The 551,877-nt window shown below is 37.9% G+C and overlaps 14 protein-coding genes across 25 annotated transcripts in view; 7 read left to right on the top strand and 7 right to left on the bottom strand.

Moving 5' to 3' along the window:
• Positions 1 to 54,723, top strand: part of samd12 (sterile alpha motif domain containing 12) — a 150,686-nt gene extending 95,963 nt beyond the window's left edge. For both annotated transcript variants that reach the window (XM_051671620.1, XM_051671619.1), the window contains exon 5: positions 50,822 to 54,723. In XM_051671620.1, the coding sequence (XP_051527580.1) occupies positions 50,822 to 50,844 (23 nt within the window). In that variant the 3' untranslated portion in view covers positions 50,845 to 54,723. The remainder of the gene's footprint in view (positions 1 to 50,821) is intronic.
• Positions 54,724 to 94,674: 39,951 nt separating this feature from the next.
• Positions 94,675 to 223,292, top strand: LOC127425512 (exostosin-1b). The gene is made up of 11 exons (XM_051671589.1): positions 94,675 to 96,541; positions 185,392 to 185,485; positions 192,838 to 192,945; positions 193,415 to 193,534; positions 196,541 to 196,673; positions 199,519 to 199,637; positions 212,586 to 212,681; positions 214,991 to 215,080; positions 216,548 to 216,708; positions 217,398 to 217,569; positions 218,702 to 223,292. Exons 1-11 carry the CDS (start codon positions 95,598 to 95,600, stop codon positions 218,885 to 218,887), a joined length of 2,223 nt encoding a protein of 740 aa, XP_051527549.1. The 5' UTR covers positions 94,675 to 95,597; the 3' UTR covers positions 218,888 to 223,292.
• Positions 215,301 to 253,805, bottom strand: med30 (mediator complex subunit 30). 2 transcript variants are annotated; one of them, XM_051671621.1, is made up of 5 exons: positions 253,650 to 253,805; positions 252,789 to 253,003; positions 252,546 to 252,704; positions 244,706 to 244,813; positions 215,301 to 215,977 (listed from the first exon to the last, which is right to left on the bottom strand). In XM_051671621.1, the coding sequence occupies exons 2-5, from the start codon at positions 252,939 to 252,941 to the stop codon at positions 215,864 to 215,866; spliced, it is 534 nt and encodes a 177-aa protein (XP_051527581.1). In that variant the 5' UTR covers positions 252,942 to 253,003; positions 253,650 to 253,805; the 3' UTR covers positions 215,301 to 215,863. The 2 variants fall into 2 exon arrangements, with proteins under 2 accessions (XP_051527581.1, XP_051527582.1); XM_051671622.1 differs by lacking the exon at positions 215,301 to 215,977 and adding an exon at positions 223,445 to 224,289.
• Positions 253,806 to 256,888: 3,083 nt separating this feature from the next.
• Positions 256,889 to 293,002, bottom strand: LOC127425518 (regulation of nuclear pre-mRNA domain-containing protein 1A-like). Of its 4 annotated transcripts, XM_051671604.1 has the most exons (14): positions 292,699 to 293,002; positions 280,689 to 280,818; positions 280,031 to 280,137; positions 279,722 to 279,816; positions 270,998 to 271,124; positions 270,637 to 270,812; positions 267,614 to 267,764; positions 262,160 to 262,309; positions 260,375 to 260,521; positions 259,964 to 260,117; positions 259,461 to 259,704; positions 258,979 to 259,084; positions 257,687 to 257,821; positions 256,889 to 257,552 (listed from the first exon to the last, which is right to left on the bottom strand). In XM_051671604.1, the coding sequence occupies exons 1-14, from the start codon at positions 292,847 to 292,849 to the stop codon at positions 257,413 to 257,415; spliced, it is 2,013 nt and encodes a 670-aa protein (XP_051527564.1). In that variant the 5' UTR covers positions 292,850 to 293,002; the 3' UTR covers positions 256,889 to 257,412. The 4 variants fall into 4 exon arrangements, with proteins under 4 accessions (XP_051527564.1, XP_051527560.1, XP_051527561.1 ...); XM_051671600.1 differs by lacking the exons at positions 267,614 to 267,764; positions 270,637 to 270,812; positions 270,998 to 271,124; ... (2 more) ...; positions 280,689 to 280,818; positions 292,699 to 293,002 and adding an exon at positions 264,143 to 264,391 and having other exon boundaries at positions 262,160 to 262,308; XM_051671601.1 differs by lacking the exons at positions 256,889 to 257,552; positions 257,687 to 257,821; positions 258,979 to 259,084; ... (2 more) ...; positions 260,375 to 260,521; positions 262,160 to 262,309 and adding an exon at positions 288,303 to 288,349 and having other exon boundaries at positions 266,479 to 267,764; positions 280,689 to 280,813.
• A 21,554-nt stretch (positions 293,003 to 314,556) lies between these two features.
• Positions 314,557 to 340,205, bottom strand: grinaa (glutamate receptor, ionotropic, N-methyl D-aspartate-associated protein 1a (glutamate binding)). The gene is made up of 7 exons (XM_051671303.1): positions 340,060 to 340,205; positions 324,911 to 325,263; positions 320,741 to 320,859; positions 320,108 to 320,308; positions 319,823 to 319,951; positions 319,481 to 319,624; positions 314,557 to 316,605 (listed from the first exon to the last, which is right to left on the bottom strand). Exons 2-7 carry the CDS (start codon positions 325,251 to 325,253, stop codon positions 316,456 to 316,458), a joined length of 1,086 nt encoding a protein of 361 aa, XP_051527263.1. The 5' UTR covers positions 325,254 to 325,263; positions 340,060 to 340,205; the 3' UTR covers positions 314,557 to 316,455.
• Positions 340,206 to 366,231: 26,026 nt separating this feature from the next.
• Positions 366,232 to 373,353, bottom strand: LOC127425388 (vacuolar protein sorting-associated protein 28 homolog). 2 transcript variants are annotated; one of them, XM_051671319.1, is made up of 10 exons: positions 373,303 to 373,353; positions 372,746 to 372,794; positions 372,572 to 372,600; positions 372,453 to 372,490; positions 372,142 to 372,231; positions 371,947 to 372,052; positions 370,994 to 371,095; positions 370,501 to 370,554; positions 370,307 to 370,398; positions 366,232 to 367,164 (listed from the first exon to the last, which is right to left on the bottom strand). In XM_051671319.1, the coding sequence occupies exons 2-10, from the start codon at positions 372,783 to 372,785 to the stop codon at positions 367,044 to 367,046; spliced, it is 672 nt and encodes a 223-aa protein (XP_051527279.1). In that variant the 5' UTR covers positions 372,786 to 372,794; positions 373,303 to 373,353; the 3' UTR covers positions 366,232 to 367,043. The 2 variants fall into 2 exon arrangements, with proteins under 2 accessions (XP_051527279.1, XP_051527278.1); XM_051671318.1 differs by lacking the exon at positions 373,303 to 373,353 and adding an exon at positions 373,161 to 373,228.
• A 2,413-nt stretch (positions 373,354 to 375,766) lies between these two features.
• Positions 375,767 to 378,579, top strand: LOC127425256 (aurora kinase A and ninein-interacting protein). Its single transcript, XM_051671004.1, has 4 exons — positions 375,767 to 375,785; positions 375,969 to 376,076; positions 376,245 to 376,401; positions 376,668 to 378,579. Exons 2-4 carry the CDS (start codon positions 375,972 to 375,974, stop codon positions 377,720 to 377,722), a joined length of 1,317 nt encoding a protein of 438 aa, XP_051526964.1. The 5' UTR covers positions 375,767 to 375,785; positions 375,969 to 375,971; the 3' UTR covers positions 377,723 to 378,579.
• Positions 378,580 to 381,884: 3,305 nt separating this feature from the next.
• Positions 381,885 to 434,267, bottom strand: LOC127425422 (adenylyl cyclase-associated protein 2-like). 2 transcript variants are annotated; one of them, XM_051671435.1, is made up of 13 exons: positions 434,102 to 434,267; positions 426,761 to 426,891; positions 424,130 to 424,230; positions 420,150 to 420,227; positions 408,519 to 408,662; positions 399,979 to 400,064; positions 399,253 to 399,358; positions 392,128 to 392,299; positions 391,838 to 392,010; positions 388,114 to 388,237; positions 387,921 to 388,003; positions 387,033 to 387,176; positions 381,885 to 386,642 (listed from the first exon to the last, which is right to left on the bottom strand). In XM_051671435.1, the coding sequence occupies exons 2-13, from the start codon at positions 426,879 to 426,881 to the stop codon at positions 386,559 to 386,561; spliced, it is 1,416 nt and encodes a 471-aa protein (XP_051527395.1). In that variant the 5' UTR covers positions 426,882 to 426,891; positions 434,102 to 434,267; the 3' UTR covers positions 381,885 to 386,558. The 2 variants fall into 2 exon arrangements, with proteins under 2 accessions (XP_051527395.1, XP_051527396.1); XM_051671436.1 differs by lacking the exon at positions 434,102 to 434,267 and adding an exon at positions 421,729 to 421,988 and having other exon boundaries at positions 426,761 to 426,798.
• A 2,603-nt stretch (positions 434,268 to 436,870) lies between these two features.
• Positions 436,871 to 450,889, bottom strand: LOC127425443 (RNA-binding protein 24-like). Its single transcript, XM_051671465.1, has 4 exons — positions 450,360 to 450,889; positions 449,363 to 449,486; positions 448,802 to 448,856; positions 436,871 to 439,526 (listed from the first exon to the last, which is right to left on the bottom strand). The coding sequence occupies exons 1-4, from the start codon at positions 450,525 to 450,527 to the stop codon at positions 439,181 to 439,183; spliced, it is 693 nt and encodes a 230-aa protein (XP_051527425.1). The 5' UTR covers positions 450,528 to 450,889; the 3' UTR covers positions 436,871 to 439,180.
• A 4,297-nt stretch (positions 450,890 to 455,186) lies between these two features.
• On the bottom strand, positions 455,187 to 462,003 carry LOC127425439 (stathmin domain-containing protein 1-like). The gene is made up of 5 exons (XM_051671459.1): positions 461,845 to 462,003; positions 458,630 to 458,777; positions 458,316 to 458,449; positions 457,792 to 457,923; positions 455,187 to 457,633 (listed from the first exon to the last, which is right to left on the bottom strand). The coding sequence occupies exons 1-5, from the start codon at positions 461,905 to 461,907 to the stop codon at positions 457,379 to 457,381; spliced, it is 732 nt and encodes a 243-aa protein (XP_051527419.1). The 5' UTR covers positions 461,908 to 462,003; the 3' UTR covers positions 455,187 to 457,378.
• Positions 462,004 to 464,856: 2,853 nt separating this feature from the next.
• LOC127425425 (phosphatidylserine synthase 1-like) lies at positions 464,857 to 490,833 on the top strand. Of its 3 annotated transcripts, none has more exons than XR_007894618.1 (13): positions 464,857 to 465,121; positions 465,656 to 465,747; positions 465,974 to 466,018; positions 466,112 to 466,236; positions 468,360 to 468,518; positions 478,574 to 478,725; positions 479,070 to 479,211; positions 479,465 to 479,577; positions 480,088 to 480,153; positions 481,209 to 481,305; positions 481,544 to 481,643; positions 481,931 to 481,999; positions 482,332 to 482,394. XR_007894618.1 is itself a non-coding variant. In XM_051671439.1 (13 exons), the coding sequence occupies exons 1-13, from the start codon at positions 464,943 to 464,945 to the stop codon at positions 485,007 to 485,009; spliced, it is 1,389 nt and encodes a 462-aa protein (XP_051527399.1). In that variant the 5' UTR covers positions 464,857 to 464,942; the 3' UTR covers positions 485,010 to 490,833. The 3 variants fall into 3 exon arrangements, 2 of the variants coding, with proteins under 2 accessions (XP_051527399.1, XP_051527400.1); XM_051671439.1 differs by lacking the exon at positions 481,209 to 481,305 and adding an exon at positions 484,930 to 490,833 and having other exon boundaries at positions 482,332 to 482,398; XM_051671440.1 differs by lacking the exon at positions 482,332 to 482,394 and having other exon boundaries at positions 481,931 to 482,044.
• A 2,526-nt stretch (positions 490,834 to 493,359) lies between these two features.
• On the top strand, positions 493,360 to 525,713 carry LOC127425393 (nuclear pore complex protein Nup153-like). Of its 2 annotated transcripts, none has more exons than XM_051671371.1 (22): positions 493,360 to 493,475; positions 508,377 to 508,590; positions 509,290 to 509,574; positions 510,163 to 510,296; positions 510,534 to 510,662; positions 510,835 to 510,951; positions 511,130 to 511,174; positions 511,273 to 511,326; positions 511,989 to 512,129; positions 512,438 to 512,484; positions 512,628 to 512,718; positions 512,830 to 512,976; positions 513,218 to 513,316; positions 513,406 to 513,487; positions 513,573 to 513,671; positions 514,939 to 515,526; positions 515,980 to 516,183; positions 516,305 to 517,204; positions 518,218 to 518,562; positions 519,138 to 519,398; positions 521,035 to 521,212; positions 523,588 to 525,713. In XM_051671371.1, exons 1-22 carry the CDS (start codon positions 493,398 to 493,400, stop codon positions 523,676 to 523,678), a joined length of 4,329 nt encoding a protein of 1,442 aa, XP_051527331.1. In that variant the 5' UTR covers positions 493,360 to 493,397; the 3' UTR covers positions 523,679 to 525,713. The 2 variants fall into 2 exon arrangements, with proteins under 2 accessions (XP_051527331.1, XP_051527330.1); XM_051671370.1 differs by having other exon boundaries at positions 512,598 to 512,718.
• A 56-nt stretch (positions 525,714 to 525,769) lies between these two features.
• LOC127425404 (krev interaction trapped protein 1-like) lies at positions 525,770 to 536,666 on the top strand. Of its 2 annotated transcripts, XM_051671401.1 has the most exons (17): positions 525,770 to 525,815; positions 526,323 to 526,472; positions 526,556 to 526,712; positions 526,837 to 526,929; positions 527,519 to 527,648; positions 527,839 to 528,082; positions 528,721 to 528,836; positions 529,068 to 529,211; positions 530,500 to 530,656; positions 531,146 to 531,253; positions 531,386 to 531,542; positions 533,212 to 533,363; positions 534,262 to 534,428; positions 534,556 to 534,643; positions 534,861 to 535,067; positions 536,049 to 536,165; positions 536,263 to 536,666. In XM_051671401.1, the coding sequence occupies exons 2-17, from the start codon at positions 526,371 to 526,373 to the stop codon at positions 536,350 to 536,352; spliced, it is 2,229 nt and encodes a 742-aa protein (XP_051527361.1). In that variant the 5' UTR covers positions 525,770 to 525,815; positions 526,323 to 526,370; the 3' UTR covers positions 536,353 to 536,666. The 2 variants fall into 2 exon arrangements, with proteins under 2 accessions (XP_051527361.1, XP_051527362.1); XM_051671402.1 differs by lacking the exons at positions 525,770 to 525,815; positions 526,323 to 526,472; positions 526,556 to 526,712; positions 527,519 to 527,648.
• Positions 536,667 to 537,945: 1,279 nt separating this feature from the next.
• On the top strand, positions 537,946 to 540,287 carry LOC127425454 (protein FAM167A-like). The gene is made up of 2 exons (XM_051671481.1): positions 537,946 to 539,752; positions 540,046 to 540,287. The coding sequence occupies exons 1-2, from the start codon at positions 539,537 to 539,539 to the stop codon at positions 540,175 to 540,177; spliced, it is 348 nt and encodes a 115-aa protein (XP_051527441.1). The 5' UTR covers positions 537,946 to 539,536; the 3' UTR covers positions 540,178 to 540,287.
• The last annotated feature ends 11,590 nt before the right edge of the window (positions 540,288 to 551,877 follow it).

Genomic DNA, 551,877 nt, shown 5'->3' with positions numbered 1-551,877 from the left:
GCATGCAGTGCCCTTACTTTGGAATTCATCTATTATTTCACCCATCCCTAAAGTGCCTAAACCCCTCAATCCGATTGATTTCAGACCTATAGTTTCAACATCCCTTGTGATGAAAAGTCTGGAGATAATAGTCAAACAACACATATTGAAGTCTGTTTTGCCCTTTTTAGATAAGACACAATTTGCATACCAGGCAAATAGGGGGTTGATGATGCAGTTTTAACATTGTTAAATTTAATATATACACACTTAGAGAAGCATAAGACACATGTCAAGATACTATTTGTGGATTTTTCTTCTGCATTTAACTCTTTGAGAAAATGTTCACTAATATTGGTACTCAGCAAAGTTGTGTTTTGTCCCCTCTTTTATTTTTGTTATATACTAATAATTGCACTAGTCACTTTCTGGATAGATGTTTTATTAAATTTGCTGGCGATATAGCAATAGTGAGCTTATTGCAAAATGATGATCACCACAAACCTATTTTAGATCAGTTTGTTGAATGGTGTGAAAATTCCTGTTTGGTTTTAAATGCAGATAAGACAAAGGAAATGTCTATTGATTTTAGGAAAACATCCAACAATCCAGGTAGAACTATTATTAAGGGAAAAAAATATAGAACTAGTGGAAGAGTATAAATACCTCGGAATTGTGATAGACAACAAGTTAAGGTGGAGTACCAATGTTGATTGTATACTTTTAATATAGACAATAAACTTTTAATTTTATTTTAAGTCTTTTGTAGAGAGTGTTTTAACATTTAGCATTATTTGTTGGTTCGGAAATGCAAATGTAATGCATAAAAAGATATTAAGAAGGATCACTACTACTGCCCATAAACTATGTCTTGGAAACATCTACAAAGATAGAGCAATGAACAAAGCAGTTAAAATATTAGGGGATCCTAAGCACCCCCTCTGGGAAAAATGTGTACCACTTCCTTCAGGCAGAAGGTATTTGACTCCAATAGCTAAAACAAATAGAATGAAGCAATCCTTTTTTCTTTTTTTTTCTTTCTTTCTTTCTTTCTTTCTTTTTTTTATGTTGTTTTATGCTGCTATTTTTTATTCTTTGTATTATTGTAACCATGTCGTGTGGTGTGAGTACTGAGACCTGTCAAGGGTATACTGCAAAGCCAGTTTCCATAAAGGGATCAAATAAAGCTCTCTCTCTCTCTCTTACTGCATAGAGTCTCCTGAACTGAGATCAGTCAGTTTAAATGAAATAAAATGATGCATAGCCTATAGCAAAGCCAAAACGTAATGTCCACACATGTGGATGTGGGGTCTCAGGAGGCTAGAGATCAGAGGGTACAGCTGCCACAGATATGGTGCTGTGAAATTAAACAGTATAAGAAGGTTAGGTCGATTTTACTGATTAATATATTGCGCACTACAGTGTGTCTAGCAGATGCTTATGTCTGCCATAAAAAAAATGCCATATTGTTTAAAAACATTGCTTAAGTGTTGGTCACAACAGAAATAATGGTGTGTTGTTTACGGTTTGGTGTCAGGGCCCTTGGTATCTCTGTGCATATTGGATGCACAGAAACTGTCTCTGTACTCTGAGCTTAATTTAATCCTCTCTGTTCATACATTCTGTGCTGTGTCAAAGATTTGGACGTTTTTATGATTTATGTCTCTAGTTACTGCTGTCTCTGTTACACTTCCTGTGCATGTGTGCCTGTGTAAATGTGTGCTTCATGTTGGTTTTAATGGCATGTATCTGCTTAATCTAAACTAAACCTGGCAACAGATAGTGGAAACACTGGAACACCACATAGGAACCACATTTATTGGGTTTTGGATTGATTAAGCAAGTTTTGTTTTATGTGACTGGCCTGGTTTGGAATTAAAACCATCATATTGTACTTCAAAGCCCAATCTCCCCTGCTAGTGCTAAATCTGTACTGCAGGTGCTCCTTTTGGTGGATGGGATACGTATGTGAGGGGAGCCCTGCCATTATTCTGAGTGTTGTTATCCAATTAATTTTTGGTTTGATTTGCCTATGTAGAGCCTCCTTTACACTACAAAGTATGCGGCGTATATACCATGAATACTGTAGGTGCGTATGTGCATTTTCATTTTTCTAATTTAAAGTAATAGTAAACCTTAATGTCATAATTTTCACCCTATTGTCATTCCAAACCTGTATAACTTCTATTCTTATGCAGAACTCAAAAGTATATGTTTTTCTTGAATATCACAGTCTGTCTTTTTAAAGAAAGTGCCCAAAAGTATCCTAAAATCTTTTAGGAAAAGCTGAGAAATAAATCCAAAATTTAAGTCATTTTTCAGCAAAGATCTTGACGTCTGTTTATTAGTGCAATGAGAGAAGCTAATTTACAGTGGTTTGCATGTTCACGTAACAGCTTGCATCATTAAATGCTAAAAATAATGCACATTCTCATGTAAACATGCGTGATTCATGCATATTGCCACAGATTTTCAGTATGCCACAAATGTAGATGCTTATGGCTGCTCTCAGGAGTTATAAGTGTTAATCTCATATTGCTGCCCAATGACCACTTTATTCTGCCTTTACTCTGCCTCATTTTTTAATAGTCTGCCTTATTATAATATATAATAATATACTCACCTGTGACGCATTTGTTTTTAGCCCAATTTTACGCTTAATTATGGTTGCTGGTCATACTTTTTTTTTCTTTTGCATTTTATTTAATGATTTGGTCTGGACAGTTGGCAATGGCGGTATTTGAATGTGGTGAGGGAGTCACCCGCCCAACCCCTGCTGCCAGTTTTTAATTAAGCCTTGTGATTAAGTAGAGTTGCACCAGGCATTTCGGCACCCCGACAAATCAAATCAAACCACCCCCGCCGCGCCTAGCTGCCCTACCCATTTCCTCTCAGTACAGGTCAAAGATGTAGCCTCTGGCCATTATCAAGAAAGCAACGCTACCAAATCAATTACATAGAACAGTGATAAAAGCCCAGCCTGGTTCATTTACAGCCTACGTTCACATAATTACATAGTGCGAGTGAATGCAGGCTAGTGCGAGTGTGTCACACACTTCAATTTGGAGTGCTCCTCACTTTCTGGTTTATTATGAGAGTCCCTTTTATAGTAATTTGTCACACTCAGGGTATTGATTCATAACAAAGCTGTCTGAATTTAAAGCAAATGTACATGTGGTTCACTCTTGAGTCTGCAGACTTCTGAGAATTTTGCCCTACAGCTTTAGGCCCATTCAACCAAAGATCCACTCTAGCTTTCCGTCACTCTAAAGAGACACTATCGGGTGTTAATGCAGCTGTGAGTATTGGCGATTGCAAAACTCCGTAGGCAATGCAGTTGCATTTTTTGTTGTCTATTCTGAGATGAGAAATTGCTCTTATCCTATTTAAAGGGATATTTCACCCAAAAATTAAAACTCTCATCATTTACTCACCCTCATGCCATCCTAGATATGTATGACTTTCTTTCTTCTGCAGAACACAAACAAAGATTTTTAGAAGAATATTTCAGTTCTGTAGATCCATACAATGCAAGTGTCATGATCCACTGTTGTGTTGCCTTGTGTTTATCCTCTGTCTTCTTTTTCCCTGGATTATATTTTAATTCTTATTAAATATTAGCTGCATCAAGATCCTGCTCTCGTGACTTCATTCAGACGTTACAGAACAACTGACCAAATGGATCTAGCGGCGTATTTCATTCAACTGAGCCAGGCTGGTTTACCCATAAGGGAATACTCCCATCATTTCAGCACCGTTGCCAGCTACACAGGTTTTGCTGATTCCCACCTGAAATCTATTTACCGGATCGGACTCACAGCTCACCGTTGGAGGGAATTGCAGGAGACAGGAGACTACACTTGGGAGGAATATGTGAAGCTAACATTAGAAACTCTCGCTTCAGAGGATCCTCCTCTCCCTACGCTGATCCCGGCTTCCAAGCCTTCCATGCCTGAATCTGCTCCACGCCATGTCACAGCCACGTTTGAGTCCGCTCCGCGGCATGTCACAGCCACGCCTGAGTCCGCTCCATGGCATGTCACAGCCACGCCTGAGTCCGCTCCATGGCATGTCACAGCCATGCCTGAGTCCGCTCCACGGCACGTCTCATCCATCCCAGAGCCAGCATTGCCAGCCTCGTCCATCGCAGAGCCAGCGTACACATCCGCCCGGAAGCGGAGGAGGAGAAGAAGGGCTTCTGCTCCCAAGTATTTGCCCGTACTCACGACCACGGAGGTCATTTCCCAGTCATCCAGGACTCTTAGTCTCGAGCCTCCCATGGCTCTGCCTTCTATGGCTTCGCCCCTCGAGCCTACCATGGTTCTGCCTTCCACGGCTTCACCCATCGAGCCTCCTACGGCTCCGCCTTCCACGGCTTCTCTCTTCAAGCCTCCCTCGGCTCCGCCTTCCATGGCTTCTCCCTTCGAGCCTCCCTCAGCTCCGCCTTCCACGGCTTCGCCCCTCGAGCCTCCCATGGCTCCGCATGCCACGGCTTAACCCCTCGAGCCTCCTACGGCTCTGCCTTCCATGGCTCTGCCCTCAGAGTCTTCCACGGCTCCAATCTCTAGTCTGTGGCCGCCTCCCAGGCCTCCGGACCCTGTTTCAGCCCTGTTGCCACCAACCAGGCCTCCTGATCCAGTCCCTACCCTGAGGTGGTCTCCTGGGTCCCCTGGCCATCCGCCTGATCTGCTCTGGTCTTCTGGGTCTCCTGGCCGTCCGCCTGATCTGCTCTGGTCTCCTGGGTCCCCTGGCCATCCACCTGATCTGCTCTGGTCTTCTGGGTCTTTTGGCAGTCTGCCTGATCTACTCTGGTCTCCTGGGTCTTCTGGACATCCACCTGATCTGCTCTGGTCTCCTTGGTCTCATGGCCGTCCGTCTGATCTGCTCTGGTCTCCTGGCCGTCTGCCTGATCTGCTCTGGTCTCCTTGGTCTCATGGCCATCTGCCTGATCTTCTCTGGTCCCCTGGGTCCCCTGTCCATCCGCCTGATCTGCTCTGGTCTCCTTGGTCTCTTGGCCATCTGCTCAATATTCTTTAGTCTCCTGGCCTTCCGCCTGATCTGCTCTGGCCTCTTTGGTCTCCAGCTCCATCTTTGCCCTGCTTCCCTTACCAGCATTCCTTGGGCATCAGGAGCCGCCCATTAGAGGTGGGGTTCTGTCATGATTCACTGTTGTGTTGCCTTGTGTTTATCCTCTGTCTTCTGTTTTCCCTGGACTACATTTTCCAAAATGCACTGCCCTCATCTCTGTCAGCTTTTCCCAAATGTTCTCACCTGTGTTCCATTCCCTCATTAGTCCTTGTATATATAATGCCCTGATTTCTGTTCAGTCTTTGTCAGTTGTTGTGTGTTTTGCTCCTGTTTGATGTAACGTTTGTTTTAGTTCCCAGTTTCCTAGTCTTGCTGTGTTCCAGTGTTTACCCTGTTTTGTACTTTGGATAATTCTTATTAAATATTAGCTGCATCTAGATCCTGCTCTCGTGACTTCATTCAGACGTTACAGCAAGTGAGTTGTGACCAGACCTTTAACACTCCAAAAATCACATAAAGGCAGTATAAAAGTAATCCATAAAACTTCAGTGGTTAAATCCATGTATTTAGAAGCAATATGATATGTGTGGATGAGGAACATATCAAAAGTGAAAGTGGAGATTTATATTACAAAAGGACTTAAATATTGATCTTTTTTTCACCCACACTTATCAAATGACTTCTGAAGACATGGATTATACTACTGGAGTCTAATGGATTACTTTCATTTGGTCTTTATGTGATTTTTGGAACTTCAAAGGTCTGGTCACCTTTCACTTGCATTATATGAGCCAACAGAGCTAAGATATTTTTCTAAATATCTTCGTTTGTGTTCTGCTGAAGACATACAATTCTGGGATGGCATGAGGGCGAGTAAATGATGAGAGAATTTTCATTTTTGGGTGAACTATCCCTTTAAGTTTGATGGCTCTTGTGAATTTAAATGCATCTTAGCTGTGCTCAAATCTTTCAAGTCTCTTAAAGCTCAACAAAGGTCAGTCACATACTACTTGACCACATTAAAAGCCAGGTGTAAATGCAACCAAGGCACATTGTGATCTGATTGTTTTTTGACCAGTGTTCGGGAAACATGTTTGAAAGCAATCATTATTTTTGCAATTCTGCTTGGTGGCACAGAAATTACACACTTTAAGCGAAGTGTTTCACATTGGGTGCCATTGAATCTCTATCCGGTCACACTGGAAACACATTGGAATGCAAGGTGTTAATGCAAGCCAGCCTTTGAATATATAAATACTATGCAGATTCGAAACCCTGTCAGCTGTAAAAGATACCACAGGGCCACATCACAAACAAAGACTGATTTAGAACAGCTCATTCCCTTCATCCCTTTCTCTTTTCTTTTCTTTTCTTCCCCTTTCTATCCTTTCATCTCTCTGTCCATCTTCCACATCCCCTGTCTTTCTCTAGTACTGCTTCAGTTATAAGGGTTCTCAAAATTAAGTGTGGCCTGTCACTGTAATAAGATACTTGTTCTCTCTCTTTCACTTTTCATTCTTCCTCTCTATTTATTTTTGAGTTTATGTCTGCCAAGAAAGCACAAAACACCTCATGCCGCATTGCGTTTAGTGTGTGTGCTGCATAAAAATCACAGTAAACACATGGATTTAATTACTATCATGTTGCTTTGAACAATTTGAAGAGTATTGGAATTGCAAATTAATACTGTTAATATTGTTCACACTTCGAGCGAATGCTTAGTAGAAGAAAAGTAAGAGTGATTTGCATGTACATAATTACGTTAATTACGTAATTACGTCATAAAAACGTTAAACCAGCCTAAATTGGTTTGCTGGTCTTAGCTGGTCTCCAGCTCTTAGGCTGGGAGACTGAAGACTAGCTTGGCCAGGCTGGGATACCAGCTAGACCAGCTTAAACCAACTTGGACAGGCTTGGACAACAGCTGAAAACCAGCTTGGCCAGGCTGAGAAACCATCTAGACCAGCTTAAACCAGCTTGGTCAGGCTGGGAGACCAGCTTAAACCAGCTTGGCCAGGCTGGGAGACCAGCTTAAACCAGCTTGGCCAGGCTGAAAGATCAGTTTAAACCAGCTTGGCCAGGCTGGAAGATCAGCTTAATCCAGCTTGGTCAGGCTAAGAGACCAGCTTAAATCAGCTAAGACCAGAAAACCATCCTAGGCTTGCTTAAACTGTTTTTTTCATCAGGGATTTTGAACAGCCAGTCATTTTATTGAAAGGGACCCCTGCTAAAAAAGTTAGGACAAGTTACAGAGATTCTTACTATCAGAATTTTACCGTCCCCATGTCTAAACAGCATGTGTTTCTGTGCCGACAGACAGCCCCCCTGTTGGTGGGAAAAAGTCAGATATATCTGCAGCCCACTTTATCTTAATTAGTCGAATGCATTTTTACATAGCCTGCCCCATTTTTCTACATTTAAGCATGAGAATTCAAAGTGGACAATAAAAGATCTGTCTCCAGACTGGAGCAGACTCAGAGCAGCTTACCTCCTAAACGCTAAACACAAGGTCATTTGTCTTCTTCAGTGTGTTATCACGAACAGAGCCGGGACCAGACGTTCTTTGTCTTCATCTACTGCTGTGTTGCTTTGCCACTTGCGTTGTCTTCTTTTCAGGAATTTAAGTAGCAGGCCATTTGAGAGCACTTTTATATAGGACTGGCTAATATATTAAATACTCATGATATATTTGTGAGGATTTTGCTGGCAAAATAAAATTAAGAAACATTGTGAATATATCTCCACACTAGCGATTCGCAAGAATGAGAGTATTAAGGGAACGATGTTATAATAATTTAAATTTAGAGTTAACATTAAAGGAATAGTTCACCCAAAAATTATCTTATTATTTACTCACTCATGCTATCCCAGATGTGTATGACTTTCTTTCTTCTGCTGAACACAAACGAAGATTTTTAGAAGAATATTTCAGCTCTGTAGGTCTACAGTATACAATGCAAGTGAGTGGTTACCAAAATTTTGAAGCTCCAATAAGCGCATAAAGGGAGCATAAAAGTAATCCATAAAACGGATAATTTCAGTGGTTTAATCCATGTCTTCTGAACTGATCCAATCAGCTGAGAACAGACCAAAATATAACTCCTCTTTCAATATAAATCTTGACATTAGCAGTCTCTTCCAAGTGCTTGATGCATGCGCAGAGCGCTAGATGGTACTAGGAAGGTTAATCAGGAAGTTAAACCACTGGAGTCGTATGGATTACTTTTATGCTGCCTTTATGTGCTTATTGGAGCTTCAGAATTTTGATCGCTCTTCACTTGCATTGTATGAACCTACAGAGCTGAAGATATTCTTCTAAAAATCTTCGTTTGTGTTCAGCAGAAAAAAGAAAGTCATACTGTACACATCTGGGATAGCATGAGGTTCAGTAAATGATGACAGAATTTTCATTTTTGGGTGAACTATCCCTTTAATAAGTTTGATTAATTTCTGTCAATCAGTTCAAACTGGCCATTTCAATAAATCAATTCAAACTCTGATTTACCAGTTAAATGGCATCATAATTTAAAAAAGTTTAGAGTTCTCTGTGTGGCATTTTTCATATTAAACATTTTTATATATTAAATTGTAAAAAAAAAAAAAAAAAAAATATATATATATATATATATATATATATATATATATATATATATATATATATATATATATATATATAGATAGATATATATTTATGTTGGTAAATATTGCGGTGTGTTACTTTTTGTATTTCAGTCAGAGCTGGAAATGGTGGTGGGGGGGTACGCAGGGGAACAGATTTCCCAGACTGAATTTCATGGGAGTATGGCGTTCCTGTTCAAGCTGTACATAGGTGTTATTTAATGCACAAATAAATGCTGAGCCGTTTATATTGGTATTCTTCTTTGAGAATGTTTGTTCTGCAGTCTTGACACACACGCGTGCAACGCTGGGGGCGTGGTTTGCAAATGTCCGTTCATTAAAATGAAGGGAATTATCCGGATTTTGCTATTTATTTTTTTAAGAACAAAAAGAAAATAATATTTGTTCAAAATGTTCAGTTTTGACCAAGAATTTTCATTTCTCAAGTGTAATGTGGTTCTAGATTACAGAGATATAATCTAGATAATCTGAAATAAGTGTTTTAGATTTTTATTTATAATACACTTTTTATCCATGATGGCAAAACTCCATTTTCAGCTGCCATTACTCCAGTGTACTAAGAAAATAATGGCACATAATCCTTAAGAATTAATTTAATGTTAATTTAGTACTAAAATAAGGTTTGTTTTGTTAGAATGGTTAAAATGGATGTGCTACTTAATGAAGTGTGGAATCGCAATATAGTGTATTTTTCCAGCTGAGGTATTGCATTTTTTAATTTTTATTTTATTTTATTTTACAGTAAAATTACTTTACACTTTCAAGTCAAATTTCAGTTTTAAAAATAACAAAAGATAAACATATTTCTCCTCAGATTCATCTGTTGTTCTTTTGAGAGATGAAGGCTATTCCATGCACTTCTGTTTTGAAAGAATAAAACAAACTTGATCTAACCAGGACAGAGAGACGTGGACAACCCAGATGCACAACAAGAACACAAGTACATCAGAGTCTCTAATTTGAGAAAAAGACTCCTCACAAGTCCTAAACTAGCAGCTTTAATTAACAGTATATGCTGAACAGTTGCATTGCTGCAAGTAGAGGATTCTTGGATGAACAGAAAGTTTGAAGAATACATAATTTATTTTAAAAGAAATAGTTAATTGTAACATTATAAATGCCGTTACTGTAATTTTTCAATTATTATCTATCAATTTAATGCATCACCTAATTAGTGCATATAAACAATGCACCAATACATGATATTTAATCTAAAATATTGTATTCATTTTGTAAAAAAAAACAACAACAAAAAAAACAATGGAGAGAACATGCTTGGATTATTTTTTTTACTAATAACTTGACAAAAATGACTTGTTTGCTTGAAATGATTATTCCCTTTTAAGCCATATCAGAGTAAATAACATTGAGAAATAGATCATAAATAGTTAAAAAGTTAAATAAAAATTGTTTTAGCTATATCGGCTAGCTTTTTGTCTTGCAGCTCTGATTGAACACTGAACTGAGGGAAAGAGATGGGCTGTGGGAATTAATTCAAAACCACATAGAGAGGTTTAGTGTTGTGTCCAGCCGTGTCTCTCTCTCTCTCTCTCTCTCTCTCTCTCTCTTTGCATTCACAGACCTTTAAGGAACAGTGTCTGTCTCCACAAACCATTCCCCCACTCTCTCACTGAAGGGCAAATTCATTAAACAGTTGTGCCACTTATTTCATTGCTAAAATCTGAATCTTATTTACTAACCACTGCAGTTAACATTGCGCTATTATGGTAAACAAAATGTAATTTTAAAGGGATGTTCGTGTACATTTCAGATTAATCATGGCAATTGATGGAGAAGAGCGTTTTAACAAGGTACATTTCCATAATATCCAACTTTCTGCATTTTAAAGAGCTGATTGGGGTGCATGGATCACAGTAGTCAGCGCTCAAAATAGACCTGCAAGATCAGGAAATGCGCTGTGCATATTGTGAAAAAATAAATAAATTACAGATTATTTGGGTGTGTCTGCACCATTTCTTGATTGGCATAATTCCTTTAGTAAACCAGATGGCAATATAATGCAAACAGTGCGTGCAAATAAACGCTACTATTAGCATCACCAGTTCTGGATGTTGACTTGATTCCAGCAGTTTCTAAAGCCTCCCCTCTCACACACATAGTGCTGAACTCTTTGCCTCTTAATCCCATTGCCTAAATTGGGCCTGTGTTTAATGGTTTACTCTCCTCCAGAGTGCTTGTTGAGGAGAGTTAATGGGCAGCATGGCTCTTTTGGCTCAAACTAGAGAGAGAAGAAGGGAGAGACAGGAAAGGGAGAGAGAAAGAAAGACATAAAGGGAGACAGGGAGATGGAGAAAAAAAAGAGAGGATACAGGATTAAGGTAGTTACAGTACAGCCACTCCACCCAGAGGAAGATTATCCTGCCTGCCTCAAACCTGGCCCACAACGCTCACCTCTTATCTATAAATGTTGTTGTTCTAGAAATTAGAATTTGGATTAAAGTATGGAAATGTGTGGATTTGAGACTGTGGGAAAAGCATGTCATATAACCAGGTCTTAAATATTAGGAAATATTTAATATTTTGTGTGTGTGACCCTACGAACTTGCCTGACAAGCACTCTTTCCTGTTTTTTTTTTTTTTTGTTTTGTTTTTTACAATTTAACTGCTTGAAATAAAGTTTTACAGCATAATGACATAGAAGAACCTTTTTAAACCACACATTTAACTTTTTATTCTCTAGTTCTTTTGTAGTGGTTCAAGAATTCAGAAACCAAGACACATTTATGGAACCTATAACCAGTACACTTAACTTACAGATAAGGAACTTAAGGATCTAATAAGGAATCTTCAAAGGATCATATAGCTAAGTCAAGAACCTTATACAGTGAAAATGGTTCATAAAAATGGGAAGAACCTTTATTTTTAAGAATGTGGGTTCAAATATTACATTTACATTTAGTCATTTAGCAGATGCTTTTATCTAAAGCATCTTACAAATGAGGAAAGTTCAACAACATCTACAGTGTTGTACTGCCAAGCTCTCAAGGTGGCTGGAGTGGTATAGGTACAGTATAAGATGATATAATTATAATTTTTATAATTATATTTATTTATCACACATTATACATTTGCACATATACAGTGAAATTCTTTTTTTTTCACATATCCCAGCTAAGCTGGGGTCAGAGTGCAGGGTCAGCCATGATATAGCACCCCTGGAGCAGATAGGGTCAAGGGCCTTGCTCAAGGGCCCAACAGTGGCAACTTGAACCCCTGACCTTCTGATCAGTAACCCAGAGCCTTAGCTGCTGAGCCACCACTGCCCCGTTTTTGCATATCCCAGCCAAGCTGAGGTCAGAGCGCAGGGTCAGCCATGATACGGCGCCCCTGAAGCAGATGGGGTCAAGGGCGGTGGCATCTTGGTGGTGTTGGGGCTTGAACCCCTGACCACCTAGTCAGTAATCCAGAGCCTTAACCGCCAAGCCACCACTGCCCCTGTACTATATTATATAGTACAACTTTAAGACAACAAGATCAAAAAGTTATTAGATGTTAGAAAACATTGACTTGATTTGAAAGTTTTCTTTGCAGTCTCTGTGGGAGCCTGTCCTGTTCCTCTGTGTCTTTTAGATATCTACATTTTATTCCAGCTTTACACTTGATCATTGCACCATTCCTCGTTCTGAACCCAAGCAAATGAGTATTTGAGCCATGGTCTCACTTGTGCCCTACTCTCTCTCTTTCTCTCTCTCTCTCTCTCTCTCTCTTCACCACACAAAAATCAGAAGAGATGCTGTGAAAGAAGCAGGCTAGAAGAAGCGACAAGTCCTCTGGGGAAATACAAAGCAATATCCCAGCAGCCAGTTCATCCGCATTGCCCCTCACAATTACAATGCATCTGACAAAGATATTGGGCCCAGATCCCCTGCCATTTCAGCTGATAGGCCCACCTGTCAGGGGCAGGATTTCACAAAAAAGTGACCACAAAAATTGTATTAGCGCTGCCTTATTGAAAAAGAATGTCAGGCGGACAACTCATGGGCTAACAATACAGTGTGAGGAGGAAGAGAAGAATGGTGGAGAGGAGACGGACCGGGCTAGTCAGTTTATAGTGGTGGAAAATGATGGCTTGGAAGTTTTAGCTGATTGCAGACAAAGGCAAGTTGAAGAGTACAGTATAGTCCTGCTGCTTTATTAATGAATGTGCTGTGGAAGCTACTGATTTTGACAGAATTCTCATAACTTTGGTTTTGGTTAAAAGACGATTCACTTCTATGTAGCATTGGGAAGTACATTCATTTTAGTGAAAATTGTTTGGACAGAGTGTCAATGTATTTGTCTGTCTATGTGTTAGCACTGCGATGAATTGGCCACCTGTCCAGGGTTATTCCCTGCCTTCATCTCAGTAGCAGGGATAGGCTCCACACATAATTTGGTTTGAACCAGCAACGGCAGATTCTGATTGCAGTCGTGCTATATGGCCCTAAATCAGCACTGCTGTGATTACCTATGGCACTCGGCCTATGGCCTCGTGCCTGCGGCCGAATCACAGCAGTGCTGATGTAGGGCCATATCGCACTCTTGCTCGTGTGATATTACTTAAAAATGTATTAAGGTATAACTAAATTTAAGATTATATTTTATGTTTAACTTTTATTTTTAGTTTATGTAAGTATATTTATACTGACCAAACTATATACAGTGGCAAGTAAAAGTATGTGAACCCTTTGGAATTATCTGGTTTCCTGTATTAATTGGTCATAAAATGTGATATTTTAGAAAAAGACATTGCCTGTCAATCAACTAAAGTACGTGCATGCACATTAGCTGATCCAGCCTGAAAAAAGCATTTTTTTAGCGTAATCTCAGGTAAAGCAGCACAATTTATGATAATATTGTTGTCAGATTTTACTGCTAATTTTAAATATGTTCTTATTTTAAATATGTTCATCCAAAGATGACCGCAAAGTGGACTGACTTGCCTTGAAAGGGGCTTTGATATATTGACCAATCACGCCCAAGTACACAGATAAACAAGTGCAAGTGACTGCCTACCATTGCCGTAGGAACCTAGAAAAGATGTGCGGCCAATATGAAAGCCCAAACGTGACGCGTTGCTCACGCCTCGCTCACGCCTGCACAACCACCCTGACATAATCCTGTAGGATATCTTGATAAACTTGGGAATTCATTTTTCCCTCGATGATGGTAAGCAGTCCAGGCCTCAAAGCACCTAAGCAGACCCAAATCATGATGCTCCCTCCAGTGTACTTCACCATTGGGATGATGTTTTCATGTTGGTATTCGGTGCCCTTTTTACACCATACATAGTGCTGTAATCATCAGTACTAAATCATCTCCATTTATAGACAATTTGTCTAAATGTGGACTGATGAATATCGAAGTTCTTCAAGATAACTTTGTAACCCTTTCCAGCTCCATGCAAAGCAACAATTCTTGATTTAAGGTCTTCTGAGATCTCTTTTTTTTTGCGAGGCATGGTCTACGTCAGCAGATGCTTCTTGTGAAGAGCAAACTCAAAATGTTTGAGTGCATTTAATAAGTCAAAGTAGTTCTAACCCACACCTCCAATCTATATTTATTAATTTGATTCCAGGTTTGCCAACTCCTGACTCAAATTAGCTTTTGTTGATGTCTTTAGCCTAGGGGTTCCCTTACTTTTTCAGAAGCACTATGAATGTTTAATGAGATGTGTTCAATAAAGACATGAAAGATTATTATTCTTTGTTTGTTGTTAGCTTAAGCACATTGTGCTTTGTCTATACTTGTGATTTGATGAAGATGTGATCACATTTTATGACCATTTAATGCAGAAAACGTCCTGATTTCTTTCGTATCCTCTGTTCCCTGATGGAGGGAATGAGACATTGTGTCGATGTAGGACACTAGGGGTCACTCTTGGGAGCCCCTTTTGAAAAAAGGCCAATGGGAATTGGCGAGTGGAATTTGCATGCCACTCCCCCGGACATATGGGTATAAAAGGAGCTGGTATGCAACCACTCATTCAGGTTTTGTGCTGAGGAGCCGAGACAAGGTCCCGGTAGTTCAGTGTTGTGGCAAGAGGGACACAATGTCTCGTTCCACGAGAGTTACGAAAATAACCAGGACGTTCCCTATCTGTCACTCACTCGACGTTGTGTCAATGTAGTGACAATAGGGGTCCCTATAAAAAAACGCCACAACTAGCTGAACTGTGTTACGTGGACTGGCGGTGTGAGATGGGCAGATCGCTGTGTGCCTCGTAGCCAGCGCACCAGGCCATCACGTAACCTCCCCCAACACTCTTATGAGCATCGAACGGTCCTTCGGGAACAAGTCGACTGCCCAAAAAATAGAGACAGCCTTTTTAACTCTTTTTTTTCTCCCCAAAAAGAGTGGAATTTGTTAACCAACTGGGGGCCATAATGTCTACATCGGGGGGTGTCACTCCCAAGGGGAAGACACCGTGGAGACCACACCCCGTCCATAGAAAAAAAAAGGGGGGTTATTTTGAGTGGAAATATGTCACATGGTCTTACCGAGTCTTGTTGGAAGTATGTCATGTGGAGAAGTCCCATGGTAGGTCCTACCCGAGGGGGGAGGAGCTTCTGCAAACATGGTGACCGGGGGCAGAGGGGCCTCTGCCCAAGGAAGACGCAGTTTACCGACAGGAAAACGATTTAGCGGAAGATATCACGTGGGGTCACCTACGGGGAACCACCACATGTGGAGCACCTACCTCAGTACAGGCCCTAATTAGCACACAAACTGGGCCAGCAGCAAGTTTCTCCGCAAACTTGTCTGCCACAGGGCTAAGGAGGAAAGTCATCCAGGGATCACAACTTGTGAACACGACTGGGAGTCAAAAGCGCACGTTTTCACCTCATGGGAGGGGAAAGGTGCTTTGCGCAAGCAGTACACCCGGCCTGCTGTCCCGGAACTTACCTGTTCGGACCTGTCAACACATAGGACGAAACCGGCTCAACCTGGAGATTATAGAACCTTGCAAAGGTGTTGGGTGTTGCCCAGCCCGCTGCTCTGCAGATGTCTGCCAAAGAGGCGCCACTGGTCAGGGCCCAGGAGGCCGCTACACTCCTAGTAGAGCGGGCTCGTAACCCCACGGGGGGCGGCACGTCCTGGGCGTGATATGCCATCACGATGGCGTCAATGACCCAGTAGGCGATCCTCTGTTTGGAGACAACGCTTCCTTTCCGCTGTCCACCAAAGCAGACAAAGAGCTGCTTGGAGCTTCTAAAGCTCTGTGTGCGATCCAAATAGATGCGTAAAGCATGCACCGGACACAACAACGCCAAAGCTGGGTCTGCCTCCTCCTGGGGCAGCGCTTGCAGGTTCACCACCTGATACCTAAACAGGGCTATGGGAACCTTGGGCACATAGCCCAGTCGGGGTCTCAGGATCATGTGAGAGTAACCCGGACCGAACTCCAGGCACGATTCGCTGACAGAGAACGCCTGAAGGTCCCCTACCCTCTTGATGGAAGTGAGAGCAGTCAGGAGGGCAGTCTTCAAAGAGAGTGCCTTAAGCTCAACTGACTCCAGGGACTCAAAGGGAGCACCCAGTAGACCCCGAAAAACTATAGAGAGGTCCCACAAGGGCATGAGGCGCGGTCTGGAGGGATTCAACCTCCTAGCGCCTCTCAGGAACCTGATGATCAAGTCGTGCTTCCTCAAATACTTACCATCCACTGCCTCATGATGTGCCGAAATGGCGGCTACATACACCTTTAAGGTGGAGGGGGTCAGCCGCCCCTCCAGCTTCTCCTGCACGAAGGAAAGCACCGATCCGACTGCACATCTCTGAGGGTCTTTGCGTCGGGAAGAACACCACTTAGCGAACAGACGCCACTTCAAGGCATGCAGGCGCCTCGTAGAGGGAGCCCTATACTGAGTGATCGTGTCTACCACCGCAGGTTGTAGGCCACTTAGGTCTTCTGTGTCCCATCCAAGGGCCAGATGTGGAGATTCCAGAGGTCTGGTCATGGGTGCCAGATGGTGCCCCGTCCCTGAGGAAGAAGTTCCTTCCTCAGGGGAATTCGCCGGGGGGGCTGTCGCAAGGAGCGTGAGGTCCGAAAACTACATCTGGGTGGGCCAGTAGGGTGCTACTAGGATGATATGCTCCTCGTCCTCCCTGACCTTGCACAGGGTCTGTGTAAGTAGGCTCACTGGGGGAAACGCGTATTTGCGTAGTCCAGGGGGCCAGCTGTGTGCCAGCGCATCTATACCGAGGGGTGCTTCGGTCAGGGCATACCAAAGCGGGCAGTGGGAGGATTCCTGGGAAGCAAACAGGTCTACCTACAGTAGAGATGGAGATGATTATACATGCGTTGATTATACATGCGTTCATTTCCTCTCGCCATGATTATTGCAATTCTCTTTTTACTTGTCTTAATAATGCATCCTTGAAATGATTACAAGTGGTTCAAAATGCTGCTGCCAAACTTTTAACTAAGTCATCAAAAGCGTAACATGCATCTCAGGCCGACGTGGAGATGACGGACATGCTTTCCCGGGCAGCCACGAGTGTCAGGCTAGAGTGGAACCCTCCACTCTCCCATGAACCCTCGCCGCTCGATGATTGGTTCCTGGGCCCAGAGCACCGCTCACGGCTGCGCCCTGCCCCCTTTCTTCCCGGAAGTGCATGAGGAGCACATGTTATGCCTCTTTGGCAGACATCTGCAGAGCAGCGGGCTGGGCAACACCCAACACCTTTGCGAGGCTCTATAATCTCCAGGTTGAGCCGGTTTCGTTCCATGTGTTGTCAGGTCCGAACAGGTAAGTTCCGGGACAGCAGGCCAGGTGTACTGCTTGCGCATAGCGCCTTTCCCCTCCCATGAGGTGAAGACGTGTGCTTTTGACTCCCAGTCGTGTTCACAAGTTGTGATCCCTGGATGTTACGTAGGGGCGGGGGGTCCGCCGCTGGAGCGCCAAACCTGCCAAAATGGGACGGTGGACGGCGGTCGTGATGACGGCCATGCGCACCTGACATGTGACCCAGAGAACAAGGAAACCATTCTTTTGTTGAAGTTTTGGGTACCACAGCCTCTTGGGCATGCGGCAAAAAATGAAACAAAAGATTCTCCTCCCGGCCCTCCACCGGGAGATGGAGTGATCTGTCTACCAGCTCCGTAGAAGCGGGTCTCCTTGTCTCTGGGTCACTTGTCTCAGGGGCGCTTCGAAGCCTTCCTAGGGTTCTTGGCAGCCGGCCGTGAGACGGGTGGCGTCTGCTTCCTGTGGTGGGCTCCACGCCGGGGCCGGGCCGTGGGGGCGGGCTGCAGAGGAGCCGGTGCTGTTGCTGCAGGAGGATGCACTTGGCGATAAGCAGACGGGGTGCGGGGTCTTGAGCCGCACCGGGGCAGGATGTGTTGAATGGCCTCCATCTGCTGCTTCACCGCCGAGAACTGCTGGGCAAAGTCCTCGACAGTGTCGCCAAACAGGCCAACCTGGGAGATGGGGGCATCAAGGAACTGTGCCTTGTCAGCCTCTCTCATGTCGACCAGGTTGAGCCAAAAGTGGCGTTCCTGGACCACTAGGGTGGACATCGCCTGCCCGAGAGACCACGCCATGACCTTCGTTGCCCAGAGAGCGAGGTCGGTCGCCGAGCGCAGTTCCTGCATCAATCCCGGGTCAGAACTACCCTCATGCAGCTCTTTTAGTGCCTTGGCTTGGTGTACCTGCAGGAGAGCCATGGCGTGCAGGGTGGAGGTGGCTTGTCCAGCGGCACTGTAGGCCTTAGATGTCAGAGACGACATAACTTAAAGGCCCTGGAAGGAAGCTTCGGGCGCCCGTGCTAGGTGGTGGTGCTCTGCGGGCACAAGTGCACCACGAGTGCCTTATCCACCTGGGGGTCACCGAATACCCCTTGGCCGCCCCACCATCGAGGGTAGTGATAGCAGGGGAGCTGAAAGATCGGGACTGGGTAGTAAAAGGTGCCCCCCATGATCTTGTCAGTTCCTTATGCACTTCCGGGAAGAAAGGGGGCAAGGCGCAGCCGTGAGCGGCGCTCTGAGCCCAGGAACCAATCATTGAGTGGCGAGGGTTCAGGGGAGAGTGGAGGGTTCCACTCTAGCCTGACACTCGTGGCTGCCCGGGAAAGCATGTCCATCATCTCCGCGTCGGCCTGAGACTGGGCGACCACACCCGAAGGGGGAAGCCCAGCCGAAGCCTCCGCGTCAGCGTGGACGAGCCCACTTTCTGATGCTGCGCTCGATAGCTCATCATCTTCCCGGACCCCGAATAAGAGGTCGAACTCACCCTGAGACAAGCCGGTGGGCTCATCTGAGAGCCCGACCGTGGCAAGCGAGCATGCTGAGGAATGGGAGGTCCGTGGGGGATTACCCGGCGGCGGTGGTCCCATTGGAGTCCCCAAATAACCCCCAGTGCTAACCGATGCGGCCTCATACCCGTAGGTAGAAGGACCGAGGTGGGAAGCCACTGGGGTGGCTTGCTTTCTTACGAAGGCAAGCCACGACCGCAACGTTGCCATGGTCATGTTCTCGCAATGAGGACAAGACCCATCCATGAACGAAGTCTCCGCGTGGGCAGCACCCAGACATATAAGACAGCAATCGTGGCCATCAGAAGCAGAGAGAAGACCACAACCAGGAATAACACACAAGCGGAAAAGCATCTTTAAAAAGACGTTCTGTGTGTGCCGCTCTTTTAGAATGAAAATATACTCTTTTAGAATATACTCTTTTTTTTTCCTGCCGAAGTGCCCAGGAGCGTTCTCTGCACTCCACGGGTGCAGGGGGGTAGAAGCCGCTGAAATGCGGCGTAAATCCAGCAGATGAGGTGAATGAACTCAGTGGATGAATTCAGCTCAATGAATAGAACTGATCGGCTCCGAAGAAAAAATCTGAATGAGTGGTTGCATACCAGCTCCTTTTATACCCGTATGTCCGGGGGAGTGGCATGCAAATTCCACTCGCCAATTCCCATTGGCTCCCAAGAGTGACCCCTAGTGTCACTACATCAACACAACGTTGAAAGAGTGACAGATGGGGAACCAGCTAATTCCAAAGGGTTCACATAATTTTTCTTGCCACTGTAACTTTATTTTAGGGCTGAGAAATTGAATGCATTAATAGTTGACCGTTTAACAGTAAAAAAAAAAAAAAAGTTAAAGCAATTAATGCCATGTCTGTTATTTATTTTTCTGTGGCTAAAATTGGCATATATAAATGTCCAGGAGGTACACGCTCGATTCGACTATGCATCCTAGCACAGAAACTACTGTAATTGTGGGGGGCAGTGCACGCTTATTTATTATGTGCAAAGCATGTCCCAGGCATAATAAACACGGATGCGTACTTACTGAAAGGAGAATGGAGATTTCAACTGCAAGTGGTGAGCCAGGTTTGGGAGAGAGAGGTCCAGTTGTACCCCCTTATCGGCGGCCCTGCTTGTATCAAAGATTTATACCTGTAAAAATGTGTGTAACTCTATCTGCAAAAAAACAGAACATTTTAACATGTACATATTTAAATAATTAAAATAAATGATGACTAACCAATTTCTTGCAAGTTCTTTGAGACAAAGTATAACGTAAATATATTTATGATTGTATTTTAATATTTATGTTTTATTTTACCATAATTAATTGTGATTAATCACAGAAAACTGTGATTAGCTAGTTAAAAAATGTATATAGATTCACAGCCCGACTTTATTAATAGAGCTTCTGATTGCAGAACTAAATAATGTCATCTGTTTTAAAAAGATTTTCATTCTTAAATAACTTCAATGTAGTTAGCTACTCTTTGTTAGTAACTTGTAGTGCAGCTAATTACTATTTCAAAAGAGTAGCTTTACTGTAGTTTAGCTACTTTAGGGTTATGAGTAGCTTGAAGTTTTGAAACAGGACAACTGATCTGGAGTCAGTGTAGTTCCTGATTTAGAAATACAGGATTCAGGCAATTTCTCAATTCCCTCGGACGTCCTCTCTGCAGTTACAATGGACTTTTACTCTGGATCTGCTGCTGGGGGGGTCTCTAGAGACACTGGTGGGATGACACAGATGGGTAATAGGTAATTTTAAGGTGTCCGGACAGCTCAGTGTGTACATTGCAGTACCAGACATTCAGGATAAAATTTAGTGAATTTCATGAAGGGGATTTGAAGGTCGCTTGCACCACCTGCTCAAAAACAACCCATGAGGGACTAATAGAGAACAAATACTTATGAGGTAGTTTATCTTCTCCTTCTTTTTATGTTCCCAAAGCAAAGACTGTGATTGTCTACCTTTTGGTATACAGAGACAACAAAATACATCATAAGAAAATTGGATTATGGCAAGCATCAACAATATTTTTCATCTATTGGAGGAATTCTTTTAAAAACTTTCTACTCTGCAGAAAAATAAAATCAGGTTAAAAATGTGTCTGATTAGAAGTTCTTTTTTTAAGAAGTATGTAGTATTTGAATTTCATTATGCTTTGGCTTCAAAATAGAAGTGTGTTCTCTCTAATGGTTTGGTGCATTGCTTCAAGCAATATTTCATGGACTTGAAACAATAAACACATCCATCTAATATAAACTAAATGTAAGCAGAAATTCATTTTCGCTGAAGAGACAAATTTCACTGCTTGAGGAAACGTTGACATTTCTTGTAATACTCCATGCAGATCATGTTTCTGATTTAAAACCTCTTCTTTGTTGATTTTACATTAGATCTCCATTAGCTTGTTTGCTATAAAAGTACAAGATTTTTTGCAGTATCCTTTACAAAGGAATGTGACTGTGTGTTTCTTTTACAATAAATAAATAAAATAAATTCTTAATCAGTAATTTTGTCTTGTTTTCAAGTAAAAATATCAAAATATTCTTAAAACCGAATACATTTACCAGAGAAGCAAAAATGTGTAAGATAAGATGTTTTCAGTGAATGTATATTAAAATAAGTGACATTTTTTTTCTTCTTGTTTTAAGCATAAACCTTGACAATTTTGTTGGATTTATGTTTGAAACAAGAAAAAACTATTTAACAATGGCATAAGAAAGAAACTTAATTCAAGATATATTCTCTGATAACAAGTCTTAATATGGTAACATTTTACAATATGGTTGTACTCGTTAACATTAGTTACCAACATTAGTTAACATGAACTAACAATGAACAACAATTTTACCACACTTATTAATATTGGTTAATTTTAAATCAACATTTTCTAATATACTGTATCCTCCTGAGACCCGAGCGTGACTGCTGTGTGCATTCTCCATTTCCCTTTTTGAGTTGTAACTTGTAGCACCTAATAAACATGCAAAAAATAAAATAAATAAAAATAAATTTTAGAGCAGATAGTTTTCCTAAAAACTGATGCCAACATATGTGGACTGCAGCACCAAGTTGTGAAATTTAAAATAATACCAAGCTATAGAAAGTCACATTTTTTTTATCAAATTGTTTGTTTCCAGAAGTGTTGGTTATTCTTGTTTTTGAGACGTTACAGACATTACATCAGAAAGTAGCATAATTAATTCTGATTCAAAGAAATGGCCAACATCATCCAATCACTTCCAATTATGTTAAAATAAAATTATACATTGTAAATTCTGAATCTATGTACTGATTACCATTGCCCCATGTCTGCTAAACATGTTGAGATGTCCAAATATCATCTGCAGCCTGAAACTAAACTTTGATAAGAAGTTAGTAGTGAATGCACTTGGCTGCAAAGAGCGCTATAGGATGCTCCCTTGCTCCCTATTTAGTGAATGACTTAACCTCCAGTGTGCTGTCTCTCTGCACCGGTCTCAGAACAGTTAGAAATGCACCATACACTGATGAGCCAAAACATAATGACCACCTGACTAATATGCTGTTTCTCCTCCACGTGCATCCAAAACAGCGCCAACCCACCTTGGCATGGACTCTACAAGACCCCTGAAGGTGTCCTGTGGTATCTGGCACCAAGACATTAGCAGCAGATCCTTCAAGTCCTGTAAGTTGCGAGGTGGAGCCGCTGTGGATCGGACTTGTTGGTCCAGCACATCCCACAGATGCTCAATCGGATTGAGATCTGGGGAATTTGGAGGCCAGGGTAACACCTTGAACTCTTCCTCATGCTCATCAAACCATTATAAAACAATGTGTGCAGTGTGGCAGAGTGCATTATCCAGCTGAAAGAGGCCACTGCCATCAGGGAATTCCATTGACATGAAGAGGTGTACCTGGTCTGCAACAATGTATAGGTAGGTGGCACGTGTCAAATTGACCTCCACATGAATGGCCGGACCCAGTGTTTCCCAGCAGAACATTGGCCAGAGCATCACACTCCCTCCACCGGCTTGTCATCTTCCCGCAGTGCATCCTGGTGCCATCACTTCCCCTGGTAAACAGCCGCCCGTGTGATGTAAAAGAAAACGCATGCCCCATACGCAGCAGGGTGTGATGCACTGTGTGTTGTGACACATTCCTCCCATAACCATCATAAACATTTTATGTGACTTGTGCCACAATAGACCTTCTGTCAGTTCGGACCAGACGGGATAGCCTTCATTGCCCTCGTGCATCGATGAGCCTTGGGTGCCCAATACCCTGTCACCGGATTGTCATTTGTTCCTCCTCGGACCACTGTCTGTTGATACTCACCACTGCTGACCGGGAGCACCCCACAAGCCTTGCCATTTCAGAGATGCTCTGACCCTGTTGTCTGGCCATAACAATTTGGCCCTTGTCAAAGTCACTCAGATCTTTACTCCTGCCCATTTCTCCTGCATTCAACACATTGTCTATGAGAACTGATTGTTCACTTACCATCTAATCTACCCAGACCTTGACATGTGGCCTTGTTAGGAGATGATCAACATTATTCGCGTTTACCTGTGAGTGGTCATAATGTTTTGGATCATAGGTGTATTTTCATCCTAACTCCATATAAAACCTCTGAAAGCAATATTTTTCAGCTTTTGGATGAACCCATTGATTCTAAATGTGAAAATGCACAGTAAATATTGGATTTCTAAGGACAAATGTGCTAAAGTACACATTAGTTTACATTATGTTAACCAGCGTGGCGTTTCGCGATAAATTGCTCAAATTTTAAACATGGCATATCGGATGAAACTAGAGACTAATATTTTTACTCAAGCAGGTTTCAATGTAAAAACTTAATTAGGTTTCTTACCAGATGTGGTTTTGTTGGTGTTTCTCCCAAAGACAAACTCCACTGTGGTCGGCGCCATGTTGTTTTGTCACATGACTCGTCACGTCAAAAGTTTAACCATTTACTGACAGTACAGATTCTCCTGAACTGAGATCAGTCGGATTAAATTAATTTAAATTATGCATTGCATATACACGCATGTGTACGTGGGGATGCATAAGGGTAAATGTTAACATTAGTTAATGCATTATTAACTAACCTTAACTAACAATGTACAATTGTATTTTCATAAATTAACATTAACAAAGATTACTAAATGCTCAAAAATATTGTTCATTGTTAATGCATTAGGTATCATAAACTAACTAATGTTAACAAACGGAACCTTATTGTAACGTGTACATCTTTATTAGATTTTAGGTTTTGCTTCTCAGGTTAATGTATCTTGTTTTAAGGATGTTTAGATATTTTTACTGTAAAACAAGACAAAGATACTAATTAAGATACTTGTTTACAGTGTTTCTGTATGTGTTTGCATGTGTATGAATGCACAGAAACGGCACTTATAGGCCTATAGTGTGTATATTAGCATGAGTGTCAGTACGACTGTGTATGCTTGCCCTCACGTCTGTGTGCAGTAACCAAGGTTACAAGGATCCAATGCAGGCACAATCGATCCCTCTTTTTCTCACCCTCAGATCTACCTCTGCTCGACTGGTAAATGCTGTCAGAACAATAAAAAAGTAAGACAGCTGAGTTTTTCATGAAGTCTCACATAAAAGTTATAAGAGGAAATAAATCACTCTGAATCACGTTGAGCCTGCATTCCAATTTAAGATTACTGGGATGCCGTGCGCTATTGCTGATTTGGTCACCGGATGGAGCAAGATGGTGTGTCTTATCCATGTATCTTTTCTATCAGCTGGGTCTTTGAGTTTTAAAGCTTGACGTCTGGGAATCGACCTCTGTAGAAAGAGATGGATTCTACTGTTTAAAGGGATAGTTCCCTCAAACATTGATAAGTCTGCCATCATTTACTAAAGACAAAAATAAAATAAAAAATTGTCATTATTTGCACACCTGTTGTTCCAAACCCGTATGACTCTTCCATGGAACACAAAAGGAGATGTTTGGTAGAATGGCAGCCTCAGTCACCATTCACTTTCTTTGTATGGATGACTGAGGCTTACACTCAGCCTAAAATCTCCTTTTGTGTTCCACAGAAGAAAGAAAGTCATACAGGTTTGGAACAACATGAAGATGTGTACATGATGACAACATTTTTATTTTTTTATTTTCAAGTGCACAAAGTCAGGCATGAGAGCTGCTTATACTGTATGTCTGCACTATCAGCAGGGTAATAGCGGAACAAATAGCAGAAGTCCAGTGTTAATTAAGGCTTCAGAGAAATTCATGTGTCTGGAGAAAAAGGTTGCATGTAAAGGATACACAGAGGCACTGGTGTAGTTGACATTGATTGGTGTCTCTGTCAATATAGTGTGTGTGTGTGTGTGTGTGTGTGTGTGTGTGTGTGTGTGTGTGTGTGTGTGTGTGTATGTGTGCTTTTACGGGAAAATAACGTGGAAAGGAAGGGCTGAGTATAGAGACTGTGTACTCTTTGGTATTAGCATGGATACTGCAGCTGCTACAGACAATGCTAATATTTGCTTTGTAAATCCCGCATTGAATAGCTAAAACAACTGGAAAGAAGAAAAGTATTATCTTGTCTTGGGAAGAATGGGAGAGAGTTAGAAACTCTGTTCTAAAACTAACTGAGCTGCTATGCTGTCTACTGTCTAGTTATCCCACCCCCAGATTCATCTGATTGGTCCATTGTTTTAAATCTGGCATGGATCCACTTTGCTGCATGTCAAAATTTAAACTACTTTTTCAACCTGATGCGGCATCTTAAAAAACATGACATTATTGATACTTTTCAATATTGAATGAAATTTATTGTCTACATTTCTTTCTCTTGCTTTTTACGACATCTTGGATTTATTTTTTAACACAAGTGCATTCTGAGATTGCATTCTCTGTTAAGAATACATGAAATGGTGCTGTAAAATTTGGCTTAAACATGGTATCTGAGCAGGCAGCATTAGGTTGTTGCTTACCTTTAGAAAGAGAGAGGTCTCCAACCCGCTCTTGCCTTATGAAAACAGAATTAAGAGAAGGATATGTCAGTGTCATATGACCTAAACAATTATGACATGACCTTAATTATGAATGTTTGTACATTAAGGGCTGAAGAGTTCAGAAGGGGAGAGAGAGAGATGGAGAGAGAGAGACTGGTCCCCTGCAGTAATATCAATCTTTGGAGTAGTATTAGGAGTCACCATTAGCCATTAGGGTTGTGTATCGAGAACTGGTTCATATTCAGAACTGATTCCATAAAAAAAAAAAAAAAAAAATGATTAAAATGTTTTTTATACTGAATGATTTTCATGTCATTTGTTTCCATTAACGGTTCTAGAATATCTGTATTCTTCTACAGAAGCGGACGAAACACTGTAATAAAACCAATATCAGTTGTCATGACGATCAGCGTGTGTCCTATTTTCTGTCTGCATGCAAATCAACAAACTTTTGAGCATGTGATTCATTGTTTCTTTCGATAAAAAAAGTGTTCAAATGCAGCTTTTCGTGTTTTTTGTTTTGTTTTTTGTTCTACTTTGCTTTATTTTTTCAATCTTCAAGTTGAAAACGAGTGTCGGAACCAGAACTGTTAAATTCCTTGTGATTCCCATCCTGAACACACATTGCCCCCTTTGATCAGAGGGAATTACTAGTCAACTTTCAAGTGTGTGACTCATTGTTTCTTGAAATATAAAAGTCTGTAAACACAACTTTTTTTGTTTGCTGTTTTTTTGTTTTTTTATTTATTTTTTTATTGATTTGCTTTGTTTTGTTTTGTTTTGCTATTTCTTATAACTCTTTAAGTAAAAAACTAGTGTTGGAACCAGAACCATTAAATTCCTTATGATTCCCATCCCGACCTGCTGTGTGAAATTATACAAATGCAGCTTGCATAATGTTGCAGTAATGTTCTTTGTATAAACACTGTATAAACCTTAACCAAAACGAGAAAAACGGGTTGCTTGTGAACTAGCACTGATTTGCTTGGCATCCTCTCTTTAGTCTTGGCATCATATCTTTCTGACAGGCGGGTTTGATTTGCATGCCAGCTGCATTTGATGTATGCCAGTCATATTTGCCAATCAAATAGTGGTGTTCATATCTGGGTTTTCATTTTTAAGAATTTTCAGCCTAAAATATGAATAAGGGAGAAAATGCATCAGAACATGACCTTTAAGAAAGAAATCCTTCAGCATGAGAGCCAAATGCCATTGACAAGAAGAGAAGGTGGTACTAAAATCCCTCCGTAGGAGCTTTTGAGAGCATTTACCACCTCCACAAAGCTTCCGCTGAAAAGGCTGAGTGGTGGTCTCTGAGCTAAAGACCCCCAATCAGCCCGTCTTATCTGAGAAAAGGAGGGCAGATTGTGATAATCGCTCCTTGTCTTTTCTTCCCCTGTGGAAAGTGTCATCAGTCCATCACAGAATAACTATCTTCACACCCTCATTACCACCTGTTCCTCCCCATCCCCTTAGTCCCTCCTGTGTGAAGCAATCAAAAATTGGAGATGGATAACCAAGGGGTGACAGGCAAAGGGCTTTTTTTGTGCTGTGGTTCCTCAGTGCTGTAATTTACAGCAGTATCACAGAGGCTGTCTTTCTGTGGCCACGTTTCACAGACGTGAGGGACTGCTTGTTACCTGGTCCTCGTGGAGGGGCCATCAAAAACCACGTGGCCCCTCAGAGACTCATGCCTGCATTCGTATAGACATCCCAGATGAAACACTGTGAAAGAATGCCTCTGTAGTAGTTGACAGACAGGCAGATAAAGGAAAACTAGGATTTGGGAAAATGGGGAGATTGACATAATGGGTGAATTCACTAAATGTTGCACCACTTTTGTGTGGTTTCTCAGTGCAAAACCCTATTTAACAAGGCTCTAAATGTGCTGAAATAACACTTCGCCGTTAATATTTAAAGTATGTTATTGCCATTCTTTTCAGCCCAAACTAAATTTTTGGGTGTGTTTGCCCCACTAACTGATTTTATTTATTTATTTATTTATTTTATTTTATTTCATTTTGTTTTTTTGAGGGAAAAAAGTGTGCTAAAACAACTCAGACAGCACTTGCAAATAAAGATGCTATAAACAGCCACAATTCATTCTAAGTAAATTCCCTCCAATGTGTTCCCATAGTTGTATTTTTTAGAAGGGATTCATATATAATTGTGGGTGTGCAGTGTGCAGATGCATATTTCTCTGCCACAAGACTGATAGCAGCACTGGAAAATATGTAGATTGAGGGATAAACTACATACTGAATGTGCTGTTGATTATGCTGAACTTGAAGTCATGTGAGGACATTAAAAAGACATGACTATTTCTTCTGTGGTTTGTACTAGTCTCATAAACCGACGGCTTGGATGACCCCAGCATGGGAAAATTAAACTCATGAACATCATAAAACAGTTGCCCACCCCATTCGGTACTAAAATCTTTGTAGGGTAAAACGATGATGAAAACCTGTCCACATCTATCAGCATCAGCATAACTTGTAAACAGTCGCCTTAGTTTATTCTGCAACTACTTAATTTATGGGGACATCACATAAATCGTCAAGGTCTATGCTCCATAACTGCTGACATGCAAAGCAAAGCCATCGTTTGTAGCCTACATACAGTGGGGCTCAAAAGCCTGAGTCCACATAAAAAATATGGAATTCAGAATCTAATTTAACCTGGAAATAAATAAAGCTGAAACTAAAGGGTAACACTTTACAATAAGGTTAATAATTATTGGTAAAATTAGTTAACAACATTAGTTAACATGAACTAACAATGAACAGTTATTTTACAGCATTTATTAATCTTGGTTAATGTTAGTTTCAACATATACTAACAAGTTTTTAAAATCAAAAGTTGTATTTGTTAACATTAGTTAATGCACTATGAACTAACAATGAACAATTGTATTTTTGTTAACTAGCATTAACTAAGATTAATAAATACTACAAATAGATATATTGTTCATTGTTAGTTCATTATACTTGCATTAACTATTGTTAACGAATGGAAACCTATTGTAAAGTGTTTTGAACTAAAGTTTTAGGACTTGTAAAATGTACAACAAAGAAATGTTATGATTTATTTTATTTTTTTATCCCCTTTTCTCCCAATTTGTAATACCCAATTCCCACTACTTAGTAGGTCCTCGTGGTGGCGCGGTTACTCAACTCAATCCAGGTGGCGGAGGACAGGTCTCAGTTGCTTCCTCTTCTGAGACAGTCAATTTGCGCATCTTATCACGTGGCTCGTTGTGCATGACACCGCGGAGACTCCGCATGTGGAGGCTCATGCTACTCTCCGCCGATCACACAGCTTACCACGCGCCCCATTGAGAGCGAGAACCACTAATCGTGACCACGAGGAGGTTACCACATGTGACTCTACCCTCCCTAGCAACCAGGCCAATTTGGTTGCTTAGGAGACCTGGCTGGAGTCAAGAAATGTTATGATTTTAAAATAAATAAGAAATATTTAAAATACCACAATATTTCTATGTCAGGTGGGCATATTGTGACATTGACCATGTTGATTCCTTTGTATGAAAGTTCAGATTTCCTTGCTTCCACTGAAGCAAACAAGATGGTCTTTGGAACATTCTCAAATCATGCTGGGATAACATGGATTATCAGATTTTCCACAAATGTATGGTGTCCATGCCTGGTTGAGTGCATGCTGTCATTAAAGCAGAAGAGGGACATATCAAATACAAAGATATTCTGAAATTCATATTCATTTTCAATTCAACTGTTCGCTCTTAATTGTTATGTTGATAATATAATTTGTGATGAAATAAACTATATTAAAATAGAAAAATGAAAAATAGAAGGATTATAAGAAGTAGACTCACTGTAACTCGGAGAGGTTCAGAGCAGAAAATGATGACAGTTTACCTTTGCCTGTTCAATGAAAAAGGTGCCTTGTGTTTTCACCAGTGGGAAGTTCTTAGCTCTATTATGTTGATGTGCGGTTTCGTACAGGTCCTAGACTTCCCTCAAATGAGACTGTAATTGCAGGGTTGGTTTGAGAGATGGGTGGCTGAGGCACATAGCGGTGGGACGAGAAAGCACTCCTCTCTTAAACACTTGTCAAGACGCCCTCCTCCAGCCCACCCACACCTTCATTAAGGTTTTCGGTAGTGGCAGCAATTATGGAACAGTGGGAGATAGCAGCTCTCGCTGGCCACAGGGAAACAACAATGTCAACAAGCCACCATTGATATGGTTTTACATAGATAAAAAGTTACAAATGACATAGCTTTATGTGCTTCCTTCTATTGTGCTCTTAATAAAATAGCACTTAAGCCCACTGACTTTGCTAAAGACAATGTACGAAGCTTGTGGAGCTGTTTGTTTTGTTTGTCTGTAATGTACTAGCAGTCAGAGGAAATGTGTGTTTTCCTGCACAGCACTCCAGAGGATCCCCTGCAGTATATAAGCAGTATTGGAGTGTTTTGGAAAGAGCATTTACACATAATTACTTCAGTCGCAATGTTAGGATGTGCAAAGAGTTGTTTACCTCACTAATTTCTTACTAAGTTCTTGGGGCATTTCCTTTGCATATCATGTATGTATAGGTAAAGATTCGAGAAATGTGAGTTAAATACACTGCCTGGCCAAAAAAAATAAAATAAATCATTGTTTGGATTTAAATAAGCAGACACTTAAGAGCCTATGATTGGATCATTATTGCAGTGATTAATATGTTTCAGCTGGCAACAATTCTTTGTACCCTAATTGATGCAGTGTGTAGCTTCTCATTTCTTATACAACCATGTCGGAAGACATATCCTGCAGTCGTGGAAAAGATGTTACTGTGTTCCAGAAGGGGCAAATTATTGGCCTGCATCAAGCAAAGAAAACAACTAAGGAGATTGCTGAAATCACTGTAATTGGGTGAAGAACTGTCAAACGCATTATTAAAACCTGGAAGGATAGTGGTGAACCGTCAGCGGTTCGAAAAAAATCTTGAATGATCGTGATTGGAGATCACTAAAACGCTTGAAGTCATATCATAAAAAATCGACAGCAGAATTCACGGCTATGTTTAATAGTGAAAGTAAGAGCATTTCCACACGCACAATGCTACGAGAACTTAAAGGATTGAGACTAAACAGCTGTGTGGCCACAAGAAAGCCACTGTTAGTGAGGATAATTGGGAAAAAATTACTTCAATTTGCCAGGGAGCATAAAAATTGGACTGTGGAGAAATGGAAAAAGGTCATGTGGTCTGATGAGTCCAGATTTACACTATTCCAAAGCGATGGGTGCTTCAGGGTAAGAAGGGAAGCGCATGAAGCGATGCACCCGTCATGCACAGTGCCCACTATACAAGCCTCTGGTGGCACTGTTATGATCTGGGTTTGCTTCAATTGGTCAGGTCAAGGCTCAGCATCATTATGCGGCAATAAAATGAAGTCAGCTGACTACCTGAATGTACTGAATGACCAGGTTATCCCATCAATGAATGCTTTCTTCCCTGATGGCACAGGCGTATTCCAGGATGACAATGCCAAGATTCATCGGGCTCAAATTGTGAAAGAGTGGTTCAGGGAGCATGAGGATGCATTTTCACACATTAATTGGCCACCACAGAGTCCTGACCTTAACCCCATTGAAAGTCTTTTGGATGTGCTAGAGAAGACTTTGCGGAGTGGTTTGACTTTCCCATTGTCAGTACAAGATCTTGGCCAAAAATGAATGCAATTCTGGATTTCCGTCCAGATAAATGTTGTGATGGTGCATAAGGTTGTTGAAACAATGCCACTATGCTATGACTTTTTTTTTGGTCAGGCTGTGTACCTTGCTCAGTTTAACGTGCAACTTATTTCTGACTGAGTTTTAATTACCATCATTACTGGTTTTAAAGGAGTCATATAATATATATTTATTTTATTTTATTTTATTTATTGTTTTTTCTCGTTATGTTGGGATAATTCAGAAAGATATGCAGAGCAGTAGGTGCTACAAACCAAACAAGTTGGCAGATTTTCCCACATTTTTGTCTTTAGTCATATATTATATAGTAATTATTAGCTCTTCTGATGTTCAGAAATAAAAGTATCTATTCAGCTTTCTCCTTATTACCTCACTGTGACTAGATGTTTCTGATCACTAAATAAGCATTGTTGACATGTAAATGTGGACTGTCTTCTTTCAAATGTATATCTGTCTGACATCAGAAAGTTGTAAAACTTCAGAGCTTAGTTTAGTTTCAGAGCTTTTAGCTTATATTTAATAAATGGTCTTTTTGAACCGAGGAGGATGTTTTGACTTCTGAAAGTTGCAGTATGTTCAGTATATAAGGATCTAGGAAAATCTGATTCCTCGTGATCAGTGTTGCGTGCAGTAATTAGTTGCTGTCATCTTATATTTTAAAGTCCAAAAAGTAGTGTAAGGCATTACATTTTAAATTCTTGTAATCAGATTACAGTTACTGACTTTCAATTAAAGTAATTACTTTTAAGTACGTTACTTGTGCTAAAGTAATATGTACAATACATTTAAAATATGAATTCATATGTACTTCTGTTAGCGTTTCTGTGATAGCTGAAAGGTGTGCGACAATGAATGAAGAGAAAATAGACATTTTGAATTTGAGCGGAAAACCAAAAACTTTTCGAGGAAAAGTGATTTAGAAATGAACTTAAAAGTAAAATAATTAGTAATGTGAATACTTTTTAGATTAAGTAATCAGTTAAGTAATCTGATTATATTTTAGACAAGTAATTAGACATTTGTAGTGGATTACTTATTTTGTGTAACTTACCCAACACTGCTCATGATATAAACCCTTCAGGTAGTATCTTTATTTATTGATAGTGTTTGAATGTCAGATTGTATTATTGTCTATAGTCATCAAGTTTTTGTCTCCTTTATCTACCTATCATTCCTATTATTCCATCTAACTTATTATTAAATAACCTATTATTCTACTGACTAGAGTTTTTTTAAACCAATGTAATTAAAATTTTGGAAGTCAGTTTTGAGTGTGAATGAGCCATGCTGCCCAGAACCTTCTGTCGATCAAAGACAAACTAATATTCCTTTGCCTTAATGAAGAGTGAAATCCTGCCATTTCTCATTGTTGCTCTTGTGTGCCAAACCATCCTCCCTTCAAACGGAGTTTTTACAAATATATTTGGAGAGCTGCAATGTAGAGGAGTGATGAATCACCAAATACAGACATATTTAGACAAACACCCATTCTGAATTTAACACAATGAAGAAAACGCTCTCACACTCTCAAACCCAATCATAGTTATTAATGTGCTTTTCATTAACAATGTTTATGAATCACTTGGTTTGTTCCAGAAATCTAATTACAGTAGACATAAGATTAGGCGTCTATTGGTGTCTTTGCTACAGTCATTGTGGCCACTTTCCCATATTATTATGATTTTCCAGACTGCGTCTTTATGTGGCTCCTTTTCTCAGATGAGGTCTAAACTCTTTATAATGTGTAAAAGTTCCACAAGAACAGTGTTGGGGAGTAACTAACAAAAAGTAGCAACGCTACTAGCTTATGTAAATTTTTCAGTTACGTGACTGAAGTTCAGCTGTTTTTAAAACAATGTACTGCTTTTCCAGTAATAAGCTACTTCCTCCAGTAAGCTGTGGTTAAGCATGACTAAACATTACATCACAACTTTACAGCCGAGTGACCCTAGGCAATAATGAAACGTACTCTTCTAAAATGTTCTCTGCATTTCATGTGAAACATTAGAAAATCTGATTCATTTTAGTGAATTCATTCATTCAAATTACTCATTTAAATAAACCAAAAAAACAATTCACAGATTTATTTGAGTCCCTGTGTTGATGTCTGAGCATCATTTTAGGTATTCTTTTTTTGTAATGATATACAAAATGATATTATAACTAGGGTTGTCAATCGATTAAATTTTTTATCGAATTAATCACAAGATATGCTGATTAATAATCGATTTAATCGCAATTAATCACAAATATCAACATTTTCAGAGAAAAGCCCCTAAATAAAAAAATTATTCAATTTATAATGATTAAATAATAATCAATAATTATATTTAATTAAAATAAATTACATTATTCTGACAAGTAAACCATTGATAAGGGAATACAAAAAGTGGTTTTAAAATACTATATATTGTTTTATTTCCATATCATTGAACATAAGACAGTCTTTGGCCTACAGTACACAAAAGTCCATTTTGCAATTGAATCCGTCGATCTGTTCGATGTAGACTTATTATGGGTTTTTCTAAGGATGCATCTATAAACACATGTGCCAGACGGATGCTTTTGGAGCATCTCACTTTGGTGGCATTGCGTCATAAACACAGTGTTTTTAGGACATTGAGTTAAATTAAAATGTAGTTTGAAATTTTGGAATAACATGTCTTGCATTCGGTGTTGTGCTCTATCCAGCTGTGTTTTTCTCAGCTGCGTCCACATCTTGTGCTTTTTTCTGTAGGTAAGTGCATTTTGTTTTCTGTACAGCTGGAGTTGCGCTTACTACTGCCATCACTGAAAAACATGATGGTGTTACTTTAAGCTTGAATTGCTTCGATGGTAGGAAAACTCCTTGTTACGTACCGGGGGCATTATTAATTGCGTTAGTTTTTTAACATGTTATTTTTATATAATTTATGACACTGAATTAACATGTTAAATTGACAGTCCTAATTACAACCTTTATTACAATCATATTTCAAAATAATATAATATTCAGTTAAATGGAGATGTTCATCATAATGTTTTATTGGTGTTATTTAGAGTAAATAGATCTGTTAAAATGTTGTCACAATAATTGAGATCCTAATCATTTTGTGTTAAAACTTTTTGTATTGTCACTCTGATTGCAAAAACAATCTATATCATCTGATTTGTTAGATATTTGAAAAGATATCACCCTGAAACACACATGCACGCACACATTTGCTTCAGAACTTTTTATTATTAGTCTGTTGTACTGTATAGCTTACTACTTCAACAGAACATCACACCAGCATTGATTCGGCCATGCCTGATTACTGATGCGTTATTGGGCTGATTTCCATGCTGGAAATGAGTTGGCTTATTTTCACTGACTTTTTCAATTTTAAAGAGTAATTAGGCATCTTTGATCAACTTGATCCTTAGTTTGTGTGTGTGTGTGTTTTGTCTCTTAATGCAATTGAGTAGAAAATAATAATATTGGTCCATTTCCGCAGAAAGGACTGATTAGAATTAGGTTCTGAGGAGAAAATGGATTTGAAATAGTTTTCGCTTCACTAAGCTCTCCCAATGACCTTAAAAGAAACAGGTTTTAAATGTAACCGGCCTTTAGTGCATATAAGGGAAAGGAAATATGTCCTTGGCTCTCTCTCTTTTACTCACTCCTACACTCTCTCTGTCTATCTCGTTAAAGCCAATCTGTCAGACTTGCTTCCTAATTGTGACTCAATCCCTATTCTTTGATGGGTGCAAACTAAAAGAACACAGGAGTTGTGTTCTATGGAAAATTTTGTATTTTTCAATCAAATATTTGACATCTGAATGGATGTAAGAGGAAGAGGGAGTATGTATTCCTCCATGATTAGTCATCGTAGAGTGGGAGTTTATCAGGGGACAAATTCTTTGCAAATTAGTCAGCATGGATTGTGCAAATGTAGCCTTTAGAACTTCCTTTTTTGAGTAGGTTCAATAATATGTTGAGTTCTAACTGAATGGGTTCATTATCTTGGTTAACCTAGCCCAAAAGTGGCATGCCCATTTAAAGATTATTGGGCCAAGTGGTTTTTAAAACACATCTTACAAACTGCCAGGAATGCCACTGGTGCCCCCTCAAAGAAAATAGATACATGACACTCCTTACCTAGCCTCTGATTTGAAGACACACTGAAGTACATTTTTACATTAAACATTTGACAAAAGGCTGCTCCAACAAGCTGGAAGCTTTTTCCTTCAATTGCTGATGGATGAGACAGAAGTTATGTTCATGTTATACCCATGAGTCTTCATGGTGGCATGTGTTCCCTAGAGCTGTCTTATTAATATTTATCATTGAGTTGTTTGGCATATGCCATATCTGACCCAGCCTATAGTGCTGACAGCTGCTAAAGTGATTCATAATGTACATACAATCTGGTCTAGCAGTATGTTGAAGTTTGCACTTGAGAGTTTTGAACATTGTTACTTTCATGTTATTTATTTATTTATTTATTTATTGCTTTTTTGGGTGTTTGGCTTATGACTTTTTTTTCGTGAAACAGAAAAGATCTTAGGCAGAATGTTAGACTCAGTCACTATTCACTTCCATTGTAACTTTCTTTCATACAATGAAAGTGTATGGTGTCTGAGACTAACATTCTGCCTTCTTTTGTGTTCCACAGAGGAAAGAAATTCATACAGTTTTGGAACAACATAAGAGTGAATAAATGATAACAGAATTTTTATTTTTTGGGTGAACTGTCTCTTTAAGAAGCTAGGCTGTTTGCATGCCCAGGTTGCTGTTCGGAAATACAGGATTTGTATCCTTTATGTTGTCCTCATTCTTAGCTCTATAACTGCAGTGGGGGCCTTCCTGTTGTAATCTGGCCAAAGAATTTGTTTAATTAGACTTGCGCTGTACAGAATTTCCTGCCCCCTGAAAAAAACAAGAAGCAAATTAGAAAAAAAAAATGTTGTTTGTAATGAAGCGCTCCATGTTCCAACACCCACATGCAATGTCTTAATATGCTCTCTTGCCCCAGACAAATTGATTTTTAATTTAATTACTGGACTGTAGAATGCATTACATAAAGCATTGGGCCATGTAATAATTTGCAAGGAGAAAAGGTCTGTCAGAAGGTTAGTTCTTCAAGTTGACTGCATTCAGTCTTGTACTCTGCTCCTTGAACCCACTGGATTGTTTGTGCACTGTTCATGAACTCAAAATAGCACATTTAGATTAAGTTTAATGTGTTTGTGTAATTTTACAGCTAGCCTTTGTTTTAAAGATAAAGCATGTGATTTCTGACTCTAGTGGAACTACAGTGGATGCAAACAGGTTTCCCCAAAACTCCTCCATCTGCCATTGTACAGTCAAATAGGTAGTCCTGCCCCAAACACATGCAACTGGTTGAGCCAGAAGTTGACATGTCAGGGCACTCAAGGTACTTACATCACGAATGGCTTAGTTATAGTTGTCTCTGCAAAGTATTATAAAGTCAGCGGTCGCAAAACCATTTTTCCTCTGAAACGTGACTTCTTTTCTGAATCAAACAGAATAAATGGACGTTCCATACCAGAACGGAGTCAGACCTGAATACGAGTTTGCTTAAACAGTGGTTAAGTAACGTCAATGAAAAAGTAGTTTCAGAGGAGGGCCAAATTATTACATTTCAATTAAAATTACAATTGCTAAAAACATGTCACCTTTAGAAATAGTGGGTTAATTGTCTCTTGTAAATTCAAATGAGATCGCTTTGAGGTGGTGGTAACCTTCAACCTGAACTTGGTGATTTTAATAATGTCTTTAATACTAGTATTCCAAGATAACATCACATCAAATAAGTGAAAGTGTAAAAAAAAAAAAAAAAAAAAAAGGAAAAATGCAATATCCTTTTCCCATATGAAAGATGTCCACTTACTGAGAGGGGTCATTACCTGCCAACGAACCTCAAGGTTATGGAGATAAATCACTTATACAAAACATTAGTACTCCTTCCTGGACTAATTTCCTGGTATCTGTGGTTCATGGCTGATTAAAGTGTCGAGTCATCAGATTTAAGGGCTCTTTTGAGAGTTTTAAAAGGGTAATGAGATGTGCAACCTTGCTGATTATCACACACCGACCAAAACTTGGCATCACCAGCCCCACCGGGTGAGAGAGAGAAGATCCTGATCATCACACCCTTATCAATGACTAATATAATTGCAACTTTTGACTCAAGAGGCTGGATTGGGCTCATAGGTGTGGGAGTTATGTACTATTTTTTCGTATCTTTCAAATGGACTTTAGCTTGCAAAGATTCAAAAGTTGTAGTAGATGATATTTTAATGGTAAGTTACAGAGTGCTTCCCTTATATTACATAATTTTGTCCCCTTAAATCTAAAATGTGCCACAAAATTTCTGTGCCACAAGCGGCACCGCACGAAATTGCATAAACATTGTTTTTAAAGAGCTTTCTAAATACTCCTCTGTCTGCCCTTAATCTAACAGATAGTCCCACCTCCAACTGACACTGTTGGTTGAGTCAATGTTGTTGTGTTGGGCTGGAATTTTTATAGCACCACAGAGATGCAGTGTATAGTTTTTGAGAAACTTTACCTAAGAATGGCTTACTTATATGTAGTATTTTCTGCATATTATTCTGGGGTAGGAAAAGGTATATTAACATAAAAAAAAGTTACACACTTAACCTTTAAAGGAATAGGTCCTCCAAAAATGAAAGTTCTTTCATTCACTCACCCTTGTGTCATTCCAAACAGTAATGATGCCATAATATAATGATTGTGTGAGGAACAGACTGAAATTTTAGTTAGTTTAGTTTATTTTACAAACTGTATTTATCCCCACAGGGCAATTAAAAGTAGTTATTCACTTATAATCTTCCCCTCCAATGAGCTGTTTACTGCTGGGACCAGATTATGAAGTCAGTGAAATAAAAATTCAACTTGTGATCCGGATCTTTTTTTGATTTGCAGACAAATCATTCATACCAGTTTTGTGAAATGGATCAAAAGATTATTTGGAAAATATTAGACTCAAAAGTTGGACATTGCTACTTTTTTCATGAACTCAAGGAGAGCTAGGGTAGGTGTCAAGATTTTCAGTGAATAATTACTTAAATTTTGGTCAGACACACAAGGGAAACACAACAACCACATGGACAAGGCAGAAGGAGAAGCAAAAAATAACTAAGATATGACCAGAGACCTGACACTGTTGTTCACACAAAACCACTATATGGCTTCAGAAGACTTGGAATCTTGGTTCTCATTTACTTTCATTATATGTAAAAGAGGTAGAGTGGATACTCTTCAAAAATGTATAATTTTTGTTCCACAGAAGAAAATCATATGGGTTTAGAGCGACGTGAGAGTGAGTAAATGATGACAGCATTTTTGGGTGAACTATCCCTTTAAGGTTTTAATGTGTTCGAGTTCAATAAAAAGTTTTACTTATTTTTAACTTAATGACATGATGAACCATATTAAACAATGCGGCTGGAATTTTTGAAGTAGCATTTTGGTTCTGTTTTAAAGGTCAATGCTCCGTGAGGTTCTCCTTGTATATGAGGTTTGTGGAAAGATATCAGTCTCAGACAGAGAAAGCTTTTCTCCAGGAACACAATGCAGACAGGCACACTCAGGCTAAATAAATTATCACAGGGCTGTTTTTAAGATTATGTGTAAATGCAGTTATCCTCCAAGCAGGAACTGAGAAGAGCCTAAACCCAGTGCCACATCAGGGAATACAACCCTCCCTCATCTCAATCCCTTTCTTCCATTCTTTTCATGTCATTTTTTCATTCTCATTTTAAATTAGAGATGTTGTTTTATTCTCATGTGTATACTAAATGTTAATGCCATTATAAATATCAGCACCACACAAGTCACAGAAGAACAATGGGAGTTAATTGATTAAACATTAAACAACAGTTAAAATGCCAGAGTGATGCCGCCAGCGTAGTCAGAGACAGTTCTCCATCTCGAGTTCTTGTGTGGCTGGTGCATTTTTTTTATTTTTTATTTTTATTTTTTGTGTGTGTGTGTGTGTGTGTGTGTGTGTGTGTGTAAGATGCAGTCTTTATAAATGAATTCTAATAGCACATAATGGTCTGTTGTTAATCATTGGCTGTGGGATGGGTTTTGCAAGGTTAACGATGGCAGAGAGAGTGTATTCTCTGTGGGCTCAGGTCCTTGGATATTTATCAATGTCAGGAAGGGCCGAGTGCAATGCTCCATGGAAACAGCAGCCATAACGGCCACAGCAACCCTAAGTGGAATAGTTACGAAGGTCTTCAGAACCATTTGTGGATCTGAAACTTCTGAAACTTGTGCTATTTTTCTATATAAATCTCTATTTTTGATGTTTTTCCTGTTCTTAGTTTTTAAAACAAGGCTTATTTTGGTGATTATTGATTATTTTGCATAAAGAAAATAAAGCCTGCATCTAGGGCCATTAAGAGTTGTTGCATTATGACATTATTCATGCACATTTTACCCCCCTAATTCTCATTGCCAGAACACACCCGGACATATTACTTTAGTATTACAATTCCCAGTGTTTTTAATGATGATTCTCATAACCTTAACACATAAATGTTTTACCAAATCATTACTATGATGTTTAAATACTTTACAGTTTAAATAATGTAGGTTTTTTTCACATTGTGGTAATGAGAATATCATAAGAATATCATAATATTTGTTTCTTTTGTTTTTGGAGTAAAATATTACCAGGGTATGTTCGTTAGAGGTTTGTGAGAATCACATTTACATTTTACCTTTATGCATTTGGTAGACACTTATCCAAACCGACTTACAGTGCAATCAAGGTATACATTTTTTTTTTCATCAGTTTGTGCAGAATCACCCGATAATTCTTTCTTTTTGTATTTTATCTTTGGTATTTTTTGCTTTTTATATATATATAGGGACAGAAGAAGATTGTACAGGTAATGGGAAGAAGAAGGGTGAACAGGTTTGGGAAATACTGTGAGCCAGATTCAAACTTACATTGTCCATATGAGCAGCATGGCTCAATGTATCAGAGCACATGCGTGACTCCAAATGTTTTAATAAAGTTACAAATTAATTACATGCTAGAGTCAGAAATGAACTAGGCCTCTGGGAAAAAATGCCACCGATAAGTGACTGTAACGATGCTCTGGCAATGACAGGCAGATGAAGACGAGATGATGTGAAGAACCCAAGTGCAGTTTAATACAAACGTGAAATCCAAAAACAGTCAATCCAAACGTGAACAAAACATAAACATGAACATGAACATGAACATGAACTTGACTAGACTTGACGAAACTTGACTTGATTACCAAACAATGTTACAACACACAATACCTGACAAAGTACCAAGGCAAACATGAGGGTATAAATACATGGACAAGTGTAACAAGACAACCAATGAACAGACAGAACTATAAACAAGATAACAAGACAATAAACCAATGAAAACAAGACACATGAACATGGAGGGATACAGGATGATCACATGACTTGACATGGAAACAGGGAATTACATGACATGACAGGGAAACAGGAAATAACATGACATGGAACACATGACTATAAAACAGGAACTAAACTTCCAAAATAAAAGACATTAACACAAAACATGAACAAAAACACATAAAACCATGACAGTGACAAAAATGCCCCATATACTGTATGCACAATGTAGGGGCAAAGAACGTTCCCATAGTGCATTCTTCTGTGTTTATCTGTTATCAAATATTACCATAACATTTGATATATTTGAGAGTACTCAATAAACATTCTAGGACCGTCTAGTTAAGGTTAGTGACCATTTTAATTTATTTATTTAATTGAAATATTTGATATAAATGGATGACACGCTGTATGTTCGGTTTTCCCCACCGCCATGTGCCCTGCACAACAGGAAACTGTGACATGAGAGAGGACGGAAGGAATAAGAAATGTGCTGGCATTTGACGTTTGGCACAACAGAGCAAATGACTACATAAATAGACCCATTTATTTCCCCTCATACTACACCACAATCTTTTGTTTGTTGTTGGAAATCAGGGCAGAGAGATGAAGAAAACTTATAAGCTGCAGCAGAACAGGATGACCTATTTATGCCTTTGTAGTGTAAAAGAATGCATTGAACATGGTGTGCTGCTCACTGTAAATGTGTCTGTAAATGTTTTTCACATTCAGGCAGAAACTGCAGAACTATCCAGGGTACAGTGGGGATCTGTGGACTCAAATATATATGTGTGAACTGAACAGCTGCTGCATTAGGACTTAACCAGTCACGGAGACATACATTAATCAGTTTCGTGTCTCTTGAAAATGAACCCTGAAGATGACCATTTTGAGGATCACTTTATTAATCCAAAAATAAATTCAAACCATCCTTGGCCTACATGTTTACCCTATGCTGACAAAGCATAATGAAACACAAAACTAAATAACTGGTTAATGTATATTATAAAACAGATAGTTGCTAATAATAAGTAGAACAGCTCTTGACTGTGTGATATTGCTTAAAGGCATAGTTTACCCAAATAAGAAGAAAAAAAATATATTTTTCTTTATTTACTCACCCTCATATTATTTTAAACCTGTATGACTTTCATTCTTCCATGAAACACAAAAAGAGATGTTAGTCAGTATGGCAGCCTTAGACACCATTTACTTTCATTGTATGGAAAAAAATATGCAATGAAAGTGAACTAACATAGTGTCTAACATCTCCTTTTGCGTTTCACACAAGAAATAATTGCATACAGGTTTGGAACAACAGGGTGACAGATGAATGATGACAGAATTTTAATTTTTGGGCGAACTACCCATTTAAAGGAATATTCTGGGTTCAACACAAGTTAAGCTCAATCAACAGTATTTGTTGCATAATGTTGATTACCACTTGACTCATCCCTCCTTTTCTTAAAAAAACAAAACAAAAAAAGAAAAAATCAAAGTCATAGTGAGGCCAATTTTTGGAGGGTTTAAAGGCAGAAATGTAAAGCTTATAATTTTTAAAAAGCATTCGTAAAAAAAACTTAATACTTCTAAGCGTTAATATTATTTGAGCTGTAAAGTTGTTTAAATCGTCATTTTTACAGTCAGAGATTTAGGGTTTACAGTGTTATGTTGTCATGGCAACAAAGTTGTAAAATTGGATACAAATTTACTCCGAAAAGGTTAGAAGTTAATTTTATCACACCAAAATCATGTTAACATGCATATTGTGTACGTCTTGTGGCTATACTTTTGAAACCGCGAGTATTTTAAAGTTTATGATTGGCCCCATTCACTTCCATTGTAGGTGCCTTGCTGTAACACAGTAATTACACTGTAATTTTTGCGGTAATCAACATTATGCCATAAATGCTGTCGATTGAGTTTAACTTGCATTGAACCCAGAATATTCCTTTAATTACCTGACCTGTCACGCTGAAATGCACTAACCTCTGGTGCAGTTTCAGATCTGTTCAAATGCTGAAGAAAGGAACTACAGTAATCTTACTGCAGAGTTTCTGAGCATTGCCTCTGGTCATTTGCCAAAAAAGAAGCCATTTATGTCAGAGCCACTGTAGCATAATTACAGTCGTCCAATCAGAATGCACCTCGGCTACTACAAAGGGAAGAGCTGTCAGTTTTTGGTGGAGCTGAAAAAGCTCAGGGCTGTGTTAGGCAAGGAGAAGCTAGTGTTGAAGCAGACAGGGTTTGTGCTCTGATTCAGTAACAGTGGTAAGAACTCATTGTGATTGCATAGGTAGCCCCCAGCCCATTTCTCATGAGCCTTCCAGGATTCCTGGTGTGCCCTTTTTCTTTCTCATTCTCACTTACTCTCTTTCTCTCCTCTCTTTTCCACACCATTCTCATGGCCTATCATCTGTGATGTATTTGAATCTGATCTATCATTTCAATGGAGGCTTAGAGGAACTGAAGTCAAGCAGAGAGACAGTAAAAGATCTAATGTCATTGTCTTTCCTTTTAATTAAGCAATTTCACACAAGTATGGCCAGAAACATACTTTATACAAGTTCTCATTCTCAGATGCGAGTTCTCTGCCAACGCATGGTTTAGTTAAACATACATAATGTGTGTTGTTGTGTTATTGTGGTGGTACAAACCACAGTTCTCAAGGGAGATAGTTACCTTCAAAAGTCTATGCCATTAAACATAGAATTTATGACTATAAATGCCCAGCAATATCCTCTACTATGCAGGAAATTAAGCATTTTGTTGCTTAAATATGTTCAGCCTTAAAAGTCCTGTAGTACTGATCTCGGCCTGAGGTAAACACAGCTGTGCTGATATTCGGTAAAAAGCATGATTGCGAGTGTGATGTAAACTAGACGTTAAAGCTCATTTGTGTCATTTTTTCAAGTCACCAAGTCAGGTATAAGTAAGCCATTTGTAGACTGATTTCACCTACAGTAAAAGTATAACACTATGGCTCTGTAGCGCTATTAAAACATTCCTCTGTTGGTTTGATCAGTACAGCAACAGTAGCTCGACCAATGGTGAAAGTTTGGGGCGGGACTATCTGTTGGAAGATGGGGCGAGTTTGAAAACATCATTTTCAAGTAATTATAAGTGCAATACAGTTCTGTTAGTGATAGAGAATACACAATTCAGCTTTAATGAGTTGAGTTACTTTCCTTTCAATGTGGACAATTCATCTGTAATCACTTCACTCCAGCTCCATTCCGTGTTTTCCATTTCCCATAACTAACTGTTCAATAATGTGTTTTTGCACACAAATGAACTACAGAGATGCAAGTTTTACATACAGAGCCCGGCGGTATGAGCAAATCTCATTGTTTTAGAGTTGCGCTGCATGGATAGATGGAAAATGGAGTGGCTCCTCAGATCTGTTCTCCCGCTGTCACACTTCAGCCTGTGATAATTAATCAGAGAGAAGAGAATGAATAAAAAGGATGGAAAAGGGGAATGAGTCATTTGCAGCTTTTTTAAATGTTATTTTTCTCAGCACTTGTTCTGTCTGGCTAGGATTGCTCTGTTCCACTGAAATGGTGATACAGTGTTATTGTTCTGGTCTCAGACATCTATTGCCAAGGTTGACACTGTCTTATTCAGAGGAATACAACAGAATGTCTTTGACACTTTTACAGTTTTCTCAATCACTTTGGCTCAATTCTTGAATGAGAATTATTTTTTTCAAAACAGTAAGTTCAAATCTCTGAACAATTTGTTTCTTGTTCACACCAGATTTGAATTTCTTATTCATTTAATCAAAGTGCACATGTTTTAGAACATGTGTGCAATAGAGGATGTACAATAGTCTACAGTTTGCACAATAACTAAATGCACATGGCTTGCTGATCAAAACTGATGAGTTGATTCTCAGTGAAATTGTCATACTCTTCACAGCTTCTAAACATTCTTTCATCTTGTGAGCCATCACATGCAAAATGATCCATTCAGTTATCAAAATCTGTCAGACATACATGTATATTCCATAAATATCTATGACATGGAATGTTTGTGATGTCTGCTAAATCTCTGGCCAGACCAACAAGAGCGACAGGATGTCCACCAAGAAGATGGGAACTTGCAGTGTTATGTACTGTGAGGAGGTACAATTTATTGTTTTTTTGTTGTTGTTTTTTTTACAGAAATACCACAGGTTTTTTCAATGTTGCTTTTCTTTTCTTTTCTTTTTTACATGGATGTCATTTTGTGGCAATTTTCTGTTCACTATATATGACTTTACATGTAAGAAATGTGTAAAAATGGACATGCACATGTAACACATTGCTATAAAAATAAATTTACTGTTTACATACAAATGTGCATATCTTTTTTCTGTGTAATACAGTATTTTACAGAATTGACTTTTCCCAGTAAACTTTTACCTACTGTTGAAATCGGTATCTAAAAAGCTCAGTGTGATACACAATAGCATTCAGCTAGACAAAACTGACATTCTTGTATAGTACAGTAAACAGTCAGTGTCAACAAAAAGTAGAACAAAAATGATTTTTTTTTATAACAAACATTTCCAGGGTTGACTGCCATGGAGAAAAAACATCTAAACATTTTGACCAGTACGGCTCACACAATGACAGAAAAAAACTTTTAATTTTGGTGGCATTGGCCAATTTACTGACACAGTAACTAGGTTCTGAAGCATGAATTAACTGTTTTGGGTGAGTTACTACATTTTGCAGCCATGCAATAGAGTTGTGATGTCCCATAAAACAGCTGTGACAATTGCACTTACAGTTTAGAGAATGTTAAGACTGTTTCAAAAATGTGCCAAAGCGATTGAGAAAAACTGTAAGACTACATAATCTATAATTGCATATCTTAAAAAAGGTACTGTGGTGCTACTATGGTATAGTAATCAAATAATATAAAATAAAATATAATGTAACTTTGATATTTACCATGCTACTCATTGATTACCAAATTGATAAACCAAGGCATTTATATGGTACTCCAAGATAATTCAAACATCATGGAATTGCCATGGGAAAATCCTGGTACGTTTCCAAAAAACATGGCATTATAAAAGGACCATGTCCAAAAACCATTGTGGTGCAAAATAATATAATTTAATTACCTTGCCATTTGTTCAAAGAGTATGCTACAACCATGGTATGTGTCCAAAAAAAACAAAAACAAAAACATGGCATTTCCATAGTACATGTGAAAAAACAATATATATAAAAAAACATGTAAAAAAAAAAAAAAAGTGCATTATCATAGTACCATGTCGAAAAAAAACATGGCTGTCCAAAAAACAAAAACACGGCAGTATTATATTGTCACGTCCAAAAAACAACAGCATTAGCATGGTGCAGTGTCCAAAAGCATGGCATTATCATGGTGCCTTGTCAAGAAAAATTAAATAAATGATTATGGTACCATATCCCAAAAAAACAAAAAACATTATCATGGTACCATATCCCAAAACAAAATTGCATTATCATGGTACCATGTCTAAAAAAAACATGGCATTATCGTGTTGCCATGTCAAAAAAACAAAACAAAAAAAACATAATTATCATGGTACCATGTGCAAAAAAAACCATGGTATTATCATGTTGCCATGTCCAAAAAAAAAAACCATGGCATTATCATAGTACAATGTCCAAAAGAAACATGGCAGTATCATGTTGTGCATGTCTAAAAAACATAGTGTCATTGTGGTTTCATGTCTAAAAAAAAAAAAAAAACATGGCATTATCATGGTGTACCATGTAAAAAAAAAGTGGTACAATGATGGTATGTATAGCATGGTACTTTTATATACCATGGTGATGGTACTGAATGATTACTATATTAATATACTAAGGTATTTACTGTACATTCTGTTCCAAGGTATATGTTGAAGAATACCATAGATTTACCATGGTGGTTGTCCAAAAACCATGGTACTGCCATGAAACATATGGCTATACTTAAAATCATTAGTTCTATTATTTTGTTGACCTTAGAGCAGCACCTATTGGCTGGATAGAAGCCAAGAGGATTGTGCTGGCATGTGTGTGTTTGGTTGTGAGTCTAAATATGTATTTGTCTCCATGTAGCATGTCAGCACTACTCCTTGGAAATTGAAGGAAAATTCCTGACCTTGATTCACAGCAAACAAAAACAAAAAACAGGCGGATTTATCGTTCAGCTGAAGTGCTAGAGCCACTCCCCACTACAACCCCCTCCCCCCCTGACAACAGCTGCGCACACGGCTGTTTGGGATGGAGAGCCTGTGTACGCTAGTTTGACAGCTTGTCAGGCTACCCCATGATAATGAATTTCAAGTGCTAGATATGCTCTCTGTAGCCAGAAGCCAGTGCATGTTCTTGGACTGTTTATGCACTAACAGGGTACTCTCTGGGAGATGATGTAGTGTGTGATTGTGTGTGTGATTGCGGCGTGTGTGTATGGATTCTTAATACAAGCTATATTTCAACTTTGATTCATACATTACAGGCTATTTTATGGTGGATTCATACTGTCATGTGACCATCTGACCAGATTTCTTGGCTGCAGAGTGTCATATATATGTCATATGTCAGTTAAATTGTGCCACGTGTCACACTTTGCTTTTGGCACGCTCTCTCTCTATCTCTATATTTCTCTCTCTCTCCTAAAGGTCAGATGAATTAGATATTTTGAGAGCTTCTGTGCTATTGAATGCTGGGATAGCATTTCTGCTATTGATTCACCACTGTAACCACCATTTTTATGTTCTCTTTCTCTCCTTCATTTCACCCCTCCACTATCTCTTCTCCTTTGTAGTGTCTTTAATTGTCTTTTCCATTTTGATTCTTATTGGTACATAACAACAATCATCCATTTGTTTCTACACATATACAGAATGTTGTGTTCAATGGAATCCATTTGTTTCCTCCTGTGTGTGCCTCCCATTTCATTTCCCTCTCCCCAGAGGAAAATTGTATAGCTCAGGAGACCTTAATTGAGTTATGTATCTCAGATGTTTCCCACAAAATTTCTTTGGAGGAATAAAAAGAAACAAATGAAACAATTGTTGACATGAAGTAAGAGTATGTAAGTAATGTGGCTAGACAGACAGACAGACAGACAGATAGGTAGATAGATACAGTTGAAGTCAGAAGTTTACATACACCTTAGCCAAATACATTTAAACTCAGTTTTTCACAATTCCTGACATTTAATTGTAGAAAACATTCCCTGTCTTAGGTCAGTTAGGATCACTACTTTATTTTAAGAGTGTGAAATGTCAGAATAATAGTCGAGAGAGTGATTTATTTCAGCTTTTATTTCTTTCATCACATTCCCAGTAGGTCAGAAGTTTACATACACCTTGTTAGTATTTGGTAGTATTGCCTTTAAATTGTTTAACTTGGGTCAAACCTTTTGGGTAGCCTTCAACAAGTTTCTCACAATAAGTTGCTGGAATTTTGGCCCATTCCTCCAGACAGAACTGGTGTAACAGTGTCAATGTAGGCCTCCTTGCTCGCACACGCTTTTTCAGTTCTGCCCACAAATTTTCTATCAGATTGAGGTCAGGGCTTTGTTATGGCCATTCCAATACCTTGACTTTGTTGTCCTTAAGCCATTTTGCCACAACTTTGGAGGTATGCTTGGGGTCATTGTCCATTTGGAACACCCATTTTCGACCGAGCTTTAACTTCTTGGCTGATGTCTTGAGATTTTGCTTCAATATATCCACATAATTTTCCTTCCTCATGATGCCATCTATTTTGTGAAGTGCACCAGACCCTTCTGTAGCAAAGCACCCCCACAACATGATGCTGCTACCCCCATGCTTCACGGTTTGGATGGTGTTCTTCGGCTTACAAGCCTCACCCTTTTCCCTCCAAACATAACGATGGACATTATGGCCAAACAGTTAGATTTTTGTTTCATCAGACCAGATGAAATTTCTAAAAAAAGTAAGATCTTTGTTCCCATATGCACTTGCAAACTGTAGTCTGGCTTTTTTATGATGGTTTTGGAGCAGTGGCTTCTTCCTTGCAGAGCAGTCTTTCAGGTTATGTCGATATAGGACTCGCTTTACTGTGGATATAGATACTTGTCTACCTGTTTCCCTCAGCAACTTCACAAGGTCCTTTGCTGTTGTTCTGGGATTGATTTGCACTTTTCGCACCAAACTACGTTCATCTCTAGGAGACAGAATGCATCTCCTCCTGAGTGGTATGATGGCTGGGTGGTCCCATGGTGTTTATACTTGCGTACTATTGTTTGTACTGATGAACGTGGTACCTTCTGGCATTTGTAAATTGCTCCCAAGGATGAACCAGACTTGTGGAGGTCCATGACTGTTTTTCTGAGGTCTTGGCTGATTTCTTTTGATTTTCTCATGATGTCAAGCAAAGAGGCACTGAGTTTGAAGGTAGGCCTTAAAATACATCCATAGGTACACCTCCAATTGACTCCAATTAGCCTATCAGAATCTAATTGCCTAAAGGCTTGACATCATTTTCTGTAATTTTCCAAGCTGCGTTAAGGCACAGTTAACTTAGTGTTTGTAAACTTCTGACCCACTGGAATTGTGATATAGTCAATTAAAAGTGAAACAATCTGTCTGTAAACAATTGTTGAAAAAATTACTTGTGTCATGCACAAGGTAGATGTCCTAAACAACTTGCCAAAACTATGGTTTGCTAATATGAAATCTGTGGAGTAGTTAAAAAATGTATTTTAATGACTTCAACCTAAGTGTGTGTAAACTTCTGACTTCAACTGTAGATAGATAGATAGATAGATAGATAGATAGATAGATAGATAAGAGTGATGTATTAATATATAGATTGATAAATAGATGACAGGAAGAAAGTTTAAAAAGCTACACTTCTGGAGGTAGAGAAGGAAGTAAGGAAGGAAGGAAGGAAGGACAGAAGAAAGAAAAAGAAAGAAAGAAAGAAAGAAATTAGAAATAATTGAATTTGAACTGAACTGATTTTGACTGAACCAGAATTGGGAAACACTGGTTTAGGTCATTCGTTTTTTTATTTTTTTTTTATTAGTAGATCACCAGGGTTTTCCTCAAGTTAAAATCTAACAAGTACACTTAGAGGGATAGTTCACCCAAAAATTAAAATTCATTCATTATTTACTCACCCTCGTGTTGTTCTAAACCAAGACTTTCTTTTTTTTCTTTTTTACCTTGAACGGCCCATTTCACACTCTCATGAATGCACACAGGAGAGCAATGATCGGTCAAGATTTTCACTAAATAAACATTTAGATTTCGGTTTGTTTCTCACCTAACCTTATCGTATGCCTTCAGAACAAGGCATGAGTCACAATGAATAATTTGTTAGACTTCTGAATTATACTTCTGTGTCTTTTTGAAGCTTGAAGAGGTGGTCACCATCCATTGCCATTGTATGACATCACTGAGCAGATTTGTTTTTTGTTTTGTTTTTTGTGTTTTTTTGTTTTTTGTTTTTGTTTTGTTTTTAATTCTCCCTTTGAGTACCAAAAAAGAAAGTCATATTGGTATAGAACAAAAGGAGGGTGAGTAAATAATTAATTAATTTTCATTTTCTTCATTTGCTCTCCATTTAATCTCATTGGTGTCTATGTAAGATTTTAAAGATATCTTATCTGTGATCTTTCTTTACTTTGAGATCCCACCTGCCCTCACCCAGATCATATCTCCTCTGTTTTATGTCAGTCTGACTATTCGTTTTCTTTCATTCGAATTCTCACCTGCTTTATTCCATAATGTTTATGTTCTCACACTGTTTTTCTATCTTCCTCTCTCATTTTTGGCTTTTTTCTCTCCTATTTTTCTCTACAGCCTCTCTGGAGAGTTCGCCATAACCTGAGTATTCCTGGAAACCCGCCATTCCTCTGTCAGTCTTCTCCGATGTTCACAGCACACACCAGACTCTTAGCCCCTGCAGTCTTCCTTCAAGCCACTTCTTTTAAAACTCCATAACCTTAAGGTCCAGCCCACCCCTGAACAAAAATAATCCTAAAAATGGATCCAACTTTTCTTTAATGCTCTTTACAGCATATCAACCCTTCAAGAATTAAATGGACTACTGATGTTCTTGATTGGATGATGTGAAAGACTGCTGAATTATCTTTGTTGTTGTGCATAATATCCAGAAATGTCGCACTTTAACCTTTCTTCCTGTCATCCATCTATCTATCTATCTATCTATCTATCTGTCTATCTATCTCTGTTGTTTGCTCTCCATCTCTATTTACACTAATTGAAGAGCAGCATAAGGACTCCGCCCTTTGCACGTCTGAATATTGCTTGTCTCTTCCTCTCTCTTAGTATAATGTAAACCGTCTGGTTGGCTTTCTTTGTGTGTTGTCTTTTTGTCTCTATAGTATGTCCCTGAGTTGAATTCCCTCTTCATTTGTCAAAAGCAGAACCCATTATAATGTATCCCTTAACCTGAACTGCACTGTGACTGTGACCAGGTCTCTTCAAAAGACAAGCCCACCCTTACACAGGGAGGTGCGTTCCATCTCTGAATCCTTCTTTCATCGCCGGACCAAACACATTATACCCTCATCTCTTGATCCGGAGTCAGTCTGGGGGTTCGACTCATGGTGGAGTTAAATTAGAAGACCAGATGAAGCAACTGAGCTTAGAGCCGTGAAACCGCAAAGCATCAAAAATGGGAGTGGAATTTTCATTTTCAGGAAAGAAAGCAGAAGAAAAAGAACAGATGAAATGCTATGCCGAAGATCACCCTGTCTCATTCTGCTGTTGTGAAAAGACAAGGCAAGAAAGGAAATGAATATTTTAGGCATGAAATTGCATTATTGAATGTGTAAGAGATGGAGCATTATTTTTGAGGAAAAAAGGATGCAAGATGCCGGTCATGAGCCTTGAACTTTCCATTCACTGTATCTTTTAGATATCCACACAAAGGCATCACTGTTAATATGCCATGGCCATTCACTGTTACCTTTTTAACTCTGAAGCACATTGAAGTACTAAATCAAATGAACTGTGTCTATGTACCCTTTGATCATTGTCACCTTTGTATAAAACCTCCATTAGTTACAAGAGCCTCAAGCGTCAACATGGAGAGTTACCACAATTGTAGCATGACATCGCAATATCACACATCTACCACAAAGGCACCAGCATACAGTAGTCGCCAACAAAGATCCATGACAGTGCAGATCGGCCATTGATTAACTGGGGAAACTCCATTTGTTTTGAGGGCTACAGTAACAGGTTACATGCTGCTGTTCATGGCATCTGGCCTTGCCGTATGATGGAAGGTTTGCCTTACAAGATGCTTTAGACTGGAATCAGATCCGAAAATTAAGTGGTATCGATTAGACCTTGTCGATTAGATCTCGTATTGGCTCTTGTCTGGCACACAGGATGGAGTCAATATGGAGAATCTGGGGAAAAGCATGTTCCAATTAAAAAAAACTAGCTACCATTTTATGCCTTTGTGGGGCCTTGGTGGTTTTTTATCACCTACAGGGCTGAACACCAGTAGCTCTAGATGACCGAAGGAACTTGTGAAGGGCTGAGAGAGTGAAAATAGAAATGGTCATTGGTTTTATAGCTGATAAACTAGTATAGATCTCACTGTATTGGGAATTCAGGTTTATTTGTACTTTAGAAAGAGACTTTAAAAGGAAATCTTAATCATGATTTGGGTTACAATTTATTTTAATGTGTCCTTGTTGCAGTGTAATTACACAGGTAATGACTAATTATTACTAATTAACAACATGTACTTACTATAGGTTTAGGGTTAGGGTAAGGGTTTGGTTTAGGGTTAGTTGCTTGTAATTATGCATAATTGACTGTTATTACTATAGTAAATTAATGTAATATGTGTAACAAGGACACATTAAAATAAAGTGTTACCATGATTTGATGTTTGCCTAAAAGGGGTTTGTCTTGTATTGATAATTTAGATGAGCCATAATTGGGAGTGAAATAAATTAAATAAGCTACTTTAAATCTACTCTAAATGACATTGAATAAGAGTTTGTTTTTGTTCTCTTCTTGGAGATTAGATTATTAGGGTTTGATGCCGAGATATTCACCCTAGAGGGGTTTGTTTTTTATTTGAACTTTATGAGACCATTACACAGTACATTAACTACAGACTTCAAGTCAATCCGAATTGCTCAGCAAAAACTGAATAGCAACACATTGTCGATTTAGACTCTTAGTTTGCCTTGGGGCATTTTTGTTATTTTCTAAGAAAAGTGCATAGATGTTATGGGATTATTTACTTTTTGAATTATAACATTTTATAGCATATACTACAAAATAGTAGAACTGTGCAATACACTAAAGCGGTAAAAAATAAATAAAAATTTGATAATCACATAAAAAAGATGGTAGCAGTTTACATTAAGGTTCTATACATGAACATTAGTTAATGCATTAGGTATCATGAACTTACAAAGAAATTTATTTTTTCAGCATTTATTAATTTTGGTTAATGGTAATTAATTAAAATATGATTGTTCTTTGTTTATGTTAGTTCATATTGCATTTACTAATGTTAGCAAATACAACTTTTAATGTGAAAAATATATGTAGAAATGAACGTTAACCAAGATTATTAAATGTCATAAAAGTATTCTTCACTGTTAGTACGTTAACTACTGCATTAACTAATGTTAGCAAATCCAACCTTATTGTAAAGTGTTACCAAAAATATATACAGTATAGTTGTTATATGTACAGTATATATATATATAACGTTCTTTAAAACAAAGTGTCAAGGTGGGGGAAAAAACAATGATTCTCATGAGTCTGCAGAATTAGACTTTTTAAAAAAAAAAAAAAAAAAGCAAAATATCACCCACAAAAAACAGTAGAAAGAGGCAAACACAAAGAGTTTGGTCCTTCAGATATTCTCAAATGATATTAGTCCACATAATGTCCACACTGTCACAAAGGATGTTCTTTGATCTTGAAGAGGCTTGACCTTGGAATATAAACAGGCAAATAAACAGCAATTAATACACAATTGTACAAAAATAATTAAGGACTGGCCATGAGAGGTACTCTACTGAGGGTTCATTCCCCTCCCTGTCTGTGAGATTTGCCTTGAAATTCAATTAGGTTCCAAAATGTATTTGAGGAGAATAGGAATACTGATCTTAGATAAGTATCAGTCTGCCAATGTAGTTGTCTGCCAATGTCGATATAATATAGAAACTTGTGTTAGATTGGCATTCTTATCCTGGAAAGTTGTACATTTTGACTGTAGAGCTGAGGAACTGAGTTTAGAGAAATTGATTATTTATGTCTACACCTTTACTGATGTTCTTCATGTCAGTTTTATCTGTAAAAGAACAGAGAATCTTGGAGCTCTGGACACCACCACTGCACACAAATCATGTGAAAGTTTTAGCCTCACTCGAGAGCTGCACAAAGTACTCATGTCAGAACATATAATGTATGTACATTATTCATGCACTGATGCACACAGAAATACTGAGGATATTTATTTCCCTGTTTACACATATGCTGTATTGGTGCATTCATACAAACATTTAAATAAAATGTATTAAGCTAAATCTAAACAATGTCCATTGATATTACTTTACACCCTTACAGCGCAACTGAAAATGTATGATTTTTTGGACAATGCGGGCATGTTTTTATTATTATTATTATTATTATTATTATTATTATTAATGTTGACATTTATTTTCTGATGTTTTGCATTAGGCAGGCATGCAGACCAAACTGTCAGAGCCCTTTCTTTTAGTAATAATAACAAATATATTAATATAACAAGTACATTTTCTGTGTCTTATTGAACCCAAAAGCCATACTATTCAGATGCTTAACTAATGGAGGAGGAGAGCCACAGCTGTGGTCTTTATATCAGGTGATCATGTCTAATGTGATAGACTCTTCCATATAAATAAGAGTTTCTCAACCTTTTTGGAATTCAGCTAAAGTTTCTCAACCTTTTTTGGACTGCAACCAATTTTTTAGGTTTTTAGGCAGCCCTGACATCCCATCCCACCCCCACCCCCACCCACCCTAGTAACAGAATTTAGCATATATTTTTGGATCTCAAAGGCATAATTGCATAACTTGTCAAATATGTTCTCAAGAATAACTATATATTTTACTATTCCACTCTTAGGAGAAAAGGTTCTATATAGAACCCAAAAGGATTCATATTTGGATGGCTTCTTCAGCTTTCATCTGCTTCTGTTAGGGGTCACCACAGCAGAACATCTGTGATCTGCATATTTGATCTGGCATAGATTTTACACCGGATGCCCTTCCTGACACAACTGCCAGTGGCTGGGGGACTCTCACTCACACCTATGGGGCTATTTTTTTTAGAATCTACAATTCACTTAACCTGCATGTTTTTGGACTTGTGGGGGAAACCCACACAAACACGGGGAGAACATGCAAACTCCACACAAAAAGGCCCAGTTGAGCCAGGACTCAAACCCAGGACCTTCTTCCTGTGAGACAACAGTGCTAACCACTGAGCCACCGTCTAATATTTAAATTTCGTTTTTATTTCATTACCAGAATAAAGTTTAATAGATATGTTAATTAAAAAGTTCATATGCAAATAGGCTGCAGAAAGGATTACTTTTTTGAAAATCTTTGAAAATAGAACCTTTTTCGCTTAAAGGGTTCTTTGGAGCTGAGTAAAGCCCCCCTAGGGTTCAGTATAGAACCCCAAAGAACCTTTTTCCTTTGTTCTACTCTTTAGTTAGTTGTATTGTTATAGATTCTGTAACAAGAACTAAAACAAATCATTTGGGCACCCCTTCATTTGTACGCACCCTGTCTTATGAGAGCGCTTGTGTTTGGTACTGCAGCTCATCAAAATTCGGCATTGAGGTTGAAAGCGCAAATCTCATCTCCGCTGCTATATCTAACTTGGATCGGTATTTGGTCTTGAGGCAAACAAGAGCACTGAGTTCTACCTCACACAAATAAGTGCTTGCAAACAGTACCAGCATGTTTAGGGTGGACAATGTCACTGCATGTTCACCTTTTGAATTTTCATTGTGTTGAGTTTATATTTACTCCTATGTCAAGTTGTAGCCTGCATTTCATGTATCATTTAAGCACATGAGTAGCTGCTTGTTTTATAACTAGGCCTAGCTTTCAGCTATAAAAAATATGCTCAAAAACTTAAAAAATAGAAATAAATAAATTTAAATCTACCATAAACAAAATACTAGGGGTGTGACGATACACTTAGCTCACGAGACGAGACGAGACGATATTTTAACACTATATACACTACCAGTCAAAAGTTTTGAAACACTTACTCATTCTTTATTATAATTTTTTTTTTTTTCTTCACATTTTAGAATAATAGTAAAGTCATCAAAACTATGGAATAACATAAATGGAACTATGGGAATTATGTTGTGACTAAACAAAATCCAAAATAAATCAAAACTGTGTTATATTTTAGCATCTTCAAAGTAGTCACCCTTTGCCTAGAATTTTCAGAAATATACTCTTGACATTTTCTCAACCAACTTCTTGAGGTATCACCCTGGGATGATTTTTAAACAGTATTGAAGGAGTTCCCATCTATGTTGTGCACTTATTGGCTGCTTTTCTTTATTATTTGGTCCAAGTCATCAATTTCAAAAACTTTTTTAAAATACATTTTAGTTTTGTAATGAAATAAATTAATATGGTGGCACAATTATATTTTTGTCTACAAAACTAATTTCAAACATTTAAGCATACGACTTCAGATCAAAAGATTTGTAAGATCATGAGAAACATTTCAGTCAAGTGTTTCAAAACTTTTGACCGGTAGTGTATATGACTGGGAAAATAGTCTTTTATTCGACTGAAAGTCAAAAAATGCAAAACAATGCAGGTGCATTTTGAAATGTTTTAACTAATCATCTTGTAATGAATGTCACTTCAGTTCTACTTTCTGAGTATGAATTATCATATGCAGTAAAAGACAGAACAATATGCAAGCACTGTAAAAGGTTTTGCCACAAACTCAACTGACTGGCTTCTCTCCTGTATGATGAGTTTCTTCAGACCTGGTTGATTTTAGTTGAGAGCTGCGGTGGTTCTGTAGTTGTCTTTGCATAGTGCTTGTGTTAGCCTCGGTGTACAGCACTATTTTCTTACAGTGCTTACATATTGGCTGTGTCCTCCGGAGGTCGCATTTGTCGGCCGCATACGTCACTGAGGCTGTCTCGAAAAAAAATGAAACGAGACAGCCTCGATGACGTATGCGGCCGACAAATGTGGCCTCCGGAGGACGCAGCCTTCCAAACAAGGCACAGCCTTTGTTCGTGCCTTGTCTGTCACTCTGTCACCGTTTATTGTTTCCACCGGGTACCTAAAATGCTGCCACACAAACGAATTAAAAGTGCCGGGGGCATCTTCTATGCTAATTTCACCCTCACACTCCGTCATGCTGCTATTGTGAGACAGATTTTCACCTCAACGAGAAATATCGTCACGTTGTAATATCGCGAGATCGTCACACCCCTACAAAATACAGTTCATCTCTCACAACCTGCATATCTGTGGCGGCCTCATGTGGGGTCCCGACCCCAAAGTTAAAGGAATGTTCCAGTTTCAATACAAGTTAAGTGCAATCGACAGCATTTGTGGCATAATGTTGATTACCGAAAAATTTATTTTGACTCATTCCTCCTTTTCTTGAAAAAAAAAAAAAAAAAAAAAGCAAAAAATTGAGGTTACAGTGAGTCCCTTACAATGGAATTGAATGGGGAAAATGGAAGTGAATGGGGCCAATTTTTGGAGGGTTTAAACACAGAAATGTGTAATTTTATAAAAGCATTGCATTCACTCTTCTGTTAAAACTTGTGTATTACTTGAGCTGTAACGTTGTTTAAATTGTCACTTTTACAGTCATTTTAGGGTTTGTTGACATTTACACGCATATCCTTGTCTTGTGCTTATACTTTTGAAAAAGTGAGTATTTTAACGTTAAATGATTGGCCCCATTCACTTCCATGGTAAGTGCCTTATTGGAACCTCGATTTTTGCATTTTTGAAAGAAAATGAGGAACGAGTTGAAATTAATTTTTGTGGTAATCACCATTATGCCACAAATGCTGTCAATTGAGCTTAACTTGTATTGACCCCTGAATATTCCTTTAAGAATCTCTTAAATGGTTACATTTAATTTACTGTATTTTTTCTTGTTTTCCAATAAAAATATCTACTAAAATATCACTAAAACAAGATATAATTACTTGATATTTACAAGATATTAAGTCTTGTTTTTAGAGAAATAAAAAAAAATATTTTTCAAAAATTGCCAACAGGGTAAAACAAATCTTCCATTGAATTAAGTTTATTTTTCTTGTCCCCTTTTGTTTTTGTTAATTTGTAAATTTTGTTAGATTTCTCTGAAAACAAGGCTTAAAGCTAAATGTGTAACTTTTACACATTTATATTCCAGGATCAACACAAGTTAAGCTCAATGGACAGCTTTTGTTGTATAATGTTGATTACCACAAAAATAATTTCGACTCGCTCCTTTTCTTTAAACAAAAAAAGGCAAGAATCATGGTTACAGTGAGACATTCACAATGGAAGTGAATAGGGCCAATTTTTGGAGGGTTTAAAGGCAGAAATGTGAAGCTTATAATTTTATAAAAGCACTTACATTAATTCTTCTGTTAAAACTCGTGTATTATTTGAGCTGTAAATTTGTTTAAATCGTGATTTTTACAGTTGATTTAGGCTTTGTTGACATTAAAAACGTCATGGCAACGAAGTAAAATTGGCTATAACTTTACACGGAAAAGGTTAGTAAGTGATTTCATCACACTAAAATCATGTTAACAAGCATATTGTATAGGTCTTGTGGCTATAATTTTGAAACAGTGAATATTTATTTATTTATTTATTTATTTTTTATTAACAATTTGTATTGATTCCATGCAGCATATCAAATAGACAGAAAATGCAGAATCAAACCAGATGAAATCACAACTTTTCCCCCTGAACATTAACCCCCCCACCCCCACCCGACACAAACGAGCACCCCAGTGGTCAAAAGCCAACCGACAAAGACACACATATAGACAATAAAACAGCAGAAAATATTTAGAAACATAAAAAAAAACAAAAAAAAAAAACACTAGTCTCTCTCCACTGCCCCTCCCCGAGAGCCTTCCAAAAAGGCTAAATAGCTGCCCCATTTCCTGATGTACAAATCCAGGTTGCCTAGCCTTCTACATGCCATCTCCTCAAATGCTGCTACCCTGCCCATCTCGGTAGACCACTCATGAAATGAGGGCGCATCAGTTGACTTCCATCCCCTGAGAATTACCTGTCTGCCAATCATCACACTGGTTAGGACCCAGCTTTTTATATATTTATCACCTATATGCAAAATGAATATTGAGTGTCCACTACGTCACACACAAAACTCTGAACCCTCAACAAAAACTCCTGGATCCCAACACATCCCCAAAAAACATGGGTTGTGTCCTCGTCTTCTGATTGGCATCGTCAGCAGGTGGGAGTGTCTTTAAGACCAAGCCTATACAATCTAGAGGGGGTCCAATAAAATTGATGCAAAATCTTAAATTGCAACAGACACACCCTTGCACGTTTTTTAGGATCCTAGACCACACCGCCTCCCCCAATGTCAAGTTTAGATCCCATAATCTTTTGAGAGAATTCAAAGTTCCGTCCCCCAGACTCTGAATTAGCAGGGAGTAATACACTGATGCCTCATGACCCTTCCCAAAAGCACCAATCACCACTCCCAGAGTATCTGCCGCTTTAGGGGGGTGCGTGCCACTCCCAAAAACAGTGGTGGCGAAGCTGTAAATACTTATAAAACTGAGATCTGGGAATGCCAAAATGTTGAACCAAATTTTCAAAAGGTCTCAATACTCCACCCTCATATAGGTCACCGAGTGCATTAACCCCCCTCACAATCCAATCTGACCAACAGAAAGGGGACTTATTAATACATAGTTTAGGGTTCAGTCATATGCTCGAGGCTACGTTTAAATAAATATCCGAATTAAACACTCTGGACACTTTTGTCCATATCGAGTGCAAATGCAATATAATCGGGGTGCGACTTAACTTCAACAGCTAGTTTGATCGAAAGGCTTTGCAGTGGCGAGATACAAAACCAGGGAGGGGATCTCTCAGGTAGAAGCGACCAGTGAGCCAAACGTCTAAGACCAAATGCATAATAATAATACTAAATCTTGGGTAGGCCTAACCCACCATTGTCAATTGGCCTATGTAACTTATTGAAATTTAACCTGAGCCACTTACCATTCCAAATAAAGGATTTCACTATGCTATCAAATTGCTTGAAATAAGAGAGGGGGACATCTACAGGGAGAGACTGTAGCAGGTAGTTGAATTTTGGAATACAATTCATTTTAATAACATTAGGGTGCCCCTATCCAGAGTAAAAAAATCTGAAATAAGTCCATTTGTTTGAACCGCCGCTACAGGGTGTCTATAAAGTAGCTTAATCCAACCAATAAATGTACTCCCGAACCCATACATTTCCAAAATCTTAAAAAGATAATCCCATTCTACCATATCAAATGCCTTTTCGCCGTCAAGTGAGATGGCAGCGACCGGAGTCTGATCATTCGCTACTGACCACATGATATTGATAAGACACCTAATGTTATCAGAAGAGCTACGGCCTCGAATAAACCCCACCTGATCTATATGTATAAGTGATATCATAACTTAATCGATTAGCCAGAATTTTTGACCAAATGTTTACAGCTAACTGAATCAGGGAAATTGGACGGTAACTTTTACACTCGCTTGGATTTTGTCCTTTTTAAGAATCAGACTGATCCTGGCTTGTGTCACGGTTGGCGGAAGCTTTCCATTCTTTAATGATTCTGTAGAAACAGTGAATATTTTAACGTTTACGGATTGGCCTCATTCACTTCCAATGTAAGTGCTTCACTGGAATCCAGATTTTTGCTCTTTTTTTTTTTTTAAGAAAAGGTCACAAAAGTCACATAAATTTTTGTGGTAACCAATATTATGCCACAAATGCTGTCGATTGAGCTTAACTTGTATTGAACCCGGAATATTCCTTTAAAGACGTTCTTCTATCCCAGCTTACATAATATGCAGAGAAGTATATGTAAGAAATTCGTAGATTAATTTTCTTGAAAACTGTAAACATTGTGTCTGTGGTGCTATAAAAATTGCTCTGTTTGTTATGAGTGGCCCGTCCAGCCCAGTTTGGTGGCTCTAGTGGCGCAGAAATTACACACATCAGCTTTAATATCTTATGTAATTTTGCTTCTCAAGTAATTGTATCTTGCTTTAAGGATTTTTACACATGAAGTTTTGGAAATTATTGTTGGGAAACAAGCCATATACTATACTTAGTATACTGAGTAAAATACTGAGGAAGAAAATGTATTTTTTGCAGTGTAGAAGGGTAGCAAGGGAGAATGGATGGCAAACAGAATGTACTTATTTTATTGGAAGAGCAGAACAACCAGTCTAATGGATGTCAGCGCTCCACTGTTTGAAACGCTGACTGGTTTCACCGCCAGGTTAATCTAGATTGATATTGACTGGGGTATGTCTTACACACACATATACACAAGGCTGCAGCGAGAACGTCATCACACACACACACACGCACACACACACTTCTCTTGCTGATGGGTAGGATTCAGGGTACCTGGTGGGAGAGAGTGAGAGATGAACAGATGGTGGGATATGACAGCACATCACTCCACCTCAATCCCTCTGTAGTCTCCAGTGACTCCACCACAGACATTCTCAGCACTTTGCAGCTCTTTCTTTTACCCGTTCTCTCTCTCTTTCTCTCTCTCTCTCTCTCTCTCTCTCTCTCTCTCTCTCTCTCTCTCTCTCTCTCTCTCTCTCTCTCTTTCATCCTTTGCACTTTTTACTCATATTCTTGACTGCATTTGCACTTGCTCTGTTCTCATATCTATCTCTGAGCTGTTTCCATATCTATATATACAGTAAGCTCCCGCTCTGCTCTCCCGTACCTGCTTTTACCTTTCCTCAATCGCACTGTCAATCTCACGATTATTCAAATTCAGCAGTATTGCATCTTTCTGTATATCTATAAATATATACTCAAATATAATATGTCATCTTCACTCTCCACAACAAAAGCACATCATATATAGGCAATATATAAGTATGAGCCTTTTGGGCAGCTACATGTCAGCACCGCCCTAGGCAACAACACACACATACAACCACATTGACAAGTGGAATAATAATCAACACCTGCCATTATTTATAGCCTAGTACTAGAGAGACTAAAGGCTTGGTTTAGACTGCACACATATCCAGAGTGATTTACAAAATCCAACCTGTAGGACTGACTGAATGCACTGTTCTTTTGCAAGAGATGATGAGATCAGATTGTTTGTTTGGCCTTAAGGTCAATTTACGGTAACTGCATCATTTGCTTTAGCTATGATGTAAGCGGCAGCACAATGTCAAGGGACTTTCTTCTACAAGAGCTGAAAGTAGCAAGCTGTCACTGTGGAATGAGCAGGCAGAAAACTGGAAATTTTGCCTCTGCTCATGTCCATCATGGTGCTGAACTCCTGGGGCGATGGAGGAGGCATTACTATGTTTTAACCACTCATAGCTAGACACTAGTGTATTATGAATGACACTGAAAACATGTCTTGAACCAAATGACGAAAAAACTACTTGAATTCCATTTAGGAATTTTTTAAATCGCAGAACTAAATATGAAAAGAGTAACCAAATTTGTTCACTTTTTTACTGTTCTAACAATAAATTATTTACATTGAACTGGATTGGATCTGTTGAACACATGATAGGCCAATATTTTTAAGAGAGCCACAATGAAAAATAAATAGAAGATAAAAGATAATCAAGATACAAAAAATAACTAAATATGATTACTTAAACATGATAATTGATCTGAAAAAAAAATTGCACATCTAAAACATTTTTGCACTTCTGTTTTTGCAGTTCAAAACAGCATAAAAAATGTTGTTCTTTCCCTACATAGAACATAAAAAATTCATACCATCCATATGTCAGGCAATTCCATGGAAATGTCAACCACATCATGGAAAAATAAAAGTTTTAACCAAAGGAACAAAAACCCCTTTAAAATTCTGTATTGTAGTGAAATAATGGATGATGGAAAATGTAGTCCAGACTGCTAGAGGGTGCCACTTGCTCACACAGCGCTGACTGAAGCCCTGACTGAAGCGCTGAATGCAGACTATATTTTAAAATGCAGCATTTTAAGGTTTAGTAACTGCACAAGACAATATTTCGATTTCAGTCTTAGTTCAATAAATCATGCAGCATTAATGGATATCATACCAATATCTCAGAAGCCAAAGTCTGCTGGTTTCAAAGCCTTAGATAGTTTTCCTCATCATGTAGCCTATAGGTAAGTGCCACTTTCACAACTGTGACATACATTTATGGTGGTTTTTATGCATTAATAAGAGAAAAAATTAATAAGAGCAAAAAAATTAAACATTACATGTTCTTAGGAGTGTCAACCCTTCTAAATATTGTGGCTATTATTATTTCTAGATTGTGCATTTGAATTCAGAGTTTTTACAAAGTGTGTTACTAATTCATTATAAATAAACCATCAGTTTTTCATATCAGTGTTTTCATGCTAATAACCGACATGCTGATGGTTTTAATTTGGTCAGTAATTGGCCGATAAATGTTGGTAGCCGATACATCAGTGCATCTCTCATATTATTACAAGTTGTCATGAGACTATGTTGGTAGACCTGCGTAACTTGCTTGCATTAATCAAAGCTCAGTCTGTAAAAACAGACTTGTTTGAAGTGTCAACGAAACAAAAGGATGCTGTGTAAAATGGAGGTGGCTTAAGATGGGAATGACTTAGATCTCATGAGTATCAGAAAGGTACCCTAGGCTAAAACCCTAGACTTCCCTTCTGTTAAGCTCTTTTTTGGGGGGGAGACAGCACCAGGGTCTCCTTGATGTCCATTGGAGGTGTGGGATCATCAACCTTTCCCTGACAGCTCACTTATACAGCAAACATAATATAGGAGAGTGGATCGATTGGGTCTTGCCTTTGGCTTATGAATCCCATGCAGCAGACCCAGCAATGGGTATAAAACCAACCAGAGTAACAAATGCTAAAAGGTTTCTTGACAGCACCCATATATGGTAAAGGAAGTGTGTCCTGGGTGTCACCTACAGAGTTTCAGAATGGAATACTGCTGGTCTGAGCCTGTAGGCAATGTGGTCTCTTTGTAAATTTTGCCTCAAGGCAAAATAGTCATTATGTGATTGTGTAAATGCACGTTTCATAGTCTTTTTGTACCTGGGCAGAAAATATATGTATATATGTGTGCCTATAAGCTCCACAGGTAGTCTTGCAACAAGGGGACATGTGGCAATACTTTAGTCCTTGTCAGAGCAGCACAGTGGGCAGCCAAACCACTTTTTCTAGCCTTCAGGCACCAGTGCGGATGGAAGGCCACTGTGAGCCTGCTCATTAAAGACCTGTACTGGTCCCTAATGATGTCTTAAAGTCCTTCCTAGTCTCTCCTGCACCATTCACTCTTTCTATCCTGACCAACACACACTTTCTCTCTCTCTCTCTCTCTCTCTCTCTCTCTCTCTCTCTTTCTCCTCTCTCTTTCTCTTCAGCCTCTCTTGTTCTTTCATTCACAATCTATCCCTTTCTCTCTCCCTCGATCAACACGTAACAACTGCAACAATTCATTTATGGTGACACAGTGTGTCTTTCTCATTCATACATACACAAAAACAAACAGTAAGACTTGCATGGTTGCATTATAAAAGGATACCATACAGGCTGTAGACACTTGGCATGAAAGCAGCTGTATAATGACTTTAGTTTGAATTAAAGAACATTAGTTTTGCAGGGAACAACATTGGTCTGAGGAACTTGTCATTCTGTTTTTGAAATTGCTGTGCTCGAACCTTCTGAATTAAATTTATGGTGCAGTTATGTCTTCAGTTCTGCTTTTGATTCCTTGTTTCTGGTGAAATCGTAGGAATGTACATGGCTGTGATACAAATATTTTACTCTTTGGTAGATTTGTGTTTTTATGATTTATGCGTTTAGAAATTAAGGTAACACTTTACAATAAGGCTGTATATAATGACATTCAGCATAGCAGAACTGCAGTGCTTGTTTAAAGCATTTAAATAGTACTTTTTTTTTTATGGTAAAAAAACTACACATAACAGTAGCAGACACTCTGAACTGTATCACAACAACAGTTTTGGTGGGGGAAAAAATTGCATATTGAATGTCACAGCTTGCTAAAGTCACCCCAAAACAAAATATGCTTAAAAATACATACCGATGATAAAATATTTCCTTAAAATTAAGAAAATACATGATCATTGTCAACTATTGGGTATCTGAGGGTTAATCTTGGTTAAAGGAATATTCCGGGTTTAATACAAGTTAAACTCAATTGTCAGAATTTTTAGCAAAATGTCGATTACCATAAAAAATATTTTCGGCTTGTTCCTTCTTTTCTTTATAAAAGAAAAACAAAAAAACAAAAAAAATGAGGTGAGGCACTTTCAATAGAGGAGAATGGGGCCAGTTTCTGAAAGATTTAATGGCAGAAATGCTTTTAATTTTATAAAAGCATTTACATTCATTCTTCTGTTAAAAATCATGTATTATTTGAGCTGTATAGTTGTTTAAATAGTCGTTTGTACTGTTTTACTGTCGTTTTAGGGTTTACGGCTCCAAAGCAACAAAGTTGTAAAGTGATTTTATCACACTAAAACCATGTTACACACATATTGTTTATGTATTGTGGCTATACTTTTGAAACAGTGAGTATTATAACATTTATGGATTGGCCCCATTCGCTTCTATTATAAGTGACTCGTAACCCTGTTTTTTGTTTTTTTTTAAGAAAAAAAGGGACATTAATTATTGTGGTAATCATCATTATGCTACAACTGCTGTGAGCTTAACTTGTATTGTGCTTAAAAAAATTGATTGTTCCTTTAATATTATTTTCTATATACTAATACATTTTTAATATCAACAGTTCTATACGCTGTCATTTGTTTATGCCTTTTGAACTAACCTGAACTAATAATGAACAATAATACATTTTTAAAGTGACATTAACCAAGATGAATAAATGCTAAAAAATAAAAAAAGAAAAAATAAAAAAAGAAATTGTACATTGTAAGTTCATTTTACCAAAAGAATTACTTTTAAGTGTTACTGTAATTAACAACATTTAGATTTCAGTTCAGTCTCCCTTTTTGTGGAAATTGAGCTAAATATTTGTTAATATCAAGAAAATGATTTAGTCGAAGATGTGGCATAGCAGTAAGTGCACATGCTCTGATTTGTTGAGCCGTGGTTCTAATGCAGGCAATGTTAGTTCAAATCTAGCTCACGATAAGTCCTGGTATCGTTCCACCTTCTTCTCTCCATCCTTTTCTGTCATCTGTTCAATAGAAGGCCAAAAAATGCAATAAGAAAAGTTTATGATGTAATGGACAATTGGTCATGAATAACAGGAGTCCTAACCAACTTTCCTAATCAACATATCATCATCATCAACATGTTTTTCAACTTTTCCTGTTAACGATCATCTTGTGCAATCTCGAGTGACTTTCTGTGGAGATTTCTCTTTAAGGAAATGTGTGACTCATATGTCTCTGCTCCGAAAGGCTGGGAAACCTGTATGCATGTGTTCTTGTGTGTGAAAGTTAGGAACAGGTGTTCTGGAGCAAAGATATGGTGTGTCATCACTGGCACACCCTACCTCTTTCTTTTTCTTTCTCTTTCCTCCTCTCTTTAGACAAGTCTCTGCAGTTGTCAACTCTCTGGCCTGGTGCCAATCATAACAGCAAAAAAAAAGTTTTTTCTCAAATCTGTAAGCAACACTGTGTTGAAATCAAGGTGTCTTCCCTGCTTTCGAGTTTAGTCACTAAACTGAAGTGTTAAAAACCTGTTTCCATTTAAAGGAAAAGTTCACCCAAAATAAAAATTCTGTAATCTCATCCAGATATTGTACAAAACCAGTAAATTCCAAGTCTTCTGAATACATATGATAGGTTTTGGTGAGAAACAACCCATAATTTAAGTTATTTTTCAGCAAATATCTTAACCACGTTCATTAATGCTATGAGAGGAGCTTGTTCTCACACAAGAACTAAAAACAGAATTTTCTTTTTTAGGTGTACTATTACTTCAAGATGAGCGTGTTAAAATATAGACTTACATTTATGCAAAGCACAATGTATTTGGGGTATACATTTTATGTACGCATGTATTCCTTAGGAATTGATGTTGCTAGCATTATACTCTACCAGTTGAGCTACAGGAACAGCAATATCCCAATAAAGTCAGACCATCACCAGTTCTACAAAACAAGTAACTATGATAAAATATCTAAAAACAGGAACCCTAAAATATACACTGATGAGTCAAAACATTATGACCACATGCCTAATGTGCTGTTGGTCCTCCGCGTGCTGCCAAAACAGTGTAGGCCCTCCGAGGAACGGACTCTACAAGACCCCTGAGGGTTTCCTGTGGTATCTGGCATAAAGACATTAGTAGAAGACAACTTCAAGTCCTGTAAGTTGGGAGTGTGGAGCTGCCATGGATCAGACTTGTTGGTCCACCACATCCCACAGATGCTCAGTCGGATGGAAATCTGGGGAATTTGGAGGCCAGGGCAACACTTCATCATGAACTCTTTATTATGTTCCTTAAACCAATCCCGAACAATATGTGCAGTGTGGCAGGGCACATTATCCTGCTGAAAGAGGCTACTGCCATCAGGGAATACCATTGCCATGAAGGGGTGTACCTGGTCTGCAACGATGTTTAGATGGATGGCACGTGTCAAACTGAGGTCCACATGAATGGCCGGACCCAAGGTTTCCCAGCAGAACATTGCCCTGAGCATCACACTCTCTCCACCAGCTTGCTATCTTCCCACAGAGCATCCAGGTGCCATCACTTCCCCAAGTAAACTGCGCACACATACACAGCCGTCCACGTGATGTAAAATAAAACGGGACTCATCTGACCAGGCGACCCTCTTTCACTGCTCCAAGGTCCAGTTCCAATGCTCGCATGCCCACTGTAGGCACTTTCGACAGTGGACAGGGGTCATCATGGGCACTATGACTGGCCTGCGGCTTCGCAGCCCCAATAGCAGCTGGGTGCAATGCACTGTGTGTTGTGACACATTCCTCTCATAACCATCATTAACATTTTCTGTGACTTGTGCCACAGTATACCTTCTGTCAGTTCGGACCAGACGGGATAGCCTTTGTTGCCCTCACACATCAATGAGCCTTTGGCGTCCAACACCCTGTCGCCGGTTTGTGGTTTGTCCCTCCTCGGACCACTGTTGATAGGTACTCACCACTGCTGACTGGGAGCACCCCACAAGCCTTGCCGTTTCAGAGATGCTCTGAGCCAGTCGTCTGGCCATAACAATTTGGCATTTGTCAAAGTCGCTCAGGTCTTTTCTCCTGCCAATTTCTTCTGCGTTCAACAGGTTGACTACGTGAACTGATTGTTTGCTTACCATCTAATCTACCCAGACCATGACATGTGGTCTTGTTAGGAGATGATCATTGTTATTCACTTTACCTGTGTGTGGTGTTAATGTTTTGGCTCATCAGTGAATGATAAACTTAGATAAGGTCATAAAATCTTAAATGATGAAAGGTTTTTGGTGTGGGTGTGTGATTTGGGGAATGATCAAGCAATACTATTAAACCTGCTAAGATCTTAAATCCTTGTTTTGTAGTGTCACCTCATCTAAATGTCACTTGGATGAAAGCAATAAAGCTTTTATTATTAAAGTGGATTTATTAAATAAAGTCTTTATTGTTAAAGTGCTCATGTCAGCGTTCATTGTTAATTTACATATATTGTGATTGGATTAAATGTTTTAGCACATAATCTTTGAAACACAAACCTTTACATAAGAGTAAGGCGTGTCGTCTCAAGATGACTTTCATTAGTTGGGTACAAATAGTGGTAAAGCCAAGAGTTGTTCACATTGTAACCTTTCACTCAAAGTTTGTTAGTCATCATTTTTACAGCAATAAGCCACTTTGTGTTGTGCCTAAGAACACCTCTTACCCATGGTAAAATCACTGCAATGCAAAGATTCAGATGGCTTATTCTTTTTATTAACTGAAGGCAACAGCAAAATGATAAAGACACCAGTGTACAAGAAACAGTTGCATTAAATAATATAAAAAATCCTTCCACCAAGTACTTAATTAGCCTAAATGTTGGCTGTTTTAGGTCACCAAGCAATGTAGCATATTGGCACATTAATATAGAATGTGCATTTATTGGGATTTTCATCACAATCTGTCCATTGTTTTATTCTCGTAGTTGCCTATTTCGCAAACAAAACCACCAACAACAAGCATTTCCCATCCCAACTTGTTTTTACTTGATTCCTTAAGGATGCATTTTGGTCCAAGAAGACCTTTCTGGAATGAATGTCATTCTAATTTGCATCCGGAGTGGGACCCTTGAGATTGATGATGGTGTGTTTGGATTTGTCACATTTTTTATGTTCCTGTTATGTTAGAACATGTGTGTGCCAGATGCCATGCCCATTTTATCAATGTGTGTGGGTGTGTTAGGAGAGGGAGCTAGAGGATGATCTTGGAGAGTCCGGAGGGCCAGCTGGAAGCAGTGTCAGCCCCAGGCTCAGCTTTGCCCCATGGGCATCAGGCTTGGCCCAGTGCTGTTCTGCAGCAGCTGGGACTTTGGGATGACAGAATAGGCAGTTGTCTTCTGCTGTAACATCATGTTAGCCAAAAGTGTGTGTATGCACTGCAGGGCAGTTGTAAAACAACACTGATTGGGTTGTTTGATAGATTGCTCATTGCAAGAGCATTGGAAATGATGTTATTCCCAGTTAATTCATGTGCTCAACAGAAAATAATGACACCGGTTGGAGAAGTGCCTAACAGTAAGTGCACATGTTCCAACATGTTACGCAGTGGTGCTCATGGGCGACACATATTTGAGTCTGGCTGGTGTCATTTACCAATCCAGTTTCTCCATCTTAGTGTTAAAAACGCCAGCATATATTGTGTTTTGGATGCTGGTCCACCTAACCAACATGATCACATGGGAAATTGACATGTTGCTTCCGAATGTTCATGTACCCTGAAATCCACCCCAATCTGTCAAATTACTGACAAGCACCATCCCCATCAGTCATTTTTGCATTGATTCAAACATGATCACCTTTCCTTCTGGCAATACTGATAGTGTGTTGTGCATGGAACCTCATACACACGGGTTCTGGTCACATGGAAACCAGGAAGTAAACAGTGGTGAACGCGAGGTTGCTTATTTGCTCTAAAATTACAGTTTTAGTTTACTGACAGTTAGGTTTAGGATTGGGGTGGTTTAGAGGGTAGAATTAATAAAATATGCATTCCTGTCGAATGTATTACATCATTCACAACTAAACATACAACCAGCTTTTGGAGCCACTTTGTGGACATTTCACTGGGAAAATGGAGCTCACACAGGCTCTTGTGTTTAACAGCCCTTCCAGATATTGCCACTGGGGGCAGTGATTTAAATTTTAGTAAGCACAGACCGATTTCAGCAACAGAAATTTTGACAAACTGTCACCAAATTCACTGTGTGATCAGTCTACCCCACCATGGGATGCTGGTTTGCTGGTGTCCCTACCAGATTTCTAAATTAGCTTAAACAGCAAACCTCCCTTGGTGAACCAGCTTCATAAGAAAGACCATGCTGTTTGATCTGTATTTTTTTGCACCCTCATTACGCCCCATTGATTAGTTAAAGAATCGGTAGAATCGGTCACTTAAAAATGAAAATTATCTCATAATTTACTCACCCTCATGCCATCCCAGATGAGTATGACTTTTTCTCTTCTTTTATGCTGCCTTAATGTGCTTTTTGGACCATCAAATTTCTGGTCACCATTAACTTGCATTGTGTGGACCTACAGAGCAGAGATATTCTACAAAAAAACCTTTGTTTGTGTTCAGCAGAAGAAAGAAAGTCATAAACACCTGGGATAGAGGGTGAGTAAATGATGAGAGAACCACATTTATTTTTATCAAGTAGAGAAAGAACTTAACTTTACTTTAATGTAATGTGTTACAATTGTCCCCGAACACCCATATTTTTTTTTGCATTTAGTATGCAGTGTTTTATTTTAGAGAATCTAGAGAGTAAAACATTGCAGCTTTAGCTGGATGTGTTCTGACAGCTCATTCTGTCTCGATTCTAATCTGTTTTAAATCCTAAAATTAAGCAGAACGGGTGTGAGCTGTTCTGGGAACTCCAAACATCTCCACTCATATTTTCCTCTAGCGTTCTTTATAGGTCAAATATAGTCCTTCTATGACTCTCTTGCTCTCTCCCATTGTCTTATTCTCTCCCTTTCATGTGTCACTTTCTTACTTTTCTATTACTCTTCATTCTTTCACTCTCTGTTTCCCAGCCATATACACTTCCCTAATCTCTCCGCTGGCTACTGATGTGTTTAGAAGAGATCTGTACAACCCTCCCACCTCCCTTACTAATGGGAATGAAGGCATGTTTTGCCGGCTATTATATTGCCCTGCCTTGTCATAATTATTGCTGCCTCTGCCTCTAAATGTCTGAGATTGTAGCAGTTTGTCGGGCTCACAATGATTAATTGTGCACAAAACTGATTGCTCTAGTTCCCTTCTGGGCTGGTGGGTCAGGCATCATGAGAATGGCGCATCTTATTTAATGCATGGATGGAAACACTATTTCCTTTGGATTAGAAGAGGTTTTGGAAAGAATCAGCTAAGGGTATCCAGGTAGCAAAAGCATTCCCATAATGTTACTATAAGGTTCCCATTTGGTTATTCTTTTAAGAACCAATTCCTGATGTTCTATTTAGGTTTTATTTTTTTTATAACCATTAGCTAACCTCCCTAGAATTTTCTGGGAACCAAATATTGTTAGTTGCCAGCATTGCTAGTCAAAAGCATGTTGTGTTTGGATGATGGTCCCCAGCACGGATAGCTGTTTTTTTAAAGGGATAGTTTAACTAAAAATGCTAATTCTGTCATCATTTACTCACCCTCATGTTATTCCAAACCTGTATGACTTTCTTCCGTGGAACACAGAAGGAGGTGTTGGGCAGAATGTTAGGGAATGACAGCCTCAGTCACTGTTCACTTTCATTGCATCTTTTTTCAGTAAAGTGAATGGTGAAAGAGGCTAACATCTGCTTTTGCTTTCCCCAGAAGAAAACATGTTACGAGTTTCGACTAATATGAGGGTGAGTAAATGATGACAGAATTTCCATTTTTGGGGTACACTATCTCTTTAAATAGCTTAACCAGCAAGACCACATAGGTAAACCGGCTTCACCAGCTAATGTCGAAAGTGAACAGCATGGCTATGCTACTCCACCAGCTAGACCAACACTATACCAGTGTGGCACTGAGGCGTTAGGTTCTACGAGGGCAGTTAGGGGTTTTACACTTTAATAAATTACAATGCAAAATGAACAAGATGATACCATTCACACTCCGACTACGCCACCTTGGGAATTTCACCCAAAGAATTAGGATAAACCTCCTACAAAAAGGCATACACAAGTTCGTATCACCGATAAGAGTCAGAGACATGGGTCATAGCATAAAAATAAAGTCTTTATTGACAAATCTTAAATTAAAACAATGTTAAAATGGATACAGCAACAATGTTTCCCATTCAATAGGCCACTAAGGGTCAAGGACAGAGTCAAGGCCAGGGACTGAGCTGACCAGCAGAGGCAGGAAGCCAGACTACTCCACCCCTTGGGGAAGAATCACTGCACTTCACCGTACATGCGCACACACACACACACGCACACACACAGATATAAATACAAATCACAGCACATGGTGAGGAAGATACCACCACCCAAATTAGAGCCAGCCCTCTGCCCCCTGGTGCTCAGGTGCTCATAACCAAAAAGACTATAAACACTAATACAAATCAGTTAAAGAAAATCAAATAGAATTAACTGAAGCCCCAAATTTGGAAACAGAACAGCACTGCGGCCGTGAACGAATGCAAAGCACCCCGACTGAATTGCAGTTACAGGCTTTCACATACCTAGAAACAAAACGAAACTGTTACTCTGTTAAATTCACTCTCTGACAGCCTAATATATGTACACATAAAACATATATACCGATCGTCGAGAGGATACGTCAACGTTTCATCAAAAGGCTTTTCCTGGCAAAAACCAGAGCAGAGAAATAATAATCCAGCAACGGCGTCAGGTTCTCACAGCTGAGAAAGGGAGTTAGTTAGGCAACGTTCTTAAACACAGATCAGCGCTTCCAAAACACGTAATTATACGACTATGGACTATTAACAACACATACTGATTAGCAGCACATTCTCCTTATCTTCTCCAGTGTCCACATCCAGTTAGTGCAAACAGAAAGAAACGACACAGTAGCAAGGATTAAGGCAGAAAATAATCCAACTCCCCCCCCTCCCCCCAGCTCGTACAGCCGAAGACAGAGGCATGCTCTCAGAACAAGTCAGCGTCTCTAAAACATACATTAAACAGAATGCACTTCTCGTAACCGAATACGCGTTATCATCTACCAAACAACAAGCAGCGCGTTCCCCTTACCAACTCGGGTACTCGCATCTGGTTCCTAGAAACAATGACGAAAGCGCGTTAACGACGTAGCAGTTCACTGAAAGTGACGCATACCAGGCAGCACGTATGCTCCTGTTTTTATAGCCCAGGGAGCACAGCTGATAGGCTAAAATGCCAAATAACTATATTGGAAGCAATTCGCCCCTCCTGCCATACCAGCATAAACTAGCATGGAAATTCATGCTGGCCTAAAGTTTATATTTTCAGTAGGGGTTCCAAGTGGTATTAATCTTTTGTGAAATGTTTGGTAAATCTATATTCATTTGACAAAATTTTGGGCCCACAGATACCACAAGCACTCTGTAGACTCTCTCTATGTTTTCATCCATGACACTTTTGTGAGATTTGGAGGAACTCACAAATTCCGGCAAACTCACAGTCACACTGGGGAATAACCCTAATTTCTAATTGATGGCTCTCAAGCTCTCATATATTCTCTCCCCGTCTGAGGCTGGAACAAATGATGTTTCACATTTATTTCCCATCAGCCCTCTGGCTTTGGGTTCATAACAAAGGGAGTTGAATGTCAGATTCGACAGTCCTCAAACTTTGAAAAAACTATCCAGACCTCAAGCTATGCTTTTCTTTCCAGCTCATTCAAAAAGTTGAGCTCCATATATCATGGAAGCGACTGTTTGCTGACCTAAGTCCTCGCAGTCGAGCGCTGTCATCTTTTTTGAAGAATTTCTTCGGTGTTCCTGAGCAAACCTGTCCACAGACAGCATCTATATTTCTCAGAAGTGAAAAAAGCTGTTGTTTTTCTCAGTCATTCTCCAACATTGGCAGTTTGCGTTTACATCCTGCCTGCTCCTCCAGTGCCAACCAGGCCTGATGGAGATAAATCATGCCCAGTGTGTGTTTTTATCATGTATGTGAGTGTGTTTCAGTGTGAGAAAGTGTGTATGTTAAAAGACGCAATGAAATCTCTTGATGAGCACAGTTTTCATTCCTGTGTTGATATATTTCCTATAGACCCTTTTTACATTTATGGGTTTGGAACACTAAACAAGAGCGGGTGAACTTCTTTAGAGATACAAGGGAGACCCTAGCAAAAAGGTGATTGGCTCTTTTACCTGTAAGGCAGGACTTCCTTTTACTACACCAGCCATATTAAAACCCCATCATAGCAGTGTATACTTTTTAAATTAAAACAATGGTAAAAAAAAAACATGAAAAATAATGTTAAACATTTTTTTGATAGAGACATCGTCTGTCAGTTAATTTGAGAATTGTGTATTAACATGCGCTTTAGCTGGACTAGCCTGAAAAAATAGCGTTTTTTTCATGATCTGAGCTAAAGAATCCTAATTTATGATACCATTAAACTGCTCAATGGGGACTTTTAAGACATTACAGCAAAATTTTCTGTAAAGCTGCTTTGAAACGATGTGTATTGTGAAAAGCACTATACAAATTAAAATGACTTGACTTGGCCATTCGTGTCAGATTTTACTGCTGATTTGAAATATGTTATTTGATTGTAATCTTGAAGTCCTTCATCATTCAAGTAAAAAGAAGCTGTAATTGTATAGCGCTTGTATACATAGAAAATAGCTGCACAGGAGCATTCCCAAGATGGCCCAATAAGTGGACTGACTTGCCTTAAAAGGGATGCACAGTCCCAAACCCAAAGGCAGCAGACAGGAGAAAAAAGTCAAATTAATGGTTTTAAAGGAATATTCCGGGTTCAATACAAGTTAAACTTAATTGACAGCATTTGTGGTATAATGTTGATAAACAAAAAAAAATTATTTTGACTCGTCTCACCTTGTCTTTAAAAAAAGAAAAAATCTGTGTTAGGCACTTACAATGGAAGTGAATGGGGCCAATCCGGAAACATTTGGATACTTACTGTTTCAAAAGTATAGCCACAAGACGAAAAAACGTGTTCCAACATGATTTTAGTGTGATAAAAGCGAGAACCACATTATAGCGATCACGAGGAGGTTACCCCATGTGGCTCTACCCTCCCTAGCAACCGGGCCAATTTGGTTGCTTAGGAGACCTGACTGGAGTCACTCACCACACCCTGGTTTTGAACTCATGACTCCAGGGGTGGTAGTTAGCATCTTTACTTGCTGAGCTACCCAGGCCCAGGATAAAATGGCTTATTAACCTTTTCTATGTAAAGTTATTTTCCAGTATTACAACTTCACTGGGTTTGCGACATAACACCAGAAACCCTAAAACTCTTAAATTATTTTAAAAACTATGAACTTTACAGCTCAAATAATACACAAGTTTTAACAGAAGAATTAATGTAAGTGTTTTTATACAATTTTAAGCTTCACATTTCTGCCTTCCTAAAATTGGCCCCATTTACTTCCATTGTAAGTGCCTCACTGAACCTTGATTTTTGCTTTTTTCAAAGAAGACGAGGGATGACTTGAAATAATGTTTTGTGGTAATCACCATTATGCCACAAATGCTGGCGATTGAGCTTAACTTGTATTAAACCCAGAATATTCCTTAAGAGTCCTTAAAAAAATTGGTCACTGCCAAAACACCTACTACAGAGTAATGAAATATATTCATTAATGAGATTTACATATTGCTTGCAAAAAATATTTTGTCAGAATACACGGCTGTGTTTGAATGGAAAAAGATGCGTTTTGGTACCAGTATAAATGTGTGCTTACACGCATCTGGCTGTTTTGCCACTAAAAGTTACAATTCACAAAGAGCCTGGAAATATAGGACGTCCAAACACTCCCATATTCCTTTTGGTTTGTTTCAGCTAAGTGCTTTTAGCCAGCGTCGAGGACTTATATAAGATTAATGGTTTTAACAGAGGGCCTTTGGTGTTTATTGCAGAGTATTAATGTAAAGAGCAGATAGTCTTGTCAGCTTGCCTATGCATAGCCCAATCTGTTCTCAAGGAGCCAACCTTCCTTTACTCTGCCAGAGACAGATTAAGCATGTATATTTGATGGACACTCAATGGAAAAACTGACTAAATGTGGCAAGGGAGGTTGATCTGGTTGACAGCTCTCGAGTTAACTTTGTTGTAAAATCTATAATTTGCTTCAGTAATGCATCAGTGATGAAAGGCTCCGTGGCATATCATAGAGAATAGTCAGTGTTAGTGTAATTGGCATGCTCGCCTCAGGCATGATGTCGCTGCCTCACAGTGCTGAGCTAAAATATTAAAGCGACAAGAGTAAGTCGCTTCTACACAGGGACTGCATAGGCAGTTCATCAAAAGTGAGCTTTTAACCCTTGAAAAAACCTTTGAAAGTTAGGTTCTTAAAGGGATAGTTCACCAAAAATAAAAATGTTTTTATTATTTGCTCACCCATATGTGGTTCCAAACCCATATGATTTTCTTTCCTCTGTGGAAGACAAAAGGAGCTGTTAAAGCTACACTATGTAACTTTTGGCCCTCTACCGGTTGAAACATAAAACTGCAAGTTACTTGCGGAGGAACACTTTACGTTAGTTGTGAGGCACTGCTCTTCTGGCGGATGAATCTCATGGTTTGAGGACTCTTAGATTTCCTGCAGAGTCACAACAAGCTATTTTCATGTTGATATTATGTTATTATATTATTCGCTTAAACATTTATAACTGATATATTACTTATTTTGAAGAAGATAAACAACACTCTTAATTATATTTGAATATAATTATTAAAGCATTTTATTCACTACAGAAATACACATAATTTTTGTATTGTATTACACATATCATACTAAAATGTTAAACTCGTGAAATGGCTGATATGAGTCCAATTGAAGACCCTCTATTTTTATTATTACAATCTACAGCCTCAGTGGACAATACGTCACAGTCTGTCTAACAAACTGACTCTTTTTTTGAAGTTTTCCCCCCGGACTCCATTTCCCAGGATTCACTGCCCTAATCACTTCTATCAGTTCTTCATCATCTGCACCTGACTTCTATTCCCTCATTAGTTTCTCAGTGTATAAATACCATCTAGTTTTGTTAAGTCTTTATCAGTCATTGAAGTATTTTGTTATGAGGTGTTATGTTGTGCTTAGTTTGAATGTTAAAGATTTAGTGTTTGTTCCAGTGTTTATTCCACTCCAGCGTTTACTATTGTTGAGCCTTTCTTCTGTGTCCACTCCTCTGATTGTCCTACTCCAAAGTTTATAATTTAAAGATTAAAAGGAATCTACTCCTGCGTCTCCTCTCTTCCTCTCCAAGACACCCACGTTACAGAAAGACTGAACCACAACAAAGAAATACGGATTTACTTACCGGTTCCTCCCAACGTCGTCCTCTACTCCAGTGATCCCTCTAATCCTCTCCCACTCGTCCAGACCCAGACAAATCATGGAGTTTACCGGATTATTCATGGCCTTATTTAAACAAGACCTTCCTCTCCTGGAATACACTGCCAAGTTCAGTCAACTCGCCATTTCTTCCAATATCTCGGACCCCTACCTCTGTTCCGTCTATGGAATGGGCTTAAACTTTCACCGCCTTACAGCCCTTCTGCAAGTGGAGAATCTTTCATTTTTGGAATATGTCAGAGCCACACTGTCCTTACATCTCCTCTCACTTCTACCTACCCATAAGGAAGACCCTCACAAAGTCCCGGTGGTAGATCCCTCGCAGCCTTCCACGCCCCTGTCTCCATGGTAACTCCTCCATCCTATTCCCCCAAGTTTTTTTGGGGGGGGGGGAACTCATCCTCTCCTGATTCTGGTGGTCGATTCCCTGCCGCAATCAGCGGCAGCGACCACGGTTAACGAGCAGTGCCCAAGCCTGCCACGGTTAACGAGCCAGTGTCTGTAGCCTCGCACCGATACCGTAACCACACTCCCTGCTGGCCGAAAGAGAAGGAAAAGGACTCTTCCCCAGTCTCTGCCCATGCTCTATTCTATGGCTCTCAGCCCCGAGCCTTCCACGGCTTCATCCTCGGACTCTTCCACAGAGTCTCCTCCTCCAGCGGTTCCGCCTCTTGACCCAGTCCTTGCCCTGTGGCCACCCCCTAGGCCTCCTGATCATCATCTTTGGATCCTTTATCTTCTGCGTCACCCTGCCCTCATCCGTTCTTGGGCGCCAGGAGTTGCTCTTTTTAAAGTGGGGGGGGGAATGTCACAGTCTGTCTCCCTCATTCTTTTTCAAGGACTCTTATTTTGAAGTTTTCCCCCCTAGACTCCATTTCCCAGGATTCACTGCCCTAATCACTTCTATCAGTACTTCATCATCTGCACCTGACTTCTATTCTCTCATTAGTTTCTCAGTGTATAAATACCCTCTTAGTTTAGTTTTATAATTCTTTGTCAGTCCTTGAAGTGTTTCGTTATGTTGTGCTTAGTTTGAATGTTAAAGATTTAGTGTTTGTTCCAGCGTTTGTTCCACTCCAGCATTTACTTTTGAGCCTTTCTTCTGCTTCCACTCCTGCGATTTGTCCTACTCCAACGTTTATAATTAAAAGGAATCTACTCCTGCGTCTCCTCTCTTCCTCTCCAAGACACCCATGTTACATACAAGTGAACTGTATTACAACAATAGTAGGTCTATGCACTGCAACCAATAAAAGACTGTAATATTAAAATGCAAAATGAGGATTTAATAATGATGATAAACATTTATTTGGAAGTAACAGAGATGGTTACACGTTAAACAAATTAATAAACATTACTGTGCTATGAAATCTGGACATAATAGACAGCTTTAGATGATTATAAATTCCTTGTACCTATAGTGGCTTTTAGATCTGTTTAAACATCTGCTAAAAGATTAAAATGGCAAGTGTCCCTACACTGATTTTTTTTTGCTCCAAAAATACTTTATTGGCTTACACTTGCTTGCACTGTTTAGACCATTAGGTCTTCATCAGGCAAATAAATAAAATAACTTAATTTTTCTACTACAAGGACAGTGTAAAGTGACAACTTGTGCATTTCTGTGGCTGAGGTAAAAAGAAAGAAAAAAAAAAATAGCCCAAGAAAACTTTTAGAGACACACAATTTAGGAATCTCAAACCTGCAGCAATTTTTTAAATACTCAGAAATCATAAATATTAGTAAGCATGTAACCGTAACTTCACTGAAAAAAGCGAAACTTATAAAACACATTGTGGTCAGTACACATGAGTAATGTTCGATTCATTAAAGCATGACAAACAATATAAACTTCAATAACCCTACCAGAAAACATATCCAAGCAGTATATCAGGTAAACAACTTCACCAAACAGTAAAAAACAGTTAAATCCGTTAGGAGAGTGATGTCACTCTGCTGCTGTCCTGACTCTTATACCATGACTGGACTGATTAAACAGCTATCGCACTCGCTTCTCGCGACACAGCCGAATCTTCTTTCACAGCTTACAGATATGACGTGAATACGCAAGGACGAATGACAATGTAAAAATCATTATTGAAGGTTTACTGTAGTGTATCAGGGTACAACAAGGACATGTGTGGTGCCGAGCTCCTCAGTTCTTTTGTTATTTTTGTTTGTTTGTCCTGTGTTTAGTAATCTTTTTCCAGTCAGTTTTAACAGAGACGAACTGCTGAACATTCGACAGCATGTACCAGACAATCTTTTCCCGGTTTTCGAATATTCAGACGTTTTGCTAGACATTTTAGTTGGAGGCGCAGCTCTGCTGTTCAAGAGACGCAGGCGAGGGAGACGAGCCGGTGCGCTGGTCAAACTCCATCGGCACGGATTTTGAACAGCGCTGTCGAGCAATCACTTAGCGAATCTCCGCTCTCTTCCTAACAAAACGGACGAACTATATCTCCTCACCCGCACAAACAAGGACTTTTCAACCTCTGCTGCCTTGAGCTTCACAGAAACCTGGCTGAGTGAAGCCATTCCGGACAGCGCGTTACATCTGCCGGGCTTCCTGCTGTTCAGAGCGGATCGCATCGCAGAGTTAACGGGGAAAACAAGAGGCGGTGGAACATGCTTTTATATCAATGAAAGTTGGTGTACAGATGTAACAGTGTTAAAGAGGATGTGCTGTCCTAATTTGGAAGTGCTCTTTATTAACTGTAAGCCTTTCTACTCGCCGCGGGAGTTTCCTCGTTTATTCTGGTGAGTGTGTATATCGCACCAAACGCGTGTTTGAACACAGCAACAGCTGGCTGATCAAATCACAGACACAGAACAAAAATACACGGACTCAGTTATTATTATTCTTGGGGATTTTAACAAAGCAAATCTCACACGTGAACTGTCCAAATACAAACAGCACATCACATGCCCCACCAGAGACAGGAACATACTGGATCATTGCTACACAACAATAAAGGATGCAAATCGCTCTGTCCCTAGAGTAGCTATGGGATTCTCTGATCACTCTCTGGTTCATCTTCTTCCAACCTACAGGCAGAAATTAAAATCAAGCAGGCCAGTAGTAAGGACTGTAAAGAGATGCACCAATGAAGCAGAGCGGGAACTACAAGCCTGCTTCAATTGCACAGATTGGAGTTTTTTTGAAGCTGCAGCCACAGACCTGGACAAGCTCACAGATACTGTTACATCATATATCAGTTTCTGTGAGGATATGTGCATTCCTACTAGGACTTATTTAAAGTTCAACAATGACAAACCATGGTTTACAGCAGAGCACAGGCAGCTTCGTCAGGCCAAAGAGGATGCTTACAGGGGTGGAGATAAAGTCTTGTATAATCAGGCCAGGAACACACTGAACAGGGAAATCAGAGTGGCTAAAAGAAGATACTCTGAGAAGCTGGAAAACAAGTTTTCAGCTAACAACCCTGCATCAGTGTGGAGTGGCATGAAACAACTCACAAATTACAGGACTCCTACCCCCAACCCTGTAGGGAACCAACAACTGGCTGACGACCTGAATGTGTTCTACTGCATATTTGAAAGGCCCAATCTCACACCCCACACCTACTCTGACCTTCACTTCACACAAACACCAACACCTCCTGCAACCCCCCTCCTGCTACTCAACCTGCACTTAAGATCTGTGAAGATGATGTGAGCCACATCTTTCGGAAATAAAAGACGAGGAAGGCTTCAGGCCCAGATGGCGTCTCACCAGCGTGTCTTCAATCCTGTGCTAACCAGCTGGCCCCCATCTTCACACAGATCTTCAATAGATCACTGGAGCAGTATGAAGTCCCATGCTGCTTCAAACGCTCAATCATTATTCCTGTCCCAAAGAAACCAAAAATCACAGGACTTAATGACTACAGACCTGTCGACTGGTGTTAGCCCACCTGAAGAACATCACTGGACCCTTTCTAGATCCCCTTCAATTTGCTTATCGAGCAAACAGGTCTGTGGATGATGCAGTCAACATAGGATTGCATCATATCCTGCAACATCTGGACAGACCAGGGACATATGCAAGGATCCTTTTTGTGGACTTTAGTTCAGCTTTCAATGAATAAATTACACCAACTCTCTGTTCCCATGTCTTCTTTCAGTGGATTACCAGCTTTCTGACAGACAGGCAGCAGCTTGTGAGACAGGGGAAACTCACTTCCAGCACCTGTACAATCAGCACTGGTGCCCCCCAGGGATGTGTGCTCTCCCCACTATTCTTCACCAATGACTGCATTGCCAAGGACCCCTCTGTCAAGCTCCTGAAGTTTGGAGACGACACCACTGTCATTGGCCTCATCCGAGATGACGATGAGTCTGCATACAGAAGGGAGGTTGAACAGCTGGCTGTCTGGTGCAGTCAAAACAACCTTGAGCTGAACACGCTCAAAACGGTGGAGATGATTGTGGATTTTAGGAGAAACACCCCAACACTGACCCCCCCTCACCATTTTAAACAGCACTGTGGCAGCAGTGGAGTCATTCAGGTTCCTGGGCACTACCATCTCACAGGACCTGAAGTGGGAGACCCACATTGACTCCATTGTGAAAAGGCCCAGCAGAGGTTGTACTTTCTTCACCAGCTGAGGAAATTCAACCTGCCACAGGCGCTGCTGATACATTTTACTCATCAGTCATTGAGTCTGTCCTCTGCACTTCAATAACTGTCTGGTTTGGTTCAGCTACGAAATCAGACATACTGTACTACAAAGGACAGTTCGGACTGCTAAGAGGATTATTGGTTGCCCCCTGCCCCCCCTTCAAGAACTATACACTTCCAGAGTGAGGAGAAAGGCTGGAAAAATCACTCTGGACCCCACTTACCCTGCCCACTACCTTTTTGAACTGTTGCCTTCTGGCCGACGCTTCAGAGCACTGAGCACCAGAACCGTCAGGCACAGGAACAGTTTTTTCCCTCAGGCTATCCATCTCATGAACAGTTAAATTGCCCCATTGAGCAATAACTATGTGCAATACACAGTTTAGCCTTTCTTATATTTATCCAACACATCCAACCTCTTCTGCCATTCCATTCCTCTGAAAAAAACAAACAAAAAAACATTTGCACTGTACATAACAGATTGTATTAGATTTGCACTACCCATGTGTATGTATGTGTGTGTCTGTACGTATGTGTATAATTAGTTTTATTTTTTAATTTTTATTATTATCTATGTCTTGCTGCTGTTTTTGTATTGTTTTTGTATTCTTTTTGTATTGTTGTACACTGGAAGCTCCTGTCACCAAGACAAATTCCTTGTATGTGTAAGCATGCTTGGCAATAAAGCTGATTCTGATTCTTCTTATTCTGATGACGACTTAATGCTGCAAACCATAAAACACCAAAATGACCAACAAAATAATTATTTAAACAAATGTACAGCTCAAATAATACATGAGTTTTAACATTTTAATTTATGTTCACATTTCTGCCTTTAAACCCTCCAAATATTGTCCCATTCACTTCCATTGTAAGTGCCTTACTGTAACCCATATTTTTGCTTTTTTTTTTTTTTTTTTTAAATGAGGGATGTCAAAATTAATTTTTGTGGTAATCAACAATATGCAACAAATGCTGTTGATTGAGCTTAACTTGTATTGAAGTCAAATGTTCCCTTAGTGTATTTTCTTTCCCCCAACTCTACTCTTACCATTTTTCATTTTTACATTTTCAAACATTCTTTAATATGTTTATTAAGCAACTGTCCTTGTGTAGTCCAGCTGTTGTAAATAATTAACTTCAAATTATGTTTTGGTTAACATGTTGTGATGATATCATTTTTAGTATATAAATGCTGTTACATCAGTGACACTCTTTAGAATGCTTGCTTGTCTGATATTATTGCAATGGACTAATTACAGCACAGCAGGTTTTTCGAAAGAAGAGCCTCAAGTCACACCAATCAAACTCTCTCTTTCTCTCCAAACACAGCAGTTGTTTAAACCAGGTGGTATCTGAGAGTAAATTGCAGTCATAATCTCTCTCTGCCCAAATGAAATAACAGTGGTAGGTAAGATGTGATATGAATAATTAAGCCAATGTGTGAAGGGGAAAATGAAGGAAAACATAAGCAAACTTGAATTGATTTTTTCATCTGACTGATACTCAAACTGATGATGTTTTGCCTGGCTGACTTAAAAAAAAATTGATTGTTTTGACTGTTGGTGCTCAAGTGAAAGCTGAAGGGTATAATTTCTGCACAACTTGTGTCACCAAAAGGAATTGACTGTTTACAAACAGGTTTTTCCGAACACTCCTCCATCTGCCATTGGATGAACCAATAGATTGTCCCGCCCCAAACTTATGCCATTGGTTGAGATAATGTTGCTGTGTCAGGCTGGTTGGGATGCTCAATCAAACAAAGCAATGTTCAACCCAGTCTCATGAAAATTCGTACATATTTTACGAGTTGGCTATTTCGTGTGATTTCATACGAGTTTGTTCGTATACATTTTTACGATTTCATCACGTGTAAATGCCCAGATGTCTAATGCGGAAGTGCGAGTTTCGCGCATGATGCGTTAAGGACATGCTTATTAATATTATGCCCTTACCCAAACCCCTTATCTAAACCTAACCGATCAGTAGTGTAAACATGATAGGAAGCTGTTGTGTGTGACAGAAGCAAGTAATTGTCACTTATTAGATGGAAATGATGTCCAGCGACGTCATTGGCTGTAGTGAAAGTCGTACGAATTCATACAAGTGCAGTCGTACGATATCATACGAATTAGCCAAATTTAGAAAAGTCATATGAATCCTTACGATTTCACCATGAGAGTGTGTAGCAATGATTTTGAAAGTGCCAGACAGCCAGTGTTTACACTTTTTTGGGAAATCAACCTACAAATGGTTTATTTATAGTTGTCGTTGCATATTAAGCTGGAATAGGATAAATTATTTAAACAATGGAAAAACTATGCACTTGAACTGTGTTAATAAGCAAGGTTAATGCAAAGGTATGGGTAAGGCTGGAGTGGTGTTTTGTGTTTGGATGGGTGGTGTTAGGATAACACAGAGTGCTGTGTCTGGGTTTGCCCTCCACAGTCCCTGATGTTTGTGTTCACAGGCAACATGATCAAGCATACATAATTAACCCACACTGTCATGTCTCATGAGTTGTCTTAGATGTCCACATTAGTCATCTTGGCCTATTTCTATGTGTGCTTCATATTCTTTCTCAATCACAGGGCATGTCATCCATGGCATGTTTGTGTTTTGTCGACTAAAAGAGCCAGTGTTTTTAGTTTTGTTTTGATCTAGTAAAATTATATGACTTTGCCAAGCCCTGGAATAATAAACATTAATAGTGGACACCAGGCCAAGTTTTCACATGGGGAAGATGTGGATAAGGCTATATATCAGTAACGATAAGATTTGGAGTGAAAAGTCCAATTGTGCAAATGTTTTTGTTTTGTTTTTCAAACCCTCTTAGAATTTTTGTGAATTCTACATTAAGTACATTTTCACTATCATCATATTTTTGTTATAGCTTGGGAAAACAAACTAACATAATCAAATCATACTGGTTTGCATTAAAGGAACAGTTCACCCAAAATTCTCTCATCATTTACTCACTCTCATGCCATCCCAGATGTGTATGACTTTCTTTCTTCAGCAGAACACAAATGAAGATTTGTAGAAGAATATCTCAGCTCTGTAGGTCCATACAATGCAAGTGAATGGTGACCAGAACTTTGAAGCTCCAAAAATCACATAGGTCCACATAAAAGTAATCCAAATAACTCCAGTGGTTAAATCAATGTCTTCAGAAGCAATCTGATAGGTGTGGGTGAGAAACATTTCAATATTTTAGTCAATTTTTACTATACATTTTTCTGCCTGCTCAGTCGATCTCCTATTTAACTTTCACATTCTTCTTGTGTTTGTGGTGATTCACACTCTTTATGCATATGCCACCTACTGGGCAGGAAGAGAAGAATTTCTAGCAAAAATGGACCTTAATATTTATCTGTTTCCCACCTAACCCTATCTTATTTATTCTGAAGACATGGATTTAACCACTGGAGTCGTATGGATTACTTTTATGGTGCCTTTATGTGATTTTTGGAGCGTAAACCTTTTGGCACCCATTCATGCATTGTTTGGACCTACAGAGCTGACATATTCTTCTACAAATCTTAATTTGTGTTCTGTAGAAGAAAGAAAGTCATACACATCTGGGATGGCATGAGGGTGAGTAAATGATGAGAGAATTTTCATTTTTGGGTGAACGATTCCTTTAAGGCAAGGGTCAACTATATAATAAAGATAAAGTTTTACCGAAAGGTTTAGGATAAAGGTATTTTTCATGAAAGTCAGGTTTTATCTGGGCAGGATGTCACATGTGTTTTAAAAATCATAAATGTGTACAATTTAAAATGTATTACAATATTTGTTGGCCAAAACAATGTTTTGATATTTTTATGTCACCTTTTCCAGTTGTTGTTTTGTAATGAATCTTTTTGCTTCATAATTGTTTCACTTTTTTTACTTATTTAGTTTTTTTATTTTTGTAACGAAGACTTTGTGGTGTGTGGCTCTGCAGAAACTGACTTTCAAAAATAAACCTACCATGAGAAATATTCACTGGAGTAAAACGTGTGACAACTAGCCCCTGTCTCCTCTAATAGTTTATAACAGAATAGCTGGACTATTGTAATATTGATTATGGCACTCAGCACACAGTGGAGGAAATTTGTAACTGTTTAAAAAAACAATAAAAGGTTAAGTGTCTAATTTCTGTGCCTATAGCAGCACCAAACGAAAATGCAAAACTGAATGACTCTTTTCAAACAAGTTCCCTGTACATTCCCATTGTCTTCTATTGGCCGACAAATGGATAGTTCCATCCCAAACTCATGCTTTTGGCTGAGCCATTGTTGCTCATGTTAGGCTGGTTAGGATGCTCAAACAAACAGAGTAATGTTTAGAGCCATAGTATTTACACTTTTTGAAAAAAATCAACCCACAAATGGCTTATAATGATTAAAAACAAAAAAAGACTTACTTCACATTTAAGTTAAACACATTTAGCAAATTAAAATGATTGCCCTTCAGTCATAACGTTTGTGCCAAACAAATTTAAGCTGTACCAAAACTCAATTTGTGGCTTTGTTGTCTTCTGTATCCATCCCAAACACTCCGTACCTCTGACTCACTCCAAGATGGAAAATGTCAATACATTCCCAACGTGTCTTTCTTCATCTCTATTTTGAAATGCATGAACTAAACTCTAAGGAATCTAAATAATACCTAATATAAACTGTTCTCACATATTTATGCTGGCAGGATGAGGAAGGGTAAACATCTTTGTTTGTGAGCCAAACGTGTACATGTGTGCATGTGCGTAGAGTGAATTTTTGTGTCTGTTGTTGGGGACACAGAAAGATCTGAGGATCCCTCGCTGACAAGGCATCCATCCAGATAACTTTTCCTGCTTGACGGCTGGGAACCCTGATGACTGGGAAAGCAAACAAAAGGAAGTTCAAAGGGGGTGAGGAAAGCCTGCTCTGATCTTAGCCTGAGGAGGTAATGCATTAACATTCTCACTGCAGGTCATCAAAGAGAATTGAAGTGTGTATGTGTGTAAAAGCACAGTGTGCAAAAATCATTCAAATTATTTATTCCTAGCTGCCCCTGTGATATTGAGTAGTTTTTTTCGGCTTCATGATTTTAGTTTAAAATTGATTTGAATGTAGATACTGTAAGTGTACATTTTAGGTGCTGTAACTGGCCACTTTTTCTTTTAAGTTTTTTCTATTTTTAATCAGCTTTTAGTTTTTAGTTTTTTTTGCAGTGCCCTTAAATGGTCCTGCAGTGTAACAAATTCATTTTTATGTTTTATGAAGTGTTCTATGTAGTCTCAATTAATACAAGGTCATAATAACTGCATGTATAATAATGCAAGAATTAGAATTTTGTTTTAATGAAGTGTGTTTCAGAATTCAAATGCTTTTTCCTTTTCCAGATTAATATGCAGGGACTTTTTTTTCTATTAGTACGCCGTTTATAGGTTCATGTCTCTAGAGTGTAAACATAGGGCTCTGTGGCACTTTCACCTTTGCTCTGTTTGTTTCAGAATACAGAGTTTTTGGTTAGGACTAACTGTCCCTACCAATGTCAAAATAATTATTTTTGCAATTCTGTTTAACGCCGCTATGGTGCAGAAATTACTTCGCCTTTTTAACCTTTGTGTTGTGTTCATTTGTGCTAAGATCTTTTGTGTTCCCGGTCAAAAAAGACTGTCCCACTAAGATTGTTACTAAATCTCTCATATTGCATTTATTATACCAAGATATTGCATTATATCTTTTTTCAACTTATTTTTTAGTAATTATGACTTATTTTTTGAACATATTTATAATATATATATTTTTCATTGATAGAAGTATTCATTGAACTGAGTTTATACCAGAGGGCACTCCCTGCAGAAAAAATAAAAAACAATACTAATTATGTAATAAATTAATATCCACAAAATAGGTGTAATTTTAAATCTTACAATATGGACTTTACAATGCATATAGCTGATCCTACCAATTCTTAAATAATGCTTTATAATTTGCTGACAAATAAGAACTGTTTTGTTCTCATAATTTGCAAATTTGTAATCACAACAACAATTATATCCAGAGTTAGTAATAACATAAAAAATATGAGATAGCCATGTGTTATATATTGCTGGAAAGGTCTCAATTAGTTAAATGCAGCCGCGGGCCGTGCATTTTAAGTCTAGGCCTTCAATGTGATTCATGCCATTAAGAAAACACAATTTCACAATGTATAAGACGCTATGCCTATCATACATTACGTGGCAGTCAACTAGTAATACCAATTGACATTTTAAAAACAAGTCCATGCACGAAAGCCAGAACTTGAAACGACACTTAATGCTCAAGCAAGCCTTATTTTAACTGCAGCATGACTGTTTCGTGAAATGAACGTCAAAAAGCATAATTTTTCGTATGAATCTACTAAGGAGGTCTATAATACCTGGAAAAATCGATCTAATAATATTTGCGATTTAAATGTTGCTTGCAATAAATTCGTCTCGTCAGGGTACACGGTTATGCTGCGTTCCATTCAAGTTGGATGTGGGATATTCCTACTTGATATCTCCAACCATAAATGAATTCCATTCCCCAATATTCGGAAGATGACGTTTAAGGAAACAAAACTGCAACGCTCCCGTTAGCTTAGCAGGGGTTTGACTCTCATTAGAAATGTCTCCTAGCAACCCAACTGATAAACAATTCTGCAGCGCTAGAATTTGTGCTTAAGGTGTATGATTATCAAAAGAGATTATAATGATTTATACACCTGTTTCTGGAGGTGTTTGTTAAACAAGCATTTAATATCATGTAATGTGGAAACTAACTCATTTATCGATATTACTTAATAAAGTGAATGTTTATCACTTTGTATATCTCCCTGAGTGTCGACATGTTTGTATGACATCATGCCCCTGCATCTCGGCGAAATCAGGGTTGAGAATTTCTGCACGAGCCTACAAGTTGTAATTCTGACATTAAGATGCATTCCATTGCACTTTTCCTAGTAAGAAGTTGTAAAATCCGACTTTCCGAGTTGAATGGAATGCAGCGCTACTTTCCAAAACTTGATCTGACATGGAATTCTCAAGCAGACTAATTTACACTTAGAAAACTCCTGATGTTGATATAACAATGCAAAAAGCACTTACCAATTTGCTTGAAGTGAAAATCAGTCCTCCTTTCCTGTTTAATAAATTAAGCAATCACACAGTCATGCAGAACATCTTGTGTTTTTAAATCCATAAGGATCTCTTTCGCAATGGCGATAGCGGCAGTGACGACGATCTCACGCTCTTCGCTTTCAAATTACGTACATCACGTAAAGCGTGATTGCGTCACTCAAGGCCAGCTAGAATGCCTCGACCGGGACATATCCTAAAGATCACACCCACCACGAACAAATAAATCAATCTGATTGGCTGATGAATCCAACAATCTGACTTTAGTTGCTCATTCATTTGCACTGTTGAGGGATTCTGAGGAAATTCTGAAGGCCTGAGGGGGTGGAGCTCAAACTCACGTGCTGCTTCTACTAATGAGCTTGGCTTCGGGCATGTGAATTGCGAAACGGCTGTCACACTTTGCTTGTAAGCATCGAGGAATAAATTCTGACTGGATAAACTTTTCGTTTTTCTCTATTTGTTTGTAGATTAATTAAGAGTGGAAAGTGATTAAATATACATAGGCAAAAAGGTGACTGAGAATGAAAGGATGAAAAATATTTATTTATTTGGCATGTTAGGCCAGCAGAGAAGGCTTTGCTGGCCCTGAGAATTCACCACTGGTTAAATGCAATGAGCAAATGTGTTTCACTCAGAGGCCAAACTGCAGTGAGTATTAGTGTATGAAATTCCCACTGACACACATAAATATAATAAAAAGGAGTGTCTTTTTTTCACGTTTTTCCTTATTACTTCCTGAAACTCATATATAACACAATGACATATCGTAACTTACAGAAGACTATCCCTATTCAAACAAGCCTAAACACAACACAACATAATATGATAAGTAGATCTTGAAATATTCCTGTATAAGGGTTCAAGAGTTTTAGATTAAGTAAAGCATGTCTTACTGCGGGAAACTGCTGTGAATTGCTTGAAATGTCATTCCACCTACTCATTTTATGTACTGTATTTGATGAGTGAAAACATATTAATACTTCTTTATCAGTACTTCTTATATTCTTAAAACAATGGTGGTTAAATAATAGCATTCATTCATTTTAAGGCCCATTTTGAAAATAGAAGTTACAATTTCTTTCTCTTTCTTTTAATCATCTGGCTTGGTTGAAAATCGAGCCAACTGTAAAGAATCTTCTGCAGGAATTTAGCAAAATAAAATAAAAAAAATAAAAAAAACTCTCATTGCACCACTGCAATCTATGCCAATTCTCCAGTCCAAACCTGTACAGAACAAATTGCTACGGAATACAAATTAAGTGGTTCAGAAGTCAAGAACTTGGCTTTTTTTAATGAGGACAAAAACCTATCAACACATCTAACCTGTTCTGCTTCATTTACTGCCTTGCTCTCCCTACAGCCACTTGAAATCTTTTTTTTGTTTGTTTTTGTTTTTTTTTTGGTGATTTTCTCTCTCTTTTCCCTCTTGGGCTTGGTTACTGCTGCTCTCCCCTCCTACATCTTCCAACATTTAAACCCTTCACCTTGCCAAGAGCAAACTCCGTTCCAGTACAGAAAGGTCATTTTAAATAAATAAAGAAACTAGGAGGTATCTAGCCATCCCACACTTGCACGCATGCTTTAAGATGCTGTGCGCCAGTTTTATATATATATATATATATATATATATATATTTTTTTTTTTTTTTTTTCTTCTTCTAAGGATTAATTTGCCTGAAGGGCTCCAGGAAGAGTTAAACAAGACGAGCGGGACTTCAAACTCCACACACCTACTCAGTGGCCATGTCTGTGTTAGTCATGGAGTGCTGCTTGATTCTTTCAGTGTTGTCAGCTTCCCAGCACTCTTGCTCTTTTGCTGTGGGGAGAAAACAGGATGTTAACATATTAGCATTCTCTGGAAGCATAGCCAAGGCATTTCAGCTAAACAGCTGTGCATGTTTGGTTTTGGTGAGATAAAAAAAAAAATACAATGGAGTGTACAAGCATAAACAATATGAAGGACATCAACAGTACACAGCCATGGGACATCAAACCAAAGCATGTAGACTCCTGCTGCTTTTTCCATGCTATTTGTTGTACCTTTTATGAGACATTTAGGCTAAATTCTAATATTTAACCCTCATGTCTCATTTTTTATGTTTGGGGTACAAGACACCCCAGAGACCTAATTTCGAAAACCCAATAAACAGACATTATTGAACCTTATCCCTCTGTTTTACAACAAACTTTTCAAACAAAGTATGTACTCTTTTAGAAAGGTGCTTTACATCCATAATAGTAACGTTGCTTCTATTCAGGGTCAATCTGACACCTGCAAAACACACTGTAGAGAAATACAATAAAACTAATTAAAATAAAGGGCTCTTAGCATCTTTTAAACCTTGGGTCTCTGAGGCACCAACCATAAGTAATATTAGATTTTTTTTTTTTACATTTATGGAGGACGATTTAAGCGTATTATAAAGTTACGATTTTTCTCATAATCAGTTCTAGCAAAAGTCATGATGTATCCACCTGATATTCAATGTTAAGTATGTTTTTGAGCAAGCAAAAGGATCTCTTAAAACCCCCAAAAACACAGGATGAAGTTAATATTATATGATTAACATTTATTCATTTGGCAGATATTTTTACCACTTTTAAGTACTTTCATGGTATTCATTATATCAGTGTGTGCATTCCCTTAGTAATCAAACTGCACTATTTGAACCATGCTCTGACAAAGATACAGGAACAGTAATACAATATTTTAGTTATCATATTTAAGTTGTAAAAATATTTCTGTAAATAAGGGAGGGTCTTTGGAAATAAAAAAAAGAAAGCTTGTGGAAAACGTTCTCATCTTTGCTCTCAAACAGTGGAAAAAGAAACATTTGAGTAATTGAGATTTATAGCCATTGGGTATTAATCTGTCAGTACAATTAATATTGACTTAATTTAAATGTATTTGGATTTGCCTTCCACATTGTTTATATCCCTTTTTATTATGTGTTCCTATTGTAGTCTTACAACATTCACCTGTGTAGTGTCTCCATATCACAGCACTCAACCCTGCCCAGAATACAGAGGGAATGCAACGTGTTACATCACCCCAAGCAGCTTTATCAGATCCTGGAACATTGGAAGGTAGAGGACTCTGAAAGGGTGTTTTGTCTTTCCCAGGGCTTAGAACTCTCTGAACTCATGGCTTACCCCATCCAGACGTGGGTATTTGTTTACAGCGGCCCAAATTTGGGGCTTTTTATCACAAGCTTGAAGAGGCTTTGGGAAGAGGAAGTGCTATAGAGCTGGCTTCTTATCTGCAGCTAGATACAAAAGTAAATCCCTTGGGTAATCCAGCTCTCCTTTTTCAATTATTGGTTAAATAAACAAGCATATAAATAAATCCTCACAAGTAATAGCGATAGCCACAAAAAGTGGCTCAGTATCAGTTTATTGCTAATAATTATTTATCATGACTAAGTCGTTACAAAAGGGCTTTATCACAGGCAATAAACCAAAGAAGAATAGGTCAAGAAGGAAAAGTGTAAAAGAGTATTTGGGAATCAGGGGACCAGGCTGCCATTTGACAACAAAAGCTCTGTACAAATATCAGCTGAAAAGATAGGAGTATACCTTTACCTATGTGTACCATATCATTAACACCAGAATCCTAGTTCCCTTCTTAGCATGTTCCATTTAGGTGATTGATTTCTACCACAGTACTTTCCTAAACACCTGTTTGTCACTCCACACTGTTAAATATTCCTGATTCATGAGATTACTGCGTGCAATGTCTAAAGTTTGTTTTTGAGGTAATTTGATATAATATTTAATATTTTTTTAAATGTTGCAAATTTATGTAGCTAATGAGAATCATTATCACATTTATTTTCAGACAAAATACTTTTTATCATTTTCAGTTTTGTTCAGGGTGATTGAATCAAAAGTTGTTTAATAACTGTCCAATAAGTGAAAGAATAGTATTTAGGAGGAAAAAGCTCCTCTGTTCCAGGGGCTAAAGACCCTTATAAAACACATTGTTTTTTTGAGTGGTGTGAAAAGACTAGTTATGAAAAATATTCAAAGTGCGTTCACACAGACTGATCCAATAACAGTGGAGATTAATTTGTTTATACTTAAGATGTTATGAAATGCCAAATGTGATTGAAATGAACAGAAAATGGTTAACCCTTTTCTAAAGTGGTTATTTTGAATGAGTATTATCTTAATTTGTTACTCAAAAAAGCATCTTGCTGTCTCAAAGGTATTTGCCTAAGTTGACAAATTTTGCCTACAACTAGCCTGTTGTTCCTATATTTACACAATATCATTATAACCCCATTTGGGACCTTTTTCCACAAATGTCTCCACCGGTTTTTTTGTTGTTGATGTTTTGATTTTGTTTTTTGTTTTTTTGTTTTTTTTATTTTAATCAAAACAACCTTTCGTTATTATTTATTTTCAAACAAATTATGTTGCTCCATCAATATTCAATAAAAATACATATATATTTTCAATCTTGATAGACTTTGTGACCAGAAAAAAGCATGTTTTCCTTAAGATGTGCCTTTAGCCCAGTTGTACCCTATAATGCTATATAAGGGTTTAAAATATATTTTTGATAAAACTCTAAAATTGAATTTTGTCTGACTTTGTTAAAAACCTTTTCAAATGTGTCATCGAAATCTTGTCAAACAAATGCATCACCTGGGTGTCTAATAATATAAATATTTGAATGTTGTTACAGTGGATAGTAACTGAAATAGTGAATTTGGAAGAATAAATCCTGATATATGGCAAAATTATTCCGTGAAAGTAAAGCTTAAAAAAAAAAAAAAAAAAAAAGAAATCTAGATAAGGTTTTTTTTTTTTTTTTTTTATGTGCAAGTGCTTAGAAATCCATCCGCGATGCTGTACCCTGGGAATGAATGGGTGCCGTAGAAGCCCCGCCCTATCCGGTTCCTTGTCCAATGAATACACACGATGCACCATGATGGGACGTCACGCATACTGGCGTCGTGTCGGGATTGGAATGTAACAGAGTAACAATCGGAACAACTGAGCAATAGGTGATTCGGCTCGCGGATCAAGGAACTCAGTTAATTTTATTTGTTAAGCAAAAATCCTGTGAAACTCTCCTACTGGTTTCACGCTATTTACTTAAAGAGAAACCTCCCTTTCCAGACCCGGTGTTCCGATGAAAAGGAAATCTACTTCTTGCGTGTGTGAAGGTCCACGGAGAGCACAGGAAAAAGAGAAATGCAGGGATTCGTGAGGTTACCTTCGTTCCGGTGAACTGCCCCGTTTTCCATACACTTTATATTATTGTTTTGGAGCGAAATGGAGTTATACTGCGAGCGGTCGGATTTTGCCTAGTCTGGACGTCTGGTTTGTAAACCTCACAAATTTAGGAGAGAAACCTCAGTCGTTGTGTTATCAACCACTTTAAAGCTTTCAGTGGGACTTACATCTATTCTCCGAAGGCAAACTCTATATGAGTCAGTGCCGCAACTCTCCACGGCAAGTCGGAAGGGACGCGTTTTTCTAGCGCGTGTCCTGTAAACAAACGTTGCAGTTTTATTATTTCACCGGGAGCGAACTAAATCGGTGTGTAAGCATACCTGAATGTGTTTACCTGACAGGCGTCTAACTTCACGGGTACTGTTACTGTAACAGCTACACTGTGACATGTTGAAACTAGACAGACGAGGGAGAGCGAGAAAACCGATGTAAAATCGCCCACATGCGCTGGATCTATCTCTTGCTGTTAGGTGATCGGAATCTGAAGAAGAAGAGAGAAGACGTGAGTTGTAAATCCTCGCAGGCTGAAAGATGGCGGAGCAGTACTATAGCAGGAGGAGGTGGTGGTGAGAGACAAACTTCCAAGCGCTCGAGATTTATTTGCAAACACCGCGATCTGGCCTTCAGGACACATGCAGGCCAAAAAACGATATCTGATCTCGCTCGTGACTGGCGCGTTTCTAGTTGTGATCTTTTACTTTGGAGGTCCGGCGGTCACGGGGACCAGGAGCCGGCATGGCCGGAGCCGCAATGGATATAATCGTCCCGACCAGCCGTGGCCACACTTCTCGGATCCCTTACAACACTTTAGCCCGTGGGATCATTCCGACACGGAGGAATATAACGTTCACATATCGCCCAGGCAAAAAAGAGACGTGAACTCAGGCGTTTATAAGGGCAAGAAGTGTCGCATGCAGTCGTGTTTTGATTTCTCCCTGTGTCAAAGAAACGGATTCAAAGTGTACGTGTACCCCCAGCAGAAGGGAGAGAAAATCTCAGAAAGTTATCAGAACATTTTATCCACCATCGAGGGCTCTCGGTTTTACACATCAGACCCTGGCCAAGCGTGTCTGTTCGTCCTGAGCTTGGACACACTGGACCGAGACCAGTTATCTCCACAATATGTGCACAATCTCAAAACGAAGGTGCAGAGCTTGCCTCTGTGGAACAATGGTAGGAATCACCTCATATTTAATTTGTATTCAGGCACATGGCCCGATTACACGGAAGACTTGGGCTTTGACATCGGTCAGGCCATGCTGGCCAAAGCGAGCATCGGCACAGAGAACTTCAGACCCAACTTTGACGTGTCCATCCCACTGTTCTCCAAGGAGCATCCAAGAACCGGTGGGGAGAGGGGGTACTTGAAATATAACACCATTCCACCTTTTAGAAAATATATGCTAGTGTTTAAGGGGAAGCGCTATCTGACCGGCATTGGTTCGGACACGAGGAATGCCTTATATCATGTTCATAACGCGGAGGATGTAGTTCTCCTCACAACCTGCAAACATGGAAAGGACTGGCAAAAACACAAGGACGCGCGCTGTGACACGGACAACGCTGAGTATGACAAGTGAGTTCTGCTTTTGTTGGGCGAAATGCTCAGAAATGGTAACCATATTTTCCACAAAATACCATAAGCAAAATAAATTATTACAGTGTAACTGAGGAAATTTGTCATAAAAATACATTTAAAATGACATGAAGATTCTGAAAGCTGCTTACACTGTGTGAGAAGATACCCATATTCATATATTATGGCTTTACAGTAGAAAACTATGGTGCTTTGGGAAACTTTGTTTACCTAGGTACACTTTGTATTGCTTTGGAGAGCCATGGCCATGTTAGACGCAACCTCAGGTACAGTAGTGAGCTGGAATCTCTTATCCTTCTTTACATCCCATTTCAATCACTTATTCAAATCGGTTTAAATCACTCCCAGCAAAGGGAATTTCGCCCTGGTCTCAGATGATATAGCAACTCAATCTCGATATGTTTGGACACGTTTCATGTGCTTGAAATATAGCACCTATCTCAACAGAGAAAAGGAGCACATAACCTTGTCTTTGTGCGTAATTAGAAAGCTGACCCTGTGTAAATAAACCATAATTGCAATCTTTCTTTGTCATGAAATGTTAACACATTCATAAGTAGATCAGCCACATGCTAGTATTTAGTCTTCCAGTCTACAAATGAGATTTCTGATTAACCAGAGGCAAGTTAATGAATATCTAACTTCCCTGATCTGTTAGGTCTCCTAAATGAAAACCGATGGCAAAGTCAAACAACTTGAATCACAATCCGATAGAATTCACAGGTGATTTCACTGTACATTGGGAGAGTAATTACCTGGCGGAAATCACTTGAAAACCGCCTGAGTGCTCATTAATGGGATTTCAGACTCAGCATCTAGAGGAAGACGGCGCTCTTCCTCTCGCTGTAGCCCACTCCCAGTTAGTCATGGCATGAATGTCGGTTGGTGTGCAGATATTTTTGGCACCATGTTTCTCCCTCCCATGATGCTGCTGAGGTGCTTCTCAGCAGGATATTGTGCTGTTAATTGGGGAGTAAAATTGTGTGTGTGTGTGTGTGTGTGTGTGGCAGAACAGCTGTTTGGAACAAGAGCGAGCTGAGCCATGCCATTTGTTTGTTCTGTTTGGTTAGAAAAAATGATGTTGGTTGGTTAAAGGAATAGTTCACACCAATATGTACTCACCCTCATGTAATTCCAAATATGTAGCACTTTCTTCCATGGAATGGAAAAGGAGTTAGAAGAAAGTCCATGATGCTTCTTTAAATAATGACAGTGAATGGTGACCACGGCTGTCAACCAAAATTTTTAGTGCATAGTGACTACAGTTTCATTCTGTTTCTCACACAAAGCTATTATATGGCTACTGGAAACTTGGAATATAGTGCATGAGTTAAATGAATTACTTTTATAATGCCTTCATGGTGCTTTTTGTCCTTTTTTGGTGCTTGATTGCCCCTGATCCCCTCAACTTTCATTTAATGCAAAAGAGAAGCATGATGCTTCTTATCCAAATGGATTTGAGCTTTCATGGGCTTACCTTTTAGACTGGATGATTTTCCAGTTTTTAAAATGACTTGCATCTAAATGGCTTCAGGCACTGGTGGTCCGACAGTGAGCTTGCCAGATTTGTAGTTGAGACTTGGCCCTGCGAATGAAAGTTCTCCATGCCACGGTTTAGAATTTACCAAGCTGCAATAACTCGCCAGTGCCAAGCATTATTAAACAATAGATTCATTCAGTACTGTGTCACAAAGCACAGCGCTGGTCACTACCCCAGCTGAATGAGTAGAGGAAATCCAATCTGCCGCAATGTGATTTGTGGAAGTTGTCACATTGATCTGATACAGATGAAGGAAATTATTTCAAATCCCTCCACCGCAAAGGATATTTGTCTTAAAACTCTTAACAAAATCGTTATTCCTGGAAAATGAATCACTGATACGGAAAGGTAATATTTGCAATGCCGACTGAGGTTACTGTAATCAGTGTATGTGTATTTTTTCCACTTTAATACCAAACCAGATATTCCAGACTTTATTAACTGTGACCCTTAGGGTGTTTTAGTCTACTTAACAGGGCATTAAAGGACACTGCAAGGATCAGAATTTAATATTTCATCTCTTTCCCTTCTTCACAGCCCCTTTTTCCAACAACACAAAAAAGTTTAAAATTGATTAAAAACATGTTTAATCATGTTTTCTAAGGCTGCAAATAACGATTATATTTTCAATTAATCTAATGATTATTTTTTGATAAATCTATTGATTATTTTCTGATTAATTGATTAATCCTTTGGTTAACTTACTAATAAATAATAACCATAACTTCTGCCATGAATCTTTCAACATTTTATTCAAACATTTTCTCAAAAAAATAAATAAATACTTACTTTACAAATAAAATATTCCCAACATAAAAAAATAAAGTGCCAAGAATGAAAAGGCATATATTAGTAATACAAATGTTCGTGAGTCCAACATATATTCAGCCCAACATAAATAGTGCAAAAAAAAAAAGATTTTAGGGCATCATTCACTCAGCATACAGTGGCATCCTTTTTATGGAAACAATTTTTGCACACAGCTTTGACTCTTCCTGAGACACAAAAAGACACACAAAATAAAATTAGTGGCATATTTTTATATTAAATCTATGAATGAACTTTTACCTAATGATACTATTCATCACAAAAGATAAGATTTATGCAGTGAAGGCCTAATTAGGAAAGGTGTTGTTTACTATATTCTGCCATTAGTTACGGTGAATAGTGTTGAGTATGATTTACTTCAGTGGCTAGTGCCAGTTGTAATCGGAAATGCACTTGTATTATTTATTTGCAAAATGTTGCTTACACCGACTTGGAGCGTAACGTTAATGTAAATCTACATCGTTTAGTTTCATAGGTCTATATGCGCATAAACAGCTTTCAACTTGCAAATGGGCTGGAATGCGACGTTGCCATACTAGCCATTAGCATCTGCTCTAGGGAGTCTTCGTTGAATTTTTGTGTGAAACATGACAGATAAGGAGACAACAATGACTCCCAGGCACTGGCTACCAACAATCCGACAAAACTCACTGTAATAGTCCAAATACTTAAGCTGCTGTCTCATTGTTTTGAGGTTGGAGAGCCCCAGGATATTTTCTTTTGAGATGCTCGTGCATAGCACTTGTGCTGCTGTGGTAGGCCATTTCACTTTTACAAAGCATGTAGAGCAGCATTTTATTAGGTCTCTGTTTAAAGAATTCCCACACTTTTGATGATCGGGTTAGAGCTTTTTGGGATAAAGTCTCATTTCAGCATGCCCGGGAGCTGGAGCCACCATCATTGGGGATGATTATAAACAGTGGGACGCATCGACGCATTCCACGCAAAGTGACATTTACGTAATCGACGTCATCAATTACTTTGACGCGTCGTTCCGGCCCTAATGTTTTCCCACCTTTAGTTGGTGGTAAGAGTATGATTGTTGAGATTTTATCACCTAGTGAAATCATGGTGTGAAAATTACTTTCACAAATGATGGGAAAAATTCTAATACATTTTGACAACTGGTGAGTTTCTGTAGTTGCCTGTGGTATTAGCAGGGTTCCCACAGTCACGGAAAACATGGAAATATCAATACATTTCAGTCAATCCAGTTGTCATGAATGCCTCAAAGTCAAGGAAATATTTTGGTCAAAAGGAGTGGGAGGCATGTATAGTGTGAGGGTTATCTTTTGAACTTTTATGGTTGTTTTATTATTATTTCTTATTGGTAGATTTCTGTTATTTCTTTTATTTAGGCTATGCATAAGTAGGGTGCAATTTACAGTAATATTTGCCATGGAAGTTACTGGAGTGAATGCAACAGTTTAATTTGTTTAATATTCAACACTCTTATCATCTGTACAATTGCTCTACCCCACAGTTTCTGTTATTTGTTTCTGTTGTCACATTAATAAATCATGGTTTTTTTCATGATCTCACCTCACTCAGATGAAGTAGTGGCCTGTGCTTGTGTAATGCTAATGTGAGATAATTAGCCAGAATAGAGTTCTACTTAATTACTGTTAGTTGATTATATATTTCTGTGCATAATGTACTTGAGCTAAGGCAGCCTTTATCAGATCGTAGTATGAATAATTTTAATTGTATGTCAAAGGGAGGAGGTAATTTCTGTATGTTTAGTTTTGTGTTTACTTCACCCTTTTGAAGGTTTTGTCTATAATTTAATGACTTTTGTTAATCGAAACATTGAATCAGTGTTAGACAAGTCGAGCCCTAGATATTATCCCAGGTTTCTTATGCATTCTGTGTGGGTGGCCACCACCCCCTTCTTATCCATCCCTGTCTGAGAGTACAGTCCCCCTACTCATTGACCCACTTTCAGAAGGATTACCACAGGAACATTCCCTCCAGCCAAAAAAAAAAAAAAAAAAAAAAAAGACCACCAGACTGATTCTGAAACCAGACTGATCTCACAGTGAAATCGGAAACAGTAGGTTGACTTTTATTTGGCTAAAATTGTTCTGTGCTTCCTGAAATTCGAAACACTGCCCCCTGTGGCCAAAGCTGTAAGTGTTGTTAGGCGTATGTGCACGTGTGATGTGAGCTCCATTTTTCGAGTGAAATGTCAACAGAGGGGTGGCATATGCAAGTTGTGAAGCCAGTTGTTTTCAGCTGTCCCCAACCCAATCCCCAACACTAAACCTAAATGAAAAATGAGACCTCTGAATGGCATTCATCACAGATTATGCGAACGTGATTATTTCCTGGTTTCAACACTGGATTAACACCAAGGTCTCCCAAGCTACCAAAGCAACAAGCTTCTGGTCACGCCACAAGGGCAGGTAAAAATGTCTGATGGGAGATAGCTCTTGTGAGTTGGCATAATCCTGCTGGAACTCTTGGAAGCAACATGGCCGACTTCAGGTGTGATCATGTTGTGGGAAACAACAACAGCATTGCTATACCACGGACTCACCCAGCCTGAACTGGTAGTCTTCAGTCAATACTTTGTACTAAAACTATAACTGATTGACAAGTCTGATTGAATCTGAATCTAACCTTTCATGCTGAACCACAGGATACTATGAGATTAACTTCTGCTTGTTAAAAGCAGGTCCAAACCAAAAAATTTAGAAAACAAGAGGCAAAAAGATATTATTTTTATCCAGATACTGTCAATGTTTTCTTAAAGTCTATGAATTAATAAGTGGGATGTAGAGTAGGAAAAGCATCTTTCATTCCTTCACCGTTTCCCCACCAAGAGCACAGCAGGTGGCAAGTGGCCAATCACATCCTCTGAAAGGAATTTGCAGAGCAGAGAAATGATTCCATGGTCGAGTGGAACTTCTGGGAAGTTATGTCTTTTTCAGGTACATATTTAAGTCTCACTTTCTAAATGGATCTGAAGTGCTTTGAAAGAATGGTGGGCCTCCTGACTGACTCTGTGTTTCATAGGGAAAGCTATGAGAGAGAGAGAGAGAGTTTACAGTAATATTTCTCAATAGTATACATTAAAGGAATAGTTCACACTCATGTCATTCATAGTGAAAAAAAAAATATTTTAGAGACTTTTTTCCCCCATACAACTAAAGTTCATAGTGACAAGGGGCAGTCAAGCTCCAAAAAGAGACATACAATCACATAATTGTGTGCTATATTCCAAGTCTTCTGAAGCCATGTGATAGCTTTTTGTAATTTTTAACATACCGAATTATAATTATTCACTGTTAATATTTACCTCCCATGCGGCTCAAATAAAAAATGGTGTCAACGATGCAGGTTGCTTGCCAATAACATCAAGCGGCATTGGTTGTCAGGTGTCTCGTAACCAAATGTTACGGCGTCAAACCTGTGCCGTATTTGATGATAGAGCTGCAAAAACAACTGCATATTGGTTTGGAATGACAGGAGGGTAAGTAAATTATGACAGAAGTTTAATTATTTTTGGGTAAGATATTCCTTTAATATACAAAAAAAGTGTTAACAAGACTGACCATTTCACATACATGGAAGCTTTTACGAATTTTAGTCTTGAGATATTTGTCTGGTAGTGTGGCAGCTGAAATAGTGGCTTTAGCTGGGATATGCTGAAGTGGTGCGAGATGGTGGGCCCTGAGGATTCTGGTCTCCCCCGTGACCATTAGCCGTAAGTATTAGCCATGGCCTTTTAATCCAGCTCTCAGAGGAGAAAGTCATCTGTTACTGCTGTGGTTTTTACTTTCTGCAGATCAGCCTCACAGTTAGGACTGAAGCGATTAGTCGACGTTATCGGCAAAAATTTTCATTGTCGAATAGTTGTTTGATGTCATTTAACGTAACATGAGATCTTATGAATCTCTAATGATAACGCGAGAGCAGCACTGCAGCTCGTGCCTGACTGAGTAGAGGAAGAAAACACAGCTCACAGTCCAGATGCACTCTAAACTTTCCAAACAGCTTCAGGTGATGTAGATTGCAAAGTATGAGGGAATTATAATGCAAAAATACAAAATAAGTAAATACAGAAGCACTCTTGTTGTGGAATAACTGGAGCTGGAGCTGGAGCTGCCGTTCCGCTGAAGCAAAATTTGCATGTTGAGCCTCTTTAAAGAAACACCCCGGCGTTACATCTTTAATGCAGTTATATGCATTATAGCTTTATTAAAGTTCAAATGATAAGGAAGCAGGTCATGTAAATAACTACAAACTCCAAAACTGGCATTTCTCTCTGCAGTCAGCGCTGCTTCTATGAGTTGCAGGAAGTGACCCTATCTAAGGGGGTGAGATTGAAACTGCACCCGGCTGATGCACACTCTGTCACTGGGACGCTCATCCCTCGAGCACGCGTTTGCTACAGCTAGATTTTAACGCGATGGCTCGCGACTTATTGTATCATAATACAGTATATATGTCACTGTGCATTTCTTATCATGAAGAAAATTGTCAATACGCAGCTATATTAATAAATATATATATTAATAAAATAAGAGAGAGTTTTTTTTTTTTTTTTTTAGTTAAAGATGGATTGAAGTGAACAAAAAGGTGAGCAAGTGTAGTCTTCGCCCCTTTATACAATGCATCAAAATATGTTTTTGACTTGTTTTTGTTTTGGCTTCTTTTCAAATATAAAAATCTAAAACTCCTTTAAAACAACGTACTTTTCTTTAGCAGCTATACTGCAGAAGAAATTGTTATCTGAGAATGTTGAATACATATTAAAAATACAAATATTTTAAAATATCTAAAAATCCTTGAAAAAAAAGATGCATTCACCTGAGAAGCAGCATATAAGATATTTAGACTTGCTTTTAGAGAATAGATCTTGAATATAAGAATATTTTGTCTTTACTGCACTCGCAGAAGTATAACCAAGTGAAAAAAACACACTTATTTACAAAATACACTTATATTTGTCTCTTAAAGCAAGTCTAAATATCTTATATGTTGTTTCTCAAGTAAATGTATTTTTAGACAATTTTAAATCAATTTCAAGAACACTTGATAACAATAGGATATTTTGCAGTTACTGAATTAACCTTAAATATTTTTTTTCCTTTAATTCAGTGAATGTCATTTAGAGGTATTTTCAAAAGATAATTTTGTCCTCTTTATTGTTAGTAAGAACGTTTAATACAACCTTTTAAGTCGGGGCACAAGCTGAATTGTTGGTTTAGAGCTAATGATTAATCGTTGCAATAATCGACCGAATAGTCGAAAAATAATTGTAATAATTGTTATATTAGCCGATTATCAAAATAATCATTAGTTGCAGCCCTACTCGCAGCCAAACACAGCAGTTTGCATGCTAATTAAGCGTTAAAAGAAGCAATACACCCAATGTCAATATACCAGACTTACTAGATATAGCATCACTTTAACTTCAAGCGTTTTTGCACAATGATTGCTTGCTGTACTTAAAAGTGAATAACAGTCAGCGCGGTAAAACCTTTTCAAATAAAAAATGTTAAAGGGATAGTTATAATCCTATATGACTTTCTTTTTCTTAACACAAAGGGAGAAATTGTGAAAAAATGTTGTGAAAAATGGGGACCACCACCTCCAGTTTCATAAGTATAATTCAGAAGTGTAATAAATTATTGAGACTCATTGTTATGAAAGTATACAACAAGGTTTGGTGTGAAACAAACTGAAATCTAATGTATTATGTAGTAAATATATTCACTGACCGTTATTCTCCTGTGCACGTTCATGAGCCTGCACACGAGCTTTAGAGCTCTTTGCACGGGACGGGAGCAACAGTAGTTATGCAGCACGTGCGAAATGGGGCATTCAAGCAAAAACTCATTTTGTTTTGCTTCAACAGGACCACCATTGATATTAACAACAGAAACTGAAGAGTCTGTAGTGGAAGTATAGATGCATTTCAATGTCCAGTCCTCAATCAAAAAATGTGATGGAGCAGGCTGAGGTTAGCTACCAATACCGCCGCTCCCTATTCGCACATTACACAGTCTGCATAGGACACCAACTCCCTAGGGGGGCACCATCTTATCCGAGGGAACTCCACCAGCTGTCACACGTTATTCCTTATTCAAGGCCCATAAGCAGTGGCAGAACACAGACAATCGGCTTGCGTTCGCACCACGCACTGCATTTTGGACCGGTGCCACTTCATAGCAGACATGGTTACCAGGCACGACGCCAAATATAGAAACCAGGTGATCGACAGAATGTCCCGTTGCTCGTCGCAGCTGCTTAGGACTAAAAACTCTGATTAACATAGAAAAGATAACTTTTATTGCATGTTTTTTGGCGTGTACGTAGGACACGGTGTGAATTTAGCTACCTTCAGCCCCATTTCTCTGTTAGATGGAGTACTCCGCTTCAAACAAATAGGTCTGGACATTGTAATACATCTATTCTTCCACTACAGACTCTTCAGACATGTTTGTAAGTTCTGCTCTCTGGTTTGTATGCAGCTATGTTGTGTTTTCTATTGTTTTTGTGATTAACATTTTTATTGATTCACACAGAAAACACGAAAAACAAAACATATACATGGAATCAACATTTAACATTTAATCCCCTCCACTAACCCTCCCAATCCCCAACTCCACCCCGACCCCCAACAAACACTTCTGTGGTCACACACAAAACTCTGAACCTTCATCCAAAACCCCTGGATCTCAGCACACCACCAAAAAACATGGGCCGTGTCTCCATCCTCCGATTGGCATCGCCAGCAGGTGGGTGTGTCTTTAAGACCAAGCCTATACAATCTAGAGGGTGTCCAATAGAATCGATGTGTAATCTTGAAATGCATAAGGTGCACCCTTGCATCTCTAGATGCAGACTTGATGTTTTTTAAAATCCTAGCCCACACTCCTTCCTCCAATACAAAGTTTAAATCTTTCTCCCATAATATTATGATAGAATTTAAAGCTCTGTCCCCCAGACTCTGAATTAGCAAGGAGTAATACACTGATGCCTCATGACCTTTTCCAAAACAGTAATCACCACTCCCAGAGTATCTGCCGCTTTAGGGGGATGTATGTTACTCCCAAAAATAGTAGTAGGAGACGCAGCTGTAAATACCTAAAAAAAAAACTGAGCTCTAGGAATCCCAAAATGTTGAACCATATCTTCAGAAGATCTCAACACTCCGCTCTCATATAGGTCACTGAGTGTAGTAAACCCCGTCACAATCCACTCTGACCAGCAGAAAAGGGACTTATCAATACATAATTTAGGGTTCAGCAATATGCTTGAGGCAACATTTAAATAAATGTATGAATTAAACATTCTGGACTCTTTTGTCCATACTGAGTGCAAATGCGAGATAACGGGGTGGAACTTCTCCGATTAGTTTGATAGAAAGGCTTTGCAATGGCAAAATAGGGGCAAGGACTTCCCATTCAATATAAAACTAGGGAGGGGCTCTCTCAGGTGGAAGCGACCAATGAGCTAAATGTCAATGGGCCTAGCCCACCTTTGTCGATTGGCCTATGCAACTTATTAAAATGTAATCAAGGACGCTTACCATTCCAAATGAAGGACTTCGCTATGCTATCACATTGCTTGAAATAAGAGAGGGGGACATCTACAGGGAGAGACTGTAGCAGGTAGTTGAATTTTGGAGTACAATTCATTTTAATAACATTAACCTTCCCAATCATAGATACATTTAATGAAGGTTAAATTCACTTGAAAACCTTTTTATTAAGGGGTCAAAATTAACTCGGTCACACAAAATCATACAAATTTGCTGGGAATAAAATGCCCAAATACTTAATGCCCTGTTTGGGCCACTGGAAGGCGCCCGGCTGGAAGGGTGTTACTGGGCAGTATGCTGTCAGAGCCAAAGCTTTAATAATTCTGTGAAGGCAAGGCATAGATCTAATGGGGTCGGAGATAAATAATGAAATATCATCTGCGTAAAACAAAAGCTTATGCGCCATACCTCCCTCCACCACCCCTGGAAAATCATCCTTTCTTATCGCAGCTGCTAATGGCTCCAGGGCAAGACAGTTCAATAATGGGGAAAGAGGGTAACCCTGGCAGGTGCCCCTATCCAGAGTAAAATATCCTGAAATTAATTCATTTGTTTGTACCGCTGCTACCGGATGTCTATAAAGTAACTTAATCCATCCAATAAAAGTGTTCCCAAAGCTATATATTTCCAAAATCTTAAAAAGATAATCCAATTCTACCATATCAAACGCCTTTTCGGTATCAAGTGAGATGGCAGCGACCGGAGTCTGATCATTCGCCACTGACCACATGATATTGATGAAACGCCTAATGTTATTAGAACAGCTGCGGCCCGAATAAACCCCTCCTGATCTATATGTATATGAGATTTCATAACTTCACTTAATCGGTTAGCCAGAATTTTTACAATATTTTTACATCTAGCTTGATTAGGGAAATTGGACGGTAACTCTTACACTCGCTTGGATCTTTGTCCTTTTTAAGAATCAGACTGATCCGGGCTTGTGTCATGGTTGGTGGAAGCTTCCCATTCTTTAATGATTCCTTATAAACTTTTAACAAAAGTGGAGCCAGTTCTGTAGCATAAGATCTAAAAAATTCAGCAGCAAAGCCGTCTGGCCCCGGAAAGTTGCCTGAAGGCAAGGCATTAATTACCTCGCCAAGCTCCTCCAAGGTTATCTCGGAGTCAAGATAATTTTTTTGCTCAGTCATCAGTTTAGGGAGTTCTAATGGTTCCTCAAAGTTTCTAGTGTTTTCTGTTGTTAATATCGCTGGTGGTCCTGTGAAGTGAAACAAAACGAGTTTTTGCTTGAACGCCCCATCTCGCGTGTGCTGCATATCTACTGTTGCTCTTTTGCAAAGAGCTCAAAAGCTTGCGTGCACACTCATGAACGTGCACATGAGAATAATGGTCAGTAAACATTTTTACTAAACAATACATTAGATTTCGGTTTGTTTTGCACCAAACTTTATTGTATATTTTCATAACAATCATGAGTCTCATGGAAGACTTCTGAATTATACTTTTGTGAAGCTTGAAGAGGTGATCACCATAAACTGCCATTGTATGACATCACTGAGTACAAATGTTTTTCATAATTTCTCCCTTTGTGTTAAGAAAAAGAAAGTCATATAGGGTTATAACAACACAGGGGTGAGTAAACAATGGCTGAATTGTTATTTTTGGGTGAACTAATCCTTTAATAAAACATTAATTTTACAAATTTTGTTTTCTTTCCTAAGAAGGAAATAAGTGCATTTTGACAGGAAAAGAAATACATATAGAGTAAAATTTCAGCACTTTCAAAATCTGTGATTAATCATGATTAACTAGGAAAAAATTATGCAATTAATCATGATTAAACAATTTTAATCAACTGACAACGCTAGTTACAATATAATATGAATGAACGTTCCATTTATAGCGCTTTTCTGACGCTACACTCAAAGCGCTTTACACAGTGAACAGGGTTCTCCTCAACCACCACCAGTGTGCAGCATCCACCTGGATGATGCAACAGCAGCCATAGTGCACCAGTACACTCACCAGATATTGGTGGACAGGAGAGAGTGGAGTGATATAGCCAATTAATGGATGGGGATGATTAGGAAGCCATGATTGATAAGGGCCAGTGGGGGGAATTTGGCCAGGACACCAGGGTTACACCCACTACTCTTTTCAAGAGGTGTCCTGGAATTTTTAATGACCACAGAGAGTCAGGACCTCAGTTTAACATCTCATCCAAAGGACGTGCCTTTTTACAGTATAGTGTTCCCATTGCTATACTGGGGCATTAAGACCTTCACAGTCCGCAGGGTGAGCACCCCCTGCTGGTCTCTCTAATACCTCTTCCAGCAGCAACCTTAGTTTTCCCAGGAGGTCTCCCACCAAGGTACTGACCAGGCTCATCCCTGCTTAGCTTCAGTAGGCAACTAGTCTTGAGCTACAGGGTGATATGGCTGCTGGCTTAATATATATAATATATATAATGTTTACATTGGATATGGGTTACTTTGATCATCTAAACATCATTATCTTTAATTTGACCAATTCAAATTTTAATCTAAGACAGCCTTATTGTTTCCTATATTTATACAGAATTCTGTTTTTGCAGCGGGGGAGCCGTTAAGTTTACAAGACTTACTTAATCTGATAACTTGTGAGTTTGTATGTTTTGTTGACTGATTAATTTAAAGAACCGGCTCATAAAAGTAATTAATTTGTCAACCGGACTAAACTGTTTGCGCTGTATTTTTATTTTTGCATGCATTTAGAAAAGGCAACGCAATATAATGATTTGCCGTTACTTTGTGTTACCTAGTCTTTTGATCGTGTCACTTTTAATTCAAATTGCAAACTCTGGTTAAATATTTCCTTTGCTATGGCACTGCAGATTTAGTTAATGCTGAACAGTTGTCGATATAACTCTCGTAATGTGTGAATTTCTATATAGCCACAACAATGAAACTTAGTTTAAATGGAAACGTTTTTTGTAGTTTTAATCACATACGTTTAAAAAAAAAAAAAAAAAAAGGCATCCCGAATTAAAAAATCAGACCATAAAAATGTATTCTTTTGGCTGTAAATACATTCATGCTGAATAAATTTTTCTTACATTTTTAGCCGATTTGAGCACTGTATGGACTCTCAAAGGAATTACATGAGTTGAGAGCTGATATTAATGCATTGTGATTTGTGGTAAATAAAGGTTTGTTTATTCTCTGGAGCAAATACAAGTCTCTTTTGTGAAAGTATGATTTGCCTTATTGGCGCAGTTGTAGATGAAAGCATGAAAAGCCTGTGATTCAGTCCCATTATCCCAATGAGGTGTATGTGAGTGTGTAAATGAGAGCGAGACCTCAAGTGAGTGTTTTTGCACTGCTTTGACTGTCCTTTCTGAATGACTCTGTTGCTTCTGTGATCACACCTTATACCTGATGAATTGGGCTCATCAGAGTGGCCACAGATAGTACGGCCCCCATTTGCCCTGGGCCATTAGAGAGCCCGCCCACTCCAAGGAGGGGGTTATGGTGTTTTTTTTACAGCTTCAGGGCAATTCACAAAGACTTGTTTTCTTTTATTATAGTTGTAGCATGGACTCTCCCAATCATTCAGTCACACTTAGCGTTGGCCCTGTTGGCTCGTTGAAACAAAGCGTTCACTATTTGCTCGTTCCATTATTGTGAGAAGTTAAAACAAACATCTTTCATTGATGGTTTAGGCTCAGTTCTCAGGAATTTGAAGGGGGTGCTTAAATAAAGCTGTACGTCTTCAAAGAATTTGTGTCATATATGTGAGACTATTGGTAGATGGGATAGGACAGTAGGGGGGCTGCTATAGAAAGAGCGTTTTGTTTCAGTGCTAGCTGATCTAATGGCTCGCGCCCAAGCTGTTTTATGGTTTGATTTGACTACCTCTCCAGTTCATTGGCTCTCTTGCCCCCGGTCGCTGAGGGGCTCCTTAGTGTGAAAGTTTGCTCAGCGATTCTTTCGCAGCCTATGCCTTGTTGACACCGAGGCCCCTTCTCATCCCCCCACAGGAACCCCCCAGAGCCCCCTTCCTCTGCCAAGAGCTAAGAAACAACTTTCCCCTCCCCCTCCAGACTTTCCATGTTTTTTCCTCAGAACTCCAATCCACAACAGTGAAAAAAGCCTGATTTCTGCCATAGCTTTTGAATTCTGGAAAGCATCAAACAAAGGCCGCACAAAGACACTTGTGACTTTTGTTTGTGGGATTCCATGACACTTCATGTTTTACTGCCTGAGCTGTTGCGGTTGAGAAAAAAAGAGGGGGGTACTGATGGCATTTGGCCAAGCTGAGCATATAGCTTAATGTAAGAGATCTCCACTTCACTGGATTGACTTGTGGTGCTTATGAAGGAAAGCATTAGGCTATTTGTTTCAAAAACGTTTCTACAGATAAAACACATGCCAAACTGGTTAATCTTGTATTACTTGTTAATCTTGAGTTTACTTGTTTTTAGTGGTGCTAGCCAGGGATGGGCGATATGACATTAAAATCTGATATAGAATTAAAATCCAAATCGAATCGAGACTTGTGAATGGGAAGTTAATCAGGAAATCTGTGTCAATACACAGCCCTAATAGTGACATTTTTGGTAGGTAAAGATGGACTAGAATCGGTAATCAGCTTCTGTTTCATGATTGTGATTCTTTGCTGTGCGGTATTTTTAATGTAAATAATGGCTGTTTCTCAGTGTGCATTATTTTATGTTCTTACGTTCTCGTGGACTCGTTCTACATCATCATCCACTGCCAAAGTTCGATTCCAATCCTCAAGTACCGAGAATGCTGGAAATTACCCGGATGTGTCCTTGAAATCAAGGATGCATTGGATTGTAGTGTTTTCCTCAAGAGTTTCCCTCTGTAAGCTTGCGAAAGTCTGACAGCTCGTGAGAGTCGTTATACTCTGTCAAAAATATATATTTTTTTGGGCATCATTTTAATACAGAAATAAACATGAAGAAAACAAGTGTTTACAGACTTTATTCTTTTAACGTGTTACTAGTCCTGCAAAACCTCATTGGTGTTATAATATTAATGCTGTCACTGGTGTAGGGTTGCTCCGATACCAAAATTTTGGCTTCAGTACGATACCAGCCCTAGTACCTTGGTATCGATACTAAATCAATACTATAATCAACAAATAAAAAGCCTCAGATTTTTGATGAAATTACACAGAAAATGACTTGATTAAAAGAACTGCATAAAGTCTTACAGATACAAATTATGCATTTTCCGTTAAATGTTTAATTAAATGTTATGATCAAATTGTGTTTTATCAGATTGATACATACAGTTTTAATGAAATAAAAAAATAATTTTCTATTTATTATTATTTTTTTTTTTACAAAAAATTGCAATTTTATTTTTGGTAAAATAAAATGATGCACAACAGAGCTTCACAGTATTAATGAAAACATGAATGAAAAAAAATCTGATTATCTGTGGTACAAGGCTGCTTGTGTTTGTGATATTGCTTAAAGATAATAATAATAATAATAATACAACCATTTAATACTACATAATTGTTATTATGGGTATTATTGCTACTTTTTGAATATACATTTTTTATACAGTAGTTATATTTTTCTGTCTTCAATTTCACTTGAAGACAGAAAACGTATTGAAATCCATTTGAATAAAGTGTTCATGTTAGTGGGACTTTTATTTTGACAAACTTTTGAGTTCTTCCTGTTTTTACGGGTGCGTTATATCAAACTTCCCACTAATGTTGGGATAATCCCATCATGACTCTTGAGCTGAAATCTCCAAGCTGCACCGGAGGAGTTCATTTAAGTTAACAGCCTTTTATACTCTAAACACGCTGCATGAAAATTAAGCAGCAGCAGTGTGTGTTGAGTTTGGTGTGCCCGTGGGTCTGTGGGAATCGTATTACAGAACAGAGCGGCACCTCTTGTTCATTCTGTAGCATACTGCGCATGTGACTGTATATTATTTAATTAAATTACATCCTTCTGCTGTTTTATGATCACACTTGGCCATATCCAGAGGTATTTTATTTTATTTTCAAATTGTCATTGATTTCATCTCAAAACTGTCACATCTCATATCATTTTGCTAATGACAGCATACTGTAATATGGTACCGAAATTAGCAACAAGGTGATATCATACCGTTTTAATCTTTTTGGTATCACGATACTTCGTTAGTACCGGTAAACCACGCAACCCTACATTGGTGTGAAAATGCCAGTGGTTCTCTCACTGGATTCAAATGTGCTGTGATGGTTAATTGTGCAACAGGAAGATCGCAGCACATCTCAAAGCTTGCAATAGATGCGTTCTACGTCCTCCTGTCCTTCCGAGTTCGTTCTTTCAAGGTAGCTTGGCAAGACTGGTCTTCATAAGAACACAAGTCCGTTCTCTGTGTTCTTTGAATTGAGAAACACCCAATGATTTAATTGTCTGATCAGACAACGCTCTTGTAAATTTCACTTGACCAAATTTTCTGTGGTAGTCCCAGACGAGCGTTAATGTCAAGCCATGCTTAGTGTTATGTGCTTGGGTATAGCGAAGTAGCTGCTTGTTTGTCCCTTGCAGGTTCCTGAGCTCCTGATGTGTAACCTTATTTAGTCCGGCACTCCTTTCGAGTTCCCATCAGGCAGAATTTGATCGTGCCAGTGGCTGCCTCAAAGAAAGAGAGCTGTTTAACATAAGCTCTGGGTGAGCCCTGTGATATGGCTTTTTGGCGCCGTTTCATCTTCGGTGCAGCGGACGGGAAGCATAATATTTTTTTCAATGACTTATTTTTAACCTGCATCATCTTTGCTCCCTGTCTGGTTGAGCATCATTCACCACATCAAAGAAAATCATGATCACTGATGGGCGCCTTTTCTGAAAATCTGCCGCATGTCGACTCTGTTCACTCCCCGCACTTGCTGTGCTGATGGCTGCCTCTGTCGAAATGTTTATTTCCCCACAGAATAGTGAGAATAAAGCTATTTATGAAGTAGCTGCTGTTGTGGCGATGGCTGCATCTGCCTTGCGTCTTTTGCTTTGAGAAAAGGTGTTTGCTGGTGGAACCTTGATTCTGGAGGCCATGACTGGTTATGTTTAATGCTCCTTGACTCTATAAAACATAATAATCCATTAGTTGTACAGCAGCAGTATGCTATTTCATGGGGTACATGAACTGGGACTAACCATTTAGCTTCTAGAGCTATACATGTTTGTATGTATCACTACATCTGTTTCTGTACATTTAGAAGACCCCATTGGAGTTAATTGGCTTTTATTCCATTTCTGTTAGTATATTCCTATTACTCATATATTACAGTGTGTGTGTGTGTGTGTGTGTGTGTGTGTGTGTGTGTGTGTATATATATATATATATATATATATATATATATATATATATATATATATATGTATATATATCTTCCTCTTCTGGGAAAACGGAACAAAAATATTGAAGACTCCTCTTGTAAAGTTTTTGTCCAATGAAATACTCTAGAATGAGAAATTTATGAAAGAAAATTATGGTTCACTGCTATGATGTAGTCTACCTAAAGCCTGTTGGCTATTTAAGGGTAGAGCACAGTATTTTTAAAATATGAAAAATACTGTATATCAACACAGGAAAGAAATCTGTGGTCGTCTTGCAATTTCATGAGGTGTTTAATTTAATTCCCACATATACACCTCTATCAATTGTTAGATGGGATGAGACAGAGCTTAAATGGTTTTGGATATGATTGATCTTTTTCAGTTCCCCCACTTTTGCGATTAATCTTGTAGTCATTTCCATATGCTTGGCTGGGGCTCAGATTTTGACACATTTCTTAGAGGCTTTTAGCATGTCCTCTGAATTCTTCTTTACCACCATAGAGGTCTGTTTAATATGGGCCGTATTCAGAAATAAAAAATTAAGCCTAAAAGTAGCTTCTAATTCTGAAATTTAGGAGCAGCTCTTAAAAATTAGAGGCGTGTCACTCCTAATTTTAGGTCTTGTAAATGTTTTTATCTAAGAGTAATTCATAGAGCATTTTAATGCCAGAAGTAGCTTCTAAACCCTTGACAACTTGGAAGTCATCCTGAGTACTATGAGTGAATTGCAAACAATCTTAAGCATGGTTGCTGTCGTCTATCCATGTCGCAATTGAGTCAATGTATTATAATATTACATTAAAAATATATTATATAAAAAATTCTCAGTCATTCGTCATCTGCATCATGCATCAAACAATAAATTCCCTCTTCAGACCGCACATCGTCCGTGAATTCATGTTTTCCTGTGGATGCGCGCTCACTGCAGAGAAATAAGGAAGTCGTGGCCATCGATGGGCAACCTGGTGTAGTTGGTTGACGGGACACATGTTCGTATCAGGGCACCAACACATATATTATATCATATTATATTATATTAAGGCTATACATTCCACTGAATAATTAATTTAAGTTTACAAATAGCGATTCCCTGATTTTAGAGATTTAACAAAACACGTTCAGAATGTATACAGAAAAAGCTTAAGGCTGAAAATAGCTACTAATTCGGAAATTTAAAATAAACTCTGAAAAATTAGGGCTGTACAACTCCTAATTTTATGACTTGTACATTTTTAGAGTAATTCAAAGAGAATTTTTTATTTATTTTTTTTTTTCAATTTGGAATGCCCGATTCCCAATGCGCTCTAGGTTCTCGTGGTGGTGTAGTGACTCGCCTCAATCCGGGTGGCGGAGGACGAATCTCAGTTGCCTCCGCATCTGAGACAGTCAGTCCGCACATTTTATCACGTGGCTTGTTGAGCGCGTTACCGCGGAGACAGCGCGTGTGGAGACGTCACGCTACTCTCCGCAGCATCCACGCACAACTCGCCACACACCCCACTGAGAGTGAGAACCACAGTATAGCGACCACGAGGAAGTTACCCCATGTGACTCTACCCTCCCTAGCAACCGGGCCAATTTGGTTGCTTAGGAGACCTGGCTGGAGTCACTCAGCATGCCCTGGATTCGAACTCGCAACTCTAGTGATGGTAGTCAACATCTTTACTCGCTGAGCTACCCAGCCCCCCCCCAAAAAGAATTTTAACGCTAAAAGTAGTGCCTAAACCCACGACAGCTTAGAAGTCATCTTGAGGACTCCTAAATCTGTAAGAGTGAATCGCAAACAATACAAAGCATTGGCTGCCTACTATTTGGGGTGAAGTATCATGAAATTCATATAGCCAATGTGGGATAAATGTATGTTCATTTTGTATAAATAGGCTACATTGAACGATAGTGAAAAAATATTAAATTGCTGTGTATGATTGCAAATACACAGAACGAATGAACCAATTAACTGCGGCAGATGTTTGTCGCTTAAAGTGTGTGTTCTCTGCTCTTTACTGAGACTGAAAAGAGTACCACCATTTCTCACACTCTTTAAAACCTTAAGAATTCCTTAGTAAAACTTGCTCTTAGCAGTTTTGTGAATAGGTTATAAGCAGAAATTCTTAGCTTCTTTGGAGAACTCCATGTGGTAAGATAAAAATTTTTGAAAACAGTCCCAGATTGTTATGACACCCGAAACCTGTAATTGTTTAGCATTTATACGTCCTTTTATTCCTTCCCTTCCTCATCTGAAACAAATCCTGAGGTATCTGAGGTCAGTACTTTCAGGGCATTTTAGCTTGTGTGTGGACTGACTTGGAGGGTGTTTGTCACTTAAAGTGGTTTATATGGTTACCCAACACAATTATTTTGGTGCTCCATCTCTCTACTCTTCATGTTCCCCTCCAGTTTTCTGATGTACTCCAGTGGTTTGGTTCCCTGATGCTTTTGGACAAGAGCATAAGTTGCTGTGTGCATTCAAGTGGAACCCAGGCAGCAGTACATGATGAATTATGCAACACCTGTGTTTTATTCATATTTTCTTTCTTGCAATTTTGTCGAGCATGTCCACTCTGTTTTTCATCTGTACATGTGGCCTTCCTTTTATAACACTGCTTTCAGTGTCACTAAACACTGCTCTACCCTACATTCGGAAACTATTTGAATTCAGTCTAGTAACCGATTGTTGACCTGGTGTCTTATTAATGGTTATGAAGGGATAAAGTGTTGTTTTAAATTTGATTTAGAATTTTTTTTTATTATTATTTATTTATTTATTTATTTATTTATTTTTTTAAAAAGCAAATCATTCACTATTCACTTCTTATTAGGGATGCGTCCAAAAATCAGCTGGGTGATTAAAGAGATCAACTAGTTTATCTAAATAATATAGGCTATATATTTTGCATGGTAAGACCCTCTGAAACGTTTTACAATTCAAAAAAATTTTTTTATTTTTTATTTTTTATTTTTTTTTATTAATCCCCTTTAAAGTGTCACTGCTACATCCATATACATATTCAGATTTCCGATATATACATATTCAGATTAGTCTTCTTTGGCTGATGCATCAGGTCTCGTTTTGTTTTTTGAGGGTTTCGCCATGAGTGTTGCACTTTTAAGACGTGGTCTAATTTTTTTAAAGCCATTCACATGTTCCAGTCATTTGCGCTCTGTTAAGCTGTTTTTGAACACAAGATTGGGTCTTATGTAAAGGCCCCCTAAGAAAAAAACATGCTTCATCCAGGTTCAGAGGAAACCGAAACTAGAGATTCACGGATACCACTAATTTTCTCCTGATCTGATTTAGAAACCAAAGTTGCTTTTCTTTCTTACAATTTTTGAATATCTGTACCTAACTGTGTGGAACTAATTGGAGATGCTTTTTTTTTTTTTTTACGAAAAGAAACACAAACCTCTAATTACACATTATTTGAAAAATGTGTAACTTATTAAGAAAAACTTTATTGTTAACTAGTCTACTGAATAATGCAGCAGCAAAATTAACAGTAATTCCAGTGAAAGTCTTTAGTAGAAAAGAAGCCAGTTCTTTCTGTACTTTTTTTTCCAACTTGTTTCTGGACTTAAAAGGATTCAGATCTCTTTTGTTGTTACAGAATTTAATTTTTTTTCATTTACACAGTTATATTTTGGTACTCTGTCAACCTGAATATTGTAATTTGTAAACAAATAATAATAATTAACTTTTAGAATTTTATTGGACAAAAGTAATATATATTAAGTCGTGCCTTCTTTAAAAACTTCTGGCTTTTATTTTAGTGGAACACTGCAGGAAGTGTATTTATATCTGGTGAAATGCTCCTCCGGTGCCATACTCGATGCAAATTGTAAGCGAATCGAGCTGTTGAGCATCTTCATCTGAGGTGTTGTTCACTCGTTGAGCTGGCAAATTGCACGCCACACTGAGAGCTGAAACCAGCAGTGCATCACGATAGCCGTGCGCATGCTATAAGTGTGTGTCAACAGAGCAGCGTGCATTTACTGAAATGCACTGCACATGCAGACTATATATTTACTTATTAAAAGCAGCTTTTTGTGATTCACAAAGCTTAATGTTTGTTTTCAAGAGACTTTGAATAGAATGCATGCGTCACATGGACTACTTTAGTACTTTAAAAAATATATTTTTTATTGTTCTTGTATATCATTTTTGGAGCTTGACAGTAGGTCTGGGCGATTAATTGAATTTTATTTTCAATTATGATTTTGGCTTCCAACAATTATGAAAAGATAATCGAGATAAAATTATTATTGTGCCACATTCCGTTTCAAAATGAAACACCCCCGCATTATATCTTTAAAGCATTCTTTATTAAAGTTCAAATAATAAGGAAGCGGGTTATGAAAATAAACTCTGAAATGGGCATTTCTCTGTGCAGTCAGCGCTGCGTCTATGAGTTGCATAGTTGCTTTAGTAGCCTTAAAAAGTATTAATGTATTGTAATCAAACAGTGAAGACCAGTAGTAGTTTTGTGTTGCATTTCATTCTGAATGTTTACATGAATGCTTGATAGATTACTGCTACTTTTAAAGCTGTTAAAAAAAGCACTGCATTTTCTTAACTTGTATTTTTTGTTATATTATTTGTAATCAATTTCTATTAATTGCTGTTTTTTATTGTTATTTTATCACTGACTGTTTACTAGTCTTGAATAATTACTTAAGAACTTGAAACTATTCTTCTAAAATTAACAAATTAGTGTTATTTTTGGTTGTGGTATTGAAGCTGGTATTGAGAATCGTCAGATTTAACTAACGACTACTGAAATTTTGGTATTGTGATAATGTATAGATCATTTATTCTACATGGTAGATCTTGCTGCAATAACATGATGAAAAAGTAGATCTTATTCCATAGAAGTGTGAGAACCCCTGCTGTAAATGATGGTGATGGAGGCTTTCCTTTATTTGACTACCATACGTAACATAAAATAATTATCAAATGACAATAGCTTCCTCCCCTACCCAGTGCAGTTTACATTTCAATTTCAAGGAAATCCACTGTTAAAAAGACAAGTTTTCAAGTTCAATAAATGCATGATGTTTCCAAAGTCAATGAGTAATCGTGTTAAATAATCGTGATCTCAATATTGACCAAAATAACCGTGATTATGATTTTTGCCATAATTGAGCAGCCCTACTTGACAGTAACGACAATGACTAACACACAGTATCAGATTTGGATCGGGCTCTTCGGACCAATACCCGATCTGTTTAAAAACTTAGATACCGATCCAGGTATTGGGTCAATGCATCCCTAACAGAAACCAGCCTAAATATAAAGGACTTCCTTAACAAAGACTAGTTGATCTCATTTATTGTATAGCTATACTACTTAAACTTTAACTGTCTGCTGCAGAAGGGCTTTCTAGCCTCTCTAGTTTTTTTAATTAAATGTCATTAGCCAAAGCCGGTCTAGATACTGAAGCCCTTTTAAAGGAAGGGTCTCGTACAGTTGACCCCATTAGAAGCTTGTTGATGGAGCTGAAAACAGGCTATTGATTGATTCTGTGCACACTAATATATGGCCAAGCTCAATAAAGATACCTGCCTTTTGAATTAACCTTTTTGTTGCAGAGATCTAGAAAAAAAAACTCATTGGATTCAGTCTTTAGATATGACACCAATTCTTCCAAGAAAAGCTCATGATAAGGTCATGTAGCAGTTGTGTTTCTTGGTCATAAATAAAAAATTAAATTTCTTTCATCACCACATTGACCTTTCTTATTCTGTTAGATGAAGAGATCAGGAAGAGTCTGAGACTCGTAATTGGTTTCTGATCACTTTTTGCACAGAGCATCAGAGAAAGCTGCACGTACCATTTTGAAAAATGGACTAGTTATTTGGGAAATGTGGGCACTGATGAATGTCTCAGTAGTTGTAACCCAAGTGTACATTTCATGTTATCTAATCTCTAGGCTAAATATCAACATGAAATCAAAATGTACCCTACTTAATTTCATACACGTTATACACTAGAAACTTTGTCATCATAATCTGATCGATGGTAAAGCCCTCTTTATTTTCAGTTCTGGTATGTAAAGCCCAGTTTTTACAATTTAATAATTCCAGATGGATAAAATCAAGTCCCTTCCTACATATTTTGTCACTTATTGTTCTTCTGTTTCACACATGCATCAGATTACGGAAGTGAAATTGCTTGTTTCATATTGCCTTTAATTGTTTGTATCTCTTATAGGGTTAGACAGCGTTCTAACATTATAGTGCAGAAATGTGCAAAAACCTTTTTGTTGGTTTGTGTGAGTGAGCTTTCTTTGAGAGCTCATATTTCTGCACACATCTAGGCCTGCTTGCTATCTTGTGTGAATTTTTTTTTTTTTTTGTAGTGGCAAGTAGAAAGCATGATGCAGCAATAGTGAAATTTTTTTCCCCAATTTGGAATGCCCAATTCCCACTACTTAGTAGGTCCTTGTGGTGGCGCGGTTACTCACCTCAACCCGGGTGGCGGAGGACAAGTCTCAGTTGCCTCCGCTTCTAAGACCGTCAAACCACGCATCTTATCACGTGGCTCGTCGTGCATGACACCGCGGAGACTCCGCATGTGGAGGCTCATGCTACTCTCCGCGATTCATGCACAACTTACCTCTCGCCCCATTGAGAGCAAGAACCACTAATCGCGACCACGAGGAGGTTACCCCATGTGACTCTACCCTCCCTAGCAACCGGGCCAATTTGGTTGCTTAGGAGACCCGGCTGGAGTCACTCAGCATACCCTGGATTCGAACTCGCGACTCCAGGTGTGGTAATCAGCGTCAGTACTCGCTGAGCTACCCAGGCCCCCAGAGTGAATATTTTTAATGCAAATCTGGAAAAAAAATTCAAGTCACCACTACTGTAAATCTTTGTAAACTGTGTACTTTATTTGATCATTTATCAACAGTTGTGATTGGGTGTTATGTTATTCTCTAGAGTGAAATTACTGAGCTTACTTCGCTAGTCACCAAAAAAACTGACAGAAAATCTGAAAAGATTCTGTAAATGTTATGGCAATTTATGGTAGAAAATCATTTGTAAATATGTTGCATACAGCCAACTGACTCCTGTTACTGCTGTGGTCTCCTGTCTGCCAATGACTGACAGGACCTATAACTATGCTAGTGATTTGTGCCATGTCAATCATCCGGCTTGTTGAAGGTGGCTTCCCAACACACAATATGCTGCTGTTGCTCGTCGCTTGTCTTTGTTGAAGCTTGTTAGGACAAAAACTGATTTACATGGAAGAGAGCTTTTATTGCTTGTCTCTTTATTGGTTAGGACACTGTGAGAGTGAATGAGAATTCAACAATTTTCTGTCGCTTGTGTTTGCTGTTGCTGGTTAGAACAAAAACTCTGATTTACATGGAAGAGATATTAGGCTAAGCTTTTGTTGCTTGTTGCTTTATCATTTTGCGCCGAATTAGGACACAGTATGAGAGTGAATGTGTGCTCTCTAACTGTTTCTAAAATGGTTTTTGTCACATTACGTAGGCCGCTGCAAATTAAATCATTGTTCAAGAACAAATGGTGCAGTTCAACACTTTTAGGTAGAGATCCATATGGAAAAAGGGAACAGCAGGATAACAGCAAACATCCCACCTTAATCAAGGTGCCATTTTTTTGTCATTATACTATGGTAATTTCTGCCATTTCTTACCCGACAAGTCGTTCTCTGATTGCAGATGGCAGTCTTTATGGCTTCTTCACTGCCTCTAGTGCCCTAGGCACAGCAGTAAATCACACGCGACTGTGAGAGGGGATCAGATCACACTCGGGTCAACTTACTCTGCATACTGAAGTGCTTTTGAGGCTGCTCTTGCCCTCTCAGTGAAGGATGTTGGGCTGCAATGTTTCAACCATGTGAGTGTCCTCTGTGAATCAAAAAGCCAAGACTGGATTTGTCCTCAAGGACATTACTCAGCAAAAACACTGGTGTCTCCCACTCCTAACCCATCACATTCCATTGAGTGCACCTGGGGAAAGTACTCAGAACCTCTGCTGTCTCTGGGATCGGAGGAGAGAACCTTAATTATGGCACGCTGTACGCCTGGGAGTGTACATGGCAACCTGGAGAACTTCATTATGGCAGACACGAGGATAGTTGAAGTTCAACATCCTCTTCTCTAATGACATTGTCAGATTTGAACTTGTTCTGCTATGGGTTTTCCTTTCACCTTTTTTTCCTTCACTTCCTTTAAACTTCCCCTTTTGAGCTGGGCTGGCTCACAGAATGCAATTATGTGCCAGGCAAAGCCCGTTACTACTGGTGAAAAGCTGAATGGTGAGAAGAAATTGTCTGACTCAGAGGTGGAAGGAGACCATTTGTGACTGTAATTTAGCACATGAGTAAATTGCATTACGGTTATTGTAGGTGTCCCATCGGCTGGATCTGGGGCGGCTATTGCTCATGACCCTGACAGATACCGGTGAAGATGTGCGGTCCAGACTGCATGCTGCTAGTGGAAGTCTGTGGAGCAGCTGCTGTAAGTGGCACCTCAGCTAGGGACCCATTATCTTGTGAATCTTGTCAGTGGAAAAGAAAATCAAGTCAGCAGGATTCATTACAAAGGGACCTTCACTTAAAATAAACAGACATCAAGGCTTTATCTGTCAAGTAGAGCAGTGGACCCTCAGTTTACCAAGCTCATGGTTAAGAGAAGGGATTTAGAGAAAAGCAAAGCAAATGGCATCTAGGTGGACACTCTTTATATGGTCCAAATCTTTTTATCAGGGCCTCCACAAAATGCATCTGTAGGTCATTGGTGTACAAATTAGTTTCACAATTCCCCAAATACAAGTGATTCAGGATATGTCTGCGATGACATGGTGTGTAAGCTCTGCGACAATTCCTCCAGAGTTCCTGCATTCACCATCACGCAGAACAAAACAGATCCAGCTCTCCAAAAAGAAGAAAAAAAAAAAAAATCAGTCTCAAAGCAAAAAGAGAATGGAAAAACTGGCACTAGCCTGATGATTTTCTATAGAGCTGTGTAGATATGCTTCTGTAATTAGACACTGCCTTTATTAACATTTTCAACCGAGGGCTTTAATAAAAGGAAATTAACGGGGGGCCTTTCCAGCACAGCAACGAACATCAATGCCTAGGAACAGAATTGTAATGCCAAGGTGCTGCAGTTGTGCCCTCCTCCTGGACCAGAGCACAAAATCTGTGTGTTTGCAGGAAAAAAAAAGCCCTTAGCAGGCCTTTCTTAGACTGTGTACTTTATTTGCTTCATTGTGTTTTGAAGAGCGCTTGGCAGGCTGTAGATTCTTGGAGGTGGGGCAAGGAGGAAAGTAGAAGAGGTGCTTAACCCCCCCCACTTTCTTCCCATTAATCCAACCTTTTCCAGTTCACTGCCAATACCACCGTCTGTGATCCCCAAAGCCAGGCTGACTGTTGCTGTGCTGGAAAATCTGTCTGTTCTGACTTGAAATGGAAACCATGTCTCAACCTCAATCTAGGCAGCACAGTGCTGTGCTTTTAGGCCCTTGTGTGATTGGTTTTGGAACACTTTTCTCACATAAACACTGCAACTAAATACAGTAGTTACTCATCTTCTTAATTCTTAAAATAACTTAATCCTGTTCTTTACAGCAAAATTTAATTATTATTTATTTATTTTTATTTTTTTAGTAATGCTACCGAATTCACTCCCTAAACATTCAGGCAATGGCAGCCGAATTTGACCAACTCTAAAACTTCAAACTTTGATTCCCCTCAATCTTGAGTATTGGGTTAAATCCTTGCCATACACAATAATTATTTAGTGGATTCATCACAAATGAATGTGGTTGTCACTTTCAAAGCTTTGCAATGTGTACGTGGCCTTTGAGACAAATTTGACAGTGCTGAAACTGAGGTAATTGGTATCCTGATAAATAATTAGTAAAATGGCTTTTTGAGATGCCTGATTTGTCATTTGCCATTTAGAAGGTCAATCCATTGAACTTTGACTCACTTGTTATTGACTTTGAAAATATGATTAAACCTCAGTAAGTTTTAGGAAGCGTAAGCTGGGTATGGCATCATTTTTATATCACCAGAACTTGAATTTGAAAAAGCCTCCGAATTTATAATCTTGAAAAAAAAACTGGGTGTAATTTGATGTTATCGAAACTTTTTGCTGTTAATTTTAAATATTTGAAAATATTTTGTGTGAATTCACCTTCACTACATTGTGTGAAGTTTTTATTATTCAGGTGGTGGATTTCAGGTTGTGAAATTCAGGTCTTAATATTCAGGTTGTTGAATAAGATTTGAGAAAGTCAAGTGGCAAAATTCTAGGATGACATCTGGGAATGCAACGAAGAGCAAACGAGCGGCGATGTAATCTATCTCTCACTTGGACAGTCACAAAGCGATGGAAACAGCTCAAAAGACATTTTGAACGAATTAATAAATATATACAGTATATTATACATATATAGCAGTAAATATATATAGCCTAAAAAAATGTGCAAAACGTCTTTTCTTTGCGCCTTGGCAATTCACATTGAACGATTCTGCTGAAAAGGCCATTAAAATTATTCACATGCACACATACATGCCCAGATAACACGATCCCCAGTTGATCTATAACACCGGCCAATCTCAGCGGTACATCACCGTAAACATCTCTCATTCAGAAGTTTCAAATGTTCTTGTGTTGTTTTGTGGTCTGATTAATTACAAAATATCTGTGATGATCACGTCCGTATGAATGCAAGAGCTGCTTTTAACTCATGAAGAACACATGACAGTGAAAGCAACCAAGGCAGTGTTTATGACTAATGTTTACATTGTAGTCTGGCAGTGTGAATAAAGTCTGTGTTTCATAATCTTATGTGTTGTTTATTGACAAACATTAGTGTATACACATAAAAAATATACTGTAAATTGACATTATAGCACTTATTATTATTATTATTATTATTATTATGTGTTACAGTCATGACATACCATAGTCTGGGTGTTATGAACTTATATTCATGAATGAATATATGAACATTATACTGTATTTGATACACAGATAACTGAAATGTCTAAAAGCAGAAACATATAAGTGTTATATCGCTGTTCTCCCCCTTCATCACTGCTTGACTTGGGTGAAATGAAGCCGTGTCACCTGAAAGATAAAATTTAAAGAAAGAAAAATAAAATGTTGGCTCTGGTAAGTAAACAGCAGTGTCACTTTTTCAAGATTTATAAATAAAAACAAAACTTTTGCTGGCTTTTGTCACATCCCGCGCAGCACACTGTCTGAAAGTAAATGGAATTTCGGTCACAAAGGCAGCATGATCATACAGTGATGTCACATGTAACAGGTCAATATACTGATGCATTCCCGTGAATTATTTATTTATTTATTTTTTGGTATATGCACGAATTGTGTGGATGGGAAATTAATATAATAATACCTGGTTAATAATATCTACAGGAAATGAGAAAGAATACTTTATAGGCCTCTGTATTATTATTAATATGTTGTCCAAGAGAGATGGATTATATCAACGCTCGTTTGCTCTTCGTAGCATTCCCGGATGTCATCCTCAAATTTTGCCACCTGAATTTTTCAACCTGTATTCAACAACCTGAATATTGAGACCTGAAATCCACCACTTGAATAATAAAAACTTGAATTTCACAACCTACATTTTTTGGAGGTGAATTCACACAACATATTTTCAAATATTTAAAAATAACAGCAAACATTTTCAATAACATCAAAGTACACCCAGTCTTTTTTCAAGATCATGAATTCGGAGGCTTTTTCAAATTCAGGTTCTGGTGATATAAAATGACACCATAGCTGGGTCCTATGCATAATGACCTGTAGTGCCTGAGATGGCTTCTCTGATTGTCTGTGGTTGGTGGGTGGGTGGGTGGGTGTGGGGGGCACCAAAGAGAGGAAGTTGTGGTTCAGATTTTTAATTAACTTCAACCCTCTAGGGAGAAAACAATCTTATCAATGCTGTACAGTTAATAAAAGGTCACTGTAGTCATTTAGAAGGCGTCCAACTACCCCAGTCTGAAAGGTTTCATATTTGGTACATGGTTTGTAAGTCAAACATTTGGCTGTTACATGGCACGCAAACTCGAAACAGCAGGTGTACATGATATGGTGAGCATTTTGTGTTTTTATGTAAGTTTGTTGCTCTGTTGAGAAACACTTCACAACTGGTTTCCCAGATATGGCTGAAGCGCAGTACTGGACTATAATGGATTTTTATGTGAGAATTGTTATTAATGCTGAAATTTAATGTTGGACTGTGCTTAATTTAAGCCTGAGAAACTTGCCTGTAAAAGGTTTACCTTGTTCCTTTAAATACTATTTTTTCACAGTGACTACAACATGTACTCAAATGGTATTGTTAACCCAATTCACTGTTCATGGTCTCCTAGGGTTCTGCTCACAAGCATATTGACTTGACACCCAATGTGGTACATGGAGCACTAAGTAGCCCATCTGGTGAACAGGTAGGTATTTTTCTTAGCAGAATCAGGGGACTGGAGTCTGTGTGACGAGAATTCCAGTCCCATGGCGCCTCATTAGAAGCCATTGCAGAGAGAAGTTTAGGGAAAAGAGGGGGGTCACATTGTGTGAAGTGTGTTTGTCGCTCTGCAGGTATTCCTGCAAGTGCTAGGAGATCAAGCAAAGATTAGCACCCATGTATGTGCATGTCTCTGGTTTTGTATGCTTACAAGCATATGCCGTTGCTTTCCGTTAGCTGTAAAATGCAAGTTTTCAGGCCTGATTTGAGTTAGGGATATTGGAAATCAGCCCAGCTCCACCTCTTTCCTTTTCATCAGCCTGCATACACAATTATTTTGACTCTCCTTTCCTCCCTCCCTCTCTCACTCACTTCCTGCCTACAAAGATGGAGGAAATCCAAACAGATTGTTTTATTTCTCTCGGAGACTGTCATCGGATTGCTTGCGAGCTCTGTGGGAAATTCCCAGCTGATCCGGTGCAGACCAGACCAAACACACAGTGAAGATGGGCAGCAAAGGAATCATTTACCGTCTGTTAATGCTTCTTCATTGGCTGGAGATGCATCTATGAATGCAATATGACCAGCACATTGACAACAGATAAAATGTAAAGAGACATTTTGTTAATTTTCGCAGTTGACATTGTTTTTACACATTTAGTCTTGAATGCTCAGTTTTTGTGTTGAGCAAAGCAACCTTAATGGCAAGAGAATACAAAGTTTAAAGACCCTGTGAAATCACTGGACAATGCCGTTTTCTTTCCAGTGTTTATGTATTTTTTACTATTGTAACAGGAATACTGGCAGGGGAACTTGAAGGGTTCGCTTCTATTTTCTTAAATCACCGACTAGCTTAAATAACATTACAACACGATTTGGTACTTGTTGGTCTGTTATTAGGTGGTATTAGGGGAGGGACATTCTTATTCCAGAGTGTTTTTTATTTTTTTTTTTTTTACCACAATTAGCCTGCTAGATGAGTCATCAGTATTTTTGGTGGGTTTTCCTGGAAGAGAGGCTGTATTTTCTGTATTATATGTATCTGTATTTATCTGATGAATGTACATTTTTAGCTTTTAGAAGTACACTAGCATATACAATTATGGCCCAAAATATTGGCACCCCTGGTAAATATGAGCAAAGAAGGCTGTGAAAAATATGTCTTTATTGTTTATCCTTTTGATCTGAAATATTCACAAAAATCTATCCTCTAATGAATATAAAAAAATTGCAAAAACAAGTTGTATCGAAAAACATATTTTTGTCAAATATATGTGTGGCACAACTGTTGGCACCCTTTTATTCAATACTATGTGCAACCTCCCTTTGCCAAGATAACAACTCTGAGTCCTCTCCTATAATGCCTAATGAGGTTGGAGAACACATGGCAAGTGATCCGAGACCATTCCTCCATACAGAATCTCTCCAGATCCTTCAAATTCAGAGGTCCATGCTGTTGGTCTCTCCTATTCAGTTGACCCCAGAGGTTTTCTATGGGGTTCAGGTCAGGGGACTGGAATGGCCATGGCAGAACCTTGATTTTGTGGTCAGTGAACTATTTTTGTGTTGATTTTTATGTGTGTTTTGGATCATTGTCCTGCTGGAAGATCCAACCACAGCCTCTTTCTGGCAGAGGCAATCAGGTTTTGATTTTTTTTATCAGTTGGTATTTGCTAGTCAATGATATCATGTATCTGAACAAGATGTCCAGGACCTCTGGCATAAAAACAGCCCCACAACTAGTGGTGCACCGATCAGGAATTTGAGGCCGATACTGATCTCTGAATTAAAAGTGCCCTATGCCTCACTTTTGCAAGTTATATTGTGCAGTTATGCCCCACACAGTAAAATTACGGTAACACTTTACAAAAAGGTTCCATTTGTTAACATTATTTAACAACATTACTGTAGTTAACATGAACAAATGAACTTAATGTTAGTTACATCATATACTATAACATTTTTTAAATCAAAAGTTGTATTAATTAACATTAATGCACTATGAACTAACAATGAACAATTGTTATTTTATTAACTAACATTGAAATTAATAAAGGCTGTAAAAATATATTGTTCATTGTTTGTTCATGATACCTAATGCATTAACTAATGTTAACGAATGGAACCTTTTTATAAAGTTACCAAAATTACATTAAAATTAAATTAATTGTGAATTGCTAACATTTATTTTGAAACAGTTCTGCTGTCAATATCAAAAGGTCATTGTTTGTGACATACTGGTAAGCAGTAAAAAACATACGTTCAAAAATAAGAAAAATATATCCATTACAAGCTCTAAAACTGCCCCAGTGAGAAATCATTAATAGCTATGATTTGTTTACAGTCTTTGGCATTTTGCTGTAACACAAATCACTAATTATTAAAGTCGGTGCTGTTATGGTTAAAATGTATTTGCTGTGATTAGTGGTAATGTGACCGACATTAACTTAAATTGGGATCCTCACAGAATAGCACTGAGATGAGTGACTGAGATATTGAGAGCACGCATGTTTGATTGACACCGTGAGTGAGCATATTGAAGGGAGTGAAGCTAAGAGTGCTCATGATCGCTCAAACAGTCTCTATCGCTCAACACAATGTCTGATTGTCACGACTCACATTATATCACATATACTCAGTATACGCATGATCATTTGTTGTTTAATTTGTTTTTTATACCTGTTTGCAGTCTCTTTATCCTTTCTGTGCTCAGTGCAGCGAGTCAGAATTACTACCGATATGACTCTAGAAACTTAAACTTAATATTCATACACATGTAATTCTTACACATTTTTAAAAACAAACATGCATATTCATCTGAATAGCAGCATGTCTGAAAGTTTACATTTGTGAATGCTTAGAATTGCCAACAATTCACCCTCCAGAGGCCACACTGTCATGCATTAAGGGCTGAGAATGCGCTCATTCATTAGAGTAGCAGTGTAGGTGTGATTCCTTGCATGCTGCAAAAAAGATCAGCCCTGATTCTTGGCACGATCGGCCGATCACAGACTTAAGATGAAGATCGTCCGATTTAGATCGGTGGCCAATCAATCGGTGCACCCCACAATGTAAAAAATCCACCACCATATTTAACCATGGGCATGTGGTACTTTTCCATATGGCTACCTCTCTGTGTGTGCCAAACCTATCTCTGGTGTTTGCTGCCAAAAAGCTCTATTTTTTTTAATTTTTAGTTTTTTTGTTTTTGTTTATCTGAACATAGAACCCAGTCCCATTTGAAGTTCCGGTAGTATCTGGCAAACTGAAGATGCTTGAGTTTGTTGTTGGATGAGAGCAGAGGCTTTTTTCTTGAAACCCTCCCAAACAACTTTTGGTGATGCAGGTGACGGCTGATTGTATTTTGAGACTTTCTGACCCCAAGACCCAACTCATTTCTGCAATTCTCCAGCTGTGATCCTTGGAGAATGTTTGGCCACTCGAACCATCCTGTTCACCATTCATGGAGACAGTAAAGACACACATCCTCTTCCAGGCTTATTCTTAACATCTCTAGTTGATTGGAGCTTCTTAATTTTATGCCCTTGTGGTGGAAATGGACATTTTCAGTGATGTAGCTATTTTCTTATAGCCACTTCCCATTTTGTGAACAACATTTTGCCGTACATCATAACTATATTCTTTGGTCTTACCCATTGTGATGGATGACTAAGGGAATTTGGCCTGTGTGTTACCTCTAGAGCCCGACCGATATGGGATTTTTGATATATTTAATTTTTGAGCTGGAATGAAATCAGACCTTTTCTATGTGGATTTTTCACCGATTTTGCACTGATATGACTATGCAAAGGTACTCAGAAGGCTGCTTTCTTAAACTAATATTTTTATCAAAGAATATTTGACATTATTATTATACATTGTCAACAAATTTTAGAAATGAACACTGAGAAAATAAAGAATAAATAAAAAAACAATAAATAGCTTAATAAACATCAGTACTGTATGTTTAGTATAAGTCAATTGCTGACCATTAAAATAAAGAATAAATACAAATAAAATAAATAGCTAAATAAACATCAGTACTGTTTAGTATCAGTCAAATGCTGACCATTAAAGTAAAGAAATAAAAATAAAATAAATAGCTAAATAAACATCAGTACTGTTTAGTATCAATCAAATGCTGACCATTTAAATAAAGAATAAATAAAAATAAAATAAATAGCTAAATAAACATCAGTACTGTTTAGTATCAGTCAAATGCTAACCATTTAAATAAAGAATAAATAAAAATCAAATAAATAGCTAAATAAACATCAGTACTGTTTAGTATCAGTCAAATGCTGACCATTTAAATTAAGAATAAATAAATCTAAAATAAACAGGTAAATAAACATCAGTATTACTCTTTAGTATCAGTCAAATGCTGACTATATTAATACTGCAGAGTCAAGATAAACGGATAAGCAGCGGTGTTACACCGTATTCTGCTATACAAGTTCAGGGGAAACTTTCAGCGGTGGAAAACCGACTGGAATTGTTCAGTTGAAGGAAGTACAAAACTGCAAATCCTGAACAAAACAGTTTGGTGAATACATGTTTACACATTAGCTTCCACTCAGCTGACAACAATGAAAGTAGCTACGTGCTTAGCTAGTTAGCTATAAGCTCATTGTCACAGAGAGTAAAAGATGGACTTTATTTTACTTTCCAGCATTGTGTCTAACCAACTAGGTAACAACATAGCGTGAAATCAACACTCGTCAGACACAATCCACCACCGCACCATTGTCTGTTGAGCTGCAAAAAGATGCTCTGATGTTTACCTTTCAATCTGCTACATTACTTACTGCGCTGACAAACTATAGCTGGCTAACAGCAAAAAGACATGAGTGGCATGGTTGTCAGGGTCAAGGTTAATGTTATATTAGTTATATTGAAAAGGGAAAATGATGGGGTCATTGTTTATTAAGTTTCCAGTATGTATTTCACAAACTAGTTAACTTACTGAGACATCGCTCAACTCCGCCCTGTCTCCAGAGCCTCTGTCAGCTCAGCTCTGTAAACAATGGAGTTGGAGCGCGCTCTGCCGGACAAACTACACTATGACACCAATTCTAAAGCATTGTTTTCTGCATTATATGTTCTGAAAAAAAGTTTTCATATCGACGCATATCGGTAAAATATACGCCGGTACCGATAAAGGCTAATATCGGCCGACCAATATATCGGTCGGGCACTAGTAACCTCATATTTATACCCATAGGAAAATGGACCTGTCACCCAGGTGTACTAAAAAAAAATTAAAATATGAATGGGAATACACTTCAGATATATTTTACTCATACGAATTTCTAGGGGTGCCAATAATTGTGACAAGTGTTTTTCTTTTTTTTATATTTAATTATAACTGTAAATAGCTTCAAAGCTAATAGACATGGGGTAAAATCCATAAATTCCTTGTTTAGAACCACTTCCATTTTGTAAAAATCAGATCCGTATTATTTTCATGACTTCAGGGTCCCTTAATGGTTACTATACCTACAGTTCTCTGCTGATGCAGACAGAAAAACTGAACTAAAATACTCTGACAATGTTTCCCACAGTACGTTTCAGAGGCAGTGCTGCCCACTACTGAATCTATAATGTGAAACACACAGCACGACCAGCATAGTCTGATTTCCGAACAAATGTTTCCTGATAACTCTTCCACAAAAGTAGTAAAATAATTGTATAATGGAACCGTTAAGGAACCAGAATCGTCAGAGCAATCAGGACCAAAATAGTTAAATTCTGTATGATTAAATTCCCATCCTTCAATTAAAGCAAGCAGTAAAATATCAAAAATAATTTCATTATTAGTGCCTCTGTCATTGAAGCTTGGAATAGTTTGGCCTTAGACCAAACACAGGCAGTACAAATCTGCTCAGGTGTCTCAGAAGTATTTTTTGGTTTGTGGTTGTCTTTTTCCTGCTCATGAACCATATGTGTCTGCATGTCATTAAGGGTCCAGCCCCCTATGACTGTGTGTATTTATGTGTGTGTGTCAATGACCCTTTGCCTTTGGAAATGTCCCTGGTGTCATTGGACATTTCCATTGCTGTAATGCACAAACACAGCTGAGGCCAGACCTGTCTTCAGAGTAGTTTGTGCGCATGTAGTCTAACATTTTTTAAGTAGAATTGCTCTTCAATCATGTTATTCTAAGGCAAGTATTTTATAACTTTTTGTTGGGAATATTTACCATTTCTGCGCTCTATCGTTTTTTATGTATCTCTAAAGAAAGATTGGACTCCCCATCCCCTCACCTCCTGAACTTTCCCTCTTTCTTCAGTTTCCTCTATCATCCTTCAGATTGCACCTCCCACACGTCCATACCCTTTCTGAATAAAACAAGTTTGACGTTTTTCTGCCTCGACCTTGTGCCGTTCTCTTTATCCCATTTTGTAGTAGCTGAGACATTAGAGGAAACCCAGTATGTTTTCGATGACAATGGATGGATCCCGAGGAGAAAACAAAAACTCGCAGGGCCTGTATGGGCATTTTTTTGTAAAGCGCTGTAGATATGTAAATGGCTGAGTTGCCTTGCACTGAATGGCATTTGAATGGCCTTGCATTTTTCAGAGTCCATGTTGAATGGCTGGTGGACGTCCTCAGATTTTGTCACTAAACTGAATGGATTGTGGGTGAGCATGTACTGTTTGTGTGTGAATACGATGTGATGTGCATTGGGATGGCTTTCGAGATGCAGATGCACGTAACAAGTGGATGGGCCTCTCTGAAGCCCTTTTGGGATCACTCCTCGACGATGGGTTGTTTTAAATGGGACATTATAGGGAAAACAGGATTTTCCTTGCTGTTTAAAAAAACAAACAAACAAAAAAAAGATTTCAATGAAGCCTACTATGTAGAAATACTGTAATGTTCACAGCATAAAGCTCCCTCTCCAGACCACCCAGAGCATATACTGAAGCTAAACTATAAAAATGGATCATTCAGAAATTATGTCATTGAGCACAACAGTCTGGAAATTTTGAAAGTCAAATTTTCCTCCATAATGAGAATAGATTTTTAATGATAAATTATAAACCTTTAAAGACAGACCTAACGTGAGCTCCAAGGTTGTTAATCAATGGTATACTGTATGCTTGTATTGGAGTCTTCAGTCCGCATTATTTCACCTTCATTTATAAAAAATCTTGTTTAATAACGGAATTCCTGGTGAAGAACTACACTACCCATGATCCTGAAGGGAAACAATCCACCAATCAGAGAATCACTGCGAACAAAGCACGGTAAAAGACCCCAGCAGCGACCACCCACTTCCATGATGCAGTCCAGTCGGCCTCCCTACACTCTAAAACTTTTTATATATGTGCAAACATCTGAATATTTTGCAGTAATATTTTCCATCGTTTTTTAAAATTTGATTACGTCATTTGCAATGCCTCATGGGACTGTAGTTCATTCCAAACAGTCATTTCTAAGCATCAAAGGGAAGGTGCAAAATGGTCTTATGAAACTAAATGTACAGTTTTATAAGAGTATTTCGAGAAAAAAATGCTACAAAATGAAACCCAAAGGATTTTTATCCCAGCTTACTCCATCGTTGGAGTAGTTTTGGACAAAGTATGTGTACACTGTATGAAGTGTGGTATAGAGGTTCACACGGCCCTAAGGATTGTTGTATTGTCTTGGGTAATGTTCCACTACTGTTATTTTGGTTAGCCTCAAATTTGTACCTTTTTTTTTTTTTTTTTTTTACCGTGTCTTTCACTGTGATTAAAGTGGCATCTAATTCTTTCACACTGTTTTCTAGTATTTAACAGATTTAACAGTATTTTTCTCTTTTTCTCTCTGTCCATTTCATATGTGGAAGCCTTCGCAGTGATTACATGTGCAGCATTGTGCATTTGCCTCTCGTTTAGGAGGCCACTCATTTAGACATTGTGTTGTAAAGCTTTAAAGCCGAGTTATTTTTAAAAACCGCAGTATATTCCAGTATGGAGAGCTCCACATGTGACGTAGGGCTGTAAATGAGGCAACACACAAATCACGTGGATGCCTCTTATATATCCAGTAGCAGATGAGCACTTTAGAGTGATGACAGCTGGAACCGGCTTCTCTTTTAAGTGAAAGGGTGTGTGCGTGTATGTAAATTTGTCTCTTAAATTTTATTACAAAACCTCCCTTTGGGTATGTCCTCATTTGGAAAAAAAAATGTTCAGATACAGATGTAATGTTTTTTTTTTTTTTTTATTCTAAAAATGACTAACTGTGTGTGTTCATGCTAATGTACAGGAATGACCATTTGGTCCATTCAGTATGCTTGAGCTTACAAAATCATGCTTGTGTGTTTGTGCGAGAATACAGTGCATTCAGAAAGTAATCAGACCCCTTCATTTTTTCCACATATAGTTATGTTGCAGCCTTATGCTAAAATGCTTTAAATTATTATTATAATTTTTTTTTTACATCAATCTACACTCCATACCCCATAATGACAAAGCAAAAACCAGATTTTTGAAAACTTTGCACATTTATTAAAAAGAAAAAACTGAAATATCCCTGACATAAGTATTCAGACCCTTTGCTTTAGCTCATGTGCATCCCATTTCTCTGGATCATGTTTTAAGATGTTTCTACACTTTGATTGGAGTCCACTGGTGGCAAATTCAACTGATTGGACATGATTTGGAAAGGCACACACCTGTCTAAATAAGGTTTCACACAGCTGAAAATGCATATCAGAGCAAAAACCAAGCCATGAGGTCAAAGGAATTGCCTGCAGAGCTCAGAGACAGGATTGTGTCGAGGCACAGATCTGGGGAAGGCTACAAAAAAATTTCAGCTGCATTGAAGGTTCCCAAGAGCACAGTGGCCTCCATAATTCTTAAATGGAAGAAGTTTGGAACAACCAGTACTCTTCCTAGAGCTGGCCGCCTGGCCAAACTGAGCAATCATGGGAGAAGGGCCTCGGTAAGAGAGTTGACCAAGAACCCGATCCAGAGCGCTCAGGACCACAGACTGGGCCGAAGGTTCACCTTCCAACAGGACAATGACCCTCAGCACACTGTCAAGACAGCACAAGAGTGGCTTAGGGACAACTCTGTGAATGTCCTTGAGTGGCCCAGCCAGAGCCCGGACTTGAAACCAGTAGAACATCTCTGGAGTGACCTGAAAATAGCTGTCCACCGACAGTCCCCATCCAACCTGACAGAGCTTGAGAGGATCTGCAGAGAAGAATGGCAGAAAATCCCCAAATCAAGGTGTGCAAAGCTTGTCGCATGATACCCAAAAAGACTTGAGGCTGTAATTGCTGCCAAAGGTGCTTCAACTAAGTACTGAGTTAAGGGTCTAAATACTTATGTCAATGTGATATTTCAGTTTTTTCTTTTTAATAAATTTGTAAAGGTATCAAAAATCAGATTTTTGCTTTGTCATTATGGGGAATGGTGTGTAGACTGATGTGAAATGAAATAATAATTTAAAGCACTTTAGCATAAGGCTGCAACATAACAAAATTTGAAAAACAAAACAAAATGAAGGGATCTGAATACTTTCTGAATGCACTGTATTTGCTCTTGTGTGAGTTGCTTATGGATCACATCGGTGTGCGTGTGTGTTTAAACTTTACTCCAGTCCTGCAGTGTGTTGGAGATCAGAGGAGAGCGGGTGGGGGTGGGGGGGGGGGGTGGTATTATGGATTATTAAAAAAATTTCCCAGCACACATGTCCTTGGTTTCATCAGCAAAAAAAAGAAGTCATTAAAGTGGAAAATATGGTTGTTAGATTTTTATGAGATTTAAAAAATAAATTTGTTCCTTTAGAATATCTTTTTCTATTGTGTGCAGTGAGACCAGAGACATTTTACAAGTATTAATTAATAATTGTCAATTTTGATATTTAAGGAATATTCTGGTTTTAATACGTTAAGTTCAATCGACAGCATTTGTGGCATAATGTTGATTACCACAAAAATAATTTCAACTTGTCCCTCATTTAAAAAAAAAAAAAAAAAAAAAAAGCAAACATCTTAGTTAAAATTACTTAAAAAGAAAGTGAATAGGGCTAATACGTAAAACACTCACTGTTTCAAAAGTATAGCCACAACACGTAAACAGAATGCATGTTAACATGGTTTTGATGTGTTAAAATCTCTTACCTTATCTGTGTAAAGTTGTAAGCTTGTTTTCTGTGCAAACTTCATTGCCATGATGATTTGACAACTTTACAGCTTAAATAATAAACAAATTTTAACAGAGGAATTAATGTAAGTGCTTTTATAAGATTATAAGCTTGACATTTCTGCCTTTTTTATACCTTCCAAAAATTAGCCCCATTCACTTTCATTGTAATAAGCTCACTGTTAGCTTGAGTTTTGCTTTTGTTTTTTGTTTTTTTGTTTTTTAAAGAAAAGAAGGGACGTGTCGAAATTATTTATTGTTTAAAATACAGTCAAATGTATTTGAATAATGAAAGCTAAACTGAATAGGCTAATTGATAGTTGTACCTAGCAACCAATTTCCTACATAGCACAGAATGCAGGAAATGCTAATTCAAAACTTGATCACTCTGTCTATTTTGCAGTAATGATGGGCTGATTGTACATTTTATCCCTTACTTGACAGTATAATGTCTCTGTGTCTGAGCTCCAAAAGTACAACTAATATTATTTCATACTGCAAAAAGGGCAAAAGTGTAACACCGGTAACCCTCAAGAAACATAAATTAGCCGGGAGTTCAGATGGATGTCATTGTCATACGAGTAACCTCGGAGACTTGACCGTAGGCGAATTCTCAGCGGGGTGTGCACTTTGTCAAGATTTGTAAAGCATACTTTTGGCAGTCGTGCTGGAGTCATCCTTCAAACTGGAGAGGAGAACGTAGACAAACAGTTAGTCAGATCTGACTGTACACGCCAGGCGTAGAGATCTGCCAGATCCTTCAGAGTTAAGGGTGAGGGCAACTCTGTTATCTGCAGACGGCCGAGCCCAGGGTAGGATTGCGATGGGTTGTGTAGTTAAGAGGATAGCGTGAGGCTGAGGAGAGATTTGGGCTGAAGGGTCATTTGGGATGGATATCTACAACTCTGTACTGTGTGCTCACTCTGTGGGCGTGTGTGTGGACATTTACCTGATGTTAAACAGCTAACATTTCTTGCATGCTGTGACACCCAGTGTGTGGTGTGATAGGGGACCCAAAATTAGGTAAAATAGAGACCGACTGATAATGATTGAATTTTGTATTTTTGTATTTTTTTGCATTGACAATAACATTTATTTTTATATTTAGGTATCTAATAACCTATATGCAGAATTTTTTTTTTTTTACTCAATTTTTCACCCAATTTGGAATTGCCAATTCCCAGTGCGCTTTTTAAGTCCTCGTGGTCACGTAGTGATTTGCCTCGATCCAGGTGGTGGAGGATGAATCTCAGTTGCCTCCGTGTCTGAGACCATCAACCCACGCATCTTATCACTTGGCTTGTTGAGTGTGTTGCCACGGAGACAGCGCGTGTGGAGTCTTCACGCTACTCTCCGCAGCATCCACGCAAACTCACCACGAACCCCACCGAGAACGAACCACATTATAGCAACCACGAGGAGGTTACCCCATGTGACTCTACCCTCCCTAGCAACCGGGCCAATTTGGTTGCTTAGGAGACCTGGCTGGAGTCACTCAGCACACCTTGGGATTCGAACTAGTGAACTAGCAAACTCCAGGGGTGGTAGCCAGCGTCTTTTACCACTGAGCTACCCAGGCCCCCACAGAATGTATTTTTAATATTTATTTCCACTTTGACAATCATTTGACTACAACAAAACACAGTATGCATTGAATGTTTTGGTTGTAGTAATAATGACAACAATAAAAATTATTATTATTATGAAAATAATTTTATTTATTTGGGCTGTCAATTTAACGTGTTAATTTAGTGAAATTAATAATATACAAAATTAACACAAGTAATCATGCCCTCATGTGGGGCAGTAGGGGCAGCCAGCGCTCCAGCTGTAAAAGCAAAACGCCTCGTCAAACCAACAAGTTGAGTTAGTTATGCAAACATTACATTCAAGTTACTTTTCCTGTAAATACTGTTGTTGAATACCTGATGCTATAATGGTGTTGTTGGGTGCTTTTCTAAAGAGACATATCAAATGGCAGCACTTATCGGTAGGCCGATATTAAAGAACTGGTAAGAAGTAGAAAAGTGTGAATATTGGTAAGGTATCTATCAAACTATTGTCAGTCTATCGTTACTGTAAACAGTTTTTGCATTTGAGGGAGAGTGTGTTAATGTGTACAGTATTGGCCCTGTGTCTGGGGTTAACGAAGTAAAAACTACAAGGCATATAGGCTACAATGAGTTTTCTGACTTCTCCCAGTTTCTTTCTTTCTGTTTCCGCTTTCTCTTTTGTCCTTTTTTCTATTTATTTTTTTTTTCTCTTTTTAAATTTTTTCTCTCTGTCTCACTCTCTCTCTTTCTCTCATTCTCCCCCATTTCACAAATTTGCTCCGGGTAAAAATGAAGATAGATGAAGCTAGTCTTGCCAGGCGAAGCCAATAGTTGCTGAGGAAATTGTGTTTGCTCAAATACAATTATGAACACCTTACACACACTGACACACATGCACAAATATTTTTCAAAGTCAGAAAAATTATTGTGGGCATGTGTCAGCTGTTATCAGACATGCCTGTATCTAAACCATTCCCCCTATTCGCATTTCTATTTCAATGCATTTCACCAGGAAATGACCCGGTGAGAGTTTTTGTTTGTGTCTGTTGACTATACAAATAGAGTTTTTGCATAACATTTTGCCCATCTCTCATACAAACTCATTCTTGTACACACATACACATTGATGTCTGGGTCTCTGAGTATTCTGCGCTTCTTTTTTACTGTCAGCAGCCATGCGGGGGGAACACACAGTCCGTAATTAATCACGGTAGATGTTTATGAGAGGGGAGTGGTACATTTCTACAGCACTGCACTGACAAGCTTCATTACCACCATCTAAAGAAGCTTACGTTAATGAGGGAAATACACATACTCATACAGTCTGGCGCATGTAAATATCTACATAATGTGCTGTAGCGACTATATGGACATGTGCTCACACATTATGGACAGAGTTAAGGAAAGCTCACGTTCACATATGCAAACATTTTCTAATGCAGTCTTCATGGATACATGCACATAGTCATTTTACATACTACATAAATACTAATTAACACATTCACATGCACAGATGCACAATTACATGGACAGCATGTATGTACACATGGAAATGATCCATTTTACGTCCGTAACTGTGTCAAGCTTTATATTACCTATTGGGAATTAATTGAAATTGAATGTTTTCTCTATATGACAGATGGTTGTAGAGCAAGGCTTGTAAAATATGAGCTTGGTGATGTGAGCTAAAAAGAAAATTTATTTCAAAGGGCGGGCAAGATAGTCAGTTTCCTGAATGATTCCTAAAGCTGACATTTTTCTTTGGATTAACATGCACCATATTCGTCACAGTCAGGCCAGGAACATTAACTGTCAAGTAGATTATTGAACTGGAAAACTCAGTCACCAAGCAGAAACTTCAGCCTACTCTGCATACAGTGTTACAAACAAGTGTTTTCAATGTAGATGTCTTCGTTTCGTTTGGTTCATAAGTTTGGTCACAACACACTTTTAAGGGTGTAGGGTGTTGCTTTGGACATTCAGAGTTGCGGCATCATATTATCTTGTTGACTGGCCTTGACTCCCTCCATGCATGCCTCCAAACACTCACTAAACGTCATACAGTTTTAAACCCATCTTGCCTGCTTTGAGCTTCCCTACCCAGGGCACACAAATTCTGCCATTCACACACTCCATAGTGAACTTCAGAAATGCCCCTAAACACAATTAAGAATGTATCCTTAGTCACGTGATGATCGACTGGTCTTTTTTTTTTTTTTTTACCCTGTTCTCGATGAATACATTTTTCAACAACACTTTGCATATATAGTATATTGGCACAAATCTTAAGAGAGTTAAGGTGTAAATTCTGTGTTAAGACCCAATTTTATTGTCTCTAACCTGCCAATAGAAATAGAATCTTTTAATAGAATCTAATCTTTTGTGGTATATATGCCATTGCAGGTGCGCCCTCCATGCCGTTCTCTTGCTGTGTTGCTCACCACATGGCACTTAATTGTACCTCTAATGTTTTGTCCTGAATATGCTTTTTAATAAGCAGATGTATTTACAATAATTTTAAATTTCCATTTAATTAAAATTTTAAATGTGAATTAAAAAATAATTTTTGATTGATTAAAAAAAAACTAAAACGTTTTTTTTCTTCGAAATTCTAATTTCGACCTAATGTTGACACTAAATTCCATGTGAATGTAATTTGAATGTTCATAAACTGAGACACAAGAAACATTTTGTTTGAAATGTTATTGAATGGTTTCATATTAAATAAAATCTCAGGAGGAATCCATTAGACTTTTTTTATTTATTTTTTTACAGTCACTTACTACAGCTGTGGTAGAGTGTCTAAATGTGTGTAGGCTATTATTATTCATAACAAATACCATAATTCTACTACTAATAATAATATTAATAATACTAGCTGCATTGACCAAACCACAGTAATGAGGAGCCCAGGGTCCGAAATTAACGTGGGTAAATTCTCTATGTGGCTGGTGAATTTCGCGATGTCATACGTCAATTTGGCGGGTGCTTTTTTGTCACTTTTTGTCAGCTTGTAAAATAATGTAACATGTTCCAGTTTTGTCATCTATATGTCTTCAGTCAATAAGGTGCAGGTCTTTACATGGAACAGCTCTCATTAGCTTGTCCTGCTGCTCATCTATAGTCTCAGTTAGCAGTAGGGATACTGCGCTCATGTACTTGTATGTGTGGAGCCAGTGTTGTGCTGACGCTGGCTGCTCTTACGAGCTCCTTGCTCACACTCGCGTGCTCTGTTTTTAGCAGATGACCGTGAGCAGAGTGCTAATTCACTTCATACAGACTACATATTAATTTAATTAAATAGCAGCCTTTTGCAGTTTAATAATCACTTCAGTCACATAGCAACCAGCTTTTCCAGAGGTGAAAACTTATGTTAAAACACACAAAAACTGAAAGGGTTTTAAAATAAAAGCTCGATTTAAAAAGAAATAAGAACCACAGAAATATATCACTACTGTATAGTTAAGTTGTCACGGGACCGTGACATCATCGTCCCATGTTCTGTTTTGTGTTTCGTGTCCTGTCTTTGTGTTGAGCGTACGGTTTCAGGTGTGAATTACCTCCGTGCGCTCTTAGGTCGGTCTTGTTCGTGTCCAGAGCATGGGGTCTGGATCCTGATTTCCTGTCTGGTTCGGTTTCGGTCTGTGTCGGGATACGGACACTCATGCTCCATGTTCTGTTTTGTTCCAAGTGTGTTGACCTTTTCTCCCTCATGTGTGTCGGGGTTCACACGGAATCAGCGTTTCCATAGGAACCCTGATTGTTTGCATGGGAACGCTGATCATGCCAACTTTCAATTTTACTCTATACATATATTTCTTTTCCTGTCAAAATGCACTTATTTCCTCCTTAGGAAAGAAATAATGTTTTATTAACAAACAAAGCCTTCCACAATATAAAGATATAAATGCACTAAAATATCATAAATTCAAGTAATGTTAAACATTTCCCAAAGTCTAAGTGGGAGGTTGACTAATTGAAATGACTAGTCCCCCCATAGGTTGCATATTCATTGCAATGGGCATTAAATCTCTTCAACTCTCATCTTCCACAATGTTCATCAGCCAAATAAAAAATTGTCATTTTAGAGCATTTATTTGCAGAAAATGACAACTGGTCAAAATATCAAAAAGATGCAGTGCTTTCAGACCTTGAATAATGCGAAGAAAACAAGTTCATATTCATTTTTAAACAACACAATAATAATGTTTTAACTTAAGAAGAGTTCAGAAATCAATATTTGATGGAATAACCCTTATTTTCAATCACAGCTTTCATATGTCTTGGCATGCTCTCTACCAGTCTTTCACATTGCTTTTGGGTGACTTTTTGCCACACCTGGTGCAAAAATTCAAGCAGCTCAGCTTTGTTTGATGGCTTGTGGCCATCCATCTTCCACTTGATCAGAGGTTTTCATTGGGGTTCAGGTCTGGAGATTGTGCTGGCCATGACGGGGTCTTGATCCGGTGGTCCTTCATCCACACCTTGATTGACCTGGCTGTGTGGCATGGAGCATTGTCCTGCTGGAAAAACCAATCCTCAGAGTTGGGGAACATTGTCAGAGCAGAAGGAAGCAAGTTTTTTTTACTGAAGCACCCCCAGATCATCACCGATCCTCCACCAAATTTCACAGTGGGTGGGAGACACTGTGGCTTGAAGGCCTCTCCAGGTCTCCGTCTAACCATTAGACAGCCAGGTGGAGGATCGGTTGTAATCTGGGGGTGCTTCAGCAAGGCTGGAATCGGGCAGATTCGTCTTTGTGAAGGATGCATGAATCAAGCCATATACAAGGTTATCCTGGAAGAAAACTTGCTTCCTTCTGCTCTGACAATGTTCCCCAACTCTGAGGATTGATTTTTCCAGCAGAACAGTGCTCCATGCCACACAGCTAGGTCAATCAAGGTGTGGATGGAGGACCACCGGATCAAGACCCTGTCATGGCCAGCCCAATCTCCAGACCTGAACCCCATTGAAAACCTCTGGAATGTGATCAAGAGGAAGATGGATGGCCACAATCCATCAAACAAAGCCGAGCTGCTTTAATTTTTGTGCTAGGAGTGGCATAAAGTTACCCAACAGCAATGTGAAAGACTGTTAGAGAGCATGGCAAGACACATGAAAGCTGTGAATGAAAATCAGGGTTATTCCACCAAATATTGATTTCTGAAAAACATTAGTATTGTGTTGTTTAAAAATGAATATGAACATGTTTTCTTTGCATAATTCGAGGTCTGAAAACACTGCATCTTTTTTGTTATTTTGACCAGTTGTCATTTTCTGCAAATAAATGCTCTAAATGACAATATTTTTATTTGGACTTTGGGAGAATTGTTGTCAGTACTTTATAGAATAAAAACAACAAAAACATTTTACTCAAACACATACCTATAAATAGTAAATTCAGAAAAACTGGAAATTTTGCAGTTTCCAGAGATGCTGGTTTATGCTTTATTAATGGTAAATGCATTAATCACGATTAAGAAAATGTAACGCTTTAAACTTTTAATCGCATGCGTTAACACGTTAACTTTGACAGGTCCAGTTGTAACATTTATATTTTAAACCTTTTTTATAACACCATGTATAACATAAATTTATTTAATTTTTTTGATAAATAGATTTGAATAAAGATTATTAATCAAAGATTAATCTATTATAAAAAATAATCGTTTGTTGCAGCACTACTAATGTGTCGTTTTTAGGGTTTTGACAAATGTTAAAGCTAGGTGAGAAAAATTTTAATTCTGGTATTTGGTGCTTGAGTTTTTACCCTGCAGCGCTTTCCACAAAGAGTCATACAGCTGTCACCATCCCAGTGTCGCCTGAGAGAGTCCGGCCCGTCCATCACAGGCAATCACACAAACACACACACACACACACACACACTTTCTTTCACTCTGTCTCTCTTAGCAAAATCACACACTGTTTCACCGCTGCTCAGAACCCCCCACCACCACCCCACCCGAGTTGCAGAAGAGCTTTTAGCAGCTCCCCACAAAGCATGACATTGGCCAGCTGTCAGCTTCTATCAATTACCAGCAATCTGTAGTCGGGTGAAAAATGTGTGTGTGAAGGAGGAAGGATGCATGCAAAGCGCAAGTTCACCTCATCCGCGGCTACAGTGCTTTCCCCAGCGGATACTGTGGCTTCTGAGTTTACACAGAAGAGCGCCACTTGACACAGACTACCATCCACTACTACAGGAAAATTCAGTTATGCAGATCTCTATCTGGCCAAGTTTGAACTCGCTGTTGTTTTTGATTACCGTTGCTGAAGATAAAAATGATATTTTAAAGGGTTAGTTCATCCAAAAATGAAAATTATGTCATCGTTTGCTTACTCATGCCGTTACTAATGTCATTCAAGACTCGTGTGACTTTTTCAGTGAAACGCATAAGGAGTATTTAGGCAGAATGACATGCTGACATTCTATTTCCTTTTGTGCTCTATGAAAGATGGTAAGCTATATGGGTTTAGAACAACATTAGGGTGAGTAAATGATGAGAGAATATTCAATTTAGGGTGAACTGTCCATTTAAGCAATGAGATGCTGGTGTTAAGTTTGATTTTAATAGCTGTTTCCTTGGGTTTAAACCTTGATTTGACATTCTGTATTTCTCCCCTAGTCTCGCATAACCAGACATTTGACTGTCAACAAACCTGGTCCATTTGGTCCTGTATATTGCATTTGATGCAAAGTTAGAAGAAATTACAGTCTATTAAATTTTTCATACCATTGTGAATCTGGTTGTTGAACATTCAACCAACAAAATATTGAAAATGCATCCCTCCACATATTTTCAGTGGTTTCTATATTCTATAAACTTGAAGATAATATTCTATAATATTCTATATTCTATATTCTATAAAACTGCTGATAATAGAACACCACCCTCATCTGATGGAATGTATCTCAAAAATGACAGTTTACGTTTGTCATCTGTAATTTGCTCTAGTTTAAAAGACATGACAGATGGCTACTATTCTGACAGCAGCTCTGTTGTGAGCTCTAGCTGATAAAGGCAGCAGCAGAACGGATCTCCACCTCAAGACGTTCCCTCACTGTGGAAACATTCAGTCCAGCGGATACTTTTTCTGAGCTCTTAGCCTGCATACAGATCCCGCTCTGTTCTTTGATGGCCAGCAGCCCAGTATTGGCTGACAACCCATTCAAAACCTCAGACATATTCTTTTGTTTCCCATCCTCTTTTTTTGGTGCACTTTCTGTTTTAATTAAAAATCAGCTGATGCAAGAAAAGCTTTAAAAATGATGAAAACCAAAATGGCTGGCCAGCTCACATCTGTCATGTTTACCGGCCTCAGTCCATATTGATCTAGTTGTACACGTGGCTATGGAGCCTTCCTAAACCTATGCTTGGAATAGCATACAATCATACTACTTGTACTATTTTCTGTGCGTGAAATAGCTACATGATCTACAGTACAACATTTGCCAAAATGTGCAGAGCCTCGAGTCAAGATCATCATCTTGACTCATTATTTGATCAGACTACCAAAAGACGTTATTACACAAAATTAGTTAAAAATGCTAAATGGCTCCTTGTTAAATAAAACGCAATGAGGTCATGTGACAACAATGTAATATGCAACTTTAAAATGTTTATTGTTGCATCGTGTACTTTTTCCCATACTATTTTTTTTAAAACACTGCACACTGGTGGTGGTTGACGAGATTCCCCCATCCACCTTATTTTGCAACACGAAAGTAAGCAGCGGCTGCATTTCCGGCGAATGTGACAAAGTTCCGCTGTCATTTACCGCAGTGTTAATAACTAGAAGGTTATAATACCAGAATTTTGTGATATGGGCATGTAAACTATCACACAACGGCAAGATGTACAGCAGAATTATGTGCCAATGTTGGATTATTTTCTAAGGTCAGCATTTATAGTAAAAGAGTAAATCATTCACTTGTCGCTGTATGTTGTTGTATTGAAGAGACGGTATTAAAATAAGCTTCTTTCTTTACCGAGATCACGACGTTGAAGTCTTTCTTGTCTCCATATAAACCTCCATTCATATGTTTATTTATTTACAAAGGCAATGTTTCTTAAGCCATGCTGAATGCATATCTGCGTGTCTGTTTACTATACACCACTAAGAAAGAGAGAATGCTCTCTGACAAGAACGGAGAGTAAAATGCATTTATTAATTTGCCAAGATGAAACAAGATACAGTATTGTTGCAAAGAAAGTTAAAGCAGCATTTACCCAGTGGTTTTCTTCTTTCTGCTGGTTGTGTAAAGTTTGTGGAGGCATGTCAGATAGCACGGAAGACTGTCATGTCAGCGCCCAATCTCTCATTCATTCTGCCTGTGTAGCAGTATGTGATAAAACAATAAAACAAATGTGATAAACAGTAAAACTTTATGCGATCAAAACCAGTGAGTTTATGAAATTTAATGATAATAATATGTCGCATATATTGACAGCCTGTAATATAAAGCAGCATAATGTAGTATTTTTGTATAGCTGGAAGAAGCTTATACGGAAGTGGTCCACATTCAATGTTGATAATGCGGCACCCTAGTTTAGCTGAAAAATATGGTGGATACTATGTAAAGTGCTTTGAGTGCCTAGAAAAGCACTATATAAATGTAAGGAATTATTATTTTAAATAGTAGGCAATATACAGGTTAGACTATACTGCAGAGTAAGCAGTATGCTGGTTTTTCAATTTGAACCTAGCCAATGATAAACTGTCAGTCTTTTATAGACCCAATTCATTATGTTGAGAGCCCTTAAATCAAAGGTTACATTTGTGCCTGGACCAAACGGTGAAAGGTCTTGCAGACTGCAGGTTTAAAATGAAGATTTACTTCAGGCCATTTGCCAAATAGTTTGTAATGTGCTGTCGGTCTTATTAGACTTAAGTCAGCCAACTGCTTTTGCCCTGGAGGGCTTAAATTGATCCCTTTGACTGAAATCTTTGAGCTGTTACTTTGGGTTTACAGCATGCCGCCTAGAGGCATAAATATGTGATAGGCTGCCATAAGTGCCAGACTCTAGCATACATCTAATACTTGGAACACACATTCTAAGCCCCGCGTCTGAATATGCATACTTCTGTACTCTACGGTACGTAAATTGTAGTATGTCAAAATCATCAGTATTCATAAACCGTAGATGAAAATTAGAAATACCTACTACATCCACCGAGATTCTGAAGTGTGCATTCACTGGACAATTCACAATTCCATAATCCTACAGGAGCTGAGACAATGTCATATTCAAAACTCTGAGAAAGAAAAAAAAAAAATACTGCAGAGAACCGAGAGTCGGGTGGCTCTTTTGAACTCTAAGTGTTATATATACGAAAGTTGTTCCTTTGGTTTTGGTAGACAAGTACAATTTAGCCACAAGTAAATTATTTTCGCTGTAATTTCAGGTCACGTGACAATGCCCATGTTTGCGTTTGAAGTACGTCCGCGTGGTGCGGGAATTTGCTGTCATTAAATTATATTTCACATGTCGGAATTATATCAGCCCCACTAAATATGTTGGTATTGGCCATTAAAAAACTTATTGATCGACCTTTAATTAGAACCTTTTTGAATATTTTAGTGAATTAAAATATTGCAAAACTTTGAAATATAGATTTTTTTTCTCCCACCTCTACAGCATACACATATTGCTACCCGAGATAGATAAGCACTCCAGGCGCATGTAGACTGGTAATGCAGAGGGAGTTATATGCTCCATGTTCTCTGTCGCAATGAGGAAAGACAGGCAAACAGAGCAACACACAGCACTGTCTCGTGCACTCATCATTGTGCCTCTCACATCCACTGACTCGTCTCCCTCTAGTCCTCACGCCCAGTTTCAGCTTGTCTCTGTTTTTTCATTCTCACTGTCCATCAACCACACCAGCCTGCTCCATCTTACTTTTGTTCCTCACCATCTTAGAAAAAAATAGCTTACACCCACACTCTGGTTCTGTCTTTCTCTCTCAGTGCATTTATTGCTGTAGGCTCTAGATTTTACTAGGAATGGGAATCGCAAGGATTCTAGCGATTCTTGTTCTGATTCCATTTAATGATTTTGGTTCCTCAACGATTCCATTAACAAATCTTTTATTAGCCCAAACCCCTAGTCCTAACTATGCTCTAAACAAGAATGCTAAACAATAACTATTTAAAAATATTATTTTTCTATACATATTTTCATGTTATTCATTGATATACCATTTATTACAACCAAAATCTGTTTGTCAATCTTTAAGGACACATTGTCATATGAACAACCAATCAGTAATTAGATTTAAGTTTAAGAAATGTTCCAGGTTCAATACAAGTTAAACTCATTTAAAAACATTTGTGGCATAACGTTGTTGTTGGGCTCCATCCTATTACATTTGTTATCCGGTCTGTTCCACGCACATGCACACTCCTCAAAAACCTGTTAGAACACCGCTTACGTGTTTACATGACTGTGTTCTCCAGGAGAAACCTGTGTGTGTTAAACCGCTTTCTCTTAATCTCTTAAATGATGAAAGGAAAATGCCGTTCTCATTTACATGACGTTTCAGAACACCACTTTTTGCAAAAACCATGGAATAAACAGTTTTCTTAAGTACATGTAAACGTGGTCAGTGTATGAGTACGTTTTTTTGTGAACGATTCAACCAGCGAGAGCAATGTAAAAGTAAGATGTTGTCTATTTATTATCTCGGTACACAGTCTTTTTCTCAATCTTTGTCTCTATGATCACATTCAATTTAGACTGTATGCCCAAAACTAAACTGAAATATAATTTCTTTACCATGGCTGCTGCTGAGTAGCAGTGGAAACACTGGTACCTGGTGCAATATTTGAATGGTATGATTGGTGATTCAATAGCTTCCCGTGAACTTATCAGAATCAGCTTTATTGCCAAGTATGCTTACACAAACAAGGAATTTGTCTTGGTGACAGGAGCTTCCAGTGTACAACAATACAAAAACAAGACAAAAACAGCAGCAAGACATAGATAATAATAAAAAATGCAAAATAGTTATACACATACATACATACACACACAGACACACACTCATACATACACACATACACATACGTAGTGCAGTCTAATACAAATCTGTTATCTGTTATGTACAGTGAAAATACAAATCTGTTATGTACAGTGCAAATGTTTTTTTGTTTTTTTTTTCCAGAGGATTGAAATGGCAGAAGAGGTTGGATATGTTGGATAAATATAAAAAAAGACTAAACTGTGTATTGCACATAGTTATTGCTCAATGGGGCAATTTAACTGTTCATGAGATGGATAGCCTGAGGGGAAAAAACTGTTCCTGTGCCTGATGGTTCTGGTGCTCAGAGCTCTGAAGCGTCGGCCAGAAAGTAATGGGCAGGGTGAGTGGGGTCCAGAGTGATTTTTCCAGCCTTTTTCCTCACTCTGGAAGTGTATAGTTCTTGAAGGGGGGGCAGGGGGCAACCAATAATCCTCTCAGCACTCCGAATTGTCCTTTGTAGTCTTCTGATGTCTGATTTCGTAGCTGAACCAAACCAGACAGTTATTGAAGTGCAGAGGACAGACTCAATGACCGCTGAGTAGAACTGTATCAGCAGCACCTGTGGCAGGTTGAACTTCCTCAGCTGGCGAAGGAAGTACAACCTCTGCTGGGCCTTTTTCACAATGGAGTCAATGTGTGTCTCTCACTTCAGGTCCTGTGAGATGGTAGTGCCCAGGAGCCTGAATGACTTCACTGCTGCCACAGTGCTGTTTAGAATGGTGAGGGGGGTCAGTGTTGGGGTGTTCCTCCTAAAGTCCACAATGATCTCCACCGTTTTGAGCGTGTTCAGCTCAATGTTGTTTTGACTGCACCAGACAGCCAGCTGTTCAACCTCCCTTCTGTATGCAGACTCATCGTCGTCTCGGATGAGGCCGATGACAGTGGTGTCATCTGCAAACTTCAGGAGCTTGACAGAGGGGTCCTTGGCGATGCAGTCATTGGTGTAGAGGGAGAAGAGTAGTGGGGAGAGCACACATCCCTGGGGGGCACCAGTGCTGATTGTACAGGTGCTGGAAGTGAGTTTCCCCTTTCTGACAAGCTGCTGCCTGTCCGTCAGAAAGCTCGTAATCCACTGACAGATAGACATGGGAACAGAGAGTTGGTGTAATTTATTCTGGAGTATAGCTGGGATGATGGTGTTGAAAGCTGAACTGAAGTCCACAAAAAGGATCCTTGCATATGTCCCTGGTCTGTCCAGATGTTGCAGGATATGATGCAGTCCCATGTTGACTGCATCATCCACAGACCTTTCTGCTTGATAAGCAAATTGAAGGGGATCTAGAAAGGGTCCAGTGATGTTCTTCAGGTGGGCTAACACCAGTCGACAGGTCTGTAGTCATTAAGTCCTGTGATTTTTGGTTTCTTTGGGACAGGAATAATGATTGAGCGTTTGAAGCAGCATGGGACTTCACACTGCTCCAGTGATCTATTCAAAATCTGTGTGAAGATGGGGGCCAGCTGGTTAGCACAGGATCAAAGACACGCTGGTGAGACGCCATCTGGGCCTGAAGCTTTCCTCGTCTTTTGTTTCCGAAAGACACGGCTCACATCATCTTCACAGATCTTAAGTGCAGGTTGAGTAGCAGGAGGGGGGAGGAGGGGGGGTTGCAAGAGGTGTTGGTGTGAAGTGAAAGTCAGAGTGGGTGTGGGGTGTGAAATTGGGCCTTTCAGATCTGCAGTAGAACACATTCAGGTCGTCAGCCAGTTGTTGGTCCACCACAGGGTTGGGGGTAGGAGTCCTGTAATTTGTAAGTTGTTTCATGCCACTCCACACTGATGCAGGGTCGTTAGCTGAAAACTTGTTTTTCAGCTTCTCAGAGTATCTTCTTTTAGCCACTCTGATTTCCTTGTTCATTGTGTTCCTGGCCTGATTGTACAAGACTTTATCCCCACCCCTGTAAGCATCCTCTTGGGCCTGACGAAGCTGCCTGAGCTCTGCTGTAAACCACGGTTTGTCTTTGTTAAACTTTAAATAAGTCCTAGTAGGAATGCACATATCCTCACAGAAACTGATATATGATGTAACAGTATCTATGAGCTCGTCCAGGTCTGTGGCTGCAGCCTCAAAAACACTCCAATCCGTGCAATCGAAGCAGGCTTGTAGTTCCCACTCTGCTTCATTGGTCCATCTCTTTACAGTCCTTACTACTGGCTTGGTTGATTTTAATTTCTGCCTGTAGGTTGGAAGAAGATGAACCAGACAGTGATCAGAGAGTCCCAAAGCTGCTCTAGGGACAGAGCGATATGCATCTTTTATTGTTGTGTAGCAATGATCCAGTATGTTCCTGTCTCTGGTGTGGAATGGCTACACTCAGCCAGGTTTCTGTGAAGCACAAGGCAGCCGAGGTTGAAAAGTCCTTGTTTGTGCGGGTGAGGAGATGTAATTCGTCCGTTTTGTTAGGAAGAGAGCGGAGATTCGCAAGATGAATGCTCGGCAACGTTGTTCGAAAGCCCCGCCAATGGAGTTTGACTAGCGCACTGGCTCGTCTTCCTCGCCTGCGTCTCCTGAACAACAAAGCCACGCCTCCAACTAAAATGTCTAGCAAAACGTCTGAATATTCAAAAAAGGAAAAGACTGTCTGGTATAAGCTGTCGAATGTTCAGCAGTTCGTCTCTGGTAAAACTGACTGGAAAAAGATTACTAAACAGAAGACAAACAAACAAAACAATAGGAGCGCTCCACACCGACGCAGCCATCCGCGGCGCCATCATGATGTATCAAGATATTTCTATGCCTATGTCTATAGCTTTCTTAAAAAAAAATTGCTGATGTTTGATGAAATAAAAAATTTAAAATTCACATTTATGCTTTATACTCATGTTCTCCCTTTCTCTCTCTCTCCTCTCACATGCCCTTCTTGCTGCGGTTCATCAACAAAGGTAAGCAAGTTTATCATTTATCCACCTGCTTGTCCATTTGACTTCATTTATGCTTTCAGCATTGGTAAAATTAATTCTTAGTTTTCTTTTATACAAACATACACAGTTCATTAGAGCCAGTTGAGTGAATTAAACGGGAGAGGGGGTTGTGAGAACAGTCCAACGGTCTATCCTGAACATGTCTCGACTATCAATGTGACCGCTACAAACATGTAAACAAACCCACCAGACCACTTCTGCCACAACACGTCACACCTTTTAAGACTTGCCTATTCACTCACAACCCACACAAAAAGTCCACTTTTTTTCCTTTCTCTTGGTCAAGTACACATGGATGATGTTTCTGAAGATGAAAAGAGATAGAGAACAGCAAGTGAGTCATGTCTGGAGTAAAACGCAGCCGCTGTGTGGGTGACTTTATTATGGTTTCCCTATTCACCGATAAACCGTTTCATGGGATGTTTAAAGCTTGTGTAATAAATAATTCAGGTTATTATTAAAGCTTTTCATTGTTTGTGTTCATTTTGCAGCAGGTTTATACTGATCGCTTTGGAAAGCTAGTGTAGATCAAGCGAAAACATTCAGGATCTTGAAATTTAGAGGGAAAAGCCAGAGCATATGCAAATATATATGATGATTCTTCAATTAGGGGACCTTTTCTGCTCTGTAAGATGATTTAAAAGAAAAAAGTAGTATTTCTATTTCCATTCAATTTCAAATTTTTAATGATGCTAATAATTTTATTATGCCACTGTAATGACATTTTCCTAATTTTTAAGTGTAGAAAATTGAAATATGCCAAAATCTCTTTAATTTGACTTTTTAACCCAGACTTTTTTACTTCCTCTCTTTAGTAAATTCATAGTTTTTAAAATAATGAAAATTCTACTTTGCACTTTTTCATAAGAGCTTAACAAATGATATTTTCAATTTATTTAGTATTTAAAGCAGAAGTGTGTTATTTCTGCGGCACTAGTGCCATTGAACGGAATTGCAAAAAAATAAACATAGTTTTCAAACAGCTTTCCAAATATGCCCCGTCTACTGTTGATCGAACAAATGGATAGTCCTGCCCCAAACTCACAGCATTGGTAGAGTCGATGTTGTTGTGTCCAGTGCCGTTGATAAAGAAAGTTATGACACTATTTGAACTTGCGGTCACGTGGTTCATGTTGCTCTCAATAGTTCCAAACAAATCCGTGCTGTCAACCTGTTTGAATGGGTTTAAGTGGGACAGACAGCATCAGCAACTATATTTGCAGCTATTTTTGGTATATATTAATGCATAATGTGCATTGATTACTATGTTGACTATATTTATAGTAGTATTTTTTCTGGGGAGTGATGGAGAGACAGCATTAATCAGCTTTTCTGTGTTTAATTTTGGAGGGAAGGGGGATTGCTCCCATAACATAGAATACATTTACATGTATGTATTAATATTTTTCTTATGGTTCTGTGGTCAGAATTACTCACATCCTAATGTTATCTTATGTTAAGACATTCACAGAAGAATGCATAACAAGTGGATATCAATTAATGCAAGCAACTGCTCAATTTAACCCAAGAAGTTTGGTCAATAGTGCAAAATAAACAAGGCAACCATATTGCATTAACAAAACATTTTATTATATAATATATCAAGGGAGAGGGTAGATAAGTTTTACCTTGAATGGGAAGTCTTCATAGAAACTCATTCGACCTCCTACAGGGAGAGAGAGATGGCAGAAAGCAGGCCAGGAAAGCCATAAAAGGGTTCAAATTAGCCATTGTGTACTTTCACCGCAACAGTAGGAAGAAAAGGAGATCTGGACACCTGGCCATGAGCGCTCAATAAACTTAACTGGATGATGACTGCTCAAAACATCTCCAGACACACATGCAAGAACCACAGAGTCAAATTCTTATCCATACAATGATAGCAAAATCATTCAAACTCCGTGCCACAAGTAATGCTACAGTTACTTGAATTTTTGGGTGAAGGCATTCCACTGCCAGAAGCAGACAGTGGTGGAAGATGTATGCAGATCTTTTACTTAAGTACTAAAGTACTAATCACACTGTGAAAATACTTCACTACAAGTAAAAGCCCTGCATTCAAAACCTTACTTAAGTAAAAGTATGTAAGTATTATCAGCAAAATTTACTTAAAGCACCAGAAGTAAAAGTACTTACTCTGCAGAAAAATGTTCCCTGTCAGTGTTTTACTGTTATATATGATGTATTTGGATTAATATTACTGCTGCATTAATGTGTGTGTTGCATTTTACTGCTGTAGATGTTTAAGGTTGAACTAATTTTAACTACTATATATACTGTTGGGTAGTTTAATCTACAGCAATGCATCATAGTCTATCATCATATGTTTGTAGCGTCGCTGTCTTGTGAGAACCATATATCTAAAAAGTCAACTTTTCATGATCTCAGAAAAACAGCCCTGTTTTCATCTTTGTGACAATGCATTTTCTAGCTAATCCAAGGGGGGTTTAAAATAGTTTATTTAGCTTAAGAAGTAGGAGAATTTTCTCAACCCATAAAGGAACACTTAATCTTTCAGTTTATCACAAACATTCAAAATCACCACATTTGGAGATACATAGTTTTCATTGGACAGGAAGGGTATGAAAAATTGTAAACTGAAAAGTAACTACTGTAGTAATTAAAGCTGTCAGACAAATGTAGTGGAGTAAAAAGTCAAGATTTGCCTCTGAGATGTAGTATAAAGTTGCATTAAATTAAAATACTCAAGTAAAGTACAAGTACATCTAATTTGTACTTAATTGCATTACTTGAGTAAATGTATTTAGTTACATTCCACCACTGGAAGCAGACCATGTCATAGGCCCCAGAGGAGACCGGGTCTTGAGTCGAGTCGAGCCTGTTGCTGCTGGAGAGTTCTGGTAGTAGTAAAGAAGGACCAAACTTTATTGCAGAAGTTCCTATAAACCTAAATAAAATTATCATATTTAGTACTTGGATGCAGATTCTTTGAATTGGGTGACCAAATAATACCCTCATACTGAAGCTGAAAGTCTGCATTTTAAACTCCTAATCATTTCATTTCAAATCCAATGTGCTGAAGGACAGCGCCAAAGTAACAAAAATCGTGTCATTGTCCAAATACACTGACCAATCTGTATAAATCCCAAACCAGACTTACACCTGTAGGCTAGCCCAACACTTAAACTTCTCCTTCCTACAATTACATGGGTTCGGATATTGTGGACATGGGGTGTGTTCCTCACCATCAAGAATCAGGGGTTAATCCCTGGTAACATTTCAGCAGTTCCCTCTACTCGTGACCACTGCTAGGCAACACCATGCAGATGTGCCTGGTGATAAGCAATCTCTCTAATAACAAAAGTAACAACACCGAAACAGTTCATTATAAGAAGTTCAAACTCATCAGGGGTCAGGGGCATTGTCCCCCGGGAAGAAACTTTTTTAAATATCAGCTTTAAAATGTGGATTTACAGTCGATTTTAGCATGAGGATATAGGGAAAACTCACCCTAGAATTAATGTAAGGCAGGGAGGGGTTAACTGGCTCCCCTTCTCTGGAAACTGTAGTATTCATAACATCTAACTTTTAAAGATCGATTTGAGTTGCTTTGGAGAAATTAACCTATGTGGTCAGAGGGAAATTAAATACATTCAGTCAAATATGGGACACTTTTATGCAATTCCTGGAAAGTGATTAGGCTGAGATTAATGAGTGAAATTGATAAATAAAACAACAGCACCAAAAAACAAAAAATACTTTACCTCTTACTATTATATATTATTATTATTATTTTATTTATATATTTTTCCCCCTGAATGTTCAATGTTGAGGGTGGGGGAGGGGAGTGTTTATAAATGTTATTGTATGTATGACTGTTTTCTATTTGCTCTCCACTACTCTTACAATATACAGTTTTGGTATTTCTATGAAGCCTATAAGCATATATATATATATTATAAAGATCCGATCACTGCAAACATGACACTTCCAGGAGTCCCAACACAAATATCTTGTATTAAGACATGCACATTGACAAGTGCACTGAGAACGAATAAATGGCCACTCTTTGCAATTAATTTAATCACGGTAGACATCCGTTTATTTATTAAAGTTGCATTTTCACACCATTCAAAATAATAGACGGCAGTCACGGAATTAGCCCACAATACAAAAAACATATAATTTCTGTGCACAAAGATGTTTTAAATTAAAAATAAATACACAATACTAGGAGAAGAACATCAGAGTGCTTTTTTTGAAACAACAGCCCAATTATAATAAATCATTGTTTATACTTTTGAAAAAATGCTGGCAAAATTCCGTTTAATTTTATAAAATTATTTAATTCCCTATAAATTACCAAACGAAAAAAAATTATATTTTTAGTTCTATATACTTGCCTTTTCTTTACACAAACTTAAATTAGCCGTACCCTGTTCTGTAGACGAATAAAGTCGGCTGAATGACATTTTCTACACTTCAAGACTATAAACTATCAGAACTATTTGTCCAATGCTGAGTTCACTTTCAGAAAACGAGCTTTTGAACATTTTAAAACATTTAAATATTTTAAATCTAATCATCTTTACCTCGGATCACATTTGCTGAGCTTCTTCAGAAAATGTAAATTGCATTATGATGCTAAAATTAATTTTAGATGATAATCAAGTTCAATTGGTCGTTAAAAGTTGCTGGACAAATATGCAGGACATAATGCAGTTGTGATGGCAATGCTTTAGATTAGATGATTGTTCAAAATAGCCTATTGAATATCAGGAATGTATCATATATGTAAACCCTGATATTACACGCATCAATTTTTCTTTAATAGCTGTGCACACAGCATATACAACATCGATGGATGATCCTTATACTAAAACCGAAAATTTCCCCACTACTTGGTGCAGGTTGCCAGCTTAAACAGGGCCATGACGATTCGCTTTCGGGTCGGAACCGGTGGCAACTTTCGATGGGCGCAACATCAGGACCAATATTACAGTCCTATCAGAAGGGCAACTGTTCCCTTTTGATTGCAATTCCTCCTCTTCTGATTGCATTTATTTGTGAAATTAAAATGACAGTTAGCTGGTTAATTTCAGTGAATCGTCTCAATACTCTCCCCATTTTACCAAAACTTCGGAGGAAAAAATTAGGGACATCTGGGAGGCAAATTAGCGATAAACACACATTTCTGTATGGAAACGGCTTAAGGGCAGATTTCTTTTGCGATAAACCAAAACTTATGCGACAAAGTGTTTTTATAAGCATGACGTCATCACGCACACCATTTTTATTGATAAAAGGCCATTTGAATGGAAACAGGCATAAAATGGCAAATTTCTCAAAAAAAATTTTTTTACGCATTTTCGCTTTGTCGATAACAAAATAGCGTGAAAAGTGGAAGGAAACTAGGCTATAGATGAAACATAATTTGAAGATATTACAATTTAAGATTTCAAGTAGGCCTAGTCAAAATGCCCCTAATTGAAGAATCACCCATATGCAGTACTGTATGTTTTCTTATTACTTAAGTTATACATAAGTGTGACTGAGGGTAGTGAATTTCATCATCTCCTCTGAACCGTGAAGTGCTGACTTTGTAGAATAAGTGGTTTAATTATCATTCTCTCAGAGCTTATCCATTAAAATTGAGCTTTCAGCTGGATGGTTGGAAAAATGTCAGGGTTTGGTCTACATATTTTTTCCCCTGCATGGCTCATCCTCTGTCTCTGTTCTCTCTCTCTCTTTCATTCTCTCCCATCTGAGCCAGAGAAAGTAAGAGACAATGATGTTTATTACTTTCTGCTGTTATGTCTGCAGCTGTATGTAATGACAGACTGTTTAGTGGCCAGCTGAAGAAAGTGTCTCTATCTGTCTCGTTCTTCCACACTGACTGTAACATCCAAAACCCTTGGGACTTCTGTGGCTGTCCGGTAGTATGGTGGCTAAACATGTTACATGATTACAGTAAAGACACATAGTGTCATGGTAGCTCAAGTCCCTCAAAAGACTGTTTTTCACTGATTCAATAGTCCAAATGATCTCAAGACTCCAAAGAGTATCTTGTGTGCTTCAATGGAAGCAAGGAAATCTGACCTTTTGTACAGAGGAGGTGGTAACATGGTAAATGTCACAAATTAGCATTTTTGATTAATGACCAAATAGTGCAAACTCGTCAATATTTCTTATTCATTCTAAGTCTTATTGGTTCTTTGTTGAACATTTTTCAAAATCCTAAAACTTAAAGTCCTAAAAATTAGATTTTGAGTCCGAGATTTGCAGTGTGGTCTCAAACTGTTTAACCCCACTTTATAATTATCCCATTACACTATAATTCGTTTCTAATTTTTCTTGTTTCTGCAGAAATTGCCTTCACGTTCTTGGAATATTTTGCAGTGCATCCACAGCAGACTGAGGCTGAGGTTTCTAAATTTGTGATGATGAGGTGCAAAGTTGAGTTTGCCGATGACATCATTTCACCCATTTGAGTACTGTAATGGAGTACTCACTTCCTGTTCACCCAAATCCTTTTTGTCTGAAACATCATGAAACCTCTTAATGTTCTGTCATAAATATGTTCTCAAAGGAAATCGGTCTAAGGAGGAGCTGTATTTAAAGTAATTAGTTGAGCTAATTATCTGAAGAGTCTAAATGGGATGCTAGAGTACACCCAGCTGATTTATATGTATTTGTGTCTGTTCTTCGCTGCAGTCAGTGTGGATTTATTGCTTTAGAAGAGAGAGAGTGTGAGAGAGATGAAAGGAAAAAAGAAGGTTATAAAAGGTGAAAGAGCATCCCTGTTCTTCAGCTTATTGCCTGGGGCCTGGTTCCGGGCCCCTACATGGGCAGGTTGTTAAGTGTTCATTAGTCATAAGTTAGTGCATAGCTGAGAGAGGAAGGTCTGCAGCTCCACAGCTGCTTTAAAAAGCTTCCCTGTAGACCTGTTGGGCCTTGATTTGTTGTGGCAGGTCTGCGTCGGAGCACTTCTTGGGTCAGGGCCTGGCTTTACCTTGTGTAACTGTGACCAAAAGTGCAAATCTTTCCCAAGTATGGAGTCATGCAACCAGCTAGTTGATTAGTGCATTCGACTACTTAATATATATTTTTTCCCCTTGTATATATTTTTAGATTTGATGTATTTAGCGGATGTTCTGTAATTAGTGTGCTGATGTACTTTATGCTGAGTTCACACTGTACGATTTTGGCCACAATTTTGCCGTGTGAGACTAATTTTGAGGATCACAAAGGATTTTTATTGTTGTATGGCAAGGTATTTTGATCACGTCTTTGATCACTTAGTTTGACACCAACAGCTGATTAGTTGCATTTGCGATGAATCTTAGCCTCCAAAGTTATAGCATTTACACCACAGTTGTGCAGTCTGCTCCTGGGTAATAACAATAAGAGATCTTTTATGCGAATGTACGCATCTTAAACAAATTTCCCCTTGAAAAATATGTTTGTAAACTTTTTTTTTTTTTTTTTTTTTTTTTTTTTTTTTACAAATAGTATTAATTTTTGAGTCAAGAATGTCAAGTTTACTCAGTGTTACATCAAATGACCGAAACAAAATGTGCCTTTTTGTAAAAATGTCAAAACATTGATATTTAATGACAAGAAATAATTTTTTTTTTTTTTTTTAACTTCACAAACACACTTGAGGATCTAAATGGGTCCTTGTTTTTGGTTGTTTTGTTTTTTGGTCACATGACAACAAAATGGCTGCCAACATGTTGGTTACACCACATGACTTTGATTTAGTGCTCAAACATTGCGATTGTGACCAAAGTCTTGGCTACGATGTGTATTGTACAGTGTGATATAATGTCACGCAAGGACTGTAAAAATTGTACAGTGTGCACTCAGCATTAGCTGTTAGACAGTTAGGATGATAAAGTTGCGTCTTAAAATTCATCTCCTTAAAAGCACTGCTGCTGCAGCCATTTTCATTCAGATGGAAGTCTTTGACCGTTACGTCAAATCTCACATGGTTTTTGAGTATCTTTGAGTATCTTACCAGAAGTTTAGCATTTTTAAAACAAAGAAAATAATCGTCAAGATAAGTCAAGATAGGGGGCCAGTTTAGCTCAGTGGTAAAGACGCTGGCTACCACCCCTGGAGTTTGCTCGAATCCAGGGCGTGCTGAGTGACTCCAGCCAGGTCTCCTAAGCAACCAAATTGGCCCGGTTGCTAGGGAGGGTAGAGTCACATCGGGTAACCTCCTCGTGATCACTATAATGTGGTTCGTTCTCGGTGGGGTGTGTGGTGAGTTGAGCATGGATGCCGTGGTGGATGGCGTGAAGCCTCCACACATGCTATGTCTCCGTGGCAACGCGCTCAACAAGCCACGTGATAAGATGCGCAGGTTGATAGTCTCAGATGCGGAGGTAGCTGGGATTCGTCCCCCGCCTCCCGGATTGAGGCGAATCACTACACGACCACGAGGACTTAACAGCACATTGGGAATTGGGCATTCCAAATTGGGAGAAAAAAAAGATAAAGATAAGTCGAGAGAAACATTTTCAAATTTAAAAGTGGATTTCGACCCTTGCATTCAAATACATTCTGTTGCACTCTGATTGAACCACTTGACAATTAGTTGACTATTTATTCAATTTCTAATTAAACTAGTTGACAATAAGTCCTTTAAGCAACCCACCAACTTGTAGATTTTGAAAATATGTCGTTTTACACATCCTTAATCCCAAGCTAATATCAGAAATTGTTAGGTTCTGTTAAAGTGCAATAAGAATTTTTTTTAAACATTTATTTTATTTTATTTTTTACTTCAGCACTTTAATCATGAATTGGTGGGTGTGTAGAAATGTTGCTGTCACACACACACTCTCAGCCCCTCTCCCCACCTGAATGCTCCCTCATTTTTCCTCAGGAAGATTTATAGTGGCTGGAATGTTGGAGACAGGCCATTACCATGAGCTCTTGGAACTCATCATTCAAGCAAAGACATTGCCCTGCCTGCCTCAATGACTCAATGTTGTTAGCATCCTAAGATCATGTAGCAGGTAAACTAACTCCTCCTGAATCGTGTTTACTGATCATGAAAGGTTACTTGGAGAATTAGAAGAGCAGTGATTTATGTTCTTATTTGAGGAGAGATGTTCACAGAGTATTTACTAAAAGGTGCGACTCTCAAATTGCCCTGTTTATGTACCAGATAAAACGTAGTGCACTTCCACTGGACGCGGCAATATAAGGCATCATAGGCGTGCTCCCGAAGCAAAGGCTGTTTCCTTCCCCAGGTGGAGGATCCCATAATGCACTGTGATGAATTTGGTGGAAAAAAATATACCCAAGATGGCGGATGAAGCAAGATTAGAAATTTCATTAGAAATATACTTAATTCGATACTGAAAATTACAGTACTGTGCAAAAGTTTTAGGCACTTGTGAAAAATGTTGCATAGTGAGGATGTCTTCAGAAATAATGGCATAAATAGTTTCATTTATCACTTAATGTCATACAAAGTCCAGTAAACATAAAAAAAGCTAAATCAATATTCGGTGTGACCACCTTTGCCTTTAAAACAGCACCAATTCTCTTAGGTACACCTGGACACAGTTTTTCTTGGTTGTTGGCAGATAGGATGTTCCAAGCTGCTTGGAGAATTTGCCACATTTCTTCTATTTAGGCTGTCTCAATGTCTCTTTATGGAATCTCAGACTGACACGATGATCAGTGGGGGGCTTTGTGGGGGCCATGCCATCTGTTGCAGGGCTCCCTGTTCTTCTATTCTAATCTTTTCTATTTGCAAAATTAATGTTTGGGACTAACATTTATATTTCCTATTGACACACTAAAGCTGAAGATATAAATAACCATCTTAAGACAAATGCTTTTGTGAAACATCTTATGTGCCTAAGACTTTTGCATAGTACTGTATATTATTTTTTTTTTATAAATGATAAAGAAAACTGACTATTTTACCCAACATGTGTGTGTGCTATGTTTATTTATGCTCATTAGAGTATAACGTTGTTTCTATATTAAAATCATTTGATAGTCAATTCTCCTGTGCGCTGCGCGTGAGGAGCACTATTTGAATGACATGTGGAGTTACTGCCTAGAGCATTCCAAATCGCTCTTATGAGGCTCCATTTCAGTGAGGGTGCTGCCTTAGTAGACAGCTGACTATGTAAGCAGGAGACAGTGAGGCAGCTCACAAAGTTTTGGAACAGTCCCAATGACAGTGATGAAAGTAAACACAACATTATTAAAGAAGTCCAATTTGCTTGAGTTTATTTGTCAAATCTTAATTAACTGATCAGCTTGAATGCTGAATGTAGAGCACATTTGGGTCACACCCAGACCACAAAACTAATAGGAGCAGCACCGATAGAAAACAGCAACTGGATTTAAAACCTACTGTGTTTGAACATAACCATATTTAGCACTCTAAAACAGGACTGAAAACCATATTCTGCTACTGTGTGAACATAACCTTTGAGAGAACATCTGATAGAGTTCTTAGTAGTGCATTAATTTATGTTTATATAGTGCAAGCGCCTCTTTACGACAACCTTATCAATCACTGAGATTGTCTTGAATGTTAATTGAGCATTTGGGATTCACCCTGGGGGATATAACTTGATATGACGGGTTTAAATCCTGATAATCCAGGTTTTTGATGTGTCCATATCTCTGCAAACGAAGAGCCAGGGTTTGATGTTTTGCGGTTTGTCGGCGTATGTGTAGTAACTTGATCCAGGCATCTCTAGTGAGTTTTTTTAGCAGTTTGGGCAAGTAGAGCAAGTGGCAAAGTCATCATCAACCCGTCAATACACTGCCAAAGGCGTGCTGTCTCACATTGCTCCGTTTGAATCAACCCATTATCACCTCCATCCAACCCAAGTCGTGTGAACACATTCCGCACACAAGAAGTGCTTTTTCCAACCCCGTCTTTTTGATGGATTGGTTGAAAGGAGTACTTTTATAGAATTCTTTTTTTTTTTTTTTTTTCAATGTATGACTCAATTTCAATGGGGAAATAAGCATTGTAGTAACTTAATATTAGCTTGGTTATCTCTCAAACGCCCTTGAATTTGGTTTAGATCATTTGACATGATTTGATGGCGTCTTGCAAGCCTGAAAATGTAGTTTCCTTAGGAGGTACCATGATACACAAAACGCTGTCTGTTTAGTCATTGACTTACTGGGCAGTAAGGCAGCTGCCTTGGTTTCAGACACAGCCCATGGTTTTCCAGAAGATGATGGCTTTCATGTTATCTACATATTGTTCATCAACCCCCTCCAAGTTTCTCAGATCTCAGCAGTAGGTCTTTAGTTGAAGGATTTCCCTCAAACCAGTCACATTTAAAGCAAGGCCTGTCTTTTGAACAAGGCTTTCTTTCACAAAAAGTGACTTCTAGACCGAGAGCTGTCAGGTTGATTAAATATCATTACAGTGCATTCCCTGACCTCTGAAGTATCCACGCTCTACAGAGGCTTAGTCCGGCCCTGTCAGATCTGCTGCCATTCTATCTGCTGCGGCTGGAACTCTGTCTTAGCCCAATCACAGCGGTGCCTTTTGTTTCTTCTCCAATCAACATGACTGGTTCCATCGTTACAGGCCACTGAGCAGGATAAAGCTACTGTGCACCCTGCTCCTCTGGCAGCGTGACATTTAGAAAGTCTGTTTGTGTTTATCTGTCACAATCTGGCCATTTCCACTGTCTGTCAGCTAAGGTTGGGCGAATCTTTCTCGGCTACAAATGCTGTGGAATTTCTAAGAAGTTAATGATAATTATGACCTGCATGTTTTAGATTTATATCTGAGCTCCTGACTAATGTTGTGCTAAAGAGCATTGCTAATTGCCACTGCCTAGTTTCATTCTTGGCTGCTTTGAATTTAGCAGGCATTTCACTCATATTCTTGGAAGCACAAAGCACATGACTTGAAGGTTGTTTATGGTTTAGCTCACTAATTTGTGTACTTTTTCCATTATTGTTTCTTTTCGTACTAATGCCATTCACAAGCTGATGTTTGAAAGAATTTTCCTAAGTATGAAAAGTATGTACTGCGTCAGATGTGGTAAATTATGCACTTTTGCAGTATGACGTATCAAGCAAGCCAGTTCGGCAATTTTGGAACATAAAATTGCATTGTGATACAGCATTAAACTAACTCTCTTATGCAAGGGGTTGTGAGCAATATTAGCTCAAAATGTAGGTACGGAAACCTACTGCGAAAAATCCACCAGGATTTGTCCACTTTGAAGTACACTATACAGGACTCTAGGGCTACGTATCGCGAAACATGTAGGCTAATGATTAAATAAATCACGAAATGATATCATAATTGATCGCAATTGAAACTGCGCCAACCACATGAGGGAGACCCAGTGTATTCGTAAGAAAATGAAGGAATTATGCGGGTTCAGTTTCAACCTCTCACGACTCTGACCGCATTTAGAAATGGCGGTCTTAGAGTTTGCACTTATTTAGACTACATGGTATTTCATTACTGACTTGTTGGACTTATATGAATACATAAATAGATTTTTTTTATATTGATGCAGGAATCAAAAGTATAGATATAATATAGTGAGGAAAAAGTATTGTGATATGCAGTATGATTGTGTTGGCACAGCCCTGTAGGACTAATCATATAAGAATTGAAACTCAGCCTGTATCACCAATGACACTTGTGTTTGAGAAATGTAGAATCGTCCCTCTTCTCTAAAACATGTAGCAGATCAGTTGTAGTCTATAGTAAATCCCTTTCTTTGAGAGCCTGTTTGGGATTCTTTTATAAGATGCGCGGGTTGACGATCTCAGACGCTGAGGCAACTGGGATTCGTCCTCCGCCACCTGGATTGAGGTGAGTCCCTACACCACCACAAGGACTTAGAGCACTTTGGGAACTGGGCACTCCAAATTAGGGAAAAAAGGTGAGAAAAATTAAAAAAATTAATACAAAAAACAAATAACAAAAACACACTAATAGAATTCCATGTGACTTGTGTGATGTATTCCTGCATTGGAAACCTTATGATTTGTGTGAAGAACCGACTGAAATGTACATCTTTATTTCACTGATTATCTTCCCTTTCAATGAGGTGTTATCTTGAGAACTGTTGCAATCATTAAAATCATTAAAACAGTGAGTTGGTTGCACTGGAGAGATAGTATTTTCATTGTTGGGTGAACTATTCCTTTCATTTATTGTAAGTACTGTAATGTGTCAACTAAAATGTGGGAAACATTTGATGCCAAAGCTAAGTTTTATTTCCTATCTAGCATTCACAGGTAATCAGTGCTCTAAAATAGCTTTTTACACTAGGCAAGACCACTGAAATCACATATGCCAAGGGCTTAAAGAATTCCTTTGAAGTGGTCAGGGTTGGATCAGTCAGATAGTCCTGGTTTTGCTCCAGGAAGATTCCCCGGTGTCCTCCCCATTTGCTAAATGACCGCACTGTGACACTGGAGGTGTCAGCGAGCACACCATGGGTGACAAATGTGAGCTGAACCACACTCTTTCATGTCACCACACCAGGGAGGCAGTGCTTTATTGTTGTGTGGAAGGAGCTATCCCATGAGCACCTCCTCAAGAACGATCATTTTAGATATGGGTTTAGACACATGAGACACTGAACATCATAAAACTCAACACAAATGGGCTGCACAAATAAATAGGTGAATAATTCACTAACATCTACTTGGCCTGTTGCCACTATTTATTATGTATGTCAACCACCTTGAGTATGTATTTCAGCAAAGTGTTTTAGGTGAACTTAGTGGCCCTTCACCCATAATAAAAATCTGTCATTATTTGTCATTATTTACTCACCCTCATGTCATTCTAAAACCTTTTCTTTCATACTTTTAAAGAGTTGACGATTTGAGGTGACTGTAATCTTTGCTTCACACAGATTTGGCTCATGCATCCACATGGACAATCATCTAGAAATTTTGGTCAGGTGTCCTTTAAATAAGCCATGTGACCATAGAACAGTCTTTTCCTGCCGACAGTATATTTTCCCCATTTAGAAACATTGTGTTTCATAAGCCGTCTTATTAAGTATAAACCTGTGACCTTTACAGCTTCCCACAGATGCGGTGGAAAATTCAATCGGATCAATTTATTGCATTGTTTCTTATGCCACCAAATTAACTGCTGCCTCCCTGCTGACCTTGGGCAAAAAAAAGAAATCAAAATCCATGAAAACAGCAAAGTGCATACCAAAACCATTCCATACAGCTTTTGTCCTTTTGGACAGGGAAAGCCTTTTATGTGTGAAGGGGTTCCAGGCAGGAAGATAGAGCAGTCACTTTGCTTTAGATTTGCACTTGCCTCCTATTATCAAACACTGGGTTTAAGACAGCTTTCAGAAGTATCTCATCACCCGCCTTGGCACTTAAAGGTGGGAGTGGAGCTTTCTTTGAAGCTGCGGCCCAGATGTGCCATTTGGCGTGGCGTAAAGCAACAGAGCTTTTTGAAGTCGTCTGTTTGTATGACTTCCATTTCCTAAATCCCATTCTCATGTTCAGAGTTGGAGACAAAGCGATATAAAAGAGGAACCTGCGGTGGCAGTGATCCATATGAAGGATATACTGTATGTATGTGCGGTTTTGCTTTGCTGGGGGAAGGCAGTGTTGAGAACATCCTGTGTTCTAATTAAATGCTTTTAACCCAAGGTCATACCATGCCCATAGAAGAGGGGTTCATAGTCTTGTCTTAAATGTTTTGAGTTTCTTTGAACTGCTACAGATAGGGGGTGAAGCATAAGCCTTGCTGTCAGAGCCGAGACATTGTGAATGTTGGCTTTTTAAAAAATAAGAGAGTTTTGATGGCTTTTCACATAATTTGTCACATTCCCTGACATATGGTCTTACATCCCTGTTTTGTGATGTTTTTGTTTCAAGCACATGTGCGATGTGTGTTTTACATCACAGTGAGACCTCAAGGTGTCGGATGTTTCCTTACCATCACGTTGACTGACAGATTCTCATAGGTTTAAATTAAAGGGCTGTTCACACGTTACAAAGCAAAAGTTCCCATGAAACTATGAAGGACAAAATTTTGCTCTGTAAAGATGCATTTTGTTTCAGCAGGGTTTTGGAATAAAAGAAAAAATATATAATTTATACAAAAATCTTTATTTAGAAACCAAATTTTGCTCATTGTAAAAAGGTGACAAAAAGCTGTGTCCCGAAAGACACACTATCAGGGCTCCAGACTGCGATTAAAATGGTCACAAATGCGACGAAAAATAATTGATGACAGTCGGGAACATTGTGTGTGTTCGTAAGCGGTTTCGTCAGATATCGTATTGAGAGTTATTGAATGACATCTTTAGAGCGCTCGTTTTGTGTCTTCCGCCACTTTTTACCCTTTCTGCCCTCAATAACAAAAACGGCGCAAGCCATGATGTTTGATTCGTGGACACATTACTCTTTTGAATTTTTTTTTTTTTTTTTTTTTTTTTTTTTTACGAATCAACCAAATAGATTCACGAAACGGGTTTGAACTCAGGACCTCAGGTTAAGAGTTTGAATTGGAGTCACTTTCTCAGTCGTCACTGAGTTCACAACTGACTACCGGAATAAAGGATATTTATTACATGCGTTCCCCAATGATCTCCTGCTCATTTTGTGTAATGGAAATGTTCTTTTTGTAGTGTTTATATTGCAATGCATTGTAAATGAATCTAAAAGTGTATATTTTCTTTCCCTTATCTGTTTGTGAGAGCACCTTGGAGCGCAGACATTTTAAAATAAGAGTCGTGTTGTATTTTAGGCTTGTTCATAATTAAAAGTCCTGCTTTTTTCTGGAAATTATTGGTATTCCATAGCCCTGACTATTTACACTACTTACACAATACACTATGAATTCGGCCACTGTTCACTATAGTGCAGGAATTTTCAATGTATTATTATGTCCCAAATGGAACACCAACAGTTTTTTTACTACACTGAAGCATTCACTTTTTCAGCTGATGGAAGTGACATTTCAAACACATGCAATGTGTTGCCACTAGTTTTGGCGCGTTAACCAAACTCGGTTCAAATAACGTACATATTCACACAGTGTAAGGGGATAGTAAAGCATTTAACTCACATTTGTATTTATAATTTTCATAAAAATATATATATATATATAAATAATGTATGACACAATTTATTTATTAATTTAATAATTTATGTTTCTACTTCTAAATTTCAGCTTGATTTTATGCAGTGATAAGTTCATAACACAATTGACTTTTGCTGGTAATGCAAAACATTAGGCTACTGATTTGTTGATAATTTAACTTATTCAAACTGATGCTTTAAATTGCAATTTCGACAAAACCTCATCTATGTTAGCCCGCTAGGTAATGTTAACTTGGCTGCATATTTCAACCACAGAATTTGCAATAACTGTTCAGTACATCACATAAAACCAAATGTTAAGTTAAAAACACACATTCACGATTGATGAATGGAAACATTTAGTGACAACATCACACCGGCCCTATAAGGCAAGTGAAAGTTCCGTCAACTAGCCCAAAACTCTCACATTGGCCCTGTTCCATCAGGCCATCTTATTTGTTGAACACTGCACTTTTATCCATGATTTAGAATGCTGCATTGGTAACCACTTCACTCAGAATAATGGTATGCCTCTCTGGAGGCTGATGCTTACATTTTCTCCGCAAGGAACTGTATGCAAACTGCCTATATTTGCCTAAACTCAAAACAGCAATTTCAGTTTCTGTGCACTGAGGCATCTCTCTGCACAGTTACACACAGGTGTGCTTGTGTTGATAGATGTGTAGCAGCCTTTTGTGCTGTCCCAACAGTGTGTGGTTTTGTGGCGTAATTGGCATGGAGAGTTCTAAAAGCCTCTTTCCCTGCCTCTGTGCTGTGACACTTACCTATGAGTAGTGCAGCTTTTGAGGTGAAGGAGCGCAGATTCTTTTAGACTGATGTCAGGCTCTTTGGCTACAGAATCATTCTGTTTGTGATGATAGAAATATTGTTTTCTTCCTATTGGAAGTAGCAGTCAGCGCAGTAAAGCACTTCCCTCAAAAATGGCTAATAGGTTTGTGTGCACCTCTCCCGATTTCTTTATCACTTTTTTTTACTCATTCCCCCATCCTCACTTAGTTAAAGCCACAGTCTGATTTATGGGTGATTTCATAATTTGTCACAATCTCTCCACCCTCCCCATCCATCTCTAGTACACTGTTTTTTACCTCTTACATTTGATTCTGTCCAGAGCGCAATCACTCCTCCCTTCCCTCCATTTCATCCTGTATCTCCTAACTTTTCAGATCTAGTGCTTTTACCTCTACACACTGATGTAATTAGTTCTGTTTGACTTTTATTGTGTGTGTGCTTTGTATTCAGTATCAGAAAGTCTTGAAATATTATTCACACACATCAGAACAGGTTGCCAGATGACTGATGTGTCTCCCACCTTCCGTTATTTATAATATTCTCTCCTTTAATTAGTCTTCTTTTCAGAAGTGGGAAAAGCATTATTAGTCAGTTTCTCATTCATTTTTCAGACAGCACTTATCTCAAGCTCAGACTGAACAGAATCTAATGAGCTTCAGTGTGCTTGCTGAGTTTTGCTTAATTGTGAGCAAAAACTGCAAACCATTCTACACTGAAGCAGAAGGTTTGACAGCAGCTGATAGCAGTTTACTTCAAGCTTGAAGTGAATCTAAAATGTGTCGGCATGCATCTTATGAAGTGATGAAGTGTTGCAGTGTATGTTTAACCCTCGGGGTGTCTGTGCATTTATTATGCATATAATATATATATATAACTATTATATATATATATATATATATATACAGTATAATGTGTGTGTGAGTGTGTGCACTGTAAACCCTATTAAGTTAGCATAACTCAAAATTTGAGGCAATGAATAACATCAATTTTATTAAGTTAATAAACTCCCAAGTTTAAGTTAATAGAACTTTCAGATTTTGATTTAATTGCTCTTAACTTGAAATGTTGAGTAAGCTAAATCATAAATTTTAATGTTACTTAAATTTAAAGGTGCACTAAGTAATTTTTTTCCTCATTAAAAAAGTATTACTCATAAAGACATGAATTGTAATTTTGCAATATATGTGCAATATAAGTAAGAAATCATGACCACTCACATTAAAATGAAGACTCCACTTACCTTATGAAAGCTGTTTTATTCTACATGGAGAGGGTCCACACATGGGGGGCTGCCATGTTAGAATCACATGACCAGCTGAATACTACTCGCTTAATCTCAGTAACCACCTTATTTTTTGACACTTTCACTCATTGATTAAAGTAATCATGACTGACTGTGAATACTAAATTTCTACAATGGCATCTGAAACTGAAAACTATTGATTTTAATTACGTTGCATCCAAGCCGCTATGTGTCAGTGTAAGTCAAAGATGACACAAAGACAAAAGTTACTGAGTGCACCTTTAACTCTTTGGCTGAACTTAAAAATACCATGTAAGCTCAACTTAAATTCTTCAAGTAGAGTGAACTTACCCAGCTAGTAGTGGGTAGAACTAGCTAGCACAGTGAATGCTAGCATGTTGAATGCATGCTAATTGGAAAGACTATGCTTTGATTAGCAAGCAATTGGTCAAGCAATGTACTGTAGAACAATCTTAAACTGAACCTGTCCTCAACCTAAATTCAAGCTCCACATTTTACCATAATGGTAACCCCCCAAAACTTTAACATAATAGAAACTCTTCTAAATAACACAACAAAACATTAAACACTAACAAATCAACCCCTTCACATCCAGCTTGCACAAAGATATATTAGAAAACACTTAATTTTAACAATGACCTCGTTTACATGCACTTAAGAAAACTGTTTATTCCAGGGCTTTTTGCAGAAAGCGGCTTTCTGAAACGTCAAGTAAGTGAGAACACAGATTTCCTTACACAGTTTAACACACCTAGGTTTCTTCCGGAAACAACGGCTTAATGTGGCCTTGTAAACACAAGCGCCATACTTACAGGTTTTTGAAGAGTGCTCATGTGCGTGGAACAGACCGGAGAACAAACGTCATAGAATGAAGCCCAACAAAAAGTCAACAGAGTGGAAATAATTCAACATTTCTGGGACTACTTTGGGGAAAACATATACACTATAAACTATACCTATTTACACACAACCATATAAAATATTGACGGTCCCTCACATTTGTGTACATGCGCTTGTACATTTAGGGAATCCCAGAGTTTTACTTAAGGGACACCCCACTACAGCAGTGCAATTCCACTGCAGGTCGCAATGGAAAGTTAAGGAAACTAAAACAGCAACAACTCTGGAATATCTGGAAATAAAGTGAAGCAATGGAGAATAAAATAGCAAAGTCTTCCTCGGATACCATGTTTGTAATTTACACAAGCGTCACATGGAAATTACGTTGCTGTGGATAAATCTGCTTACTGACTGAGCCGCATGGATACGGGAGTAAAGAGTACACCGCTTATACAGTGCATGTAAAGGGGAACGCTGCTTTCTCACAATAACCTGCTTTCTCGTGACCATGTAAACATAGTCATTTACTCTCCCTGTTAAGTGCCATGCAAAGCATGCTGGGACATAGAAATCCCCTGCCCAGTTTCAGTTAAATTTAAGTTCCTTTAAATTTAAAGAGACAAGTTCATTAAACTCAACAATAATACAACTCAAGTTACTTAAAAGGTGTCAGTTTCATGAATTCAAAAGAAAAGGTTCATTTATTTGAACTAATTTGCATGTTTAATTTTTCTCTACTCAAAACAATTAATTATTTTGAGCATTAGGGTTTACAGTGTGCATAATATTTGTCATACTGCCATACACCATGTGTACATCGATATTAGGAATAGACTTTTTTTTTATTTTTATAAAGGGGTAATATTTGCCTCCTAGAATATATTTTCTGGGGATATTATGTACCTTAATGAGGGCATAGATTAACCATATGAGAACATACAGTATGTTTTTCATTTTTATCATTACCTTAATTGAATTAATTGAAACTCTTAATTTGAACACTTATGGCTGTTAGCGAATTCTATAAAATCAAATTAACATTAACTTTAAAAGTACACTGCCTTGCCAAAAAAAGTTGCTGTTTGGATTTAAATAAGCAGATACTTAAGAGCCTATGATTGGATCATTATTGCAGTGATGAATAGGTTTCAGCTGGCAACAATTCTTTTAACCGTAACTGATGCAGTGTGTAGCTTCTTGTTTCTTAAACAACGATGTCGGAAGACATATCCCGTGGTCGTTGAAAAGATGTAAATGTGTTTCAGAAGGGGCAAATTATTGGCCTGCATCAAGCAAAGAAATCAACTGAGGAGACTGTTGAAATTATTGGAATTGGGTTAAGAACTGTCCAACCTGGAAGGATAGTGGTGAACCATCAGCTTCGCAGAAGAAATTTGGTCAGAAAAAAATCTTGAATGGTCGTGATCGGAGATCACTATAACGCTTGAAGTCACATCGTAAAAAATCAACAGGAGAACTCACGGCTATGTTTAATAGTGAAAGTAAGAGCATTTCCACATGCACAATGCTACGAGAACTTACAGGATTGAGACTAAACAGCTGTGTGACCACAAGAAAGCCACTTGTTAGTGAGGCTAATTGGAAAACACGACTTCAATTTTCTAGGGAGCGTAAAGATTGGACTGTGGAGCAATGGAAAAAGGTCATGTGGTCTGAGTCCATATTTACCCTATTCCAAAGTGATGGGCACATCAGGCTAAGAAGGGAAGTGCATGAAGCGATGCACCCGTCATGCATTGTGCCCACTGTACAAGGCTCTGGTGGCACTGTTATGATCTGGGGTTGCTTCAATTAGTCAGGTCAAGGCTCAGCATCATTATGCGGCAATAAAATGAAGTCAGCTGACTACCTGAATGTACTAAATGAACAGGTTATCCCATCAATGGATTTTTTCTTCCCTGATGGCACAGGCATATTCCAGGATGACAATGCCAAGATTCATCGGGCTCAAATTGTGAAAGAGTGGTTCAGGGAGCACGAGGAATCATTTTCACACATGAATTGGCCACCACAGAGTCCTGACCTTAACCCCATTGAAAGTCTTTGGGATATGCTAGAGAAGACTTTACGGAGTGGTTTGATACTCCAATCATCAATACAAGATCTCGGCCAAAAGAAATTCTCTGGAAATTTCTTTTTTCAAAAGAAAAAACTCTGGACAGAAACAAATGTTGTGACGTTGCATAAGGTTGTCGAAACAATGCCACGATGAATGCACGCTGTAATTAATGCTAAAGGCGGTCCAACGAAATAGAGTACGAGTTTTTTTTTTTTTGGCCAGGCAGTGTAGTTGTTAATAATGCACAATGCACGTTTAATGTTTTCAGAGCTGATTTGAGCGTTTTTCAACTTAATACTTCTGAGACTACAAATACAGAACTTATCCGACTGCTTCATGTTTTTACAATGCCTGCAGTGGCACTAAACCCATAGTCTAGATGATCTTAGAAATATTATGAAATATAACATATTTTGGGGGGCATTTTTTTTTTTTTCCTTTTGGTGAGACCAGGTTAATTTCTGGCTCTGGTGTGCACAGATCTGAGGACACAAGTGCAGAATGTTACTTTCCTCTATCTACTGTCCCTGTGGAGGGTAAGCAGCAGCAGCTACCCCTCAGTCTCCCTTTCCCCTCATTCTTAATTGTTCCTTCATTCCATCCCTTTCTCATCATCCTCCTCCCCAGTGTTCCTCACTGCAAGTGTCTGTCTGAGCAACCTGACACCAGCTGCAGTGTCCTCCCGAAAGAAGCAGCTTCTTTGTTAGGACTTTATTATGGGTGGTACTTCGTGTCCACAGTGTCCAAAACCACAATATGACCTCCGATGACCACCCCCTGCGCCTTTTATCTGTTCCCCCTCTAGCTATGTGACATGACCTAGTTCTAAGAGACCCGCCCGTATCATGTAACACTGTCCTGCAAAGGAATTTCTTTGAAAATACTGCTACTTGGGTCAGTCTCACGAAACCTGGAAGAACATGTCTGGGTCATATCAAAAGTAAAGATGTTTTTTATTTTTTATTGTGACATTATTTTCATGATAATTAAGCACATTACCTTACTGCGAAAAAAAAAAAATGGTAATGACAAGAAATAATCATTACTGTATTTTGAAAAAAAAAAAAACAATTATATAAGAATTTATACATCATGCTAGTATTTGTCGTACTGCCTTTATTCTAAGTTAATAAAAATAATAATAATAAAAGATCAGTATTACAGTATTCTTTACCATAAGAAAGGTGGAAAATACAGTTTTATAGTTAAGAGAATAACTATTGAAAATAATGGGAATAACTAAAAAAATAAAGATTTGTTTTATTTTATTTCCATATATATATATATATATATATATATATATATATATATATATATATATATATTATTTTTTGGTGTGAAATGTGACCTGGATGTGTTTTCAATAGATTCACCCTTTTAGGATTATTGATAATGCGTTAAGATACCGTTGGCTAACCATAGTTTAGGAAAGCAGAGAAAATAAATGGGCTAAATATTATAAATTACTAAATAATAATGTTAGAGACATGGACTAGCCAGGGCCTGGCATACACTTTGGGATGGCTGGTTTTTGGACGACTGATGTATAGACTCTTTATTGACACTTCCTACCAGCTATTGGGAGACCCCTTCTGCACAGCCCAGTCAACTATGATTGCATGCCCTCCCTGTCTTTCTCTCATTCTGTCTTGGAGCCACATATGGTGAGAGGTTATTGTGGATTTAGCCCTAAAATAGAATACATTTAAATATGTTTGCAAATAAATGAGGTAATTATGACTTTTTGGTCATCTTTGGGGGGATGGGATACAGTAAATGGGCCTACCGTCTTTTTTCGCACCAGTAGGAGTTCATCTTGGCTAATATATTAAACCAAGCAGAACCATTCAAATGTTCAAAACTTGCTTGGAGCCTTTTATTGTGAGTGGAGGAGTTATTTCAGTTAGCTGCCAGCCTTGTTCCTGTGAAATATTTTGGTCTGCTTGCTGTTTGGAATTAAACTGATGTAGTTTAGCATTTTTGTGTCACTGAATGATACCAATGTTGAGTTTGTTTTTGTAGGTTGTCGGAGTCAATAAAAGTTTAGTCGGAAATGCCGCTTTCAGTCTTGACAAGACTTCGACTCCAACTTAAAAGGATGCTTTGATTTACGTTTGTCGATCAAAACCCTTCACAAATGCTGATTAGGAGCTGTTTTCTTCCCATTGCTTGGCTACAGAGATTCAGACCAAAACAGGGGTTTACCAGAACAAAGGGTTGTCAGTACAACTTCAGCCCACTTAGCTGTTTAGCACTTTGACATCTCAAGAATATTTTAAATGCTGAAGTGTGTGATCTATGAAAGAAGCAACTATTCCATGTGTAAATGCTTCTCATGCAGAACTAGATCTAGAGAGAGACCGCAGACGGGCTTGTGCTGACATGTCCTGTTTCCCGAATCAGACTTGAGCGCAGAGTCACGTCATCGCAGTCCTGCCAACCATCTGGATATAAACTGGTGCTTTGAGACACATCTGGTAATCAGCTTGCCATGGTCTGAATCACACTTCCAACCATTCAGGCACCATAGGCAGTCAGGACTGAAATATTCCCATTGTGGTGACAGGACAGCCAGTATTTTACAAAGTGTGTCCCTGTTTGCTGACAGGCCAGCCAATAAAGACATGTTTTTGTCCCTGTGTCCTGACAGAAAAACTGGTTTGTACGGACCTAGGCGTCCCTGTGTGCTGACAGACCAATCAAGCAGGACAAAATGTGTCCCTGTGAGATGACAGGGTAGCCAATCAGAAGCCACATTTTAGCACCATTCTTTCTGACTAAGCAACAGTTCACCAAAAAAAAATTACATTCTGTCATTATTTATTCATGCTCATGTAATTCACAACTTGAATGCAGCTACTAGTTATACGGTGACAGTTTGTGGTGACCATGTCTGTCAAGCTTCAGAAAAGACGAAAACATTTTTTAATATGGCGCATAAAAGCACCATACAAGTTTCATAAATGTAGTCCATTCGACAGATGCAGTATTACAGGTCTTCTGAAGCTGTACAACACATTTTTTCTCACTGATAATATTTACCTCCACCGAAACTTGGATCTATCATTAGGTCAAATCCAGAATTAAAAAATAAATCATCACGTTTGGTTATTAGACACGCGAGAACATTTTGCCACCAATTTGGCAACAGGACATTTTTGAATTATGGACGTGAACACTGGCTAGATGCGAACTTCGACTTGCATATAGCGTGCAAAGGATGTCTCGATACCATTTTTTTGAGAACGAGTACCGATACTTTTGTTTGTTAATCGCCAATACTGTATGGATGCTGAACTCCATATCAACAGTTTATTTCAATTTTATCATCAAAATGGTGTTTTAATAAATTCATTAAAACTTTAATCAAATGAAAGAATAACAATTAATTATCAACAAATGATATAGTATTATTTTTGCAAATAAAGTGCTTCATAACAGCACAGATGTGAGGATATTGCTTGAATACAATTACTGTTGATTTATTATTAGTAGTAGTAGTAGTATTACAGTGAATATTGCATAACTATACAGTAGTGAACTATTTCTGTAGTGCTTTTTTGGCTAAATTGAACTTTTATTTTGAAGCGTTTGTGTGTTGTTTTGACCATGGAGCTCTGACGATATGACGGCAGCTTCCCATTCTAGAAAAGCCGGTAACTACGTGACTCAAATTGATGATTAAACTGCAAATGTCTGCTATTTAATTAAATAAACATGTAGTCTGTATATATGACTTGAGCTAAAAAAAGTGAATTAGCGCTCTGCCTGCTGTCATCTGCTACAAACAGAGGGCACGATGCTCATGATGGTGTTTTTCATGTATGAGCCAAGGAAGGTATGAGCATTTTGTGTATTTATATCAACACAACACCGGCTCCACACATTAAAAAGCACTCACATTTAAAGGGCTGCATATACAAACTATATATTTATCACATTAAATTGCAGCTTTTGCTGTATAATAATCTCACTATGACATGACGTGACTTTAATATGTACACTGAATGTTTACGTAATGACATTCGTATGTCAGATGGTATCAGTTTTTTGTATCGGAGCATTTTTACGAGTACAAGTACATGAGCGCGGTATCGGATCCAATTCCGATAACAGTATTGGTATCGGGACATCCCTAGTAATATGGACTACTTTTTTGGTGCTTTTGGACTACAAATTTGGTCACTATGAACTGTGTAGGGCTGTGCCAATACTATCAAGTTTCAATATATCACGATACTTTTCCTCACAATATTGTATCGATACTTTAGATTCTTAGATGGTGAAAAACTACTGATAAAAAACATTAGCTGAGAGAGAATTTCTTTCATACGTAAGTAAAATGGACAGATGAACTAAAATATACCAGTATGAATTGGAATGAAATTGAGAGCATGTGAGTCATAAGGAAATCGAACCATGTTTATGTGATGTATTGCGATTTATTGAATCGTGACATATGTAACGGGATACGTATCGTATCGTGATGTGGCTGGTAATACCCAGACCTAATGAACTGACACTTTATGGAAAATGCTGTGCTTATGTTTCCCATGGAAAGAATAACTGCATACAGATTTTGGATGACAAGAGGGTGAGTAAATTTTGGATGAACACCTCCTTAAATATTTTATTTGATCTTCCTTCCTTCTGTATCAAGAGCATCCTCAAAAAGCTCAAATCACTATTAAGCAAAACTGAGATGATAGCCTCAATCTGGTTTGTTTAGTAGAGGGAAAGGTAGATGAAAGGACAAATTGTGAAGATTTTCATGATAGACTTATCATTATAAATCAGGGTTCTTGTACAAGGCGAGCCTGTCAAGTGTCTGTAACAACTGAAGCTGATGTTTTTGACAGGTGAGTAAAACTGATTCATATTTAGCCTCTTTAGAGAGAGTCTGGGTCAGCACACAGTCATGCTTACATGTGGACATACTGATAAACTCTGTTCCAAAACCTAGTGAGCTGCCCCATTGCCTACATGGGCAGCTGGCTTGTAAGGCTGTATTCTAACCATCATGGAACTTCATACAGTAAGTGACCAATTTGGAAAATGCAATGTTACACTAGAATTTGGTCAAAACAAGGTAAATTCCACAGAGTAACAAAGTAACATGTTCACATACATTTATACATTATTGAAGCCTGATTCAATGCTGTGGTGTAGCCAGAGCACATGGCTGTTATAGGATTATATGAAGGGTGTGTTTGCTGGAAGGCCTGTGGGTTATCTTGTGTTTTTTATGCTAATGGAAAGTAGCATAAGCCATCTAAAGAACACTAATTGCTCTAATGAATTAGTTACAGTGAGAGTGCTGGAGAGAGTACAGTACGGACACTTCATATGGGCTCACACGCACGCATAGAACCGTTAGCATATTGGAGTGCCCTGCCAGTGACTTGTTGGCTGCTGTACACACGTGTATGTGAATTCACAGTTAACTTTCAGATGCATGATTTGAGTTACAATGGATATAATTACAGTTACTGTAATTGGAGATGGTTCCTCATTAAACTGTAATCAAATAGGAATCACGTAAAAATGTATTGTTGTGCACAGAATTTGCAATGCAATTAAAAAACTGAGAGATCAGACCTTAAGTTTTCAAGCTACTTTCAAGCTAGACTCACTGTGTATACAAATGTAACTTCTACCATAGTCTGAGTTGAAACTATGAAAATAACTGAAAATAATTGGTCAGATAAACATAGTTCTATCCTAAACTCACCATTGGTTCAAACAAACAGATCAATATATTGATGACACTTCAGAGCGATAATGTTTAGGCTACATTTTTCAGAGAATTCAATCTACGTATGGCCGACATATAGGCCCCATTTACACCTTGCGTTAGCATGTGTTTCATATCCAGATAGTATCTGTATATTCTTTACACCTTGCAGTCAAATGCTTCTCCACTGTGATCGGATAAAGATCTACTTACACTACTTGCATAGTACACCATCAGAGGCTGTGGTAACTGAATTCTCCATCTTTTATCGAATTTTAAAAACATTGATGGATAATTAAAATGCTTTCCATCACTTTGACAGTCAGGGTTTTTCCTTTTATTGAAATTTGTTTGGCAGCCACCAAAGATACATTTCGGGTCGTTGAAGCAAACTGAATGATATTCTTCTTGTGTTTGGCACTTTAAGTGCTAAATATGCTTCTCATCTGAAACGCATGAGTGAAGCCTGGTTTCATGTGTTGCGCGAGCCACATTGTGATTAGAAAACAGGAGAGATATGCGAGCATGTGGGGATTTGAGGAGAGAGAGTCGAGATATTCCATGTGTATTCCAATGGAGTAATTGATAGGATGTTGTTCGGGTGACATGATTACAAGATGGCAGTATCTGTTGTGTTCTTCACATGGCAACAGCCGAATAAACTGGAAAAAGCAAGAAGCTACAACACAGCACTTTAACAAATGGATGACTGTAGCGCAACCTCATCACATAATTAATTAATTACTTACACCTATGAATTTGGTCAGAATCTGTCCCTAACCATCTACGAAAGTGGTTTCAGTGAATCGATAACTATCCAATCACAATGTGTGTGTCTTGGGTGGACTTAACCTGTCATTTAATTCGGTCAAGTTATATCCGATAGCAATCCGATCACCGAAAACCCATGTAAATGCAAGGTGTAAATAAGGCCGTAGTTGTTGCTGTTTAAAATGATGCATCACCTTTAAGAGAGGGATAACCCAAGATTATTTCTGATTTAAAAGTTAGTAGCCAAAATGGAGACAGAAGTTGGATTCATTTCTGTGAATCGGTTGTTTCGACGATTATGACCCCCATAAAGGAAAGCCTTTTAAGGCATTTACATGACCACACATGTTGCCGGCCTATTAAGCATAAACGGTGTAAGACAGTGTATATAAACGTGCTTACTGATTCATTTGCATCATCAATGAAAAATGTTCACAGAAGAGTGTACTTTTGTCCCTCATGGCCCAGTTGTTTGCCTGCGTCGATTCATAAATGGTGTCTACTTTGACTAAATTTTATTGATAACGATTGTGAATATCACCATCTGAGAATCAACACAATATTTTATGAATGTATATGTTTACTTTTATGATAATATGGCTTCAAATTATGATTACCTAAATCACACGTTTATCCATATTTAGATTCAGTTAGTTTTTGTGGGGTTTTCTCATGAGGTTGATGTCTAGGAGGTGGGCTCACAGTACCTCAGGCTGATTGTTCTGCCTCAGAAGCAACTGCCATTTTGGCTCATTTCCCAGGCAAGCTTTCATTCGGATCTGGGAAGAGGGGGTAGTATTTTTGAGAGAAAGTTTTAGAAAATGCTGGAAAGGGAGATAAATGAAACTGGAGATTTTAAAAACGTTACCTCATTGTGCTAATCTCCCCCATCAACCATGCGCAGAATGCATATAATTAACACACTCCAAATGGAGGCATTTAGCAGGAGTTGCTATGGAGACAGAACATAAAGCTGTGCTTAGGGCTTTATTTGGGGAGGGTAATATAATTGTACCCAACTTGTGAAATAAACACAAACACAGAGGGTGATCCTCACTTTTTAGACTTTATTGATTCACTCAACAGCAGTTTTCTCGAAATACTCTAACACTGTTCTTTTCTCTGCTATGCATTTCATAGATGCTCATTCCCACACATTCACTTCACACAAACACTTGTGTGTGCCAGACTCATGCATCCTCACTTGTGTATAAACGCACACTATTATGCACTCTCATCTTCACTGTGCTCTTTGTTTTGAATGGTCTGAGATTCCCAAGGTCAAAAGATGCTTGATGTTTGACAAAATATTAGAAAAAGCTACTAAGAAAACAAGCACATACACACACCCTTACATTGAAAGTACTGTGGCAGAACTGTGAAAATCATGGTATTTCCCTATTTCCATGTAGGGCTGGGACGATTCTTCGACGTAATCGACGTCATCGATTACAGAAATATGTCGATTTGCGTAACATGCGTCGGTGCGTCGCAGTGGAGTAATTCAAATTGCAGCGCCCGGTTTAAGCATGGATTCCCCCCAAGAACAAGCTACAGCTAAAAAAAAAAAAAACTCGCCCACGGTCATCTAAAGCGTGGGAGTATTTTAGCCAGAGACCCAACAGTGTGGTGCTGTGTAAGCTATGCAAATTGGAAATGGTTTATCACAGCAGTACAACCGCCATGAACGAACACGAAGCGAAAGCATCCTGGAGCGCTTTGTCAAGAAGTAGGCACCGTAAGTCCTGTTTACTTTTTGTCCCCACCCAAGCATGACATATTAGTATTACAACACATGTTTCTGTTAGTAGTAGTCACTTAAAATTGATTTTCTAAATGTTTCCTCATCACCCCCATGTTAAAAGTAATTTCTGCACCGCTGCTAACGTAGGGTGACCATACGTCCTCATTTTCCCGGACATGTTCTCTTTTTCGGACCTTAAAAAAAGCGTCTGGCCGGGATTTTCTAAATTTGCGAAAATGTCCGGGATTCGGCTTTAGTTGCATTATGATGTGCATCTGGTCTAATACTTCATTGTGTGTGCGTGCATATTTGCATTGCTTAAACCCCTCTTTGTAAGTCCCGCCTTCTCGCACACCAATTGGTCAATTATAAGAGGCTTGCAGCAACTATTGGCCAAATTTCTGCCTGTCAATCTCTCTGCGAACACGCGAAGCGCTGTTGTGTTCGGCATCAAACAGTTGCTTGACAGTAGCAGCAAATGACAGCTGAGTGGAAACAATGCCCAAACGGAAGTGCAGATTTACAGAAGATTTGCACAAAAAATTCCCATGCTTTCGTCCAGGTCGAGATCCGTGGGAAGCAGAATGTATGACATGTAAAGCTGGCACTTATGTGTCAGTTGCTAATAAAGGTGCAAGTGATTTAGAAGCACACATTAGCTCTGTGAAGCATAAAGGGTCAGCAAAGGTGAAAGTTCATCAGGTAAATTAACGGACAACTTTTTGCGACCAGGTAAAATTATCACATTGCTTCATTTTCCATAGCCATTCAAAATAATAGTAATAGTTAATGAAGGTACACTCATGGCATCAAATATTTTATTTTAGTACATGGACATTCAAAAGAATGTTGGACATTTGTATTTATTTATATATATTTATGTTATGCTAATAGTGTCTTTTTCACTGTATTAAAATTTGCATTCATAGTAACAGTCTTTTGAACCCTATTTTTCTGATCAGGTATTAAGAATGCACAAGTTTTAGTTATTCCTATTTAAAATTAACATTTAAGTGTTACTCAAATTGCACTAATTTTACTGTAAAATGATTTTACATTGGACTGCTAAACTCGAGGTTGGTATTCCTCCTGAAAGTGACTTGAATTTTACATTTGTTTCATTTATTTTGTTGTTGGATTGCTAAATGTAGATTGCACTTTCCTTTTACTTGAATTGAACAAGTTCTTACTTTTATTTTGGAGAGATTTTATGTTGGACTGTAAAACGGAGATTACCAGTTAAGACAGCTATTTTTGTTGCAGAATAATGCCCTGCAGTGCACACTTTGTTTCTTGTACATTTGTTTGTGTTTAAGAGAAGATGATTTAATAAAATATTGAAATATTAATGACAAGTTTTTTATATTTATTTTGGGTTAATTAATTGTTATATTAATCAAGTAATGATTATAAAAAATCTAAAATTAGTAGTTAGATGAATCAACTAATCGGAAAAAGAATCGTTAGATTAATCCATAAAAAAAATAATCGTTAGGTGCAGCCCTATTTCCATGTCCCAAAAACCATGGTACTCATTGATTACCATATTCATATACCATGGTATACAAATGGTACTCCAAGTTATTTCAGAAGACACCATGGTATAATCAAGTTTCCTTTCCAAAACATGGCATTAGTATGGTTCATGTCAAGAAAACCATGGTAATTAATTGCCATGTTCGCACCATGCTTTTTACATGGTGCTCCAAGGTATTTCAAATAATACCATGGGATTACCATGGTACATGACTAGAAACATGTCATTGTCATAGTACATGTCTAAAATACAAGTCATAGTGCCTACACAGTACTAATTCTGCTGATGTTTTACCCTCTAAACAACCTTATAAAATCACTCCAGTCAGTTGAGAGAATGATTTTAAGGGGAATTACTGGTATATTCCCATAGTACTTTATAATTTAAACATGTGGCTTCTGTGCAAGTTGGCTGAAGAAAATTATTATTTTACATATTTTAAAATGCTTTTTTGAGCAAGGAGTACCATGTGACCAGTGGTTCATACATCTTATGGAAATATCAGCACAATTTCTGTCCTGGGCTCACACTTGGAGGCACAGAGTGAGCATCAGTGTTTGCCGACTGTCTGATATTGCTTCTCAGGTAGCTAATCTATGTGAAATGGCACCACAGAGACCATGGCTTGCCCTCCAGCCTCATTCATATTCTATCACATTAACGCTGGATCAGTCTGATATCCAGACAGCTGGGGCATGTGCATGTGTGCTCACACATCCCTTGTTTGTTCATTTTGCGACAGAATGGTCTCTGTGCCTCTGTTTCGTTGTTGTTGTTGTGTGTGTGTGTGTGTGTGTGTGTGTGTGTGTGTGTGTGTGTGTAGCCTGCCATTTCAGGCACTATTTAATGTCCGAATCTACAAATGCTTCCATCCTTTCTTTCTTTCTTTCGTTTGTTCATTCTTTGGTTTTTTTCTTTCGGTACTTTCGTTTTTTTTTTTTTTTTTTATGTTTGCTTGTTGGTCCATTTCTTTTTTTTTCTGTCTGTTCATTTTCTCTTTATCCTTTTTTCTTTTTGTTGTTTTTTGTTCTTTTTCCTTTGTGTTTTCATTAATTCTTTTTCTTCTTTCTTTCATTCTTTTTGTTCATTGGTTGTTTGTTCTTTTATTTTTTTTGTCATTGTGTTTGTTAGTTGTTTGTTCTTTTTTCATTCTGGCAGTTTTTCTTGCTTTTTGTGCGTTCATTTTTTGCTCTCATTCTTTAGTTTTTCTTTTGGTTCTTAAATTTTTTCTTTCTTGTTCTTTTCCCTTTGCCTCTTTTTTTCTTGCATTTTTTTTTCTTTCTTTCTTTCTTTCTTTCTTTCTTTCTTCCTTCTTTCCTTCTTAATTGTAAACACACAAACTTGTACGCATATACTTGTGAGGGCCTCCCAAAGCTCCCACTGACTTCTATTTGTTTTTTAAATTATGCTAATTATAATTCTTTTTTTTTTTTACCCATTTATGAACTTATTACTAATGAATATAGTCAGTTTCTCAATTTTGTGCCATATACGTGTGTTTGTGCATGTTTGTGTGTAGACTGCCATTTCAGTCAGTATTAAAAGTCAGCATCCATCAATGAGCTAAGGTGGCAAACGGCACAGCTGCGCTAGAGTCAGCAAGATCAACGTAGATGCAGATAATGGCAGCTTGTGGAAGTCAGTGTATCTGACTTATTCATGAGCGGTCATGCAACCTTCACCTTACATGCTCACCTGTAAATTATGAATGATTTTCTGGACGATAAATAACTGTCCGCTCCTTTAACCTCGTAACCTCTTTGATGTTGTATCTTTTGTGTGCGTGCATGAGAGGACAGGATGCCATCTGTGTTGCTGTGGCTGACCTGAGATCAGAGCACAGGGGGCAGAGAAATGACTGTCTCTTTGATATGGGGAAAAAACATTCCAGTATATCTCTTCAAGCATCTGCACTCTGACAGTTTGTGTGTGTGTGTGTGTACTCAATTTGTAGATAAGTGTGTATGTTACACTGTTCATACCATTTGTGTGTGACTGAATGGTTTCTGCACATATATGGGGCTGATAAATGTGGCTGCCTGATGCAAGCATGTGTCATAATCTCATTACCCAGCAACATATGTAAGCGCAGCATAGTTCTAGCGGGAAGACTAGCAGCTGTACCTCATCGCACCATTAGCTAGGTAACTCCTAGCCAATCACATGTAAGCCGTTGCTTTATATGTCTGCTCACATTATCACATTGCTGTTTCAGTTGTGCTAACACGGCAACCTCCATCACCCCACCACCACCAGTCGAGTCCCGTCCTGCACGGGGGTAGGCTCCTCGCCCCTGCCTCCTGTCTCCGGCAGGATATAACGGTTCCGAGTACAACTTCTTCGGACCGCCAGACGGGGCTTACGCCAAAGAGAGACATTACATTTTCTGTTTTATATTCATCAAATAAATGTAATCTTGAATTTCACTCAAGTCTGCAAGTCTTCCTGATAGAACTGATCTTTCTGTTGGGATAGTGATATACCGCTCAGTGGAAAAGGGATGGAGAGAGTGGTGCAGCCATGTTGTTAAAATTACATTTGTATTAAAATAGAGGAGTTTGACGTATCACACATTTGTGTATGTGTGTTCTTGAGTTAGACATATCACTTATTTGTGCTTGTGTGCTTTTGTGCAGATATGACTACCGTGAAATGCTGCACAATTCCACATTCTGCCTGGTGCCACGAGGACGACGACTGGGCTCCTTTCGCTTCCTGGAGGCTCTGCAGGTGAACACACACATATACATACAGTACATCTGTCCCTCCTTTTTCCATAGAGTACTTCTTTAATTTCTCCCTTCTATATGTCCCTTGAAACTTCCTTCCCTACTTCCTTTCTTCTTTCTATCTGTCCGTCTTTCCTTCCTTCTGTACGTCCCTACCAAACTTTTTACTTCCTTCATTCCTTCCTTCTGTTAGTCCGTCCTATCTTCCTTTCTTCTATACATCGTCCTTCCTTTCCATACGTCCCTCTAAACTTCCTTTTTTCCTTCCATCCATACGTCCTTTCTTTCCTTCACTACTTCCTTCTTTCCTTGTCTCCATCTGTCCTATCTTCCTTCCTTCTATATATCATCGTTCCATACATCCCTCTAAACTTCCTTCCTTTTTCCTTACTTCCTTCTATACATCCGTCCTTCCTTCCTTCCTAACTTTCTTCTTTGTCTGTCCTCCTTCCTTCTATACATCCCTCTAGACTTCCTTCCAAACTTCCTTTCTTCCGCCCTCCCTTCTTTCCTTACATACATCCCTTCAAACTTCCTTCCTTCTCTCCGTCCATCCTTTCTTCCTTCCTTCTATTCATCTGTCCTTCCTTCCATATGTCCCTCCAAACCTCCTTCCATATGTCTGTCCTTCCTTTCTTCCATATGTCCCTCCAAACTTCTTGCCTTCCATATAGCCATCCATCCTTCCATACATCCCGCCGAACTTCCTTCCATACATCTCTCCAAACTTCCTTCCCTGCGTACTTCTACCTTCCAAACTTCCAACCTTCTCTTCTTCCTTTTTTGTGAAAACTTCCCAATGCTGCCATTGACTTTTGCTGTTCTAAAATTAAACTAATTTTAATTGCTACACGTTATCCCTAAACCTGTTTACTATAGACACCTTATGGCCATTTTAGATTTTAAAATCTAAAACCTTCTTTTAGTAATGAGCACCATCCTCATGAGTCAGTTCCAAGAGATTTTATTATGAGGCCGTTTTTAAACGTTTGGTCCTCACAAGTATTGCCAAACAAGTATGCACACACACTTTCAGCTCTCACCTTATTGTGGCAGGATGAACAAGGCACAGACAATTATTCTCAAGTGCACAGTCCAACAAAGGGGGTGTTTTATTGTGACAATAAGTAAAAGAAGAACTTTATGGTGCGTGGTGTCTTCGGTGCAAGGGCGGGGTGAGCGTGCCAGGGTGTCGGTGTTCGTGAATCCGGTGTTTCGTGAAGTTTCCGCAGAATGTGTGCGGTGATCGGCGCTCACTCGTTACTAGGGTCTAGAATTGAGAGAGAGAGAAGAGGATTAGTGTCATGCCTTTTGAGTTGATGCCCTCCATCATCCACTTCCTCCGGTGTTTAAATCTCCTCCAGCTGATTGTTCACAGGTGACGCCGATCAGTGTCTGCATTCCATGGCTGATTGGAAAATGAGCTCCAATTCCAGGGCGACGATGAAACGCACGGGATACTTGTCACATCCCCCCCCTCCTCCCCAAGAGACATCCTGGACCTGGAAGCACACAGAGGGGATGGGGGGAGGGAGGAAGTGAACTTTTACACAGACCTGACCATCCTTTGTACATCCTGGACAGGCCGTCCTTATTGCCGTTGGCTGCCCCAGCTCGATGTTGCACCTTGAAAAGGAAGTCCTGGAGGGGCGAGGAACAAGCGGGTTACCCTGGCATTAGAGTCCTTCGCTCATGCTATCCATTGCAATGGGGCATGGTCAGTCAGCAGAGTGAAGCTCTGGCCCAGTATATAGTATCGTAGCTCCAGTATGGCCCACTTTATGGCCAATGCTTCCATCTCCACTGCCGCGTTCCGGGTTTCGGCTGGGGTCTGCTTCCGACTGATGTGCACTATGGGGTGTTACTCTCCCTGTTGGACTTGGAACAAGACGGCCCACAGACCCGTATCTGAGGCGTCTGTTTTTAGGAGGAAGGGGCAGCTGAAATCTGACACGTCTGTTTTTAGGAGGAAGGGGCAGCTGAAATCTGGGGCGTGTAGGACCGGAGCTGAGGCCAGGGCGTTCTTCAACTTCTGGAAGGCTTCCTCTGCAGGGCGTCTCCATTGCACCTTCTGAGGCTGCCCCTTCTTGGTCAGGTTTGTTAGGGGACAGGCTATAGTGGAGAAGTGAGGTATGAAGCATCGGTAATATCCCGCCGACCCAAGGAATGCACGTACCTGGGTTTTGGTGGTTGGTCGGCCGAAAGAGCATACTGCCTCCCACTTTCTGTTCCTGGGGCATGATCAGACCCCTTCTGATCTGATAGCCCAGGTAGCATGCCTCCGATGCTCCTAGGTGGCACTTCTTTGGATTGGCGGTGAGTCCAGTTTTCCTCAGTTCGGTCAGCACCCTCCGCAGATGGTCCAGGTGGTCCTCCCACCGCTCCGAGTGGATCACAACATCGTCCAGGTAAGCCGCCGCGTATGCCTGGTGGGGCCTCAGGAGGATGTCCATCATCCGTTGGAAAGTGGCAGGTGCCCCATGTAGACAGAAGGGTAGCACCCAATACTGCCAGTGGCCACTAGGTGTGCTGAACTATGTCTTTTTCCTGGATGATGGGGCTAGGGGTACCTGCCAATATTCCTTGGTCAGATCCAGGGTGGATATATATATATATATATATATATATATATATACATATATATATACATATATAGATAGATAGATAGATAGATAGATAGTATATATATATATATATATATATATATATATATATATATAGATATATAGATAGATAGCAGAGGGTGACATCGCCCTTCTGAACCATCACGATCAGGCTGGACCAGGGGCTTCTGAACTCTTCGATGACCCTGGGTTGTAGCATCCGTTGTATTTCCTCTGTAGCCTGTGCGAATTTCATTCGGGGCAACTTGAAAACACGTCACTGAACTGTCCAACCAGAGCTTCCAATTCCTCCTCCTGATTCGCGGAGAGTTAGTTTCCCAGATCTACCACTGGGGCCTCTGTTTGGGCATACCCAATGACCCGTCTCTCAGGATCGGTCCAGCATTTGAGGAGGTTAATATGGTAGATCTGCTCCACTCGTCTTCGTCCTAGCTGCCGGATGCGATACGTTACCGGCCCCATCCGTTCCACCACGGTGTAGGGACCCTGCCAGGTGGCCAGGAACTTAGACGTGGCACAGAGGATCAGCACCAATACCCGGTCTCCGGGGTGAAATTCACGAGTGTGGGCAGGGCGGTCGTATGTGCGCTGCTGGGCCCATTGGGCCTCTGCAAGATGTTCACGCACCAGGGGCATCACTTTTTCGATCCTCTCTCTCATCTCACATACATGCTTAATTACTGTTCGGTGCAGCGAGGGCTTTTGCTCCCAAGCCTCCCAGGTGACGTCTAGCAGGCCCTGGGGCTGGCGACCGAACAGTAACTCGAAGGGTGTGAATCCCGTGGATGCCTGAGGCACTTCCCTGATGCCGAACAACACGTAGGGTATCATGAGGTCCCAATCATGACCATCGTTTACCACCCGCTTCAGCATCCATTTTAGGGTCTGGTTAAAACGCTCCAGTAATCCGTCCGTCTGGGGGAGGTAGACCGAGGTGCGGAGTTGTTTCACTTGCAGCAGCTTGCACACGTCGGCCATGAGCTGGGACATAAACGGAGTGCCCTGGTCGGTGAGCATCTCCTTTGGGATGTCAACTTGGCTGAATAGCAGGAACAGCTCTCAAGCGATGTTCTTGGAGGTGGCTTTCCTCAGTGGCACTGCTTCGGGGTACAAAGTCGCATAATCCATTATGACCAGGATGTGCTCATGTCCCTGGGCAGCCTTCTGCAGTGGTCCCACCAGGTCCATCCCGAAGCGCTCGAAGGGCACCTCAATGATGGGTAAGGGTATGAGGGGGCTGGGGGGAGGTCGTCGTGGAGTCGTTCTTTAGCAGACCGCACAGCTCTGGCAATAGCGCCTCACTTCTGCGTCCAGTCCGGGCCAAAGGAACCGGTCCCTAAATCGTCGGGTGGTGTCCTCAATCCCTAAGTGCCTGGCCATGGGTTGCGAGTGGGCCAACTCGAGCACAGTCTCCGTCTTCATACGTGGCACCACCAAGAGGTGTTTTTCCTCCCCCCGCCTGTGAGCGACACAGTAAAGCAGACCATTATCCACAATAAAGTGAGAAGAGTGGTTGGAGGTGGGAAGTCGTACCTTGCTGTTGACTACTCTGACCTGGGACCAGCAGCTCCTGAGGCAGTCGTCCTCCCGTTGTTCCTTGCCGAACGTGCCCCCTTCCGTTATCTGTTGGAACAGGTCAGAATATACAGTAGGAGCGATCACTCTCAACTCACCATCTCGCTCGCTGTCAGTGGCAAGCAACACCGTGCATCTCCATGGTCTTGAACGGGGTCCACTGTGGCATTGCCCCCGGCAGCTGGCAGGTTGGACAGCTTGGGCCTACAGCTGTTCGATCCCCAGCCAGTCTCGTCCTAAGCATAGGGGCACCAGAAGATCTTTGACAATCCCGACCTCCACTGGCCAGCTTCCTGGTTTGGCCTTGATGGTCACTGACCTTGTTGGGATGTAGCATGTGGCGCCATGCACACAGGTGATGGGGATTGAGGCTTTGCTGTGTGGTCGGGGTGAAACTATCTGGTGCTTGGCTAGGCTTACTGCGCTCCCAGAATCCAGGAGGGCTTTCACACAGCGGCCCTCAAACTTCACCTCACTTTCTTGGGCTTCCCGGGGCACTGCTTGGTGAACGATGCAACCTGCCAGCCAGGCTCAGGCCTTCGGGGGGTTTGGGTGCATGGGCATGCGTTCCTTCCGAACGGACCATGTCGCTGGTCTGCTTACTGGCCGCGAGGTGCCCTCCAGTGGTCACCTTTCCTGGTGTGTTTTCTGGAAATAGGTGCCAGCTCTCTCTCCGCCGCCAAGGGCTTGCGTCACCTCCGCCAGTTCCACAGCCTCCATGAGGGCGGGGTCTCAGGGTTCTGCATTCCTACAGCCCGCTGTTGCTCGCGGGGGAGGGATCGAAGGAACTTGTCCACCACCACTCATTCCTCTACCTGTACTGGTGTCGGTTGCCTGGATAACAGCCATAGACGGGCTAGACGGGATAGCTGCGAGGCCTGTACGCGGGCGGGAACTTGAGCATCATACACCCATTCATGGAAGCGCTGTGCCGCGCATACTGGTGAAAGCCCCACCCGTGCCAAGATCTCATTCTTTAGCTCTTTATAATCGTCAACGGAGGCTGGGCTGAGTGCGTAGTACACATGCTGTGCTTCCCCCATCAGGAAGGGTGCAAGCATTCTCGCCAACTCGCTCCTATCCCACCCCTCCCTTTCAGCTATCACCTCTAACATATGCAGATATGCCTCCACATCATCATGCTCGGTGATCAGCTGACTAGTTCGGGCACAGGGTTGGGGGATTGTTACGTGAGCAGCGGCTTCCAATCTCAGCTGCATGAGCTCCTGTTACGCCCGCTCTTGTCATGCTGAAAGTTGTTCCGTGATTTGTTGCTGGCGGAGGGAGATGTTCGTGAGCTGTTGCATGAGCTCTTCCATTGTCTCCAGAGAGAGAGCTGGACCTGTGGAAAAACAAGATGGAGAATTGGGGTAAGTTTCATTGTCTGACCTCATTTTCTTCATTTCAGCCAGCATTATCCACCACTGTGGCAGGATAAACGAGGCACAGACAATTATTCTCAAGTGCATAGCCCCACAAAGGGGTGTTTTATTGTGACAATAAGTAAAAGAAGAACTTAATGATGCGTGGTGTCTTCGGTGCAAGGGCGGGGTGAGCGTGCCAGGGTGTCTGTGTTCGTGAATCCGGTGTTTCGTGAAGTTTCCGCGGAATGTGTGCGGTGATCGGCGCTCACTCGTTGCTGGAGTCTGGAATTGAGAGAGAGTAGAGGATTAATGTCATGCCTTGGAGTTGATGCCCTCCGTCTTCCTCTTCCTCCGGCATTTAAATCCTCTCCAGCTGATTGTTCGCAGGTGACGCCGTTCAGTGTCTACATTCCATGGCTGATTGGAAAATGAGCTCCAAAAGACGCTGAAACGCACGGGATACTCGCAACATTATATATACTCTACCAAACCACATCTTTTTACCCCTGGAGCATACACCCACTTCCCGTGAGAGTCTGTCTGTGCTTGTGTGTGCATGTGTGTCTGTGCGTGACCACTGCATGCCCTGACAGCTTTATGACCTCTTGAGTGGCAGGCCCTTATTACGTCAAACAGCCGTCAGACAGAACAGCTGCTCATCCCTCAATTCCTACACCTCTAACTCACTTCAAAGGAAACTCACTTTTCTCTGTGTCCTTTTTTCTTTCCATCATTTTGTAACAACATGGAGAAATAAATTAGGTTTGTATTTTTCATATTTTTCATTATTGCCTTTATTTTCTCCTTTCTCTTTCTTCAGTCTAAATGTCCTTCTGAACTTCTTTCCTACAAACTAACTTCCTTCAAAACTTTCTTTCCTACAAGTGAACATACTACTTCCAAAATTCATCATTAGCAGCACATTAAATGCACTTCCAAAGGCAGAGATGAGGTGCAATTTACCCTTGCTGTGTGTACAAACCTGATGGTCTAAATATATTCATCACTGTATATAAGCTAAAGAATACATGCAATACAGAATTTGGTATTTAGAATCATTCTTATTATATATAATTGATATGTAAGACATTAAGGTTTTCACTGTAATAATTACTACAGAGTTTACCACACTTTTCTGTTGGACTTATCCGACTTATCATTGATGTCAAGGTGTACTAGAGGCTGGTATCGTCCCAAAGCCAAAATGTCTTATATATTGAACCCTAGTTGCTGGTTGTCCATTTCACACTTGCATCACTGCCGTTTGTTTTATGCATGTGACGTCATCGACGCACACGTATACCAATAGACAATAGTGTGCCTAGCCTATTCTCTGCCTAGCCTATTCTATTACATTTACTACATTGTAAGTAGCTTTTATATATATATATATATATATATATATATATATATACTGTGTGTGTGTGTGTGTGTGTGTGTGTGTGTGTGTGTGTGTATATATCGTACAGGCCTCTGCTTTCTTCTGTCTCTGTTTCTCCCTCACTTCTTTACTCCTGTTTCTATTTGCTGATATAGTGTGTAACTGTATATTGCGTAAATGGATTTGTTGTTGTGATATGTTTGCTGGACTCTTTTAGTCGGCATCAGTAACAAGGCTAATGGCTCCTCTGACATTCAGTTGAAGCCATTTAATATGCATTCCATTGTGTTGCTTTGTTACTTGTTTAAACATGTGCCCTTTCTCACTGTGCAGTCTCGTAATCAAAACAATGCACATATGACTCACACTGTGACCCCATCGCTGTGTGTGTGCGTGTGTGTGTTTGTAGGCTGCCTGTGTGCCGGTCATGCTGAGTAACGGTTGGGAACTCCCCTTCTCCGAGGTCATCGACTGGAACACAGCCGCTGTGATCGGGGACGAGAGGCTCCTACTGCAGGTAAGAAATCCATTACTCTTTTATTCCATTCCTTCTATGACCTCTTTCATGTTATGCCCATTCTGTGTGACCTCAGACACTTTGACTCTTGCTCAAATACTCATTGTCCCTCCCTCTTTGGCTTCTAATGTAACTTTGGCATTCTGACATTGATGGAAAATCTAGCTAGTTAAGGTGGTTGATCAGTTGGACTACCAGCTAATGGGGCTGAGGTTAACCAGGTTAGAGCTGTTAGACACCCTTTTTTGGATCTGTTTTTCTTAACGGGGGAGGGGGGAATACAAGATACACTATTTGGTTATTTTCACTAAGAAAATGCAACCATTCTGATATTCACCTCCCCACCCTCTTTCTCTTCTTCGTCATTTGTGCTTGTTTCCTTCTACTTGGTCTTGTTACAGTACTGAGCACTCATACATAACCTCTCTAGCAGCAGTGTGCTGATTTATCCTGCTCTCTCTCTCTGCAGATCCCGTCCACGGTGCGCTCCATTCATCAGGATAAGATTCTGGCTCTGCGACAGCAGACACAGTTCTTGTGGGAGGCCTACTTCTCCTCTGTGGAGAAGATTGTGCTCACCACTCTAGAAGTAAGTAATGAATTTTCAGTCGCGCCACCTCCTGCTGTCACACACACACACACACACACACACTCTCATTACACATTTGTGACGCCCACTAAAGCTGCTTTAGACAAAAAAGCTATTCCCCATTGGTGGGTTCAAATAGTTTTGATAATTTAGAATTAAAATGGCATATTAGAAGTGGTGGAGGTGTGTACAATTTTACATGTTAGTCTACTTGTGAAAACCCTTCTATTGTCTAATTTAATGCATTTTTCATAACAAATTTAATAATCACTATAGCAATTTTTGTGAAATGTTTTTCAGCATGGTTTGAGAATGTTTCAGAATGCATCTTGTGTGCTTCTATGGAGGCATGGTAATCTGACCAATCGTACAAAAGTGTCAAGATTGTCAATGTCAGAAATTGTGCTCATTTAATTTGTGACCTAGAAATAGTGTGGAATTTTTTCAATTTACGCCATAACATTTCTTTTTTCCTTTTTTCAAAATACTGAAACGCACTTTTTTCCAGGCTTAAATTAGATTTTGAATTCCAAATTTCTAATGTGGAACATTTGAGTCTTTAAAAAAAGCTTAATATAGGCTGTTTAATTGCAGGTTCTGTTGTGACAGCTTGCCCCAGTATAGCGCACCACTATTGGGGCATGTTTACACATGTCAGCATGTGTTCAATGAACTGTATCTTTTTCCCGGGACAAGAATTCAGTAGCTTATTTTAATCAATCGTTTAATGTATGTGCTTATACAGAAATTAACATTTAAGTAAATACTGGAGTAAAAAGTGTGACATTTACTCCTGGTTAGCCTAATAGCAATGAAGTTGTACTCCATTTTCAGTGACTGACAATTATCCCCCAAAGACCATAAACTAGTGAAAGGGCTGTCAAATCCCCAACTTCCCACAGTGAAGGTACAAATATCATTGCAATTTGAGCCAGCATCTGAAGAGTTACTTTCATCCACTGCCCTCCATTTGGAAGATTGCGGCCATCCTGATGCAAGATTGAGTCGTCAATCACATGTCTTCAGTCTCTAAAAGGGAGGACTTTTAGCTGAGTGAGAGGATGGGCCTTTCATCAGCCCCTCAGATTGGGTTTTTAAGATGACAGGTGGGCTTCTACAAGGGCGAAAGGCTACAGCTTATTTTTAGCGGTTGTGTCAAATGATTATTGACTGCGCTGAGGGGGGGACCGAAAGAAATCAAAGGAAAAACACTCAAATGAGCTTGCATGCTTTTGTCACATCAGATGAAATTTTACATTAATATTCTCAGTCATTTTTCTACTTATTTAGTTTATTACTTTTACTTTTGTATTTTTACTTATACTGTATAGGCTAATTTCTATGGATGGAAATATGGCTGCAGAACTGGTTTACCATTATGCTTAAATGTAAATGTAAGTCCTACAAATTTAAACGTTTGCTTTAGGTTTTCTGTGCACATTCACTTTGTTCACTTGTACACTTTTTGGTTTACCACATGTATATTATGTACTGTAAAACTTCAGGATTGATAGACGATAAATAGGCCAGACCGTTTTGGGATTACCAATAACTGCCCAATTGACCAGAAGTGGGTATTTCCTCTAGTGTCAGTTCCAAAAGCTACTGACAGCCTTGTTAATTGATGCAGCACATTTTCTGTTGTCAAATAAATTTTTGTCCTAATTTTTTTGTAAAAATTGTGTAAAAAAAAAAAAAAAAAACATTATTTAAAGGAAGCAATTTTGTGTACATTGCATTTGCTATCACTAAATTATATACATCAGCATAATATGGGTCGTTGGCCACCCTAAGCCCTAAGTATCAGAATTGACATTGTCAAATAAAAAACTCATATCAGTCTGCTATTCCAGTAAATCACTGACCACAGGTTCTTTAGATTTATTAATTTAACCCTTGAATTAGGTGTGTGGATTCCTCATTTGGTTTATTCTGAATCAACATACCCAAATACTTTTAAACCTATTTATCTTCACCATTGTTCCCAACTATATTGAACCCAAACACGGAAGTGTAAAGGAAAGCACTATACACCTTAAATTAACTCATTATGCAGTTGTGTCTTTCGATAGAAACTGTATTTGCGTTTGAAATACATTTGTGTGGACCCAATGAGATTAAATGCTAGGGAATCTCACCATCCTTCAACTAATGAATCCACTCAGATGATCCAGCTACTCAGTAAATTCTATAAGATTCATTTGTACTACAAAATGCCTCCAGGCTAGAATTAGGCATATGCATTGAAGATACAGTCTCAGAGACATCCAGCTTGTATGAAAACTCGTTCCAGTTGCCAACGATTAGGCTGTCACTAAGCCAAGCCACTTTCGCGCCAAGGGGCACATATAACCAATAATCGACGGCAACAAAAAAACCCTATCAGTCTTTGTCTCTTTTTACAGCATCCATTCACGGCTGAAAGCCTCACTCAAGGCCAAAGAAACAATTGCTCCTCTTAATGCTGCGAGCAGCTGATTGGCACAATGAAGGCGGCGAAATCAGTGGAGCATTTGATCATTTGTCTTGTAGTTTATAGACCCAGAGCCGCTCCTCTGCTGAAGTTTCATTTCGAAACATTAATTTAACCTTTTACAAAGATCGCAACTTCACAGCTGTCACCATTGTGCGAATTTAGCAGGAAAAGTCTTGAAGTGTTTACACTTAAGGGATAGTTTAGCCAAAAAATGTATTATATCATCATTTACTCACTGTCATGTTATTTCAAACCCTTTATACTTTCAGTCTTTCATGGAACATAAAAGGAGATATCAGGTAGAATATGAGCCTCAGTCACCATTACTTTCATTAAATGGGGAAAAAAAGATGCAATGAACGTGAAAGGTGACCGAGGTTAACATTCTTCCTAACATCTTTTTTGTTCCAAGGAAGCGAGGAAGTCAAACAGGTTTGGTATAACATGAGGATGAGTAAATGAAAACAAAATGTTTATTTTTGGCCAACCATCCCTTAATGCAAAGTGTTTGTTTACGTGTTTCTTTTTAGATCATTCAGGACCGAGTGCTTCAGCAAACCTCCAGGAGCACTCTGATGTGGAACAGTCACCCTGGTGGTCTTTTTACACTGCCCCAGTACTCATCCTACCTGGGTGACTTCCCTTTCTACTATGCCGAACTTGGTAATTGTCCATTTTGTTCTCTATAGTGCAAAGTCTAACCTCTGTTAAAGGCTTAGTCTGATTAAATATTCTGCACTGCAAGAAATCATATTCTTAACGAGATGCTGTCTTTTTTTTTTTTTTTTTTTTTTTCGGTAAAATTATCTTAAACATCTGTAAAACATGACAAATTCACTTTTTTCACTGACTTTTTGCTTGAATAAAATGTTATATGACACTTTTCCAATTGTTATAAGCCTAAACAAGTGACAAATACACTCTGGCCCCATTTACATTAACATGTTTTTGGTGATCTGATTGCTATCAGTTATAACTTGACCATATTAAATGACAGGTGTAAGTGCACCCAAGATGCATTGTGATCGGATAACTGAAACCACATTCGGAGGTGGTTAGAGACAGATTCTGACCACATTCAAAGAAGGTGTAAATGCAAATGCATTTTCGTTATCCAGATACAACTACGTAAGTAATTATTTATGTGATGAGGTTGCGCTACAGTCACCCGTTGTTAAAGTGTTGTGTGTTCTTGCCTCATTCTATTTATTCTACCATTGCAATGTTAAAAACACAACAGACACTGCAGTCTTGCAATCTCATCACCCAGACAATGAAAAAAAATCCCATGAATTCTTCCATTGAAATACACTTGGAATATCTTGTCTCTCTCCTCAAATCCCCAATCGCTCACATCTCCCTCCTGTTTTCTACTCACTATTTGGCTTGAGAGACTTTCACGTAAAACCAGGCTTTACTCGCGCGTTTCAGCTTAGAAGCATATTTAGCACTTACAAAATGCCAAACGCAAGATAAATATAATTAAATTTGCTTCGGTGATGCAACATTTAGCTTTGGTGGCCACCAAAAACATTCAAAGAAGGAAAAACCCTAACTGTCAACCTGATGGATGTCATTTGAATTATCCATCAATGTTTTTAAAATTCTCTAATAGACAGAGAATTTTTTTGTTATCACAGCCTCTGATGTAATATGTAAGTAACATTTTCCATTTTGCTTGGGTAACTTTTTACGCATTTGATTGCAGGTTGTAAATGCAAGCCAGCTAAAGAATATCCAGACACTATCCAGATATGAAATGCATGTTAGTGCAAGGTTAAAATGGGCCTTATATTCAAGTTTGATTCTCTGAAAACAAGTTTAAATATCTTATGCATTTTTGCTTTTCAGGTGAATATTTCTTGTTTTAAGGATGTTTTGATATTTTTAATGGAAAACAAGATGAATGTTCTCATGAAACCAGAAGTGTGTAATTTTGCCACTACTAGTGTCACCAAAGGGAATTTCAAACAGGTTCCCCAAAAAACTACACCGTCTTCCATTGGTTGATTAAACAGAAAGTCCTGCCCCAAATTCTTGCCATTGGTTGAACCAATGTTGCTGTGTCTGACTGGTTGGGAACCTCATACAGAGTAAAGTTTTGATAGCACCATAGAGCCCCAGTGTTTACACTTTTGAGGGAAATCAACCTACAGATGGCTTACTTATAGTTGTCTGTGCATATTAAGCTGGGTTAGGAGAAAATATTTTGCCATCCAAAAAATTACACACTTCAGCTTTAAGAATGTGGCACCCTTTTTTCCCAAACTTTATAAACTAGTCCTGTATGACATTTTGAGGTTATGTTCAAATGTTTCTGGAATTAATGAGCTTTCTAAGACATGACAGAGAGGAATTATGGGACTGTCAGATTCTCTTTCATCTGTTACTGACGTGCGTTTTGTTGGAGCCAAATTTGTGACTAGCCTTGTGTGTACTTCAAAACTCTAGTTATGTTGTCTGGTCCTCTCCTTTATCATCATCCAACTTATTTTTAAACACCCTCTCCCACCACCTCTTAATTGCAGAAATGCCTTGATGTCTACAAATTTAAGCACGTAGCTAAGTGACAGCCATTGTACAATTTGATAGATGATCGACTCGCCCTGTGTAATTGGATAGTGAAATCCATATTCACAATCTAAAGTCATGCATTGCAACTGTTGCTAATGCAGCCCACGCTCACTTCTGTCTTAATCTGCAGTGCTTGTCAGGCCAATCAATATGAAGCTGTTGATTGAGCACCTCTTGTTAGTGAGAAAATGCGGGTGTAAAATACACTGCGGTAACCAACAAGAATGATCTTCTTGTATCTGTGCAGTCGTCTCTGCTGCACTAATTAAACATGGTGAGTTATTTCGAGATGGGGAATGCACTCCACAGAATGGTGACAACAGTCAGTTTTCATTATCTCATGACCAAAGCAGGCAAAAAACAACAGCTCTCTGGATCTGTAGGGAGATTCAAAACAATAAGCATGATATTAATGACATTATCATCTGTATAATTAAACATGTAGTCTATTAATTTCATTTAGTAACCATAAAACATGGATTAGTTATCTACAGTTAAACTCCACAAGTCATACTGCGACAGTTGTGCTGGAGAAGTATTTTATGGATATGTTTAGCTAACTATCAGGACCATGCTGAATTTTTACCTGCAGAATGATTTGCAGATTTCCAATGTCATTCACAAAGTCCTTCTCATATTTTGCCCCTTGTATGTACATTTATGAAATATTTTGGTTAATTTTATAGGTTTTAGCTACCAATACGTGTGGTACTCTCAGCTCTGTTTGACACATATTTTACCATGTTTATGGTACAGAATTCCATAGATTTAATAACCAGTGCAGAAAATGTAAAAAAACAAAAAACAAACAGTCTGCCGGTTCTGTCTGAAGTTATGAGTAGGTGCAGCATTGTGAGTATCATCACTGTTACATCATTTTTGTCTGATTATGTGTTACTTATCTGATCCTTTAAAACTAATTCTCGTTTTTTAGGAATCAAGCCAAATCCCAAGTTCACTGCTGTCATCCATGCCGTCACCCCCCTGGTATCTCAGTCTCAACCCATTCTCAAGCTCCTCGTCTCAGTGGCTAGGTCCCAGTACTGTGCTCAGGTAAGAACCACCTCTTTTGCCAGTGCTGTGGCCTAATGGCCATGCTCCAGACACATTTAGTTGTGCTCCAGACACATTCAGCCTCCGACGTGTCCTATTCCACCTTTCTCTCTCCAATAATTAGCTTATTGTGTAGAGTCTCTATAAAAATTGCAAGAATAAACAAAAAAATAAAACAAAGGAAAGACCACCTTCAATGACTATAAACCCCATCCATTAGTATCTGGATCAGAGCTGACTGCCATTTGATATGGACTCGTTACTCTTTAAAATGGCCTTAGTTAACTTTTTGACTATTGGCTGCCCATTAGACACTGCAATTTGTTTATAGAAGTTGATAATATTATAATTAGAGCAGTCAATTTAAAAGCTACTTTTAACTTGACACACCATAAAAACGCCTGTGTGATGCATATGTACATATTAGTGCCCATTGCAATTAAGGTGCAAACTACGGGGACTAGTTATTTCAATTAGTCAACCTCTCACTTACACTTTGGGAAAAGTTTAAAGTTTCTGCTTGTTTTGGTGCTATTGTAATGCATTTCTGTCTTTATACTATGTAAGGCTTTGTTTAGAAAATGTTAATAAAACATTATTGTTATATACTGTTCTTTTAAGAAAAACAAATGCATTTTGACAGAAAAAAGTATTTAGAGAGTTACATTTCAGCACTTTCAAAATCTGCGATAAATCGTGCATTAAATATTTTAATTGTCTGACAGCATTAGTACATATACCAACAATTAAAAAATAGTGCAATGGGAATGCAAGAATGTTTTCTGTGTAAATGGCCTAATTCGAGTCTACCTCGGACAGACTGACAAACTCAATTGCAAATTTGATTGTGGACTGTAGGCCAGTAATCAGATTAAGTTTATTGCAATGGTTTTGAAACAAACAATACATGCCTTCTAAAGCCACTTTTTGTCATTTATTTTCAAAGCTTTACTTGTGTGCAACAATGTCTTTGAATTATCTCCATTTGAGGGCTTTTCTCTGCTATTATTTTAAAGCCTGCAATCAATTATTTGTGATAAATACAATCACTGTAAAATGCAATAAATTTGATTGGATCAGTTGACATCCCTGGTTATAACCTGATACAGACATAGAGAGATGTTTTCCTCTCGAAGACAAGTGGATATCTCTCTGCATTCAAATCGGATTGAAGCATCAAATTTTCCGTGCATCTTGACACCACGTCTTTGCTGCTCCCCTTAGTTTAAACCCCTCTTAAACCTCAGGGACTAAATCAGAGCCCAGACATCCCAGCAGCCCCTGCGTTTCCATGGCATCCATTGCCTTCTCGAGTGTTTACCACCCTGGGAACCAAAACGTATTTATTCTTCTCCAGTGTGCAAGAGAGAGAGGGAGAGACAGGTTGGGGGAGGAGGAAAGGAGGTGAATTAAATGCAGTGTGTCCCCGCTGACTGCGCAAAGCATGTTGCGCACACAAGCTGGCGGTTTACGCAGACGGTCTCCTCTCTTCTCCGCGAGAGGGGCTTGAAAAGACTCGGCTGCTGCCGAATGCTTGGCTTTTGTTTCTCTGGTGGAGCTTGAATAGAGCATGCTCAACTCCAACTGAAGTGGAGGGACGGGAATAGCGATGCTAGCCCTTTTAGCTCCAATAAATCACCTGGAGTCAGGGACAGTTCACCCAGAAATGGTCTCAGTCACCATTTACTTTCATTGCATCTTTTTTTCCACAGTAATTGCTTCATACATGCTTCGTATTTGTGCCACTCCTTAAGCTGTTGCACCTGTTAATAAACACAAATGTCAATCCCAAAAACTATGTACATAGCCATAGTCTTAGTGTAATTTCCCCTTGACAGATTCAGATCTTGAATTGTGAAGTGTGAGAGGTGGATTTTAAAGGAGTATTTTTTAATGCCATTAATTGTGGCTTCCTCTGCAATGTATCAGAGTTTGAACACAGATGGTCTCTATTAACCACCCCGTTTTTTTTTTTTTTTTTTTTTTTTTTTTGAGAGGTGGAGGTATGTGTGGATAAAATGTATACTCACACGCAAGCAAACACTCACTCACAGCGGTAGGCCCCACTCTGTTACCTAGCTTGCCAGAACAAGCTCAACAAGACACCTATCTCCTCTGTCATTTATTTATATCCCTTATTCCTCTACTTCTTTTCCTTTCCTCATTGCTTAAGGTATAGTTCACCCCAAAATAAAAAAAATCTGTCATACACTCATTCTCAAGTTAATCCAAACCTGAAGTCGAAACCCTTTTCTGTGTTCACGATAGCCGAGAATAATGCCTGTAACCATTGTGACAGTGATGGCAGTACATGGGTATTTCTTTAACTTGGGGCACTTTCAGCCCTGTAAATTTCTAGAAAGTATAATCCTGTTAAAAAAAAAATGTCACACTCTCACTAGTTTAATTTGTTTATTAACTGTGTCCAAAAGTGTATGTACATGTATCACAGGGGATTTATGTTATTTTTGTCATTTTATTTCAGAAAGTCATGTAAATTTCCACCATAGTGTCATTTCCAACACATCTCAAGTTTTTTATTGTTTAATAGAAATCCTTGACGGTTTTTTAATGGTTGACTGTATCCTAAATATACACAGTTAAAAAACATAAAATGTTCACACTTATTGCATAATTTAATAAACACACAATAAATATTTAATTTTTTATTTATTTTATTTTTTATTTGCTTAAAAATGAACAAATTGCCATTTATTAATTGAGTACATAATCAGTGTTTAAAACAATGTCCTTACCTTCCCCGGTCCACTATGGTAAGCCTATAAAAATGATTTGTATTTTGAGCTGTCGTGTCAGATTGGCTTATGACCAGGGTCCAAAATTTACACCCGCCAAGCACCAAATGCGGGTAAATTTTCTATTTTGCTGGTGAATTTCACAGTGTCACGCCATTCTGGTGGGTGCTTGTAAAATAATGTAACATTTTCCAGTTTTGTCTTCAAGGGGGCTCTGTAGGCCTTAGTGATGGGAAGATCGGATCATTTTACTGACTTGAATCTTTGAGTCTCGTTCAGTAAAATTAACAAATCTTTTTTCAAGTCATTTAGTTCATTTCGTTCATTTGAGCAGAATTAAATTAAAATGTTACCTTTTCAGTAGCCAAATCCTACTTACGCAAACTTTGATTATTGATAATGCAACCAAGGACAAATTATGAGAAACAGAAAGATTAGTTCACCTCTGGAATCTTCTTGTCGGAGTCGTTCGTTCTTTTGTCACTGCATAGCATCTACGGCTGTCACATGACAAAAGAACGAACGACTCGGACCAGAAGACTCGAGAGATTAACTAATCATTTCTGTTTCCTGTGTGAGCACTGCATAGTGTATACGACTGTCACATGACAAAAGAATGAATGACTCGGACCAAAAGACTCGAGTTGAACTAATCATTTCTGTTTCTTGTACAGCGCCTATGCGGTTTTCACGTAACAAACGAACAGAGGTTGCGCAATGCACATGCACGGCCAACACAAAATGAAAGAATCACTCTCTGAGACTACTCGTTCTTCTGAGTCACATAAAAGATTTGTTCAAAATGAACGAATCCTCCATGAACGACCCATCACTAATAGGCCTACAACTAGTAATGTTGCAGGTGTTTACATAGAACGGCTCTCATTAGCTAGTACCACTGCTCATCGATTGTCTCAGTTAGCTGTAAATCTAGAAGCAAGATAATGGCAATGTTCAGGAGCGTTCATGCCATCGGGGTGTAGGGAAGACCATTTTCGCATTTCCAGTGGATGTGCGATTAAGTTTTAATAACCCACCACCACACATTCAAATTCTCTGGTAATGATTGCATTATATAATAGGCTACAGAAATCGAATGATTTTCATGACATTCAGTTTTGTTAAAGGATTCTCAAAGTGTTTCCTGTACTGTCATTAAGCGCTGCAGCAACCCTCACTACTTATGTGTATCTTCAGCACGAGACATAAAGCTCTGCCAGAGTAGACCGATTTTAAACCAAATGACTCTTGAGTCGGTTCTTTTGAATCTACAGCGCAAGACATAAGACACGACAGTGTAGTCTGATTCTCAAAGAAAGTATTCTTTTGAGCTGATCCTTTTAGTGAATCAATAACTACAGCACTACCAATTCCTAAATGAACGACTCTGTTAGCCGGCTCTTTTTAGTGAATCAAAGAATCAGTTGGAGCTGACTGAATTAACTCACTCCAAATGAACCAAGAACTGTTACTGTGTTATGTGTACTTAAGGCTCAGGAGACTCATGAAACTTACTTACTGGTTGTTCATATGACAACAAGTAGTTTAAAATACAGATGTAGTTTTGTTGTAATAAGGAAATAATCTGAAAAAGAATTCTATATGGACTAACTGGCAATTTAATATTTAATAAATAATCAAATAAATAAAAAAAAAAAAAGCAGTTTTAAATTTTAAACATGCTTACAGCATTGTTTATTTGTCCCTCATGTCTGTAAAATCCACTTATAATGCAATAAAAAAAAAATTTTTTTTCATCTACCAGCCACCTTGGCTGGTGGGCTATAAAGTTAATTTCAGACCCTGCTTATAACGTTCGTCCTCGCGTCATTTCGTCATGTCCGTGTAACACAGGAAAGAAAAACCGTTTATCTCTACGTTCTCATGTTAACAGTAGATAGCGGTAATGCAATATTTTAGTTTGCGAGCCGCTGTTAAAAAGAAGAAACCATGGGGGCCTGGGTAGCTCAGTGGTAAAGACGCTGGCTACCACCCCTGGAGTTCGCTAGTTCGAATCCCAGGGCGTGCTGAGTGACTCCAGCCAGGTCTCCTAAACAACCAAATTGGCCCGGTTGCTAGGGAGGGTAGAGTCACATGGGGTAACCTCCTCGTGATCGTTATAATGTGGTTAGTTCTCGGTGGGGCGTGTGGTGAGTTGAGCGTGGATGCCGCGGTGGGTGGCGTGAAGCCTCCACACGCGCTATGTTTCCGTGGCAATGCACTCAACAAGCCATGTGATAAGATCTCAGACGCGGAGGCAACCGGGATTCGTCCTCCTCCACCCGGACTGAGGTGAATCACTACGTGACCACGAGGACTTAAAAGCCCATTGGGAATTGGCCATTCCAAATTGGGAGAAAAAAAGGGAAAAATCCAAAAAAAAAAAAAAAAAAAATGGAAGAAACCATGTTCAGTTCAGTCAGTCACATCCAGTGTTGCCATGTCCACTTATTATAAGCGACTATGGACTTGTTTCCAGAGTACAGTTTTAGCGTTTTTGGACTTTGGCTCCCAAAGCACAATAATCTTCGATCCACCACTAATAGCAGCTGCCAAAGAACCTCATCTAATGTTAGAGCCGCGCTCTACATCAACACAGCCAGTGGAAGAGTCATCTGACCCGCGTAGCAGTGGAATTCTGAACTTGCAGTCTCGCGAACACTATTTTCATCTGAAACTGGATCATGAGTGACAGGGCAGCTCAGTTCATTTCCTCGATCATGGCAATAATGACAAAATAGACACAAAATAACTGACTCAACAATTCACTGACAAATGAGACATACAAACACTGGAAAGACAATGTTATTTAATAAAGTAGTCCAAGTTCATCCGTCAAATTTTTATTAAACGGCAATTGCTTTGAACACTTTTTATTTTCAACTGGGTGTAGAGCGCAGCATTTTAGTCGCGCCCACACAAAAAAACTGATGGGAGGAGATTTGGTGGAACACAGACAGTGACTGGATCTAAAACATTCAGAGTTGTATGACATTACAAACTACTTTTCCAGTGTGGTTCTGTTCAGACAGCACTGGTTTACCGAAGTCTCTCAAAATGCGGATGCGAGTCAGTTCTGTTATAGAATGTTTTTGTCACTCTTGTTTATAACCATACTGTGTGAACATAACCATATTTATCACTCAAAAACAGAACTGACAACTCTATTTTGCTGCCACGTTTACATTGCCTATGATGCTATAGCAATTCATTACAGGTCCTTTCTTTGTTTCTTACGTCCATAATATCCATGATTATCAAAAAATCCAACCTTCAAGCTTTGTTTTGTTTCTAAGAGTTTAAGTAGTTTATGTCTCTGATCTTATTATAGATTATGGAATACTTAGAGTTTGAAGAGGCCTCCTGATCCTCCTGCATGTACAAGTCAGACGTTTGCATACACCTTAGCCAAATACATTTAAACTCGGTTTTTCACAATTCCCGGCATTAAATCGCAGAAAACATTCCCTGTCTTAAGTCAGTTAGGATCACAATTTTATTTTAAGAATGTGAAATGTCGGGGGCCTGGGTAGCTCAGCGAGTATTGACGCTGACTACCGCCCCTGGAGTCGCAAGTTCGAATCCAGGGTGTGCTGAGTGACTCCAGCCAGGTCTCCTAAGCAACCAAATTGGCCTGGTTGCTAGGGAGGGTAGAGTCACATGGGGTAACCTCCTCGTGGTCGTGATTAGAGGTTCTCGCTCTAAATGGGGCACGTGGTAATTTGTGCATGCATCACAGAGAATAGCATGAGTCTCCACATGCGGAGTCTCCGCGGTGTCATGCACAACGAGCCACGTGATAAGATGCGCGGATTGACAGTCTCAGAAGCAGAGGTAACTGAGACTTGTCCTCTGCCACCAAGAGGACCTACTAAGTAGTGGGAATTTGGCATTCCAAATTGGGAGAAAAGAAGATAAAACATTTTTTTACAAAAATGTGAAATGTCAGAATAATAGTAGCGAGAATGATATATTTCAGCTTATATTTCTTTCATCACATTCCCAGTGGGTCAGAAGTTTACATACAATTTGTTAGTATTTGGTAGCATTGCCTTTAAATTGTTTAACTTGGGTCAAACATTTTGGGTAGCCTTCCAGAAGCTTCTCACAATAAGTTGCTGGAATTTTGGCCCATTCCTTCAGACAGAACTGGTGTAACTGAGTCAGGTTTGTAGGCCTCCTTGCTCACACATGCTTTTTCAGTTCTGCCCACAAATTTTCTATCAGATTGAGGTCAGGGCTTTGTGATGGCCACTCCAATATGGCTTAAGGACAACAAAGTCAAGGTTGTTGTCTTTAAGCCATTTTGCCACAACTTTGGAGGTATGCTTGTGGTCATTGTCCATTTGGAAGACCCATTTGCAACCAAGCTTTAACTTCCTGGCTGATGTCTTGAGATGTTGCTTCAGTATATCCACATCATTTTCCTTCCTCATGATGCCATCTATTTTGTGAAGTGCACCAGTCCCTCCTGCAGCAAAGCACCCCTACAACATGATGCTTCCACCCAATGCTTCACGGTTGGGATGGTGTTCTTTGGCTTGCAAGCCTCACCCTTTTTCCTCCAAACATAACAATGGCCATTATGGCCAAACAGTGCAATTTCTGTTTCATTAGGCCAGAGTACATTTCTCCAAAAATAAGATCTTTGTCCCCATGTCCACTTGCAAACTGTAGTCTGGCTTTTTTTTATGCCGGTTTTGGAGCAGTGGCTTTGTCCTTGCTGAGTAGCCTTTCAGGTTATGTCGATATAAGACTCGTTTTGCTAATATTAAATCTATAGAGTGGTTAAAAAATGAGTTTTAATGACATCAACCTAAGTGTATGTAAACTTCTGACTTCAGCTGTAATATCGTTAGACAGTGGAGCTTTCATTTATTATGTTCTGCGCCGCGGTTTGAGAGCTGACTGACTCTGTGACTGAGAGTTAATGAAATGAAAGATGCGGTTAAGTAAAAGGCTAGATGGCTGTTTATATCACCAGCACTTTAAAACCTGATTTTTAAAGCAGTTTATTAATATAGTGCATTTTCATTTTGAGCAGCTTTCATGGGTATAAAAGGCAAGGCAAATTTATTTATATAGCACATTTCATACACAGTGGCAATTCAAAGTGCTTTACATATACATTTTAAAGAAAATACAAGATACATTAAAAAAAAAAAAGTACATTAAGAACATGAAATAAGAATAAAAAGAAATAAAATAAATGTGAAAAACAAATTTAATGATTAAAATGAATAAGCAACACACACATTGAGAAAGTTTTATAAAAATTAAATAAAAATAATAAAATAGAATAATTCAAATGAAAGAAAGACAAAAGCAAAATGATTCAGTGAAATCAGTAAGTGCAGCACAATGCTCAGTCAGAAAATACACAGCTAAACAGATGTGTTTTCAGTCTGGATTTAAATGTGACTACTGTTGAGGCACATCTAACCTCTTCTGGAAGCTGGTTCCATCTGCGGGCGGCATAATAGCTAAACGCTGTCTCACCTTGTTTTGAGTGAACCCTCTGTATGTCTAACTGACTTGATCCTAATGATCTGAGGTCTGTTAGGTTTATATTCAATAAGCATATCTGAAGTGTATTTAGGTCCTAGGCTATTGAGCGATTTATAAACAAGTAATAGTTCTTTAAAATCAATTCTAAATGTAACTGGAAGCCAGTGTAAAGACCTGAGGACTGGAGTATTATGCTCAGATTTTTTGGTTCGGGTGAGAATCCTGGCAGCAGCATTCTGAATGAGCTGCAGGTGTCTAATGGTCTTTTTGGGAAGGCCGGTTAGGAGTCCATTGCAGTAGTCTAACCTACTGGTGATGAATGCAAGTCTTGACTGGATACAAAACATCTAATTCTGGCTATATTTTTTAGATGATAGTAGGCTGATTTAGTTATTGCTTTGATGTGACTACTGAAACTAAGGTCTGACTCCAAAATGACACCAAGATTTCTTTCTTGATTTTTTGTCTTTAGGCCCTTGGAGTCAAGGTATATATTCACCTTTGGAATTTTGCCTTTGTTGCCAAATACAATGGCCTCTGTTTTGTCATTGTTTAACTGAAGGAAGTTTTGGCACATCCAACTGTTAATTTCATCAATGCACTGGCACAGAGAGTCTATGTGGCTGTAGTCATTTGGCGATAGGGCTAGATAGATCTGGGTATCGTCAGCATAGCTATGGTATACAATTTAGTTATTTTTCATAATTTGGCCTAGTGGGAGCATATACAGGTTGAACAGGAGTGGTGCAAGGATTGAGCCTTGTGGGACTTTGCACGTCATGGATGTCCACTCAGATTCATAGTTGCCTATGTTCACATAGTAACCCCTACCTTGTAGATAAGACCAGAACCAGCTGAGGACCGTCCCAGAGAGCCCTACCAAGTTTTCCAATCTGTCTAGGAGAATGTTGTGGTCAACAGTTTCAAAGCAGCACTGAGATCAAATAATACCAGCACTGAAATTTTGCCTGAATCAGTATTTAGCCAAATATCATTTAGGATCTTTATGAGCGCCTTTGTAAAAATGTTAGGTCTCTCTCTACTGTCTCTACCAATGAAAAGCCCACAAATAAAATTAAAAGAAAAAATGTCAGGTTTTATTCAGTGTGAGAATATGAAAAAGTTAATGAGTTTGTTTGCATGGACAATCTTGCAACATTTATGCTTAGTAAGCCAAAAATATACAGAATAAGGTCACGTAAACACTTTGTGTTCTTTTATTAGGGAAAGGTTATAAATGGTATCGTTTACGTTTTGATGTCAAGACCAGACATGATATTTCAAAATATCATCAGGGTTGAATGATAAGCATGGTCCCGGGTCAGTGCGAGAGTGTTTCGGGACAGTGCATAAAATATTTAATGACCATGTACTAGGGCTGCACAATTAATCGAATAAATAATCGAGATAACAATTAAAGCTGCCACAATTAACTAATCGTGAAAAGTGTCAATTATAGCAGTCAATGTAGGTCTACTCATGTTGCGTCAAAAAGGTTCATTTAATTTTATATTTAACGTATGTTTTTGCAGTGGTTGATCATTTTAACCAATCAGAGACCTGTCCATTGCCCGCTTCTGTGTCTGTTTTATTCAGAATTTGAAAAACAGCTTTGTTTTTTATGCTTCTGAGAGGGCTAATGTAGTCTTGATTTACTGATGTATAACAGCAAAGTCATTCAGGAACAAAGTTCTCAGCTTGTTTTGGATGTGTAGCCAACATAAAGAATACAGTATGCAGTAGATACACCCCAAATATCAAGAAATAATCGACAATTTTGATTTTTGTCTCAATTGTGCAGCCCTACCATGTACATTTGTATGCATTGCAAACTTTAAAAAAAAACAAAAAAAAAAAAAAAACAAGAAAAAAAATAGTTTTCTCTAATGGTTTCAAAAACAGTATTGGTGTTTTGCTAATTCAGTTTAATCAGTTGTCGATGTAAATGTCATCAAGGTAACATTATCTCGCTGGCTGACATAGATGAAGTTTCGTTGAAATTGCGAGAAACATTATTGAATATGTTGAATATTATATGAATATTATAAACAATTTATGCTATAATTTTCCAGTAAAAGTGTTTAGGAATTTATAGATTCAAATTTCTAGCTATTATTGCAAAGTACATAGTAAATTGTGTAAATTTAGTTTAACTGTTTAAATTTTTCTGTCACTTATAAAAATGTTGCTATCACACATGGATGCACTCAAGAAACTATGCACGTTTTCTCTCGTTATATGTGCTAATTGGCTGATGCTGCTTGTCTTAAAGAGACAGTACCGATTAAGCACATGTTCTACATATCAGTGTAAATACTCATAAATAGTACAATTTATGCAAGTAAACAATAAAAATGTAACCAAGATATATACGCAACATATTATATGAAATTACAAGACATTCATTGTTGGAATAGACTGAATTGTAAAAAATTTCAATAACTAAAATGTGGCCAATTTGATAAAACCTAATCATTAAAATATAATTTGTAAAATTAATATTTTCGAATTGTACCTTGAAGAGTTACCCATATGAATTGATATCAAATCGAATTGAGATTGTGAATCGGAATCAAATCGAGAAATCTGTATCAACACCCAGCCCTAGTCCTGACTGGACCAGTAGAAAAATCCTTATTGTTGAGACCTAACATTTTCATGCTTTGTCAGGTTTTTATAATGAGCTAATATTTGACAGGTATCAGCAGGCCCAGACAGTATTTTCAGACTTTTTCCTCATTTTCTGTATTGATTTTCTGCTGAATTCTTTAAACAAAGGCTACATCCACACAAATTCGTTTTCGTTGGAAAACTCCATTTTCAGTTCCTCAACGTCATCCTTTTCCAAAGTATGCGGTAATGGAGATCGTGCAAGATGTTCTAGTGTGGAAAAGAGGCGTAAACGTAACAAAATGTAAAGCGTTTACAAAAGAAAACCTGTTAGTGTGGATGTAGCCAAAGATGCGAAAGTGTTTAGGATGTGTTGAACTTTTGTGTATGACAGACATTAGCCGCTTTTCCACCATCGGGCCGAACAGTTCTCATTGCAAAACCATACCGTTGCGTGTTGATCTGGGCCAGTTGGCAGGGTTACAGTTTCTTTTTCCACTGTGGTGCAGTGAAATCAAGGGAACATCTGTAACTGATCCGTCTGTGGCGACGGCGTGAGAGGTAAACATTGGAGCGAGTGCGCTATGGAGGATGATCGCATGTTCCAGTTTTTTGGACTGCTTTTTCCCCCTTGGTTTTACTCTACTAATACACAGAAAAGACACGGACCATGTCGCAAAAAGGAAAGCAAAGAGAAAAAGGCGAGAGGTTTATCATCATGAGGGCTCATGTATGCCACCGCACACAAACATGCAGAAAGGCAAAAGTTCCCAGACTAGCTAAAAAGGATATTTACTGAAAAAGTATTATATGAAAACAGTATATGAGAAGATATTGATATATTTTGAGTTTTTATGAACTCGTAACCTGCTTCCCTGACAAAAAAAGACGTGTAAAATAATAAATGTATGCTACAATACCAGTTAAACCATAAAATCATGAAGATACACTAAACATACACTATTTTCTATTAACTTCAGCCAAATATTAGCCAACTTGGCAAGATAGAAACAACTAAAAGCACTGCAAGTTACCTTGGCATTGGCAAATTTGACAGTTGTGAGTCACCACGTACAAAAGCCATTCAACCAGTACGGTTGAGTACGGTTAGCTAACCATGCCAAGAATTCCGTGCCAAGAGCGGTTTATAATCGTGCCTTGTTGAACCATGTGGAAATGCTACTGTAACTGTTCCATAATGTGCTCAGAACCGTTCAGCCCGATGGTGGAAAAGCAGCTATTGTTGTTCTGCGGAAATCTGTAGAGGTTTTTGCGTATGTCTGCACGCACTGATTCCTTGTGGGCCTGATTATTGTTGTTTTGCTGTACATTGTACACTCTTAATTAAAATGTTCCCAAAGATGAAAAACCACAGAAAGTGTCCAATGTTTTGTTGCTTGTGTTCAAATACTTGAATGCTCTTAATGAGTTATTTAACCCTCCTCTGCAAACTAACTGACTTCTAGATCAGAGGAAGAGCCCGTCATAAAATGTTCCACAATAAATATTTATGAGTGTTAACGTAAAACCAGAGTCAGTCACTACAGCCGGAGGTGTAATCACTCAAAGGCACTTGAAAGTGGCAAAAGAAAAAAAATCTTGATTTCCACAGTTATGACATGTTGTAAATTGAAACCAACATTGCATGGCCTAATATCCCAGTAACACTATCCAATTTATGACATGACTTTACAGTCTAGTGCTCAAACCAGATATACACACATGCAATTGATCCTCACAGAACTTAACAAGAAGAAACTTTAGCCCACTGAGATGTCAAGATGTGGCTTGTTTGGCACTCTCAGATTGCATTTACTGTCAGATTCTTAATGTATTTTTTGGCTTGCTAATTAAGTATGATCAAATTAGAACGATTGATGCATTCATTGTAAAGGATTTTAAATGTTCTTAAACATTTAAGCTTGTGGCTGGATCGGATTGAATTGATGTGCATTTCTGCCCACGAGGCTTTAGTAAAAGATATGTGTAAATCAAAAGAATGAGTAATTGTGTTTTTGTTTTTTTGTTTTTTTCTTCTCATTCATGATCTCTCTTTCTCTCTCTCTCTTCTCAGATTATTGTATTGTGGAATTGTGACAAGCCTTTACCTGCCAAGCATCGATGGCCTGCCACCTCAGTGCCCATAATTGTAATAGAAGGAGAGAACAAGGTGAGAACCCTCCCTTTAAATAAAATGGAATGAAACAATTTATGAAATTGGTACTTGATTTATATTTACAGCAGTAATAAATTAGCAACACCGTGACTCTTGCCATTTATAGTTGTTGTTCATAGGGAGTGTGGAGTTTTTGGTCTGAGCTAAAGCTGGCATACAAACAGAGAAATAGTGTGTGTTGTTTCCCAGTGTTTGGAGCGGAGAGGGATTAGTTTCCTCTGGTTGAGGAAGGAGAGCAGTGAAGTAGTGCCAGTCGGCCTGTGGTTTGTAGTGCTTGTGGCTGTCTTGTTTACAGAGGTGGTGTGTGTGTTCACATCCAGTCTAGCTGACATTTGAGGAGACAGCTCTTTTAAGCCATGACTGACAGTGTGGCCCCACGCCACACGGAAGTGTTGCTTTGGGCATTTTCCTTATTAAACACTTGCATTCTGGCAATATATGTGGTCCTGCTGAGAATATTGCGCTGTTCCAGCAGTTTCGATGTTCACTACCCACATTATTGCTGTGCTGCAGTGGATTTCATTAACAACAACAAGAAACAGCATTCAACATGCCTGATAAGAGACAAGAGGATTTAAAGAAATGGTTCACCCAAATAGAAATTGTCATTATATGCTCACCCTCATGTTGTTCTAAACCTGTATGACCTTCTTCTGTGAAACACACATGGGGAAATATTAATAAATGTTGACGGCTTTTCATACAATAAACATATGTAGTCATCAGGAGCTGTCAAGGTCCAAAAAGGACATAAACGTGCCATAAAACCCTCTGCTGTTGCTCCCAAATCTCATTTGCATTTCCACATCTTAAAACTTTAATGCTACAAGTTTTATGGTCCCTTTTGGGAGCTTGACAGCCCTTGGCCACTGTCTGCTTTATTGTATGGCAAAGAACTGCATGAAAAGTCTTTGAAATTTCTCATTTTGTGTTCCACATAAGAAAGTCAGTCATGTGGGAACTTTTTTGGGTGAACTATTCCTTGTGAATCTTTCTTGATGAAACTCCAGCAGAAAATTATGTAGGGGACTTTCATTTATTAACTAAGATTTGATTGGATCATGAAAAGTTAGGCTGTGATATTATTGGTAATATTAGTTTGCCCCAACCCTGTGATCTTGATAATGTTAGCAGAACAGAAATTTCCTTTCAGAGACAAAAAAAGGTTATGTTTATAAATAAAAGATGAAAAGAAATTAAATAATGTAATTATTTGAACATGTTAGTTTATGATGCATTAATGTTGTCATTTTAAAATGTAGTAGTATATGTTAAAATTATCATTAAGATTAATAAATGCTGAAAAATGCTTAATAAAGTAGTTAACAAATTTTAATAAATACAACATTATTGTAAATGGTAATTTCTTTTTTTTTTTAAGAATAAGGTGTACTAATGAGTTGTGCATGAAAACGAACAACATTTATGAAGTATATCGTGTCAATTTAAAAAAAACAATTTTTTTTTTTTTTTTTTGCCTTTTGTAATACAAGTTTAGATTTAAGCAGATAGACAGTTACAGTGTAAACAGATTTCAGATATTATTCAATATCACTGAACAGCATTTTGCTGCATGTTGATGGCTTGACGTGGGTTCTTGGGAACAGTACTTTGGTATTTGTCCATCTGAGAGAGATTTCATGTATTAGATTTTAGAAGTATAGTCTAAGTATAGTGGGTTTCTAGAAGTGATGATTGTATAGAGAATGGACCCTCTGGGCACTACCATCTCTCCAGTGGACGAGTGTTTGTATGACTGAGAAGGAATTTACAATGGGAAACGTGTGTATTATTTCCTGTTTAGTTTGGACACATCCTCTTTTTTTGTGTATTTATGTGTCTGGATTTTTTCACTCCTGACACTGTGTTTTGACAGTTTATGCCATTGAGTCCTGATTTGTCCATATGTGTTTTGACAAAAGTAAATTAAAGTGTTTGCATGTGCGTGTCCGTGTTTATGAAGTGCTGTGAAGGGAATAATGTGTGTGTGGTCTGTTGTATGTATTTGTGACAGGAGTTTAATGTGTATGATGTGGTTATTGTAAATCTCTGTATTTTATTAGTGTTTCTGACATCACACAAACACACAAGGCAAATATTTAAAATAATAAAATAGTGCAACAGTCTGGAATCCAAACAGAAAAAAAAACATGAAGAGAGCAATTCTTCCCTCTTTACATATTCTCTCTCTCTCTCTCTCTCTCTCTCTCTCTCTCTCTCTCTCTCTCTCTCTCTCTCTCTCTCTCTCTCTCTCTCTCTCTCTCTCTCTCTCTCTCTCTCTCTCTCTCTCTCTCTCTCTCTAGGTCATGAGCAGTAGGTTTCAGCCATATGACAGTATCATCACTGATGCAGTGTTAAGTTTGGATGAAGACACAGTGTTGTCAACCACTGAGGTAATTCTTCAATCTCTCTGTCCTTTGTTTTCTGCTCTTTATTTATGCTGCTGATGGAAGGTTTTCTTTCCTTTTTCACCAATAATGTGTTGTGCATTAACTTGCTCACTGATATTCTACATGTTAGCCACATGTTAGCCAATAATTAAAGGGGTCATTTACATATAGAAGTCTTAAAGAGGGGGGAGGGGGGATGTCCCCCACCTACTTTTTGCGAAATTATACATTATATTTTAAGAGTTTTAGACAGTGTGTGAAGAACTCTGGGATAACAAAGTCAGGTTTATTGACATTTTTACACATTGGAAACATTCAGGAAAGTACAGTGCAACATGAGCAAAGCTGATATGATTTATAATCTTATCTTGACTAACATAAGTGACTAACTAACATAAGACTTACATAAATAACATTTTGTATGGGGAGAAAAAATAAAAAGCCATAAAATTGCAGAATACATCCACTTCAGCGCAAAGGTTCCACCCTATTCCAAGCAGTGTTCAGCACTCTTACAGAGCTGAATAAAATGTCAGAATTTAATGTTAAAATTATTAAATGCATTAATCGCTATTAAGAAAAATGCAGCATTTCATCCATTGCAGCTAACAATAGGGCAGATGTAGGATCCATAACCCTGTTGCAACGTACAGTAAAGTGCCTCACACAACGACACAGCATCAGTATGGCAGGATTCTGATCAGTCGCTCGGATTAAACCTCTAACCTTTCAGCTGGCATTGCAGATATTGTAACCACTATGCTGCTGCCACCACCCGTAATCAGCTCAGCTCAGCTCATAGCATAGCCTTTTCAGCCATGGCCTCTGTTCCTCTCTCACTCTCAGCTTCTTTCCTATGAGTCCCACTCTGCAGTGTGTGCTGGTGAGAAATGGCCATCCCTTATCAGAGAGAGCAGAGTCAGTGTACAAGCACACAGCCCAACTCAACCTCCTAAACCAGTCCTCTCTCTTGCACATTCCTCTTTTCTTCCTGAAATGGATATCTTTAGTCATTTGTTCTCTTGACCAGACTGCAGGGAAACTGCAATTACTCTTTCTTCCTTAAACTCCCCCATTTGTGTAGCCTGAGTCTTGGTTCGGCATTACATTTGAGGCAGATGTCTTGCCGGTGAGGTTACGGCAAGGTTTCATTGTACCTTTGTGTGTGGTGTAATTCACTGCTGACTTCAAATCCAGCTGAGGTTCTGCCTCTGACACTTTTGATGCGTTTCAGTAATTATTTGTTTAAACGCTTTGATCTTAAAAAAAGGAGGGCATCTTACAGCGGTGGCTTTGAAAGCGTGTTTGTGTGTGTGAGTTTATATCCTTTTTGTGTGTGTGTGTGTGTGTGTGTGTATACGGATGTTTGTCTGGATGTTGTTAGGAGAAAACTCGATTCTTTGTTCTTTCTTTTAAATCTTTTTATCTGGTTTTGAATAACTGGCTTCTAACTCGAGTTCTATGTTGCAGGTGGACTTTGCCTTTACAGTGTGGCAGAGTTTCCCAGAGAGAATTGTGGGATATCCAGCCCGCAGTCATTTCTGGGACAATAATAAGGAGCGTTGGGGCTACACTTCCAAATGGACCAATGACTATTCCATGGTTCTCACCGGAGCTGCCATTTACCACAGGTATTTAGCAGCACTTGTGCACTGATGTATAGACAGCTAAAAGATGATAAATCACTTTGTCTTCTCTTTGCTTTTCTGAGAAAACTTTAAGGGAAAAATGGACAATAAAAGTACAAGATAATGGGTCACTTTAGTTGTATTTCTTGTGAATCTACTGCCAGAAATGTTTTTTTGCCTCCAACCTTTATAAATCACTATAAAAACTGTATTCTGTTTAGGCTATTACTGAATCTGAAGTGTAATTATTTGGGCTGGGTATATGCACAGATTTCCTGTCCACAATGTCTCAGTACATCTCAGTTTTGATTCGATGTTGATTCTGTAAAATAGTTCACTGCCTTTAGGCTTGGTGGTGCTGGCTTCAAATGGCTAGCTTCTGCTTTAGTTCATTGATTCGTTCAAAGGATTGTGATTTGGTAAACTGAGTTTCCATAATAAGAAAATTCATCCTGAACAAGGATGAATCAGAAGGACAAGAGGCATACTATAAATAATGTTTAGCAAAGGGCAATTGAAAAGATCAATATTGAATCGACATTGAATTGTTCAAATGAATAAGAAATCAATAATGTTTACCAAGCCCTATTAATTACACATCCACTGACCTATTGATGCTTTGAAGTTATGATTTGGTTGTCTCTAAAGCTGAACAAAAACCAACATGCCCTCCATTCCCTCCTCTTCTCCAGATATTACCACTTCCTGTACACCCACTTCCTGCCAAATAGCCTGAAGAGCATGGTGGACCAGCTGGCCAACTGTGAGGACATCCTCATCAACTTCCTGGTGTCCGCTGTCACCAAACTGCCACCCATCAAGGTCACGCAGAAAAAGCAGTACAAGGAGACCATGATGGGCCAGGTATGTGAAAAAACAAGACTTAAGGCATTCACACTGACAGGGATTGAATTGCTGAAGGTTGACTGCTATATCCAACAAAATCAGATGGTGTATGGATCGTGGATGTGTAGCTCTTTTTTCTTTTTGAGTTGGTTCTTTTCAATGAATCGGTCAAATTGGTTCACAAATTGGTAAAAATAATTCATTTGCGCATCAATCTGATTCAAAATGAGTTTTAAAAATCCTTATCCAGTAATCACAAATGACTGGAAAGGTCATGAAAAAGTCAAGAACATGCATGTTTCAGTTATGTTGGGTTTTATTCTTATTTCAGTTAAAGGGATATTTCACTCAAAAATATAAAAATCTCTCATCATTTATTCACCCTCATGCCATCTCAGATGTGTATAACTTTCTTCTGCTGAACACAAATGAAAATTTTTAGAAGAACATTTCAGTTCTGTAGATCCACACAATGCAAGTGAATGGTGGACAGAACTTTGAAGGTCCAAAAAGCATATAAAGACAGCATAAAAGTAATCCATATTACTTCAGTGGTTAAATCCATGTCTTTTGAAGCAATATGATAAGTGTGGGTGAGAAACAGATAAATATTTAAGTAATTTTTTACTCTAAATCTCCACTTTCACTTTTACATTCTTTGTGCATATCGCCATCTACTGGGCAGGGAGGAGAATCTATGTCTAAAAAGGACTTATTGATCTGTTTCTCAACCACACTTATATCGCTTCTGAAGATATGGATTTAACCACCGGAGTGATATGGATTACTTTTATGCTGCCCTTATGTGCTTTTTTGAGCTTCAAAGTTTTGGCCATTATTCACTTGCATTGTATGGACCTACAGAGCTGAGATATTTTTCTAAAAATCTTGGTTTGTGTTCTGCAGAAGAAAGTCATACACATCAGGGATGGCATGAAGTTTAGTAAATGATGCGAGAGTTTCCATTTTTGGGTGAACTATCCCTTTAACATTTTAGATGATAACCCTGGAACGCCTCTTTAGATGCTACAACAGTTTTCTCTTTCATGAGAAATACACATTGCAATTTTAACTTTACGGCTGACTCAATGTAATTTGCCTACATGATGCTCAAGAATACTGTATAACATTTTGTATCTGTTCCTCTTAGTCATCTCGAGCCTCACGCTGGGCAGACCCGGACCACTTTGCCCAGCGTCAGACCTGCATGAACAAGTTTGCCAGCTGGTTTGGTGGCATGCCTCTGGTCCACTCCCAAATGAGACTGGACCCTGTTCTGTTCAAGGACCAGGTCTCCATCCTCCGCAAGAAATACAGAGAGATAGAGCGCCTCTGACCAGACTGGAGCCCCTTGTTGGACATTCAACAGGGGGCTGCGAGAGACTCTCTAGAGCAGAGGAGGACCACAGTGGTCAGAGATCTGGCTCTATATTCCCTTGAGCACACAGCAAAGGACAAAGACACCAGAATGTGACGGCCTGTGTGGACCTTTAAACATACATTACACACTTTTAACTACAAGACTCTATGGGATATTTTTTGTTTTGTTTTTTGTTTCGGGTTTGGTAATGAATGCCACAGATGACTGATCTTTCCCAGCACACAAGCATGTTGTTGGACAACAGGAGGGACACATCATCGTGTTAGCACTTCATCTTCACCATGACACATCTGGATCCATTTATTTTTCCTGATCCGGCATGTTCTCTAGTTCTATGCTTTCCGGGATCTTGAGGAGATTGAACCGTTATTTCATAAAGTTAAACCCTAATGTTGTTCCAAACCAGTATTTCTTTCATTGAACACAACAGGAAATGTTAGGAAGAAAGTTAGCCTCAGTCACTATTTGCTTTCATTGTATGGAAAATAATTAGGTTCACATTCTGCCAAACTTCTCCTTTTGTGTTCAACAGAAGTCAGGTTTGAAACAACATAAGGATACATAAATGATGACAGAATGTCTGACTGTCCCTTTAAATGATTTCCAAGTTTTTGAGGTATTAGGGTTTTTAGGTAATCTTGTTTTGATTTTCAAAGTCACAAAAGTTGTTTGGCTTCATCATAATATCATTTGTTACCAACACATGAAAAAGACTTCACTAATGTGCAAAAACGGCCATAACACTGCATTCAAAACTGCTGCAATCCCTTTTATTAGTGGCAGAACCACATTAAAAACCCTTCAGTATTTTATTTTTCTTATTTTAAATGGTGCCAAGAATCATTAGTTGCCTTTTAAATGGCATGTGAAACCATCCCAACATAGTTCATGCACATCCATCCTACAAAAAAACACAATTAATTAGAATTCCCTAAATCCTTGAGTTATTAAACAGCCAGGCCTGGGAAAATGTTTGTCTTAGTCAAGCAAAATTTAGCAGTAAAACAAAGGCAGTGCCTGCAGAGCTTACTTTGCAGGAACGCCATCTGTTTAGGTGAGAAAACAGCCACTTCAGTAAGGTCTGAATTTGTAAAGTAGCTTTTGACATTCCAGCATGACAGGGTGCATCGTAAGGACTTATGCTCCTAATTTAAGTGAGTCGTCTCTTGCCTCCTTTATCTCCCCCGTCCCTGTGAAGAATGAGCTGTCCATCAAAGTTCAATGGCACTGCCTCATTTCCCCCCACCCCCCCCCTTTTTGTTGGCTGGCCTCTTATTTTAAACATATAAAGCTTACTCCACCACAAACCTACACTCAGCAAATGTATGTCCCTGTTTTACCTAGAAAGTGACGAGTGTATGCTTCCTTTACATTGAAATGCACATCTATTCTCATTGATTTTTATATCAAGGAAATGGCGCTCGAGACATTGGGGCCCCTCCAGTGTTGTTCCCTGCATTTTCCAGAGCAAATGTGTTTTTAAAGAGTGGAGCGTTTTGTCAGTCTCTGCTCACAGGTACTTGAATGTCTGATGACTTGAAGGAGTGCCGTGCTTTAGTGGCCTTTTGTGAAGGTGACTGGACTTAAAATGTTCCAGCTGTGAGCCAAAGCCTTTATTTTTTTTCTATTGCATTTTCCTTCGCATAATGTATCAGAATACAATTGATGCTTTGACATGTCATTGTACACTACAATGTTGTTGTTTTTTTTCTATGTGGTCACGGTCAACCTGCGCTGAAATCAAAACACATATCTGACATTTAATGTGGTTTAGAACCCAAGTTGCAGACTTCAATTTAGTCGTATATTATTTGACAAATGTCTTAAAGGGAGAGTTCACCCAAAAATAAAAATTCTATGATCATTTAGTCACCCTCATGCTATCTCAGATGTGTATGACTTACTTTCTTCTGCAGAACACAAACAAAGATTTTTAGAAGAATAGCTCAGCTTTGTTGGTCCTTACCATGCAAGTGAATGGTGACCAGACTTTTGAAGCTCCAAAAATCACAAAGGCCCCATAAAAGTAATCCATATGACTCTGGTGGTTTAATCCATATCTTCAGAAGTGAAATGATCGGCGTGGGTGAGAACAGATCAATATTTAAGTCTTGAATTAAATCAATTGTTTTACCATAAATCTCCACTTTCACTTTCAAATGTGAAAGAATATAAAAGGGAATGTGAAAGTGGAGATTTATAGTAAAAAAGGACTTAAATATTGATCTGTTTCTCACCCACACTTATATCATTTCAGAAGACATGGATTTAACCACTAGAGTCGTATGGATTAATTTTATGTGGCCTTTAAGTGCTTTTTGGAGCTTCAAAGTTCTGGTCACCATTTATTTGCATTATATGGACCTTCAGAGCTGAGGCGTTCTTCTTATAATCGTTGTTTGTCATACACATCTGGGATGGCATGAGTGAATAAATGATGAGAGAATATTCATTTTTAAGTGAACTGACCCTTTAAGGCTAACATTTTGCCTAACATTTATTTTAGTGTTCTATGGAAGAAAGTCAGTCATACAGGTTTGGAAAAACATGAAGATGATATAAATAACATTTTTGGGTGAACTCTTTAATATTTTAATAAGCTATTTGACATCATTAACTCATGCTTCAAATGTATAAGAAATGTTCTACAGTAAGGCTTACAATATTTCACAAGGTCACAACTGACATCTATTGCTAAATTAACAGGAAATCTGAGTGGTCTAATTTAAATGTAAGCATTTGAATCTTGACAAAATTTAGTAGATGTTTATATGTGAATCTTGTTAGACAAGTAAACATAAGATCAAATTTAAAAACACAAATTCAAGTCCCTTAAAGCTACTACTATAACAGTCAAATAAAATGTTCATTTGTTATAGACTAAACTACTTGAATTTAAACAATGTTTGTATGGTTTTTCGTTAGTTTTAACAAGTGGCCCACCTCTGGCTAAGTTAATTTAATTACAATTTTATATCAAGCATATATCTATGATTGTTGTTATAATCTCATATCACAGAATTTACTTCTGGCCTCGCACAATTTTATTGGCCAAATCCTAGACTTCAAAACCGTGACCTGTCGCTGTACATAATTTATATTTATGTCCATACAAATAAATTCACACAATTATATACAGAATAGCGTGTCCGAACCTGAAGATCATTTTTAACTGCATATCTAATTTTGATTACCCAGTCACCATGCCCTTGCAAACACTGTCATCAGGGCATGTGATATGTCCAACACTGTCTGGATCTGCCTATGGCCTTTGTCAATGTGTAGTATGTGTACAGACAACACAAACTGATGGGTGTTTGCATTGTAAAACGATGCCAGTGTTATTTTATTTTTTTATTACCCAGTGTGACTTGACAAAGCCATTCATTTTCAGTTGGCATCTGTTGAATGCTGCTGCTACCACTACACACTTGCAAGATCACCAAAGAATCTTGCCAAATTTAAAGTCATGCAACTGTACCATTATGTCTTTAATAAATGGATTCTTTTATGGTTTATACTGGTTATATCTTCATCCTGTATCTGTTTGTCTTTCTCGTTTAGTAAGGTGCAACAAGATCAGCCAGTCTCAAAGCTAACATGTAAAATTATACATACATTCAAGCAGGCCATCTATGACTCAACACATTTGTGTCTGTTTTAACTTCAAGCAACTTACATGATCTTCTGTGATTAGCAATAAGCAATATGGAACAATGCTCAAACACTTCATTGTTGGTTGGAATACTTACTGATGTGTCCCTGATTGTGCCTTGAGTCAGTTGATTTGTGAGTTTATGACTCCGACTGACAGAAGGGGCAAAATCTTTAGTATAATAAAAATGTCATCTGCCAGATGCCAACTTTGCCGTACACTAAAGTTTCATACCATTCGTTAAACATTCAACTCTATTTCACGGATTAGGCTGTTAACCAGACTTGCATGACCACTTTAGACTATTTATGAGAAAATACAGATTTTTTTGTTCAGAGCTATTTGTTTTGCTCCCTCCTGTCCTGACCCCTCCCTGTAATTAACAGATGACTTTTTATAGAGGTAATAAAGAAATTGCGAAATGCCAATTTTGTATGAATGATTTATAAGAAAATGAATAAAGTCATATTTGATGCTATAAAGACGTGACTCATGTTGCATTTTTCCCATGAATATAGTCATAAAGAGGTGACAAGAGTGATTAGGAATAATGTGGGCTGTATTGAACTCTACTATCCTACTATTCAGCAATATTGATTGTGCATTTATTGTAACAAGAGGCGGCAATACACTGCTGTGCTTGTCATTCTTTTGTGTACATTTTTGAATTCGTGAAGACCAACTAGGGGAAAAAGATGGGAAGCTCAGCTATGTAATGACCATGATCAAGGTTTTTATTTTTATTTTATTTTCCTGTTTTTTTGGCACTTTTGTGTTAAACCAGATGCAGATGCTCATGAAACAAGACTTATAAAACGCTATGGAAATGTGTGTTAATAAAAAAGGAAGCAGTCAGGTCAAGCACTGATAAAAGCTTTATACTGTATTAACACCACACTAATCTGCAATATCAATAACTTTAGAGTATATATATTTTTCTATAATAATAATACTGTAAAATATATAACTTAAAGGGATAGTTCTCTCGAAAATGACAATTTTGATTGTAAGGCTCCAAAAAGGATACAAAATATATAATACACTATTTTTCATGTCTTCTGAAGTCATATGATAGCTTTAGGTGAGGAACAGACTGAAATGTCTTTACTTACTGAAAATTAGCCATGGTCAGCATTCACTTTCATTGTATAGAAAAGAGCAGCTTGGACATTCTGCTGTAAATAGCATTTATGTGTTCCATGGAAGAAAGAAAATCACATGGGTTTCAAAAGACATGAGGGTGAGTAAATTATGACAGGATTTTCATTTTGGGTGAACTATCCCTTTAGAAGTAAATAGGAATCGCACATAAAAATATCAAGAATATACTTGAGTAAAAGGTTCATTTTAAAAAGTATCAGAGTGAATGAGCAGACTGCTCAGACCTCCTAATGTTCATCATGTTGAAAATTGAATCCAAGGCAGCAGAACTGAATGGCTTTTCAAGCGTGCATTATGAGCATAGCAGAATTTCTTAAGTTCAGTCTTTTCGCTTTCTACCTTCTCTCAATTTTTTGCCTCGCCACTCTTTCCTGCATCCTCAGTGTGACAGTGTGTATCTTATATATGTGTGACAGTGTGTATCACTTCTATAATTGTGTGCGTTTCAGCTCCTGACCGCCAGCATGGAGTTTATCTCCCAGATGAGATTTCTGAGCTGGTCCATAATCATCTTCAGCTGTTGATTCTTCTGTTTAAGTTTCTGTGATAAAAATGGAAATAAATATTTTCAGAGCGGTTACATCACAGATATAGAGTGTTGGGGAGTCACTAGCTACAAATAGCAATGCCACGGACTTAACTAGTCAGTCATCTACATAGTAATGAAAACATTATTTAGTGCACAGTGGCCACAAAGAGTATTTGGACACTTTCTGGTGGTCAAACGTAGTGGAACATGTTAAAGTTAATAGTTAATGTGATAAACCACACCTGTGGTTACTCTGCAAGGATACCTGTGTGAAATTGAGGGGAACTTAATTCATACATCCACTAAAAATCACCTTGAAACCAGTTAGTTAAAAGTAATTGCCAAAGTGTCTCAGGAAGATTAAGTTAGTTTTAAGAAATGGTCTAGCATAATTTGTTTACAGATCCCCCATGTTTTTGTATCTAATGCAATGACATTCATATATTTTATAGAGTAGCTTAAAGGGATAGTTCACCCAAAAATGAAAATTATCTCATCGTTTACTCAATTTCATGCCATCACAGATGTGTAAGAGTTTCATTCTTCTGCTGAACACAAATGAAGATTTTTAGAAGAATATTTCAGCTCTGTAAGTCCTTTCAATGCAAGTGAATGGTGACCAGACCTTTGAAGCTCAAAAAAATCACATAAAGGCAGCATAAAAGTAATTAATTTCATGTCTTCTAAAGCAATGCAATCACTTTGGGTGAGAAACAGATGAATATTTAAATCCTTTTTACTAATCTCCACTTTCAGAATGTGAAAAGGAAAGTGGAGATTTATAATAAAAAAGGACTTAAATATTGATCTGTTTCTTACCCACACCTATTATATAGCTTCTGAAAACACAGATTTTTTGAGCTTCAAATGTCTGGTCACCATTCACTTACACTGAAAGGACCTACAGAGTTGAAATATTCTAAAAATCTTTGTTAGTGTTCTGCAGAAGAAAGAAAGTCATACACATCTTTTTGGAGCCTCTGTACAATATGTAGCTGTGGATAATATAGTTGTAGTGCACATTATATTTGTATAAACAGTAAAAAGCCCCATCAGCATGCAGACAAGGTCAAGACATGTTTCGAGCAAACTGAATAGGGAAGAAATGTGATGTAAAATACTTTGACTATGCTATGATTGATTTTGCAGTACTGCTTACAGCATAACATAAATGATGATAAGTACTGTAACTAAAAACAGCTTGTTAAAGAGAATTGCTCTAGGAAGGTGTCACTCAAGTTGGCATTATAACTTACTCTTTACAAAAGTGCTGTGCAGAGAGGCATCTCCAAATCTCAATGGTGTTGAGCTACAAAAATGTAATTCACTTAAATCATCCTGCCTTATGTCAAGTGCAAAAATTGTTTACTTGGCACACTTTAGGCCCCTTTAATACAAACCGTGCTCCATTTAGATGCAACAGTGTTCAAGCTTTGTTACTGACCATCTGTACCCCTATAAAGCCACAGTCTACCCATTTCAATTGAATAGCCTACTTCCAGTGGGAAAATGCACCGTGTCACAAAGCATTTATCATCTTCACCTTATTCTATTGTGGGAATAGCTTGTGACTTAAGTTTACTCCAATGGCTACACAATCCTCTGATCTCAATCCAATTGATCACCTTTGGGGTGAGCTGAAATGGGAGGTATGCACTGTGCAGTGCAAATGTGTAGACTGTAAATCGGCAGAGGATGCAAGATTGTATTGAGTCAACCTGGCCCAAAACCCATAAGAAAATCTTCCAGCATGGATTTGCTGAATCCTTGCCAAGAGGAATTCAGGCAGTTCCGAAAGCAAAATAGTGCCCTGATCTGTATTACACAGGTGTACCTACGGTAACAATGGAAACTGAGATATATTAAGTGTAATATTTAAGGGATAATGTACAGTCAGACGGTCATTATCGCACAAATCCTGACAGGTCTTGTACTGCATCACCCTGAATGGGTTTATTTTGCGATAATGAACTGACTGCTCATTATCCCACTTATTACATGACTTCTTACCAAATAAATAAATAAATGGACATGAAATATTAATTTGAGTTGAGAGCAGTGTAATAAGTTCTAATATTTAAAATATATTGATAACACATAAAAAGATTGTATTCGTTAACATTAGTTAACATGAACTTACAATAAACAATAGATTTATTATTCTTGGTTAATGTTCATTTCTACATGTACAAATATATTTCATACCATAGTGAGAAGAGAAGAAAATAGTGTCGAAAACATTTGTAATGCACAAAATATAATAATAAAAATAAATAAATTCTTGAATGTTCATGCATCGACTGTAAGGTTCGGCCACTAATTCGTCAATGCTGCCCATGTAAATACAGATTGTAAATGGTGTGCTGTGACATTACAATACTGTGTATCAATGGAATTTCAGTTTTTATAAACAATTCAGTTTGGTATTGAGTGTGCTTGATGCGAAGCATCTACTTCCTAGAGTTTAAGAGGTACATAATCTTTGGATCAAACCAAACCCCTCCTCATCAAACCACTGACCCACAAATCACCCATTTTTGTTGTTCCTACTGTTGTACAAAGGCAAAACGCAGTAACTGCATATTTTGTCAATTTAATTTTAACCAATATTAGGTCTCTTACACTATGATCTGTTCTGTGACAGGCAGGTTTGGCTCAAATATGCTCAGATTTAGACAAAACAGAGTGTAAAAAATTATCTTATTTTAGTCATGAAACTCTACATGGCACAAGCTGATAGGTCCTTTGACATGTAATCTGTTAGCCAATCAAATTCCATACTCTCTCTTTGTGTAACACACCCTCCTCCTCCCCAGCACCACGGTCTAGATCTGCTTCAAAGGAATTGTATTTGTCTTACATGCTCAACACAGCATCTCTGTGTACGTTCTAGCAGTAGTTAGAAGTCTTCGTACTTGCGCCACAGCAACAGCGTAACCAGATCTTATCCGCCAAGACCCAACCTACCAACTTGTCATATCCATTATAACACCTTAAATTTATTCAGAGAGTTGTCATGACTGAACTGCAGTAACAACAAAATCCACAATTGCAGTTTCAGTGTTGGCATAGTTACTGCTTCAAGACTTTGTATAGCAGTGTACCTACTAGAAAAACCACAGCTACAGTAACAAGCTTGGCAGAAGACGACCCTGGAAAGAGATGACCCTGGTAAGCTGAACTTCTGTCTAGCACCATTAAGAAAAAATAAAGGCACAGTAGAAATGAACAGGTCCCAGCTGGCATAGAGTGGCACAAGGAAAGACCACTGTAGGGTCAACTTGGAACATGACTGCTCCTGGAACAGTGACAGGAATAGAGTCTGTGGCACCTGTCAAACATTTCAACAAGAGACCTGAGGCAAGCTCAGAGGACACACGTGTCTCACTGAGCAGACGGGTACAATCTCACTTTATCATATTGTTCAGTACAGATGTTAACTGTGATAAAGAGGCCTTATGATCCAACTGGCTTTCAGCATTTAAGAAAGAGGTTTCAAAAGTTACCAATGAGACATCTGGTTGGTGGTAGCCAAGTTCTCACGCCAAAGTTGTTTTCTTGTTGTCATTGTGGTGTTTCATTTGCCAAGCACTGGACTGTTCACAGAGCGGCAGACTAGGCTTGCTGACTTTAGACCACAAGTTACACAATTAATGTAATGCAATACTCTACCAACCTTAAAAAACAGTAAAGCTTAAGATACTTATTCTTATGTCATTCCAAAACTGTATGACTTTATTTCTTCATAATGTATTATGATGGAAGAGTAATATTTGGGGTCTATTTTGAAATTTTAACTGGCTTTTGCAGAAGAGAGAAAACTTTGATACTGCACTTGAGTTTCTTTGTTATAAAAGCCAGCTGTAGACTTAAACATGGTGTCTCATTTTGCCTCACCCTTCATCTGATTCTCTTTCTTCATCAACTCACGACAAGACTAAAGCAGCCGCCCTCAATAATGTGTGCAGAGGGAAGAGTTTTTGATCAAATGCGGACTTATTCAAATTCAGGTTTGTTCAAATTTTTCAATGTTTTAGAGTGACAGCTGGATGACATACCAGCACCAATGCACCAGTTTGCAAGCAAAAAAAAAAAAAAAAAAAAAAACTGAACCTGAACCCAAAGCTGTGAGAAGCACAAATTAGTCTCTGAGGTCTGAGAGCATAGAAAAAGATCTGCTGAGAATGGAGGCTCAAATACAAGTTCTACATTTATTTTTCAATTTAGAGCTAGGCAATAAGTAGCATATGATATTCAGATGATTTTGCTGGCTATACAAAATTAGGCAACATTGTGAATATTGCAATGATTTTAATGCAATTTATTTTTTTTTATTTTGCCATTAATAAATTTTGTAAACACATAGTCATTGGACTAGTTTTGCAGTCTTGTATGTGATGTGAGTTTTATGTGATGTAGTACAGTCAACAGGAATGCATAATTTCTTAACTCTATACCAACCAAAACCCCAACCCTAAACCTAACCATCAGTTGAAAAAAAACTAATAATAATAATTTTAGAGCGAAAATTAAACTTTCGAAAAATGCTCACCATTGTTTAAGTAAACACAATTACTTCCTGGGGCCTCTTGTATAAAACTTGAAGTAGATTTCATCCTAAAAGAGTGTATGCACAAAAGTCAGATTTTGAGTACGCACAAAAGTTTTAATTTTACTATACGTGCACCTGCGCAAAGTTCACTTTATGAATTCTAGTTAGCGGAAGATAAAAGCACATGATTTATTCCCCACCCTGTCCCCTCCCCTAAATAACCATATATCGGTATGTAGCTTACAACGCCTGTTTTTACTATGCATAACCTCATCTACATACACTCACTGAGCACATTATTAGGAACACTTGTACACCTACTTATTAATGTGATTATCTAATCAGTGAATCATGTGGCAGCAGTGTAATGCATAAAATTATGCAGATACAGGTCAGGAACTTCAGTTAATTTTCACATTAACCATCAGAATGGGGAAAATGTGATCTTGACCGTGGCATGATTGTTGGTGCCAGACAGGCTGGTTTGAATATTTCTGTAACTTTTGATCTTCTGGGATTTTCAAGCACAACAGTCTCTAGAGTTTACTCAGAATGGTGCCAAAAACAAAAAACATCCAGTGAGCAGCAGTTCTGTGGAAGGAAAGCCTTGTTGATGAGAGAGGTCAACGAAGAATGGCCAGACTGGTTCGAGTTGACAGACGGTACGGTAACTCAGATAATCACTCTGTACAATTGAAGTATTTATTTGAATGTTGTCTTTTACCTCAAAACTTGATTTCTGTAATAGAACACCATTTAAAGCAGGTGGCCTTTGGGAATCGAAAATATCACAATTCAAGAAATCCTTGCTGTCTTTAAAGGTATGTTCTCTCTGTATGATGCGACGTGAAAGTCTTCCATAAGCATTGGATCCATTACCAATACATCTGAAGTCAGAAGTTTACATACACTTAGGTTGAAGTCATTAAAACTCATTTTTTAACCACTCCACAGATTTAATATTAGCAAACTATAGTTCTGGCAAGTCGTTTAGGACATCTACTTTGTGCATGACACGAGTCATTTTTCCAACAATGGTTTACAGATTGTTTCACTTTTAATTGACTATATCACAATTCCAGTGGGTCAGAAGTTTAAATACATACAAGTTAACTGTGGCTTTAAGCAGCTTGGAAAATTCCAGAAAATAATGTCAAGCCTTAAGACAATTAGCTTCTGATAGGATGTGTACTGAATTGGAGGTGTACCTGTTGATGTATTTTAAGGCCTACCTTCAAACTCAGTGCCTCTTTGCTTGACATCATGGGAAAATCTAAAGAAATCAGCCAAGACCTCAGAAAAAAAATTGTGGAACTCCATAAGTCTGGTTCATCCTTGGGAACAACTTCAAAATGCCTGAAGGTACCACGTTCATCTGTACAAACAATAGTACGCAAGTATAAACACCATGGGACCACGCAGCCATCATACTGCTCAGGAAGGAGACGCATTCTGTCTCCTAGAGATGAACGTAGTTTGGTGTGAAAAGTGCAAATCAATCCAAGAACAACAGCAAAGGACCTTGTGAAGATGCTGGAGGAAACAGGTAGACAGGTTAAATACCTGTCTACCTGTTTCCTCCAGCATCTTCACAATCTGATATAGATTATCCACAGTACAAACGAGTCCTATATCGACATAACCTGAAAGGCTGCTCAGCAAGGAAGAAGCCAATGCTCCAAAACCACCATAAAAAAGCCAGACTACAGTTTGCAAGTGCACATGGGGACAAAGATCTTACTTTTTGGAGAAATTTCCTCTAGTCTGATGAAACAAAAATGGAACTTTTTGGCCATAATGTTATGTTACCATCGTTATGTTTGGAGGACAAAGGGTGAGGCTTGCAGGCCGAAGAACACCATCCCAACCGTGAAGCATGGGGGTGGCAGCATCATGTTGTGGGGGTGTTTTGCTGCAGGAGGGACAGGTGCACTTCACAAAATAGATGGCATCACGAGGAAGGAAATTGATGTGGATATACTGAAGCAACATCTCAAGACATCAGCCATGAAGTTAAAGCTCAGTCGCAAATGGGTCTTCCAAATGGACAAATACCCCAAGCATACAGTACATCCGGAAAGTATTTACAGCGCTTCACTTTTTCCACATTTTGTTATGTTACAGCCTTATTCCAAAATGGATTAAATTCATTATTTTCCTCAAAATTCTACAAACAATACCCCATAAAGACAACGTGAAAGAAGTTTGTTTGAAATCTTTGCAAATTTATTAAAAATAAAAAACGACAAAAATCACATGTACATTATTCACAGCCTTTGCCATGACACTCAAAATTGAGCTCAGGTGCATCCTGTTTCCACTGATCATCCTTGAGATGTTTCTACAACTTGATTGGAGTCCACCTGTGGTAAATTCAGTTGATTGGACATGATTTGGAAAGGCACACACCTGTCTATATAAGGTCCCACAGTTAACAGTGCATGTCAGAGCACAAACCAAGCCATGAAGTCCAAGGAATTGTCTATAGACCTCCGAGACAGGATTGTATCGAGGCACAGATCTGGGGAAGGGTACAGAAAAATTTCTGCAGCATTGAAGGTCCCAATGAGCACAGTGGCCTCCATCATCCGTAAATGGAAGAAGTTTGGAACCACCAGGACTCTTCCTAGAGCTGGCCGCCAGGCCAAACTGAGCGATCAGGGGAGAAGGGCCTTAGTCAGGGAGGTGACCAAGAACCCGATGGTCACTCTGACAGATCTCCAGCATTTCTCTGTGAAGAGAGGAGAACCTTCCAGAAGAACAACCATCTCTGCAGCACTCCACCAATCAAGCCTGTATGGTAGAATGGCCAGACAGAAGCCACTCCTCAGTAAAAGGCACATGACAGCCTGCCTGGAGTTTGCCAAAAGACACCTGATGGACTCTCAGACCAAGAGAAACAAAGATTGAACTCTTTGGCCTGAATGGCAAGCGTCATGTCAGGAGGAAACCAGGCACCGCTCATCACCTGGCCAATACCATCCCTACAGTGAAGCATGGTGGTGGCAGCATCATGCTGTGGGGATGTTTTTCAGTGGCAGGAACTGGGAGACTAGTCAGTATTGAGGGAAAAATGAATGCAGCAATGTACAGAGACATCCTTGATGAAAACCTGCTCCAGAGTGCTCTGGACCTCAGACTGGGGCGAAGTTTCATCTTCCAACAGGACAACGACCCAAAGCACACAGCCAAGATAACAAAGGAGTGGCTCCGGGACAACTCTGTGAATGTCCTTGAGTGGCCCAGCCAGAGCCCAGACTTTTCGATTGAACATCTGGAGAGATCTGAAAATGGCTGTGCACCGACGCTCCCCATCCAACCTGATGGAGCTTGAGAGGTCCTGCAAAGAAGAATGGGAGAAACTGCACAAAAATAGGTGTGCCAAGCTTGTAGCATCATACTCAAAAAGACTTGAGGCTGTAATTGGTGCCAAAGGTGCTTCAACAAAGTATTGAGCAAAGGCTGTGAATACTTATGTACGTGATTTTTTTTTTTCATTTTGTTTTTTTAATAAATTTGCAAAGATTTCAAACAAACTTCTTTCACGTTGTCATTATGGGGTATTGTTTGTAGAATTTTGAGGAAAATAATGAATTTAATCCATTTGGAATAAGGCTGTAACATAACAAAATGTGGAAAAAGTGAAGCGCTTTGAATACTTTCTGGATGCACTGTACCTCCAAAGTTGTGGCAAAATGGCTTAAGGACAACAAAGTCAAGGTACTGGAGTGGCCATCACAAAGCCCTGACCTCAATCTGATAGAAAATTTGTGGGCAGAACTGAAAAAGCATATGCAAGCAAGGAGGCCTACAAACCTGACTCCAGTTCTGTCTGAAGGAATGGGCCAAAATTCCAGCAACTTATTGTGAGTAGCTTGTGGAAGGCTACCCAAAACATTTCACCTAAGTTAAACAATTTAAAGGCAATGCTACCAAATACTAACAAATTGTATGTAAACTTCTGACCCATTGGGAATGTGATGAAAGAAATAAAAGCTGAAATATATAATTCTCTCTACTATTATTCTGACATTTCACATTCTTAAAATAGTGATCCTAACTGACCTAAGACATGGAATGTTTTGTATGATTAAATGTCAGGAATTGTGAAAAACTGAGTTTAAATGTATTTGGCTAAGGTGTATGTAAACGTCTGACTTCAACTCTATTTCCTTTTTACAGGATATTTTTAATTCCCTTTCAATTAGTAACGTAAAATTAATATAGCCTAATATCAGCTGTATAACAGTTAATTCTGATATGAGTGCTGAAATTTTTATTCTAAATGTGGATTGTTATATGAAAAGCGGAGTACGAATTCCTTGACCAGTGGGAACCGGCAATTCCAACACCAGTAAAAGAGACAGTCAAGAAAATGCAGACCATGGCCACATATTTACACCATGTTTATTTTTAATAAATCCTGATGTGTGCATAGGAAATTGTGTACGCACATTTCATTGTCGATTTTGTGCATACGCAGGGGCAAAAAGGCCCCTGGTTAATACAGAACCCGGTCTGAGAGATTGCCTCCGCAACGTGCTATCATTTGCACCAAAGGGAGAGGTGAATGCATTGAAATTGATGCAAAAATGTCTGATGGGGGATGCCACAAACATTCAGAAACATGATGTCCATTCATTCCTTTTGAACATTTTGAATCTACTTGGAAGCAATAGCCCCATTCACACATGCAACCAGGTAAATTACAGGAAATTCGTTGGGTTGCCTTTACTGGTAAATGTACCAAATGTGCTGTTCACAAACCATCAATAATTAAATTTATAGGTAATGATACAACTTCGCATTAAGGAAAATTGCCGGAGCAAAATTTACCAGTATTTTTAAAAGGGTTGTGTTCACACATGACCTCTAAACTGGAAATTGTAGGTAATTTGAATAGCTGTTTGGTGATTCCAAAGATTGAAATAAAAGCACATTTTCATAGCAAATACATAAATATTGAGATGCAATAGGCTGAAAATATTGAGATATATTTTTTGGCTATTTCACCCAGCCCTATTTCATATGCTAGTTTTGACTGAGCAAGTATAAAAGTACTGAAGTACAAAATGTTTAAACAAACATATTTTGGTAGAATAACTAGAAGATAAAAATGTAAAAAATATCTGCAGAACAAACCATTATAAACACTGTTTAACCTTATATTTTGGTTGGCTAATCCACCTTGTCTCTCTCGATTCATTTCAGGATTTCTGCTTGCTCAGATTGAGCAGGAATTACTAATGTAAGTGTCTGGGAGTGAAGCAAGGGGATTACACTGATTGAAGAGCAGGGAGGGATGTACCACTTCATTCTAATCTAGGTGACATCACACCAACTCTGATGCAACCATGGCAGAGTCCTGGGATCTGGTTATTTGAAGACACTCCTATGGCACTTTTCCACTGCACGTTACGGTTCGACTCGACTCGACTCTGCTCGCTTTACTTTTCTGAGCTTGCTTTTCCACTGCAGTTTAGTGCCGCCTCAACGTGGGTGGGATTATAGGCCGATCGTCATAGTTGCACTGCCTCTACTGCCATGACATCATCTTAAATGTGACACAAACATTACTGACCATAAACAATAACACGACCGCTAGCTGTTGGCTACTAGCTCATTGTGCTGCATAAAGCAGTTGTTGCATGGTGATTTTACACGAATGTAACAGTTAAATTGGCCTGGTTGTTTTAGAAGCAAGCTTTCCAGTAGCTGGTCAACTAAATAAAGTGAAGCTTTCAAGCAGAATATAGAGTTAACGTAACAAAACGTACCATCCTCCATCGTGGACTCAAACAACGCCGTGGCCAAGTCCAGGGCACTCTCCCTCCCATTGCTCGCCGGTCTATTGCCATAGATAGGGTCCATTTGGTCGAACCACTTCCACTTTCTTCTGTTTGAACCACTCCGGCTGTTGTGGTCCTTGATGGTTCCGTAGTCACTTTTAAGTTTTTTTAACTTTTCCTTACACTGTTGGTAGGTCCGGTGGTAGCCGTGTGCGGCCAACAGCTGAGACACTTCCTGAAAGACTTTTTCGTTTCGTGTTGTTTCGTTCGTCGCTAACGAGAGGAACGTCTGCACCTCGTTTATTGGCCACGGCGTGGTTTTGCGCACAGCCATTTCTTTTTACAATTCGAAAGTCGCGTGAACAAATGATATTGTTATCGCTGTTGCTAACTTTAAAACTAGCGGGTTGATGTCCCGTGTCGCAAATTCAGTGACGCTGGTAGTGACGGTTCTCTCTGATCAATCAGTGATCTGCAGGATTCTGACATCACATTTAGTATCGGCTCAGCTCGCTTGGAACCTCAACCGAGGTGGTACTAAAAAAAGTACCAGGTACCAGGTACTATCCACAGTGGAAACCCCCTAAAAGCGAGCAGAGTCGAGTCGAGCTGTACCTTGCAGTGGAAAAGCCCCTTAGAAGCCGTTCACACAGGATGCATTGTTTGCTTTTAAAAACAGCTAGACTCTGCAACAAAATGAAACAGAATGCAGGTGTTTTGAAAAGTTTTTTTTAAAGTCTTTTTTAACTTGAAGGTATCTTAAGAAACATTGCCCAATGGCACAAGATGCTAAAAAACTGCGAGATCACAACAACTGTCACAAAAGAGTTGAACGTAATAAATGTAAACTGTTGACTATCTTATAGAGGAAATGGTGTAGACACTGTGTTCTTTTGGCATTAATGCCGCTGCTGAACATCCAAAAACTAAACCAGCCTCATCAGCTGTTTATTTTTATCAAAGCTGAAGCCAGATGGCCCCTCTTTGTGTTACATGAGAGGACTGCTGAAGGCAAGAATGTAGTAAATGGTGAGTGACAGAAATCTAGAAAAACTGCCCTTCAACAAAATTCCTTTGACATTTTGACATATATGAGCAAAATAGTCTTTGTAAGATAGCCCACAGAGTAGCTACAAATATAACTAGATGTTTACATTTTCGGAAGAAAATGCGAGTGGTACTTTCCTGTGCAAAAGTCACTTCCATGGTGTTCTGGGTGGTTGCCAGGGCATTTCTATGCAGTTGCTAAGGTGTTCTGAGTGGTTTTTCTAGGGTACTCTGGGTGGATGATAGGTGGTTGCATTCTGGCCCAAGTCAAAAGAGCCCACCCTTAAATCTCCATAATATTCTAGTCCCTAGATATGGCTTGCGTCCTTTCTTCGATGTAATTCTATGGTATGATATTTTTTACCCATTGTATCGTCCATTTCAAAAGTTCAATCACTTATTGGAAAATTACTTTTTTGGAAAATTTAAGAGCACACCTCTCCTCAGCAAGCAGCATGATTTAAGGTATCATTCATGCCTGTAGCACAAACTGTGTGGGCTAAATTATGCCCCTAAGTTTAAAATGTAAGATTAGGGGTGTGTTCAAATCCCTTACCTTAAAGGAACATTCCAGGTTCATTACAAGTTAAGCTTGATCGACATCATTTGTGGCATAATGTTGATTACCATAAAAATTTATTTTGACTTGTCCCTCCTTTTCAATGCAAGTGAATGGGGCCAATCCGTAAACGGTAAATACTCACTGTTACTCATAGGCACAAGATGTAAACAATATGTGTGTTGTTAACATGATTTTATTTTGATCTGGTAAGAAACTTCATTAAGTTTTTTTTTCATTTAAACCTGTTTGAGTCAAAAGAGTACACTCTATAGTTTAATCCGATTCATTGATTTATCCCATAACGGCACGCTGTTAAACACAATGATCACGTACGTGGACTATAGGCTCATTTTCCTTAAAATATCCCACTGTAAATTCACTGTGCAATATCTCATTGAGAAACAATGGATGCATAGTGCATTCACTCCTTACATCTGGTCAAAAGTTTAGTTTCAGTCTGCAGATGATGTTTGGACCACTCAACATGTTTGTCAGCCATGGGACAATGGTAATCAATAATTCGATTCAGAATATATAATGTATAATTTTATTTAAACATGGTTGGCAGTGATTGAATAATGCTGGCCATTACTTGTATCAGAATTAATTATGCTAATTTCTGATATAATGTCTGTAACGTCTCAAAAACATAAATAACCAACACTTCTAGAAACATAATAAACAATTTCATAATAAATAATAATAATTTTTATAGCTTGGTATTACTTAATATTTCACAACTTAATCCTGCTGTCCACATATGTGGACATCAATTTTTAGGAAAACGATTTTATCTTTTTTGCATGTTTCTTAGGGGCTACTAGTTACAAATCAAAAAGGGGAATGGAAAATGTGCACAGCAGTCACACTTGGGTCTCAGGAGGTTAAACAGCTTAGCAGCTTAAATAATACACAAGCTTTAACAGAAGAATAAATGTAAGTGATTATATCAAATTAAAGGCTTTACATTTCTGCCTTTTAAACCTTCCAAAAATTGGCCCTATTTACTTCCATTGCAAGTGCCTCACTTTGTTTTACCTCCATTTTTGCTTTTTCTAAAGAAAAGGAGGGATGAGTCGAAATAATTTTCTGTTCAACATTATGCCACAAATGCTGTCGATTAAGCTTAACTTGTATTGAACCCGGAATATTCCTTTTATTATGAGCAACAATAATATGAAAAAGAGAGTCTGCATGTGAAATGTTCAAGTATTGAAGAGTGTTTCCATTGATCACTGCTCTGCTCCCCAGCATTTTTCAATCTTTCAACACCGGACTGCTGTTAGCCTGCGGTATTGATTATGCTGTTTGTTGTTACTTTGTTTACAGTCCTTGTATCAACCAACCATGACCATTCCCTGTCCACTCCATCTGCAACTATAAACACAGTCGTATGTACATAGGTTGTCCACTGATTTAAATAAACGATGATTTAATAAACCGATCTAGTTGCAAATGATTTGAAAATGATCTCCTTACCTCCCTCAAATGTCTCATTATTTTTGTTCCACTAGAGCAATTCAAAAACAAGAACTTAAACTCAATTAAACACACAATGTTTAGGTTGAAAAGTTCATCAGATCTTCAAAGTGGCGTTTCGAATTAGAGCTAAACAGTGCACAATGTGCGGCTGGGAGAAGTGGGAGTGGAAGGATTGAAGCGGGAATGAAACAGAGAACAACTTAAGCCCATCCTGCTGTGATGAGTGCGAGACGCCGAAGGAGGGAGGAGATCTCCACAGATCACAGGTGAAGGATGAAGGTGAGGAATTGAGTAACAGAGGAAAAGAAGGCGGTGAAATGAAGGAAAGATGGTACCCACCTGGGGAATGGTGGATGCAATGGAATGTGTTAGAGAAACCAAGGCATGTCAATTGGTAATGCCAGCTGAAGTACTTCCTTGTTATCAGTCTTGTTATTAAGCCGTTAATAAATTTCAGACAAAATTTTCAGATGTTTAGCAGAATGTTAGGCGCTTACAGCCACAGTCAATATTCAATGCCTAACATCTCCATTTGTGTTTCACAGAAGAAAGAATATCATACAGGTTTGGAACAACATGTGGGTGAAAAATAAGGACAGAAATTTCATTTTTGGGTTAACTATTTCTTTAAATAGGTCAAGCCCTACCTTTTTAACATCATTAAGAACATAAATAAGGTACATTTTTATTCAGTGTTGACTTTAAAACACTGCTAAAAAAAATATAGTTTACTTTAGAGAATGGATCTAGTTATTCCCAATCACGCATGTCCCTGCATCCTTTTCACAGCGAGCTCTTTCATCTCTTCTCAGACTGTCAGAGGCTTACTGCATCTGGCTTCAATGAGTGCTTCCCAGGCAGCATAAAGGAAAGATGAGCAATAGAAATCTTTCAGGGATAGTGTAGCAGTAATTCCATTTTAAGCCTAAACTGAGAGAGATGTAATTTTAGCCTCTGCTCTTATGGGAGAAAGAGAGAACTTTGGATTTGGCTGAGAAGACAAAAAGGGTTTGTTTTGAAACTGAATCACATTCCCTCACGGACGTAGCAAGCCAAGAAAAGTACATATCCAAGAAGAATCGGAGCAGTGTCAGTTCATATTTGAGCACTGATTTATGAAGGTAGCATTTGTGTGACTGTGTATTATAGATTCAGATTGTGACTGTGTATTATAGATTATAACATTCAGCATTAAATTATATTTTTACATGTTCTGAAGAAAATGTGAGTGGTGCTTGCCCATGTTAAACTCACCATCATGATGTTAGGGTGTTCTGGGTGATTTCTAGGGTGTTGCTAGGTCCTTGCTTACTGGACTAAGCCAAAAGGGCCCACCCCCAAGTATCTATGATATTTTGGTCTCTATATACTGTATGACTCCGGTCCCTCCTTCATTGAAGTCTATAGAATTTTTTTAACCCATTTTATCTTCCGCCAGGCAAAAATCATACATTTGATAATAGCACACCTCTCCTTAACAACTCGCATGATTTTAGGTATCATTACCCGCGTTTCCACTATCGTGCATGCCAGGGCCAGTTGCGTTACCACTGTCACTTCCAGGACTTCATCGTTCCTCCTTGGGGCCAACGGCCGAGCGCTTTTGGCCTGCCAATTACAATTGGGCCAAAGAAGGCCAGCTGTGGATTGAGGCAGGAGTTTCTTTAGTCAGGTCAGAGGTTTCAGCATCAAGATAATAATTTCCCAATTTTTCATATATAGCTACAAGCTTACCTCAACAGATCAATGGAGAATGGAGAACTGTCAATACTGATCAGTGGACATAATCAGGACTTTTCTGAATATTTGGGCTGATGAAAATGTGCAACGTCAGATCAAAGACGTGATTAAGTACTGTATATTTTCGCCGAACTTTCCAAGTTGTGTATCCAGCACACAACGGTACAGGTTTGGGTAAAATAAAATAAAAATCACGAGCACAGTACAAATCCATGTTCATTTCGAGGGCTAGCCAGTCTCCAGAGTCTGCTACCTTAGCTTGAGTTTCCCTCTTGCTTGTGAAATGGGCGGGGTTGTGAAGTGGGCAACAGGGTGGTGTATTAAGGGTGGGTTTAAGGGCTACTGGCCCAATGGTGGGAATGCGGACCGATTTTGGTCTTGCAGCTTGAGGTCAGAGGCTATTGGCCCCACCAGACCAGTTGATAGCCCTGGCTCGTACTGGCCCGATGATGGAAATGTGGCTATTCGTGTCCGTAGCACAAAGAGGGGCGAATTCACTAAAAAGTTGCACCACATTTGCACACGGCAAATTTCTTTATCACTTACCACCCGCAATCTTGTTTCAGCAGGTGCAATAAGTGCTGACATAGCGCCGAGTCATAGTCTTCTTTTTCATGCAAACATGCCTCCTTTCTATGTAAATTAGGCTTTTTATAGATTGCGCTTCATTCACAAAACTCAAATGGTGGTAAAATAACATTGCACTATTACCATGTGAGGAAAGCAGGCGGTAAACTGAATTTCATTCAATTTTATTTATACAAGAGATACTTGTGTACATTTTCTATTGCTCATGGCAGTCAAAATTCATAAAATAATGATCAAATGTACAGGCGCTGATTTATGTTTCTGCCCGTGGGTGCCCTAACGACCAACCCCCTATGAGGGTCTATGAGGGGCATAGGGATTATCACTTCTGAATGGAACACAACCATTATGTCAACTATGTTACAGGGCAGACAAAGCAGTAAAAACATATTTTAAATAATACAGACATTGGCTTTACTCAACCAAAGCGCTAAGGTTCGGTAAAACACACCAGCTGCGAAATATGGGACTCTTGAGCATTTTGAGCGCTTCAATAAAAGATGAGAGTCCTCTTCACTAGTCTCACTGTCAGACCCTTTTTTGCTTCAATACAAGACACAAAGCCTTCGATACGGGATGTTAGGTGTCCTGTATGGGATAAAATATGGGGCGTCTGGTAGAAAGCTAAGCACGATGCGTGCACGAACACATCTGCACATGCAACAAATGCCCATTAACTATAAAAAATGTTATACTAAGTAATAGAAAGGAATATAAGTTTGTGCATGCTCAGCCTGCTCAATTACAAAAAATTTTCTCCATGCTGCGGTGCGCTTGATTAATAAAGAGTTAAATTTGCAGTTGTGTCTCGTAAAATCTCTCTGGGTCCAGATCTCCTGCCAGAACCGCAATCCCTAAGTGAGATCCACCAATCAGATAAGTTCCCAATTACCAATCGTTTTTTGTTTTTTTTTGAAAATTATTTGCATTAAATCAAATGTTTTAATGTAATTCATTAATAATAGAGCTTTCTGGTTTGACCAAAGGCTGAGAAATATTAAATATTTTTTATTAAATGCCTGTGGAGAAAATTAATGGGGAATATCTCGTGTTTTTCCATGGGTGCTCGACCATTCCCGTGGGTACTCGAGCGCTCAAGCACCCACGGGATCGGGGCCTGTGATCAAATTATATATTTAGATACAGTATATTTAGATTTAGTCAAGCACACTTTCAGCATATTAAATAGATGGTTCAGGTGTCTTGTTTATATTTTAATACAACCACCACGAGAAAAAAAAATCTAATTATTCGTTCACAAGTACAAAGTAATAACAGGCAAAACAAACAGCAATTCCTCAACCTGAAAAGCAATGAGCCGCTGCTAAACGTTTTCTATTTTCACTGTGTCCCTTTTCCATGCCTCAAGCATGCTGGGCCTTCCTCTCTGACCCTGCATGCACCAATTAAAATGCCTCTGGCCGGCAAACCTGTTCTAATGGATGACATTTGAACTGATTAATCATGTGGAGAATTGAGTGCCTCCAGTGAGCAGACTGTTTGTGCTAGTGTATGCGTGTGCGTGTGTGTGTGTGTGTGTGTGTGTGTGTGTGTGTGTGTGTGTGTGTGTGCGGAGAAGACTGTCTCCTCTGAACCTGCCTCGTGGTTTCACTGTGTTTGGTTATCGGAGCAGAGCTCTACCACAGCCCCTCAGCCCCAGCCCGCTCTGGAGATAACGGCGAACTCTCGTACCACCGTCGCCTCTGCTGCTGTTGATTACGCTCACGGTATCTGCCTTCTAAGAGGCCTATTTGAAATTACAAACATTCTCCTCTCAAATTTCTCACTTTCTTATTTGAATAAAGAGGATAGACGGGTAATTAACAGGGTATTTAAAAAAAAAAAACATTAAAGAGGCGGGTGAGCAAGAGAGAAAGAAAGCTAGAAAGAGCTTATAGGGGCAAAAAGAGGAGAGTGATGGAGAATAAATGAGAACAGCCATCTCTCCAAGGCTTTCTAAATGGGCTGTGACAGGAATTTATTAACAGTTAGAGCAGTATTCTATCAAAGCACCTGCCCAGACGAGATGCCAGTGCCTCGACTCCAGTGGACCTCTGGATGGCCTCACACATCTGTAGGGCCCCGAGGGACCCCGGGGATTCTCACACCAGAGCGGATAGAGAGTCGTATGAGAGTCAAGAAGAGGGGAGGTATAAAGTGCAAGGTGGCACGGTAAATTGTTCTCTTGAATCAGATGATGCATAATTCTCTCTTGCATTTGTTTTTTTATGACTATGGCCTTTATCAGCTTTTCTTTTGCGAGACAATTTGCGCTGTTGTTTCCCCTCCAAACTGCAAAGAAATTAAGAGGGTTAATTTTTGCGACACAAAAATACGCACTCAATTACTCAACTGAGATTTGTCTTTAGAAATAAACAAAGGTAAAACAAGGCAAAACCCTTCTGTTACACTGCTAATGAAATGGACAATAAAACTGCAGAACACACACACAAGATGTGTGAAGATAGAGCATTGGCAGTGATGAAGGCCAATCTCTTGCGTTGTAGATTGCAGGGCCATTATTCAGTCGGGCCCCTGACAAACAGCAATTACCCCAATCGACAGATAACGAGGGTGGGGTGATCATTCAGAGACAGGATGTCCCACAAAGCATCTGGGCATTACAATACTTACGCCATACATCTCTCCAACACTTCACCAACATGTGAAGCTCCAACGGTGATAAAGGATTCACTAAATCAAGCCTGAGCACCATCGGCACTGGAAACGATGGCATTCAATCAACAGGACAATGGCATGACTCTATTAAAATGTGCAACCTAGCTTACAATGGGATGAGTCAGACAGCCAGTCTCCATTAAGTTACAATAAACTGACCTGAGTGCTAATTTTCAATCATCCATGTCTTCATTACTTTCACCACTGCATGCATCCATCTACTCAGACTGATGTCTATCTGTCTGTTCATCCATCCATGACTGATGGGAAATCTGATTCATTTCTGTGAACTGGTTCTTTAGTACAGTTTGTTTCAGTGAACATGTCTTACGTTATTACGTAAAAATGTATTCCCTGACATCCCTGCACTGCATATTGCATGCCCTAACATGTTCTAACAAAGCCATATATAGGCACATATTGCTATGATTTACATTTTTTTTTAATATAATGTATATTAATTAAGGTGTTAACAGTGTAATCTCATGTGTTCCACTTCAGTTTTTTGCTCCCATGGAAACTGAGATTAGTGTTACATTCAGTGTTTCTCTGCACAATGAATATCTCTTGGCAGAAAAAAAGGTTTTGCATGTTTTAATAAAATACTATATATTAAAATATACTTTTTTTCCTGTGTTGATAAAACTACTGTCATACTTTTGAGTCATAATATTTCCAGTGATTTGTTATCATTTCTGCTATTCCGCTTTAAAATGTACTCACTTTTTTACCCCATCGGTCAAATCCTTAGTACACTCCGAATGCTCTTAGTATCATCTCACTCTTTGGTTTTCAGCTCATTAAGAGTCTGACATGTCTGAAAGAGGTTCTCAGTTAAATGAAACAAAATTTACTGAAAAATAAAAATAAACTGAAACTAAAATGAAACTAAAACTAACAGTCGTGGAGTGGAAACTATTGAAAAACAAAACTACATTGAAAGGAAAAAAAGAAATTATCTAAAAAATCTAAACTATAATAACCCTAAACTGAAAAGAAAACATAGTAAAAAAAAAAAAAAAAAAAAATACCCCTGAACTAGATCAACTAATTAATTGAAAAGATCCGACCCAAAAAGAATGTTTCGCTCTACTACTATCGAGTATCGCTACTATCCTTCCATTCATATCCATACTCATCCCTTCCAAAAATCTCCCTCTCCAGATCTTGAATGGACGAATCTGCATTCATCCACACATCTATTCATCATCCTGCATACCTCATCTCTCTATAGATCCATAACTCTCCGATTTTGTGCATATGCATATAAACAGTCCATCAACCCAACCATTAGTCCATCAATCTACCACACCCAGGCCCATACTCATTCCTCTTATGCTTCGAGTACAGCTTGCGGCTGCCACACAGGCAGATGCTGGAGAGCTGTAACACATCTGCTCTCCACATACTGATGCAACCTTGACCTCCCCTGAGTTTGACATTCTTTATTCTCTTAACACGCTCTCCTCATCCAGCATGTTATTTGCAGCTGGTGATTTGGCCGGCGAAAAGCTCCAGAGCCCTTGTCATCGTAGCATTTCCATGCCGACTGCCTTTCATGAGCATGCAGCAATTTTTAATAAGGCCGACTCAGTGGCAAAGAGGAGAGTAGAAAGAACATCACCCTATTAGACTACAACCATTTAATTGCAAGAAAGTCAAGATGACTTTATTATATGAGTGAATCCTGCAGATATTCATCTTGTTGTTTACCATTTTAAAGATCATTATTATTATTATTAAGATGTTAATTTAGCATTTTGTTGGGCCTACTGTATGTAGTTCATGGTAATATTAACAAATGTTTTTTATTACTTTTGTACGATAAACATTTTTGCTACTGTCCTGGGACATCTCATGATGTCAATGTAAATGTAATTCTGAGAACCCAATTAAAGAACACTGTAAACACAGATTCTGAATATCATCCCTTCTTGTCAGTGCAATGGCCCGTTTCATGTTTTTTATTTTCAGTTTTGCTGTTCTAACCTTATTAATTTCCAGTACTTCTCTCCTCTCTTCGCTTGCTGCACGCATTTGATTGGCCATACGGTCGTCTAGTTTAGAGCTGTCATCCTCTACATATGGGATAAGTTGCTGAAAAACAAAAACAAAAACAAAGGAAAGCACTCAGTATCAATTCTGATGTGGTTTGATGGTTTCTCCTATCCCAATTTAATATGCACAGACTATATGTAAGCCATTCGTAGGTAGATTTCCCTGAAAAGTTTAAACACTGTGGCTCTGTGGCTGTATGAAAACGTTAGAGCATCCTGACCAGTCTGAAATAGCAACATCGGCTCAACCAATGGCGTGAGTTTGGGTTGGAACTAATTACTTGTCCAACCAATGGCAGAAGGTGGGTGTGTACTTGAAAACAGTCAATATTTTTGCAATTCCGTTTGGTGTCTCTAGTGCAGGGGTGTCAAACTCAGTTCCTGGAGGGCCGCAGCCCTGCAGAGTTTAGTTCCAGCCCTGCTCTAAAATGCCTCCTTGTAATCTACAAGCACTCCTGAAGACCTTGATTGGCTGCTTCAGTTGTGTTTAATTAAGGTTGGAGCTAAACTCTGCTGGAATGTGGCCCTCCAGGAACCGAGTTTGACACCCCTGCTCTAGTGGCTCTTCACCTTTTACCTGAAAAAAACATCTGAAAACACCTCTTCTCTTTCTAATTGTAATTCTCTTTTGTGAAAGGAATCTGTATAAATTCATCATTTAGCAGACACCTTTTTTATCCAAAGGGACATACAATCCATTTAATAAAGGGACAGTCCCCCTGGAACAACCTGGGGAAAGTGACACAATGATGGTAGGGGATCCCATTAATTCTCCAGCTCATGAATTACTCCCCTCTGGGGTTTGAACCGGCAACCTTCAGATTACCTGCCCAGATCTTCAATCACTGCTACCACAACCCACAGGTAATTGCTGCAAATGTTCCAGAAATGATTATATTTATTTTTGATGGAGTTCAGCTGTATTTATATAATACACATTTCAAACTCCACCAGTATAACACATGTTCACTACACATCAGATATAAAATGTATTTAATGATTTGCATGCCACAAGCAACCAGATGTCTTCCTGCAAATATATTTTGGATTATAGATGACCGAAAGGGATTCTGTGGTATTTGTGCACAGAAACTGAATGCCGATAGTTGGGTTATCTCTTTAGGTAGCTTAAAAGATGAGGACCTTGAATTAGGGTTAAGCTGTGCCATTATCCAAAGTTACATCTGAAAGCTTATATATAATCACACAAGTAATCAAGGACAAAAAACTGCAAAGGTTTGAAAATAATTTTGTGTAAACTTTTGCTGCAGTGGCCGCATTGTGCAATTTTCTAAACTACAAAAGAGCTTAAGAGATCAGATTGTACAGTTTTACCAACCTGGTGAATCCACAGTAATGGAATGTTGCATAATTCAGGAAGCTTTAAAAAAAAAAAAACAGATCTTAGGTTTAAAGGGATAATTAATCCAAACATGAAAATGCTGTCATCATTCACTCACCCTCATGCTGTTCCAAATCTCTATGACTTTCTTTCTTCCATGGAACACAAAATTAAAAGTCATTCAAAATGACAATCTCAGTCACCATTCACTTTCATTGTATGGAAAAAAGATTCAATGAAATTGAATGGTGACTGAGGCTGACATTCTGCCTAACATCTCCTTTTGTGTTTATACAGGTTTGGAACAATGTGAGGGTGAGTAAATGATGACATAATTTTTATTTTGAGTGAACTATCCCTGTAAGACTCCAATAAAATGCTATTTTTGCTATTTTCCCTAAAGAATTACTTGACAAGCACTGCCCTTTTGGCTTGCAAATGAAGTGGTTTGAATCATTCAACCTCACAGAATTGTTTGAGACCCTCAACAGCCTTGGACGGTATCACTGTAAAATGCAACTGCCAGATTTGCCTTTAAATGAATCTCATCCACCTTTGGTATGATTCTTTGCTTCCCCTAATTTACTACAGGACAATGGTTTAAATAGTTCTACCCACAGAAGCTATCTCAGATCAATGAAGTGTCTAATTCTTTTTGTGTGGTTCCATCATTCTGTGACCTTGCCAAATAGACAGTAGTCTCATGGCTCTGCTGGCACCAGATGATGATCTCCTTGCTTTAACATCACAGTGACACCTGCTGGATGTGGAATCAGTGCATGCAGGTATTGCAAACACCCTCATTTCAGCACTGGAAGGAGAAAACGTGAACTCTACATTATATGATTTTTGTCTTAATGGGCCTCAAAACTGCTTTTTAATGCTCTCCTTAGTCAACAACTTTATTAAAATGTTACTATTATTATATAACAGTTAGTTCCGTTCCTGTAATTTGATTAGACAAGCTGATTGGAGCCCTGATATTTAGTATAACTGGAACTAGCACTGGGACGCTTCACTGTTTGTATCATTCCGCTTGTCTAGTGCTTGCATTGTTCCACATCCAGACAGACTGTCAGTCTGTGCATAGGTCGGCAACACAAAAATTGATCCAGAATTGATTCTTTTGGAACTATTTTCGTTGGCGGAGCAAAAAAGTATCAAAATAACTGGACATATTTGTCTGAAATGTACTGTTTGTTGCTAAAAATGTACTTCTTGTTTATAGAGCTGTTGTATAAAAGCAATATTACACTCACAATCATGCTGTTGTACTGAATATCATTACTTAACTTTCAAGTACTGTGATAAAACATTCAAACTACCTTCTTAAGAAGCACTCAATGTAAGCAAATCACTTCAACTACTGGCGAAACTTTCTTCAAGATATAATGGTATTTGTGTCGATGACTATTAATGAGTTGTGTGGCAGCATGTCATTACAATAAATAACAAGACAGGTAAATGGTAAATTACAATTCATGCAATTTTATACATCTAAAAAATCTAAGTCTGCCTTTTCTCAATTCTAACGTGGGTTATTTATTCCATGAAAACTGAAAACATGTATAGCAATGCAAAAGGAACCAATCAATGGCTTTAAATGATGCATAATCTCAGCAGGCAACAGTAAAACGTTCTGAATTCAGCATAATCACTCATATTTTGTGGTTCTGTGGTTTCCAGAACAGACCTTACAGGCTTCAGGCTGTCACATCCCCACAGGGAAGCAAAAAGGAAAAATCTGATCATATGATATGCAAGAATAGAGCGAGAGAGAAACAGAAAAGCCCCTGGCTGGTTTGTCAAGGAAGTGAATGCAGCAAACCACAGGCGAGTGACTGGCACAGCAGAAAAAGGGAAAAACATAAACCAAAGCTGTAAGATTGTATTAAAGGAATAGTTCACCCAAAAATGAAGATTATGTTATTATTTACACATCCTTGTGTCGTACCAAACCCGTATGACTTTCTTTCTTCTGTGGAACACCAAAGGTGAAATTTTGAAGAATATCCTAGCCACTCTTTTCCATGTATTGAAAGTGAATTAGGACTAGGTCTGTCAAGTCATTATTCACTGATAATCTTCCCCTCTAGTTAATAGTTTCCAGCTGTTAATCATTGCAACCGGATCATGGAGAGCTTGAAAACCGAATAAGTCCGATTTTTAATTGTGAACTGAATGAATCAGTTAATTAAAATAACTAGAATCAAAAGAGCACTTTGTTCATGAATCAGACATCACTACTTTTCTCGTGAACGCATCAAAGATAGCTAGGGCAAGATTTTCAATGAATAACAACTCACACAGATGCAATCATGTGGCTTCAAAAGACTTGGAATATAGTGCATAAGTTGTATGGACCACTTTTGTGATATCTTTATGGTCCTTTATTGAACTTGACAGCCCCATAAAGAGTTTTCAGAATATCATTCAAAACTACACCTCTTGTGTTCCATAGAAGAAAGAAAGTCATACGAATTGGAGCAACATGAGGGTGAGTGAATAATAACAGAATTCTCATTTCAACTATTCCTTTAATTCACTTTTCACTCTTACAGACGGATGAATTCCAGAAGGCAACAGGAACACAAAACAAGCTTTGAGCCGAAGGAAGTACCCACCTGTTGGCAACAAATGGAGTAAGAAAGAGCCGGCTAGTTTAATGTAACACAAACAACACATTACTCAAAGCATGGACACTGAAAGATGGATGTGGTCTGCCAGCTGACTGAAAAGAATGATTCAGAGAGGCTCACTCGGGTTCATTACTTTGAGGGGACTGTAGTGGACGGAAAAAGTGAAGTGGTAAATGTATTTTTCGTTGTGCAGGAAATTCCACTGCTGGGAGCCGGTGATTGCCTTGGTTAGAAAATGCTGACACGAGGGACTTTGCCAGCTGTTCATTACCAAGCGCTGCAGCTAATTAGCGAGGTGATGAGGTAATGCCACTGACTCCATTATCACACTTCCTGTTTGGAGAGAAAGCGCTACAGGAGCTAAAAAAGCACCTGAAATCCAAACAGGGGAGGTAGAGCCAAAATAAATATCCTCTGGGCACAGGGGCTTTTCTGTTAATTAGAAAGAAGAACCTGAATTTCCTACTCTCAAGGCTGTTGTTCATGCCCTCCAGTTAAAGTTATGACAAATCTCATTACTTTAATCTGTCACATTTATTTATTTTTTTTCAATAAAAGAAAATAGCTTCTACAAATGACTGGTTTGAACGACTCAATAGACAAACTGTGCATGTTCTCCAACTCTAAGGGGAGAATTCACAAAGAATGAATTGTGCCTACTGATAGCGTAGTTTATTTGCACGTACTTGTTTGTCTGCATAAAGGAATTATGCAAATCAGGCAACAGCGTAAGCACGGCCAAAAAATTTGTGCTTAACGTAATTTGCACATTTCAATTTCCCCCCTTGCGAGTCGGTTCTGACTGTTAGGTTGTGAAGGGTGCAGCAAACTACTTCGATATGGCATACTTAACTGGGAGTGTATAACATCACTCTTCCACTGTGATCCTGGCACCTGAATTGGCTCCTTAAAACAAGTGCGCTCAACTATGCCCAGTTATAATACTGTACTTTTCTCCATCATTTGATCATTTTTTTAAGAACTACTGCTGCAATAATCAATAATAAATTTACAAAAACATCTCTTTCTGGTAAAATTCTACCCCCTGCAACATTAATTGCATTAGACAAATATTGTTGGTTTTGTGAATAAGGTACAGTCTATAATTGAAGTGTTTTTGCACTGAAAAGAATGACAATGACTCAATTTAAAGGGATAGTTCCTCCAAAAATGAAAATTCTTTCATTGTTTACTCACCCTCATGCCATCACATATGTGTATGACTTTCTTTCTTCTGCTGAACACAAACCAAGATTTTTAGAAGAAAATCTCAGCTATGTAGGTTTATTCAATGCTAGTGAATGGTAGCCAGAACTTTGAAGCTCAAAAAGCATATAAAGGCAGCATAAAAGTAATCAATACGACTCCAGTGGACACTCTATGTCTTCTGAAGACATATAATAGGTGTGGATGAGAAACAGATAAATATTTAAGTCCTTTTTTTTACCATAAATTCTCCTCCCTGCCCAGCAGGTAGCGATATGTATAAATATCACTTCTGAAGATATGGATTTAATCATTGGAGTCATATGGATTACTTTTATGCTGCCTTTATGTGCTTTTTGGACCTACAACGTTCTGGCCACCATTCACTTGCATTGTATGGACCTACAGAGCTGAGATATTCTTCTAAAATTCATACACATCTGGGAAGGCATGAGGGTAAATGGTTAAAGAATTTTCCATTTTAGGTGAACTATCCCTTTAACTATACATGGCACAGCACTAAACCACAACATAAAGCATCCAGTTAGACTCCAATGGACTCCAGGTGGTTAGTAAATAAGACATAGGGTCTTGTGCTGAAATACTACACAATAAAGTGGCAGTGATATTTTTGCAGATGTTTCTTTGGGCTATTATCCCTTAGAAGCCAGCACAGCAGCACTTCAGAAGATCTGAAAAAAATGTGAGTTTTTGAAGAGCTTATTCTTTACAAATCCAGACATGACATAATTGAAAGCTCTAAGAGTGACCAAATTGAGTAAGTGGGAAACTCAGTTGGACTGAATCACTACATCACTTCAATGCCAAAATAAGGCCAAGACACAAACATGTGATTCAAGGATGTTTCCTCCAGTGCAAGTTGAAATGCATTAAAAAATGCTGCCTAGTTAGCTATATAATAAAATCACAAGATGAGCTAAATAAATGGTAATAGCAAATGGATGGTGTGGATGTACAGAATCCCTGAAGTACAAGATCAAATAAACCCACTCATAACTACTCAAACTCAAAGTTATCAATCCCTCAGTGACAACATGATTAGTACTTTTGAAATATACACTACATTCACCGATCAGCTACAACATTAAAACCACCTCATCATCACAACTAATCACCCTCATGCCGCCAAAACAGCGCCAACTCGCATCTCAGAATAGCATTCTGAGATGCTGTTCTTCTCACCACAATTGTACACAGCTGTTGTCTGAGTTACCATAGACTTTGTCAGCTCGAACCAGTCTGGTCATTCTCTGTTGACCTCTCATTAACGAGGCATTTCCATCCACAGAACTGCCGCTAACTGGATGTTTTTTTGTCTTTGGCACCATTCGGAGTAAATTCTAGAGACTGTTATGTGTGAAAATCCCAAGAGATCAGCAGTTACAGAAATACTCAAACCAGCCCATCTGGCACCAACAATCATCCATGCGATTATCTAATCAGCCAATCGTGTGGCAGCAGTGCAGTGCATAAAATCATGCAGATGCAGGTCAGGTGCTTCAGTTACTGTTCACATCAACAATCAGAATGGGGAAAAAATTTGATCTCAGTGATTTGGTCTGTGGCATGATTGTTGGTGCCAGATGGGCTGGTTTGAGTATTTCTATAGCTGCTGATCTCCTGGGATTTTCACACACAATAGTCTCTAGTATTTACTCAGAATGGTGCCAAAAACAAAAAACATCCAGTGAGCGGCAGTTCTGTGGACGGAAATGACTTGTTGATGAGAGAGGTCAACAGAGAATGGCCTGACTGGATCAAGCTGACAAAGTCTACGGTAACTCAGATAACTGCTCTGTACAATTGTGGTGAGAAGACTATCATCTCAGAATGCTATTCTGAGATGTGGGTTGGTGCTGTTTTGGCGGCACGAGAGGGATCTACACAATATTAGGCAGGTGGTTTTAATGTTGTGGCTGATCGGTGTATACATGAAATAAAGACTCTAGGCAAATCATTGGCCTCGAAAAAGTAGCTTTTTTCAATATGGAGCAGGTCGTGCCCCCATGGGGGCCGCCATATTGAGGTTGCATGAATTCTTCTCACCCCCTACTATCGGACAATTTTGGATGTAAAATAAATTAACCATTGAAGATAAATATGACTGTGAATTTGGTAGTTTTACAATGGCATTGATTAACTTTTTTGTGATGCAGGATCTATGCCGATATTGTATTTTACAGCAAAATATAAATAAAATTACAAACAAATATTTACATATAAATATTTAGAATAGAAAAATATAAAAAATAAACCAGATCATTAAATGATCATTAGATAATTAAAACTGATCTGCCTAAAACTCATGCCATTGGTTGAGTCAATGTTGGTGTGTTGGGCTAGCTGGGATGCTCAAACAAACATAGCAAAGTTTTGATAGCGTTACAGAACCACAGTGTTCACACTTTTTAGGGAAATCAACCTTCAAATGGCTAACATATAGTTGTCTATGCATTTTAAACTGGGTTAGGAGTATGCATTTTTACTTTTAATTCTCAAGTCCTTCTCATGAAACCTAGACCAGAATGTGGTAGAGAGAGAGTAGAGAGAATGTGGAATCTCACCTCAGGTGGTATGGGGTCTAGACCAGCACAGTTCTCATTGCATTTGTCATAAACAAGACGGAGCTTGCGGAAAAGGACAGAGAGCGTCCGCAAGTGCTCTTGCAGTTTCCCCAAACGGTCCTGATGAGTATTAGGATGATAAGTCACTCCATTCGGCAGCTGAAAAAGAAGACAGGGAGAAAGGGAGTTGATCAAAGCCAATGGATAAATACAGAATTAATTTATTTAATGGTATGAACTTACTTGCATGTTTCTAAGCAACTGCAAGATCTCCATGGTTCGTAAGACGATGTCCTGCACCGTCTCCTGTCCGATTCGACATAGTGAGGCTGTGTTCACATCCCGTGCTGCCTGAGCCTGTTGCCCAGGGAACGGGGCCAGTGGAGGGGTTGTCATGGGGACAACGGGATGCGGGCACTGGTGGCTGAATGGCTACTCAGCAGGACTTTGGGGCATGCCTGTTCACAGTATGTTCGTGTATGAGAAATAGAATGAAAGGGAGAGAGAGAAATATTTCCATCAAATTTTACTATTGCTCTTTCTTTTAGTTTTTCTTTATTATTATTATTATTATTATTTCATTTTATTTATTTATTTTATTCGTAATTTTTTTTTTCCTTTATGTGTACCTTAATTTTTATTATTTATCATTATCCTTTTTACCTTATCCTTGACACCTTATATGTCCAGTATACATTGTATATTTTGTCTTATATCATGTACGTTGTTTTGTACTGTTTTATTTGTATGCAGAAATAATATAAATAATAATATGCAATTTACAATAAAATAGAATAAAATTCATATGCAGCAAGAAATTTAGAGTTTTAAAATGAACCATCCACCTGCAAACGCGTATCACACCTTTTGCCATTATCCAAATCAAACCATAAACCAAAACAATACGCTACAAAGGCAATGAAAAACATACAATAATAAACGTAGTGGAAAAATACATGTTATTTATCTTCACATGAGCTACTTAATGTCTAACGCAATTGCATAAACACAAGCCATGACACGTATGTGGAATAAACACACGTTGTGTTATTAAAAATGTAATTCGTCTGAACGGCGACAACATAGCGACGGTTAAATAAATACCTTTTGCACTTTGTTAGTGTTGTTGACAGGACGTCATTTTTCCGTGCTGTGATCTCGTCTGAGTCAGTCATCGCGAGAGTTCAGTCCTCGTCCACCGTAACATATGCAGAGTGAGCTCATCTTCTTATTCTTATTTTTATATTTTAGATGTGTTGATGTAAATAGTAGGTGCATACACTCAATCAACTGACAGCATCCTACTTACTAATATGTAGATATTGTTAGGAAAAACCTCAATATTTCGTGGAAATCCGAGTACTTGTAGTTGTAGGTGCAGCCCGCCATCTAGTGTTTACACTGTATTTTATACACTACGCCTATCCAAAGTCCCTTTCAAGGCAAGTCATTCCACTCGGCGGCCATCTTTGGAACGATCCCGGGCAGGCTGGGCAGCTATTTTCTATGTAAACAAGCGGCAAAAATGTATAGTTCTTATCTAATTGAATGGGTAAACACCGAAATGTCCAAAACGGTTGGTCAAAAATAAGAACATATTTAAAATCAGCAGTAAAATCAGACAACAATGGTATCATAAATTGTGCTTGTTTAAGTAATATCACGCTAAAAAAAATAGCTATTTTTCAAGCTGGATCAGTGAATGCGCATGCGCGTTCTAGAGTTTTTTATTATTATTCTTATTATTATTCTTATTATTATTATTATTATTATTATTTCTAGAGTTGGTTGAAAGGCGATTTGTATCTAAACGGTGATTGGCTCTTTTACATGTAAGGCGGGACTTCCTTTGCTACAGCTGTAGGGCGTTCCAATTTCTCCCATTCATTTTAATAGCAGTGTTCCGTCTCTGCTAAACTCAACTGTCTTTGAACTTTAGTCACTTCAGGTTAGAAAGGAATACGAGGCATACAATGCAATATCCTGTAAAAGATTTCTGTTTACTTTGACCTTAAATATCGCACTAATTTACCTTTGCATTATATTCACAGATTTAACCTTTATCAAAGACTATTTGCAAGGCTTCCTTTTGTCTGCTGTCAACAGTCCTATATTATCTGTGCCTTTGGTCTAAAAATATCTGAAGATGCTGTTGAATATGTGTAATTACATCGAAGTATTAGTCTAGAGTTTAAAGGAGCAAGTTGCATAATGATCTAAACTGTTATTGAATACTTTCACACTGAATCAATTTGTGATTTTAACCAACAACTAAGAAAAAAAAATAAAAATAAATGAAAGCTTTTAACTTCAGACTATCTTTGATAAGTAACATTGATTTTTAATGAAAAAGGGGTTAAATTATGGTTTTGTAGACCAGTTCTCTTAGACTACCTTTACATTTAAGCCCAATAATCCTTTATTTCCCTTCCAAAATAAAAGAAAATGACCCTCAACATAATTTAGGTAATTTGGAGTCAGAGATGCAGTCAGGTCTTTCATTATAAACCTGAGTGATGTTGTTCCTCTGAGTAGAGAACAGAGGAGAATATGCACTTATACACAACAATCTACTGTTTACTATTCTTATTCATGCTCTGTAAAGCTACACAAGGACTCCCACTTCAAAGGGGTATTTTCTCTGTATATTTTGATTATTAGCTTTGCTTGATTTGATATCCTCATCCTGTGGACTATAAAAGGATTAGACCTTGGAGGAGCGGGGTATACAAAGAGATACAGTATTTCACATGAAGACAAAAAAGCAATAGGGAGCGATATAGCGATAATGTAAATTAAACTGTTTGTCCATTTGATGGGCTTTCCTTTGAATAAAACATCCATGGGAGTTAACAAAGAAAACAGAAATTGCTCAAATTTATAGTTATGATTTCTTTCTTTGTTTAGGCTATTATAGATAGAAATAACTGGGACTGAGGAATAAGACAGTTTGTAACTAGTTTGTAAGATTTATAAACATGTAATAACCTATATTTGAGTTGTAAGAGAAAACCCACAACCTCATCCATCAGTTTAGGATTATTGGTCAAAGATCAACAGGGAAGTACATCAAAGCCCTCCTACAGAAAAAAATGAGACATGTAAAGTTACAGTTACCAGTTTAATTATGAACGATGATAAAAACACGAAGTTTGAAACCTGTTTCTTTTTGGAAGGACTTGCTGTGCAAATGGTAAAATCAAACAAACCAGTACATAGAAGCATAATGGGGCCCTGTTTTGCATGTATTTCAATATTCACTTCAAGGAATATTCAATAGTCTTTGCTTGAGGAGAACATCAGGTTTGAGATATAAAGAAGTTCTAAGATCAGTGGCACTTTGGGAACTGCTAAGAAATTGAACAAAACTATTTCACTGATCAGTACCTGTGCTGATCAAAGAAACCTGATGATCACAAAGTTATCTCAGTGTTACAGAAAGAAGAAGGAAGCCCTCAAACAAATAAGGTCAGCAATAAGATTAACATATGCACTGCTGACTGGCAACAATTATCCCTTTGAGGACAAAGAGAGAGCATGATCGCTGGAAGAATACAGTACTTTACATTATCTTACTCCTCTTTGCTCATTCAGTGAGAAATCAGATAAACGTGTGAGTCAGAAATGACAAAAAATGCATGTATAGACCAATTCCAAATCTGTCTAAAATACCTTGTTACCTTTGGCTTAGTGAAATACAGTAACTAGTATATCAACTTAAAGGGATAGTTGACCCAAAAATGAAAATTCTCTTATCATTTACTCACCCTCATGCCATCCCAGATGTGTATGACTTTCTTCTGCTCAACACAAATTAAAAATTTTAGAAGAATATCTCAGCTCCGTAAGTCCATACAATGCGAGTGAATAATGATCAGGCCTTTGAAGCTCTAAAAAGTACATAAAGTCAGCATAAAAGTTATCCATACAACTCCAGTGGTTTAATTAATGTTTTCTGAAGCGATCCAGTTGGTTTTGGGTGAGAACAGACCAAAATATAACTCCTTTTTCACTGTACATCTTGACAGCAGTCTTCTTGGCGATCACGATTTCAAGCTTGATTACACTTCCTAAAGCGCCATCTAAAGCTCTGCACATTTGTCAAGTACTAGGAAGTGTAATCGAGCTTAAAATCATGATTGTGCCTAGAGAATGGCAAGATGTACAGTGAAAAAGGAGTTATATTTTGGTTTGTTCTCACCCAAAACCAACAAGAACGCTTCAGAAGACATTGATTCAACCACTGGAGTCTGATGTGTTATGTTTATGCTGACTTTATCTACTTTTTGGAGGTTCAAAGACTTGATCACCACTCACTTGCATTGAATGGACATAAAGAGCTGAGATATTCTTCTAACAATATTAGTTTGTGTTCAACAGAAGAAAGTCATATACATCTGGGATGGTATGAGGGTGAATAAATAAGAGAATTATTATTATTTATTTTTTTTATGTATTTGTTTGTTAACTATCCCTTTAACTTTCCGATCTTTTTCTTACCAGAACAATTCACAACAAATGTGTAGTTGAATGAGGATTAGTGATTTACAATGCTAATAAAAACGTAATATGACCCTAAATAGTTCAGAAAAGCAATCCTTAATCTTCAGTCAGAGTTGCCACAACCTCAGTTAAATACTGTCATGTGACTCTGTCCGACCCGTACCAACCCCCAGATGAACACAGATACAGAAACAGAGGGGTCAAAGGTCCAAGATTGAGAAGACTGTTAATTTCAAAATAAAACCTGTGCAATATGTGTATATAACTTTAACACCACAATAATCCTCCATCAAGGATTCTCAACAATCATTTTGATGGGTCTTTTGTCCATTTGGACTGCAGTCAGTCTCTGGGTGTTTTACTTTTAAGGGTCTTGACAAAGGCTACAGTCAGGCCTCTGGTCAGCCTGTTGTTCCAGTTGAATGGTTACCGAATGGAAACTGTAGGCTGTGAAACAGGCCTGGGTGATTTCTCTTAACACCGCCTGTGGCTCTACAGTGTCATCTGAGAAGATAAAAATGAGCAAACGGTTAGAAACTCATGCCTGGGCTGAATAATTTAGAAATATATTTTTGCTTTAGGCTATATGTTAATAAATGCCATAAAGAGGCCGTATAGAGTTTAGGGTAAAGCGTCACCTATAGCCACATGAGCAGAGAGCACAGCCTGGTTCACAGTCAGGGCCCAGATGTGAAGGTTGTGTAGAGCTTTAACTCCCTTTACTTTGAGCAGCCTCTCCCTCACCTCATTATAGTTCACACCAGCTGGTGTGCCTGTGGACGATAAAGACTTGGTTAGGAGCTACTAATTAAAACAGCTCATGTTCCAAGAAATTTGAAATGAGAATAAAAAATTCAGAGCACATGAAAAATGGAATGCCCTTTTACAGAATGCCCAGTGGCTGTTACAATATCTAATGTTTATTTAGAGATATTTTTATATACACTGCTAGTCAAAAGTTTGGACAGAAAATGTATGATCTTAAACATGATCTTAAAAAACTTTTTAATCTAAAGCTTTAGGCTTTAATGTTTGATAGACAAATATAAATTGTGTATAATATAAATACTTCAATGATTTAACATTTTGTGATAACTACTAAATTCCCACACTTCCATTTGTTCCAATGTGGAAAATAGGAATAATAAAGAATGAGTAGGTCTGTTCAGTCTTTTGACTGGTATCTTGCACTTACTATATATACACATTCTGCAAGATGAGACTTGGCTTTAAAGGTAAATTTTGGGTTCAATACAAGTTAAGCTCAATCGACAGCATTTGTGGCATAATATTGATTACCACAAAAAGTTATTTCAGTTTGTTCCTCCTTTTCCTTAAAAAAAGCAAAAATCTGGATTTCAGAGAGGCACTTGGAAGTGAATGGGGCCAATCCATAAACATTAAAATACTCACTGTTTAGCCACAATACATAAACAATACGTGTTAACATGATTTTAGTGTAATAAAATCACTTACTAATCTTTTCTGTGTAAAGTTATAGACAATATTACCACTTTGTTTAATGTCAACAAACCCTAAACCAACTGTAAAAATGACAATTCAAACAACTTTACAGCTCAAATAATACACAAGTTTTAACAGAAGAATTCATGTAAGTGCTTTTATAAAATTATAAGCTTCACATTTCTGCATTTAAACCCTCCAAAAATTGGCCCCATTCCCTTCCATTGTAAGTGCCTCACTGTAACCCAGATTGTTGTTTTGGTTTTTTTTTAAAGAAAAGGACAGACAAATCTAAATGATATTTTGTGTTAATCAACATTATGCCAGAAATGCTGTCTATTTAGCTTAACTTGTATTGAACCCAGAATATTTCTTTCATGAAATTAAGTAAACTATGAATTATAATTCATGGTTTTGCCTTTGAACCGGCCATGAAACAGCAATGACTTCAAGTAAGAAAATGTACCTTCCATTAAGACGATAAGAATGTCCCTCAAGATAGTGAACGTGGTGCCCAGGACAAACAGAGAAAAAAGGAAGGTGCAGATGGGATCTGCAATTTTATATTCTGGCTGTAAAGGGAAAATAATTTAGTTTATCAGAAATATGCCATTAAAATGGATATATAATTATCAAATCTGGTATAGGTATTACAACAAATGCATTCAAACAATACCAATATTCCCTTATAAATGTCTGTTTTAAAGGTGAAATCACTATAAGAAAGCCATTCATAGATTGATTCCCCTGAAAATGTAAACACTTTGGCTTTGTGGCACTATTAAAACATTGCTCTGTTTGTTTGAGCGTCCCAACCAGCCAACATAGCAACATTGTGGAACAGAAATGGCGCACTTCACCTGTAAGTTTAAATGGTGCTGGTTCAGCATTATAAAGCTAATGTAAAGAAACGTCATGGTAAACTGCTACCAATCCCTCACCTCTTACCTTAAAAAAGATGATGAGGGCACTGACAAGCACACTGACACTCTGTAGAAGGTCTCCAATCACATGGACAAATGCTGCGCGTACGCTAGCATTAGCTTGTTGTCTTTTGCCAGTACCTACATCATGATGGTTAGCATTAGCATGGCTGTGGCCTTTTTCTTTCTCATGGTCGTGACTATGTCCGTGGGAGCTCAGACCACCATGACTATGGCCATGGCCTGATTGATGTAGAGTGAGGGCCATTCTATGCAGAGATAAACAGACAGAACGTCAGTTTCAACCATTTTATCAAATGTAAAAGCCTACAATTGGTTAGACCACACATAGTCCATTCACTGACTGTAACATAATCAGTACTCATTACATTTGAAAGCACAGGAATAGACTTAATGCCAAAATTCTAAAGTTTGGCAATGTACTATTAGGATAAGTTTAGGACCATTAATAGTGTGTGTATACATTCCATAACAGTACTGCACTGCAGAATAGGTTTTTTGTCTTACATAATGTTGGCTAGAACAGCACAGCCAGAGGTGATAAGCATGACAGTGCCCTCAATAGTGAAGTCATCATCAATGAGCCTTTCTACTGCCAGATACACAAGCACACCAGTAACAAGCCAGATGGTGAAGACAGACAGAAGAGCACCAAGGATTTCTGAAAATATATAGCAGTTTACTAATGAAATTACACAGTACAAACAGATGCACTTCCAATACAGTTCACTTGCATATGCAGCATTGGCAAACTACCTTAGTATGCCACGTACGTATACTCAGTATGCACATTTTCAATGACTTTCTAATTTTATGGTGCACTATTTCTCAAAGACTCTTTGCATCCGTCTCTAAACATCTGCTCAGGTTGTAGGGCATATGACAACAATTTACTGTTCTACAATTCAAATCATTTACCTGCTCGATGCCAGCCATAACTGAGAGTACGTGTGGCAGGTCTGGATGACAGCCACAGCGAGCATAAACTGATGATGAAGCTGGTGAGGTCCACAAGCAGGTGGGCGGCATCTGTCATCACTGCCAAACTCCCAGCAAAATAACCACCTGTACACAGATCAGACAGCAATGCATATTCACCGGCAGCCCTTTGTCTGAGTAATAAAATACATCATGCATATCAGAATAAAACATTAAAATACACTGAATTGTTGAAAGAAAGTTGTTCCAAACCCGCCAGACTTTCTTTCTTTGGTGGAACTCCAAAGGAGAAATCTTTAAGAATGTATTGGTCGCTCTCTTCCATGCAATTACAAAGAGAGACTGAAGCTTTCAAGCTTCAAAAAGAATTGTTACAGACATAAATTTCAATCTGTTCCTCACTCAAAGCTATCATATGGCTTCAGAAGACCTGGAATACACAGATGAGGCAAAACATTATGACCACTCACAGGTGAAGCGAATAACATTGATCATCTCCTAACAAGGCCACATGTCAAGGTCTGGGTAGATTAGATGGTAAGTGAACAATCAGTTCTCGTAGTCAACATGTTGAATGCAGGAGAAATGGGCAGGAGAAAAGACCTGAGAAACTTTGACAAGGGCCAAATTGTTATGGCCAGACGACTGGGTCAGGGCATCTCTGAAACGGCAAGGCTTGCAGGGTGCTCCCGGTCAGCAGTGATCCGAGGAGGGACAAACCATAAACCGGCAACAGGGTGTTGGGAGCCCAAGGCTCATCAATGGGCGAGAGCAACGAAGGCTGTCCCGTCTGACCCGAACTGACAGAAGGTCTACTGTGGAACAAGTCACTGAAAATTTTAATGATGGTTACAGTAGGAATGTGTCACAATACACAGTGCATTTCACCCAGCTGCGTATGGGGCTGCGTAGCCGCCGACCGGTCAGAGTGCCCATAATGACCCCTGTCCACCATCAAAAGTGCCTACAATGTGCACGTGAGCGTCGGAACTGGAAGAAGGTCGCCTTGACATTTAGTCCCATTTTCTTTTACATCACGTGGACGGCCACGTACGTGTGCGGCTTTTACCTGAGGAATTGATGGCACCAGGATGCACTGTGGAAAGATGACAAGCCGGTGGAGGGAGTGTGATGCTCTGAGCAATGTTCTGCTGGGAAACCCTGGGTCTGTCCATTCAAGTAGACGTCAATTTGACACATGCCACCAAACATCGTTGCAGGCAAAGTACACCCCTTTATGGCAATGGAATTCCCTGATGGCAGTGGCCTCTTTCAGCAGGATAATGCGCCCTGCCACATTGCACACATTGTTTGGGAATGGTTTGAGGACTCCTTCACGGGTCTTGTAGAGTCCATGCCTCTGTGGGATGGTGCTGTTTTAGCGGAATGCAGAGGACCAACAGCATATTAGGCAGGTGGTCATAATGTTTTGGCTCATCAGTGTATAGTGCAGAAGTCATATGGACCTCTTTCATGATAGTTTTATGGTGCTTTGTGTCCTTTTTGGAGCTTGAAAGCTCCAGTCTATATTCATTGTAATTGCTTGGAAAAGAGCGACCAGTATATTCTTCAACATTTCTCCTTTTGTGTTTCACAGAGGAAAGAAAGTCATACTGGTTTGGAACGATAAAACGTGATTATATATCATTGAACTATTTTTAACTCCAAATTAAATGTTCTTTTATTGCATAATCAGATTAGATTATTGTCTTGCTTAAAACTGCAATTGACGGGCAAAGAAAATAAGCAGTAAGGGGCACATACCTAGGATCTCACCCACCATAAAGACCAGACAGACTGCTGAAACAATGTAGAGGCGTTTTTTGGCAAGTTTTTTCTCATGCTCTCTCTCTTCCTGGGCACGGCTGTTGTCATGGCAATGTTTACCATCCTTCATCTCACCTGAGGACAAACTAGAACAGGGAGGGTTAGATACAGCCATTAACATAAGGAAACAAAGATTGAAATCACCTAAAGATTTCTCATAATATCTCAAATAATATCTTCTTACGACTGTTTTGATGCAGTCGTAAGAAGCTGTGACATTTTCTACCAACTCTTGTTGACCTGCAGTGGGTCACTTTAAGCATTCTATATGAGATTACAATGCATAGTTCATGCTCAAATGAATGACAGTACCCTGATTGCACATTCACATCCCCCAGACATTTATTTGATGTTTGTGTTTACATCAGAAATACGTCGTTTTTTTTACATCGTTTGCTCATCTGCAATATACATGTGTAAGACATACACTCACTGTGCTCTTTATTAGGAACACTATGGTCCTAATAAAATGCCTGACATGGTCTTCTGCTGTTGTAGCCCATCTGCCTCAAGGTTCAACATGTTGTGCATTCTGAGATGCTATTCTGCTCACCTACAATTGTACAGAGTGGTTATCTGAGTTACTGTAGCCTTTCTGTCAGCTCGAACCAGTCTGGCCATTCTCTGTTGACCTCTCTCATCAAGGCGTTTCCGTCCATAGAACTGTCACTCACTGGATGTTTTTTTGTTTTGTTTTTGGCACCATTCTGTGTAAACTCTAGAGATTGTTGTGTGTGAAAATCCCAGGAGATCAGCAGTTACAGAAATACTCAAACCAGCCTGTCAGGTGTTCCTGATAAAGTGCTCAGTGAGTGTGTCAATAAATATGTCTCGGATGCCAATAAAACATTCAGCAGATGTCATTATACCGATTTTCATTTTTTTTTTTTATTTATTTTTATTTTTTTTTGGAATGCCCAATTCCCAATGCACTCTAAATCCTCGTGGTGGTGTAGTGACTCGCCTCAATCTGGGTGGGAGGAGAATCCCAGTTGCCTCTGCGTCTGAGACCATCAATCCGCACATTTTATCACGTGGCTTGTTGAGCACGTTACCACTGAGAGATCCAACAGATGACTTTGAGATGTTTATTATTTAGAATGTTTGTAAATCTGATCTTTTTAAGATGTTTACCAGATGTCAAGTAGATTGTGATGCTTTTGAGATAAAAAGATCAAAAACAAAAATCTTGGAGATGGACGTGCTATATGGGTAATCACTAAAAGTACTCGGTTTTGTTTTGATGCGTTTTTTGCTAAGAGAAGACCTTTAAAAGATATTGAACAATGAATAGCTTAAGTTGTGAATGTGAAACTGTATAAAAAGTCATGTCAAACCAAATGGCTTTTTAGGCTATAAATAGCCAAAACAAAGGGTAGCCAATAAATGTCAGATTTCTTTATCAGATGCATCATTATGCATTCAGGTGCTTTATTCATTACACATTAATTGCTTTAGGCTATACTCCAAAGTAACAAATGAGTGTAGAGTCAGTACATTAACACTTGAGTAAAACCCAGCTGAAAGAATTATTCCTCTGCTAATATCTCCTCCCACTCAAATGCATGTTGAGTCTGCTGTAATTCATTTGGGGCGCTGTGCAAAGTTTGCGCACAGCTAAGACCCGTGCGAAATAATCTTGTGTAACATCACCCAATTTTTACTGTTGAGTTATTGAGAAGAAATGGGGTAAAAAAAAAAAATAAATAATAATAATAATAATAATAATAATAATAATAATAATAATAATAATAAAAAGTGAAACGAAACAAAACTTTGGGATTTTGTCAATGAAATCAGCTACACTCATGTTTAAATAACACTCAAAATCTAATTTCAATTAAATAAAAATCAATCTTTAGAAAATAATAATAATAATAATAATAATGAGAATAAGAATAAAGAAAATAGTCCCCTTACCTTTCCGATGTGATGGTGTACATTCTGGCGCCGTTGTCGGTGACCAAATGAATTTTTTCCGGATCTTTTTTGACCATGATTTGAATTTTCCTTCACTACTGAGAAGATGACCTATTTCCCAAAGTTCCTTTTTAAAAGTTAAAAAACTGCCAATAAAGACAGGTTTTTCTAAACTAAGAATATATATTTAATATAACATATAATAATTCAATGAGCGCTAAATTAGGTTCCGTCACAGCGCTGGCAGCATCCCCATGAGGTACTGAGTGAATATTTGAGGCTCAGTGCAAAAGCGCTGTTATTTGAAGCCTTGTGACTGTGAACCGTGCGCAAATCGTTTCTGATGAAACTATATAGAGGTGTTTATTCTTCTTCAAAAATCACGGAAGATCACGACATTTGCATCCTTCTGGATCACCTCAACTGAGGACATACTAGAAAAAGAGCCAGAGCAAAATAACTCGTGATGCTGTATTTATGATGTGTGCATATATTGAATTTACTTGATGTATTTCTTTGGTGCTGTGGTAAATAATAAAAAAAAATATATAATAAAAAAATAAACTGTAATTTTGTAACAGTCAGCTGTCGTATGCAGCAAAAGAGGACATTATCACATACTCATTTTATATTCTGTCTTGTTTAAATGTGATATAGGAGTTATAGTAGGCTAAAATTTTGGTGCTCTGTGGAAAAAAAAAAAAAAAAGATTTATCTGAAGTCTTGTGACTGCGCCCCGTGTGCAAATATCGAATCTGCTTGCAACCCCATACAGACTGCAAAGACTGAAACTAAAACACTTCAGTATGGGCCATTTAGGTAGGCAATTAATTAACTCGTCATTGATGTGCTCAAAAAACATTAAACAAAACAACCGATTAGATGTAAAGCTCTTAAACAACATAATCACTTTATATTGCGTTGCATTTTCCAAATGATTAAATTCATCATGTTTTGACACTATTGTTTTTAGAAAACAGCACAATCACAACAAAATGTCCAGGACACCTTTGAAACAATCAGGGAGAGTTTGGATTAAAACCTGTAAAATACAAATATAGCCTACACAACGGGCCTAAAGGCCTCCTGGGGTAAAGGCACCTTTGATTAGATTTTCTCCCAAAACACTGAACAGCAACAAAAACTATCACAGCACTGTTTGTCACTATACACTGCACAAAAAAAAAAAAAAAAAAAAAAAAAAAAAAAAATCCATGAGATCATTGCGTGCAATGTAATCTTATATTTAGGCCTGATAATGTTTAAAATGTTGCAGCTGAGAAACCCTGAAATAATCACATTTATTATTAGACAAAATGCTTATTTATCATTTTCAATTTTGGTGATGTGATTAAAAATAATTATACAAAAATAATGATAACTGTCCAGTAAGTGAAAGGACAGTATTTAGGGCAAAAAGCCTCCCTGTTTGCAGGGGCTAAAGGCCCCAATGATTTCTTTTCTTTCTTTTTTTTTTTTTTTTTTGTTTTTTTTTAAGTGGGACAAATAGATTTGATATGAAGAATGTTCAAAGTGCGTTCACATTGACTGATCCGATCACAATGGAGATTCATTTGTTTACAGAATATCTGAGATATTATGAAATGCCAAATGTGATTGAAATTAACAGGAAATGGTTAACCCTTTTAGGTGGTTGTTTTGAATAAGTATTATCAAAGTCTTTCTAGCAAGTCACTCCACTGGCGGACATCTTTGGGACTATCCCGGGAAGCTATTTCCAGTCATGAAAGTGCAGCTCCAATCTACTTAAATGGGCAAAGACCGAAATCTCCAAAACGGTTGGTCAAGATTACGATCAAAGAACATATTTCAAATCAGCAGTAACATCTGACAACTCTGGTATCATAAATTACGCCAAAGAAACGCAATTTTCCCGGTTTGTATAGCTAATGCGCATGCACGTTCTCAAGTTGATTGACAGGCGATGTCTGTATCTAGAAGTTGATTGGCTCTTTTACGTGTAAGGCGGGACTTCCTTTCTACATCCGTTGACCGTTCCAATTTCTCCTATTCGTTTTAATAGAAGTGGCTGGTCTCTGCTAAAAAATCTCTGGTATTATCTTAATTTATTACTCAAAAAAAAAAAAAAAAAAAAAAAAAAAAAAAGCATCTTGGTCTCAAAAGTATTTGCCTAAGATAAAAATGTTGCCCTAAAACTATTGTCCCTATATTTACACAATGTCACTAATCCCCCTGGGTGCCTTTTACCCCATATTTGGGAGCCTTTTACCCCTGGTGTGGTAAAACACCTTTTCATAAGAAAATGAATTTTAATCAAAACAATATAATACAAAACAAAAAAGAATATGCTTTGATTTGTTGTGTTCAGCTTTATTTGGCTCAGACTAACACACTATTTACAAAGGCTGATGTTAAAATGTACACTGGCAACTCAATAAGTTAAAAGTTGTGGATTCACAGGCAATGAGCAGCCCCTTCAGACCCCACAGAGAAAATGGTTGTAACTAGAAGTCCAATTTTTACTGTCACAGTTAACCAATGAGGGAGCAATTATACAGTAAAATGCACACAAACACTCTTGCTTTAACCCAACAAACCAATAGGGAAGAGGAACGATTTAATAATCTTAACAAATGCATGTGTCTGCAGATAAAAGGGAGATAGGATGACAGTTCAACCTAAATGTTTGATTAATTAAGATCAATTGCGGCTTGCAGGCTTTTTTTTTTTCTTTTTTTTTTTCAAATGTTGAAAATATCATGATCTCATAATTACAATGAAATACATCCGAAGAGATCAAAATATGCATATTTTGAGATACTAATTCTAACTGCAAAGCACTCAAGATTAAGTACATTTATTAGCTACATCACTAACAAATGTTATGTAACTTTCAGTTCAGATAAAAAGGGGCTTTTTGGTATGATTGCCGTACTAAAATACTGCAGCTGATTATACGATACTGAAAGTAATATTCACAGCAAAAATACAAAACTAATATCATCACAAATTTGGGGATCTTAGGTACTATGAGGTCAGCTGAAGAGGAGTTTGAGCTGGTAAAGAGAGATCTAACCAAACTGCCTGTAACTTATACTTGTGAGTAAATGTAGACTAGAATAAAACAACCACAGGTGTAAAAATTAAAAACTAATTCTTGTGTCATTTTAAGTACGTTTCAAGAGCAAAACAATTGAGAAAGAAAGGTCAAATTGCTGCCAAAAGAAATGGTTCAAGAGTTCTACAACTGACTCATGTTGTTAGAAATGTTTTGTAACACCACAGGGACACAATAACACAAGGATGACGCTGATCATTTAAACACACAAGCAGCCATGGACTGCATATTGGACAAATCCACTAATAGTATAGTGGAGAAATGATGTCAAATTCCAAATCATGGGACACTCAAAAGTAAAGCAAGAGAGGACAGTCAGTAGAGACAAGGAGGATTGATGATTGGGTTTAAGATCTGAGAGATAAAGGTTCAATCGGAGGGGCTGTAAAGATCGCCAGAGGAGGGCAGGCGGACGTGGCCACCCATGACGCTCGGAAGCCTGGAGAGGTCCGGGAGGCTGCTGAGACGAGACCGCAGCTCTTTCCGTACCAGGGACACCCGTGCCAGTTTACGCTTGTATTCCTGAAACAAACATGCACACAACCTTGTTACGAGTCTGAGAATTTACTGGTTGCGCATGTGCAAATATTACCAGAAGTATATCAGCAAAAAAATTTTTTTTATGGTTTTCCAAGTTTTGGGATGCAGTACAATGTTCCTTGTGTAATTACTATTACTATTACTATTATTTTATTTTTTGCTTTGAAAGTTAGATTTTTTTTTTTATGAGAAGAGGCAAAAAGAAAAGCAAACTCTGACTGGAGTTTACTATATCAAGTTAACTAAGATTCAAAAGTGAATAGCATGTTATTACATAACTGGTTTAGCAGGCATTTTGAATGTTCTCACATTAACCCGTTCCATAATCAATCTTTTTCATACAGGTGTAAGTGAGAAAAAGTTTAAGAGTTTTGAGTGCTGTTATTTATAGCATTTCCTTTGTGCTATATTTATATACTGTACATCTCTGAATGTGCAGCTAACACAGCTCAGACAACACACTTAAGTGTCCACACACATCAGACAGCCAGTGTTGTCTAAAAGCACACAACATAGTGGATGAATTCCAGCATTGGTGACCCTTTAAATTTCCTACTGTTTAATTGGCATCAGCTACAAAAAATTTTGACAAATGTTAAACTACCACTATTCTATAATGCAAATTAACTAAAAAGAGGGATACTTTTAACTTAATTTGGGACATGTGATCTTGATTTAGTTCAAACATATTTTAAATACTTATTTGTGTAATGAATACAGCACTGGAATGCATAATGCTGCAATGCATCTGATAAACTCCTGACTAATCAAAAACTTAAATTCAATCAATAACTAAGAACTAAATCTATTTCATCTATCATAAAGGTCTGTCATGGTTTATCTCTATTTATAATTCATCTGAAAAGTTCCTATGTAGCTACCAATAGTTCCTGTGAAACAAAGTAAGGTCAACATTTGGGAGTAAAATGATGGGGACATCAATTACTTAAATGTCCCATTTCAATAAAAGGCTGCATCACTGTATGGATAACCCTTAAGTGTCTGCAGCTAAACTTTAAGGGGTTCAAATTAAAACTAATAATATATTAGTAAAAATGCATGATGTTTTTAAAAGAACTATTTTTAGATGTTTATTGTCACATTTCTAGTCCTAGATATGTAGGGTGAATAAATGTATACTTCAAAAGTACAACAGAATAACTGGTAACACTTTACAATAAAAGTTAGATCCATCATTAGTTAATTTGGTCACACTTTATTTTACAGTGTCAGTGTTCATTTGTATATACACAAGTACAATGTAATATTAACCACATGTACATACTTCGTAGCTGTTTTGTGCAACTGCATGTAAATACACATGAACTAACAATGGATGACTTTGCTTACAGTGTGTATTAATATTGTTTCATGTAATTTTTTAATGTTATTTTTAATTGTTAGTTCTTAATGTATTAATTAGTGTTAACATTCAGCTTATAAATGTAAAAATGTATATGTAGGAATTTACATTATCCAACATTTATTAATTCTGTCATGGTATTGTTCATTGTTAGTTTGTTAACTTACTAATGTGAATGTATATTTCCTTATTGTTAAGTGTTACCAAATAATTTGTTTCTTAATTTGCTTAAAGGGATAGTTCACCCAAAAATCACTTTACTCACCCTCATGCCATCAAAGCCTTTTGGGATTTTTAGAAGAAAATTTCAGCTCTGTAGGTCCACACAATGCAAGTGAATGGTGATCAGCCCTTTGAAACTCCCAAAAGCAGATAAAGTCAGCATAAACATAATCACATCAGACTCCAGAGTTTAATTAATGTCTTCTGAAGCGATCCAGTTGGTTTTGGGTGAGAACAGACCAAAATGTAACTCCTTTTCTCTGTACAACTTGACAGCAGTCTCCTTGGGAATCACGATTTCAAGCACGATTACACTTCCTACATCGCCATCTTGCGCTTTGCTTATGCATCAAGCACTAGGAAGTATAATCTAACTTGAAATCATGATCATGCCTAGAGACTGCAATGGCAAGATGTACAGTGAAAAATGTGTTATATTTTGGTCTGTTCTCACCTAAAACCAACTGGATCGCTTCTCAAGACAGATTAAACCACTGGAGTCGTATGGATTACTTTTTTGCTGACTTTATTTCCATTTTGGAGCGTCAAAGGCCTGATCACCATTCACTTGCATTGTATGGACATAAAGAGCGGAGATATTCTTCTAAAAATCTCTGTGTTCAGCAGAAGAAAGTCATACACATCAGGGATGGCATGAGGGTAAGTGATGAGAGAATTTTCATTTTTGGGTGAACTATCCCTTTAACTACTGAACTAAGTATAGAATGTATTTGTGAATGCAAATAGACAGCAAGTAAAACACATTGCACACTCAAGAGATTGTTGTCTTTTATTTTATTTTTATTTGATCTGTAAAGAGGACATCAGGGAGAACACAGGAACCTCGGTACCTGTTGGCAAAGGCTTGACAATTAAGCAGTTAGACATTTATGCGCATAAAACTTTTACGAGAAGTTTGTTTATACTTACCTGCACAGTACTTCTCTCATGCTCAGGGACTGAAAGATAGACATTTAGGGCTGAAATTCTTTGCTTAGACTAAATGACTTTGGAATGTCACTGCCCTCTATGGCCAGAGCAAACCCAAATACATAGGAATGACATGCTGATATGACCAAGGGTGCAATTTCAATTCAATAGCACAATGGTAAAACAAATTGTAAATGATCAGTGTTTAGACTGTACACAGGTCCAAAAAAGAGAGAAGTGGAAAAGGAGAAACTGATTAGATAAGTAGAGATTACTGAGGAATAATAGTGCAAAAACAAAATAAAGGAGAGAATATGTGAAGTTAGTAAATATACCCACTTCTAGTTTCTGCTCGTTCTGGGCCAGGCCATCTTTCTGTCTCTGCAAAAAAACGGCAAGCGTGCGCGTAAGCTGCCGTCGGTCATCGATCTCTGCCGCCAGCCGTCCGCTGTAGTCAGCCAGAAGCATGCAGGCCTCTTCCACCAGCCGAGAGAGACGCTCCCCTGACTCTTTATCTGACAAACATAAACGGAACAATCATAACACGGGAGAAGCAATTTGATGGTATAACGAAGCAAACTGGAAAATCATTCCATCAACATCAGTGAAAGGCTGGCCTGCAGTCTCTTATAAGCAAGGCATAATCATGATTGTTTAATCAGGTATGTTAACACAACTATGATTTTAATGGTGGCCTCACCTGTAACTTTATGTAGTAGAGAGGTGTCCTGCACTTCTGGGGGTAGAGCAGAGATCCGTTGACGAAGAACAGCATCACTCGAGGCTGCGTTCTCAAGCTCCTGTAGAGCTCTGATCAGTTCTGCAGTCTGAGACACATAGAACCAGTTTTGACATGGAAGAATAACAGTCGAAACATACTCTACACAACTAAGTGAAAGAAGATGCGATTGCTAGGCCACCGCATTGCCGAAGCGCGGTCCGGCTGAACATACTTAACGTGCAATCTTGCGTTATCATTACGAGAACAAACCTCAGAACCCAAGGGGGTGATAGAATTACCTTCAAAAGTCTGTGCCATTAAACTAGACAGGTTAGTCCTCTGGTAATTTGCTATAAATAAACTCAGCAAAAAAAGAAACGTTCCTTTTTCAGGACACTGTATTTTAAAGATAATTTTGTAAAAATCCAAATAACTTTACAAAATTTTATTGTAAAGTGTTTAAACAATGTTTTCCATGCTTGTTCATTGAACCATAAACAATTAATGAACATGCACCTGTGGAACGGTCGTTAAGACACTAAAAGCTTACAGACGGTAGGCAATTAAGGTCACAGTTATAAAAACTAAGGACACTTAAGAGACCTTTCTACTGACTCTGAAAAATACCAAAAGATGCCCAGTGTCCCTGCTCATCTGTGTGAACGTGCCTTAGGCATGCTGCATGGAGGCATGAGGACTGCAGATGTGGCCAGGGCAATAAATTGCAATGTCCGTACTGTGAGACGCCTAATGCCTCCTACACACTACATGTCTTTCAAAGACGTCAGGGTTGAATACATTATAAAAAATTTCACTATTGACGAATCCTTGACGACTCTGCCTGGACTCCAAATTACGTTTCACAACAGAGTACATGCGAGAAGTGATACAAGAATTACACAAGAAAGAAAACAAATGCATGATCATATGTTATGCATTTCAGAATATGATGTGTATGTTTTTAATAGCCTTTACATAATGTGTAAAGGCATCATATATTTTATTGGTTACAATATGAAAAAGTACCTCCTACTGAAAAATCTACCTATTTGCTTACCTGACTGTCCAAGAGAATTGGCAGTTTCTCTCCAACTCTTCTCTTTCTCCACCTGGTTGTGGTACAGTTCAGAGGAAACAGCAAATAGGCACTGGTGCTCCTGCCAGTGTTCCACAAATTTTTCCTCCATTTCATCAGTCCAATGACACTTTCTTGATACCGCAGCCATGCTAGTTGATGTTCTGTTGCAGGTACATCAAGACTCCTCCCACTGAAACTTCCCGTGCCCTGTTTCTTGCTCTCTCATTGGCTGTAGGTCAACGCTGCAGTTGTATTCAGTCAAAACACATTTCACATTGCACGATTTGGAATCGCAGATAGGTCCAGATATTTAACATTCTAGATATCTTGCTGACATCGGTGACATGTCGGCGCTTCTCTCAGATCACGTCTTTGATAATTCATACATTGAGTTCATCGCTCACAGGCGCGAGCTCTGATTTGCCTATGATTTTGGGCTTTTGTCAGCAATCTTCACAAAACTGACGGCGAGTGAAATCGGGCCTAAAATCGTGTAATGTAAACTCGGCATAAGACAGCGCTACAGGAAGGACAGCTGATTATCCTCGCAGTGGCAGACCACGTGTAACAACACCTGCACAGGATCGGTACATCCGAATATCACACCTGCAGGACAGGTACAGGATGGCAACAACAACTGCCCAAGTTACACCAGGAATGCACAATCCCCCCCATCAGTGCTCAGACTGTCCGCATTAGGCTGAGAGAGGCTGGACTGAGGGCTTGTAGGCCTGTTGTAAGGCAGGTCCTTACCAGACATCACCGGCAACAACGTCGCCTATGGGCACAAACCCACCTTCGCTGGACCAGAAAGGACTGGCAAAAAGTGCTCTTCGCTGATGAGTCGCGGTTTTTTCTCAACAGGGGTGATGGTCGGACTCACGTTTATCATCGAAGGCATGAGCGTTACACCGAGGCCTGTACTCTGGAGCGGAATCGATATGGAGGTGGACAGTCCGTCATGGTCTGGGGCAGTGTGTCACAGCATCATCGGACTGAGCTTGCCTGCAATGACAACAATCTCAATGCTGTACGTTACAGGGAAGACATCCTGATATGACCCTCCAGCATGACAATTCCACCAGCCATACTGCTTGTTCGGTGCATGATTTCCTGCAAGACAGGAATGTCAGTGTTCTGCCATGGCCAGCGAAGTGCCTGGATCTCAATCCCATTGAGCACATCTGGGACCTGTTGGATCGGAGGGTGAGAGCTAGGGTCATTCCCCCCAGAAACGTCCGGGAACTTGCAAGTGCCTTGGTGGAAGAGTGGGGTAACATCTCACAGCAAGAACTGGCAAATCTGGTGCAGTCCATGAGGAGGAGATGAACTGCAGTACTAAATGCAGCTGGTGGCCACACCAGATACTGACTGTTACTTTTGATTTTGACCCCCCATTTGTTCAGGGACACATTATTCAATTTCTGTTAGTCACATGTCTGTGAAACTTGTTCAGTTTAGGTCTTAGTTGTTGAATCTTTTTATGTTCATACAAATATTTACACATGTTAAGTTTGCTGAAAATAAAAGCAGTTGAAATTGAGAGGACGTTTCTTTTTTTGCTGAGTTTATATTGACTATTTAACTTTAACTCAGCAATATTCTCTTCGAACTGTGGCTCAGCCATGACAGTAGCTGGCTTGAAAGAGAAAACTCCCCGTAGAAGTTGACAGTTCACTCTAATCTCACTATAAAGGCCACTTAAGGCAATGCTGAGAATGCAGCAGGTACTTGCGATGGTTTATGAATTAGGAACTGATACATTACAGAACGCAACAACGTGTGAATTGGAGCTTGCGTAGTAAGTTGCGTCTGCATTCATGTACTTGTTTAGAGTATGTTTTGGGCTTAAAGATGCGCTTATACATTAGCCGTGTTTCCACTAACGGGCCAAATGAGGGCGTGCTAGTGCGTGCAGGGCAAGTTACGTTCCCACTGTCGCTTCCTGGGCATTATCATGCCTCCTCAGGGCTTCCTCCGGGCCATCAGCCTTTGGCCCGACGATTACCCGTGGGCAAAAAAAGGCCAACTGGGATTGAGGCGGGGTTAATGTCAAAGGCGGAGTTTCGGTGAGTCAGGTCAGAGGTTTCAGCACCAAGAAACTCATTTCCCAATTTTTCATATCTAGCTACCAGCTTACCTCAACTGATCAATAACGATTCTCCACTCTCCAGTATTGGTCAGTAGAAGAAATCAGGGCTCTTTTATTTTGTTTTCCCTTTTTCTCCCCAATTTGGAATGCCCAATTCCCAATGCACTCCAAGTCCTCGTGGTGGCGTAATGACTCACCTCAATCCAGGTGGCAGAGGACGAATCTCAGTCGCCTCCACGTCCGAGACAGTCAACCCGCGCATCTTATCACATGGCTTGTTGAGCGTGTTACTGCGGAGACATAGCACGTGTGGAGGCTTCACACCATCCACCGCGGCATCCACACAAAACTCACCACGTGCCCCACCGAGAGCAAACCACATTATAGCCACCACGAGGAGGTTACCCCATGTGACTCTACCCTCCCTAGCAACCGGGCCAATTTGGTTGCTTAGGAGACCTGGCTGGAGTCACTCAGCACGCCCTGGGATTCGAACTTGTGAACTCCAGGGGTGGTAGTCAGCGTCTTTACTCACTGAGCTACCCAGGCCCCCAAAATCAGGGCTCTTTTGTATATTTGAGCTGATGAAAATGTGCAACGTCAGATCAACGTGGCATCTGCCGAACAAAGACATGATTTAATAAATTGTCGCCAAACTTGCAAAGTTGTGTATCCAGCGCAGGAAAAATTTAAATTGTGGGCACAGTGTAAATCTGTGTTCATTTCAATGGCTAGCTAGTCTCCAGAGTTTGAAACTTCAGCTTGAGTTTCACTCTTTCTTGTGAAATGGGTGGGGTGTGTGACATTGGAACCAGGGCAGCATATTAAGGATGGGCTTTAGGTAGGGCTGGGTGGTTTTTCCAATTTTTTTGATTAATTCGAATTTGCGTTTTGATACGATTATTTTTATTATAAATAAAAAATTGCAAATGCTATAGTTAGATACACTGTACATCCACCAAAGGCTGAATAAGGAAGAGAAAAAAATTAATAGGGCCTGTCTTAATGCCACTCCCGATCTGATCAGCTGCATGTGTGTGGCGTGCTCCAAATGAACGTAACAGGTTAACAACATGGAGACTGATATACAAGACAACAGTAATACTATCAGTTCGATTGTACATAGTGTGAATATAGCTCAGCTTCGTCCATCATGCAGGTATACACCGGCTTAAGACCATAACTGGCGTCGGTGTGCGCATGCTGATGAACGGTCTCCATTTCTTTTCTTTTTACCCATAAAAAGCGTTAGTTACGTGATAGTTATTGCGCTTCATTTCAAATCATGGAGAGGCTATATACGGGAGAATCAAATATCTGACGCACTTTTTGCCATGATGATTCAGATAGATCACTAATTATTGCTTTGTTCTGTGACGTGTTACAAGTGTACTTGCCAACATTTGGCAAGCAATCATTTTCACAAACTTTGCTAGTTTAATTGTAATGATAAATTATTTCATATTGCTGCGCTGCTCAGCGTGGACCGCTAGAGGGTGCATCTCTATCTGCAAGGGTTTATGAATATACAGGTGCATCTCAATAAATTAGAATGTCGTGGAAAAGTTCATTTATTTCAGTAATTCAACTCAAATTGTGAAACTCGTGTATTAAATAAATTCAATGCACACAGACTTAAGTAGTTTAAGTCTTTGGTTCTTTTAATTGTGATGATTTTGGCTCACATTTAACAAAACCCACCAATTCACTATCTCAAAAAATTTGAATATGGTGACATGCCAATCAGCTAATCAACTCAAAACACCTGCAAAGGTTTCCTGAGCCTTCAAAATGGTCTCTCAGTTTGGTTCACTAGGCTACACAATCATGGGGAAGACTGCTGATCTGACAGTTGTCCAGAAGACAATCATTGACACCCTTCACAAGGAGGGTAAGCCACAAACATTCATTGCCAAAGAAGCTGGCTGTTCACAGAGTGCTGTATCCAAGCATGTTAACAGAAAGTTGAGTGGAAGGAAAAAGTGTGGAAGAAAAAGATGCACAACCAACCAAGAGAACCGCAGCCTTATGATTGTCAAGCAAAATCGATTCAAGAATTTCGGTGAACTTCACAAGGAATGGACTGAGGCTGGGGTCAAGGCATCAAGAGCCACCACACACAGACGTGTCAAGGAATTTGGCTACAGCTGTCGTATTCCTCTTGTTAAGCCACTCCTGAACCACAGACAATGTCAGAGGCATCTTACCTGGGCTAAGGAGAAGAAGAACTGGACTGTTGCCCAGTGGTCCAAAGTCCTCTTTTCAGATGAGAGCAAGTTTTGTATTTCATTTGGAAACCAAGGTCCTAGAGTCTGGAGGAAGGGTGGAGAAGCTCATAGCCCAAGTTGCTTGAAGTCCAGTGTTAAGTTTCCACAGTCTGTGATGATTTGGGGTGCAATGTCATCTGCTGGTGTTTGTCCATTGTGTTTTTTGAAAACCAAAGTCACTGCACCCGTTTGCCAAGAAATTTTGGAGCACTTCATGCTTCCTTCTGCTGACCAGCTTTTTAAAGATGCCGATTTCATTTTCCAGCAGGATTTGGCACCTGCCCACACTGCCAAAAGCACCAAAAGTTGGTTAAATGACCATGGTGTTGGTGTGCTTGACTGGCCAGCAAACTCACCAGACCTGAACCCCATAGAGAATCTATGGGGTATTGTCAAGAGGAAAATGAGAAACAAGAGACCAAAAAAATGCAGATGAGCTGAAGGCCACTGTCAAGGAAACCTGGGCTTCCATACCACCTCAGCAGTGCCACAAACTGATCACCTCCATGCCACGCCGAATTGAGGCAGTAATTAAAGCAAAAGGAGCCCCTACCAAGTATTGAGTACATATACAGTAAATTAACATACTTTCCAGAAGGCCAACAATTCACTAAAAATGTTTTTTTTATTGGTCTTATGATGTATTCCAATTTTTTGAGATAGTGAATTGGTGGGTTTTTGTTAAATGTGAGCCAAAATCATCACAATTAAAAGAACCAAAGACTTAAACCACTTCAGTCTGTGTGCACTGAATTTATTTAATACACGAGTTTCACAACTTGAGTTGAATTACTGAAATAAATGAACTTTTCCACAACATTCTAATTTATTGAGATGCACCTGTACACACTAAAGCCCGACCGATATGGGATTTTAGAGAGGGAAAATTCACCGATTACCAATATGGTGACCGGTATAGCTAATTTTTGAGCTGGAATGAAAACAGACCTTTTCTATGTGGATTGTGCACCGATATGACAATGCAAAGGTACTCAGAAGGCTGCTTTCATAAACAAATATTTTTATCAAAGAATATTTGACATTATTATTATACATGGTCAACAAATTCTAGAAATGAACACTGTAAAAATACAATAGCTTAATAACCATCAGTACTGTTAGTATAAGTCAATTGCTGACCATTTAAATAAAGAATAAAAATACAATAAATAGCTAAACATCAGTACTGTATGTTTAGTATCCTTCATTTGCGGACCATTTAAATAAAGAATAAATTAAAATAAAATAAATACCTAAATAAACATCAGGGGCCGGTTGCACCAACTATACGTATGTTACAACTTAGCCTAGTTGCGGCGTAAATGGGCACTAAGTCACAATTTACGCTCTACTAAATATTTGAGCGTTGCACCATTAAGTTTATGTAGGACGTAACCCTATGTATAAACTAAATATATACGACAGCCTCCGATCAGGAGTAACTGATGGAATAAAAAAGCAGACTCACTTAATGACATCAATGAGCTCATGTTTTGCATGACAGGCTTCAATCCAATCGACATATATGATGATGTTGGCATTTACACTCGTGTACATTTACGAGAGAGAAAATAAACGAAAAAAAAACTACAAAAACTAAAAAACAAACTTACTTTTAAGCGGCTCTTCAGCATGAAACCGTTCTAACGAAGCCGTTTTTAGGGTGCGTCGCCCAGTGTCAATTAACACATTCAAAATATATAAAGGATATTAAAATGAATAAATGTCTATTTTTCCAGCCTGTTGTATTAGTAGGTATCACCCCTCATTTATTTTAGATACAGTTCCTATATATTATTATTTGCACAGGGCAAATAAACTATTTATTAAATCTACTTTTATTACGTATCCTATTTTAATGTCTGGAAAACCAGACTTTTAAATATTACATTTTATAAATGCAACGACTGGAATTGTTCGGTTGAAGGGGTACCAAACTGTGAATCCTGAACAAAACAGTTTGGTGAATACATGCTTACTCATTAGCTTCCACTCAGCTGACAACAATGAAAGCAGCTACGTGGTTAGCTAGTTAGCTATAAACTGGTCATCATGGAGAGTAAAAGATGGACTTTATTTACTTTCCAGCATTGCTGTTACCTAGTTGGTGAGACACAAAGTGTGAAATCAACACTCCCCACACACACAATCCACCACCGCACCGTTGTCTGCTGAGCTGCAAAAAGATGCTCTGATGTTAACCTTTCAATCTGCTACATTACTTGCTGCACTGACAAACTATAGCTGGCTAACAGCAAACAGATGTGATAAACATGAGTGAAATGGTTGTCAGGGACAGGGTTAATGTTATATTAGTTATATACAATTATGGGGTAATTTTTTATTAACTTTCCAGTATGTATTTCACAAACTAGTTAGCAATTTAAGGAGAAGAGATCGTTCAAATCCACACGGTTTAACGCCGCCCTGTCTGCAGAACCACTGTCAGTTCAGAGTCAGCTCTGTAAACAGTGGAGTCGGAGCGCGCTCTGCTGGACAAACTACGCTATGACACCAATTCTAAAGCATTGTTTTCTGCATTATATGTTCTGAAAAAGTTTTCATATCGGCACATATCGGTAAAATATACGCCGATACCGATATATTGGTGAAAGGCTAATATCGGCCGATAATATCGGTCAGGCACTAATACACACAAATTGTTTGATATACAATGAGTACTTTCAAGATAAATTTGATATTTTATAGATATTGATTTCTAGATAACTTTCTAGGTAGACTTGGTTTAGATAAAATGAATACCTACACTGGCTAAGAATTATTTTGCTGTTTCCTTATTCTATTATTTCTGAACATCTGGGTTTTAGATTTTAATTTATTTTACATTTACACTCTGTTGACAACTCCCCCCTGTGGTGCATTTGTACATTTCTCTTGCACACCTTTGTTTCCTATAATGAAAAGAACTTGGATTTCTCTAACCAGGTTGCCTTGCATTCTAATAAAGAACATATAATTTGAATCATGTTGGAGTACATTTAAAAGTTGAAAAAAATCAAATCGTGAATCGTCCAAGTTTGATAAAAATCGAGATTAAATTTTTTTGCCATTTCATCCCAGCCCTAGTATTAGGGCAACGCTGTGGGGCTATTGGCCCAATGGTGGGAATGCAGATCTATTTTGGTCTCACGGCTCAAGGTCCAAGGCTATTTGCCCTGGCTGACTAGTTGATAGCCCTGTCTTGCACTGGCCCGATAGTGGAAAGTGGCTATTGACATTCAAACAGAGGCCTGTTCTTTCAGTACCTGTGGAGGCTCTCCAGGGGAGCTTTGGGAGGCAAAGTCATCATCGTTCACCTTAATCTCTTCATAAGGTCTTTTCTTGGCCTTCTTTTCTACCTCTGTGGGTCATGAGGAGATATTCTACATGAAACACAGACTTTCTAAAGCAGCAAGTATTTATAAATGGTTTACACAGTACTTTAGATTCCCGAACTTATCCAAACATACTATGCAGTCTTTCTCAATGACTATATCCTATTTTAATAGCCCTTGATAAGATTTAGCTTTTAAATCAGTGACAAAAGGAATATGACCTTGTGGCGGTGTACTTACGCAGGACCTCAGTAAGTTTGTCCAATACGTCATTCTCATACACGGCTCTTTCCTGCCAGATGGACAGAACTCTACTTAAATGTTTCTTACAGCTTTCCTCTCCTTCACTGCACAAGAACAGATGGAAACATGGTAAATATTATTATACCACAGTAAGAATCACAACACCACATGGTTGCAAAAATATTTTTGGGCCAAATCTAACTCGCCTAATAAAACAAGTATTTTGAGAGATAGTTCACCAAAAGACATTTATTCCGTCATTTACTTACCCTCAGTTTTTCCTAACCCGTCAAGACTTTTTTTTCTTCCATGGAACAAGACCTTCATTCACTTTCAACACATCTTTTTTTTCACACATTGAAAATAAATGTTGACTGGGACTGTCATTCTGAATAAAGAAAGTCATACAGGTTTGGAATGACATGAGAGCGTGTAAATCACGACAGATCTTTCATTTTTGAGTGAACTATCCCTTTAATTCACTAAAATTCCACTGAAGGTTTTATGAGGGAAATATAACCACAGGATTTCACTATTACACAGCAAGATTGAGGCCCTATGCATCATACAATGTGTTAAACCAGCTAAAAAAGAACAAAATGCAACAGACCATTTTTGAATGGGAGCAAACAGCATGTACTTTGGTCTAACTCACCTGGAGACATGCTTGAAAGCATCAACAATGACTGGGGCAAAGTCATGTGTAAACTCTGGACCTTTCCTCTTGCTGTTCTGTATAACATCATTCGCAAGATACAGGAAGGTCAGCTTGCGAGAGACCTGGGCTGAACCGAGAGAGAAAAAAGAAAACATTTCTTGATATAATAGGAAGTCTGGGCTGGAATAATTCTTAAATATTAGTTTTTTTTTTTTAAAGAAAAGTGAACCAATCAACAAGCATCTATTACCATATCTGAAATCTGTATTTACCTCCAAGTTAGGCAAATGCAGAGACAGAATGTAAAACAATGCATATGAAAGCTCAGATTCACAGAAACCTATTAGGGTACCCCTGATGAATCACAACAAGAACAAAATCAAGATTAGTTTTCAACTTCTGCAATAAAAGCTGCATGATTTGTCTACATTTCTTCACCGAGACATTAATTTTGGACATTGAGGAAACAAATCTTTTGAAGCGACTAAACGTCATCAAAAAGTAATAAGCAATGTAATCACTTATGTTAGGCTGTGAAAACTGGCAGTCTAAGCTCTGTATGTACGTTTTGAGCGACAGACTCGTTTGCTTGTTACTGATTGTGTGAACACAAAAACCTGTTATGGAAACTACACCTTCACAACAGAAACAATGAGATCTCTGGAGAGATAGAGGGTCTAAAGTTAGCTCTTTTCTCTATTTACTTGTAAATATTATTGTGCACTCAAATGCACAATATTATAACATGAAGGCTTAGTAGCCTTCTGTGCAACAGGCCACGTAAATTGCACAAAACCATAACCTGTAAACTGTAAAGGTGAGCTAATAACCATATAATAACTTCAGTTCAGCACTTTAAAAGGAGAGAACACTATCATGAGAACAAGTGAAATTAAATCACAGCACCAAAATAAGCAACCAAATTTGCCTTAAAACAGGGTTCTCCGCTTGGTCGTGTTATTCTGAAGCTGTAATCTTATTCCAATAGCCAAGAGAGCAAATGGCCTAAACCACAAAACTTAAAATCACTTTGAGACAGCACTGAATCCTCTGAATTTATTTTAACACTGCTATTCCATGCAGTAATCTAAAATTCTTATTGTTGTGCTAACTGTTGACTAGGCCGAATAAAAAAAAAACGATCCAGGACCAGGGGACAGACACAGTATTGAGTGTATGAGAAAAAGCCCAAATTAGCAATCAATGATCATCAGTCCTTTCTTTATAGAGTAGCACCATGGACCACGTTTACATGCACCGAAGAAAACCATTTATTCCAGGGTTTTTGCAGAAAGAGGCGTTCTGAAATGTCATATACAACCCCTGGCAAATTTATGGAATCACCACACTTAGAGGATGTTCACCCAGATTTGTTACTTCGTAGCAAATAAACAAATCACAGATATGACACAAAACTGTCATTTTGTTTAATTGCTGAACATTCTGGCTTCGTGAAACATCCTTCAAACAAATTACATTATTTTAATTAATGGCATATTTGTTTCCAGATCAAGTAGAGGAAATAAATTATGGAATCACCTTGTAATTTGCATTTCTAAAACAAATACTGGCACAAAACTAAAAATTCAAATTAGTCTGCAGTTAAAAGAGTGTGCTTACAGACCTTAAAGAGCACCTATTATGGTTTTTCAAATATTACCTTTCATGTAGTGTGTTATATAGCTGTTTGTGAATGTAAATATTGCAAAGTTTCAAAAATCAAAGTGCACGAAATATGGAGTTATTGACACCCAAAAGAAAGAACCAATTCCGAACACCTGAAACGAGTCGTTAGTAATTCCAGACTTCCTGTACTAACCTACGTAATTTGGTAACAAAAAAACCTGCCTCTGGTCTCTTTACAAGTACAGCCAGTGCAGGCTGTTAGCTGTTAGCCTCTGCTAACCGGCTAACTCAGGTTATTGTCAAACTACACATAAACTTACCACAGAGTAATGTCCTGTTCTCGTCATGCTTGCGATGGTGGTTCGGGTTGATCTTCCGATGTATCACTATGGGACTCGGGCTCAAATTGGTAAGGTAAAACAGAAATTTTTTCAGATGGAGCTGAAACTCGGTTATGGTAGTGGGCGTTTCCTTTCCGACATGCGCTGTAAGCGGTAGACCAATCACAACAGATTGGGACATCTGACCAATCAGAGCAGAGTAGGCTCTCTGAAAGGAGGAGTTTAGAATGAATCCTTTAGAACAGATCATTGAAGGAGTCGTTTTAGACACTAGGAAAAAAAGGTAATGCTGCAATTTAAATTATGAGCAAATTAAAGTGTTTTTTGACCTTGGATGCATGTAAATCTATTGTATGAGACCTTTAAAACAAAATTAGGCACGTTTAAAAATCATAATAGGTGCACTTTAACGAGCTGTTGGACTTGGCTAATTGAAAAGGAAACATCGCCCCAACAAGAGAGTTGTCAATTGAAACAACGGAAAGGATTATAAATCTCCATCAAGAAGGAAATCCAACACGGAATGTGGCAAAAGAAGTTGGTTGTTCCCAGTCAGCGGTGTATAAAATTTGGTGCAAATATAAACAAAATGGCAAGGTAATAAAAGGAAAATATACGGGTAGACCAAGGAAGATGTCAAAGCATCAGGATAGAAAAGTCAAAGCAATATGCCTTTGAAAATAGAAAATATACAACAAAACAAATGAAAAACAAATGGGCGGAAACAGGAGTCAATGTTTGTGACAGAACTGTAAGAAATCGGCTGAATGAAATGGAATTTACATATAGAAAAGCCAAACGAAAACCAGCACTAACACCTAAACAGAAGAAAACAAGGCTACAGTGGGCTAAAGAAAAGCAATCATGGAGTGTGGATGATTGGAAGAAAGAGATATTCAGTGATGAATCTGCATTGGCCAAGGCAATGATGCTGGAACTTTTGTCTGGTGCCGTTCTAATGAAACATATAAAGATGACTGCCTGAAGAAAAATTTCCCCACTCATTTGTAATATGGGGTTGCATGTCAGGTAAAGGACCAGGGGAGAGGGCAATCATTACCTCAATTGTCAATGCACAGGTGTACATTGAAATTTTTGACACTTTTCTCATTCCATCGATAGAAAATAGGTTTGGTGATGATTAAGTCATTTTTCAGGATGATAATGCATCTTGTCATAGAGCAAGGAGTATTAAAGCTTTTCTTCAGGAAAGGCATATCAACTCGATGACATGGCCAGCAAACAGTCTGGATCTCTATCCGACTGAAAATTTATGGTGGAAATTGAAAAAATTGGTCCATGACTAGGCTCCATCCTGCAAAACAGATCTGTCAACCGCTATTCGAGAAAGTTGGAATCAGCTTTATAGATAATATTGTTTTTCAATAGTGAATTCCATGCCTCAAAGAATTCACGGCATGATAAAAGCCAGAGGAGGAGCAGCAAAGTACTAATTGTGATTTTTTTGTTGATGATTCCATAATTTTTTTCCTCATCATTGAGTGATTCCATATTTTTATCCTCTACTTGATCTGGAAAAAAAAATATGCCATTAACTAAAATAATGTAATTTAATTTGTTTGAGGGATGTTTCATGAAGCCAGAATGTTCAGCTATTAAAAAAAAAAATTGTTTTGTGTCATATCTGTGATTTGTTTATTTGCTACGAAGTAAAAAAGCTGGGTGAACATACTCCAAGTGTGGTGATTCCATGATTTTTGCCAGGGGTTGTAAATGAAAACGCCATTTTCCTCACATGTTTAATGGTGCAGTATGTAATATTCAGAAACTCTTGTTATTAATGACACCTGTGGCCATTAAGTGAACTGCAGCCAGCTACCTGTTGTTCGTGCTCGCGCGCACACTTTGGGCGCCCAGAACAATGATGTAACGTACAAAGAAACTGAACATGATTCCCTGACATCGTGCTGACAGATGAGTTAGCATAATTAAAATTACAGTTATGATTGTTTTACCACAAACTCTGAGACTGCATATTTGACTCTCCAGCGCTGGAACAGGGCTAAAACAAAGTGTGGATATAGGTCTGACTATGCGAGACTGTAGTTTGAAGTAATCACTTTTCTATGTATGATACATTGACTGCATTTATACGATAGCCTATGTTGGCGTTAGCTAGCTAGCCAGCTTTATCAATAGCTGTTAGCTAAATTTGGTGGATGATGAGTAGCTGTTTATAAAATAGACTGTAAAGATGTTGACACAATTCAGTATTGATGTGATTCCATCACAACTGTCATTTTGATATATCGATGCGCTATTGTTTTATAATAATAGAATGTATATATTTTCTGTATAACCAAGTTACGTTACACTAATGAATGGAGCTTTTTGCATTATCTTAAACATTGTCTAGCATTCATTTAATGTGCTATTGTAGTTTACCTTGCTGAATAATTACAGATTAACATTGTCAGTTACTGTGAATCAGCATACCTGACTTTTAGTATAAAGAGAAGATCATTGAAATTATTTGAAAAGTTATGAAGCAAGGTAGCTTGCAATTCGTCAGTGTTAGCAGGCAAGATCAAGTTAGCTAAAATTACACAGATCAATCCTTATGGCACTATATTTCACATGCTTTGCAGTTATGTAAGCTTACCTGTCCAATAAGAAGAATGAAGGTCCCTCCAGGAATCAAATGACCCGCCGAATTTCATTCTAGTTTTCGTCCGACCACGATCACGTTGTTTCAATGTTTTTTTTTTTTTTTTTTTTGGCTTACTCGGAGTTTGTGTAGGAGACGGTATTGCGCTGGAAGCTGGATGCTTGCTGGATTCCATCTCAAAGATAATGTTACCTAGTGTTGCAGACTATCTGTTGACGCTGTTGAATAGTGGAAGAGAAGCTACTGTCTGAGGCAAGGCTCTCAGGAGCACGCATAAACGTCACATCCTTTGGATTTTCCCAGCAAAAGCGACCCGCTCCCTTCGCATGAAAATCAGTCTACAGGCTTTAATAGGCAACTAGGAAGTCCGGGAAGGGCTCATTTTTTAAGTTGCGTTACAAGCCGTTTACACATTGGCAAAAAAATGTGTTACATATTGTACCTTTAAGGGATTAGGAGAAAGCGGTATAACACACCCAGGTTTCTACTGAGAACACGGTTTATGTGGCCATGTAAACACATTAGCTGCATTCTTACAGGTTTTAGAAGAGAGCGCATGCACGTGAACAGACTGGATACCTAAAGTCATAGGATGGAGCCCTACATCATATCAACAATATAACATAATATAACAAGTAAACACAGTGGAAAGAATTAAACATTTCTGGGAGTACAGTGGGAAAAGAACACATACACTATAATATACACTGATGAGCAAAAACATTATGACCACTCACACAGGTAAAGCAAATAATGTTGATCATCTCCTAACAAGGCAACATGTCAAGGTCTCTGTAGATTAGATGGTAAGCTAACAATCAGTTCTCGTAGTCAACATGTTGAATGCAGGGGAAATGGGGAGTAAAGCCTTGAGCGACTTTGACAAGGGCCAAATTGTTATGGCCAGACAACTGGGTCAGAGCATCTCTGAAACGGCATGGCTTGTGTGGTGCTCCCAGTCAGCAGTGGTGAGTACCTACCGACAGTGGTCCGAGGAGGGACAAACCACAAACCGGCGACAGGGCTCATCAATGGGCGAGGGCAACGAAGGCTATCCCATCTGGTTTGAACTGACAGAAGGTTTACTGTTGCACAAGTCACAACATTTTTTAATTATGGTTACGTGAGGAATGTGTCACAACACACAGAGCATCGCACCCTGCTGCATATGGGGCTGCATAGCCGCGGACCAGTCAGAGTGCCCATAATGACACTTGTCCACATTTGAAAGTGCCTATGATGGGCACACGAGCGTCAGTACTGGACCTTGGAGCAGTGGAAGAAGGTCGCCTGGTCCGATGAGTCCTGTTTTCTTTTACATCATGTGGATGGCCATGTACGTGTGCGCCGTTGACCTGAGGAAGTGATGGCACCCGAATGAAGTGTGGAGGGAGTGTGATGCTCTGGACAATGTTCACGCATTCATGTGGGCGTCAATTTAACACGTGCCACATACTTAAACATCTTTTCAGCCAAATACACCCCTACATGGCAATGGTATTCCATGATGGCAGTGGCCTTTTTCAGCAGGATAATGCGCCCTACAACACTGCACATATTTTTGGGAATGGTTTGAGGAACATTACGAAGTGTTCAAGGTGTTGCCCTTGCCTCCAAATTCCCCAGATCTCAATCCGATTGAGCATCTGTAGGATGTGCTGGACCAACAAGTCCGATCCACAGTAGCTCCACCTCGCAACTTACAGGACTTGAAGGATCTGCTGCTAATGTCTTAGCGCCAGATACCACAGGACACCTTCAGTGGTATTGCAGAGTCCAGGCCTCAGTGGGTCGGTGCTGTTTTGGCGGCACGTGGAGGACCAACAGCATATTAGGCAGGTGGTCATAATGTTTTGCTCATCGGGGTACACCCATTTATACACACCAATTTAAAATAGACTACTGTCCCTAACGAGTGTATATGCGCTCAAGTACACTGGGGGAATTCCAGAGCAATTCCAATGCAGGTCACGAATGAAAGTTAAGGAACACGGCAACAACTCTGGAATATATGGAAATAAGGTGAAGCAATAGAGAATAAAATAGCGACGTCTTCCTCGGATCCCATGTTTGTTGTTTACGCAAGCGTTGCTGGGAAATAATGTTGCTGTGGAGAAAGCTGCTTACTGAACGAGCCGCATGTATTTGAGAGTAGAGGAAGTCATTTTTATTTGTATAGCGACTTTCACAACACACATAGTTTCAAAGCCGCAAACACAGTGCATGTAAACGGAAATGCCATTTTCCAGCCTTAAGCAGCTATCTTGCAATAAATGGCTTTTTGGTGTCCATATAAAGAGCTTTCAAATAGGCTGCTGTATTTCTTCTGGTTTTAATTTCTACATCTAATATGGTAGAGACCGTTCAAAACTAAGGGGAGATTTACTGTGTGCACTTTCAGGGTTTTGCACCTTGGAAAACTCTATGGACCTTAGTCAGGGTACATGCCATATTTAATATGACACAAATTAAAATGAGTCTATGAGGGACAGTCCGTTCCATATGTTACAGCCTTGTTTTTGTGGAAAGAATTTAATTCTTAGTCACCTACCCAGACTAAGGTCCATTGTAATCTGCATTTCTAGGGACATGCTAAATCATCACTGGGAGATAAAGTTAAACAAACCACAAATCTTAAGGTATACTAGGCTAGTTTTCTGAAATAAATAGATAAAAATAATTTAATGCATAATACTGCACATTCAAAGCTAGACTGAGACCTAAAGACAGCAAGTTTGACCTATTTCTTAACTTGATGTTTACATGCACCTACTGATGAAAACAACAGAGCTGATACTAGAACATAGACTAGTATATTATGTTTAAAATGATACATTATGCATTATCATTATAATGGTGTCATAAACGGTGGTTATGGAGGATTAGGCTAACTAAATGTTAATCTTGCCTTTGAATCAGATAAAAGTGGAAAGAAGATTGTGCACACATATGATAAGCTACACTTGCAACCAGAAACTGCATTTTAAAAATGGTCTTGTAAAATAAATGCCAAACCTTTAGTTTGGTTCCTTTAGATGTCTGTCTTAGTTCCTTTGCAATTTCTGATAAGAAACAAAAATAAACAGCAATTTTTAACAGAAACTGAAAACAAATCTATTAACTAAAAGCCACAGTGATTAAAATGAGCTTTTAATTGGTAAATCAGTAAAAAAACGTTCAAAACCTGTAGTCATTCTACCTCGAAAGATACCTGTATGTATGGGTGTCCAGGCAAAGCAGGTGTACCAACTTTGGAAATAACTCAGAACTTACCATCCAAAAAGGGGGTCTAGTAGGGATGGGCAATACGACTTATTTTCTTTTCAATCCGATACCAAGTACTTTCAGGCCAATATCGCAGATATATTTTTACTAATTCTTTGGATAAAATGATTAACTTTATTATTACTTACATTTTTTATATATTTATGGGCCTAATCAGAAAATTATTAGGCTGCTTTGTTTACCCTTTAAAAATTAGTTAGTATAAGCCACATATAAAACCCCAGATTTAACCATAGATATTATTATATGGTTACTATTACTAAAACTAAGTTACCATATGGATACTACAGTAATGCTGTAGTAAAACCACGGTTAATTGTATCAAAACCTGGGTTACTGCCAAAAAGAAGAAAAAAAAACATGGTTACATTCGTGGTTACTACAGTCACGGTTAATACAATATTACTACAGTAAATCCATGGTAAGTTTTCATAAGGGTATAATTTATTAACGAGGATTAAACATCATTATCAATGTTTTAACAAATTGTCAAACAAGCCCATTATAGTACAGTTGTGCTCAAAAGTTTGCATACCCTTGGAGAACTGGTAATATATGCCATTCTTAAAGAAAACATGAGTGAGCAGGCAAAACACATTTATTTCATATGGGATTCATATTCAACTGTAGGTTATAACAAAATGGCACAATCATAAAACAAAACATGGCAACAAAGAAAAAAATGAAATGATCCCTGTTCAGAAGTCTGCATACCTTTAGTTCTTAATACTGTGTATTGCCCCCTTTAGCATCAATGACAGCGTGAAGTCTTTTGTAATAGTTGTCTATGAGCCCCCAAATTCTTGCAGGTGGTACAGCTGCGCATTCGTCTTGGCAAAATGCCTCCAGGTCATGCAAAGTCTTTGGTAGTCTTGCATGAACCGCACATTTGAGATCTCCCCAGAGTGGCTCAATGATGTTAAGGACAGGAGACCACTCCAGAACCTTCACCTTTTTCTGCTGTAACCACTGGAGGGTCAACTTGGCCTTGTGCTTAGGGTCATTGTCGTGCTGGAAAGTCCAAGAGCGTCCCATGCACAGCTTTCGTGCAGAAGAATGCAAATTGTCTGCCAGTATTTTCTGATAACATGCTGCATTCATCTTGCCATCAATTTTCACAAGATTCCCCGTGCCTTTATAGCTCAACACCCCCAAAACATCAGTGAGCCACCACCATGCTTCACAGTGGGTATGGTATTCTTTTCACTATAGGCCTTGTTGACCCCTCTCCAAACATAGCACTTATGGTTGTGACCATAAAGCTCTATTTTGGTCTCGTCACTGCTGTGAGGCATGTCAAGGTGTTGTCGGGCATATTTTAACCGGGCTTTTTTGTGGCATTGGCGCAGTAAAGGCTTCTTTCTGGCAACTCGACCATGCAGCTCAATTTTGTTCAAGTATCGTCGTATTGCTCCTTGAAACAACCACACCATCTTTTTCCAGAGCAGCCTGTATTTCTCCTGAGGTTACCTGTGGGTTTTCCTTTGTAGCCCGAACAATTCTTCTGGAAGTTGTGGCTGAAATCTTTCTTGGTCTACCTGACCTTGACTTGGTATCAAGAGATCCCCGAATTTTCCACTTCTTAAGTGATTGAACACTTTGGATATCTTTTTATATCCTTTTCCATCTTTATAAAGTTCTATTACCTTGTTAAGCAGGTCTTTTGACTGTTCTTTTCTGCTCCCTATGGCTCAGTATCTAGCCTGCTCAGTGCATCCATGTGAGAGCTAACAAACTCATTGACTATTTATACACAGGCACTAATTGCAATTTAAAAAGCCACAGGTGTGGGAAATTAACCTTTAATTGCCATTTAAACCTATGTGTGTCACCTTGTGTGTCTGTAACAAGGCCAAACATTCAAGGGTATGTAAACTTTTGATCAGGGCCATTTGGGTGATTTCTGTTACCATTATGATTTAAAAAGGAGCCAAACAAGGATGTGATGATAAATGGCTTCATATGATCACTATCCTTAAATAAGACAAAATTTCACAATTTCTGCCAGGGTATGCAAACTTTTGAGCACAACTGTACATGTCACGTCTAGGTTTGTCATTACTTAGTGTGAATAGTATTACGTTTTTTTTAACAAGTGATCTTATTATTTAGATTACATGAATATTAATGCATCTCATAAGCTTCGAAGTGTAAAAAAAGAATTATGAGCGAATTATTGTTGCATGGCACTGGAACTATTTTTTCTTCCGCTCATCTTGATGTGCCAGAAATGCTAAAATACACTAGCAGTCAGACAGCGCTCACCCTTTCAGTAATAGCGCTCGTTCAAATAGGGAGCAGTGATTTCCTGAGGTAATGACAGAAAAACTGCATCTGGAGTTATTCACACAAAGTAATGGAAAGCCTAGATGTGACATGTGTTATAATGGGCTTGTTTGACAATTTTTACAGGTTTATTTAAATTCAGAGTTGTTAAAACATTGATAATGATATTTAATCCTCATTAATAAATGATACCCTTATGAAAACTTACTATGGATTTACTGTAGTAATATTGTATTAACCATGACTGTAGTAACCACATTTTGTTTCTTCTTCTTGGCAGTAACCAAGGTTTTGAAACAATTAACCATGGTTGTACTACAGTATTACTGTAGTATTCATATGGTAACTTGGTTTGAGTAATAGTAACCATATAATATCATCCATGGTTAATTTTGAGGTTTTATATGAGGCTTATACTAACTAATTTTTAAGGGTAAACAAAGCAGCCTAATAATTTTCTGTTTAGGCCCATAAATATATTAAAAAAATGTAAGTAATAATAAAGTTAATCATTTTATCCAAAATATTTGTAAAAATTCAATTTAATAGAGGTATCATATTGGTATAGATATCTGCGATATTAGGGGCCTGGTTAGCTCAGCGACTATTCATGCTGACTTCGTGAGTTCGAATCCAGGGCATGCTGAGTGACTCCAGCCAGGTCTCCTAAGCTACCAAACTGGCCCGGTTGCTAGGAAGGGTAGAGTCACATGGGGTAACCTCCTCGTGGTCACTATAATTTGTGGTTCTCGCTTTCAGTGGGGCGCATGGCCCAATTCGCTCATATTATTCTTTTTTCCACTTCGAAGTTAATGAGATGCATTAATATACATGTAATCTAAATAATATCACTTGATAAAAAATTTCAGAATCAATATTTTATGTGAGGATCGATATTCTTGATATCACATCAGTATCCGAAGTATTGATACTTTAGTTTTGATTCGCCCATCCCTAGGGTCTACCTCTTCCTAAACTAAGCTGTAACTGCTGTGTGAATTTTACCTTGGAAAAAATATCCAGAAAAATAAAATACAGCCTAAACAATGTGTTAGTTATTTCTGTGGAGCATCCACTACCAATATCCTCTACTAATTCATGCTCTTTCCAAAAAGATGATCAGCCAGATTTCAAACCATCTCAACAGCCCACATTTGGGCCACATGGGCCATATGCAGACCAATGTAGCAAAGTGAAGGGGTCTGGGGAGAGTCACTGTACTGCCATTTTTCCAGTAGATTCCACTTGACCAATAAAAAACCTACTATTAATTAATGCTATGTTCTAAAACCTAAAGAATTGCCAAAATCTATGGCTTAAAACAGTAGGTTGTAGGGAACCAGATGTGGGGATGTTTCAAAATGGCTGCCAGGTCAGTGGGTGCATCAACAACTATAGAAATCATACTATAACATCCCTAATGATGGTATCAAAAATAACATTTATTCTGGTACTTACTACAACCTTATCTTCAGTAGTAAAACTTCAAATTTATGACCACAACTGTCCAGTCCTGACTAAACACATGTTGGTTGCTGAGTGTCTTAGCCATTTCATTTCTGTTGCATACTGGGTTAATGCAGATTTGCGTGAAAAAGTAAGGAATTGTGGGTTTGGCTCAGTAACAATGTTAAGCTAAGCTGTAGACTGCAGTATGCAAAGGAATCGAAACATATTGCAGATGAGCTAAGCTGTTAGCTTATAAGAGATCAACCTATGATTAGCTTGTTTGCTACATTGGCTGTTTAATTTCATACCATTTTTAAAACTACAAAGCATGACACGAACTCGCGTTTAAAAGCTATTTAGGTGTCTGGGAGTAAAATCTACCTCTCCTTACCTTTTTTCAGCTCGTTATACCAGACTTTGACGATGGTTTTGGAGTGTTTTCTGTGGTGAATGAGCCACAGTGAAAGAGTCTGAACGCTTTGCTGGGAGTTACTCAATTCGGATAATTTCTTCTCCAAAGCAGACTCCGAGAACACGGACATTTTAAATTCTAAATAAATATTTTGTGGAGAAAAAGGCTCCTTGCCCACACCAGGCACCCGAAGGTCGCTGTTTTAAAGCTGTAACTCCTCAGACCAGCTATACACATTCCCTGAGTTTACCACAGAGCATGCGCAGTATCACCACGCACTCTAAGAGGCTGTGTCACAAATAATAGTGAGCTGACTACTTGCACCAAGATTAGGTCTCTGCGGAACAGTAATGGGTGTTTTCAAATCTGTGGGCGTTTTCAAACCGGGATGAGCGTTTCTAAACTATCCAATGAAAGTAGAGAATCTCAATAGTTTGAAAACGCTGGCTGATTTTTACAGACAATTTAACGGGTTTATTTAAATTCAGAGTTGTTAAAACATTGATAATGATATTTAATCCTTGTTAATAAATTATACTCTTATGAAAACTTACCATGGATTTACTGTAGTAATATTGTATTAACCCATGACTGTATTAACTACGACTGTAGTAACCATGTTTTTTTCTTCTTAATACAATTAACCATGGTTGTACTTTTGCATTACTGTAGTATCCATATGGTAACTTGGTTTTAGTAATAGTAACCATATAATAATATCTATGGTTAAATCTGGGGTTTTATATGTGGCTTATACTAACAAATTTTAAAGGGTAAACAAAGCAGCCTAATAATTTTCTGTTTAGGCCCATAAATATATAAAAAATTTAAGTAATAATAAAGTTAATCATTTTATCCAAAATATTTGTAAAAATTCAATTTAATTAATCCCACAACCCTGTGCTCCCGAATCCACTGCGGTTGAGCTGAAGAAAAAAAATGGCGGCTGAAGAGGCAGTTGATAGCCAATTTGTGTATAAATGTACATTTTTATTAACTTTTTCCCACATCTGATTCAATTTCTAGCGAGAAAGTAGTATTGTAATTATTAAATATACACTTGGTTATCGCCAAACCTCTTGATTTTGTTCTAGATTATTAGACCATTGTGGTTCGGTTGGATGAATGAAGCAGACGCTTCACCTTTAGTGGACACCAGATGGCGTTAATCAGTTGCTAGTATCCTAGCAACAATGTGACGTTACGCTGCCGCAGTAGCCTGTCCGAAACCAGTTCCTGGAGGTAACTGAAATAACTGGGGTTTTGAAGGGTATTGAAGGCCTTAAGAATAACAAGTCTCCTGGAACGGATGGCCTAACGGCTGAGATTTACAAAAGCTTTGCTGAAGAATTGACACCGTTCATGCTAGAGATGTTTTTGGAAAGTATTCAATCAGAATCTCTGCCTCCCAGTTCAACTACTAACTCTGATACCAAAATCTAAAAAAAGATACTTCTTTGATATATAATTGGTGGCCTATTTGTCTTCTTAATAATGATTATAAAATATTAGCTTGGGCTTTGGCCAAAAGACTTAAATGTGTCCTGAGTTCTGTTATTGATGAGACTCAATCAGGGTTTATGCAAAATAGACATATAGCAAATAATATCAGACTTGTTCTAGATTTATTAGACTATACCGAATTAGTCGATGATGACAGTTTTATTCTTTTTGTAGATTTCTACAAAGCTTTTGACTCTCTCGAACGTGAGTTTATTTTTCTATCTCTTAAAAAGCTTGGGTTTGGTGATCCATTCTGTAAAATTATAAGAACTCTTTACAATAATGCCAACTGTTCCATCAACCTTAAATCGGGTACCTCTCCTAGATTTCAATTGTCAAGAGGAGTTCGTCAGAGTTGCCCTGTATCCCCTTATTTATTTTGGCTGCACAACTTCTTTCCTCCTTTCTTTCGAGTAGTAGTCTGCAGGGTATTACTATTTCCAACAAATGTATCCTTATTAGCCAGCTTGCTGATGACACTACCCTGTTTATAAAAGATGAATCACAGATTCCGATTGCCATGGAGCACATACATTTTTTCTCTAAAGCTTCTGGCTTAAATCTAAATCTTGATAAATGTGAGTTGTTAGCTATTAAAACCTGTCCTTCTCTCTCTCTCTTTATAGTATTCCAGTTAAGTCACAGGTGACCTATCTAGGTGTATCCATATGTAAGGAAGATAAAGTCAGATGCAGATTTAACTTTGACCCATTTATTGAAAAAGCTAAGAGGAAATTCAATTAGTGGTTACAGAGAGACTTATCTCTGAGAGGACGAACCCTCCTTGCTGAAGCTGAGGGTATCTCAAGAATGACTTACCCCGCTCTCTCTTTATACATGGATAAATCTGTATGTGCAGACACAGAATGCTATTTTATTTTTTGTGGAAGTATAAGAGACACTATGTCAAAAAGTCTGTGGTTATAGATAAATATGAATGTGATGGTCTAAATTTTCTAGATTTTGCTTCCTTAAATAATACTTTCAAGGTAAATTGGTTAAAATAGTATTTAACAAACCCGACTCATTTTGGAATATTCTTCCTAATCTTGTTTTCTCTAAGGTGGGAGGTCTCCCTTTCTTATTGTTATGTAACTACAACATCACTAAATTGCCCCTTAAACTCTCAAATTTTCATAAACAAGTGCTTTTGGCCTGGCACCTGATTTATAAACATAATTTTAGCCCTCACTGTTACTTTATTTGAAATAAATGTGATATTCTTTATAAAAACAAGTCTTTGTTTTTCCCAGATTGGGTCAATAATAATGTTATTTTGGTCTCTCAATTAATTAGGGCTGATGGTCACTTGTATTCTTTTTCAGAGTTTTTGAATATGTATAATATAGCTGTCACTCCACGAGAGTTTGCTATTGTAATGGACGCCATTCCTTATGGAGCCATAACACTTCTTAAAGACTCAGCTAGATCCCAGTTTTCTTTGTCAGTAGCTCATCCTTTTATTACTATGATTGGGAATATCTGTTTCTTATCTAACTCTTCTGGTCAGAACAGGAGAATTAGACAGCTATTTCAGAATGAGATAGTTTCTCTCCCATACATTGTGTCCTTCTGGAATGGCCATTTTGTCAACATTCCGTGGAAGAAAGTGTGGACTTTGTTATCTAAATACTTGATAACCAATAAGGTTAAGGATGTATCTTATAAATTATTTCATCTTTTATATCCTGTTAAGCTCTACTTTAAAAAGATGTTTCCAGATATTGACTCTTTATGTTCCTTTAGTGGTGCTGAAGATGAATCTATTTCTCATCTCTTCTGGGAATGCACATATACAACTTTGTTCTGGAAGGATTTCTGTATCTTTGTATGTATATTTTTATCACAGAGTTTTTCTTTGTTATACAAAGATGTTTTATTTGGTCATCACAACTTTGATAAAAGTGTAAACAACCAATATTTTTTGATAAACGTATTTATTTTTCTGGTAAAATGTTTCTTACACAAATGTAAATTTCAGGGTACTAAGTCTTATTTTTTCGTTTTTTTAAGGATCTTAAATCCTACTTGGACTCATTGCCTCCAGCAACTCCAAAGCCCTCAAAACTGTCTCACTATGTAATTTTTATGATATTTTCCTAATTTTGTAACATGTAATTTAATTCTCAACTGTGCTTACCCCTGGCATTGGTTTTTTATGTTCTTAATATTAATAATAATATTCCTGGAAATAAAAGTTCCTGGAAATACATACGCAAACGCTGTCAGTTGAGTCATTGACTGATAGGGCAGCAAGGCAACAAGACAGCTACCTTTGGTTTCGGATGCAGACGCTGATGTAAACACAGAGCGCAACGGCTATACCCGTCCGTGTAGCGCATGGTCATCGAGTGATAACGTTCCGCCCCACATGCTACAACGTACAAGCAGTAAACATGATTGAGAATGTGAACACGATGTGAGCAAACACTGAACAAACCATGGAACTATAAAACACTGAACGAACACACCGGCAGTATGCCCATCTAATTTGCATAGCCACAAGGCAATAATACAACACTCCGAGAACGACATCGTGCAGAAACGGTTGTTAATAACAACAGCAGCAAAAACAGCGCCCTCAACCGACAACTGTTATAATGAGCAACATGACATAAAAATGGCAGTAAGTCTCAACTGCAATACAATGAGAACGTGGAGTGGTGGTGGCGTAGTGGGCTAAAGCACATAATTGGTAATCAGAAGGTTGCTAGTTAAATCCCCACAGCCACCACCATTGTGTGCTTGAGCAAGGTACTTAACTGCAGATTGTTCCAGGGGGATTGTCTCTGTAATAAGTGCACTGTAAGTCGCTTTGGATAAAAGCGTCTGCCAAATGCATAAATGTAAATGAGAACACGCAAAATGATTGACAGGTCGAAAGCATAAATGTCTGCTGACACATTTTTGTTTGCTGTTTACAAAGTCTACGCCTGTCACAGTGACTGATGAGATATCTCACGACACTTATTTCAGTTATATCTTCCAGGGAGTAGGAACATTTTTTGCATACCTTTCCATGAAAAAAAAAAAAAAAATCACTTACAGCACCTTTAAACATGTGAGTGAATGATTATCTAAATGTAAAAAAACTTGTGTTGCCAGATTCGTTTGACATTTTCCAGCCCAATGATTGCTCAAAACCTTCCCAAATGCATAATATATATATATATATATATATATATATATATATATATATATATATATACATACACACACACACACACACACACACACACACACGGCCAAATAGTGTATATGAAAATGAAATGCACATTAACCATAATACTACAGCATTGCCTTAATAACACAATTAAGCGACGCAAAGATAAAGTATCCAAAAACCTTTTCATTTAGCCATTTTTCTTTATTCACACATATAAACAAACACACATGCACAGAAAAGGAACAAATATGCTGCCCTGGGATCTCAAGAAGCCAAATAATGAAAGTATGCCATTGTGCTATGATTGTGGTTATGTTTTTGCTATTCAATAGGCCTATTTTTGAATTAATATGTCATATAAAGGTTATATATAAACTGTCCTACCTTTTTACTCTGTTGTGTCTCATTCCAAATTCCAAAAAAATTGTAAATCTTTGTAGTTATTTAAGTAAGGGGAATTCGCTAATACATAGAACAGTCAAAGTTCCTAGACAGCTGTCATCGTGGACGTAAGGCAGCTGATTTTCAATCATTCTGTGTTCCTGTGTGCACGTCCATGAGTCAAGGAAGAGCAGCAAATTCAAGAGTCACTTTTAAGTCATGTTACTTTATGATACTATTATGATCACCATGAGTGCCAGCTTCACAGTATATCCCAGTGTTCTCAACTAGGGATGTGCGAGACTAGTCGACTAGTGGACTAAACGGTTGTGATGCTGCTAGTCGACACTGGAATTACTAGTCGGTTAAGATTTTCCCCCATTAAACTGATAATAATTTGTACACATTTACGTTTGGCTTTATATTTTTACAGAGGCTGCACTTAAATTACTGTCATATTAATGTTACATATTTTAAATAGAATTAATAATACAAATATTATTAAAAAAAGAAAAAAAAGGAGGATATTTGGAGCAGATACAAAGTTTCATTTCACCTCAGGCTGCGCGTGCGTCTTCCCTCTCGCTGCGCACGCAGGAAAATGTCCTCTCGCTAGACAAGCAAACTCAGCAAAGTAGTTATGAAATCACTTCGGTGGTGCGGGAATCGGCTTTCCAAATGTTTGAAAGTCCCCAAGGATGTTTTCACATTTAAGTCTTCTTTACATCTGTGCACCTGTGCATTTTCCGCTGAGCAGGCTTTTTCAAGCGCAGGACAGGCGCCTCAGGTGAGTCAAGTCCCATCTTTCACTGGACCATGTCGACGGGTTAATTTTACTCATCCAAAAATTATGCTTTTGAGTTAGTAGCCTAGAAAATAACTGTTTAAGACTAGGTATGCACATTTTTTCTTTCTCTCTCTCATAGATTTGGCGTACCTGTTAATTATTTTCAACAATGTCCTGACTGTTTTAATATGTTAAGTAACTTTTACTTGGTCATTTCCGTTTAGAACAGGCTTTTAGTGGTTGTTCCATTGATCTGCAATATTCATTCAATTGTTTTCAATAAATATGTCTGTTAAATATTCACTAACGTTGATTCAGTGAATGCGTGTCATGTTCTATATTTAATGTACAATATCATAATTCAAGGGGAGCACGTCGCAGATAAATGCCCCATTTTAGTGGAATTTAGCATCGGATTTGGAATAGATTAAGTATTTTAAATGGGTCGCATAAAACATTTATTTATTTATTTATTTATTTTAACTGTTTTCTGAAGGTTGGTTTCTCTTTAGACTAGTCGGTTATAAAACTTCCGTTTAAACGACAGTCAAATTAGTCGTATCGCACATCCCTATTCTCAACAGAATTAAACTTCCAACCAAAAGGCATCAGTGGCCTGGTCATTGGAGAAACTCAAAGGTGCAATTTCTCCAAGAAAATCTACACAGATAAGTCCTGGCATTAACCACCACTTGATATCAGGGTAATTTCCCCATTTTCGATATGTTCTCTTACATTTTTACCGCTTTGTCATTGTTAAGATGGCATAATTTCTATCACAAAAATCAACGAGCAACACCTGCAGATCGCGCACATTCAGAACTTTCTGGTGGGTGTGGCAGCTCGTAGCTCCTCAAACAGGATTAAACACATTTTCTAACAATCAGTGTTTTGGCTATTTGATTGAATGATTGTGTGTGGAGATGTTTTCTTTATTTTAGTTGCATGGGCAATGGAAATTCTTAATTTTCATTCCAAAGCACCCAAACTTTGACCACCCGCCCAAGCACATTTTCCCCTGCACAAATCTATTGAAAGCAGCCTAATTGGGCGGGAACCCGTTCAATCTGGCAATTCTGTCCCTCACAGCCTCCTTGTCATTCACGTCAAAAATCAAAGATGGCGCTGTTGTGAATAAGGGACGTGTCTAGAAGGGATCCCTCTTTCGTCAACTTCTCTCACATGCCTGTTTTATTGGAGTTAATTGTAACACACTCTTTAAGGTAACACAAACAAAGGAAGTGCTTTTCAGTGAACTGGTAAACTGCTGCTCTCAGCCTGGCAGTGAAGCTCCTAAACACAAACTGCACTCTACATGGTTCAGCGCTCTATGTGGATCACTTCCTCTGGCATCTGGCTCCCCCTTATATCTCTGGAGCTCTCACTGCAATAGGAAACATCTGTTAAAAATAAATCCCCCAGGTGAAAATCCTTGGAAAATCCCATCTTCCAAACTCGCTCTCCATTCACAAACTGGCGCTCGACCATGCCCCCACCACCACATAGCCCCATCGCCCGACTCAGGCCAGGGAATCATCCGGTTTGCCGTGAGTCCTGTTCATCTCAACGACCTCAGGACAGCCCTCAGATGCTGCAGGTGCTGCTGCCAATCATTACTGTAAATAATGATATCATCTGGATAGGCAACGGAGTATGCAGTGTGGTCTGAGGATTCGGTCCATGAGCTGCTGAAATGTAGCCGGTGCCCCGAACAAACCGAACGTAAACGTCATGAATTGGTGTAATCCGAACGGTGTGGAAAATGCCATCTTTTCACGGGACATGGGAGTTAAGGGGATCTGCCAATATCACTTTTTTCTCTCCCTTTTTTCTCCCCATGAAGTTTTCAATTTTATTATGTGAAATATTTATTTTAGACCTTGAATTGGTCACCAAGAATGACTATTTATCAAAACAGACAATTTAAAATAATGTTTTACTAGCGCTCGTCGTTGCTGTGCGACATCAAATTAACTCTGACGAAAGAGGGATCCCTTCTAGACACGACCGTGAATAAGGTCAATACAGTGTGGTACATTACAAGTTTATGAAAGGGAAAGCTCACCCAAAAATTTAAATTCTCTCATCATTTACTCACTTTCATGCCTTCACAGATGTGTATGACTTTCTTTCTTCTGCAGAACACAAGCAAAGATTTATAGAAGAATATCCTAATCCTTTTTAATGCAAGTGAATGGTGACCAGACCTTTCACGCTCCAAAAATCACATAAAAGTAATCCATACGACTACAGTGGTTTAATATATGTCTTCTGAAGCGATGCAAACACTATGGGTGAGAAACAGATCAATATTTCAATTATTTTTTACTGTAAATCTCCACTTTCAGTTTCAGAATGTTAAAGTGGAGATTTATAGTAAAAAAGGACTTAAAGGGATAGTTTGCCAAAAAATGAAAATTCTCTCTCTCTCTTATATTTTACTCACCCTCATGCCATCCCAGATGTGTATGACTTTCTTCAGCAGAACACAAATTAAGATTTTTAGAAGTATATTTGAGCTCTGTAGGTTCATACAATGCAAGTGGATGGTGATTAGTACTTTAAAGCTCCAAAAGGCACAGACAATCATAGTAAAAGTAATTCATACGACTCCAGTGGTTAAATAAATGTCTTCTAAAGCGAAATGAGAAACAGTTTCTTGGGTGAGAAACAGTTCAACATTTAAATCCGTTTTACTGTAATTGTTTACCTCCGGTCGCTTTCTAAAACACGCACATGAAGGGACTCCGGTGCACGCCGCCCCTCCTGTGACTTTTTTGTTTTTGGTGCGGGAGGGTAGATATTTAGGGTGGGCAAGTAGGGTAGGGTTGTATCTTCGTAAGTCCTCCTTAGAATAGCATAGAATCTAATCTTTATTTATACCCGTAGGGAATCTGGTTCCCTTTTGCGACTCACAATACACTTATACAGCACTAGACAAACAACGCAACAACACGGTGTACATTTAAGTCAAGTAGTAAATAGAATAAGTTAATAAAGAATTTACACAGTCAAAAAGAGTAAATAAAACATTTGTCATAAGTTCAATTCTACCTTACATTATTTAGTAGTGTAATTACTGTTGGAATAAAAGACTGTTTCATTCTGTTTGTTTTGAATGTTGGAATCAAATATATTCTGCTAGAAGGAAGTAATAGAAATTCTTCCTAGAGGGGGTGCTTAGGATCACCTAAGATTTTAGTTGCTTTCTTCTTCATTGCTCTAGCTTTATAAATATTTTCAAGACCTTGAGCTTTTCCCCAATTGGTTTATACGCAGTGATGTCCATCTTAAACTGTATTTGTGTATAACATTTACATTTCCAAACCAACAGATAATGCAGAAAGTTGGAATACTTTCTACAAAAGATTTATATAATAGGGTAAAGAGTTTATTGTAAACATTAAAAGTACTTAATCTTCTGAGAAAGTATAGCTTCTGCTTCTTTTTTTGACAATGTGCTCAACATGGCTAATCCACTTTAACTTGCTATCTAACACAATTACCAGATATTTATACTCTTCCACTAATTCTATAGTCTTTTCCTTAATAATGGTACAGGATGAATTTTTTGTTTTCCTGAAATCAACTGTAATTTCCTTTGTCTTATCTTATTTAAAACTGTTATGCCCTCCAGGCATATCTTGTGGTAATTTCTTGTGCGTGTGTATATTCCCTGCTACAGGTGCCTCCATCTCATTGGTTCAACTGAGTGTACCTGCTTCAGCTAATCACAGGCAGGCTCTTGACCAGCAACCAATCATGTGTGGGGACCTGAGATCTTCCAACCCTATATAAAGATCCAAGATGGCAGAAGATAGTAGCATGGTGCTTATACTCCTGCCTGAATTCAGTGATCCTGGGCAGGGGAGACCGACGGAGGATCGGGAGTGCTTTCGATCTGCGTCTGTGACAACACGAGGCCGGTGGCAGAACCTGGACTGTGAATGGAGCAATTGATGGAAGGAAGTGATGTAGAGTCTGGAAGTGAACCGGACATGGAGGATGAAATATTTGGTGGGGAGAATGAGGTTGCTAGAAGTAGTAAATTGGATGTTGGTGGAAAATCGAAAACGGAAGTAAAATTGGAGTCAGGCATCGGGTACAGACAGAGAGAGAGAAAATTATATGTCCAGGAAAAAGGAGGAGGAATATAAAGTAATGTTAAAATTTACATCTGAATCGGTTCTAAATCCTTTCAAATTAACAAAAGCATTGAAGGAAGTGATAGGAAAGATTGACAGTGCGAGGATGTTGAGGGATGGCAGGATGTTATTGTTTTGTAAAGACGGCAAACAACAAAAAGCAGCCCTGAGATTAAAATCCTTGATTGGTCATAAAGTTACTTGTTCAGTAGTGGAAGAAAAGAAGTGGATGAGAGGGGTAACTTCAGGAGTCCCTACGGATGTTCATGTTGAAACAATTAAAAGAAATATAACATGTGCTGCAGTGACTAATGCAAGATGATTGAAATGTGTTAGAAATAAAGAAAGAATGGATAGCCTTTCAGTCATGTTGCAATTTGATGAAGATAAGTTACCTGCTAGAGTGTTTCTAAGATTTGTAAGTTATGCGGTGCGACCATATGTCCCTCCACCACTCAGATGCTAAAAATGCCAGATGTATGGACACGTAGCGGCTGTATGTAGAGGGAAACAAAGATGTGCTAGATGTAGTGGTGACCATGAATATGGGAAATGTGAACAGGGAGTGAAGCCTAAGTGTAGTAACTGTGTAAGAAATGATCACAATGGGAATATTATTGATGATATGTTAGAATGGAGTAGGTTAGTGTGCCTGAATGATGGAAGGGCTACAAGAGTGGATGTAGCCTGTGGACAGTACTCTGCAATAGACTTAACTCTTGCATCAGAAGACCTGGCAAGGGAATGTATATGGGAAGTGTTAGAATAATGCATGATAGGAAGTGATAATTTCCCCGTCTTTTGCAAAATAGGGACTGATGTTGAACAAGTGCTGGTAGATATGAAACCTAAGTGGAAACTTAAAACTGCTAAAAGGGAGGAATTTTAGGAAGTGTGTTAATTAAAAATGTTACAAATGGACAAGATATGTGGCAATATAGAAGAGTTTAATGATAATTTAAATAAAATCCTTAACAATACAGCAGAAGATGTTATTGGAAAAAAGAAAGGAAAGAAAGGGAAGAAAGCAGAACCATGGTGTAGAGAGGAATGCAGTGAAGCCATCCTAGTTAGGAACAGAATGCTTAGAAAGGTAAGAAAATAATTTGCTTTTGATGATTTAGTTAATTATAAGAAAGCACAAGCAGTTGTGAGGAGAGTTATTCAAGCTAGCAAAAGGGATTACTGGAGAAAATTCTGTGATAATATTGGTGAAAAAATAGGAATCGGTGAAATATCAGAATCAGAATCAGAATCAGCTTTATTGCCAAGTATGCTTACACATACAAGGAATTTGTCTTGGTGACAGGAGCTTCCAGTGTACAACAATACAAAAACAATACAAAAACAGCAGCAAGACATAGATAATAATAAAAAATACAAAATAAAAACTAATAATACACATACGTACAGACACACACACATACATACATACACACAGGTAGTGCAAATCTAATACAATCTGTTATCTGTGATGTACAGTGCAAATACAAATATGTTATGTACAGTGCAAATGTTTTTCTTTTTTTTTCTTTTTTTTCAGAGGAATGAAATGGCAGAAGAGGTTGGATGTGTTGGATAAATATAAAAAAGACTTAACTGAGTATTGCACATAGTTATTGCTCAATGGGGCAATTTAACTGTTCATGAGATGGATAGCCTGAGGGAAAAAACTGTTCCTGTGCCTGACGGTTCTGGTGCTCAGAGCTCTGAAGCGTCGGCCAGAAGGCAACAGTTCAAAAAGGTAGTAGGCAGGGTGAGTGGGGTCCAGAGTGATTTTTCCAGCCTTTTTCCTCACTCTGGAAGTGTATAGTTCTTGCAGGGGAGGGGGGGGGGGGGACACTTCATGACCACAGACTTCAGGGCGACAGGTCTGTAGTCATTAAGTCCTGTGATTTTTGGTTTCTTTGGGATGGGCATGATAGTGGAACGTTTGAAGCAGCGTGGAACTTCACACTGCTCCAGTGATCTATTGAATATCTGTGTGAAGATGGGGGCCAGCTGGTTAGCACAGGATCGAAGACACGCTGGTGAGACGCCATCTGGGCCTGAAGCTTTCCTCGTCTTTTGTTTCTGAAAGACGCGGCTCACATCATCTTCACAGATCTTAAGTGCATGTTTAGTATCAGGAGGGGGGAGGAGGGGGGTTGCAGGAGGTGTTGGTGTTTGTGTGAAGTGTAGTGAAGGTCAGAGTGGGTGTGGGGTGTGAGATTGGGCCTTTCAAATCTGCAGTAGAACACATTCAGGTCATCAGCCAGTTGTTGGTTCCCTACAGGGTTGGGGGTAGGAGTCCTGTAATTTGTGAGTTGTTTCATGCCACTCCACACTGATGCAGGGTCGTTAGCTGAAAACGTGTTTTTGTAGCGTCTTTTAGCCATTCCTTGTTCAGTGTTTTCCTGGCCAGATTGTACAAGACTTTATCCCCACCCCTGTAAGCATCCTCTTTGGCCTGACGAAGCTGCCTGTGCTCTGCTGTAAACCACGGTTTGTCATTGTTGAACTTTAACTAAGTCCTAGTAGGAATGCACATATCCTCACAAAAACTGATATATGATGTAACAGTATCTGTGAGCTCGTCCAGCTCTGTGGCTGCAGCCTCAAAAACACTCCAATCCATGCAATCAAAGTAGGCTTGTAGTTCCCGCTTTGCTTCATTAGTCCATCTCTTTACAGTCCTTACTACTGGCTTGGTTGATTTAAATTTCTGCCTGTAGGTTGGAAGAAGATGAACCAGAGAGTGATCAGAGAGTCCCAAAGCTGCTCTAGGGACAGAGCGATATGCATCCTTTATTGTTGTGTAACAATGATCCAGTATGTTCCTGTCTCTGGTGGGGCATGTAATGTGCTGTTTGTATTTGGGCAGTTCACGTGTGAGATTTGCTTTGTTAAAATCTCCAAGAATAGAGAGTCCGGGTATTGTTGTTCTGTGTCTGTGATTTGATCAGCCAGCTGTTGCAGCGCTGTGTTCAAACACGCGTTTGGTGCAATATACACACCAGAATAAACGAGGAAAACTCCCACGACGAGTAGAAAGGCTTACAGTTAATAAAAAGCGCTTCCAAATAGGACAGCACATCCTCTTTAACGTTGTTACATCTGTACACCAACTTTCATTGATGTAAAAGCATGTTCCACCACCTCTGGTTTTCCCCGTTAACTCCGCGATGCGATCCGCTCTGAACAGCTGAAAGCCCAGCAGATGAAATGCGCTGTCCGGAATGGCTTCACTCAGCCAGGTTTCTGTGAAGCACAAGGCAGCAGAGGTTGAAAAGTCCTTGTTTGTGTGGGTGAGGAGATGAAATCCATGCCGACGGAGTTTGACCAGCGCACCGGCTTGTCTCCCTCGTCTGCATCTCTTGAACAGCAGAGCTGCGCCTCCAACTAAAATGTCCAGCAAAACGTCTGAATATTCGAAAACCGGAAAAAGATTGTCTGGTATATGCTGTCGAATGTTCAGCAGTTCATCTCTGGTAAACCTGACTGGAAAAAGATTACTAAACACAGGACAATCAAACAAAAACAACAAAACAATAGGAGCGCTCCACACCGAGGCAGCCATCCGCGGCGCCATCATGATGTAATCAATATGGGCATGATCAGACGGATGGGAGGGATACAAAATTATTGCAGCATTCCTGTGATTATAAGTGGAGACAGGCCAGTGATTACTGATACTGAGAAAGCAGAGGTACTGGCACAAGCATTTGTTAAAGTACACAGTAACAGCAATATTTCGGATGAAATGAGAATGCACAGACAACAGTGTTTAAAAGAGAATCCTAATGTTAAGGTACAAAAAGATCTGTCTGGTTGTGCATTAGATATTGATTTTACAATGTTTGAATTAAAGAGGGCACTTGCTGGAGTTAGACAAATCTTCCCAGGGAAAAATTAGCTATGTAATGAGATGATAAAGCAGATGTGTCATTAAATATTATTTTGTCTTTTTTTAATAAAGTATGGGAAGAAGGGAAACTTCCCTCTTCTTGGAAGCATGGGATTATTGTCCCAGTTGCTAAGGTTTCCAATTATAGGCCCATTGCTTTAACCTCTAATCTATGTAAATTAATGGAACGGATGGTCATGAATAGGCTAACGCATGTACTGGAAAGTAAGGGGTTAATATCTCCTCACCAAAGTGGTTTTAGGAAAGGGGGTAATACAATGGATGCTGTTCTATGCCTAGAGGAGTATATCAGAAAGGCACAAATAAATAAAGTAATAGTAGTGGGAATTTCCTTTGACATAGTAAAGGCGTATGACATGTGGAAAGAAGAGCTTTTAATTAAATTAGACAGATTGGGAATTAAAGGAGAATGTACAATTGGATAATGAGTTTTATGTTTGATCGAACAATACAAGTCAGAGTGGGATCCTCCTATTCAAAGTCTTATTCAGTAGAAAACGGAACACCAAAAGGCAGTGTGTGCAGACCAGTTCTGTTCAGTATAATGATTAATGATATATTTTCCCGAATTGAACCAGGAAGAGGGAAGTCACTGTATGCAAATGATGAGGCTTTATGGAAGAAAGGGCAAAATATTTCATATATAGTACAAAGCATGCAGTTGGCAGTAGCTGAAGTGGAAAGATGGGCAGGAAATTGGGAATTTCGACTATCAGTGCAAAAAACAAATGTACAGTTAGAATAAAACTATATGGACAAGTGTTAGAACAGGTCTCAAATATGAGATTTTTAGGGGTATGGTTGGATACGAAATTGACATTTGCTGTACATATACAGAAGTTAATTGATAAGTGTAAGAAAGGAATGAATATAATGAGGTGCTTAGCAGGAGTGGAATGGGGTGCAAGACGGCATGCATTAAGGAGCATACAGTGTATCCGGAAAGTATTCACAGCGCTTCACTTTTTCAACATTTTGTTATGTTACAGCTTTATTCCAAAATGGATTAAATTAATTATTTTCCTCAAAATTCTACAAACAATACGACCTAATGACAACGTGAAAGAAGTTTGTTTGAAATCTTTGCACATTTATTAAAAATAAAAAACGGAAAAAAATCACATGTACATAAGTATTCACAGCCTTTGCCATGACACTCAAAATTGAGCTCAGGTGCATCCTGTTTCCACTGATCATCCTTGAGATGTTTCTACAACTTGATTGGAGTCCACCTGTGGTAAATTCAGTAGATTGGACACGATTTGGAAAGGCACACACCTGTCTATATAAGGTCCCACAGTTAACAGTGCATGTCAGAGCACAAACCAAGCCATGAAGTCCAAGGAATTGTCTGTAGACCTCCGAGACAGGATTGTATCGAGGCACAGATCTGGGGAAGGGTACAGAAAAATGTCTGGAGCATTGAAGGTCCCAATGAGCACAGTGGCCTCCATCATCCGTAAATGGAAGAAGTTTGGAACCGCCAGGACTCTTCCTAGAGCTGGCCGCCTGGTCAAACTGAGCGATCAGGGGAGAAGGGCCTTAGTCAGGGAGGTGACCAAGAACCCGATGGTCACTCTGACAGAGCTCCAGCATTTCTCTGTGGAGAGAGGAGAACCTTCCAGAAGAACAACCATCTCTGCAGCACTCAACCAATCAGGCCTGTATGGTAGAATGGCCAGACGGAAGCCACTCCTCAGTAAAAGGCACATGACAGCCCGCCTGGAGTTTGCCAAAAGGCACCTGAAGGACTCTCAGACCATGAAAAACAAAGATTGAACTCTTTGGCCTGAATGGCAAGTGTCATGTCTGGAGGAAACCAGGCACCGCTCATCACCTGGCCAATACCATCCCTACAGTGAAGCATGGTGGTGGCAGCATCATGCTGTGGGGATGTTTTTCAGCAGCAGGAACTGGGAGACTAGTCAGGATCAAGGGAAAGATGAATGCAGCAATGTACAGAGCCATCCTTGATGAAAACCTGCTCCAGAGCGCTCTGGACCTCAGACTGGGGCGAAGGTTCATCTTCCAACAGGACAACGACTCTAAGCACACAGCCAAGATAACAAAGGAGTGGCTCCGGGACAACTCTGTGAATGTCCTTGAGTGGCCCAGCCAGAGCCCAGACTTGAACCCGATTGAACATCTCTGGAGAGATCTGAAAATGGCTGTGCACCAACGCTCCCCATCCAACCTGATGAAGCTTGAGAGGTCCTGCAAAGAAGAATGGGAGAAACTGCCCAAAAATAGGTGTGCCAAGCTGGTAGCATCATACTTAAAAAGACTTGAGGCTGTAATTGGTGCCAAAGGTGCTTCAACAAAGTATTGAGCAAAGGCTGTGAATACTTATGTTCATGTGATTTTGTTTTTCTTTTTTTTTTTTTTATAAATTTGCAAAGATTTCAAACAAACTTCTTTCATATTGTCATTATGTGGTATTGTTTGTAGAATTGAGGAAAATAATTAATTTAATCCATTTTGGAATAAGGCTGTAACTTAACAAAATGTGGAAAAAGTGAAGCACTGTGAATACTTTCCGGAGGCACTATATATTGTGCACTTATAAGATCAACAATTGATTATGGGAGTATAGTATACAGATCTGCATCAGCAACTTTATTAAAAAAGGTAGATGTTATTCATGCACAAGCCTAGCGTGTATGTTGTGGTGCTTTTAGAACCTCTCCTATATCAGTTATACAGGTAGAGATGGGAGAGATGCCAATGGAAATCTATAGACTCAGGTTGTCTATGGCATATTGGACATCCTTAAAAGGACATTATGAAATCCATCCAGCTAAAAAGGTATTGGAAGAGTGTTGGGAACAAAAACAAGATAACACAAGTTTTAGATGGTATGTGCAAAAAGAGGCCCAGGACATGGGACTGACAAGAACTGATGTCAGTACTACAGTGGCAATTCCAATAACTCCTCCTTGGTTATTTCCTATTCCAACAGTTGGCTTGCAGCTACTGGAAAAAATTAAAGAAAATGAGGGATTGGTACCTAAGGACGAGATGACTCAACAGTATCTGGATCAGGAGTATTGTCAGGAGATAAATTTTTTTACGGATGGATCTAAAGACCCTGAATCTGGTCGTACAGCAGCTTCGGTATTCATTCCCCATTTTAAGACCAGAATTGGTAAGAGGACAAGTGACCGTTTATCTGTTTATACAACAAAAATGATAGCAATTATGATGGCTCTTCAATGGGTGGAGGAAATTCAGCCATTAAATACAGTAATATACAGGACTCATATTCTGTATTAGTGAGTTTGTTAAGTGGTAAATCAACATTGAGGCAAGATGTATTGTATGAGATTCTACAGAGTATGTTTAGAATTAGACAATATAGACTAATCGTTTCATTCTTATGGGTACCAGCACATGTAGCGGTAGAGGGCAATGAGGAAGCAGATCATCTGTCCAAGAATGCATTAGGTCATATAAATATAGATATAAATGTAGCATTAAGTAAAGAAGAAATGAAAGGAAAAATTAGAGGGGCAGTGATTAAGAAATGGCAGAATATTTGGGATGGAGAGTTAAGGGGTCGTCACCTTTATAGAATTCAAAAACTTGTTGGAATTGGAAGGAAAAATTTGTTCAGGATACAAAGAAAAACCCACAGGTAATCTCAGGAGAAATACAGGCTGCTCTGGAAAAAGAAGGTGTGGTTGTTTCAAGGAGCACAATACGAAGATACTTGAACAAAAATGAACTGCATGGTCGAGTTGCCAGCAAGAAGCCAATGCCACAAAACGGTTGCCCGGTTACAATATGCCTGACAACACCTTGACATGCCTCACAGTTTCTGGCATACTGTAATTTGGAGTGACGAGACCAAAATAGAGCTTTATGGTCACAACCATAAGCGCTATGTTTGGAGGGGGATCAACAAGTATTGTGCTCCTTGAAACAACCACACCGTCTTTTTCCAGAGCAGCCTGCATTTCTCCTGAGGTTACCTGTGGGTTTTTCTTTGTATCCCGAACAATTCTTCTGGAAGTTGGCTCAGACAATTTGCTGAGTCCCTCTAAAAACTTTGAGTGGACCTCTGAATGCCAGCAGGCATTTGAAAAGCTTTGTTGTGTACTGCTCCTGTTCTTGCTGCCCCTAATTTTAACGTACTGTTTAAGATTGAGGTGGATGCAAGTTCTGTTGGTGCATGTGCAGTTCTGTTGCAGGAGAATGAGGATGGAGTTGACCATCCTATTTGTTACTTCTCCAGTAAGTTTAACAAACACCAGCTAAAGTATTCCATGATTGAGAAAGAGGCTTTGGCAGTGTTACTTTCTCTTCAACATTTTGAAGTCTATGTTGGATCGTCTCCTGTACCTGTAATTGTCTTTACAGATCACAACCCTCTGACATTTTTGTCTCGTATGTGTAACCATAATCAGCGCTTCATGAGATGGTCTTTGATGGTTCAGGATTACAATCTAAAAATCAAACACATGAAAGGTGTCAATAATATTGTTGCAGATGCATTGTCCCATGTTTAGTTTATTGGAAGTTGTGTCCATGCATATCTTGTGGTATTTTCTTGTGTGTGTGTATATTCCCTGCTACAGGTGCCTCTATCCCATTGGTTCAACTGAGTGTACCTGCTTCAGCCAATCACAGGCAGGCTCTTGACCAGAAACCAATCATGTGTGGTGACCTGAGATCTTCCAACCCTATATAAAGATCAAAGATGGCAGAAGATAGTAGGAATGGGTGATACCACTTATTTTCTTTTCGATCCGATACAAGTACTTTTAGGCCAGTATCGCCGATATCGATACCAATACCGATACCTCTAATGAATTGAATTTTTACGAATTCTTTGGATAAAATTAGTAACTTAAATTATTACTTTTTTATTATTTTATATATTTATAGGCCTAAACAGAAAATTATTAGGCTGCTTTGTTTACCCTTTAAAGATTTGTAAGTATAAGCCACATATAAAACCACAAAATTAACCATATATATTGTTATATGGTTACTATTACTAAAACCAAGTTACAATATGTATACTGGAGTGGTGGTGGCATAGTGGGCTAAAGCACATAACTGGTAATCAGAAGGTTGCTGGTTCAATCCCCACAGCCATCACCATTGTGTCCTTGAGCAAGGCACTTAACTCCAGGTTGCTCCAGGGGGATTGTCCCTGTAATAAGTGCACTGTAAGTTGCTTTTGATAAAAGTGTCTGCTAAATGTATACTACAGTAATGCTGTAGCAAAACCATGGTTAATTGTATCAAAACCTTGGTTACTGCCAAAAAGAAAAAAACATAGTTACTACAGTAATGGTTACTAGTCATGGTTAATACAATATTACTACAGTAAATCCATAGGTAGTTTTCACGTGGGTATCATTTATTAATGAGGATTACAGATTATCAATGTTTTAACAACTCTAAATTTAAATAAATCTGTAAAAATTGTCAAACAATACCATTATAACACATGTCACATCTAGATTTGTCATTACTTAGTGTGAATAACTCCAGATGCAGTTTTCTGTCATTACCTCAGGAAAGCTCTGCTACCTCTTTGAACGAGCGCTATGACTGAAAGGGTGAGCGCTGTCTGCTGGTGTATGTCAGCATTTCTGCGTGTCAAGATGAGCAGGAAAAAAAATTGTTCCGGCACCATACAATAATTCGCTCATTTAATTCTTTTTTTACACTTTGACGCTTATGAGATGCATTAATACTCATTTAATCTAAAAAATTAGATCACTAGTTTAAAAAAAACCTTCAGAATCTATATTTTTATGTGAGGAATGATACCACATCAGTATCAGAAGTATCTATACTTTTGTATCGATCCGCCCATCCCTAGAAGATAGTTTATTTTATTTATTTTATTTTTTACTGCTCCATACTTTGCTTCCTCTCGTTATTGGACTAGGTGTTCTGACCTTTTTTAATTGGGAACAGGTCAAGGGCCCAGCACATTTTGTACCACGTAGTGCTTTATGTTAGAAACATCAGGTAAGGAGTGTTTGCCACCTGTTGTATTTTTTGTTTTAGTCAGAGTAGGTAGACTTTATTTTGTTGTGTTTTTGTTTAATATGGTAGACTTCCCTGATTTCAGCTAGTTGGCTTATGGTTTTTGTTTGGTTTGCTGATCTGGCCACACTCTTGTTTTTTTTTTTCTCTTTTTGTAATTGTTTTTTTTTTTTTTTTTTTTTTATCATGTTTGATCCCATTGTAAATATGTAACTATCTTCAAGCTCTAGTAAACACTTTGGTGATTGCACTTCAAGCCTTTGTTTCGTGGTCTTCCTGAGTTTTAGTAGGAGGTTGCTCTAGCTAATCTAGTTTGTTATGCCCCTTCATCACCCCTATACTAAAGGGGGTGAAACAAAAACCAAACAGACTTCAAACCATTCAACAAACTCGTCTAAAATGGGTCCATGGTGGTGTTCCTCAAATTGGAATAAACTCTCTATCGCTATGTTGTTGTCAAATTTGATAAAATGTCTTGAAAGTGATTGGTGCAATCATTGGTATAACAAAAATAAAAGGTGACAAAACACAACCTTGTGGAGTACCGATATTTGTAGAAATATTATCAGACAAATTGTGTCCCATTTTAACCTGTTGGGACCTATGACTTAAAAAGTCCACTATCCATAGTATCATTCCCTTATCAAGGGCAAACTGTGTCTCTAGCGTCTGTGCTAAAATGTGAGGCTGATGAATAGTATTAAATGCGGAGGAGAAATTCACAAACAGTATCTTCATATGTGTCTTGTGCTTCTCAAGGTGTGTATGTATTAAATTCAAGGTTAAAACCGCATCACCAACCCCCCTATTGGCCTGGTATGCAAATTGCATCATATCTAAAAGAGGCTTAAAAGACCTCAAAATATGTTTTACTATATTAAAGACTTTTCATCACAAGGGATGTCAGTGCTATGGGTTGAAAATGATTTTGATTGAGAGGTTTAGAAACTTTAGGAATGGATGGAATAATGGAAGACTTCCAGAGTGAGGCAAGATAGCATCCTTGTTAGTTTCACCATTGGTTCAGGGTGTCAGAATATTCTGTGGGAGCACAAGGAAAATTAGACCCCAAGACCCCCCTTAAACTATGAATGTATACAATATGTAAAATTTAAGAGAAAATGGGATAGGATGCCCCCTTAAAGTGCATTTACTGGTAAATTGTAACATTTAATTATGAGATTTGTATTTACAGGATGATGATGCATCATTCAATATATAATTACAAAATAAAAAATTGTGTAAACATGCTATCTTGCCCCACTATTGGGGTAACACAAGGTAGGGGCCTGGGCAAGAAGCCTCCTCTAAAGGATCTATAATGATCTGAAATAATTTCTATTAATGCAAAAGATGTAATCAAATATTTATGTAAAATGCATTTTGACAATGTAGTCTCAAATTGAATTACTGACCATTAAAAACCAGTATAACCAGTTAAAGAGATATCCATGAAAGGTAAGCATATTCTATATGTACTAGAAATACTTAATAAATAGTAAGCTTATTAAAAGTATAATTAATGTACAGTACATATTAAATGTTTTAATTGAAGGGATAACATATACTAATAGACTACACATTCTGAATGAATTCCACTCAATTAGCCTACAGGATATGATGAATAATGATGTTTCAAATGTACATCTAATTTACTAAATTATTGAATAAATTCTCAATTTCTTTGAGAAAACAATTAAAACATAACTTTTATTTACATCACTGGGCATCTATAGGTAAACTATATTTATATTAGTAGTTATAGGGGCTCCGAGCTGGGAAGTTTTTTTTTTTTTAACTTTTAGTGTAACTGATTTAAACAATCTTAACTCAAACATTCTGCAATAATTATGGTCAATATTTTAAATATGCTGTACAATTTGCTTGATACATGACATTACTCAAGTCACTAAGGGGAGGAGAAAAAAAAATTCTCACACCATGTTGTCCTCTAATTTTATTATTTTCATGAAAAGCAAACAGGCTGTATAGGAGTATAATTCAACTTCAGTTTAATGCAAATGTACAGTGCAAAGAAATCTACAAAGCTCAACCACACCCTACACACCTCAAAGCTTTACTTACACTGAAGTTAGTTATAAAGACAAACATTTCAGACAACAGAAAAGGGATATGCCATCCAAGACAAAATTTTCTTCAACCATCCGTCACAGCTAGTTCAGTGTGCAAAAGCTCCACATGCAATGCAGGAGGCAGCTGGGTACATGACATTTCAGTTAAGAAAACAAATATGTTAATAACATCAGAAACCATGTCATTTTACATTCTTATTCTAACATTTCTACTGAAAGTATCTGGAGTGACAATTCTTTAGTATACAACTAAGGTATACAGACAATTTGTCCTTATATAGTTCCTTAAACCTTAAGATTTAAATGCACTACTTTTTAAATTCTTCACTAAGTTACCATTCCTTTATCATTACCCAGCAGCCTCAGCCTACCTTCTTCTGGCAGTTTAATAAATAAAAATAATAAATAACCACAAAAACATCAATTGTAGGAATTATCCTACAAACATTGTTATTTCCAGCACATGGAATGTTTTTGCAAGGTAACATGCAACTTGCTTTATTTTTAAAAGCATGGTTTACCAAATTGTTGTTAAATTCCAATATTCCATTTACATTAGTTAAAATGTAGGAAAAATATCTCTTTCCCTCACACACCCACAAACACAACAAAATGATCTATTTCACAAATAAACAAAACAGAACAAAACAGTGTAAAGTAGTAAGCAATAAGATAGAACAGAGTCATGTTATGTAGTGATGGAGCCTGAAATACTGACCTTTGGAACAATTTATAGTAAAGACAACCTCACAACCACACCTTCCTCAGAAAAGAAACTACTAAATTATATCAATAGGCTATTTTACTTTATTTTTATCAGTGTTGTACTGTACTGTAGATAATACAATTGACTGAACATCCGTTTTTCGTCTTGGAGTGTAAATATTAGTGATGTTAAGTTGCAAAGCAGTAATGTTAGAAAATGCACACATTTGAGAGCTCAACAGCCATTCAGCTATTTAAGCCTAAAACTGGAGGGCTATGAACTTTATTTGACTATTTACAGCTGTATAATCAAATGTTTGAAGTAGTACCTGTTTTTGTCTGACATTCTTTGCTGTGTTAAGACTGCCATGCAGAGAAACTTCATATTGATTAGTGTTCATCACTCTGAAATGCAAATCTATTTTGATGCTTTGCTCATTGATGTTTTATTTTTACACTTTGAACATAACTATGCCACGTGCAAGGCTCAGAGAGGTGAGAGGTCAGGTGAAATTTCTGCCATGCTGTTTGCATGCAACTATTAAATAATTTTGCACAATATGATACATGTCCAGAACCACAGAAGCATTTTTACCAGGAAGCAAAAATGTGTGTTTAAGGAAACTACATTCATATGAGTGGTTAAATGAACTTTTAAAAACATGCCAATTGATTTTGCAATTGACACCATGTCCACAAAAAGGACATAGAGCCTATTTTCTGACCAGCCTGTGTACATATGTTAAATATAAGGAATGGTAGAAAGGAATAAATTAAAGGGTTAGTCCACCCAAAAATGAAAATTCTGACTGACATAATTTACATTCTGCCTAACATGTCCTTTTTTTTCCACAGAAGAAAGAAAATCACACAGTTTTGAGATGAGATGAGGTTGAGTAAGTGATAGCAGAATTTTCATTTTTGGCCGGATTATCTCTTTAAGACTCAAAAGAACATGAAGAAGGGTGATGAGAGGCGAGGTGATACACCATTGTGCAGAAAGGTGGACTGCACTTCCCTCTGATCACAGGGAGGGGGTGCACTTAATCCCTGGAACGACCCACAATGGCCAGAATGTAAAGGAAGATGTTGATGATGTCGGTGTAGAGGTTGAGGGCTGCAAAAACGTACTCCTCAGGGCTAATGGCCAACTTCTTGTTGCCAAGTAGAAGCTGGGTGTCCACAGCCAGGAACTGTAAAAGAACAAACAAGCACTGAGTGTCAGAGTCATGTTGTGCTTTGGGGGAATAAGGCAAGTGCAATTGTTTATTCATAGGGTTGAATCTGATATTACTGTTTCTTTTTACCTTTGTATCTCGGAGAAATCATCATGCTTTTTTACTAGTACGCAACCACATAACAACCTCTTAGAACACCCTAGCAACTGCTTTAGTAGACACTAAATAACACTCTGGATACCTTAGCAAGCAGGTAGCAAAGCCCGGACAATCACCCACAACACTCTAGCATTGTGGCAACGGGTTTTGCATTGGCAAACACACCTCACATTTTCTTCAGACAATGCAAAAACCTAGTTTAAATACATCATCATATGGTCAAAAATCCTTTTCACCTTACAATAAAGCCCAAATCAATTTGCTGGGTTTGTATCCTACTAACTGTGCTACTTACATCCTTTCCCTGTTACATCACAATTTCCCTAAGGCTTTCACTAAGAACTTTTGCTTTCATTACCTGATGTTCCAACAATTGCTGACATTAGACCAAACCTTTAAGCTGACCTCACTGCCCCAAAAGACTTGTTATGCCTTATATAGTCTGTTAGACTGGAAAATTGAAGACTTAAAAAACAGGCTTGATGACCTAGTTTGTGCAAGACAGATGGTAAAACGCTATATAAACTCAGAAAAAAGAAACGTCCCTTTTTCAGGACACTGTATTTTAAAAGATAATTTTGTAAAAATCCAAATAACTTTACAGATCTTTATTGTAAAGGGTTTAAACAATGTTTTCCATGCTTGTTCATTGAACCATAAACAATTAATGAACATGCACCTGTGGAACGGTCGTTAAGACACTAACAGCTTACAGACGGTTGGCAATTAGGGTCACAGTTATAAAAACTTAGGACACTAAAGAGACCTTTCTACTGACTCTGAAAAACACCAAAAGAAAGATGCCTAGGGTCCCTGTTCATCTGCGTGAACATGCCTTAGGCATGCTGCATTGAGGCATGAGGACTGCAGATGTGGCCAGGGCAATAAACTGCAATGTCCGTACTGTGAGACAGTGCTACAGGGAGACAGGAAGGACAGCTGATCGTCCTCGCAGTGGCAGACCATGTGTAACAACACCTGCACAGGATCGGTACATCCGAATATCACACCTGCGGGACAGTTACAGGTTGGCAACAACAACTGGTGCAGTCCATGAGGAGGAGATGCGCTGCAGTACTTAATGCAGCTGGCGGCCACACCAGATACTGACTGTTACTTTTGAACCCCCCTTTGTTCAGGGACACATTATTCCATTTCTGTTAGTCACATGTCTGTGAAACTTGTTCAGTTTATGTCTTAGTTGTTGAATCTTTTTATGTTCATACAAATATTTACACGTTAAGTTTGCTGAAAATAAAAGCAGTTGAAATTGAGAGGACGTTTCTTTTTTGCTGAGTTTATATACCTCATAACAAAAACATGAGAAAATACATTTGCAGGTTGCTTTCACATAAAGTGTAAAACTGTGGTGCTATCAAAAAATTCCTGTTTGTTGGAGTGGCCCATTCAGCTTGACACATCAACAGTAGCCTGACCAATGATGTGAGTCTGACCATAGATTGCGGATGACATGACGGTGGTAGGTCTGATCACTGACAATGATGAAACAGCCTACAGAGAGGAGGTGCACACTCTGACACACTGGTGTCAGCAGCACAACCTCTCCCTCAATTTCAGTAAGACAAAGGAGCTTGTGGTGGACTTCAGAAGAAAAGACAGAGAACACAGTCCCATCACCATCAATGGAGCACCAGTGGAGAGAGTCAGCAGCTTCAAGTTCCTGGGTGTCCACATCACTGAGGAACTCACATGGTCCATCCACACTGAAGTCGTTGTGAAGAAGGCTCATCAGCGCCTCTTCTCGGCTGAGGAAGTTTGGAATGAACTGCCACATCCTCACACGGTTCTACACCAGCACTGTAGAGAGCATCCTGACTGGCTGCATCTCCGCCTGGTACGGCAATAGCACAGCCCACAACCGCAAAGCACTGCAAAGGGTGGTAGGAACTGCCAGACACATCTTCGGAGGTGAGCTTCCCTCCCTCCAGGACATATATACCAGGCGGTGTGTGAAAAAGCTCGGAGGATCATCAGAGACTCCAGCCACCCGAGCCATGGGCTGTTCTCACTGCTACCATCAGGCAGGCGATATCACAGCATCAGGACCCGCACCAGCCGACTCCATGATAGCTTCTTCCCCCAAGCAATCAGACTTTTGAACTCTTGATCTCCCACGTTCAAAATACATCAGCACTGCACTTTATTACTCTTACTCTTATATCTCACACCGGACTGTCATAAATTATATTATTATTATATTATATTCTCTCTTAACAACTTACTATCAACCGACAGCTGAATGTCAATACAGTACAATACAACCTACTGTACATTCTATATATACTTTTTTTTTACTGAATAATGTGTATCTAGATTGTGTGTATTGTATACTGTACAGTGTATGTTATTATTTGAATATTGTGTTGTGTGTAATTATGTGTATATTAGACTTTAAATTGCGTTGTGTTAATTTGATGTTATTGTAAATTGGTATATGTCTCATCACTGTCACGACTGCTATATTGATTGGAACTGCACCCAAGAATTTCACACACCATTGCACTTGTGTATATGGCTGTGTGACAATAAATGTGATTTGATTTGATTTTGATTTTGAGTTTGGGGTGGGACAATCTGTTTGTTCAACCGATGGATGATGGTGATGGGAATGGGGGTGGGGGGTGGGGTGGGGGGTTGCCAATCCTGTTAATTAGAAGGGGGGGGTTGACATACTTTTGGCCATATAGGAGTTCAATTAGCCACTACTTACACAGGTGAAGAGCAGGGCCCCAAGCGAGGCGTAGACGATGTGCAGAATTTTGTTACGAATGAAGATGCAAAGGATTGAGGCGAGGAGCAGGACGATCAGACAGACAAAAAGTACGCCCCGGCAGGAAGTAAAGTCATATTTACTCTGTTTTTGGAGGAGAAGAGAATAACAACCATCAGTGGTGGTAATTGCACACAAAAGATGAATAAATAAAACACCTGCCCATTTCCAAAGCTCTGAAATATCATTAAAGGAATTCTCCATATAACGACAGTAATATTTCTAAAGAGCTGTTAGCTCGGTAGTAACAGCTTCAAGTGAAGAAGTAGTGAGCAAACAAACCTGCAGTGAGAAGAGCACAACTGTGAAGCAGACAACCGCAGTGATGCCCACTGCCATGATGACCGCATCTGTATCATAGAAGCTGGCAATCATGCCAACCATGTAGGACAGACTCAGGGTCAGGATTGACTGAGAAAAATAAAAGATGGGTCAATCAATAAGCATTACATTATATGCAAACAACTATATACTTGGCTACTTTTTTATCTATGAAGTTGAAATAGTTTAAAAATGGCATTCAAAATTATTGTGCATATTTTTTGAGGTAAATATTGTGGGTTGTACCAGCGCCACCAGATTCCACGGATGCTTGCGGCGAAACTCTCCACAGCAGCTGAGAACAATAAGAGACACAAAGAAGATCGCGTAGGACACATAGTACGTCCACTGATTTCTCCGTACAAACACTTTGACGTCGGTCGCAAAGGTGAAAATGGCAACAAAAGAGAAGGTGACCGTCAGCTGAACAGTCAGAACCAAAAATACCTGAAAACAGAGGGTTTTTTTTTTATTAACACACTATACTGCTACATATACTTCTTTATATACATATTTGAAGAGGCCTTTTGCACCGGTAAGTTACACTGCTACAATAAAATGTGTTTAGTATTATTTATTGTTATCTACTGTATATACAGTATGGTACAGCCAGATAAATGTATGTTAAAGGTGTATTAAGTAATTTTTATAATAAAAAAAAAAAAAAAAATTCACCTAAACAAATGAATAGTCCTTCAAAAATGAATAGAATATTTGTCCACAAATATCTTTAAAATATTCTAAACTTACATTAGATGAAGATATTGAAGGTACCACTACACTGTATTCTTGTTCATTTCTCCTGTTTTACTAGACTCTTTCTACTAAACAATTTCCATCAAAATATATCAATGCTCAACATGATCCTGTCCCTCTTACCTTTCTAATAAAGGCCTGTCGGATACTCTTATCTTCCCAGTTAGAGTTGGCAAACTCGTCATTGCCATAGTAAGAGGGAGGGACATCTCCACCATGGTATCCAGGGCTATCCATAGAAGCTGCCAAAGAACACAAATAGTCATAAATACATTATATGATGGTAAAATGTTATGTATGATGGACTGTACAACTACTAGAGAGACCTTCCAGCACTCCAATGTATTCCTGCTAAAGGGACAGTACATCCAAAAATCAAAATGTATTCCCCATCACTCACATTGTCTCAAACCCATATGACTTTCTTTCCTCTGTGGAACACAAAAAGAGATGTTAGGCAGTGTATTAGTCTCAGTCACCATTCATTTTCAATGCATCTTTTTTCCATACAATGAAAGTGAATGATGACAAAGGCTAACGTTCTGCCTAACATCTTCTTTTGGGTTCCAAGGAAGACAGGAAGTCATACAGGTTTGAAACAACATTCATTTTTGAGTGAACTATCTGAAGCTTTTTGAAGCAAGAAATTCAACTGAAAATTAGACAAAAAGACATTGGCGCAATTGAAATAAAAAAGGGACAATAAATCTCTGGATTTGTAGTGATGGATTATAAAAATAAATCAATATTTTAAAAAGTTTATGGCAAATTTTTCAGATGTGTACAAATGTTAAAATAGTTTCAGAGTGTAGGGAGCCATAATTGAGTGTACCGACTTTCATGTAATTATGTAATTCGCAGTGCTTCGTTGGAGAGGGCGGTCGCTACAGAGTTCTTTTGTGCACAACTTCTTGTTTCCGCAGTAACAGCAACTTCTCCGATTAGTGGATCTCTCTTCAGGATTCATGGGTTGTGTAGTTCCCCACCAAAAAACAATGTAAAAAAAAAAAAAAAGGCTAAAAATCTCACTACCTTGTGGCTTCTCGTTAGTGTCGAGAAACCCCCCCAGTTCATCAACAGTCATTCACACCTCAGACTTTTAATAAAGAAGGGTCACGAAATGGGCATGAAAAGAGGTATAAAGGGTGGCGTATAAGGGGGGAGGACGGGAGGGGATCAAGTACAATAACTCGCTCACGACAGAGATGGCTGAACATCAAATTTTAGAGGAAACAAAAGCAAAGAGTTTAAGGTCACTTTGCTGTATATTAATCATGGGACAAAAGTATGAACGTGTGAAGAGTGAAGATAATAAAACAGTTTGCAATTTAAAGATTCAAATATTTAGTTCAAACTTTTGAGAATGAAGTGAAAGCAGGCATTGCCACTAGGGTTGGGTATTGATACAGATTTCCCAATTCGATTCCAATTCACAAGCTCTCGATTTGGATTTTGTTTAGATATCAATTCAAATGGGTATATTTCAGTTATAACGTCCCTACTGCTACATATGAAAGAAATTCTCTCCCAGCTAATGCTGTTAATTATACAGGGGGCATTCTAACTAAGTACATTATTAAATTATTAATTTTACTTAATTATATTTTATTAATTTTTCATCATTTTGGTCACATTTTGGCTTTTTAAAAAGGAACAAATTCATGTATTCAATCAATAAATAAGATATTAGATTACATATTATTTTTTGTTACATGTTTATTGTTTAATTGCATAATTTGTAATATTTAGAAGTATTTACATTGATTTGTTGAACACGTGCCAAAACCGGTACCGTCTTTTTAAGGAAACCAGCATTTCTGTAAAGAGCATCTGTACATTTTAACGAGAGATTCTCGAATGGCTTTATCTCATCTGTGCCATGCAAGATCAGAATTAAAGGTTTATTTTTTGTAACTGACTGTAGAGAACAGAAAGGGTATTAAGAGAGACATTATTCAATGACAAATGGGTCACATGGATCTTGTCTTTGGACAAGCATTACACGGTATAAATGTTACTCTCAACACGCAGTAAAAGGATCTTGCTTCTGAATACACCACCACTGTACTACACAATTACTGGTGAGTGAAATGTCAACATTTACCAACCAGTTGCCAAATATATACATTTAAGTCGCATAGCATGAGATTTGGTTGTAAATTTCCTTTCACTGTAGTGGAGGGTTGAGCAAAGAGTAAAAGAACAATCTTCGAATCAATCTAAGAATCGATATCGAGATCGTTCAAATGAAGATCGCGATGCATCGTAAAATTTATATTTTTACCCACCCCTAATATCTACCAAAACCAGGACTGCTTAGAAACTTGTTATAAATTCATAGATATTTATTCTTACAAAGGAATGTTTTGGGTTTAACACACAAAAAAAGTCCACTCTCATATCTGGGCCTGGAACTAGTGCCCGACCGATATATTGGTCGGCCGATATTATCGGCTGATATTAGCCTTTCACCGATATATTGGTATCGGCGTATATTTTACTGATATGCGGCAATACGAAAACTTTTTTCAGAAAATATAATGCAGAAAACAATGCTTTAGAATTGGTGTCATAGCGTAGTTTGTCCAGCAGAGCACACTCCGACTCCATTGTTTACAGAGCTGACTCTGAGCTGACAGTGGCTCTGCAGACAGGGCGGAGTTGAGCTGTGTGTCAGTAAGTTAACTAGTTTGTGAAATACATACTGGAAACTTAATAAACAATGACCCCATCATTTTTCCTTTTCAATATAACTAATATAACATTAACCTTGTCTCTGACAACCATGTCACTCATGTCTTTTTGCTGTTAGCCAGCTATAGTTTGTCAGCGCAGTAAGTAATGTAGCAGATTGAAAGGTAAACATCAGAGCATCTTTTTGCAGCTCAACAGACAACGGTGCGGTGGTGGATTGTGTGTGGTGAGTGTTGATTTCATGCTACGTTGTTACCTAGTTGGTGAGACACAATGCTGGAAAGTAAAATAAACAACGTCCGTCTTTTACTCTCCGTGACAACGAGCTTATAGCTAACTAGCTAAGCACGTAGCTACTTTCATTGTTGTCAGCTGAGTGGAAGCTAATGTGTAAACATGTATTCACCAAACTGCTTTGTTCAGGATTTACAGTTTTGTACTCCCATCAACTGAACAATTCCAGTCATTGCATTTATAAAATGTAATATTTAAAAGTCTGGTTTTCCACTGTTGAAAGTTCCCCTGAACTTGTATAGCAGAATACGGTGTAACACCGTATGTTTATCTCGACTCGGCAGTATTAATATAGTCAGCATTTGACTGACGCTAAACAGTAATACTGATGTTTATTTAGCTATTTATTTTATATTTATTTATTCTTTATTTTAATGGTCAGCATTTGACTGATACTAAACAGTACTGATGTTTATATAGCTATTTATTTTATTTTTATTTATTCTTTATTTAAATGGTCAGCAATTGACTTATACTAAACATACAGTACTGATGTTTATTAAGCTATTTATTGTATTTTTATTTATTTATTTTCTCAGTGTTCATTTCTAGAATTTGTTGACAATGTATAATAATAATATCAAATATTCTTTGATAAAAATATTTAAGAAAGCAGCCTTCTGAGTACCTTTGCATAGTCATATCTGTGCAAAATCGGTGAACAATCCACATAGAAAAGGTCTGTTTTCATTCCAGCTCAAAAATTATATATATATCGGCCACCATATCGGTAATCGGCGAACTTTCCCTCTCTAAAATCGGTATCGTCTCAAAAATCCCATATCGGTCGGGCTCTACCTGGAACCACTGTCACATCCGTGTGTGATTTTGAATTCTCTGCTGTAATGCGAACTTATGCATGAGGCAGTGCAGTGATTGGATGGAAGCGTTCCTTCTCATGAATAATGTGGAGAAACACTCAAAAACGAATGACGTATTAGCGTACTCAACTACCAAACACAATTTAGAATTTACGCGTATACCTAAGAATTTATGACATTGCTTCAAGTTTCATTTTTAAACTGGAAGAACGAAATGGCTCTAAAAATAATAATAATAATAATAATAAAAAATAACCACTTTACCTTTAACAATAAACATAATGAGTTCTGAAGTAGTTTTCAATTGTGTGCAACCTGTACATACTTGTTAACATCTCAAAAAATGGGGTTTCATGACCCTTTAAAAATCAATTTCTCAATGGAAAAATTGGATTTTTACTTCCATTACCAGACTCTTGTGATCTACTCTTAGTAACAAAAACACCTCTAATATCGTCTCATAAAGTTAAATTACTGTACTTACCATTTGGATCTACAGCGAAGCCCGGTTGGACAGGGCCCTGTTGATAGGGGCCCTGGGGGTATGGCCCCTGTGGGTATGGCATCTGTGGGTATGGCATCTGTGGGTACGGTCCAGGGCCGAAGCCTGGTGCTGCAGGTTGGCCATAACCAGGCTGACCATAAGCAGGCTGACCATAAGCAGGCTGACCGTAGGAGTCTGGTGCTGCATATGGAGGTGCCCCTGGGCTCTGGGAGTAGTTAGGCGGGGGCATCCCAAACGCATCAGTTTTGGGCGGCCCATAGACGCTGTTGTGAAGGGGGTTGTTCTCCCCCATCATAGGGTAGACTGGCTTGTCCTGGGACATGTCTCTTTCCCTGAAATTGACAAGAAAACAGAAAAGTTAAAATTTATATAAAGATTATAAAAAAAGACCTAAGAAGTATAGCAAATATGTTCAGCTGTGATGGGGAATAACTAAAAGTAGCTATGCTAATTTAACTGCATTTTTCAGTAGGGTGACAGTAGCTCAGCTGTGATGAGCTATTTTTTCACCATTAAGTGATGGTGTAGTGTGATAAGTAGACATTACATTACAGTTTTTTACACCACATTGTATTGCGCAAAAGTAAGCTGGGGCTATAATAAAAAAACTCTCTCCTAGAATGTCCTCTAAGACAAGTATTTTAAAAAGTAATTTGGTTCAGATGGTTGGTTGTAATGAAGCTTTAAAATAAAAAATAATTCCTTTAAGTCACCACTCAATAGCACACTAATTTTAAAATTAATATTTAGCTAAACTGCTGTTTTTATGTTTATAAATCAGTTACATAATTAGGGTGTTTTGTAGTATTGTAAGTTCAATTTAGTGTAGATTTATGCAATATAAATACTGTTAAATGTTACAATCTGATATTTCTTAATATTATACTAGAACACTAAAATGTTACATAATAAAAAAAAAAGAAAAAAAAAAAGCTTTTGCCGCCTTAAATAGTTTCAATGTAATGTGTTACTTTTGTTAGTCATTTTGTAGTTTTATTTGTTGAATTTAGTGTTCATTTATGTGTTCAAATCACCCCAATTAAGATTACATTTGTGCCAGATGAATACTTTCAAAATAAACTATACAATATGATATTATCTAATATTTTACTATAACACAGATGACAGATGTTGTATAATTGAAAATATATCACCACCCTAAATAGTTTCAATGTACTGTACTTGCTACATTTTGTTAGTGACTTGCAGTACAGCTAACTACTTTTTAAAACATTATAGCTTGACTGTATGTAAACCACTGTGAAACTGTTGCATGCCAAGCTACAATCAACTATTATATTATAATCAAGTATCTTCTCCAACACTGATATACAGAAGGTACACCAGCTAAAATGACTAAACCTACAGTGAGCTGAGAGACCATGTAAATATTTCCAGTTGCACTCAATCCACTGCAGGAAAGATAATCTCTGCTTGTAATGATCTGATCAAAACTACTCCAAGACTGGCCGTCAATGAACAATCCGCACTGTTTACTTAATGATTCAGTTCAGTCAACTGACTACGGGTCAACTAGAAGGCAAAAGCCAGAAGTCAGTGGCAATTATGACTGAATACTAAGAATAAACAACACCTCAAAAACCTGCAACCCGTTGGCAAACCACAACCATCCGTGGGTTTAGGAAGTTATTTGGTAGCGCACTGCACACGTGTTGCATGTGGATTGTAGTTTCTCATTTAAAAAGTGAGGAGGCAGAGGATATATGAAAGTACTTAAACCTCTTCCCAGTGACCCAGGCCTCCCAACTAAGGTTTCTGAGAGAGAGAGAGGGGTGGCACATTATAAAAAGGATAGTTCTGACAGCAAATTCTGATAGGACAAGCACTATAACACACATCCTCTCTTGGCTTATTACTTAAGTGAAAGAGTAGTCTAATCAATGTTTCCAAACTGCAAACAAAATGAAGAAAAACATAAAAAGACAAAGTATTCCAAAATATACAGTACTGTGCAAAAGTTTTAGGCACTTGTGAAAAATGTTGCATAGTGAGGATGTCTTCAAAAATAATGACAAATAATTTTCATTTATCACTTAATGTCATACAAAGTCCAGTAAACATAAAAAAAGCTAAATCAATATTCGGTGTGACCACCTTTGCCTTTAAAACAGCACCAATTCTCCTAGGTACACCTGGACACAGTTTTTCTTGGTTGTTGGCAGATAGGATGTTCCAAGATTCTTGGAGAATTCGCCACAGTTCTTCTATATATTTAGGCTGTCTCAATGTCTCTCTTTATGTAATCTCAGACTAACTCAGTGTTCAGTCGGGGGCTCTGTGGGGGCCATGACATCTGTTGCAGGGCTCCCTGTTCTTCTATTCTAATCTTTTCTATTTGCAAAAGTAATGTTTGGGAGTCTAACATTTATATTTCCTATTGACACACTAAAGCTGAAGATATAAATAACCATCTTAAGACAAATGCTTTTGTGAAACACCTTATGTGCCCAAGACTTTTGCACTGTACTGTAGGTTAATCGGTCAGCTGACATACTTAAATAATTTTCTCTCTACTATTTTCAAATAAGGTGCCATTATGAAAACTTACTCTCTTCACCGAATAAACAGCAGTTATGCAACATTGTCCCATTTACTCTGGATGCCAAATCCCATGTGATCTGATCTCAGCTCAGCGGTCTGTCCAGCATTAATGACCGGGTTATATTCAACAGCTTGTTTTCCACTGTCCTCCTTCAGAGCAGCAAGGATTAAAGCAATTTCACCTCATTTCACTTTGACAAATGTATTTTTGAATTTGGGATGCCATCTTTGAACACTAAACTATTATTTTCTATATTGAGTGATTATATTTTTGGGAAAACACCAGCTAACCTCAATAATGATCTATTAGTGCTTAATTTTGTCAAAGTTCCTTTAAGGCAAGTCAGGTCGGCCATTTTCGCAACTATTTCATCAGCTATTTTTTAGTCATACAAGTACAGTTCCCATCTGCTTGAATGAGAAAGGCAGAAACTGTTTCTCAATATTGTATTTCTCTGAAATGGCATATTTCAAATCAGAAATATGACAATAATGGTATCATAAACAGTTTCTTTAGCCAAATCACAGAAAAAAAAGAAGAAAAAAAAAAGATATTTTTCAGGCAGGTCCAGCTAATATGCATGCAGGAAATCTATTCAGCCACCATATTGAGACCTTATTCACAGTAGCGCCATATTTGATTTTTGCCATGTATGAAAACATGGCTGTGAGAGATAAATGTACAGTCTCAAAGCATGCACGGTATAAAGCTGTATAAAGCTCCAAGATCACGTGAACTTTTCCGCAACTTGTTTTACGGAGATTTTTGTCTATAGAATTTTCGTCAGTGGAAAGATCCAAAACACTATAAAAAACAGCACAACCCATTGAAGAGACCGTAAGTCTATGCCTCACTGCCTCAAAAATTAAAGATGGTGCTACTGTAAATCAGGTCCATTGTGATGCCTCTATCAAAGAAGTGATTTGTTCTTTTTTTTAATAGCTTTGTAAGGCAGTACAATTTCTCCCATTCTTATATGAGTGGGCCATCTCATAATGTCTTTGATTCTGTCTATTCCATTAATGTCACCCAGTCTGTGTATCTCTCATTCTGAAAACACTAACCAAATTAATTAAGGGCTCAATATGTGGATACGGTCTGTACTGCTATTGACTGCTATTATATCAAAGCACTTCTGATTTGCAGGACAGAATGAGTCATGTTTTTAAAGCTGTTTTTTTTAGACATGTAATATTGTCCTGGCTAATTCCAGGGAACTTTATTTTAGCACGGCAGGAGGGTTTTCCCACATGTTGACATCATTTACTTATGAATTAGCAGCCTGATCTCATTATTATACTTAGCTATTTGTACATTAATATTTGCAACATTGAAACATACATTTTTGTATATTTGGATAGACACTGAAATGTTCAATATGTACATTTTAAAAGCATTTAAAATGTAACCATATGTACATATTAACAGCTTTAGAAATTTAATTAACGAATTCATTATAGCTACACAGTTTTTGAATCCACAAAACGATTATAAATATTTTTGTATAAATTATTTATTATATATTTATACTACATAAATATATTTAAACATTTTTATAGATATTTTAGATCTCTTAACCCTGCCCCGTCCCCTACACATAACCACTATTCAAAATTATAAGAAAACGTAACAGGCAGATTACTGTACAGTGACAATTTTTGTTACAATATACTAATTTATATAAATATATTAGAGCCGCTAATCTCACCCCTACCCCTAAACCTATCCTTAACCATTTCTTTACCATATTAAAAAATTTAACAGGCAGATAAACTTAATCACAATAATTTATTCCGAAAAATGGCAAAATTGAGAACAAAAGTAGTCCAAAGGACTATGCGCTGCATCCGATGTGCTCCCTGACAGCATATAATAGCTTTGTGTGAGGTAGAGAGTGGAACTTAAGTTATTAGCCTAATCGCTGAAAATCTTCTCCTGATCCACTCTGTGAAGGCACTGTTAAATCTCATTCAAAAGAATACTTCAAGAAATATGGCAAGTCGCAAACGGTCACAAGACACTTGAGAGCCAATGTGCGTTTGACATCACTGCCATAAAACCTGTGACTTAACGCTTTTTGAATCTGCGATTTTTAAATCATCATCAGTGTGTGAGTTGGTGGTTATGGGTGTTATGGGCACTATGGCAGATGGAGATGGAGATCGTTGAATAAAAAGTTTTGGGTATACTCCTCACATAGGGCTATTTGAAGACTTGTATTATAGCAAACAAATAAAATGGATTTGTTTCATGATTGTTTTATGGTGCTTTTGTGGTTTCATTTATTTACTTCTTTTTTAAGCCACAGCATATTCTGAAAACTTATTTTGTGTCCCATGGCAAACAAAATAAAAATTAAGTAAACATACTCAGGTCATTTAGGCGTTGTGGCTAGACAACTCTTTTAAAATAAAATAAATTCAAAATGAAGGATCCAATGCACATTAATGAATGAGGTTTCTTTGAGAAAGTCAAGTCATTTATACAATTGATTTAAGGGTGAATTTTCAGCCTATGAGAAACCTTGTGACAATCATGTTGATCTGCTGACTGTAAACTTGAGTCACACATTAATGTGCAGAAAAATGAGACAATCATCCAATGACATTAAAAAAACCTTAGTATGAGCTATACAGCTTAAATTTCCAGGGGTCAGGCATAACAAAAGCTAAACCAAACCAAGTCATCATTAATCTAAATGGGATCTCAATGTCTACATGCAAGAATTCAGAATAAGAAGAGAACCTGCAAATACTGTATATAGCATCAACAATAAAACTAAGCATTGATCTAGAGCTATGACAAATGCCAATATGCCTATAATTGTATCTAAAGGTAATTTCATTATAATCACAAGTAAGCCTTTTATTTTATTCCGGAATGGTTAAACTTTGGCCAGTGTTTAAGTTTATAGTGGTAATAAAACTTTGTGTCAGAGGAAAAATGCAATGTAAGAGAGCAAACAGGATTGGCTCATAGAAGACACTTGCTGTCCAAACTGGCGAGTAGTTTGGTTTATGACGGGTTACTCAAGGACAGAAATCCTCTTAGGAGATGGTGGATAAAGCAAGAGACACTTTACTTGGCTACGGCTGATTGTGGTTCACAGGGGGAATTATGGGAAGGGAGTACTACTTCAATGAGCCTACTAAAACACCCATAATTTACACAAGGCAAGTGTCTCAGAGCATTAGTGAATAGGGTTACAAAACTATAAGCTAATCTGGACCGACACTTAGGGAAAGCAATTTAATCAAAACATGTTTGCTTTCTTGTCTGCTAACGTTTATGTAATGTCACTCTCCCTAATGTTAAAGGTTTCCACATTTTAAGTTAGCCTCATGTTGTTTGGCCCAATTTTGAAGACTCTGGGGCAATTTAGTGCATCTTACAACGTTATCCATAAAATAAAAGTTAATTTAGAATATAATTAAATATATACTGTATAGAAATTAAAAACAAATTAATATAGGTGCAGGCATTTCTGAAAATACCCCATACCTTGTGCAAGATGATTTTGGGCAACTTATATTAAAATCAATGTATTAAAACCTAAACTACAGCAATTACTTTAATTTATTTGAATTTCATTCCACTTTAATCCTACTACCTTACATATATTTTTTAATACAATTCTGCATCTTATTAGCTATTTCATTTCAAGTTCAATTAAAATTCAGGAATTGCACTGAAATTTTACATTTAAAAGAGGGAGAGAGAGAGAGAGAGAGAGAGAGAGAGAGAGAGAGATAGGAGGTGATCATACGGAGACCAAAAAGGGAAAGAAATAGCACAAACTTAGCTCTTGTTTATTCCACTGCATTGTAATGCTTATTGCTTCTGACTGTTATTTCAACGGGGTGCTCAAGTTTTATTTTAAGAGCACCAGGGGTCATATTACAGAAACATCCAAACTCTAGAATCATATCCCATCTGTTTAGTAACCATAGTTATTTCAATAAAGACCTCAGATCTTAACTGAAAAGTTTTTGTAATATTGCCCCTGAAACTAGTCACTGCAGATGTCAAATTGCCGTCATTGTGGTAAATATCTCTAAAAAATATGTAGCTCCACATATATTCCATGATTTTCAAATAAAATATGCCTGAACATTAAATCAAGTTCAAATTGGTCCCAGCTGAAACCGGTCAATTTCAATAAGAATTTCTGATTTCTCTGAAGCCCTCAGAAAGTTCCACAGCACATGTATCTCTCTTATTGTCAAGTATGAGAGTCATTCTAATCTAATAATTATTTCCATTGATATATCGGCCATTCTGTAATCCGAGAACCCATATCAAATTCGCCACATGGCAGAATTATTTTTTTTAAAGAGATCACCTTATAATTTTCAAAAGCATTTTCCAAATGTTCATGGAAGAAACCAATTCCATCTTTAAATACTAATCTCCACATGAGCATTTTATTTCCATTCAAATGAAGAGAATCAAGAAGTTAAACCTCATAACCTTGTTCCAAAATTGTGGAGAAATGTGCTTTTCCTCTTAAAGGTACAGTCTGGTATAAATAGAAGTTAAGCTCAATTAACAGCATTTGTGGCTTTAAAAAAAGCAAAAATCTGAGTTAACGTTGGGTCCAATCCGTAAACGTTAAAAATACTCACTGTTGAGAGTGGTGACGCCATGCGAAGGGCAGACATGTGAGAGACAGCTCTGTGCACTTTGCTTATTTTTTTAATTATTTCATGATATAATCCAGTAAAATTCGATACACCCAGTTACACATTTGCTGTTTGAAGTAAACATGGCAAAGAAGTCAAAATCCTCAGGCTCTGGAGACATTAAAAGTCACTTACGGGTTCAAGATGAAAGCCCAGACAGGCCTGTGGACAGGGGACTCGATTTGGATGGCGCGGAGGGAGAAGGAATCCAGCGTCAACTGTCCAACATGTCAGTGATGTTGACGAAGGTACTTGAGGACTTGGAGGATCTTGCTGTAATACGTTGATCGATTACGTCGATGGAAAATCTTAATCACAAGAGTGACAAATGTTGAGAGACGAATCGATTATTTGGAGTCATCAGAGAGGAATTAGCCGCTAATCCGCCCATGACCAAAGTTGATTTGAAACGTGTTCTTGAAAAGCTTGAAGATTTTGAGAATAGAAGCCGCAGGAATAACATTCGAATTGTGGGAATTCCTGAGCATGAGGAGGGCAGAGATATGGTGAAATTCCTAGATGAGCTTTTCCCCCGAGTCTGCTCGACATAACAGGCCACAAACTGGAAATCGAGCAAGCTCACAGAGTCCCGGCTTGCAGATCTGCTGAGGGAGACAGGCCCCGATCAATCCTGGCCAAATTTTTTAGATCATCCGATAAAGATCTCATGTTGCACCAGGCAAGGTCTTTGCGGACTCGACAAGAGTGAAACGCGATAGGTTCAAGGAATGCAAGAAACTCTTACATCAGCGGAAGATCGCTTTTGCAATGATGTTCCCTGCCAAACTGAGAATAAACACCAAAGATGGCTGCAAAGTATTTACATGTCCCAATCAGGCAATGTCTTTTATAGAAACAATGGGTGAGTAACCATTGGGTGTTTTTCTTGTGAGTGGATTGACTCACTGTACATACTCTGGTTTTCGGAGGAAACTGGGTGCCATTTTTGTTTCTTTTTGCGTTGGCTCCGCCGAGCGGCTGGAGTTTGTTTTATTTTGTGGATTAACACTTTTCCTTAAAGAAACTTTTGCATTGACGGAAGATCACTTTTACAATGAAGTTCCCGACCAGATTGAGAAGACACTACAGATGACCGCAAAATATCTACATACCCACACAAAGGATGTCTTTTATAAAGTTGGCGGACTGTGTAAGTCATGAGATATACTTTTATGTGGCCTCCGAATTAATTGACTCTTGACCATCCGAGGAACCGGGATGCGTGTTTCGTTTCCTTTTGTGCTGGTTCCGCATAGCGGTTGGAGCATGTTTTGTTAAATAACATTACTTCGGGACAGTTATGGATGAATCTGTCAGTTCCTTGTGCTTATGCCTCCTGTTGGCTGGAGTATGATTTGTGGAGCATTTTCGTGAGACATTGGAATGTTTACATCATCTGCTGCACTCATCAGCTGGCTCACTGAAGATTCATTGTCTGACCGAGGAAACTGAATGGCTTTATATCGGCTGGAATTTGTTTTGTGAAGGAACACACCTTCGAGACAGTTCTGTGAATGAGTCTACATGTTCTCTGTGTTTATTCTGCCTATTGGCTGGGGTTTGTTTTACAAAATATTTGATGTTATGTAATTTTGCCTTACAAATTTGTGAGGCAAAATTGAGCAATCCGATGGCAAAGTTGTTGCGGAGGCTCTCGTAGGCGTACATGGACTCTTTGAGTTTAGAGGGACTGACGTCGGTTGGCGCTGTCGTGCGCGGGGTTAATGCGCACATCTTTCTTTTTTCTGTTTGTTTTGTTCGGGGGGAAGTTCGGGATTTTATTGTTGCATTAATGTTGAAATGTGGTCAAAAATTTTGTTTTTGGCACACAATTTATTTTTTCTATTATATAAAAATGCCAAATGTTAATGAGTGTACTCTCTCTCTCCACATGGAATGTGAATGGGTTGGGGCACCCCATAAAAAGGAAGGTTATTACGTTTCTTAAATGTAAGAAATATGATATAGTGTTTCTTCAAGAAACGCATCTTTCCCCGCAAGAAGCTGAAAAATTTGGGAAGATATGGGGTGGACATGTTTTCTTTAGTGCGGGCTCAAGTAAGAGCAAGGGAGTCATTATATTGGTAAATAAACATTTACAATTCAAATGTCTCAAACAGATTAAAGATAAATTAGGAAGAGTCATTATTGTTTTAGCAGAAATTCAGGGGCAAAGTCTGATTTTGGCTAATATTTACGCACCTAACGCTGATGATCAGGGCTTTCTTATAGATCTTGAAGGGATGTTGCAAACCGCTGGCACTCCTCGTGATATAATATTGGGAGGAGACTTTAATCTTTTGATGGACTCAGTCCTTGATCATAGTGAAGCAAAAATGTGTAAGTCCCCTAGAGCAACATTAACACTTCACAGGATGTGTAAAAATCTTGGTCTTACAGATATTTGGAGACTTTTGAACCCATCTGGTAGGGACTATACATTTTTTTCATCAGTCCATAAGACTTATTCTAGAATAGATTGTTTTTATTTCTAAGTCCCTCATTTCATCTGTTGTTGATTGCTCAGTGGGAAATATTTTAGTCTCGGATCATGCCCTGGTGAGTTTAGAGGTGTTGCCACATAGAGAAATCGAAATCAGCATCTTAATGTATTCCTTTTGCAAAATCCTGATTTCCAACAAATGTTAAAGACTGAAATCAATGTTTATGGTCCTCAGTATCCTCTGCGGGCATGGCTTGGGAGGTACTTAAGGCGGTTCTTAGGGGTCGGATCATACAGTATGCCTCATTCATCAAATAAATCCACGGCACGAGAACTCGTGGAGTTGGAAGGAAATATTAAAAGTGCAGAGGCAGAGCTGAAGCGCCGAATGTCATCTGATGGCCTCTGAGAATTGACCCGATTGAAATATAGATATAATACTATTTTGTCATGGAAAGTGGAGTTTTGGTTATTCAGGGCAAGACAGTCATACTTTGAGTTGGGGAACAAAGCAGGGAAGCTTTTGGCTAGATATATAAAGCAGAGAGAGTCTCTTTCTATCATTCCCTCAGTGAAATTTGCTGGTGGTGATATTTTTACCTCGGCCATTGATATTAATAATGCCTTTAAAGAGTTCTACCTTGATCTTTATAGTTCCACGTCTTCGTCTACTGATGAAGATATTAGAAACTTTGTGGAACCATTAGATCTTCCTAAACTAAAGACTGAGTAAAAAAACTCTCTTGATTCTGTGATAACCTTGGAGGAGCTTGACGAGGTAATTAAGTCCCTACCTACTGGCAAGGCTCCGGGGCTAGATTGTTTTGCCGCAGAATTTTTTAGATCCTATGCTACAGAACTGGCTCCACTTTTGTTAGAAGTTTATACTGAATCATTAAAGAATGGAAAGCTTCCCCCAACCATGACACAAGCCCTGATCGGTCTGATTCTTAAAAAGGACAAAGATCCAAATGAGTGTAAAAGTTACCGTCCAATCTCCCTGATCCAACTAGATGTAAAAATTGTGTCAAAAATTTTGGCTAACCGATTAAGTAAGGTTATGACAACTCTTATACATATAGATCAGGTGGGGTTTATTCGGGGCCGCAGTTCTTCTGATAACATCAGGCATCTCATCAATATCATGTGGTCTGTGGTGAATGATCAGTCTCCGGTCACTGCCATCTCATTTGATGCCGAAAAGGCATTTGATTTGGTAGAATGGGATTATCTTTTTAAGATTTTGGAAATGTATGGGTTCGGGAGTACATTTATTGGTTGGATTAAGTTACTTTATAGACACCCTGTAGCAACGGTACAAACAAATGGATTCATTTCAGATTATTTTACTCTGAATAGGGGCACTCGGCAGGGTTGCCCTCTTTCCCCATTATTGTTCTGTCTTGCCCTGGAACCATTAGCAGCCGCGATAAAGGAGGATGATTTTCCAGGGGTGATTGCGGGAGGTGTGGTGCATAAGCTTCTGCTTTACGCAGATGATATTTTATTATTCATCTCCAACCCCACTAGATCTATGCCTTGCCTCCACAAAATTATTAATTCCTTTTCCAAGTTCTCAGGATACAAAGTCAGTTGGTCTAAATCCGAAGCTTTGGCTTTGACAGCATATTGTCCAGTAATGGCCTTCCAGCCAGGCGCCCTCCAGTGGCCCAAACAGGGCATTAAGTATTTGGGAATTTAATTCCCAGCAAATTTGTCTGATTCAGTCAGTTAATACTGATCCCTTAATAAAAAGGTATTTGAATGATGTGGACAGGTGGGCTTCATTACACTTATTGATGATTAGGAAGGTTAATGTAATTAAAATGAATTGTATTCCAAAATTCAATCACCTGTTACAATCTCTCCCTATAGATGTCCCCCTCTCTTATTTCAAACAATTTAATAGCATAGCGAAGTCCTTCATTTGGAATGGTAAGCGTGCCAGGTTAAATTTCAATAAGTTACATAAGCTGATTGACAAAGGTGGGTTAGGTGTACCCAAGATTTTGTTTTATGATTATGCATTCGGTCTCAGACATTTGGCTCATTGGTCGCTTCCACCTGAGAGAGCCCCTCCCTGGTTTTGTATTGAAAAGGAAGCTCTTGCCCCTATCTCGCCTCTGCAAAGCCTTTCGATCAAATTAATCTGAGAAGTTAAGTCACACCCCATTATTTTTCATTTACACTCCATATGGAAAAAAGTGTCCAGAGTGTTTAATTCGGATATTTATTTAAACGTAGCCTCAAGCATATGGTAGAACCCTAAACTATGCATTAATAAGTCCCCTTTCTGTTGGTCAGATTGGATTGTGAGGGGGGTTAATACACTCAGTGACCTTTATGAGGGTGGAGTATTGAGATCTTTTGAAAAATTGGTTCAAAATTTTGGGATTCCCAGATCTCAATTTTATAAGTATTTACAGCTGTGCCACCTACTCTGCACCCCCCTAGTGCGGCAGATACTCTGGGAGTGGTGATTATTGCTTTTGGAAAAGGTCATGAGGCATCGGTGTATTACTCCCTGCTAATTCAGAGTCTGGGGGATGGAGCTTTAAATTCCCTCAAAAGATTATGGGAGGAAGATTTAAATTTGTTTTTGGAGGAGGGAGTGTGTGCTAGGATTCTTAAAAATGTCATGTCTGCATCTAGAGATGCAAGGGTGCGCCTTATGCAATTTAAGATTCTACATAGATTTTATTGGTCCCCTTCTAAATTGTATAGGCTTGGTCTTAAGGACACACCCACCTGCTGGTGATGCCATTCAGAAGATGGAGACACCACCCATGTTTTTTGGGGGTGTCATAAGATACAGGAGTTCTGGTTTAGGGTCTAAACATTTAAACTTTCGAGGTAAACATTGTTTTCATGCACTTTGTAATATGAATGTACTGTATAAACAGTAGCATTTATAATACTTAGAGTCTAAAAGAAAACAGAATTTACTCTCTTTGGATGGGCTACAGGGTCTACAATGTGCTGGCATGCATGCATGAGCATATAATGGCCAACAAAACAGGACATGAGCAAAATCAGATATGCTAGAGGACTGCAGGCTGGACATTTGCAATTGTCCATCAACTGAATGAATTACATAGTGTCATAAGAATTCGTCACAATACTACGTGGTGACGAACCAACAGTCTGGAAGTACATTTCTGGAAGTAAAAATCCCATTCAATGTTTCCATAGACTTATTGATTTTCAACGATAACTTGTAAACCTTTCAAGGCAGACCTACCTTGAGCTCTGAGGTTGTTCATCGATGGTATATGCTTCCGGTAAGTCAGCTGTCTGCGTTATTTCAACTTCATTGTTTAAAAGTTGTGTTTGTAACTGAATTCATGGTAAACAACTACATTACCCATGGTCCAGCAGAGAACTCTTCAATCAGAGAACCGTGGCCAACCAAACCCACAAAAACGTGCCTCGGCGTGACCGCCACTCCCACTGTAGGATGGCGTAATGAAGTCGGTCTCTCTTCACCTTTAAACTACATATATATATTTGTACATATCAGAATGTTTAGCAATTCATGTAAAATATATTGTTTCTATGCTTATAATCAACAACCTAAAATCAATAGTTTTATATATTCCCATCATTTTTTATTCAATTAAATCATTTTGCAATGCTTTATGGGATTGTAGTCCATGCCTTCTTAAAAGACAGTATGTACAAAGAATTGTACTTTTGTCTTTTTATCCAATTTTCACATAATTTTTTTTGCCTCAAAACAAAGTTTGTGATGTTGTATTCACCTTGGAGCTGACTGGTTTGGTTCATGACTAACAACTGTTTTATGGACGATTTTATGAAAAGTCTATGGAAAAAATAAATGGAAAAATACTTCTGGAAACCAGAAGGTAAAGTGGGCAATCAATGTTGCGCTCTATTAGTATGACTGAATTTGAACGAAAACGTACGACTTATACATCAACCAATCAGAATATGCTTCACGAACAGGTGTTTGGAATCCGGAAGTGTTGCTTTCTTCTGTATTACACATCAGGCCTATTAACATTAATATCATGGTCATGTTTACGCTCTGGGTAGGGTAAGGTCTAACACTTTATGGTTATGTTTAAGGATGGGGTTTGGGTTAGCAGTTAAAGTTACCAAAACACAGTTTTGGATTAACACGGAACAAACGCCAAATCAAGAACTACAAGGACACAAGGGAAGCGTCTCTCATTGGTGGGTGTATAACTCGTGATTTCATATAAATTAATTTGCCATATTGTACTATTGTGACAAATTCTCATGAGATCTGACCACCAACTCCTCACTCACAAGACAACATAAGTGTGATCTGTGTAAAAGCCTGTGCCGTAGGAGGACAGATCGCAAACACCCATTGTATGAAAAACTGTATTTTTATAAGATTTGTAGACCCTCATTAAAAAACAATGTACTTGGAAAAACAATGCCCAATGTACAAATGCCAGAAAACAAATAATCATGGTTTAAGCAAGGCTTGGGAAATGGACGCGAGTATTGAGCTGTACAATTTGCTGAGATGGGTAGAAAGGGATGATGAGTAGGCCTGAATGTTGTCCAGCAAAGGGGATTAGGATGTGACTTGGCAAATAGTGAGAACTGGAACATACATTTTCTGCCATAATGCATACTTTTTTTTTTTTTTTTTTATAGGAATGTCAACAAAACGCAACGTCATGCTGCGTTTTGGGACAGTAGTTACCAAAGCATTACTGTACATATTTAACACATGTAATTCAATTTCTTTTCTATTTTGTCTGCCTAACCATACATGCTGCACCAGTTCTTATAGGCTTGAAATAACAACCCATGACACATACGCATGTGTGATCTGCTATTCATGTGTGGTCAGCAGTCTGTCCTGAGAACTCTATCCATATTGTACGACTACAATAAGAGCGGTGTAGATCTGGAATGACCAGAGGCTCCAAAATTATCAACTGCAACAAATGCGTTAAACATGGCCAAAGAAACAATACATGTGAGCCATGATGTAAACAACATTTCTTCTGTTCAGTAACAAATTAAATAATTTAACTTAAGAGTATCAAGCCAAAAATCTAATAATGACAATATAAATAAGCATTCCGTTTGTTAAATTAAAACATAACCAGGAGACTACCCAAACATAACATGTAGGTTAATCTGTTGCTGATATAACTGGGTGGCCCGCTGCGTATGTCGTTAACATGATGTGACTCCATCACGTTTGTTATACCATATCTAATGTCTAATGTAATAGATTAAAAGGCAAAACCTGAAATGTCAGGAGAGATGTGCGATTAAATAGCTTGCTTGAAATACATACTCGCGACGCGAGAAAACATAAAGCTTATTGATTTGTCGCACCGAACAACACGAGCGCCATGTTCATCCACCTGCGTTATTAAATTTGCTTTGAAATTAACCAAAGAAAAGCTAGAAAATTAGATTGACTTACCCCTCAGGTTACACGGCGCACAGCAAAATACAACGTTTGTGTTTTAAACACTAGCGAAGGAAAATTCCGTGTTTGATGGCTTGTGTTGACGACGGTTGCGGTCCCGCTAGTTGCGAGTATGCTTGTCTGTCTGCTTTGATTTCTCAGCCCCGTGACTATTTTCAGAAGTCACGTGATACGAAAACAAATATATGTAAAAACGAGAAGCAAAAGCAGATTGTACCATTTCGCAGTAGCTAGAATGTTGTAAAAATATGTACATGGATGGATTATAGCCATTTTAGTGTTATAATATTATAGAAAATGTGCAAACCACTGTAATTTGTCTCCAGGTTCTCAGTGTCATCATCAATATATGAGGACATTTGTATAAAGTGGTTATTCAATGCTTTACATAACTCAAATTATCTAAACAAAACAAGAAACAATGGTGTACAGAAAAGTGAGCACATTTAATGTTTACAATGGTATAATTTAAAACAATATATACAAAATTAGGTTTGAAAAATTATTTAGTTTGAAATATTTTTAAATTCCCTCAAGCCCTTTACATTCTTTTTTTATTAATTTTTTTATTCAGTGCCACAAGAACAAGAGGTATTACACAGTCACATTATTTTAAACATAAAATTTGCCAGAATGTTTTTTTTTTTTTTTACATAAAATTCAGTGCTTTTTGATCATGCCCTTCACATTCTAAGAAATAATTACTTTGACTTTTACGTTTCTTAAAGGAATATTCCGGGTTCAATACAAGTTAAGCTCAATCGACATAATTTGTCGCATAATATTGATTACAACAAAAATAAATTCGACCCCTTCCTCTTTTTCTTAAAAAAAAAAAAAAAAAAGCACAAATCTGGGTAAACGTTAAAATACGTTTCAAAAGTACAGGTATAGCCACAAGACATAAACAATATAAGTGTTAACATGATTTTAGTGTTATAAAATCACTTACTGACCTTTTCTGTGTAAAGTTAAAGACAATTTTGAAACTTTGTTGCCATGACGGTGTAATGTCAACAAACAGTAAAACGACTGTAAAAATTACAATTTAAACAACTTTACAGCTCAAATAATACATGAGTTTTAACAGAAGAATACATGTAATGCTTTTATAAAATTATAAGCTTCACATTTCTGCCTTTAAACTCTCCAAAAATTGCCCTTATTCACGTCCATTGTAAGTACCTCACTGTAACTTAAATTTTTACTTTCTTTCAAGAATAGGAGGGATGGGGGAGTCACCTGATGCCATGTGAGGATCGGACGTGTGAACGGCGAGCTCTGTGTACTTTGCTAGTTTTAACACTTTTAATGACATAAACTGGTGAGATTCGATATACTCTGCTCCATAACTGTTCTAAGAGGACAATATGTCAAAGAATTCAAAATCCTCGGGCTCTGGAGACATTAAAAGACACTTACGTGCTCAAGTTGACGCCCCGAGCAGGCCGTGAGCCTGGGAGTCAATTTAGTCGGAGAAGTGCGGGAAATGCGGCGAGAGATGCTGAACAGGTCGGCAATGCTGACGAAGGTCATTGCTAACTTGGAAGATCTTGCTTGATATGTCGATCGATCACGGCTATGGAGGCGAAGTTCACTGAGGTGGTTACAAGAGTGGGGGATGTCAAGAAACGGATCGATTATCTGGAGTCATCATAGAGTGAATTATCTGCTAATCCGCTAGCGACCAAGGTGGATTTGAAGCATGTCTAGAAGTTGGAGGACATGGAGAACCATAGCCGGTGGAATTACTGAGGGCGAATCTGCTCAACATAGCAGGCCATAAGCTGGAAATCAAGCAAGCTCACAGGGTTCCTGCTTGGCGAGCCATGGAGGGAGGCAGGCCCTGATCAATTCTGGCCAAAGTTCTGAGATCATCCAATAAAGATCTTGTGTTACATGAGGAGAGGAGTAAAGGCAGGCTTTCTTGGAAAAATCACAGCATTTTCTTGTTCCCAGACTTTGCGAATTCGACAAGAGAGAAACGTGATCGATTCAAGGAATGCAAGAAACTCCCGGCCAAATTGAGAATAGATGCTAAGGAGGGCCGTAAAACATTCACATGCCCACAGCAAGCGATGTCCTTCATAAAGTCAATGGAGTGAGTAAGTCATCTTGTGGTACTCACTTTGCAGCCGAGTAGACCAGCTCACTGAACATTTACTTGACTGTTTGAGGAAACTGAGCGCTTTTTTTTGTGCTGGTTCCTCCTAGCGGCTGGAGTTTATTTTGTAGTGTAACACACCTTCAGTACAGTTTATTGATGAATCTACACGCTCTTTGTACTTATTCCTCCTATTGGCTGGAGTTTGTTTTGCGGAGTGTTTCTTGCAAAGACATTGGACTGATTAAGTAATTTGCTTGCACTCATGTTGCAGCTGAGTGGACCGGCTCACTGAACATTTGCTTGAATGTTTGAAGAATCTGTGCGCTTTTTTTTGTGCTGGTTCTGCCTAGCGGCTGGAGCTTATTTTATAGATTATCTTTTATAGATTAAATTTTGACTCACAGAATTTGTATAGAAACACCGGGCTTGAGAAATCCAATGGCAAAGTTGTAGCAGGGGTTCTTGTAGGCGTGCATGGACTGTTTGAGTTTGGAGGGATGGACGCCATTTGGCGCTGTCGTGCGTGGGGTTAATGCGCACATTTTTCTTTTTTCTGTTGGTTTTGTTCTGGGGGAAGTTCGGGTTTTGATGGTCACACCAATGTTGGAAAGTGGTCTTTATAATCTTGTTTTTGACACACAATCTATCTTTTTTTATATGTAAAAATGTCAAATGTTAATATGAATGGATTGAATCTCTCCACATGGAATGTGAATGGGTTGGGGCACCCCATAAAAAGAAGGAAGGTTATTTCTTTTCTTAAGTGTAAGAAATACAATATAGCGTTTCTTCAAGAAATGCACCTTCCTCCGCAGGAAGCTGGAAAATTTGGAAAGATATGGAGCGGGCAATTTCTTTATAGTGCTGGCTCAAGTAAGAGCAGTGAAGTCATTACACTGAAAAGTAAACATCTACAGTTAAAATGTCTCAAATGGAGTAAAGATAAATTAGGAAGAGTCATTATTGTTTTAGCTGAAATTCAGGGACAAAGTCTTATTCTGGCTAATATTTATGCACCTAACGTTGATGATCCATCTGGTAGGGACTATACATTTTTTTCATCAGTCCATAAGATTTCCTCTAGAATAGATTGTTTTTATTTCTAAGTCCCTCATTTCATCTGTTGTTGATTGCTCAATTGGAAACATTTTAGTCTCAGATCACACCCTGGTGAGTTTAGAGGTGTTGCTACATACGGAGAAAAAGAAATCATATAGCTGGCACTTTAATATATCCCTTTTGCAAAATCCTGAATCCCAACAAATGCTAAAGACTGAAATCAGTGTCTATATGGAGACCAACTGGTCCTCAGTATCCTCTGTGGCCATGGCTTGGGAGGCACTTAAGATGGTTCTTAGGGGTCGGATCATACAGTATGCCTCATTCACCAAAAAATCCAAAGCACAAGAACTCGTGGAATTGGAAGGGAATATTAAAAGTGCCGAGGCAGAGCTGAAGCAAAGAATGTCGTCTAATGGCCTCAGGGAATTGACCCGATTGAAATACAGATATAATTCTATTTTGTCACGGAAGGTGGAGTTTTGACTATTCAGGGTAAGACAGGGAAGCTTCTGGCTAGATATATATGACAGAGAGCATCTTTTTCTACCATTCCCTCAGTGAAATCTGCTGGTGGTGAAATATTTACCTTAGCCATTGATATTAATAATGCTGTTAAAGAATTCTATCCTGATCTCTATAGTTCCATGTCTTTGTCTACTGATGAGGATATTAGAAACTTTGTGAAACTATTAGAACTTCCTAAACTGACGACTGACTTATCTTGATTCTGAGATAACCTTGGAAGAGCTTGGCGAGGTAATTAAGGCCTTGTCTACAGGCAAGTCTCCGGGGCCAGATGGCTTTGGCGCTGAGTTTTTTAGATCTTATGCTAAAGAACAGACTCCACTTTTGCTAGAAGTTTATACGGAATCATTAAAGAATGGAAAGCTTCCGCCAATGATGACGCAAGCCCGGATCAGTCTGATTCTTAAAATGGACAAAGATCCAAGCGAGTGTAAGAGTTACCATCCAATTTCCCTGATCCAGCTAGACTTAAAAATATTGTCAAAAATTTTGGCTAACCGATTAAGTGAAGTTATGACATCTGTTATACATATAGATCAGGTGGGGTTTACTCGGGGCTGCAGCTCTTCTGATAACATTAGGCGTTTCATTAATATCATGTGGTCAGTGGCGAATGATTAGACTCCGGTCACTGCTATCTCACTTGACGCCAAAAAGGCGTTTGATATGGTAGAATGGGATTGTCTTTTTAATATTTTGTAAATGTACAGGTTCGGGAATACTTTTATTGGGTGGATTAAGTTAATTTATAGACACACGGTAGCGGCGGTTCAAACTAATGGATTAATTTCAGATTATTTTACTCTGGATAGGGGCACCCGGCAGGGTTGCCCTTTTTTCCACCTTATTGTTCTGTCTTGCCCTGGAACCATTAGCAGCCGCGATTAGAAAGGAGGATGATTTTCCAGGGGTGGTGGCGGGAGGCGTGGTGCATAAACTTTTGCTTTATGCAGATGATATTTATTATTTGTCTCCAACCCTACTAGATCTATGCCTTGCCTCCACAGAATTATTAATTCCTTTTCTAAGTTCTCAGGGTACAGGGTGAATTGGTCTAAATCTGAAGCTTTGGCTCTGACAGCATATTGCCCGGTAATGGCTTTTCAGCCAGGTGCCTTCTAGTGGCACAAACAGGGCATTAAGTATTTGGGTATTTTATTCCCAGCAAATTTGGTAAATTAATTTTGACACTTTAATAAAAAGGTTTTCGAGCGATGTGGGTAGATGGGCTTCATTACATTTATCTATGACTGGGAAGGTTAACGTTATTAAATTAATTGTATTCCAAAATTCAACTATCTGCTACAATCTCTCGCTATAGATGTCCCCCTCTCCTATTTCAAGCAATTTGATAGCATAGCGATGTCCTTCATTTGTAATGGTAAACGTCCCAGATTACATTTCAGTAACTTACATAGGCCGATTGACAAAGGTGGGCAAGGCCTACCCAAGATTTTGTTTTATTATTATGCATTTGGTCTCAGACATTTGGCTCATTGGTCACTTCCACCCTCCCTGGTTTTGTATTGAACAGGAAGTTCTTGCCCCTATTTCGCCATTGCAAAGCCTTTCTATCAAACTAACCGGAGAAGTTAAATAACACCCTGTTATCTCGCATTTGCTCTCAATATGGACAAAAGTGTCCAGAGTGTTTAATTCGGACATTTATTTAAATGTTGCCTCGAGCATATGGCTGAACCCAAAATTAAGTATTAATAAGTCCCCTTTCTGCTGGTCAGAGTGGATTGTGAGGGAGGTTAATACGCTCGGTGACCTATATGAGTGGAGTGTTGAGATCTTTTGAAAATATGGTAAAACATTTTCGGATTCCCAGGTCTCAATTCTTTAGGTATTTAAAGCTGCGCCACCTGCTCTGTACTATTTTTGGGAGTAGCATATTCCCCCTCCCCCCCAAAGTGGCAGATACTGAGTGGTGATTACTGCTTTTGGAAAAGGTCATGAGGCATCAGTGAATTACACCCTGTTAATTCAGAATCTGGGGGACGGAGCTTCAACTTCTCTGAAGAGATTATGGGAGAAAGATTTATACTTGGTATTGCAGGAAGGAGTGTGGGCTAGAATTCTAAAAAACGTCAAGTCTGTATCTAGAGATGCAAGGGTGCGCCTTATGCAATTTAAGATTTTACATCAATTCTATTGGACCCCCTCTAGATTGTATAGGCTTGGTCTTAAAGACACACCCACGTGCTGGCGATGCCAGTCAGAAGATGGAGACACAACCCATGTTTTTTGGTAGTGTGTTGAGATCCAAGAATTTTGGTTGGGGGTTCAGAGTTTTATGTGATGTATTGGTCACTCAAATTTCATTTTACCCCAGACTCTGTATTTTAGGCGATATGGTGGTCATTAATATAGGGGACAGATATATAAAAAGTTGGGTCCTAGCCGGAGTTATGATCGGCAGACAGATTATTCTTAGGGTATGGAAGTCGGCTGGAGCACACTAATTTCATGAGTGGTGCACAGAGATGGGCGGGGGTGGCGGCATTCAAGGAGGTGACATGTATAAGGCTGGGAAACTTGGATTTGTTTAATAGGAAGTTGGGTAGATATTTGGTCTTTTTGGAGAGTTCTCAGGGAGGGGCAGTAGAGAGGGATTTTTTAGTTTTAAATATGTGTGTGCATTCTTATTGTCATTTGAAAATTTTTCTGAACACAAGTTTAATGATAGTTTTGAACAAATATTTACAAAAAACACACTGACACCTGAATATAAACATGCCATTGGCAGCACTAAACTGGTATTTCCACAATGGTAATAATCTTCACAGCATGTGATGATTGTGTAGTTAGGCTGTCATGTGAAATGCGTTCAGTGATCTGGGAGGTTCCAAAACACCATATATTTTAAAACTGGTGGCAATTTCTAAGTAGAATTTCCAGTCCGGTCTTGCTGATAGTCCCATATGCCTGAGAGTAATTGCTTAGTTTGGCGCGAGGATCTCCAGCTTCAGTAACATTTGAAGTACTCCGGAACACTTTTTTGCTAAACCTTAAAGGAGGCTTGGCATCACATGACTGCAAATTAGACCGCTGGTTTTGTACAATCAGAAAACAAGACAACATTAAACAGAAAAACTATTTTAAAGACATAGCTACTAAGTAGACAAAGTGGCCTATTCAAGACAAATATTTAAATAAGACCATTTAGACACAGCATAAAAACAAAGAACAAAGTAACATGGCGGTAAGACCTCCTGATCTGTATCAAATGTATCATGATATGTGGCACTGCTATCTCTTATGACATGGGTTGTGTATTGTATTGGCAGGATGAATTGCTCCCAGGTCACGGTCAACAAGAGTGAGTCACATGGGTTTTATGCAAACTAGAAACATTTGTGGTGAAAAGATTGCTCTGATTTTTTAAACACTGACTGCACAACAAAAGAAGCATTAGTATTCAACCTGTAACAGATCGCCATTAATTGTTAAAAAAAAAAAAACTGTCAGATGGCCCACTCACCAGGCGAGCAGAGGTTACACAAAGCCCAGGGGAAACAGTGGGTTTATCTTTGCAAAGCAGGGGATTAATTTGGGGCTGTGTTAGCATGAGAGAAAAAGAGCATGTGCGTGTCACAGGGGTAGAACGACCCCGCTGGTCTACACCCTGATGGAAACAAAAAAACACCACATTCAATTGCATTCGAACGCCTGGTAGGTGGAGACCAGCCAATCAATATTACTCAGTGACTGGAAATATAAATAAATGTGTTATAAGTAAATTCATAGAAATGTGAAAGCTCAATAACAAAAATATTTGCACCATAATACCTTTTAAAACATCTTTAAATACACATTACAGTATAATCCAGATCTAAAATGAATGTAAGGAGAGACTTTAGGACTTACCACAAAGCCGTTAGCACCATCTGTAGGTAGTACACTACCAGTATCCTGATTCCTCTTTCCGATTCAGTGAAGATTAGGTACTCCTGTGGGGTAGTGGGGTAGTTTGACTAAACCATCTAGAAAATAAATAGATAACTTCTTTTATGAATGTCCAATATGTAATATATTCTATAATATCAATGATCATAAACATTGAAACCAAAAAATATTGAGCTATATGTACATTACAGAAACTGTTAAAACAGCAAGCGTTTATAATTTTAGCTGTAAAATTGTCTAAATCGTCCTTTTAGCAGTGGAACTTATTTTCTAGGTGATTGAAGTTGTAGTTACGCTTTGGATAAGTTACTTAAAAATAGTAATCCACTACAAATGACTTATTATTTCTCTAAAATTATAATCAGATTACTTTACTAATTACTTCATTGAAAAAGTAAATACATTACTAATAACTTTACTTTTAATTAATTTATTTTTTTTATTTTTTTCGCACAACAAATTCTTTACAATGACTCATGGGGCCATAATTCATGTATTCTACATAAATAATATATGATAAATAAGCATAACCCTATAATGTACTTAAAAGTAATTAAATTAAATGAAAGTCAGAAACTGTAATCTGATTACAAAAATGTAAAATTCTATGGTAAGAGAGCTTAAAGGTGCTGTAAATGATTTCAGCTGTTCTACTTCAAGAGACTGAGCCGCTGAATTAACCACGCCCCCTCTTTCCAAAACACTGCACTCCAAAAATAACAAATAGCTTTATTGAGACCGACATGTGCAGACACAGTTGTTTAAAACAACCGCAGCAAAATAGCGCCCTCAACTGACAACTGTTATGAACAACATGGCTTAAAAATGGCAGTAAGCCTCAATAATTCGCTGCAACTACAACATTATGAGAACGTGTAAAATGATTGACAGGTTGAAAGCGTCATTGTCCACGGACATATTTTTATTTGCTGTTTACAGAGTCTAGAGCTGTCATAGTGACAGGTGAGATATCTTACGACATTTATTTCAATTATATCTTTTAGGGAGTAGGAAAATGTTTTTGCATGCCTTTCCATGAAAAAATCAATTACAGCACCTTTAAGTTCTAAAGTATTTAACCCACAATACTCCATTAAGTGTTAGTGTGTATACAAATGGTGAAGGAGTGTGATTGTTCAGCCACTATTGAACAGAACTCACTTGGCATGTGTGTGATGGGGTTAAAAGAGATTTTGACCACACTGGGACTCACTGTTGGACTGGAGTCCTCAATAGCTGAGCGTGTTTGCTCACACCTACATAGAGATTTTGCAATAACTGGTGCAGTTCCATTATGGCCCTTCTTGTCTTTGGGAGATTTCCTCTCATGATCTCCTTCCACTCCACGCTGGCCTTCCTCCTGAAAAGCACCTGTTTCATTGCTTTTGTCCATTCCACTGTCCCTAATAACTTCTGAAGTAAGGCTGTTTTTGCATTTGTCGACTGGCCCTTTTCTCCAGGGTCATCTTTTGAAATTGGAAAGATGAAGAATATGAAGAGTTTTTGCTATGATGTTACTGCACATAAGGTTGAGTAAAGTGTTAAGTGTTTAGTCAATGTGACAAAAAAGCTAAATAACAAAGCCATGACTTTCCTGAAGGAAATACATTTCTGTCACAATGGCACAGCGTTTTTGTTTACACAACACAGAAATCACTTGACTGTGTACACTCACAACATTTTGACTGCTCTGTGGACAAAGGTGAAAATAAATCTGTGAAAATCAATTAATGAGTGAAAAATATCCACTTACCTCTTATAGATTGTTTCTGTACTGAGTAACAGAGTTGGATCCATTAATTCATTCAGTTCGTCATTATGTTAACATTATCATATGACCCAATGAGTTTTATAATTATTACTCAAGAGTCATATGTTAATGTAGGGTGGGATTTTATTTTATCCACTTCAAACTGATTGTATAATAAGGGGAGGTTTCATACTGGAATTCATGTAGACCTAAATGCAAGTCTGTGGTCAATAATGGAGGACTGCTCCCCTTCTGAAACACCACAAACATCCCAACGGTAACACTTACTTGTCAAATCTATCATTACTTCCTATTGTTCCCATAACCTTTATTACATTATTACATGACATATTACATATCGTTTCAGAGGCGGAGCAAGTTACATTTTGATGAAAGATTACAAACAAAAACAAAATTCTCACTGAAATAATGTATACTGATGATCATGCATAATTAAGCCAGGAACATGTATTAAGAAACAGGGTTCATTTTGATTTCATTTTGACTTAGTTTAAATATTAAATAAGACAATGAAGAGGAACTTCAACTCACTTTGTCACACAAGGTTGCTGCAGAGCTTCCGCTGCATTAAGTCTCTTGTCTGGATTAAATGCCAGCAGACGCTGCACTAAATCAAGGGCATGAGGTGGCACTGATGGCGGCAGAATTTCATCTAATGGCATCTGTGGTCTGAACACACATAAACATCAAACATCCACATCTGAGTCATAATTCAAGATCAGCTTAACAACCATGCATAGGGTGAACTATGACCTAGTTTTGTTAAAAATTAAGAAAATATCACATACCTAAGCAGCATTCTCTGAATCACCAAAGCCCCATATTCTAATCTGATGGCCAACACATCTACAAAAAATACATTAAAGACAATGGAGAATAGCTAAATAGACAATTTAACCCCCATTGGTAAAGGCTGGCATGTTTTCATTTGAAATAAATAAATTAACTTGACTAGGTCTGAATTTACTGTATAACCTCTGGGCTAACAGTTATTTTTATATTTACATACACTCACTGAGCATTTTATTAGGAACACCTGTTTATTATCTAATAAACTATTATCTATTCAGCCAATCGTGTCGCAGCATTGCAATGCATAAAATCATGCAGATATGGGTCAGGAGCTTCAGTTAATGTTCACATAAATATCGGAATGGGGAAAAAATTTGATCTCAGTGATTTCAACTGTGTCATGTTTGTTGGTGCCAGACTTGCTGGTTTGTGTATTTCTGTAACTGCTGATCTCCTGGGATTTTCATGCACAACAGTCTCTAGAGTTTGCTCAGAATCGTGCCAAAAACAAAAAACATCCAGTGAGCGGCAGTTCTGCAGACAGAAATGCCTTGCTGATGAGAAAGGTCAACGGAGAATGGTCAGACTGGTTCGAGCTGACAGAAAAGCTACAGTAACTCAGATAACCGCTCTGTACAATTGTAGCAGAATAGCATCTCAGGATGCACAACACGTCGAACCTTGAGGCAAATGGGCTACAACAGCAGAGACCACGTCGGGCACTTTATTAGGAACATATTGTTCCTAATAAAGTGCTCAGTGAGTGTATATTCATTTAGCGGATGCTTTTATCCAAAATTACTTTCAAATGATGAATGCTACAGCATAAGTGATTCATTCAAAGGAGATATGAGAAGTGCCGCAATACAAAGTTCTTAAGTGTGTTAATAGTAGAGGATTTGTGAAACTTTTGTTGTTGTCTGAAGAAGCAAGCCTCGTGTGAGATACAAACTCACCCTCTGTAGAAGGATGTGGAATGACACTCAAGATTTTCTCAATTTGATTAATTGTTGAGGTTCTAGGGAAGAGTGGCTTGCCCAAGAGCATCTCTTCCAGGATACATCCCATGCTCCACGTCAACACCTTTAGTGTACCTGATCAGTGACAAACAGAAGCAAACTAAATGTAATGATGTTTGACTTTTAATATCCTTTCAAATATAGATCTTTTGGGGGCCAAGTACCTAGTGGATCCCAGGAGAATTTCAGGGGCTCTGTACCATCGTGTTGCAACATACTCTGTCATGGCGGGGTTCACAGCATCCTCTTGGATCTGGTAGAGGTATCTTGCCAAGCCAAAGTCGCATAGCTCCACAAAGCAATCTGAGTCTAGTAGCATGTTGGATGGCTATAACAGATACAAATACATAAATAATTAAACCAGCACAGGTCTCTTCATTGATATTGTAAGAAAAAGTTACAATGTTAAGGGTTTGTACAATGGCATACCTTTTGGTCTCTATGTATGACATTGCCTGAATGAAGGTATTTTGTCACTTTTAAGAAGCTGGTACATTATATAATGCTTATGAAGGTCTTTCAAAGATTTCCTTTCTTTATTACTGCAGGTAGATCTGTGTCTGAGAGGAAAAGAATGGTTAGTTTGAATTAAGTTGTACATTATAACCGTTTTATCCTACTGTTATACTGTAAAGGTGCATTTACATTTTTTTCTTTACATATTGCTGCTCTAATTCTTACAGATAAAAGTATACTGGTGTAAAATGGACCGATCTAATGATAAACTGTATTGAAGATCATACAAATTATATCTTACTCATGCATTTAAAGACAAGGTAAATATCTTTGTCATTTTGGGCTCTGATGACATTCAGTAATTTGATTATGTTAGGATGGTTCCCAAACTCCTGCAAAGGAAAAAATATTTTTGTTAAAGATCAAAATGACAACTAATAACATATCTTTGCAATACACAGAATTTACTTTTGCTTCAAAAATGAACCCAGAGGACATAAAACAGACATAAGGTTCTTAACAACTCACAGACATATGGAGGTTAAGAAGTGTCTGGATTTAAAAAATAGAGGATGTGGACTATTCATGTTGAGAATACAAGTAGGCCTACCTTTGGTATGCTTGCACCATACAAGTAAGAGCATACTAAGGTTTTGATATCACTGTGTAAGAAAATTGTATGATTTCAAAGTTTAGTCAAAGGGAATATTCTTACCTGGAGGAACATCATTTCTCTGAATGTTCTCTATGCAAAAAACAAAGAAGGAACAAATAAATGAGGACCTGAGAGACAGTTTAAATGTTTTTATAAGAATAACTGATCAAATGTTTAATTACATGTTTAACTTAAAGACCCCATTAAATCACTTGACGAGCACAGTTTTCTTTCCTGTGTTGTTGCATTTCCTATTGAAACAGGAAGTTGGTGCGGGGCACATCGTTGGGCTTATCCCTTTTTTAATAGCCAATCGGTTTTAAAGGTGAAGTATGTCATTTCTGCAACATTAGTGCCACCGAACGGCATTGCAAAAATAAACAATGTTTTCAAAACAGATTTCCGAATATGCCCCTCATTTGCTGTTGTTCAAACAGTCAGATAGTCCCACTCAAAACTCACCATTAGTTGAGTAGTGTTCAGGCCTTGACATAAACGTTTTGGCTCACAGGCCACTGTGGCTAGTGGTGTTCCAAAATCACTTGCCACTCAGCATTTTCACTAGCCAAAATCCCCCGCCCCACAAAAAGTGATAAAACTAACTGGAGACTGTAATCGCTTGGATTTGTTTTGGACATTTATTTGAACAAGAATGATATGAGTTCAGCAGGACACAGGTGCAATAATTTAAGTCATCTCTCAGAATATCTGAAGGCAAACATGGCCAGTTAGAACAGGAGGAAAACTTTGTCAATAATTTGTCCATTTGTTCATGGAAGTCCAGATTTTAACCCCTTTTAGTATTCTAAATTATACTTGCCTATATGAAAGTTTACCATTGTTCTTCCATTTTTTTTAACAGTGGCACTTGTAATAAGGCCATAAGCACAGGTCAGACCATGGATAGCTCCACATTACTGTGGTTAGGCTAATGTACATAAACTTTCTAAAAAATAAACAGTATTTGTTATAAAAAATAGCCTAAACACGTTTAGAAAACTTCAACTACAACTTTCACAGTTAATAATTCCATGGAGTACAAAAGGAGATGTTAGGTAGATTCAACTTTTTACATAAACAGAATAATTCATGAATCTTTTTTCCAATCAGGGAAGAAAGTCCTAATGTTTTGGATCGAAATAAAGGTGAATGATGACAAAATAATTATTAATAATAAAAATGAAGTTTTATACTGTAGATTCACCCTAATCGATTTAATATACTGTATATCTATACCAGTTACCAGTTAGAGTTACTTCAGTTAAACATTTTAGTTTGGATGATGAGGTGTATTTTAAAAACCTTGTAATCGATGTTGATGCATGGCACACTGTTGTCTCTTTACCTTGTCAGTTTAAGAGGTTCGACTTCCTCAATATAGCACATTAAAGTAGAAGATTCTCAGTAGAATTGAAATGGCTCAGATAAGTTTTGTGGTCTCCGCCGGCCGCCGCAATATCGAGTAAAGCTCAACTGAATCATGCAAGTTTTGTTCTGCGCTGTCCCAGAGCTATGGCTCTATCTCTGGAGCACACAGGAATTTATATAGCGCCACAGTGACACAGTGTTTACAGTTTTTGAGAAAATGAACCTATGAATGGCTTACTGCTAGTTGTCTCTGCATATTAAGCTGGGATAAAAGAAAGTAATTTAACAATGAAAATGTTACATACTTCAGCATTAAATTGTTACAGCCATGATCATGATGTGCTACGTGCTACGACTAGTCAGACGTAGGTGGTATTAGGGGGAGGAACTTTCTCATTCTAGAGAGTGTTTCATTGGAGAAAAATGAGAGAGTGCATGAATCAGTTATATTTTTAGTCCATTTTTCCAGAAAGACTTTTTACATGTATACCTGCTAAAAGTTAATTCTGTCATTTTTAGGAGTACACTGGTGTATAAATAATCTCAAAGCTAAGATTTGATTTCATGGGGTCTTTAAACACCATACCTAATGGTATAGTATAGAATAGTATAATAAATTCTGCAGCCATATCAGTCAATCCCTTGCTCTTCACCAATCTATGTTATTTTTCTCTAACCTGAGCATCTGTTGAGATTCCTGAACGCATCAAATATTTTCTTCACAGTGACAGTCTCTCCTGTTTTTCTGTCCACAGCCTTCCAGACAATTCTATATGCCTGTGAGAAATGGAAGACAAAGTACATTGTAATGAAATTAAAGCTGACTGAAGAAAAACAGACTAAAGATAACTTAATGACCAGTCGTCAAGGAAGAGTTGCCATGAAACTCTCATTTAGGTCTTTACTCATTTGTGCTCACTGCAGTTTCCAGTTATTTTCTGGATTGACAGTAGAGATGACATTTCAAAGTTGCCATTAATAAATGTGATGTGCCCTAGAAGAGTACCTGCTTATTCAGTGTTGTTTATATTTTGTATATCTAATTCAGAATGTTTAGTGTAAAAAGTAAATAAAATGAACTTGACTAAAAAGTAAACTACAGTAAAAATCTATATAAAATTAATGACGACCTGTTTTCACACTGTTATTCCCTGAATAAGCACAAAGAAGAATATTTAATCATCACCATTTCATCTAAATACACACCAATATAGACAGTTATACAGAAAAATATTGTGGAGAGCGGGGGGGTTCGAGAGAGAGAGAGAGATGCACGAAGCCTGTCTGTCTGCATGTGTCTTTATGTGTATATATATATATATATATTTTATTGAATCATGTATAGTAAACTGCTAAATCTTCAAGTTATTATAACACAAACAAATACTTGAATCAGAGTAAAGAGTCGATTCATTGGAACAGACAGTTTGAACCGATTCACAAATGAATTACTTAGAGAGTTTAAAGAGACTTCCAAAAACATTTAAAAGTGCTGACATATGATGAATCAATGAATCAGAGTTATAATAATATGAATTATATTTATATTATATGAATGATATATAATTATATGAATAAAATTAATATGTTTGTTAGGGCTGAAATGATTAGTCGACGTTATTGACAAAATAAAATTAATTGTTGAACAGTCATTTGATCTCATTTAATGTAACATGAGATCACATTAAACTCTAATGATGATGCGCGAGAGCAGCACTGCAGTTCGTGCCTGACTGACTGACTGAGGAGAGGAAGAATAACACAGCTCACAGTCCAGATGCACTCTAAACCTTCTAAACAGCTTCAGGTGATGTAGATCGCAAAGTATGAGGGAATTATAATGCAAAAATACAAAATAAGTAAATACAGAAGCACTCTCATTGTGGAATAAGTGAAGCCAGAGCTCTTTAAAGGAACATCTTACATCGTTACATCTTAAATGCAGTTATGTTTAATGCATTATAGCTTTATTAAAGTTCAAATAATACGGAAGCAGGTCATGTAAATAACTACAAACTCCGAAACTGGCATTTCTCTGTGCAGTCAGCGCCTCTTCTATGAGTTGCGCGAATGTCCCGATCTAAGGGGGAGAGACTGAAACTGCACACGGCTGATGTCGCGAGGATGCTCATCCCTTGAGCACGCACACTTGATGCAGCTAGATTATAACATGATGGCTCGTGACTTATTGAATTATGAAGATATGTTTCACTGTGCATTTCTTATCGTGAAGAAAACTGGCAATACGCAGCTTTATTAATAAGAGAGAGTTTGTTTTTTTGTGAGTTAAAGATGGATTGAAGTAAACAAAAAGGTGAGAGAGGCAGTCTTCGCCCCATTTTACACTGCAAAAAAATTCATTTTTGATTTGTTTTTGCTTTGGCTTGTTTTCCAATATAAATATCTAAAACTCCTTTAAAACAATGTACATTTACTTTAGCAGCTATACTGCAGAAGAAAAAATTGTTTTCTGAGAATGTTGAATATAATATTAAAAATACAAATATTTTAAAATATTTAAATATCCTTTAAAAAAAGATACATTTACTTAAGAAGCAACATATAAGATATTTAGAATTGCTTTTAGAGAACAGATCTTGAATATAAGTGTATTTTGTCTTTACTGCACTCGCAGAAGTATAACCAAGTGAAAAAAATACACTTATATACAAAATACACTTATATTTAAGATACATTCTCTTAAAGCAAGTCTAAATATCTTATATGTTGCTTCTTAAGTAAATGTATCTTGTTTTAAGGATTTTTAGACCATTTTAAATGGAAAACAAGACAATAACACTTGATAACAACAGGATTTTTTTGCAGTGAATTTCTTTACTGAATTAAACTTAATATAAAGTATTTTTTCCCTTTAATTCAGTGAATGTCATTTAGACGTATTTTTAAAAGATGATTTTGCCCTCTTTATTGTTGGTAAGCATGTTTAATACAGCCTTTTAAGTCTGGGCTCAAGCTGAATAATCGGTTAAGAGCGAATGATTAATCGTTGCAAATAATAGCTGAATAGTCGAATAATCTTTCTAATAATCGTTAGATTAATCTATTATCAAAATAATCATTAGTTACAGCCCTAAATGTCTGTGCCAAAATTATAGCACTTGTCATGGTCTCGTACCCTCTGTTCAGCAGATCTTTGTCATTTAACTGGGGGATGGCACTGCTGGATGGCCTCACTTCCACAGAACTGGACTTACCACCTTTAATAACCCTGAAAAAGAGAAAAAACAAGTAGAAAATATATACAGAAGGACTCTATATAGGACTACAGTTTATTAAAACATAACTTTTTCTTTCAGACTAAACAGATCAAATGTTCAGAAATTTTTTTAATGCCATAATAGAGGTTTAAAATTAGATTATTTTTTTTTTTTAATATTTTGATGCATCCTTGGATATGCATGACTTTTACAATATTAGGATAATTATGATGCTTCAAACTCACAGGCTAGGAGAGATAGAGCCTGAACGCTCTGCTGTGCCACTGAACTTTGCAGCTGGTGACACTTGACGAGGGATTGCATTGATGGTAGTGACCTCCTCAGTATTTAAGGGGCCAGGTTCAGCCACCTTCTCCAAAAGTGACTTCACAGAAGTGGCAGCATATTGCAGAGAAGCAAGAGAGAGAGAGAGAGATCCAGCGAGTGTTTTGGAGGGATCTTCTGGGGAAGCGTAATTCTGAGGACACTTGGGTCCAGAGAAGTACTACGGTTTACATCCTCTTGTAAAAAAGAAGATAGGCAGAACTCTGCCTATCTTTTATAACACTCTCTTGTGTTGTAATGCTGACGCGTAGATCGCTGATTGTCAGCCATCTTGAGTCATTCAGGCTCCAGACGTCTGACACATAATGCCCTGAAGAGAGAAAAACACAATAAGGAAGGTCAAATAAGAGGCTCAATGAAGACATGTTACACTTTCAGTCATTCATAGGCTTGTGTTCCATATTTATGTTTTCTGAAAAAAGATTTACAATAGTTCTGACAGATTCATGGATAAGAAATGTACAAAATGATCAAATATCATACAGGAGCACTGAAAAGGTTCTTCTTGTGAATAATTGACCAAAGCCAATGATAATTGTGATCTCTGAAAGCATACCACACTTCCAGCTGGTGCCGAGGTGATTTAGGACTGCTACCAGAGAGTAGCTGGCAGTTTCCGCCTCCTATCACACATGAAAATACAGTTAGAAACATCAGGCATTTATTTAACTCTCTTCCATTTTTCCTATGCTTTTCCCCTCACTCTTTTAAGCTGTGACAATCGTGTATTCTGTACTGTGATTGCTATATTTGTCTCTCATTGCCTCTCTGTTTCTGTCTCTGTTTCTCACCATATCTTCAGAGTTGGCCCTAGTCTCCTGTGCACTGCTCTCACCTGGATTAGAACCAAGGATCAAGCATCATCAGTCCACCAGCATCTTTAATATCTTCTCTTATTACAAAAATGTACTTTTCTGCAATAACTTTTCCTGTAAAAATTCAATTAAAGATTATCTGTTGAGTTTTAAACATGCTGTTTGTGAAAATTCTGTACCTTCAGAAAATCTGCTAGAGCACCCTTCTGGTGAGGAGCCTGTTTCTGTGCTGGGGCCCGCAGCACACCTGGAAGATCACATCACCAAGAAGATTTTAGCAAAGATAAATTAGAAAGAGAAACAAAGATTATAGTCTTAAGTGTGCTTGGTCAAAATCTACACAGCATATCCCTAGTATAGCTTTGAGGTGGCTGAGATGCAATCGCACCATTGATCATTGTTGAGCTCCAGTCGAGGAGGAATGATCACTGGATCAAGCCGTTTCTCCAAGGTGTCAGTGAATCGGCACAAATTCAATATTAACACTCTAAGCGTGACCAAAAGAAAAACAACCAAAAAGACAAAAAATTAAGATGCTGACATTTCCTGTAGTTTTTGAACAAAGTGTTTTGTTGAAATATCTTGACATACAGTGCTCAAAAGTCTTGAGTACACACTTAAAAATCTGGGATTCAAAGTCTGATATAAAACTGGAAAGAAAGTTTTAGGATTTTGCACTATTTCTAGGTCACAAATGAAACAAGCAAAATGTATGAGAATGACCATGTTAACTTTTTTGTACAAAAGGTCAGATTTCCTTCCAAGATGCTCTCTGAAATATTCTCAGTTCATGATAGGACAACATGGTTTGTACAACTGCAAGCTCAAGTGCATGCTGTTATTAAAGCATAAGGAGGACATAAAAAATACTAAGAAATTTCTTAAATTCATGTTAATTTTTCAACTTTACACTCAAATTGTAATCCTGACAATATCTTTTGTAATGAAAAAAATTAAATATATTTTTTTAAATTAAAAAACCCAAAAGTTGGATTCCAGGAAGCTCAGGATGTGTTTTTTGCAGAAAGACTGTTCAAGGAAAACTATGTTGAATCTTGTACAATTTGAACGCATTGGGATTTGTACCTGGGAGGTGTATGGATTTTCATCCTCCTTGTGGCAAGCTCATATTCACACTCACACTTCCTTTCCAATTCTGTCTCCTGAAACACACACATGGATGTTTCAACTTAGGAAGTTTACGTTAACAAGTTACTGCAATTGCATTTCTTCACAGCTGAAATAAGCCATACAGTATTTGCAAATAAGTGAGTAATGTGACTGTATATAAGATAAGAACTAGCAAACAAATATACTGACTTTGAAAAACAGTTGGAGTCCATCAGCAACTGTTCCTCCAGGAACAATCTGAAGAGTGAGGTGATTGTATGACTCCACCATACACACCTGGTTACTACAGCTGGTAAATAAACAGAGAGAAAATTGCTGTAATGGACTTAAAGGCTGTTCACTGGGGGCTTTAGGCATTTAAGAAATTAAGGCATTCTGTAAAGCTGCTTTGAAACAATGTGTATTGTGAGAAGCGCTATACAAATAAATGACTTGGAAAAACTACACACACAGTTTGACACATGCCCTAATAGATTTAAAATACAAATTATAACTTAACTGTGTGTGTATATGTGTGCGTGTGTGTGTGTGGGCAGGTTTAAGTGGTTTACGAGGACTTTTTTTAGGTTACAAACTGGTAATTACAAGTGTATTATGCTATAAATGTGGTTTATGAGGACATTTCTAGTGTCCCCATAATTCAAATTGCTTAAAAAACATACTAAATGATGTTTCATTGAAAATGTAAAAATGCAGAAAGTTTTTTGTGAGGGTTAGGTTTAGGGGTAGGGTTAGTGTTAGGGGACAGAATCTATAGTTTGTACAGTATAAAAATCATTATGTCTATGGAGGGTCCTCATAATGATAGCTGCACCAACATGTGCGTGTGTGTGTGTGTGTGTGTGTGTGTGTGTGTGTGACTTACTTTTGACATGTAATAGCCGAGGTGAGCTCAAATTGCATGTGCTCCTGAACAGGGCATGAATAGGCCACATGGCCTAAAGTGTTCAGGGCAGCAAATTTTAAAAGGCAGCATCCAATCAAGAACTCATGGGCATCCTGTACCAACATATTAATCTTGTATAATTTGTATAAAAGTGCTGCAATACATTTATAAAAATGTGTCGTGTGTAATGTTCTAACATTTTGACGGTCAGTCCTGAAATCAGGATTGATGATGGATGCCTCTTGTAGCAGCTGTTTCAGTACTACAGCCTTCTTCATCCAGGCAGGGCTGTGTCTCAGGGACCACAGCTTTACAAAGAGCCTAAAAAGATATGAATTAGGTGAGATATTAAAGATTATTAAACACACAGATATTGCTCAAAGACCTGCTGAGGGTTTTTTGACTCTTTCATATTGAAACCTTTGAGTCAAACCATCATACAACTTTCTTTTTCTGGTGAACTACTAGGGCTGGGTGATTTAGCAACACAAATTATACCTCAATATATTTCAGCCTCTTAATATTTATGTATTTGCTCAGAACTGGTTGAAAAGTGTGATTTTTTTTCAATCAGAGGAACCATCATTTCAAGCAAACAGCCATTTTTGTCAGTTACATTCAGAATGTTTAGTGTAAAAAGTAGATAAAATCAACTTGCCTAAAAAGTAAACTAGAGTAAAATGTAGTTAAATATAATGAAGGCATATTTTCCACACTGTTATTCACTAAAGGAAGAATATTTCAACATCATCATTTCATTGAAATATGCACCAGTACAAATATAACAATAGACAGTTATACTACAGAGAAATATTTACCAAAAAATATTTGTACTAAAATTTTGAAACGTGTACACTAAACTGCAACATTTTCAGGTGATGATGACACAAACAAATCATTGAATCAGAGTAAAGAGTCGATTCATTGGAACAGACAGTTTGAACCAATTTACAAATGAATCACTAAAGAGAGTTTAATGAGACTTCAGTGAACATTTTAAGTGTTGACGTATGATGAATCATTGAATCAGTGTTATGAATCAATTCACCGAAAGGACAGTTTGAACTGATTCACAGAAATTAATCATGTACCAATACTAATACAGACAAGGAAGGATCATGAAACTAGTCTAATAACACGGTCTTTAGGAAACTTAATGTCCAAGTCATGGCAATATTTGATATGTTGCTTAATTTTTTTATCACCAGCATCATTTTTATGAATATTCAATATATATTGCCCAGCCCTATGAACTATCCACACGTACAAGGAAACACTTTATCTCTCATTACCTGATGGATGCTGCTGATGTGAGGCCATCTTTTAAATCATCTGACAGCTGCTGGCAAAACTGCTCTAGTGTGAACAGACACTGCATGACAGAGTTTACGTAACAGGTCTGACCCAGGTTAGGCAATCTGCAATACAAACTCTCAATTAAACACAGTTCATATATACTGCACTTTATACATCATCAATATGTCTGTGCCAAAATTCTAGCACTTGTCATGTTCTCGTACCCTCTGTTCAGCAGCTCTTTGTCATTTAACTGGGGGAAGGCACTGCTGGATGGCCTCACTTCCACAGAACTGGACTTACCACCTTTAATAACCCTGAACAATGTAAAAAAACAAGTAGAAAATATACAGTGTTTATTAAAACACACATTTTTCTAAACAGATCAAACATTCAGAAAGTTTCTTAAAGTGTTATAATGTTTCAAACTCACAGTCTAGAAGAGGTAGAGCCAGGACGCTCTGCTGTGCCATCGAACTGAGGGGCTGGTGACACTGGACGGGGGATCGCAATGATGGTAGTACCCTCCTCAGTATTCAAGGGGCCAAGTTCAGCCAACTTCTCCACAAGTGACTTCTCGGGAGTTGTGGGAGCCACCCTCAGTCTGTAAATTTCCGAAAGAAACTGATATGTGCACTGGAAGTACCCAGTACCCAAATACAGCTAAAATATCTACACATCCTCAAGCCCCGAGCTCTCCTACACAATGATGCACATTATGCCACTGCATAATGCAATCTATAGTCCCTAAAAGAAGTATATTAAAATTTTTTGAATGTAGTAGAATGTAGCAGAACTCTATATTATAATTATTATTATTTATTTTTTGGGGGGGTATTTTCCCCTTTTTTCACCCAATTTGGAATGCCCAATTCCCAGTGCGCTTTTAAGTCCCCGTGGTTGCGTAGTGATTCGCCTCAATCCGGGTGGCGGAGGACGAATCCCAGTTGCTTCCGCGTCTGAGACCATCAACCCACGCATCTTATCACGTGGCTTGTTGAGCGTGTTGCCACGGAGACATAGCGTGTGTGGAGGCTTCACGCCATCCACCGCGGCATCTGCGCTCAACTCACCACATGCCCCACCGAGAACAAACCACATTATAGCGACCACGAGGAGGTTACCCCATGTGACTCTACCCTCCCTAGCAACCGGGCCAATTTGGTTGCTTAGGAGACCTGGCTGGAGTCACAGAAATCTATATTATTGAGCATATTTACATGCACAATCTTACATTGATTACAGTATGCTTAATAAGCCGACAATGTGTAAGGTCATGTAAATGCCTTAAAGGGGTTTTCTTTATCAGGGTAAGGTCATAAATGGTTTAAGCACATGTAGTGTGCTTAAGTAATTAAGTAATCTGCACATGTAGATTTTTGCCCTTATGCTGATTTCGTTCTTTATGTAAACACCTTTACCGACATTCTTACTGGTTTGGTAAGTTTTTGGCAGTTATCATCATATCGGTGTGCATTTAAACGTACAGGTGCACTCAATATTTTAACAAGTTTTACATCTAAAGAAATGAATAGTAATTTTGAAACATATGTATATAATCATGACCACTCATGTGAGATGAAGAGTTCAATCATCTCAGTAACCTTATAAAAGCTCTTTTATTCTACATGGAGCAGGGGCGCCTCATGAAGGCAGCCATGTTAGCATCACATGATCAGTTGAATACTACTTGCTCAATCTAAGTTACTGCCCTGTTATTGGACACTTTCACTCATGGATTAAATTAATCCTGTTTTACTGTACATAGTGAATTTTTACAATGGCGCTGGTAACTGAAAACTACTGTGTTTGAATGATGCATCATCCAGGCTTCTAGGTGTCAGTGTAACCCATATATTGACATACTTCACAAAATTACTGACTGCACTTTTAATATACTGTATCAATATATCGTTCACACTAATACTCTCTGAAATACTCATCTAAATACGTCTAACTCTGATAGTTTCTTAAGAGCCATTACAGATGTTTAAAATAAGTTAAATTAAGATTTAAAAAAATATATATATAATAATTTTATCTATCAATAACATATTGGCTATTTATATTTAAATATTAATAAACTACTAATCTATGAAGTACAAAACCTAACGTCCTTTGCCATGTTTTGTCCAATCGAGAGAGAGATTTATATTAGTTTAAGGATAGTTTTTTATTCACTGTATGTTTGCTTGTTTGATGCATTTCTCTACGATCAAATGGAACTTCTTGCATTGTGCATACCCCAGTGCAACTCAATTTGAAGAATGCACACTTTCAGGATAATTATAATGCTTCAAACTCACATGCCAGCTGAGGACAAGACTGAACAATCTATGCTGATGTCAGACAGAGGGGCTGGGGACGCTGCACGAGGGGTGGTATCGATGGTAGGGACCTCCTCCATATTCGAGGATTCAGGTTCTGTCACAGTTGGCAGTTTGGCCTGTTTTCTCGAAGCCCTCCAGAAGCCTTTCAGCTTTTTCATAAATGACTTTTTAGTCACAGTAGTCTCCCTCTGCCTGTTAACATCCAAAAGAAGCTGATAAACATAAACACTCAAATAAAGTTAAAATATGCCCACATCCTCACACCCCTGAGCTCTATTACACATTGATACACATTGTCACTAATGTTGTAGACAAGCAAATACAGGCTATCTGTAGTCCCTACATTAAGTAAATCATACATGTTGCAGGACTCTTTGTTAATGACTACAGTGTTTATTAATATATAAAAATAGCACTAAATAATTCAGAAAGATCACTCTTCAAAACTCACATGACAGGAGAGGACGAGACCGAACACTCTCCAGTGTGGTCAGAAAGAGGGGCTGGTGGTGCTGGATGAGGGGTCGTTTCGATGGTCGTGACCTCCTCATTATTGAAGGTTTCGGGTTCTGCCACAGTTGGCACTGTCCTCGAAGACCTTCTCAAGAAGCTTCTCACCTTCTCCCCAAACGACTTTTGAGTCGTGGGAGTCACCCTCTGCCTGTAAATGTCAGAAAGTACCCAAATACAATTAAAAACATGCACACATAACAGAGGCGATTTTAGGATTTGAATCTTTGGGGGGCTCAGCTCCAATGACACGGTGTTCTCATTTCATGTAGGCTTTTCCAATCTGTTTGTTTTTTTTTTTTTTTTTTTTGCACTAGTGAGTTTTTACAGGCAAGAAAAGTCACCAAAACAGTCTTGTGCTGCAAACTAGTGCTCACAATGGACGATCACAGATTTGCATGCTGATTTCAGTCATAGATTTTAGGGGGGCTGAGATTAAATTGGGGGTTCTGAAGCCCCCGTAAATAGGCTCTAGCAACGCCTTTGACCCCTAAACTCTATTACACATTGATGCACATTATACGCTGCTAACCTACTGTTGTAGACTAACAAACACAGACAATCTGTAGTAATACATTTTGAATGTGGCAAAATGTTACATGTGTTTAAAGTCAGCATGTAAATACAGTGCAGGTTGCAGCCAGACCAAGTTGGCAAATGAGATGATTGTGAAACACAGATAAATGTCATATTATGCTTAGCCCTAATCTAAAAGTAATCCAAACTCTTTCATACAAGTCTAAGACTCAAACATGTAATCTTAACATTTGGTTATTAAGATTTAGCATGGCTATTCTTCAGTAAGAAGAACATTTAGGTATATTTCAGACAGTTTGCCAGACCTACCTCTCTTTAATGTTGTCCTGTATTGGGGCAATTTTATTTTTCTGGGGGTTGAAATAAACAAGATTTTATGTCAAATGTTATGCAGATGTTACAGTAAAGACGACAAAAATTTTAATTAAGAAAATTAAAGGTAGGGAAGTATATATCCTTCGGAATTTGCAGAAAAAAACAAATGTGTTTTAAAATCATATTTTGACGTATTTGCTAATTTGCTATGATTTACCTTGCGCCAAATAATACGCGGACGTTTTGGACAACAGTCGAACATTTTGAAGAACAAACTTCAAACAAGAACAAAAAATCAAGAAACAAGAATTCAACAATCAATAACCAATTCTCCACCGACTTCAGACCCACAAGAAGTTCGAAAATTCGAGCACAGTACGTTCACCCCTATGTTAGAATTCCATTTTGTGATGTAACAATACCTGCTCTCTCAACAAGAATCGAACGGAATGACGACAGGTAGCTTAGGCCTACTACACAAATCCTTGTAATGCAATTTTTATATGAATATAAGGATTTCGATAATGAATGCACATTTTGTGGTAAAAATGAGGAGAATTTCATTCATTTCTTTAATAAGTGTATTCTGTCCTTAGAATTTGGGATCAATAAATGTTAGTTCCTACATCAAATTCAATTTTGTCCTTGAAATATACGTTCCTACACAAATAATTAAGAGGATAGAGTATGTGATAAACTTTTATATTGTGCATAACAAAAATTACATCCATAAACAAAAATGTGCAAACTTTCAACCTAAATTCCACCTCTTCTAAATATGAATGGATCTCCTGAAAGAATCTTTAAAATCTATTATTGATAAGTTTCTAGTGTAAAGCCCCAAATTTCATGTCTTGTTTTAGTCTCGCCCCTTTACAAAGTGTAATTATCAATTGGCTACTTCAATAAAGATGTAAAAAAAAAGAAAGAAAAAAAAAAAAGGATGATGATAAAGATGTCTGTGATATACATCATGCCTTTGACAGTTGAACCACATGAAACAATTTTAAGTTTTTGCACCAATAATTCATTGTAAACAATATTAGGCCACCACAAAATTGTCAAAACAGATTTTCAGCACACATAGAGCAGAGCCAATTTCTATTTTTGAATGTTATTTAGTTTATTTCAAAACTATTTTATTTACAATGGACACTGAATAAATACGACTTATTACATAATGAAGTGAGATAAACCAATCAGAGGAGAGTGAACACAAGTTAAGAATCAAGCTTATATATATATATAAAAGAAAGTTTACCAATGAACGAATTCTGGAGTACTGTAAATGACTTAAAGTAATAAAGTGGTCTCATTTGAAGAAAAAAACAAAAAAAAAAAACAGGAAAATAATCTACTTAAACAAGGAGAAACATGGGAAAGGGATTGTATCAGTTTACATTTTCATTCATAGCTGACAACTTTGTGCCAACCCTTGTTTTTAATATGATATTAAGAGATTTTTTAAACCATCTTTAAACCATCTGTTTATCATATGTATTAACATAGGCCAGCATCTCTTACCTAGAATATACTCAAAATATTTTAGATGTTTTTCCACTATGTTCTTAATGCATCTTCGATGGTTTAATATATCCGCTATAACCAGCCTAAAGATCAGGAGCAAGAGAACACTTTCATATATATAGTGGGAAGGAAAAAAAAAATACAGAAATTTCCACGTCACATTTCTTAATATAAAAAATGACTACTTTTCAAAGAGAACAAATCAGTAAATAATATAAAGCTAATAACATTACTGAATGACATGATCAGCCTGAGTAAACAGTACTCTGTTTGGAGTCTCTACATGGAAATCTCAAGAACCTACAGCTTAAGAGACATGGGCAAAAAAAGAAACAGAAGTTTGATAAAAGAGAGGAAGCTGGTGACAAGGAGTTCAAAGAGATCTGAGAGGGAAGGGGTGTCTAAGAAGAGTGTAAGAAACGATTAAATGCATTGTAGGCAGACTCCAGGTCAAACAGCATCTGGCGAACCTGGGAGTCATCCAGCTCATCGGATGCAGACATGCTGCTTAGTGTGGTTAACCTGCAAGGAAGAACCAAAAGACAGTGAGCACGGTCTTATTAAAGTGCAAGCATACTGTGTACACTGGTTCTGTGACTGAGAACATATAGCTCAAGCAAGTAAAAATTCTCAAGGACTAAATATCATACTTCAGAGAGATGAAAAGTATAAATGCATGATAATGAAAACAACAAAAATCCAGTTTGATAGACATGACTAGGGATTTGCAAAACGGACTATTTGGTGGGTTGTCTGAATGACTACATGACTAATCAGCCTTAAAGAAACCCTGCATGATTGGGCTTGTTTCAGAATTACCTAACCCATGTGTTTCTTAGGGGGGCTTTAGATAAGGTGTGCTCTTGCAATCAAAAACAGATAGATGTAGCTCAACGACATGTAACAAAATAAAGGGGACTTGACACATTTTTAAAAGTAAAACTACTTTTAACTTAAAACAGCTTCTTAAAAAAACAATACTCATAGCACAAGATGCTCAAAGAAAACAGTGTAAGTTGTGATGCAACGGCCAAAGATGTCTGCCTGCACATATATGGTTGTAGCAACAGTGCTTTAAAGGGTATGAATTTAAAGACATAACTTCTCCAAATGCAAACTGTCTAAAACACCATGGGCCTCATTCATACTTTTATAAACATAGTTGAAGTCAGAAGTTTACATACACCTTAACCAAATACATTTAAACTTTAAAATTCCTGACATTTAATAATAGAAAACATTCAGTCTTAGGTCATTTAGGATTACTACTTAATATTAAGAATGTGAAATTTCATAATAATAGTAGAGAGAATTATTTCTTTCAGCTTTTATTTCTTTCATCACATTCCCAGTAGGTCAGAAGTTTACATACACTTTGTTAGTATTTGGTAGCATTGCCTTTAATTTGTTTAACTTGGGTCAAACATTTTGGGTAGCCTTCCACAAGCTTCTCAGAATAAGTTGCTGGAATTTTGGCCCATTCCTTCAGACAGAACTGGTGTAACTGAGTCAGATTTGTAGGACTCCTTGCTTGCACACGCTTTTTCGGTTCTGCCCACAAATTTTATATCAGATTAAGGTCAGGACTTTTTGATGGCCACTCCAAAACCTTGACTTTGTTGTCCTTAAGCCATTTTGCCACAACTTTGGAGGTATGCTTGGGTTCATTGTCCATTTGGAAGACCCATTTGTGACAGAGCTTGAACTTCCTGGCTGATGTCTTGAGATTCTGCTTCAATATATCCACATCATTTAGCTTCCTCACGATGCCATCTACTTTAAGTGCACCAGTCCCTCCTGCAGAAAAGCACCCTCACAACATGATGCTGCCAACCCCATGCTTCATGGTTGGGATGGTGTTCTTCGGCTTGCAAGCCTCACCCTTTTTCCTTCAAACATAACGATGGTCACTATGGCCAAAGAGTGCAATTTTTGTTTCACCAGATGACTTTGTCCCCATGTGCACTTGCAAACTGTAGTCTGGCTTTTTTATGGCAGTTTAGGAGCAGTAGCTTCTTCCTTGCTGAGCAGCCTTTCAGGTTATGTCGATATAGGACTCATTTTACTGTGGATATAGATACTTGTCTACCTGTTTCCTCAAACATCTTCACAAGGACCTTTGTTGTTGTTCTGGGATTGATTTGCACTTTTCGCACCAAACTACATGCATCTCTCGGAGACAGAATGCGTCTCCTTCCTGAGCAGTATGATGACTGCGTGGTCCCATGGTGTTTATACTTGCGTACTATTGTTTGAATAGATGAACATGGTACCTTCAGGCCATTGGAAATTGCTCCCAAGAATGAACCAGACTTGTGGAGGTCCACAATTTCGTTTCTGAGGCCTTAGCTGATTTCTTTTGATTTGCCCATGATGTCAATCAAAGAGGCACTGAGTTTGAAGGTACCTGTAGACCTTAAAATACATCCACAGATACACCTCCAATTGACTCCAATTAGTCTATCAGAAGCTAATTGGCTAATTGCCTAAAGGCTTGACATAATTTTCCAAGCTGCTTAAAGCATAAATGACTTGCCAAAACTATAGTTTGCTAATATGAAATCTGTGGAGTGGTTAAAAAATGAGTTTTAATGACTTCAACCGAAGCGTATGTAAATTTATGACTTCAACTGTATCAGTAATTTGGGAGTAATTTACGCTTAAAACTGACCTTCCCGAAAAGATTCACAAATGCTGCGTAAACCCCAGATTTGTTTGTTAAATGTGTGAATGTTAGTGAATTCCAAATAGTCGTAAAGAGTGGGCGTGCACGTTTATTCACAATTATCATGATCCATGCCCTTGAAAACACCATATAAAGGAAGGCACCAGATTCGCTAGTAAATGCTTTTATCATTTATGTGGAACAGCAATGAAATCGTTTTTTACAAATGAAGTGCATTCACATCATAAAATTTTAATTAAAAAAATTACACAGTTACACAAGCGTCTCAAGTAAAGTGAGGAACTTACTGTCATTTGAGGCTGTTTTGTGAATCAAACAGTTCATGGGGTCAATAAAAATGGCTTGACATTAGTGTAAAACATGTTCGGTTCACGCCGGGAGGGGGATGTCCACCGCCATTTACCTTCTCTGGTTCAGTTCTCAGCGTAAGCATCATTTCTGAAACTTATCAGGTAAATCATGATGGTACATTTCTATTTAAGAATAAGCTATGATTGAAAAAGTATAGGCTATGTTTTTTTTATTTTTTTATAATTTGTTATTTTTTAAGGTTAATTTCACTCATTTAATTATTAATAATTTTGTTCATACCAACTAACATTTTGAAAATACGAAAACCTTCATGAATCTGAGAATTTATGTCAGAATGGCTTTACGAACGTCAATTACACAAAAAGTTGTTCTACTCGTGTTTCATGAATGAGGCCCATTGCCAGCATGCTCATTTTAATGTGGCAACTAGCAAAACTTCTGTGAAGACAGCACCTTTTACCATCACCCCACACTGTGTGAATATGTATATTATTTGAGATATAAGTGTTCAACCGATTTTGGCTAATGCACTAAATCTAGAGGCAACACATCATGTGTGTATCAAATGTTTAGTAAAAAAACAAAAAACATTAAATGTTACATTTGGGACAGAACTACACTTTTAAAATGTGTACCCTAGATGGAAACTAGTGAAACTAGCCTTACCAGAGGCTGACTTTGTCTTTGGCCTCTGAATCTGGGGGCATGTTGCTCATCCTGTTCATGGTCTCCATGAGCTCTCGCAGGTCAGGCTGGATCTATAAAACAATCATCTAAATTATTCAAAGCTTACAATCAGAATGATGTGAGCAGTATCTAAAAAGGTGATGTAATCTAAACCCATGCTGTGAAATGAGTACCTCATCCATGGCACGAATTTCGAGTCGAAGTTTGTCCATCACTGTGATAAAGAGCTGCATGGGAGAAACACAAACATTTAAAATGTTATTTATCAAAACATTTTGTTACACTACAAGACCAGAATAACAGTCGATATGAATATGCTCGCAATAAAGCATGCAAGCAAGCTTTATAAAGGTAGAATGTTACAGGAGCGGAGCTTGCTAGTTACAGCAATATCAATGCTAAGCCACTGTATTTGCAGCCTCTACTTATCTAAGTAGAGCTTCTAACTCAATGCACTATATAATCTAATACAACTGTGGAGCATTGTGACAAATTACATATTGGCATTTTGGAAGAAGGAAGACTTCTAGTCTGATCAAATACATCTATTTATTGGAACTGCTGGAACACAAAGATATGCTCAATAATGCAGTGGCTTTCTGGCATTAACTCAAGTAAAGTTTTTCATTCTAGTATTCTTTGCATCGAGAAGTTTAAGATACATACAGATACTATGTCTGCAATGCAGCGATTCAGATTGCCCTTGTCATCTTTGATGGTGATTGGTCGATCCTCTTTGATCCTCTCCATGGCCAGCGGACAGTCAAGCTGCCATGTACACAGAGGGAAAGAAATATGAAAGAGCAGAGAAATCGTAAACAGTGTAGCATACTAAATGGCAAGGTAAAACATAAACTTATGAATGAAGAACAACATAAGGCCACAAAATTTTTTTTTACAGAGGTCCCCTGAATATGTACAATGCCCTGGACCAATGCATTATTGAACCAAGATCCAATAAATATTATATTGCATGTATTATATTTTGATACATGTTTGTTTAATTGCATAATTTATACTATTTACAGATATTTACATTGATATGTTGAACACGTACTTAAAAAAAAGCACCGTCTCTTTAAGGAAACCCAGCATTTCTGTAAAGAACGTCTGTAGAGGAGCGCATGCTATCGAGAGGAGGACTCATATGGCTTTATCTCATCAGTGCCATGCATGATTAGAATTAAATGTTTATTTTGTTGTTTTTGATCAACAACTGACTGTAAAGAACAGAAAGGGTATTAAAAGAGACATTATTCAATGACAGATGGGTTGCGTGGATCTCGTCTTTGGATACACATTACACTGAACAACTTTTACTCTCAACACAAAGTGAAAGTATCTCGCTGCTGAATACTCCAATTCACTGACGAGTGAAATCTAAACGTTTACCAGCCAGTTGCCAAATATCTACATTTTTGTCGAATAGCACAAAATTTGGTTGCACATGCGAGTGGTGGAGGGTTGCGCATAGAGTAAAAGAACGATCTTGGGATTTAAGAATCGTTATCGAGATTGTTTTAACGAAGATCGCAACACATCGGGAAATCTATACTTTTTAAAAAATTTTATTGAATTTAGCGCTACTTAAAATAGAAAACATATGTGCAAAGTTGTACCCTGTATTTACGGCAAAAGTCATCGATGGAGCCCACATCTGATCCTTGGACCTGTTTGAAAGCAGCTTTATACTGGACCAGCAATCTTGAGCAAGCTCCTGTGTATCTGCAAAAAAAAAAAAGCAAATATTTATTACATTTTGCTTAGACAGATATAAATCATGCCATTCAGTTTAAAATGAGGATGTAACTAACTCATTGGGAGTCACACAGTCCTTAATGTAGGCTTTTTCCAGGGCCTGGAGTGTCTTCACCACAGCAAATAACTCTGCCATGTTGTCATATCTTTCAAAACAAAGTAAACAAGGACTTCAAATGCGATGCGACAACACCATCACCTTCACTGTCCTCCTATACTGTCTTTAGTGTAACATCGGTCAGTCAATCAATCAATCAAACTAAGAAGCCCATAATAGCTCAGCAGATAAGGCACGTTTCCACATGCCTGGATACAGAATACAATGTATATTGTCTAATATGATGTTGGTCAACTCTGAATAACTTACTTTTCCCTTTCTCTGGCATTTTTGTACAACTTCACTTCCTGTAAGTGATGACAGAAAAGCTTTATTATTATTATTATTATTATTATTATTGATCACAATTACTTGTAGTAACACCTTACCTCATACAGCTCTGGTTTGTTGACAGGTGCTAATTAAGTTGAAGCAGCAAGTAAATAAAAAACAAACACAAAAAAACTGACATTAGCTAAGTGAAAATGCAGAACTCTCAAAGCAGTAAGAGTGACAGGCATGAAATAATAATTGTTTAGATGCTTATGATTTCTCTCACTCACCCCCTCCCATCACTCCAGAGGCAGGTATTCCATGAAACATGATGAATATCTACAAAATCATTTTAAAGAGACAATCAAATTATTTTAGGTTTAGCCACTTTTCTCGAAGTAAATAATGATATACACAGTGGCTGTATATCAAAACCTATTGAGTTGCCTACAAATACAGTATCTACAAATAAAGCCCTCTATCTCTGTCATGATGCAGTGTCAATACGAGCTAAGGAAATACAGATGCTTCTAGTAAGAAAACATAAACAACATTATATTTTAGAAGTTTCATGACCTGTTTGACGCAATCCTGTCTAGGCAAATGGTGAATATTAACTTGAATATATAACATATTGTGTTGGTTTGTTTATTTGTTGACAAATAAATGGCGATGTTAGCACAGCAAGCTAGCTAATATTCCTACCTTCATTTCGCTGTAATTATACAAGAGACGTTGTTGTCACTGATTAATCCAAACTTAGTAAAGTATACAACACTGATGTGAATAAGAAAGTATTAAAAAATGTTTTAGCGAAAAGGCATAAGGAACAAGAGAAGTCACTCACCCTTTTATTGACGTCACCCACTGTTCAAAGCTGACGTGAGGTCGCCTGATGATTCCATCACTTCCTGTTTTTTCCACTCTCCCATTACGTCTTTTACTCTATGAAAAGCATAATACCTTTTTTTATTTAATGACAACACCACAGTAATATAAATGTTTAGTATGTATTGATTTAATCTTCCAAAGAATACTGTGATGTGTTATGCACATCTCACAGTGTAATTGTACATGTGTGCTTTTCATTGGAATGGTTGCCAAGTCATCCATTTTTAAACAGAGCTCATTGACTAACAAAGTTCATTTCAAGGCAAGTCAGTCCACTCGTCGGCCAGCTGGGAAGCTATTTTCTATTGCTGTGTCCCAAATGATGCACTATATACTATGTAATTAAAGATTACACTATGCACTCAGCCATGTAGTGTATAAATTCGTCCCAAATGGAACACTGATAGTTTTTTTACTACACGGAAGGATTCGCTATTTAACAGCATACGGAAGTGACATTTCAAATGCACATAATGTGTTAGTTTAACACTTATATCTAAATAATGAACATATTCAGACAGTGTGGGTAATGGTAAAACATTCAACTCACACTGTAAGGTGCTATCTTCACTGAAGTTTTGCTAGTTGCTACATTCTCCATTGTTTACTATTGTTTTGTCTGAGCAGCAATGCAGTCAGGAAACTCTGTCCCTTCTGCTACGTACTGCAAGCTGCGAGCGCTGAGTGCAAGAAGTGTCCAACATTCCACAATCTGTTTTGACAGTCAGGGTTGGGGAGTAAAGGAATACATGTAACGGGATTACATATTTAAAATACAAAATTTTTTCTTTTATCAAGAAAATTCACATTGGATCATAATTTATTTTTTTTTCTAATAAGACCTTTGATATTAGGGCAAAAAAATCGTATACTTCATAATAATTTTTTTCTTGTTTTCCTGTAAAAATATTTACAAATCCTTAAAACAAGATCAATTTGATTAATCTTGTTTTAGAAACAACACTGCATAAGATATTTAGGTTTTTCAGAGAATGTATTTTTAACATGTGTATTTTGTCTTACTGTACTGGCAGAGTTTTTATAGTCAAAACAAGTTTAAATATCTACCAGTGCTGAAGAAGTAATCCAAAGTATTTAGAATACGTTACTGACCTTGAGTAATCTAACGGAATACGTTACAAATTACATTTTACAGCATTTATTCTGTAATCTGTAGTGGAATACATTTCAAAAGTAACCCTCCCAACCCTGTTGACAGTTGAAGAAGTGCATCATCCAGGTACTCATAGTACACTTCTTTTTGTGGCATTTTCATGCTGCCTTCACGCTTTCGGAATTATCGTAAATACGAGTTTCCCACTCGGAAGTTGCACATGAACGACCCTCAAGTCAAAATTGCGACTGAGAAACTCAGAGATAATTTTTGATATCTGAGTTTCCGAGACGGGAGAAATCATAAACTTTCAACATGGCAGAGAAGAGGATGGTGCTGTATTGTTAGCACATGCCGTTTCGGTCATATTCATTTATGTATATCAGCAACAATTTGATGCATTTTGTTCATTTTTACACTGTGAAAATAGCTTATATTTGACTAAAATTCCATTATCGTAAGCAAGCTAACTGAGTAATATGAATTATGGTGTCAAAGTAAAAGTTCCACAAGAAATATGTATGAACGAACCTGACGTCATCCATGTTTTCTGTTCTTTCCGACAATAAAGCACTTGAACGCGACATACTTGTAATTCCCACTTCAGAAGTGGGAAGTAGGATAATTCTGATAGCACATGAAGGCTGCATCTGTGTAAAGATACTATTGGCACTACTTACTCTACAAAATGGCGTAGAATAGTGCAGAAATGTGTGATTTGGGAGGCACCGGATGTAAACAAGAGCCACAAAAGCACAGCTAATATCTACTTGAATGGGTAAAAATCTCCAAAAAGGTTGGTCAAGATTACGATCGAAGAACATATTATAAATCAGCAGTAAAATCTGACAACAATGGTATCATAAATTGTGCTTCTTCAGCTCAGGTCATGCTAAAAAAAAAAAAACGGCAGTTTTCAGGCTGGTTCAGATAATGCGTGTTCACGTTTTTTAGTTGACTAACAGGCGAATTCTGTATCTAAAAGCCGATTGGCTCTTTTACCTGTAAGACGGGACTTCTCTACAATCATTGGGTGTTCCAATTTCTCCTAATCATTTTAATAGAAGTGGCCCGTCTCTGCTAAATAATCTCTAAGTAATGAGAAATGTAAGCAAAGTTATAGCATAAAAATTTTAGATGTATACTTACATTTTTATAGTTCATTTATTGATTATTATTAATTAATTGCATTCATAATTATAAATGTGCACCAAAATCTATCAGCAACAACATGAGTTATACAGATGTCAGACATTCGTGAAAATACTTGGCAACCCAACAGTGTCTTTGAACACGCGCGCGGGAACGGCAAGTAGACAGCAACAGTAAACAGAGAATCTAAATATTCTAGAATTTCAATTTAGAAAACATGTATATCTACTTAAGTTAATTATTATCTTATTTAATCACAGTCTGAGTGATTCAGATCATTTTTGTGCGCTATATAACCCGATTCTGGTTATTTGAGTGTGCGCGAGATTTGTAAACACTGCTTCTTGTTTGCGCAGAGAATGAAATCCACTAAGAGCACTCATTTGAAACCTGCAGCATCAGCAAGCGAAGAGGAGTGTGGAAAATGGCTTGACACAGCAGAGTTAAAAGAAAAGAAACAAAAGGTAAAACTTAATAAAAAATATAATATTGTTATTAAAATATATTCTGTAATATACCAAATCGAATGTATTTATAGTGCATTGAAAATATATTATTTATGTGAAAGGAAAAATATACATATTTCTGCATTAAAAGAAGTGATTTCAGGGATCCTTTCTCCTTGTTTTCAGAAACATTTAACCCGTCCAATCTCCAAATTACTGAACCCAATGGCCAGATCTGGAGGATACAGTGTGGCTGTGGCACTGAGCTTCACTCAGACCAAACTTAACATGCCTGTCACAAGACAGAGCTCAATATCATCTTTCTTTTCACCCAAACCTAAAGGTGAGATATTCCATAACTGTATCAGATTATGCGCTGCTAAATTGTTAAATCATCACACCTTTTACAATTACCTTTTGTTTTCAGGCTTCCCACGCAAACAAATGGAAATCCTCTTTTAAATTTTTTTTTAATTTTTTTACAAAATCCTAATCCATTAATCATGAGTGACTGAAAAGGTCATGGACATTAATTGGTTTAAAAGTATGGGAATCCTGTTGCTTTGCCCCTCTTTTACCTGTCCTGACTGGTATGTTTTCTTTGTTCAGATCATAAACTAATTGCTGCCCATGCTGAGATGTACACCTCCATGCAGACAAAGACTCTCACTGGGGCCAAAAGAAAACATGGGATGACTTTGGAGCCATCTACAGAGTCTGATCTTTTAACCAGTCAAACATCTGAGGTGGATCAGGAGAACTGTGATTCAGATTATGAAAAGCTGACAACTGATGATTCAGTTGACCAAAAAGAGCAGCGTTTCCTCCATTTAATATGCGGCTTTGAGCCAGAGGAAGAAGAGCCACCTGAAAAGAGGAGACCTATTGCCCATTTTACAGATCAAAATGTGTTAGAGACACAGGAATATTGGAATAAAGATGCATCTGTTGGGAGAAGAATTCCAGATGAGAGTCAAAGAATTCCTGAAACTGAGACTTTCTCCCATGGACATGATCTTTTGGTGGTCAGGAAGCCCTCTGAAGAAGCGTGTGAGGATTTCCTCCAGTCTCCAAGGCCTCAAGATCTTGGGTTGAAGGATAAACATGTTTTAAGAGATCAGAACTCCACTATTGTGGGACCTTTCGTAACCTCCAGGCGTGTCAATGAAAACCAAAAAAGACCACGTTCTTCTGCAGTTACTAATAAGGATCAGAAGCAAGCTTGGTATAAACAAAAGCCATCACCCATGAAACTAATAGGAAAAGAAAATAGTTGGCCTGCATCACCCATTCGCAATTCTCTATCAACTTTTAAGCAGCATTCAATTTCAAGTCCAGCTAAGTGCAAGTTAAAGGACAAATACACTCTTTCCCCAAAGAGGAAACCAGATAAGGAGACAAGCACAGAGATGATTGGAGACACTCTCGCTGTGCTGTTTACTCAGGACTCAGAGGGCTTTCGTGTGATTGCTCATCGTGACCAACACTTGAGGAGCCCACTAAAAGACCAATCCAATTTATCCGTGTGCAAAGAGTCCTGCAGTAGTCCATCCTGCAGTAGTCAATCTGTTGGATTTCTAGAAAAGGAGGAAGACGAATCGGACCTCGAACCGGAGATGCTTTTCACTCAGGACTCAGAAGGAAACATGGTTATCAAGCATTAGCCAAAAACAGATGATAATTGTATTTAAAAAAATGCTGTATTTAAAAGCGAAATATGTTAAAATGTTATGCGTTGATTTTTTTTTTTCATGTAAAAGTGAATTTTGTGTGATAGAGTGTAAAAAAAAAAAAAAAGGATTTGAAGTTGTCATTGATCCAGTTTCTTTATTGAAAATTATATTAAATACAGAACTAAATGTAAAAAAAAAAGAGTGAAACCAGAATTTTTTTTCTTTTTTTAAACAAATACACACTTCTTCACCTTCAATGTAAAGCAGGTCAAATCTCACATGTTTTGTCACCAGGGACACCTTTAGGATTTTTGGGCCCCTGACAACTTTGCCTTCTGGGCCCCTATCTTATCGCAACCCATACTGTACAATTTTTTTTTTCATGAAAAGTTATTATTAATAAACATGAGCATAAGCATGATTGCACATTCAATAAGAGACACAAACTATTTTGAGTTTTAAAAGTCAACTTAATGCATTTAACAGAAATAACTACAAATCAATGAATGAATATTAGAGTGTTTGTGTCATTGGTTGTTGGGACTTTGTTTATTATGAAAATATTGGATTTTTTATGTTTTACATGTTGATTTATGTAATCTAATATGAAAAGAATATTAATTTGAATATCTGAAGGCAAATAAAATCCAGATTTTTTTCCCACCTATACAAAAGAGTATTAGATCAATACAGATTTTATACAGGTGAAAAACTGATAGCTTGGACCATTATTAAAAGAGGTCCTTGATTTTACTTGTTTTCATTTGTAAGAATTTTGACAGGTTTGACCATGGATGGCTCATCATGTTGGCCATGGTTTCAATAAAGCAAACTATAGCATTTTGTTATAGAAAAAAAAATGTAGCCTGCACATTTAAAATCTGTAATTAAACTGCCTTTGTTTTAATAAAACTAAGTAGACTTCTCCTTCCCCTAGTTTTAATATGACTCTATAACATTTCTGTCAAATCATACCTAACCTGTAAAATTTGTGTTACTACAGTAATGGCACACATTACGTTAACTCGTCTTTTCCTCGACAGTGCTGTTTAGAATTTAGTGTCTGTCTGGATTTATGAGATGTTTGGCATTCTCCATAGTGCATCAAAGTAGAAAATTATGGTTTTATTCAGGTTTTATGGTCTGTGCTGCCGCTCTGCACAGTCCAATCAAACCTGATTTATTTTTGGTTTTGGGATAAACCACTGAACATATTAAGGGGGATTCCACACACTAGACCATCTTTTATTATCAAGGAAGGGCAGTATTCATTTTAGCTTACCCAGTGCAAAGTGGCCTTGTCTGTCCAGGGCCCTTGGAATCGTCCTAACCTTCACCCCTTTATGGCCCCTATTTGCAGGGTTGGGCAGAAACGGAATACATGTAACGGGATTACATATTTAAAATACAAAATATAAGTAACTGTATTCCACTACAATTACAATTTATATAATTGGTAATTAGAATACAGTTACATTCAAAAAGTATTTTGATTACTGAAGAGATTACTTTGCATTTTATTGTCATTTGTTTCATTTAATATTTAATCCTTTCAGATGAAAAACATTTATACATATAAATGATGCAATCCAAAGTGCATTTGAACAGCGGTGAAACACTTTCTTATGATGTGTTACATTCATACGAGCAGACAGAGAAGTACGTTTGAAGTAAGTTTGGAGCAGAAGAAATAGAATAAACCTTGTGTAAATTGTCAGCTTTACACTAAGCTAAAATGCTATTTCTAGCCATTTTACAGGCACGTTACCAGGCACGATCATATTTTTTTATCAAGAAAATTCACGTTGGATCATAATTTCTTTTTTTCTAGTAAGACCTTCGATATTAAGGCAAAAATCGTATTCTTGATGATAATTTTTGTATTGTTTTCCTGTAAAAATATCTAAAAATCTTTAAAACAAGATCAATTTGATTTATCTTGTTTTAGAAACAACACTGCATAAGATATTTAGTTTTTTCAGAGAATGTATTTTTAACATGTATTTTGTCTTACTGTACTGGCAGAGTTTTATAGTCAAAACAAGTGTTTATTTAAGTATTTAGAATACGTTACTGACCTTGAGTAATCTAACGAAATATGTTACAAATTACATTTTACAGCATGTATTCTGTAATCTGTAGTGGAATACATTTCAAAAGTAACCCTCCCAACCCTGCTTATTTGTAACATAGTTAAATAGTTTACGCAACAGCTTTCAACTCTCTCCATATGATGCCATGTTTGCCACCAGATGGCAGAATATACCATGAACTTCTTCGCCTGCTACCAAGCCATGTTGTTCTCTCCACACTTTGGTGAGCTAAAACTAGAGTCTATGCTTATAGAATCTGTATTTTGAGGTAGAACATGTCCGTGAACATTTATACAAGTTGTCCTTTCGTATTTGAGTTAAAAGCATTATCATTGAGTAATATATATATATATATACACACACACACACACACACTGGCTGCCAAATGTTTGGAATAATGTACAGATTTTGCTCTTATGGAAAGAAATTGGTACTTTTATTCACCAAAGTGTCATTCAACTGATCACAATGTATAGTCAGGACATTAATAACGTGAAACATTACTATTGCAATTTGAAAAAAAAATGTCAGAACTTCTTAAACTACATAGATTTCAAATAAAAAAATCCTCCATGTGCAGCAATGACAGCTTTTCCTGTAGCACTTGCCACAGATGTGGCTGTCTTGTCGGGCACTTCTCACGCACCTTACAGTCTAGCTGATCCCACAAAAGCTCAATGGGGTTAAGATCCATAACACTCTTTTCCAATTATCTGTTGTCCAATGTTTGTTTCTTTGCCCATTCTAACCTTTTCTTTTTGTTTTTCTGTTTCAAAAGTGGCTTTTTCTTTGCAATTCTTCCCATAAGGCCTGCACCCCTGAGTCTTCTCTTTACTGTTGTACATGAAACTGGAGTTGAGCGGGTAGAATTCAATGAAGCTGTCAGCTGAGGACAGCTGAGGCATGTCTTAAGGACAATACTGACCTTAAGACATGCCAGTCTGTTGCATACTATGGCAACCAAAAACAAACACAAAGACAATGTTAAGCTTCATTTAACAAACCAAATAGCTTTCAACTGTGTTTTATATAATGGCAAGTGATTTTCAAGTACCAAATTAGCAATTTAGCATGATTACTCAAGGATAAGGTGTTGGAGTGATGGCTGCTGGAAATGGGGCCTGTCTAGATTTGATCAAAAATGACTTTTTTTCAAATAGTGATGGTGCTGTTTTTTTACATCAGTAATGTCCTGACTATAGTTTGTGATCAGTTGAATGCCACTTTGGTGAATTAAAGTACCATTTTCCTTCCAAAACAGCAAAATCTGTACATTATTCCAAACTTTTGGCCGCCAGTATGTGTATATATATATACAGTTGTGCTCAAAAGTTTGCATACCCTGGCAGAAATTGTGAAATTTTGACATTGATTTTGAAAGTATGACTGATCATGCAAAAAAACTGTCTTTTATTTAAGGATAGTGATCATATGAAGCCATTTATCATCACATAGTTGTTTGGCTCCTTTTTAAATCATATTGATAACAGAAATCACCCAAATGGCCCTGATCAAAAGTTTACATACCCTAGAATGTTTGGCCTTGTTACAGACACACAAGGTGACACACACAGGTTTAAATGGCAATTAAAAGTTAATTTCCGGGGATTATGATTTAAAAAGGAGCCAAACAACTATGTGATGATAAATGGCTTCATATGATCACTATCCTTAAATAAAAGACGTGATCAGTCATATTTTCAAAATCAATGCCAAAAGTTCACAATTTCTGCCAGGGTATGCAAACTTTTGAGCACAACTGTATATATATATATAATTATTATTTTTATATTACTATTCACTAGTAACTGCATGGAGCAAGGCAAATACTTCACATTCTTATCTTGTTTGCCAAATGGATGTTTTCACATTGCTGGTCTATGTTCAAAGTCTGCAAGTTAATTTGCTGTCAGGGAATGAATCTATGACCACGGTTTCAGGAAAGAGCCATAGTCTGACAAATTCATTCTGCATTTGTAGAAAGACAACTAAACTGATGCTCTATTCTGATGCAGGACATTGAGGTGCAAAATTCAATATAAGTATAAATAACAGTGTAGTTAGTTCACAATGACTTTATTTGATAGAATATATGGTAACGTGAACATACTTTGGTAATGGTAAAGTACAATTTAAGGTGTGCAATTTAATACAGTGTACACAAATTTTACTTTGTGTTTATAATTGATAAAACTGCATTACAGTAATGTTTAGTTAAATGTACTGTAGGCTGTTCACTGACCAAACAAATGTAACATAATTATTCCCTTTTAAGGACTAAAGAATGCTACAATTTAACACCTATTGGCATACATTCAAAATCAGCTAAAGTACGTTCAAGAACACTTAAAGCATAATGTACATTTACAGACAGATGTGAAAGTGAGAATACAAACATAGTATAGTAAATGATGGACAGTTCATTTGCAGGCTTCACCCAATAATGAGCCTACTAAATTTTACTTTTTGTTATGTTTTAACATGGCACATGCACATGTTATTACCATGCTGATGGTGTTGAATGACATCTGGGATGCCAGTCAATATAAACCTTTGTGACTAACAGGAGATTTCAGATATGGGCAGTTGTAAAGAGACAAAATTAAGCATTCTAGTTTTTAAACTAAATTAAGATAATACAAAATCTTATAAAAAGAAATCCCCAAAGGCACTCATTCATTTGACGAACAAAGACCAGTTATCACACTTTTAAAAAGCGCCTCGACTCTAAATGATCCATTGATTTTTCTCTCAAGTTTACCATGCAACTGAATTTACTTCAAAATATAAGCATGCTTTATTGCAAAATAATATGTTATGAACTGAAACTGGGGCCTGTTGAGAGTAGGAAATGTCAAATCTAACAACACAAAACACAATGGACTGGTTTCCCTAAACAAATTAAGATAACCTCTCTACCGGAGAATCACTTCTGTAATTCTATTAAATCTGAAACCATGCTTAATCTAAGTTTGAGAAAACAGTCACTATCAAAAAGCTAATGGGTTCATTTGGAAATACAGGGCCTTCAATTAAAAACATTTATTGCCTTTGGATCAAATTTCAATTGTTTACTGCAAAGTACTATGATTTATTTAACTGAGATTTTATGCAATCAACAGAAAGTAGTCTTTAATGTCAAAGACAAAAACTCCAGACAGTTAAATGAACAACAATTTAACAGAATATTTCGGGTTCAGTACAAGTTAAGCTCAATCAACAGCATTTGTGGCATAATGTTGATTACCACAAAAAAATAATTTAGACTCGTCCCTTTTTTTCTTCTTTTTTTAAAAAAAGAATCAAAAATCTGGGTTACAGTGTGGGAATTACAATGGAAGTGAATGGGGCCAATTTGTAAATGTTAAAATACTGTTTCAAAAGTATAGCCACAAGACATAAACAATATGCTTGTTAACATGATTTTAGTTTAATAAAATCGCTTACTAACCTTTTCTGAGTAAAGCTTTTTTTTTCTGATTTTTCTGATTTTACATTATTATATTTCAGGGTGTAAATAAGTTTTTTTTTTTTTACCTTAGAAAACCTTTACCTTTGTTTAATTTCCAATCATGTCACCTGTAACTGAGTAAAATTGTGTGTTAATAAGACAAATCAATCAAAAGTTATAGCATTACAAAAATAATTTATCCTAGTGTCCAAAAACATCCCCAAGTGTCCAAAAGCCTCTCAGAAACAAATTAGAGTGAACAATCCTCTCTGCTCATATTTGGATGACTTCCATCTCTGGTTGCAGCGATCTGAATCCTAATACGATTGGTTTAGCGTTCCATGATGCTGGACAACGTACTACATCATTTCCGATGAAGAAATCTGATCCAGGAAAGCGAATGTGTTTTTAGACAAATATAAAATGATGTGCTGTGTGTACATTGTGCTTCGTGTGGATTATCTGGTTGTATTCTACTCTTTGAGAACTTTCAAACGACATATGACACATGGTTATTTGATCAGTTTGATGTTTTTACCAATTACAATAAATCGTGCAGTGCACAATTATTAATAAATTATCAAAATGGAACACTTCTGATTTGTCTGAAAATTTCAAAGAACTTCAGTTTTTGTCATAATTCCTAAATGCATTGTAAAGTACAGCTTCTAAGCTTTAAAACAAGACCTATTTTGTGTTGGTCAAGACTATAGTTATTAATATTTTAATGATACTAATTTTTCTCAGTAGGCCCATCCAAGCTTAAAGTTAAACAACTTTACAGCTCAAATAATACACACTTTTTTAAATTAATGTAGGTGCTTTTATAAAATTATAAGATTCACATTTCTGCCTTTAAACCCTCAAAAAACGTAGCCCCGTTCACTTCCATTGTAAATGCCTCAATGTGGAGGTCTGCGTGGGACTGTTTTTTCCATCCCGCTCCCGCAAGTTTCTATCCCACAACCGAACGCTCCCACTGAATTTTACTCCATGTTCACCTGCTCTCTGCCCGCAGTGATTTTCTTCCCGACATCTCCCGTTCCCGCATCTGTTTTCCACAAAGAGCAAAAGCCATACAAATAGACAAGTGTAAACAAAGAACGTTTTATTTTTCTGTTATTGCTATTACCAGATGACGTGTGAATATGACGCAAATTTTAACGCTGAAGTTGGTTTCTTAACGCTAAATTGAGCATTTTCTAGTTCAAGTTCCACATCCTTTGATGACACAGTGTGCGCTTTGCTCTGCCATTCTTCTAAAGCCCAGTTGTATACCTGCCTGCTCTAAATGTTGGATAATTTAATGCACAAGCTGTTTACACATTAATTTTACGTTGCATTAATTAATTAATAAAATAAATAAAGAGATCTAAATCGGATTTTTCAGGCTATTCTCTGACCGCCCTCTCCCGTCCACATCTCATGGAGGTACCGTCCACTCTCGCCTTCAACACTGAAATTTATCGGGTGCCACAGGTCCTATGGGAGTTCTGAGGGAATGCAGACCTCTACCTCACTGTAACCTTGATTTTTGCTTTTTTTTTTTTAAAGAAAAGGAGGGATGAGTCCATATACATTTTTGTGGTAATCATATGCTGTCGATTGAGCTTTACTTGTATTGAACCCGAAATATTCCTTTAAGAAATTTATTTCTTAAAAGTTACTTACTGACATATAACTTTGACGTTACAGATCACTTTGTGTTGATGACAAACAAATTACATATTAACAAATTATCGTGCCATGACGCTGCACAATAAAAAGGTGAAAAATTCCAAATTGGTGTGTGGAAAACAGAATTTGCAAATATTTTGCTCTTAATTGTAATGATCTGTGCCCGGTTGCATAAAACACCTTAAGTTTTTCCCTTAAGTATAACACTTAAAGTGTGATTTTCCCTTACCTAAGGAAATGACTTGAGGGTGTTGCATATAGCTAAGGGAAACTGTTAAGGGTTTTACTACATAGAATTCTACTGTTACCATGGATATAACATGTCCCTACCTACTTTCAGAAGATTGGAAATATCCCGACCAACATTTGGGCAATTTTACCACATAGAAAATACTTTCAATTTATACTATGTTTTTATTTTCATTTAAATGACTATTAAACTTTCTCAGTATCACTATTAATGTGTAAATTATAGTCCGACCTCTTCTGAAGTGGCAAATAAATGCATGAGGGGAGTGTTGTCACATGACAACTGTTCTCAGCACTTTACAGTCGTTTGTGATTACTGCATACATACTAATTTCTGGAGGAAACACGGGCGTATTTCCATTTGTATGATGTACAATCCTCGAAATTAATAGATTCAAACACTTTTTTGTGTTCAAATCTTTCCCGTTTAAGTAAAAAAACCATCCTGAGTTTTCCATGCGGACCAATTAATGAAGGATTCTGCTTTTACGGCCGGTAAGCGCCCTCCTGAGGAAGACACCTTTGAATTTGAATGACTGTGCCAGGTACGGGGTGGATGGTTGTGCAAGATGTTTAGATGTTTGTATAAATGTGCAGAGAACTGATTGCAACTGATTGATATTAAGAATATTAGTGGTGGTCATGCACATGTGCAGAGAACTGATTGCAACTGATTCGCGTACATATTCGCGATATATCGCAAATGAACTTGCGACATGACTTTAATGCATCCACTTATACAGCTTGTAAAGATGCAGAGAGCTGAAAATACTAGGCACAATTCTCTGTGTGTGTTCCTATTAGAACGCCCTCCAGCTTGTTGGCAATTTCTCATATTACGTGATGGTCAAATATGTACTCCTGCAATCGTTTTTCTATCACAAAAAAATTGCCTTGACCTGCTGTACTCTTCAATTGGTTCTGTAAACTAAGCCATCTTGTTTTTTTAGAAACCTTGTAACTCTTAACGTACACTTAAGGTGAAGTTTTCCCAACCTTAAGGGGCTTTATGCAACACTTAACATGTTTTAAGGGCGTTCTTAAGTAAAAAATAAATACTTACGGGAAACCGAAAGGGATTATGACGTTTTACTTATAAAACCCCTTAAGTAACACGTAACGGTTATTTTCTGCAACTCCTATAAATTTAAGGGAATCTTTAGGGTGTTCTTTAGGGAAAATTACACTAAAGGTACTTTATGCAACCGGGCACTGATCCTAAAACTACAACTATAACAACCACAATGCATGAGTTCATATTGAGTTCTTACGTCTAAGCTAACAGTGTGATACAGTGAAAGTGCATGAAGAGTTCTGAGTAGGAGGAAAGAGATGATGCGCTGGAAAAGGTGAGGAATCAACCAGCCATTTTTGTGGGCTCTGTCACCAAGCTGGACCCGTCCCAAATAGTTTTAAACTGTTCTGGAACTGGAAACTCCCTCTGTGTATTAAATGAAAAGATATCTGTCAGATATACAGTATGTGCGCAAAATATGTACAAACAATGCTTCAACAATAATATCAACACTTAAAGCCAATCACAGCTTCCTTCCGCATTTTAAAGGTGTGTAACTTTTTTCTATGTTAGAATACTTTTCTCTATCCCAGCTCAATATGCAGAGTGCTTGAGAAACCTGTATGAAAATAATCATTTTTGTGATTGTGCAGAAATTACACATTTAACCTTTAATATAAAGCAATAAAATCTCTTATGCCGGCCATGACAAATTCTTATTTTAGTACCAACACATTTCGTATCATGAAAGTTATTTTTTTAAATAAAAGGGTTATATATGTAGGTGTAAGAGACTGCCAGTGTAAATACACTCACATAGTCATCTTCTCCCTCAGGAACCAGGATGTTCATTTCAGAGCTCTTGGCACTGACAATCTCACAGTCAAGTGAATCCTTGCTCAAGTAGACATGGCAACCCTCAGTTGTGTTAATGGAAATGGTAGGAACTTTCCCCAAAACCTGGGAGGCCAAAAAAGTACTTTTAGTGTACATGCTTTTACATTACATACAATTGTGACACAATAAAGCTGATCAGTCTGTAGTCCTAAACCGGAAGAGAATTTGTATTTTCGCGCCATGGATACCCTTGGGAATTTCTAATGGGGTTTCAGAATAGTGGCTTTTTGATTTAATACAGTAAAATAAGGTCTGTGGTTAACAAGACTTGAAGAGACATTCATGTTTGTTCTACAACATAAATTACGTACAGTTATACCTCAAATGTGAATTTTAAAACAGTTGTGTGCTATAAAAATTCTAATTCGTCAAGTATGTTAACTTGCATCCTTGTGATAGTTGTAGTCAAAATTGTTATCAACTTACATTTTTGCTTATTTTGCTACTCTTAAAAAACCCATTGGAAAATCCAATAGAAACCCATGGCAATTAGCTTTCCGGGTTGACCCACAAATTGACATCACTGCGGAACAGCTCCATATACAGCAATGTCATGTAAAACATCTTTCTCCTTTGTCATACGTTGGCAAAAGATCAACGAATGAATGGCACAAAGCTGTTTAACATTTGGACTTGTGTAGACAAGAAACTTCTTTATTAATTCTCGCAGTTGTGGCCATTACTCATGCACATACATTACATTAACACATTCTCATTTACAATAACAACCTGGAGTGCAGATCGCTTGCAGAACAAAACACTTCTGCCTGCAACTTGTTATGTACAAACATTTATGTCTCTTCTAACCTGAAGTTGAATGTCTCTGGAGTTGATGATTTCAACAATGCCCACCACATTGTCAAACACAAGTCCAAGCTTCTTACAGTTATCTGTGAGGAGAGAAGCAGACGTTACCCAGCCATGGTGTGCAGTGCTATGATAAAGGAAAAGATAACATTACCGAATAGAAGCAGCTGGTGTTAAGAGGAGCTCTTCTTACCCACTATGATGGAGTTGACTTTGCCTTTGATCTGGAGTGTGGAACTGCTACAGCCAAAGACATAAACCACCTGTTTGAGCTCTGTCTCTTCTATCACTAGGTCATGAGCCTGTTTTTGGTACTCCTATAGGCCAAATGCACACAATAGATCCATTAGACACATGGTTTTAATGCAAGGACAGGGCACAGTAGCCTAGTCTGTAGGTGCATGGTATTATAACTTTAATACATTTCTAGATTCATCCCACCCACATTTTGAGAAATAATCACTATTATTTGAAGATCCATAGCTCCATGAGTCTCCTGCACTTTTTAAAACATATGAATGCCTGAGTATTTGTACAATATCTAGAGGCTTTTCTAAATTTCTTACTATTACTAAGAACATGCTAACTGAGATAATGTTAATAATAATGAACTTAATAAAGCATGTCTCATGAAACAAATATTGACAAGTTGTATGTACAAATTCAAGTAATTATGTATTTTTGCTCCCTTCAACGAAATAGTTCTAAAATGACATTAGTTCCAAAATGAAACAGCAATGGTCACATACAGAAAATAATTTGCTTGAGTATTCCAATGTTTTCCCACTGTATCGGGCTCATTATATGGAAATCAACCCTTTATTATAATACTTTAAAGGTCCACTCAGTAATTTTTTCCTCATTTAAAAAGTTTTACTTCTAAAGAAATGAATAGTAATTTTGAAACATATGTATAAAATCATGACCACTCATGTGAGATGAAGAGTTCAGTTCTTAGTAACCTTATAAAAGCTCTTTTATTCTACATGGGGCAGGGGCGCCTCATGGGGGCTGCCATTTTAGCATCACATGACCATCTGAATACTACTCGCTTAATCCAAGTAACTGCCCTGTTATTGGACACTTCCATTCATGGACTAAATTAATCCTGGTTTAATGTGCATAGTGGATTTCTGACAATGGCACTGGTAACTGAAAACTACAGATTGACTTATGCAACATCCAAGCCACTAGGTGTCAGTGTAAGCCAATGTAAGCCACTTCGACATACTTCAAAAAATTAAACAGTCAACCATTTTTTCTTTGACTTTTTAAAATGTCAACAAAAATACTTTATTCACTAGATATTATACTACATTTAAACACAAACTTACAGATATCCAGCAGTTCAAAGACAGAGTTAATGTTTGGAATTGAATACTAACACTGCTTACTGCAGAGTAAACACTGTATACTGACACGGTGTAAACTAGCAGCGATGAACATTTCAAACAGTAGTATGCCACATTTTTGTCACATGACCTCAATATATTGCATTTTTAATTCAGCGAGCTGCGTCCAGTTATAATTTCAGAAACAAAACCTAAATTAAAAATGTCAGATTGGTTCATTAATCACAATAGAAATGGAAGGTCACGTCAGGCACACTGCATTGTGGGGTGGGTGTTTCCTCAACTTGGTTGATTTTTATTAAAAGTAATAGACTTCAATCATTTATTTTCTGTACTTTTCAAATGCCTTGTATGTATAGATTTGTTTGTTTTAGCTTTGTCCAAGACCCAGACTTTCAATATTAAACTATGAAAATCCATTATTACTTACATGCAGTATATTAAATACAAATTATTACATGTTTTAAACTATGATCTTTAAACAGAGTGAAATAAACCATTTCAATATTTATTGTGTGAAAATGATTTCAATCAATTTTCTAAAAATTACGACTGTCCCACAGTTGTTTTTGAAAGTCAGCGTGCTTGTTATCCAAGTCGACAAAAGTGTCAGTGAAGAGCATGCATATAGATGAAATATGAGAAGTAATTTTAAAAAAAAGAAAAAAAAAAAGGTATATATATATCACTTGTAAGAATATATTGATTATGGTCGTCATTTCCAATCAAGGTGTAATTTGACCAAAATTCGCAAACATGTTGAAAATATAATTTAATTGTATGAACTAGGGGGCCCTTTTTTAAGAGCACAAGCGCTAAACATTGTTCTTTGCTTTAAGTCATAAGCACAAAGTCAATGGGCATGGTCATGATGTTTTAGTATTTTCGTGCAAGCATCCACCAAGTCTAGGCACAAGTGGGTTTGGCAAAATTGCATGGGCAAAGCGCTAATGGGCTGAGTTGAGTGCAATTTAATTCTGAGGTTCTTCTCCAGTTATTGCACAGTCTGCGTCCTATTATATAGTCCATTCCCTTTCAAAAAACAGCAATATAAACAAAGACAGCACATGTATAAGAAGTTGGTAGTGTAAATGGACTGTGTGCAATGAATTAGAAGACTAGACATTTTCACTTATGTTCTTTTGTGCATTAACTGCATCCTTGTTGAATGTCAGGCATATATATATGACAGTGACAGGCTTCCTTTATACATGTGGAAAATGTGTTTCTCATCAGGACTTGGATGTAGGCTCTGTTAAATTATAGAGAATGTAAGTATTATTAATCATTTTCATCTACTGACACAAATCATGGCTAGTATTAACACTGACTGTATCGGACTTACAGGTTAGGCTGAGGATCGAGGGATTTTTTCCTGCACTTCACTTCTAGTCAATTTTGATTTTGAAAAATGTAATTCATTTATAGAAACACAAAAAAATGTCAAGTTACACTTTAAATGAAACAAAAATATAATCAAAATAACGGTGGTCAAAGTGGTAAAAAAAAAAAAAAAATCATACCAAATCCCAAAATTTTACCCTTTTAAAGTTCTTCCACTGGTCCCTTTTGCAGACTTAAAATCACTCTATGACAACAGGTGGAAAAATACCAATACAAATTAGATCATAAATATAATTGTAAATATAAATACATTAATAATAATTTTAAAAATACACCATGACCTCTAGAAAGTTTAACACAAGTCTCCAATTTTTTTGTTTCATAAAATGGCTACATCATTATTTGATGTTCAACTTTATTGTCAGAGTTTGGAGATGGACTTTATTACCACCAGCTGGTGAAATCTCCAAACTGCAAATGCAGGAACTGATTTTAGACTTTGCACTGATATATGATATGCTTCTCAAACATCTTAGCGCAATGACTTATTTTGCAGGTAAACAGCAAATTGCGCTTTGCGGCATTTAATTTACATACAATACACCCACAGTTTACGTGCATTCACCCACAGATAGCGCAAACACTCCTACCCATGCCTACTTGTGCTTTGCGCTGGCATGAAAATTGCTCTTAGAATTAGTGCTCTCACAAAAACTGGATAAGACATGGTCGTTGCGCATGGTGCTGTGCTTAGCATGGTCACGAAAATAGAGCCCATTGTGTGCTATGAAATTAACAAGCGAGTCTGCCATTTCAAAAACATATAACATGTCACTATGGTGGGAATTTTCATTACTTTCAGAAAAAATTACATAACTCTCCTGTGTGTACATACACATTCGAACACTGTCAGCTGACAAATTAAACTACTCAGAATGTAAATTTTGTTTTTAACTTTCTATAAGTTGACAGTGCTAGAAGTGCCTTAAGTTGAAGAAAAACCCAGATACAGTATTCTTTGCAGTGTTTTCTGTTGTGTACTGCAAATTTTTACACACATTATACAGTAAATGTAGTATGTCATCTGGGTATTCCATGTGTACAGAAAATGTGCATACTTGTATACATACTGCATTCTGCTAAAACAGTATGATTAGTGTGCATTAACTCTATTCCAAACATAGCCAGACACATGCAGGTTGAGGGGCCGAGGGAACCTACCACCCTCCACTTCTTTCCTTCAAGTTCCAGCACCGGGGAATGGTTCTTGGCAGGTGCACAGGCAGATGAGCTTGAGTTCTGACCTTTGGCTGGAGATCCCTGGTGTGTCCTTGCCTGAGAGCGCAAGGCCGGGTTCTTATGGGACTTCTGCTCATCAGACACATGCTTTAAACCTAAAGGCAGAACGTATTACATGACATCAGTGATGGGGTTCATTTTGATGGTGCTATAGAAACTGATTGAGAAGTTTATACTAAGGCTTTGTAGTCTGATGATGGCCTCTTGCCCACCTTTAGTGATGGCCTCTCCCTGGTTGAGCTGTGCAAACAGAGCTGTGTGCTGGGCTGCTGTGTCGTCTGGTTTAGGACTGTTCTCCATGAACATCGGAGGAGGTCCTGGTGGAGGAGGAGGGCAAGGACCATCTGAAGGAGTGCTGAACAGAGAGGAAGGGGCTACAGGTCCCTGTTGAGAACATTTGAGTTAGTCCGTGAGAAACAACGGATAGGGAGATCTGCTCAGCCCAGTATGGTGAGAACATCAAAACTAATATATATGACTTATCAGGAAAAAAATTATGTTTCACATCATAACTGTTATTTAACTGTGTGCATCCAGGACTGGAACTACCTATTTTGTAATATGGTCATTATCTTATGAAAGTGCAGCAACATCTAACATCTATATTGTAAACCACTTGATGGTGAGTTTTCTGCAACAGCATTCCACACCAGTAGGGGGAATATACAGCAATGAACTGGGTCTGCAGTGTCACTGACCTGAAAGGGGGGTTTAAAGTTGAGAGAACCAAGATGATATCCAAAAGAAAAAAAAAAAAAGACCAGTTTTATTCCTGGTATTGTCTGTAGAGCATCATTTGCAATAGGAGGTGTCTGAACCATTCATTTTCCTTCTTATGTTTCAAACACCCATTCCATTATCAGAAGTTGTACATTAGCTTTTTATCCAATAAAAGACTTTGAACGACAGAATTTTAAATGCCAAAAATATGGATATTATGCAGTAGTACCAGTTAAAGTTTAGACACACCTGACAGAATGTATGTTTGCATGATCTTAAAAACAATTGTTCAAAAGGCTTATGCATAAATGACTGCAATGAGTTATAGAATTCTGTGAATTTTTCTACAAAATTTAAATTCGAATTACAATTTTTTACCACGCCTTGCAAGAAATCCAATATTTATTGAAACAGCAATGTTTCACACTGAAAATAATTATTTTGTGGTGAAGTAAATCTAGCAGAAAATATTAAGTACTTTCTACATTGAATAAGTTAAAGCGTGAACTTTAAAATATTAAGTAAACTCTACATTTTACTCAATTCAAGCATGTAAAAACAAATGCTCTAGCTTATAAGTAAATATTATTTCTGATTGTTTGTTATCTTTACAATGCGTCATCATGTATTAATCCTAAAGCAGAAAACCTTGTCATATTTATTCGCTAATTTGAGTTAATTTCACCGGGCTTGAATAATTAATGAGCTTGCATGGTTTCACTGTTTGCAAGTTTATTTATACATGATTTTATTGTTGATTTTGTTGTTAAGTTTTGTATCTTTTTGTTTAGTGAAGTCTGAAGTTCATTTGTACTCAAAATTAAACCCTTCATGATCCAAAAAATTATCTGTAGATTGTTACTGTCATTGTGTTTTGTCTGCATGCACAGCTCTGTATCTTGTTTCTATTGCCAGAAATGCAACTATACAATAAGCTTCCCTGTGGAAGGCTTCCATATGTCTTGCAGTACATGATTAAACATGTTTACAAGGAAATTTTCAAATGTTAAATTTTCATATAAAATGTTTATTTAAAATGTACTAAGTTAAATTAAGTACCGTGTACATCAGATTTGTAAGTAAAAGTTACTGTATTAACTGAAATGTTTAAGTTACATTGGCCCACTGCATCTATGTGAACTTCTGCAGTTAATTCAGGATGGACTTCAAAGACATTAGTCATCATTAATCTTACATTTCATACAAAATCTTTGTTTAAACACTGGCCCTTAACACTTACTTAGTTTACTAATTTTAAACCATGACTTGCACTTTACAAATATAACTAATATTGGCATTATATTCAATCTGTTTAGCCAGAGGGGACTGGCCCCACAGTGAGCCTGGTTTCTCCCATGGTTATTTTTCTCCAATAACCAACATCTTATGGAGTTTTGTGTTCCTTGCCACAATTCCCTCACTCACAGGGGTTCTAAATACAATTATTATTTAACTATTTAATTATTTTTATACACAATTTACAATTACACAGTGATGACTCTAAGACTTTATAGATTTTACGGTTTCATTTTCTGTTAAAGCATGATTTTGTGTAAAGCTGCTTTGACATGATGTGTGTTGTGAAAAGCGCTATACAAATAAAAATGACTTGACTTGAAGTAGATTTTACTTAATTTTATACCATTAAAATTTACTTAGAAAAACTGTGTGCAAAAACTTGGAAAATAGTCAATCTTACTAGTAATTTTTTCAGTGCATACCATTATCAAGGTAGGGCTGCACAATTAAATAAATAATAATCATTAAAAAAAATTATTAAATAAATAATCAAGATTACAATTACAACTGCCACAATTAACTAATAGTGAAACTTGTCAATTACAGCAACAAGTCTTTTTCAGTTGCGTCGAAATGCTCTATTTACAATGTGTTTTTTGCAGAGATGGAGTATTAACCAATCTCAGATATGTCAGTTGCTCGCTTTGTGTCAAATGTATTCAAAGGTTAAATAACAGTTTTATTTATCGTTTTGCTATGAGGGCCAAAGTTAAGTTCACCATTTAGGCACTGTCTTTTTTTACTGATTTATAAAACAGCAATAAAATAATACAGGAATATAGTTCTCAACCACACAAAATAAGATTTCAATGTCAGTTCTATTAACCGAAATGAATCGCAATTACAACATCAATGGAAATAATCAACAATTATGATTTTTGTAATAATCATGCAGCCTTACTTCAAGCTGTTATACCAAAATGTGGAAAATAGTAATAATAATGAACAAGTATGTGTGTCAACCACTGTGCATGCAAATTATGAATATCACATAAATATCAGTAAAAAGCTTTTGTGAAATGTCTCTTTAAGAAACGGAATTGTTTGTGCTAAGTAAACAATGCTTTGAATACAATCACGGCTCGATGAGTGTTCTTTAAGAAATTTCTCTATTAATCTGGTACTGATCCTCAAAATGAGTTAACGTCAGTCCATGTGTTTCTGACACTATCGGAACAACTGGAAAAATCTCTTTCAACAACATTTAGAGTAAAAGAACAGATCTGTATGGCACAGTTGGCTATTGTGTTACCCTGACAGCACACTTATGCCTGTTTCACATTGTCAGCACAGCTGCCACTAACAGTTGCACACGGTCCCCACTTCAACACTTAAACAACTGTTGCACACTCATCTTTTCCTGTCTTGTACAAACACACACAATTGTAATCCCAGTACTTGTGCTGATGTTCAGCAGGCATTTAACAGTTGGGCAAGTCAACCTCTGATCCTAAAAGTCAGTGCCTTGTGAGAAGGTGAAAAGTCACAGGGACTTAAACAAATTGTTAAAGGAAATGGGAATTATGGTAGAACAAACAGTGATGCTGAAACATGGAGTTTGATTGTGCGTGATATATACAGTTGAAGTAAGATATTTGCATACACTTAGGCTGAAGTCATTAAAACTCATTTTTTAACCACTCCACAGATTTCACATTAGCAAACTATAGTTTGTTCAAGTTTGTTTTCAGACAGATTGCTTCACTTTTAATTGACTATATCACAATTCCAGTGGGTCATAAGTTTATATACACTAAGTTAACTGCGCCTTTAAACAGCTTGGAAAATTCCAGAAAACTATGTCAAGACTTTAGACAATTAGCTTCTGATAAGAGGTGTACTGAATTGCAGGTGTACCTGTGGATGTATTTTAAGGCCTACCTTCAAACTCAATGTCTCTTTGCTTGACATCATGGGAAAATCAAAAGAAATCAGCCAAGACCTCAGAAAAAAAATGTGGATCATGTGGATCTGGTTCATTCTTGGGCGCAATTTCCAAATGCCTGAAGGTACCATGTTCATCTGTACAAGCAACAGTACTCAAGTATAAAAACACCATGGGACCACGCAGCCATCATTCTGCTCAGGAAGGAGACGCATTCTGTCTCCTAGAGATGAATGTAGTTTGGTGCGAAAAGTGCAAATCAATCCCGGAACAACAGCAAAGGACCTTGTGAAGATGCTGGAGGAAACAGGTAGACAAGTATCTATATCCACAGTAAAACGAGTCCTATATTGACATAACCTGAAAGGCTGTTCAGCAAGGAAGAATCCACTGCTCCAAAACTGCCATAAAAAATCCAGACTATAGTTTGTAAGTGCACATGGGGACAAAGATCTCACTTTTTGGAGAAATTTCCTCTGGTCTAATGAAACAAAAATTGAACTGTTTGGTCATAATGACCATTGTTATGTTTGGAGGAAAAAGGGTGAGACTTGCAAGCTGAAGAACACCATCCCAATCAGTGAAGCATGGGGGTGGCAGTATCATGTTGTGGGGGTGCTTTGCTGCAAGAGGGACTGGTGCACTTCACAAAATAGATGGCATCATGACGAAGGAAAATATGTGGATATATTGAAGCAACATCTCAAGATATCAGCCAGGAAGTTAAAGCTTGGTTGCAAATGCATCTTCCAAATGGACAAGCATACCACAAAAGTTGTGACAAAATGGCTTAAGGACAACAAAATCAAGGTATTGGAGTAGCCATCACAAAGCCCTGACCTCAATCCGATTTCAAACTGAAAAAGCGTGTGCGAGCAAGGAGGCCTACAAACCTGACTCAGTAACACCAGTTCTGTCTGGAGGAATGGGCCAAAATTCCAGCAACTTATCGTGAGAAGCTTGTGGAAAGCTACATAAAACATTTGACCCAAGTTAAACAATTTAAAGGCAATGATACCAAATACTAACAAAGTGTATGTAAACTTCTGACCCACTGGGAATGTGATGAAATAAATAAAAGCTGAAATAAATCATTCTCTCTACTATTGTTCTGACATTTCACATTCTTAAAATAAAATAGTGATCCTAACTGACCTAAGACAGGGAATGTTTTCTAAGATTAAATGTCAGGAATTGTGAAAAACTGAGTTTAAATGTATTTTGCTAAGGTGTTTGTAAACTTCTGACTTCAACTGTATTTAATGTGCAAATATATTCAGAAGTAAACAAAATTTACTAGGAGGTAGAATGTAGAATACATGAGAGGAGAGGTTGAATTACGAGGAGTGTGTGTGAGAGCAGGTGTTTAAGCCAGAGAGACACTAAGCTTTTGTTGGGGACATTTCTATGTTAAAACCCCCCATGCAAAAAGACCCTGAGGACCACCTGTCCATACTATACAGTCCTCCACACACGGCAGGAGGGACAGCTGACACACAGTCAGTGAGGGCTCTCAGGTTTCTGTTTGAGACACACACACTATTTCATCCCCTGACAGGCAGGATTTAACATCCTGAAATGTGTCAGAACTACTTGAGGGGGGAACTGTGTATTCTTTCGAAGGAGTTACTCTGAGTTCGTTTTACACAACGGATACAAAGCAGAAAAAATTATTTCATAAGAAACTAAAGCAAAGAGAAACTTGTGTCCCAATCTGTGCAAAACATACATACATACATACATATATATATATATATATATATATATATATGTTTTTGTTTTTTTAAATAAAACACATTTTCAATATCAAAATAAAATTGTATACATATAAATGTTTGTGGACTTTTTATATATTTTTATTTTAAAATATACCAAAAATGGCCAAAAAAATAAATAAATAAATATCAGGAATAAAAAATATATATATATTAAATAAAGAAAATATTTTCTTTTCAAAAATGTACTACAGGAGAATATAGATTTCCAATATAAAAATAACTTTTTGTATATAAATGTAAATGTTTGTGGGTTTTTATATATATATATATATACAGATTTTGTATATTGTAAAATCAATATATATATATATATATATATATTTTACAATATACAAAATCTGTCTAATAAATTTATCTAGAAAAATAAATAGCGAAAATATTATAAAAATATATTTAGATATGTATATTTTTATATATACATATTTCATATATCTACGGTATATATATATATATATATATATATATATATATATATATATATATATATATATATATATATGCATAAAATATTTATTTAAAATAATATATATTTTTATAAAATGAAATATAACAAATATTAGAAAGCAATATCACAGGAGCAAGAGTACTGTTGTATATTGACACGGTGGTGAGTCACCTGTTATATCAATTTATAAAATTAATTTTATATGTTACTTTATAAAAATATGTATGTATATTTTTATAATATTTTTGCTATGTATTTTTCCAGATATATTTGTTGGACATTTTTTGTATACTGTAAAATCAAAATATATAAAACCCACAAACACTTACATTTAAATACAAAATTTTATTTTGATATTGGAAATCTACATTCTTGCCCATGTAGTACTTTTTTTTTTTTTTGCTGTATGAGTCTATGTTAACCTCATAGGTTTGCCACTTTCCTTCTAAAACTTTTCTTGAAACTTCTGTTACCTTCTGAAACAGCACTGCATATTATAAGAAGACAAATTGTTTGTCTAAATTCAGTAAACGAAAACATAATTAGAAAAGAGAAAACTTGATGAGCAGAATTCTCAAAGCTGACAGGCATGAATCTAATGGCACTGGTTGGACATATCTATGGAACTGGCCCCCACAGTGAGCCTGGTTTCTCCCAAGGTTATTTTTCTCCATTAGCCAACATCTTATGGAGTTCTGTGTTCCTTGCCACAGTCACTTTCGGCTTGCTCACTGGTTTTCTAAATACAATTATTATTTAAATTACTTATTTTAAAAACAATTCACAATCTTATTTTATCAAACTACACAATGATGACTCTAAGACATTATAGATATTACAGTTTATTTTCTGTTAATGCCTGATCTTCTGTAAAGCTGCTTTGAAACGATGTGTGTTGTGAAAGGCGCTATACAAATAAAAATGACTTGACTATTTACTGTAATAACTAAACACTTCAGTGCAGATGTTAATTATCTAAGATTAATTTCTTTGTGCATTCAACCATCCCCTGCATGACTAAAAATGGAAAATCTGCTTTGATGTATTGCAGTTTCAACATTCCCTAATTTGAAAATGAAACACAATATCTAAACCGAAAGTGGCCATCACCTATCATCTAGAAAAGTGCAGATTTGTTTATGAATTTGAAAACAAACAAGTGGTAACTTGTGGTCAGTTCAAACTAATGTTGTAATTCAGTCACACTCACAGTCTTGTTCCAGACGAGTCCAGTGGTGTGGTGCTCTTTAATGTAGGTCTGGAGTTCAGTCCAGATGCTTAGATAGGAATGCACCCACTCGACATGATGAGGGTCACTGGGGTTAGCAGAGACGGTTGGAGGAAATATTAGAGAACATTCAACTGCACATCAACTGTAATACGTTTCAAATTAGCAAATAACAAGTATGATGTTAGTATGAAAATATCAATTTGATTGTATTATATAACTTTTAATGTATGTGGGTGAAATTCACTATGAAGAGTGTTTGAGAACCCTATTATTTTCTTTGCATCTTTGCAAATTTGCAGAAACAAACTTCACCTTTAACCTCTTCAATTCTAGGGCATTTTTGGGCTGCCGTCTGCAAATTTTTACACACAAATTTAAAAGCTCACCATTTACACATACTTTGGACTAATTGCCAAAAATTGTTCCCTCCCCATTTTTAATAAAAAAAGATGTCCTCACCCATAGACATTCAGTCTAATTTTCAGTTCATGCACCACCCCCATTGTTTCTTTGAATATCTCGGCCTCTGAGTGGACTAGAAACTCATTCTAGGTGTCACTAGAAAGCTGATCCTCCCCTTTGTGATGATGTATATTATGTATATGTAATTTATTATCAATACTCAATAACATACATTTTCAATGTTTTGTTTAGCATGCATATTGATATAACCCTGGTGTAAATAAATACGTAAAACACACTAACGTGTCTTTGTAGTCTTTCAGCACTCTGTTCGTGTAGAATATTGCAGCATCATTCATCTCCTTCACGTAAGGCCCTGGTTTCTGGCACTACAGGACAAGAGACAGAAACCACATGGAAAAAAACAAAAAAACAATAGTATCATCAATTTCTGTTACAGCTGAAGCACTGGAATACTGATACATCCATATTCATCACTGACATAATTGCAGATATGTGCCGGAGGATGAGAAGAAAAGTTTTGGAGAAGGTTGTAAACACATCTTAAAAGAAAACAGCAGTGGTGGTTTAAAACAGGACAATGATAGAATCCAGATCTTTCTTGGTCCAATTTCACATTGTAGAGATTAGATACACTCGTCCATGATATGAAGACCTCCATGTGTATGGTTTTAGAAGAGTTTACACAATAAAAAATAAATACAAAATCAAATATCAGTTTGGTGGTGTTTTCAGTCCTAATGTCTCAGATGATTTGTTGAAGGCCAGTCTGATGTCACAATCAAAGAAAACATGCCTAATATGGACAGAGGTGATATATTTCAAAGTTTATTTGGTGGGCTTTCATTAATTCATCATAGTCTGATGTCTGCATGATAAGGCACATGCCGTGACCAACTCTGAATGCGAAAAGCTCAGAGTCAAAAAAAATAAGATTGTATTAGTCAAACCAGTGCTTTATGGATCAGTTAAGGGCATTTTAGAAGGTACAAGACAGTCAAGTTTGCTTGTGATCTTGTGTTTTCCATACACACTGCAACTCTGAATGTGGAGATTACGTGAAATTTTGTTTAAGTGTATCATGTAAGTGATAGCTAATAAAACTAGGGATGCACCGATCCGATACCGATACTGACGTTTTTAAACGGATCGGGTATGGGTCCAACGAGCCTGATCCAAATCCGATACTGTGTTAGTCATGTTCGTTACGGTCAAGCTCAAAAAATGACATAAAAGAACCATTAAAACACAAAGTAGTTCATATGACTCATGCATTTTATTCAAAGCCACTTGAAGACGTGTGATAGCTCTGTGAATCACAAAAGGCTGTGTTTAATAAGTAAATATATAAAATGCACGCGCAGCTCCAGCGCGTTATTGAATGGCGCTGCTCTGTTTACACACACGCGTACCTATTTTTAGCATTCACGCGGTGTGCAATATTTGAGCGCTACTCACGAACTACATCTAAGATGTAGTTACTCAATAGTTCGGTTTACTTATATGCATTTAGTGCACTGGAGGTGCTTTTTTTTAACAGAATTTGAATAAAGAAGCAAATTAAACTGTGAACTTGCTTACAAAAAGACACATACAGGAGTTCCTGGAGAGTTCAGAATGTCAAAATAAAAGCGTGAGGGTTTAAAAGTTAAAGGTGTCACGGAGGCAGAGATATGAACTCAGTAGCAGGGTTTATTGAACAGATGATTGAAACAATGATGTAAACATTGTGAGTAAATCCAGTTGATCAGAGTGGCAAACAGCAGGTGAGTAATATCCAGACAGGGTATATATAGATCATAGTATGATGAACAGATATCTCACAACAGTCTTATGATACTTGCAGGCAATAATGAAGACATGGGTATGTTTGACATGGTAGAAAGCTCTGGAGTCTCAGAGATACTATCGATGAGAACAGACAAAGAGTGTGTGTGAAAGCGGGGTATATATGCAGTCCTTGATTAGCCACTAATGATATGCAGGTGCATGTAATCAGAACTCAGGGGAGAGTGAGCGCTGTGACAGCACCAAGGAAGAAAGAGAGACCGGTGGATCCGTGACAAAAGGTGCACGATTGAGATATAATACTATATATTACTATTATAATATATTATTATTATTATCATTTGTTTACAAATTATAATAATATTTGAGGTCACATGACGCCATGCAAGAAGCAGACATGTGAGTGACGAGCTCTGCGCACTTTGCTAAATTTTTAATTATTTTTATGTTATAATCTGGTGAAATTTGTTAGACCCAGTTACACATTTGCTCTTTGAGGCAAAACATGGCAAATAAGTCAAAATCCTCGGGCTCTGGAGACACTGATCACACCTTTGAGACAGTTCTGTGAATTAATCTACATGTTCTTTGTGTTCATTCTTCCTACTGGCTGGGGTTTATTTTACAAAGTATTTTCTGTTATGTAATTTTACCTCACAAATTTGTGAGGCAAAATTGAGCAATCCGATGGCAAAGTTGTCGTGGGGGCTCGTGGGCGTTCTTGGACCTTTTGAGTTTAGAGGGATTGTCGCCGGTTGCCGCTTTCCTGCGCGGGGTTAACGTGCACGTTTTTCTTTTTTCTGTTTGTTTTGTTCGGGGGGAAGTTCTGGGTTTGATTATTTCACTAATGGGGAATGTGGTCTGTATAATTTTGTTTTTGACACACAATTTATTTTTTCTACTATATCAAAATGTCAAATGTTAATATGAGTGTACTATCTCTCTCCACATGGAATATAAATGGGTTGGGGCACCCCATAAAAAGAAGGAAGGTTATTACTTTTCTTAAACGTAAGAAATATGATATAGTGTTTCTTCAAGAAAAATCTCTCCCTGCAGGATGCTGAAAAATTTGGGAAGATATGGGGTGGACATGTTTTTTTTTGTGCTGGCTCAAGTAAGAGCAAGGGAGTCTTTATATTGATTAATAAACATCTACAATTCAAATGTCTCAAACAGACTAAAGATAAATTAGGAAGAGTCATTATTGTTTTAGCTGAAATTCAAGGGCAAAGGTTGATTTTGGCTAATATTTACACACCTAACACTGATGATCAGGGCTTTTTTATAGATCTTGAAGGGATTCGCAAACCGCTGGCACCCCTCATGATATAATATTGGGAGGAGACTTTAATTTTTTGATGGATTCTGTCCTTGATCATAGTGAAGCAAAAGTCTGTAAGCCCCCTAGAGCAACATTGATGCTTCACAGGATGTGTAAAAATCTTGGTCTTACGGATATTTGGAGACTTTTGAACCCATCTGGTAGGGACTATAAATTTTTTTCATCAGTCCATAAGATTTATTCTAGAATAGATTTTTTTTTTTTATATCCAAATCCCTCCTTTCATCTGTTGTTGATTGTTCAATTGGAAACATCTTAGTCTCAGATCATGCCCTTGTGAGATTAGAGATGTTGCAATATACAGAGAAAAAGAAATCATATAGTTGGCGCCTTAATGTGTCCCTTTTGCAAAATCCTGACTTCCAACAAATGTTGAAGACTGAAATCAATGTTTATATGGAGACCAACTGGTCCTCGGTATCCTCTGTGGGCGTGGCATGGGAGGCACTTAAGGTGGTTCTTAGGGGTCGGATCATACAGTGTGCCTCATTCATCAAAAAATCCAAAGCACGACAACTTGTGGAGTTGGAAGGAAATATTAAAAGTGCAGAGGCAGAGCTGAAGCGCCGAATGTCAGCTGATGACCTCAGAGAATTGACCCGATTGAAATACAGATATAATACTATTTTGTCGCAGAAAGTGGAGTTTTGGTTATTCAGGGCAAGACAGTCATACTTTGAGTCGGGTGACAAAGCAGGGAAGATTTTGGCTAGAAATATAAAGCAGAGAGAGTCTCTTTCTATCAATCCCTCAGTGAAATCTGCTGGTGGTGAAATTTTTACCTCGGCCATTGATATTAATAATGCCTTAAAAGAGTTCTATCTTGAGCTTTATAGCTCCACGTCTTCGTCTACTGATGAAGATATTAGAAACTTTGTGGAACCATTAGATCTTCCTAAACTGACAATTGAGCAAAAAAATTCTCTTGATTCTGAGATAACCTTGGAGGAGCTTGACGAGGTAATTAAGTCCCTACCTACTGGCAAGGCTCCGGGGCCAGATGGTTTTGCCGCAGAATTTTTTAGATCCTATGCTACAGCACTGGCTCCACTTTTGTAAGAAGTTTATACTGAATCATTAAAGAATGGAAAGCTTCCTCCAACCATGACACAAGCCCTGATCAGTCTGATTCTTAAAAAGGACAAAGATCCAAGCAAGTGTAAAAGTTACCGTCCAATCTCCCTGATCCAACTAGATGTAAACATTTTGTCAAAAATTTTGGCTAATCGATTAAGTAAAGTTATGAAATCTCTTATACATATAGATCAGGTGGGGTTTATTCGGGGCCATAGCTCTTCTGATAACATTAGGCGTCTCATCAATATTATGTGGTCAGTAGCGAATGATCAGTCTCCGGTCGCTGCCATCTCACTTGATGCCGAAAAGGCATTTGATATGGTAGAATGGGATTATCTTTTTAAGATTTTGGAAATGTATGGGTTCGGGAGTACAAATGGATTAATTTCAGATTATTTTACTCTGAATAGGGGCACTCGGCAGGGCTGCCCTCTTTCCCCATTATTGTTCTGTCTTGCCCTGGAACCATTAGCAGCCACGATAAGAAAGGAGGATGATTTTCCAGGGGTGATTGCGGGAGGTGTGGCGCATAAGATCAGACATTTGGCTCATTGGTCACTTCCACCTGAGAGAGCCCCTCCCTGGTTTGTTATTGAACAGGCAGTTCTTGCCCCTATTTCACCATTACAAAGCATCTCTATCAAACTAATCGGAAAAGTTAAGTTACACCCCGTTATTTCGCATTTACACTCGGTATGGACTAAAGGACACTTAAATTGGACACTTATTTAAATGTTGCCTCCAGCATATGGCAGAACCCAAGACTGTGTATTGGCAAGTCCCCTTTCTGCTGGGCAGAGTGGATTGTGAGGGGGGTTGCTATACTCGGTGACCTATATGAAAGTGGAGTGTTGAGATCGTTTGAAAACTTGGTCCAACATTTTGGGATCCCCAGACCTCAGTTTTATAGGTATTTACAACTGCGCCACCTGCTTTGTTCTATTTTTGGGAGTAGCACACCCCCCCCCCCCAAGCAGACAGATGCTTTGGGAAAGGTGATTGCGGCTTTTGGAAAATGTCATGAAGCATCAGTGTACTACTCCCTGTTAATTCAGAGTATGGGGTACGGAGCCTTAACTTCTCTCAAGAGAGTATGGGAGAAAGATTTCAACTTGGCATTGGAGGAAGGAGTGTGGGCTAAGATTCTTAAAAATGTTAAGTCTGCATCTAGAGATGCAAGGGTGCGTCTTATACAATTCAAAATTTATACAATTCATAGATTTTATTGGACTCCCTCTAGACTGTATAGGCTTGACCTTAAAGACACTCCCACTTGCTGGAGATGCCAATCGGAGGATGGAGACATGGCCCATGTTTTTTGGTGGTGTGTCGAGATCCAGAAATTCTGGTCGAAGGTTCAGAATTTTGTGTGTGACGTGGTGGGCACTCGGATTTCGTTTTGCCCCAGACTTTGTGTTCTGGGCAATGGGGTGATCATCGATGTGGGGGATGGCCATATAGAGAACTGGGTTCTGACCTGTGTGATGATCGCCAGGCAGATTCTTTTGAGGGGTTGGAGGTCAGCTGGTGCGCCCCCATATCCGAAGTGGAGGTGGAGAGGGTGGCAGCTTATGAGGAGGTGTCATTGGGAAGACGGTGTGGCTTGGTATATGTTTATACGGAAATGGGGCAGGTATTTGGAGTTTTTGGAGGGCTCTCGGGTGGGGTGTGGAGAGAGTAGTGTAATATAGTTAGTATGATTATTATGTGTGTGTATGTATGTATGTATACAGGTGCATCTCAATAAATTAGAATGTCGTGGAAAAGTTCATTTATTTCAGTAATTCAACTCAAATTGTGAAATTCGTGTATTAAATAAATTCAATGCACACAGACTGAAGTAGTTTAAGTCTTTGGTTCTTTTAATTGTGATGATTTTGGCTCACATTTAACAAAAACCCACCAATTCACTATCTCAAAAATTTTGAATATGGTGACATGCCAATCAGCTAATCAACTCAAAACACCTGCAAAGGTTTCCTGAGCCTTCAAAATGGTCTCTCAGTTTGGTTCACTAGGCTACACAATCATGGGGAAGACTGCTGATCTGACAGTTGTCCAGAAGACAATCATTGACACCCTTCACAAGGAGGGTAAGCCACAAACATTCATTGCCAAAGAAGCTGGCTGTTCACAGAGTGCTGTATCCAAGCATGTTAACAGAAAGTTGAGTGGAAGGAAAAAGTGTGGAAGAAAAAGATGCACAACCAACCGAGAGAACCAAAGCCTTATGAGGATTGTCAAGCAAAATCGATTCAAGAATTTGGGTGAACTTCACAAGGAATGGACTGAGGCTGGGGTCAAGGCATCAAGAGCCACCACACACAGATGTGTCAAGGAATTTGGCTACAGTTGTCGTATTCCTCTTGTTAAGCCACTCCTGAACCACAGACAACGTCAGAGGCGTCTTACCTGGGCTAAGGAGAAGAAGAACTGGACTGTTGCCCAGTGGTCCAAAGTCCTCTTTTCAGATGAGAGCAAGTTTTGTATTTCATTTGGAAACCAAGGTCCTAGAGTCTGGAGGAAGGGTGGAGAAGCTCATAGCCCAAGTTGCTTGAAGTCCAGTGTTAAGTTTCCACAGTCTGTGATGATTTGGGGTGCAATGTCTTCTGCTGGTGTTGGTCCATTGTGTTTTTTGAAAACCAAAGTCACTGCACCCGTTTACCAAGAAATTTTGGAGCACTTCATGCTTCCATCTGCTGACCAGCTTTTTAAAGATGCTGATTTCATTTTCCAGCAGGATTTGGCACCTGCCCACACTGCCAAAAGCACCAAAAGTTGGTTAAATGACCATGGTGTTGGTGTGCTTGACTGGCCAGCAAACTCACCAGACCTGAACCCCATAGAGAATCTATGGGGTATTGTCAAGAGGAAAATGAGAAACAAGAGACCAAAAAATGCAGATGAGCTGAAGGTCACTGTCAAAGAAACCTGGGCTTCCATACCACCTCAGCAGTGCCACAAACTGATCACCTCCATGCCACGCCGAATTGAGGCAGTAATTAAAGCAAAAGGAGCCCCTACCAAGTATTGAGTACATATACAGTAAATGAACATACTTTCCAGAAGGCCAACAATTCACTAAAAATGTTTTTTTATTGGTCTTATGATGTATTCTAATTTTTTGAGATAGTGAATTGGTGGGTTTTTGTTAAATGTGAGCCAAAATCATCACAATTAAAAGAACCAAAGACTTAAACTACTTCAGTCTATGTGCATTGAATTTATTTAATACACGAGTTTCACAATTTGAGTTGAATTACTGAAATAAATGAACTTTTCCATGACATTCTAATTTATTGAGATGCACCTGTATATATATATATGTGTATGTATTTATGTTTGTATATGTATGTATGTATATATATATATATGTGTATGTATTTATGTTTGTATATGTATGTATGTATGTATATATATATATATATATATATATATATATATATATATATATATATATATATATATATATATATATATATATATATATATGTGTCTGTTTGATTTTTATTTCTATATATTTACTTATGTTTGACCACAGGGTTGTTTTTTGGGGGGCGGGGTCAGGGAGGGGGGTTGTGGGGTTTAAATGTTGATTTGATATATCTATATCTATATATATATATATATATATATAACAATGAAATAATGCATATATATATATATATATATATATATATATGCATTATTTCATTGTTATTGTATGATTTAATAAAAAATGTTAATTACAAACAAATTATAATAATATTTAAGTTGAATGGGTTACAAAAAATAACTTTGTGAATGAAAAGTGAGCTGATTTCTTACAACTAAATTGAACAAAAAAGAGATCTGAATCCTTTAAAGTCCAGATACAAGTTAAAAAAAAACAAAAAAAAAACAACTTATGACTTATACTGGAATTACTGTTAATTTTGATGCTACATTATCCAGTATTCTAGTTAACAATAAAGTGTTTCTTAATAAGCTATACATTTATACTGAAATAATTTGTAGTTAGAGGTTTGTGTTTCTTTAAAGAGCACACCCAATTAGTTCCACACAATAATGTAAAGATATTCTAAACTGATTATGCAAAAAAAACAACACTGGTATCGGATCGGGATCGGTATCGGCCGATACTGAGATTTCCGATATCGGAATTGGAAGAGAAAAAGTGGTATCGGTGCATCCCTAATTAAAACTAAAATAAAATTATTAAAATAATATGCCATTTATTTCTACATAAAATGTATTATTATTTCTCTATAAAATAAGTTAACCACCAATACAACCTAAATAAATGTGATTAATGGGCAGAGATTTTGAAGGGAACTAAACTAAAAAAAAAAATCAAAATGCTGTTTGATTGGTTTTGAATCAAACCACCTCTGAAAAAGACAAGACAAAGCGGCAGGATGTTCATGCAACTACTTGGCAAGTGGTGCTGCTTTCAGTGCCACCTCCATTTTGCCACCTGGAAAGTTGCGGTTACTACATACCATGTACTGTAAAATGGCCTTTATAACCTAAAAACCTTATTCAAGAGGTGTTTTTTGTAAAGACTCTTCACAGACTGTCCATAAGAAGTGAGGGCTCATGTCAGTATCCAAGAAATTGCATTTCCACTCACCACTGCGACCCAGCCCAGTGCAGGAATGCTCTCGCTCACTGCAGACAGGTGGTTGAACAGGCTGCTGCCACGGTTCTTCTCCCGGAAATTCTGAACCTCTTGGATCTGTTCGGAGAGGGGCCTGAGGAGGTCAGTCAGCTCCGTCTGATGGGGAATAACAGACGTCATTGACAAAAGTTGTGAAACAGAAATACATAGATTTGTAGATTTTCTGAAGAAAATGTGAATGCTGCTTGCCCAAGCAAAACTCGTGGCTGTGACGCTAGGCTGTTATGGGTGGTTGCGAGGGCACTGCTATGAGGTTACTTAGGTGTTCTGTGTGGTTCCTTATTGGCCAAGTCAAAAGAGCCATGTCTCTATGACATTCTAATCTGGGCCATTACATATGGCATGCGTCTGATTTTTTTTTAATCCATTTTACCATCTGACAAGCATAAATTGTAAATCCAAATGCTTAGAAAATTATTACCACACCTCTCCTCAATAAGTTGCATGCTTTGAAGTTTCACTCATGTCCACAGCACAAGGACAAAAAGAAGTTTAAAACAGCTGAGCAACTACATACTTTTAGCGAACATTCAGACATCAGCCACGCTGCTGGGGGAGGTGTTTAGAGGTACATTTAAATATGAGGACACTCAAGACTAAATGTAAAATATCAACTTATGTTACATTGAAATGTGTTATCAATGATGGTATGCCTCATTCTATGAGTAGAATTCACACTAGATCAGTAAAATAAGCTGTTTTAACTACCTGGTGAAGATTTAAAGTAATATACTGTATATGCAGTAGATATTGTGTAATTTGTCTTGTTTACATTCTGATGCTAATGCACTAACATATAACATATACGCAGCCATAATATGTAACAATTACAGTCTGTTATTCTAATTTATGATGAAACTGATACGACTGCAAAGATGGGTGTATAAAAGAGTGTTAATGGGTAGAATACAGACAAAAGAATGATGATAGGCATTGGGGGCTTTTGGCTGCAGATGGCACATGAGAGAAAAAAATTGCATAACATGGTCTTGGAAAATGTCTCAAAGCAAATGATCATACAGGTAAGGTAGGTAGGTAAATTTGCACATGCTCGCTAATAACTCTGCACGCCGGTGTGTTCATCTTGACTGATCATGATTGACTTAACAACATTAACAGAATTAGCTGTTGGCCTCAAAGTTGGTGGAGCTTCAGGTCACACCTACTGATGACATGGACCAATGGCAGTAAGGTGTTTAGGCGCCGGTAAGAAGTTTTCCTAAAAGCTCATCCAGGCGAGCTGTTACGAACCACTGAAACAAAGTCAAAAACACCTTCTTTTTGGCCAGATTTTGTTCTAAATGACGTCACACCCGTTTGTTCTTCATATGCAGTATGCAGAGCCTTTAGGTTAAGGGGTTTTGCAAAACCCCTAACTTCAAGTGTGGGCAATAATAATAGTGATGCAAGTACCACTAATAAACTTGTATTTGTAATTCTCCATTCTGCAATTTCATTTGACATAATGGCTCAACTGTGAGATCTGTATAGATCTGAGGTCTTTTAGAAACTTCAACAGTTAATATCCTCATGAAATATCCATAATGTTATGTTATAATTTAATCAACTTGCTTTAATCATTTGATTAACTCGGCATCCCCAGCAGGCATCTGCTCTTCATAACACATTTATTAAGGTAAACAAAACAAGATTTTGTTCCCAACAACGTTGTTTAATATTCTACAGCTCACTCTCCTCTATTAAAGCAAATACAGAGAAAATCACAAAACCAGAAGCTCCCGAGTGGACGTTTAATGGTGCAACCATTTTTTCCCCAATGAAACATCCAGAGAGCTTCACCTCCCTCCCACTCAGCATTCCAGCTTGTGATGGGGAGATCCCCCATCGCCTTGTAAGGCCCGGTCCTGTCTCATGTTTACAGTTTACCGTTGAACAAGGCTGTGAGGGAACACACTGTTTCCTTTGTTAAATTAAAGTTTTTGTATTTACACTTGTGTTCCAGCAGTTGCCATGTCCACTATTTCAGTTTTTCCCTTAACTTGGTGGGAAAATTAGGACAATTTGCTTCTCTGCACTAAAAATACCTCTAGTTTTTGTTGGACTCATTGGCACAGGCTAAACCTGTGTTTGAGTGCAGTTCAAGGGCACAAAATCATTATTCCTTGTGATGTGCTCATACTATCACCTTAATACAGGGCTCTACTCTAGCTCAAATTACCTGAGGCCACTAGACAGGTGGTGTTCTCCATCTGGACCAGTTGAACCATTACAACAAAATCAAAACAAAAAGTGTTTTAATAAGCATGAATTTTAGCTATTTTTTATTATTCACTCCTTTTAGGTTTCAAAAGAGGCATTTTGACCAAAATTATAATGCGTGGTTCATTACACGTCGCAGCACTTCCGAGGTGAAATGTCCACTGTGTGGCGCTAAAACTGAGTTGAATGTTCTCCAAAACAGATGAGTTTTTTAAGGAATAGAGCACCCAGCACTCATCATTTACTCACCCTGATGCCATCCCAGATGTGTATGATTTTCTTTCTTCTCCAGAACACAAACAAAGATTTTTAGAAAAATATCTCAGCTCTGTACGTCCGTACAATGCAAGTGAATGGTGACCAGAACCTTTAAGCTCCAAAAATCATATAAAGGCAGCATAAAAGTAATCTGTATGACTCTGCAGAGCCTACAGAGCTACAAATCTTTGTTTGTGTTCATTTTTGGGTGAACTATCCCTTTAAGGTTAATGCTCTATAGAGTTTTAAATCAACAAAACCTACTTCTCTACCATAAACCTTAAACCTAACCAATAGAGTCATAAAAATCAAATGTGAGATGACAAACAGAAGAGGTTAAGTTTAATGATCTATCGAGTTTTATACCAACAAAACCAATCTCCCTACTCTAAAGTTATACCTAAACCTAACCGAGTGTCTTAAAAGCAAATGTGACATGAAAATGCAATTGCTGAAGCAAGCATGTCATTTTGCGTGCTTCCATTTACTTGTGATTTGCTTGAAAGTGAATAAAAGTAATTGTTTTAGTGCCATCAGTGTTCATTTCACCAGGAAACTGCCGCGATACGTACAACGTGCCACGTAAAAATAAATTAGCAAAAATGTAGGTATAGTAATGCGAGACCAGGTTACATGAAACTTTATTTTGGGCCGAATGTAGCCTGCGGGCAGGCTGGTAGTTTGAGACCCATGTCTTAATGCCATGACCTAACTTGCCAGGAAAGGAAGAGAGTATTTAGACAGGATATGTTGCCACATTGTGTATTTATTCACCTATATTTACTAATTTTGTCACTAAAAATGTGACTCATCATGAATTTGGTCATAGTGGTGTCAACAAGGTTAAACTGTAGAAGACTGTAGTGGTTGCCATGGTATGAGTTTTTGCATGTGTATGTGTATCTGTGAGTGTGTGACAAAGTGATAAAAAAAAAAGAGTTAGAGAGAGAGAGAGAAAAAACATATTTACATAAATTCCACCCATAATAACATGTGCATGATTTTCATTTCTGCAAACAAAGGCACCTCTTTCATCCACTGCTCAGACATTACGGCTCTTGTTAAGACACTGTCCAGAGTGGAACGGACTCTGTACCTTTCCGGCATCTTTGTGAACTTCCCTTCCCATAATGCTCAGCTGAAGAGCAGGACAGAAATAGCCTGCCTATCTCTGAGCTATGAATGGACCCAGACAAGAGTTAAGAGCTCTCTCTTCAGATTACGAATTACCCCGGGAAAAGTGAGATTGCCTCACTTTAAAAGAATAGTTAATCAGGGGGCCTGGGTAGCTCAGTGAGAAAAGACGCTGACTACCATACCTGGAGTCGTGAGTACGAATCCAGGGCGTGCTGAGTGACTCCAGCCAGGTCTCCTAAGCAACCGAATTGGCCCGGTTGCTAGGGAGGGTAGAGAGGGAAGTGGGCATGCCAAATTGGGGAAAAAAGGGGAGAAAATCAAAAAAATTAAAATAAAAAAATCTAAAAGAATAGTTCATCAAAAAATTAAAATTGTCATTATTTACTTTATATAAGTGGTCCATACCTGTATGACTTTCTTTTCTTTTGTGAACACAACTTAAATTTAGTCTGTTCCTCCCACAAAGCTATTGCATAACTTCAGAAATTAGAATATAGCATATGAGTCCTATAGACCACTTTTATAATATTTGAATGGTGTTTTTTTGTTGTTTAGGAACTTGACAGCTCCAGTCCTTTTTCACTTTCATTATACTGAAAAGAGTATACAGGATATTCTACAAAAATTCCCCTTTTGTGTTCTATGAAAGAAAGAAAGTAATACGGTTTGGAACGACTTTTCATTTTTCAAATTACAATTCTGTCATCATTTACTCACATAATTTTTTTTCTTCTTCGGAACACAAACATATTCTGAAGGATGAATAATGTGTTTTTGTCCATACAATGTAAGTCAATGGGGTCCAAAATTTTTAAGCTCCATAAAGGCAGCATAAAAAAAATCCACATGATGCAAGTGGTTTTATCCATGTCTTCTGAAGCGATATGATAGTTTTGGGTAAACAAACACAGCAAAAATTCAGTCCTTAATAACCAAAACATTTTACTGCATTTTTGCTTTGCTTAAGAACTGCACTTTTCTTTGTTTCTCACCCAAAGCTATCATATTTTCATCAGCTTTAGAAGACAAGGATTAAACTACTTGAGTCATATGGATTACCTTTATGCTGCCTTTATGCCCTTTTTGGAGCTTGAATGTTTTGGACCCCATTGACTTACACTGTATGTATAAAAACATCATTCTTCCATCAAAAAATCTTCGCTCTAGTTCTACAGAAGAGCAAAAGTCATACGAGTTTGAGATGGTATGAGGTTGAGTAAATGATGAGAGAATTTTCATTTTTGGGTGAACTCTTCCTTTACGCACACAGTTGGCCTGTATTAGCTGTTTCGTATTCTAAACAAACCTGAAATCACTGCGACAATGCACCTGCCACAAACGTTATTTGTCATACGCATAAGATCACTTAAATAGATGGTCTCTGTGCCGACTGTTACAAGAAAAGTATCCCTTAAACAGAAATGACAGAATCCCAGACTTAAAGTCATGGTGAGGCACATTTTGATAGTGCACTGCTCCATTATAAGGGAAATTAGAGAGAAACAGCTGCAGTCTGCAGGCCACACAAACACTCCACATCCAGCGACAGGCCCGTCACGTGAACCGGGCCACAGGCACACACCGACTCAAATATAGAACATGCCCATAAAAAGCCACAGAATGCAAGCTCAGTCCCACACACACATTTACAGAGAGAGAGAAAAGCCAGAGGTTTAGGGCAGCTGTCCAGCATCTCTCCTGGGAGCTACACACACACTTCACACTACTGATGGAGGGGAACAATGGCTAAACATAGTGTGTGTGAGTGAGAGAATGTTTGTGGGCTATATTTATATATATACATGAACAGAAGAAAAAAAAACATATTTCAGAATTATGGCTGAGCTGAACTGGTGTGTGTGTGTGTGTGTGTGTGTGTGTGTGTGTGTGTGTGTGTGTGTGTGTGTGTGTGTGTGTGTGTGTGTGTGTGTGTGTGTGTGCGTGTGTGTGTGTGTGTGTTTAATGGAATACTACAGAGTAGAGTTGGGGTACTCGAGTTCGGACTCGAGTCCGAGTCACGAGTCCAATCTTAATGGACTTCGACTTGTCACAGTCTCGGATGCATTTTTACTCAGACTTGACTCAGACTCGAGCCTTTCGGACTTGGGATTTTTTTCAGAGTCCGGCCGAGTCCATGGCATTTGTGATGCAATGAAAAACAAACAAACAAACAAACTAAAAAATTAACATAACACAGGGTGACCATACGTCCTCTTTTCCCCAGACATGTCCTCTTTTTCAGACCTGAAAAAAGCATCTGGCCAGGATTTCAAAATTGCCTCTAAATGTCCGGGATATGGCTTCCTCATATTGATGTTCTCTCTACAGTTAGTACTATCATATATTCTGTGTATTTGATACTGCGCATCACTTTTCACACATATATGTCCTTACGTGTGATTATTCTGGCTGAGAGAAGCAGCGCGCACTCTTTCAACGTACTTTTTTAACTCTCTCTCTCTCGCTCGAGCGCTCATGCTGTATGTGTGTGCGGGAAAGAGATCGCCATTCGCCAGACGTGCTCTGCCGCTCTCATCCAGAAATATCAATAACGTAAGTACACTTTAAAAAGTACGTTCCCCAACTCTGCAAATGATTAAATAGAACACGTTTTATCAGACTCACGCTTACTACGCAAAGTCATTTCTAACTGAAAATGTTGACTATATCGAGACAAAATCAAATTTACTACGTATCAGGGACATTTAAACTAAAATGACGGATGAAATAGACCATGATGGAAATTGTACAACTCAGTCCGTTACATATTTATAGCGCAACCTCTGTGTGTTACCTGTAAAGCTGGCACTTGTGTTTCAATGTCAAAAAAGTCAGAAAATACAATGAAGAACACAGGTGAGGGGAGAAGTCTCTATTCACCTATTATCCATACTAAATATGTGAAAAGATACATCAGCCCAAGGTGAGTTTGTCAAAAAGTTGATCTTGACTTTAGGGAAGTAGGCTACACCTGGACACAGCAGGAGGACTGAAAAGTGTGAAGTGTAGTACTGTAGTATATAAATATATTTTTAATAGTATCTGATCTTTTCTGTTTTTATTTTATGCTGTTGTATTTAATTTTATGGGCATTATTAAATGTTTTAATATTACCATTTGTTAAATTTATTAAACACATTAAATGTATTTAATTAATTACATTAAATGTATTTTACCCATAAGTTTAAACTGAATGGACAAATTACAAATGAAGTAGAAATAAAAGCTAAATTAAAATGTGAAATAATAATAACTCTGATTGTAATGACTAATGCAGCTTTCACTTTCTTTAGTCTATGTCTGAGTGGAGGGGAAAAGCAACAAATAATTGAAATGTCAACAGAACGCAATAAGAAGTGTGTTGAAGGACAGTTCATACACCTAAAGCATACGCTTTCAATCTGAAACCACTTTGAAATTTGTTCAGCAGGATACTAATCATTTGTTTTTTTGCATTTATATTGACAAATTGCTTTTCTTAGTTGTGAAAATATTGATGTTGAGTTTACAGTTAAAATTTGTATTCAGATTCATGAACAGATTCATTCGGACTCGGACTCGTCTCGGACTAGGCCTGTTTTTACCCCTTTTGGACTCGACTGTTTAAAGATTCGGACTTGACTCAGACTCGACTAAGGTGGACTTGAACCCAACACTACAACAGAGATAGTCGCTGGTATTTTCTTGGCATATCTAATTCAGGTTGAGTGTTTTTCTATTCATATTTGGAGAAATACCCTCCTCCCCTAACAATGGTATCTGACTTTTGCAGTGGTGGTTGTCCTTAACCCTATCAAGCCTGAAATATAAAATAATAGTTGTAAAATGCACATTTTTTTTTTAAAATGGAGCTGTTTTTTGAACCTATAGACAAAATAATAATAATAATAATAATTGATAAATATTTTTGAATATGTGTGTATTATATTTGATACATCAGGTTTTAAAGGCCATTATCCACCTGAGACCCAGCAATTAATTTTCCTATAGAACTGTTTTATTTAAGTTTCTCTTACAAAATGTCACACTAAGCGACAAAAGATTGCCGATGCTGGCCTATGACAAGATACATTTTTATGATTCCAAAAATTTGGCTCAGACAGCAAAATTGTGGCCAAAATCGTACAGCGATTTATGTACCTTTATGAGGTACAGCACTGTGCAAAAGTCTTAGGCACATAAAGCCTAGTGTATACTACATAACTCAAACTCGTCTCCTTTGATGTTTTGAGTTGGCGATTGGTCTGCGACAAGAAGTCTCGGATCTCACGACGAAAGGTTTTGTAGTGTGCGCACTCCTGTGACAGGCCGAGACGAGTCCCAGATGCTACGACAGTTTCCAAAATTGTCTTCAGGTGTGCGCACTGTCCCGACGAGCGAAAGACGGACAATGAGCAACAGCCAATGAAATATAGAGAGAGCGCAAGAGGAAAGCAAGGTATTAGGAAGCAGAAGACAAAAAATTAGTAGAATATAATAAAATGAAACTTCACCCACATCTCCCTACCATCTGTCTTTATTATTTTCAACTGTTTTCTTAAGTGTTTCCTTTTACAAATAGAAAATGGGTGCAAGCCATTCTTTCATGTTTGTTGAAAGAGGAGAGCAAGATTTGGGTAGCAGGAGACAAAAAATAATTAGAAAATAAAATAAAGTAGCAACCGGGCCTGGGTAGCTCAGTGAGTAAAGACGCTGACTACCAGCCCTGGAGTCACAAGCTCCAATCCAGGGCGTGCTGAATGACTCCAGCCAGGTCTCCTAAGCAACCAAATTGGCCCGGTTGCTAGGGAGGGTACAGTCACATGGGGTAACCTCCTCGTGGTCGCTATAATGTGGTTCACTCTTGGTGGGGCTCGTGTGAGAATAGCGTGAAGCCTCCACACGCGCTATGTCTCCACGGTAACGCGCTCAACAAGCCACGTGATAAGATGCACGGATTGACAGTCTCAGACGCGGAGGCAACTGAGATTTGTCCTCCGCCACCCGGATTGAGGCGAGTCACTACGCCACCATGAGGACTTAGAGCACATTGGGAATTGGGCATTCCAAATTGGGGAGAAAAAGGGGAAAAAAAATAAATAAATTAGAAAATCATTAACATCTCCCTCCCTAGTTTTTGTTCTTTTTCTTCTTCACAAATTAGCGCAAATACGCATCAAAATAGGAGAGAGACGTTCATTTGTGTTTGTTGAAAGAGGAGAGCAAGGTATTGGGTTGCAGGAGACAAAAAATAATAATAAAAAAATAAAAACCTCACCCACATCTCCCTACTCGCTTTTTTTATTATTATCAGCTGTTTTTATTATTATTTTCCTTTGAAAATGGAGCCAATAAAGTGCGAAAACGGACGAGAGCCACTCTTTCATGATTTTTGAAATGTTATCAAGAATAAACTGCGAGAGTTTGTGAATTAATTTAGTTATCTAAATTTTAAGATGCCTTTTTGGCGAGCCGTTAGAAATGGGACAACGCTAAAGGCAGCTGAAACAGCTGGTTCCGTGCGGATTTATAGCATACGATCGGAAAATGTAAAAAAGCGAATGCATGAAAATGTACAATAGGGACAGATATGAGAAGCATGCACATTTGAAGTTCAAATACAAGTACTGCACTACAGTGACTCAGAATTCTGCTCTAAATGTCATGTTTGGGAATATTAAGAGAAACTGTGCTCCGGTTTGTAGCGCTTTCCTTCTCGCCTTTTACTTTTTTGCGCTTTATTATCATTCAGTAAAACACAGACGTAATGATTGATATCTGTCCTCATAAAATCAGAGACTCTTTCCTTGAAATCCAAACACAAGTGGTCAAAAGAGACGACCAGGTGTAGCGGTGATGTCGCGTTTGTACATTTGTGATCGGATCACCCAAAACTCATCAGGTGTAAACATGATCCTAGTCTGGGACGAACGGTCGTGTAGTTGATACACTACAGTCCTGAAGTGTTCGCACCAGCACAATGAAAAACCAGACTGTGAGTCGCAGGGCGCCGACTGCGAGTCGTGTAGTGTACGCGTGGCTTAAGATGTTTCACAAAAACATTTGTATTAAGATGGTTATTTATATCTTCAGCTTTAGTGTAAATAAGAAATATACATTTTAGACTCACAAAAGTTCCTTTTGCAAACAGAATAGAATAGAATAGAAGAACAGGGAGCCCTGCAACAGATGGCATGGCCTCCACAGAGCCCCGACTGAACATCGTGTCAGTCTGAGATTATATAAAGAGACAGAAGCAATTGAGACAGCCTAAATAGATAGAAGAACTGTGGCGAATTCTCCAAGATTCTTTGAACAAACAGAAACCAAGAAAAACTGTGTCCAGGTGTACCTAGGTGAACTGCTGCTGTTTTAAAGGCAAAGGTGTCCACACTAAGAATTGATTTAGCTTTTTTTATGTTTACAGGGCTTTGTATGGTGTTAACTGATAAATGAAAACTATATATGGCATTATTTTGAAGACATCCTAACTATGCAACATTTTTGCACAGTACTGTATGTCTGTAGCACAAACAGTGCAGGACGAGTTATGCACTGAAGTTTAAGATAGGGGGTTTACATCAAATCCTGATGCCAAGTATGAGCAATAATAATAGTGATGCTAACTAGCTAACTTTCAGTAAGAAAACAAAATTGGGGGTGAGAGAGTGTACGTATCTGTGTGTGTTCTTTGAGGATGGCTGGATTTTGTAAATGTAAGACTTTGTAAATGTCTGGCTCCTCTCATGGGTTTTTCTGTCAAAGGCCATTAGCCTGTCACACAAAGATCAGAGATTTTACCCTCTACTGTTTAAATCTCACTTGAGTGCAGTAAATATTGGTTACGTGTTCACATTAAACAAGGTCCAAGATCAAAATAAAAATAAAAACAGTAAAAATACTTTAAAGGGATAGTTCACTCTCCAAAACATCATGTACTCACCCTCATGCTATTTTCTTTCTTCTATGGAATGCAAAAGGAAATGTTTAACAGAAGGTTCACGCTGTTCTTTGTAATACACCAGGGGCTGTCAAGCTCCAAGAATGACAAAATAGTAACATAAATGTACCATAATTTTTAGCAAATAACAAGTTACATTTTGGTTTCTGTCATACAAAGCTATGTTAGGGCTTAAAGAATATTTGGAATATAGCACATGAGTCATATGGACTACTTTTATGTTTTTTTTTTTTTTTTTTGTCCTTTTCTTGGCTTGGCAGCCCTTGGTCACCATTCACTTTCATTGTATGGAAAATAGCAACTTGGAGATTCTCCTAAACTTCTTCTTTTGAGTTCTACAGAAAAAAAGAAAGCCAAATTACATTTGGAACAACATGGGGTGAGTAAATGATGACATAATTTTCATTTCTGGGTGAACTAGCCCTTTAAAGATTTTTTAAGGGTGCTTGAGTCTATCCTACTCTCGTCCAATAGCCTGGCCTGTGAGCTTCTTCCTGTTTGGCCAACGGACAACAACGAACTAAAGTCTGATGGAATGACATCACACTGGCTCCCTGCACTTCCCCCTGGCCACTGTGTGAATGCACTGGGAATGTGTCACATTGGCATTTTTTTAACAGGAGAGGTAATCCCTATGTGAACAGAGACCAATGCTGCATGGCTGACTGTATCGCTCAGAATAGTATGGAGAAGAAAAGCAGGTTGAAAAGCACTGAACTTATATCACTCCTTTTTTAACACTTCATTTTCAGGTGGACATAGAGTGCCTCTGTTGAGAAACTACACAGGCAGAGTCATATGGGTCTTTTGTTGAAGAGATTCTCCCAGCAGGCACTCTTAACAAACTAAACATAGTTTTAACTGTGCTTAATATATGACAAACTCTGTAGTGTAAGGTATGTTAACACTCCTTAATGCACAGATTACTTCTTGTCATGAAACCACAAAACATCACATACCCTAGCAAGTTCACATCCAGTTTAATCGTAAATGAAACAACACATAGGAACACTTTGGTTTGATTGTACCTTTGATGGCTCCTGGTGTGTGGTTGCCATTTTCAGGAAAATACGCTGGACCTGCAGGGCATTGTTCACCATTTCTGCCTGTCAGATAAAAAACAAGCAAAAAGTACATTGTAAAAAGTTTAATTTCCTATTCAGTGAAAATAGTGCCATCAAAAACCTCACTTTAAATATGAGTATTTGTTCATAAGATGGTAGTTCACATTAATCCAGGGGATAAATTCCTTTTGACCAAAGAATTTATAATTTTATAGATAGAGCACTCACAAAGAGCAATTTCTAGCTGCATTAAAAAAACTAATATTTTCTTTATCAGTATTTTTGTCTTCTTTTCCTGTAAAATATCTAAACATCCTTACATTTACTTGAAAAGCAAAATGACACAAGAGAAAATTAAAGAAATAGTTCACCCAAGAATGAAAATTCTCTCATCATTTACTCACCCTCATGCCATCCCAGATGTGTATGACTTTCTTTCTTCTGCTGAACACAAACAAAGATTTTTAGAAGAATATCTCATCTCTTTTGGTCCATACAATGCAAGTGAATGGGTACTAAAACTTTGAAGCTCCAAATGCACATAAAGGCAGCATAAAAGTAATCCATAAAACTCCAGTCATTTAATCCATGTCTTCAGAAGCAATATGACATGTGTGGGTGAGAAACAGATAAATATTTAAGCCCTTTTTTACTATTAATCTCCACTTTCACTTTCACCTTCTTCTTGTTTTTGGCAATTCACATTCTACATTCATATCGCCACCTACTGGGCAGGGAAGAGAATTTATAGTAAAAAAATAAATAAAGTCACATTAATTACTTTTATGCTGCCTTTGTGCTTTTTGGAGCTTCAAAGTTTTGGTACCCATTCACTTGCATTGTATGGACCACATGAGCTGAGAAATTCTTCTAAAAATCTTTGTTTTTGTGTTCATCAGAAGAAAGAAAGTCATACACATCTGGGAAGGCATGAAAGTGAGTAAATGATGAGAGAATTTTCCTTTTTGGGTGAACTATCCCTTTAAGTGTGGTTTATTCTTAAAACAAGAAAATAAAAGAAAAATAAGCTTGCTTTATCTTTAAATTCAGATATTTTTCTCACCCCAATGGCTAATAGTTTTTTTTTTATTATTATTATTATTATTTTTTTTTTAGCATTAACACACAATATATTTTCTTTATCTGAAAACAAGACTTAAAATCTTATGTAATTTATCTTTAAGTAAATTTATCTTGTTTTAAGAATATTTAAATATTTTTTTCAGGAAAACAAGACAAAAATGCTGAGTAAATGAAATATGAAATATTTGAGAGTTGAGCTGAGCATTACTAGAAAAATGTATATTCTTTATCGAAATTTCCATGACATTTCCAGGTCTGAAAATGATATTTCCAGGTTTTCAATGACTGTGGGAACCCTGTTAATCACTATTTTCCCACATTCGTCATTAGTAAATGCTGATAGAACTGAACCTTTGCTGCAATAGTTGCATACACTCACATACACACATTGAGGCAAATCCCACATTTAGGAAAATACTTCCCCTTGCAGAACACGGGGAAAGCCAGAGGACTCTTTTACCTTAAAAGGAGCTGAGTATAAAAGATTAAGACACTCTTCCAGAACATCTCTTTCAGTGCTGATGAGAAACCTAGACTGGTGAATGTTGCCTTTCGAGGTAAAGGCACTTCACAGGAATTATCATCTGTTATACCCACACTTTCAGGTTCAAAAGATCAGATCTACATGAGTCCCAGTTAAATCAAGGGAATCGGACAGCAGTTCAGATCAGCGGTGTGAAGCAGAAGTGAAGTGGATATTTTATGTGGTTTTCTAGAGCTCTGCAAAGGAATTTGACAATGACAATCATATCACTAAATTAAACAAAATAACTGTGCTATGTAGTGTGTTACTATAGCTATCACACTTGCATACTTATAAACATACTCATGTCATGTTTATATGAGGATGTTGACCTTTTATTAACTTCTATTGTTGTGTGAAATGTGTGAAGAGACAACTAAAGCAAGCCATTCTGCAGGTTGACTCATAAAGAGTATAAACACTGTGGTGCTTTCAAAACATTGGTCTGTTTATTTGAGCAGTCCAACATGTAAACTTCTGGCTAAACCAATAGTGTGGAAGGGGTGGTGGAAGTGTTTGGGAAATTAGTTTGGAAACAGAATATAAAAAATAAAAAATAAATATATTTTTTTAATTCTAAATTAAAAATAAATACATTTTAAAAAATACAATTATTAGTATTTTATTTTATTTAATATTATAAATTAATAAATTAAATTTTTAAATTACATTTAAATGTAATACAATTAATTTTATTTAATTCAATGTATCTATTTATATTCATTTATTTATTAAATGTATTATAATATATGTATTTATTTATTTACAATGAAGCTTGGTTCTGCATGTGACACAGAAATTACACAATCAACCTTTAAATTACGGTTTTTAAATTAATTTTAATATTTAAATTAATTATAATTTTATCCATCTTCCTACCCCTACCTTTTACAAACACCTTTTGGCATTTTTCCATGATTTATTTAGTCCCTGTTTTTCTATTTCCTTGTGGGGCCCAAACAATAAACAAACAAGGAAGACAAACAAGTCCACATGCACACAGGCCTATAGGAAATGATAAGTTCTCATATACAGTCTGTTTCCACAGAGTCAAAGATCCCGCACACACTCATGACCATAAAGCCATTTTTCATCTCTTATTAGACCAAAAGGGAAATGTTTCCTCTCTGAGTAACAGAGCTAGAGGAGAACTTCAGTGTTAACAAAGAGGACACATACATCGCTCTCTCCCACTTTCTTTTTGCTCTCTTTTTCACCTCTTCCTCCCTCTTCTCATAATATTACATTCCATACTAGAATGACCCACTGTGCATCTGTGTACACTAAGTACATTGTCCAACGCCTCATTTCTCAAGCAGCTCTTTAGTTACCAATCGGTAGCGACTGGCCATGAAATGCAAGCCATATAATTCATTTTGCACTGTCAGTCAAAAAGAGACCCTAACATTTTAGTCCTTGTTTACAGGCTGTCATCCCAGCGTCAACACAAAAAGTACCTTGTGTTAGGACAGACAGGACAGAAGCACTCACAGACAAATGATGAATTGTGAGGACTGCTGTGGAGTGCCTGCTGCACCCCACACTAAATTCTGATGGAGTTTGTGGCCAAGAGCTTTCAGTTCAGTTCACTCTGGGACTGTATGAATTTCAAAGCTTGTGTGGCAATACTGCACCAACAGAGGACAATTTTATTTCTCAGTGGTTCCCCACCTCCAGCTCAAAGATGTATTTTATTTTCAGGCTTTTTGTCCTTTATTTTATAGGCCAGTTAAGAGAGAGAGATGAAAGTTGATGGAGAGAGAGGGGAATGTGCCTGCATCATGACTCCACTGATAGATTTTAATATATTTTCCCATTTATTATAATGCAAAATGATTTAAATGGATTGTTCACCCAAATATTGCAATTCTGTCATCATTTGCTCACCCTCATGTAGTTCCAAACCTGTAGGACTTTCACAAAAGAGATTAGGCAGAATATTAGCCAGTCACCTTTCACATTCATTGCATAATTTTTCCATACATTAAAAGTGAATGGTGACCGAGGCTAAATGGTGACAGAATTTTAATTTTTTGGTTGAACTATCACTTTAAAAAGGCGGCGGAGTCACAGTCATTGTAACAGAATAGCACAAAGTCAATTGTTATGTGAACCTGGAAAGCAACAGTTGCGACTTCGCTAAACAGCTGTACTGTAGAGCTACTGCGAGTATGTGCAGTCATTTGGTATTATAAACTAAGGGCTCTTATTAAAATGACAGCACTCTTATTTGTTTTCTACTAACTACATTTACTCTGTCTCTTCTAATCCCTATCTGCATTTCTATCTCTCTATAAAATATACATTGGCATACAAATTCACAATTACACACACTTACATGCTTTGCCACATCTCCACCAATAGCTGCGCTGGTCTTCATGTATTCAGACACTGGCCCATTTAGCAAATGGTCGAATGCCTCCATGCACTGGGATTCACCTGAGAGAACCGCAAAGGAGAAATTTACTACTGTGACATTGCTGAATAGGGTAAGACCGTGGGTAGTTGTCACACTTTTTACTCCAGTGAATATTTCTCAGGGTAAGTTTATTTTTGAAAGTTGATTTCTGTATAGACATATAGGCTTTTCAGGCTCTTCAGCAAAATGTAAACAATAAAACTATTATAGAAAGCAAAACAACTCATGAAACAACAAAAATATCAAACCATTGTTTTGGCCAACAAATCGTGTAATTATAATACAGTACATTCTATCAGTTTAAACACAATGACAACTTGCCCCGTCCTGACATTTATGAAAAATACTTTTATCAAATCTTCAGTTAAAATCTATTTGCTGATAAAAAAACAGGATGATACTGGAAATTTAGTTAAGAGGATAGAATTTAATTTAAAAGGGTTTTAACCTCCTGAGACACAAGCGTGACTGCTGTGTGCATTTTCCATTTCCCATTTTGATTTGTAACTAGTAGCACCTAATGAACAAGCAAAAAAAAAAAAAAAAAAAAAAAAAAAATCTAGAGCTAATAGTTTTCTTAAAAATGTATGTCCACATATGCGGACAGCGGGACTAAGTTGTGAAATTTTAAATAATGCAAAGCTATATAGCTGTATCAAATTGTTTATTATGTTTCCAGGAGTGTTGGTTATTCATGTTTTTGAGACATTACAGACATTACCGCTGATTTTCTGTAAAGCTGCTTTGGAACAATGTGTATTGGGAAAACCACAAATAAAAAACTATACAAGTAAAAATTATTTGACTTGATTTTACTTACGTTACAATGTTTTTTCTACTTTAGCAACAGTGCTCAATGGTCTCTCTTTGCATTGTCAAACAAACAAGTGATAGCCAGTGCTGAAGCATTTTACAAATTGGAAATTAGTGTAATTAATTCTGAAGTAATGGCCAGCATTGTCCAATCATTGCTAACCATTTTTAAATAAAATGTAGCTTTATAAATTCTGAATCTATGTACTGATTACCACTGTCCCATGTCTGCCAAACATGTTGAGTGATGCAACCATAATCTGCAGCCTGAAACTGAACTTTTGATAGGAAATTAGGAGTGAATGCACTGGGCTTCATAGGAAAGCTACAGGATGCTCCCTTGACCCTTTTAGTTCATGACTTAACCTCCAGTGTGCTGTCTGTCTGAAGTGGTCTCAGAATAGTTCTAAACACACTGTATTTTCATCCTAATTCCATATAAAGCCTCTGAAAGCAAAAAAAAAAAAAAAAAACACTGCACAGTAAATATAGGATTTCTAATGAAAACCTTGTGCTTTTGTACACATTAGTGTACATTTTGTTTAGCAGCGTGGTGTTTCGCGATAAATCGCTGAAATTTAAAAAATGGCATAACGGATGAAACTAGAGACTCTAATCTTTTTGACTCAAACAGTGTAAAAACCTATTTAGGTTTCTTACCAGATGTAGTTTTGTTGGCATTTCTCAGAAAGATAAACTCCACTGTGATATGCAGCATGTTGTTTTGTCACATGACTTTGTCCATTGAAAGTTTAACCCTTTACTGAGAGCACATATTCACCTGAACTAAGATCAGTTGCTTTAAATGAAATTAAATTATGAGTTGCATATAGCAAAGCCAAAATACAACGTCCACACATGTGTACGTGGGGTTGCACAAGGTTAAAGGCTGTTTGAAACCAACATACAAAACCCCTGCTAGAAAAAACACATTTGTGTACTGGTCTTTTGACTCCAAATCTTATATTTATACTGAAATACAACCCTTATGACAAACAACGCCATATATGACAACTTCCTTGTGTGACAACTAGTCCCGGTCTCCACTATACAACACTGTGTTTGTGAAGGATGTTTTCAAAGGGCATTAATAGTCATCCACATCCATAGTGAATGTGTGATTATCTGTGAGTATTTTCCAGAGACTAATGTTGGTCTTCTCCTAAGAGAATTCAGTTCCCATGGAGAAAGAAATTGCAAAATGCCTCAGGTCTTCTCCCTGTGATAATCTGTTCAGTTACAAACAATTCTAAGTTCATTCATCAAAACACACCAGAACACCATTTTTACAGGAAGGCCTTGTAATAATAATAATACTTAAAAAAAAGATTAATATATAGAACAGATTGAAGCTGTTGTCATGTTTGTTTGCTCTTCATTACACATTGCAAAATCTATAAGCTAGTTTATAGATCCCATAAATCCATAGAGAAAAGCTTTTTGTCTCCCTCAGGGAGAGACTGCAAGTTCTGGTCTCTGAATGGAAGCTGATGGAGGAGATGCTAGTTTTCTAGAGTTTGATGTAGGATTAATTTATGGCACTACACACTCATTTCTATGGTATCAACGAAGAGAGACTGACTGTCATAAAACTCAAGTGTTTCAATGAATTAAGGGTCATTGTATGATTGTCTTACAAGGCACACATGATCTATTTTGACTGTTAGTCTTTTTTCCCAATAATACAGTCTCTTCCCTATTAAAAATCTCTGCTTTTTGTTAATGTGCATATTGTACCTCCATTCATTATGCTAGTGATGCCACCATTGACCAAGCCCACAGGACAGTTCTGCAGTTTCACGGCCACGGCCTCTAGACGAATCACAGCCTGCTCCAACCGCTCAACCAGTGCTTCCATAGCAACAATCCTGTCAAAACAGAGAGATCTGTGCTAAGTGGGCGTTATGGCCCATTAAAGCTGTTAGATTAGTTGGGACTTCGTGACCTAAGTATCAGCCAGTTAAATAAAACAGGTTCCACTTTAATACCTGGTCGTTTTCTGGAATGAACACAAACACAACAGTGTGTAACCCAGAGACACATGACAACAATAGTTTTAAGAAAGTTTTATTGAATTTCGAGTGAATTCTTGAAGGTGATTAAGAAATCCCTTAGTTCCAGGGAATGAACAAGCGGGAGATGGTGTACATCATTCCAATAATATAGTCTTTTATTTAACACAATACCTCGCTTTTCAGCAGAAAACACACACACACACACACACACACACACACACACACACACACTACATTTGCTTTCTGCAAATCTAGTAAGCTAGTACACTCAGTAGGAGTGTTTGAAAGCATGGAGAATTCACTGGCAATTCACCACATGACCACACCTTTAGTACTCATCTGCTAGGAGGAATGTAACAGCCAATTCAGTCATGACAGCATCAAGACGAGGCCAAAAACTTCACTGTCAACAGTCCAAAACGGCCAGTTTACAATCCTATTTCATTTTACAACATGTTCGTCCCCAAATGAAAATCTTTCAAAAGAAGAAGTAAAAAATATACTTAATATACTTTAAATGCAGAAAAATAAATATTGCTGAAATTTTGACAAGTTTCAATTAAGGCCTTCATCTGAGCATCTGATTATAAAGTACATATTCTTGTTAACTCTATTTTTATCAAATGCACATTCCTGGTAAATCTTTGAAATGTTTTAGTAAGACTGAAGCATGCTGTGAAAAAAATAATCTCTGAGAGGATGAATATTTTCAATTATATGATTCTCATATAAGTAATTAATTAAAGTCTAGATTTTGTAAAGTAATTAGTCTAGATTTGAAATTCTATAAGTCCTCCAAAATGGGAGGCAATGTCAATTATTTATTAAACCTAACTCTATTTTTCCCCCAGTCATAGTGCCACTATCTATACACATTTATAGATTTACATTTCTAAAATCAAATAGATTAAATCTGAAAGACATCAAATCTGCAGTTGGTAATGCAAAAATACGTACATTCATTAGCTAGAACTTTAGAAACAATGTACTGAATGGCATGTCATTAGTGGTCAAAAGATTTGGGTTTTTCAATGGCCGATGCCGATACCGATATCTAGAGAGCATGATGGCGGATATAAATGCTGATAAATATAATGCAATTTAATAACAGCAAATCAGATATAAAAAAATTCTAAAGTGAAGCATACACTTATTTTATGCAATATTTATTCAAATATGCATAAACTTCAAAAGAAAAAACCTTGAAAACAGAAAGTGTTCACTATCCATTGACAAATCCACTGGTAGATTTTGGAACTGAGACAAGGCAAAGTTAAACAAACAGTTATCAGCCGATACAATAATTGCAAAATGCCCAAATATCGGCCGATATATTGGTCTATCACTACTTATTATAATCTTTCTTATGACAGGAAAGAAATGGAATCTGATTACCCAATCTGGATAACCCAGTTGAACCATCTCTGTGATCATATGAACTGGTACTACTCCCTAAACTTTCCTTGTCTCTATTCAATCAGAGATGGCAATCTTGGATATCATCTCTATAAAATTTTGATATGATTTTGATTTAGATTCTACATCTCTAGGTCACCAATCAAATAAACACATTTGTGACATTAACCATGTTAACTCTTGTATGACAGCTCAGATTTGCTTGCTACCATTGAAACACACAAGATGCTCTTTGGAACACTTTCAAATCACGCTGGCATAACATGGATCATCAGGTTTTGCACAAACTTGTGGAGTCCAGGCCAGCTCGAGTGCATGCTGTCATTTTAGCAACAGGGGCACATACCAAATACTAAGTGATTCTGAAATTCATGTTCATTTTTCAAACTATTCACTAAAGTTGTAATTCTTTCTGATTTGTAATGAAAATAAAATGTATTAAAAAGTGAACGTAGACTTTTGAACCCCACTGTCTATCTGTTTGATCAAATCTAACGTTAAGTTCATGAATTCTGTCATGACTTATTTTTATCATCTGTTTATGACAAACAGAGTGCAAGGAAAGACTACTAAAACGTCTATAGAGCTCACATCATCCTGCAAGCAACACTAGTCTAGCTGGATTCTAATTTGAGCACCATCACACAACACAACATCATACAATAGCACTTAGCAGCTAACAGCACACCACAACCACATGGAGGCAAGCACTGATTCATTTACCTGCACATTGGGGAGAGCAGAGATAACAAAAGAGATGCATTTAACATGTAGCAACTAAAAGAGCAACCCACCCACCCTCTCTCCCTCTCTCTCTCTCTCTCTCTCTCTCTCTCTCTCTCTCTCTCTCTCTCTCTCTCTCTCTCTCTCTCTCCCCCTCCCTCCCTCTCTCTCTCTCTCTCTCTCTCTCTCTCTCTCTCTCTCTGACACATATCAGCAGTAATTAATAGTGACCCAGTGTGGAAACGCTCACGTCATCTTGTTATCTCTCTAGAGAATTCTCTAGGCCCTGCCAAATGCCTGACCTGGGCCTCAGTTGGCTTTTTCAGAGGCAGAATAAGCCATGAGCTTGTGACAAATTCACCCAACAGCAGAATAGAGTTGTCCATCCTGTTTGGACTTGGAGTGCAAAATACAGCTCTATTCATACACAGTTCAGTTATGACAGACATTGACAACCGAATTCTATAACTGAAGCGACTCCCATAAGGGGATAGTTCACACAAAAATAACAATTCTGTCATCATTTACTCACCCTCATTTTGTTACAAACCCAAATGTCTTTCTTTCTTCCATGGAACACAAAAAGAGATGTTAGTCAGAATGATAGAGACAGACAGCCTCAGTCACCATTCACTTTCATTGCATAATTTTTCCACACAATGAAAGTGAATAGTGACTAAAACTTGTATTCTGCCTAACTTCTCTTTATTTCAACGGAAGATAAAAAGTCACGAGGGTTTGTCGTTATTTGTGCAGTTCTATTTGGTGACGCTAGTGACGCAAAAGATACACACTACACGCATAGCTTTAAAGACCCCATGAAATCAAAATTGGACTAAACTAAAGCCCGTTCTAGGTACTTTTACTCAGAACTACTACTTTTCGTCATTTTCGCACATGAGTAACTATTGTTCCTCTTAGCTGTTTAGAGGTACTTTAGAGAGGCTTTTTAGCTCCTACTCCAGGGTATGTACTTTTTGGGAGAAGAGGGACTGTGGAAGGTTCTGCAGCCTGTGATTGGTCAAACACGTATGACGCACAAAGCAAAGAGAAATGCAAAGAGTAGGTAGCCTGCATTAGTAAACAAACTTGTAGCTGCTAGCCTGCTACGCAGAGGATTGCGCTAATTTTCCAATTCCCTTAACAGAAATAACATAAAACCAGCAAAGTATTCAAAGAGTATCGCCTGTATCACACGTCAGAGAAGAAAAATGGTTGACACTAGATGACGTCACTACAGCGGTTCCTTTTGTGTGTGTGAATGCAAGAGAGGGAAAAGTCTCTTTGAGTGTGCTGTTCCTCTTAATAGTTCTCATCTATAAAGTTAAAGGGGGAAGTAGCGGGACTGTTGGTCGGAAAGGTGCTTCCATGTCCATTTCAAATTCAGTCTTTCTCTTTTGGAAAAACGGTCCAAAAACATTGATGACTCACGTTGCACTACACACTTTTTTGTCCAATCTAATCCTCTCTAAAATGAAAATGTTCCTTCCCTTGCAACCAACCAGCAAGCAGCAAACATGGTTTATGGCTGTGATGTAACTAAAGCCTATTCCCTATTTTTTTTTTTTTTTAAAAAAGGACAAGCTATTTCAATAGGAAATATGTCAATACTAGGGATGCACCGATATTAAATCTTTTGGCCGGTAAGATACTGATTTTAACAAAAAACTATAGGCCGATTACGATACTGATACCGATATTTTGCATCTTACCTTATTTTGTCATCAGATCACTGTTTTATTTAGGAATGCTTAAAAAATTGACAAAGAGCTACAAAAGCCTTTTCACTGTTCTTACAATAATAAATTTTCATTGAACATTGGATCTGTTGAACACATGACAAGCCAAAAATGTAAAGAGAGCCACAGTGAAAGATACATACAAGATAAAAAGGATAAAAAGATACAGAAAAATACTAAATATGATAACATGATGATTAATATGAAAAAAAAATTATTTTGTACTTCTAAAACAGTTTTGAACTTCTTGTTTTTGCAGTTTAAAATGCAGCCTTTTAAGGTTTAGTAATCGCACAAAGCCATATTGCAATTTCAATCTTAATTCAATCAATCATTCAGCATTAATGGATATCACACCGAAATCTCAGAAGTCAAAGTCTGATGGTTTCAAAGTGTTTAGATGGTTTTCCTCATCATGTAGCCTATAGGTAAGTGCCGCTTTCACAACTGTCACATCCAGTTATGGCGTTTTTTTTCTGCATTAACGTTAGAATGAAACAGAATAAAAGTTAAATATTACATGTTGTTAGGAGTGCCAACCCTTCTACATATTGTGGCTATTAAAATTTCTGGATTGTGAATTCACAAAGTTTTGAAAAAGCGTGTTACTAATTAATTATAAATAAACAATCGTTTTTTTCATATCTCCGTTTTTATGCTTATTATCAATGTGCCGATAGTTTTCATTTGGTCAATAATTGAAAACTGTACCTGTCAAGCCATTTCATGGGGTAAAAATTGGTAAGGTAAAAATAATTTTTAAAAAGTGACCCATTTACATTAGATTTGTCAAACTTAAAAGTAGCCTGGTGCCTAAACCCAGTGGCTTATGTGTTTGTGTTTAGTAGTCTGCCATATAACAAGTAGCACAACATGATAAGTACTGAACAAATAATCCAGGAGTGATGCAGAACTCCCTACAGTTACTAGGCACTATTATCTATTTCTGAATATCTATTCTCAGCATCTAAATGGAGAGCAATGCTTCACCCAGATACATGGCAGAGGGGGTGACAGGGGGCATAAGCCCATGTGGTCATAAATAACATTTCAACAGAAATCACTCTAGAACCTGATTGTATCCTGATGGTTCCAAACCTGTATGACTTTCTTTCTTTTATGGAACACCAGAGTGTTCCAAATGTGAGACACCAAATGTTGAAGAATGTTGACGCTGCTCTTTTTTTCATACAATGAAAATGAATGATAACTGAGGCTGTCAGTCCCCGACATTCTGCCTAATGTCTCCTGTGTTCTATAGAAGAAAGAAAGTCATTGGGCTTTGGAACAACAATGATGACAGAGATTTATTTTGGGGTGAACTATAACTTTAAAGTAATTATTATCTCCCCAGAAAATGGGAGACAAAACTATCACATTAACTGATATAAAGAAAAAAATATATATACAGTACTGTACAAAAGTCTTAGGCACATAAGATATTTCACAAAAACATTTGTCTTAAGATGGTTATTTATATCTTCAGCTTTATTGAGTCAAAATGAAATATACATTTTAGACTCCCAAACATTCCTTTTGCAAATAGAATTGAATAGAAGAACAGGGAGCCCTGCAACAGATTGCATGACCCCCACAGAGCCCCCCACTGAACATCGAGTCTGGGATTACATGAAGAGACAGAAGCAACTGAGACAGCCTAAATATATAGAAGAACTGTGGCAAATTCTCTAGGAAGCTTGGAATATCCTATCTGCCAACAACCAAAAAAAACTGTGTCCTGGTGAAATTGTGCTGTTTTGAAGGCAAAAGTGGTCACACGAAATATTGATTTTGCTTTTTTTTTGTTTACTGGTCTTTGTATGATGTAAATGTATAAATGAAAACTATTCATTGCATTATTTTTTAAGAAATCCTCACTAGGCAAAAATTTTCACAAGTGCCTAAAACTTTTGCACAGTACTGTATATATATATATATATATATATATATATATATATATATATATATATATATATATATACACACACACACACACACTGTTCAGCCACAACATTAAAATCACCTGCCTAATATTGTGTAGGTCCCCCTCGTGCTGCCAAAACAACACCAACCCGCATATCAGAATAGCATTCTGAGATGCTATTTTTCTCACCACAATTGTACAGAGTGGTTATCTGAGTTACCGTAGACTTTGTCAGTTCGAACCAGTCTGGCCATTCTCTGTTGACCTCTCTCATCATCAAGGCGTTTCCATCCGCAGAACTGCCACTCACTGGATATTTTTTGTTTTTAGCACCAATCGGAGTAAATTCAAGAGTTAAGACTGTTAGTAAAGACTGTTGTGCGTGAAAATCCCAGGAGATCAGCAGTTACAGAAATACTGAAAGCAGCCCGTCTGGCACCAACAATCATCCATGCGATTATCTAATCAGCCAATCTGTGGCAGCAGTGCAGTGCATAAAATCATGCAGATACGGGTCAGGAGATTCAGTTAATGTTCACATCAACCATCAGAATGGGGAAAAAATTTGATCTTAGTGATTTGGAGCGTGGCATGATTGTTGTTGCCAGATGGGCTGGTTGGCGCTGTTTTGGCGGCATGAGGGGGACCTACACAATATTAGGCAGGTGGTTTTAATGTTGTGGCTGATCAGTGTATAATATAGCCTATTTACATTTTGAAATGTATATATTTATATATATATATATATATATATATATATATATATATATATATATATATATATATATATAATTGTTGTTTACTTCAACGTTTAACGTAAATTTCAAAATGTAAGAACTGAAATACTAGGTTACTAGACAGCATCATTTAAAATGTAGTGTGTGTCTGTCACAGAGTGAAAGTAAAAAATAGCCGTGTTCGTCACCTATCCCGCGAGCAGCAGACGGCTGGACGCACAGATATGACAACTGACAGATCCAGCAATTACAGAAAAGATAACGCACCCTGCCCTCTGACACCAACACACCACCGAAAACACAAAACGGTTCTAGTTTGCGAGTAACCATTGCTGTCATAGTGTTTTCAATTCCTGCCAGCACAGCAAATGTCTTTCCACAGACAAAAACACGCACATTTCAATGTGTACCTCCCACCCGCTCAGTTGAGCGCGCGACCAGACATTTATATCTGATCATTCACACACTATTCACCTGGAATAAAATACACAACAGAAACAGAGTCATTCTTAACGGAATATTACCTCTGAAAAGGGATCAGGGTCTTATTCTCCCGTTTTCTTGAGAAATAGCGAGATGTGGATCAGCTATGCAGGTCTGGTCCTGGTGTCCCCGTTCTCCCCGCTGTCATTCAACTGAGCAGCCGATCAGTACGCTTCCGGGACTTCCATATTTGGCAAGGATGAATCAGAGAAAGCTTTGGTGTGGTGAAGCGAGCCAGCTTGATAGAGAAGGTTTGAAAGAAAGAAGTCCTGATGGAATTATACTAAAAGATTGGCAATGGCCTAATTCAGCAAAAAATAGACATATCTGACATTGCATGTATTTTAAAAGGTCTACAGGTCTTTATTTCTAATAAAAAGTACTGTAGTGGCACCATGGTAAAGGGATTAGATATAAATGCATTGGTACTGGACATATGCTGTACCATGATTACCATTTTCACCATGGTATTTATATGGTATTTAAAGAAATGCTACTGAAAAGAACAACATGGTACTAAAATGGAACATGTCCAAAAACGTGGTGTTAACATGGTACAATGTCCAAAAACATAGTAATAACATGGTACTTTTTGAATATACTGTACCATGGTCATGTACCATGATGTTTACATGGTATTCCAAGATACTTCTAAGAACACTGTGGTACTACAATGGAACATTGTTGAAAAATCATAGTATCATATACAAAAACATGGTGATACCATAGTACTTTTGGGTACTTTTATTAGTTTCCCACCCGTTTTGAACAATGCATTTTCATAACTTTTCCAGTATGTCACCAATGATGATTATTGGATAAAAATATTGAAAAATAATTTAGAGATATATATTGATAGAGATATATATTGATAGAAAAGAGATTACATTGGTATACATTTCCATGACTTTTCCAAAAAAATGTTAAGATCTTATTCATTTCCATTACATTTCCAGGCCTGAAAATAACAATTTACAGGTTACCATGACTGTGGGAACCCTGGAGATAACAACCATCAGTTTTCTTAAAGGGATAGTTCACCCAAAAATTTAAATTCTCTCATCATTTACTCACGCTCAAGCCATCCCACATGTGTATGACTTTATTTCTTCTGCTGAACATGAATGATGATTTTTAGAAAAATATCTCAGCTCTGTAGGTCCATACAATACAAATGAATAGGTACCAATATTTTGAAGTTCCAAAAATCATGTAAAGGCAGCATAAAAGTAATCCATATGACTCCAGTGGTTTAATCCATGTCTTCAGAAGTGATATGTGTGGGTGAGAAACAGATCAATATTTAAGTCCTTTTTTATGATCAATCCCCACTTTCACTTTCATATTCTTTTGTTTTTGGCAATTCACATTCATTGTGCACATCGCCACCTACTGGGCAGGGAGGATAATTTATAATAAAAAAGGACTTAACTATTGATCTGTTTCTCACCCACACCTATCATAGAACTTCTGAAGACATGGATTTAACCACTAAAGTCTTATGGATTACTTTGTCCTTTTTGAGCTTCAAAATTTTGATACTCATTCACTTGCATTGTATGGACCTACAGAGCTGAGATATTGGTCTAAAAATTGTTGTTTGTGTTCAGCAAAATAAAGAAAGTCATACACATCTGGGATGGCATGAGGATGAGTAAATGGTGAGAGAATCTTCATTTTGTGGGAACTATCCCTTTAAGGTGCATTAACTCTTGAATGGCTAATTATGTATACTCCACATTCATGCACTTTTGACACCACATAGAAGATTAGATTATCAAGTAATCTGCCTGTCAACTGTTATCAGTCGTCAATGTCCCCTGATTCTGCATTAACTCCTGGTGGCATTTACCTCCTGCACCCATCTTCCCATTCTCATGGCCGACATTGGACAGGCGTCTGGTGATGTGTATTGGAAAGTTTCCACCACTGCTGTGTCATAGTGGTACCGAGACACAAGCCTGTGTCAAGTTACATGACCAGGCAGAAATAGAACTTAAACAAGAACAAGTGCCATGTGCACAGACTCGGCTTTTTGGCATTTCTTATTAAGTAGAGAGGACTTGAATTATTCATGGAACCCCAATTCTCCAAAATGTGAAACAGTGTTGAAAAGTATACAGGTGCTGGTTTGGTTTTAAGTACAGATAAAATGTGGGTGCTCTGAGTCAAATACATAGGTTTAAAATCTAATTCTAAACTTAAATTTAAAACTTAGCTTTTAATAACTTGCAATGCTTAAAAAAGAAAGAATTTCCTAAGAAAACAAAGAATGAGGTTAGCTGATAGCATATCTTTAACAGCTTCATTATTAAGCAATGCTAGTACAAAGTTTGGGGTGAGTTAAATTTGTCACCTCACAAACCAGCATAAACAAGGTAATAAATAATCATATCTGTGTGTGTCAAGGAGGGGTGACACTCTGTATGTTTATATTGTGGCCTGCCAAGCATATCTGCTTCTTTTTTCACAACACCTTCATCCACCAAGCAACACATGGCAGCTTCTTTGTCACTGCAGTGAGACAACAGTAGTAAAGCGATCATCTACTGCCCCTTAAAAAAAAAAACAGGGTTTAAGGGTTTAAAATGTTTAGAAATACACCTTATAATAATAGTTTTGAACAGGGATGTAGCAATGACCCAGAATGTGGGATTTTGAAAAACGGTGTAGAAATTACACAATATAATCATTTCAATCCATCACCTCACCTTACAGGAATCCCATGCACTGCAGTTTGCAAGTACAATTGTCTCCTAATGGAAATATTTTAATAGTTGGTGACAACAGTCCATGTAATAAACAAAGCATTTGAGGTTTAAATATAGAACCTTTTATTTCCATTTAGAGTAAATAGTGTTGAAAATCTGAAATAAGGCTTAAATACCAACAGAATGTTTGTATTTAAATAGTCAATAACACTGTACATGCCCAAATCCAGTGACAACAAAAAATGTCCTTGTTTTTTTTTTTTTTTTGTTATTCTTGTTTCGTTTTTTTTTTATATATATATATATTTTTATATTTTCCCTTGTAAGAAAGAGTTCAAGTATAAAACAGTGTAAAATAGCCCATCTGATGCATATTTAAAGCAATATAAGCACAGCATCCATCCTTGACATTAACAATACATTCTAGTGTATGAAGCAGCATGTCCCATAGGTTTCGCCAGGTTTTTTTTTTTTTTTTGTTGGTTCTTTTAAAGTCTTTTTAACAGTTCTAGATATGACAAATGGAGATAACATGCCTGGAGTAACAGGCCTGAAATAAAATAAATGTCATACAATAGGCATTAAACTAGCCAATATTTAATGTCATGTTCTAAAATTGCAAAAGGTATAGAGAAAAAAATAAGGAATTGTACAGTGCACATACAAAATTGTTTCTTAAGTTCTACACCAACACTTTTGGTTGAGTATGTTAATAATATTACAACTAAACCTACTCAATAACTTATAATAATTATAATAATATGCCATGAGATGAATACATTATATCCATACAGTACCGCTTCTAAATCTGCGATCTTAGAGCACAACATAAGTCAACTCAAAATAAATATCTTAAATAGCACGTCTTTTTTTCTCTTTAAATAGAATAACAAATGTAAGGCACACAAAGAACCCTCATACGCACAGTTTGGGATCCTTTTAGCTTTAGTGCTCATTGAACTACAGACTTCATAAATGTGTGCTGGTGCTTAGACATAGTTCTTATTGAACATATCAAAACCAGAGATCATTTATCATTGGTGTTGACTGATAGCGGTTCATTTGTATAGGGTGAAAAGCTTGCGTTAACCACTTCTCTAATCACAGTTCCTTGTCTTGATCCAGCGAGGAGTCACTCACGAGAGAGATCCATGGGAGAAGACTTGGGTGATATAAGTGTCCAAAACCTCTCTAGAAAGAGGAGAGGGACTGTTGACAAAGCCGTAGCAGGACCAGTTCCAAAATGGATCCAGGGATTAAACTGTGACAGCTCAAACAAGCAACAGTGATCTTTCCAGAGCAATTCGTCTGTGGGTGTGTATCAGTGCCTGTTTCTTCCAACACAACAGTTGCTCCCTGATTCTAGTACACTGAGCAAGTAATTTTCCCTACATAGTCATTTATTTTTGTGTGTGTATGCGTTTATGCGTCTTTCCTCACGCAAAGACAGAGACATTAACACTTCAATTTGTGTGTAACTGCGTATATGTTAGTCCATGTGTATTTGTAAGCATATAATACAATACGTCTCAGTCTTTTCATCTTTTGTGAGTGCCTTTAAATTGTTCGATGCCCTTTGTGGAGGAGCTAGAGAAAATCTCTCATTTTCCTGCACTTTGTTTTGTCCCCTGTTGGCTTGTTTGCTTTGCATAGGTCAAAAGGTCAAGACAGGAGTCAGACAGGAGAAAGGGGGACATTCAGCATCAGATAGATAAAAAAGGTAGTTCAGAACACATAAAACATGCTAACACTGGATCTCTCTCCATTTTGCCACAGTTAGGTCTACTATCCCTGATTGGCAGAGTTTTTCCTTTTCTAATTCGCTGAAAATTGCTCCATTTCCCTGATGATAAAAAAATGCACTTGAGAAGACAGAACAAAAAGGGCCCTCCAAAAAATGAGAATAAATATAAAGGTAAAGGGGCCCTAGAATCAAAACACTGTGGGACATTTCCAAGTGTCCATTGAAGAAAACGGTCACCTACATTAATGACAGCATAGGGACTAAAGGTTTCGTCTACAACGCGCCTATACCACAGTGATTAGTCGCTGCATACCTCCTTTCACAATAAATATTCTACTCTAATATTAATTATAGTAATAAAGATAACTTAATAATAGTGATATTGATAATGATAATAGTAAAAAGCTAGATTCCGTCCTTTTCTGCTAACTTTTTTTGTTTTCTTTTCTGGTTTTAATCACAGCAAGTTGGAAAGTATTGAGTTCCCACCTCACTAATAATCTCTACCAATTACTATCCCCCTCCCGTATTCTCTCCATCTTCCTCCTTTTGCAATCAACCCACAACCAGCAATTATTTTCTTCATCATTCTTCACATCTTCATCGTCAATTAGTCGTCGCTGGGCGTCAACCCCCCGCACGTCTCCCGTTCGCGTCATTGGTTGCTATTGCATCCGTTCAGCTTGCAGCTGCTGGGGATGGTACTGACCAAAGGCTGCAGCAGCTGCGGCTGCAGAACCCGGTGCAGCGGTGGCCAGCGGCTGCTGCATGGCATAGCCGTAGCCGGCAGTAGCTACATAGCCAGCTGCGGCAGGAGAGGCCGCATATGGATACTGCTCATAGGCTGCGGCGGCCGCGGCAGTTGCTGCGCTGGCATACTGGGAGTAGGCTGCGCCTGTGTAGTCGATGTAAGGTGAGGATGCAGTGGCAGAGGCAGCGGTTGGCTGGATGTGAGGAATGACCACGCTGGGCTGCATGAAGGCTTGCGGGTACACATAATGAGTGGGGATCCTGTGAGACATAAACACATGACATCGTGTTAGTCTTGAAAATGTATGGAAGTATACAGAACAACAACCACAGGGCACAACCACAGCGCAGCCAAGCACCCAATTTCCACAGTTCAGCAACACCACGGAAATGCCTGCTAGTGATTGTTAGAGATATAAGGTTGCCAAAATAGACATCTCTCAAGAAAACCATGAGAGCCACGAGAGTGACCTGAAACTGTGTATTCTTCCTTAGTGTCCATCTAAAAATGAAGTGTGTAATGTACTCGCCTGTAGCGTCACCAAGCAAATTGCAAAAGCAATCAGTTCTCAAAGTAGTTTTGGAGTAGAGTATTCTGGAAATCCATTTAAAAAAAAAAAACATTGTTTATTTTTCCAATTCTGTTTGGTGGCACGATTGGCAAAAAAATTACACACTTCATCTTTAAGCTGGGATAAGAGAAAGCCACTTTTTTTTTTTTACATCGGAAAAATGACACCAGCTTTCAATAGTTAAAAAGTTGATTGAATAATTGAAAACTGATTGAGAAGCACCAGCATTTAGCCATGCTAAAAGTCACATGCATACAGCACCCTGGTGCTCGTTCTGTGAATAGGGGGAAGGTAGGACCCAGGAGAGGTAGAGAGGAGATGAGGGGAGCATTGTGAAAATGTCAGGGCTACTTTGACAGCTGGACAGTTTTCAAAAAGATACGCTGCTGGCTGTTTCCCCCTCCACACTTAGACAATGAGCCCGAGGCAGGACAGCGTACACAGAAGGGAGTTTTGATTAAATAAGCAATCAGGAACAATGCGCCCATTCTGCCTTTCATTACAAACCCCACTGCACTTTCAGAGCAGTTTACACATTCACAGTCTGCACTAAACGCACTGGTGAGAACTTTTAAAACTGGTTCAAGGGATGATGCGATGAATTCAATGACCTCTAAGTTGCTAAACATTACGTAATAAGACTATACAACATCAGGACAAAATTATTTGTGAGAACTGGGTGTGAGAGATCTTTATCATCGAATATTCCCCTGAGAATTGAATCATCAACAAAGTGCTTATGATGACATTTTTTACAGGGATAGTTCACCCAAAAATTAAGTCTGACTTGATTTACTCACCCTAATGTCGTTCCAAATCTGTATGACTTTCTTCCATGAAAGACAAAGGGAAATCTTTAGCATAATGTCCAAACTGCTCCACCTCTGGTCACCCATCGCTGTCATTCTCATTCTTTTCCATACAATGAACGTGAATGGTGACCAGGTTTGGACACTCCGTTAAATACCTCCACTTGTGTTCCACCGAAGAAAGTCGAACAAGTTTGGAATGATACGAGGCTAAATGAAGATGTAAACGTATTAAAGAAAAGTTTCATTTTTAGGTGAACTATCCCTTTGAGAAACAGAGAAACTTTTAAAAACATCTACTTTACAGCTGGTATGCAAAACATTAATGTGTACTGGTGGAATTAGAAGGTCAATCAAGAGGCTTATATTTAAGATGGTAGTTATGTGTGGAATTTGAGTTAATTGAGTCCAACATTTAAACTTTCAGAGTTGGTGTGAAACAGGAGGAAAAAGAGAGAGAAAATATCTATCATGGCAACCCTATTTGTAGCACACCATTATACAAGTCAAACCTCAAGTCAAACCCTAACCACCCCAAACAAACTTCAAAACCCCTTCACCCACCCCCCACCCCCCACCCCCCACAAAACAACACAACCGCTCACATAATGCCATAAATGAGAGGGATGATATAAAACCTTCCAGTCTTTTCTCACTCAGGTCAAAGGGCAAAGATGTTCATATGAAATGTTTCATAGATGCCTTGACAGCCTGAGGTAATAGCAGGGATTGTGTTAATATAGACTACCACAGTAATAAATACACAAAATGACACCACATACATTTTATGGTTGTAACAGCACTCAGTTAAAAAAAATAAAAAAATAAAAAGTGAAGTGCAGTACACTTGGGGCAGAAATATCACCGAAAGTGACAAAATGCCCCAGATATTAAAAATGTGGTTGCAAAAATGACCCCAGTGAATTCCATTTTTGTAATACATTACAAAAAATTTTATATTTCATTGCATTCTATTTTAGACCTACTCTAGAAGTGACCTACATTCTTTTCTATATCTAGTAATGAGTTCAGTGTCTCTGTGACCTATAGCAGTCAGGCTGCAGATATCTGTAATCCCCATTTCAGAAGCAAGTTCAATATATAACTAAGATTTTATAGCAGCCATATTTGTTCAGATTGAGAATGTATTAAATTAATAGATTTAATTATTGTAATTTGACATTTGTTTTATAAACAAATGGTTATTTAAAAAATATGTTCAAATTAAAGTAAAAATGCCCTTGAATATCAATTCCAGGGTGCAAATATTGCCCCTTAATAAAAAAAAGCTAATTTCTGACACTGGCACAGAGTGCACCTCACTGTGAATTAAAAGACTGTTTACAACTATCAAGTACTTTTTGACATAAATCATGGTCAGAGATAAGCATAGGGGTGGGCGATATGACCAAAATCTTACATCACAATATGAGTAATTTTATTTCATGATAACTACATATGTCATGACATAGTTACATTTTTCTGAAAATATAATAAAAATTGGTTTATGTATTAAATAGCCATATTGTAATGCCTATTTACGGATAATATAGTCAGTGAATTAAATACTTTAAAAACTAAAATTAATTCCTTACATTCCTCCTTATATAATTCTCTCTAAACATGGTTTTAAAATCAATTATAATGCTAAATTATGTATTATGCCACATTTCAGTCTGAAGTTGTTGACCACGTCCGTTGTGGAGTCTCACGTGAAGTCCTGACCACTGAACAATACATATACGCCGCACACATGGATATTTACAGTACATATCACGATATACAAAATATAGCAAAATCTCTATTGATAGACACTCTATATCGTCACCACAACATATATCGTCATATTGCCTAGCCCTAGATAATCATATACATTAAATCTGCTTTTAAATATTTAAAACTTTTACAGGAAAAGTTAGTAGCAAACTTTTAAATGTATTGCTAAGAAACGTAGCCCAAGATTAGGCTGGTCTGTTGTTATTCAACTTGCAGAGGAATTCACAATACTGAACAAGCTGTCTAAAAGCAGTGACAGAAATCCTGTGCAACTACTTTTGTGTTAAATAAAGTGCAGCTGACTCAAGAACAGAGTCTGTGCGGCCCTTTGAGTGTGAGTGACAGGGAGGGCTGCACTCTTCTCCTGTCATTCCAAACAAGAGTTAGCGTCGTGAAGGAACATTTCCCCTTCTACATCTTTATCTATTTTTCTGTCTTGCACATTTGGGGTCTCTACATTTTGATGCTATCTCTTCCTAAGCTACCACTATTCTTTTTTTTTTTTTTTTACATTTTGTTAATGATTCTGTTCTATAGTGTCAACATGAAATATTAAGCACTTTAAAACAAGAATAGTATGCTCTTGACTGTTTATATGTTAGCCACATGGCTCTGAGCCAATACTGACTGGGTGACTTGGGAAACACTGGATGATTTATGTGATGGCTTTAGATCAAAATCAACAGAACCTGCCCTCATGTAAAACTGGAGATCATTTCTTTCAAATACGGATTAAAAATAATTGCTGTTACTGTGCAGCACAACAGGACCCATAAATAAACTTGCTTCTCTATCTAGTCCACTGATGCCCTACAATTTGAGATTCATGTCTAAATAAAGGTCAACTTCAGACTTGTGTTACACAGAAACAAACATAGAACACCTGTTGTCATCCATGGAGATGTAAGCTTTACAATCAGGAGCTGAGATACTATTCTACAGACAGTGACTATGTTTACATAGACACCAGAAAGCGGCTTATTGTGAGAAAGCGGGTTATTGTGAGAAAGCAGCATTCTGGTTTAAATGCACTGTATAAGTGGCGTACACTTTACTCACATATACATGCAGCTCGGTCATTAAGCAGCTTTCTCAACAGCAACATTATTTCCCCACAACGTTTGTAGAAATAACACTATTTTATTCCCCATTACTTCTCTTTTTTTTCCAGACATTCCAGAGTTGTTACTGTGTTTGTTCGTGACCTGCAGCAGAATTGTGCTGCAATAGTGGGATTCCCTCTTATGTAAAACTCAGGTTTCCCCCAATGTACAAGCGCATTTAAAGTATGCGAACTTGAGGGACCGCGGACATTTTACATTAGTGTGTATAAATGGGTATAGTTTAGAGTGTATGTGCTTTTCCCACTGTACTCCCAGAAATACTGAATTCTTTCCACTTTGTTGACTTGTTGTTGGGCTCCATCCTTTGACGTTTGTTATCCGGTCTGTTCACGCACATACGCACTCCTCAAAAACCTGTTAGAACACCACTTGTGTGTTTACATGCCACATAAGCGGTGTTCTCTGGGAAAACCTGAGTGGGTTAAACCTCTTTCTCTTAATCCCTTAACATGGTGAAGAAATCAGCATTCTTGTTTACATGACTATAAAGAACTTTTTTATTCTTAAGTGCAGGTAAATGTGGTCAGTGAGCATGTTTACATGCACGGTCTTACACTGATAATGCTTAATAAGCAGACAACACATAAGGTCATGTAAAAGCCTTAAACAGTTTTCCATTACAGGTAAGGTCATAAACCACTTAAGCATACACCGATCAGCACACTTAGATTTTGGCTGATTACCCCGATTTTGCGTTGCATGTAAACACCTTTACCGGTGTTCTTACAGGCTTATCCAATGTGTGCAATTGTTGTGTGCATGTCTGTTCATGTTTTGACGTCAAGAGCAGGGAACAACCCAATGATTTCAAATCTCGTGTAAAAGCAGTTTTCTGGCAAAGTCAGATTTTTTTAATTAGCTGATTTTAGGTCATTATAAACGTACTGATGTTAATGTAAACATGCGTATTTTTCCTTTAGACTTTCTATTCAAGCTACATTTTTGTGAAAGACGTAGGGAACCCTGTCACCAACTGAATAGGTTCTCTTTACTTTGAAATTATAACAGAATTATGCATGATGATTTCAAATAGTCCTTGCTGAGCTCATGGGAAACTCGTGTCTACAAAGGGAGTTGTAAAACAGGCATGACTTTGCAAATTTCACACCTGACCCACATATTAAACTGTCCCAATTTGAATACTGGCACTGCATTGCACACGTCCTCCCACCCCCACTCCTAGTGGCAGACCTCTTACATTAAGCAACAAGGGCAATTTGGCTAAACAAATTAGGAAACGTGTGTTTTTGTAGGCTTACATTAGAACACTGAAAATAGAAGTCAGGGGCCTTACTGGTAAGTTTACATTGCATGCACCAAGGGCCGCAACTTTCTGTGGCAGTCTTGAGTCTTTTGAAGCTCCACATTTGTAAACCAGCCCTGTTTGGCCCCTGAACAAATGCAGCACTTTTCGTACTGATGTCTCCTTAAGATCAATCACTTGTGATGTATTATTCCTCTTTTGTAAGTCGCTTTGGATAAAAGCGTATGCCAAATGACTAAATGTAAATGTGAATGAACGACACTCACTAACTGCTCCAAGGTTAAAATTTGATGCCCGAATTCAATTGAGTCATGGCTTCCTTCGACCTCATGAGAGGTGCCATATCAGTGCTAATGGGGCACATGTTGGGCCTTGTTGAGTTTATCTCAAAGCTAAATGTCAGGAGCAGCCCAGCCCAGCCCCCAAAGCTAAGAGAGAGAATGTGTGACAGTGAATGTAACGAGAGAGAGCGAGAAAGAGAGAACGTAAAAGAGCGAGAGAAGGCTTCGTGCGACTGCAGTGTCAGCACTACAGCCTTTGTGCAAAACAATGGTGAAGCTTGTTTTCCTTAACGCCGCATGGGGCCATGTGACCAAGGCTCGCTCAGGGGGCTGTGGCATCTAGGCATTTATTTGTCACAGCAGAGGGCTCACAACACTGCAAACACATGCATGCATATCACAAACACACACACTTACACCCACACGCATACGCTGTGGAATCTTCCACAGATTAAATAATGACGCTGCATGACTGCCAAAAATGTGTTTTGCCTGTTGATTGTACAGTAGATTGTCCAGTTGCCTCTGGAAAATGTTGTTTATATGTCTTTTTGCCTTTGGAACAAAATAGATTTTACCAATAAAGGTTTTTCAGTTACCATTTATTTAATATCACATCTACCAATAAATGGCACCATTTGGTTGGTCTCTTAATAAAAGCACCAAACAATGCCATTATATCACAGTGCATTCAGGCGCAACAAAAAATGGTGTTCAGAGGTAAAATAACATACTTATTTCACTTATTAACTTTTTACGTAAAGGCCATTCATTTATGTGGAATAAAAGGACCAAAATTAATTTTCAACCATTAGACCGAAGAACAACTATGCCTAATTATAAAGGCATAAATAATCATAAAAATAGTCATTATAAAACAAATAATAATAAAAATAGTAAATATTATAAATAAAATGTGTGAAATAGGAAACTGCTGCAGCACACATTTCTTCACCTAATTGCACATTGTGGATGTTGCATTCTGTGAATGAAGACCTTTTTAACAACTAAGTATAATTACCACATATACGGTCAATGCACGGTTAATCCAGATACAAGGAAAACTTTAGAGGTAAAAAGTACATTTCTCAGTTGTTTCCAAGTCTTCACTCAATTATTGTTAGATATTATGCATTAATACAGACTTGATGCTGCCAGGTTTTGACTGAGAAGCAGATCTGTAATTAAAATGATACTTAACTGTTAATTAACTGTATTGTTATTATTTCTATGCTGATAAATCCACCACACAGGAAAAAAAATAATTGCTTATTTTTACTTATTTTGGTGAGATATGGCAACACTGCAATTGGTATTTTACCCACCCCTTGGCTCAGAGTACTGTCATTTTAAAAATAACATTATTAACCATTCTTTTAATTTGTTCTAACCAGGTACCAACAGGAAAGAAGGCTGTGGAACTTCTGAACTGAAAAAAATATACAGTTTTTGCTCAGAACAAACCGAAATGAAAAACATTTCGTTTTTAGTCCCTGCTTCTCAGACAATATTCTTTTTTTTTTCTCCCCAATTTGGACTGCCCAATTCCCAATGCGCTCTAAGTCCTCATGGTGGCATAGTGACTCGCCTCAATCCGGGTGGCAGAGGACGAATCTCATTTGCCTCCATGCCTGAGACAGTCAATCCGCACATCTTATCACGTGGCTTGTTGAGCATGTTACCGCAGAGACCTAGCGCGTGTGGAGGCTTCGCGCTTTTCTTCGTGGCATCCACGCACAACTTACCACGTGCCCCACCGAGAGCGAGAACCACATTATAGCAACCATGAGGAGGTTAACCCAACGTGACTCTACCCACCCTAGCAACCAAGCCAAATGGTTGCTTAGGAAGCCTGACTGGAGTCACTCAGCACGCCCTGGATTCGAACTTGCGACTCCAAGTGTGGTAGTCAGTATCTTTACTTGCTGAGCTACCCAGGCACCCTCAGACACTATTCTTCCTTTGATGTTGTTGTTGTTTCCACATTCATCTCCTGTTGTTTAACGGCGAATACATCTTCTTGCGCTTCTTATTGACCGCAATGGCTCAAATGTGAGTGCTGCCACCTTGTGGACCCATTAATTAGTGCAAATAATTCCAGGCGCATTCAAAGGCACGTGGTTAGAAAAACTGGGCTGTGCGCGTTCAGTGCTCAAGCACTCTACTGATGACGAAATTTGCGTCATGCGTCTGACCGAAGCATACTTTGGGCTTAAGGCAACAATGTATGTGGTCATGTAAACGCTTTAAATGTTTTTTTACATCAAGGAAATGTCAAACGGTTTAAGAATAAACTGATCAGCATATGCAGATTTTTGCCCATTACCCCGATTTCGCTCTGCATGTAAACATCTTTATCTTATTCACTATGCACAAGGATTGTACGCCATGAATGTTTACGTTTTGACTTTAAAAACAGAGAATAGTTTAATGGTTTCAAATATCAGGCAAACACCTTTTTATGTTGCCAGAATTTTTTGGTAGTTATCAGTGAATCGGTGTGCATGTAAACGCGTTCACTGTCGGTTGAGCTCTAGATTTGGACCTACATGAAAAGGTTACATTTTCTGATTTGTATTTAGAATCCATAAAGAAAAGGATAACAGGCGATTTACAAGGATATCATGACAGAGAGAAACTGCAGGACTCTAGGGACTCAGGGTCCTCTGCAGGATGCCTTATAGGGCTAGAATAGAGAGAGATGACAGTGGAGAGAAGGAGAGAGAGAGCTGAAAAAGAAAGAAGTGAAGAGACACAATGGAGATGGGAGAGAACGGTAAAGTGTGAGTATGTATCATAGTCTCGGTGGTGTGAGTGTGACAGAACTCTCAATCAGTGAGCAAAATAAAACCGAAACGTGCAAGTTTGTAGTCGGGCTGATTGGTTGGCGTGAAGAGGGGTTCAACAACGGCACACAAAAAAAATGGCACTCACTCCAAGAACAAGACACCAGAAAACACAACAAAAAGTGAAAAATAATATACAAAATTATCAAAAACACAAGCTCCAGCGATTAAAACGTGAGGAAAATAAATAAAGCAAAGTAAAAATCACACTTTGCTCCTTTGCAAAGTCATCACTCCTCCACAACACTGAAATTCAGCACCCCAAAACCAGCCTTTTCCATTAAATTAAAAAGCACACAGTTAAGCTACGAAAACCACTTCATAACGCACACACAGCTCTTTGTACTATTAAAAGTGAAAGTCCAAACCAAAATAAAACCAACATACATGCATCTGTAATCACCATTTTGAGCTTGTTTTGTGTGTTTGAGTCTACAGGTACTGTAGCTACTGATCTGCACAAAGCTCTCACAGCTATTCCTCAAACCACCAGTTATCTTAACCCAAAACGAGCCTGTCGGACCAGAGAAAGATAGACAACATTGAGTCAGGCTATAGTATCCAGTGTAAAGGTTCATCTTACACTCACGCATGCACATGCACACACACACTTTCTTTCGATTACACAAACATCCATCTTATTATATTAATGTATTGAATTAGGTCCAAAATTGTGATTAAGCATTGAATGTCATGTCTTGTTCTACATTATCGCAGTACAAATGATTGAATAAGTGGAAAGAACAAGCATAACACATTAAAGTAGCTGTGCTAAAGGGGATTTCACAATCTGGACCTAAAACTATTGTGATAAGTAAAACAATCAATCTATTTTGGGCAGTTTTAGGTGTTGCTGACACTTACCCATATGGTCTTTGGATGAAAGCAGGGTGAATCTGAGGGACACCAAAGGTAAAACCTGCACACAATGCATGAGAATAAATTAAAAGCATGTTAATATAACTCTTTCCCACCTTATTTAAAACCACCCAACTAAAGATGGCTGTAAGTAATTGATGGTAAACAGTCCTAATCTTTCTTGATGGAACTAGTGAATATTTTGTGATATATTGGCATTTTATTATCCCATGGTATAGAATACATGAAGTACAATAGCTTGTGGTTAATCATATAATTGCATAGATCAGTCCCTATTTATCATAAATTATGCCACAAACTTTCTTTGCATGTACAAAAAAAAAAAAACTGCACTATGGAAAAATGGCTGTGTCCTTGTTGAAACAAACCATTTGGAAATATCTCTGCAGTTTGCCACTCAATTTTAACCCTGTGGGTTTTATTGGGAGTCACTGTGCCAATATTTACAGATTGTAAACAGCCACAGCATTGGTATCCAATGGTTTCCACTGATGATTATGCTCTTTACATGTCCTCGCTCTGCATAACAACACACAGTAGCCTTACCTGGCTGCATCACCCGTGGCTTGGCTCCTAGATAAGCCAGGTTAACGTTGGCCTTCCTGCCATCGATGATGGGGTTGGGGTCCTTACAAGCTCTGTCTGCAGCAGAGCGGTCTGCCATAGTCACCTATTGACACATACAGAGGTGTTCCGCATAAGACATAAACATCAGCCAACGTACCAAATCCTCTAAAAACTAAAAGGATATCGCTTCAACAGTTAAAGTTGAACTGAACTTGAAATATCTGGTGACATACTGTAAACACACAAGCAAGGTCCACTCTTTTTAACACTGAGCTTGCAACCTAAAATCACTGTAGAATTACCAAATCCTCATGACCCCTGACCTAAACAACGCTTTAAACTCAAAGTTTTAAGAGTGCCTATACATTCTTAGATGTCTGACTGACGAAAATCGTTAAAAACAGATCTTACTCAAGCTTTTCTACACCTTTATCGTGAATGTCTTTATTAAACAGGCTACATCAGACATCATTAGTGTGTTGTGAAGTCAGTTTGGAGTCCCTTATTTCGGCTTTGTGGACTGTCAAAACTTTAAGTTGGCTTGTTTACTCTGTCGCTGTGAAACTCTTATCAGGTTCTGCTAGTCACACTCGACAGCTGAGCCAACATATGGGCCTGTATGGAACCGTTCACACCATCCGAGCTGTTTTACAATTGTTTTCCAATGTAAACACGCGCTCGACGGACGTATTTGACCGTTGCGCCATTTATTGTTGTTTTTTCAGACACATGCGTAATGTTATTCGTTGCGTCTGGCTTTTTAAGCGCATAACCTAAATGCAAAAGCGCGTGTGGAACAAACAAAATGCGTATGAAACATTTCTAACTTTTGCAAAGATCTGGTATGTTGCCATTTAAATTTGTTGTGTCATGCTGTCACACAGCGCTGGTGCATGTCCAAACGCCTGCCTCAACATGACAGCTTCTATCTAACTGCATATATTCCAAGATGAATTAGGAAAAGGGGAATACTTACAAATCCATAACCCCTGGATTTTCCAGTCTGCCTGTCGGTAATCACCACAGCCTCCTCAATTTCCCCAAACACTTCAAAATATTTCCTTAGACTGGAATCCGTCGTATGATACGGAAGACCACCGACAAATATCTTGGTATAAGTGGTGTCCTTTTGGGTGGTATGCATCCTTACAAAAATGCTCAAGTGCAAAAATGTTATTATATATATATATATATATATATATATATATATATAAACACCTATCAAACGTAGTGCAAAGTTTTAAGCTTGTAGTGCAAGCTTAAGTTATAAACTGTATCGCTCCTTTAATGTTCGGTTAAAATGTTCACGAGACGCACGCGCGAAGTTACAAAAAGTCGTTTTCCGAGAAATATAAAAAGCGCATTAGATGTGTTTAATGTAAGAGGTAGATTAATTTGCCCTCCCTTGGTAAGTCATGTGGAGCGGATTGAGCCAAAGATCATCAGGTGGGTCGAGCTCTTCCTAACTGACGTGATTTCTAAAAAGTGCGTGTGTCCCATTCCTAAGAGCACCCGGCTAACCACACCCAGATCACTTTTGAGGGAGGTACGAGCCATGCATTACCACACGCCCACTGCACGCGCGGAACAACAGCTGTACATCGGCGCGCACAACGGGCATCTATGCGCCTTTGTTGAAAAACTGTAAAGACATTTCATACAGTTGTTGTCTCTGTAACTGCATGCACATAAACATAAAAATAAAAATAAACAACCCAAAACGGCACAGCTTATTTTATTTTCTAATAGTAATGTGGCGTAATTTTAAGCACAAACAAAACAATAGACATCGTTATGCTTAGATAACCACAGAGGCCAGCCCAGCATATCTTATCAGTTAGATCTTGTCCGTTAGGATAGCTTGGCAGGTGGTGGTGAGGTGAAAGAGTTCTTCAGGTGAGGGCTCTGGTGTGCGTGTTACAAACAGAGGAAGATACACTGACGTGCTTGAGGACAGACGCTTTTTAAATGCTGTTTCATTGAAACTAAAAACAGAGCTAGTGTCTGAACATGTTTCCAAAGTCTCTCACTGCGTCTCTGGATGAGTGTGTGCGTGCGTAAAAGCGCACATTTTGTCTAGTCAACACATGTTTTGTGAACATCTGGGTGTTTGACAAATAAAAAGGAAAATTAAGTTGTTTTTCCAACTTCAAAATTACAAATACAAATTTCTGTAACTGGCGACCATTTAAGTATTTCACCATTTTAATAACTTTTTCAGTTCTGCGTGTGACAAATTCACCTTTAAAAGTAGACAACTCAAAAAAGTAATTGAGTAATTACTTCTAAAGCACTGTAATAAGATTACTTGGTCAGAAAAGTAATCACGTTACTAATTAGGGTACAACGGGGCTTACAGCTTCCCCAGGGTAAAAGGCAATTTTCTCCCAAATCATCAAACCACAGTAATTCCTTAACACCTGTTTGTCACTATGCACTGCAAAAATGTTCCTGATCCATTAGATTATTACATGCAATGTCTTAAGTTTGATTTTGATATAATTTGATCTCATATTTAATCATTTAAAAAAAAAATTTGCAAATCTATTTTGCTAATGAAAATCCCTGAAATTATCACATTTAATTTGACAAAATACTTCTTTGACATTTTAAGTTTTGTTCAAGGTGATTAAATAAAACGTTTTTTAATAACTGTTTAGTAAGTGAAAGGATAGTTTTAATCAATCTTCCATTATTATTTATTTTCAAACAAATTATGTTGCTCCATAATTATTCAATAAAAATACTTTTTTTTTTAACTTGATACACTTTGTGACCAGAAAACAAAAAACAAACAAAAAATCCTTAAGATGTGCCTTAAGGCCCATTGTACTCTACTTTACTTTTAAGTTGCTTTATAAAACACTTTACAGAAGTGTTTTATAAAGCACTTTTTTTATATTACAGTAACTAATTATTTTGTAATCAGATTACACAAACACTGTTGGTCATCTTTAAAACTGCAGTGCTGGGTGTGATAAATGATTTTGTTAAAGTAGCATAGGCTCCATGTAGTCTCTCAATTAATATAATAAAAGGTCACAAAAAAAAAAAAAAAAAAAAACATATGTAAAATAATTATACAAGAATTAGAAAAACGTTTTTTAAAATGGTTTAAGATTAAGTATTTCCACCACAGGACTCCATGCACAGTCAATGCTTAAAACACTATGTTAACTACTCATTTGTAGCTTTAGAGAGTATATGAGGACTACAATTCTGACAAAATTATTTTTTTGTCAGAATTGCCTTAAGGCCCATTGTACCCTACTTTACTTTTAAGTTGCTTTATAAAACACTTTACAGAAGTTTTTTGTTTTTCAAATTCAAAATAATGTCTATATTTCCTCCTTCATTTTCATACATCCTTCAGCTGTCAAAGAAACACAAACGGATGTACACTCACTAAGAACTTTATTAGGAAAACTACGGTCCTAACAAAGTTCCCAACCTCGTCTTCTGCTGTTGTACCCCATCCACCTCAAGAGTGGTAATCTGAGTTACCGTAGACTTTGTCAGTTCGAACCAGTCAGGCCATTCTCCATTGACCTCTCTCATCAACAAGGCATTTCCATCTGAAGAACTGCCGCTCACTGGATTTTTTTGTTTTTGGCACCATTCTGAGTAAACTCTAGAGACTGTTGTGTGTGAAAATCCCAGGAGATCAGCAGTTACAGAAATACTCAAACCAGCCCATTTGGCACTAACAATAATGCCACAGTCAAAATCATTGAGATCACATTTCTTCCCTATTCTGATGGTTGATGTGAACATTAACTGAAGCTCCTGACCCATATCTGGATGATTTTATGCATTGCACTGCTGCCACATGATTAGCTGATTAGATAATCACACGAATAAGTAGGTGTGTTCCCAGTAAAGTGCTCAGTGGGTGTACATATGAACATATGAATTCATATTTTAAATGTATTATACATAAATAATATTATTTTAGAAATATGTGAAACCCATAATGTACTTAAAGTAGTTACCTTAATTGAAAGTCAGTGACTGTAATCTAATTACAAAAAAATACCAAATGTAATGCATTACACTACTTTGTTGAACAAAAAGATATTATATTACAGTAACTAATTATTTTGTAATCAGATTACACCAAACACTGCTGGTCATCTTTAAAACTGCAGTCCTGGGTGTGATAAATGATTTTGTTAAAGTAGCATAGGCTACAAAAAATCCATGTAGTATCTCAATTAATATAATAAAAGGTCACAAAAAAAAAAAAAAAAAAAAAAAAACATATGTAAAATAATTATACAAGAATTAGGAATTTCCACCACAGGACTCCATGCACAGTCAATGCTTAAAACACTATGTTAACTACTCATTTGTAGCTTTAGAGAGTATATGAGGACTACAATTCTGACAAAATTATTTTTTTACTATGAATCTTTTATGGTATTACTTGACTACACAGAATTTTTGTAGGCCATGAACCTTTTTCAAGAACCTGGAAACTATTTATCTCAATGTCAAATGAAAGCCTGTTAATAATGTATTAAAAGTATAGTTTAACATTCTAATATTTCCTTGACATATGGGCAAGCCACATCTTTACAACAATCATCAACAATTACAGCTGCTGACCTCAGACCATCCCCATCTCCTTTAGGACAAAAAGAACAGACGATTTTCTACGTCTCCTTACAATTGGGAGGAACGTGATATGTGACACAGTAAATTATTAAACGAGCTTCTCATTTAGACCACGCATCTTCCAAAGCACTCAGGTGATGGAGTTTTTGTGGAAGCTTGCAACCCGAGAACAAGTGTGGTGTGAATCGCCGAGCCATTTGGAGATCCTAATGCCCATTGACGGATAATTGAGGCTTTATATAAAAATTGTCAGGCAGCAACTTGATAGAGTGCGTCCATAAATCTACTAATTTATTCATGCAGGGCCACACGCCCGTCAAGCCACGAGTGGAGGCACTGTGAGGGAGATGGCTTTGTGTTTCACCAGGATTACAAAAGGAGGCCTATCTTCTTACAGGAGCTTGTCTACGCTTACCTACAAGACACACTGACTTGACTATTTTTCCTGTATGGTCCACCAAAACACCTATTGCATCATTGGATTAGATATTAATTTTCAAAAACTTTTCTATTCAAGTTCAAGTAATAACTTTTGAATGGTTATGCCAGTTGAAAGCTCCAAGTTCTTCTCCTTTTCAGGTTGAAACACAATATAATAACAGGTACACTGCCTGAGCAGTTTATCATATGCCTATAAACTGGTTTTGTTGGTCAAACAAAAAGAAAGAAAGACTATAGGGAGATTTTGGAGAGCCCTCAACACAATCCACCTGTCAAACACAGTCACTCACTCACTCACTCACTCACAAAAACACACATTTACAGCTTTCAGAGACCACTGGGTCATTGGACACACGCGCGCGCGCGCACACACACACACCGTCATAAAAAAATAAACAAAGTAAAGTTTAAAAACCCTGTAAACATAGGTTTTGTTTATGTTTTTATTAAATGGTCAAGAGAGAACAAGTTGTGTTGTTCCTGTTTTTTTTTTTTTTTTTTTGTTGTTCTTGGGTCTCTGACACTAATTTTAATGCAGTGTCATAAAAGGTCTGTCTGCTAAGAGCTAATTTGAATGGTGCAGCATATCTGCTTTGAGAGAAGGGGCATTTTCAAATGTAACAGGTGGGACCTGTCAGAAAGTCAGTGGAGTCAGACAAATCACTGGCAGCTGTTAAAGCACACACTCAAGTACAAACTCACACACTCACACACACAAAGCATTAGTAACTCCACTGATGAAAACACATCTTTAATGATACCCTAGACTAGTTTTATATAATTAGCAAAGAGGCCTAGTTACACCACCATAATTACAATGAGATATACTAAAATACAGTGAATATAACAGATCTCAGATTCCTGTTGTCACTAAAAGGCAACTTTTGCGTCAACCTTCTCACTATATGCTCTAAAACAAGCTCATTTGCGCCACCATGTGGACAGCCCTTTCCCTTCAGTGACAGGCAATTACAGCAGAGGGAAATTCTGTAGTAATTTACTCAGATAACGTCCACACGTGATTGTTTTCCACAGAGCGTTTTCAAAACGCTCCGTTTTCGGTGATGGAAAACGCCATTTTGGTGTGAATGAGAAGCGTAAACCTACAGAAATTAAAGGCATATTCCGCGTTAAATAAAATAATAATAACAAAAATTGAGTTTACAGTGAAGCACTTATAATGGAAGTGAATGGGGTCAATTTTTGAAGGGTTTAAATGCAGAAATGTGAAGCTTATAATTGTATTAAAGCACTAACATTATTTATTCTGTGTATTATTTGAGCTGTAAAGTTGTTTAAATTGTGCTACATTCGTGAAAGGTTACAGCGCTACATCATCATGGCAAGTTGTAAAATTGGCTATAACTTTACACAGAAAAGGTTAGTAAGCGATTTTATCACACTAAAATCATGTTAACACACATTGTTTATGTCTTGTGGATATACTTTTGAAACAGTGAGTATTTTAATGTTTATGGATTGGCCCCATTCACTTCCATTGTAAGTTCCTCACTGTAACCCAGATTTGTGCTTTTTTTTTTTTTAGAAAAAAAGTACAAATTAATTTGAAATAATTTTTTGTGGTAATCAGCATTATGCCACAAATGCTGTCAATTGAGCTTAACTTGTATTGAATCTGGAATATTCCTGTAATGCATTTTCCAACTAAAATGTATGGAAGTGGCCTCAGTCACCATTCACTTTCACTGTACTGAAAAAAAGATGCAATGAAAGTGAATGGTGACTGAGGCTAACATTCTGCTTAACATCTCCTTTTGGGTGCCATATAAATCATGCTGGTTTGGAAAGTAAACTATGACAGAATTTTCATTTTTGTGTGAACTATTCCTTTAAGAATATATTGATTACTTTGACAAAATATCTAACACATTATTCTTATATAAACTTCATACATATAAAAAACATTTACACATACAATTAAAACAAAAATACACAATAGCTTATATACTAAGGCTTCCAATATATCATGTAAGACAGAAACTTGATTAATGTTTCCACAAGAATAATGCAAGAAAAATGTTTCCCTAGCAAGACTCAAGTCAGTAACAGTATGAAAGTAATAGTTCTGAAATTCTGCCCTTGTTAGCAAGAACACTGGCCATTTATACAGATTTCATTTACAAATCTTAACCCATTTTTCTGCTGACTTGACACTAATTATGCACATCTTTTCCATTTCTTTTTCAAAACAATAATGTGAAAACTAAAGTCAGAGTTTGATCTGACCATACCCTGTGTTAAAATAATCATGATTAACATGAAAAGTGCATGTGCAATTCTAAGAATGTACACTTGAGAATTTCCTTAAAGGGATAGTTCATCCAAAAATGAACATTCTCTCATCATTTACTCACCCTCATGCCATCCCAGATGATTTTTAGAAAAATATCTCAGCTCTGTTGGTCCATACAATGCAAGTGAATGGTGACAAGACCTTTCAAGCTCCAAAAATTACATAAAGGCAGCACAAAAGTAATCCATATAACTCCAGTTGTTAAATCCATATCTTCTGAAGCAATATAATAAGTGTGGGTGAGAAACAGAAGTCCTTTTTTACTATAAATCTCAACTTTCACTTTAACATTCTTAAAGTGAAAGTGGAGATTTATAGTAAAAATGATTTAAATATTGATCTATTTCCCAAAGTGACTGCATCGCTTCATAAGACATATATTAAACCAGTGGAGTTGTATGGATTACTTTTATTCTGCCTTTACATGATTTTTAGAGCTTCTGGTCACCATTCACTTGCATTGAAAGGACAAACAGAGCTGAGATGTTCTTCTAAAAATCTTTGTGTTCAGCAGAAGAAAGAAAGTCATACACATCTGGGATGGAAGGAAAGTGAGTAAATGATGAGAGAATTTCACCCATTTTTGGGTGAACTATCCCTTTAACCTGTCTTAGTCTAAAAGTCTAAAAGCCCTCAACTGTGTCTTCAGTCTGTTGAAAGGTGGAGTCATTTTCCAGTTCTGGAGACTCAGTTAGTCTTTGGCCCTCAGACTCTCCATTGATTTGTGTCTGCAGCTCTTTGGTTCTGGTTGGGACAGGAAGCTGTTTGGAATGGAGCAGTTCCTCAGGATTGAGATGCTCCTCTGCGCTCACTGGGGCAGCAGCACGAGGCCGTGCTGACTTAGTCCTCAACCTGTGTTTCAGGTCCTCCTCTCTTTCCTAAAAGAGATGTTTTCATCATATGAGCTCCATGCTAAAACAGTGTAATGAACTTGTAGCAGACAAAATCAGAGATCAAAAGAAACTGGATTTTAGTTACTTAAGTAATGTGTAATCCATAAAGATAAGTGGTAAATGCCATAAGGGATCTGCTTGACCTTTTTCCTCTCCTCCACTTGTTTCATTTTCATCTCAATGTCTTCCTTTCGGGTGACCTCTTGTTCTTTGCGAGTCTTGAGTGACTCTAGTCGAGCGGGTGGTCTGCTCCTTGGCTTCCCAGTGTCATCCATCTGACAGACATCATAAATGTTTTCCCAGTGGAACAGAAATACATACAGTATGTGCACACACACACACGTTTGTTTTTCTATCATGATGGGGACTTTCCATTGAGTTCTGTTCTTTTTATAGTGAGCTAATAATATTTTCTATCCCTTATGTATACTCCTAAACTTAACCCTCACACAGACCTTGTGGCATTTTTAGGTTTTCATTAAGACATTATTTAGTGTATTTATTACGCTTTTCTTTCACATGGGGACCGTGAAATGCATAAATCTTAAAAATAAACTCAAATATACTGGAGTATACTGCCTTCTATACCCGTGTATACAGGTATATTTGGGAAATCATCACAAAATTACTTAAGACTTTTTCCATTTTAACACTTAATATTTCTCACCATAATGTTGTACGATTCTCCACTGCCTCGCTGTCTTTGTTGAGCTGGAATGATTCCCTGGATAAGTAGCTGCTCCAGAATCTCACTGGACTCAGGTCTGTCTTGGCTCTGCTGGGCCCGTCCAGGACTCTGGGCTAGATTTCAGACACCATATGAGTCAAAATAAATAAAAGATTCAATTTTATTTACTCCATTCTTTCCATTTTTTAAAAGTCTTGTTGATTTATGTACAGAACTAAAGTGATCTGGTTAATTTAAAGTGAAATCACATAATTATTTATTTATTTATTTTTCAAAAACTATGAAAGCAAAACCTTGCAGTGTTGGAAGCAGTCTAGGTACAGTTCCTGGCAGAACTGTCGGCTCCCCTGCATCTAGACTGACCCCGCTGTCTGTGGTCATTTTGGATATGGCAGAGTCTCCGCGGGATCCCCCCTGAGCAACAAACCCCATAGTTTCAGCCTGCAAAATAACAGGGATGAGAGCAAGTTACATCAGTCTCACAGTAATGAAAGGTGAAAAAAAAAGGCTGTCTGAAGAAATAAACATGAAAAATATTTTTTAAAAGTTCTTAGAAATGCAATATTTGTGTCCATGTTGGTTTTATAACTTTATGCCAAAAAATTTACAGAATTGAATACTATATATATATATATATATATATATATATATATATATATATATATATATATATATATATATATTATGACTTTAACCCTTAAATGCATGTGAATTTCACCAAACACTCTTACATGTTCAGGTCTTTAGAGACCCAGCATGTATATCTATCACAAATGGATCTACAAAATGCCTAGATAGTACAAAATTAGACATGTAGAAAATAATAGAATAAAATATATTTTGATGTATTTTGGCGTTTTATTTTCATATATAAAAGAGAAAATGCAACACATCAGGACAAATCTAGAACAGGATTCATTACTTTCACACTGAAATTTCATGAGACACAACTGACTGTCAAAACATATTGAGCTACACATAACACATAAGCTACACATAAATATTTTCTCAGGCCCTTATTGAGTGTAAATAGATGCACAACTTAATTTCAATAGCATACCCAAATGACAATAATCATGTCAAACTGTTCATGTGTTGTACTTGCTATAGTTTACTTCAATGTTGTTTCTTCATCAAATAGCAATGTCTAATGTAAATCAAGTCAATCACTGAAACAGTGTCACACAGTAAGAAAACAGAATGTATAATATGTATGTGTACACGCATATGTGATACAGATAATTCACCATTGTTGTTAATTCACTGTTGCACAGAAAATCAAGGTAATATTTATTTGTATGAATATAGTACTCATTCCTCTTGTAATAAACAAAGAAATAGATATCCTGTGATAGTAAATTTACATAGATGTGAAATAATCATACAAATATCATTTATGCAAGTTGTTACATCCTTTTCAGTCTCAGGTTGGAGAGGAGTAACAAAAAGTATAAAAGTGGACAGATCAGAAGGTTTTCCCATCTCTAATGCTACAGAGACCACAATCCAACAATTAAAGCAAACTTTTTTTTTTTTTTTTTTTTTTTTTTTTTTAATAACAAAATCAGTTCAGAAAAAGGCTTCAGGTGAGGCTAGGCCAAAATAACAAACAAAAAGTGTCTTCTCTGGAATAGGAAAGTAAATTACCTGTAAAAGAAAACAAACAACAGAAAACTTTTACACAAACAAAACTGGCACCCAGCTCCCTACGAATGTTCCCACATAACCTATAACTTAAAAGGGTCATTTTCAAATAGACAAAATAAAGCAACAAGTCAATGAGGCACACAGCAATGCCATTAACACAATAACACTGTCTGGGGAAGGAGAAAGACACACTCCTTTGGAGGCAAATCTCTCGGTCTCTCTCTGAGTATGAAGTCTGTTGGGCCTTTAACCTGGCACCCTCTTCCCACTGGCCAATCACAACGGGTGATGAGATGACTTTTTGAAACAGGTGGCAGTCATCAATACCTGTTAGAGGAGAGCAAGAGCAACAGGAAAGGTGGAAAACAGAAAACAACATACACCAAAACAGTGGCAAACAACACATAGACAAAACATCCACAGATGTAATATAAAATAAAACAAAAATAAGTCCTGGGACGTAACAAAGTTAAAAAAAAAAAAAAAAAAAAAATCTTACTCTTTCTAGGTCACCCATATTTTTTAAATATCAGGAATGGTTGAGTAAAGAATATCAAGAAGTTTTTATGTGATTACTCCATTTGACCTGAACAAAATGTGCCTTTTCACAAAAATTTCTAAATATATGATCGTTTTTAAAATGTAATATAGTCAGGAGGGTCTAAAGGGGTCTTCTCCAGTTTTAAGTTTTCCCCCTCACATGACAGCAGAATGCCATATAAGTTGGTTACACCACCTGACTTTGATTTTGATTATTTATTTGTATGAATATAGTACTCATTCCTCTTGTAATAAGCAAAGAAATAGATATCCTGTAATAGTAAACTCATATAGATATGAAATAGTCATAAAATATCATAAATATTATGAATAATTTATGGGAGTGAAAAAAAAAACTGACACTCTTAACATATTTTTGGAACTTAAAACATTGTAAAAAAAATAAATAAAAAGAATTGTGTTACACTATTAATAAGAGAGAGATACAATACTAAAGAATTGTGTAAGTACCTGGGGTGGAATGAGGTCCTGGGTCACCCATTTTTGTATTTTTTATTATTATTATTATTAATATCAGAATTTTTGGGTTACGAATATCAAGAAGTTTTTATAGGATTGCGCCATCTTATACAAAATGTGCCTTTTCACAAAAATGTCAAAATATATGATATTTTTTAAAACTTCATATAGTCAGGAGGGTCTAAAGGGGTTTTATTTGACAGCAGAATGGCATGCAAGTTGGTTATACCACCTGACATGTATTTGGTGAACAAAAAATATTTAAAATAATATTAACAATATTTTAAAACAAAATGATTTAACTGCCTTTTTTATTTATTTATTTATTTTTAAGAAATAACAATAAAAGAATATTCCACACTACTTATGCCAACAAATTTTTTTTTTCAAGAATTTCAATTATTTAATTAGACTTTTATTTTATTTTACTGTTCTAACGACTGCACCACTTGAACATGTTTCCCTTTAAACCCCAGAAAAAAATATGAAAATGACTTTGAACCGAGAAATTGAAAGCACGTTCATCATAGTAGAGGTGCATTCAAGTAATTGGTTCGTGTGAATTGCATTTTCTAATGTAGTTATGAATAACTGCTAAAAAACGATCGTCACGTCATTGACCCATATAACAAAACACTACCAGTGTAACCTCAAGGTGTAACGCTTTTCATTGTGTGTTTAATTATTAATTCACATTATCTATTAAACAATAATCCTAGTCAAGGGAACAAGAGTATTTCATCAGTTTCCTGGGATATCTTTCAACATCGTATAACTCACTTTAATATACAGTTCAATGCATATTTGCAATCATTTTAAATCGAAAACAAAAGGACTGTACCTCATTTCCGTTGCACGGTGTCAAGGGTTCAACCACCGTGATTTTGGAGCTCCCACATCCCATGTTTCTTGTTCAGGACAGCGCGATGTTTCAAGGCTGCTCCGAAACTATTTGATCTGTGAGAAGTTCTTTCGCATTCCAACACATGAGCCACGATCGAGCGACTATCGTCGTCATGGACTCTCTGCGTTGCTACGGTCCGTTGCTACAATAAATCTGACCCTGTTGTCAGAGGTCACGGTAACCTGTTATGTTGCCTTGACTTTAAATTGGTCAAATATAAAACACAGGTTTATAATGGCAACTGATGATTGCTGCAGTGAAGTACATCTACATTTTTTAGTTAATTAGTCACGAGTCTCCTTAAGAATTTAAAATTCACTAACTAAAAAAAAAATAAATAAAAAAAAAAACAATCACAAACTAGAAAAAAAAAATAATCACTAACTAGAAAAAAAAAAAAAAAGAAGAAGTTAAAAAGAAGTTTACATTCATTAACTAATCAAAATGTTTGTACAATAGTAGCTTTCATTTTCAAATTTGGAGAAACACTTGATGCAGGCAAATACAGAAGCATCTTCTTCAAAATAGAATAAAGAATTCTCACCCTTAAAGACAAAGTGAGTGTGAAAGCAGGTTCCTGTGTCATTTTTTCTACCTCTGAAAGAGTGTATAGTGGTATAGGTAACCTCTGATTTCATGACTAATCTCTATGCAAATTTCTTGAGGTTCTGGGAATGGAGCATATATTTGTTTGTGTTGTACAAAAGTGTTGGGTGCATATACAATGTTCACTCCATGGAAATGCACTGTATTCTAAATGACACCACCTGTCAGAAAACAATGGGGCCACCTAGACATATTTCCTTAACTACAAAGGCAGTGATACCAGGACATTGTTTGCCCACAAAATGACATAATCAGCAGTCTACTTTGCACATAATTAGTGTTGTTGGTTGTCATGCATTTCACTGCATTTCATTAGAAAAACATTGCATTTATCCATAAATTTTAATAGCTAAAGTGCAATATGTTGCAGGGGACACAGTCCATTATAAAGAGTGTCTTACTGTAATATATATATAGGAAAAGAAAGAAAGAAAGAAAAGAAAAAAGAAAGAAATTAAAGAAGAAAAAGAAAGAAAAGGAAAAAGAAAGAAAAGAAAGAAGAAAAAGAAAGAAAGAAAATTAAAGGAAAGGAAAGAATGAAGGATGGATGGAAGAAAGAAAGAAAGAAAGAAAGAAAGAAGAAAAAGAAAGGAAAGAAAGAAAAAAGAAAAGGAAAGAAGGAAAACAAAGAAGAAAGAAGGAAGAAAAAGAAAGGAAAGAAAAAAGAAAGGAAAGAAGAAAAAGAAAGAAAGAAAAGGAAGGAAAAGAAAGAAAAAGAAAAAAAGAAAAGAAAGAAAAAGAAAGGAAAGAAGAAAAAGAAAGAAAATGAAAGAAAGAAAAATAAGAAAAAAGAAAGAAGAAAAAGAAAGAAAAAAGAAAGAAAAAGAAAGAAAATTAAAGGAAAGGAAAGGAAAGGAAAGAAGGAAGGATGGAAGAAAGAAAGAAAGAAAGAAAAGAAAGAAGGTAGGAAAAGAAAGAATAAAGAAAATAAAGAAGGAAAAGAAAGAAAGAAAAGAAAAAAGAAAGAAGAAAAAAGAAAGGAAAGAAGAAAAAGAAAGAAACAAAGAAAAGGAAAGAAGGAAAAGAAAGAAAAGAAAGAAGGAAGAAAAAGAAAGAAAATGAAAGAAAGAAAAATAAGAAAAAAGGAAGAAAAAGAAAGAAAAAAGAAAGAAAAAGAAAGAAAATTAAAGGAAAGGAAAGGAAAGGAAAGAAGGAAGGATGGAAGAAAGAAAGAAAGAAAGAAAAGAAAGAAGGTAGGAAAAGAAAGAAAGAATAAAGAAAATAAAGAAGGAAAAGAAAGAAAGAAAAGAAAAAAGAAAGAAGAAAAAAGAAAGGAAAGAAGAAAAAGAAAGAAACAAAGAAAAGGAAAGAAGGAAAAGAAAGAAAAGAAAGAAGGAAGAAAAAGAAAGGAAATAAAAAAGAAAGGAAAGAAGAAAAAGAAAGAAAGAAAAGGAAGGAAAAGAAAGAAAAGAAAGAAAAAATAAAGAAAAGAAAGAAGAAAAGGAAAGTAAAGAAAAAAGAAAAGAAAAAGAAAGTAAAGAAAATGAAAGAAAGAAAAATAAGAAAAAAGAAAGAAGAAAAAGAAAGAAAAAAGAAAAAGAAAATTAGAAAAGAAAAAGAAAGGAAAGAAAATGAAAGAAAGAAAAAATAAGAAAAAAGAAAGAAGAAAAAGAAAGAAAAAAGAAAAAGAAAGAAAATTAAAGGAAAGGAAAGAAGGAAAAGAAAGAAAAGAAAGAAGGAAGAAAAAGAAAGGAAAGAAAAAAGAAAGGAAAGAAGAAAAAGAAAGAACGAAAGAAAAGAAAGAAAAGAAAGAAAAGAAAGAAAAGAAAGAAGGAAGAAAAAGAAAGAAAAAGAAAGGAAGAAAGGAAAGAAGGAAAAGAAAGAAAAGGAAAAGGGGAAAGAAAGTTACTTTTCAACTTGAGCTTCTGAACTTCTGAAAGAAAAAGAAAGAAAAGAAAAAAGAAAGAAAGAAGGAAAAGAAAGAAAGAAAAGAAAGAAGAAAAAGAAAGGAAAGAAGAAAAAGAAAAAGGAAGGAAAAAAATAAAGAAAAGAAGGAAGAAAAAGAATGAAAGGAAAGAAGAAAAAGAAAGAAAGAAAAGGAAAAGGGGAAAGAAAGAAAGAAAGAAAGAAAGAAAGAAAGAAAGAAAGAAAGAAAGAAAAAAAAGCTACTTTTCAACTTGAGCTTCTGAACTTCCTCATGCTGATTTCAGGTCAGGTCAGGAGATGGTACTGTCGCTCATCTTTTCCCCGTCACCACCCGCGGACCCTGAAACGACCCCGCCTGATACAGAGCCCTGCAAATGGGAAAAGCTCTTACAGCCTCCTACCATTCACCGACCAATGGAGTGGACTGAAAAAGGGCGGTGACAGCGACTCGACCCACTCAATTTCAGTGAAGTTCGGTAACGGTCAGAGAAGCTCGTCGCTGTTATAGTAAAGTGTCTTCAGGACCCGTTCGCTATTTATATTTCTTTTGAAATAGATTTATCATGGCGCCCAGTGAGGGGTCCAGGATGCTTAGTAAAGATGATGCGAATTATAAACTTCACTTTCGGATGATAAACGAGCAACAAGTGGAGGATATCACCATTGATTTCTTCTACAAACCGCACACCATTACTTTACTGACGTTCACCGTCTTCAGCATAATGTACTTCGCCTTCACCAGGTAAGTAAACAGAGGAGGCTACGACTGAGCTTACCTGTCAGCATGAGAATGGCAACAGAGTGCTCGTGACAGAGCAGCGTCCTATGTGTTTTGTCCGTGACGGTGACACTTCAGCTCAAAGGGTTTCACTGGCACGACGATGTTGTTTCAGTGTTGCCAAAGCAGTTCATTGTAACAACCGATCTTTGTTTAAAATAATAATAATAATATTAATATTAATAATAATTTAAAATTACACAATTAAATGTAATTCATTCATAACACACGTTGCGCAATTCGTGAAAAATGGCATTTAAAAACTTGCTTTGCTTTTCTTTATATTTGAGTTTCTATCTATCTGTCTATCTGTCTGTCTGTCTGTCTGTCTGTTATGTTATAGGCTATTTATAATGTTATATTTATTAAAATATTATATGTATCTTTTTGGTTGTCTGTAGTTTTCCATGCATGTGCCAGTAATATTGTGCAAGTTTTCCATTTTATGATGTAATCATGGGGCTCTGAAGTTCTGTGCCACATTTTGTATTGTTGCAGGGATGATGGTGATTTTGACAATAACCTGCGTGTGGGCCTGCTGTTGGTCATCTCTTTCTTTCTTGTTATCAGTGTTCTGGCCTTCCCTAACGGTACAGTCATTGTTTGTTTTACTTTCCTAATAATAGAATTCATATTTTAACTGGTTATAGATTGTCTGAGGGTTATTTCATTTATACTGCAGGTGCTTCCCTTTAATATTTTAATTAGTATTTTATTAACTTATTGACTGTACTGGAACATTACTCCACAAATATGTATGTCCCTTTAAATGATATATTTTTTTCTTTTACTTTATGCATCTCAAAATTCTTTTAGGTCCTTTCACAAGACCACATCCTGCTATATGGCGCATGGTTTTTGGTGAGTGATTGAAAACAGTCTTTTCTTTTGTGTTTTCTTATCAGCAGCTCTGTTGACTCAACCTACTACGTCTTGATTTATTGTCACTTTCAGGCCTCAGTGTTCTTTACTTCCTCTTCCTGGTGTTCCTCATCTTTCTGAACTGGGATCAGGTGAAGAAATTGTTATACTGGCTGGACCCCAATCTGCGTTACGCCACTCGAGAGGCAGATGTCATGGCAAGTCATCTGATATTCTGTTGGAGAGTGAAGCCCATTACAAATACTTGGCATGAGGAACTAGTGACTTGTGTCAGTAAAGTCAGGAGTAATGTTCAGAATAGAATACTAGCTTACTACTTACTGAATATTACACAGGATGTACTGTATACTGCCTTCTATTTTATTTTATTTTATTTATTTTTATTTTTTATTTGCATAATACACACAATATAATAAGGATGTCATGATACCGCGCTCATGTACTTGTACTCGTGCTCGTAAAAATGCTCCGATACAAAAAACTGATACCATCTGATGTACGAATGTTATTGTGTAAACATTCAGCATGCAAACTAAAATCACTCTATGTCCTAGTGAGATTATTAAAGATGCAAAAGCTGCGATTTAATGAGATAAATTATAGTTTGAATGTGGCGCATGCTTCAAATGTGAGTGCTTGTTCACGGAGCGCAAATTCACTTTGTAGCGCAAGGCACATAAAGACTACATATTTATTTAATTAAATAGCAGCCTTTTGCGGTTTAATAATTACTTTGTCACATAGTGACTGGATTTTCCGGATTGGCCATCATAACAACACAGAAACACTTTAAAATAAAAGCTCAGTCAAAATAAAAGCTTGATTTAAATAAAAAAGTATGATAAAAATATTTCACTGCTGTAGTATTATGAAATATTCACTGTAGTACTACTACTAATATTTCTACTATTAATAATAAATCAATAGTAATTGTATTATATTTAAGCAATACCTCAAATATGTGATGTTCTGTTATGCAACAGTTTATTAGACAAAATATAACTCCAATGTTGTATTTTAGATTGTGCTGTGATGTTCTGTATAAAATAATTTTATTTGATAAAAATAATACAGTATTATGTTGAAAATAAATTTTTATATTTTCATTTTATTAAAGTTTTAATTAATTCATTCATTTATTTAAACACCATTTTGATGCTAAAATGTAAAAACTGTTGATATGGAATTCAGTAAAAAAATAAAAAAAAAATTAAAAAAAACAGGTATCGGCCAGTACCAAAAAGGAAGTATCGGTACTGGTACTTGTTCTCAAAAAAATGGAATCGGGAAATCCCTACTATGTACTGCAGCAATAGCAAGCATAGTATGTTAGTTCATTTCTGAACATAGCCAGGGTTTCCTTATCTTGGCCAGGGGAAGGCCATGTAATCTCTTTGTTGCTGTTTTATATAAAGTTCACAGTGTCATTACTTATTCACATAGAGCTATAAACACCTGAGCATCTCTCAGGACTGCCCTCTGTGGTTTGGTCCAGCCACAGTGGTCTACCCTCTTTGAAGTTATTAAATTACATTTGTCCAGGTATTATTTTCCACTGTGGATCCTTGTGGATTCATTTTAAGTGGTTTTGTTGGGTGTAAAAGCAAGGTTAGTTTCGCTGTGTGAGATGAGAAAAATTTCCAGGTTGTGTGATGTCAGCATGCAGTGCTCCATTTAAAGGCCAATATAAACAGGCTCTTTCTGTGCTATACATAATTATTGAACATTTAGATTATGGCTACATAACATATTTAGAGACATATAATCTGAGATTACTGATCACAGTGTGATCTTTGTCTGTGGCTCCATGATACAATCGTATTAATTTGTTTAGGCAATTATGGTCATCATAGCAGACTAGTACAGTACTTAGATTATGTCTGGGTGTGTGTCCAGTGTGTGTGGTACTAATCCACTGAATTATGATTAATGACTTTAAAGAGATAATGCCAGCTTGCAGTAAGAGGTTTCCAAGTGGCTCAGAGGACGGTCTGGCTTCGGATGTTCAGCCAATAGGATTAAGCTGATTGAATCTCTGTCCACTGACATCAGGCTCCATGTCCTTCCTTAGATACTATTAATGTGTGGAAGCAAACTGCCACTTCCTGAATCTCAGTTGAACTGATTTGTGCCAGACCAGATGCAAAGTGCTGTGAATAAGCTAATGAATTAGGTTTGCCTCTTTTTTTTTTCTTTTTTTTTTGGCTTAGTCAAGAATTTGTGTTAACAGATCATTTATGAAATTGTTGCTCTAAAAGTATATTGTGAGTTTTATGATATCAAAAAATATTGTCTCTATTGTCTCACAACTTTTCTGTAGGAGTATGCAGTAAACTGTCACGTGATCACATGGGAACGCATCCTTAGTCACTTTGACATCTTTGCTTTTGGTCATTTTGGGGGCTGGGCTATGAAAGCTGTACTCATCCGTAGCTACGGCCTCTGCTGGACCATCAGCATCACATGGGAACTCACAGAGGTAATGAACACCCCTCTTTTAGCTCCTCTGGGTGTCTTTCAGTGCACCTATTAAACAATCTGATATTCATTAACTTATATTTGAATCTGGGCTTGACTTACAGTTTTTCTCAATTGATTTGGCACATTTAATGAAACAAACTTACAATTGTCAAAACTCTAAGTACAATCCTCACATCCCATGGTACATTCAGCACACCCTATGTGACCTGCAAAAGGTGTTTACTCAATCAAAAGAATTAACTCATGTTTCAAATGTAAATAAATGCATCAATTAATAAATCATTGTCATCAAAACAAAAGGTTCCTTTATCATTACTTAGACCAAGACAGTCAACATGCAAAGACATCTTGTCAAATGACAGTGTACTCTGAAAGTGTGATAGTTACCCACTATCTAATATTGTCCAATTGCTAACATTGTATATGTAGGCAGCTGAATAATATTGATGTCAAAAAGTCATGGCACACTGTACTTTCAACAAAACATTTATTCAAACATTTATCATTATTGTATGTACACACTTTACAGCCAACCGAAAATACGTAAAGAAAGCTTGTTCAGAAAAAAATATATACAAGAGCAAAATTCAGGAACTACAGTATGTGCAAGAAAAAAGAAAATATGCTGCAAGTTCATCAACCTCATGGGTCTTCCAATCTCTCCTCTCTGTCTGGCCACAACATTTCATCTACATCACACCTTATATCCTCCCTTGCAATGCAACAAGGGAAAAATCTTTTGGCATGACGCAGCCACCCCCTACAACAATCTGCTGTGATATCCTCACAACCAGCATCCATTGAACCCAGTAAGGACAGCAGGTTGTGAGGACAGTGATCATAGACCTTCCATCTCGATGCAGAAAATAACTCCTCAATGGGATTTAGGAATGGGGAGTATGGGGGGAGAAACTCTATTAAAAAATGTGGGTGGGCAATAAACAATTCCCTGACTGTATTTGAACGATGGAATCTTACGTTGTCCCAAACTATAACATACGTTGGCAAGTAATTTCTTACCAACCCCCTCTCATTCTCAGGAATGAGATCCCTGTAAAGAGTTTCCAGGAAATTGAGGAGACGTTGTGTGTTATAGGGCCCAATGATGGGAATGTGGCTGAGTACACCATTCCCACATATGGCAGCACACATTGTAATGTTCCCTCCACGCTGGCCTGGCACATCAACAGTGGCTCGGTGACCAATAATATTACGGCCATGTTTCCTGACTTTGGTCAAGTTGAATCCTACCTCATCAACATACACAAAAATGTGTGGAGGTTCATCAGCCTCCAGCTCCATCACGTGAGGGCATGTGACGCCATGCGAGACGCAGACATGTAAGTGGCTAGCTCTGCGCACTTTGCTGGTTTTTTGATTATTTTCATGTTATAACCGGTGAGATTCGATACACTCAGTTACATATTTGCTCTTGAGGTAAACATGGCAAAGAAGTAAAAATCCTCAGACTCTGGAGACATTAAAAGACACTTACGTGCTCAAGCTGAAACCTTGCGAGCCGGGGACTCGATTTGGACGGCATGTCGGGAGAAGAAATCCAGCGTCAACTGTCCAACATCTCGGTGATGCTGACAAAGGTTGGTGCTGACTTGTAGGATCTCGTTGTAATACGTCGATCGATTACAGCGATGGAAACAAAATTCTCTGAGTTGGTCACAAGAGTGTTGAGAAACGAATCGATTATCTGGAGTCATCAGAAAAGGGAATTATCCACTAACCCTCCCGTGTCCAAAACAGACTTGGAATATATTTTGGAAAAACTGGAAGATCTCGTAAATAGGAATCGAAGGAACAGTATACGAATTGTTGGAATTCCTGAGCAAGAAGAGGGCAGAGATATGGGGAAATTTCTGGACGAGCTCTTCCCGAGTCTGCTCGACATAACAGACCATAAACTGGAAATCGAGAGAGCTCACCGAGTCCCGAGGGAGACAGGCCCCGATCAGTTCTGGCCAAATTTCTGAGATCATCCAATAAATATCTTGTGTTACGCGAGGCGAGGAGCAAAGGAAAACTTTCTTGGAAGAATCACAATATTTTCTTGTTCCCGGATTTTGCAAATTCGACAAGAGAGAAACGTGATCGGTTCAAGGAATGTAAGAAACTCTTACATCAACGGAAGATCGCTTTTGCACTGATGTTTCCGGCCAAACTGAGAATAGACACCCGGGACGGCAGCAAAGTATTTTTATGCAACAAAAAGGCACTAGCCTTCATACAAACTATGGGTGAGTAAACCATTGGGTGTTTCTTATGTGAGTGGACTGACTCGCTGTTCAATGTCTCAACTGTCTAAAGAAGCTGGGTGCCATTTTTTGTTTCTTTCTGCGTTGGCTCCACCTAGTGGCTGGAGTTTGTTCTGTGGCATGACACTCCAAGAAACTTTTGCATTGACGGAAGATCGTTTTACACTGAAATTCCCAGCCAGATTGAGAATGGACACTATGGATGACCGCAAAATATCTACATGCTCACATAAAGGATGTCTTTTATAAAGTTGACGGACTGAGTAAGTCATGGTGTATATTTTTTACGTGGCCTCCAAGTGAGTTTGACTCTTGATCATCCGAGGAACCGGGATGCTGGTTTTATTTCTTTATGTACTGGCTCCGCCTAGCGGCTGGAGTTTGTTTTGTTGAATAATACTGCTTCAGGTCAGCTGTGGATGAATCTGATCGTTCTGTGTGCTTACGCCTCTTGTTGGCTGGAGTTTGTATTGTGGAGTATATTTAAGGGACATCAGAATGATTACGTCATCTGCTGCACTCATAACAGCCGGCTCACTGAACAATTGTATGTCTGTCCGAGGAAACTGAACAGCTTTATATCAGCTGGAGTTTGTTTTGTGGAGGAACACACCTTCAAGACAGTTCTGTGAATGAATCTACATGTTCTTTGTGTTTATTCTGCCTGTTGGCTGGGGTCTGTTTTACAAAGTATTTTCTGTTATGTAATTTTGCCTCACAAAATTTGTGCAGAAGCACCGGACTTGAGAAATCCGATGGTAAAATTGTCACGGGGGCTCTCGTATGCGAACATGGACCTTCTGAGTTTAGAGGGATTGACGGCGGTTGGCGCTGTCGTGTGCGGGGTTAATGCACATGTTTTTCTTTTTTCTGTTTGTTTTGTTTGAGGGAGAGTTTGGGGTTTGATTGTTGCATTAATGGGGAATGTGGTCTGTATAATCTTGCTTTTGACACACAATTTATTTTTTTATTATATCAATATGTCAATTGTTAATATGAGTGGATTATCTCTCTCCACATGGAATGTGAATGGATTGGGGCACCCCATAAAAAGAAGGTTATTTCTTTTATTAAGCGTAAGAAATATGATATAGTCTTTCTTCAAGAAATGCATCTTTCCCCACAGTAAGCTTAAAAATTTGGGATGATATGGGGTGGACATGTTTTCTTTAGTGTTGGTTCAAGTAAGAGTAGGGGAGTCATTATACTGATAAATAAACAATTCAAATTTCTCAAACAGATTAAAGATAAAATAGGAAGAGTCATTATTGTTTTAGCAGACATTCAAGTGCAAAGATTGATTTTGGCTAATATTTACACACCTAACGCTGATGATCAGGGCTTTTTTATAGATCTTGAAGGGATGTTGCAAACCGCTGGCACCCCTCATGATATAAAATTGGGAGGAGACTTTAATTTATTGATGGACTCAATTCTTGATCATAGTGAAGCAAAAGTGTGTAAGCCCCCTAGAGCAACATTGATGCTTCACAGGATGTGTAAATATCTTGGTCTTGCAGATATCTGGTGACTTTTGAACCCATCTGGTAGGGACTATAAATGTTTTTCATTAGTTCATAAGATTTATTCTAGAATAGATTTTTTTTTATATCTAAATCCCTCATTTCTTCTGTTGTTGACTGCTCAATTGGAAACATCTTAGTCCCAGATCACGCCCTGGTGAGTTTAGAGATGTTGCCACATACAGAGAAAAAGAAATCATATAGTTGGCGCTTCAATGTATCCCTTTTGCAAAATCCTGATTTCCAACAAATGTTAAAGACTGAAATCAATGTTTATATGGAGACCAACTGGTCCTCAGTATCCTCTGTGGGCGTGGCTTGGGAGGCACTTAAGGCAGTTTTTAGGGGTCGGATCATACAGTATACCTCATTCACCAAAAAATCCAAAGCACGTGAACTCGTGGAGTTGGATGGGGATATTAAAAGTGCCGAGGCAGAGCTGAAGTGCCGAACGTCGTCTGATGGCCTCAGAGAATTGACCCAATTGAAATACAGATATGATACTATTTTGTCACGGAAAGTGGAGTTTTGGTTGTTCAGGGCAAGTCAGTCATATTTTGAGTCAGGGGACAATGCAGGGAAGCTTCTGGCAAGATATATAAAACAGAGAGAGTCTTTTTCTACCATTCCCTCAGTGAAATCTGCTGGTGGTGAAATATTTACCTTAGCCATTTATATTAATAATGCTTTTAAAGAATTCTATCTTGATCTCTATAGTTCCACGTCTTCGACTACTGATGAAGATATTAGAAAATTTGTGGAACCATTAGAAATCCTTAAATTGACGACTGAGCAAAAAAAATTCTCTTGATTCTGAGATAACCTTGGAGGAGCTTGGCGAGGCAATTAAGGCCTTGCCTTCAGGCTACCGTCCAATTTCCCTGATCCAGCTAGATGTAAAAATTTTGTCAAAAATTTTGGCTAACCGATTAAGTAAAGTTATGACATCTTTTATACATATAGATCAGGTGGGGTTTATTAGGGGCCACAGCTCTTCTGATAACATTAGGCATTTCATCAATATCATGTGGTCAGTGGCAAATGATCAGACTCCGGTCGCTGCCATCTCACTTGGAAAAAAAGCATTTGGTATGATAGAATGGGATTATCTTTTTAAGATTTTGGAAATATACGGGTTCGGGAGTACATTTATTGGTTGGATTAAGTTACTTTATAGACACCCTGTAGCGGCGGTACAGTCAAATGGATTAATTTCAGATTATTTTACTTTGAATAGGGGCACTTGGCAGGGTTGCCCTCTTTCCCCATTATTGTTCTGTCTTGCCCTGGAACCATTAGCAGCTGCGATAAGAAAGGAGGAGGATTTTCCAGGGGTGGTTGCGGGAGGTATGGCGCATAAACTTTTGATTTACACAGATGATATTTTATTATTCGTCTCTGACCCTACTAGATCTATGCCTTGCCTCCACAGAATTATTAATTCCTTTTCTAAGTTCTCAGGATACAAAATCAATTGGTCTAAATCCAAAGGTTTGGCTTTGACAGCGTACTGCCCAGTAACGGCTTTCTAGCCGGGCGCTTTCCAGTGGGCCAAACAGGGCATCAAGTATTTGGGCATTTTATTCCCAGAAAAATTTGTGTGATTTTAGTTAGTTAATTTTGACCCCTTAATAAAACGGTTTTCGAGAGATGTGGACAAGTGGGCTTCATTGCATTTATCTAAGATTGGGAAAGTTAATGCTATTAAAATGAATTGTATTCCAAAATTCAGTTACTTGCTGCAGTCTCTCCCTATAGATGTCCCCCTCTCTTATTTCAAGCAATTCAATAGCATAGCGAAGTCCTTCATTAGGAATAGTAAGCGTCCCAAATTACATTTCAATAAGTTACATAGGCTGATTGACAAAGATGGGCTAGGCCTACCCAAGATTTTATTTTATTATTATGCATTTGGTCTCAGACATTTGGCTCATTGGTTGCTTCCACCTGAGAGAGCCCCTCCCTGGTTCTGTATAGAACAGGAAGCTCTTGCCCCTATTTCACCATCGCAGAGCCTTTCTATCAAATTAATCGGAGAAGTTAAGTTACATCCCGTTATCTCGCATTTGAACTCAGTATGGACTAAAGTGTCCAGAGTGTTTAATTCAGACATTTATTTAAATGTTACCCCGAGCATATGGCTGAACCCCAAATTATGCATCAATAAGTCCCCTTTTTGCTGGTCAGAATGGATTGGGAGGGGGGTTCCTACACTCAGTGACCTATATGAGAGTGTAGAGTGTTGAGATCCTTTAAAAATTTGGCTATAAGTATTTACAGTTGCGCCACCTGTTCTGTACTGTTTTTGGGAGTGGTTTACACCCCTCTAAAGCGCAGATACTCTGGGAGTGGTGAGTACTGCTTTTGGAAAAGGTCATGAGGCATCAGTGTATTACTCCCTGCTAATTCAGAGACTGGGGGATGGAACTTCAGCTTCTCTTAAGAGATTATGGGAGAAAGATCTAAACTTGATATTGGAGGAGGGAGTGTGGGCTAGGATTCTACAAAAATGTCAAATCTGCATCTAGAGATGCAAAGGTTCGCCTTATGCAATTTAAGATTTTACATAGAGTCTATTGGACCCCCTCTAGATTGCATAGGCTTGGTCTTGAAGACACACCCACCTGCTATTGATGTCAATCAGAAGATGGAGACACATTCCATGTCTTTTGGGGATGTGTTAAGATTCAAGAGTTCTGGTTGAGGATTCAGAGTTTTATGTGCAAGGTTTTGGCCTCTCAAATTTTATTCTGCCCCAGACTTTGTATCTTAGGAGATGGGGCAGTCATTCATTTGAAGAGTAAGCATGTGAAAAACTGGGTCCTAACTAGTATTATGATTGCCAGACAGATTATTTTAAGGAGTTGGAAGTTGGCTGGATGGGGGGGATAGTTAGGGTTAAATATTGATTCTGTATATATATTTTTTGCTGTTCCTTTCTAATAGATGAATCAATAAAAATGTTAATCGCAACAACAAAAAAGATAGTAAAGCAATTTAGCAATTTAGGAAATAATTTACAGTAGATATTGTAAATCAAACAGTTACACATATCCCACATTGTGTAACATATTCTGCATATACAGGTTGTACTTGTCAATACTGAAAGACAAGGAGATTACAGCACTGTGTAGTGTACAATGATGAATTCTTACCTGTACATACATTGCTCTAAATTGTGAGGAAATTGAATTGTTCCCCATCTAGCCTAAGTCTATCCATCTGACAACTATTACAACAATACCACATAACTATTATGTACCTAATATATGTGTGACAGGTTATTGTGATTGTTGGTTGTTCTATTTAGCATGTAGGGATTTACACAATGAACGTGTATAATTGCGTTTGAGAATAATATCATTCAATAGCAAATGAATGCAAACTATTTTGATCTGCAAGAGTTACTCAATGCATTTTGTGCCAAAGCAGTTATAAATGACTATAGTCATGTGAACAAATGACCTAATGTTCATATAGTTAGTCATATAGTTTGACAAAGTTTAATAGTCATTCAACGATTATGCCAAAGCGATTGAGAAAAACTGTAACATTATAGGTGCACTCTGTAGGTGCACTCTGTCATTTTTTGTTTATGTTGCACTGGGGGACATGGCAGTCGTCTTGGACTTATTCTGGGACCGAGCAGTGTAAATTCAGCATCAAGTAAAAGCAAATGTTTTCGGTTACTGTTGAATGATTTATGATTCATTTATTGCGCCATCACTATAGGTGTAAAACGTTTTTAAAGTAGAAAAAAATTGCTTGGTGCACCGTTGATGTCAGTGTTTTGTGGATTTGATTTGCCTTGATGTGTGGGTGGGTTTGTATTTCCCAATCAAATAGCTTTAAAGTAAGTAGCTTGTGCCAGATCTCCCAAGCAACCAAATTGGCCCGGTTGCTAGGAAGGGTAGAGTCACATAGGGTAACCTCCTCGTGGTCACTATAATGTGGTTCTCGCTCTCGGCGGGGCACGTGGAGAATAGCGTGAAGCCTCCACACGCGCTATGTCTCCGCGGTAACACACTCAACAAGCCATGTGATAAGATGCGTGGATTGACGGTCTCAGACGCGGAGGGCAACTGAGATTCATCCTCCGCCACCCGGATTGAGGCGAGTCACTACGCCACCATTGACTTAGAGCGCATTGGGAATTGGGCATTCCAAATTGGGGAGAAAAGAAAAAAAAAAGAAAGGAAGTAGCTTGTAGTAGCAGTGGAACTGATTATGCAACTTCCTCATAACTACATACTTGTTAGCTGAAGGTGTAATCCTATTAGTCAAAAGAGAACTATGACATAGCCCCTTTCCAACTTCAGGAACAAAAGGCAGTTTTAGGTAATTTTACTCAGAACTATTAATTTTTGTCACTTTCGCACATGAGGAACTATAGTTCCCCTCTGTTAATAGAGACTTTTTAGGTCCTACTCTAGGGTAGGTACTTTTTGGGACTATAGGAGGAGCTGCAACCTGTGATTGGTCAAACACGTATAATGCACAAAGCAATGAGAAACGTGAGGAATTGGTAGCTGCCATGAGTAAACAAACTTGTAGCTGCTAGCCTGCTACTCAGGACTGCGCTAATTTTCCAATTCCCTTAACAGAAATAACATAAAACCAACAAAGTATCCAAAGAGTATCGCCTGTTTCAATATTATGTGTTTGTGCAAGGTGTGAGCAGCGCTGCTGCGTGACATCAACGGGAGACGCGCTTTGAGTTATCATCGCATCAGTACTGTGTGACTGACTATACAGAAATTAATGTGATTTCTGAATTACTACATTGAATTTTTCCTGGGATAATGGACATAAATAATAAAATGTTTATTGAGAGTGGGTAATTGAAATACATTAAAAACTTAACCGTCATAAAATCCAATTTACACGAGGAAAGGGTTGTGTGCCTGTTACTGCGTGGTTAACTTGCATCAACACGTCTCTTTTTCAGTCAATGGGTGAGTAGTTCAGTACAGTATTTTATGTTGAGTCATAAAATGCTTTATTGTAAAAGATTGTGTTGATAAATAGGTTTTCTGTTCATTATCAAACTTGTTTTCCAAGTTCAGTATGTGCTGCGTGATTACAATTGGCTGAGCACTTCATCTCTCCTCTCACTGTGCCTTCAGGGATTCATGAACGGCTCACGCGCCCAGTGTAAAGACTGTAACAACCTTAAGACACAGTTTGTGTAAAACAGCTCTAACAAAATTGTAGCTCGATCCTGGCATTCTGCTGAACACAAACAGAGATTTTTACAAGAATATCTCAGCTCTGTAGGTCCTCACAATCCAAGAGAATGGGTAACAAAATAGGTAAAAAATCTTTGTTTTTGTTCAACAGAACAAAGAAAGTCATACACACCTAGGATGCCATGAGGTTGAGTAAATGATGAGGTAATGGGTAAGCTTTCCCTTTAATAGTGATGATGTCATAAGGGGTAACACTGCACTACATTTTCTTAACGGGTGCAGCATGACTGTGGATTTTACAGTTTTAGGCAAGTTCACAGTTTAATAGCAGCTACCTGTGAGCTAATACTAGATTAACAGACGGCCGAAAGACTGCACTAATGCACAATGGTGTCTCTGTATCCCTTCAGATTGAGTCTTATAGTGAAAACCACCTAGATTGTTATAGAGGGGCATATCGCAACTTATTATTTTAATGGTATTGTTCACCCAAAAAAGAAAACTTTGTCACCATTTACTCACCCTCACATGGTTCCAAACCCATTTGACTTTGAAGGAAATGTTGGCAGAATATTCAGTCTCAGGGCGAATTCCAATCGAAAGTCCCTATGCTTTACTCACTACAAAGGACAAAGCTTTTGATGTGGGCTCTCTAAAGAGAGCATGGCATTACAGTTTGAATGCACCCTTCACTAAAATTCTTGTGAAAGGGCCCTTTGTGAAAAAAATAAACTTTCTTACTTTTGTTTGGAACGACTCTTTGTGTGACTTCCCCTTCTGAAAGTGCCCTTCAAGGGCGCAAAAATGCAGTTTGAAAAACGCCCTCAATCACCATTCACTTTAACTGTATGGAAAAAAGATGCAATGAAAGTGAATGGTGACTGAGGCTATCAGTCCCTAACATTTTGCCTAACATTTGTGTTCCACAGAAGAAAGAAAATCATACAGGTTTGGAACAACATGAGAATGAGTAAATTATTATAGAATTTTCATTTTTGGGTGAACTATCTCTTTAACGCTTTCTCTTTTCTTTCTCTCATTGTCACTCTCTCTCACTCTCTCGCTCATTCTCAGTTGTTCTTTATGCACCTCCTGCCTAACTTTGCAGAGTGCTGGTGGGATCAAGTCATTCTTGATATCCTGCTGTGTAATGGAGGGGGCATTTGGCTTGGCATGACTGTGTGTCGTTTTTTAGAGATGCGCACGTACCACTGGGCCAGTATCAAGTAAGTTCTCAACAACATGATAATCCGAGAAGCTCTCGTTTTGCCTATGTTAAACCATTGTGGCTTGGCATAAAAATTTGTCTTTGAATAATAACATTTATTTTGATCAGATAAGCACCTTAAAGGAATAGTTGCACAATTGCAATGTCATAACTAACGTATTGACATTCAGTTAAGACAAAGAGATTAGATATCTAACCGTGTTAAGGCATAACCTGTTTTGCACAACATTCTTGTCGGATCATCCGAGCAAGACCCTTTTCAATTCATTGGGATTGTGCATGTGGGTATTTCTGGGCATAAGATAATTGGGAATTGGTCAGTTATGCATTTTATGTGTGCAGGGATATCCACACCACCACAGGCAAGCTGAAACGTGCTGTTATGCAGTTCACTCCAGCTAGCTGGATGTACGTGCGCTGGTTTGACCCCAAATCCTCCATCCAGAGAGTGGCTGGCATCTACCTCTTCATGATTATATGGCAGGTGTGTGATGCGACTTTTCTAATTATGTACTGTCTCAAAAATTTGGACATACCTACCTAACCTTTATTATTATATTATTACTACGATTTTCTTTCATAACAATAGTCATCAAAACTATGTAATGGAAGTATGGCAATTTTGTAGTGACCAAAAATGTTAAACAAATCAAAACTATCTCATATTTTAGCTTCTTTTAAATAGCCACCCTTTGCTTATTCATGTTTTATGATATGTTCTGCCACCCTCTCAACAGCTCACCGAGTTGAACACGTTCTTCCTGAAGCACATCTTTGTGTTCCAGGCATCTCATCCTCTCAGCTGGTGTCGGATCTTATTAATTGGGATCATCACTGCCCCCACAGTGAGGTAATATCCATTTACCTTCTTTAGTGTGCCAGCATAATCCCTCAAAATGAGAGTTTCTCTGGATTGGCAGCAGGTCAAGATTTTTGATTGATTTCACCATACACAACAGATTTTTTGTTTACACTCATAAATTAACGTTGGCTTCAATATTATTCTCTAGAAATTAGAATCATTATCTCTTTAAAGCCTGATGTACCTAAACAAAAGGTTTTCTGGAAGGGCAGGACAGAAGAACATGAGAGAGCCAAGTTTTCATAATCCAGTTATATTATTTAAAGCACTTATTATTAATTTATTTATCATAGATTGCATAGTGATGATCCTTTAATATAAACACAATAATGCCATCTTTCAATTCTATCAGCCATATAATTCATTCTAAATAAACAAGACTCATTTTGGATAATGATGGTTTTGCAGGTATGCTGTATGTACACACATGCACCCACTGTAAAGTTGTTTAATGCCAGAGGTGTCAAATGACTCATATTACTTTTTGTTTGGATTCAGGCAGTACTTCGCATATCTCACAGACACCCAGTGCAAAAGAGTTGGAACACAGTGTTGGGTGTTTGGGTGAGTATATCGGATGTGAATTTGCTGTGTAATACCTCCCTAAAAAGGATTTCTCATCACAATTTTAATTTAAACAGTTTGGATATTTGGGGGCATACAAACAATAACATATGATGACTTTGCTAACTTTAAGTCATAGGACTGACAATAAAATCTAATTTTTAATAGCTAGATAGATGCATAAAAATATACTTGTAGATGTGTGTATATATTGTTCCTCAAGTGTTAGTTTTAATTGTTCCTCAAATGTTCAAATGATTTCATCATTTACTCATCCTCATGCCATCTCAGATGTGTATGACTTTCTTCTGCAGAACACAAATGGAGATTTTTAGAAGAATATCTCAGGTCAATACAATGCAAGTGTATGGTGACCAAAACTTTGAAGCTCCAAAAAAAACCCACATTGGATCCGAAGTGATCCAGTCGGTTTTGGGTGAGAACAGACCAAAATGTAACTCCTTTTTTACTGTAAACCTTGACATCAGCAGTCTCCTTTGCGGTCATGATTTCAAGCCTGATTACACTTCCCAGCGCCATCTAGAGCTCTGCACATGTGTCAAGCACTAGGAAGTGTAATCGAGCTTGAAATCATGATCGTTACTAAAGACTGCAATGACACAATGTACAGTGAAAAAGGAGTTACATTTTGGTCTGTTCTCACCCAAAACCAATTCAATCGCTTCAGAAGACATGGATTAAACCACTGGAGTCATATGGATTACTTTTATGCTGCCTTTATGTGATTATTGGAGCTTCAAAGTTTTAGTCACCATTCACTTGCATTGGACCTACAGAGCAGAAATAATCTTCTAAAAATCTTCTTTTGGGTTCTGCATAAGAAAGAAAGTCATAGACATCAGGGATGGCATGAAAGAAAATGGTCATTTTTGGGTGAACTATTCCTCTAATTCATAACCTTTTAGTGATGTCTTTTGTTGGGCATGTCACACAGCTCAAGCTGTCAGTAAAGCCAATTTAATTAGAAACTTTTGACCTCCAACTCATCACTGATGGTTTTGCCAAAATCAGCTGATTTGTGTCCTGTTTTCCAGACAATCTCCCTTTTACCATTCGATTCTAAACAATGGAGGCATTTTCTCTTGGTTTGAACGAAGCTTCAGGACTGCCAAATTACTCCAACTCAGTCTGGTGACCAGAGTTAACAAACCTCACTTTTGTGTTTGTGTATGAGTCCTTCAAGTCTAAAATAACTATAGAGAGTTCCCATTGTGTCTGAAACAAAAAGTATGCAGGTTTTCATTTTAGATTGTACTGATTAAGTTTTTTTTTTGGCATAGTTTTGTACAAACTTATGTTATGAAATGTTAGTTCTTTATTAATATAAATATCTGAGTGTATGAGTTTATGATTGTGTTCCTTCTTATAGGGCCATTGCTTTCCTGGAAGCCCTAGCTTGTATCAAATTTGGACAAGACTTGTTCTCTAAAACACAGGTCCTGTATGTGGTCCTGTGGCTTATATGTTTGGTAAGTGTTTGTAGTAAAATATTTGTAATTTTAAAACATTTTTATTGGTCTTTTAAATATTTAACATTTTAAATTTTACCTTAAACGTGTTTTCAAAGAAAAATTTATATTTAGTTTATTTTTATGCTTTTTTCTATTCGTAAAATAACATTAAGTTTTTTCTGTCAGTTTATAGATCTGTACTTCACACTAACCGTTTGCATTTTTCCTTTATATATAAATTATAATGTGGTGTCTTTCTCCCTCTCAAACACACTTTGTCTCACTTTCTATTGCCATCTTGCCAGGCTTTCATCACTTTTCTCTGTCTCTTTGGGATGGTTTGGTACGAGCAGAATTATGGGAAGAGACTGAAGGTAAACCACTGTAACCAATCAGTGATATATTATTACCATAGCATGACAGATGAAGAGTTATACTGAGAACCTCAATTAAAGTGGATACTTCAACTCAAAGAGTATGAAACTGTGCTGTTAAGCAGTCACTCACACTTTTGCAACTTTTGCATCACAAACATCTCTAACAAAAAGCACAGTCAGTGTGAAATTGTAATGCCTTGTTTCTTTACAGCTGTGTAATTGAGCACTGATGATGTCATTATGATATTATTGAGCATTATAGTGTGAATCTTAATTTGCCCTCTTGGTTTACTAGGTAGATAAACTGATTAATCTCATACCTCTCACAGAGCATTAAAGATTGTGACGATAACACCTCCACTGACCCGTTTGCTCACATTACTGAAACTGCCAAAGGTAACATACTTTCTGATTTGTCCCAGAGTGCCTCTTAAATGACGTTAAATGCTTAGACGTTAATCTCTTTGATGGGATGAAGCATTTTGTGTCTTTGTTTAGAAATAGCTGTGTTTACATGAATGCATGTATTAATATAAACAGTAGGTGGGCTGTGTTTAGGTTTGTGTCAGTGGAATTTTCTTTAATGATTTAAATTTTCTTACATTTTTATACTTTAATGCATAACTTTGTGCTAAAGGAGGATTTGAAAGTTTAACACTTACAGGGGTCATGAGTCATGACATGAGGAATCAAATTTTCCTTGATCTTTTGACAAATAAGAGGTCATTGTACTATAAAAAACAGACTGTAAGTTTCAGAACTCAAAACTTCCTTCTCACTGGAAAAAGAGCATTTGTTGAAACCAAGCTGCCAAAATGACTCGTGCTTATTGTGATGTCACATTGTGGTAGACACTTATATCTGACCGCCTCCACAACAACACATCAACACCTACTTTACCTTATCACTTCCATAGCCCTGCCCAGTAGAGGTGAGCAGTGAGAAGGCAAGTAGAGAGAACATGTCAGTCAAGAGCAGGGAGCCAATCATAACAGTGGGAGTTTACTGTCAAGTCTTAAAGGAGAAGCAGCACCAAAACCGAGTGTTTCTTACAGAGGGTCAGAATGAGGGTGGAAAATGATCAAATTTTACAAAGATGACTAATATTATAAGTAGAGCTGTCAGAATTAACACGTTAACACATGCAATTAATTTTAAAAAGTTTAACGGGTTCATTTTTCTTAATCGCGATTAGTCCATTTACCGATAATACGCCAGCATAAACACTGGTTTGAAGGGCGGAACCTTTGTAATGTGTCCACCCGGAGTCATTACACTGACGCACACTTCACAACACACACACACACACACACACACGCACCCCAGTGCCCTTCTACCAAATGAGCCTAGAAGCTTAGCATAAAAAAGCATAAAGCGGCGGTCCCATTGACATTCTGTGGGCGGTACTGTCTTTAAGAGCTCCTTGGTCATAACACGCTAGTTGACCGTTACATTCTCACCTATGATAGAGATTGTTTTCTAAGTAAATAAAAGAATCACTGCACACACACACACACAACAACAACACTTATGTGATAAAATGATGGCGAAAGGAGCTCTTACAAAGCCCAGATGGGACTTGTGATAGAAATCAAGTATTTTTCCACTTATGAAAGGTGCATTTTAATTACCACAGAAGCCCGTCAAGTCTTAACTATCACAAAAACACAGAATGAGACATTTTTGTCTGCAAGTGCTTTTCATGTGGAGTTCAAAGTGACGCTGATGTTGCCACTCTGACGTGAATCATAAACGCAGCTTCACAATTGCTGTAACAAAGCGGATAGCCACAGTCTACCGCCAGATTAATATTGTGGAGGATGAGAGTTTAAGAGATGTAATGCCCATTGCAATGAATATGCCACCTATGTGGGGACTAGTTCTTTCAATTAGTCAAACTCCCACTTAGACATTTAATGTTACTTGATTTGGTGCTATTTTAGCACCAATGTGTGCTATCTTTATACTGTTGAAGGCTTTTTTTTGTAAAATGTTAATAAAGCATTATATTGTTACATATTGTTTTGTTTTCTCTCCTAAGATGGAAATAAATGCATTTTCACAGGAAAAGAAGTATACAGTGCATTCAGAAAGCATTTTTTTCACATTTTGTTATGTTGCAGCCTTATGCTAAAATTATTTTAATTATTTTCACATCAATCTCAAATCCATACCCCACAATGACAATGCAAAAACCAGATTTTTGATAACTTTGCAAATTTACTAAAAAGAAAAACTGAAATATTCATATTGAAGTATTCAGACCCTTTGTTATGACACTTGAAATTGAGCTCAAGTGCATCCCATTTCTCCGGATCATCTTTGAGATGTTTCTACACTTTGATTCCACACTTCGATCCAACCTGACAGAGCTTGAGAGGATCTGCAGAGAAGAATGGCAGAAAATCCCCTAATCCAGGTGTGGAAAGCTTGTCGCATCATACCCAAAAAGAATTGAGGCTGTAATCGCTGCCAAAGGTGCTTTAAGTACTGAGTTAAGGGTCTAAATACTTATGTCAATGTGATATTTCAGTTTTTTCTTTTTAATACATTTCAAAGTTATCAAAAATCTGGTTTTTGCTTTGTCATTATGGGGTATGGAGTGTAGATTGATGTGAAAAAAAAATAATCATTTAAAGCGTTTTAGCATAAGGCTTCAACAAAACAAAATGTGAAAAAAAATGAAGGGGTCTGCATACTTTCTGAATGCACTGTATACAGTATAGTGACAAATTTCAGCACTTTCAAAATCTGTGATTAATCGCGATTAAAAATAAATTATCGACTGACAGCACTCATTATAAGTGAACCTCAAGGAACATATTAAAATAAAAAAAAGGCATGTCTTGACCCCTATAAATATCTACATGCATGTGGATTAATGTAAAATATTTACTTTAATATTTTATTATTGCTATTATAAGCAGAGATGGACTCCAATTTGTCCCGGAGAAGAAAAGTAGGCTCAGGTAAAAGCAAAACAATCAATGGAACAAGCAGCAGGTAGTGACCACAACTAGAGAACGCTTATCTCTCAGTGGACCTGAACACACAAGAGGTGTGAGAAAACAATCTGTCACAAATGGTTGGAGAGGTAAAACAGTTACCTGGGTGAAAGGGTAGAGAAGAAAGCGGTTCTATACACGTAAGACACACTCCAGACCACAGCAGCCCTGTGCCTGTACATTGTACAGTTAAATACTTGTTTGAGAAACTGAGAAACAGAAGCTTGAAGCTTTGTGGCATCCCATGTTTATGTTAAATCACAGCATACACACTTTATAATGGCACTGATGTGGCTTTAAATGGCACATTCCAGTGTAGAGAGTGTCAGTGTCCAGTTGTATAAAGCACATTAAGTTTTCCCTTAAGTGTAACACTTAAGTCGTTATTTCCCCTTAACTAAGGGAATGACTAGAGGGTGTTGCAAATAATCCCTTAGACACTTCTTTTAGCTAAGAGAAACCGTTAAGGGTTTTACTACAGTGAGCCAGGTTTTACCGTAATAAAATTCTACTGTTACCATGGATACAACATGTCCCTACCACTGATCTATAATATAGACATTTGAGCAATTTTAACACAAAGAATACTTAACTTTTTACAGTTTTTTTTTTAAATTTTCATTTTAGTGTGTGAATGTGTAAATTATTGCCCGACCTCTTCTAAATTAGTACGTAAACGGCATTGTCACGTGGCACCTGTTACTTTTCTTAGCGCTGTTGTGGATGCACCAATTACAGTCATTTGTGATTACAGCATAAACATTTTAAAAATCATTTTCTGGAGGTTACATGAGCCGATTTTCATTTGTTTCTCAGTTACAATCCTAAAAATTAAGATAAAAAAAAAAATTGTTTACATATTTTTCTGTGTGAATTAAAAAACATGTTGAGTTTATCATACGGAGCAATTAATGGAGGATTCTGCTTTTATGGCCAGCGAGTGTCCGCTTCAGGAAGACAGCTTTGATAGAGAATAGTGAGGTGAATTTGAAGTGTTAGATGTGATATTAGATTGCCTTTCATAATGTTAGCGATTCCCCATAGTAATCCTGCACTTGTTTATTGTTGCTAAAATGGTCTAAAGAGCTCTCCCTATCGTGAAAAATTTGCATTGGTATGCTGCACTCTTCAACTGGTTCGATAAACTTAACCATTTTTCCTTTTTTAGAAACCTTGTAACTCTTAGCCAACATTTAAGGTGAACTTTTACTACCCTTAAGGTTTACTTAGGAAAATGGCAGTTAAGGGGCTTTATGCAACACTTAAGGGAATACTTAAGTAAAACATTATTATTTAAGGGAAATTGTAGGGGATTGTGACGTTCGATTTTCACAGGCGGCGAAATTACCCATTATGCTTAGCACGTACTCCCAACGCGGATGATACAGGCTTCCGGTTCGCAACTTATTCACATCACCAAGCATTGAAATAATCACTAACAACAGTCAAAAACAATGGAACATTCCCTGTTTTCTTAACGTAAATTTCTTTCTCACTAAAATCTGTGTATGGACGCTTTCGACGGCAATTGCTGAATAAATAAGTACACAATCACACACATTTACATGGTAAAGTTACTACACTGGGCTTTCACGCCCTGTGTGTGTGAGTGTAAAAGAGACATTCAGCGCACAGAGAGAGAATTCACATTTATGATGCGTTAGATTTCACCGGGTTTCTTATTGCACACACAATGTATGATGATGATAGAAAGCACTTCAATGTGAAAACAGACAAATCTGGGAATATGAATCCGACAGGACACTTTTTAAGGTCCAAAAAAAGAGGACATGTACGTGAAAAGAGGACGTATGGTCTCCCTAGGTTTCAATTAAAAATCAGCAGATTTGAGGGATGTGTCATTTGGAATTATCCTTCAGTGTTTTTTTTAAATAGGTAAATGATGGAGAATTATGTTAATGCAACCTCTGCTTATTGCTTCTGGTGCGACTCAAAGTTTCAGGCATTGACAGATTTTGGGTGGGTTTATTGTTGTAACATTCATTTTCCAGTAATTTTTTAAGCCACCTGTAGTTGTTATAACATCTTCTAACAGCACATATTCCTCAAGTGTCTCCGATGATCGGCATCACCAGTAACGTTTGTCTAGCTCTAGCGTAAAATAACAACAACTATGCGGAAGTGCGGATTATCCGAGAGGATGTAACTCGCCGGAATGGCACCGCCAATGGAGAAGTCAGGAAAAAAGTGGATATTCCCTGTTAAATATCATAATAAAAAAATGAAATATCAGCAAAACAAGTTTGAACTTGGTTCAGTGAACCTGTGATTATGTCGGACATGTAACAGGTTGATGAATACACATCCTTACACGTTTAACACACTTCTAACTAGGGTTGCCACCCGTCCCCTAAAATACGGGATCGTCCCGTTGTAAAGACTGGCTGCTGGAACTGACAGTGACGATGGAGAAGTGAACCCAAGTGCAGTTTTATTTACAATTGTGGAATCCAAAAAACCCTGACTATAAATGTGAAATATAAACATGAACTTGAATATAAACTTGACTTGACATAAACTAAACTTGGCTTGGCTAGAACAAAACAACAAAGTTACATTAACAATACCTGACGAGAGACAATGGCAAACATGAGGGCTTAAATACACAGACATAGGTAACAAGACAACCAATGAACGGACAGAACTATAAACAATATAGCAAGACTAATAAACTTAAACCAATGACAAACTAGAACTGATAACAAAGTAATCAAACATTGAACCAATGGAAACAAGACATATGAACAGGGGAAAACACATGACAAGATCACATGTGGGAACAGGAAATCACATGACATGACAGGAACAGGAACTAAACTTGAAAATTTAAGACATGAAAAAACATGAACAAAACACATCTAGATGTGACACCCATATTTAAAGATAAAATTATGCGTCCCGTATTGAATCAACACGATTTGTCCCGTATTTAAGCTAGTCAGATGGCGTCATGGTGAAATCGTTCCAGATCGCTAATTTAACATTGATATAAGTTGGAAAATGTGCCTAAGGTGGGTAAAGCACCATCCGAAAAGTCCACAAATGGTGCTGAAACTGTGGATTTTTTTCTATATAAATGTTCAATAAGATCAAACAATGTATGAATACAATCACTGAGTCATAAAGACAAGTACAGGTGAAGAAACAAATACGTATAAACCAACCAAAATGTATACATAAATAAGATAAAGGAGACAAATAATCGAAAAGATAAAAATAAATATATTTTTAACATATAAAAGAAGTCAGAGGTCAGGAAAGTTCAGTATATAAGAAAGGGTATAAAATTTTTATTAATAATGCATATTACCTAAACGCATTTATTGCTAAAACTGTGGAGGATGTGGTTAGGGGCCATGATCCCACCCCCCACCCTCATTTAAGTGTCCCTTCAAAAGTGGCAACCCTACTTCTAACGCCTAAGAATTTGGGTACTTAGAAATGAAAACTACCATCAGACATACAATATGTGTCTTAACTGCTTAAATTATTAACCCACATACAATAAATAATAATATTTTACTTCAGTATGATCTTATTCCATACCAAAACTTAATAACAGCCATTTTCGATAGAACAATATTATTTACTGCATTCAAAATAAATGCAAAGACATCATTTTAGCGGTATGACATTATTTTTATTCACTTATCATTCACAAACAGTAGTCCATGCGCTGCAGTGGAGGAGACGGGATCTGTTCCTCCTGTTATATCGTATTTGGTGGTCTTGGTCATATAAGATCGTCGTTAGATTATATTTGACCTCATATCTGTCACAGCGACAGCACTTTGGAAATTAAAACAGCCGTTTACGATCGGAGTTTGCGTGATTTTTTTCGTTAAAAAAAGTTAATATCCACCAACCGCTGCTGCGGGTCAACTGTGTCTAATAGAGTAGACGTGGAGTGTTTGTTTGTAAACAGTAACTTCATCTATAAAGACCCTTAAGTAAAACTTAAAGAGCCCATATTATGCTCATTTACAGGTTCATAATTTTATTTTGGGGGTCTACTAGAATAGGTTTACATGCTTTAATGTAAAAAAAACACATGCTGCAGCACTTCTCTTCATCCTCTGGCTGAAACGCTCTTTAAAGCCCCACTTTCCGAAAAGTCCAGTCTGCTCTGATTGGTCAGCTGGCCCAGTCTGTTGTGATTGGTCAACCGCTTAGAGCGTGTGTCGGAAATGTAACGTCCCTTACCATAACTGAAGTAGCTCTTAGGCGGGCATTATGCAAATGTGTTACATAGTGATATAGCTAAGTCATGGAAGTAATGGCTGGACTGCAAACCAGGCATTTCAGGCAGTTCAGGCGCAGTGTTGTCTGTGGGAGAGAGTAACTCCCTTTGGCATGGACTTTGTGCTTTGTGACTTTGCAGACATTTTACATGCACAAACAGCTATATTACACACTAAAGGAAAGGTAAAATCCCAAAAAGCATAATAGGGTCTCTTAAAGTGTTGTTTTCTGCAACACCATTAAATTTAAGGGAAACTTTAGGGCAATCTTAAGGGAAATTTTCACTTAAGGTGCTTTATGCAGCCGGGCACAGAGTCTGAGCTAGCCGAAAGTTTGGGATGACCCACCTGATAAAATGAGTACAATGATTGCACCATTTTGATTTATAACAACCTTTTATTACATATGTATATTGTTGATGTAGACCAAGCAAAAATTTTGCACTTTTTCATCCACTTGCCTTGTAATCTGTGAATGTTTTGTTTTGTTTGCTTGTTTGTTTGTTTTCCTCTGACACCGATTCATTTACCAGGGTAATTATTGCTATGTCATGAAAATTTCGTTTTGTGGGCATAAAACAAAACTGTCTAATTTGTGAAAAAATAATGTTGTCACAGATGTTCCTGTGACCATTCTCACAATAGTAATGGTTTCAACTTTTTCAGTCTTCTCATATTTGCTCTTTTAAATTACAATTGTGTAGAGCCAGTGTGAAGGAGAGGCAGTTCTTGACCTTTTGCATCAAGAACTGTTGAAACATTCAAATAAGCACTTATGGCAACTTTTGAAGGTAGTTTAAAACGTCTCAACTCTGAATGCTGTAATGTCATTGTTTTCTATATTTTTATAGATTTTTTTGCATGTTGACTTATGTGGTAAAAGAGATAAATCATTCCTCGTGTGATTTTGTGTGTGTGTATGCATTTGCGTGCATGTACAGTATGAATAGAAATGGTTTTAGTTATTTTTTGTTTTGTTTTTTGTTTTGTTAGGCCTTTAAATGTCTATGCAGTTCTGTCACTTTTTTCTGTAAAAACCCACATTTAATGAAACATTCTTAAATATTTCAAAGGTGTCTAATGTTTTTTATAGTCCGCAATTATTTTCGTGGCTATTATTAATATTGAATGTTTACATATGCTTTTATTAAGCTATGACTAAATGCTTGCTGTACTTTTTTGCCTTATATAATTTGTTTACATTTTTTCATGAACCACATTAATGACCAGTACCCAAGATGTTAGTAAAGTGTTGTTCACAATGTATCTGCAATGTTTCTTTCAACTTAAAATAATGTAAGGTTTACAGTCATGAATTTTGTATGGTTCTGCCATTTTCACACCTGAAAGTGACCAATGAAACTGTATGTCATGTGATGTCAAGCTTGAATCCTGAAGCAGTATTTCCATATCTGACCATTTCAATCCTTTACCATGATCATCTGGAGAAATGAAGTGTGACCATTTTGCTTTTGATTTTATCAACTTGTGATTGGCATGACAGTAAAAAACTTCAAATCAAAAGTTTTAACGCACTGATAATGTGTCATTCAATAAAGCTTTCAAAGAAGTTTCCTTGCTTTTTTTGTCTTATTATTTTTATAATTAGTGTTAGAAGTCCCAGTTTGGGAATATCAAAATTATTTTAGAAATCATATGGCAATTTTAAACAAGCTTTACAAAGTTACTGGCTTTTTAGAATAGGCTCCAGAGGGAAAAAAAAAAGAAAAAAAAAATTCACAAAATTACAATTAAAAGTTAAAAATGTAAAAAATAAATAAATAAAAAATAAGTAGATTAGTTCTACAGTAATAAAAGTGTCCTTATACTGCAGTACTCAGCTTGACATTCTATGGAAATTGAGTTAATGTTAATCTAAAGGTCACACACATAACCTATAATTCTACAATGTCTTGCCTTCAGGGACTTGCGGGTATTTCCAGTAGTTTGTTTTATTTAATGCAATTATTTTAATACATCATAAACAAAATCAAATCAAAGTCATGGGCTTTTTAATGTACCCAGTTAGTTTAAACAACACTCCAAAAACCTTTTCTTTGATTAAAGAAAGTGGAAGCTTGCCTGCACTACATTCTTGAATTAACTAGTCTTTTAAATAAACTGTTGGTCAAAAGAAATATTTATAGACTTATTGGCTACAATCCTGATTTATATGAATAATCCAATTTTTATTATTTACAGTTTATTAAGTACAATTTGTGTTGCCCAAAACAATGGTTTGATATTTTTGTATGATACCTTTTATATTTTTGCTGTTTCATGAATGGTTTTTTTTCATAATTGTTTATAAAATTTGGCTGAAAACATTATAATAAGATGATACGGCCAAAGTAAAAAAGGACTTAAAAATTGATCTGTTTCTCACCCGCACTTATTATATCGCTTCTGAAAACATGGATTTAACAACTGGAGTCTTAGGGATTACTTTTGGTTTTGGGGCTTAAATTTTGGTACACATTCACTTGCATTGTGAGGACCTACAGCGCTGAAATATTCTTCTAAAATTCTAGAAAGAAGAAAGAAAGTCATACACATCTGGGATGGCATGATGGCGAGTAAATGATGAGAACATTTTCATTTTTGGGTGAACTATCCCTTTAAGTTGTTAAAACATTTAAAAACAGATGAAGCGCCGTCGGTCTCACCGCCATATTTGTAGTTTTTCACGTTTCACAATTGAGCCTTCGCTAAGCTCCGCCTCCCTTGGTTATCGCTGCTCGCTCTGAACAAGATTTGCAGAATTTACCATGAATGGGAGATTGCCGTGAACGGCGCCGTTTTTTGGCCAAAAATTCTCATAAACGGAATTGATAATATTATTACGTGGGGTGGAATGAAGAGTGACATTAAAGCATGCTTTTTTTTTTTTTTGTAAAATAAATTGTTAAATTACACATTTAGGCCCTATTTGATTGAAAACTGTGGAGACTGTAAATCAGAATTAATGCAAACGATTATCACAGTCACTTGAAAAAAACAAAAGCGTTAGCCTATTTAATAGCGAGATGACACACCTGATAACATTAGTGTAAGTGAACAGAACTGCTTATAACGTCTCATAACACACTCACTATGATGCTGTGAACTCTTTATTTACTATTGCCTCTACTTTGAACTGAATCAATACATTAACGAATTAACGTTAAGTTATTCGCTTTAATTCACCTTGGAGCAAATGTGTCCTTGCTGATGTTATACATGTTCATTTGGGAAGGAGGTCTGACGCATTTGAATCCATAACATGTTCTTCTCGAGATTTGTAAATAAAAATAAAAAAAGAGAGAAAAAAAAAATACACTGCGTGTATCCTCTCTAGCAGCCTTGTGTCACTATTAAGTGACCCAGCAACAACGTTTTTTACCTTTTTATTTTTTTTAAATAATTTCTATAAAATTCAGCTTAAAACTACTCAAACACACATTACTCCCATAGACACTCATTGGGAAAAAAGCAAATGCTTGTCAGAGAAATGGCAGACGGCAACAGTTGCTAAAATAGGATTGGTCAGATATACTTTTAAGGCGGGGCTTAGCAAAGGGTCAGTTGTAGTTCTGAAGCAAACTTTCCATCGAGCAAGGAATTGTGGGTAATATTAGCCGAAAAAGCATGCATGGATCATCACTTTGAAAATCTACCTGAAATAGACCATCCGGGCAACTTTGGCATACCTTTTTTAAAACATACTATGACGTTGACTGTACTAAAAAAGCAGTCTTAGTGCGCATGTGTCGGACTCATTCGTATTTGCTTGTGGTCAAAAGAGTATACTTTAAAAGGCAACGCACTCGACCAGGCGCGATCCGATCCGGAAAGCAGATAAACGAAGTATACCCGGGACTTTAAAGGGCAGGTTCCATTGTGACAACTTACCCCACTTTTAGATGTGTGCGTATTTAGAAACTGACTTACAAAAATCAACCCACCCTGAAAATTTTTCACCAGTTTATTTTCTTTTGCTAGTATTTGTCTGTGCGTGCCATTCCCTTCCGAACTACATTTCCCATAAACACCAGCGCCGCACTGGCTGATGGTATATTGGAAGGCTGCGGTGTGACAGCGGAGCTCTATCCGGCGAAGCGCTACTGAGCAGACTCAATCTAGATAGCCATGGCGGCGACAGGAGGAGGGAAAATCAGATCAAGAAGATATCACATCGCTTCAAAACCATACGCCAAAGGCAAACAGGTGAATAAAACGAAACTTCAGTCGCAGCGATAGGGATTTTAGAGTTCTTTAGTTGAAACTGTAGTGCCGCATTGGCGGCTGTTATTGTTTTTTATCAAGCAGGAGACATTTTGCGGCCTGTTTCAGGCCTTTTCACGCTTTTCCAGCACACGGCCCCTCCACTGTCACCGCAGTACCGTTAACTTATTTGACTGACGAGACGGAGCCGTTAATTGAAGAAAATACGCGATATATGGCGTCATAGAGGTGAAATTTGAACGTTTTAGCGTATCTCTCACAGCCGCGTGAAGGCTTGCTTCAAACTGGTGTCGTAAGCCGTTAGCTGCGGCTCGCGCCGGCGTCAAACAGAAATTCTCTCAAGTTGATGAACCTAGAAGCATTTTAACAACATTGTAACTTTATAGACCTCTAAACTGAGCTTGTTTGTGCTCTAAATATCAAGCTCCCATTATATTGGCCGCTCAAATGGCCCACACGTGGGTAACATGAGCTTTAGAGCACTTTTGTCTCTGTTTTCTCTTATTCTGTATATTATGTCGTTCACTTGTTTAAATATACACTGGATAAGTCATTGTTTACATGCTTTGACAGAGGAGGAAAGTGCAGGTATTTAATACAGTGGGGTTGTCTTCATAACACGCTGAAGAAAGGCGGGATGGAAGATAGAGAGAGAGAGAGTGTGTGTGTGTGTGTGTGTGTGTGTGCGCGCGCGCGCGTGCGCGTGCATGGGAAGTCCTGTACTAACATGCTGCTTTATGTTTATGAAAGGTAAGATGGTACAGTGACTAACTTAGGTTAATGGATTTATGTGGTTCCATGATCCGTGTACAGAAACCGTTTCTTTCTTTTATTAGAAATTAGTTGTAATTTTCAACCGAAAGAAATCATGAGCTGCTTGTAAATCCAGCCTCGTATGAACCAGAATATGAAAATCATGTTTGCATCTTGTATGATATGCAAAGAGGTCCTACGTTGTAGGCAAATCAAGTAGGCTAGAGAATTACAGCATTATCGATTTTACCAACAAACATCACATGTTTCTAAACTGTTGATTTGGAGCTGTCAACAATGGCAAAAGTTGCTCTATTAAATGTTGAGCCCACCTTGTTAAATGAAATAGGAATGTTACTTTGAAAGTTCTTACATTTTAAGATTTAGTACCTACTATTTTCTGCACAACGCTTGCCTGGTCATCTTTTCTGATTAACTCATCTATAGACGGTGATGTCAATAGTTAAGAACATATAAAGGTAAATGTTACCTAGATTAATATAAGGAAAGACTAATGTAGACTGATATAAAGGAAAACAGCTTTTATTCTTTGGTATTAGCCTACATTTTAGAACAATACTCATTTATACCAGTTTACACATTTCTACTGGCCTAATTGCCGATAACTTCCCTTGATACTGTTATTGCGAATCATTTTGATTAATACAAATTACATTAAAATACTTATTTGGAAGGATCAGCTGTGTGCAGCATTCTTTATGTAGGCTACACATAAAAAGAAAAACCAAGAACTGTTTATGTATTACTTTTATAGCTGTTTAATCTATAAATGAAGACGGTACCTAAACTGTCAACTTAACATTGAGCATGTTTACGTGCACACCAATACGCTGATTACTCCCAAAAATCAGCTTATTTAAAAAAATCTCAAAGCAAGAAAACAATGTTTATTTGAGATTGGAAATAATAACATTATTCTCTGCTTTTGACGCCAAACCGTGAAGAGACATGCGCTCAACACGTGCGCACATTGGGTAAGCCAGTGAGAACACCGGTAAAGGTGTTTTATGAAATCGGCATAATAGACAAAAATCCACCCGTGTTGACCGGTCTGTTCCTTACACAGAGAAAGGAGCACTATTTATTGCGCTTGCATGACCACACGTGTTGTCGGCTTATTAAGCATAATCGGTGAAGAACTTGCATGTAAATGTGCTCACTGACCCTCTTAGAAGCATGAAAAACAAAACTGTTATTACAATTTTTAATAAATTATACACTGAAGCGAGCAATGGACTTGTCTGTGATGAACTTCAATGCTCAACTGCAGAAAAAACATATTAAATAGAAATTAAATGTATTTTTGCCTCAAAATGAGAAGACCTACATGAAGTTCTGTAACATAGACTTTTCACTATTAGCTAGTTTGTGACGGCTGTAATTTTATTCTCGATTTAACTCTGCAGCCATACAGTAGGCCTAACTGGTATATCGCCCACCCCAGTATTATATTTGCATTTATTCATTTAGCAGTTGTTGTTATATAATGTGACTCATTTGTTTGGACATTCAAACCTGTATTTTATTTTTCATTTGTCCATTTGTGTATCACCATACCTTGTTTCCCCTCACCACTAGCACTAGTACACTATATGAACTGCACTAACTATGCGCATAAGAGATCAACAGCATGTAGAGTAAAGCTCTGCTTTCTGTGTGCTGAGAGTATGGCTGGGAATCACCAAAAACGTCACGATACGCATCACGATACAGAGGCCGTGATACGTATCGTGATGCATGTTCATTTTGAATTGAATTGAGTATAAATGAGTATAATTTAGCATAACAGTTGTTTATAGTAAACTGTATAACATTTTGCACCATTCAAAACACTAAGGTTGGTAAAGATAAGAAAAGCAAAATAAATATTTCTGGATTTAACAAACTCTAGATTAAACAACTTGAGTCATAATGCCAGTCAAACACAGCTCACTTCAATACACCGTTCTTGTAATCAAAAGAAGAGTTGTATAATCATAACATGAAACTCTAATTAGTAAATGTAATAGTAACTTATTTAACCCATATTTTAGGCCATATTCATAAATACACAGGACGTGTCAGATTTTAGGCAGTGCAAAATATTCTGTGCTAAGATCAAGTGAAAAGACTTGAAAAGAAATATTAGCCTGCAATTGCATTTTCTTAATATAGTTAGTCTAACTCACCCTCGGATGTGATATCTACGATGCCTGCGCTGCAGATCTTTGGCATTTTCCGCAACTTGGATGAGAGCAGGTTACGAAATAAGGCTGCACGATATGGAGGAAAAATGCGATATACGATAAGTTGCTGGAAAATGCGATGTGCGTTACAATAATCCTAGGATGACGTCATCAGAGTGTGCAGAACATTGGAACCCACACTGCTCAAATAAACTGTTTATTTATTAAAGTTTATTTGAATAAAAAATGGCTTTAGCATAGTTGTCTTATTCCAAATTGCATATAGACTACTTAAAAATATACAGTTTTACCATCAGCTATGAAGCATATATGAAGATATAAAAAATGAATCTTAAATTATTTAGATTTTTTTGTAAAAATCATATGAATATATAGTTAATTTTATAATATTATGGGATATCCAAGAAGAATCTATGTTGAAAAATATTAGGGATGCACCGATACCACATTTTCTCTTCCGATTCCGATATCGGAAATCTCAGTATCGGCTGATACCGATCCCAATCCGATACCAGTGTTGTTTTTTGCATAATCAGTTTAGAATATCTTTATATTATTGTGTGTAACTAATTGGGTGTGCTCTTTAATATAAATATATATATATATATATTAAAAAAAACTACACATTAATTCAATATAAATGTATAGCTTATTAAGAAAAACGTTATTGTTAACTGGTATACTGGATAATGTAGCAGCAAAATTAACAGTAATTCTAGTATAAGTCATCAGTACAAGTGCAAACATTTTTCAACTTGTATCTGGACTTTAAAGGATTTAGATCTCTTTTTTTTTTTGTTCAATTTAGTTATAAGATATCAGTTCACTTTTCACACAGTTATTTTTTGGAACCCATTCAACTTCAATATTATTATAATTTGTGAACAAATGATAATAATAATATTATAATAGTAATATATAGTAATATATCTCAATCGTGCACCTTTAACTTTTAAACCCTCACGCTTTATTTTGACGTTCTGAACTCTCCAGGAAGTCCTGTATGTGTCTGTTTGTAGGCAAGTTCACAGTAGTTTAATTAGCGTCTTATTCAAATTCTGGTAAAAAAAAAAAAAAAAAAAGCACCTCCAGTGCCATTCTAAATGCATATTATATGTGAACTGAAGTTTTGAGCATCTATATCTGAGATGTTGTTCGTGAGTAGTGCTCAAATATTGCACACCGCATGAAGGCTAAAAATAGCCGCGTGTGTGTGTGTAAACAGAGCAGCGCCATTCAATAACGTGCTGGAGCTGCGCATGCATTTTATATATTTACTTATTAAACACAGCATTTTGTGATTCACAGAGCTATCACACGTCTTCATGTGGCTTTGAATAAAATGCACAAATCATATGAACTACTTAAATGGTGTTTTAATGGTTCTTTTATGTCATTATTTGAGCTTGACAGTAACGAACATGTTTAACACACAGTATCGAATATGGATCGGGCTTGTCGGACCGATACCCGATCCGTCTAAAAACGTCAGTATCGGATTGGTGCATCCCTAAAAAATATTTTATTTTTACACTAATTCATGTTTTATATCAATTTCATAATTAGTTCATTTAAACTCTTATTTTGAAAATGATGTCCAGAAGAGCTTGCTGTAGCAATTCGCATTTCACACCTGCTCTCAGTCCGTGCTGAACTTTAGACTGCGAGAAATGAATCATGGGACAATCCATTAATTGAAACCCATCCTTTGATATAACCACACAGATCCACAGAGACCAATAAACAAACCAAGTCTGACTTTGTATACAGGGTCTGGTGTCATTATTATCTGCACAGGACAGAGCTGGATACAGCTAGATATAGACAAATGTGACATGCTCCATCATTTGAGTCAGATGTCGTTTTTTGGGGGGGATTTTCTACCCTTTTCTTCCCAGTTTGGAATGCCCAATTCGCTTTAAATCCTCGTGGTGGTGAAGTGACTCGCCTCAATCTGGGTGGCGGACGACGAATCTCAGTTGCCTCCGTGTCTGAGACGTCAATCTGCGCATTTTATCATGTGGCTTGTTGAGCGTGTTACTGCGGAGACCTAGCGCGTGTGGAGGCTTCACGCTATTCTCCGCTGCATACATGCAAAATTCGCCACGCGCCCCACCGAGAGTGAGAATCACATTATAGCGACCACGAGGAGGTTAACCCAACGTGACTCTACCCACCCTTGCAACCGGGCCAATTGGTTGCTTAGGAAGCCTGACTGGAGTCACTAAGTCAGATGTATTTTTTGGAAAAACACCATTTTACTCTCTTAAAATTTTTTCAGTCTTTAATCTGTTCATGCTTTTTAATGGTGCATGTGACCGATTGCAATAGCTGCACATTCAAATGTAGCGTGGCACAGCGCTTGCTCTAACTTATAGCATGAAAAAAAAACTTAAATGAACATCAGAGGGTATGTCGAAAGATACAGCACAACATACTGAAATGTTTCTTCTCATGTTATCGCCCATTTTGTTAATGTTTAAATGACAATGGAGAAAATGAGTTGAGAAATTTTTAGCCCTCACGGGATTTGCACTCTGCACACAAATGCACGCCCGGTCTGTTCTCTATATCTGCATCGCCATGAACGTTACTGTATTGCAATAATTCCGTTATCACAAGTCATTGCGATATGCAGATTGTGATATTTACATTTGTGATATTTCATTAAATTCTATACATCTTGCAGCGCTAGTACGAAACTAATTTTTTTGACCCAGTTTTACCAACCACTTTGATTTTTACAGCCGTCTTTATCCAATTCATATATACAGTATACAAACTATTCACAATCCATGTTCAGTAAAATGCGCACTACTGGGCTTAAAGTGATTTGAACTCCGAGCACCTTCTGAGATGGCCTGAGATCATTTGCAGCACTCACAAGAACAGAGCTGTTTGCAAGCCTCTGACATAAAGAAAACTCTTCAAAGGTGTGTTCTTGTGCTGCATTCATGAGTGGGACCAACATTGAGCATCTCAACAAACAGCTAATCAGACATGTGCACCGGCTGCTTTTTTTTTTTTTTTTTCATCTGTTCTTCAAAATATGATCAAATGTGTTCCTTCAAGCATGCTATTTTGTGTCTAAGCAATGACATCTCTTGTAAAATGTCCCGCTTGCTCTGTTCAGACCTGGTTTTAACATCCATCTCAGGAGATCTGATCACAAGTGGACAACGCTAAACACAGGTGCGTGCGGGGTCTGAAACTTCCAGGTCAGCAGAAGGATGAGCCAATTTACCTCCCACTGTTTAAAAAGTACCAGCCTTTTGGATAATTTCATACCCTGGTTAAGAGTAAATGAAGCGAATATTTCGCCGGCTTTATCTTGACACATGCACTGGTAGCACGGACTCAGCTGCATTGATACATGCACCGTAAAGGAGAACATGATGATGTAACGTCATATCGATAATTTGAACAGCCCTTGCTGAGAGTCGTGCTTGCAGATTTGTTGGCTAGATTAGGTGACGTCAAGCCAGAGAACTGTGATTATGGTGTGAATTTTGGCTGAAGTGAACGCTTTTGAAGGAGAAAGTGAATGTGCTCCTGCACACTGTTTAAAACTGCTTTTCCACAGATTTCTAGTAGTATCGACTGGCCATGCTGACCTTGGATCGCACCATGTGTGCACTGTTGTCAGGAAGTGACTTATGTTGCAACACTAAGCTCATGCTGGAGGCCCCTGCCATACACACAGCTGGCGTAGAGTGTGATGTGTTTAGCGTTTCCTATATGTAGTCTTGAACAACTGTGCAGTGCTTATATTAAAACAGAAGTAGCTGTAAGTATTACAGTCCTTCCATTTTGATTGTGCATTCTCTCCTGGCTTCTCTTCTGCTGGGGCTAAATGAACTATTTAGCTTCCCCACCTGCCTGTGAGTCACATGCTTACAACGTTCAGCCAAAGAGCTGATCTGTGGTGTTGATGTATCCTAACCCTGGAGCTCTGTTGGAAAACAGTAAGCCTGTAGTTCTTGCACAGTGGTTTGGTCCCAGGGCCCCTTTTAGACTACAACTGAAGCTCTCAAATCCCTGCAGTCTCTAGCCTTGGGGACCAAACCGCGTCCTCACACAATATGTTAAATGGGGACAAGAGGGAGGTCACGTGATGCCATGCAAGAAGCAGACGTGTGAGCGACGAGCTCTGCGCACTTTGCTAAATTTTATAATCAAGTGAAATTCGGTACACCCAGTTACGCATTTGCTCTTTGAGGCAAAACATGGCAAAGAAATGTCAAAATCCTCGGGCTCTGGAGACATTAAAAGACATTTACATGTTCAGGATGAAAGCCCCGACAGGCCTACAGACCGGGGACTCGATTTGGATGGTGCAGCGGGAGAGGTGATCCAGCGTCAGTTGTCCATGTCGGTGATGCTGACGAAGGTTCTTGCTGATTTGGAGAAATCTCGCTGTAATCGTCGATCGATTACGGTGATGAAATTAAAATTCTCTGAGTTAGTTACAAGAGTGACTGATGTTGAGAGATGAATCGATTGTCCGGAATCTTCAGAGAGGGAATTAACCGCTAATCTGCCCGTGACCAAAGTTGATTTGGAACATCTTGAAAAGCTTGAAGATCTTGAGAATAGAAGCCGCAGGAATAACGTTCGAATTGTTGGAATTCCTGAGCATGAGGAGGGCAGAGATATGGTGAAATTCCTGGACGAGCTTTTCCCGAGTCTGCTCGACATAACAGGCTATAAACTGGAAATCGAGCGAGCACACAGAGTCCCAGCTCTCAGATTTGCTGAGGGAGAAAGGCCCTGATCGATTCTGGCCAAATTTCTGAGATCATCCGATAAATATCTTGTGTTGTGCCAGGCGAGGAGCAAAGGGAAGCTTTCTTGGAAGAACCATAATATTTTCTTGTTCCTGGACTTTGCGAGTTCGAGAGAAATGCGATCGGTTCAAGGAATGTAAGAGACTCTTACATCAGTGAAAGATCACTTTTGCTCTGATGTTTCCGGCCAAACTGAGAATTGAAACGAAGGACGGTTGCAAAGTATTTACATGTCCCAATCAGGCAATGTCTTTTATAGAATCAATGGGTGAGTAAACCATTGGGTGTTTCTCATGTGAGTGGGTCGACTCACTGTACTTACTCTGGCTTTGAGGAAGCTGGGCGTAATTTTGGTTTCTTTTTGCGTTGGCTCCGCCGAGCGGCTGGAGTTTTTGTGAATAACATTTTTCCTTAACCTTTTGCATTGACGAAAGATTACTTTTGCATTGAAGTTCCCGGCCAGTTTGAGAGTGGACACTACGGATGACCACAAAATATCTACATGCTCACACAAAGGATGTCTTTTATAAAGTTGACGGATTGTGTAAGTCATTGTATATACTTTTATGCGGCCTCCGAGTGAATTGACTCGACCATCCGGGGAACCGGGATGCCGGTTTTGTTTCTTTTTGTATTGGTTCCGCCTAGCGGCTGGAGCTTGTTCTATTGAGTAACACTCCTTTGGAACAGCTGTGGATTAATCTGTTCGTTCTTCATGCTTATTCCTCCTGCTGGCTGGAGTTTGTTTTGAGTATTTTTACGGGACATTGGAATGATTACGTCATCCGCTGAACTCTAACAGCTGGCTCACTGAACATTCGTTTGTCTGTCCGAGGAATCTGAACTGTTTTATATCAGCTGGAATTTGCTTTGTGGAAGATCACACCTTTGAGACAGTTCTGTGAATAAATCTACACGTTCTTTGTGTTCATTCTTCCTATTGGCTGGGGTTTATTTTACAATGTATTTTCTGTTATGTAAAATTGAGCAATCCGATGGCAAAGTTGTCGTGGGGGCTCGTGGGCGTTCTTGGACCTTTTGAGTTTAGAGAGATTGTTGGCGCTTTCGTGCGCGGGGTTAATGCGCACGCTTTTTTCTGTTTGTTTTGTTCAGGGGGAAGTTCGGGGTTTGATTTGTTTCACTAATGGGGAATGTGGTCTGTATAATTTTGTTTTTGACACAATTTATTTTTTCTACTATATCAATGTCAAATGTTAATATGAGTGTACTATCTCTCTCCACATGGAATGTGAATGGGTTGGGGCACCCCATAAAAAGAAGGAAGGTTATTTCTTAAACGTAAGAAATATGATATAGTGTTTCTTCAAGAAAAATCTCTCCCTGCAGGAAGCTGACAAATTTGGGAAGATATGGGGTGGACATGTTTTCTTTAGTGCTGGCTCAAGTAAGAGCAAGGGAGTCATTATATTGATTAGTAAACATCTACAATTCAAATGTCTCAAACAGACTAAAGATAAATTAGGGAGAGTCATTATTGTTCTAGCTGAAATTCAAGGGCAAAGTTTGATTTTGGCTAATATTTACGCACCTAACACTGATGATCAGGGCTTTTTTTATAGATCTTGAAGGGATGCTGCAAACTGCTGGCACCCCTTATGATGTAATATTGGGAGGAGACTTTAATCTTTTGATGGACTCAGTCCTTGATCATAGTGAAGCAAAAGTGTGTAAACCCCCTAGAGCAACATTGACGCTTCACAGGACGTGTAAAAAATCTTGGTCTTACAGATATTTGGAGACATTTGAACCCATCTGGTAGGGACTATACATTTTTTTTTATTTATTTTTTTTTATCAGTCCATAAGATTTATTCTAGAATAGATTATTTTTTATTTTTTTATATCCAAATCCCTCATTTCATCTGTTGTTGATTGCTCAATTGGAAATATCTTAGTCTCAGATCACGTCCTGGTGAGTTTAGAGGTGTTGCCATATACAGAGAAAAAGAAATCATATAGTTGGCGCCTTAATGTGTCCCTTTTGCAAAATCCTGACTTCCAACAAATGTTGAGGACTGAAATCAATGTTTATATGGAGACCAACTGGTCCTCAGTATCCTCTGTGGGCGTGGCTTGGGAGGCACTTAAAGTGGTTCTTAGGGGTCGGATCATACAGTATGCCTCATTCACCAAAAAATCCAAAGCACAAGAACTAGTGAAGTTGGAAGGAAATATTAAAAGTGCCGAGGCAGAGCTGAAGCGCCGTATGTCATCTGATGGCCTCAGAGAATTGACCCGATTGAAATATAGATATAATACTATTTTGTCATGGAAAGTGGAGTTTTGGTTATTCAGGGCAAGATAGTCATACTTTGAGTTGGGGAACAAAGCAGGAAAACTTTTGGCTAGATATATAAAGTAGAGAGAGTCTTTTTCTACCATTCCCTCGGTGAAATATTTACCTCGGCCATTGATATTAATAATGCTTTTATTAATAATGCTCCGTGGCCTGATGGCATTTCCTCTGAGTTTTTCAAATCTTATGTTACAGAACTGGCTCCACTTTTGTTAGAAGTTTATACAGAATCATTAAAGAATGGAAACTTCTGCCAACCATGACACAAGCCCGGATCAGTCTGATTCTTAAAAAGGACAAAGATCCAAGCTAGTGTAAAAGTTACTGCCCAATTTCCCTGATCCAGTTAGATGTAAAAATGTCAAATTCTGGCTAATCGATTAAGTAAAGTTATGACATCACTTATAGATCAGGTGGGTTTTATTCGAGGCCGTAGCTCTTCTGATAATATTAGGTGTCTCATCAATATCATGTTGTCAGTTGCGAATGATCAATCTACGGTCGCTGCCATCTCACTTGATGCCGAAAAGGCGTTTGATATGGTAGAATGGGATTATCTTTTTAAGATTTTGGAAATGTATGGGTTCGGGAGCACATTTATTGGTTGCATTAAGTTACTTTATAGGTGTTCGGGGGGAAGGGTTTAATTGTACATAATTTGATTCTGCATTTTCTGCAGTGTTTATTTAATTTGTTGAATGGAATCAATAAAAATTGTTAATATAAAAAAATAAAAAGAATGGGGACAAGAGTCCTTCGTTAAGTCGTTTGTTTAAAGTTACAATGTTATCTGTTCATGGGTCTTGCTGGCCGCTGCACACTTAGTTATAGAAAAGTTGAAAGTGACATGAACATGGTTATCGGGAGATCCCATTTTACTTCTGAGTTTAAACACTTCTGTCTGTCAGCTGTTCACTGCTTTCACCCCACAGTGCCAAAGATTTGGTTTGAGTTGGTCCCTAGGTATTTCTTGAATCCTTCCTTGAATGTAAATCTGTGGGATTATTTTCGAATGCAGATAAAAATCATCAGTCTGATTGCTTGGAAAAGTAATGACACTCTCCTCAAGTTGCACAATTTGACATGCATATTCATTAGCACAAAGGGTATCAAAGTTGACCAAATACTGCATAGTTGGCACCACCAATTAGGTAATATAGGATAATGAGGTGAAGCGTTCATTTGTACTGATGTATGGAGGCTTCACGCTATTCTCCGTGGCATCCACGCACAACTCGCCACGTGCCCCACCGAGTGCGAGAACCACATTATAGTGACCACGAGGAGGTTACCCCTTGTGACTCTACCCTCCCTAGTAACCGGGCCAATTTGGTTGCTTAGGAGACCTGGCTGGAATCACTCAGCACGCCCTGGATTCGAACTCGCGACTCCAGGGGTGGTAGTCAGCGTCTTTACTCGCTGATCTACCCTGGCCCCGTAAGTGATTCCTTTTGACCAAAGTTTGGTAATGTTTTGGCCATGTTCTACTGCCAATAAAAAGGCTACTCTGAGGGTTTACACTTGAGTCCTCTTAAAAAGAACTTAACCTGGACCTTTTTCACTTCAGCCACAAACAAACAAATAAATAAAAAAGTGAAACAGAGAAAAGTCGTCTTCATATTCACATTCAGGGCTCAACGCTAAGGATTTTTTCTACTGGCCCGGTCGGGCCAGTGCTTCAGATATTTTTTTTTACTACACTCGTTGGCCTATATGAGAGTGGAGTGTTGAGATCCTTTCAACATTTTGGGATTCCCAGATCTCAGTTCTATAAGTATTTACAGTTGCGCCACCTGCCCTGCCCTTTTGGAAAAGGTCTTGAGGCATCAGTGTATTACTCCCTGTTAAGTCAGAGTCTGGGGGATGGAAATTCATCTTCTCAGGAGTTTATGGGAGAAAGATTTAAACTTGGTATTGGAGGAGGGAGTGTAGGCTAGGAATCTAAATAACATCAAGTCTGTATCTAGAGATGCAAGGGTGCACTTTATGCAATTCAAGATTTTACATAGATTCTATTGGACCCCCTCTAGATTGTATAGGCTCGGTCTTAAAGACACGCCCACCTGCTGGCGATGTCAATCAGAAGATGGAGACTCAACCCATGTCTTTTATGGGTGTGTTAAAATCCAAGAATTTTGGTTGAAGATTCAGTGTTTAATGTGAGAGGTATTGGGCACTCAAATTTTCTTTTTATGGGGTAGTTATTAATATGGAGAATAAGCACACAAAAAACTGGGTCCTAACTAGCGTTATGATCGACAAACAGATAGTTTTAAGGGGTTGGAAGTCGGCTGGAGCGCCCCCATTTCAGGAGTGGTGTTCGGAGATGGGCAGGGTGGCGGCTTTTGAAAAGGGGTCATCCAGAAGACTGGGGAATTTAGACTTCTTTGTGGGGAAATGGGGCAAATATCTGGCTTGTTTTGAGGGCTCTTGGGGAGGGACAGTGGAGAGAGAGGTGTAGTCTGTGTGTGATTAGAGCCCCGACCGATATGGGGTTTTTGAGACTGATACCAATTTTAGAGAGAGAAAATTCACCGATTACCGATATGGTGGCCGATATATTTAATATTTGAGCTGGAATGAAAACAGACCTTTCCTATGTGGATTTTTCACCAATTTTGCACTGATATGACTATGCAAAGGTACTCAGAAGGCTATTTTCTTAAACAAATATTTTTATCAAAGAATATTTGACATTATTATACATTGTCAACAAATTCTAGAAATGAACACAGAAAATAGAGAATAAATACAAATACAATAAATAGCTTAATAAACATCAGTACTGTTTAGTATCAGTCAAATGCTGTCTATTAATACTGCTGAGTCAAGATAAACAGATAAGCAGCGGTGTTGCACCGTATTCTGCTATACAAGTTCAGGGGAAACATTCAACGGTGGAAAACCAGACTTCTAAATATTACATTTTATAAATGCAATGACTGGAATTGTTCAGTTGAAGGGGGTACCAAACTGTGAATCCTGAACAAAACAGTTTGGTGAATACATGTTTACTCATTAGCTTCCACTCAGCTGACAACAATGAAAGTAGCTACGTGCTTAGCTAGTTAGCTATAAGCTCGTTGTCATGGAGAGTAAAAGACGGATGTTGTTTATTTTACTTTCCAGCATTGTGTCTCACCAACTAGGTAACAACATAGCATGAAATCAACACTCATCAAGCACAATCCAACACCGCACCGTTGTCTGTTGAGCTGCAAAAAGATGTTCTGATGTTTACCTTTCAATCTGCTACATTACTGACAAACTATAGCTGGCTAACAGCAAACAGACATAAGTGACATGGTTGTCAGGGACAAGGTTAATGTTATATTAGTTATATTGAAAAGAGAAAATGATGGGGTCATTGTTTATTAAGTTTCCAGTATGTATTTCACAAACTAGTCAACTTACCCAGACACCGCTGAACTCCGCCCTGTCTGCAGAGTCAGTTCAGCTCTGTAAACAATGGAGTCGGAGCGTGCTCTGCTGGACAAACTATGTTATGACACCAATTCTAAAGCATTGTTTTCTGCATTATATGTTCTGAAAAAAAGTTGCATATTGGTAAAATATACGTCGATAGCGATATATCGGTAATAGTGAGGGTTAAATATTGATTCTGTTTGTATATGTTTTGCTTTTCTTTGTTTAAAAGATGAATCAATAAAAAAATTTAAATACAAAGGAACCAAATTTAGTATATTATTGTAATATTATATTAATTATTATTATACAATTGTAATGTACACTCACTGAGCACTTTATTAGGAACACTGTTGTCCTAATAGGGTGCCCAACGTGGTCTTTTGGTTCGATGTGTTGTGCATTCTGAGATGCAATTCTGCACACTACAAGTGTACAGAGAGATACCGTAGCCTTTGTCAGCTCGACCCAGTCTGGCCATTCTCCATTGACCTCTCTCATCATCAAGGCATTTCTGTCCGCAGAACTGCTGCTCATCAGTGTTTCTTGTTTTTGGCACCATTCTGAGTAAACTCTTGAGACTTGAGTGAAAATCCCAGGAGATCTGCAGTTACAGAAATACTCAGACCAGCCTGTTTGGCACCAACAATCATGCCATGGTCAATCACTGAGATCACATTTTTTCCCCATTCTGATGGTTGATTTGAACATTAACTGAAGTTCCTGACATGTATCTGAATGATTTTCTGCATTACACTGCTGCCACATGATTGGGTGATTAGATAATAGTATGAATAAGTAGGTATACAGGTGTTCGTAATATAGTGCTCAGTGAGTGTATTTCTGTAATAAAATCTTAACTTGCACAAGGCAAGTTGTGTAGCTGAGTTCATATTCACAACAGCTGTATAATGTGCTCCTCTTTTTGAAGTCTTCTCCTCTGTCACAAATACCCCGTGCCATGGGGTGTATTATTTGTTACTTTAATTTGTAGTGGCCGAACATATTTGGAATTACGCAAAAGTGAATCTGGAGCGCTTTAAATATAACTCGTTCAGCGCACGTTAGCAAACGTAACTGAACTCTCAAAAATCTGTCACTCTGGGCACGAGATGGAGTTGTGGAGCACAGAACTACTCTAAAAACACAAATAATGCACTAACACAATACAGACAGGACGAAGCAGCACGCACAGACTGAAGTGAGCACACCATTTATTTAATTAAATCGCAGCCCATTGCATTTTAATAATTGCACAAGGTCATATCGCGATTTCGATATTATTTTCATTATTTGTGCGGCCCTGTTCATGAATTAAAGGGTCTACAGATTAGCTGTGGTTCTTTTGTTGTAACTCTGCTTTATATGCTAATGACGTCTTTTCTGTCCAACAGCAGCCAGGCCTGATCAGTCGAGTGACAGATACAGTGAAGAGCATAGTCCCCTCCTGGCTGCACAAATACTTCAAAAATGGAGATGTTGCAGAGGGTGAAGGAGCTGCAGTCAGGGTGGAGCGGAACAATGTTGCTCCTCCCCCCAATGGCAATGATGATGCCGCCCCACACCCAGATGGACGAGACTCTCCAGAGCCGAGCACAAGTAACACAGGTATGTTGTGTAGATGCTGTCCTGCAGACACACAAAAGCTCTATTCCAAAACTTAATGAGCTACCTCAGTCTGCTGTACACATGGACATCTACCTTCTAAGACGACCTCATAAGTCACTGATTTGAAGTATTTAGGCAGCAACTCCATCGATGTGCACTTCATGTGAGGAAGTGTCACATTTCATGCCAGAGCTCTTTGAAGAGAAAATAAGGATTTATTATTACTACTACTGCTACTACCAATAGAGACTGATGTTAGCTGACAACACAATTTTCTAAGAACAAACACAAAACACACGCACTAGATGAATTAGTGCATTTTTAAATGTATGGAACCATCAGTGCATTTCTGTACTGAATGCAGTTACTTACTGACATTTCCTCCAATTTCACAAAAAATGTCAAATTTCACTGAATTTGTGTTTTCTGGGCAAATCTGCTGAGGATACATGCAATGCTACATTAGGTTTTGGTCAAAACAAGGTATCTTTTAAGTCAGCATCATTGTGCTGTATACTGTTTCGAATAGCTTTCCATGTCATGAGCGCATGAACTCACTAGGTTCTGGAACACGTTGTGGAGTATAATCATGACACTATATGCATTTTTTTTTCTCTGTTCAAGGTTCTGCTATGATGATGCAAATGCAAATAAGTTCTGTGGAAATTATTTTAAAAATTGTGTTGAATTAATTTGCAGAACCATCTACAAGCAGAGCATCATTGAACTTTCAGGATGCTCTGTCAAGACCCCCACTCAATCGCACACACCTGCATTTCTCCTCTCTGGACGGCTCCCCTGCACTAGGGGACTCAAGTTTCCTCTTCTCACAGCCCTCCACATCTACAGCACCCTTTTCGGGAAGCCCTTTCGCTGTAACCTCCAACTTTTCCCTGGTGAAGGAGATTAAAGATTCAAGCTCTCAGCATGAGGATGACAACATCTCCACCACCAGTGGCTTTTCGTCACGTGCATCTGATAAAGGTAAAAAGCAGTGTTTAACGTGCAGAAAGCAATAGATAAAAGTTTTGCATATTAGCCAATAATATTTCCTGAGCAATGGACAAAAAGAACACACTAAATTGTAACAATTGCTTGAATATATTTTCGTAAGAACAGATTTTAGGATAAATAGGATTTTTTTTTTGAGTGACTCACCTCAATCCGGGTGGTGGAGGACGAATCTCATTTGCCTCCGTGTCTGAGACCGTCAATCCATGCATCTTATCACGTGGCTTGTTGAGCGTGTTACAGCAGAGACATAGCGCGTGTGGAGGCTTTACGCTATCTATGCACAACTTGCCGCGTGCCCCACTGAGAGCGAGAACCACATTATAGCGACCACAAAGAGGTTAACCCATGTGACTCTACCCTCCCTAGCAACCGGGCCAATTTGGTTGCTTAGAAGACCTGGCTGGAGTCACTCAGCACGCCCTGGATTCGAACTCACGACTCCAGGGTTGGTAGTCAGCGTCTTTACTCGCTGAGCTACCCAGGCCCCAGATAAATAGGATTTTTTAGTATTACAAGAGGTGTAGATAGAACTAAGATCAGGGTTTAATCTTCTTGCAGATGTGCCCACATCAAAGACGGTGCCACTCCTCTGGTCTCCAGAGACGGAACGCATCCACTCTGGATCACAACCATCTCAGTCTGGCATTAAGAAACCAGCCTTCAACCTGTCAGTCTTCGGCACTTCCACATCAGTAAGTGTTTCATAGGCTTCACATTGATTTGTTCTTGTTAGCTCATGTCAGGAGCAATGGAAGGTTTTCATTTATCATTTGAGAACTGAGAAATCAGGACATATCGATATGCTAAGACATTCTATACTTAATGTGATGGTATTCCTTTAAGGTGAGGAATATACAAGTTTGGTGATGTCACCAATTTACTCATTAAGAACTGAAAGATTGCTTTTAAACCCATGTGCTCTCTTGTAGTCAGTGTTGAACAGTTCAGTGCTGAACTCCAGTCAGTTGGGGGATTCACCCTTCTACCCAGGGAAGACCACATATGGAGGAGCATCTGCGATCAGAACAGCGCGTACACGACCTGCTACCCCTTACCAGGTCTGAGCAATCATGTCAATGTTAGACTCTGAAATGTGAATGAATTGGCATAACTTTGCTAAATAAATTTTGTTTGTTAGGATATCAGTCGAAATGACGATTTAGATTGCTGCTTTTGTTGGTTTCTTTCCGTCTTTTGACTGATGCAGTATTTTGGTCTTTGGTTCCTCAGCCTCCAGTTAGAAGACAGATAAAAGCAAAGCCAGCTGGAGCTCAACCTTGTGGAGTAACCAGCGCGACAGCTAGACGCATTCTTCAGTCCCTGGAACGCATGTCCAGCCCTCTTGCTGTGAGTTCACTGACTGTGCTCACTTATCTAGATTCCAAATGTTTATACTTGATTGAAGAACTAGGAATTGGCAAAAACCTTAATTTCCTGTCAGATCAATGTTAATCGAATGAAAATTGGCATTTAGAATTTAGCACAAAAAAAATGCTTCATTAACATGTTATTGGTACCTTTTCAGGATGCAAAAAGAATTCCGTCTTCAGTTTCTTCACCTTTGTCAACAGTAAGTGCAATATCATTTTCTCATTGCAACACTTTCAAATTGTCTGAGTTCTTTTCAAATCAGTACAGTTTTTAAAAGTTAATTGTTTTATCTTTCAGTCATTGAATCACACAGACCTTGACATTTCAAATTTCCAGTCGAAGAGGAAAAGGGTAAGTGTACGTGCACCTTAAAATATGAACAGTACCACAGCCGTTAAAGATTCATGTGTCCACCAAGTGCCCATTAAAAGTTGTTGAAGGGCATGTCTTGTATATGTTGAGAGATCATAGATGTAAAGCTGACCTGTTCCATCTTTTTGTTGATGCTGACTGCTTAAAATTACATTTGTGCCTTATGTCTTGTAAAGTTGGCAACTTTCTCTTTTGCTTGTGCTGATCGTCTTGTACTGTTAACAACTGTGGCAACTGGCCTCTAATCCAAAACAATGTGCTTATTCACCAAGCACCAGCAGCCTAAAGCCTATAATAACCATTTGTGATGGATGTCCATAGTGTGCACACTTGACACCACACAGCAAAGGGTATTAACTATGTCCATGAGTTAACATTGATTCAGAGATTTTTGTTTAGATATGCATGTACACATAGTTTTGGAAAATCCAAAAATTGTAAACCAGATTATGGCACTTGATTAAAGACAAACAGTATAATACAGTAAAACTCAAGAACTTGTTGGATAGCTAGAGGAGCACAGGTAACATGTGAGGGATAAAAAAGCTGCCAAAATTCAAAATAAGGGTTATGGCAAATCAAGCAGAAGCTTGGGGAAATTGTCATTTTATTAAATATAATGTTGTTCTATTGACTTCTAGCTGGAGTCGTCTGTCCCTCCTGTGCAGAAGCTGGTGGTCCCAGCAGCTGCTGCAGTGTCTGGTAACCGCTCAATATCCTTCAGACCATCACTCACCCCAGGTGGAGTAAACAGAGTTGTCGAAAAAATCAACAGAGGGACTGTGAGTACAATATTAACCCATAGTACACTGTATAAATTTAACACACCTACTTCGAAGTGCAACTACTTCAAAGAGCAGAAAGCAAAACATTTTTGATGCTCCCCTTTAAATAAAAGGAATGATTTTGAATTTGTGCTAAATTTGTTATAAAAATCAAAAATACACTGCACACTGGAATGATCTACAGTAAAAAAAATTTGTACATTGAAATATTTTGAAAGTGCTATAATTAATTGAATTATAGCAAAAGGATCTGTATTTTGAGCTCTTCATTGCTACAGGGAGCTAAATTACTTTTCCTTTCGCAGCCTGTACGACAATCACCTCTGGTTTCAGAGCAGGCCTCCCCTCCAAGGTGAGAATTTCTTCATGGTAGCCTTATTTTTGATAGCCAAAAAAAAAGATATTCACACATTGTGGTTAAGCTTATTTTCCCTCATTAATTCTTTTAATTTGTGCAATCCCCAGCACAAGCAGTTTGTTCTTTCCCTTGTCCAGCACCCCAGCGGCCAGCAGCTCTGGTTCAGGAGGGGGCAAAATGAAGAGGGAAAGGACCGCAAGACCTTCCACCAAACGACCCGACGATGAGGTCAGAGACTGTTGGTCATATACTTTGGGTAGAACTTTAACAATGTAAATCTGTAGTGGTACATCAGAGTACTTTGATGCTGCTGTTCTCACATAGGCTGTTCTCTTTCAGGTTGCTGAGGAACCAGTTTTACCACCCGCCTCTCTCCCCAGCAATTTCACATTGCCCACCTTTAATTTCTCCTCTCCTCCCCCCAACACGCTGACCTCCACCACAACACCACTTAAAACTGTCTCTGAAGTACCTGCAGCAAACAAGGTATGACCTCCCCCCTATCTGACATCTCAGAACTTTGCCATCTCTCTCTGATGTTACAGTCTTCCTCGAAAGGTTGTTGACTGTGCTAAGTCTAGTCTCAGCAAACTCGCTGAGGCCCTTATGAAGCAATTATGTTGAACAATAATCTGCGAAAAATATATAGACAAGTATTCATAACCTAACCCTAAGTATTAAAAACTTAACCCTAACTGATTTCTAATTTTTTTGTCTTGTTAATCAGGAGCCAGCTGCACCATCCACACCCCCATCTGTCCCCTTCACATTTTCTTCACCTATTGTCAAGGCAACAGCTGCCAGCCCTCCATCTTTTTCTCCATCAGTAAGTCTCCTCCTTTTTTTTTTTTTTTTGTGCCATATAACTATAACACAAAAACAAGCATCAATAGAATTTTTCTTTCCTTTCTACAGTCTGGATTCACCTTCAGTGCGCCTACCATGAAAACCATTCCTTCTTTCTCCAACGGGAAAATCACCCCAACAGTAGCACCAGGTACAGCTTGTTTTGCAAATAGGCGAGCTCTAATTTGAGGTCAGGTTATTGAGTCCATATAATTTCTTTCCTTTGTGATTTGCAGTCAAATCAGCTGCCAGTCAAGAAAAGGAATTTGAAGGACCCTTCAAACCTGCAGAAGTCTTAAAACAGGGGAGTGTATTGGATATACTTAAGGGACCTGGTAAGATTTGCTCTTGTTATTTAAATCTTGTTTGTTTGTTAAAGGGGTGGTTCACCCATAAATTAAAATGAGGTAATTTACTCACTAGCTCATTAACTTCTGTGGAACACAAAAGGAGATGCTAGGTGCAATGTTAGCCTCAGTCTTCATTCACTTTTATTGTGCCTTTTTTTTTTTTTTTTTAATACAATGTAAGTGAATGATGACTAGGCTTGGGATTGATGCCTTTTTCACACATCGATAATCTGAAGATTTTCCTGATGATTATCGAAATGTATTGTGATTTTATTTTTATTTTTTCAGATATAAATAGGGCTGCTCGTTGCACAATAGTCTTTGTCTCTTCAGACATGTTTATCAACACAACTTTGGTAAAGTGTGAGTGGCAGGGTAAATCAAAGGGGGTCGCACACCGGATGCTTCTGGTGGATGACATGGCGCATAAAGATTCAAAAGAGTTATTTTCTACAAAGGAATGAACACACCACCAACACTCAGCGTGAACATTCTGAAGTGCCATGGAGCGCAACTCGCATAGTTTTCCATTAAATTCGACACATCACTATCAGAGGACAAACATTATTTACTGTAGCCATCACTGGATGATCTATTGAGAACATGTATCTTTCATAGAGCCTATTTTCAGTTACAAGTATGTTGTTTTGTGGTTTGACAGCTTGAATGAAAGACCCATTAAAGGCTACTGAACATAAAGTGAAATTGCATAAGAAATGTCACTATTTCTGATAGTTCAGTTTGTGCAGTTTCAATAACCTGCAGCAAACTCCTCAACGTCACTGTTCATTCTTTAAGTACAAAAACCTTCATAAATTGACTGCAATCTCCTGCGCCACTTCAGCTCATCCTGTGTGTGTGATAAGTTATATCAACCTCTTGTGGTCTCCCAACTGTTAAACAGAAGCCAACTGAGATGATTGGAAAGCACGCAAATTGGGCTTCTAATTTAAATGTTGGCTTATTTTAAAATATCGATGCCTCAAAAATATATAGATAAAATAACGTGTCAAACAGTGATCGATACATCGATATTTTATGACATCCCTAATGATGACTGAGGCTAACTTTCTGCCTGATATCTTTATTTGTGTTCCACAGAAGAAAGTCAGTCTTAGGTTTTGTAACAACATTTTAATTTTTGGGTTTACTGTCTCTTTAATGTATTGAAAAGGAAGATTTAAAAGGATTTGCCCTGAAAACATGTTTCTCTTGCATGCATTTATGTTTGCTTTTTGTATTTATTCTGTAGGATTTTCGTCCCCTGCTCAGAGCTCAGCTGACAAACCCTTACAGACTGCATCATTGATGCAGAGTACAACATCTGCTCCTCTTTCTGGTTTTGGTGACAAGTTTAGACCTCCTGCAGGTTCATGGAGCTGTGGCACTTGCCTGTTGCAAAATAAGTCCTCAGACAAAAAATGTGTGGCTTGTCTCGCACCACAACCCATTACAGACTCTGCCTCTAAATTGGACAGTAAACCTGCAGAGACCTCTGCAAGCATCAGTTCCCTCTTTGCCCCTCCAGCTGGTAGCTGGGAATGTGACACATGTCTGGTCAGGAACAAAACAGAAGTGGTTAAATGCGTAGCTTGTGACACAGCCAAACCTGGGATTGGAGTGAAATCCAGTCTGACTTTACCGACTCTCTCTGAGACCTCCTCCACCCTCTCTGCTGCCCCCATAACCACCACAAGCACCACTTCTTCTACAGCAACTGGACTGTTAGGATTTGGGGACAAATTTAAGAAGCCAGAGGGGGCTTGGGACTGTGATGTGTGCTGTGTTCAAAACAAGGCACAGGATGTGAAATGTGTGTCCTGTCAGACCCCTAAACCAGGTAAAGTTTCAGTGTTGCTGTCATTTTAGTCAAAGTAAAAATGCACAATGTAACAAACCAGCAAATAATAATCAAAGCAGCTTTCTGATATATGCTTGTTTTTCGGCTTCCTAATGGCATTTGGAAAAATGTGGTGGTGTGCGCTTGTTATGAAATGAAAGCGGGGAAAGAGAATTAAACTTCTGTAGTAAACTAAGATCTAAGTAGTGTTGAACTGATGTAGAAATTTTAGCTGAAAGGATAGGATACGGCAGAAATGTTAGTGTTTATTAAAATGTACAGCAGAAAATATGGAGTATATAGTTAGAATTGGGAAGGAATAAATAAGTCCTGATATTATATTGCCTGATTTTCTTAGTTGAATTCAAAGTTGATATTTAAACTAATGCTAATATTTGTTGATTCTAAAATGGTAACTATTATCTTGTGCATTCCCCTCTTTGCATATTACAGGAGCTGTAGCTACAGCTTCAGTGGTCCTGACTCCTGCCTCTGCACCTGCAAGCACTGCTGCACCTTTGATAGGATTCAGAGACAAGTTCAAGAAACCTGAAGGGAGCTGGGAGTGCGAGGTGTGCTGTGTTCAGAATAAGGCAGATGACCAGCAGTGTGTGGCCTGCCAGTCAGCAAAACCAGGAGCTAAAATAGAATCCAAAGGTAAAGTGCCTTGCAATCATATTTCCAGAAGTCATTTCATGCCTTTTCTGCACTGTTCAGCTTTAGTCTTATTATTGTGGCTTGTAGCATGCTGATGAACGGTGTTCTTGCTGTGTTTCAGGTTTTAGTTCTTCCTTTGGTGTTCAGTCCAACAGTACAAACTCATCTGGTTTCAAGTTTGGTACCAGCTCTACGGACTCAACCTCTGCTGGACTAAAGTTTGGGGGCACTTTTTCAGATACTACTTCCACCACAGGGGGATTTCAATTTGCATTTGGGTCCTCTAGTGACTCCACCTCAAATTCAGGATCCTTTAAATTTGGGGGCTCATCCTCTGTTGCCTCTTCTGGTGGAATCAAACTTGGCAGTACCTCCTCAGAAACCACATCAACAAGCACAAATTCAACAGGGGGCTTTACATTTGGTAGTTCTTTGGCCACAACTCCTGCGTTTACAAGTGAAGAGAAGGCTGAGTCTCAGGATTCTAGTGCAGGATTTAAATTTGGTGGCAGTGGTGGAATCACCTTTGGCTCTCAAGCTGCTGGCTCTGAAAACTCTGGTTTTTCATTTGGAGATAAACCTATTGAGAAAACAAGTTCCAATTCATCATTTAGTTTCTCAGTGCCCGAGTCCAAGGCAGAGAAAGATGATGTTCCTGCTCCCTCAGAAACAGTTTCAACAACAACAACATCAGGAAACGGCATCCCTGTTTTTGGAAAAGTAGCTGAATCTTCTCCAGCTGCCCCAAAGTTTGGGGAACCAGCAGCAAAAGAGCCAACACAGGTGACGTCTAACTTCACCTTTGGAAAACCAGAAGGGAAAAAAGATACCTCAGTGCCCTCTGGTACATTCTTATTCAGTGCTCCCAAGGAAGCTGAGATATCAACGCCATCCTTGGGCTTCTCTTTCAGCAAGCTGGACCCTCCAAAAGATCTCCCCAAGCCTACATTTGCGTTTGGTAAATCTGCTGAATCAACAGAACCCCAGAAGCCATCATTCGGTTTTGGACAGAGTGTTGCAGGTAAGTGAGATCATTTGTTTAGTGCTTTTTCTTGGCTCTGGATTTGCATTGGATTTAAAAGGATAGTTAACCCAAAAATAAACTAATCTTTTCGCACGTGAGTTTCTCCTGTACTGACGGTTTTCCCAGTGCAAGTTCTTTAATGCACACTGTAATTAAAACACAGTAGATGCACTGGAGGACAGATTATATCACAGTGGGTGCACTGAAGGTCAGATTATATATAATCACAAATATAATGTGGTTTTTAGACGTTTACAATGATTATGATAAGATACGATCATGAATGCACTTGCCGGCTATGTGTGCCACCATATTTTCGTTGCAATGCAAGATGGGATTCTGAGTTTGTATTGTCATAGAAGCATACAAAAGGAGGAGCATAGAAGGTTCTAAAAACCTAGCCCTTCCACTCTCCCAGCCCCAGAAGTGGTTATGAAGGACGGAATGGGAGAAGGCTCGAGTGGACTGACTAGTTTGTATATTCTTTGACATCAGAAAACATGGCCGCAGCGCTGCATCAAAACAATGTGCTCCGATGGTAACGGCTTTATAATTTTATTTAGTGATTGTTTTAAAGTTTGTAACATAAAAATAAAGAGATTGTGATGTTGAAAAGACTATTTGAGCAGCTGGTTCATTTTGACAACCGATTTTGCTGGTAAACAGAAACATGAATGCAGATCACACTGGTTTGATCGTACGTGCGAAAGGGTTAATTCAGTCACCCTCATTTACCCTTGTTCCAAACCCATATGCCTTCTCTTTGTCTTCTGTGGAAAACAAAATAAGATGTTAGGCAGTATGTTATTCACTAATTACTTTCATTGCTTCTTTTTTATACATTGAATGTGAATGCTGACGGAGGCTGTCATTCTGCTTTGCATTTGTCATACAGGTTTGGAACAACATAAGAGTGAGAAAATGACTGCAAGAGATTTCACTTTTGGGTGAACGGTCTCTTTAATAAATGTAGTATTAAAGTTTGACTCTTTGATTATGTACTTTTTCAGACACGTCTGCTCCAAAGCCAACTTTTGGCTTCATGGCCAACTCTTCAAGCACCCCTGCTTCCTCCAGCTCCACCCCCAGCCTTTTTGGCAACCCCACTACCTCTTCTCTGGCCCCCACCCCTCCTCCAACAAGTACCTTTATATTTGGCCAGAGTTCCTCTTCTGAACCTATCCCAGCAAAGACTTTTATGTTTGGACAGCAACAGGACAGCCTGCCAGCACCTCCCGCAGCACCTTCTGCTGCACCTGCCCCAGCGCAACCTTTCCAATTCGGCTCGGGCTCAAACTCTGCCACCCCTGCTTTCACTTTTGGTGCTGCCGCATCCTCCATGCCAACCTCTGCTGGTTAGTTTACCACCAAATATTCCATTCTGTATGATGTGCTTCTAACAAATGGATGTCAGAACTATAACATTTGCAGAGTTTCCATGGTCATTGAAAATCTTCTTTTTTGTGTTAATTTCCATGCCTTTTCCAGGAATTCAGATTAAAATCTTAAAATATATGGAAAGTTTTATAAAAAAAATAATAAAAAAAAAAGTATATATATTTCTAGTTAAGCTCTGCTCTAAAATATTAGAGTTTAGATGTCGCTTTTGCGAAGAGAAACTTGTGTGCACACCATAGTGATGTGCAATTTGTGAATGAGTCATTCAGACCAATTTGGGAACCAGTTCGAGTGATTCATTGCTAAGAACCAACTCGAAATAATGATTCAATATTGATCAGCCTGAATTTAAATGATTTTCAAAAAACATTATGCAGGATTTTTCACCAACAATTTGAAAGTTCATGGAGATTCGTTGGTCAAAAAGCATAGGATCCCTGCATGTTGTTCTTAGAAAAAAAAGAAAAAGACATTTAAATAAATATCACAAAGACTTATGTTTTTTTGTACACATTGCTTTTGTCTCTTTCAGTTCCTGCTCCCTCTGCCAACCCTTCCCCATTTGTCTTCAGTTCTGCCACACCCACATCTGGCTTTGGCTCTGGCCAGACCCCCATCTTTGGACAGGGCACGTCTCAGACCAGCGCTCCTGCGTTTGGGTCAGCAGCACCTTCATTCCCAGCCACAGCCTCCCCTGCCTTCGGAGCCAAGCCCAGTTCTGCCCCTGTATTTGGCCAGCAAGCCAACCCTGCACCTACATTTGGATCTGCTGCTGCTGCCTCCACAGGCCAAGGTCAGTGTCGTTGCTCTTATTGTCTTGAAACGAAGAGAATTTCTTGGGCTCTTACTAAGAATCTCCATAGACATACTGATGTTATCCTGCTCCTTGCACTAACCTTTATGATCTTTTGTGTAATGATTTAATTGTGATTTACATTAGCAGAATTCACATTATAAATAATTTTTAAAAAAGAATTCGTTAATAGGTTAATGTTTTTAAAAGTTCAAATCTAGAAGATGGCTGTAACTAGGTTCTTCACATGGGCAAGGAGGAGGCGGGAACCAGCTGAATAGTCAAAGTAAAACTTTAAAAACAAACTGAACTCAAACATAACAAACTGCAAAACAAACAAAGATGTGCGCACACACAGCTTTGTGCGTTTTTCTCTCTCTCTCTCTCTCTCTCTCTCTCTCTCTCTCTATATCTGGCCTCTCCGGCTCGTCCTTATCCCCCTCCCGGCTGATTACGATGATTCAGCATCTCTCCGGCTCGTCCATATCCCCCTCCTGGCTGATTAGGATGATTCAGAGCCAGGCGTACGTCCTCACGGCCCGGCCACGCCCTCCTCCTCGTCACAATGGCTTTCTTGAGTGTATTGTGGTGACTTTCAGCTGGGACCTGGCCATACAATCGTATATTGTTATCTGGGTCATGTTACGATATGTTGGTGTTCTCTGTTTAGTTATTCAGAATTCTTGATATTGCAATCTTTTATTTTTCTCCATCATCTGGATTGGACTTGGCTCAACTATATTCTTTGCTCATTCTGAGTGTGGGTTTTGGTAAAAAAATATTATTTTTCTACTTTTTAGACCTAATGCTAGTACTTTTCGCCTTCTCTTAGACTTGCCTTAAATAGTGTTTCATCTGACTTTTCCGTAAAAATTGTAATAGATTAATTGCATGAGAAAATTGATGCAGTGTTTTGAGGTAAAATATTGCAATACTACCCAAACCATCATGATATCCGGTAAAACCGTCCAAGCGCTAAGGGTGTAAATCACAAGTTTCATCATGATACGATTTTGTATCGATTCTTTTAGCCAGTGATCCGTTTGCCAATACCTCAGTCTGCCTGCATATGTTTTCGATTCAGGGGCCTAGGATTAATATTGCGATATTATTTGCCTGTTTTACACAAACAATTACATTATTATCTCACAAATGCAACCAAAATATAATTTGAATATTTTATTGAGCTCTCTGAAAAGTGCAAATCCAGTATTCACATTGGGACATCCACAACAAAATAAGGTACTTCAGTTGTTTAAAAAAAAAAATACAGAAAAAATAATAATATAAAAAATAGTCACACACAAGTGATCATCAATCGTTTGATGACAGCTCATTGCCTTGTGGAATGAAGTAAACACTACAGTGACAGTTCGTCATCTTTACAACAGTCAAGCAAGTCTTTCAATCCAAAATGCTTGCATACCAATGACATGTTTTTGACAGGAGAGTATGTGATAGCTGTGTTTTTTTTTTTTTTTGGCTACAACTTGGTGATAAATGTTAGTAAGAGTGTTGATGTGAAGATGTGAAAAGTCTTGTAATTGAGGTCTATGGATCGTTAAACCCCTACAAAGCACCTTCTAGTTATTTGCATACCCCTATTAACTGTCATCCCTTTTTGTTGTATTTGAAGGAGGGTTTCAGTTTGGAAGCACTGGTGGCTTTGGGTCATCAGGGAGCAGCAGTGGCGTGTTTGGCTTTGGCGCTGGATCAGCAGCTCCAGCAACACCTGCAGTCAGTCCAGCCATGTCCACTTTAAATGCTCCCACTGGAGGATTCAGCTTTGGTCAGACCCCTTCCTTTAACATTGGGTAAGACATAAACCACCTAGTTACCACAATGTTAGGATTTCCTCAACCTAAAGATCTAATCTCTTGTCCTTCGGATGAGACGTTAAACCGAGGTCCTGACTCTCTGTGCTCATTAAAAATCCCAGGGCACTTCTCGTAATAGAGTAAGGGTGTAACCCCGGTGTTCTGTCCAAATTCCCCCCGTTGGCCCTTCTCAATCATGGCCTCCTAATAATCCCCATCCATAAATTGGCTCTATAACTGTACTCTCTCCTCACCACCATTAGCTAGTGTGTGGTGAGCATACTAGCACACTATGGCAGCCGTCACATCATCCAGGTGGATGCTGTACACTGGTGGAGGTTGAGGTGAGTCCCCTGTTCACTATGTAAAGAACTTTGAATGTTGTGTCCGAAAAAGTGCTATATAAATGCAACATTCGTTCAAAAGAGTTCGATGTACCTTTAGAACTCAAAACTTCCCCATTCGAAAAGACCATTGAAGGGATAGTTCACCCAAAAATGAAAATGCTCTCATTTACTTACCCTCATGCCATCCCAGATGTGTATGACTTTCTTTTTTCTACAGAACACAACGATTTCTTTAAGAATATCTCAGCTCTATAGGTCCATACAATGCAAGCGAATGGTGACCAGACCTTTGATGCTCCAAAAATCCCATAAAGGCCACATAAAATTAATCCATAAAACTCCAGTGGTAAAATCCATATCTTCAGAAGTGATATGAAATGTGTGGTTAAGAAACAGATCAATATTGAAGTCCTTTTTACTATATCTCCACTTTTACTTTCATATTCTGTCACATTTTGAAAGTAAAGATTTATAGTAAAAAAAAAGGACTTAAATATTAATCTTTTTCAAATTGATTACTTTTATGCTGCCTTTGTGCTTTTTGGATATTCAAAGTTCTGGAATCCATTCTCTTGCATTGTGTGGACCTACAGAGCTGAAATATTCTTCTAAAAATCTTTTTGTTCTGAAGAAGAAAGTCATACACATCTGGGATGGCATGAGGGTGAGTAAATGATGAGAATTTTCATTTATGGGTGAACCTTACATATAATTGAAAATAAGCTTGGAAAAATTACTTATTGTTGATGTCTTGATGTTTCCATTCAACTCTGAAACGTACCAAAGGTCCTCAGGAAAAAGAAAAACAATGTTGTGACCCCTTTTAAAATGACTTTCTATTAGTGCTGTCAGTTGGTAAAATGTTTTAATCGCTATTATTCGCGATTAAATATTAAAAACATTTTTTTTTTGTAGTTCATTGCGATTAATCGCAGATTTTAAAAGTGCTGAAATGTGATATATACTTACAAGGGCGTAGATTTGGCTTAAACATTGGGAGGGGGTTACAGTGTGAAGATTACCCCCAGAATCTACTACTTGTCAATTCATTTATTTCCATCTTAGGAAAGAAAACAAAACAATATGTAACAATATAATGCTTTATTAACATTTTTCAAACAAAGCCTTCCACAACATAAAGATAATACACATATCACCAATTCAAGTAACATTAAACATTTCCCAAAGTCTAAGTGGGAGTTTGACTAATTGAAATAACTTGTCCTCACATAGGTGGCATTTTCATTGCAATGGGCATTAAATCTCTTATACTCTCATCCTCCACAATATTAATTTGCCGGTAGACTGTGGTTTTATATACTTTGTTACAGCAATCGTGAAGCTGTGTTCATGATTCGCGTCAAAGCGGCAACGCCAGTGTCGTGCGCCGCTTTGAACTCGCCATGAAAAGTGCTTGCAAACAAAATCGTCTCATTCTGCATTTTGGTGATAGTTAAGATTTAGTGTGCTTCTGTGGTAATTAAAACATGCCTTACATAGGCTGAAAAATACTTGATTTTTATCACAAGTCGCATCTGGGCTTGTTTTGTACATCAAATAGTGTTAAGAGCTCCTTTCTCCATTTTATCACTGTCAGGGAAGCGCTGTCAGCGATTCTTTTATATATCGAGATAACCTCCGCTGCTATATCATAGGAGAGAATGTCTATGGGACCGCCGCGTTATGCTATTTTATGCCAAGCTTGTAGGCTCTCCTTGGTAGAAGGGCTCTTGTGCTGTGGCGTGTGCGTCAGTGTAATGACTTTGGGCGGACACATTAAAAAGGTTCCGCACTTCACACCAGTGTTTATGCTGTATTAATGATAAATGTGATAATCGCAATTAAGAAAAATTTACGTGTTTAAACTTTTTAATCGCTTGCGTTAGTACATTAATTCTGACAGCTCTACTTTCTAATTAATAATTTTGTCGTTTGTTTTGAATAGATGTTTTATTGATGTAACTACAAGTCCATTTGTTACCAACAGAAAATTAAGTCTAAAAGTGTGACAAATTCCTTTAACAGGTCAGCAAAGAGTTCATTCACCGCAACACCATCTGGACAGAATTCAATCATTGGGCGCAAAATCAAAACTGCTGTTCGACGCAGGAAATAGATCTTGGAATGGATTTTTGTGATTCAGACTGCCTCCTGTTGGGACAAGCACTGAAGTACTTAGTATTTTGAGCATGGCTTTGTGATAGCCGTATTGCCTGGGGATTTGTTTTGCTATGGACATCATTGAAAAAACTGAATGGGGAACACTGGCCTACACAAAGAACTTAACCAAGACTTTAAGATGCAAAATAACATTACAATCAAGCAAGAACCTTTTAAACAGGAAAATAATCTTCTCGCCATCTGCATTGTGTGCAGGATTTTCTTTTTTTCTTTTCTTTTTTTTTTTTTTTTTTTTTGGAAGTAAAAGAAAAACAAGAATTCAAAGAGTTGCTCAGAAGATTAAGTATCAACGGGTTGTTTATACTTGGGTTGACTTAATATGGCAGAGAGATAGACCTAGTTGCTGAATCTACAGAAGAGTGCATTGTTTCTATGTACTGAATGACCCGTGTGTTTTCCTGTGTGCAGGTTGTGTGCGTATGTGTGGTTTCTTTGTATGTGGCGAACTGTGTTTGATGTAGAAATCGTAGCCTGTGCGCATGAGTGCCGTCTGATGCGAGAAGCAAAATGAATGTTTTAAGGAGGCGGGGTGATGGTGAGGGCCACACCCATCCGCTGCAGAGATATGCAGGCAAGGAAGATAAAGGAAGTCCTGAATTCTTCTTTAAATCTGTAGTTCTGATTCTGTTCACGTTCATCTTGTACACTTTTATTTTCTTATGTACTCCCTTTTTTTTTTTGTCTACCCTCTCAATTCCAACTTCTCTTCCTTTATCAATTCTTTTACTGTCCTCTCATCCTTCAACTTGCGCTTCTGAATCAATTAATTGGCCTTTGAATATTATTAAAAAAATTGTAAATAGTGACTTTTTTAATCTGTGAAGTTTTGTGTGTTAAACCAGCTTTTTCTTTTTTTCCCCCAGTGTTCTCTCTTTTAGAAATTATTATGTAAAGCCCTTAATTCAAAGTTGCCCAAATCCATTTAAAAGTAAACTTAAATGCAAATTGGGGATCCTTTGAAGACGAAAGGAATATTGGCTTTTTCTGATCCACTTTTGTTTGGACCAAAACCAGTATTGTAAAAAGTGTTAAGTATATATTTTTCTATGACTTGTTTAAATGGACTTAGGGTGACTTTGGATATATAAGGACGTCTACTTAATGTTAAAGCCATGAGAATTATAACTGGCTGAGTGATAAATAAATCCATGGGTAATTGCCATCAATTAAACTGGAGTGGTGAGTGTTTTTTGTACTCTTGCAGCATACACTTATGAAACGGTGTAGATGTCAGTGCCTTTTGTGATTTACAGAACTGAGCCAGAATTACAGATTGTCATTAGTGTAACCTGCAAACTTCTCTTCATCAGTCTGCTTCAGTAGCTAGTTAGCAGAGAGTAGTCCCTACACGAACTTCTAAAAAACACCAATTTTGAACACTTAACTATGTGTCAAGGGTTTAGTGTAGATTCTAAATCCATCTTGGAAATGGTTTGTGTATGAAATTTTTAAACTAATAATGTAAGTGTAATCAGTCTCTTACATCTTATTTGATAAATATAGCTTTACTTGGAGATGGGATTTGCCTTTTCTGCTATCCAGATAATCCTGATTCCTGCGTCATTTGAAATGTGTAGATTTTAATGCAGCTTGACCAGTAATTCACTTAATGATTTGTGTACCTTCTCAAAGTGCAACTGTGACGCATGCATGCTTGGCTTCTGTCTCTGTTTTTTTAGAGTTTGTGTTTTGGGGAGAAATACAAGAAGCCTCAATGTTACATATATACTATTTTTAAATACCTAATAGATATATTAAATAAGGTTTTTATGGTAACCAAATTTTAAACTATGATTAGATATGCATATTGCTGTAATTTCTGCCTGATGAAAAAATATGTGGATAATTTTCATGAGTGAAACTGCAGTAGCAAGTTTGTCTTTGACATGTATTTTTGTATTAAATTCTTAATAGAGCCGTGTTCTGGGATTATTTTTGATAAACGGAATAAAAAATCATTTTATAATGCGTTTTGGCTTTTTAGGGGCTTTTATTTTGTAATTTCCTTCGATCTTCCTGTTGCAGCCGGAAGAGCGATATTTGTGGTTAGAAATGTGATTGGAAAAATAGAGGTACGTTTTTACAGTCTGTCTGCACGCCTGTAATATATTATTACTTTATATTTTAATCATTCATATTGTAACAGACACATTATTGTAACCAAGCGACTACTAACATCGCTCTTAAAGTAATTATTTTCGTTTAGCGAGGTGTTTTCCGATGGAATATAACTTCCTATCAACTTTAAGGAGAAGTTGACTTTAAACACAACTTGAACACTATTGATTATAATATTGGCATTTTTACAATATCATTACTATTAAACCCGTTGCTGTTGGTTGTACATACTGTATGTATATTTATTTATTAATGCCCTATGATGTGATATTTAAAAAGTAATTGTAAGTAGTTGTAATACACTGATAATAACAGTGATATAAATGAATGGGATACGCCCACAATAATACTTCCATGTAAACCAGTGGAGTAAATTCAATGTATTGACATTTTGGCACTCATTACTTAGTTTTGTGTCTGTGGTTTTTACCTCATATAACGTGCTGTTTAAATAATTGCAGGCATGGTGTTTAAGGAATATATGTCAGTAGGAACTAAAGAGGAGCTGCATGATGGGAAATCAAGAGTTAGAGGAGGTGTTTGTTGCTGTAATTCGACCAAAGAACACAGCCAGTCTCAACTCCAAAGAGTACCGAGCTAAATCCTTTGAGGTGAGATGGGTTATCAGTGAAAAATGGTTTAGCCTACTCCGTTATATGGATATCTTCATAATAAAATCTGCATTTCCATACAGATTTTACTGTTTGAAGTTCCCCTGGAGGGTAAAGAGAAAAAACGGAAGAAAGTTCTGCTTGGCATCAAAATTCAAGCAGACAGCGACCGTACAATGTCTATTCTGGAGTATGTTGACGAAACCACCAAGCCCATATCCAATAACAAGGGCATAATAGGTCAGTAGTCAAATAGCTGTGCAGGTGGAGTTTGGTTTCAGAACCCATCTTTCAACTCAAAGGCACAATAATGGTTTATTATGGATTTATTAGCTGTACTAAGCATATACAATCTTTGCTGCAGGAAAACGTGTCTTGCACATGAAGAAGTTCCCATTAGATGGGGACAGAGAAGGGAAGGAGGCCTCATTATTTATTGTGCCAGTCAATGTCAAAGGTAAGACTGTAACGTGTATAAGTGTTTTATGCATTTGTTTGAAGCAATGAGACCACCTGTATGTGTTACAATGGGCCCAAAAAGTATTTATGAACACTTAAAATATGTATGAATAACAAAATATTTAAAGAAAGCAGGCACACAGGCACTTTTCAGGCAAAACATTTCATAAAAATAAATTTGTTAAACCGTTGTTATGGGTATCTGTTTTCATACATCTACTAATAAAGTCATTGCAAAAATGGCTCAGAAAATTGAGGTTAGTTCTGAGATGAGGTCTAACGTCGTTTGTTTGCAAATGACACTTGGTTTGATATTTTCTTGTCAAATGCAATTGCTTTCTGCATTTTTAAGTGTAGCTAAAGTGTCTCAATACTATATGAGGTGCCAGGTTTACTGTATGAAGGCTTTTATGTGTGTTACAGTAAGTGCCACAATGCAATGTTAATATTTAATGAAGATATCCACAGGAGAGTGTACTAATACCACAGAGCAGTGAGCTATACTGTATGTGTGATGTGTCAATCATATGGCCAGTGCAGTTTGATTGATGGTTCTGAGCTAAATATGGTCTTGTATTACAATGTAGACAACAGCAAGTCTGTTTATCAGCCTGGGAGCCCCAGTTTCTACTGCCTTCAGGACATTATGCGTGTATGTAGTGAAACCAGTGCCCATTTCTCCTTAATTACCTCAAAGATGCTGCTTGCCCTGGACAAGTAAGTTTGAACTTAATGCTGTCCGCCAAAGCGAAAGAAAATTTTGCTGATCAGACTTAATGGGATAGTTCAATAAAAAATTAAAATTCATCATTTACTCACACCTCATGTTCTTCTAAACCCGTTTGACTTTTCTTTTCCCGTGTAACGCTAAAGGAGATTTTGCCGAAATATTTCTTGCATCTTTCAGGTGGTTAGCAGAGCAGCACACGGTGCCTCACGCAATTCCTGTGCTGTTCCGGCCGACTCCGGTAGACCGCGTGAAGACTAACGTGAACAACCCGGCCCATGCCGTGGAGAGCAAACAGACCGAGGGTCAACTGTACATGGGCTACACGGCTCTGGAGATCAAGAGCAAGATGATGTCCCTGGAGAAGGCTGACATGTGTGTTGAGAACCCACTCTATGGGTCAGATCTGCAGTACACTAACAGAGTGAGTAAGACTGGGTATGAGCAGAAAAAGTAGGTTTTGTTTTACTGTGTAGTAGAATCTTACTTAAAGGAATATTCCGGGTTCAGTACAAGTTAATCTCAATCGATAGCATTTGTGACATAATATTGATTACCACAAAAAATTACTACGAATCGTCCTTTCTTTAAAAAAAGCACGTTCCTTTAATTCACGTTCCTATTCCACAACTCAACAGACCAAATAAGCTTATTGTTTATGGTATCACAAAGGGGCTGTTCACACAGGGCACTTCCCTGTGTTCCGTCTATGCTATTTTTATATGTTGGTCCATGTCCGCATATGTCACTTTGACGACTTTGGCTGCTGCATCACGTCTCTGTTTTTTCCAGTGTCTTGCCATGAGGGGCACATTTCTTAAAACAGCCTTTTAAGTTAAAAGTAGTTCAACTTTTAAAATAGGTTCTCTTGTTTTGCTGTCTAGACCAGGGAAGGGGATGATTGGTCGTTTTGCCGTCCGACCGGGGTGGGGGGTGTCAGATGTGTCTGGGGGGCACAAGTAAAATCTAGGGGTAAGCAATGCACCCTTCCCCCCCCCCCATTCAGTAATAAACGTGATAATAATTGTAGGAGGTGCTTTAATTGTACTTGAACTCGTTTAGGTGGACAAAGTCATCATTAACCCTTACTTTGGCTTGGGAGCACCAGATTATTCCAAAATCCAGATTCCAAAGAGAGATAAATGGCACCACAGTATGACCAGCATCACAGAAGACAAGTCAGTATATTTTCCCCTTAATATGCTGAAGTACTGTATAACACCAGAGTTTTAATCACATGTCTATTGCTCTCAGATTTCAGTCTTCTTATATTTTCATTTGTAATTTAGAAAAAACTTCATCACATGCTAAAGCAAATTTTGTCTGTTTTAAGAACACAAATCTAAATAGTGTTTAAAAGTTGCTTATGAGTTGATCATGTTTTTTTTGTACCACTCTGTGTCCTGCAGAGAGCGTCAATGGGTGGATGATTTTCCCCTGCACCGCAGTGCCTGTGAAGGAAACACTGAGCTTCTCTCCAAGCTGCTGGACAGCGGCTTCTCTGTTAAACAGCTTGACAGTGATCACTGGGCACCCATTCACTATGCATGCTGGTATATATCTACTTCCTTCCTATACTCGTGTTCCCCATGATTTCTAATTTATATTGTTTGATGCCAAAGGAAGAGTCTTTCATATACCTTCCAAAGTGGGATGACAGACACAAGAAACACATTTTACAGGTTTATTGACAACTAATAATCATTAATAGCTAGAGCTGTTGAAATAAACGCATTTACGCATGCGATTAATTAAAAAACTTTAACTCTGCAATTTTTATTAAATGTGATTAATGCATTTACCAATTTTCACATTAGATTCTGACATTTTATTCAGCTCCATGTGAGTGCTGAACATTGGTTGGAATAGGGCGGAACTTTTGCGCTGTGTCCAGGGTCATTACACCGATGCACACACCACAAACACACATAACAGTGATGCCATGTCAATGATCAAGTGATGGAGAAAGGACTTCACTTCTTAACCGTGAAGTTTTTGTACAGAACAAACCCAGATGGGACCCCCGGTGCTGTGTTGCGCATCCGTCTTACTGGACAATTCGGATGAAGTATCGTTAACGTGTGCAATGCCAGCGCTCGGAGCAAAACAAGACATTCTCAGCATCGCTTTTCATGTGGAGTCCAAAATGGTGCGAATCATGTGAATGCGACTTCATGATTGCTGTGAATAGCCACGATTAATATTGTGGAGGATGCAGGTTTAAGAGATTTAATGCCCATTGCAATAAATACTCAACCTATGGGGGGACTAGTTCTTTTAAGTAGTCAACCTCCCACTTAGATTTTGGGAAACGTTTAATGTTAAATTAATTGGTGCTATTTTAGTGCATTTCTATCTTAATACTGTGAAATAGTTTGTTTGTAAAATGAAAATAAAACATTATTGTTAAATATTGTTTTCTTTTCTAAAAAGGAACTAAATGCATTTTGTCAAGAAAATAAGTATATATAGAGTCTAATTTAAGCACATAAAAAATCTGCGATTATGAAAAATTATGCAATTAATCATGATTAAATATTTGAATTGAGTGACAGCACTATTAAAAACATTTGAAGCTTTTGCGGGGAACTCCCTGTTCCATAAGCGTGGTCATCTTGAATAAAACATGAGCTATTGTTGGAGCTATGGCTGTGTTGTGCTCACATGCTCCAAACAATTTGAGCTATAGTGCTCATATGGAAAACACGGGTTCGAATTCTGTTACCATTGTTCTTCTGCCATCTCTTGATTTGAGCTTTCAATAAAAATATAAAAAAGTACCAAAAAATAATACAAAATATTGATTTTTCATATTTATTGCTATCTGTTTTATATACACAGGCATGGAAAGGTGAAGGCCACAAAGCTTCTGTTGGAGAAAGGGAACTGCAACCCTAATCTGCTGAATGGGCAGCTGAGCTCTCCTTTACACTTTGCAGCAGGTGGAGGTCATGACGAAATTGTACAGCTCCTTCTGCAGCACCCAGAGATAGACAGGGTGAGCAGTACTCTTCAGTAATGGACAACTGCGGGTTGAGGTTCAGCCTCATGCTGTTTGATTGCATGTACTGTAACTGTGAGCCTTAAAGAGATAGCTCAACCAAAAATGACAATTCTGTCATCAATTACTGACCCTCATGTTGTTCCAAACACTTATGACTTTATTTATTATGTGGAACACAAAAGGAGATGTTTGGCAATATGTTAGCAGTCACCATTCACTTTCATTGCATAATTTTTCCATAAAATAAAAGTGAATGGTGACTGAGGCTGTCAGTCAAGAATATTTTGCCTAATATCTCCCTTTGTGTTCCATGGAAGAAAGATAGTAGTACAGGTTTGGAACAACATGAGGATGAGTAAATCATGACAGAATTTCAATTTTTTGGAAAACTGTCCCTTTAATGGCCTTGAACATTTGTAAACGAGATGATATTAACATGGAATCTCACATGTCTGAATCCCATATCTGACTTCTCGTTTTCAGCACATCGAAGACCAACAGAAACGATCCCCCCTTCAAGTATGTGAAGAGAACAAGCAGAAAAACTGGGAGAAGACAGTGAAACTCCTACAACAAGCCAACAATAAATCAGTGAGTGTGAAATCTAGGATGCTTGCACCACCCAATCCTGCTGCACTATGCATCTAAATGGCTGCAACTTAGTGTCTGCATTGTAATATTGGGATCTGCTGAGATTAAGAGGTGAGTGTTGGTGTGTTTCAGTATGAGAAGGTGAGAATTTATCGCATGGATGGATCGTACCGGTCGGTAGAGCTGAAACATGGGAACAACACAACCGTGCAGCAAATCATGGAGGGCATGAGACTGTCGCAGGAGACACAACAGTATTTCACAATCTGGATCTGCTCCGAGAACCTCAGTGAGCCACCACACCTGACCAAATATGTCCACAAATACTCGGTTATCTGTCTTAGAGCATGTTTTTGAGAACGTTTTTGTGGCGTTTCTGTCCATCACATCAGATTTGGCGTCATACTTGGTCATTTAACTTGGACTGAGAAAAATGTTTATTTATTTAATATACATATATTAGTGCTGTCATTTTTTAATCGTGATTATCGCATCAAATTTTGTAGTAAATTGCGATTAATTACAGATTTTGAAAGTGGTGAAATTGTACACTATATACTACTTTTCCTGTAAAAATGTATTTCCATCTTAGGAAAGAAAACAATATGTAACAATATAATGCTTTATTAACATTTTCCAAACAAAGCCTTCCACAGTTTAAAGTTGGAAATGTACTAAAATAGCATCAATTCAAGTAATATTAAACATTTCTATTTGGAATGTTGACTAATTGAAATAACTAGTCCCCCCATAGGTTGCATATTCATTACAATGGGCATTAAATCTCTTAAACTCTTATCCTCCACAATATTAATCTGCTGGTACACTGTGGTTAGCCACTCACTGGATGTTTTTTGTTTTTGGCACCATTCGGAGTAAATTCTAGAGACTTTTGTGTGTGAAAATCCCAGGAGATCAGCAGTTACAGAAATACCAGTTAATGTTCACATCAAACAGAATGGGGAAAAAATGTGGTCTCAGTAATTTCGACCGTGGCATGATTGTTGTTGCCAAACAGGCTGGTTTGAGTATTTCTGTAACTGATGATCTCTTGGGATTTTCATGCACAACAGTCTCTAGAATTGACTCAGAATGGTGCCAAAAACAAAAAACATCCAGTGAGCGGCAGTTCTGTGGACGGAAATGACTTGTTGATGAGAGAGTTCAACAGAGAATGGCCAGACTGGTTCGAACTGACAAAGTCTATGGTAACTCAGATAACCAATCTGTACAATTGTGGTGAGAAGACTATCATCTCAGAATGCTATTCTGAGATGTGGGTTGGCGCTGTTTTGGCGGCACGAGGGAGACCTACACAATATTAGGCAGGTGGTTTTAATGTTGTGGCTGATCGGTGTGTGTGTGTGTGTGTGTGTGTATATGTGTATATATATATATATATATATATATATATATATATATATATATATATATATATATATATATATATATATATATATATATATATATATGTGTATATACATATATACAGGATTCCCACGATCTTGGAAGACCTGTAAATATCAGGGAATGTTTAAATTGTTTTCCAGGCCTGGAGAAATAATGGAAATGTTACATACATTTTTATAGTGAATATTGTTAGTAATATTATAACTCATTTTATACAGAGTTAAGCTCTGCTTTAAAATGTTTCATTGGCAAGATATTGTTCTTGTGTAGGATAATACTTGCTTGCAAACCATAGTGATGTCCAGTTAGTGAGAGAATTGTCAGTTCCTTTCAATGAATCAGCAGAACCAGTTCTAAAATCTGAAAGATTCATTACCGAATTGGTCTGAATTTGAATGATTTTTAACAACCCTTATTTGTTAATCATGGAAAAGTAATTGGTTAAAAAGTGTGGGAACCCTAATATATTAATGTGTATTTATAAAGGAGTGAGTGTGCTAGGGGAATCTGCCACTGTCCTGTTTTTTTGTGCCGTGCTCTTATCTTAGGTCTACAGCTGAAGCCATATCACAAGCCCTTGCAGCATTTACGGATCTGGAGGGAGATAGTGATTGATTTCACTGCTCTGGATCCCCAAAGGGAAACCCCACAGCTCTTCCTGCGCAGAGATGTTCGGCTGCCCTTAGAGACAGAAAAAAAGGTTACTCCTACACTGTGTCATTTACTTATGTTAAAAACTGGCATGCATATGAAAGCTATTTTTAAATGAATATTCCGGGTTCGATACAGGTTGAGCTCAATCGACAGCATTTGTGGCATAATGTTGATTACTATTAAAAAATTATGTAATCTCCGTCCTTTTCTTTTAAAAAAGCAAAAATCGAAGTTACAGTGAGGCACTTAAAATGGAAGTTAATGGGGCCAATTTTTTGAGACTTTAAAGGCAGAAATGTGAAGCATATAATTTATAAAAGCACTTACATTAATACTTCTGTTAAAACTCATGTATTATTTGAGCTGTGAAGTTGTTTAAATCATTATTTTTTTGGTCGTTTTAGGGTTTGTTGACATTACATTGTCATGGCATTGTAAAATTGGATATAACTTTACACAGAAAAGGTTAGTAAGTGATTTTATCACACTAAAATCACGCTAACACTCATATTGTTTATGTCTTGTGGCGATACTATTGAAATAGTGAGCACTTTAATGTTTACGAATTGGCCCCATTCATTTCCATTGTAAGTGCCTCACTGTAACCTGGATTTTTTCTTTTTTTAAAGAAAAGAAGGGGCCAGTCAAAGTTAATCAATATTATGCCACAAATGCTGTCGACTGAGCTTAACTTGTATCGAACCCGGAATATTCCTTTTAATATATCTAGCAGATGTAGTTTTGCATAGCCAGACCTTTGATAATAGACCAGTGTGGAAAAATGAATTCATATAATGGTGTGACATTCTCCATAAAGAGTTGTTGAAAAAATACTAGATAAAAATATTGGAACGTGTGTAGATTTTGTGATCAGAATTTCTGTTTGTCCAAAAGTAACAAGTACCGAGTACTTCAGGGAGATAACTCCATGTTCTTGCTCCTAGGTTGAGGATCCACTGTCCATCCTCATCCTCTTTGATGAAGCTCGCCACTGTCTCCTAAAAGGCTTCCTCTCAGCATCAGACAGCAAGCTCATCACTCTCGCCAGCCTCCTCCTGCAGATTATTTACGGCAACTACGACAGCAAGAAACACAAACAGGGATTTTTGAAGTATGTAGCTCAGTCCTCAACTACGCACCAAGCCTGTTGCACTCAAATCACCCCATATGAACTATTCCTAACATAATTTTATATGCAGTTGGTAAAAGATATATGCATATTTGCTTATTTGATGCAGTGAGGAAAACCTGAAATCCATAGTTCCAATCTCAAAAGTTAAGAGCAAAGCACATCATTGGACCAACAGAATACTTCATGAGTACAAGGTGTGTTTCTTTTTAAGTGAGGTTTATGTTTACATAGATGAAACAATAGAGGAAAATAGTTTTTATTTCACTGAATTGCACATAAGTATATACATTATGTAATATTTTCTTTGTGCAGTCATTGCACCATACTGGTATAAAGTGAATTGGGGAGCAGAACCCTTTTTTCTTTCACTAACCATACTGATACCTGATTTTCTCAATCCTGTCTCTGCAGAGCCTGAGCACTAGTGAGGGTGTGAGTAAAGAAATGCACCATCTCCAGAGACTCTTCCTGCAGAACTGCTGGGAAATCCCCACCTATGGGGCAGCTTTCTTCACTGGGCAGGTCTTCACTAAGGCCAGCTCCAGTACCCACAAGGTCATCCGAGTATATGTGGGTGTGAACACCAAAGGACTGCATCTTATGAACATGGAGACAAAAGTGAGTAAACTGTTGTTTGTTCACAATAAGAATATTTGCTTACTAAAAAACATTATTGTCCATTTTCACTGTCTGTCATTCGTATTTTATGTCTTTGGTGGATTAACCTATTCAGGCATAATCAGCAACCCAGCACATTTATTTTCTCTAAAGAATTCAGTTTGTCGTGATTAGAAAAATACCTAGCTCACTAACCTTGAAATGCCACTTTTTACTGTTTTAGTGGTTTCAATGGTGGTCACTTAAAGGGGTCATGACATTTACATTTACATTTATGCATTTGGCAGATGCTTTTATCCAAAGCGACTTACAGTGCTCTTATTACAGGGACAGTACCCCTGGAGCAACCTGGACTTAAGTGCCTTGCTCAAGGACACAATGGTGGTGGCTGTGGGGATTGAACCAACAACCTTTTGCTTACCAGTTCAGTGCTTTAGTCCACTACGCCGCCACCACCACAAAGATCAAGGAAAATGAGGAATCACATTTTCCTTGATCTTTTAACATATAAGAGGTCATTGTACTATAAAATCATACTGTAAGTTTCAGAACTCCAAACTTCCTCCTCACTGCAAAAAGAGCATTTGTAGAAACCAAGCTGTCAAACCACCTACTTTACCTTGTCACCTTGACTACTACCATAGTTCACCCAGTAGCGGTGAGCAGTGAGATGGTAAGTAGAGAGCAGATCAGTCAAGAGCAGAGAGCCAGTCATAAACAGTGGGCGTTTACTGTCAAGTCTGTGAGGAGAAACAGCACCAAAACTGAGTGTTTCTGATAGAGGGTCAGAATGAGGGTGGAAAATGATCATGTTTTACAAATATGACACTTTTTTTTTTTGTGCAAAATCTTTACTTATATTACAAGTGAACTTCAAGGAACCTATTAAAATAATAAAAAAGGCATGGCATGACCCCTTTAAACATTTTGTGACATTTTCCTAAAGAGCATGGCACAAAATAAACTGTTTTTACTTGTCAGGTGCTCCATCTCAGTCTTGAGTATGGTGCATTTATGTGGCAGCTGGGTCAGGCCGACCAGTATGTCCAAATCCACAGTCTAGAGAACAAGAAAAACTTTGTAGTGCACACCAAACAGGTATTTAACTCTCTTCACATTGACACGTTAGCATTGTGACATTCATTCTGACAATGTGAAATAGACCCCAGTGATCTTCTGTGTCATTCCTCTGTAGGCCGGCCTTATTGTCAAGCTGCTGATGAAATTGAGTGGACAGATTACACCAAATGACAGAGCCACTTTAGATAAATATGCTTATGGTTAACCCCTTCAAAGAGAAGCACAGATGAACCATGTCCTTGCCTTTTGCCCCTTGCCTTTTTTGCAGTTGTTTTGATTATTTTATGCTGTTATTAAAACTACTCGAGTTGTTTTTACCAAAAAATTACATATGATAATAAATGTTAACCTAATTTACCATGTAATATTTTCTTACTGTATATGCTATTATTTACAAATTTTACAATGTCATAATAAATTTGTGCTTTTGACAGGTTTTGTAAATATGAATGACACCATTTTATTAAAAAACATTACTTGACACAAAGAGTTTTTGTGAATAAAACAAAAAAATAATTTTTAATCATAGTGTTATTTATTTTTGTATTAATCCATTTGATGCATTTTTTTATTTTTTATTTTTTTGATTTTTTTGGGACAATAAATAGAAGCATTTATAATTTTCTGATTCACCGTTATCCCCCTTCAAAACATTCTTCCACATATAGGCCTAATTATCTGTAATAAACACCTGATGTTTATATTAAAATAAAGTACAAATAATAATATTAAATAACAATAAGAAAATAAATATAAAAATGAGTAAAACTTGACATTTAAGTCTGATTACCTATCTGGTAAATGAAATTTATTCTTCATTAATTTACTATCCTCTGTTGGGAGTTTTCAATTTTATTTTGTGCAATTAAAGATTTTAGATAGAAGGGGACATTTCACTGATAAAATACCCGGTATTTATATCTCGTCTGTACTTCCAATTCTCTTTTAATTTCTTATACATTTTCTTTCTTAACCTAGTGCAGAATCTAAATAAAACATCTGTCATCACCCTTTATAACTCTGGGACTAGATTTAGATAAAAGAACATGTTTCTATGTTTGCTGTGTGTGGATTTACATTCATTATTGAAAACAGAGGCTGTCCTTTCCAAGATAAATGGCTTATTCCAAATTGTCACGCTAAGCTTAATAGAGGTTCAATCAGCCTCTAATATCATCATGTTGTGCTCTGCTCTTTGGCTGGAAAACTTAATCTCATTTTCAAGTATGGTCCGCTGAACGCATTGCAAAAGTTGCAGTATTTCAACCAACACGTGTGAAGGGATGTTATTCTATACTTTGCATAAACCAATTACTTTGCACAATAAATTATATTCATTAATTTTAAGATATAATTTGCTGCCTGGAGATAATTGAAGAATTTTTCTTCACTATGCACATATAAAATGGCTCCAAAAAAGTATTTGAACACTGTTGGACACTTAAGTTACACTTTAAAATGTATGCGTTTAATTGCACAAATATAAAACCAAGTGTCATCTGCAAACAAATTATGCTAAGAACTAATTTTACATGTCTTGGCCATTTTGCTTTGCATTACTTTCTATTACTAATTTGCATTACTAATCAGCTGGTCGCAATGGGATTTTTAGTGGATGTATGAAGTCTCTTCCCCTCAAGTTCACAAAGGTGTCCTAGCAGATTTACCACATGTGTAGTTCATCACATTAATATGAACATCTTCCAGTAACCTTTGACAATCAGAAAGTATCCAATACTTTATCTTAAATTTGAACAATTTAATTTGAATCGTAAAGGAATATTCCAGGTTCAATACAAGTTAAGCTCAATCAAAAGGATTTGTGGCATAATGTTGAATACCACAAAAAATTATTTCGACTCATCCTTTTCTTTAAAGAAGGTAAAAATCAAAGTAACAGTGAGGCACTTACACTGGAAGTGAATGGGGCCAATTTTTGGAGGAAAGCTTTTAATTAAATAAAAGCACAAATTAATTCTTCTGTTAAAACTCGTATTATTTGAGCTGTAAAGTTGTTTAAATCGTCATGTTTACAGTCATTTTAGGGTTTGTTGACATTACATCGTCTTGGCAACGAAGTTGTAAAATTGGCTATAACTTTACACAGAAAGGTTAGGAAGCGATTTTATCACACTAAAATCATGTTAACATGCATATTGTTTACGTATACTTTTAAAACAGTAAGTATTTTAATATTTAAGGATTGGCCCCATTCGCTTCCATTATAAGTACCTCAAACCCAGATTTTTGCTTTAAAAAAAAAAAAGGAGGGGCAAGACAAAAATGATTTTTGTGGAAATCAGTATTATGCCACAGATGCTGTCGATTGAGCTTAACTTGTATTGAACCTGGAACATTCCTTTAAAAATCTTCTTTCTGTAAAATATTTTGCTATATTTTGTTTTTGTGCTATATTTCTATATAAATAAATGCCACTTGGTTTTAATGCAATTCATATAGTATGTCTTGTTCAGCTTCCATTAGATGATGTATAAAATATCTTTTTGACAAGATTTGGTCAATTCCCGTGTCTTTCACCATGTTCCCTCCTTTTTCTCACTTATTCCCTTGTTGTTGTCATTGTACACAAGAGAAGACAGAACACTAGACTTCTGTTCCTATTTCTACAGAAAACGCAAAGATTGTTCTCAGCCTGCCAAAACGATGTGGATTCTCTGTTCCTCTGAGAAATCCTTCACTTTATCCACAAAAGTGGAAAAAACGCTCTCCCTCTCGACCAAACTGTTGAGTAACACAGTGTCCAACTTCCCAACCACCCATTTATTTGCTGTGCTGAAAGCGAGATCTTTCAACTCCTAAAGCCAGCTGAAATGTCAGACTGAAAACTTGCTGTAAAACAGAGACAGTGACGCCTCACAAAATCACGACTGAGATCTTTCTCACACCCTATTTCTCACACAATGCTTGAATGGGAGCTTAGAGGGGGAGAATGAAAAGAGAAAGGGAGAAAAGGAGAGGGCAATTCTTTCAGTTCTTCAGATGCAACAATAGTCTTTGTCTACAATGTCCCTCCATTCTCATTGGGGTTACAGAAGGGGACGGGGCAGAGGGGCCGGTTTTCCATGGTAACTGACAAAACAAGCTGGTCCCAGAGCAAGGAGGGAGACAAGAGAGAGACACAAAAACATGCTTTAAGTCCAGGATAAAATCTCTGTATCAGTCTCTGCAATTTACTTGGAAGAAACAGACAGTGTGCAAAAGGAGGAGGAAGGACTTTTGTGAAAGGATGGACGCTTGACTTGGGTAGATGAAAAATACTGGACATTTGTGAGTACTACAAAAGCGCCCAGTCCTTCCAGAGGGGCTTTTGGACCGGGACGTACCCCTCTTCATTTTCATTCAAGGTTATTGCTTTTCTGGCTGTCATAATGAACTCTGACACTCAGTATGAGGACTCAGTGTCTGTCATGGTCTTGGAGAACATCAAGAACAAACTGCTTCATGCCTTCAGAACATCAGGAGAGCCAAGAACTTCTGCTGAGACAGCCACTTATCTGGTAAATGTTGATAAGAGTTTACAAGTGAACGAAGAGCTACGAAGAGCCAAAATAGATGGAGCCATAACATGGTTAAGATCAGAACTGGTGAGTTTAGAATACTGTATGATGCTTTTACATCCTAAATAGCTGGTTAAAATGGTTTGTGTAGTGCATTTGTTGTTTGAAACAGTCCCATGGAATTTTGCTGGTTAAGTGTAATGCATTGCTTCCCTGGGTTTTATATGTGGAAAAACAGTATATTTGTTTGTACAGTGTAAAACTACAATATAGATAGATAGATAGATCACTTGAACAATAATCATCTAGTGCAAGCACCTGTGCTGTGTCTGAATGTAAATAATGAGTGGAATATCTGTTGCTCTGTGATGAACATGCAGCTGGAGATGCGGTCTCAGGATCGACAGCTGGCTCAGACTCTACTTGGACTCAACAAGGAGATTCAGAGGCTCAGACGGGAGAACGGATCCCTGCTCCTGGAGCCTGACAGCAGTGAGCATCTGGAGACATGAACCAGGCATCAGTCAGAGACAAATATACTATTGAAGGGATAGTTCATCCAAAAATGAAAATTCTCATCATTTACTCTCCCTCATGTCATCCCAGATGTGAATGACATTCATTCTTCTGCAGAACACAAACAAAGATTTTTAGAAGAATATCTCTGCTCTGTTGGTCCATACAATGCAAGTGAATGGTGACCAGACTTTTCAAGTTCCAAAAATCGCATAAAGGCAGGATAAAAGTAATCCATATGACTCCAGTGTTTTAATCCACATCTTAAAGCAATATGAGTCCTTTTTTACTATAAATCTCCACTTTAACTTTCACATTCTGAATGTGATTGGTGATTTAAATATTGATCAGTTTCTCACCCAAAGAAACTGCATCAATTCAGAAGATATAGTTTTAACCACTGGAGTCATATGGATTACTTTTATCCTGCCTTTGTGATATTTGGAGCTTCACAGGTCTGGTCACCATTCACTTGCATTGGAAGGAACAACAGAGCTGAGATATTTTTCTAAAAATTTTCATTTGTGTTCAGCAGAAGAAAGAAAGTTATACACATCTGGGATGGCATGAGGGTGAGAAAATAATGAGAATTTTCATTTTTGGGTAAACTATCCCTGTAAGTCTCTTCCTTGTGTCTGTCAGCATAATGGTGATTTCTTTGAGTGCACTGGATGTTTAGAAGGTGTCTGGCAAAGTCAGTATTTTATACCAATCCATGATATAAAGGAACAAAAAAAAAAAAAACAACTCACCTCTCCTTAAGGGCACTTTGCTGGCACTTTATGCCTTTTAATTATTTTCAAATATTTTGTGAAAACAAAACAAACTAACAAAAAAAAAAACACTCTATTTTCGTGCATGTGAAAAGAAAAACCAAATATCAGTCAAACTGGATGCTAAGGTTTGTACCCAAAACAATAGAGTTGCCTTAAGAAGGCTGGTAGAGATTAACTAACTTTTTTTGAACATTTAGACAATTTCTATTAGAGATTTCTCTATTGAAATCCCATGTAGCTGATATCTGTTATTACTGTGATGAGATTATGGGGACTTCCTGTATGTGTTATGTAATAAAATATTTGCATAGTGTATGCAGTGTGTACAGTGCATAAAGCATGTTAATGTTTTATTAAAGTGCCTTAATGGTTTAACTCCTTATTGCATCATGCAATTATTCCTTGCCATATTTAAAGGGTTTTTAGGTTTTTATTACTTGCATACCATTAATGATATTGGTCGAGATGAAATACACTATCAGTGACCACATGTTCACTTGTCTATTACAGAAAAAAAGAAACAAAACTAATGAAAACAAAATCTTTAAAACATAATCTTTAAAGTTTATCCCAGCTGAATTGGGCTGTCTGGTATACACTACTAGTCCTTTATATGTACAATTTCTGCCAGCCCCTAAAATATGTCCTTTCACTGCCAGATGACAGCAGGTCCATTGACTCACACAAAGACAGCTTCTGTAATTGATTCAATGACTGAGACTCAAAAAGATTATCAATCCATTATATGAAGTCTTTGCATGTCATTATCAACAGGAATATTCTGGAATACTAGGAACTATGTTTGCTTTCAGTCTGTGTCATAACTTTATGTAACACTTATCCACTGGAGTACTTGGTTTGAATGAGCAAAAATTCATATGTGTACAGATATACAAGCACTGTTTAAGCAAAACAAAAGCTTCCTCAGTTTATTAATGCATTCAGGTGGTGAAATATCAGTCTCTTACCAAAGACTTTGTCATGAGTTTAAAACATTCAAAACTGTATTTTTTCCAATTATCCAATTTCACACTTTAAAATACCATGTTTCTGAGTATACGGTGACTATGTTACCAAGACTTAATTATTCCAAATACAGTGTTTATGAAAAGTAAATAATTGATCATCTGTTCTTCTTTTTGACATAACTAGACACTAAGATGGAACAATGTTTGAACAGTTTGATAGTCACTCCGATGGTGTATTATTCGTGCACATGATTGATCTGGCCACTGCAGGCTTCAGGGCACAGAGCTGCGTCTACCAAAAGGCCATTTGGACAGATAGCCAAGGGGAGCAGGGCTCATACATGTGTTGAAGGAGTAAATGGAAGGATAAAAGCACATTTCTCCTGAAAAGGAGGACATACTGCTCCCACCACCCTCACTCCCTGAGTCCCAGCAATGTTTCTCCTCCTCTTCCTCTTCTTCTATGGCTTTTGCACACTCCTGCTTCAGTTCCTGAATGCCATCATGGAGATCCATTAGCTGGCGAATCAGAGCTTGGTCCTGAGATCGCATCTCCATCTACAAAGCAGAATAACCCATCCTTCGTCATCCTTCTCATGAGCACACATCACAGAGATGTACAGAAGCGAACATTTGTAGTTAAAAAGTATATAAGTATTGTTTTGTTTCTAAAACTAATCAACCGTTTGGGTTCAGAAGACCTTTATTTGTCGACTGGAGTCATGTGGATTATTTTGATGCATCCTAAATATGCATTTTGGACCGTCAAAAAATGGAGTACATTCACTTGCATTGTTTAGAGGAAGAGGCCTGAAATGAAATCCTAAAAATCTTAAATTCTGTTTTGATGAAGAAAGAAACTCAGATACATCTTGGATGGCCTGAGGGTGAGTAAATTATCAGCAAAATTTCCCTTTTGGGTGAACTATTCCTTAGTTGTTGTTTTTTTTTAATCCCAAATCAAAATGCAATTGGGGGAAAATTTGTTAAATTACAATTTATGTTCCAAAAAAAGTACTTTACATTTTTAAACTAAATGAGAAGGAAACAAACACTGTGAGACACTGGGACGTACTGGGACACTTCTGACATTCAAAAACTTTTAAAAGAGGGACCAGTACAAACATTAATTTTAATGTTCTACCATAAAAAGATATTCATACTCTCCAAAAGAACCAAGCAACATCAAGGTTAAGGTATTAGGCTACCATGCTGATTAAGTTTCTCATCATTGAATAAATCAGGAGTGGGCAATGCCTTTTTCACATGCAAATGTCTTTTCCCCTTTTGCTCTCTTTATTGAGGGCTGCAGCAGTCTAATTGGATACTTCGAGAGGAAATAATATCCTGCATTCCAGAAATTTTCATGGGCCTGTCTCAAACAGCCCGTTCTGTCCAAAGAACGGAACAAAAAGTGTTCCCGCCAAAAACACGGCTCTTTCTCCATTAACTTTTTTGGGAGCAGGTGAAACGGGTATTGACACATCTCCTTTGAAATGTTCATGTGTAAGAATATACAGGATATTTTTAATTGGGTGTGCTTCTGTCCTCTGCCATTGTAGCACATTAAACCTTAAGCCTGATTTCCTGTAAGAGGAAACACTAAAGAGCACTATTTGTGTGGGCAGCTTAAAGACTTGGCATAAATGTTGACTGGAAGTGAACACTGGAACTCTTAAAGGGATAGTTCACCCAAAAATGAAAATTCCTTCATCATTTACTCACCCTCATGCCATCCCAGAAGTGTCTGATTTTCTTTCATCTGCTGAACAATAACAAAGTTTTTAGAATAATATTTCAGCTCTGTTGTTCCATACAATTTAAGTGAATGGTGACCAGACATTTGAAGCTCCAAAAATCACATAAAGTTCACATAAAAGTAATTCATAAGACTCCAGTGGTTAAAGCCATGTCTTCTGAAGAGATATAAGTGTGGGTGAGAAACAGATGAACATTTAAGTCCTTTTTGTACTATAAATCTCCAGTTTCGCATTCTGAAAGTGAAAGTGAAAGTGGAGATTTAAGTTAAAAAATGATTTTAATATTGATCATTTTCTCTCCCAAAGCGACTGCATCAATTCAGAAGATATCAATTTAACCACTGGAGTCATACTTTCACTCATTGGTTAAAGTAATCATGGCAGACTGTGAGTACTAACATTCTACAATGGCATCAGAAACTGAAAACTAATGATTTTAAATTATGCTGCATCCAAGTAGCTAGGTGTCAGTGTAAGTCCCAGATGACACAAAGACAAAGGTTACTGAGTGCACCTTTAATCATCTATCATTATATGTATATAATTCCATTTCTAAAAATCATATTTAAGTTCACCCTAAACTATAGCATTGACGTGGCCATTTGAATCATATTTAAAAAAACAACAATTTATCACAAAGTGTCCCACTTTATCTGTATTCACCCTGTTTAGTCATATGTTTGCTTGCTAGTTTAATGATGTAAGCCTAGTCCAAAATAACTCCAGTAATAACAACAAGAACCATCTTTCATGATTAAGGTTTGAAAATATAGAACTTAAGTGATAAACATAGGCGAATGAAACATGCAAAATTAGCTTTCTCATAAAAGGTTTCTGTGGTGTCTTTTGTGTGGAACGTTGCCATGACGAGTCACCAGTACAAAGGCTGTAAATGCCAAGCAATATATCTTCAGCTGAGAATAGACCTGCTCACAAGTTAACCCACTGGAGGTGATATAGGCCACAACATGCATGTTAATGATGAGAATGACGTAACTTTTTACTCATTAGGAATAACGTTGTAAAGAACCAGGATGACCTTTGATTTTACTGGAGTCAATGACATGACCTACACCTACAACAACAATAGAACACTCTGCAATACAGGAGATACATACAAAGCTTAGACCACCCAAGATACCCACCATACCGCAGGGAACATTGCATAGTCTGACAAATATAGATCATTATTGGACACAGAATAAACTACAAAGCATGTATGAGAAAATGTGATAATGATTTATGATAAATGATAACAGTTATGGTTTATGAAAGGCTAAAGATTAATTCTGGATTATTGTTCAGATCTAATATTTTGAAAACAGAATACATGTCATTGCAAAAGAGGACAAAAAAATAAATAATAACAAACAGGATTTTTTGTTTTACATTATTGATTATAGCAAAATTGATTAAATACAAAATGTTGCCTCATATTCTTGCTAAAATGTAAGATATTTTGGGAAATAATATAATAAGTTCCACATAGGTCTTACCAGCTCCTTCCTCAGCCAAGCCAGAGCAGACTCAATATCCAGCCGGCCTGTATCTCCCTTCCCAGCAATACGCTTCCCTCTACACACCTCCTGAGATGAGGAATGGTCCTTGCACATCACTGCTGATATACAGTGATCAAAAGAAGTTTCTTTACATGAGAAATCTCTCAGTCTGGTAAGAACTACTTCCATTCTTTCTAAAGCTGATCGCTGAATAGGAGCGAATAGCTCTCTGTTATCTAAGTTTTCTTGTCAGCTGTAGGACACAGCTCTGTCACTGAAACACAACTCTATGTTTTGCTCTCTAACAACTCTACTTCTCTCTGTCACTCATTGAGCTCCACTACTGGTGAGCCTGCTCTGGGATGGACACTTAAAACACCCACTCCCAGCCACCCCTCACCCCCCGCAATCCCATAAATACACACACAAATAGACTCATTTTGTATGCAACATAAGTCAGTGTTCATGTGCAAGTAACTGACGTAGTTAGACTGACGTCAGACTCGCCTTTAGTGTTTCTGACCTGCCATTTGCTTTCTAAACGCTTTAGCACACATGAATAGATAGACGAGTTTCCATGGCTTTTCGGAAAGTACTAGAGAAGAGAACTGGAGTCTATGGAACTTGGCAATATCAGGACAGCAAATATCAAGATCTGAGTGGACCATTTGTTTCAGGTCTAGACATTAGAGGTCGACCGATAATGGATTTCACCGATAACTAAGATGGTGGAAAAGGCCGATAACCCATTAATCGGCCGATAGTTTTTAAAATTGATTTCTTAATCTTTCCTTACTATGTTACAAGAGTCCAAAATAAATAAAATCCCAGATGCAGTTTATTGTGCAACCAAAATCCCAATAATAACCACAAAAAAAAAAAAAAAAGAAAAAAAAAAAAAAGAAAAAAAAAGATTTGGAGCATAACAAGCCCAAAACAAACACTTATTTTGGGAGTCTAATTTTGAAATGACGGAGACTTGGCTGTTACAATGCTATATATTTAAGCATTTAACAAATTAAACTTTTTAAAGCCTTTATATAAATTCACCAGTTTAAGAATTTTGTACGTATGTGCTGTATGTGATGTATGTAATTTATGTAATGTATGTGCTGACAAAGCACGTTTCCATATAGTCGCATTTTTCTTTTCATGCCCTCACTTCAATTTAGAACACTTGATTCATCTAATCAAAATAACCACATTTACATTGATGTGAGGATAAAAATATAGAGGAATATTGTCAGTCAGTATACTGTAGAACCAAGTTGTTTTCTAACCCTAGACTCCTCCAGTGCTGACCAAAGAGGAACACGGAGAAATACATTTTTTTATATATATAAATAAAATTAAAAACGCTGAATATTGGCATAAATTTTCGGCGATAACCGATAGTTCCAAAAAGCAACTATTGGCATCGATTAATCGGTAAAACTGATATATCGGTCTACCTCTACTAGACATACTTAATCTGGGGAGTCTTGGGGATATCACCTTTCTTTTGCTCTTAGAGCATGGCACCAGCAATGCCACAGTCATGGGTTTATTTCACAGAAACACATACAGATACTAATAAATTGTGTATCTTGAAATGGGCAAGTTGCTCTGGATAAAAGTGTCGGCCAGATGCATGGACGTAAACTACTGGATTGTCTCTGAACACATTTTGTCACTGTATTTTATTTGATAAAGTGCCCCATAGGTGTGAGTGAGAGTCCCCCAACCACTGGGGGTTGCGTCAGGAAGGGCATCTGGCTTAAAACCTATGCCAAGTCAAATATGCGGATCACGGTTGGTCCGCTGTGGTGACCCCTAGCGGGAGCAGCCGAAAGAGGAAAAAGATTTTATTTTATTTGACTTGTGTGTATTTACAGAAGTTAGTAGTATGTTAACTAGTTCAGTAAAGTTATTTTTCTTGACTCAGTGACTAAATCTGAACATGGAAGAAATAAACTCAATGGTTGGGAACCCCTGATTCAAACTCAGTGTGACGTATAGGCAGCCATGTGGAGCTGCATGCTGCCATGTCCTTCTTGGATTTCTCCTAGCAACCTAAGCAATAAATCCCAACTTGGGGCAAAAATAGCCAAGACACAATTGAGGCTATATTTAAACCCAAATTATAAACATAGATCAATGAACAAAGTGTCTTTAGAATAGATGACGCATACAGACATTCAAAGAGACAGAATGAGACCAACTTTTTTCTTTACCCTTGAAAAAAGAGACCCTTCCAGGCTAATCCCAACAGCATCCACACTTGACTATTTGCCTGCATCTTTAGTATCATATCAGTTTTTAATTAAACTAGCTGTTATAATGTCCTGCATAGTGTTTACCGGTTTGATGACATGAAAGGAACAGTTCACGGCAAAATGAAAATGCTGTCATAATTTACTCAACCCCATGCTGTTCCAAATTTGTATGACTTTCTTCCTTGGAACAAAAAGACAGATTTCAGGCAGAATGTTAGGGACTGTTAAATGATAAAGTTATGGTGATAAAGTTAAATGATTTTAGACCCATAGCACTTACGTCTATTTTGTGCAAATGCATGGAAAGGGTTTTAACAAAACATTTAATGTCCTCTGTAACCATAGATTTGGACCCCCTCCAATTTGCATAAAAAAGAGCAAGGTGTACTGATTCTGCAACATTAACTTTATGTAACTCAGTTGCTGAACATATAAAGCAGACCAAACACTATGCTAGAATTGTATTTATAGATTTCAGTTCAGCCTTTAAAACAAAGAAGAAAGACATTCTCTTGCAGAAATTACTTGATCTAAGTGTTAATGGTGGCCTCATTTGGTGGATCAGAGATTTTCTTTCCAATTGTCCACAAAGAGTGTTCGTTAATGGTAAAGTAAAAGACTATCTTTTTTTTTTTTTTTTTTTTTTAAACAGGTGCACCACAAGGAACCATACTGTCACCTGTACTATTCTCATTGTATACTAATTAATTTAAAATTCAAGATGTACATTCTAGTCTAATACGCAGACAACATGGCACTTGTCTGCCTTTTGCAAGGAGGAACAGAAAAGAATAATCTTTATTATAACCATGTAACTTTCCTCCAGAACTGGTGTTGGTTGAGTATGCTGGAGATAAATGTGAATAAAACCAAAGAATTGGTTGTTACCATCAACCCCTGAACAAGTGCAACCTTTAATATTTGGTTTGCACCCTGTTTATATGGTTTGTAGTTTTAAATATATGAGAACATTTATAGATAGTCTTCATAATTTTACTGAGAATAGAGATTTTTTTTGTTTTGTTTTAAAAAGCAATGCAAAGACTGCATCTTATTAGGAGATTAAACCACTTTGGTGTGAGTAAAGACATTTTAGAAATGGTTTACCAGAATCTTGTGGAAAGCTTTCCGTCATTTAATGTGGTATGGAAACCTGAGCGCAACAAATTTATGCCAAATGCTGTCAGAATATTAAATGCATAGCTGTATATGTATGTGGGTATGTGAACATGCCTGCATAAGGTATACTTTTAAATTATCATGTTTTCATGTCTTTTCTATGCTGTATAATGTTGATGTGTTGGTGTTCATACTGCCTATGCTGAAGATCGAAGACAAATTTCCACATTGTGGATAATAAAGTTACTGAACTGACAGCCTCAGTCAGCATTCACTTTCTTTTCTTTTTTTTTTTTCTTTTCATACAATGAAAGTAAATGGTGACTGAAGCTCCCATACACCTCTTTTTCTGTCCATGGAAGAAAGACATGCCAGTTTGGAACAATATGAGTAAAATGATGACAGAATATTCATATCTGGTGAACTATCCCTTTAACATCAAAGCATATAATTTGCTAGCTTTTTCCATGCATAAGCATTGGACCGTCACTTTCATCTGACAACTTCTTGGAACAACCCACATTTATTGAAAAGTCAGCCTGTTCAGTTGTGTAGCATTTGAAGGCTGTACCACCCCCTTGTGGTTAAAAACAAAATTACAATCTAGAACAAATCTTCCTGCAATTGACACCAAATTTCACTCATTATAATGAGAGAAATGCAATTATCAGCATATCACTAAAAAAGATTGATAGAAGATATTTCTGACCCCATATAATTTGTTTTGTTTTGTTGTTGTTGGACTGAGTGTTTTATAAGCTTAGTCCGTGCCATGCCTATACATACAATCTTTTTTTTTATTTATTTATTTATTTATTTATTTATTTATTTTTTTATAAAATAACAAAGCAGAAGTATGTAATTTCACTAAACGGAACTGCAAAAATAAACAATATTTTCAAAACAGCTTTCTGAATATGCTGCTCACCTGCAGTTGTTTAAATATTCAGATAGTCCCGCCCCCAACTCATACTATTGGTTGAGTAACATTGTTGGGTGAGTCTAAGCAGGTTGCTAAAACAAACAGGAATTTTTATAGCGGCACGGAGGCACAGTGTAAAAGTTGTCAAGAAAATGAACCTATGAATGGCCTACTTATATTGACCTCTAAAGCTGCACTAGGTAACTTTGTGCTCTCTAGCGACATATGTGGTTGAAACTTAAAATTGCAAGCAATTTGCGGAAGAACAATTACATGAGTTGTTTTTAGGCACTGCTCTTTTGGCAGATGAATCTCATGATTTGAGCTTGCACCTTATCCTAACCATACATGGCCCGATAAGATTCCAGCGACAAGCTATCTGCCTGTCCGCACCAGATGCGACACCATGATATTCATACACTAAAATGAGGATTATTGACAATAAAATTTAGAAATCAGAGCAATCACAGACGGAACAGTGTGTTTATTTAACGCAACTCATTTTCTCACTGAAGCTCCATAATGCTTTCTATGGCTAGCCCTCATGTGTCCCAGCTGGTTAGGACAAAAACTCTGATTAACATGGAAAAGGTACCTTTTATCACCTGTCGCTGCGTTGCTTGTCATCATGACTTGAGATATTCAGAGCCAGAGTCAGAATGTGCTATTTTCATGTTGATTTAATGTTATATGATTAAACATTTAAAACTGAAATATTACTTGGTTTGATAAAGATAAACAACACTCCTATTGACGTATTTTGAATTAATTAATTTTACACTACACTTAAAGCGCTTTTACATAGAGAACAAAGGACTCAATCACCTCAATCACTACCAGTATATTTTAATATCATTTTTCAAGTGTTTTATCTACTATTAATGTTTATATTGTACTACACTTATCAGTTTAAGAGGTGATACTTGTGATATGGCTGATACGAGTTCAATGGAAGACTTTATTATTGTTATATTATATTGTACAGCCTCAGCTGATAATGCAAGTGAACCGTAATACTACAATAGTATGTCTATGCAATGCTCACAATAACACAGTAAACTAAAAACATAAAACAAGGATTCAGTAATGATGGGGATAAAATATACTTTATTAAACATGAAAATAATATGCTTAAAAATGCAATATAACAGTTACAAGAAGTCAATTTCAGAAGTTATAAATGTCACAGTAACTTCACCAGACAAGGTAGATTCATCGCGATCGGTTAACACACAAGTAACGTTCGAGTCATAAAAGCATGACAAGCAAAATAAGCTTCAACAAATATAACAGACAACATATCCAAGAATTATAGCAGGTAAACAACTTCGCCAAATGGATAAACATTCATCCATACTGTTGGGATGCTGTCCATATGGCGTCATTTTTATATCACCAGAACTTGAATTTGAAAAAGCCTCCGAATGATCTTGAAAAAAGACTGGGTGTATTTTGATGTTATCGAAAATGTTAGCTGTAATTTTTAAATATTTGAAAATATGTTGTGTGAATTCACCTCCAATAAAATCAGGTTGTGAAATTCAAGTTTTTATTATTCAAGTGGTGGATTTCAGGTCTCAATATTCAGGCAAAATTTGAGGATGACATCCGGGAATGCAAGGAAGAGCAAACGAGTGTTAATGTAATCCATGTCTCTCTCGGACAATTGCAAAGCGATGGAAACAGTTCAAAAGTCTAAAAATAAAAAGATATATTTATATACATCTGTTAAACGGTTGTGAGATCAAAAATGGTTGAACCTTTACATATATATATATATATATATATATATATATAATTTCTCTGCCTTCAGAGAACAGAGTGTGTTTAATCATTACATCCAAGGTAATATGAATCCGGTAGATAGCTACCTCTTATTGTTATTGCAAATAAGTGAAATAATACAGATCTATGGCTGACTGAAACAACAGCCGCCTTTACCCATTTTGTAAGTGTGTGTTGCATGTCTTGGCTGTTTGATCATATTTATTATAATTATATTTCACTTTCTCTTGCACATTTTGCTAGTGTTGAATGAAAATATAGTGAACTTTGAATGTACAACACACATTCTGTTCCTAATTGTTTACATCAGTCTGGATTGCTTGAGTTAGCATGCCATCTTGCTTTTTAATATTTTTATCAAAATTCTGGACAGTCTAACCTCATATGTATTACATTTGTAGACTACTGATGATTTGTCAATGTCTTATTTATTATGTTTATTTTCAGGCAGACCACTTCATGATAATACAAATCTGGGCTTCATCTATATACTTTAGAGAAGTGTTCTGTAATATGTGCATTTGCATTGTACCCCTTACTAAAATTAGACAGCAGTATTCCGTTATAAATTATTTTGTTTTGCATGTAATGCATGAGTGAAAGCTCAAAACA

This window comes from Myxocyprinus asiaticus, chromosome 34 (assembly GCF_019703515.2).
Source record: "Myxocyprinus asiaticus isolate MX2 ecotype Aquarium Trade chromosome 34, UBuf_Myxa_2, whole genome shotgun sequence".
In the NCBI taxonomy this organism is placed as follows: domain Eukaryota; kingdom Metazoa; phylum Chordata; class Actinopteri; order Cypriniformes; family Catostomidae; genus Myxocyprinus; species Myxocyprinus asiaticus.
The sequence above is the reverse complement of the archived record's forward strand: the minus strand, read 5'-3'. Positions and strand labels throughout refer to the sequence as shown.

Excerpts from the sequence above, each read along its gene's own strand:
- LOC127425454 (XM_051671481.1), top strand. The coding sequence starts at position 539,537 with ATGAACTCTGACACTCAGTATGAGGACTCAGTGTCTGTCATGGTCTTG. Across the intron at positions 539,753-540,045 it reads CATGGTTAAGATCAGAACTG|CTGGAGATGCGGTCTCAGGA; the intron begins GTGAGTTTAGAA and ends ATGAACATGCAG.
- LOC127425422 (XM_051671435.1), bottom strand. The coding sequence starts at position 426,881 with ATGGAAGCACTGGTTGAGCGGTTGGAGCAGGCTGTGATTCGTCTAGAG. Across the intron at positions 388,238-391,837 it reads AAGGAAAGAAGTGGAGGGTG|GAGTACCAAAAACAGGCTCA; the intron begins GTAGGTTCCCTC and ends TTTGGCCTATAG. Across the intron at positions 386,643-387,032 it reads CTGAGGGAGAAGATGACTAT|AGGGAGTTTCCAGTTCCAGA; the intron begins GTGAGTGTATTT and ends TTTAATACACAG.
- LOC127425256 (XM_051671004.1), top strand. The coding sequence starts at position 375,972 with ATGAAATCCACTAAGAGCACTCATTTGAAACCTGCAGCATCAGCAAGC. Across the intron at positions 376,077-376,244 it reads TAAAAGAAAAGAAACAAAAG|AAACATTTAACCCGTCCAAT; the intron begins GTAAAACTTAAT and ends CCTTGTTTTCAG. Across the intron at positions 376,402-376,667 it reads CTTTTCACCCAAACCTAAAG|ATCATAAACTAATTGCTGCC; the intron begins GTGAGATATTCC and ends TTCTTTGTTCAG.
- LOC127425404 (XM_051671401.1), top strand. The coding sequence starts at position 526,371 with ATGATGGGAAATCAAGAGTTAGAGGAGGTGTTTGTTGCTGTAATTCGA. Across the intron at positions 534,644-534,860 it reads GAATACTTCATGAGTACAAG|AGCCTGAGCACTAGTGAGGG; the intron begins GTGTGTTTCTTT and ends CTGTCTCTGCAG. Across the intron at positions 536,166-536,262 it reads TTGTAGTGCACACCAAACAG|GCCGGCCTTATTGTCAAGCT; the intron begins GTATTTAACTCT and ends ATTCCTCTGTAG.
- LOC127425393 (XM_051671370.1), top strand. The coding sequence starts at position 493,398 with ATGGCGGCGACAGGAGGAGGGAAAATCAGATCAAGAAGATATCACATC. Across the intron at positions 512,130-512,437 it reads AAAAAATCAACAGAGGGACT|CCTGTACGACAATCACCTCT; the intron begins GTGAGTACAATA and ends TTCCTTTCGCAG. Across the intron at positions 513,672-514,938 it reads GGATATACTTAAGGGACCTG|GATTTTCGTCCCCTGCTCAG; the intron begins GTAAGATTTGCT and ends TTTATTCTGTAG.
- LOC127425518 (XM_051671604.1), bottom strand. The coding sequence starts at position 292,849 with ATGTCCGTGTTCTCGGAGTCTGCTTTGGAGAAGAAATTATCCGAATTG. Across the intron at positions 260,522-262,159 it reads TATGGTGGGTGAGATCCTAG|GTGGTTATTTTGCTGGGAGT; the intron begins GTATGTGCCCCT and ends ATCTGTGTACAG. Across the intron at positions 260,118-260,374 it reads TTATGGCTGGCATCGAGCAG|AAATCCTTGGTGCTCTTCTG; the intron begins GTAAATGATTTG and ends ATATATTTTCAG.
- LOC127425512 (XM_051671589.1), top strand. The coding sequence starts at position 95,598 with ATGCAGGCCAAAAAACGATATCTGATCTCGCTCGTGACTGGCGCGTTT. Across the intron at positions 193,535-196,540 it reads TTGTGCTCACCACTCTAGAA|ATCATTCAGGACCGAGTGCT; the intron begins GTAAGTAATGAA and ends GTTTCTTTTTAG. Across the intron at positions 216,709-217,397 it reads GGAGCTGCCATTTACCACAG|ATATTACCACTTCCTGTACA; the intron begins GTATTTAGCAGC and ends CCTCTTCTCCAG.
- LOC127425388 (XM_051671318.1), bottom strand. Across the intron at positions 372,053-372,141 it reads GACTGTGTGACTCCCAATGA|ATACACAGGAGCTTGCTCAA; the intron begins GTTAGTTACATC and ends TTTTTTTTGCAG. Across the intron at positions 370,555-370,993 it reads GCATTGCAGACATAGTATCT|CTCTTTATCACAGTGATGGA; the intron begins GTATGTATCTTA and ends TCTCCCATGCAG.
- LOC127425439 (XM_051671459.1), bottom strand. The coding sequence starts at position 461,907 with ATGGGATGTGGGAGCTCCAAAATCACGGTGGTTGAACCCTTGACACCG. Across the intron at positions 457,924-458,315 it reads GAGAATCGTACAACATTATG|ATGGATGACACTGGGAAGCC; the intron begins GTGAGAAATATT and ends GATGTCTGTCAG. Across the intron at positions 457,634-457,791 it reads AAGTGGAGGAGAGGAAAAAG|GAAAGAGAGGAGGACCTGAA; the intron begins GTCAAGCAGATC and ends CATCTCTTTTAG.
- med30 (XM_051671621.1), bottom strand. The coding sequence starts at position 252,941 with ATGACAACCCCTCCACTGGCCCCGTTCCCTGGGCAACAGGCTCAGGCA. Across the intron at positions 252,705-252,788 it reads AGTTGCTTAGAAACATGCAA|CTGCCGAATGGAGTGACTTA; the intron begins GTAAGTTCATAC and ends CTTCTTTTTCAG. Across the intron at positions 244,814-252,545 it reads TAGACCCCATACCACCTGAG|CAACTTATCCCATATGTAGA; the intron begins GTGAGATTCCAC and ends TTTGTTTTTCAG.
- grinaa (XM_051671303.1), bottom strand. The coding sequence starts at position 325,253 with ATGTCCCAGGACAAGCCAGTCTACCCTATGATGGGGGAGAACAACCCC. Across the intron at positions 319,952-320,107 it reads CGTGGAATCTGGTGGCGCTG|TCAATCCTGACCCTGAGTCT; the intron begins GTACAACCCACA and ends TATTTTTCTCAG. Across the intron at positions 316,606-319,480 it reads GGGCCCTGCTCTTCACCTGT|TTCCTGGCTGTGGACACCCA; the intron begins GTAAGTAGTGGC and ends GTTCTTTTACAG.
- LOC127425443 (XM_051671465.1), bottom strand. The coding sequence starts at position 450,527 with ATGCATACCACCCAAAAGGACACCACTTATACCAAGATATTTGTCGGT. Across the intron at positions 449,487-450,359 it reads AATCCAGGGGTTATGGATTT|GTGACTATGGCAGACCGCTC; the intron begins GTAAGTATTCCC and ends ATGTGTCAATAG. Across the intron at positions 448,857-449,362 it reads GCCACGGGTGATGCAGCCAG|GTTTTACCTTTGGTGTCCCT; the intron begins GTAAGGCTACTG and ends CATTGTGTGCAG.
- LOC127425425 (XM_051671439.1), top strand. The coding sequence starts at position 464,943 with ATGGCGCCCAGTGAGGGGTCCAGGATGCTTAGTAAAGATGATGCGAAT. Across the intron at positions 478,726-479,069 it reads TACCACTGGGCCAGTATCAA|GGATATCCACACCACCACAG; the intron begins GTAAGTTCTCAA and ends TTATGTGTGCAG. Across the intron at positions 480,154-481,543 it reads ACACAGTGTTGGGTGTTTGG|GGCCATTGCTTTCCTGGAAG; the intron begins GTGAGTATATCG and ends TCCTTCTTATAG.